General features: G+C 41.0%; 2 protein-coding genes, 1 long non-coding RNA gene, 1 other non-coding gene and 1 pseudogene across 4 annotated transcripts; 3 read left to right on the top strand and 2 right to left on the bottom strand.

Moving 5' to 3' along the window:
* Positions 1-2,104: 2,104 nt before the first annotated feature.
* Positions 2,105-29,371, top strand: TARS1 (threonyl-tRNA synthetase 1). The gene is made up of 19 exons (XM_033179312.1): positions 2,105-2,494; positions 6,694-6,774; positions 10,202-10,392; positions 14,551-14,674; positions 16,216-16,337; positions 16,861-16,978; positions 17,274-17,338; positions 17,421-17,499; positions 18,532-18,678; positions 19,838-19,936; positions 20,966-21,132; positions 22,476-22,638; positions 22,743-22,880; positions 23,234-23,311; positions 23,474-23,574; positions 23,670-23,774; positions 25,365-25,437; positions 28,172-28,286; positions 28,856-29,371. The coding sequence occupies exons 1-19, from the start codon at positions 2,438-2,440 to the stop codon at positions 29,002-29,004; spliced, it is 2,172 nt and encodes a 723-aa protein (XP_033035203.1). The 5' UTR covers positions 2,105-2,437; the 3' UTR covers positions 29,005-29,371.
* Positions 29,372-72,008: 42,637 nt separating this feature from the next.
* Positions 72,009-73,067, top strand: LOC117066046 (annotated as a pseudogene).
* A 17,423-nt stretch (positions 73,068-90,490) lies between these two features.
* On the bottom strand, positions 90,491-501,495 carry ADAMTS12 (ADAM metallopeptidase with thrombospondin type 1 motif 12). Its single transcript, XM_033179311.1, has 24 exons — positions 501,040-501,495; positions 483,172-483,533; positions 342,320-342,464; positions 272,196-272,392; positions 271,050-271,133; positions 248,676-248,800; positions 238,794-238,943; positions 229,621-229,764; positions 228,896-229,040; positions 223,494-223,586; positions 221,927-222,072; positions 217,666-217,835; positions 210,736-210,869; positions 201,807-201,927; positions 196,301-196,545; positions 194,764-194,902; positions 162,835-162,961; positions 155,442-155,652; positions 142,340-143,458; positions 133,447-133,599; positions 121,744-121,920; positions 118,284-118,427; positions 108,545-108,704; positions 90,491-94,362 (listed from the first exon to the last, which is right to left on the bottom strand). Exons 1-24 carry the CDS (start codon positions 501,164-501,166, stop codon positions 94,184-94,186), a joined length of 4,797 nt encoding a protein of 1,598 aa, XP_033035202.1. The 5' UTR covers positions 501,167-501,495; the 3' UTR covers positions 90,491-94,183.
* On the bottom strand, positions 496,551-496,654 carry LOC117066211. Its single transcript, XR_004430197.1, has one exon. It is a non-coding gene; the product is annotated as a U6 spliceosomal RNA (small nuclear RNA).
* Positions 501,496-518,984: 17,489 nt separating the features above from the next.
* On the top strand, positions 518,985-528,101 carry LOC117064461. Its single transcript, XR_004429471.1, has 3 exons — positions 518,985-519,116; positions 526,553-526,652; positions 527,655-528,101. It is a non-coding gene; the product is annotated as an uncharacterized LOC117064461 (long non-coding RNA).
* Positions 528,102-542,184: the final 14,083 nt, after the last annotated feature.

Genomic DNA, 542,184 nt, shown 5'->3' with positions numbered 1-542,184 from the left:
TGCCTGTGGTATTTCTGGGCTCAGGATGGAAGCTTCCCGTAGTTCTACCATTCAGGGATCTCAAGCTGGCAGCCCCACTCCCACAGCTCCAGTAGGTGGTGCCCCAGTGGGGACTATGTAGAGGCTTCAATCCCACATTTCCTGTTGGCACTGCCCTAGTGGACTTTTGGTTTCTTTCTGATTCAGTCTTGGAAGTTTGTGTGTTTCCAGGATTTATCCATTTTCTCTAGGTTTTCTAGTTGATGCACACACAGATATTCATAGCAGTCTCTGGGGATCTTTTTTTATGTCGGTCTCTGGGGATCTTTTTTTATGTCGGTGGTATCTTTTGTAATGTCTCATTTGTCGTTTTTGATTGTGCTTATTTGAATCTTCTTTTTTCTTGCATAATCTAACTAGCAATCTATCAATGTTATGTATCCTTGCAAAGAACCGACTTTTTAATTTTGCCGATTCCTTGTATGGTTTTTTTGGTCCCAATTTCATTAACTTCTTCTCTAACCTTTGTTACTGAAAGAACACATTCCTCAACACATCACAGCCTTGAGCACATCACATCCCCCCGTATGCCTCCACTTCCTGGGCCCGACACAAACACATCACAGCCTTGAGCACATCACATCCCCCCATATGCCTGCCCGACACAAACACATTAACAACACCTGGAGAAGCTCCAATAAGGTTACAACCGTTTGTAAAAGCGCAGGAACCAATAAGAAGGCTGCTAAAAGCATAACTTAACATTAACATGTAAACCAATTGTAATGCTGTAGCCTAGAGAAATGCCTTGTTCCTCTGTAACCTGACAAGTCCTGTTTACCTCGAGCTGTAGAAAGCAAGCGCACGCATTGTTTGGGGCCCTCTTGAATGCTGTGTTACGGAGGGACCAAGTTCGAACTTGCATTAAAGATCCTTGCCGCTTGGCTTTGACTCTGGACTCTGGTGGTCTTCTTCGGGGAATAAACGGTCTGGGCATAACAGTAAACCTATCACACAGCAGATGTGCAATAAATGTCGAGTGTTGAGACAAAACTTGCTTAATTTTTCAATCAAGGTTTGGAAAATTACCTCTTAATTTGTATTATAAAAGAAGTCAAAACCCATTTACTAACTAGATCCAGAAGAAAGTTTATGATGAGACTAGATTATTAGTAGTGCTTGATGTTTCAGGAGTTATATTCAATTTTAATAGGCTTAAATAGACCAAACTAACTCCCCACATTTAAATTAGAATGAGAATCAACGGGATCTACTGTTACCTTCTAATGTAAAACAATTTAATTATGCTCATTAGACACGTTTGCCTGAATTGTATCTTAATTTTAACTAAGTATAATGAAAACCAGAGAGCTCAAGATTACTGAGTTTGCTAGATGCAGAAAATTATAGGCTAACAATTATATTTAACTGCTATATAACATTATTTCTAGCAGCTTCTCTTAACCCCTTGTTTCCTGAAGGCGGAGAGTTGTAGAGAACAGAACTGATGTTTAAAAAGAAAAATCCACAAAACGTGGTGATGGAGTACGTACGTAAAGTTGTGCCCATTGCGCTTCTGATTTCAAATAAGTAATTGTTTTAAATTGCCTACTAACATAAATCTTAAAAGCCCAGTCGATTCCAAACACTGATACCTAGGAGTGAGAATCCATGGTTATTTCCTTGGGTGAGCTTTATTGTATTTTTGCGGGCGCTATAGAAATGCTCCTCCAGGCAGTACAGATCAGCAGCGGCTAGCAGTGAAGAATGTTCAAGGAAGGGTTTTTTCCCCGATCACTAGGACTCAGGGCTTGGGGAGTCTGGACTGCCATGAGGAAGACTCGATTCACCACTACACACAGGGAGCCAGAGACCTGGGTAGTGCCGAGAAGTCGGCAGTCGCGCCAGGTCAGGAAGCGCCGAAACCGCAGGAAACCCTGGACTCCATCCCTGAATTTGTTCCAGCCTCGACGATGGTATCCAGGTCGCCGAAAACTTCCCGGAAGTTTAGGCCAAGACTGACTTATTATCTACGGTGTCCGGGAAGGTCCATGATTGTGCGACATAAAGTCAGAAGGGAAGAAAGCGCACGCGCACTGGGGACTTGACGCTGGAAAGCGTCCAGACCAAGGTCAGCGGAGAGTAGGCTTGTAGCTTCTGCAGTTGCTCCCCCTCACCCGCCACAACCTGATTTCCTAGACGGGCTCTGTCATCCAAAAGGATTTCCCATTGGCTTAGAGGAGGGAGGGCCCGTCTTCCCCCGTTATCCATTGGCTGCCCGTTCCGCCGCAAGTTGGGGGCGGGGTTAGGGCGCCTTTCGATTGCATCAGCTGGTCCAGTCGAGGCCAAGTGGCGCAAGCGCAGTGTTCCCGGGCGCTAGTCCACCTCCGACCCGCCTCTTTGCTCTTCTCCTCTAGGCCATCGCTTTCGGGTTTTCTGATCGCTTCGTCGTTCACCAATGTTTGAGGAGAAGGCCAGCAGTCCTTCAGGGAAGATGGGAGGCGAGGAGAAGCCGGTGAGCAGACCTGGTGGGACCCAGAGACCAGCCTGGGACTCTCGTGGCTGCAGACGCTACCCTCGCGGCCGGGGCAGGGAACAGGAAGCAGGAAGAGGCCGGTACCGCGTGGGTCGGAGGAGTGGGAGACGGTGGGACTCATGGAAAGTCGGTTCCCCCTTTGGGAACCGTTCATTCATAAATTAGGGTGGAGCCTTGCAGTTCATCTCTGGGTCCATTCTCTTTACAGATGAGGAAACAGACCTTGATTGAGCGACTTGTTGAGAGCCTCACATCTACAATAGTTAGACGCGGAGACAGAATCAGAATCTTAGGCTTGGGGCTTCCAAACTTGAGTTTATGGCTTACTGTAAGCGGGAAACACATTGCAGAGCCTTATTTAATCAATCTCCTAAGATCCTGCGGGGGTAAAGAGCTCCATTTTGAGGAAAGGAAAACCGAGTCCCTGAGATCTGACCCCAACTTGTCCAAGTTTGGGTGGTTAAGTATACATTTTGCCCGGCACTGAGCTGGGCGGTGCAGGTGGGAAGATGAATAGGGCCCAGTTCCCCGACTTTGAGGGCCTCACAGGCTGATGTGTAAGAGACAGGAAAACAGCCCTAGTGCTTTGTGATCAGCCGTGTGGTATTACAGAAGAGGAAGCTTAGGAGGGCTCTTTCGAATTGAGTTTGGAAGAATGATTTCACCAGGAAAACAGGCAGGACGGGGCTTCCCACATAAAGGTAGGGAAGGCAGTGAAAAGGGGCACGCAGGTGAATTGTCTTTCGGGTTGTTTGCAAGAGATATGCCAGAAGGGTTAAAGGAACAGCAGTCAGAAAGATCTTAGGCAACAAGGATGTTTGATACTTGTGTTCTATACATGAAGGATCTTAAGCGGGAAGATTGAATTTGTAAAAGTCACGCTGGCATCGGGGTAGAAGGTGAGGCCACATGCAGAAAACTGTTGTAATAGTCCAAGTGAGAAGTGGTGACATCTTGAGCTAAGGGAGCCTCTATCCCAAGTCTGTGACAGGACAAGTCACTTAAAAGCCAAAACTTTTTCTTGGTTGTCTACTCGGAATTGAATGGAGAAACTGCATATGGGCACATTCTAAACTAAGTAAATTTAATTCTAGATGATAAAGGGTGACAATACATAGATTTTTTTTCACATAAAATGGTATTTTTACTGTTCTGTAACTTTTTTTTTTTTTTTTGCTTAATAGGATGTGGTCAACAACTTTCCCTGTCCATAAATATTTTCCTGTACTATTCTTTTTTTTTTTTTTTTTTTTTTGGAGACAGAGTCTCGCTCTGTTGCGCGGGCTGGAGTGCAGTGGCCGGATCTCAGCTCACTGCAAGCTCCGCCTTCCCGGGTTTACACCATTCTCCTGCCTCAGCCTCCAGAGTAGCTGGGACTACAGGCGCCCACCATCTCGCCCGGCTAGATTTTTGTATTTTTTAGTAGAGACGGGGTTTCACCGTGTTCGCCAGGATGGTCTCGATCTCCTGACCTCGTGATCCGCCCGTCTCGGCCTCCCAAAGTGCTGGGATTACAGGCTTGAGCCACCGCGCCCGGCCTCCTGTACTATTCTTAATTGGACGTGATATGTATGGTTAACAAATATGTACTTTTTCCTTCCTGTAATAGTTATACAATAGTTAATATTTATTTTGAGTACTAAGTATGGGTTTGGTACTGTATTAATGTATTCCATGAATTAACTCATTCAGTCTTTTGTTTTTTGTTTTGTTTTGTTTTTTCCCTGTCGCCCAGGCTGGAGTGCAGTCGTGCGATCTGGGCTCACTGCAAGCTCCGCCTCCCGGGTTCACGCCATTCTCCTGCCTCAGCCTCCCTAGTAGCTGGGACTACAGGCCCCCGCCACCACGCCCTGCTAATTTTTCTTTTTTTTTTTTTTTTTTTGTATTTTTGGTAGAGACGGGGTTTCACCGTGTTAGCCAGGATGGTCTCGATCTCCTGACCTCATGATCTGCCTGCCTGGACCTCCCAAAGTGCTGGGATTACAGGCCTGAGCCACCGCTCCTGGCCTCATTCAGTCTTCTTAATAACGCTATGAACTGGGTTCTATTATTATCTCCATTATACAGATGAGAAAGCAGGCATAGGAACAGTAACTTCCTCAAACCAAGTATCCCTTTCTTTTCCCCTTTCTCAAACCCAGTATCCTATAGCAAATACTAATAACCCCTATGCTGTTCTGAGTGAGTCAGGGACAGATCATTCCTGAGAAAGGTAATTCTGTAGCTTCTGTTAACAATCCAGTTCTGTTTCCCAACTTAGGGGTTGAAATTTTAGATTACTTGTATGTAGATGTACATAACATATATACTCAGGGAAATAGAGAACAATTGCCCACTCTCTTCCCAGTGTTGTAGAAAAGAAGTAATAGGCCTCAGGGTTCCAGAGAGACCTGTTGTAATGTCCCACCTCTACTACTTAATGATACAAGTGGGCAAGTTGCTTCTTTGAGCCAATGTTCTTGTTTATAAAACGGAGCTGTATTTAGAACCAGAAAAACTTTGTGGTGATTGTCTCTCTCTCTCTCTGTCACTACCCCTATTCATTTGGCAAATGGTCAAAACCCAAATAATCTTATCAGAAATATAAAACTTATTTTATTATCTTTCCACTTTAAACCTGCACACACCTGCAATTTTCTTTTTACCCAGTATACTTGATTAGTTACCTCACTTCTACGGTATGACAAAGGATCTGTTGAATCTAAATGAACCTTTAAAGTTTATTAAATCCAGACTCCTGGAGTAGGGGGGAATTTTAGCTCAGCATGAAATTAGGAGTCATATTTTAAAACTAGGTTTTTTTTTTTATTATACAAGTAACACGTTTTATAGGATTTAAAAGACAGTGACCAAAATGTCCATCAACTGATAAATGGATAAGTAAGCAATGGAATATTATTTGATAATAAAAAGGTACAATGACAAGTATTGATACATGTTACAACCTGATGATCTTGAAATTATTATGCTAACTAAAAGAAGCCTGTCACAAAAGACCACATAATGTGTGATTCTATTTATATGAAATTCCTAGAATAGGCAAATCCATAGAAACAGAAACTAGATTAATGGTTGCCAGGGTCTGGAGTTGAAGGCAACAGGGAGTGAACTGCTAATGGGTACAAAGTTTCTTTTTGAGGGTGATAAAAATACTCTACAATTAATGGTAGTGATAGTTGCACAACAGTGAATACCTAAAAACCATTGAATTGTATACTTTACATGGGCAACTTGTATGGTATATGGATTGTATCTTAAAACTTTAAAAAACTAAAGGTCACAAACATGCAAACTAAATAAAATCCCCCCCTCTACATTCCTGGCACAGGATTTATTACTTTAAAACTTTGTATGACTTCACTTACTTCTAATTGAAGCCTGTATTCCTTCCGGTAACTTTTAGTTCTTCTGTGAACATTAGTCTGTCTTACCTTGTATTACTTTCTAAAACAATCCTTCATTAATCAGCCTGGTTTAGTCATTTTTTCTCTCTTTAAGTTTTAACGTTTCTGACAACAAGTTTATGTGTACACGTAGGACACATTGCCTCTATTCTCAAAATCCACCTGTTGAAATGCATTCCATCCTTTAAAGTTCTTACACTAGTCCTAGCTTGTTTGACGTCTAATCGTAGCACTGCTACTGTGTTCTTTTCTTTTCCGGGAGTTTCTCACACATGTATGCCTTACTTTCCCTAGAGAGACTAGGTTTACACATGGTAGGGATTGGGCCTTATATCTGCTTCTTCCATGGCTTTTGGTAGCACTGGTGGAGTTCATGGGCATGCTTTGTATTCAGTTTGTTTGTTTGTTTGTTTGTTTTTCCTGGAAATATGCTTACTGAGTCAACTGAATGCTTCCCTGTGGCCATATGTTTGGTATGTGGTCCAAGTAAACCTGAAGCGAGACTCACGGGTATAGTTAAAATAAAATAAATGAAATTTGAGGAGTTAAAACATCGTTAGTAACTCCTTCTTACTTTTTGAAGACTCGTCTTTATCGTAGTTGTTAACCTGTCTTTGCCAGTGATGAAATTGTTCAGTCTTTCAATATCAGATTTCCATTTTTTAAAAATTCAATAACAAATACTAAAATAACATTCTCAACACTTTTGCTGGGGCATCGCAGGGTGGAGGTGTCACATTAGATTAAAATATAAAACGTTTTTTGCTTATTTAGATTGGTGCTGGTGAAGAGAAGCGAAAGGAAGGAGGCAAAAAGAAGAACAAAGAAGGATCTGGAGATGGAGGTCGAGCTGAGGTAAAAGTTATCATCGCAGAGGGCTCTGTTATCAAAGGTTGGCAAATCACAGGGAACTTTCTGAGACTTTCTGAATGTGTAAGGATTCTAATGGTTTACATGGTGTTATAAGATGGTACTGGTTGGAAAAATCAGGAAGAAGAATTAGGAAAGGATAATCTGAGAGAGGAAAAAAGACTTTCAGTCTTTTGTTACTGTAAAAGGAAGCAACTGGCGTATGATTGTATAAGGTGACCTGATTGTGGGTTGAATATAAAAATCAGAGAACAGAAGTTGAAGAGGAGACTGGTAATTATTCAGTTACCAGACGTGATGCTAGCTCTCTGATTATTTCATTACATGAGATGTTAAGGGAATCGAGGCTTGGTGTTTGGGCTTACACTGAATACAACAAAAACCAAAGAAAGCCAGTTTTGTGACTGCCTCCTTGCCCTTTCCATCTAGACCTGCCCTAGGGTTGGCTTCTAAGCCAGGACAGATTCCCCTTAAAGCCTCTCAAGTCTGGAGAAAATGCTTTCACTTCCCCAGGCTCACACCGAAAGGAACTGGCATATCAAAAGCCAACCCTGAATCAACCTGGTTCCTGAGTATTTTGCTTTTAGAGGCAGTTAAGCTTGTCTTTCTACTATATTTTTACTGCTGTGAACTGTGCTTCACTTTTTGCTTTAGTCATTAGAGCTGTTTTATTGGAGACTCTTTAGAAAGCTATCAGAAGGAAGAAGCACAAAGGAACAGCCTTTTTAGAAGTAGCACAATAAGCTGGCTTTTAAGAGCCACTTTTACAAATGCTGCAATTACTAAATGTATAGTGCCATCATTTACTTTAGGGTAAGTTTATAGATGATCAAGTGTAGTGTTGCTTAGAACCTTACCTAACCATTTCTCTTACGGTTGATCAGTTGATCAGTCTCCCGACCATTTTACCCCACTGTAATTGTGAAGAAAATTGTTGATTGTGAATTTTAAAATTTGCAAGCAAATGGGAAAATGCATATGTTCCCTAATTTCTTTTTTATACTTTCAATACAAGCATACATGCTGTTCCATCACAGCCTGAGAATTGACCTGGAAATAAGACAAAGAATATAATTAGAAGACTCTTCTGAACAGATAATTTTAAGTGGGACATGTGATTATTTATGTTTAACGATTGGTCTGGAAAAAAGAGTGTACCGTGAACTGTCCAAGACCTTCGCCTTCCCCTCCAAGGGCAACATGCAGATTTTATTCATCTCTGCAGTCACAGAGCCTGACACAGAGGGTATCTGTTGAATGAATGTTGAAGAAATTTTGACACGAAATTCTAATTGGGACATGCCAAGTGGCTATGATGATAAACTGCAGTTAAAATACAGAGGGTAGTGCTGGTGGGGAGGTTTATAATGATGCTTTAGAGTGGATGGAAGCAGGTACTGTGCATTAGTCTGAGGGATTCAGATTATCGTTGTAGAATGACAGGCTCTGAGCTTTTAGTTAATTCATGGATTCTTCACCATTGAAGATTATGGACCGTTGTGATAATTTGATGAAAAGCTCCCAAAGAACAACTGAATGACTAAAGAAAGGGAGGGACCGCTGTGGGTGGGAATTACAAGGATATTAAGGCCTGGTACAGTGGTGGGAGCCAACCACTTGAGACTGAGTGGGAGGATCGCTGGGAGCCCAGGAGTTTGGGGCCGAAATGCACTGTGAATGTGCCTGTGAATTGTCACTGCACTCCAGCCAGCCTAGGCAACATAGTGAAACCCTGTCGTTAAAGGAAGGAAGGAGGGAGGGAAGGAAGGAGGGAGGGAAGGAATTACTGGGCAGACAATGAATCTTTTTCATTTGATGTTATTTTCTATTATCTCCAGTCAGTTTTGTTCTGTTTCATTTTGTTTAAGATGGGGTCCAGCCCAGGCTGGAGTGCAGTAGCCCGATCTTGGCTCACTGCAAGCTCCACCTCCCAGGTTCAAATGATTCTTACGCCTCATCCCCACAAGTAGCTGGGACTACAGGTTGCACCACCACACCTGGCTAATTTTTTATTTTTAGTAGAGATTTTGCCGTGTTGGCCAGGGTGGTCTTGAACTCCTGGCCTCAAGTGATCCATCTGCCTTGGCCTCCCTAAGTGCTAGGATTACAAGAATGAGCCTGGTCAGTTTCTTAAGGATTAGATATTAGCTTGTACTCCTTTCAAATTGTATGTTGATATATATGGAGACGTTTTGGTAGCATTATCAAAATCTGTATTGCAGTAAGTCATTTTGTATTTGATAGATTGAAATTCATTTGAAGATAGAAAGTCATGGCAAAATTAAGCAATCTCCTCTTCACTGTTGTATACAGTGTTAATGTTCTTGTAATTTGAAGATGATAAATGCTGTAGATGTTAGTTCGACTGTTTTGTTACCACAGATTCACTGCCTTTTTGAAATGTTCCAGAAATTATAGAGTCTCCGACAGTAGAGGAAGTCAGCTCTTTGATTGCCATCTCTTTTTCTTTCTTTGCCAAACCTTTAGAAACCTAAATGGGTGTTTTATATAAAATATCTTTGTTAATTTTATCTACTAGAGAAAGTAGTAATATGCTATTTTATTATATTTGCTAATTACATATTCCAGGGTGATCATGGCATCTTTGAATTCAGTAAATACTTTCCTTGAAGGAGAGACCTAAGTCAAATACATTTGTGATTGGTTGTGAGTGGACATATAGGCCGACCAGCTACACAGACCATCACTTGGACATGATTGAAACAAAATGGAAAAGGCAGTTTATTGTTTTTATTTCCAGAATTGTTTATAGCTCTATTTGTAGAATAATTTTGTTAGAAAAGATCTTAAGAAGGCATCTTAAAAGAGAAAAGACCACTTGCTGTAAATAATAGCAAAATGGTAATTGTCAATTCAGCATAACACTAGGGCATTTAGGCCGGGATGGTGGCATATGCCTGTAATTCTAGCACTTTGGGAGGCTGAGGCGGGCAGATCACCTGAGGTCAGGAGTTCGAGACCAGCCTGGCCAACATGGTGAAACCCCATCTCTACTAAAAATACAAAAATTAGCTGGGCGTGGTACCACGCTCCTATAATCCCAGATACTCCTATAATCCCAACTACTCGGGAGGCTGAGGGAGGAGAATCGCTTGAACCCAGGAGGCGGAAGTTGCAGTGAGCCAAGATCACGCCATTGCACTCCAGACAAGAGTGAGACTTCGTCTGGAAAAAAAAAAAAAAAGAAAGAAAGAATAGGGCATTTAATTCCTTCTTTTACCTTCATTTAGGACCAAACTGAGGTAATGCCGGGTGATTTTGGCAGTGTGTTTATTTACTACGTTGAATCAATTGTCGTGGGTTTCTGTATTGTTTTTATTATTTCTTTCCCATTTCTAAATAGGAAAACAATATTTACTGATTATTTATTTCCTGATTTGTTGTCTTACAGTTGAATCCTTGGCCTGAATATATTTACACACGTCTTGAGATGTATAATATACTAAAAGCAGAACACGATTCCCTTCTGGCAGAAAAGGCAGAAAAAGATAGCAAGCCAATTAAAGTCACTCTGCCTGATGGTAAACAGGTTGATGCGGAATCTTGGAAAACTACACCATATCAAATTGCCTGTGGAATTAGGTATAATCTACACCCATCATGACATTCTATAGTTTGTGGCCTAACTAAACTTCATTTTATTATCCTGCCATGTTTTATTCTTATAATATTTTTATGTTACTATTCAGTGTTTTTAATCTGTTTAATTTGGCCTACTTGGGATTTTTTAAAAATCAAAATGATACAGAGCTATGTAGTCAAAATTCAAAGTTAATTTCTGAAAGAGTTCACTTTGGTCTTATGGGACATTGTATATTTTTAGTCTTACTATGATTATAAATGTTACAAAACTGAGTAGACGGTATTTACCTATTTTGACTTAAATGCCTTGGTTTTGAAGTTAAAAATGAAGCTAGATAATCTCACATGGAAACGTTAAGAAACTTTATATGACACATGAAAAAAGTGTACTGTGAACGAAGGACTATTCCTAGTCTTAAAACTTTTATTGGGGTGGGAAGAAGTTATTTCAATTAAGTGAGAATTAGATGCATGTTTTGTAATAGGGGAGAAGTTTTCTTAATCTGATATGATTGGGATCAGTAATTAGTCAGTTTATCAAAATAATAATTGGTAAAACATATATATATGTCTTAAGCCAGATATTGGGAAACTATGGTCATAACCTGTTTGTGTACGTCCTAAAAGCCAAAAATAAAAATGATTCTTACATTTTTTAATAGTTGGAAAAAATAAAACAACTAAAAAGAATATGCAGCAGAAACCATGTTTGGCCTGCAAAGTGTAAAATATTTGTGTGACCTTTTACAGAAAAAGCTTGCCAATCTTGGTCTTAAAACACTTCAACTTTAAATATGTGACTATATATGTATTTGCTAACTTTATATATATATAAAAAACAGTGAATATATATATATGGCAAAGCTTTGGGGGATAGCGAGTGCTAATTAGAGTTCTTACATTATCTTAACACATTTGAGAAGTGGTCTGAGCGCAGAATCCTTGCAGATTTTCGTGTAGTTGTAAAGTCACACCTAACTTGACAATATTTTTGTGTGTGTGACTTGGATTTATCAAGCCTTCTCAAACATTCAACTTGGTTTTCATAGAAACCATAATTCCTTCATTGTATTATTTTATAATTATGTATTTTTAAGTTTATTTATAATTGTTATGTATTGAAATGAACCCTTTGATCTCACCACATGAATTGTCATATGGTTGATTGTCATCAATTTTGTATTATTGAACCAAACACGTAAAAGAACAAGCACAAAAACAGTTTGGGGAACCAGCGTGGCTGATTCTTGGTAAGCCTATTATACAACTAGTAGAAGCAGAAGCAGTTAGGCCTATGAGCCATGAGCCTCTACTGTACCACCGACATTGGTTAGTACTTTTTACAAAGTGAACAGAGTATTTCCATTCATTTGACAAGGGCTTCTACCTACAAGTACTTCTACCGTACTCCAAAGGAAGTAAACAGTTGTGATACCATGCAAGTTTCTATGTGAGAGCACAGAGAACTGGATAGACCTTTAAGTATCAGTTAAACCTTTCATTTTAGAGATAATTTTGAAGGTCAGGTTGATTAAGAGATTCTTCTGTTGTCACACAATGAGATTGTAGCTGTGTCATTAAAATTTGGGCTTCTGTTAGTCTGGGAACCTTTTCCCCTACCTTCTACAACGTTGATCTAGATTATGTTGTAATTTATCAAGTCTTCAGTTGAAAAGTATTTTTCAAGAACTATAAAATTCTAAGTTGAATTACATAGCTGGGCACATTGGCTCACAGCTGTAATCCCAGCACTTTGGGAGGCCAAGGCAGGCAGATCACCTGAGGTTGGGAGTTCAAGACCAGCCTGGCCAACATGGTGAAACCCTGTCTCTACTGAAAATACAAAAATTAGCCAGGCGTGTTGGCGCACACCTGTAGTTCCAACTACTTGGAGGCTGAGGTGGGAGGATAGCTTGAACCAGGGAGGTGGAGGTTGCAGTGAATGGAGATTGAGCCACTGTACTCCAGCCTTGGTGACAGAGCGAGACTCCATCGTGGAGGGAAAAAAAAAAGGTCGAATTACATAAAACATTGATGGGCTTTAGCTCTGGAGTTAAGTCACTGATCTGCACTGAGAATACCTTAGGAAATTTTTACAAAAGTCCAGAATAACTTTTTGTTCTGTGAAAAATTATAACATTGATAACAGGCTATTTAAAGATTCAGATAATTAGTGGTGAATATGAAAGGGAAGGACAAAAAAGACATGTTCCATTTGCATCAAAAGGTTTTTCTTTGAAGTTTTGTTTTGTTATAAATCCTTTTTTTTTTTTTTTGAGACGGAGTCTTGCTCTGTCGCCCAGGCTGGAGTGCAGCGGCACAATCTGGGCTCACTGCAAGCTCCGTCTCCCGGGTTCATGCCATTCTCCTGCCTCAGCCTCCCGAGTTGCTGGGACTACAAGCGCCTGCCACCACGCCTGGCTAGTTTTTTGTATTTTTAGTAGAGACGGGGTTTCACTGTGTTAGCCAGGATGGTCTCGATCTCCTGACCTCGTGATCTGCCTGCCTCGGCCTCGCAAATCGCTGGGATTACAGGCGTGAGCCACCGCACCTGGCCATTTTGTTGCAAATCTTACAGATTATTTTACCCTTCTTTGAAAAATTGACATGATCCAGTATGGCCCCATGTGTAATCTACATTTTCAAAGTAACTCTATTAGAATCTTGGGGCTCCATTTTTGGATCGTAAGATAAAAGTCATGTTCTTCCCAAAGAATCTAGAGAATATGAGTAACCTTTTTATCAGTTCTTTAATCTCCTGAAAACTATTTTATACCAATATGATGAAATACATTTCTGTCTGCCAAATTCATGTTATGTTTTGTGAAATGCATGTATTTATTTTATTGGCTCCATCTGATCTCAGGAGGAAAGAAAACATTGTCTGTAACCTATGGTCAAGTTAGTAGGAGTATTGAAAATAGAAAGGAGTTTGTTGTTTACCTTCTGTTTGTTTCTTCTTTCTTGATCCTTACATAGGAGAAGTTGTATACATTTGGTTGTAAACCCTTATACATAGAGAACCACCAACACAGCAAGCCCAGCTAGCTTAAAGCCTTCTAGTGGTAGGTTTCTTTGAGATTTACAGTGTAAAAGGTGTATACTTTTTCTTCACATTGTAGAGTATTGCCTACCTTCGTTGAGATGTCCAGGCTGTTATAGACTATTATTTCTCTAGCTGTGCATTTAGATGTATAATCTGGCTCACCTTACTCAACTCTGCTCTAGTCACACAGCTTCCTGCATAAACATTTCTTCACTTGCACCTCTGCTTGCATCTGTGGCCATTCCCTCATCTGGAATGCCATGGCCCCCCCACTTTCTTCCTGTGAGTGCTTTATCCTCAAAGCCTTTCCAGATGACTCTGTCCTGTGCTGCTTTGCCTCCTCAGAACTCCTGTGGCTTTTACATTCTGTGTGTGCTCTGATATTTCATCATTTGATACTTTTATGTTTGATATTGTATATTTTTTACTCATATTATGAAAAGTTTTATTAAATAATCTTTCATTTTACCTCTATATTATAAATATTATCATCTTAGGCATTTGCAGAATTTATTCTGAGGTTAGCATTGTCTGTCAAAGAAAGGATCTGGTGTACATTTTAAGCAAGAAGAGAAACAGAGAAGTTATTTAGTAGGCCCTCCCCCCCCCTCCTTTGGAGTCTAAATAGCTTACCTTTGTAGAAAGAGAAAGGTGGATGTATTAAGAGAAAGCTGGGTGTGGTGACTTGTGCCAGTTGTCCCAGCTACTCTGGAGGCTGATGTTGGAGGATTGCTTGAGGCCAGGAGGCCAGCCTGGGAAACATAGTAAGACCCTGTCTCTAAAAAATTTAAAAAAAAAAACAAAACTTATTTGTTGGAGAAATTAAGATTAATCAAACCATTGGCAATTGATCATGCTTATTTACCATAGTTGCCGTATCTGCTTAAACAAGAGGCATTCACTGTCAAATGATAATGTTCTGCATTTTCAGGATATTCCAGTTACATTCTTAGGTACATTTTGGGAGTTTGTTGTTTTTATTATTATATTTCAGAAGAATAGAGATACATCAATAAAAGAATCAATATATAATAAAAATAGTGTTTATTTTCCTGTTTTCAAATTAGATTCCTGTGTTCTTATATATGTGTGAACATTTTTTTTCTTTTAAGTCAAGGCCTGGCCGACAGCACCGTCATTGCTAAAGTAAATAATGCTGTGTGGGACCTGGACCGCCCTCTGGAAGAAGATTGTACCTTGGAGCTTCTCAAGTTTGAGGATGAGGAGGCTCAGGCAGTAAGTTGCTGATTTAGTATTCATTGAATTTTAGGATGCAGATTCATGTTTGCATCAGTTCAGTCCTGCTGCGATTGGGTGGCAAACAGTTATTGCTATCTCATTGTCATATTTGAAATCTTCATTTTGTCCTTCATTTAGGGAACATAATAAAAGTGCTTGCCTTAGAAAATAAAGAGGTGAAGCTGAATAAGTCTTTTCATTACTGGACACTTCAATAGGGAAAATGTTTTGGGAATTTTATTAAACATTGATTAAACAAGTAAAAATTGTTTTCTAAACTGTGAACACTATTTTATTTTATTTTAATTTTTTTTTTTTTTTTATGATGGAGTCTCGCTCTGTCACCCAGACTGGAATGCAGTGGTGCGCTCTCGGCTCACTGCAACCTCTGCCGCCCAGGTTCAAGTGATTCTCCTGCCTCAGCCTCTCGAGTAGCTGGGATTATAGGAGCACGCGATCACGCTTGGCTAATTTTTGTATTTTTACTAAAGATGGGGTTTCACCATTGTTGGCCAGGCTGGTCTCGAACTCCTGACCTCAAGTAATCTGCCCACCTCAGCCTCCCGAAGTGCTGGGATTATAGGTGTGAGCCACTGCGCCTGGCCTCTAAACTATGAACATTTTAGCAAGATAGGTACATTTGACAAATAAATTTGAACCTTACTTCAAAGCACTCCCTTTATTGGACAATTTCTGTATTTTTTTCTGTATCTTTTTCGTCTTAAGATGCAAAGCTGCTGGATAACACTATAAAAATCAACCTGCATTTGATGACAAGATTTTCTTTTTAATTCTTCATGGCTGTGTATCATATAAGGAGAAACAAAGTATTTTGTTTTAGTGATGATTGTTCACTTATGTATGTGGATTAGTGGTTTTCAAATGTATTTTGGAGTCCTCAAGTTTCTTATGAGAATTTTTTAATGTCACTTTGGTACCTTAATACTAAATCTTGAAAACATTGCTTTGGGTGTATTCTGACTCATCCCAGTGATCACTTTAAAACCAAGTACTGCCATTTGGTTTCAGTGTACAGATGTTTGTCCTTATGTTTTGTCATTGTGTTGTGGGGTCGGGTTGTACCACCTTTGTTTTGGGCCAGTAACAACGTGTAATTTCTAAGTGATGTTCCATAGCCAGCTAAAGACCAGTTCACAGTGTCTGAGACATGGTGCTTTGGGCACATTGACTCAATAGAACCTGGGCCATTGCAGTCAATGAGATAGTCACGTTGTGAGAGCAGTTGTTTTCAGAGAGCAAAATCAATGCTGTTTAATTAGTGATGGCAAGTTCAGTTTAATTTGTTTGAAAACAGCTAAACCAGATGATTTCCAAAATAAAAATACACTTTAGTAATTGGAAGCCTTTTGAATTACTTTGGCTATGGATAGAAACACAGTAGTTTATAGATTTAGAAATTTAGGATTTTATATATTGGGTTTACTTGTAATAAATATTAGGTCTCTTTCAGACAACTACGTTAATTGACAACTTGTACACCAAGACTCAGACCATGCCATTTTTCTTTAAATTTTCAGGTGTATTGGCACTCCAGTGCTCACATAATGGGTGAAGCCATGGAAAGAGTCTATGGTGGATGTTTATGCTATGGTCCGCCAATAGAAAATGGATTCTATTATGACATGTACCTCGAGGAAGGGTAAGCTGTCAACTAGATAAAGAAAACTGAAGTCAGTGACTATGGATGGATCCATAAGTTATTTTTAGAGTCCACAGGAAAGGAGAAATGATACAGCTTTCACTGCTTCTTCATCACGTATGCTCATTATCAGTACTTGAAATGTTGCAATTTACTTGAAGTAATAGAAGATTTAATGAGACCTCTGTTACAGATTGATGGAGGTAGAGTCCTAAGGTGTTTTGGGAAATTCAGGGACACTGGTCCTCCCCTCTCCTTTAAAACCTGGTGATAGAGTTGTGGGAAGGGGTCACTAGTGAGAAAGGTCTCCATGGATGACCAAGGTAGAAGCCACTGAAAATATAAAATGTAAAAATTACTTATGAAAAATGTTTTGTTTAGAATTCTAAGATATGATGCAATAGTCTAATTTTTTGATATTAAAATCCTTGAAGTATTCCAAATATTTTTTCCAAAGAAACATTTTTTGAAGCCATGGTGTGATTCAAATGGAATGAAAAGACTATACTTTCTTCTCCTTCAGGGGTGTGTCCAGCAATGATTTCTCTTCTCTGGAGTCTTTATGTAAGAAGATCATTAAAGAAAAACAAGCTTTTGAAAGACTGGAAGTTAAGAAAGAAACTTTACTGGCAATGTTTAAGGTAAATTGAACCATAATGTGTGGCCCCCACCATTAATATCATGTATTCATGTTAGTTGAAGTGACAGCACTGGAGTTCAGTGTACTAAGCCGAAGCGTATTTGGTTCTTTAGAAAACATTAAGTATTTTTATTATTTTTATTTCACTTTTTTCCCTAGCAAACCATTCCTTCAACATGTTTTTAAAACATGAAATATCAACATTTATATTCATACAGTGCTACATTTTATCCATAGTACTTAGAAGTAAAAATTCAAGGACAGTCTTTTAAAAGAATAATTTTTCCTGTTTTCAGTACAACAAGTTCAAATGTCGGATATTGAATGAAAAGGTGAATACTCCAACTACCACAGTCTATAGGTGAGAATATTAGATGTCATTAAATGTATCTGGTATGTATGTCATTTTGTGTTTGTTAAAACTCCTTTCATTTTATGTTTAGGTGTGGCCCTTTGATAGATCTCTGCCGGGGTCCTCATGTCAGACACACGGGCAAAATTAAGGCTTTAAAAATACACAAAGTAAGCAATGTAACTTTAAAGACTATGTGAATGCATCTGTCTAGAATAGATATGTGTTTAAACTTTCACTGATTTCTCTTTACCATTTTCTGCTGCACATGAAACGATGGTGTTTTCTCATGCTGTCTATTAACTGGGAGCTGTATGCTATCAGGTTTATTATAATTGAAATCCCTCAAGGGGTGACTGACTTGCTGTCATTACCTGAGCAAGCCCAGGGGATGGAGGTTTTACAAAATCATACAGCATAGGCCATCCTGGCTCTATAAAAGCTTTGAGACTCACTAGGAGTACGTGTTTTTGCCCTTTGTATGTCTAAATTAATAATTTCCCAAGTTGTTCTTTTTAACAGAACCCAGTTTTATACTACTTCATAAACATTTTGTGGAGGTTATTAAAATACACTTTAAATCAAGAGAATAATTGAGTCATTTCAAGATTTTTTTTATTGGCTCATATATATTTTTGCTCAATCATTTCGTGAGAAGTGCCTTTGCAGGCAAAGTAATGTTTGTGGAATTGTGGTTAAGTATCGAGGGGTGGGCAGTTTTAAGGGTGTTGGGGTGTAGAATGGGTCTCACTGTGTTACCCCAAAAAGAGAGTGGAGGACCACTTGAGCCTGGGAAATGAGGTTGCAGTGAGCGGAGATCGTGCCACTGCACTCCAGACTCAAGCGGTCCTCCCGCCTCAGCCTCCTGAGTAGCTGCGACCGTAAGCGCACACCACCATGCCTGGATAATTTTCCTTTTTTTTTGTAAAGAACAGGGTCTCCCTGTGTTGCCGAGGCTGGTCTCAAACACCTGGGCTCAAGCAGTCCTCCTGCCTCTGCTTCACAGAGTGCTGGGATTATAGGCGTGAGCCACTGCACCCACCTGCAGATTGAGGGACGGGCATTTTCGAGGGAAGTAAACAGCCAACTTTGTGCTGCAGAATGAGTAACTACTCTAACAAGGCCTCAAAGCAATTGGGAGTTAAAATAAGTGAGATGTTTACAAATTTGAATGTTGTTTCATGGTTAATCCTTGTTTTCAGAATTCTTCCACATACTGGGAAGGCAAAGCAGATATGGAGACTCTGCAGAGAATTTATGGCATTTCATTCCCAGATCCTAAAATGTTGAAAGAGTGGGAGAAGTTCCAAGAGGAAGCTAAAAACCGAGATCATAGGAAAATTGGCAGGGTATGTTCAAGAACAGTGATGTGTCTAGACTGAGTTTTTTTCAACTTCATTTGAAGTTTGAAATTTAGCTGTATGAAGTACTAGGAATCTTGTTTTGAAGAGATGCTGTAGCTTTTTAGTAACTGGTGCTGTGTCCTGTACGAACTATACTTACTTACTGATTGTCCACATTATCTGCCTGGAGTGATCTCAGTACCACACAAAAATGCATTTGAACTACTTTTATTCAGAACAAACGCTGATGATCTACAGTTTTCTGTAAAAGAAGTATAACAGCTTCTCATAGAGCTGGGAGAACTAGACTTTGGAAACCATCTAGTCTCACTGACTCATTTAAAATGTGGAAACAGAGTCCCACAAAGATTAACCTACTTGTTGCCCAAGGTAACACAGCGTGTCACACACAGATCCTGTGCTGTCATTTCCTCTACCCATTATCTCTGTTACTGCTGAATGTCCTCTAAACTAGAAGTTAGGCTAGATAAAACATTCCTCCCTAAGATAGGCTCTCTGTGCCAGGGGTCCTTGACTGTTAGGTTATGAAGCTTGAGCTGAAGCTAGCAGCCAGTGCCTTGCACCCCTGACTCTCTGACATTCCAGGCACGAGGCAGCCAGCAACGATTGGTGGGCCCTTCCCTGAGGGCTTTTGGGCACTTGGTGAGGGGGGTGTTGGGCAAGGAGGTAGGAGGGTGTGTTTCTTTCACCGTGACCCAAAGTCAGCCAACTTTATCATCATCTATTTCATTATCAGTGTCTTTTTCCCAGTCTCCTTCCTGACACTCCTATTAAGAAAATAAATAAATAAATAAAATGAGAAAAACTTCCAGATCTTGGAGCTTTAAGGAATTAAGAACCATAAGAGGTACTGCAGTGGATAGAGAACTGAGGGAGCCTTCCTCACTGCCACTGTTGGGGAAACTTGACTGGATTGAGGAATATAACAAGCAGGGCATGTGTTACACGTCTGCCAAATTGTAGATCAGCTGCAATTCTGTACCACCAGAAACACTGACATGGTTTCTTTGATTCAGGGTTGGCACTGATTGAAATATGGGACATCATGACCATATTCTGAGCTCAAGAACACTGAAATTCCTGTATATATACACACACACATACATGACATACATAAACATTCTTTTGCTTTTCTTTTACCCAGGACCAAGAACTATATTTCTTTCATGAACTCAGCCCTGGAAGTTGCTTTTTTCTGCCAAAGGGAGCCTACATTTATAATGCACTTATTGAATTCATTAGGGTAAGTCATATTTATTGCTTTCTTCTTTAGATTTAGAGTATATGATCATTTTTATTAAATAAGGTCTACTAAAAAGAAAGATAATCTCTATTTGAGAAGAAATGTATAAAACAATAAGTAAAAGTAGAAGTCTGTGGCCTCATAAATCATCCCTAGTAGTTGATTTTGCCCATATACATATGGAAGCTGGTGAGCTTGAAGGGGCACCTGTGGTCCTTGACACAGGAGCTCTGTGCCCTCTGACTTTGATCATTGATTTCTATTTTCTTTGAAAAAACGGTTTTTACATTGCTTTTTTTCTTTGTAAATTATGAAATGTTTCAAGTATAACTTTATAGAGAATAGTATATCCAATATCTTGTGTACTTACTACCCAAATTTAACAAAGATTCATTTTGAGCTATATTTGCTTGAGATTTTTTTGTTCACAATATTAAAAAAAAAATAATTGTTTAAAAAGCCTCTCTTTAGGACCCAGTTTTGATCCATATACCTCCATATACTGCTATATATACCCATATACTGGTATACCATATGCCAGCTTTCTAGAAGAAACTGCTGTTTTGAAGTTGGCATGGATTCTTTTTGTCCATGTTATTTACATCTAGCCCATGTATGTGTACCCTTAAATTATTTATGTATGTATGTGTTACATATAGGAAGCCTTATTGTGTATCAGACTGTCTTGTGATGTATTTTTAGAGACATACAAATCCAGTTTATTTTCATGTGCTACATATTATTTTGTTATGTAACTACCACAATGTGCTCAACCCTTTTCTGATGGATGCTGATGTATAATTGTCCCTTATTATCAGCCATGTGCAGTAGCATTGCTTTTATAAGCCTCCTTACGTACATGTGCCAAGAGTTTTCTCTTCGGTATATACTTAGAAGTGGGATTTCTCAATCATGGCATGTGTGCATCTTTCTCATGAGAGAGTATAAAATCTCTCTTTTAAGTTTTTACTCCCACTTGAAGTATGAGCATTTATTTGCCTACACATGTTTCTGTTTATTTTCTATCAGAGTGAATATAGGAAAAGAGGATTCCAGGAGGTAGTCACCCCAAACATTTTCAACAGCCGACTCTGGATGACCTCGGGTCACTGGCAGCACTACAGCGAGAACATGTTCTCCTTTGAGGTGGAGAAGGAGCTGTTTGCTTTGAAACCCATGAACTGCCCAGGACACTGGTATTCGGCAGCTTTGAATTTCTACTGAAGATTTTCACATGCTACAATTCATCCTGGGTTCTTCTCTCCTTTAACAACATTTTCATTAAAAACAAATTATGTGATCAGAAGAGCATTTAAAAGCAACATCATTGTTGTATTACATCTTCTGTGCCTCATTAGATCCCCAGATCTATTTTTTTTTTTTTTTTTTTTTTTTTTAAGAGGTCTTCCAACTGGAGTGCTGGGACTGCAGACATATGCCACCATGCCCAACTAATTTAAAAAATTTTTTTTTCTGTAGAGATGAGGTCTTGCTATGTTGCTCAGCCTGGTCTCAAACTCCTGACCTCAAGCTATCCTTCCACTTTGGCCTCCCAAAGCTCTGGGATTACAGGCATGAGCCACTGTGTCCCGCCAGATCTCCAGATCTATGGGCATTCAGTAATGGTACTGGGATCATAGCAATGACCAAGGCAGAATATAAAAGAGGAAGATGGAATATGGAGGTGTAACAAATTATCTAGTGTGTTGTTGTTTTTAAAGAAACTTGTGGGCCGGGCGCGGTGGCTCAAGCCTGTAATCCCAGCACTTTGGGAGGCCGAGACGGGCGGATCACGAGGTCAGGAGATCGAGACCATCCTGGCTAACACGGTGAAAACCCGTCTCTACTAAAAATACAAAAACTAGCCGGGCGAGGTGGCGGGCGCCTGTAGTCTCAGCTACTCGGGAGGCTCAGGCAGGAGAATGGCGTAAACCCGGGAGGCGGAGCTTGCAGTGAGCTGAGATCCGGCCACTGCACTCCAGTCCGGGCGACAGAGCGAGACTCCGCCTCAAAAAAAAAAAAAAAAAAAAAGAAAGAAACTTGTTCTGTCAAAACCTGCTAATGACTCAGCATTCTTGGAAAATGTTCCTCGTCATGAGGCCGCTCTGCTTTCTATCTTTGAAAGTTGGGTGAAGAACAGCTTAAGGGAAGACACAGGAGAGCTGTGGATACAGGTAACTCAGTGTCCACAGCAACTACTAGCCAGGCAAGGAGGGCAGAGGAGGTGAGAGAAGAATCTTTGTGAAGAAGCTGTATTATAGGCCAGAACATCAACTAAGTTCCTTCTTAATTTTCCCAGATTCTTCAGTTGTTGGAATACATTTTTTATTCCTCACTGTGGTTCATTGAATTATAACTTATTTGCTATTTTATTCATGCAAATGCTTTTACTGCTGTATGAAGCCCAGCATTTAAGAAATGTTGCTTGGATGGACAGCTAGAATCAGTGGCTTTTTGACAACATTTCGTGTAATTAAATGTAACATTACACAAGCAGTTTTATTCTTAAGTGTCCGTGGACTTTTCTTTTTCTCTTCAGCCTTATGTTTGATCATCGGCCAAGGTCCTGGCGAGAACTGCCTCTGCGGCTAGCTGATTTTGGGGTACTTCATAGGAATGAGCTGTCTGGAGCACTCACAGGACTCACCCGGGTACGAAGATTCCAGCAGGACGATGCTCACATATTCTGTGCCATGGAGCAGGTATGAGACCCTGGGGAATAAAATACTTTGAAAGAAGTGTCAAGAAAGTCAAGGAAAATAACTACTGTTTCTTTTTTCTTTTCTTTTTTTTTTTTAATTTAAAGATTGAAGATGAAATAAAAGGTTGTTTGGATTTTCTACGTACGGTATATAGCGTATTTGGATTTTCTTTTAAACTGAACCTTTCTACTCGCCCGGAAAAATTCCTTGGAGATATTGAAGTATGGGATCAAGCTGAGAAAGTAAGTGGTATTTTTCAGCATGCTTTTGAATACTGTTTGAAATTGGCTTGTTCCGAGATGTAAGAAAGCCAAGCCTCTTTAAATGGATAAAAGGAAATTGGAAAGGTTCCTAGGTTTGAGTAAGCTGGTTTTTTCCTTTGTGTATTTTAGAAATGGTTGAATGTTTTAATGGCTTTTTTCAGTTATCAAGCTATAAGCTTTAAAAAGGGGTTGGTGTGAGCGTATGTTCAGGTGGACAAAATTCTAAAGCAGAGAATATTGATCTGTGAAAGTAATTACTGTATTTTTAGTCTCAAATTAGGCTGGAGGAAGGGAAATTGCGATTAAAAAAAATCATTTTGCTTTATCCTCAGCAACTTGAAAATAGTCTGAATGAATTTGGTGAAAAGTGGGAGTTAAACTCTGGAGACGGAGCTTTCTATGGTCCAAAGGTGAGCACTGAAGTATATTTGGATAATATGATTTTCGCTTGTGGATGAAGAAGATAGGGCTTCGAAAGAAGTTGGAAAAAAGAAAAATCAGCCCTAATCCAACTACTGAACTCCACATTAGTATCACTGGCATTTTATAGTAACCCAGTCTTTGCTTCTTAGATTGACATACAGATTAAAGATGCGATTGGGCGGTACCACCAGTGTGCCACCATCCAGCTGGATTTTCAGTTGCCCATCAGGTTTAATCTTACTTATGTAAGGTGAGTTTCTGGTGTCTGCTCTGAATGTTCTCCAGGAATATATAGGGGAAAATATATATATATGATAAGGCAAAACAAATTCTTTTTCTTTGTAGCCATGATGGTGATGATAAGAAAAGGCCAGTGATTGTTCATCGAGCCATCTTGGGGTCAGTGGAAAGAATGATTGCTATCCTCACGGAAAACTATGGGGGCAAATGGTAATTTTTGTCTTTTTTTTTTTTTTTTCTTTTTCTGGTTAGTATAAATTGGCTACAAGAAATGTCTACTTTTTGATTTAATTATCAGATGGAAAGGGAGAATGATTGCAGTCAGTTGCTTCTAACTAATGACAAGTGTTCACTAAAAAATAAGGAATCATAATCTAAACACAAACTTTTTATGCTAGTAGTAATTACTTTAATTCCAGAACTTGGTTTGTTTGAATGTTGTGTAATACTTTCTAATTAGGAATTAGTATTCTGTTAAGAAGTATACTTATTGTTTTGGATGCTTTTCTGGTGACTTTGTTTTGGGATTTAGATGGCTTTGCTGGTTTTACGTAGATAAATGAGGAGGCTTATGGCTTTTTTCGTTCAGCCTTGCTAATCATAACAAGCAAGTATTTTGACATCTTTGAATAGCCAAGCGTTTTTTAAAACAGATGCCCAACTGATCAACATTTTGTGATTGGTTTCTATGAGGTTACGTTTTTGTTGGCAAGATACATGGCCACATAACTTTCATCTTCTTAAGCAGTTTTTTTCTGGACTCGCAATGCATTTGAAAGCAGCACAGGGTTATAAAAGCACCCATGTGTAGAGCCTTCCATATTAATCATATTGATTTAAAACTTTTGTAGAATGATGTACATTGGTTTAATCTTACATTACTGTCATTTCAGTTTTATTTGAACTTGGTTACTTCAGAAATTAGAACAGTTTTTCATACTGGTCAATGATATAAGATAATCTCTTTAGATTTCTCAAAGTCAGATAAAATGTGAGACACATGCTCTATAAGGTACTTCAAGAATTAAGGGAGTCCTCAGCTAATTACTCTGCTAAACTTGTTGTAGGTGGGGAAAAGTCCATGATTAGGGTAGAATTTAGTGCCTACTTTAGCCTTTTGCCTGATTTAACAGAACAACTGAAAATAGAGGAATGATGGAGAGAAACATTAGCCTGATATTTGCAGCATCAGAAGCATTTGACACTTGAATTGCTTCAAAGGAAGAATTGGATGGGCTTATTTTTTAATAAGTAGTGAAAACTCTCATTTTTACCAAATGCCATAACCAGTTATTATCAGTTACAATTTGCTGAGTGGTGCAAAATGGATTTTGAATAAACTGAGGACACTGTGTCCCCATGAAGAATAAGTAATAAAATACTCGAACAATTAATCACTACAGTCCCCATGAAGAATAAGTAATAAAATACTCGAACAATTAATCACTACATGCAGTTATTAAATAATTTGATACCCCCTCTCACAGCCAATACACAGTGTTTTGTGATGTATTAAAGTGTGAGGCATAGTCCTATCCTCAACTGGTTTTGCTATCTGCTTAGCAAGACAAATCGTAGTTACAGACTTTCCTTATGTAGGGTTAGTTTTCTTCTCCTGTATCTCCTCGCCTTAATCTTTATTGGATAGGTTTTTTCATTTTGGGGTTTTTTAAGCCAAGTTTTAAAAGTAGTCCTTACATATTCCAGGAAAAGATACTGAAAAGTAGACTAAGAAATATGCTGTCCCTGTTTAGTGAATGTGCCCACATCTACACTGAGTATTTTTATTCTCTTTCAAAGGCCCTTTTGGCTGTCTCCTCGCCAGGTAATGGTAGTTCCAGTGGGACCAACCTGTGATGAATATGCCCAAAAGGTAAGCCTTAGATGTGAATTTTCTTTCAACTTAATATCTGTTAAGCTTTTCAGATCACATAAGCCCTATATTCTTGATGAATCAAGCTGTTGTGATGTAGAGAAATGTTACTATTTTTAATCTTTGTTAAGCCTGAATAGATTATGTTTCTTCTGTAGTGCTTTTCTACATGATTCCATAATCAGAAGACATATTTGGATAGTGTTTTAGGTACACTTGTGTATTTTATTGTATTTGTTTTAAGAGATGGGATCTCTCTCTTGCCCCAGCTGGAGTGCAGTGGTACAATGCCTGGCTCACTGTAACCTCAAACTCCTGGGCTCACGCAGTCCTTGCACCTCGGCCTCCCAAGTAGCAGTGACTACAGGCAGGAGCCGCCATACCCAGTTACGCTTGTATATTTTAGTATTTAGTATTTTAAAAAACCAAATTAGCAAATATCAGGTACTTCAGTATGATAGGTAAATTCCAGTTCAAAATACAGTTGAAGCTGCTCTTTGACTCAAAGAGTAATTTTGCTTCATTTTAATGTAAATTTCTTTAGCTGTTTGAAACTTTTTTCCAGGTTAGTAGCATAGCAGACCAATGTCTTGTCCCTGCCCCCAAAAAACTTAACCAACAAATGTATAACCATTCATAACTTCACTTTAAAGCATATAACAATCTGTTCTGCTGTAGTGAAAATGCCATAGTAAGGAATTTCAAATTATTAAAAGTTGATCAGTGAACAATACTATAACATCAAAACTATCCTGTCTCCAGACCATCAGAATAAACCACACTCAGGTCTTAATTACCCTTAAGAAATAAATGAACTTGAGCATGGAGATGCATACCTGTAGTCCCAGCTACTTGGGGGCTTGAGGCAGGAGGATCTTTGAGGGTTCAGAGTGTGATGATTGTGCTTGTGAGCAGCCACTGCATTCCAGCCTGAGCAACATAGTGAGACCCCATCTCTTAAAAAAAAAAAAATGAAGTGAACACTAAACCGTCTAGTAGATAAACCATTCAGACTATTCCTATTACTGTTACTGTACACAGTAGTTTTAGTTACAAATGATGAGAATCAAAGTTATGTTCCATGGTTGAGTGCACTTTGTCTTATTTGTATGTGAAAGCTCACACAGTAGGAAAAAGTTCTGTATTGGTTAACTGAGTTCTCAACTAGAGACATCACTGACCTCCCCACTTCCCTTTGGGGGTGGGGTGACATTCCAGATTATGTGGTAAGTTTTTCATTTGTGGGGAGAGAAGACAGGGCAGTACTCCTGATACCTAATAACTGTAGAGCAGACATATTAAACACCCTGTAATTATCAGGCCACTTCCCCAACTGCAGAATTGCCCATCTCACATGCACACACAGGACCCGTGTTGAGAAAAATGAAAAAAACTGATGCTTTATGCTTTAAAGTAGTTATAAGTTGAAGATGTAGACCTGTCTTGGCATTCTAAAATTCTGTAACGACCCTTCTGAAATGGGTGTTACCAAATTTCAACAGGTTAATTGGTTTGTGATCACTATGGCTTAAAAATCTACTAGTTAATATGCTAAAGCTTGTGCACAGTATAGGCAAAGTCACTTAGATTGTTTCAAAAAGTATACCTTATAGAAATAAACATTTGACATACATAAATAACCCTTGGTTTACACATAACTCGCATTTGAGAAATGAATGTGTTGTAGATCATTTAGAATCCTTTTCAATCAAAAATTGAAAGAAATATTTTGTCACCTAGGTCAACCGGAGAATGCTGGTTTTACGGGTGATTCTTAAGTAGAGTATGATAGTTACTGTTTCACCTTCAGCTGTGCTTAAGATGTTTTCCTGGAAAAATTCCTTCTGCTTTCTGACCAGGATTTCCAGAAACTCTGACCCTTCTTCTAAGTGGTCTGGGTGGAATTGTGGTGGTAATTCTGCTAGTCGACAGTATAACTTCTGTGTCTACAAAAAGATGATAGGCAGTCACTGCCCACACTGGCTTTTCATGAAAGCCCAAGGGTACTGTCCCTATGGCAGACATGAGGAAGTAGCACCAGCTTCCTCCAACTCTCCTGTTCTTCCTTTGGGTTAATGGCTACTGTAAAGAAACAGGTTTCTGCCAGGTGTGGGGTGATTTGAATGTAAAATGTCCAACTCTCATAGCAGGTTGAACAGAAACATTTTTTTAGACTCGTTGTTACTTTGTTCTAATCTAAATTACTTTTAGACTATTAAATATTATTCTATTTTGAAGTTAAGGGACTAATGCCTATGATAACCTGATAAACTTTCTGATACTCAGAAGTTAAATTCAGTTGAAGATCATTTCTTTCAGGTGTTGATCATGTGATATTTTTCATATCTGTAATCTGAGCTTCATATGAAATGATAGTGAAATAAAATCATTTAGGTCTTTTTGTCATGTTAATAGGTTATCAGGTTAATGGGAAGTTTAGTTAATGTATAATTAATAAAATGTAATCTAGTGTATTGCTTTTTTGGAAAAGAAGAATACTGAAGACATTGTTTACTTAATACACATGACCTGAGGTAATAAAGAGGAGCTGGCCTTTTTCTCAAAAGCGGGGGAAAAATGGCAGTGAATAATATTATCTAAGACAGTTTTGCCAGCTTTAAATTCCTGGAAGTTCACCCAGGAAGTCTTGATCCCTGTGTTCAGTAAAATCATGTAACATCAAAATATAATTCTAATTTTAGATCTGACAAATTCTGTATCTCTGTTACAATAGGTACGGCAACAATTCCACGATGCCAAATTCATGGCAGACATTGATCTGGATCCAGGTTGTACATTGAATAAGAAGATCCGAAATGCACAGTTAGCACAGTATAACTTCATTTTAGGTAAGAATGGAAACTTACCAAAGAAAATTTGCCAGACATCAGGAAAATCTACTGAAACCTTGAGACAGACTTAAGTGAATCGTAATCGAGAATTTATTTAGTTTCTTCCAGTCCTGATTTTTTTCTATTATATATTTTAATACATAATAACTATAAAAATAGGCCCATGCATACATACTGGTTTTTTTTTTTCCCACTTAAATAATCATGGATGTTTGTGAAAAAATATTTTGCTATTATAACAAGGATGAAGACACATTGTTTTAAATACATCTGTTTGATTACTTTCTCAAGATAATTCCTCATGTGGAATTACTTGAAAAAGGTATTCATGATGTTTAGGGTTTTATTATTTTTTTAAGTTGTCTAGATTGACTCAATAAGCACAGTAGTTTTAGATATTGCAAAGAGTTTCTTTTAAATATTAATACATGGTCACTTGTACCTTTTAATGTATCAGAAGCTATGGGGTAGCTTTTGGATCCTAGGATCATTTCTTTTCAGATGTTCAGTGTGAATCCTTCCATATCTTAGATTAAGTCTGACAAAGCTTTGTGTGTTTGTTTCAGTTGTTGGTGAAAAAGAGAAAATCAGTGGCACTGTTAATATCCGCACGAGAGACAATAAGGTCCACGGGGAACGCACCATTTCTGAAACTATGGAGCGGCTACAGCAGCTCAAGGAGTCCTGCAGCAAACAGGCAGAAGAAGAATTTTAATGAAAAAATTGCCCAGATTGGCCCCATGGAAAAGGAGGAGCAGTGTTTCCATAACATTGACTTTGTACTCTGAAAACGTCAATTTATGTTGCACTTGGAGGAGTTTGGCAGAGTCGGAGTAGGTCAACCTGCAGGCGTAACTATTTTTGACCTAGTCAGTTTTTAAACAATGTGCATTTGAAGGAGTTAATTAAAAGAGAGCCAATAAAATGATTTTACTCATTCAGTATCTGAGGACTGGAAATGCTTTAGTATAATGAGGGAGAACTTTTTTGTAAATTTAATGCAATTGAAAAAGTTTTAAATTCAATTAAGATAACTAGAATTGGATTATGGTGTAAAAATAAAAAAAAATTTATTCACATAAGTTTCAAGACTACTCTGTCCCTCTCATGTACACATACATGCCTGAGACAAATCATGTGGTTCAGTATTTATCTTCACAGTTTTACAGCAAATATGATGCAGGGTGGGTAGAGACAGGGTAGGTCTGCAGCATCATAATGCTGTTCATAAACTGGATGTGAGCTGGGTGCTGGCTTCTCAGAGGATAAACACCTTTGGGAGTGTCATTTTTACTTACTGTTGGACATCTTTTCAAACAAAAACTACCATGGATTTATTATAAAGTAGATTTGACAAATGTTTAAAATAAAACATGAGTCTTCAGAGAAATATCCGTTTATGGCAGACTGTTGTGGACCATAGAATCGCTTGTTTTACAAATTCCCTATTTTCTCGTAAGGGATCATTTTCAAAATCTTCTACCAATAAATGATGATTGAGAGGACAGCACAAAGTAAATAATTTCTTATGTGGATAAATATTCATTCCTCCTTGATATAATGATGTTTTAAAAGCAACATCTTTTATTATTTTTTTTGAGACAAGAAAGATCCTTTGTTGCCCAGGCTGGAGTGCAGTGCCACGATCTCGGCTCACTGTAACCTCAACCTCCCAAGTAGCTGGGACTACAGACATGTGCCACCTTGCCTGGCTAATGTTTGTATTTTCTTTTTTTTTTTTTTTTTTTTTTTGAGGCAGAGTCTCGCTCTGTCGCCCGGACTGGAGTGCAGTGGCCGGATCTCAGCTCACTGCAAGCTCCGCCTCCCAGGTTTACGCCATTCTCCTGCCTCAGCCTCCCGAGTAGCTGGGACTACAGGCGCCCGCCACCTCGCCCGGCTAGTTTTTGTATTTTTAGTAGAGACGGGGTTTCACTGTGTTAGCCAGGATGGTCTCGATCTCTTGACCTCGTGATCCGCCCGTCTCGGCCTCCCAAAGTGCTGGGATTACAGGCTTGAGCCACCGCGCCCGGCCTAATGTTTGTATTTTCTATAGAGATGGTTTCATCTTGTTGCTCAGGCTGGTATCAAACTCCTAGATAAAAGAGATCCACCTGCCTCCGCCTCCCAAAGTGCTGGGATTACAGGCATGAGCCACCACGCCCAGCCTAAAAAGCAACATCTTGTCAGTGCTATAATTTCAAAGAGCTTGTTTGCAAGGTGTGATGGTTAATACTAGGTGTCAACTTGATTGGATTGAAGGATGCCTTTATTGTTTCTGGGTGTGTTTGTGAGGGTGTTGCCAGAGAGACTGACATTTGAGTCAATGGCCTGGGAGAGGCAGACACACCCTCCATGTGGGTGGGCACCATCCAGTCAGCTGCCAGTGCAGCTAGAACAAAGCAGGTGGAAGAAGGTGGAATTGGCTTGCTGTCTTCTGGCTTTCATCTTTCTCCTATCCTGGATGATTCTGCCCTTGGACATCAGACTCCAGGTTCTTAAGCTTTTGGACTCTTGGACTTATACCAATGGTTTGCCAGGGGCCCTCTGGCCTTTGGCCATTGACTGGAGGTTGCACTGTCGGCTTCCCTGCTTTTGAGACTTTGGACTCGGACTGAACCACTACTGGCTTCCTTGCTCCTCAACTTGCAGACGGCCTATTATGGGACTTCACCATGTGCTTGTGTGAGTCAATTCTTAATAAATTTCCTTTCATATATACATATATCCTGTTAGTTCTGTGCCTCTGGAGAACCCTGACTAACACACAAGGGTCACTTCAAAGAGAAGCTAATTTGCATAGATTAATTTTCACTTTAATAAAGGAGCTAAGATCTTTAATCATAGAGGGGTTTTCTTTTGAAACTTTGTAATTAAGCCTTGCTTCTGAATAGCTTCAAAATTAACTTTTGATAGAGTTGTAATTTTTATGTGTCTGAAGGAAACTTAGTTTTATACTTAAACCAGACTCAACATTTAGAGAAACTTTACAAATCTTTCAAAACTTGGGATAAAAAAATATAATAAAGGCATAGTTTAGTGGGACTGGAAATCAAAGGTTTCTTTTGATCTAACTAACACCTACTTAGCTTACTCCTCACTTCTAGTAGAATCATTAGAGGGCCACTGTTTGATGGGAGGGTTCTTGTATTTTTTTTGTTTTTGTTTTGAGACAGGGTCTTGCTCTGTCACCAAAGCTGGAGAGCAGTGGCACAATCAGGGCTCACTGCTGCTTTGAACTCCTGGGTTCAAGTGGTCTCCCACACGGCAGCCTCCCATGTACCTGAGACTGCAGGTACATGCCACCACACTTGGCTAACTTTTAATTTTTTTATTTCTTGTAGAGATGAAGTTCTTACTATGTTGCCCAGGCTGGTCTCAAACTCGTTGGCTCAAGCAGTCTTCCTGCCTCAGCCCCCCAAAGTGCTGTGATTACAGGTGTGAGCCACGACACCCAGGGACCACTCTCTAAGAGCGATTATAATTGTGGGTTTACCCCATCAAAGCTCTTATCTGTAATTTTATATTCTTTCCTGGAGAGCAGAGACTGGTCTACTTACAGTTCTTCATTCATCTGTTCTGGCATATAACTTGAAGATTTGAAAGAACTCAATTGTTAAGCCTTCTTGCGCATCTAATCTATTGTGAGTTATATGGTCTTGGTAATTAAATAAATGAACAATTTGAGAAAAATAATACGTGCAACTGCCATGTGACAAAATCTGTAAAGACAGATTTTGTGAAGTAAAGAGGTAAAACTCAAACCAGATTGTGAAAAAAGTGATGATCAGGGCAGGAAATTTGGGAAACAAGAAGATTAAGGCTTTCCAGAAAGACAGAGCAGTGATGTTAAGAAGGTATAAGGGAAAAAAAGGGTGAAGTTACCTCGAATGATGGGCTGAGTTCAGAATCTTGTGTACTTATGAATCTTGTTTCAGTTTCTCACCTTTACTACAGCGATGGACACCTGCACCTCATCTCAGGCCCCCTGCTCTGTGACTAGTAGACAAATGCTTCTTAAATGACAACGGCCATATGCATCACCAGGAGATGGCGTTAAAATGCAGGCTGATTCTGTAGGTCTGGGCTGGATTGGAGACACTGCATTAACAAGCTCCCAGCTGATGTTCAGAAACATACTTTGAATAGAAGGCTCTCATCCCCACTCTGTCCTTACTCTGTTCTGCCTTTAAAAGAAAAAGAAGATCAAGGGCGCGGTGACTCAAGCCTGTAATCCCAGCACTTTGGGAGGCCGAGACGGGCGGATCACGAGGTCAGGAGATCGAGACCATCCTGGCTAATACGGTGAAACCCCCGTCTCTACTAAAAAAAATACAAAAAATTAGCCGGGCAAGGTGGCCGGCGCCTGTAGTCCCAGCTACTCGGGAGGCTGAGGCAGGAGAATGGCGTGAACCCGGGAGGCGGAGCTTGCAGTGAGCTGAGATCCGGCCACAGCACTCCAGCCTGGGCGGCAGAGCGAGACTCCATCTCAAAAACAAAAAGATCAAATAGGGGAAAAAGGCTTATAAGGAAACCAACTTTTTGTCCTTTTGACTTCTATCTCTCTTCCTCTTACTGAGGCAACCACTTTCAGACACGCTGGTGTATATCTCTTTTCCTATCTCTAAATACTATTGGAATCTCATGATTTTTAATAGAGATGCCCAGGCCACAATGTGGTGGCTCATAGCTCACTGCAACCTCGAACTCCTAGCTCAAGCAGCCCTCCTGCCTGAGCCTCCCAAGTAGCTGGGACTACAGGTATATACCACCATGCCTGGCTAATTGTTTTGACTTTTTATTTATAGAGATGGGATCTCACTGTATTGTCCAGGCCAGTGTTGAACTCCTGGCCTCAAATGATCTTCCCACTTCAGCCCCCAACATAGTTGGCATTACAGGAGTGAGCCACCACGCCTGATTGTTGCTGTCTCATTACCCTTTTTTTTTTTTTTTTTTTGAGACGGAGTCTCCTCTGTCGCCCAGGCTGGAGTGCAGTGGTGCGGTCTGGGCTCACTGCAAGCTCCGCCTCCTGGGTTCACACCATTCTCTTGCCTCAGCCTCCCGAGCCTACAGGTGCCCGCCACCAGGCCCGGCTAATTTTTTGTATTTTTAGTGGAGACAGGGTTTCACCGTGGTCCGATCTCCTGACCTCATGATCTGCCTGCCTCGGCCTCCCAAAGTGCTGAGATTACAGGCGTGAGCCACCGCGCCCGGCCTTCCTTACTCTTAGAACCCCTCTCTTGACTTCTTGTTTCAGAAAATGAGGAATTTATTTCACAATCCATTTCTTCCCTCCATCCTTTTAATGTCATATCTCAACTTTTTGTGAAATCCATATTGGGTGTCTTTGTTATTATGACCATAAATATTATGTTCTGATAAGCCACATAGTATTCTATGATTACATTTTTTTTTAGTACTTTTCTGTATGTGTTATTGTAGTTAATAATTCTTTTCTTTTAAAATGTTTTCTTTAGGCCAGGCATGGTGGCTCGTGTCTGTAATCCCAGCACTTTGGGAGACCAAAGTGGGTGGATCACTTGAGGCCAGGAGTACAAGACCAGCCTGGCCAACTTGGTGAATCCTTGTCTCTACCCAAAATATAAAAATTAGCCAGGCCATGGTGGCGCATGTCTGTAACTCCAGCTACTTGGGAGGCTGAGGCAGGAGAATCGCTTGGACCTAGGAGGCAGAAGTTGCAATGAGCTGAGATTATGCCACTTCACTCCAGCCTGGGTGACAGAGTGAGACCCTGTCTCAAAAATAAAAAATAGGCCAGGCACGGTGGCTCAAGCCTGTAATCCCAGCACTTCGGGAGGCCGAGACAGGTGGATCACGAGGTCAGGAGATCGAGACCATCCTGGCTACCACGGTGAAACCCCGTCTCTACTAATAAATACAAAAAACTAGCCGGGCGAGGTGGCGGGCACCTGTGGTCCCAGCTACTCAGGAGGCTGAGGCAGGAGAATGGCGTAAACCCGGAAGGAAGAGCTTGCAGTGAGCTGAGATCCGGCCACTGCACTCCAGCCTGGGTGACACAGCCTGACTCCTTCTCAAAAAAAAAAAAAAAAAAAGAATATTTTGGGGTAGGGTTTTTGGGAAGAACCAAACTATGCACAACTTCTAATCACCTTCAAAACCATGAAAATGAAAACCCCAGGTTAGTGGACAAGAACAGGGTGATAGAAAAAGTTTGGAGTATTGATGATGTGGTACATGCACTGAACCTACCTGGACTGCCTAATTCTGCATTTTTATATGACAGTAAAAACCCAATTCGATTGAATTACTATGGTCAGATTTCTGGTCCAAAGATGGACAGCTGCTTCTGTCTTTGTTTCAAGATTAATTTTGAGCAAACAGGATTGAAATTCCTCTGCCACAGCTGGGCCCAGTGGCTCCCAGCTATAGTCCCAGCTTCTCAGACCACTGAGGTGGGGGGATTGCTTGAGCTCAGGAGTTCCAGGGTATAGTGAGCTATGATTGCACCTCTGAACTCCAGCCTGGGTGACAGAGATCCTGTCTCTAAAAAATACTGGGAATTAAAATTTTAAAAAGTTGTATTAGTTCGTTCTCATGCTGCTATGAATAAATGTATGAGACTGAGTAATTTATAAAGCAAAGAGGTTTAACTGACTCACAGTGCCGTAGGGCTGGGGAGGCCTCAAGACACTTAAGAATCATAGTGGAAGGGGAAGCAAACACATCCCTCTTCACATGGCAGCAGGAAGGAGAAGAAGAATGAGCAAAAGATGGAAAAGCCCCTTATAAAACCATCAGATCTTGTGAAAACTCACTATCATGAGAACAGCATAAAGGTAACCACCCCCATGATTCAGTTACCTTCCACCAGGTTCCTCCCATGATGTGGGGATTATAGGAGCTACAATTCAAGATGAAATTTGGGTGGAGACACAGGCAAACCGTATCAAAGGTCCTCTGCCATATCTAGTCTTTTAATTCCTTTGTTCCCCAACCTTCCACCACTGATTATCTCCTGCCCTGTCTCCCCTTTTGTTTCTCTTCCTCACTAAACCTTAATTTCCATGGCCAATCACTTATAAACCTCTTTCCAGTAATCCCAGTTTCCATGCATCCATGTCCTGCTTGATTCACTGAAAAAATGCTGAATGTTTCTACAAATTTACAGTTAAGAGACTGAGCGCTGTTAAAGAAAACGGTCTAGAATTTTAAGAACCGGAGCTACTTCCAATTAATTATCTCCAACTTCAGTTGCACCATAATTTCTCTCTATATGTAGTTTCCTTATCTAGTCCCTCAAGTCCCTCAGAAACTGTCACTACTTTCTTCAAATACCTACATCTCCCCAAGATTGAATCCCCCTAAGAGCCTATAGAAAGCACATAACTTTATATTTTCAAATGTCACTTCACTTTTGTCTACTCCCCGCACTATCAGCAGGCTGTTTGCTCTCCTCCTACGTCATTAAATCTAGAAACTTATATTAGTATTTCCCTTCTTCCCTCCAGTAAATGAGGTCTTCTCCCTCCTTTTAAGTCCAACCATTCTACTGGACCTCTTGGTCCTCTGGTGTAGAAGCAAGATGATGAGCTTTGGAGCCAGTTGAGTTGCTATTCTGTCTCTTCTCAGTTGGATAACCCATTATTTAATTTCTCTGAGCCTCTTTACTTACCCATAAAATGTTGATAAAACCTTGATATGGTTATTGCTCTGTGTCCCTACCCAAATCTCATGTGGAATTGTCATTCCTAGTGTTGGAGGAAGGGCCAGGTGGGAGGTGATTGGATCATGGGGGTGGACTTCTCCCTTGCTGTTCTTGTTAAAGTGAGTTCTCATGAGAGATGGTTGTTTGAAAGTGTATAGTACTTCCACTTAGTTCTCTCTTCCTCCTGCCACCACGTAAGATGTGCCTTGCTTCCCCTTTGCCTTCTACCATGATTGTACGTTTCCCGAGTCCTCCCCAGCCATGCAGAACTGTGAGTCAATCAAACCTCTTTTCTTTATAAATTATCCAGTCTTGGGCAGTTCTTTATAGCAATGTGAGAATGGACTAACACATACCTCTTTCATGGAATCAGTAGTAGGAATCACTGGGCCTTGTATAAAGTGTAAGAAAAGTAATGCTATTATTTGCATCTGCTCCCATACCTGATTCAACAGTTATCCCCTTTATGTCATCATCTTCTTCCCTAATTGCTTTCTATCTGTAAACCTAAACGCACCAACATCTTTTCTATTCCAGTGTGTTCTGTGTCCCTGATATTCTGATTTCAGCTCTCACCACGCCATTCAAATGGTGCTTACCAAAGACCAAAGATCCTCTGTGTTGCATTTGGCATCTCTCTCTGCCCTCGCGTTTTTGCCAATGCTACCTATGAAAGCTGGCATCTCTCCATCATGATCCAGCCACATCTCTTTGCTGACTGGACTCACCCAGTACCTTCTTCTTCCCGTGAAAATAATGCTCCTTGTGCACTAGTTTTAAGGGAAGTTGGTGGAGGGCTTCCATCTTGAAGAGAAGATGAATGATGGGGGAAATTCCCCAAATGTAGTTTAGGGGACCCCTTTTAGGTCTTTGTGGGCTTTTTAGCTGGATCTAGAAATCAAATTAATACTAGGCAGATTAACAAGAGAAAAGCACATAAATTTTATTAGCTTTACATGTATATGGATGTGAAACCACTTTTGCAAAAATTATGACAGTGAGAGAAGTCTAGCAAAGCTAACTCCATTTTGGTTCTAGGCTCACAGGCTGACTGTTCTCACTCACATTCCTGGCTATAGGCCAAGCTAGCCATGGGAGGAATTTAGTTTATAGATAAACTTTGAAGCAAGGATGATAATAGTCCCTCCCTAAAACTAACTCCCTACTTGCTTAGGAACCAAAGCCACCTTTGTAAACTAATGAAAGGCCATGAAATTAGAATTATGGGAGGAGCCTGAATTCTGCTACAATTCTGGTAGGCACAGTTTCTATAATCTTCATTACTGTTTAAGAGTCATGCGGCCAGAGGTCACAAGATTCAAGACTTCCCCAATTGCTCCTGTAGATAACATCACTATTGTAGAACCTAAGATTGATCTTTTGAGACTTTTTTCAGACTTTTACATTCTGGTAGCCAACTGACCCCACCCAGACCTGGGACTCATGACTCAAGCCAGTCCTGTGGCCCTCACCCAAAGATTGATGGAGAAACATTTTCCACACCCCTATGATTTCATTTGCAACCAATCAGTGGCACTGATTCTCTAGCCCCCTGCCCACCAAATTGTCCATAAAAACCCTATCCTCTGAGTTCTCAAGGAGACTGATTTGAGTAATATTAATAACTCTACTCCTTCTTGGCTAGCTCTGCAATAATGAAACGCTTTCTCTACTGCAATATTATGGTCTTAGTGAATTTGGTTTTGTCTGTGCAGTGGGCAGGAAGAACCTGTCAGGCAATTATAGATGGATATCTTCACAAGAGAGTAGAGTCTGAAGAAGTCAAAGAAAAATGCTTTTATACTTATCAGACAAAGAATGATAAATTTGAGAGGCAATGACAGAACAAAGGGGACCTGGCTAGGAGCAGTAAATTTCTTTGTTTTGTTTTGTTTTTTTTCTTGTGACAGAGTCTTGCTCTGTCACCCAGGCTGGAGTGCAGTGACATGACCTTGACTCACTGCAACCTCCGCCTCCTGGATTCAAGCGATTCTCCTGCCTCAGCCTCCCAGGTAGCTGTGATTACAGGCACATGCCACCACGCCCTGATAATTTTCTATTTTTAGTAGGGACGGAGTTTCACCATGTTGGTCAGGTTGGTCTCGAACTCCTGAACTTGTGATTCATGCACCTCGGCCTCCCAAAGTGCTAGGATTACAGGAGTGAGTGACCGTGCCCAGCCTGGAGCAGCAAGTTTCTAAGGAAGTCACTACAAAATATGTGAGTGTGGGTGTGTGTGAAACTAGTGGAAGATAAGGGTTATTTCTATAAGTATATTTATTCGGGTCTATTGCAGTGCCCAGTTCCCAGTCTGGTAATAAGAGCTATTTTCTCACCCTGGTATGAGAAAATACCCTTCATGGCTTGCTGCTTGCAGGAAGACACGAATCAGCTAGCTCTCTCTGAAACTACAATTTCTCTAATGTTTTCAACTCGAAATAATCATATACCTATTTTGCATATTTTGGGATGGTATGTTCTTTACCTTTTCAGTAGGAACAGAGCTCAAAAACTATTGAGTAACCAAAAAGCATGACCAGCATCCATTCCACTTATATTGTCCTGTATGCAGAAATCCAGGAGACTGAAATTTAATGTATTAATACATTTGATTTACATGTGTGTACTCACACATCACAGGACCAGAGTACCACCCTAAGTTGATTTACTATTAAGCTGCTTCTTGTAATAATTACTTGCAAAAAAATTCAATTCTGGGAAGTTACAATTGTTACTGTGTTCATGGCTCTGGAAATGGGTATATGATATTAAATTAGTCACTGAGTATTAATTCAGTGTGCAGCTAAGTGGGAAGTTTGGTTGAATAAGTTGTCTTGAGGGGTGTTTTTTTTTTTTTTTGGTGGGGGAAGAGAGAGTGGTTGGGCAGAGGTCAGACTCTTCCTAAGTGTTTGTTTTTCAAAAGTTAGCCTTTCTTTTTTGTTTGAGATGGAGTCTTGCTCTGTTGCCCAGGCTGGAGTGCAATGGCGTGATCTCGGCTCACCACAACCTCCGCCTCCTGGGTTCAAGCAATTCTCCTGTCTCAGCCTCCCGAGTAGCCAGGATTACAGGCATGAGCCACCAGGCCCAGCTAATTTTGCATTTTTAGTAGAGACAGGGTTTCTCCGTGTTGATCAGGCTGATCACTTGAACTCCTGATCTCAGATGATCCACCCGCCTCAGCCTCCCAAAGTGCTGGGATCACAGGCGTGAGCCACCGTGCCCAGCCAGGTTAGCCTTTCTAACACCATTTCTAAATCATCTGGAATTCTCATTAAAATCCTAGGCTGATCTCTGACCTAAAAAAATCAATGGAGGAGGGGGAGTCTAGAACATATACGTTTTAACAAACTTCTTAAGTGATTTCTTCTACTCATTGAAGTTAGAGAGCTACTGTTTTATGTGGGAAATGCAGATACCTTGATGGAATATTAATTTAAAAATTAAAGTTAATTATTTAATATGTAAGGTGGTATTCACATTGGTATATTTAATCTCTGTTGATTTGGAATAATGTCTGCTACATACATTCTAGTCCACAAATTCTAAAGGGAAAGCATTTTACTTTTGTTAGCACATTTGAATTTCATATGCTGAACATTTCCTAGCACTTATTAGTGCTCATTTCTCTAAGCTGATGGCTACAATCAGGGCACAGCTTCTTACCTAAGCCACTAAATAATTATCTTTGCTAGAACTGGAAATAGGGCTTATTTTCCCTCCTACTGGGCTTTAGCCTCTAATTGTCACTTATTTCTTGAAATTTAAGTCATTCTCTTTCCAAGAAAATACTCCACAGCTTTTCCTATTAGGTAATGTTTTGAAACCAGTGTTTCTCAAACTTCAGTGTGCATCAGAAAAATCTATGCTTGTGGAATCTGCAGGTTTTCTGATGCAGTCAGCATGGACTGGGATAGGTGACCTGCACTTTGAACATTTGCCCCAGTGGCTGACAAACTTAACAAGGAGGTTAAAGATACAGGGGTTGAAATGTATGGCCTGCAGTGCAGGGGAGTATTTCTTTGGCACACTTTACAGGCCCTGACTATCTGCTTGATAGTTTTGAAAAGGCCTGGTCCAGTAAATAATGATTTGACCATCTGATGGGTGCTATCAATGCCTAAGTGAAAGGTATGGTGAAAGGTTTTAAGTAATTTCCATTGGTTAGCTGCAGGCAAAAGTATTTTTCCTTCTTCGTTGGCTAGCCATCCTGAGGGGAGGAAACTATGTCCTCGTGAGGTTCCCTATTCTATTTCTTCTTCTGAGTACTAGAGCTTGTGTTAGGGTCTTCTTTAGGGCCTAGAAAGCTGCTTCTGCTTCAGGTGTCCATCTTACTAAATGGGTATTGGCTTTCTGAGTTTCCTTAATTAGTGTATATAATGGTCTGGCTATTTCACCGTACCTGGGAATCCATATTCAGCAGAAACCTGTTATGCCAAGGAACCTTCTTAGTTGCTTTAGGGTTTGGGGATGTGGATAAGCCAGTATAGGCTGGATACGTTCCTCACTGAGGGCCCTGGTGCCCTTGGATAATTTTAGCCCGAAGTATTTAACCTGCTGTGAGTAAAGCTGAGCCTTTGGTTTGGAAACCTTGTAGCCACAGGTAGAGAGGAAATTTAAGAGCGTTTGGGGTGGCTTGATGGCACAAGGTTTCTGTACAGGTGGCTAAAAGTAAATCATCCACGTACCAAAGGACAAGAGTGTCCAGGTATGAGAATTGGCTCAAGTCTTGGGCTAATGCCTGGCCAAATAGATGGGGACTATCCCTGAACCCTTGGGATAAAACAGTCCAGGTGATTTGTGATGTTGGATTTGAAGGATCTTCGAAGGCAAACAAGAATTGAGAGTCAGGATGTACAGGGATGCAGAAAAAGGCATCCTTAAGGTCCAGGACTGTAAACCACTCTGCTTCCTCTGGTATCTGGGAAAGCAGAGTATAAGGGTTAGGTACAGCTGGGTATAGAGGAACAACAGCCTCATTGATAATCCTGAGATCTTGCACTAACCTCCACTGTCCGGTGGGTTTCTGTACTCCTAAAATTGGAGTATTGCAGGGGCTATTGCATGGTTTTACTAGGCCTTGGGCTTTTAGGTCCTTAGCAATCCTTTGGAGCGCTTGTTGGGCCTTGGGTCTGAGGGGGTACTGCCTTTGGTAGGGAAAGGAGGCAGAATCCTTTAGTTTAACTTGAACAGGATGGGCATTTTTTGCTCGTCCATATTGTCCTTCTGTTGTCCAGACTTCAGGATTAATTCCTTCCTCAAGCAGAGGACAACAAACGGGTGTTCCTTCTCCTATTTCAGGTGTATAATGGCCCCTGCTTTCGCTAGAATGTCTCTCCCTCACAAGGGAGTGGGGCTTTCAGGCATAATTAGAAAAGCATGTGAAAAGAGTAAAGTTCCCCAGTCACAACTTTTTTTTTTTTTTTTTTTTTTTTTTTTTTTTTTTGAGACGGAGTCTTGCTCTGTCGCCCAGGCTGGAGTGCAGTGGCCGGATCTCAGCTCACTGCAAGCTCCGCCTCCCGGGTTCACGCCATTCTCCTGCCTCAGCCTCCCGAGTAGCTGGGACTACAGACGCCCGCCACCTCGCCCGGCTAGTTTTTTGTATTTTTTTTTTAGTAGAGACGGGGTTTCACAGTGTTCGCCAGGATGGTCTCGATCTCCTGACCTCGTGATCCGCCCGTCTCGGCCTCCCAAAGTGCTGGGATTACAGGCTTGAGCCACCGCGCCCGGCCCCCAGTCACAACTTAATGACTGGGAGAAGTATCTTGTGACTGGCTGTCCTAGCACCCCTCGGAGAGTGACAGATCTGCGGGACGGTTGTCCAGGACAGGAGAGTAAGACTCAGAAGGCTGCGCCAGTGTCCAGGAGACAGTTAACCTCCTGGTCCTCCATGGTCAAGCATACCTGGGGCTCTGTGAGGGTGATGGCATGGGCTGGCGCTTGCCCCGGGTACCCTCAGTCCTGCTGCTGGATCATCTGGTCAGTGGCTTCTGACTCACAGGACCTTCATCTCCTGGGGCAGTGGGCCTTCCAGTGATTCCCTTGACATAAGGGGCATGGACGAGGGGGCGGCTTACTTCTACTTGGACAATCTTTTTTAAAGTGTCCTTGTAGACTGCACTGGAACCAAGCCCTATTAGGCATTCGATTTGCCCAGCTTTTCCCTTTTCCAGAGCCTCCAAAGTCCGCTTGCCTGAGGGCCATGACTAAAGCAGTGGCCTTTTCTTATCCCCTTTGCCCCGTTCCGCCTGCTCCTCCTGATCTCTGTTATAAAAAACTGAGGTTGCCAAGTTCAATAGAGTTTCTGAGTTTGCTCTGGGCCTAAAGCACACTTCTGAAGTTTTTTCCTAATGTCTGCAGCTGACTGAGTGATAAACTTATCCTTTAAGATTAGTTGGCCTTCAATAGAGTCAGGTGACAGGGAGGTATGCTTCCTCAATGCCTCCCTTAGTCTCTCCAGAAAGGCAGTAGGATTTTCTTCCTTTCCCTGTGTCATAGTGGACCTCATTGAATAATTCATAGGCTTCTTCCTAGTTTTCCTTAGTCCTTCTAGCATGCAAGTTAGCAAATGTCTGCGGCACCAATCTCCATGTTCTGATTCTGTGTCCCAGTGAGGGTCTACACTGGGAACTGCCTGCTGGCCTGTGGGCAATTGTTCTCTTTCCTCTGTAGTCATCCTATCATTGACCTGACTGAGATACCAGAAGTCGCCAAACTCTCGGGCTGCAGTTATGGCAGCATTTCTTTCATTTGGGGTTAGTGTCTGCTTTAGCAGTAACATTGTATGTCTCCATGTCAGATCAAAAGATTGTCCTAACCCTTGTAAAACATCAATATAGCCATCAGGGTTATCTGAGAATTTACCCAGGTCTATTTTAATTTGCTTTAAGTCTGAGAGAGAAAACGGTACATGCACTCTAGCTGGGCCGAATTCTCCTCCTCCCACTGCTTGGAGGGGGCATAACTGGGGAATATTGGTATACTTTGGTTCATTCTTTACCCCTTTATCTATCTCCTTTTGGATTGAGTGGGTTGAAAGGGGGGATTCTTATTAGTTGGGGAAGGAGTCAGGGGGAAGCCGGGGTAGGGAGGTAGACTCTGAGGGCTTCATGTAGGGCATAAATCACACTTTTTACATAATTGCGAGTTGTCTCTTAATGAAAAGAAAGTGTGTACATATGGCACTTGACTCCATTTGCCTTCTTTTCTACAAAAGAGGTCTAGCTGTAAGATGGTGTTATAATGTATACTTCCCTCAGGAGGCCAGGTTTTTCCCCCTTCAAGAGGATATCGTGGCCAGGTGGTACTGCAGAAGAATATAAGTCATTTCTTTCTTAGTGTGTGAGAGTCGAATTGGTCCTAATTCTCCAGAATACATCTTAGGGGCGTTTTTGCCTTGGTGGGGAACGTTTCCCATCTGAAAAAAGAACATAGGGATGCCAGCACCCCTAGTCATCTTCCGATGAGTGTTAGTCATAGAGTGTCCTCTATGGTCCTAATGCTTATTCCTTTCCAGGGTGCGTAGCCCCCCATGAACCTCTGCTTATTGGATTAGTTACGCTCACTGATGTATCAGTCCTGTGCCTGTTTTCCCGCCTTTCTTGACCACAAAGAAAGGGGTCAGGGCTGCTGGATTCTAGTGGTCCTTTACCATCGTGCCCAATATAGCCTGTGCACTCAGAGGTGAGTCCTAGACCGACCTGGACTGGGCTCCTGAGTATTTCATAACTACCCAGCTGCCCCATCAGGATGCATTCCTAAAAAACAACAGTTCTTATGCAAATTCATTTCAGAGAGGGTGTAGCTAACCTTTTGAGTCAGGATTGAGATATTCTTTTGATTCTATAAGTACTTTAAGGCTTGGCTGAGTGCAAACAGCTCCCATGTTTGAGGAGACCAATTATTAGGCAATTTTTCTAACTCTGCTTCCACAAGAGTCTTCGTATCAATTACTGAGTACCCACTGGGTTTTTTCTCAATCACCTGGGAGGAGCCATCTATCATTCTGTCCTGAAGGGAGTTCCTCCTAGGTCTGGTTGGACCTTTGTATGGTAATTAAGATTTAAATCCCCCGTTAGGAAATCTGCTGGGTTAAGGATTTTTGATAGGAAAGCTCCAGGTTGTCAGTGGCCTCAGTGTTCTCAGGCTACGCCCTTGTTTACACTGACAACAAGGTAGTATTGGAAAGTTATAGGGTCCCATAGAAGACCTTCAATAATTAATTACAGGTTTTAAATTTACCCTGGCTTTTAAAGGAATAGGGCACACTTTTTTACTATTTCTATCTTCTCCTTTCTTTTTCTCTTTGACTCCCTTTTTGTCTCTCTCTCCTTGTCTTTCAGCCATTACAAACTTGGGACCCTGGCAAGGGTGGTGGGGAACGGATCCTACATAACTGCCCATGTCGAAAGCTGTATACCTAAATCGGGAGGGACACCAGGGATAAGACTCCCTGGGTTTATAGCCTAGATGCCTAAGGATGCAGCCTAGAGCTTCCTTAGATCCCTTTGGAGATACAGCTTGCCAGAGGAAATGAAAGTCTGTACTTAGAAGGCAGGGATTGGAGGAAGTAGATTCAGAGGTAAGGAGAATTTTGGGGCTACACTTTCAAGAAAGTCGTGGTCGGGACCCAGTAGGTATGGGTCAGAAGGAAAGGTAGGGGCACACACATGGGCGACTGTTGAGTAGAGATTTCTGGCTGTGCCATGATCTGAACTGGCTAATGCTGGGAGTTCGGGAGGACAGCTTTCTGCCTCTAGTCAGTCCTCAGCTTCTCCAAGAAAACTGAAAGTGGAAGCTGGTTCCAGGCAGACCAACATCCCCAGCCCAGAAGTGTTGGCGGTTGTTAGAAAGACCTTTCCCAGATAGCCTCACACCTGAGTCTTAAGTTCGGTGGCCATGCTAATTGTTTTTAACTGGCTGACAGGTGCCTGGTATTTTCCTCCAATTTCTAAGGAAGGATAGGACAGAATAGCAAGCGAAAGTGGTCCAATATTACTCACTGCTTTGGAGGTCCCTTCGTGGTCGCCAAAATGTTACCGGGGGGTCCTTGCTCCCAGAGCTGCCAAGATGGTGGCGGGCCACTTCCAAAATGGTGGCAGGCCACTCCCAAGATGGTGGCAAGCCTCATGTTCTCTGACCTGGGGTTCTCGGCCTCATGGATTCCAAGGAATGGAATCTTGGGCAATGCGGTGAGTGTTATAGCTCTATTAGAAGCTGTGGGTCACGAAAGAGAACCGTGGAAACCAGTGACTAGTGATCAGCTCGATTAGGATGAACCCAGGCACTTAGCCGTGCAGGAACAATGGCAAGCCTTTAGCCCGATCGGGAGTGGCAATGGGTGCCTCGCTGGATCAGGAGCACAGTGGACACCCTGCTGAATCCGGAGGGAAGGAAGTCAGCAGAGGGTCTGCGATGGCGGCAAACAGCAGTGGTGGATGGCAAGCGAAAGCTCAGCTCCATCGGTAACAAAACATGGACCAGAAGAGTGCAGTTGCAAGATTTAATAGAGTGAAAACAGAGCTCCCACATAAGGGGAGGGGACCCAAAAGGGGTAGCCATGGCTGGCTCAAATGCCTGGGTTTATATCCTGATACTTGTCCCTCCCGCTGTGCTCTCAGGCAATAGATGATTGGCTATTTCTTTACCTTCTGTTTTTACCTAATTAGCATTTTAGTGAGCTCTCTGATTGGTCAGGTGTGGGCTAAGTTGCAAGCCCCATGTTTAAAGGTGGAAGCAGTCACCTTCCTAGCTAGGCTTAGGGATTTTTAGTTGGCCTAGGAAATCCAGCTAGTCCTGTCTCTCATAAGTACCACGCTTCAGACTCCACTTGGGCAGTCCTAGCTCCTCATGTTGTGGTTATTCTTCTGCCATAATCATGATGAAGATAATTCAATTGCCTAAGAAAGATGGTAATAAATTAGTCTCAGACTCATGAAGAATGCAGATGCAGTGAGCTGTGGAGGAGGAGATGAAGTCCTTCTTCCCACTGCCCAATTGCTCACCATCATTTCTCATCTGTGGACTAGTCTTGCTGAGGGCAGTGAAATAGAACCAACTTTTACATAGGGCTTTAGAGTTTCATACTTGTGATTATTCCTGACAACAACCGTGTGAGGATGGCATTATTATTATTATTACCCTATTTAAAGGATCTGAAGATCAAAGAGGTTGGCTTGCCCGAGATCACAGAGTGAAGTGGTTGCGCATTCCATCACATCATGGTCAGTCAGCCTCTCTCTTTGTGGAAGGATACGAAACTGGGGAGCCTTCACCCAATAGGCTAGGCAGCTCCCAGGATGTCCTAGGGCAGTTTCTGAGGGCAGAGACAGCCCCACCCCTAACACTTTTCAGTCTTCCCAAGAGGGCAGGCAAACCTCTCTGGGAGCTGTCCAGCCCGGGGCCCACATTCTGATGAAGATCCGTTTGAGGGCTGATAGAATCTCTGAGGCTCTGCACAGAGTGGACACTTACAGAGCTCCTCATAGGACCCTTGAAAATTAGCCAGTGTATTGGTCTGTTTGCATTACTATAAAGCAATACTTAAGACTGGGAAATTTATGAAGAGAAGATATTTAATTGGCTCACGGTTCTGCAGGGTGTACAAGACATCTGGGGCCAGCATCTGCTTCTGGTGAGGGCCTTAAGAAGTTTACAATCATGGTGAAAGGCAAGGAGGGAGCAGGGCATCACAAGGAGAAAGCAGGAGCAAGGGAGTACAGACAAGGGGTGGTGGGAGTGAGTGGGGAGGTCCCAGACTTTTAACCAACCAGATCTCACATGAACTAACAGAGCAAGAACTCACTTATCACCAAGGGTATGGTGCCAAACCATTCATGAGGGATCCGCCTCCATGATCCAATTATGTCCCACCAGGCCCCACCTCCAAAACACTGAGAATCCCATTTCAACATGAGATTTGGAGGGGAAAACCATCCAAACCATATCAGCCAGAGTGAACTCACTCCAAAGCTAAGGAGGATAAAACTTCAGGGCTGTTCCTCCAGCAGCATCCCAGCAATATGTTCGTGTGCTACTGCCTCATTTTATACTCGTGATTCTGTATTTTTTTTTCCTTAAAGAGGTTGCCCCAAATTGTCTCAGTCCCAGGCCCCGTATTCTGGATTTGCCCCTAGGTAAGCTCTACAGGTCCCATGGACAGTCTTGGGAGCAGAAATCCAAACTGCTATTCAGGTCCCCAGCTTCCCCTCCAGTCAGGTGTCTGATCACGCCTGCTTATTCTCTGATTTAAATCTAATCAGAAGGAGCACAGAGGCAGGGAAGTCACAGTAATGCCCAGAGAAGGAGCCATTTTAATTGTTGAGGAAGTGCCCATTCAGAGACCTGTTTCCCTTGGGAGCTGAATGCCACCCAGAACCAAACAATAGTAGTATTAGGAAGTGCTTGGTAAATATCAGCTGTTAAATCTCAGAAACAACTACCTCAATATATGGTGTTTTGGAAAAACCTCATGGTCTCTCTGACTTTCCCCGCAACTGACTCTCCCAAAGATGAAGTTGAAGTTTCCTTATCTACCTAAGATCCAGACCCACCAAAAGGAACAGTTGTTTTTTTCTTTACCTCTTTGTAAGACAAAGAATATCATCACACCTGGACAGACCCTTTTACAAGATAATGTACCAGTTCATCTCTGTTCCTGAATCAATTCATTCTCCCTAGTAATCCTTCATTGCTCCCCGCAACCCCCATCAACATAGTTCCTCTTCTTTCCCCTCCCGTTACCTGTTTGGCCAGGATGGTCTCTAAGCTTCTGAACACTGTTGAGGGGTGGGTGATCACTCTGTGGTTCAACCTGTGTACATGTTAATACAATTTGTGTCTTTTCTCCAGTTAAACAGACTGTTGTGAGTTGATTTTTCAGTAAACCTTAAGAGGGGAAATAGGAAGTTTCCCTTGGCCCTACAAAACCTTCCTCACAGAAACAACAGTAACAGTATGAGGAAGGTATATATCCATTTTAAAGTGTGAAAACTGAGGCACAGAGAGCTTAAGCTTATACAGCAACAGAGCTAGAATTCCAAACAAGGTAGTCAGAGTTCAGCACCCAATTCTTTTTTTTTTTTTTTTTTTTGAGACAGCGTCTGGCTCTGTCTCCCAGGCTGGAGTGCAGTGGCCGGATCTCAGCTCACTGCAAGCTCCGCCTCCCGGGTTTACGCCATTCTCTTGCCTCAGCCTCCGGAGTAGCTGGGACTACAGGCGCCCGCCACCTCGCCCGGCTAGTTTTTTGTATCTTTTAGTAGAGACGGGGTTTCACCTTGTTAGCCAGGATGGTCTCAATCTCCTGACCTTGTGATCCGCCCGTCTCGGCCTCCCAAAGTGCTGGGATTACAGGCTTGAGCCACCGCGCCCGGCCCAGCACCCAATTCTTAACTGGTAAGCCAGAGTCTTGCCTCACCTGTTCCCACTACTCCCCACCTCCTGCCCTATCCCCACCTACACAATCTCACCATTAGACAGTCAGGACCAGATCCCCATAACCTGAGGGCTAATGTCCAAAACTTCTAGACCAGAAGCAGCAAAAGTCTTTGATTGGACATTCTGCCAGTCCTTCGCAATGACAGCAGAACCATTTACTAACTAGGCTGAGGAAGAACTTGGTGTTACCCAAACAGGTGACCAGGGCATCCATTGGAGTTCATGCTTGGTGGAAGTCAGCACATACCAGGCCTTCCAGATCCTTCTGGGGTTGGATCTTAATCTGAGAGCTGCCAAGGGTCACCAGCCTATCAGAGAGCAAGCAAAAATGGGCAAATGTTCTCTTGTTTTCAAGCTGTAACCAGTTAACCAGCGTGAATAGATGAGGCTCATGCCTGGTTCTTAGGGAGCCTCTGAGCTCAGGTTGCTGGCAACAGCTGGTCAGGGGAAGAGAGGACAGGGAAGGGGAGAGGACGGTAGGGCCTCTCCTCACCTGGGATGAAAATGTGCCATTGGATCGACACCTGATCCTCTCATAACCAGGCACTCACAGGTGCAAGAAGGCAACCTTGGGAATGGGTGCAAGAGGGCCTGCTGTTAGCACTGGAGGGGCCTCAGGGAATAATAGCCTTCCTTGTCCTTGTTCCTCAGTGACAAGTCACAGGACCTGAAATCCCTCCAAGGAGCATTTTTCTTTTAGTTTAAATAAATATTTTCAGCCTCTAATTGTTAACTATGAGGTACCATTTCAAGACCCTGCAAGTACCCCTTTCCTCTGGAGAAATGGGAACGCAGGAAGGCACCTGGTCCATAAACCATGGGGACACACTAAGAGCCCTTAGCCATGAGCTTGTTTGTGGTGGGCCTGGCTTGTGCAGCAGCTGCTAGGGTTAGAGGTGCAGGTGGTGGCTATGAAACAGCAAAACTGATGAGTGAGGGGAGGAAAAGAAGCTGTCGCAAGGGTCCTTCTAGTGCTGGAACTTCAAGATAGGAGGCAATGAATTCTAGGTATCCTCTGGATGATTTAGTAAGACCATAAAAACCCATATATTAACATTTGGATAAGGCTTTTTCTTCCTTCCTTTTTTCCCTCCTTTCCTTTCTGCCATCCTTCCTTTTTGTGGTAGGCAGTATTAAAATAAGAACTTTCACCACATTAAATTTAATAGAGTTTAATTGAGTAAAACATGACTTATGAATAGCTCAGCCTCCTGAGCCAGAATAGGTTCAGGGAGATTCCAATGCAGCCACAGGGTAGGAGATTTATAGACAGTAAAAGGAAAGTGGCATACAGAAAACAGAGGGACAGAAACAGCTGGATAGATTACAGCTGGGTGTCTACCTTATTTGAACACGATTTGATCAGTTAGCCCCCTTAGATTGGCCAAAACTTTTTGTGGTTGGCACAAGAGTAGGTTACAGTCTGTTTGCACTTCCATTTGGGTTATAGTTCATTATGTACAGAGAAACATTTAGGCTGAACTTAAAATGTGGAAGAAGACGACTTTAGGCTAAACAGTAGAATAGTTGCCCAGGCACAGTGGCTGATTTAACAGCAGAATGGTGGGCCAGGCGCGGTGGCTCACACTGGTAATTCTAGCACTTTGGGAGGCCCAGGAGTTTGAGACCAGCCTGGGCAACATGGTGAAACCCCATCTCTACCTGCAAACCAAAAAAAAAAAAGAAAAATTAGCTGAGCGTGGTGAGAATACTTAAGAGGCTGAGGTGGGGATTGCTTGAACCTGGGAGGCAGAGGTTGCAATGAGCCGAGATCTTACCACTGCACTCCAGCCTGGGTGACAGAGAGAGAGACAGTCACAAAAAAACACACAAAAACCAACAACAACAACAACAACAAACCCCAAAACACCAGCAGAATAGTGAGTCCCTAAAAATGTTCATATCCTAATTCCTGGAATTCATGAATACATTACTTTATATGGAAATAGGAACTTTGCAGATGTGATTAAGCTAAAGATCTTGAAATGCGGACATTACCTTGGATTACCTGTGGAAGAGGAAGGCAGAAAAGGAGATGAGAGTGATGTGAGAAGGACTGGACCCATTATTGCTGGCTTTGAAAATGGAAGAAAGGGCCAAAAGCTAAGGAAAGCAGATCGCCTCTAGAAGCCAGAAAAGGCAAGAAAATGGACCCTCTCTTAGAGCCTCCAGGAAGAAACCAGTCCTGACACCCTCCCCTCCTCTTCCTCCCCTCTCCTCCATCCCTACCCTTCCCCTTCATGCCTCTTCTTCATCCCCTACATCCTCTCCCCTCCTCTTCATCCCCTCTCCATCCCCTCCCCTTTATCCACTCCCCTCCATTTCCTCCCCTCCTCTCCCCTTCACTCCCCTTCCCCTTCATCTCCTTCCTTTTCATCCCCTCCCCTTCATTCCCTCTCCCCTTAAGTCCCCCTCCCCTTCATCCCCTCCCTTCCATCCCCTCCTCTCCATCCTCCGCTTCATTCCCCTTCCCCTTTATCCTCTCCCCTCCATCCCCTCCCCTTCATTCCCCCTCCTCTTCATTACCCCTCCCCTTCATCCCCTCCTTTTCGTCCCCTCCCCTGCATCCCCTCCCCTACTCTTCATCCCCTTCCCTTCTCTTCCTTTCTTTCTAAATAACAAGAGGTGAGATTGAGTAAAATAGGCATTTTACTCTCAAATATTTAGTTTAGGAAAAAAATAAGGTTTTTTCTACTATTCGTGAAAATTTTCCGTAGGTTTGAAGTTATTTCCAAAAAGTCTGTTATAATATTCACGTGCTTCCTTAAAACTGCTCTTGGGATTTAATAAATTAATATATTTTTTCAAATTGAAGAATTAACATGCTGAGAATTCAGGCTTTTTGAACATATATATAGTTCAACGAGGTTTTAGTTTGTTTGTTTGTTTTTGCCATTCTAATAGGTGTGTAGTGATATCTTTTTTTTTTTTTTTTTGAGAAAGAATCTCACCCTGTTGCCCAGGCTGGAGTGCAGTGGCTTGGTGAGATCTCGGCTCACCGCAACCTCTGCCTCCCAGGTTCATGTGATTCTCACGCCTCAGCCTCCAGAGTAGCTGGGATTACAGGCACCTGCCACCACACCCAGGTAATTTTTGTATTTTTAGTAGAGACAGGGTTTTACCATGCTGGCCAGGCTGGTCTTGAACTCCTGACCTCAGGTGATCTGCCTTCCTCGGCCTCCCAAAGTGCTGGGACTACAGGCATGAACCACCACCCCTGGCCTAGTTCAATGAGTTTTGATGAACATATACAGTCATGTAACCACTACAAACAACGTAGGGAAACTTTGCAAAAGCCTCTTACTTTTAAAACTGTTAAGGAATTAATTGAGTTTTTAGAAATGTTTTCATTTATTTTACAGGTGTAAACATTAAAGCTGTTATTACATTTATCTTTCAAATATACAGATATATAACATGTAATATTAAAATTTATTTAACTTATAAAAAAGGTTAAAAACCTTATAATAAATCAAGGAAACAAAAAGACGTAACACAAGATCTGTCCTCCACAGAAGAAAATGCTCGCATTTCCTCTCCTTTCTCCATTAATGCTGCATTAGTGCAGTGTAGGCAGAGTGGACGTGCTTCTGCCAGGAAAAGCCTCATTAGTCTCTCAAAGAATCACTGCCTGCCTGTCTCATTGTCTCCCCAGCCGTTGCAGGCACAGTCCTTAAGGTGTTATGCTCCCCGGGGAGTCTAAATCCACTTACATGCTCCCCTGTGGGCTGCGGCACTTAACTTCCCTTGTCCTCAAGTTTGGTTAATGGGCTGGGACACGTTGATTGACACTTTGCTCCGAGGCCAGCAGACATGAGGCACTGCAAACTCTGCTCTCACAGGGCTTGGAGGGAAGGAGTTGGAAAAAATGAATCATGAAGCATGAGATTCACAGGTTCCTTAATTTATTCTCTAGTTTTCTCCCAATGTGACTGTAGTGACAGAAAAACTCAACTCATCTCATAACTCAGAGGTACAATGAAAAGGAGATTTTTCCTCTGTAACTGGAACTTTCTCTTGAGCCCTTTCCCTTAGGGGATACTAGGAGACAATTAACTACATCTCTAATACAACCAAAGTGTATTCCCTTTTAGTGGGGTTCAATTTCTGTTAGCCAAAAGTGCTCAGTGCTTCAAACAGCTTATCTTTTGTTGTTTCTTTAAGATTGTGTAGAATCTGGAAAGGATATAGCTTATTTGACCTTTTGTTTTGTGGGGAAGCTGGGGTCCCCAGTAGATCTCCTGGCTTCTGGATAATGTTTCTTTTCTGCTGGTTTGCTAGGTGCCTTGTTGGTCTCCAATGCCAACTTCTGGGTGGTTATTACTTAGGATTGTGACTATTGCTTGGGAAATGCACCTGCAGGTGCTTTCTGGGCAATTCCATTTCATCCGGCTCTTGATGGCAACATCCACACCTTGGGGACACTTTGCAATACGTGTTTGGCTTCTGCTTTTTGTCCTGGATTTTCTGCAGGGCCCCCTGTCTCAATAAAGAACACTCCTTTTATCAGTTTACCCGAGGTAGGCAGGCAGGTACTTCTAGTCCTGTGCAGTGGGCCTCAGTGGACCAGGATCATGGACGCCGGACATGGGTAAGTTCTTTAACTCCTCTCTGCCTAAGGTTCTTCATCTATCAAATGAAAGTAGTAATAGCAAGTATTCACTGAACACTTATTATTTGCCTAGCACTTTTTAATGTGTTTCATATTACGATGTGCCAGACAGAGCTCTGTAATAAGTCAGTGCTTCTCAAACTCTCTGTGGTAAGTGATTAACTATTTTTTGAATTTCCAGTTTGCCACAGATCAATATTTCTGCAAAGTACATTAAAAGTCACTTCCTATGAGCTTTTACAGTGACCAATGAACATTTAAAAAAAAAACCCTTAAAATTGAAATCACTGTACAAATTAGTTATTGGTTATAAATTACTACAAACACTTCAATAAATATTTAACAAACAAAAAAGTAAAAAAACCTTAATTCCTAGAAAATAACATAGAAAAAAAGAAAAACAACTACAAAACTTGTATATGTTGTACGTTGAAAGTGGATGTAAAGTGTTTAATATAGAAAATTATTATACTAATAACTTCTACATATTATTTAACAATCATAACTTCACAAAAAGTTATGAGTGAAATAATGATTCCCGATTTTAAGGGCCTTTATGTACACTTTGTTTTTTCGCTTTTGTTTTTTGTTTTGAGACAGAGTCTCGCTCTGTGGCCCTGGCTGGAGTACAGTTGCTCAATCTCAGCTCACTGCAGCCTCCACCTCCTAGGTTCAAGCGATTCTCCCGCCTCACCCTCCTGAGTAGCTAGGACTACAGGTGTGCACCACCATGCCCAGCTAATTATTTGTATTTTTAGTACAGACGGGGTTTCACCATGTTGGCCAGCCTGGTTTCGAACTCCTGACCTTAAGTAATCCTCCCACCTCGGCCTCTCAAAATGCTGGGATTACAGATGTGAGCCACCATGCCCAGCCCTTTATGTACACTTTGAATAAATGCTGTATATATCAACATTTAAAGCTTTTAATGCCCCCAACGAACTTTTTTCTTGATTTATAAATTTATCAATCCATTGAAGATTTGATTAGTTCATTTGTAAACATTCTATACTTTTATACCTATCTAGTTGCAGGCTAGTAGCAAGCAATTTTTGGACGGTATAGGTTCAAAGAATATCCTTTGAATAGCACTATTTTACGTGCTTTACATGTATTAACTAATTTAACCCTCACAATAACTCTACGAGGACTGTATTATTATTATACTAGTGAAGGAACTAATAAGTGTTAAAATTTTGCACTCAGGTTTTGGGACTCCAAGGCCCCTGTTCATAGCATGTTGCAGAGGGAAGGAGGTAAGATCAGGTAGATTTCTTTCGTCTCCTTAGAGACCCAGGGTGGAATGAACAAATGAACAGGAAGCTGTGAAAACTAGTCTGGGACAAAAGAGATGAAGTAGATTAGGGCATGGGATAGAATTGAGGTGGGCTGTAATGGTTTATGTCATTCAGGACTAATGGAAGTTACCAGCAAATTCAAAGAATCAGAAGGGAGAGTCCCAGCCCTAGCTCAGCGGTTGAGGGAAGGCCTGAATTTACAAAGGTCGTTGTTGCTTAGAATTGATTATAGTCTTCAAACAGAACATAAGGAAAAGAATATGCAAAAGATTGCCATTTGTTCTGTAAAGACATTCTAACCAAATGGCTAGTATGGACAATTACTTGTAGCTAGCAGAACAAAGAAACTAATTGATCAAATGCAATTGAAAGAGATCCTTGACCCAGCTCTCCAGCCTCCTGCATATGTCATTTAGAAGGGCAACTTGACTCTTAATAAGTCTTTATTTCTAGAAAGTTTTTTCTTTTAAGTAACATGTTTAATGGAAAGATAAAATATTTTCAACACTATTTTATTCTCATGACTTAAATAAAACCTTCAGGACTTGGGAAATATCCCCCTTATGATAAAGCAGACAAAGAGATGGGTTTCCTGAATTGTCTCATCAAAAGCAGTGTGGCTGGGCCCAGTGGCTCACTCTTGTAATTGCCAGCACTTTGGGAGGCTGAGGTGGGTGGATCACTTGAGGCCAGGAGTTTGAGACCAACCTGGCCAACACGGCAAAATTCTGTCTCTACTAAAAATGCAAAAAAAAATGAGCTGGGCATAGTGGTGCATGCCTGTAATCTCAGCTACTCAGGTGGCAGAGACATGAGAATCGTTTGAACCCGGGAGATGGAGGTTGCAGTGAGCCAAGATCATGCCACTGCACTCCAGCCTGAGGACAGAATGAGACTCTGTCTAAAAACAAACAAACAAACAAAACAACAACAACAACAACGAAAAAACAGGAGATGTTATTCAAACTCTTCCTGCCAAAGGCAGAGAGGTAAAAGAAAACCAAGAGGAGCGTGAGGGCTGTGTGTGTATGTGGGGGTGGGTGTGTGTGTATGTGGTGTGCTTTCTGATTTCCTTCCAGTAAAACTCTCCTAATCTAACTTGGCTCCATAGTGAGGCAGACGTTACTGAGAGCAGTAAGTAATGTGACTATCTCAATTTACGGTAGACTCTAACTTACTTATATGTAGAATTTGAAGAGGGTGAGGTTTGGGAGTTGGGTTACAGGTGCCCATTTAAAATACTGAACCTACAATTTCTCCACCTCTGTTCCCTGGAGAGGCATTTCTGCAGGACATAATATCAGGCCCGGTCCTGAAGTTCTATTAGAACTGTGCTCTGTCATCCAGGCTGGAGTGCAGTGGCACAATCATGGTGCATGGCAGCCTTGAACTCCTGGGCTCAAGTCGTCCTCCTGTCTCAGCCTCCTGAGTAGCTGGGATAACAGGCATGAGAGCTACTGCACCCAGCAATACTTTATTTAATATTATTTTTTATATTTATTTTGTACTCTGCGATTCTAACAAACGAATAACACTTTATTTTATTTTATTTTATTTTATTTTATTTTATTCTTTTTTTTTGAGGCGGAGTCTCGCTCTGTGGCCCGGACTGGAGTGCAGTGGCCAGATCTCAGCTCACTGCAAGCTCCGCCTCCCGGGTTTACGCCATTCTCCTGCCTCAGCCTCCCGAGTAGCTGGGACTACAGGCGCCCGCCACCTCGCCCAGCTAGTTTTTGTATTTTTAGTAGAGATGGGGTTTCACCATGTTAGCCAGGATGGTCTCGATCTCCTGACCTCGTGATCCGCCCGTCTCGGCCTCCCAAAGTGCTGGGATTACAGGCTTGAGCCACCGTGCCCGGCCAACACTTTATTTTAAAATAGGCTTTGTGTTAGATTATTTTGCCTGACCATAGGCTAATGTAAGTGTTTAGGATAGGCTAAGGTAAGCTATGATGTTGAAAGGGCTGTGCATTAAATGCATTTTCGATTTAGGGTGGGTTTATTGGGACTCAGTCTCATCGTATGGTGAAAAGTGTCTGTATTTTCCCTATCAATTTCTATGCGCTGTGTGTGTGTGTGTGTGTGTGTGTATGTCTTAGCCATTGGAGATTAAGTTGTAGACATTGTGAAACTTCATGCTTAAATACTTCAACATGTATCATTCTAAAAGAAGGACCTTTTTGTATTTGACCATATACCAGCTAAGAGTGAGGCAGTGGAAATGGTCTGCTCTTGGTGCAGGCAATAATTAGGTACATTTTCCATAAAGAATTTTAAAACCATAATAAAAACCAACCATACACCAGCAATTTGGAAAATGTTAGTGATAAAATACCTCTCCCTAAAAAAGATTTTGTTGTTGTTCAGGCTGTAAAAAATTGCTGCATACTCTTGAATGACACATAAGCTTTGTTGGGGCTCAGAAAGCAATACCTCAAAGACGGGCTCTCTGACTTGCTAAGAAGCCTTCGGAGCTGCCTTATAATCAAAGCCCCTCCAACCTTCCCTGGTCCCCCTCTCAAGTACAGGTGGAGATTCTCTCTGGATTTCCTTATCTGACTAAGAAAGCCTCTTTCCAAATGACATGCAATTGTCTTAAGACCCCTCCCTAAAAATCTCATCAAATAACCAGGCAAGATCAACCACCCAGAGGAAAGAAGAGACTGGGAGTCCTCATTACTCCCAGACAGACTTTTCATTTATTCTTCTGAGTGAGGCTCCTAGAGATTGCCTGGGGTACCTTATCTGCATAATAAGACAATCTTTGTTTCTGTGCAGTTCCACCCTTCACATTCCCAAAGAGTCATTTACTAACCATTTTCTGAGCATTGTGCCTGCTAATTCCCCAACTTTCCTCTTCACTGTGTCACACAGACTTCCTATCACACTGTCTAGGATAGAATGTCAAATACACTCTTTCAGTTGGAAAGAAAATGTAAACAAGCTGTAAAGAAAAAAAAAACAGGCTGTACAGAAAACACATTGTAACTAATTAAATTGTTACAGTTTATAAGCCAGGCTTGTTTAGAAAATGTTATAATCCCACTAAATTTCTTTGTGTTCTGCCTATATAAGCAAGATCGTAACTTCAGAGCACTGACCCCATTTCTCTGGAGTCAGTGTTTTCTGGATGGTAATTTCCAGCTTTTTACTCAAATAAACTCTTTAAAACTGAATTCTGATCTTTTTGATTATTTCAGGTTGATGGAAATAAGAATGTTCTCTTACTCTGACTTCCTCAAGAATCTTTAAGTTTTGAGAAAAATAAAAAAAGTGATTTGGGCTCAGTTTGGTGGTTCATGCCTGTAATCGCAACACTGGGAAGCCAAGGCAGGTGAATTGCTTCAGCTCAGGAGTTTGAGACCAGCCTGGGCAACATGGCAAATCCCCATTTCTACCAAAAATACAAAAATTAACTGGGTGTGGTTGCACATGTCTGTGGTATCACCTACTCAGGAGGCTGAGGTGGGAGGATTGCTTGAGCCCGGGAGGCAGAGTTTGCAGTGAGCCCAGATCAGGACATCGCACTTCAGACTGGGTGACAGAGCCAGACCCTGTATTAAAAGGGGGGGGAAATAAACAAAAAAGATTCAATTTTTTTTTTTTTTTTGTATGCAGTAACTCTGGAAAACCTATCAAGGCTTTGTCCAACATTTCTTCCATTGTATCTGCCCACTTTTATTTTTAATAGATGGGGTCTCACTATATTGCTTAGGCTGGCCTCAAACTCTTGCACTCAAGATTCTCCCACCTCAGCCTCCTGAGTAGCTGGAATTACAGGTGCAAGCCACCATGCATAGCTTCTATTTATCCATTAATTTCTCCCCTCTCGGGAAGTGCAGGAGGGAAGACTGTAGATAAAAGCCTATAATCTGGGTGAGCTTTAATCTTTACTTGGGTAAATTATTTACCCTCCTTATGCCTCAGGGCCTTCATTTGTAAATTGGGAAAAATAAAGATTCTTTTCCTGGGATCATTTATTGAATACTTAGTACATCCCAGGTCTGTTTTAAGCACTTTGTGTGTATGAAGTTTTAGAGCTCTCACAACAATCCTGAGGCCAGAACTGTTATTAATCCCCTTTTACTAGAGGAAAATATCATTAAATGACCTGCCCATGTTTGTCTTATTAGCACTCCCTTACTCACTCTACTGTACTTACAAGTAGATATGGGGAAAGAATTAAATAAGATCAATGCAGGAATATTCGGTGCTGCTTCACCAGTCAGGGACCTCCACAGCCAGTGACACCCTTGCCTGGGCCTTGCTGGGCTCTGGGCTTGCTGCTGGAGGTACCCCGCCCACTCGACTCAGTGGGCTGCGCTTGGCTTGTTTTCCAGCTCTGATCCCTCACTCACCATGGGATCCGCTCTCAGCCTGCAGTTGGGCTGGACATGCAGGGACCTACTTCTACTTTGGGTGCCAGCATCTGGATGAGGGGAACGTGGTGGTACCCAAAAAACTTGGAGATGTCAGCAACCCTGAAGCCCCAAAGTGGGTGTTACAGCATGCTACAATTTTGGCTCGGGGAGCCCCGAAGTCTAGGTCCCCGAAAGGGTTGTAGCTCCTCTTTCCTTCCTGCTACTCACAGCACGGCGAATGGGGAACAGGGCAGTGTTTCAGCCTGTTTGTACTATAGCTCATTCAGTCCTGCTGCCCCACTCTGGCTGGTGGCTCTGGGGCTGGCCTGGCCCTGCCACTCCTTCCTGTTGCATGGGGCAGCTGCTGGACACCAGCAGAGGGTGGAGAGTTACAGTGTTACAGTAGCTCCTTCATCACTGCTGTTTGTCAGGTCCCAAGTTTTTGTCCTGCATCCAAGAAGAATGAGGTTATGCAGACAACCAGAGGGTGAGAAGGGCAGATAAAAGTTTTACTGAGTCATGGAACAGCTCCCAGTGGAGAGCCGACTCAAGGACCCTGGTGGTCCCCCACCCAAAGGCAGGTAGTTTCCCAGTGTGGCTCAGCATGGGAGAGTGCATGCTGACTGGGTTGTGAGTATGCAAAAAAGGATTAAAAAAAAAAGAGGCACCACTCAAAGATGGGCATGGCAGTGCAAACAAAACAAAACAAAACAAAAAAAACAATTAGGGAAGGGTAGGTATATGTAAAATAGGTGAAGGGTGGGGATCAATCAGAGGAAAGTGCCCCAAATGGGAAGACAGATTCTCAATCCAGTCCGTGGATTTATCTCTGACCCATAGCTTGGTTTTTCAGACTTTAAACCATCTTCAGCTTGAAGGTCAGGTTTCACCATGGACCCGCTTCCATCTGCGTAGGCATTTGACTGCCTCCTGCCACTACCAAGATCACCACTGAAAACTCTTAGATTGTCTAGGTGTGGTGGTCACACCCGTAATCCCAGCACTTTGGGAAGCCAAGGCGGGCAGATCACTGAGTCTAGGTAACATGGTGAGGCCCCCATCTCTAAAAATAAAAGGTAATTAAAAATAAACAAATAAATAAAACTCTAAGGTAAGTGCTGACAATGTTGAATTTTACCTGGGCCCTGTGATCCTGGAAAACAGCCATGGTTAAAGATACCCCCCACTATCTGTGTTCCCAATATTGCTTTATTGCCAAGAACCATACTTTCCCATATGAGTTAGATGGGATGCACAGTTGCCTCTCTTTTTTACCTTTGTAGGGCCAAGGGAAAACTGACCAAAGTCAGATTAAGAAAAGAGGCATACAAATTTATTAATGTGTACAGAGATGAGGGGGAGAGAATCACAGAGTGATTACCCAAACTCCCCAGTGGGGTAGAGAAGCTTACATACCCTTATTTCAGAGGTGAGGGGGAACTGAGGAATATGGTAATTCTGGGAGAAGGAATACATGATTACTAGGGAGAGTGAATGGATGAAGAAACAGAGATTAACTTGTAAATGTTTCTCTTTGGGAATTCAATGAGCCTAAAAGAAGATACTATCTTGTGAAAGGGTGCATTCAAGGTGGTTACATTCATCAGGTCTTCAATCATGCTTTCTCTCTCTCTGTCTTTTTTTTGTTTTTCCTTTTTACTCTGCATCTTCATGATTTTTTTTCCCCCCAGTGGGTAATGAGGTAACAGGGAGAGAAAAGAAAAATAATTGTTCTCCTTAGCGGATCTCTGGGGTCTTTATATACATAGGGGAAAAAGACTCATCTAGATCTCTGTTTATCTTTAAAGGCCTTTAATTTAAAATATTCACCATACCCAGGAGAAATATTTTCAGGTGAAATATTTGGTTTCCTTCACCTTTGACAAGGCCAGACAAAGATCCTCTAAATTCCTATTCTCTGCCTTGTAACTGACTAGCTGAACTTCTTGTGCCCATGGAATCTAAATCTGAACAAAGTGTTTGTTAATCAAACTTTGGTTAAGATTATCTCTTTCCCCTAAATCCCAAAATTTGACCCATCCTCAACCTGAGCTAGCAATCAACTCCTTCTTAACACCTCCTCCTGAAAATAGGCTGGCTCCAGGGTCAAGCAGTTTCTGACCTACTACTATCAGATTAGCCACCTCACTCTTTCATGTCTCTGTCCCACCCCAGATTCTTTCTAGCCAAGGGTCTGACTCTGTCCCCCAGGCTGGAGTTCAGTGGTACAATCATACCTTACTGCACTTGACCTCCCAGGCTCAAGCAATCCTCCCCAACTCAGCCCCCCAATTAGCTTAGTTAGCTGGGACTACAGCATGTACCACCACACCCAGGTAATTATTATTTTTTTGTGTGTGTAGATAGGATCTCACTATATTGCCCAGGTTGGTCTTGAACTCCTCAAGCAATCCTCCCATCTTGGCCTCCCAAAGTGCTGGGACTACAGGCATGAGCCACCATGCCTGGCCTACCGTTTTGCCTAACTCTTGAATTTGCAGATCTTGTTGAAGACTTCTCCCTGTTGCAGTAGTCTCCCTCCTTCTATTGCAAAATTCCTTCTTTCCTCTCAGCTCTACTTCTTGAAATAATCTTTTAAAATAAAATTTCTCCTTATCTAAGTGCAGATTTAGTTTTTATTTGACAATGCCTGGCTAGTGTCAGTAGATATCACTGTTAGTATTTCCTTAATCCTCTTCCTTCGTCCTGGCTAAAACTTATTCAGTATAGACAGGAAGCAACAGGAGAATTCATCTTGCTTTCTATGCAGTCACCCAATGGGTTCTTCCTGCTCTCTGCATAGACAAAAACGATTCTCTGAGACTGTGGTATTGAAGTAGAGAAAGAGCTTAATTAATTAATGCAGAGCTAACCAAGCAGAAGTACTGGAATTATTACTCAAATTAGTCTCCCTGAGAACTAGAGATTTTATGGATAATCTGGTGATCAAGGGTCTAGGGAATGGGTGCTGCTGATTGGTTGGAGATAAAATTGTAAGGGTGTGGAAAACAGTTCTTGTACAATGAGTCTGCCTCTAGGTAGGGGCCACAATTCTGATTGAGTCATAAGTCCTGGGTGTACGTAGAGTCAATCAGTTGACAGAATGCAAAAGTCTGAAAAACATCTCAAAAGACCAATCTTAAGTTCTACAATAGTGATATTATCTATAGGAGCAATTGGGGAATTCACAAATCTTGTGACCTCTGACCACATGACTGTCGAACAGTAAGGGATTATAGGAACTATGCTTACATTTTAGCAGAATTCAGGCCCCTTCCATTATCGTAATCTTGTGATCTTTCATTTGTTTAACAAAGGCAGCTTTGGTCCTTGAGCAAGGAGGGAGGTTAGTTTAAGGGAGGGACTATAATTATCCTTGCTTCAAAGTTAAACTATAAACTGAATTCTTCCCGTGGTTAGCTTGGCCTATGCCCAGGAATGAGTGAGGACAGCTAGCCCGTGAAGCTGAAAGCAAGATAGAGTTGGCTATGCTAGACTTCTCTTACTGTCATAACCTTTACAAAGGTGGTTTCACTTGTACTTAATGAGTGTACATTAATTAATTTTGGTCTCAAAAAGAAAGAGATGGCATAATTAGACCCTGAATGATTTGAGGGGGATTTATTTACAAGAAAGACTAGTTAAAAAGGTATGGCTGGTGCAGGAGAACCACAAATGATAGTAGCAACAGAGTTTTCACCAGTTCTAGGTTTGAGGGGACAGAAGAAGAAAGATACTACCAGTGTATGGAAGGATAGAGTCATGTTGAACAGGCCAGTTGGAGAGCAGCATTGACCTACAAACAGTGAAATAACACATTCAACCTGGAGCAGCGGAGCAACTCTTATGAAAGTTGACTAAAGCCATCTTCATCAGGTTCACAAGAATTCTGTACAGAAATATAGTTAAGATTAAGCATTGATTGGGCTGCACTTTGGCCCATTTCCTTGTAACCAAAAGTCACATAGCATTAGATGTTGACCATTTGCATGCCTGTTCTTCCTATAGATAGGATTTCTGATGTTAGAATCGTAAGACTTTTGTGTAAGGATTATTTAAGATGTTTTTCAAATCCTGAATTCCAGCAAAACAGCTGACACCAACCAGAGAAATGAAATTCGGATGAGAATACAGTTTCTTCACCTCTCTGTCCTGTGCCTCTATACTGCACTCTTCAACCAATCAGTGATCTCCATACTTTGTCCCACTCTAAAACCTTTAAAAACTTTAGCCCCAAGTCGGGCATGGTGGCTCACACCTGTAATCCCAGCACTTTGGGAGGCTGAGGTGGGTGGATCATTTGGGATCAGGAGTTCAAGACAAGCCTGGCAAACATGGTGAAACCCTGTTTCTACCAAAAATACAAAAAAATTAGTTTGGCATGGTGGCACATGCCTGTAATTCCAGTTACTTGGGAGGCTGAGGGAGGAGAATTGCTTGAACCCAACAGATAGAGGTTGCAGTGAGCCAAGGTCATGCCACTGCACTAGAGGCTGTGTGACAGAATGAGACTCTGTCTCAAAAACAAAAAACAAAAAACAAAAAAACTCTAGCCCCAAACTCCATAGAGAGATGGATTTGAGATTTCCTCCTGTCTCCTTGTTCACCAGCCTTGTGATTGAATATCTTTCTCTGATGCATCTCAGTGTCTGGCTATTGATCTGCCATGTGCATTGAAAAATGGACATATTATGGTTATATGATTATATGAATCGAGTCACTGTTGTAGTACCAAACTAAAACAGGGTGGAGAAGCTTGTGGGGGAAAGCACTCAAGACACACAGTATTACTCCAATAATGTAATTCTCTGCAAGTCCAGCTGCTGAAACTACCTATTGTAACATGAAACCAGTTTCATCTATAGTTGCTGAGATAACATGTGCAACTCTAAGACTCATTTTGCACATTGGTGTTGCTCACAAATCAGAGTTTCCCAGCTCTCCAGAACCTTACTAGTGCCAATGAACTTTCTCAGTGGTCAATATGTAACATTTCTCCTTTTTATAAAACTTCTGACCTTCTCTGTTCTTCAGATATTCTGATGAACACCTGGTCTGCATGTATGCTCTGAATTGCAATTCCTTCTTCCTGAAATAAATGTTGAATTTCAGAGATTTGTTTGCATATTTTTATTTTGACTTCAGCACTACCCAGCCGTATTTTCCTCCCTCCCTTGAATCCTTTGTGGTGGCACTCTTTTGACTAAACCCAACAGAAAGTCAAATGTCACATACTAAACCCAACAGAAAGCCAACCGGGCACATAACTTCGGCTCCCGTTGGATTTCTGTTGGTTTTAGTCAAAAGAGTGCCACCACAAAGGATCCAAGGGAGGGAGGAACAGCAGTTCATGTAATTCACACAAGTGAGCCTCCGGAGGCAGAAAGTCAGGAGGGAGAGTGGAGGCCTGGAGGAACAAATGGAAAATACCTATCACATAGTGGTTCACAGGCTCGTGTCTTAGACTGTGTTCCCTGGAAAGTCTCTCAGACTGACAAAATATCTGTAGCTCAATCCAAGAGCTACTTAATGGGAAATATCAAACTTCTTCATTTTAAAGTTAGGGACAAGACAAGAATATCTATGCTTACTGTAATTATTCCACATTTTTCTGGAGGTAGTAGCTAATACAACACAGAGATAAATTATATAAAAGGCACAAAAATAGGAAAGAAGGAGTTAATTTTTCATTAGAACTATAAAGATAAAATATGTTTTACCAGTCAGATTCACACAGGTTAAAATGATTATCAAAGTGTTGGATAATACACTTCATTGGTAATTGTGTAGAGAAACAGGAAATGGGACAGGAAATTACTACAGCCCTCTCCAGGGGACAATCTGGCAACAGCTATTAAAATTAGCCATTAAAATGAAACACATGCATACTCTTTCACTAGTGGAGGCAAAAACAAATATATGAAGATGTTAATGTTAGCTCGATTTATAATTGTAAAGGGAACAAACTAAATATCCACCAATGTGGAGTGATGAAATAAATAATAGTAAAATCACGGAAATGAAATGTTATGCAACTTTAAAAATGAATGAAACAAGTTTGTACTAATAAGAAATAATTGCCAAAATATATTGTTGAATAAAAGGAATCAAGATGCAGAAATATGTCTATGCTATGCTATTTTTGTTTGTTTAAAAAATCAACTTATATGCATAGAACATCTTAGGAAGATTACATGAGAAGTCTCGTAATGATGGCTACCTCTGGAGATCAGAACAGGGTACTTATTTGGGAGAAGAGAATAAGAAAGTTTTATATTACATTGTTTTGTACGTTTTGAATTTTATGCCCATTTAAAAATCAGTATAAATAAATTGATAAAAGAGATGGATCCAAATCAAGCAAGTATTTAAGACAATGCAACTGACCAAAGTTTTATAAACAGTAACTACAAGAGCTACAAAATAATCAACTCCCATTCCCCAAAAAGGGAGATGGGGAGATTGACTAACGAAAGACGTGAATTAATAGCAATCTATAGGACAATGTATTAGAGACGATGAAGATTTATTTGCCCCCAGCCAATAGCTATGGAGCAGAGGGTTGTTTTGTGTCTTGTGTTTAATGACCAGTTAATGGGGCAAGAACAATGACTGTTAGAACATTCCCTGACATCTAATCCACTTTTCATTTTATAGACTAAATTCAGATGTGGGCCAGGCTTGTAAGGCCTTATCCCACAATGGGCTTGGGCCAGACCCAAGGATGCACCACTTTTGGCAGGTTAGCGGGTGTCTCTCAGTCTGTCCGTACAGTATTTCAGTTTCCAGAATTTGTAGAGAGTCTGGCTTGGGCTGGGATGTGCCTGGACACACTGGACTGTTTACCAGCAGAGGGACAATAACCTCTGTTGCTCTCTTGTTTTAAGCAGTAAGTGTAAGAATATCTTGTGTGGCTAAGAGACAAATGTGCCTTAACACTAAGCAATGTGAGACAGGTGACAGTGATCCAGAACTTGAAAATGTTGGGGGTCACCAGTGTGAAATTGAGTTTGAGGGTAGTCCCTCCCACTGAAGAAAGGAAAAATGCCATTGCCCTGTGTTTTGGAAAAACTCTCCCAAATCATGTTTTTCCTCTGCTCTTTATACCACCATCACAATCAACACAGAAGACTTCTGTGACCAAATGTGTAGGAGTTTTCCCCACATACCAGGCAGCAGATACCAGTTGGTTGTCTTCTAATTCAATTTGGACACGTCTACCTAGAGACAACATCAGATCCCACAAGTTGAGAGCTCCGTCTCACAAGACTGCCCCCTCTTTCCCACCAGTCACAAATCTGGGCCTCTGGAACTTCTGACCAACTAATGTCAAGTTGGTGCTCCCATGATCCCCCCTTTGAGTTCGATTAATTTGCTGGAGCAGCACACAGGACTCAGGGAAGCACTGAGGTTTACTGGTTTATTATAAAGGATACTACAGAAAATCCAAGTGAAGAGATGTGTAGGGTGAGGTATGGGGGAAGGGTGCTGGTTCCCTGTCCTCCCTGGGTGCACCACTCTCCCTGTGTTCAGCTATTGGGAAGCTCCCCAACCCAGTTCTCTTGGGTTTTTGTGGAAGCTTCTTAAGTCAGCATTTCTTCTCCCAGTTACAGGGTGGGACCCTCTCTGGGGCTGGTCTTGAGACCCACATTCAGAAAGGCTGGAGCAAGAGAAGGTCAGAGAGATTCTGTTTCCTGAGAACTAACATACCAAACATGATAACAAAAGACTGTGTACAAGGGTTGTGGGAGTTATGAGCTGGGGACGAAAAACCAATGTATATACACATGTGTATATGTACATGTGTGTGTATATATATCCGTGTGTGTCTGTATACATAGGTATGTGTGTATTTATAAGTATGCATGCGTATATATCTTACATATCATAACACTACACCCTGCTAACCAGGTTGAACCTGGTCACTCATTGGACAATCCTTACTTTAACTTTTGCAGGGCTTAGTAGGGACCCCTAAATCTTAAAGCCTTTCAATATCCTTTTTTTGATGCTCTTTCAAAATTCAAGGGAGCCAAGAAAATGTGGTGAGATCAAACATCAGTCTCTAGGGTTATAAAACATAAATGTATGTTTTATCTAAACTATTCTTTAACTTACTCTTCTTTAATGGGAGGCCACTTTTTGGTAACTGGAATCCAAACCTGTTTGCCAAAGTAAGTCACAAGTATGTCTTTATATACTTATGATAGGGTTTTATTTATTTAATTTGTTTTATTTTTTTGAGATAGGGACCTCGAAATAGTGCCCAGGCTAGCCTTGAACTCCTGGGCTCCAGCGATTCTCTCACCTCAGGTTCCCAAATAGCTGGGATTATAGGTGTGTGCCACCGCACCTGGCTACGATAAAGTTTAGTATGTATTAATGTCTCTATAAGCAATTGTTCCTACTATTTAACTTCTGCCAGAGAGAATGGCTCAAGTGTCAATTACTGCCCTCCCTAGGTATTTGTAGGTGAGAAAACATAATTTCTTTTCTTTCTCTTCTTAGGTTTTTAGTTGAAACACTCTCCTGAAAACAAAATAAGGTTAACAAGAGAAAAACAAGCACAAGTTTGTTAACCTGTGCTGTACTCAACATGGGGGAGAGGCCTCAGTTCAACAGTAGTTCTCTCTCAAGACAGTGGCTTAGAGGCTTTGCTTAAATGGTATTTTAACAAAGAGCCATAAATCCCACATAGTGACAAAACAAAGGAGAGAGCAGTTCTAGCCATTTTTTTTTTTTTTTTTTTTTGTGACGGAGTCTTGTTCTCTGGTCAAGCTGCAGTGCAGTGGTGCGATCTCGGCTCACTGCAATCTCTGCCTCCCGCATTCAAGTGATTCTTCTGCCTCAGCCTCCCGAGTAGCTGGGACTACAGGTGCACGCCACCTTGCCCAGCTAATTTTTGTAATTTTAGTAGAGATGGGGTTTCACCATGTTGGCCGGGATGGTATCGATCTCTTGACCTCATGATCCACCCACCTCTGTGAGCCAGCACACCCGGCCTAGACTTTTCTTTCTTTTTTTTTTTTGTGTGTTTGTGTCAGAGAGAGGGCCTCATTATATTACCCAGGCTAGAGTGTGGTGGTAATCATGGCTCACTGAAGTTTCCATCATCCAGGCCCAAGCAATCCTCCCACCTCCATCTTCTGAGTAACTAGGACTATGGGTGTGCACCACCACATCTGGTTACTTTTTAAATTTTTGTAGACAGAGTCTTTCTGTGGTGCCCAGGTGGTTCTCCAACTCATGGCCTCAAGGGATCTCCTGGCCTCAGCCTCCTAAAGTGCTGGGATTACAGGTATGAGCCACAGGTTCTCCAACTCATGGCCTCAAGGGATCTCCTGGCCTCAGCCTCCTAAAGTGCTGGGATTACAGGTATGAGCCATGCTTGGCTCAGTTCTAGTCTTTTAAAGGGTAGGGGCTGGGTGGCAGTGGCTCATGCCTGTAATCCTGGCACTTTGGGAGGCTGAGCCGGGTGGACCACCTGAGCTCAGGAGTTTGAGACCAGCCTGGCCAACATAGTGAAACCCCATCTCTACTAAAAATACAAAAAATTAGCTGGGTGTGGTGGCGGACACCTGTAGTCCTAGCTACTCGGGAGGCTGAGGCAGGAGAATTGCTTGAACTCACTGCAGAGGTTGCAGTGAGCTGAGATTGTGCTACTGCACTCCAGCCTGGGTGACAGAGTGAGACTCTGTCTCAAATAAATACAAAATAAATAAATAAATAATAGTGGGAAAATGTGGGAAGATAGTAAAATCTGTTCCCAGATTCCTCTGGTGCCTGCTGGTACCTGCTCTGGGCCGATGAGCCAGTGCTGTCTCCAGTCAGGAAGGGTTGATGTCCTGCCATTGGGCAAACAGAGACTGGGGCAGAGCATTTCCCTAAGTTCATTCAGTGTGTTTAACTTAACAACCCTCAATATCTTGGGGGAAATAATTTGGCTTCCTTCACATTCACCAGAATTTAAATAGCTCCATGCAACAGATTATGGCATGCAGGTGCCTGGCTGGGCAATAGGTAGCTAATTCATTCTGGCAGGTGCATCAGGAAATTACCCCGTTCAGAATCCACCACTCCACAGGAACATTGCTGGACTTTTTCTACAGCTGAGTGACAAAATGGATGATAACTGCTCCAAAAATTTTCTAGTTTGAAAATAACCTTGAATTATCAATTATTTCACTACTTTCAACAGCTAAGCAGAGGAAAATGACATTTAGTCCAGATTGTCTTAGGGAATATGTTATTCATTTACTTTGTGTTGAATTGTAAGATCTGTATATTACATTAATTACAATAAAGCTATATATTTATGTGACATTAACTTAGTCCTCTCCTACTCATTATTTAGTTTAATTTTTAGACAGTGTGAGGATCAGATTTGCTGTAAAACCATTCAGGTTATGGATTAAAATGACCTACAGTGTGTCCTATATAAGGCACCACATGATGAGTTTATTTTAAACTCATTCTAAAAAATTGATTTCCTTACTTCCCATTCCAAGCGTTATGCAACACATTGTATCACTCTTTTCTAGGCTGGCACGGACAGAATTGACATCACTCTCATTTATGATATGAGCCTTTTGGGAAGTATATACTTCCTCCCCCTTTTTATAACTTTAGTATTCCATTTCTACCCCAATAAAGGTATTATATATGTATCTCTTATTGGTGTCCATTATTTTGAGAGGATAAGTGTTGAAAATGAAACTACTGAGTCAAAGGGCATACACATTTTGAACATTCTTTGATATATAGGGCCCAATTGCTTTTCTGAAATATGGTACTAACTGATAATTCTATTCTCACTATTTGTGAATTCTTATTCTTTGGTATTTTGGCTATTCTAACACAATGTTCCCGTGTTAGAATTTTATAAACATTAGCTAATTTTGTCGATAAAAGAGTGTATTGTTTTTAATTTGGATTTTTTAATGTTTCTAGGCTAGTTTGAGGCCATAACTACTAGTTCCTATCCTTTTCTCATGTTAAGAAAAGCATATTTTTCTTATTACCTTATATAAGCTTTTTATATTATAAAATATTTATTCTTTGTTATGCAACAAAAATGACAGATAAAGCCCTAGCCCAAATTTCTAACCCTAGCCCGATTGCAGACTGCATTCTCAGATAACAATGCAATTTAGATAGAAAATCAAACAAACAAGCAACAAGCCATATATCTGGAAGTTTGAAACACATTTTTAGGGGCCAGGCATGGTGGCTCACAGCAGTAATGCCAGCACCTTGGGAGGTCAACGTAAGGAGACCCCCCTCTCTATAAAAATAAAATATTAGCTGCGCAAGTGCACGCTTGTAGTCCCAGCTATTCTGGAGGCCGAAACAGGAGGATCACTTGAGCCCTGGAATTTGAGGTAACAGTGAGCTATGATTGCACCACTGCATTTCAGCCTGGCCAACAGATATCCTGCCTCTAAACAACAACAACAACAAAAAATTAACAAACCCATGTTTTTATTTTAAAAAAGTTTGATTTTTAATTGGCAAATAATAATTGTGTGTATTTATGGTGTACAATCTGATGTACTTCATAAATATACACTTCCTGAAAGGAAGTACCCACAGTAGGTACCTAAGTAAGGCAAGACAGAGGTCAGGTCCAGGAAGGCCAGCTCTGAGAGTGCAGAGCAGGGAGTCCGCGTGGAATGCAGGTTTTGTGAGTCAAGGCAGGAAGTCCACATCAGTGAGGTCAGATCCTGGCACCAGAAATCCAGGACAGTTGAAAGACAAAAAGCTGGGGCCCCAGGCCAACAGGAAACAAGAAACTGGAAACCAGTGCCAGAATGATCAAATCAAGGTAATTAGCACATCCATCACTTCAAGTATTTATCATTTCTTTGTCATGAGACCTTAAAATCCTCTTTTTCCTATTTGAAATACATAATACATTATTACTAACCATTGCCCTTTCAGCTGCAGGCTTATTTTTATTCTTCACAGTCCCTTCTAAACTCCAGCAGTATTTTAGAATGCTATTCTGGATCCCACCCCAGATTATTTAAGTCAGGATCTTAAAGTATGGGACCCAGAAATCTGCACTTTCAAAAAGGCCTCAGATGATTCTGGTTTATTGGCAGGATTGAAAACCATTGGGTTACTCTAATTTCTGGAATCATTATTCTCTACCTACCTGTTTCCAATTTTCACTAATCACTTTCTTATTAATTTCCTGTAAGCTGGATGCTGAGTCCTCTGCTTGAGTCCTAGGCTTTTTTAAAACCAATAACTTTCTTTGGATCCAATTAAACATGATTCAGTCCTGAGAGTAGACGGTAGACCCAAAAGTTGACTCTTATTCCCCAGATATATTTTTTCTGTTAATTTACAAGTTTCATATTTGCTTGTTTCAAAGTTTCATGTTTTTAATGTATGCTACTTATTGCTCCATTACAAACTACCCCAAAACTTAGTGGTTGAAAACAACAAAACCCAGATCCTTGTTAGTGGGATGCTGCCACGTGGGCAGGACTGGGTAGGGCATGCTGGTCTCTGCTCCACTTGGTGTTGACTGGGACGCCTTGACTGGGGCTAGACATGTCTGACTCACATAGCTGCTGCCTTAGTTGCTTTCTTTTCTCCAACAGCATACTGCATTTTTTTAATACAGTGGCTCATGACCATAGAGAGCAAACTGGAAGCTGCCAGGTTTCTTAAACCCAGGCCTGCGATCAGCAGGGTGCTTCTTTTCCCACATTCTGTGGGTCAGAGCAACCACAGGCCAGCCCTGATTCAAAGAGAAAGGAAAAAGACTCCACTGTCAATGGAGAGGAGTGACAGGTGTGAAGAGGGATGGAAGCTTTAGTTGGGGAAATATCCCAGGTATGTGGAAGGTATGTAAGCTTGAATCATTAAGTGAATGGATGAATGAATAAAATAATTTAAAAAGGTATAAAATATTTATTTTGCCTAAGATTTTATTTCTGATAGAAACAAGAAAAAATAGAAAATATTTTAAAAATATACAGACAGGAGACATAGACAATAACAATGTTTCAATCTTTTATATAAGGAAATGTATGTGATGGTATTCAATTTTGCACCAGAAAAGAGGCTAAGGAAAGCAATGGACATGTCATATTAAGACAGACTGTGTCAGGCCGGATTGTGCGAATCTAGGGCCAAGTCAGCCAGCCCAGAAGGAAGTAACCACAGCAGGTACCTAAATGAGACAGGACAGGCCGGGAGCAGGCGCCACCGCCAGTGAGAACCCGGGCCCTGAGCCGGGCGGGAGTTTGCTGGGGCTGAGTCTGGGGCGCGCAGGCCCTGACCTTCGCCCTCTGACCTCTCGCCTTGCAGGTGACCATGGGGATCATGTTGGCAGCCAGCTCGCTGCTTGCAGGGCAGCCGCCACCACCTCTGCCGGCCCTCGTGGGGCTGCCACCACCTCCGTCCTAGCATCCGGGCTTCAGGTTGCAGCCACTGGGAGGCGGCCTGGGCGCCAGGACCAGTGTGGGTGGAAGTTCCGAACGGACCCCCAGGGCTGCAACTGCCAGTACAGCAGGGGGTGCCGAAGATGTGGCCTGTGGCTGCCTGCCCAAGCCCTGCACATTCGAGGAGTGCCACCGGAAGATCAAGGCGCTGTACATGGAAGGTGTCAAGTTCACAGTGAACAAAAGGTTGAGTAAGCATTTCCAGGTGAACCACATAGTAACCCTCAGCACAATCAGGGAGTCCAACTACCACTTTGGTGTCACGTATATGGGGACAAAGCAACTGAGTCCCACAGAGGCATTCCCTGTACTGGTGGGTGACATGGACAACAGTGGCGACCTCAATGCTCAGGTCATTCACCAGCTAGGCCCCAGCCTCAGGTCCAATACGGCCATCCAGACCCAGCAGTCTAAGTTTGTGAACTGGCAGGTGGATGGGGAGTACCGGGGCTCTGACTTCATAGTGGACATCACCCTGGAGAACCCAGACGTCCTGATGGGTTCAGGAATCCTCGTAACCCACTACCTACAGAGCATAACGCCTTGCCTGGCCCTGGGCAGAGAGCGGGTCTACCACCGACGGCCTGGGGAGGAGCGCACTGTCGAGTCTCTAACTGGGAAATACACATTGAACAACTGGTTGGCAACGGTAATGTTGGGTTGGACATAATACCACAAACCCAGTGACCAGCTGCAGGTGGATGTGGAGTTTGAGGCCAGTACAAGGCTGCAGGACACCAATGTCTCCTTTGGGTAAAAGCTGGACCTGCCCAAGGTCAACCTCCTCTTCAAAGGGTCTGTGGAAAGCAACTGGATCCTGGGTGCCACGCTGGAGAAGCTCCCACCCCTTCCTCTGACACCGGCCCTCAGGGCCTTCCTGAATCACTGCAGGAGCAAGTTACGGTGTGGCTTTGGCTTCACCATCGTCTGAGCCCTCCTGACCCTTCCATACCCTATCCTCCTTCAGATTGTACCTCCACCCTCCTCCTGCCACAGAGGGTAGACCTGGGCCCCCTCCCCGTCCCTTCCTTCCCTCCTCTGGGGTCAGGTGGACAGCAGAAAGGAGGGACTCAACCACCCCAGCAGCTGAGAAGGGGATTCTGGAACCGACTGGCGCTTCTGGATTCTGAGTACCAGGGGCAGCGTGTCCAGTGGGCCTGGGGTCGGTCCTGGAAGGGATTCTGGAATTGAGTGGCACACAGGATTCTGAGAACGAGGGGTAGAGGCAGCCAGACAACCTCAGGGAGGAATGTATTGGAGTCCCCATCCTCCAAAGGGCCTGAGCCTGCTCCAAGGGGGCAGTGAGAGGACTTCCCCATCCCTGGTCAGTCTGCCCTGCCGCTATCCACTTTCCCATCTACCCCTCGGTATAAATCATGTTTGTAAGTTATGGAAGAACTGGGACATTTTACAGAAAAAAAAATATATATGTATACGTGGAAAAAGAAAACAAAAAAAAAAATGAGGCAGGACAGAGGTCAGGTCAAGGAAGGCCAGCTAGTTCAGAGAGTGTGGAGCAGGGTTGGGAGTCAGCATGGAGTGGAGGTTTTGTGGGTCAAGGCAGCAAGTCCACATCAGTGAGGTCAGACCCTGGCACCAGAATTCCAGGACAGTTGAAAGACAGAGCTGAAGGCCTAGGCCAACAGGAAACAAGAAACCAGACACCAGCACCAAGCATAGAGCTTGACCCTGGGCACATTGTCTTTGGAGCTCCTCTTCCACTCCCAGCATGGGGCAGGACTGATCATGCATGATGCTGGGACTCAGTTTATAAAAGGAGACATGTGGCTAGAGTACAGGAATGAGAAGGTCAGAGGCCAACAATTCCTACCAAGTTGGGCTCAGTGAAAACCAGTATCTTCTCTTTGATCAGTCACTCCAAAAAAATATCAGGATGTTCAGGCCATCTATTTCACTGTTTGATCATGCTACCCCAAAGAGTCTTTTGTATGGATATGTAGTTTTTGCCTTACAAAGCCACAGAATACAAAGAATATGCTGATTTTTTCTTTTTCTTTTTCTTTCCTTTTCTTTCTTTTTTTTTTTTTTTTTTTTTTTCATTTTTTGAGATGGAGTTTCTCTCTTGTTCCCCAGGCTGGAGTGTAATGGCACCACCTCGGTTCACTGCAACCTCTGCCTCCTGGGTTCAAGCGATTCTCCTGCCTCAGCCTCCCAAGTAGCTGGGATTGCAGGCACATGCCATGACACCCAGCTAATTTTTGCCTTTTTAGTAAAGACGGGGTTTCACCATGTTGGCCAGGCTGGTCTTGAACTCCTGATCTCAAGTGATCCACCTGCCTTGGCCTCCCAAAATGCTAGGATTACAAGTGTGAGTCACTTTGCCTGGCCCTATGCTGAATTTTTCTAACTGCCTGACTCTATCGTCCATGCTGAAAACTATCAAACCTATTATGTAACACATGATATTTTGTATTACTTGCCAAATGTAACAATTCAGTTTTGGAATGGAATCTAGGCAAAACTATAAAGCGGGAAGAGTTTTAGTATGAGTTGGTGATAATAATTTTTTTGCCGGAGGTATTCAAAATGTGATGTGGTAGCCAGCCTCCACGAGGACTCCCTGCAATCCCCACTCCTTGGTATTCACACCCTTGTCTAGTCCCCTCCCACGTTGTGTGAGGGTTGGTCTGTGTGACCCATAAAACACACACACATTGTCAGCATTCTGGTCCTTTTCTGAATTAGTGTTTCCCAAAGTGATGTTCTTCAAAATCAGATTGAGGAGAAATGACAATTGTTGTTATGACAAAGAAAACGAAAAAAAAAAAAAAAAGGAAAATAGTGTGCTAAGCAAAATGAAAAAGTTTTCTTATTTTTAGGACTTCCTAGAGCTTTTAATATGCTAAATGCAGTGTGAAACTATAGGAAGAATATTGAGAATGCAGGGTATTCTAATCCTATGTGACCCTGGAAATCTTCTTTTTTGGGGGAAGGTTTGCAGCATTATGTTCACCAGTATTCACTTTGGTGAATGCTTCTCTAAAGTTTTCTTGGCTGGGCATGGTGGTAATCTCAGCACTTTAGGAGGTTGAGGTGGGCACATCACCTGAGGTCAGGAGTTCAAGACCAGCCTGGCCAACATGGTGAAACCCTATCTCTACTAAAATCACAAAAAATTAGCCAGGTGTGGTGGTGCATGCCTGTAATCCCAGCTACTCGGGAGGCTGAGGCACGAAAATTGCTTGAATCCAGAAGGTGGAGGTTGCAGTAAGCTGAGATTGTGCCACTGCACTCCAGCCTGAGTGACAGAGTGAGACTCTTGTCTCAAAAAAAAAAGTTTTCTTTGTTAATATTGTTTTGAAAATGTAGTATACTAAACAGAGCATGATACCTTTCACGTGACTGACCAGTAAAAAAGAAAAAAAATCTCGTTATAAGATGCAATTTCAACTTTATTAAAACAAAGTCTTCTTTCAACCCATTGATAGCTGAGACAATCCTTTCATTTTTTTTTCTTTCTTCTTAGTACCAGGAACCTCCTATACAGCCAGCCTCTATTCTGATGTTGGGGGGAAAAGCACATATGGCATAAATAGGCTATAACATTTTTTAAGAACCAAATTATTTTAGAAAATACTTGAGAAAATATGTCTTTGTGGTTAGATTTGACATGAATACTGAACCAAGATCCCTGAATGATAGACTACAACTCTCAGCTTCCTGAAGATTATTACGCCTTCACTTGTGTTATTTTAAAAATTCATTTATTGCCTTGGATTTAAATCTTAAAAGGTTAATCACAAAACATCAGCTTGATACATTTTTAAAATTAATGGCCCAAAATTGAATCTTAGAAGTTCAGAATTTTTTAGTAATAATTTTTTTTGAAGGAAGAACAAAGACTTCCTTATTTCCAAATCTATCAAATTAGAGAAATTAGAGTAAACCTGTAATACACCTAGTGATAATGAGCTCATCTCACATAAAGCCAAGGACTCAATTCTTATCAAGGGAATGTTTCAGTAATTTGCATGTTTATATCTTGCTTCCTCCTTTCTCACCTGGAAAGTACGTTGAAATTACTTGTTGTAGTAGTCCGTTTTCACACTGCTGATAAAGACATACACCCTTGAGACAGGGAAGGAGAAGAGGTTTAATGAACTTACAGTTCCATATGGCTGGGGAGGCATCACAATCAGGGCCAAAGGCAAGGAGGAGCAAGTCACGTCTTACCTGGATGGTGGTGTGTAGAGACAGAGAGAACTTGTGCAGGGAAACTCCCATTTTTAAAACCATCAGATCTTGTGAGACTTATTCACTATCATGAGAACAGCATGGGAAAGACCTGCCCCCGTGATTCAATTACCTCCCACCAGATTTCTCCCAAGACATGTGGGAATTGTAGGAGTTACAATTCAAGATGAGATTTGAGTGGGGACACAGACAAACCATATCACTTGTCAACAATCTCACTTTTATTTGAAGCATAGAAAAGTGTCTTGTTATTTACGTATTTACCTAATGTAAATAACAAGACACATTTCTATGCTTCAAATAAAAGTGAGATTTTGCAGTACACCAACATGGCACATGTATACATATGTAACAAACCTGCACTTTATGCACATGTACCCTAAAACTTAAAGTATAATTAAAAAAAAAAAGAAAAGTGTCTTGTTAAATATGAGAAATAAGAGAAAATGTGTAGAAGTACCCAGTCATCTTTAGGAAAAAAGAACTGTCTCAGAGATTCATGGAAAGGACTATTTCAGGTACTCTGGGTCATACGCTTCTAGGGCACAAGCTTCTGATGGCATTTCTTGTTTGTTTGTTTTTTTTTCAGACAGAGTCTCACAGTGTTGCCCAGGTTGGAGTGCACTGGTCCAATCACGTCTCACACTGCAGCCTTGACATCCTGGGCTTAAGCAATCCTCCCACTTCAGCCTCCCAAGTAGCAGGGACCACAGGTGTGTGCTACCATGCTTGGCTAGTTATCTAACTTTTTGTACAGACTGGGTCTCACTATGTTGCCCAGGCTGGTCTTGAACTCTTGGGCTCAAGCAATCCTCCCTCCTTGGCCTCCCAAAGTATTGGGATTATAGGTATGAGCTATCGGGCCCGGGCTGACGGCATTTCTTAATTATTTTTGAGACCATACCACTGTACTGAGTCAAGATTTCTAGAACTCTAGTGGAGAAGCCAATGGGTTAATGATCTTGCTAACCCAGGATTGAACAGAATAATAATTAATTATATATGACTGAATAGATTATAGTTCTTTGAATGAATTACATATAGGACTTATAAAAAATGATTATGGATTTGGTTTGGAATCTTGTGGATGCTGTTCTATGTTTTGATTATAAGGAACCTCTTTCTCTCTTCTTCTACATTCTTTGTAATGTGTAACAATTTAGTAGATTGTACTTTTGTAAACAGAACTGGAACAATTCTATTTTTCCTTGGCTTGATTCTTCCAGAATCTGCAAATTCTTATATTTTTATTTTCATGGCAACATAATTTTTCTGCATAGATTCAATGACTCTGACCCCTTTGTTAACAGGACGTAATTAGAAACATTGGTTATATAAACCAAAGCTTTGACTGACTTGACTGACATGTCATATTTGAGAATGACGGTCATAGAAGCATAGAATCGACTGTTAGGAGCTAAGGTTGATTTTATGTAGCTAATGCCTACAAAGCTCTCTTGGGAAAACCCAGCCTGGTATCTGGCTTACAGAGTTTCCAGCCTTATAGGTGAGTAAGGAAGGTCACATCCTGGTAGGCCTGGGAACTTTACAATATTTTGGAAACCGTGAGAAGAGAGGAGTTCATCCAAATCTAAAGGTACTGAAGGTAAAGTCTGGTATTGAGTTATTGGCCTGGCTTCCTAGCCTTGACATGCTTTTAGAAGTCTAATCTCAGATTCCTTATGAAAAATTTCAGTAAAGCAAACTAAAAAAGGTCCATGGTATAAATTACCATTCTTTCTGTATTTATGTAAATGATCAGGCCAAATCTAATGATATTGACCCTATTTTATAGTCAAGAAAAATTTTTCTTTGGGATTGTCTTTGATCATAAAAGGATAACTATTGAGAAAAATTTTGTTTTTCATAGAAAATTATAGCACACTATTGTGGTTTATCAGATTCTGATCATATCCATTGTCTTTGAGCTATATAGCATCTCTTTGTTAATTGTAGGTAACTAATGAATATGAAAAAAATCTCCAAAACATGTTAACATATTACTTACCTGTAAATTGAACTGAATCCTGTCATCTTTCATTCATCGCCAACTCTTAACAAATTTTCAATTCTTCCATTTTTTTTTAAACTAGCCACAACCCTCTCCCTCCTGATGTGGCATCACTGAGAATTAAATCCTAACTGCTCAGATTTTTATTGGAACTCTAGCTTGCTTTGTAGCTGGCCTTCCCCACACCCCACCCACAAGGATCTGAAGAAACATTGAGAGTTAAAGCCCAATGACTTGATATGTACTTCAAAAGTCTCATCACCACAGCAGTCCATGCATGCGCTGGATCTCTCCCTGGACCAGCCATTGTCTGGACCACTAAGGAAGTCTGGCAAAATACTTAGGTCATGTTCATGCATGCCCGTATTGATAGGTCACTCTGAGTATGAACAACACCACCAGTTTTGAAATCTTTGCTTGAAGGAACTCAACCAGCAGCCTCTGGTAACCACCATTCCACTCTATTTCTGTAAGTTTGAATGTTTTAGATTCCACATGCTGTGAGATCATACCGTATCTGGGCCTGGCTTATTTCACTTAACATAATGTCCTCGATGTTTATCCATGTTGTCAGAAATGACAGAATTTCTTGGGTTTTATTTTTTGTTTATTTATTTATTTATTTATTTTTAAAGGCTGAATAGTACCGTATTCCATTGTATGTGTATATACCACATTTTAAAAATCGATTCATTCATTGATGAATGCTTAGGTTGCTTCCACATCTTGGCTAGTGTGAATAATGTTGCAATAAATGTAGAAGTGCAGATATCTATTCCACATACTAATTTAGTTCCTTTGGGTATATACATAGTAGTGGGATTGCTGGATCATATGGCAATTCTATTTTTAGTTTTTTGAAGAACCTCCATACTGTCTTCCAAAATGGCTGTAATAATTTATAATACCACCAACAGTATATAAAGATTGCCTTTTCTCAAAAACCTCACCAACACTTGTTATCTTACATCTTTTTGATGATAGCCTACCTAACATGTGTAAGGTGATAGCTCATTGTGGCTTTAATTTGCACTTCTCTTATTGTTACAGATGTTGAGCATTTAAAATATGTATCTATTAGCCATCTGTATGTCTTCTTTTGATAAATGTCTATTCAAGTCATTTGCCCGTTTTTGAATAAGGTTATTTGTTTTCTTGTTATTGGATAGTTTGATTTCCCTTGTGTATTTTGGATATTAGCCCCTTATGAATGATTTGCAAATATTTTCTCCCAGTCTGGGGCTTGTCTCTTCACTCTGTTAATTGTTTCCTTTGTTGTACAGGAGCTTTTTAGTTTGACACAATCCCATTTGTCTATTTTTGCTTTTGTTGCCTGTGCTTTTGGGGTCATATCCATAAAATCACTGCCCAGACCATGTCATGGAGTTTTTTTTTAATGTTTTCTTCAAGTAATTTTATAGTTTTAGGCCTTATGTTTTACATCTTATTTCATTTTGAATTGGTTCTTGTATGAGGGGTGAGATAAAGGTACCTTTTTATCTTTTATATGTGAATATCCAGTTTTCTCATTTATTGAAGGTACCATCCTTCCCCCATTGTGTGTTCTTGGCATCTTTACCAAAAATCAGTTCACCATATGTTTATTTCATTGGTTAATGTGTCTTTTAAAAAATACTTTTATTTTTCTGGCTTATTTCTACAAGAAAGAAGCCCTAAGGCTTTAGGTTGGTCTGCATGTTCCCTTCAGGACCATTGCGCCTACACATTATACCAAGGCTAACCACCTTAGGAAGGCTTCATGTTTAGACTTTGGCTGTTTACCTCAAATGCAATTAGGGGTATGTGTGTGTGTGTGTGTCTCCTATTTATATAAACATTTACATTTTGATAACTTTGATAATTCTTCATTTTTAAATATGCTGGAATCTTCTAAAAATAGAAATGGTCTAGAACTCTTCAGGACCTCTGCCAGACCCTGGGTCCATTTTGCTGACCAGGCCAAGCAATTGAGAGAATAGAGAACTGCTCTGTGACCCTTGGGCCATCTGTATCTGTATCACCTGAAAATTCTGGGGCCTACACCAGACCTACTAAATCCTCCTGAATCACTGGAGTTGGAGCCAAAGAGCTTGCATTTAAAAAATATTCTTCCATGTAACTTGTGTAAACTCAAGTTTGAGAGCACAGGGCTGGGGAATTAGATGGGTCATTAGACATTGAATTTCTCAAAAAAAGAGTAGGACTGGCAATGGGAAGTGAGGATGAATATACAAATAGACAATGTCCAGACCATAGAACTTTGACCCACAACCTACAGCAACCTTCCCAGGAAGTCAACCTCCTTATCTACAGTAGGCAACCCAAGAAGCCAGCCTACTGTAAGTCAGTACTGCAGGAAGCCAGATTGCTATTTCTATTTTTTGAGACAGAGTCTCACTCTGTTGCCCAGGCTGGGGTGGGGTGGTGCAATCATTGTTCACTGCAACCTCCACTTCCCTGGCTTAAGTGATCCTCCCACCTCAGCCTTCTGAGTAGCTGGGGCCACAGGCACATGCCACCATGCCCAGTTCATTTTTATTTTTGCTTGTTTGTAGAGATGGGGTTTTGCCATGTTACCCAGACTGGACTCAAACTCCTGGACTCAAGTGATCCACTTGCCTCGGCCTCCCAAAGTCCTGGGATTACAGGTGTGAGCCACCATTCCCAGCCTAGATTGGTATATTTTAGTGACAATCCAAGAAGCTAAACAACTCCGGTAGCAATCAGCCCCAAATGACCAGGACTTGATTAATAACTGAAAGCTTCCCAAATTTTTGTCGCTATTTGTAATTTAGGACCAAACAGAGAAAGTCAGATATGCACCCTTAATCAATGACATAGGATGACTGCTTCTCATTAGCCTCTTACAGCTTCCCAAGCCAACAGCTTCCCATCAGGGCACACCTGAAGCCTTCCCTTTTGTCCACTGTAAGGTTTTCCCACTCCTCTATCTGTCCTTGAGTCTCTGCCAAAGGACACTGACAGTGGCTAACTCCCTTGCTATAGTAAGTTCAGAATAAATAGACTCTATTTTTCTCATCTGGTTGGTCTTTGTTTATTTCCAGAAGGAAGACTGAAGCAGGAGCCAAAGGCCTTGATAAATATGGAGGAGAGATGAAAGATGGTAGAGATGAGGAGTGGAAGAGGGATATTAGGTGGATGGTGTGACTCTCAAGGACACAGGTTCTCCTATGGGTGGCTGAGTGGCAGTGGATGTATCTTGGGCCCACCATCTTTGCCAGGCCCTTTCCTGTACTCTGTTTTAGCTCCGCAGCCACACTGAGAGGTTCTGAGGTAGGCCAAATATTGTTAACACCATCCTACTGATGTGCAAAGAGGTAACAGATATGCTGTCTCTTGGCACCTGGTCCTGAAATCCCTTCTGGGCATTCAATTCCTGATAATCCCTATATGGGAACAAGAGAAGCAAAGTCCCAAATGGTCCTGCTGTTACTTCAACCCGCATATGTATTCATCATGCTTAATAACTTGATAAGGAGTTACTGAGTTTGGCTTCCTAGAGTGAAATGTGGGAATGTTTTGTGAAATCCCAATAGTTTATTAATGATTCAGAGTGATAATTAGATTCTTTGTCTGAGTGCAGAGAAAAGATAATTGGTACATTTGACCTTGATTTTTTTTTTTTTTTTGAGGTGGAGTCTTGCTCTGTCGCCCAGGCTGGAGTGCAGTGGCCGGATCTCAGCTCACTGCAAGCTCCGCCTCCTGGGTTCCCGCCATTCTCCTGCCTCAGCCTCCCGAGTAGCTGGGACTGCAGGCGCCGCCACCTCGCCCGGCTAGTTTTTTTTTTTTTTGTATTTTTAGTAGAGACGGGGTTTCACTGTGTTCGCCAGGATGGTCTCGATCTCCTGACCTTGTGATCCGCCCGTCTCGGCCTCCCAAAGTGCTGGGATTACAGGCTTGAGCCACCGCGCCCGGCGACCTTGATTTTTTTTTGAGATGGAGTCTTGCTGTGTTGCCCAGGCTGGAGTGCAGTGGCACGATCTCAGCTCACTGCAACCTCCACCTCCTGGGTTCAAGCAATTCTCTTGCCTCAGCCTCCCGAGTGGCTGGGACTACAGGTGTGTGCAATCATGCCAGGCTAATTTTTATTTTTATTTTAGTAGAGACAAGATGGGTTTCGTAAGGTTGGCCAGACTGGTCTCAAAATCCTGACCTCAAGTGATCCACCTACCTCAGCCTCCCAAAGTGCTGGGATTACAGGCAAAAGCCACCATGCTCAGCCTGATAATTGGTGCATTTGAAATAGGCCTTGCCTATGTAGCCCCTCTGCCTATGTCTTTTTCTTCTGGGTCCTTTGTGAATCACATTCGTTTCATTAGGCAGGAGTGGAGGCTGATGGGCTGGAAGTGGGTTGGAAGCACACCTCAGAGTTTGAGCTCAAGAAACATTGGTTCTAATTTGTTGATCCCATTCTGGCCAGTCAGTCATGACTAAACAGCTTGCTTTCCTGAGTGGCCCTCTGAAACCTGGGCTTCAGGGCTGGAGCATGCCAACAACTTTCCTAGTCATTCATCTATCCTATTGCCCAAGATAAGCCTGGACCCTACTTGGCCACAAGGTCCTTTTCCTACAAGCATCTTTGCTCATAATTGGAAATTCTCATGAACTACACTGGAGTGGGCAGTACTGTTTCTAGGGCTGGCAAGAGGAGCCCCTGCCCCGAGCCTGGCTTTCTAAGGTCCTGTATTCCAAAAGGCTCAAATGCAAATACTTTTGTCTTTGTGGCTTGGAAACAAAGTTTTTTGAGTTTTGTAACAGACTGAGTGAATAAGAATTATCAAAATACAATACACACATTGGGCTCCCCAGGCCAGAGAAGGGTATGGGCCTGACAGCCTGTAAGTTGCAGGCTAGGGATGCAAAAATCACAGTCTGGGCCCAAGGAAACTCGGGAAAGAGCTGAGCTTATAGTTCGCCACCCCATAGCACCCATGGTGAGTGTCTAGGGACCTGGTTGGACCAGGTCTGTGGATAACTGGCTCCCTCCCCTTTCTCTGCCCATGTGATATTGTTGGAAGGTTTTTAGAATTATTGCAGGTTATGAGGTGGAAAAGTGAGGCATGGGAGCAAGGAACCTACCTCTCTAGACTCCCTAGGGAGCTTGGCCAGGTCAGTCTCCATCAGGGAATTGGGTTTAGTCATCACCTTGGAGACCTGAGTCTGAGTCACCAAATTCTCAGGAGGCAGGGCTGGCCCAGTGCTAGCTAATTTAGCCTCTCCATCACATGGCTTGTCCTTGGGGGGATGGCTGTGAGATGTTGGATGAGAACAGAGGCCAGGCCTAGAATGTAGCTTGTTTCATGACTTTTGAACCTTTATACATTTGGTATTTGGTCCTTCCATTGTACTCTTACCCCAGGCCTCAAATCCTAAGGAGTAGGCCTGGAGCAAGCATCTTTCAGGTCCCAGAATGGGCAGGAGCACACCAACCACCTGCCTGACAGAGAAGCCATACACAACTTTGGAGAAGCATCTGGCACATGGCTTCCTCCACTCCCTGAGCTGCAAACAGGCTGGGATTAGCAGAGACAAGAGGAGGGTTCAGGTTAGTGCAAGCACAGGGAGGAAGTACCTTCCCCCCGAGTCCCTTCTGAGATGGCCCCATCTGTGCCCTCAGTCTCCTGCCATAGTGCATGGACAGGGAAGGACACTGTATCTGTACACTTCAGCCTCTGATATTTACACCTCAACTCCTCTCCGTGACCTCAACACACACACCCTACCACATTCTCCACCCCATCGTCTGCTCTCTTGTCCCTAAGCATGATCTGTGTGTTCTCACCTTTTCCTCTCTCCCCCACCCCAACTCTGTTTGCTACCCCCTCCTCCCTCAAGACATCTTTTCTATGAATGGACGAACAAATAAAGATGATTTCCACAAGTTATGAAATTCTTACTATATGCTGGGAGCTATACTAGACACTGGAATTCTCTGAACATCCCTACCACTCACTTGCTGAGTGAGACCAGGGAGAGTGGAGGTTGCAATGTCACAGTAGGTGGTCAGATGGCTGCTCACACTGGGCCTCAAGAAGTGGCATTTTGGGGGGAATGTATCAACTATAGTTCAAGGTCTGACCTTTGTTTTGGCAGCTTTAGAAATAAAATTTTCTCTGATTTGGAAGAATTAACATATACTAACCAAGTTCACAAGAAACTGATATATAAACCAAAATATCAACTTATTCTATTTCTAGGGGTATGATTGAAACCAACTTTGCAAAGATTATGACAGTGAGAGAAGTCTACATGGCTTATTCCATCTTGCTTCTAGTCTCAGAGGCTGGCTGTTCTTGCTCATTCCTGGGCATAGGCCAAGCTAACCATGGGAGGAATTTAGTTTATAGTTTAACTTTGAAGCAAGGATGATAACAGTCCCTCCTTAAAACTGATCCCTTCCTTGCTCCAACCGAAAACTGCCTTTGTAAAACTAATGAAAGGCCACGAGATTAGGATTATGAGAGGGGCCTGAATTCTGCTTATATGCAGGCATAGTTTCTATAATCCCCTACTGCTCAGAACCTCTGGCCACAGGTCACAAGATTTGTGACTTCCTCAATTGCTCCTATAGACAACATCACTATTGTAAAACCTAAGATTGGTCTTTCGAGATGTTTTTTCTGATTTTTTTTTTCATTCTCGCAACCAACTGACCCCACCCAGACCCTGGACTCATGACTCAGAATGAGGGGAGCAGAGATGATAAGTTGTAGGCCAGCTTCTCAGGATGTGAAAGAATGGAGGGCACCCAAAGCTGGGCTCCCTGTCCCCAAATACTCTTTCACTGTGGGTTGACAATACTTCATTCCCTGAGTTCCAGCGCACCATTTTTCTTCCTTCTGTGAGTATTGATAGTCTGTGTTTATTAATATTTGGGGATAAGGGTGTATTTTAAGGTTGCCTGGCACATAGGAGGGAGTTAGGGCAAAAGATTCCCCCACATACCTTAGATCTAGATCTATAAGGCATCAAATTAAGACAACTCAAGACAGGAAGGATTCAGAGTCAAAACCACACAACTCAATAGGATGGAGGCTACAGGTGTGCCCGAGATACTGAACTCCTCGGTGCTCAGGGTGGTCAGGCCTGGTCACATCTGGCTGCTAGTGGTTCACAGTTACTGCAGTGGGCTATGGAAATATCATCTTTCTGTGTGCGGTATGTAAAGAGCTTGGGAAGTCTGGTTTTTGCCAACCTGTCTCTTCAATGACAAGGATAAGGCAAAGTGACATAAGCCCAAGAAAGCAGAATCCAATTCTGCAATGTGAGGCATTTAATGTGATTGAGAGACTCCCAAAGGGACTTAGAGGTCAGGCAGAGCATCTGCGAGAGTGAGAGGTCAGCACCCAGTGAGCGGCCTGAGAAATGGGCTTGAGTGATCCATAAGAAGAATGGATCCTGACCAAGTGTTCAAGGCTGCAGTGAACTATGATTGCATCACTGCACTTCAGCCTGGGCAACAGAGTGAGACCCTGCTCCCCACTCCCCACCTCCCAAAAAAAGAAGAATGGAGCTTGATACTGACCCATCTGTACTCCTCTCTGTGACACCACACTACCACCCTGGGCTGTGGCCTGACCAAGGCCAGACTGAAAGAGTGGGTAGATTCTGTTTTGCAGGAGAATCAGGTATGCCCACTAGGTTCAAATGGGAGATGCCAGATTTGGTAGCAACGCAGCACATTCAGGGCCATTGTTCTCCATATTTCTCTTCTATGATAATGTCAGATGCTGACATCATATGATATAGTTTGGCTGTGGCCCCACCCAAATCTCATCTTGTAGTTCCCATAATCCCCATGTGTCATGGGAGGGACTCAGTGGGAAGTAATTAAAACATGGGGGTGGGTTTTTCCCATGCTGTTATTGTGATAGTGAATAAGTCTCATGAAATCTGATGGTTTTATAAAGGGCAGTTCTCCTGCACAAGCTTTCTTGCCTGCTGCCATGTAAGATGTGCCTTTGCTCTTCCTTCGCTTTCCACCATGACTGTGAGGCCTCCCCAGCCATGAAGAACTGTGAGTCCATTAAACCTCTTTTTGTTTATAAATTACTCAGTCTCAGGTATGTCTTTATTAGCAGCATGAGAACAGAATCATACACTTCCCTTGTCCTCATATTCAGTGTCCTTTCATTTCCCAACATCCACCCAGTTGTCTTACTTCCCCAAAGCAAAACATGAGACAAGGACTTGGATGCAAATAGCTTATTTAGGAGGTGATCTCAGGAAATAAAAGCAAGAGAGTAGGAAGGGTGAGACGAGAAGGCAAAAGGGCAAACCTGGGGGTGTGTTATAGAGCTTGCTGTTGTGGGCAACTGGGGCTCAACAATGCTGGGACCTCATACAAAGCATGCGGAATCCTCCCAGATTGGTGCATGTGAAGGATAAGAGGTCCAGTGGTCTTAACTCCTTTGCACTTCAGAGCCGTGCATATGTGAGGGTGCTCTGGAACAGAGGGCAGACAGATGCATGCGTGCGCTTGAAGCAAGGGGACTTTGAGCACATACAGAACTTAAATGGGCCTTTGGGAATGTGACATGGGTACCAGAGGTGTCTGCTGCTTCAATCAAAGAGGTTATGTTAGAGCTGTAGTTCTCAAAGTGTGATTCTTCAGAATAGTTGTATCAATATCACTGGGAACTTATTAGAAATGCAAATTCTTGGTTCTGAATCAGAAATTCTGGGGGTGAAGCCTAAGAATGTCCCATACACCCCTCCAAGTCAACCCTCAGCCCCACCCAACCCCTATAGGCAACCACTGTTCTTAATTTTTTCCACTGTAGATTGATTTTGCCTCTTTTCAATAATAATAAAAAAAGAATTATATAGTAAGTACTCTTTTGGGTAAAGCTTCTTGCACTCAGCATAAAGTTTTGAGATTTTTTTCATATTATTGTATCAATAGTTTATTCCTTTTTATTGCTGAGTAATATTCCACTGAATAAATATATCAGTTTGTTTGTTCATTTGTCTGTTGATGGATGCCAGATATGTTTCCAGTTTTTGATGATTCTGAATAAAGCTGTAATGAACATTCTTGTCCAGGCTTTTTGGACAGGTACCATACTTCTTGCAGGCCAATAATAATAGAACACATTATGACTGCTTCACCTCTAAACCCCATGGTTATATAACACCATATTCTGTGGCAATCACTCTAACCCAAGGGCTTTCAAACTTTAGTGTGCATATCACAGCCTTCTTGTGCTTCGAAACATCAGACAGCATTGTAGCCCTGCAGTTGAGGGCCATTTGAAATAGAAAAATCACCAAAACAAATACGCAAAAGACATGGCACTAAACAGGCCTTGAAAAGGAAGGCAAAAGGCTGGGTGTGGTAGTTCATGCCTATAACCACAGCACTTTGGGAGGCCAAGGCAGGCAGATCACTTGAGGTCAAGAGTTCAAGGGCAGGCTGGCCAACACAGTGAAACCCCATCTCTACTAAAAATACAAAAATTAGCTGGGCATGGTGGCTTGTGCCTATAGCCCCAGTTACTCAGGAGGCTGAGGCAGGATAATTGCTTGAACCAGGGAGGTGGAGGTTGCAGTGAGCTGACATTGTGCCACAGCACACCAGCCTGGGCAACACAGCGAGACTCTGTCACGAAAAAAAAAAAAAAAAGAAAAGAAAAGAAAAAGCAAAAAAGGAATGCAAAGTATCTTATCATCGGAACCCAGCTATGAACATATGTATAAGGATGACTGGAATTTTTCACTACTCTGTGCATGTCCGCAGAAGTGATGCTACAAACACATTTTATCAAGTAGGTATATTTGCAAATATGGAACTGCAAATAATGAGGATCTATTGTATTTAGAACTTGAAATTTGATACTTTTTTCTTTTTTGAGACAGGGTGTTGCTCTGTTGCCCAGGCTGAAGAGCAGTAGTAGCCTGATCATAGCTTACTACAGCCTCTAACAGGCTCAAGCAATCCTCCTGCCTCAGCCTCTCAAGTAGCTAGGACTACAGAGATGCAACACCACATCCAGCTAATTAAAAAAATATATATATTTATTGTAGAGACAAGGTCTTACTCTGTTACCTATGATGGTTTCAAACTGGCTTCAAGTGATCCTCCCACCTTGGCCTCCCAAAGTGCTGGGATTACTGGTGGACACTACCACACCCAGCTAATTCATTTTTTTTTTTTCCCAGAGATGGGATCTCACCACGTTGCCAAGGCTGGTCCTGAACTCTTGGTCTGGAGTGATCCTCCCACCTCGGACTTCAAGTGCTGGGATTATAGGCATGAGTCACTGTGTCCAGCCCACGTGGTAGTTTTTAATCAATGTTTCCTGTACCAGGTTTTTCCTTCATGCTAATCTTACCTCTTTCCCATAGGGGCATGAAACCTCCACTTCCAGAGTGGACAGTACTGAGATATCCCTTTGGGGTCTTTATGATAACCCTTTTACATGCTCCTCCCAGGGTAGGAGAGGGTGCTGCTGTTGGTGAAAGTTTGCGGGCCGTGAGACTCTTAGTAACTGAGGTTAATAGGTCGAGTGGTCTATTTCTCTCTGTTTCTTTCTACTCCATCCCCATCTCTCTTGAGCTTGAAGCCTAGAGCTCAGAGAACCACTGGAGGGAGGCCTGCAGATCTCCAGCTGCTTGCCATGCGGGGATGCAGATGTGAAGGGTAGGAAAACCTTTTTTCCATTTGCACCCAAGACATGCTCTCCAAGCCAGCTTTACCACTACTGAAGCTGATATTTTGATCTGGCTGATTATGTCTATTCTCAGTTTGATTGGAAATCTCAATTAGAGGAGGATGATTAATTCAAACTCCTAACATGCCAGTTTTCCATTTTGCTTGCTTTTGATTTATTGCCATAGCTCTAGGACCGAAACATCTTTGTCCCCAGGGGCTGGTTTAAGACTCTTTTGAGCTGTGCTCATTATCGTGTATCCCCTTCAACATCAAGATTCTTTAATCAAGCTGGTGTGCTCTGAACCCTGATGTATTTTTTAGTTCTTTTGAGGTTTTCTGACTTACCTCATCAGTCCTTTCGAGAAGTCTGAATTTTAGTGAAAGTTTGGTTTTACTCAACTAAGATCCCCTGCTACTCACTACAAGGTGATAATTGTTTTAGTGCAGGGTTTTTCAACTTTGGAACTGTTGACATTATGAGCCAGACAATTCTTTGTTGTTGAGGGAATGTTGTCCTATAGAATGTTCAGCAACATTCTGGGCCTCTGTTCACTAGATGCCAATAGCACTCCCTCCCTCTCCCACTGCCCAATTGTGGAAAACAAAAATGTCTCCAGACATTGTCAAAGATCCTCTGGGGAACAAAAATCACCCCTGATTAAGAGCTACTTTTCTAGTGGAAAATATACCTAGTATAGTGGGAGCAGAGTATAGTGGAAAACAGACCCTGTCTTTCTGGCAGGCTCAGGGTAGGTGTCCCAGGGGAAGTAGCATTTGAGCTGGGCTTTGCAGTATTAGCAAGATCTCATAGTCACAGATAGAATAATTTTTCAGGTATAATCAGGGAAGTATCCATGGCTCTCCGCGATGCCTTCTTGACCAAAACTACATTTCCTGCTACTCCCATTCATGCCCTCAAACATCCTAGGGATCACCTGAAGAGACCTGGCTCTTCACTACCCCTGTGGTTTTGTTTATTCCTTGTGAATAGATTCGATCGCTATATGTACAAATTCTGCTTTTGCTAGTTGCATTTACTGAGCTGTGCACCCATCTTTGAATAAGGATTGAATTCCCAAAGCAAATTCCCCTAGAGATGGGTCATTTTCTCTTAAGCATTAAGCCTAAGCTTTGGAGAGATGAAGGAGTAGGTTATGCTGTGAGCAGCATGAATATGTCGAATTCAGTGTTTCGGGGAATTTTAGGCATTACTTCAGATTATCATATGGTGGACTGTGGCAGTTGTTGCACATTCATGAGAAGAGATCGGCTCACCTGGGATGTGACTCATCTGATGATGTACTGATCTAGGGGTAGGGTAGGAGAGAATCTGGAAAGAGTGTGGGAGGAAGAAATTGACAGCATCCTTCCCCAGGTTGCTAAAATCCGTAGTAACATTGGTGGGTGGTGGGAGTTTCACAGCAGGGGTAAAGGAATCACACAGAAACATCAATGAGTTTGGCCATTTATTGATGCCACACACAGGGAGGCTATGATTACAATCTGGTTTTAAGTACTGAGATACCAACCAAGGTACCCCTTGAGGAGGCTAGGTAGAAGGGGAAATGGCAAAGCAGCACAGAGATGCAGGGAGGGCAATGGGTTGGGCCGTGTATGTCATACAATTATATTGGAGAACAATGACGGGTAGGATTGTGCTTTACCCACCATGTTTTTTTAATAACATAACTTAGAATAATACTTGAATTAGCAGTACAGACAACAGGAGTAGCATCAAATATGTTAGCTAGGTTGTAACACCAGGCAGTTCATGTCATGTGGCCTCTCCTTCAAAAGTGAATCACTGCGGACTGAGCACCAGATACATCGTCCCAGAGATTCATCTTGAAGTCAGAAAGCAGAAGAGCTAAGACCTGCATTCACTGGAGTAGCAGTGTGCAGCTTTCAGAGTTTGGAAGATTTTAGTCACCTGAATGGGGTGTTATTATCGAAAACAATATCATCCCTCACATTGTGTTTCAGATACTAGATGAAAGTTATCAGAAACATTCACTGACTATCTGAAGGCATCACAGTGGGATGTCAGCAGAGACGTGGATGTCTCAGGAGACTGGACGGTGGTGTGCTCTTCTTTAAGAAAAGCCATCACAAAACAAAGCATTCCTACAAAGGAGGCACTGAAATGATTTCCTGATTGAAAAAAGTAATCACTATTAAGTCTCCTGGAATATTATTCTCTTGTGGTGTGTTTAATTACATTTTTATGTTAAAGAATTATATTAACCCACAACTGTCCAGAGAAGAGCTAAATATACTACTGTGAAAGACAATGTAAACCAAACTGGGTTTTAGAACGTTAATGCAGTTAAGTACCAGGCCCTGCGATGGCCCTATTTCATAGAGATATGTATCCAGTGTCTCCTGATACACTTCTCAGTTGCTTGTTCCAGGTGAGAAGAAAGAAGGGCCTAGATAAAGTAAACCAACAACTCTGCTTCATGTCAGCACCCAAGTATCAAAGATGTGAAGACACCATGCAGGTTCCTGCCTTCAGAGTCTTCCTGTTGATCTGAGTCCCCTCTTGTACAGCAAGCACTGGGACCTGTCAAAATACTGATGACTCATCACTGAGTGATCGCCAAGGCAGCAGATGATACCATCAGGACAGAAAACAGCAAGCCCTGTCTTCATTCTGGAGTCAAGAATGATGGACATCACACAGCTGTCTTACAACACAGCTCTAGTACAGGAAGCAAATATCCATGGCAAATAATTAGGAGCCAATTTTCTGCCTTTGAGAAACTGGAAAAAGACCTAGAATGGAGCACCTGGCCAAACTCTCTCCACACGTCTACCATCTTCTCCACCACGTGGGTTGTAAATAACTTGGTCCATGTTGTATACTGAGAAATTTGGCCTAGTTTAGTTGGTTGAGGTCAGTAGGAATCTGAGTTTGTTCCTGAGTTTTGTAAGCCTGGTCATATCCAGGTCTCTGATGACACGTATTTGACCCTATGCTAGTACAGTACCAGGTTAAATCAATGTAGCTTACTAAATGAATCCCCCTGAAAGCCTACACTACACTTCAGGGACAGTCTTTGCAAACTGCCTCATTAGTAAATATCAGATTCTTCTCCACTCATGTCACTAACAATTTGTCTCCTATCCTCAAAAATCATTATTCACCAGAGATTGCTATCAGCCAGCAATGTTTACGTTTAAAGGCAGAGAATACAATAACATAATTATCATCTAGAAATAAATTCTCTGGCTTTAGGTAAACATTTCTACTTTCCTCCTGTTTCTGGTCTATCTTGAATTTCATTCCAATCCCACTGTTTTATTTTCCACAGGAATTCATGAGAGTAATACACGTTAATGGCTTGGAAAAAAATAAAAAGCACATACTATTAAATCTTAAATTCAAGGTACCCAAGCAATAAACTTGGCATTGGACAGCAACACCATTACATGTTTAACAGAATAGCTATATGGAGAGTTTCACATACACTTACCCATTTGTACGCCTATCTATGTTTACATTAGTTCTGCCACCATCTAGATATTAGCACCATTTTTAAATAGCACCATTCTGCTGAACGGATAGGTAAAGGGAGACAGGGGACACTGTGTTCCATGGGGAGTATTAAGTGTATCTGTGCATGAGTCAGAAAATATGCTGCCCATCACATGAAGGCCACATCCTTGCCTTTCTCCCTGTCAAGAATTGGTTCCAAGATCTTCTTCCATTTGAGGCTTATGCTCCTCCACCCACCCACCTACCCTCTTTCTCTGGGTTCAGTTCATGTAAGTACCTTCCCTCAGAAATCACTTTGTCTAGACATTTGCTCTGAATTTGAGACCAAGCCTACTTTGACTTCTGGTGGGAGGTAGGAACATCCAGAACAAGCATTCTAACTTTTATTTCAGTTTCTTTGGACTCCCTGATTCACCTGTTCTCCCCAGGGTGAAAGACCTTTACGACTTTCATTTGTGAAATGGAAAAAATACTTGTCCAATAAGACATATTGGGTACACTGAGAAGTAGGTCCTCTTTACCTTACTTTTTAGAAATGTTTTTTTCTCTAGATTAGAAGTTTGCACTATGTTCTTGTACTTAGTACAATTTACCTGGTTTTTTGCAATATTTTAATATGGAACTTCGATTTTCCAACCTGAGGGGAGGTGAGGACAGGTGGCAGCCCTAGAGCTGGTTGTAGAGGTCTTAGCTTATACACCCCCTGCAGCAAGACGATGGTGGCACCTGAGCTCAGGCTTCCTGTATGGACTGTACAGAAGAGAGGAAGTCAGCCAGGAAGACCCATTTTCCCTTCTGCGAAGGAGTGTGTATTTGCCAGGAAAGTGGGAAGAATAAAGGCCCACAGTTCCTTTTCTATAATAGTAAGAAATTGATTTCTGCTCATTTGCTTTTTAAGAGTTTTCATAGAAATGCTCTTCAAGCCAGAAGTGTTTTCTGTGTAAGTGACCTAAATCCCTTAGGCTGTGTTTCTTATGCCTGTTTCCTCTTAGTCTAGTGTCTTGAGGTTGGCAGGGAACTCTAAGCAGCCCAGATATGGAGCCCTACAGGGATGGAGGAAGAGACTGAGGGATGTAACAAGCACTTTCTCTTCCTGCCCTAGTGGAACATGGGGTGAAGAAAGCAGTCCTCTGCCTGCATAAATTAAAGGAATGTTCCTAAAGCTCCACTGTGACATTTTAAATAGCAGCTGCCCCAGGCAGGGAGGAAACAAAAAAAAAAGAAAGGTATTCATCAAGATAAATTAAGAAGATTATTTGTCCCCTGGGTAAGGGTGGCTCTGTTGCCTGATACTCTTGAGGTAGTTGGGGAGAAAACTGGTCTCTTTGTTTTTATCTTCAAGGGAGAATAAAAATACAACATTTCACAAATCTGCAACCTGGCACCTTTCCCAGGAGCCAATACCAGGTGCTGCCTGATTCTCCTAGCTATTTCACCTTCCTATCAGGGAGCAGCAAGTACGGCAGCCTAGGCCTCCTGTGAGGGACATTTTGTGGCTAGAGGAACACAATGGATTTTGTTTCATTATGACCCAAAGTTGAACCTGAAATATATGAAGCAAAACCTCAATGAAGCAGCTCCCAGAGCTAAAGCATGTCATGGTCAGCAGGCTGCTGCAGTCTGGTGGAAGGTGGCTTCCTTTTGGGCTTAGAGTGCTTTGGGCTTTTGGAGCAACCGTTGCCTTCTTTGCCTTTGGCTGTGGGTGATGTGTGTCTGGGGACACGAGAAGCAGCACTGAGCCCTCACGGTGGGCACAGAACATTTCTTCATGGCTTTCAGTGTCTGGCAGAAACTGGCTGATAGCTTGTCCTTGGTGCAAAGTAAATCTGTGAAGGAGAAAAAGAATAAAAAAAAAAGTCCAAAGATTATCCTTTGTAGATATAAAAGCACAACTTCTATTAATGTAAGACTTTATATGTCTACCAAGAAAGGAGCCATAACAATTCATAATAGGTGGTATCTACTGAATGTTTATTATGTTTCAGACACTGTGCAAAGTGTTTGTGCTAGACTGAACTATCAGTCATAATTCTTCACTCCCATGTAATTGTGTTATACAGAACATTCCCACCTTGCCATGGCTGCCTGGTGGGTGGAGAATCCTTCTCAACTACTTGTCTTTGGGTTCAGCTCTGTGACTTGCTTTAGACCATGGGATGCTGGTAGACACGGTCTCTGTAGTGACTTGGAATGTGCAGGAGGACGAGCCTTCCCTGATGAGCTTCTGTTGTCACCATAAGAAGAACCTGGCTTGTGCAGCCACCGAGGGTGATAAGAGACACATGGGGTAGACTTAGACTCAACCTACAGTTAGTAGCCAAGGCCAACCAAAGCCCAGCTCAATCACCTGAACCTTGGCTGACCTATAGATGCTCACCAAAAAATACATGACTGTGCATTATATGAAAAACACACACACACATGTTTCTAGCAGCATAATTCACAATTGCAAAGACATGGAACCAACCTAAGGACCCATCAGCCAATGAGTGGATACATGAAAATGTGGTATATATACCCCAGGGAATACTACTCAACCAAAAAAAGAAAAGAAAAAAAAAAAAGGAATGAAATAATGTCTTTTGCAGCAGCTTGGGTGAAGCTGGAGGCCATTATTCTAAGTGAAGTAACTTTAGGAATGGAAAACCAAATATATGTTCTCATTTATAAATGGGAGCTAAGCTATGAGGACTCAAAGGCATAAGAATGATATAATGGCCCTAGGGGACCCAGGGAGGAAACTTGGGGGTGGTAAGGAATAAAAGACTACATATTGTGTATAGTATACACTGCTTGGCTGATGGGTGCACTAAAATTTCAGAAATCACCACTAAGGAATGTGGGTTTTGGTTATCCCCCACAACTACTTTGATATCCCCAAAACTATTGAAATTAAAAAAAAGAAAAAAAATACATGACTGTAGTTTTAAACCCCTGAGTGTCAGGGTGCTTTGCTATGCAGTATTGCTATGGAAATAGTTGAATGCAGTGTTTTCCATGCTTCACTACATTTAATCTTTTTTTTTTTTTTTTAATTATACTTTAAGTTCTAGGGTACATGTGCATGACGTTTATATCATGTATAACTCCCCAATGCAATCCCTCCCTCCTCCCCCCTCCCCATGATAGGCCCCAGTGTGTGATGTTCCCCTTCCCGAGTCCAAGTGATGTCATTGTTCAGTTCCCACCTATGAGTGAGAACATGCGGTGTTTGGTTTCTCTTCTTGTGATAGTTTGCTAAGAATGATGGTTTCCAGCTGCATCCATGTCCCTACAAAGGACGCAAACTCATCCTTTTTGATGGCTGCATAGTATTCCATGGTGTATATGTGCCACATTTTCTTAATCCAGTCTGTCACAGATGGACATTTGGGTTGATTCCAAGTCTTTGCTATTGTGAATAGTGCCGCAATAAACATACGTGTGCATGTGTCTTTGTAGTAGAGTAATTTATAATCCTTTGGGTATATACCCAGTAGTGGGATGGCTGGGTCATATGGTACATCTAGTTCTAGATCCTTGAGGAATCGCCATACTGTTTTCCATAATGGTTGAACTAGTTTACAATCCCACCAACAGTGTAAAAGTGTTCCTATTTCTCCACATCCTCTCCAGCACCTGTTGTTTCCTGACTTCTTAATGATTGCCATTCTAACTGGTGTGAGATGGTATCTCATTGTGGTTTTGATTTGCATTTCTCTGATGGCGAGTGATGATGAGCATTTTTTCATGTGTCTGTTGGCTGTATGGATGTCTTCTTTTGAGAAATGTCTGTTCATATCCTTTCCCCACTTTTTGATGGGGTTGTTTGTTTTTTTCTTGTATATTTGTTTGAGTTCTTTGTAGATTCTGGATATTAGCCCTTTGTCAGATGAGTAGGTTGCAAAAATTTTTTCCCATTCTGTAGGTTGCCTGTTCACTCTGATGGTAGTTTCTTTAGCTGTGCAAAAGCTCTTTAGTTTAATTAGATCCCATGTGTCAATTTTTGCTTTTGCTGCCGTTGCTTTTGGTGTTTTAGACATGAAGTCCTTGCCCATGCCTATGTCCTGAATGGTACTACCTAGATTTTCTTCTAGGGTTTTTATGGTATTAGGTCTAATATTTAAGTCTCTAATCCATCTTGAATTAATTTTCGTATAAGGGGTAAGGAAAGGATCCAGTTTCAGCTTTCTACTTATGGCTAGCCAATTTTCCCAGCACCATTTATTAAATAGGGAATCCTTTCCCCATTTCTTGTTTCTCTCAGGTTTGTCAAAGATCAGATGGCTGTAGATGTGTGGTATTATTTCTGAGGACTCTGTTCTGTTCCATTGGTCTATATCTCTGTTGTGGTACCAGTACCATGCTGTTTTGGTTACTGTAGCCTTGTAGTATAGTTTGAAGTCAGGTAGCGTGACGCCTCCAGCTTTGTCCTTTTGACTTAGGATTGTCTTGGCAATGCGGGCTCTTTTTGGTTCCATATGAACTTTAAAGCCGTTTTTTCCAATTCTGTGAAGAAAGTCATTGGTAGCTTGATGAGGATGGCATTGAATCTATAAATCACCTTGGGCAGTATGGCCATTTTCACGATATTGATTCTTCCTATCCATGAGCATGGTATGTTCTTCCATTTGTTTGTGTCCTCTTTGATTTCACTGAGCAGTGGTTTGTAGTTCTCCTTGAAGAGGTCCTTTACATCCCTTGTAAGCTGGATTCCTAGGTATTTATTCTCTTTGAAGCAATTGTGAATGGAAGTTCATTCCTGATTTGGCTCTCTGCTTGTCTGTTACTGGTGTATAAGAATGCTTGTGATTTTTGCACATTAATTTTGTATCCTGAGACTTTGCTGAAGTTGCTTATCAGCTTAAGGAGATTTTGGGCTGAGACAATGGGGTTTTCTAAATATACAATCATGTCATCTGCAAACAGGGACAATTTGACTTCTTCTTTTCCTAACTGGATACCCTTGATTTCTTTCTCTTGCCTGATTGCCCTAGCCAGAACTTCCAACACTATGTTGAATAGGAGTGGTGAGAGAGGGCATCCCTATCTTGTGCCAGTTTTCAAAGGGAATTTTTCCAGTTTTTGCCCATTCAGTATGATATTAGCTGTGGGTTTGTCATAAATAGCTCTTATTATTTTGAGGTACATTCCATCAACACAGAATTTCTTGAGCGTTTTTAGCATAAAGGGCTGTTGAATTTTGTCAAAAGCCTTTTCTGCATCTATTGAGATAATTATGTGGTTCTTGTCTTTGGTTCTGTTTATATGCTGGATTACGTTTATTGATTTGCGAATGTTGAACCAGCCTTGCATCCCAGGGATGAAGCCCACTTGATCATGGTGGATAAGCTTTTTGATGTGCTGCTGAATCCGGTTTGCCAGTATTTTATTGAGGATTTTTGCATCGATGTTCATCAGGGATATTGGTCTAAAATTCTCTTTTTTTGTTGTGTCTCTGCCAGGCTTTGGTATCAGGATGATGTTGGCCTCATAAAAAGAGTTAGGGAGGATTCCCTCTTTTTCTATTGATTGAAATAGTTTCAGAAGGAATGGTACTAGCTCCTCCTTGTACCTCTGGTAGAATTCAGCTGTGAATCCATCTGGTCCTGGACTTTTTTTGGTGGTAGGCTATTAATTATTGCCTCAATTTCAGAGCCTGCTATTGGTCTATTCAGGGATTCAACTTCTTCCTGGTTTAGTCTTGGGAGAGTGTAAGTGTCCAGGAAATTATCCATTTCTTCTAGATTTTCTAGTTGATTTGCGTAGAGGCATTTATAGTATTCTCTGATGGTTGTTTGTATTTCTGTGGGGTCGGTGGTGATATCCCCTTTATCATTTTTTATTGCATCTACTTGATTCCTCTCTCTTTTCTTCTTTATTAGTCTAGCTAGCGGTCTGTCAATTTTGTTGATCTTTTCAAAAAACCAACTCCTGGATTCATTGATTTTTTGGAGGGTTTTTTGTGTCTCTATCTCCTTCAGTTCTGCTCTGATCTTAGTTATTTCTTGCCTTCTGCTAGCTTTTGAATGTGTTTGCTCTTGCCTCTCTAGTTCTTTTAATTGTGATGTTAGAGTGTCAATTTTAGATCTCGCCTGCTTTCTCTTGTGGGCATTTAGTGCTATAAATTTCCCTCTACACACTGCTTTAAATGTGTCCCAGAGATTCTGGTATGTTGTATCTTTGTTCTCATTGGTTTCAAAGAACATCTTTATTTCTGCTTTCATTTCGTTATGTACCCAGTAGTCATTCAGGAGCAGGTTGTTCAGTTTCCATGTAGTTGAGCGGTTTTGATTGAGTTTCTTAGTCCTGAGTTCTAGTTTGATTGCACTGTGGTCTGAGAGACAGTTTGTTATAATTTCTGTTCTTGTACATTTGCTGAGGAGTGCTTTACTTCCAATTATGTGGTCAATTTTGGAATAAGTGCGATGTGGTGCTGAGAAGAATGTATATTCTGTTGATTTGGGGTGGAGAGTTCTATAGATGTCTATTAGGTCCGCTTGGTGCAGAGATGAGTTCAATTCCTGGATATCCTTGTTCACTTTCTGTCTCGTTGATCTGTCTAATGTTGACAGTGGAGTGTTGAAGTCTCCCATTATTATTGTATGGGAGTCTAAGTCTCTTTGTAGGTCTCTAAGGACTTGCTTTATGAATCTGGGTGCTCCTGTATTGGGTGCATAGATATTTAGGAGAGTTAGCTCTTCCTGTTGAATTGATCCTTTACCATTATGTAATGGCCTTCTTTGTCTCTTTTGATCTTTGATGGTTTAAAGTCTGTTTTATCAGAGACTAGGATTGCAACCCCTGCTTTTTTTTGTTCTCCATTTGCTTGGTAGATCTTCCTCCATCCCTTTATTTTGAGCCTATGTATGTCTCTGCATGTGAGATGGGTCTCCTGAATACAGCAGACTGATGGGTCTTGACTCTTTATCCAGTTTGCCAGTCTGTGTCTTTTAATTGGAGCATTTAGTCCATTGACATTAAGGTTAATATTGTTATGTGTGAACTTGATCCTGTCATTATGATATTAACTGGTTATTTTGCTCGTTAGTTGATGCAGTTTCTTCCTAGCCTCGATGGTCTTTACATTTTGGCACGTTTTTGCAATGGCTGGTACCGGTTGTTCCTTTCCATGTTTAGGGCTTCCTTCAGGGTCTCTTGTAAGGCAGGCCTGGTGGTGACAAAATCTCTAAGCATTTGCTTATCTGTAAAGGATTTTATTTCTCCTTCACTGATGAAGCTTAGTTTGGCTGGATATGAAATTCTGGGTTGAAAATTCTTTTCTTTAAGAACGTTGAATATTGGCCCCCACTCTCTTCTGGCTTGTAGAGTTTCTGCCGAGAGGTCTGCTGTTATTCTGATGGGCTTCCCTTTGTGGGTAACCCGACCTTTCTCTCTGGCTGCCCTTAAGATTTTTTCCTTCATTTCAACTTTGGTGAATCTGGCAATTATGTGTCTTGGAGTTGCTCTTCTGGAGGAGTATCTTTGTGGCGTTCTCTGTATTTCCTGAATTTGCATGTTGGCCTGCCCTACTAGGTTGGGGAAGTTCTCCTGGATGATATCCTGTAGAGTGTTTTCCAACTTGGTTCCATTTTCCCCCTCACTTTCAGGCACCCCAATCAGACGTAGATTTGGTCTTTTTACATAATCCCATACTTCTTGCAGGCTTTGTTCATTTCTTTTTCTTCTTTTTTCTTTTGGTTTCTCTTCTCGCTTCATTTCATTCATTTGATCCTCAATCGCTGATACTCTTTCTTCCAGTTGATCGAGTCGGTTACTGAAGCTTGTGCATTTGTCACGTATTTCTCGTGTCATGGTTTTCATCTCTGTCATTTCGTTTATGATCTTCTCTGCATTAATTAGTCTAGCTGTCAATTCTTCCACTTTTTTTTCAAGATTTTTAGTTTCTTTGCGCTGGGTACGTAATTCCTCCTTTAGCTCTGAGAGGTTTGATGGACTGAAGCCTTCTTCTCTCATCTCCTCAAAGTCATTCTCTGACCAGCTTTGATCCGTTGCTGGCGATGGGCTGCGCTCCTTTGCAGGGGGAGATGCGCTCTTATTTTTGAATTTCCAGCTTTTCTGCCCTGCTTCTTCCCCATCTTTGTGGTTTTATCTGTCTCTGGACTTTGATGATGGTGACGTACTGATGGGGTTTTGGTATAGGTGTCCTTCCTGTTTGATAGTTTTCCGTCTAACAGTCAGAAGGACTGTCTGTTGGTCTGTTGGAGATTGCTTGAGGTCCACTCCAGACCCTGTTTGCCTGGGTATCAGCAGCAGAGGTTGCCGAAGATAGAATATTGCTGAACAGCGAGTGTACCTGTCTGATTCTTTCTTTGGAAGTTTCCTCTCAGGGGTGACGCCACCCTGTGAGGTGTGGGGTGTCAGACTGCCCCTAGTGAGGGATGTCTCCCAGCTAGGCTACTCAGGGGTCAGGGACCCACCTGAGCAGGCAGTCTGTCCGTTCTCAGATCTCAACCTCCGCGTTAGGAGATCCACGGCTCTCCCCAAAGCTGTCAGACAGAGTCGTTCGCGTCTGCACTGGCCCCCGCTCTTTCCCCTAATGGACTGCAGCTGTGCGCTGTCCGCAGAGGTAGAGTCTACAGAGACAGGCAGGCTTCCTTGAGCTGCTGTGAGCTCCATCCAGTTCGAGCTTCCCAGCGGCTTTGTTTACCTACTTAAGCCTCAGCAATGGCGGGCGCCCCTCCCCCAGCCTCGCTGCTGCCTTGCGGATAGATCGCCGCAGACGGCTGTGTTAGCAGTGAGGGAGGCTCCGTGGGCGTGGGACCCTCCCGGCCAGGTGTGGGATATATTCTCCTGGTGTGCCTGTTTCCTTAAAGCGCAGTATTGGGGTGGGAGTTACCCGATTTTCCAGGTGTTGTGTGTCTCAGTTCCCCTGGCTAGGAAAAGGGATTCCCTTCCCCCTTGCGCTTCCAGGTGAGGCGATGCCTCGCCCTGCTTCAGCTCACGCTGGTCAGGCTGCAGCAGCTGACCAGCACCGATTGTCCGGCGCTCCCTAGAGAGATGACCCCAGTACCTCAGTTGAAAATGCAGAAATCACGGTCTTCTGTGTCGCTCGCGCTGGGAGTTGGAGACTGGAGCTGTTCCTATTCCCACTACATTTAATCTTTGCAGTGCTACTAGCAGACAAGTATTTTTTCCATTTCACAAATGACTAAAGTAGGGCCTCAAGTAGTGAAGAACTTGTATAAGGTTGTCCAGCTGATAAATGGCAGGGCCAGATCTGAACACAGGTAGTCTTAACTCTAGAGCTCATGCTCTCATCAATCATACTATTCAGAGTGTCAGGCCAACAACCAGTCAGCAAAATAACCAGTGCTTCCATGACAGGCGCAGTGGTTCATGCCTGTAATCCCAGCACTTTGGGAGAGCAAGGCAGGTGGATCATGAGGTCAAGAATTCGAGACTAGCCTGGCCAACATGGCAAAACCCTGTCTCTACCAAAAATACAAAAATTAGCTGGGCGTGGTGGTGGGCGCCGGCAATCCCAGCTACTCGGGAGGCTGAGGCAGGAGAATCACTTGAAATCAGAAGGTGGAGGTTGCAGTGAGCCGAGATCATGCCATTGCACCCAGCCTGGGCAAGAGGAGTGAAACTCCGTCTTAAAAAAAAAAAAATAACCAATGCTTCCAGAGCGAGTGAGGGATACAGATATATAAACTGTGATCTCTGCCCTGCAGAACTTTACCACGGAGATGAAGGCAGAAGACATGTACAGATAATTCCCAGAGTAAGTATGCAATTAGTCACCTGAGTTCCAACCCTTGTTCTCCTCTAACTAGCTCTGGGTAAGTGTGTCCCTTAATTTTCTTGGCCTTGCTTTTCCCATACATGAGTTAGGGAATGAGAGTGGGTTGCTCAGGGACCACCCCACACACTCGTACAGGTGGTTCTCAGAGGGCACTGGCCCACAGCTTCCGGGTCTGTAAAGAATTCAATTAGATATTTTTTTTTCTAGAAAGTGAAATTGTTTTAAGCTTGCCTTGAGTGCCTCTTGGAGCTCTCGTCTTTCTTTCTCCTTTATTCATAGTTTTGAAGAAAAGCACTTTCATAAACAGGCCGCTATCCTTTGTAAATGGAACAGTCAGAAAAAGTAGAAATGGAAATAAGATCCTCTCCACCCCAAATGTGTGACAGTATCTTTGCATCTCTATGCTTTTTCCACCTTCAGATCATAAAGGCAAAACATTCTTTTTATCTCCTCAGAACTCCTTATTCTCTTAACTGTGCCTTATTTTTGTGAACAAATGAATGTCTTCTGTTAGCTTCCAGAGTCCCGTTTGGGGCTCAAGTTTTAAGTGCCCTTAGGAATCGGTAACATATAATGCTCCTAGAATCCAAAACCTGAGTCTTCATCTTTCCTTCTTCAGGGCTCTGCTTTTAGCCTCTTATAAAAACCCCGTCTCTCTTAAAACCCCACAGGAAATTGCCTGACACACTTGGAAGTTTCAGAGAGAGTACATGTTTTTGTTTTTTGAGACAGCTCCCTCTGTTGCCCAGGTTGGAGTACAGTGGTGCAATGTTGGCTCACTGCAACCCTCCTGGGTTCAAGTGATTCTCCTGCCTCAATCTCCTGAGTAGCTGGGACTACAGGCATGTACCACCACGTCCAGCTACTTTTGTGTGTGTGTGTGTGTGTATTTAGTAGAGACTGGGTTTCACCGTGTTGGTCAGGCTGGTCTTGAACTCCTGACCTTGAATGATCTGCCCGCCTCGGCCTCCCAAAGTACTGGGATTACAGGTGTGAGCCACTGCGCCTGGCCTTGTTTTTCTTTTTGTTTTAAATTTCCTCCTCAAAATTCAACTTCAGAGAGTACATGTTTTGACCAAGCATGTCTCTTGTGGAATATCCCTCGAGCTCTTCATCTCCCGTGTCCCAGCAGAGCAGAGGGTGTTGTTCATGGGACCTGGGCCGTGCATTATGTGCGCTGCTGATCGGAACAAGGCAAGGCTTCCTTCCCGGGCTCTGGGAAGCCCCCTGGCAGGGTAGTCCAAGCATCATACAGTCGCTCCAGTTGCTTAGCCAGCCTCTCCTGAAGTCTCTGTGGATGGAGGCTGGAGAGAGCACAGGAGGGGCAGTTCTTTGCCCCACAATCTTGTCGCTGTGAGTCTGTGAGTGCTCTGGGGCTGTTGCCCAGGAGGAGAAAGACAGGAAGGGTGGAGGCTCAGCTGACAGCCACCGTTCCACAAAGCTTCTTCTGGCAGTGCTGACCCATGTGAGTCCCTTCTGTCTCCATGTCCAAGCAGGCATTATTGTACTACACACTTGGGCACCACACCATACCCTCTCTTGAACTGCTCTGTAAATGGAGTGTGCTAAGGGATAAAGTGCGAGCTCTCAAAGGTATCTGCCATTATAAAAAGGACCTCTAGGAGGCCCCCAAAGTCTTTGCCCTGGTTGTGGGTTGAACTGTATCCTTTGAAATGTACCCCAGCATTGAAGTCCTCACCCTTTGTATCTGTGAATGTGATCTGATTTGGAAATAAGATCTTGGCAGATAGAATTATGATGTCAATTAAGATGAGGTCACGGCCGGGCGCGGTGGCTCAAGCCTGTAATCCCAGCACTTTGGGAGGCCGAGACGGGCGGATCACGAGGTCAGGAGATCGAGACCATCCTGGCTAACACGGTGAAACCCCGTCTCTACTAAAATATACAAAAAATTAGCCGGGCGAGGTGGCGAGCGCCTGTAGTCCCAGCTACTCGGGAGGCTGAGGCGAGAGAATGGCGTAAACCCGGGAGGCGGAGCTTGCAGTGAGCTGCTGAGATCCGGCCACTGCACTCCAGCCTGGGCGACAGAGCGAGACTCCGTCTCAAAAAAAAAAAAAAAAAAAAAAAAAGATGAGGTCACTATGAACTAGGGTGGGCCCTTCATCCAACCTGAGTGGTGTCCTTATAAAAAGAGGAGAAGAGACACAGAGACAGACACACAAACAGAGGAGGAAAAGCTGTGCTGAGACACAGACGCAGAGAGGAAAGACAGCCATGTGGTAATGGAGGCAGAGACTGGAATTCAGTTTCTGTAAGCCGAGGAATGTCAGTGATGGCCAGCAACCGCCAGAAGCCAGGAGAATGAGTGTGGCCCTACCAATACCTTGATTTTGGACTTCTAGCCTCCAGAACTGTGAGAGAATAGATTTCTGTTGTCTTTAGTCACCTAGTTTATTACAGTTTGTTATGGCAGCATGAATATTTGTGCTTGTAGCCCAGGAAGCTAATACACTCCTTCCTCCATGAAAGTAGAAAAAACACAGACACAAATTATTAAGCATATACCATCTACTAGGCAATGTTTGACATATACTATACCACTTGATTGTCACAGAAATCAATAGATGTGGGTGCATCTATTCTTTTAATAACTGAGGGTTCCACAGAAGCTTAGCAATAGACCCAACATCACACAGCTGGTATATAGATGGTGCCTCTGTAAACTGAATGTTGTCTCAATAGCTCCCAAGCTTTGTCTCTGAGAGAGTGAATCTCGTGTACTGGTGATGGGGCAGGAGAAGATCACATGAATAGGTCTTCTCTGCCCAGAACATCTTTTTTCCTCAACACAGGAGGCCTACTTGTCAGGTTAGGTCAACACCTAAACGACTGAAAGAAACTCAACCAAGCCTGGAATCCTCACATGCTCCTGGAAACCATGAGATCAAGAGCCTTGCTTTTCAATAGTCCTTGGAGTCTGGATACATGCTAGGTCCTGGGGCCCTCCTTTTTGAGAGTAGGAGACCAGAAGGAAGAGTGGAAGATGAGAGTGGCTTATATTGGCAGTCTGTGTTCCAGAGCTATGTTTAGCAACTTGTTTAGATGATGACCATGAGCCCAACATGATGACAGGGCTCAATTACATCAGTTCTCCCTATTGCTGTGAAACAATGAAGGCTTGTTGTGTTCATCAGTCAATTGGATTCCACTTCCAAAGTACATACAATGCTTATAATTATGGGCAACTTGGAGGGGATATCCCAGTTTGCCTCTGCTGGTTCAACAGAAACCACATTTGGAAATTTAAAGGGACAGTTATACGCCTGTATCTTTGTTGTCATCTGTGTTACAGGGGATAATATTTTGTTCACCAAAGAAGCCTGGAAAACAATTTCAATGTTGTTGACAAATATAGTGTCCATGACTTTGGGTTCCTTGAGGCCAAGAACTGTGTTTTACTCATGTCTTTCCCCTCAGCTCTTAGCACTTCTTTGAGACATTTTGTGATCAATAATATTTTGTTGAATAAGTGAATGAATGAGATCCTATTCATCTGGCAGAATATTCTTTAGCAGAAAATTTAACAACTCAAATGTTCATTTGCATCAACACTGGATCTAAGTATTCTTTCTTTCTTTTTTTTTTTTTTTGCCTTTTCTACCCCTCCTCAAATTAAAAATAGCAGCAGCAACAATAACAAAACAACCCCAGGAATGGTAGGCTTAAGGGTTTTGCTTTTGTTTTTTAATCAATATGAATGTAATGCTGAGAATAAAGCTTATGCTTGGTAAATGAATTTTCTTGATTTTTTTTCCACATAGATACATGGAAAGGGTTTTGTAGGCACTAATGTGGAAATAGTAGTTCCAATTTAGATTTTAAGTCATTAAAACTTCAGATGGTTTCTAAAAGAAGTAAAATGACCTGGAGAAAACTAAACCTTATATGAATTCATACCTGATATTATAAAATATACTTAGGATTATGTTATGTTTATTGTGAAAGCTGACTGACAAGAACCTGGGCATTGAATGAATATTTTCAAAGAATTTTAGAGAATTATAGGGGTCAGAGTGGGTGGCTGGCTTCTTAAATCAAGGATTTCTTTTTTTTTTTTTTTTTTTTTTTTGAGACGGAGTCTAGCTCTGTCGCCCAGGCTGGAGTGCAGTGGCCGGATCTCAGCTCACTGCAAGCTCCGCCTCCCGGGTTTACACCATTCTCCTGCCTCAGCCTCCCGAGTAGCTGGGACTACAGGCGCCGCCACCTCGCCTGGCTAGTTTTTTGTATTTTTTAGTAGAGACGAGGTTTCACCGTGTTAGCCAGGATGGTCTCGATCTCCTGACTTCGTGATCCGCCCGTCTCGGCCTCCCAAAGTGCTGGGATTACAGGCTTGAGCCACCGCGCCCGGCCCAGGAATTTCTTACAGTTCCTCTTTCATTTTCCTTCTATGTGAGTAGGCATGGCTCTGCCTTCAAAAGAAGCTAGTAGTTAACTTTTGTGGCCCTGATATTTGTCAGTGAATGGAATTCATTGTTAAGCACATCAATTGCCAGCCAACTATTGGTCGCCATTTATTCTGTGTGAGATTTCAAGATGAAAACTACAATCTATGCACTTAACCCTGTTTTGATTATTGAAGATTTTATTGTCCAGCCATAGGACAGTTGAAGACAACCTACATATAATTCAAAATAACAAGCCCTAACACTAGGCATGATCAACCAAGAGTAAGTGGCTGCTTCAGTTATATAAAAAATAACACAACATAGAAGGGATTCTATAGCCTCAACTGTTTAAAGTATGGTACCATAGAAGGAGATGAAATGAAAGGAAAAGAGTCTCAGATTGGTCCCTTGGTCTAGAACAAGGTGCTTCTCAAACTTTGATGTGCATGTGAATCACCAGGGATCTTGTTAAATGAAGATTCTAATTCAGTAGGTCTAGAGTGAGGCCCAAGAGCCTCAAATTCCCAGGAGATGCCAAGTCAGCTTGTCCAGGGACCATATTTTGAGAAGCAAGAGTCTGGAAGACATGAATAACACCTCAGAAAATGAGCTCTAGGTGACTTCTTCTGGAATTTCAAGTAAGGCCAATGAAAGCCACCCTTAAGTGCAAGTCAGTAAGAAGCTACCTGTGATAATCACACCTAAAGCATTTCCTTGCTCAGTGCATTTTGATCAGGATTTCCAGACTAGATCTCTCTCCTGGCCTCCACACTTGTACAGCAAACGAATCACAGGACACCCCTACCTAGATGACTCACAGACTCCTTAACAAACACGTTCCAATCAGAACTCACTACCTTCCCTCTTTCCCAAAGCCCCTGTTAGGCTTCCTCTCTCAGTGCATGGTAGCGTCATCTACTCAGCTGCCCAAGTCAAAATTATGGGCATTAGCCTTTCTCTCCTTTCTCCCAGCACAAAGGGCTATCAAAATTTTCTTTTAATGAGCTACTGAATGTACTCACTTCGCTGTTTTTAATTTAATTTAGAAATTTTACATGTCAATGAAGCCCAGACAATCAGTGGAATGGACATTATAGATCGTAGCTGAACCTACCCAGCCTGTAGGAGCTCCTTTGTCTCTCACACAGAGAGCCTCCTGCAAATTCACTTCTCCTGGGGTAGCCCCTGTCCAATGGCTGAAGAGCGTGGGAGTGTGAATGTACAGCTTGCTGGCTCAGGAGCGGACAACTCGCAGGTATAACCTGTGCTCTGGAGCTGCCTGGAGGACCAGTCTGAAGCTAGGACTCAGGTTCCTGAGAAGGCATCCTGGCTGTGTCTCCTCCTTTTTCCATCTGGCTTCCTCCACTCCCTTAATGATCTTCCCCGGAAATACTTAATGAATCCCTTGCACACACACTTTCACCCCAGAGCCTGCTTCTGGGGAACCTGGCCTAACACAGTGGTACCAGATTTATAGAGAGGACCACTTCACACTTGACTGGGTTCCTGAGAAAAGCTGGGATATCTCTTAAGACATTTTTGAAAGCATAGAAATAATTCTCATCCATGTTGGATGACATTAGTGTGAACAGGCTTAGAGAGAGAAAATCATATTTTATGGTAGTCAATAAATAATAATAATTAAAAAAGAAAAATGGATGAGATACTCTCTCAAGAAGTTAAGATTCAAACCTCCCCAAATCAGATAGCTTGTTCCCAGGGTTAACGGCTGACCTCTTTAACATTAAGATTTTCTGTTGAGTAAAAGAAATGTAAAGCTATCTACAAGTTGCATCATGTAGGATGACATTTGTGCAAAGATCTCTTTCTCCCCAAGCAAACCCATTCACCCACCGGCACTTTTCTTGCAGGCCTGCTGGTTGCATTTTTTGAATTCTGGAGGTCTGGGTTCGTGATCACACAGGCACTGGTCTTGGTCTTCAGTTTTATTGTTCTCTGAGGGCACACAATGGACAGTCCTCTTCTGAAAGCCACCTCCACAGGAAGTGGAACACTGAAAGAGAGGGTGAACAGAGAGTCAGAAGTCGTCCCCATGACTCCCCAGGAAACACCAGTAGAACACCACCAACCCCACTGTGGTCAAGAATGGAAACATCTCAGTAACTAGAAACCTTTTTGAAGGAGTCATAGAATAAAGGTACTAATAATTTGGAGATGTGAGTTTAGAAAGACTCTGTACTATAGGCTGTGTGGATTGGATCTGACTGAGTTTACTATTAGGTTCTCTGCAGAACGTTCTCCTCTTTCACACATTTCAGAATGGTCTGATGTCTCTCGTCACATGACTACAGCACTGGGCTCCAGGAACCTATGTTGGTGCCGTGGGACCCAGCCAGGCCACCCATGACTGGTCTAGGAAAGGTCCCTGCATCAAGCGGGGCCAATAAGTCACTTCCTTGGTAATTTGAATTGAGACCCACCCAGCAAGAGATTCCATCTAAGGCTGAAATTTGAGAACTTGGGTGTTGTTGGTGGCCACATTTCCTGCTAAGTAAAATGAGTGAAAACCAAATGGAAGAAAAGGTGAATGGAATGAAGCATGTGCTTAGAGACGAACAGGAAGGAGGGAGGCATTGCCCATGGGGTTCGCACCCTTGGTTCTAGCTGGAACTCCCAACCCAAACATTCATTTTTGCATCATGAGTATATGGAGTGAAACATATGGAGGGAGGCTGAACTGCAAGCAAAGCAGAATACAGTTCCACATCTGGATCGTGGTACCTTGGTCTGAACTAATTTTGATTTGGGGCTGGGGATTGGATGTGAGGAAAAGGGGTGGAGCTACTAGGAGAGATGAGCGTTGGGTAAAAAGGAAAGTGGGAGGGAAAAGACCCCAGTGGCATGGAGAGAATATGGAATGGGGGTAGGGACAGGGCTGAGCATGGAAGCTGGGGAAGAAAGAGAGCAACAGCAGACCCGGCTCTGTGCCTAGCCGGACCAGGTCCTCTCAAGCCATTCTAATGATAAGGTTCCACTGCAATGTTATGATCGCCCACCTGGCTGCAGGAGGGAGATTCACTGGCCTGTAGAAGCAGTTTACGTAAGATTCTTCAGGATGTAAAAAAATGTGCCTGAATTTACCACATATGCTCTTTTCTTAAATTATTATTTTTTGAGGTAAAATATATAAAACATAAAATACACCATTTAAACCATTTTTTTTTGAGACAAAGTCTGGCTCTATCACCCAGGCAGGAAGGCAGTGGCACAGTCTCAGCTCAGTGCAACCTCCCTCTCCCTGGTTCAAGTGATTCTCCTATCTCAGACTCCCAAGTAACTGGGACTACAGGTGTGTGCCACCACACCTAGTTACTTTTTCCTCTGGCACACTCGCTAAGTCAACTGGAAGTTTAGTCATCTGTTTCCAGATTCCAATTTTTTTTTTTTTTTTTTTTTTTTTGGTGAGGGGGAGCTAAAGATAAATCAGGGTAATTTTACAGATTCCAAAATTGTATGGACCCATCTCTCTGCTCTTGTCTCCTGCCCCCATCTTTGTCCTTGTGGGCTTGTGCCAGTTGTAGTATTTTATCCCTTCTGCCTATTTAGTGGAGTTTTGGGAACAAAGGCAAATGTATATGTTCAATCCATAGCTTGTGTAGTTTCACCTAATAATAGATCATGGAGGTTATGAGTGATTCCAAAGGCTGGCCTGGTAGGTGTTAACCACTCTCTCATTATCCCCCCATTCTTTGCTATGCATAATTGGTGAATTCCTGACACACAGCTCTTCTAAGGAACTTCAACCCATGTCCACTCCCAATAGACTCACCTGGAACTCCTTCAGGGAGTTGAAAGGGAGGCTTAAAAATGTTCTCTTACAATTTTTAATCTTCCATGAGATTGTTTCCCTAAATGGGCCCAAACTTACAGCATTTTTATGACCTCGCATTACATCACATTTTCTCTTTTAGATGTCATGTTTGCTTTGATTAGAGGTACGTATTTTGTTATACAGAGTTCTGAGATATTTATGAAGAGCCTAGTCCTGAAATATATCCAGGCAGCTGGGGCAAGGCCTGCCAAGAGTAAGCAAGGTCTCTGCTCAGGCCCATGTGGCTGGAGAAGGCCACTGCTGCCTTGATCCAATCTGCCATTACGTTAATGATGAATTTTGGGAAGTTCATGGCTAGACTAGGTACACAAATCTTGCTCATAGCAGTGAATATTAGTTTGGTAACTATTTATTGGGTGCCAACAGATAAACATCCTAACAAAGGGGAAACTGTTAAGTAAATATGATCAATCAACTTGATGGAATATTACTGTAAAGAAAGGATTAACATTGGTCCTGGTTCAGAGTACTTGGAGAGAAAAATGACCTTGAAGTATGGTTTCCTTGGACACTACAGAGTTAAGGTAAATGCAAAAGATGATGACTGTCTTGTCTACTAGGAAATTCCTGACTGTAGGACTGTTCCCTACTGGAGGCCTGTGAGTTGGCATGTGGCCTTGGGCATGTGTGACCAAAATAGTTTAAAATATTGGCAGGAAACTGAGGCTGAGGCTTCTTTGTGTCAAGGTGACCTGCGTGCACCTTGGCTCTCATTTCTTGCTACCCATACATACCACGCTTGACAGACAAGGAAGCAAATGAAGTTGTACTCTTGGATAGTTGCTGAACTTGTATCCTTCGGTAGCAACCTCCTGCAGAGATGAGGCTGTTGTGCCTAATATAATTCCTGCTTGTATCTTTCTACACAGCTAAGTGAATTTGGTGTTAGAGTCAAGCCTATTGTGCCTCACATGTCTGACTGCCAATAGACCGCCAATTTGACACAGCATTAGAGTGGATCATGGCTGTGCCGGTGCAACTATGCAACTATAAACAATGAGAATTACGAACTGTATAGCAACCTACAGATAGCTGGGAGCATTATGTTGGGCAAAATACTGCATTCCCGTGTGTGTAATAATTACAACCATCAAAACATACATGCATGGGAACAAGTTACTTTATAAAAATGTTAGTAGTTGTGATGTTAGTGTATCAGACCATCTTGGCTCCCCTGTCTCCCAGCTCGTGACCCTAGGATCTGTCCCAGCTGAGGTGCCAACCAACTTTCTGAAAGCACAGCCCAGTGGCCTTCACCTCATGCCATTTGTATTAGCCTGGTTTCACACTGCTATAAAGACATACCTGAGACTGGGTAATTTATAAAGAAAAGAGGTTTAATTGACTCAGAGTTCCACAGGGTTGGGGAGGCCTCAGGAAACTTACAATCATGGTGGAAGGGAAGAGGCACAACTTACATGGCAGCAGGTGAGAGAGAGTGGTAAGTGAAGTGGGAAGAGCCCCTTATAAAACCATCAGATCTCATAAGAAATCACTGACTATCACAAGAACAGCATAGGGGAAACTGCCCCCATGATGCACTCACCTGCCTCTGGGTCTCTCCCTTAACACGTGAGAATTACAATCTGAGATGAGATTTGGGTGGGAGCACAGAGCCAAACCATATCACGATGCCTCATGCCTCCCTGCTTCTGATTGGGCTTTCTTGTTGCCAGTGAGACATGAGACACAATGGGACTTGCTCAGTGCCCATATCTGGACAATTCAGAAGTATGGCGATATTAGCCCTCTAAAGGGAGACTCCACCAAAGGGAGACAGGAGTCAGTGGATAACTCTTCTCCTTTCCTACTCGTCCCTCCCTTCCTGGATAAACTGCCACAACATGCAGTAGGTCACACAGGTTTTAGAAGCTTTCCTGTGAGAACCAGCAATCAGTTGCTCCTGACACCAAACGATGGTCAGTTAGGTAAGATAATCAGTCTAGTAACATACCACTTCATTTTTGACTCCCCTTCTCTGCCTCCTTTCTCTTTTCTGTCACCCCTGCTTCCCTGGCATTGAATTTTCAAATAAAGTTAAATTTTTTCTCGAGACTTTATTTGATAGAAAACCTAGGATAAGACAAGTCAGAATGATGGCAGACTCTGTCCATGGGATAATTTTCTTTATTTTGTTTTTCTGAGATGGAGTCTCGCTCTGTCACCCAGGCTGGAGTGCAGTGGTGCAATCTCGGCTCACTGTGACCTCCATGTCTTGGGTTCAAGTGATCCTCCTGCCTCAGACTCCCAAGTAGCTGGGATTACAGGCATGTACCACCACATCTGGTTAATTTTAAAATTTTTAGTAGAGATGGGGTTTCACAATGTTGGCCAGGCTGGTCTCAAATTGAAATCCTGGCTTTTCCTAGAGCAAAGAGTAGTTGGCATCTGTCCTAAAGCTTTAGGCATAGTCAGACTTAGTGAGTTTCAGGCCTCTTGTCAGTCCACAGATCAGTTTGCCAGATGGCCAGCCTGTTTGATGGAACAAAATAATTAAACTGTAAATGAAGGAAAGAGGTATTATTCTCCCTAAGTTTGTTTATTGCATAAATTATACTCTATCAGCAATATTGAAAATAAAATTCTGGCCAGGCGTGGTGACTCATGCCTGTACTCCTAGCACTTTGGGAGGCCAAGGCAGGTGGATCACCTGAGGTCAAGAACAGAGCTTGATGGAGAATGACTTTGACAAGTTGACAGAAGTAGGCTTCAGAAGGTTGGTAATAACAAAGTTCTCTGAACTAAAGGAGCATGTTCTAACCCATCACAAGGAAGCTAAAAACCTTGGAAAAAAGGTTAGATGAATGGCTAACTAGAATAAACAGTGTAGAGAAGACCTTAAAAGACCTGATGGAGCTGAAAACCATGGCATGAGAACTTCGTGATGCATGCACAAGCTTCAATAGCTGGTTCAATCAAGTGGAAGAAACAGTATCAGTGTTTGAAGATCAAATTAATGAAATAAAGCGAGAAGACAAGTTTAGAAAAAACAGAGTAAAAAGGAACAAACAAAGCCTCCAAGAAATATGGGACTACGTGAAAAGATCAGATCTTCGTTTGATTAGTGTACCTGAAAGTGATGGGGAGAATGGAACCAAGTTGGAAAATACTCTTCAAGATATTATCCAGGAGAAGTTCCCTAACCTAGCAAGGCAGGCTAACATTCAAATTCAGGAAATACAGAGAACACCACAAATGTACTCCTTGAGAATAGCAACCCCGAGACACATAATTATCAGATTCACCAAGGCTGAAATGAAGGAAAAAATGTTAAGGGCAGATAGAGAGAAAGGTTGGGTTACCCACAAAGGGAAGCTCATCAGACTAACAGTGGATCTCTCGGCAGAAACCCTACAAGACAGAAGAGAGTGGGGGCCAATATTCAACATTCTTAAAGAAAAGAATTTTCAACCCAGAATTTCATATCCAGCCAAACCAAGCTTCATAAGTGAAGGATAAATAAAATCCTTTACAGACAAGCAAATGCTGAGAGATTTTGTCACCACCAGGCGTGCCTTACAAGAGCTCCTGAAGAAAGCACTAAACATGGAAAGGAACAACTGGTACCAGCCACTGCAAAAACATGCCAAATTTTAAAGATTATCGATGCTATGAAGAAACTGCATCAATTAATGGGCAAAATAACCAACTAACATCATAATGACAGAATCAAATTAACACATAACAACACTAACCTTAAATGTAAATGGGCTAAATGCCCCCAATTAAAAGATACAGACTGGCAAATTGGATAAAGAGTCAAGACCCATCAGTGTGCTATATTCAGGAGACACACACATAGGCTCAAAGTGGAGGGATGGAGGAAGATCTACCAAGCAAATGGAAAGCAAAAAAAAAAAAAAAAAAAAAAAAAAAAGCAGGGTTTGCAATCCTAGTCTCTAATAAAACAGACTTTAAACCAACAAAGATCAAAAGAGACAAAGAAAGCCATGACATAATGGTAGAGGGATCAATTCAACAAGAAGAGCTAACTATCCTAAATATATATGCACCCAATACTGGAGCACCCAGATTCATAAAGCAAGTCCGTAAAGACCTACAAAGAGTCTCAGACTCCCACACAATAATAATGGGAGATTTAACCTCCCACTGTCAATATTAGACAGATCAACAAGACAGAAGGTTAACAAGGGTCTCCAGGACTTGAACTCAGCTCTGCACCAAGCAGACCTATTTGACATCTACAGAACTCTCCACCCCAAATCAACAGAAGATACATTCTTCTCAGCACCACATCACATTTATTCTAAAATTGACTACATAATTGGAAGTAAAGCACTCCTTAGCAAATATAAAAGAACGGAAATCACAACAAACTGACTCTCAGACCACAGTGCAATCAAATTAGAACTCAGAATTAAGAAACTCACTCAAAACTGTACAACTACATGGAAACTGAACAACCTGCTCTTGAATGACTACTGAGTAAATAACAAAATGAAGGCAGAGATAAAGATGTTCTTTGAAACCAAAGAGAAGAAAGATACAACATACCAGAATCTCTGGAACACATTTAAAGCAGTGTGTAGAGGGAAATTTATAGCACTAAATGCCCACAAGAGAAAGCAGGAAAGATCTAAAATCGACATCCTAACTTCACAATTAAAAGAACTAGAGAAGCAAGAGGAAACAAATTCAAAAGCTAGCAGCAGGCAAGAAACAACTAAGGTCAGATCAGAATGGAAGGAGACAGAGACACAAAAAACCCTTCAAAAAAATCAGTGAATTCAGGAGCTGGTTTTTTGAAAAGATCAACAAAATTGATAGACCATTAGCAAAACTAATAAAGAAGAAAAGAGAGAAGAATAAAATAGATGCAATAAAAAATGATACAGGGGATATCACCACTGATCCCACAGAGATACAAACTACCATCAGAGAATACTATAAATACCTCTATGCAAATAAACTAGAAAACCTAGAAGAAATGGATCAATTCCTGGACACATACACCCTACCAAGGCTAAACCAAGAAGAAGTTGAATATCTCAATAGACCAATTACAGACTCTGAAATTGAGGCTGTAATTAAGAGCCTACCAACCAAAAAAAGTCCAGGACCAGACGGATTCACAGCCAAACTCTACCAGAGGTACAAAGAGGAGCTAGTACCATTTATTCTGAAACTCTTCCAATCAATAGAAAAAGAGGGATTCCTCCCTAACTCATTTTATGAGGCCAGCATCATCCTGATACCAGAGCCTAGCAGAGACACAACAAAAAAAGACAATTTTAGACCAATATACCTGATGAACATCGATGCAAAAATCCTCAGTAAAACACTAGCAAACCGAATCAAGGAGCACATCAAAAAGCTTATCCACCATGATCAAGTGGGCTTCATCCTTGGGATGCAAGACTGGTTCAACATATTCAAATCAATAAATGTAATCTATCACATAAACAGAACCAATGACAAAAACCACATGATTATCTCAATAGATGCAGAAAAGGCCTTTGACAAAATTCAACAGCCCTTCATGCTAAAAGCTCTCAATAAATTCAGTATTGATGGAATGTATCTCAAAATAATAAGAGCTATTTATGACAAACCCACAGCCAATATCATACTGAATGGACAAAAACTGGAAGCATTCCCTTTGAAAACAGGCACAAGACCAGTATGCCCTCTCTCACCACTCCTATTCAACATAATGTTGCAAATTCTGGCCAGGGCAATCAGGCAAGAGAAAGAAATAAAGGGTATTCAATTAGGAAAAGAGGAAATCAAATTGTCCCCATTTGCAGATGACACGATTGTATATTTAGAAAACACCACTGTCTCAGCCCAAAATTTCCTTAAGCTGATAAGCAACTTCAGCAAAGTCTCAGGAGACAAAATCAATGTGCAAAAATCACAAGCATTCCTGTACACCAATAACAGACAAACAGAGCCAAATCATGAGGGAACTCCCATTCACAATTGCTACAAAGAGAATAAAATACCTAGGTATCCAACTTACAAGGGATGTGAAGGACCTCTTCAAGGAGAACTACAAACCACTACTCAACAAAATAAAAGAGGATACAAACAGAAGAACATTCCATGCTCATGGATAGGAAGAATCAATATCATGAAAATGGCCATACTGCCCAAGGTAATTTATAGATTTAATGCCATCCCCATCAAGCTACTAATGACTTTCTTCACAGAATTGCAAAATACTACTTTAAAGTTCATATGGAACCAAAAAAGAGCCCGCATTGCCAAGACAATCACAAGCAAAAAGAACAAAGCTGGAGGCATCAGGCTACCTGACTTCAAATTATACTACAAGTCTACAGTAACCAAAACAGCATGGTACTGGTACCAAAACAGATATATAGACCAATAGAACAGAACAGAGGCCTCAGATACAACACCACACATCTACAGCCATTTGACAAACCCCACACAAACAAGCAATGGGGAAAGGATTCCCTATTTAATAAATGGTGGTGGGAAAACTGGCTAGTCATATGTAGAAAGCCGAAACCGGATCCCTTCCTTACACCTTATACAAAAATTAATTCAAGATGGATTAAAGACTTAAATGTTAGACCTAAAACCATAAAATCCCTAGAAGAAAACCTAGGCAATACCATTCAGGACATAGGCGTGGGCAAAGACTTCATGACTAAAACACCAAAAGCAATGGCAACAAAAGTCGAAATATACAAATGGGATCCAACTAAACTAAGGAGCTTCTGCACAGCAAAAGAAACTACCATCAGAATGAACAGGCAACCTCCAGAATAGGAGAAAATTTTGGCAATCTACTCATCTGACAAAGGGCTAATATCTAGAATCTACAAAGAACTTAAACAAATTTACAAGAAAACAAACAAACAACTCCATCAAAAAGTGGGCAAAAGATATGAACAGACATTTCTCAAAAGAAGATATTTATGTAGCCAACAGACACATGAAAAAATGCTCATCATCACTGGTCATCACAGAAATGCAAATCAAAACCACAATGAGATACCATCTCATGCCAGTTAGAATGGCCATCATTAAAAAGTCAAGAAACAACAGATGCTGGAGAGGATGTGGAGAAATAGGAATGCTTTTACACTGTTGATGGGAGTGCAAATTAGTTCAACCATTGTGGAAGACAGTGTGGTGATTCCTCAAGGATCTAGAACTAGAAATACCATTTGACCCAGCCATCCCATTACTGAGTATATTCCCAAAGAATTATAAATCATGCCACTATAAAGACACATGCATACGTATGTTTATTGCAGCACTATTCACAATAGCAAAGACTTGGAACCAACCCAAATGTCCATCAATGATAGATTGGACTACGAAAATGTGGCACATATACACCATGGAATACTATGCAGCCACAAAAAAGGATGAGTTCATGTCCTTTGTGGGGACATGAATGCAGCTGGAAACCATCATTCTCAGCAAACTATCGCAAGGACAGAAAACCAAGCACCGCATGTTCTCACTCATAGGTGGGAATTGAACAATGAGAACACTTGGACACAGAGTGAGGAACATCACACACTGGGGCCTGTCAGGGGGTGGGGGGGTGGGGAGCTGGGGGAGGGATAACATTAGGAGAAATACCTAACGTAAATGATGAGTTGGTGAGTGCAGCAAATCAACATGGCATGTAACCTATGTAACAAACCTGCATGTTGTGCACATGTACCCTAGAACTTAAAGTACTTAAAAAAAAAAAAAAAGCTAAAGTAAAAAAAAGTATGAATAAACGAGTCTTACCAGGTCCCAGTTCCCAGTGACCCAGTGACAGCAGAGGTGCTCATTGCAAGACATGGTGGATGTGGGTCTTTTTGTCCAGTCACAGAGGCCTCCTGGACAGAACACTTCTCTCTCCTGAACTCCGCCTCCACAGGACCTGGAGCACTGATATACAGCAGTGACAAGATTAGATAAAAGTCAGGTGGAGACATGTTTGATGATAAGTGAAGAACTTCATATTGTCATTTTTGTTGTGTACAGTGTTATTAGGAATATAGGTATATGTATTGGAATTTATAGCATTCCTGCAAGTTCCTTACAATGACCACTCACTATTTTTCTTTTAAGTGGGGAAACAAGAATTAAAGAGAGGTAGAAATATTGATGAAGCAAATCCTGAAGACATAAGGAGGAGAAAAGTCAGAAGATGCCAAATAGTCTAATGTTAAACAATATGTCAAAAGGAAGGAATTTTTTTTAAAAGCCTAAATGAGTGGTCATTCCAGAATGGACATTATTTTATCTGCATTTTGTCTTTTGAAAAAAGCTTTTTAGAAACAAAAATGTAAAATTTAGGTTTTTTATAATGATTATCTCTGACAGCCCCAAAGGGGTCACACATTTGCAATACAATTTTGTTTGCCTCATATTAAAATGATATTTAGTCTTCCTTTTCCACTGCATAAAGTTTTATAATTAAATTTGTCCATAGTAGGAGTAATAAAATGGATGGATTCACTCAGGACTTAGATGCATTGGCTGTAACACTCATAAAATAAATTCAAGGTGACAAGTCAGACTTCTAAAAGGGTAGAATTCTGAAACATGTCAGGTTTTTGCTTACTAGAATAATTCTATAAGATACATTATCTCATGTGCATGAGTTTTTTTAGGAGGAAACAAAATAATTCGCCAAGAATATTTGAAAAGTTCTTTGAGTATTTTGAAAAGCACTTTGAAAAATCTTAGTTTTAGCATGGCTACAACAATAACAACAAGACAATTATGGCTGCCTTGCAAACATCATGTCCATCACATCAGGTAGTATGTGTGTGGTGGTATCATGGAAAACAGGGAAATTATATGCAATTAATCTTTTCTGCTCGATAAAAGAACTAATGTAGCACACCTTCACAATATTCCAGCTTTGCGAATCAACATCAACTTTTTCCCACTTATTCAATATGTTTTTAACCCCATCTGAGGAGACAGGGAGAGGAATTCCACATCCGGGGTTCTTGTGCATATCTACCTATGTGCACACAGATTCAGCACCACCTGGGCAAGTAATTTCCAGGAAAATGGGGTCAAAAAAGTGGTTCTCAAATGTTCCTCAGACCAGCAACTTCAGCATCTTCTGAGTATTTGTTAGAAATGCAAAATTTCAGGCCCCACCTCAGATCCCCTGAATTGGCCATTCTGGGGGTAGGACCCATCCATCCGTGCATTGACAAGCCCTCCAGGTTGTCCTGAAGCATGATAAAGCTTGACTACTACTGGTGTAGAGATGGTCCCACAGCTAAAATGCATCTGCCATGGAGGGTAGTCGGGGCGGGCCGATAGGCTTGCCAGATGGGTTCATAACATTCCCAGGATGGCAATCAGCACCACGGGCAGGGAAAGTACCTAAAGATGCCCAGTTCCTTAACAGCAGCTCCGGGTACTCAACTGACTTTTACGTTTTCTATCTCTACTGCTGCTTAAGAGGGAACTCTATCACCTTTGTGGTTTGCTCAAAACAGGGCAGTTTAGAAAGAAGGGTGACAGAAGGGCTTCAGGGAACAGGCTCCTGATGGGGATTCTAGAAGCTACTGAGGAAACAAAAGAATAGATCTTTTTCATAACCAGAAAGATTTGATTGCTCATCTTTGATTGCCTGCAAATGCCATTTCTCTGACAGGGCAATCTAAGCTCCTCTCTGAATTCCTGGATTGTGGAAGCTGCTGCCTGAACAGGTCCAGGCCAGGCTCAGTACCTATGGAGAGTTTGGAGGTCTGGATTCAGAGCCTGGGAGTAGCAGGCACTTCATGTACTCCGGAAATAGGCAGAGGAAGGAGGATGAAGAGGGGACAGTGGTGGCTGCTGCCCCAGAAAACTTTAGGTAGTGGCCCAGAGCCTCAGGAATCAGTGTGGATGCTTGGCCGGTGGGTGGTAAGTAAGTCGGGGCTCAGTCCTCCACAGGCTTTGACACTAACTCTGTAGCCTCAGGTTGGGATTCTTTGCCTTCCCTTCACTGGCACATGGTAAGTGCCCCGCAAAGTAGTTATTGATTCATTCTTTCTCCTTAGTTCACTTTTTGTTCAATGCCTATTGGGCTAAGTTCCATAGCACAGCAGGATCAAAGATGGGCAATCAAAGATGAGCAATCAAATCTTTCTGGTTGCGAGGCCGGGCGCGGTGGCTCAAGCCTGTAATCCAAGCACTTTGGGAGGCCGAGACGGGCGGATCACGAGGTCAGGAGATCGAGACCATCCTGGCTAACATGGTGAAACCCCATCTCTACTAAAAAATACAAAAAAACTAGCCGGGCGAGGTGGCGGGCGCCTGTAGTCCCAGCTACTCGGGAGGCTGAGGCAGGAGAATGGCGTAAACCCGGGAGGCGGAGCTTGCAGTGAGCCGAGATCGCGCCACGGCACTCCAGCCTGGGTGACAGAGCGAGACTCAGTCTCAAAAAAAAAAAAAAAAAAAAAAAATGCCTACCATCCAGGTCATGGAGAGAATTAAATCAAGTATTGTAGGCAAACTGCCTAGCTCCTGGACGCACTCAAAATATGCGGGCTTCCTTTTTTAAATTTTTATTTTTTGGTCTTCTTTCTATCATTTGTGGATGTAGTTGGGAGTATGTTTTAGCTGTTGAGATATTTAAACATTTGCCTGTTGAAAACTGAGATCATCACACTTCACCAAAGAACTTCACCAAAGTAACCTTGTTTTCATGTGTCAAAGTAAAACTAAGACCCAGCAGAGCCAGGGCCCTCATAAAGAGAGCACACACACACACACTCACTATTTGTACAATGATCTGAGTGACAGAAGAGATGAAACTCTAATATTATACTGTGTGGAAAAGATAGGGCTGTTTCTCCCAGCCTGACTGCAGAAGCCTCAGAGAGGCATGTTAGGCTCTGTCTGCAAATGGCTCTCATCATACTCGTCCTTGTTCAGATAATCCCATTGTATTCATTTCCCCAGCAGGAACACCAATTCCCCGGTATATCCATTGGGAGACCAGATTGCAACGTAACACTGAACTGTTGTGATTAAAACCATAACACATTGTCTTTTCCATGGAATTTTTTCACCTCCTGAAACTGTTAGACCCATTCAGCTTCCCAGATACAGGGTTGGGTCACTGAACAGAGGCCAGTCATTGGCAGGACACAGGTGTGGTCTTCCCTGATTTCTACACTTATGCAGTAACACTGAGATTCATGGCTTGCCAGGTTGTATGAAGACATCTCTCCCTTTCTGGGGGCCATACCTGGCTCCAAGGCTCCACCTGCCACACCCCACAGGGCTCGGGGTTACAGCTCATGCTCAACGGGGGAGGAATGCCGGCCAGGAACTGGCAGTGAAATGGCCTCAGGTTCCGGTGGTCCCGGCTGTCCACGCACTGAATCTCGCGTATCTTGAAGCCCCCACTGCAGTTTCTGGAGCACTGTGTGGAGAGCAAAAGCAAAGGCGATCTCTGAGTCATTGGCATCAGGCGTCCCTTCCTTCCCCTCAGCCGTGGAGGTGCCAGGCATCCAGTCATAAAGAGGGGTTAGGTCTAGTTCCGGTGAACCCTGCTTTCACTCCCATACCACAGAGCAGGAGGCACCCCAGCAGCTCCTGATGTTGGGAAACAGATGCATAGGAGTGTGCGGGTTTTGAGGGCCAACAGAGGTGGGTGAGAATTCCAGTTCTGCCACTCACTAGTCATGAGCCCCTGGGCCTGTCACTGAAGTACACTGAGCCTCAGGTGTCCCATCTCTAAACTGGGATCATAACTGCTACCTCGCAGCTGTGGGGAGATTATAGACCCTGGGGCTGGAGTGCCTGCTGGCACAGCATCTGCCCCAGTGGGTGGCCGTTCCCTCTGGAAGTCAGTATTTACTTCTTCCAGATAGGAGGCAGAGTGGCCTGCCTATCCCTTTCCAGGAGTAGGCATTGCTGCTAAGCCTTCTCCAGCTTTCCTTCAGAATGCTGGTTTTCTCTATGATGCTGGATGCAGAATAGGTTACTATGTGTCTCTCATGAAGGGCCTTGAGTAGGGAAATAAACTGAATAACTACTCAGTGGTTTGACTTATGGGTGTGGGCAAAGGCTGTCCTTGCCCCCACCCTCACCATTCTTCCTGCAGCGCCATCACCTGCAGCCATCACTGAGAGTCTTCTCAGCACTTGCCCCCGATAGCCACTACACAGGCCCTACTCACTCCCCTCCTCTCTGACCCCACCTGCTGTGCAGCAGCCCAGGTTTCCCAGCAGGCTGCTGACTTCCTTTGGACGGTGATAAACACTGATGGGCCTGGGTCACCTACAACCAAGTTTACCCAGCCTGTTCCAGAGTGCTGCTTTTGTTGACTCTCTGACCACTTGGATTTTGGCAGTTCCCCACTCCCCCACCTATAAAGATTTTATCTGATCATAACTTGAGCGTCTGGGACTTGCTCTCTGGTCTGTTTAGAACTCTAGCGCTTGCCATAGCCCTTCTGCTTATCTTCCCTCTGCAGCCTGGTGTCTCATGGCCAGACCTGGCCTGACGGGTCTTGTCACTGCCCACACTGAGGTGGGGAACTGAGGTAGGTGGGATGGAGGCTAACATCTGTGCTCGTCAGCCCAGGTTCTTCCCCAGGTTCTCCTCAGGTTAATACCATGTCCTTGGGGTTCCCATGTCCTGAATGTTCCTTCCTCTATTCTCTGCATTACCCACTACTGTTCCTTTTTTTTATGCCTCAGTTTCAGTGGCACTTCTTCTGAGAGGTCCTCCTGGAATACCTGAGCTAAAGGAGGTGATTTCTCTTGTAATTTGTCTCAGCTCCTCTTCTGTTTTCATCTCATAAAGCTAAACTGCAGAGCAACTTTTATTGATTTTGTCCATCCTTTCTACTATCCATCACTGCCATGAAAGCACAGCCTGCCCTGCGCTGTTCTGCATCACACCATGGGTCCCTAGCACAGGGATGGGCACAGTGTAGATGGCCATTATGAAGCTGTTGAATCAACATTGAATTATGAGAAAATGCCAGCTGGAAGGGCTCCTAATGGGCTAAAGAGATCTCTGGTAATTACAGGATAAATAATGTGTTTCTTTACCCTCTGAATCCTTCCATCAATGATCTCATTGGCAGTCTTGGCCAAGGAAACAAGTCACCAAGAGAGGGTGTCCCTTGCTGTAAGGTATATTTTCATCTGGCTCTTCTCTCTAAAGGGTAAAAGACCATGCTGTCTTTCTGGCTATGGTGGAATAGCCATGATTCTAGGGCCGTGGTTGAGGAAAGAAAATTCTTCAAGACTTTTCAGTAGACATAGACTCCAAAACACTGCTCCCCCTTCTTCCTCTGATTGGCAGATTTCACCAAGTCACCTGACTTCAAACATTGGTCTGTAGCTTGGAAACACATGGGCCCATGTGACGAGGGGGCAGATTGATGCTCTGATACTTCCATAAATCAAGTGTGTTTAGGTTATCAGAAATAAGCAATACCTGCTAACAGCTTCCCAAAAGTACAAATGGAAAACTTTATTTTCCTGCCACACAGGAAACACACAGAGAAAAACAGTAACAGCAAACTTAAAATTTACCACAGAACAAATGAGAAAGCATGTTAATAGCTTCCACTCAAAGCAACTATTTGTCTGACAAAATAAATTTCCAGGAAATAGCACATAGTTAAAACAAGAGTACTTTTTATTAGGAAAAGGGGACATAAAATAAGCATAAAATGAGGCTTTACTTTTTTATTTTTCATTTGTTGGTATAATCTGTTATTCCTAAATTTATTTGTCAAATTAGCATTACTCTTTTGTCAAGAGCATGTTCACATTCAGTGGGAAATAAAATTTATTAATACGCTGAAGTCAGTAATGGAAGACACTCACTAAATCTATGATTATTCCATTCCATTTTCAAAAGAGCCTCTGATTCTGTTAGCAAGAGGGAAGTGACAGCATATTAAGTCACTCCCGTCCTAATGCTCTTTTGCTTTTGTGTGCTGAATGACAATTGTGATATTCATTTTCTTATTGCCTGAGAGGAGGGCCATTTGTATTCCTGTTTTCCTAATGTAAAGCCTGCAAACCAGACTAAGGACAAGAGGCAGGCTAATGAGAACAGAAAGACTGGCTAATGCCCTGTTGAAACCAAACAGGTCTGATAGAATCCAGTTACCACATCACTATATCAGTTTGTTTAACTCCTGTGATTTGCAAAGCAAACTGAGTTAGAATGAAAAATACCCTTAGCTTACTGGGGCCACTGGCAGAGGTAAAATGAAATCGAAATGTTTTCTTTCTTGTGCTATTTTTGATTTATGAAGTCTTCCTAATACACTTCCCAGGTTGGACTTCTACAGAGTGTTCAGAGAAATATAGCACAACTAGCAAACATAGGATTGGGGAACTAACAGACCAAATCCATCTATGACCCTGGCATCAAGTGGCTATGTGACTGCAGATTAATCACTGTACTTCTCTAAGCCTCCATTTCTCCATTGGTATTCGAAAGAGGATAAACTAGATGATTAAACTATCACAGCATTCTAGAGTGTCATAAATGTATGAGATCACTGAGTTTGTGCTCTGTTTTGATTTCAGAATACTTTCTTCCTCTCAAAGTTATACATCAAATACTAAATTGGGATATGGAAAGAATTCCTTTCTGACCTTTTCCTTATGCTAAACACATTCAAAAGACCCTTAAAATAATTCAAAGATCAGATAGTTGTAGGTGTGCGGTCTTATTTCTGGGTTCTCTATTCTGATCCATTGGTCCATGTGTCCGTTTTTTTACCAGTACCATGCTGTTTTGGTTACTATAGTCCTGTAGTATACTTTGAAGTCTCTTAGCCTGGTGCCTCTAGCTTTGTTCTTAAGCAATTACAATAAAAGCAGAAATTGACAAATGGGATCTATTAAACTAAAGAGCTTCTGTACAGCAAAAGAAATTATCAACAGAGTAAACACACAACCTACAGAATGGGAGAAAACTTTTGCAAACTATGCATCTGACAAAGCTCTAATATCCAACGTCTCTAAGGCACTTAAATTTATACCCAAAAACAAAAAAACCCAAAAAACAAGCAACCACATAAAAAAGTGGGCAAATGACATGAACAGACACTTTTCAAAAAAAGACATACATGAGGTCAACAGTCATAAGAAAAATAGCTGAACATCACTGGTCATTAGAGAAATGCAAATCAAAACCACGATGAGATACTATTTCATACCTGTCAAAGTGGCTATTATTAAAAAGTAAAAAAATAACAGATGCTGACGAGGCTGTGGAGAAAAAGGAATGCTTGTACACTGTTGGTAATAGAGTATATTAGTTCAGCCATTGTGAAAGACAGTGTTGGTGATTCCTCAAGACCTAAAGACAGAAATACTATTTGACCCAGCAATTCCATTACTGGGTATATACCCAAAGGAATATACATTATTCTGTAATAAAGACACATGTACACATATGTTCACTGTGGCACTATCCACAACAGCAAAGACATGGAATCAACCTAAATGCCCATCAATGATAAACTGGATAAAGAAAATGTGGTAATATACACAATGGAATACTACAAAGCCATAAAAAAGAATGAGAACATGTCCTTTGCAGGAACATGGATAGAGCTAGAGGCCATTATCCTTAGCAAACTAACATAGGAACAGAAAACCAAATATCACGTGTTCTCACTTACAAGTGGGAGCTAAATGATGAGAACACATGGACACATGGAGGGGAACAACACACACTGGGGACTAATGGAGGGTGGAATGTGGGAGGAGGGAGAGGATCAGGAAAAATAACTAATGGGCACCAGGCTTAATACCTGGGTGATGAAATAATCTGTGCAAGAAACCCCCATGACACAAGTTTACCTATGTAGCAAACCTGCAATTGTACCCCAAACTGAAAATAAAAGTTAAAAAAATTTATTCCAAAAATTCTAAGCGGAACAGCATCAAAATTCATGGGTCTGCCTGTCCCTCTCCCCATCCCACTTTCCCCTCATTGAGCACTTACTATGTTCCAAGTTCTGTATCTCTACCCTAAGTGGTTTGCAATCTAGCTGGGGCAGGGGAAGTCACATAAATGAATAGAAGAAATAAAGATTACAAGCCATAGTTATCTACAATCTAGTGAGGACACAAGGGAGGACACAGTCAACTTCACCTGAAGAAGTCAAGGATAGCTTAAATAAAGGAGTCAAAGCTTGAGCTGAATCTTAATGAGTAAATGCTCACGTGACTGGCAAAATAGTGTGGGGGACATTTGAAGTGACGGCAATGGCATGCACAGAGGCTGTGAACCCACACGGCTTGACTAGGAACAGTAAGTTGGTCAGAATGCTAGAGTAGCGGGTAGGGGTAGACAGAGAAGATGGGCAGAGGCCATTATGGAGAGCCTTGTGGTGTGGACATTGGTGGTCTTGGGGTCATTTCTTATGTGTTCCTAAAGGCTTCCATTTAATTGGCACTTGTCTAACCATTTCTTCTTGAGAATCTCTTAATCTGAAATGCTCAGGGATGTCAAGAGAGGGTGATGGTTTAGATACAGAAAAAAATTGTATCAAGAAGAAAACTGTTGGGAACAAGCCCCCCCAAAATCTGGCCATAAACTGGCCCCAAGACTGGCCATAAACAAAATCTCTGCAGTACTGTGACATGTTCATGATGGCCATAACGCCCATGCTGGAAGGTTGTGGGTTTACGGGAATGAGGGCAAGGAACACCTGGCCTGCCCAGGGCAGAAAACCGCTTAAAGGCATTCTTAAGCCACAAACATATCATGAACGATCTGTGCTTTAAGGACATGCTCCTGCTGCAGTTAACCAGCCCAACCTATTCCTTTAATTGGGCCCATCCCTTCGTTTCCCATAAGGGATACTTTTAGTTTATTTAATATGTATAGAAACAATGCTAATGACTGGCTTGCTGTTAATAAATATGTGGGTAAATCTCTGTTCGGGGTTCTCAGCTCTGAAGGCTGTGAGTCCCCTGATTTCCCACTTCACACCTCTATATTTCTACGTGTGTGTCTTTAATTCCTCTAGCGTCGCTGGATTAGGGTCTTCCCAACTGAGCTGGTCTCGGCAGAAAATAAATGCAGGGATACTCAGTGTATGATCCACCTTTCTGGCTACTCAATTTTTGCCTTCATAGAATAGAAGCTCTCCTATAACATACAATCCTAGGTTTGACTTTTGCACACTAGACTTTAGTAAATGTTTTTGGGAACATGCTGTGTATGAAAGTATGGTTTGTCTGTATTTAGCAAAACAAAGGCTATTCCCCCATTTTATTCATTTGTAAAACTTCAGGTCCATAAAATGCAGCACTGCCAAAGACAATCTGTAAAATTCAATAAACATGGAGACAAGAACTAGAATAAGACAGAAGGACTAGTTAGCAAATACATGAAATCCAAGGCCATAAGGAATGGCTGTCACTTCCTGTTACTTTCCAGCAAATAACTTAGATGATAAAGTTACCGCTAAAATAAAATGGCAACATTGCCTATGTGGGAAGACAGATTATTACAAATAAAAGGTAAAAATCTTTCTGATTCATTTCAGAAATAAATCAAGATCTGCTAGACTCAACTATGAAAAGGGCAATGTTCATTCTAACAGAAGTAATAAAGGGGTTGTCAAATCAGCAGTTCCTAAAACTTCAGAAGCAGCAGACAAAATGTCAGTGAGGAAGTGTGTGGAGCTGCCGATGATGCATGGTTTTGCTGTCAAACCCAGCTGAGGATTTTTCAAGCTCATTATTATCTCTTACCACATTTCTTCCATCAGAAGAATCACTTTTTCTCCCATATGAATTTTTTTTAAAAAATGGGGTCTCACTCTGTTGCCTAGCCTGGAGTGCAGTGGCAGAATCTTGCTTGGCTCACCACAACCTTCGCTTCTTGGGCTCAAGTGATCCACCCACCTCAGCCTCCTAAGTAGCTGGGACTACAGGCATGCGCTCTACCAAGCTGGGCTAATTTTTTGTATTTTCAGTGGAGATGGGGTTTTGCCATATTGCCTAGGCTGGTCTTGAACTGCTGAGGTCAAGTGATCACCTGCCTTGGCCTCCCAAAGTGCTGGGATTACAGGCATGAGCCACTGCACCTAGCCGCCCCCATACAAATTTTAACATTCTGAAACTGGCATGTGTCCTACAACTGATGTACATATTAGTTGTGTAGTGTTTCATTTTTTTCTGAAAAGTTGTAGTTAAAATGACATAATTCCCCAGGTGACAGTTTCTTAGAATTAAGACTATTTAGTATTAGTTTTGTGATCAAGTATATATTGATGATTTAAATACTCTAAGCCCTAGTTTCCTTAGTGGGAATTATAAACTCCTGTATTATGGTAAAAATAAAATTGTTTATCCAAACCTTCCATGCAATGCCAGGCACGTGGCAGCACTAGCACCCACGGTAGGTCAAATCCTCCAGAGTTCAGGAACATGTTGAGCACCCTGACTGTGTAGTACTGGGGAGTGAACACTTTCTCAGGTCAATTTCTCCATTGGCAGGGCTTACTTCACTAACCTGTCCACAGGCCTCCTGCCCCAAGTCCAGGAAGCAAGAGATTAGTAAATGTCCAATAGCCAGCCCTAACCTTTACCTAGAGCTGGACGTTTGTCCAGGGCCTTATTTGAATGGTCTTTTATCATGTACAGAGTTCATTGCATACATTTTCTCTTTTGATCCTTACAACAATTCTACAAAGTAAGTAGAGGCAATATCATCCACTTCACTTCAGGAATGAGAAAACTAAAGCTCCTAAGTAGTTAGATGAATGGCCAGTGTCACGTGCTGATTAGTGACAGAGTAGGGTTATCATCCCAGATACGTCTGATTCCAAGTCAAGCCCCTCTGGGATTCAATACTGCAGAATTGCATTTTTACAAGACTGGCTCTGGGACAAACCTGAGGATGACAACCTTGATTTTGTTTCAGACAGATTAGTGCATGAAGAGGAAGCAAGCCACTGTGATAAACTACTTCCAGACACTGGAAAGGTAGAGATCTGAATGTCTCGGTCCTCTGTCATGTTGTAAGGAACATGGCTGTGGTTTGGTGAAGGACAGGCCGAGGTAGGCTGCTTACATCCTGTGTGACTCAGCAAGTTTAGAGTGCAGGTGTGTAACTCCACTTGTTATCACAGCCATGTAGCCCTAACATTGGAAGGCCATCACTTGGCTCTAAGCCACTGTTGTCTGTAAAAGGTATAACTGCCCTGTTTGACACTGTGCGGTCATGCTAGCACCAAGAGAAAGAGAGAGAGCCAAAGCTGTCCATCTGCAAAGATGGACAGAGGGGAGCCAGGACACAGCTTGACTCGCTCATGCCCAGAGAGAAAGAAAGAGTTAAGCTGCTGACCCTGAAAGCAAGGGAGAGTCAGCCGTGCAGCTGTGTGTGGGAGCCAGACTAAGCAACTGAGACGGGGCGGGCAGTGTAAGAAAGCTGCTGATGAGAGTTGGTGCTGAATAAAATAATCTTTCACCAGCCTACGGCCCCTGAGTGTTCTTTCTGCTCATCTACCCACTCCCTTCGGACTGCAACATGACCTTTGGTATAGTCATAAACCTGACATATGTATATGAGAAAATGTTCACAGCCATTCTATCAGGCTTCATCAAGAAGTATGGTATTAGAGAAATAAGCCAGCAAAATAATTGCAATCCAGACAGCAATCACAGTGGTAAAAGTTCCTGGTGAGTAACCTGGATGCCTCAGGTATGATACCTGTGGGTTCAGGTGAGGCTGCAACATACCCTGTCATCCTATGAGAATTAAAGTGTTTCTGGATCTGGAGGAGAGATTGCTGGAATAATGCAGAAAATTCCAGTTAAAATTAGAATTTTTCTTTCTGAGAAAGTATCTGTGAAAAGGCAAATGATCAGTTTGGCAGAATCTAAACTCTCTGGATATTTAAAGGCAAAACCAGGGATCCTCTTTCCTGCTCTAGATTTTGGAGGTCTATCACAAAGACAGCATAAAAGGCCTATCAGAATTAATGAAGCTGAGAGGGAAGGCCTTCAAATCTTTCCTAGCCCATGATGTGGACTTCAGACATCCATATGAAAAAGGGGTCTCCAGCTACTTGAGGCTGAGGCAGGAGTATTGTTTAAGCACAGGAGGTTGAGACTGGAGTGAGATATGACTGGGCCACTGCACTCCAGTTTGGGTGACAAAGTGAGACTTCACCTCGAAAAAAATATTAATTAGAAAAAGGGGTCACAATAATCAAGATTTGAGATAAAATTTAAGTTAATATCTCTAGGAAAGACAAGCCATGTATGCCAGGAATCCCCAATCCCCAGTCTGTTATATTTCAGCCTGTTAGGAATCAGGCTGCACAGCAGGAGGTGAGCATCAGGTGAGCAAGCAAAGCTTTATCTGTATTTACAGCTGCTCCCCATCTCTCACATTACTGCCTGAACTCGACCTCCTGTCAGATCAGCAGCAGTATTAGATTCTCATACGAATGCAAACCCTACTGTGAACTGTGCATGCAAGGGATCTAGGCAGCACACTCATTATGAAAATCGAATGCCTGATGATCTGTCACTGTCTCCCATCACCCCTAGATGGGACTGTCTAGTTGCAGGAAAACAAGCTCAGGGTTCCCACTGACTCTACATTATGGTGAGTTGTGTAATTATTTCATTATATATTACAATGTAATAATAATAGAAATAAAGTACACAATAAATGTAACGTGTTTGAATCATCCCAAAACCATTTCCTCAGTCTGTGGAAAAGAATTTTGTAGAGATCACAAAACTGGTCTCTAGTGCCAAAAAGGTTAGGGACTGCTGATATGTGCAATACCCATAATAGAAGTCAGAAAATCAAAAATCAGGGCAACTGACAATCAGTAGTTAAATAGTGTCTTTGATATAAGGTTTATCTACTATCTAATAAAAGAGACACTTTCTTTACTGGTAGGAACAGAGTAATTTTGAGGATTAGAGTTTAGATATAGCAGTTACCTCATTCTAGTTGAATCTGATGATGTGTTAGAAATAACTCCTACAAAACCACTCAGGGCACTACAGAGATTCATCAATATATCTGCAACCCTACAGGCCATGAGAGAGAGAGAGGCATGAGAGAGACCCTATAGACAAGGCACGGAGTCAAGCCAGGCTTTCCTTAGGAGGCCGGACCCCAGAGACGAGCTTGCTGATTCCTCATCCAGGGTTTGCACTGGCTAGAGTCCCTCAGGCTGGAGCTGACCTTTGCAAAACGCAAGCTATTTCACACATCTGTCCTTTTCATGAGCCATGTAATTTCCAACGAAATGATTATTCCCAGTGAGAAGAAAGTGGAACTTTAGGACTTGGTCAACATTTGGCAAGCTCAGGTATATGAGATGTTTCTTGAGATTTCTCTGGATATGGAAGGGAAGTTGTAGCCAAACGTTCAGTCCTTGTTGGATCCTGAGTTTGTTATGAGTTGGAAGAGAAATAAAAAAACCCAGTATCGATCCTTGAAAGAAAAATGATATAAAAAGAGAAAGATGGTGGTAATTTTCTCAAGGAGTAGCCTCACAACCCCTTTCTTCCAAAGACCAGAGCCTTGCTTTGGGAAAGGGTCCTAAAGACCAACCATCAGACAGGAGCATCCCATGTTCCTGTCTGATGGTAAGTCTGCCAGGAGAACCAGAGACAGAAATGCCCAGTGCAACACCTCTGGGTCCTGTTTGTCTGGGGACATGAACTCTTCACTAGATGAAGAAATGAATGTCTAGAGTGATATCAGCTTCCCTAAACCTCTTGGATAGCTCTTTCTTTTCCTTTCTCCTGTGTCTCAGCTATCAAGAGGAACCAGCTCCCTGGAGAGAAGACAGGGGTCAACCAGGCTTCCTAGGGTTGAGCATGTATGGCAAACAGGTATATGCACAGCTCACACCTCTGTACTCCCTACCTGCCAACTGGCCCTCGATCTCGCCACTGACCAGTGTCTTATAGCCCTGAATTATTCCCCAAGGGCTGGCTAAGCCCTAGTACAGCCATGATAAGCAGATCAGGCCTAGTTAGTGTCTCAAAGCACCAAGGTGTACTAATCTGAAAACCTGATACATTCTTTTCACAAGGAACTATGCACACAGCACAGCAAAATGAGTAATCACAGTAAGATTGGCAAAGATGGTAAAATTGCACTTTAAAAAGATCAGTATGGTTGGGTGCGGTGGCTCACGCCTGCAATCTCAGCACTTTGGGAGGCCGAGGCAGGTGGATCATTTGAAGTCAGGAGTTCAAGACCAGCCTGGCCAACATAGTGAAACTCCATCTCTACTAAAAATAAAAAAATCAGCCTGACGTGGTGGTGGGTGCCTGTCATCCCAGCTATTCAGGAGGCTAAGGCATGAGAATTGCTTGAACCCGGGAGGCGGAGGTTGCAGTGGGCCAAGATCACGCCATTGTACTTCAACCTGGGTGACAAAGCGAGACTCTGTCTCAATAAATAAATAAATAAATAAGAAGATCACTGCGGGGAGTATGCTTTTAAAGACCAATTATTCTTTATATCTCAGCTTTCTTTTCATTTTGGGTCTGGAAGATTAAACCGTATTATTTGCTTTGTAAAGCACAGGTGATTCATGATTTAATTATATACGTGATAATATAGGATTATCATTAAAATGCTAAATTGAAGTAATATAGAAATAGCATTGCATGCTGGAGAAGCAATTAATAACCCAAACTTAACTTTTCTGGTTTGTCTTGTAAGAGAAAGGTCAGGTGGGTTACCACATGTGGGTTAATAAAAACTGTACTTCTAAGACTTTTGTGTAACTTGAAGTAGGCCTATGGTAATGCCCATGATTTACTCATCCCTGATTTCATAAGAGGCAAAAGGGAAGCAGAAAGGTAGAAAAAAAACGACTTTGGCAAGTGCTTATATAAGATTCCCTCCCTAACGCATCCCCACCTTCTCTACCTCCAAGACTCTGCCAAGCCTGATAAGTTACCTTGCTCCAGTTTCCCACTTTCCAGCCAGCACAGGGACGGAGGTGGCATCGCTTTGCTGGGTCAGGTCTCTGGATGGCCGCACAGTCGGAATCCATCTGGGTGCTGCACTCCACCCTTCTCCAGTAGGCCCCCAGACCACATGTGGTGGAGCACTGTGGCAGGGAAGGAGAGAGATGACAGAGGCTGAGTGTCACCTTCCCACACATGCCCCATCGCTGGGATCCTGGAGTCAGTTCTCAGTCCCGGCTGCTCACTAACATTGCCCGTAGAGCTTTTAAAAAATTACCAACACTTGGGACACCCCACCCACACAAATTAATCTGAATCTCTTGGGGTAGGATGCAGGGATGCTCAGTATTAAAAATAACTCCCCAGCTGATTTTAACAAACAACCACGGTTGAGAAACTGATTTGTATGTGGAAGAAAAATTCAATGCAAATGGAAATTTGCTTCCCTTTAAAACTTATCCTGGCAGGCCAGGTGCAGTGGCTCATGCCTCAGTCTTTGGGAGGCTGAGGCAGGAGGATCCTTTGAGCCCAGGAGTTTCAGATCACCTGGGCAACAGAGCGAGAACCCATCTCTAAAGAAATTTAAAAATTAGCCAGCTGTGGTGTTGTGTACTTGCATTCCTAGCTACTTAAGAGGCTGGGTGGTGAGGACTGCTTGAACCTGGGGATTTGAGGCTGCAGTGAGCTATGATTGCACACTGCACTCCGGCCTGGGTGCCAGGGTGAGATCCTGTCTCAAAAGAAAAAAAAATTAATTATCCTGGCATGATTGCCCAGGGGGCTGCAGAGAAGCTGCCACATTTCCTACGAATGCTGTTCACAGTGGATGTCAGGTCTAGGTGTCTGCCCCTTGCCTCTCCTCTCTAACACTGAATGATATTATCTCACTTATTTCCCTCCATGACAAACCTGCGTTGTAGACTGGTATCATTATGGTGTAGATGAAGAGACAGGCTTTCAGAGCTGACCTGCCCAAAGGGTTTTCTGTCTCTAAAACCCAGAACAATATTTGTTACAGTAGTGCTCCTCAAACCTTAGGGACCATATGAATCATCTGGGGACCTTGCTAAATGCAGATTCTGATTCAGTAGATCGGGGAGGGGAGGTGATTGTGCCTTTTAGCAAGCTCCCAGGTGCTGCCGATGCTGTTGGTCCTCATATCACACTTGGAGTTAGAAAGATGTTATAACATGATGCTTTTCATCCCTCTATCCACTGGTGGTGAACTCAGTCGCCTTTTGCCACACATACAGCTCATTCCCCTCCAAGTGTTTTTGTTTGTTTATAATTCTTAAATATCTCAGGTTTAGCAGGGGGTCACTTTGAAAACTATGCAAATTTCCACCACATAATTTGTTCCCTTTTATGTACCTGATTCTTTCCTGTAACTGATTTTTCTTGCATCCCCTCTCCGCTGCTCATCCTCATGAAAAGGGGCTGTTTCTGGACGAGCAAAACACAGTGCTGAACTAAAAAAAAGACAGGGTGGAGGTTCCGTCTATGACATGCTTAAGGTTTGATAGGCTGTAAATAAAGACCAGACTTATGTTTCTCTTGCTGTATCTTCACTCTCCATATAATTTTTTTTTTTTTTTTTTTTTGAGATGTAGTCTTGCCTCGTTGCCCAGGCTGGAGTGTGGTGGCATGTTCTCGGCTCACTGCAACCTCTGCCTCCCAGGTTCAAGCAATTCTCCTGCCTCAGCCTCTCAAGTAGCTGGAATTACAGGTGCGTACCACCACACCTGGGTAACTTTTGTATTTTTAGCAGAGACAGGGTTTCACCATATTGACCAGGCTGGTCTCTGACCTCAGGTGATCTGCCCTCCTTGGCCTCCCAAAGTGCTGGGATTACAGGCATGAGCCACCATGCCCGGCCTTCACTCTCCATATAATTTTATGTTTCATTTTGTGCACGTTCTTGTGTTATAACACATATATAACATAATAGAGTTCTTAGGTAGATAATCTGTAGATCACAGAAAGAGAAAAGTAGAAATTATTTTCTACTACATCATCATCTTTTCCAAGTGGGTCATTTATAGAGGTAATATAGTCTCCTCCTTAAAACTCTTTAGGATTTGATTTCTTTTGTTAAGTTCCTAGCACTTTCTCCTTTGTATCATATTATGTATCTAGGTAATAGAGATAACAGCTGAAGTGCTATAGACTGATTGCACTAATGGCCTGCGTCATTCATACTTCCTTAAACCCATGCTCTTTGCAAGGGGACTTTGTAGCTTCTCTCATCCAGAGGTGGAATTTATTTATCCAGCTCTTGAATCAGGGCTGTTCTTGTGACTTGCCTTGGCCAACAGAATGCAGTGGATGATGCTGTTCCGTTTCTCAAGAGTTGGTGCTTTCCATTCTTGCTCTTGGACCCCTGCCTCTGCTATGAAAGTAAACCTGGGCTGGCCTGCTGGAGGATGAGGGCTCATTACACCCAGTGACCCTGTGGTGACTGACTAACCAAGTCAAGGGTCAGTGTCCAGGTGTTCAGAACTGGAACTGATGTTTGGGGTCACATCAGCACCATATGAACACTGCTCTGAAATGCTGTGGAAAATTGTGCTGTCACTTCCATTCTATACGACCACAGTTTACAGTTAACTGACTGGCCCAAGGGATCTGACTGAATGATGAGGCAATTCAATGACAGGTGAGTCTCTATCAAAATAAGAGCTATACCCATGCACGCTGCATAGCACTGAAGTTCTCTGTTTTGTAAATATGGATCAGAGCACACACTTACTGAGTACTTCCTATGTGCCCGACATTCTTCTGAGTATCTTGCACAGAGTTATTCCTTTTATCTCCTAAGTCATATGAGTTGGGCATTATCATCATCCTCATTTCATAGATGAGGGAAATGAGGTAGAGTGAGGATGTACAGCTGGTAATTTACTGAGTCAGGACTAAACCCCAGAAAGTCTGGCTTCAAGGTTTATACCTACTTACAGTGTTAGCTCAGCTTTTATATCAATTACTTAATATTTGAAAACACAATTAAAGGAATGTGCTGTGTCCAATGGGGCTGTGGACAGACTCCCACAGGCCAGAAGATGGGAGGACATTGCAAGAGCGATTTCAGATCACACCCAAGGAACTTTATAAATCACTTCCCGTTTTAGGGATCAGGAAAAGCTTTGTGTAAGATCAGACTCAAAGCTTGATCCTGAACAGGTAGGATTTAAAAGGGCAGAGGAGAAGGGGAAGGAAATTCCAGGGAGAGAAACCAGCATGAATAGAGATCCCAGACTGGGAGAGGCAAGAGGTTTAAGGCAACTGAGCTGTTGAAGCTTAGCATGGATGAAGAGAAGTAGGAGGCAGTACGTTTTGAAAGCTTGATTATGTAAGCCTGGGAAGGCTGTTGGATATTGGGTTACAGTAGATTTTATCTGAACAAGTATGAAATGAGGCGATATCAAAGACTTATGAGCAGGAGTTTGGAATGATTAGAACAGCTTTTTGGAGGATGAATTTGGCAGACTGACGTCTTGTGCAACGGTGTGTGGAAAAGATAGGAGAAGGGAGAGGCTGGAGGTGTGTAGACCAGCAAGGAGGCAAGGGCAGGTGTTCTAAGCAGGAGTAGTAACTGAGGTCCTTCACTCTCATCTATTGGGCACCACTGGCATTTAGGACTCAACAATTCTTCCTTATAAGGGACTTTCCTGAATGTCACGAGACTTTTATCATTCATGCCTCTCAGACATTGAATGCTAGTTGCAGCCCCTTCCCTACATTGTTGTAACAAACAAAAGCATCTTCTTTCATCTGTAAATTCCTCCTCCCATCAGATTAGAAACCATTGGGCCTTAGACTAACAGAGGACATAAAGAGGAGAGGGCAGGAATGATGAGGTGACACTGACTTGAAAAACGATTACAATTTCTTTTTCTGTAGGACAGAGGAAAATTGATATAAATGGTGATTCTATGGGCTCTAAGATGCGGTGAATGGAAGATAAGTGACTCATTATGGAGAGAGGCAACCCCAAAGAAATAGCTTCAGGAACAGGCAGAAATAAAAATCAAGGACAGTGAGGAACTCAAAACTCAGAGTTTTCATTCTGAACCATGACCTCTCTGACAGTTATTTTTTATTATTATTATTATTATTATTATTATTTGAGACAGAGTGTCGCTCTATCACCCAGCCTGGAGTGCAGTGGCTTGAATTTGGCTTACTGCAACCTCTGCCTCCCAGATTCAAGTGTTTCTCATGCCTCAGGCTCCTGAGTAGCTGGGACTACAGGCATGTGCCACCAAGCCTGACTAATTTTTATATTTTTTGTAGAAACAGGGTTTCGCCATGCTGCTCAGGCTCGTCTTGAACTCCTGACCTCAAGTGATCCACCCACCTCAGCCTCCCAGAGTGCTGGGATTACAGGTGTGAGCCATTGCGCTGGCCTTCAGTTCTATTTATTAAACATTTTCTCTCAAAACATGCACAAAGGGAGCAGGCACCACGCCCTGTCACAAGGGGGAGCTCCTGCCGAATGCAGAGCTCTGTTCTAGTAATAGTCTTTACAGCTTTGAAAACTCTAGAATCTGAGCCAATATTCTTTTTCCAGCCAAACTGCCAGGAATTAATAGCTGTTAATGGTTCCACAGCTGCTGCCAGGTTTTTTTTTTTTTTTTGGTGAGCTATAATGTATTCAATAATAGTTTATTTCTGTCAAAGTCAGATACTGACGTTTGAGATAGAATTAATTCTTTGTATTTTGATTTATTATAATCAAAATGTGTTAATTAACCTTTGAGCTCAAACAGTAATCATAGTTGATGTGTACTTTATTTTGGCTTAGTTTGCATGGATATAGTAATGTCTCATTACATCAATTAACATTTATCAATTAATTAACATGTATTAAACATTCTCAAGCCAAAATAATTAAAACACACTTAAATTCCATAATTCCACAACTGCTCTGGGTTTTGGTGATGAATGAAAAGATAAGAGGATGGGAAAAATAAACTAATATCTGGGTCATCATACAACCATTTTGTTTTTAGAGACAATTTCAGTTCATAGGAGCACCATCCAGCAAACAAAAATTCAAATTAAATAGTTGATTCAAATTGAATAGCCAATGACAGTCCATTCAAATGGAATAGCCAAAAACCCAAATCGAATAGTGGTTCATGCCAATAATCTCAGCACTTCGGGAGGCTGAGGCAGAATTTTGCTTGAGGCCAGGAGTTCCAGACTAGCCTGGTCAACATAACAAGACTCCCATCTCTGCAAAACATAATAAAAAATTTATCTGAGTGCAGTGGTTGGCACCTGTTCCTATCTACTTGGAAGACTTAGGTGGGAAGACTGCTTGAGCCAAGAAGTTCAGGATTGCGATGAGCTATCATCAAACCACTGCACTCCAACCTGGGTGACAGAGTGAGACCCTGTCTCAAAAAAAAGTCAGTGAGTCAGTGACAGACTCCTTCCCTTCTCCTCTCTCTTCTTCCTTCCCCATATCCAATTATTTACAAACCCTGATTTTAAGTTCAAATATATATCAGATATATTTTCCCCTCTTCATCCTGAACATTCTTCTTATAGTTCTCATGCCTCATCTGGACTATTGCAATAACCTCCCAATAGGTCAAAATCCTCATTGCTTTGGAATAGGCTCCCTAGAGTCAGCGGCAGAGAGTGCTAGGTATTCGCCATGATCCTCTTTTTTCTTCTGGGCACATAATTGGGTTGCATTTCCCAGCTTCCTTGAGTTTAGTTTGATCGTGTGACCTAGTTCTAGACAATGGAATGTAGGCAGAAGTGATTTGTCCCACTTCAAGGCTTGGGGCATACAACCTCCTGCAGGAGTGCCTCTATGCTCTTTTCCCTTTCTGATTGACTGGGATGGTGTCCCCAGGGCAAATTTGATGATGGGAAGATGGTAGAGCCATTGTCAGCCTGGATTCCCAAATGACTGCACCATCCTCTACCATCAGCACTGCAGACTGGAATCACCTTTTATTGCCACATGACTGATAAGTCAACATCTCTTCTGGTGAGCCATTACTTGTTGGGCTTTATTTGTTACAGAAGCCTAGCCCTCCTAATGTGTGTGAGTGTAGGCAAGTGTGATTTCTAATTACATAGGCATACGCACACATGTCATTTGTATTTTAATGGTTCTGATGTCAATCCTACACGTATGCCTTTTATCGCCTACTCTTTCATATTCTGTTTGACCTAGGCTGTTTTATTCTCATGGCCCACAGTGTCATTAACTGTAAGTGCTTTCAGACCTTATCACCATTAACTAAATATCAAAATACAAATTAACTAGTAGCCTCCACTTCTACAACTTGTTTTCTTTGTTTCTCAGTCCACAGAAGCCACACACTATCTAAACTGCGTCGACTGAAGGAAGACAGTAATCCTGCTTATCTGCCCTTTAGGGATACCATGATTTAGAAGAAAATATATATCTTGAGAGTACTGTTTGACAGGTACTGGCAGGTGCCTCTCCTCGGTGTTCCCTCTGCATTCTGTAGGGCATGCTGAAGCACAAGTAGCTGGACTGCCTTTGGGGGAATCCGAACACTATCACTTCAAAAACACCTAAACAGATCCATTTTGTTTCAAAACATCTAGCCTGGACCCACTGTGGTAATAGAGGGACAATTTGCCCCTGTGAACTCAAGTAACCATGAGTGGCCTCAATGTTATTTTAAAGAACTTTCTTGTGAACTATATGATTTTCTCATTTGTCTACCCGAGGTCACCACATAACTGGCATTACTTTCATATGTAATATGACCAAAGAAGAAACAAATAAAATCAAAGACACAGAGGATGGTAATATTTTCTGATTTGCAGAGCCAGGGGTCATGGGTTCTGAAGTCCATCTGTCTGAGTTCAAATCCTCGTAGCTCACAGGTTTGTACGATTCTGGCTAGCCACTTAAATTCTCTCAGCTTCAGTTACCTTGCCTCTGCAATAGGGAAAATACTACCAATCTTCTGGGACTGTGGTAAGGATTAAATGAGAGAATTTACGCTCATTAGCATAAAATCATGCTTATAAAGCCTGATGCATTCTTAGGAAGGAAACTGATTAGGAAAGAAACAGGACTGAAATGTCAGGAGTCATGAGACCCACTCATCTCCTTCCTTCAACAAATTGGCTTACTGTAAGCATGAAAATCTTCTCTATCTCTGAATCTGAATTCTTTACCTCAAATGGAGATGATAAGATGACAGAAAATGTGATAACTCAGTTTAGAAATCAAACACAAATCAAAGTGAAAACATAGCTCAAATGCAAACAATTGTAGTATTTAATGCAAGAAATTTTGGAGGTGGTTTGAATTTACCTATTTATTGCTTCTAGTCAATTCCATGACCAATGATGTTGATTAATTTATATGAAAGAATTTTGTATAGTTAAGTTGTCAGTTGGTGCTAAAATCCACTAGAGCGATAGCAGATCAGAGTGGGAAGAGAGAGAAGGTTCGTCATCCAATTGTGTCTTCAGATAAATCAGTTAACTGTTAGAAATCTCTTCTTCTATTTGTAAATTGGTATCAGTGAGACACTTACCTACTCATCAGGACCATCAAAAGGGAAAAATAAGAGACTACCTGTGAAAATAGTTTGTAAATTACATGCTTTATAAATTGTTATACTTAAAATTGCTATTTTTATATTAGCTGCTAATAGTTTACTTCCCTTTAGCTGGGGAGATGAGTCATGAAATGTCATAAAAATGCTGAATGATTTGAACATGTGATTACTTTGCCGCAAAGTCCTCTTTTGCATTGTTATGTTATACTAACAAGTTTGTATACTGCATATTCAGATTTCAAATAGGTGAGAAATGATTTTGATGCTTCAAAGGATGTAATTAGTTCTAGAAATGGAAAGACAAATATCTAGCCAAATTTCTGGAACATGAAAATAGGGGCTAGCATGATGTCATCATGCTTATTTTCTTCTTCCTCTATATTCTAATTCTTTCAATAAGCCAAAATGAATTTTTTAAATGCAAGCACTCAAACAAACCAAAAAGAAAAGGAAAAAAAAATCACTGATATGGCGAGCTAGACAATTGTTTTAACAAGTTTTCTCTTAGGTTTCCATTCTATCTGTGATTACTTCACAATTTTAAACCACGTCTCAAAACTAGGTTTTTTATTGAAATGTGAATTCAGGCCTTTTCAGTCATCCTTCATCATAGGATCATTGCAGTTTATAGCTGGAAGGAACATTAGAGGTAATCTACACTTGCCTTATCATTCTGTAGGCAAAAAAAAAAAAAAAAAAAGGCTCAGAAAGATAGATGAATTTGCCGTGATTACACAGCCAACTGCCCAGGCTTCCTGGCTTAGTTCAGGGTACATTTCAGTATATCTCACTGCATTTGTTCTCCTTCCCTATATATAAATTTTTAGATTCCCTTTCCAATTACATTTTAAGTCAACCACCAAACAGTTGGCACTTGAACATAGACCACCCAGGGGTCTTCACTGGTCAGTTTATGTTTCTCTGTCTTGTATCCCTGACCTCAAAACAGGTTTCTTAAAGATGGGGACTGCATGATGATTTCAAAGGGCTGCACAGACATTATTCTGTGTGATATACACAACAGCCCTATGAAATGTACAAGGCAGGAACTCTCATTTGGTTGTGGCAGGTAGAACCAGATTAAAAGCTAGACAATATATCTATAAAACTTCACAAGTTATATAATTTATATATATATATTTTTCCATTTGGAGAGTTAGGGGGGTAAGGAGGGAGGTGAGGGCATGGTCTGACTGCTTCCTTTTGTTTTCACAGAATATATTTTAATGCAAGTTGATTTTGAAATTTTCACATGAATTTAACACTCCTAGCTTTTTTCCATGTAACACCAGGCCTTGGGTAGGAAGTGTCTTACCTCGCTCCAGTTTCCGACGATCCAGTGTGCAGAGCCATGGTCGTTTGCGAGCTGCTTGTAATTGGAGGCATTCAGCAAAAAGCCCTCGGCAATCAGACTTGTTGCATCCTCCTCAGTCAGGACTGGTTCAGTACTTTCTGTTTGATTCATGTCGTTTGGAAGTTTCAGATGGTTATGGTTTGCTGTCTTTCCTGAGGGTTCTGGCTGGTGGTCTCCTCCCAGAGGGAGTAGAGTGTCAGCTGGCTTTTCAGTAACCGTCCCCTCAACTATGGGTGTCCCAGTTTTGGGAGTACTGGGCCTTTGGCTGGGGAGCAGTCCTTCCATCACTGTGCTGAAGGGTGGCCACGGGGACTCCCCACTGAGATCTGGTGTCAGCGGAGGTGCAAGTGGCATTTCTGTACTTTCCACTGGAGCGTCATTTCCAGGTACTCTGATCTTGGTCCATATTACAGGGTTGCTTTCATCTTTGCCCTCAGGCTGTTCCCTGTCTTCCCCTGAGCCACTGTGAATCTCCATTTCTGGACCTTTGGTCAAGGTATTGTAAAATGGAGTCACAGGCCAAGTCATAGGGTTGCGGGAAGATGACAAGTCAGAATCACTTGTTGTAGCTACAAGGCCTCCCTCCCAGGTAGGACCAGCATCTGAACTGGAAACATTTTCCTCACTTGGCTGAATGCTCACGGACTGGGAAGTGAGGATGGGCTGAGAAGTGCTTCCAGTGGAAATGAGATAGCGAGAGCTCAGCTCAGGTTGGGTTGAGCTATCTTGCCACTGTTTCCCACCCATGTCTCCTTCTTTGGAGGCTGTGGTAGGACGAGGGCTGCTGATTGCTGCAGGGCTTGTGCTCATAGACTCAGGCCCTATGGGTGTGGTCAGCATTCTGGGCCTGGATGTAGGTAGAGGGACGGGCTTTACGGGGTCCTGCTCAGGTGTTGGTGGGTTTTTTTCATTGGAAATAGTGCCTTTGTTGGGTTTCAGACCTCTCCGGCTAGACGGGCATTGCTGGAGGCCACACAGAGCCCGGCTGTTGGGTTTCCTTGTCACATCGCAAGGTTCATCATGGTTCTTGGCACATGTGACACTGCGGATCCGCACTCCACCACCACAGGAAACAGAACACTAGAAGAGAGAAACAGCTGTTAGTCTGGTGAGAGAAGATGCTTTTGTTCTCATGTTCAGGTCTATAACAGATCAAAACAGGCCTGATGGAAACTGAACTATGCAGCTAAAATTGTCTGCTCTCTCTACATTTGGTTTCTGTGCTCTTTCAGTTTTCCATGGAAATATGTATATCCTGGAGACCAGCTGGGACTCAGTCTCAACCATTTATTCTTCACAAACTGAAAATGTAAACCATGACGTAGTCAAACTACATTCCTTTTGGGCTGTGAACCATGGATGGTGGGATCCACAATGAGTGTAATGGTTTACACAAGTCGCCAAATCTTTTAAAGAGCTAGTAAGTCACATTGTCTCTTTTCTGGGATTGTGATTTTATTAAATTAATATATAATGTGTACATATTCTCTGGAATATGAAATTCGGTATAAGGAACCTTTCCCTTTATATTTAGAAAGCAACCATCATAACTCACACATTTTCCCCAGGTACCTTAAGCTCCATTTTCACTTGCCTGTGGCAGGTGGAATCACATTAAAAGCTAGATAATCAACATACTCACACATGTGCATAGATGCAAGACCTACTCTAAAATTTAAAGGTACATAGTTAATCAAAGGTAGGAAATAGCTCTTCCCAAGGAGTTAGGTGAATCCCTTAGCATGGCACTGAGGTATACATTGGGGTACTGGTAGGAGCCCCTCCCCAGTGTTCCCTCCATATTCTGTATGCCACGCTGAAGCCCAAGCAGCTAGACTGCCTTTGGGGGAATCCTAACGGAATGGGCCTTCCTCAGGATACATGGTAAAGAATGTTCATTGCATCAATTTCAACACATGTGGATGGCAGATACGGAGTTGCTATAAAACATGAAATGTCTAAATATTTTGAAAAATCCATACTTTTACCAAACAGTTCCATTTTTAGCTTCTCTTTCCAATGGCATTTGAAGTCAACCACCAAACAGTTGGCACTTGAACACAGACCACCCAGGGGTCTTCTCTGGTCATTTTACATTTCTCTGTCATGTATCCCTGACCTCAAAGCAGGTTTCTTAAGGATGGGGACTGCATAATGATTTCAGAGGGCTGCACAGACATTATTCTGTGTGACATACATGATGTCCCTATGAGATGTACAAGGAAGGAACTGTTATTCTGCCTTCCACAAGTGAGTAACCTGAGACCCAGGAACTCACTTGAAAGGCAGCAAGTCCGTTGAAGAATAAGCATTAGCTTTATTTATTTATTTTTTATTTTATTTTGTTTTATTTTTGAGACAGAGTCTCACTCTGTCACCCAGGCTGGAGTGCAGTGGCGCGATCTCGGCTCACTGCAAGCTCTGTCTTCCGTGTTCACACCATTCTCCTGCCTCAGCCTACCGAGTAGCTGGGACTACAGGCGCCCGCCACCACATCCGGCTAATTTTTTGTATTTTTAGTACAGACGAGGTTTCACCGTGTTAGCCAGGATGGTCTCAATCTCCTGAGCTCATGATCCTCCCGCCTTGGCCTCCCAAAGTGCTGGGATTACAGGCGTGAGTCATCGTGCGCAGCCAGCATTAGATTTATTTTTACCCCCATCCCCAAACCTAGCGCAACACACTGTACAAGTAGCTGTCCATGGAGTTCACTCAGTGACTTTTGATTTATGAAAAGCTACCCAAAGGCAGGAACTGTTTTTTGTTCGTAATGGAATTCCAGGATAGTTCTGAGGACACAGTGATCACCTTGTACATATTAATTAAGTGACTCTTTTACTTGAAAAAAAAAATCAGGAATGGAAAAATTCTCACTCATGAGCTTCTGCATTTAGTTTAAGGTCCTTGCCTTCTCAAGTTCTATTTTCAATTTTCTCTAAGTAGGAACATAATATTGACATAGAAACTTATCCTTTATTTTGTTTCAATCAAACGTAATCACTCACTGATATATAACGGCTCTGTGAAATCAGCTCTTTTGAAAAGCAGGAGATGCTGTGAGCACAGGAGAATATACAGCTGAAGGAGTGTCCAACTGTGGATTTGGACCCAACCAGTGAAGCTGTTGACTTAAGATATCCACAAAATATTAAAACAAGTTGCTCTAAGATGGAACTTTCAGGTTTGTTTTGAAATAATAATAAAAATAATTTGGGCGGAAATGATGCTTAATGCACACTCATTTCCTACCAAGGTGGCGGCTACCAACTGCAAGTATCGGAGACCAACAGGGAGGGAAGAGTCTCTTCTGGCATGGTCCATGACTCACTTCTCCCTGGACCTGGAAAGGGAAGGCAGGACGTATTTATCTTCCTGATGTGCTGCATTGTTTCTTCCCTTCTTGTGTAGGAGGATACTCTGTGCTCCATCTATTTTAGTCATGTGGAGTACTTCTCCATTTGTTACATTCTAATCTGAACTTCTTGGATTTTCAAATCCCCACTTTGTAAAATGTATCAGTTTTGTATGTGTGAACACATTTCCACGCTGGCTGCCTCAGGCAGGCTCAGTCTTGAGAGCTGACTGATAACTGCGATCCCAGCTGCTGCCAACTCTTCTCAGGCAGCAGGTGACCCTCTTCTGGCTTTCCTTTCCATGAAGTATTAGACTAGGTAGTGACATAATAGGAAACGCTTCTATTTTTCTTTTCTTTCTCTTCTTTCTCTTTTTCTTTTTGGTTTGTTTTGACTTGAAATGTTGCTAATATCTCTAAAGAAGTTAGCTTTACTTATACACTTTTACAAAAATTCTTAAAATGCAAAATTATAGGGGCATATCCCCTCCACCTCCCCAGTGAACTATGAAGTAAAAAAAAAACAAAACTATAAAACCTCTGAGAAACAGCTTAAATTCCCTGATCTATCATATTAACTCCCTGCATGATTCAGTGACTAAGTCAGCTTCCTCACCTGGAAACAGAGACAGCAGCACCTACCTTTGCAGGCTACTGTACGGATTACCTTCAACAATAGGCTTAACAGAGGTGGCATAATATATGAAGACAATTAGCGATTGAAAGCTATTATTATCACTATTCTAATAATGATGCTGATAATAATAATAGTGATCACAACAAAAGGCTTGGGGTTCCCCAATTTCCACTGCTCTTGTGGGTGACACACAAAACTGTCTCATCAGGGAGGTGTGAAGTGAGCAGCTGTCTTGGTGAGGTGAGTGCAGGTACATGTCTACAAGATACTGTGGAGACCCACACACCCCCTAATGGTTTACTGCTGGATGTTTTTAGATTCAGATTTCCTAAAGCTAACAGATGGATATGTGGTTTTCAAATTTACAAATAACAAGAACTAAGTAATCTTACTGATGGTGTGAATTTGCTCAACCTAAAAGAGTAAGGCAGGAGTAAAGAATAGCTACTGTAGCCGGGCGCGGTGGCTCAAGCCTGTAATCCCAGCACTTTGGGAGGCCGAGACGGGCGGATCACGAGGTCAGGAGATCGAGATCATCCTGGCTAACATGGTGAAACCCCGTCTCTACTAAAAAAAAATACAAAAAACTAGCCGGGCGAGGTGGCGGGCGCCTGTAGTCCCAGCTACTCCGGAGACTGAGGCAGGAGAATGGCGTAAACCCGGGAGGCGGAGCTTGCAGTGAGCTGAGATCCGGCCACTACACTCCAGCCCAGGCGACAGAGTGGGACTCCGTCTCAAAAAAAAAGCTACTGTATTAGTTTGTTTTCATGTTGCTATAAAGAAATACCAAGATGGGGAAATTTATAAAGGAAAAAGGTTTAATTGACTCACAGTTCTGCATAGGTGGGGAGGCCTCAGGAAACTTACAATCATGGTAGAAGAGGAAGCAAACACGTCCTTCTTCACATGGTGACAGGAGAGAGAAGTGCAGAGTGAAGAGGGGGAAAGCCCCTTATAAAGCCATCAGATCTCAAGGGAACTCACTGTCACAAGAACAGCATGGGGGAACTGCTCCCATAATCCAATCATTCCCCATGAGGTCCCTCCCTCAACACATGGGGATTACAATTTTGATTACCACTCAAAATAAGATTTGGGTGGGGACACAGAGACAGACCATTTCAGCTATCTAGCTGGTTGCTGAGTTAAAATACATTAGATTTTAATATTTTGAAACAGAAGATGGTTCTTGAAGAGGAGTTCCAAGTAGCAGCCTAACGGTTACATGTGGCCCACTGACATGTATTCTTTGACTTGCTCAATCTTAAAACCCACCAATCTACCAACCAACCAACAAACAAAACACGAAAACCAAAATAGTAGCCAACATTTTAAAAATTAGAAATTTTATGTTAATAAAATTCCTGATTTTTAACTTCTCTTGGAAAAGCTGATGATCGCATCTATAGTTCTCATTCCCAAATAGCAACCCAAAACCTGATTAATGAAGACCTGGGATCTGGGAGTTTATATGTCCCTCAGTGCACCAACCTTTCATCTACCTCTACTTTTCTTAGCCAGCAGACGCTGAATCTTCCAAATAACCCACGATTGCCATTCCTTAGTTCTGGGGCACAGTATGCCCAGCTGGACAGTATTAGCTGTCTGCCAAGCTTATTGGGCCTGAATACAAACTTGCCTTTTCGCCTAGTCACTGCAGAACAGGCATTGCTGCTTTGTATTCAACTCCACGCTTCTTCCAGTACATCTTCCAACTGTGTTAATCTCCTCAGGAACTGTCAAGCTCTACAGATGAGATAAATGCAGTACACGACACCACACTCCAAACCCATCTCAATTGGTAGTTTCAGAATTCTCCAAAACAACTTCAGCTATGATTATCGTATGCCCTTACCTTGTAATTTTGAACCCTGGACTATGCAAGCAGCATGTCAACCTGTTAACCTGCTCTCTAGGAGTCATTTTGCTCTCACTTGTCACCATCCTGGATACAGGCTTCTTGTGGGGGAACCCACTGAGAAAGGGGTTTGCTGCCAAATTTATCAACTCCACCAACCTGTGGTCCACTGTTGGGGGTGAGGAGGCTCACAACTGGCACTGAGCTGTAGTGCTGAGAAAGAGTTTATTCGAAAACATGGTCGGAGTTTATCAGAGGGTTTGGGCTAAAGGGCTGAGTAGAGAAACAGTGAATACTTTGGGCATTAAAACATTGAATGCACAATCTCAGAAATTTATAAATGAATAATTAGCTCTCATACAAACACCAGCTTTGAAAACAAGCTAAAACACATAGGTATCAGTTTTGGGTTGAATTGTGTCCCTCTCAAAAAAGATATGTCAAAATCCCAATGCCCCCAATCTCAGAATGTGATCTTATTTGGAGAAAGGATCTTTAAAAAGGTAATCAAGTTACAAGAAGGTCATTAGGTTAGGCCTAGTGGTATCCATATCAAAAGGGGAATCTGAACACAGTGATCACAGGCAGGTAGAATGTCATCTGAAAATGAAGGCAGAGGTTGGAGTGATGCATTTACAAGCCAATGAGCACCAAAGATTGACATCAAACCACCAGAAGCTGGGAGAAAGGCATGGAAAAAATCGCCCTCCCAGCTTTCAGAAGGAATTCATTTTGCCAACACCTTGACCTTGATTTTGTAGCTTCTGCAGATGTGAGACAATAAATTCCTGTTATTTAATCTGCCCAGTTTGTGGTACTTCGTTAGGGCAGCCCTCGGGAACTGAGACAGTAGCCTAGGTAATTAAAACAAATCAGACCTGATGAGGACCATCAACATAGCTCTCAGCTGGTTTTTTGTAAGTAGTTGTTGCAAAAAGAGGTGCCCATATCTGTTCTCCACAAACCCTGGCCAAGCACAGGCTACTGATGCCTGGGAAGAAATGAGATGTTGACACTAATGACACTCCACACCAAAAGAGGGAGTGACAAGGTCAGAATATCAGGTGACCAGCCCCACAGGAGTGCCTGGAACTGGGGAATCCAGAGGGTCAGCGACTCTCAAAAATGTCCTTATCCCTCCATGCTCTCTCTTCCCTCAGGTGGCAGGGATTTCACGAGTCTAGCTTTGCTTCCCACTTAGCAATAGACATAGCATTGCCTTTTGAGCCACGCCTTCTGTCCCAAGAGCCAGAGACAGCTCATTTGTGAACACCGGCATTCGGTCTATTTGGTTACTCTGCATTCCAACACCCCTGTGATGAGCTTTGTACTATATCGATTCTCAGTACCTTGGTTAAGTGAATGTTTTGTTTGTGTGTTTTTGTCAGGCACAGGAAGGGTCGGTTAAAGATCTTCCTAGACTCTTGGTGTGTCTGCTTTTAAAGCCTCCACCAATGTCCTGTCAAATACATTCAAATGTATTTATCATCTCAAGTAAAATGTAACTTTTGCTATAAAAAAAAATTTGAATTTTTTTTTTCCATTTCACTTTTTAAAAATGTTTATGCGTACATAGTAGGTATATATATTTATGGGGTAATGAGATGTTTTGATGCCGGCATGCAATGTGAAATAAGCACATCATAGAGAATGGGGTATCCATCCCCTCAAGCTTTTATCCTTCCAGTTACAAACAATCTAATTATACCCTTTAAGTTACTTTAAAATGTGTAATTAAGTTATTATTAACCATAGTCATCTCATTGTGCTATCAAATAGTAGGTCTTATTCATTCTTTCTATTTTTTGTACCTATTAATCATCCCCACCTTCCCTGCAAACTCTCACTACTGTTTCTAGCCTCTAGTAACCATCCTTTCACTCTCTATGTCCGTAAGTTCAATTGTTTTGATGTTTAGAGTCCTAAAATAAGTGAGAACATGCAATATTTCTCTTTCTGTGCCTGGCTTATTTCACTTCACATAATGATCTTTAGTTTATCCACGTTGTTGCAAATGACTGAATCTCACTCATTTCTGTGGCTGAATAGTACTCCATCATGTATATGTACCACATTTTCTTTATCTGTTCATCTGTTGAGGGACGCTTAGGTTGTTTCCAAATCTTAGCTATTGTAAACAGTGCTGCAACAAACATAGGAGTGCAGATATCTCTTTAATAGACTGGTTTCCTTTCCTTTTGGTATATACCCAGCAGTGGGATTGCTGGATCACGTGGTGGCTTAACTTTTACCTTTTTGAGGAACCTCCAAACTGTTCTCCACAGTGGTTAAACTATTTACATTCCTACCAACAGCGTACGAGGGGTCCCTTTTCTCCACATCCTCATCAGCATTTGTTTTTGCCGTCTTTGGGATGTAAGCCATTTTAACTGGGGTAAAAATGGTATCTCATTATAGTTTTGATATGCATTTCTCTGATGATAATGATGTTGAGCACATTTTCGTATGCCTGTTTGCCACGAGTATGCCTTCTTTGGAGAAATGTCTATTCAAACCTTTCGCGAAAGGCTGTATCTTTTTCCTGCGCTTTTGAAGTTATTCAGGGATGGCAACATTTAATTTTGGGGAAGCTCTGATTTCTCAGCAATCGTTATGCACAGTCTGAAATTCCAACAGAATGAGAAAAGCCAGCCTGCAAATCATTTCCAAACACAAAACATTTCTTATGAATACTAAAAACTGTCATATTGCTACATTTTGCAGATATCTGAGATGTAGTATGGCAAAGTATATATTCAGAGTAGACACTGTGCTGCCTGCATTCAAATCCTGGCTCCATGTGACTTTGGACAAATTTCTAAATGTTTCTATGCCTCAGTTTCTTCACTTGTATTAATAAAATGGGGCTCAATAAGTCATGGTGAAGATTAAATGTGCTAATACCCATAAAAGTACTTAATAGATACATACATAATACATAGTAATAATGCATACAAAATGCTTGGTATGTATTTGCTATTAATATGTAATTAAATATTGATTTCTGATTTGGCAGGGTCCTTTTGTTTTTATAGAAGCAATGCATGAGGTTTTTTTTCAGGTCTCAAATAGTTGTGCAGGCCCTTGAAAAATCTGTAGGCCAGAAGCACTGCACTTACAGTGTTTCATGCATAAAATGAATGAGCTCAGGGAGGGGCCTGAGCTCCCTGAGTGAAAACTTACGGGGCCACAGATCAGTTCCTTCAGCACATTTGGGTACAACTGATTGAACAAGGTTTGCAAAGTCAGATTAGCATGGAAAATAGACTTTTGTCTTCTTGTCTGATAATAATTTAGTGAACACTTACTATTTACCAGGCACTATGCTAAGTGTTTGCATGAATTATCTTCTTCAATTCTTACAATAATCCTATGTTTCTCAATGACAACAGGCTAGGAGAGAATTAACACTGGTTCAAGGCCACACAATTAGAGATTGCCAGGGCTGGAAAACCTAGAAAAATTATCACCCATCATTACATTAGTCTAATTACTAGGAGAAATAACATGTTGGTTTATAGTTGAGGAAACTGAGGTCCTATAAGGAAAAATCATTTTCCTAAGACTGTATAACATGCAATACAAGTTTATGCAATACAAGACCAGAACTAAGATGGTTCTCTGCGATCTCAGCCAGGACTCTTCCTACTTCCCTTTCTGCCAAGGATGCACTAATCAAACATTTATTAAGTACATGGTGGTTATCCATGCATCCATCCATCCATCCATCCATCCAAAGAAAAAGATGGCACAGCTTTTTACAAAGTATCTGACTGAATCATTCTCTAGTTATATCCTTGGAGTCATTATTACAAATCTCATATAATTTTGGCAAGTTATTTTAAAGCTCTCGTTGGGGGTACCACGGGTGTCTCTTGAAGAAGTGGTACCCTTCCGTCTATCAGATAGAAAGAATTATGGAACCCACTGGGCTGCCCTTGTTGCCCTGGTTGTCTGGATGCACTGGGTTAAACTGAAAGCTTCATCAAAATAACCCTATTATTCTCAGGTTTAGCATATTGCTCTCTGCTCCCAGGTATGGCTACAACTTCCAGTTCACCACTTCAATGTCCACAGCCCTTTTATTGTAAACTGCCTGAAATGCCTTTGGAAAGGAAAACTGTATAAATAAACACACACATCCTGGCTTCTGGAGTGTCCTGTTTGCCACACATACACATTTGAGCCCAGGAAGCCATGCTCTAGGGACTGTGCCCCTCACTACTAGACTGGCTGCCTCTCACAAGGCATGCCCCTGAAATGGTGTATCTGGGAAGCAAGAGAGCCACAATAACTTTGATACCTGGTCTCTATTTACAATAAATAGAGTTCCCTTCTTTACCCCTAAGTCCACAAAGTAGGGTGGGCAAAACCAGGATAAGATTCTTGGTAAAACCTGAGATTGGAGGTGGGAGTCAGGTATCTAGAACATAAGCTTAGAGAAAAGGGGCTGGTCACAGCGGGCAGGAAAGCCTGCCTGGGGCAGCAGGGGAGAGAACTCCCCTTTCTGATTCCTGCTGGAACAGGGAGGAGTGTACTGACCTGGCACAGCTGGGCCCACTCTTCCCTTACTGCTTGAGTTGGTGGAGTGCTTTGATAGGGAAGGGAGCTCATGAATGTACTTTCTCTTTCTTCTCTCTTAGGTTAACCCAGAGAAGGCCATTTTATAGCAATCTAGAAGGCTGTCAGTTCTTGGGCCTTTTGGATCAGTAACCTTACAGTTTTAGACCATCCACGGTGACCCAAATGACACAGTGCAGACCAAATGATGGCTGGGGCACTATCCTGCTTCAAATAATGTTGGTCTCCAGACAAAATCTAGACAATACATACTGCCTGCCAAGAATCGCTATGTCATCTCTCTTTAAAAAAAGTATCTGGGCATAGTTAGAATGTCAAAGACATTTCATCATACTCCAGCAAAGTTCATTAGAAGGTTATTAGTAAGACAGCAGAGAGAAGAAAGGAAGACCCGTTTGATGAATATTTTGATACTGATTTAACTAAAAGCACTCCAATGACATCTTCTGAATGACGGCATTGGCCTAGCCTTTCTGCTCAGCTCTGTCAAGTGGAAGCTAGAAACTGTCCGTGTGTGGTCCATTGACTATGCAATGGCTGCATACGGAACCACAGACCTGAGTGCTTCTTACATCATGCCAACTTTTTGGTCTCTTGTTCTCCAGTTAAGACAGGTTACTACGCTTCCCATAAACATGAACACAATAAGAACTCCTCAGCCAAATCTGTAATTGCAGTCCTCTGAAAAAGCATTAAGATGTTGGCAATTAGTAAATTCTACATGACAAGAATTATTAACAGTTTTGGATGCAGCCAACACATTTTTGGCAAACAGATTTAATAGGCCAGTCACAATACTCTATTCAGCCTTATTTTGACAACACTGTAATTTACAGAAACCAAGGTTGTGGTGGACTAATAAGGCAGGACAGCCAAATGCTGTGATTATACTCCTCCAGGAATAGCAAAAAGAATGTTTGGTTTATCACTGATGTGTGTACATACATTGGTAAGTGAATCAGTAATACACCCGTATTTGTATGTAGGTATATTTCTTTACATGCATACCTTTGTCCTTCCTTTCCTTTCTTTCCTTTTTTCTTTTTCTTCTCTGGATCCTATCTCTCCCACTGGATGGAAGTTCTTACCATCTAGGGACCATACTTTCTGTTTCTTTTCTTTTTTTTTTTTTAATTTCACCTAGACGCCCAAGACAACATCCTGTACAGATTCAGAAGGTAAATAAACCTAAACTGTGACATAAGCTAATAAAAGGGAGTCTTGGAAATAAGGTTTCATCAAAGCTGCTGTATTTAAATGAATGTTTTGCTTTCAAATAGGTATCTTCAGAGATGGTACCTTTGCTTACACACATTTTAGAATTCTTCTTTCAGAGCAGGTGCAAAGCAATCTGTCACATATTTATAATCAAATATTTTTTAAACACAAAAATTTTGATGACATTATTCATTTATCCATCAGGCCCCATTCTAATCGGCTTTCTGTGGCATTCTCCTGAATCAGATATTCTCCACTTTCTCCCGAGTCCTCATAGGAGTTCCTAAAATATCCTGAGCAATGGTGGCATTATTGTTATTATTATTTTGAGACAGAGTCTCACTTTCTCAACCAGGCTGGATGGAGTACAGTGTCATGATATCAGTTCACTACGGTCTCAATCTCCCAGGCTTAAGTGATCCTCCTGCCTCAGCCCCCACAAATAGCTGGGACTACAGGCATGCCACCATGCCAGGCTAATTGTATTTTCAATAGAGATAGGGTTTCATCATGCTGCTTAGGCTGGTCTCAAACTCCTAAGCTCAAGTGATCCTCCTGCCTCGGCCTCTGAAAGTGCTGGGATTACAGGTGCCTGGCCAGTGGTAGCATTATTATGGAAGCATATGGCTATTCAAGGAAGTTTTTAAGATAAAGTCAGCATCCATCTCTAAACACTGGCCTGTTAATTTTTAAAAAACATGTACTTCCTAGTTATTCCTTAGGTTATTCACTGAACTGCATATAGGGAAGCAGAGCTGAGGCCCTTGGAGACTTTGGGGCCCTCCACTAATAACTGGGAACATGACAAGGCCTGACAAAACCAGATGCCAAAGTGACCCAAAGAAAATTAAAGCCTGGGAGAGCTTTTCATAACCTTCCAACTTACTGATTTTCAATTTTAGTCAGATAATTAGATCAAATTAATTTGGGGAAAATGCAACATTCATCTGAACTTATGTGTCTGATAATAGATGTTATAAACCTTGGTCTGGTTTGGCCTTGACACATGGTGAACAGACGGATAATTTGAGGGGATTTTTCTTAATGTCAAGTGACACTCTTTTGGTTTGGGTTTACTATAGTGATGTGCTGGTCAATGTTTTATAAATCACTTTTGGGGTGCGTGGGAGGTCCCTGATCTGCTACCAATGGTTTAACAACAGGCCTGGCCAAGCTTCTGATTTATTAATTAGTCGTTATGATCCTGTACTGGCGGGGCGGAATCTACCTCACCCCTGTCAGGTAGTAAGCTGACCATTGAGCAAGTGAGAGCAAGATCCCGTATGAATGGAAAACGAGCAGTTCAGGGATATTTTGCAATTTTACCTAGGGTCACCTCGGATTGGATAATGAGAAGGAAGGCAGGGGCTGATGAAGCTTGAATAATGCCAGTTTCCCCTCTGAGCCCTGAGCTCACCTCACTCCAGTTGCCCACTGTCCAGTCCGAGGGGCACAGGATGTCTCTGTTACAGGAAAGGAGGGTCTTGGGCTTCAGCAGGTGCTGGCAGTCTGTGGGCGGGAGAGCCTGCTCGTCAGAGCCCATGGTCTGGATGCACAGCACGGTTCGCTTCTTCTCCCCGTGGGGCCCGCATGTCGCGGAGCATGCTTCCCACTCCCCTGCCCACCACCTGCAGGCAAACATGGACATGTGAGATAAGATCGCCAACGTAAGCATACATTCCATTCAACCACTGAGAAAGCAGGGGCAGAAATGCAGATCACAGGGCTGGGAGGGCCATGCAGACACTCCAACTCACTAGGGGGTGTGCTGCAGACAGGGCCACGGTGTCTTCAATCATAACTCCAGAGCTCAGCAGAGTGCCTGGCATAAGCAGTTGCTAAATACGCATGTTTTTGAATAAGAAAAAAATATATATGCATGCCCTCTCTTTTCAGTAAGAAAACTGAGGTCCAGGGTTCTGCTGTGCAACTTTAAGCAAGTTTAAGTCTCACTTTCTCCTCTATTCAATGGGTGTAAAAATATATGAGCGTTGTTGCGCATTAAATGAAAGACCAGTTCATGTCAAGTGTATAGTACAGAGCCTGACATATAACAAGAACTCAAGCATTTGTTATGATTTGTTGTTATTTTGATCGTGCTTTTGAGTAAAAGAGTCCAATTAGAATCTAGGTCTCCTGGCTCTTAATTGAACATAAAAGTAGGCACTTTAACATAAATTTTTAAATTATTTAGGAGGTGATCAATTAGGGACATTGCCTTTATTTTTTTCCCTACCTCCTGAAGTCTACTTGTTAATATTTTCACTGCTCCCTTTGATAAGAAATGAGTAGAAAAAGAATAAACTTAAATGAAATAATTTTTTACTCAAGAATCTAGGATGTGGGCCCACTGGTTACACAGAAGTAGCTTTTGAAAATGGCAGGGAGCCATCTCTTGTCCTTCTTCTCCATTATTGTGCAAATCTTCCCCAGCACCGAAGATAGAACAGGTATCTTCACTCAGTGTGGTTTGGGTCCATTATTGTTCCTCTGTACAGCCCACTTTTCCATCCCTTCATATAGTAACAAGTGGGACACTTTTATTTCTCATGGGAAAATAGTACACTGGGGGAAGTCCTTCATTCCTGACTTCAAGAAAGCCTCCTGACTTGAGACAGCATTGAATTTTGGTAATTTTGAAGATAAAACATTTTACTTTTATTTACTAAATATTGAATTTATTTATGTATAATTTCTTTTGATTGTGATACTTTCAGTCTCAAGTTAAAAATATCAGAAGAAAGCAATTCCTCAATTCAATCATAGTCTTCATTTAATAAGTAATTGAGATCACTTATTTAATCTTTGGTGTTTAACCTTAGTGGGTAAAGAGCTAATAATATTGGAACAGTATGATGTGAAACCAATAAATGCCCCACTGTATTAATCTAATTACTTTGTCCTACCTCAGGCTTTTCTAAAGGAGGTCAGGCCAAGAGAATCTATAAAATGCCATTCTGAAAAGGCCTTAATCTGAGTTGATTGAAAGTTTAATTTATCTAAGTACTTGCTATAGGGCTTTCAGCTGTATCACTACAAAGTGATAATGGACGTTCTTGTTTTCTCTTCTTGGAGTTTTCTCTACAGTCCCTTAGGGAACATATTGCCTGTGATTTTGCTGTGGTCTGAACGTGTTCCCTAAAACATATGTGTTAGACACTTAATCCTCAATATAACAGTGTTGGGAGGTGAGGTCTGATGGGAGGTGTTTAGGTCGTGATGGCTTTACCATCATGAATGGATTAAGGTCACTTGAAAAAGGATTTGGGAGTGGTTTACTCCCTTTCGCTCTTCTATATGAGGACACAAATGTCTGTCCTCTGTTGCCCTTCCTCCTTCAGCCTCATAAGGATGCAGCAAGAAGGCCCTCGCCAGATCAAATGCTAGTACCATGATCTTGGCCATCCAATCTCCAGAAATGTGAGAAATGTTTCTTTTTAAAAGACATTTATTTTTTCTTTTTCTTTTTATACAGAAGGGGTCTTGCTTTGTTGCCCAGGCTAGTCTCGAACTCCTGTGCTCAAGTGATCCTTCTGCCTTGGCCTCTCAAAGCTCTGGGATTACAGAGTGAGTCACCATACCTGGCCAAGAAATAAATTTGTTCTTTTTTTTGTTTTGTTTTGTTTTTTTGTTTTTTGTTTTTTTTTTGAGACAGAGTCTCGCTCTGTCGCCCAGGCTGGAGTGCAGTGGCGGGATCTCAGCTCACTGCAAGCTCCGCCTCCCGGGTTCACGCCATTCTCCTGCCTCAGCCTCCCGAGTAGCTGGGACTACAGGCGCCCGCCACCTCGCCCAGCTAATTTTTTGTATTTTTTTAGTAGAGACGGGGTTTCATCATGTTAGCCAGGATGGTCTCGATCTCCTGACCTCGTGATCCGCCCGTCTCAGCCTCCCAAAGTGCTGGGATTACAGGCTTGAGCCACCGCGCCCGGCCAATTTGTTCTTTATAAATTATCCAGTCTGTGGTATTCTGGTACAGCAACACAAAACGGACTAAAACAGCTTAGTCTTACTCTCACAAGATTAAAGTGAAAACCATCTTCTTTTTTTTTTCTTTTTTGCTGTAAAGGTCTTCCAGGCCCAGGGCTCAGGAGCCATGGTCCAGTTGTTCTCTGCTGTCCATCTCATTCTTTTGGGTGTTTGCCATAATCCCACCTCTTGTAGGAGATTTCTAATAGAATACTGTTTTTATATTTATGGAGATTTTATGTTTTATCTAAATGTCTAAGAGTGCGTGTGTGTGTGTGTGTGTGTGTATGTGTGTGTGCCTATGTTTGAGATCTTTGAAGAGCCTGTAGTTGTTCCAGAATTCTGTAAAAGTTTACTGTACTTTGGATACGAGTCTTCTCTGAGATCAAGTAGAAGGGATGGGTTAGAGACCCTTTGAATCTTTCTTTTATTTTTAAAATAACCCCTCTTTTATCAGTAGCTTCTACCGATTCCCCTATCAGTATGTGCTCCAACAGCGCTGATCGCCAACAAACCAGGACACCTCACTCTTTCTAACCTTCATTACTCAGATAAATGAAAGTCCAAAACTGAATTTGTTAAACCCTTGCTGAGAATAGTAATTTACTTTAAGAAATCAACTTTTATAATTATAATCTTTCTTTGTACGAATCTTTTTCCTAATAGAATTTACATTCCAAAATCCAATTCAACTAAACATTTCACATTCTGACAAAACCACGACTACAGTGCAAGCACTCTTACCTCCTGGTCCTGTGTACACATTGTCTCCATATTCCCATTATATCCCATTCCTCCAGCCTCATTTTCCCTAGCTTTCTTGTCCCCTACACACATCATGCTCAGTCCTTTTTCCCTCTTTCATGGGCTTTTTCCAGTCTCAATGATCTCATTCCTTTCATTTAGATCAGAAGGTCTCAATCAGCAGAGATTTCTGCAGCTTCCCTCCCCAGGGGACATGTGGGAATGTCCAAAGACATTTTTCATCATCACAAATCGGTGGTGACAGGGAAGGGGGGGTGGGTTGCTATTGGTATCTAGTGGATATAGTCCAGGGGTACTGCTACACCTCCTACACTGGCACGAGACAGCTTCCCACAACAAAAAACTATCCAGCTCAAAGCAGCAATAGTGTTGAGGTTGAGAAACCTTGATTTAAGTCATATGCCATTATTCTGTGGACTGAAACCTACATACACCTGCCAGAGTTTAAAAAAATCACTGTCAGAGGTTTATTGAGTACTTTGGATATGCTAGGCACCACCACAGCTGTGGCCTAGCAGAGTTTTGCTTTTCTGAAAACCAAAGTTCAGAGAGAAGTCAGTAGGGAGAAGGGACACAAATAACCTCTTTCTGGAATCAGATATATTAAATTTTCGAAGAATTTCTTTCTTGACAGCCTCCTCTCTCCTGGAACATGCTCTACAAGGCTTTCATCCTGAAAGCCATTGGCTATGTAATATATTTTTTTATGTTTAATCAAAAGTTTTTATTAAATCTTAAAAAAATCTGTCTCAAATACTCCTTTGGGGAAGAACACAGAATGTTGAAGTTGGTTGTAAAAACAAGATATTACCGAAGAAAAAATAAGATTTTTTCTTATTTACTGAAGAAATTTCTTATTTACTGAAGATTTACTGAATAAATAAATAAGATTAAATCTTGCACAGGAAATTTTTTGGGAAAAGAAATGACAGGTCTCAGTGATGGGTATGAACTTTTCAGAGATCATGGAAATTAGGTGACAGAAGAAGATATTGCAGCTTGAAATTCATATACAAGGAAACTAGTGAACTAAGCTTGCAAAAACAAATAATATTAGTTTATTATTTATTCTTAAAAAAGCAAATCGCCAGGCACGTGGGCTCATGCCTGTAATCCCAGCACTTGCAGAGGCTAAAGCGGGTGGATCACTTGAGGTCAGGAGTTTGAGACCAGTGTGGCCAACATGGTGAAACCCAATCTCTACTAAAAATACAAAAATTAGCCAGATGTGGTGGTGTGCGCCTATAATCTCAGCTACTCAGAAGGCTGGGGCAGGAGAATCGCTTGGACCTGGAGGCATGACTTAGTTTTGGAGTCAGCTTTTTCTGTGCATTCATAACATTTTTATTGTGTTTTAATGTGAGCAAAATAGTTTAAATGTAGGGTTCTAGCACTGAAACCTGGTTCTAGCACTGAAACTTGCTTATCCTGAGATCCTAGGCAGCAGCATGGTGTAGCAGCACATACAGAGGCAGCAGAGCAGACAGATCTGGGTTCAAATCCCGACTCTAAAATTTGTAGCTAAGTGACCGAGGAAAATTTTTGTGAAGGCTTTAGAGTCTTCATTTATATAATGAGCATAAATGTATCTACAAATTAGGGTTGCTTACAGGTTTAAATGATATGGTTATGTGGAAACAGCTTGAAAAAGAGTGGGTTCTTAAAAAGTACTAGTTTTTAATACAGGAACAGAAAACCAAACACTTCATGTTCTCACTCATAAGTGAGAGTTGAACAATGAGAACACATGGACACAGGGATGGGAACATCACACACTGGGGCCTGTAGGGGGTTGGGGGGCAAGGGGAGGGAGAGCATTAGGACAAATACCTAATGCATGCGGGCTTAAAACCTAGATGCAGCAAACCACCACGGCACATGTACATCTATGGAACAAACCTGCACGTTCTGCACATGTATCCCAGAACTTACAGTAAAATGTAAAAAAAGAAGTTCTAGTTTTCTCTGCTGCTGTTTCCCCTAGGGTATGGCATCAAATTTCTCTGAACTTTTATCTCCTCATATACCACCTCAGAGTAATACCCATACCTTGTCTTATGACTATTTCATAAATATCTGTAGAAGCTAAAATGCAATCATAAATAAAAAGGACTTTTGTAAATTGGCCATTGATATGGTTTGGCTGTGTCCCCACCCAAATCTCAGCTTGAATTGTAGCTCCCATAATTCCCACACGTTGTGGGAGGGACCCGGTGGGAGATAATTGAATCGCGGGGGCAGATTGCCCCATACTGTTCTCGTGCTACTGAATAAGTCTCACAAGATTTGTCGGCTTTATTAGGGCAAACCCCCTTCACTTGGCTCTCGTTCTGTCTTGTCTGTAGCCATGTAAGATATGCTTTTCGCCTTCTGCCATGATTGTGAGGCCTCCCCAGCCACTTAGAACTGTGAGTCCATGAAACCTCTTTTTCTTTGCAAATTATCCAGTCTCGGGTATGTTTTTATTAGCAGTGTGAGAATGGACTAATACAACCATTATATCTGAATGTTTCATGGAATTCTACTTAGCTTATCATATCCTACTTGAGAGTTCAATTTTCAGAAATTGAACCTGTAAGTATTATATTATGCCTAATTAACATTCTCAGGAGTCAAAAATCTCACAATTCATGAATTCTGTGCAGTAGTAGGCGATGGACTAGCTCTAAGAAAGGCTCTCTTTCCTGGCTCATTCTTCCCTGAGAAAGTAACATAACTGCAATTTCATATAAAACCTAGTGCTAGCCTTATCTTCCCTTGTCATTTCTAGTTCTTCCTGGCAAAAGAGCCACAGGAAGGAGCTAGAGCAAGGCGAGGCGATGACATATTGCTCTCCTGCTTCAGTAGTGGTGGGGTCCAGCTCCTACCTAGAAAAAGCCACAGAAGAGAAAATAAACCTCTGAGTTGAGAATACCCTGGCTTCTGGGTCCTGCTAGTTTGGACCGCTAAGAGACTGTCATCGGTTTTTTCCAGACAAGAGTCTTGTCTTGACTCTTCTTTCTAACTTAGTTCTTGGATATTTGTCACATTCTAGCTCTTCTTTAGCATCCGCCCTGTCACCTGTTTGATTTATGATACCAGTGAGTCTCCCCCTTGTTTAAATGCCTCATAGTTTGTCTGCGTAGAACTGGGATGAACGCTTGCTGGACTCTGCAACATAAATACATCCCTGTTTAAGGTCGCCAGAGAATGAAGACACTTTTTGGAAATCAACCAATACTCCTTCCTTTCTTCCTCTTTCCTCTCCATCTTTCCCTCCCTCTTTTCTTCTTCTCCTTCTTCCTCCTTTTTCTTTTTCCTTTCTTTTCTCTCTCTCTCTTTTTAAACATAAGCCTGGCATAATAACATCCCAACTACCTTCTAGGATCCCAATCTCTTGAACCAATGTGGTTAGCAATACCCTGAATATTGCTGAATATCTCTATAACAGTGACTATCAACTGAGGATGATTTTACCCTGTAGTGGATATCTGTCAATGTCTGCAGACATTTTTAGTTGTCATAGCCTGGATTGGGAGGGAGGGAGTTCTACCAGCATCTAAGTAAACACAGGCCAGTAATGCTGCTAAGCCTCCTGCAATTCACAAGGCAGCCCCCCACACAAAGAGTCAGCTAGCCCCACGTGTCAGTAATGTTGAGGTTGGGAAAACTTGCTCTCTGAGCCCCCTCTTCTGGGCAGCCTGAAGTACACGTGGGCACTGTGATTAGAAGGTGCCAACCTTTCGTCTGAAGCCTGGAGTTGCACTGGTTATGCCCTTGGAAAAGACAACTCTATTAGTGAAACTACTTTTGTGTGATCCACTTAGCATTCTCTTCACCAATGCTTTGGCACTTAGTCTTGCCAAATAATTAAACACAGAACACATCACCTTGTGAAAATACTGCTCTTGGGAGAATTATGTCCTCACAGCTTGCCACAGGCTCCAACAGCATAGCCACAGAAACCTCTAACAGCGTTCTTGTGTTTATCCAAATAACAAAGCCACACATTATTTCTTTATCAGCAAGCATTGGGTCACCCTTGAGTCAGACATCACTGTAGGCAGACACACAGAGCTCCAGCTGTTAGCGATGGTTACCTGGGTGGACAAGCCTTTTCATAGCACTTCTTCTGTCTCCCATTGGGCTGTGTTTCTGGGTCACAGAATGTAGCTTTCACCATTCCACGGCCCTTCTTTATGCAATGGGCAGTCTGGCGGCGGATACCTGGGGGTCAGACAGAAAGATTCACATGTATTGAATCCTGAGCCCATATGCTCATGGTCAGGTGAGGTGCCTGACCATGTCAATGATCATGCTGATGGCTGATGGGAAAGTTGTTCAAAAGTTACTTGGTTTTTAAAGAAGGGATGAAGAATGGGGACCTCTTGTGATTCACCCTCATGCTGCAATTGGCAAGGGGAGGAGGAGAGCTTGCCTAGGAAAAACTGCAGGTCATAGAGGTAGGAGGTAAAGTCTGTTTCACACATTCCAGCCATGGAGATGACACTAACACACACATGCCAGATGGAAAACAAATGAGATTTAAATAATGAAAATAGGCTGGGCGCAGCGGCTCACACCTGTAATCCCAGCACTTTGGGAGGCAGAGGCAGGTGGATCACTTGAGGTCAGGAGTTCGAGACCAGCCTGGCCAACATGGTGAAATCCTGTCTCAACTAAAAATACAAAAATTAGCCAAGCATGGTGGTGGGCTCCTGTCATCTCAGCTACTCGGGAGGCTGAGGCAGGAGAATTGCTTGAACCCAGGAGGCGAATGGTGCAGTGAGCTGAGATCGTGCCACTGCACTCCAGCTTGGGCGACAGAGCGAGACTTCATCTCCAAAATACTCCTGCTTCTAATAATGAAAGTAGATGTTATCAACAGGTGTTATGAGGCAATTGCTACATTATTAGCTTAATTAAAGGATAGAAGAGACAGGTATCTTTATATTAGTTGAGGTCGGTAAACTCTTAGAGACTGAAGTACAATTTAAAATAATGTTGTGAAGTTTGAGATGTTATGTTTTTTAAAATACAGGGATTTGATAGCAAGGATTGATAATCCTGCTGCCTTCAGAGACCAGATAGTTAGTGCAAGTAAGGGACTCACACAGAGTCTATAGGCAAATGACGCCTTGTCCCAGGCATTGTTTTAAACTATGTGTATTTATATCATTAATATATTACCTGTTATCTATTATGATGTATAATAACCCAAACCTCTCAACAACCCAATGAGTTCAGCACCATCATTATCATTATCTGACAGGTGAAGAAACTGAGGCACAGTGAAGTCACAAAGGTTGAGAAAGGGAAAAGACCACTGACTTTGATAACTAGGACATCATTAGCAAGGGAATGTAGAGGAATGGCCAGACTGTCATGAACTGAAGTGAAGGGGCAGTGAAGAAGTAACTCAGCATCTCCCTTGTACAGGCTAGTGCTTCAATGTGACATGTGAAATACTGGGTGAGAATACTAAAGACTAAGACCCCGAAAGGCAGAGCAGTCTGTACAAAGGCTGGCACCCTGAGCTCTCGGGATGTCTAGACCTTGTGTGGGCTCATTGGTGTACAGAACTCCAGAACTGGAAAGGCCCTGAGCAATCCAGTGAGCTGATCACCTCCTCACTTTACAGCCGAGGACACTGAGGGGCTTTCCGACAGTCACACAGCTGGCAGGACTGACCTGGAACCTGCTGTCCTACCACCCACCACCTCGCGCTGCCTCAGCATGGACTCGCTTCAGCCAAATCCCCCTGATGCCAGATGGCATCTTGTCACTTAAAAAAGTGTCAGAGGGGCATGCAAAACAGTAAGTAAATCCTTTAAAAAAGAACTTTTTTTTTTTTGAGAAAATTGTGTTTTCAATAGAAAAGTAAACCTTCAATCACTCAGGCTTTCTCAACTAACAGATGTTAGTGGAATAGAGAGTTGGATCGTTGACATCAGAGAAGCTGACATGCATCTGCCATTGGAGAGTGGGGAAAAAAGTTTAGCTGCTTAGAAGTCTCATTCAAGCTTGGGTGGTTTGGCAAATTCTTGATGTCAAAACATGAAAAGGACTGTCAGATGACTGTAACAGGTTGGAAACATTCCCAAAAGGCTTGTATCTGTGCATGAATAGCAAAGATAAGTGTGCTTAGTGTTCCTGTCTCCAGAATGGCACAAAACCTTACATAAAATCCCCTTGGGAAAGTTCATAACATTGCATGGGTCAATCCACTGTACCAGCTGGGAGATGAACGGAGAGGCCAGGCAGATGTCATCAAGGGCAAAAGGAAAAGGGATAACTATGTATCAGAGTTTCTCCACTGACATTAATGGTCCTGGTGACCATTACTCTTCTGTCGGCAACTGCATTCTTATATACGACAGCCCTTGTATGTGCCAGGTACCAAGCTAAGCCCAATCTTCCAATGAGGGCCCCAACACAGTAGGTCGACTTCCCTGGCGTTATAGGATAGCAATCCCTGGCCAAGTGCTTCTTTCTCATCTGATGCTTGTGTGTTCATTTGGTAAAATTTAATTTATCGATTCATTTCTTATCTATTTCTGGTTAAATAATAAAAAAAAAGAAAGTAAATAGAATCCAAGGGTCCTGAGTTCTAGTCCCTACTTTCCCTTCTACACAACACTGGGTTTAGTCTGTGGGAAAATGAGAACAGTGATATTCATGCTGTTGGAGGGCAGGAAGCTCAGCTAGTTTATCCTGGAAGCATCTCTTACATTTTAAAAGCGATGCTCCATAAAGGGAAGACAAAGTTTAATCATTGGAAACCTTGGATAATGAAAAGATCTGGTTAATATAATTTTATGGTTAACCTAGAAAATGGTTTGTTGCAATGATTGTCAGAATGTTTCAAAATGATACTAGTTCACATTGCCTTTGTGAGTGTGCATATGGCAGCTCATATTTTCCAAAGGTGGCTGCAACAATATTCTCCCGTTCAGCGTGCTCTTCTACAACATGACCTTGTCATCCCTCGCTGAGACACTGAATCTAATTCTTCTGGCCTTGAACTAAATGCGGCAGTGATGCCGCGTGACTTCAGAGGCCAGATTAGAAAAGGCCAAGCAACTTCATCTGCTGCATCTGTGTCTCACTCTCGGGACACTCCAGCTACCGCAGTGGGGAAACTCAGCGCCCTTGGAATGGCCACATGTAGTTCGACAGTCAGTCCCAGATGAACCCAGCCCTTGGATCAACTGGCTCAGGTGCCAGTCACATGAATAAAAGAGCATTCACATGGTTCAAGCCCCCAGGCATTTGAGTCTTCCTAGCCAAGGTGCCAAACATAGTGGAACAGAGGCACAGCATACCCAGTGTGTCCTGTCTCAATTTCTGACCCACAGGATCTGTGGCATAATAAAGGGGTGGGTGTTTTACTACACTAATTTAAGAGTGGTTTGTTATATACCAGGAGTAATGGAAAGAACACTCAATAAATGTGAGCTTTCTTCTTTCCTCCAGTCAGGACCCAGAGCTGCAATTGAGCTTGGCTTGCTATAGTCCAACCATGATTGATTATATTGATTTTTCATGTTCTCTTCTCTTGTGCTACAGTTCTTCTGTTTTCCCTCCAGATCCACTGTGCCCACTTCTCTTCCCTGCTCTCAACCTCAAGAAGCTCATCCTGTGAACTGCTGTGGCTTCCCGTGAGATTTGGGAAATGAAGGCACTACCTCTTTGTTTAACTGCTCCTTCCCCTTAGTTCTTTAGGCCTAGGGGTGGTAGCCTGATTCTCCTGACCCTCCACTGTTAATGGGCAGGGGCAATAAATTACCTTTCCTAATTTCTCTAAACCCTACCCATGTCTTTGAAAGTAGGCAAGGTTGTCAGCTTGACTGTGCTAGCTGTTTCCTACTGGGTCCCTAACTGGTGATATCTCCTTTGTCGTAAAAATCCCAAACTATTCCTCTTCAGTGACACACTTGTTAACTCTGAAAATCAATTACTGAAATAACAAAATCTTTCTTTGACATAGGATATTGTAATATCTCTTGTGGAAGGGATTCGAATCAGTCACCCTTTTAGGAGCAGTTATCATTATTGACACTGCAAGTGCAGGAAATACAATATATTCAGCTAAGTCTATGTGACTTTGATCTTTCCCTGGAAATTAAAGAAAGATAAATGATATTGGCTTTTTATTTGGATTGCTATTTTTCCCTTTCTCTTCTATACTAAATATAGTCCCAAAAGAAATTCCAGCTAATTAAGGATGCCAATAAATCAATGTGTTGCCACAGCACTAAGTTAACTGTTTATCTAGAAGCACTTACTTCAAAAGACACAAAGTAAAAATCAGTCGCATTCCAAAATATATGAGAATTAAATTCAAAATGTTATTTCCAGACCATTCTGAATGCCTTTCCCCATGTAGCAACCAGAACATTGCCATGCAGCAGTAAATACTTAGTAAATCTCATTGGATACTAGCAGTGAAAGGTCAACTAAGTGCCTTTGAAAGAACTGTCTTCCTGTACTTTAAACAGGAGTACTCATCTTGAATGAAAATTATGCCTCAATATAAGGAACAAGCAATGTTCCTTATGTCTAAAAGAAAATGACATAGCACATCATATTCTCAATTCAATATCGAGATTGTAAAATCGAGGGAATTTGTTATGGTTAATTTAATTTGATTCAAAAATTCAGTTGAGACAACTGAAAGACTTAGATAAAACAACTGAAGACATAGCTCATTGTAATGACTTATGGCAAAAATTATAGTATTTCCTATTATGTATAAACTTAAGACTAGATACTTAAGACAGTGAACATTTAATTGCAGCATGTGAAAGTTTCAAGGCATTGTGTACGCAGTCTTTAAAATACTGCTGGGGGGGGCGGAGCAAGATGGCCGAATAGGAACAGCTCCAGTCTCCAACTCCCAGCGCGAGTAACACAGAAGACCGGTGATTTCTGCATTTTCAACTGAGGTACTGGGGTCATCTCTCTAGGGAGTGCCGGACAATCGGTGCTGGTCAGCTGCTGCAGCCTGACCAGCGTGAGCTGAAGCAGGGCGAGGCATCGCCTCACCTGGAAGCGCAAGGGGGAAGGAAATCAGTTTTCCTAGCCAGGGGAACTGAGACACATAACACCTGGAAAATCGCGTAACTCCCACCCCAATACTGCGCTTTAAGGAAACAGGCACACCAGGAGAATATATCCCACACCTGGCCGGGAGGGTCCCACGCCCACGGAGCCTCCCTCACTGCTAACACAGCAATCTGCGGCGATCTATCCGCAAGGCAGCAGCGAGGCTGGGGGAGGGGCGCCCGCCATTGCTGAGGCTTAAGTAGGTAAACAAAGCCGCTGGGAAGCTCGAACTGGGTGGAGCTCACAGCAGCTCAAGGAAACCTGCCTGTCTCTGTAGACTCCACCTCTGGGGACAGCCCACAGCTGAGGTCCAATAGGGAAAGCAGCGGGGGCGGTGCAGAGGCGAACGACTCTGTCTGACAGCTTTGGGGAGAGCCGTGGATCTCCCAACGCGGAGGTTGAGATCCGAGAACGGACAGACTGCCTGCACAGGTGGGTCCCTGACCCCTGAGTAGCCTAGCTGGGAGACATCCCCCACTAGGGGCAGTCTGACACCCCACACCTCACAGGGTGGAGTCATCCTTGAGAGGAAACTTCCAAAGGAAGAATCAGACAGGTACACTCGCTGCTCAGCAATATTCTATCTTTGGCAACCTCTGCTGCTGATACCCAGGCAAACAGGGTCTGGAGTGGACCTCAAGCAATCTCCAACAGACCAACAGACAGTCCTTCTGACTGTCAGACGGAAAACTATCAAACAGGAAAGACACCTATACCAAAACCCCATCAGTACGTCACCATCATCAAAGACCAGAGACAGATAAAACCACAAAGATGGGGAAAAAGCAGGGCAGAAAAGCTGGAAATTCAAAAATAAGAGCGCATCTCCCCCTGCAAAGGAGCGCAGTCCATCGCCAGCAACGGATCAAAGCTGGTCAGAGAATGACTTTGACGAGATGAGAGAAGAAGGCTTCAGTCCATCAAACTTCTCAGAGCTAAAGGAGGAATTACGTACCCAGCGCAAAGAAACTAAAAATCTTGAAAAAAAAGTGGAAGAATTGACAGCTAGACTAATTAATGCAGAGAAGATCATAAACGAAATGACAGAGATGAAAACCATGACACGAGAAATACGTGACAAATGCACAAGCTTCAGTAACCGACTCGATCAACTGGAAGAAAGAGTATCAGCGATTGAGGATCAAATGAATGAAATGAAGCGAGAAGAGAAACCAAAAGAAAAAAGAAGAAAAAGAAATGAACAAAGCCTGCAAGAAGTATGGGATTATGTAAAAAGACCAAATCTACGTCTGATTGGGGTGCCTGAAAGTGAGGGGGAAAATGGAACCAAGTTGGAAAACACTCTTCAGGATATCATCCAGGAGAACTTCCCCAACCTAGTAGGGCAGGCCAACATTCAAATTCAGGAAATACAGAGAACGCCACAAAGATACTCCTCCAGAAGAGCAACTCCAAGACACATAATTGCCAGATTCACCAAAGTTGAAATGAAGGAAAAAATCTTAAGGGCAGCCAGAGAGAAAGGTCGGGTTACCCACAAAGGGAAGCCCATCAGACTAACAGCAGATCTCTCGGCAGAAACTCTACAAGCCAGAAGAGAGTGGGGGCCAATATTCAACGTTCTTAAAGAAAAGAATTTTCAACCCAGAATTTCATATCCAGCCAAACTAAGTTTCATCAGTGAAGGAGAAATAAAATCCTTTACAGATAAGCAAATGCTTAGAGATTTTGTCACCACCAGGCCTGCCTTACAAGAGACCCTGAAGGAAGCCCTAAACATGGAAAGGAACAACCGGTACCAGCCATTGCAAAAACATGCCAAAATGTAAAGACCATCAAGGCTAGGAAGAAACTGCATCAACTAATGAGCAAAATAACCAGTTAATATCATAATGACAGGATCAAGTTCACACATAACAATATTAACCTTAAATGTAAATGGACTAAATGCTCCAATGAAAAGACACAGACTGGCAAACTGGATAAAGAGTCAAGACCCATCACTCTGCTGTATTCAGGAGACCCATCTCACATGCAGAGACATACATAGGCTCAAAATAAAGGGATGGAGAAAGATCTACCAAGCAAATGGAGAACAAAAAAAAGCAGGGGTTGCAATCCTAGTCTCTGATAAAACAGACTTTAAACCATCAAAGATCAAAAGAGACAAAGAAGGCCATTACATAATGGTAAAGGGATCAATTCAACAGGAAGAGCTAACTCTCCTAAATATATATGCACCCAATACAGGAGCACCCAGATTCATAAAGCAAGTCCTTAGAGACCTACAAAGAGACTTAGACTCCCATACAATAATAATGGGAGATTTCAACACTCCACTGTCAACATTAGACAGATCAACGAGACAGAAAGTTAACAAGGATATCCAGGAATTGAACTCATCTCTGCACCAAGCGGACCTAATAGACATCTATAGAACTCTCCACCCCAAATCAACAGAATATACATTCTTCTCAGCACCACATCGCACTTATTCCAAAATTGACCACATAATTGGAAGTAAAGCACTCCTCAGCAAATGTACAAGAACAGAAATTATAACAAACTGTCTCTCAGACCACAGTGCAATCAAACTAGAACTCAGGACTAAGAAACTCAATCAAAACCGCTCAACTACATGGAAACTGAATAACCTGCTCCTGAATGACTACTGGGTACACAACGAAATGAAAGCAGAAATAAAGATGTTCTTTGAAACCAATGAGAACCAAGATACAACATACCAGAATCTCTGGGACACATTTAAAGCAGTGTGTAGAGGGAAATTTATAGCACTAAATGCCCACAAGAGAAAGCAGGAAAGATCTAAAATTGACACTTTAACATCACAATTAAAAGAACTAGAGAGGCAAGAGCAAACACATTCAAAAGCTAGCAGAAGGCAAGAAATAACTAAGATCAGAGCAGAACTGAAGGAGATAGAGTCACAAAAAACCCTCCAAAAAATCAATGAATCCAGGAGTTGGTTTTTTGAAAAGATCAACAAAATTGACAGACCGCTAGCAAGACTAATAAAGAAGAAAAGAGAGAGGAATCAAATAGACGCAATAAAAAATGATAAAGGGGATATCACCACCGACCCCACAGAAATACAAACAACCATCAGAGAATACTATAAATGCCTCTACGCAAATCGACTAGAAAATCTAGAAGAAATGGATAATTTCCTGGACACTTACACTCTCCCAAGACTGAACCAGGAAGAAGTTGAATCCCTGAATAGACCAATAACAGGCTCTGAAATTGAGGCAACAATTAATAGCCTACCCACGAAAAAAAGTCCAGGACCAGATGGATTCACAGCTGAATTCTACCAGAGGTACAAGGAGGAGCTGGTACCATTCCTTCTGAAACTATTTCAATCAATAGAAAAAGAGGGAATCCTCCCTAACTCATTTTATGAGGCCAACATCATCCTGATACCAAAGCCTGGCAGAGACACAACAAAAAAAGAGAATTTTAGACCAATATCCCTGATGAACATCGATGCAAAAATTCTCAATAAAATACTGGCAAACCGGATTCAGCAGCACATCAAAAAGCTTATCCACCATGATCAAGTGGGCTTCATCCCTGGGATGCAAGGCTGGTTCAACATTCGCAAATCAATAAACGTAATCCAGCATATAAACAGAACCAAAGACAAGAACCACATGATTATTTCAATAGATGCAGAAAAGGCTTTTGACAAAATTCAACAGCCCTTTATGCTAAAAACGCTCAATAAATTCGGTATTGATGGAACGTACCTCAAAATAATAAGAGCTATTTACGACAAACCCACAGCTAATATCATACTGAATGGGCAAAAACTGGAAAAATTCCCTTTGAAAACTGGCACAAGACAGGGATGCCCTCTCTCACCACTCCTATTCAACATAGTGTTGGAAGTTCTGGCTAGGGCAATCAGGCAAGAGAAAGAAATCAAGGGTATCCAGTTAGGAAAAGAAGAAGTCAAATTGTCCCTGTTTGCAGATGACATGATTGTATATTTAGAAAACCCCATCGTCTCAGCCCAAAATCTCCTTAAGCTGATAAGCAACTTCAGCAAAGTCTCAGGATACAAAATTAATGTGCAAAAATCCCAAGCATTCTTATACACCAGTAACAGACAAGCAGAGAGCCAAATCAGGAATGAACTTCCATTCACAATTGCTTCAAAGAGAATAAAATACCTAGGAATCCAGCTTACAAGGGATGTAAAGGACCTCTTCAAGGAGAACTACAAACCACTGCTCAGTGAAATCAAAGAGGACACAAACAAATGGAAGAACATACCATGCTCATGGATAGGAAGAATCAATATCGTGAAAATGGCCATACTGCCCAAGGTGATTTATAGATTCAATGCCATCCCCATCAAGCTACCAATGAGTTTCTTCACAGAATTGGAAAAAACTGCTTTAAAGTTCATATGGAACCAAAAAAGAGCCCGCATTGCCAAGACAATCCTAGGTCAAAAGGACAAAGCTGGAGGCGTCACGCTACCTGACTTCAAACTATACTACAAGGCTACAGTAACCAAAACAGCATGGTACTGGTACCACAACAGAGAAATAGACCAGTGGAACAGAACAGAGTCCTCAGAAATAATACCACACATCTACAGCCATCTGATCTTTGACAAACCTGACAAAAACAAGAAATGGGGAAAGGATTCCCTATTTAATAAATGGTGCTGGGAAAATTGGCTAGCCACAAGTAGAAAGCTGAAACTGGATCCTTTCCTTACCCCTTATACGAAAATTAATTCAAGATGGATTAGAGACTTAAATGTTAGACCTAATACCATAAAAACCCTAGAAGAAAATCTAGGTAGTACCATTCAGGACATAGGCATGGGCAAGGACTTCATGTCTAAAACACCAAAAGCAACGGCAGCAAAAGCCAAAATTGACAAATGGGATCTCATTAAACTAAAGAGCTTTTGCACAGCAAAAGAAACTACCATCAGAGTGAACAGGCAACCTACAGAATGGGAGAAAATTTTTGCAACCTACTCATCTGACAAAGGGCTAATATCCAGAATCTACAAAGAACTCAAACAAATATACAAGAAAAAAACAAACAACCCCATCAAAAAGTGGGGAAAGGATATGAACAGACATTTCTCAAAAGAAGACATCCATACAGCCAACAGACACATGAAAAAATGCTCGTCATCACTCGCCATCAGAGAAATGCAAATCAAAACCACAATGAGATACCATCTCACACCAGTTAGAATGGCAATCATTAAGAAGTCAGGAAACAATAGATGTTGGAGAGGATGTGGAGAAATAGGAACACTTTTACACTGTTGGTGGGATTGTAAACTAGTTCAACCATTATGGAAAACAGTATGGCGATTCCTCAAGGATCTAGAACTAGATGTACCATATGACCCAGCCATCCCACTACTGGGTATATACCCAAAGGATTATAAATTACTCTACTACAAAGACACATGCACACGTATGTTTATTGCGGCACTATTCACAATAGCAAAGACTTGGAATCAACCCAAATGTCCATCTGTGACAGACTGGATTAAGAAAATGTGGCACATATACACCATGGAATACTATGCAGCCATCAAAAAGGATGAGTTTGTGTCCTTTGTAGGGACATGGATGCAGCTGGAAACCATCATTCTTAGCAAACTATCACAAGAAGAGAAAACCAAACACCGCATGTTCTCACTCATAGGTGGGAACTGAACAATGAGATCACTTGGACTGGGGAAGGGGAACATCACACACTGGGGCCTATCATGGGGAGGGGGGAGGAGGGAGGGATTGCTTTGGGGAGTTATACATGATATAAACGTTATGCACATGTACCCTAGAACTTAAAGTATCATAAAAAAAAAAAAAAAAAAAAATACTGCTAAGGTCTCCTTTTTAAAATAACCATTTAAGTGAGAATGATACCAGTACAAGTTCAATTGCACATTAGCACATAAATTATAACCCTCCCCAAATTAGACACAACATTGATTTTAATAACAAAAAATGATAACAATCCTGTGACTCAATAGAGAGCTTGTCACTTACAGTTCTCCTAAACAAGTAACAAACATTAACTTCACAGGAAGAAGAGAAGTATAGGAATTGTATATCTATCTCTCTTGTCAATGAGTCCATTCTTAGCCAACTTTCAATTTTGGTTCCCACTAAATATTTACCTTTTTTCTTTCTGGATCTCTTGGTTTCTTCACTTGTTTTCATGCTCTGTGAATTCAGATCCATCCTTCATAATGAAGGCTTTGTCAAAGACAGCTTGGGTCTCATGACTATAGAAGGTCAAACACATTGAAGTGCGTGTGTGTTTGTGTGTGTGTGTATGTGTGTGTGATCAAAAACAATCACAACATCAGCAGCACCATCAAAACTGGAACTGATTTTGAATCCTGCTTTTAACGTTTACTTACTGAGTGATCATGGACAATCCTACTAACCTTCTCAAGCCTCAATCTCCTTGTCCTCATCTTCATGATGGCAAAAATTATAGTATTTCTATTATGTATAAACTTAAGACTAGATACTTAAGACAGTGAACATTTAATTGCAGCATGTGAAAGTTTCAAGGCATTGTGTACGCAGTCTTTAAAATACTGCTGGGGGGGGCGGAGCAAGATGGCCGAATAGGAACAGCTCCAGTCTCCAACTCCCAGCGCGAGTAACACAGAAGACCGGTGATTTCTGCATTTTCAACTGAGGTACTGGGGTCATCTCTCTAGGGAGTGCCGGACAATCGGTGCTGGTCAGCTGCTGCAGCCTGACCAGCGTGAGCTGAAGCAGGGCGAGGCATCGCCTCACCTGGAAGCGCAAGGGGGAAGGAAATCAGTTTTCCTAGCCAGGGGAACTGAGACACATAACACCTGGAAAATCGCGTAACTCCACCCCAATACTGCGCTTTAAGGAAACAGGCACACCAGGAGATATATCCCACACCTGGCCGGGAGGGTCCCACGCCCACGGAGCCTCCCTCACTGCTAACACAGCAATCTGCGGCGATCTATCCGCAAGGCAGCAGCGAGGCTGGGGGAGGGGCGCCCGCCATTGCTGAGGCTTAAGTAGGTAAACAAAGCCGCTGGGAAGCTCGAACTGGGTGGAGCTCACAGCAGCTCAAGGAAACCTGCCTGTCTCTGTAGACTCCACCTCTGGGGACAGCCCACAGCTGAGGTCCAATAGGGAAAGCAGCGGGGGCGGTGCAGAGGCGAACGACTCTGTCTGACAGCTTTGGGGAGAGCCGTGGATCTCCCAACGCGGAGGTTGAGATCCGAGAACGGACAGACTGCCTGCACAGGTGGGTCCCTGACCCCTGAGTAGCCTAGCTGGGAGACATCCCCCACTAGGGGCAGTCTGACACCCCACACCTCACAGGGTGGAGTCATCCTTGAGAGGAAACTTCCAAAGGAAGAATCAGACAGGTACACTCGCTGCTCAGCAATATTCTATCTTTGGCAACCTCTGCTGCTGATACCCAGGCAAACAGGGTCTGGAGTGGACCTCAAGCAATCTCCAACAGACCAACAGACAGTCCTTCTGACTGTCAGACGGAAAACTATCAAACAGGAAAGACACCTATACCAAAACCCCATCAGTACGTCACCATCATCAAAGACCAGAGACAGATAAAACCACAAAGATGGGGAAAAAGCAGGGCAGAAAAGCTGGAAATTCAAAAATAAGAGCGCATCTCCCCCTGCAAAGGAGCGCAGTCCATCGCCAGCAACGGATCAAAGCTGGTCAGAGAATGACTTTGACGAGATGAGAGAAGAAGGCTTCAGTCCATCAAACTTCTCAGAGCTAAAGGAGGAATTACGTACCCAGCGCAAAGAAACTAAAAATCTTGAAAAAAAAGTGGAAGAATTGACAGCTAGACTAATTAATGCAGAGAAGATCATAAACGAAATGACAGAGATGAAAACCATGACACGAGAAATACGTGACAAATGCACAAGCTTCAGTAACCGACTCGATCAACTGGAAGAAAGAGTATCAGCGATTGAGGATCAAATGAATGAAATGAAGCGAGAAGAGAAACAAAAGAAAAAAGAAGAAAAAGAAATGAACAAAGCCTGCAAGAAGTATGGGATTATGTAAAAAGACCAAATCTACGTCTGATTGGGGTGCCTGAAAGTGAGGGGGAAAATGGAACCAAGTTGGAAAACACTCTTCAGGATATCATCCAGGAGAACTTCCCCAACCTAGTAGGGCAGGCCAACATTCAAATTCAGGAAATACAGAGAACGCCACAAAGATACTCCTCCAGAAGAGCAACTCCAAGACACATAATTGCCAGATTCACCAAAGTTGAAATGAAGGAAAAAATCTTAAGGGCAGCCAGAGAGAAAGGTCGGGTTACCCACAAAGGGAAGCCCATCAGACTAACAGCAGATCTCTCGGCAGAAACTCTACAAGCCAGAAGAGAGTGGGGGCCAATATTCAACGTTCTTAAAGAAAAGAATTTTCAACCCAGAATTTCATATCCAGCCAAACTAAGTTTCATCAGTGAAGGAGAAATAAAATCCTTTACAGATAAGCAAATGCTTAGAGATTTTGTCACCACCAGGCCTGCCTTACAAGAGACCCTGAAGGAAGCCCTAAACATGGAAAGGAACAACCGGTACCAGCCATTGCAAAAACATGCCAAAATGTAAAGACCATCAAGGCTAGGAAGAAACTGCATCAACTAATGAGCAAAATAACCAGTTAATATCATAATGACAGGATCAAGTTCACACATAACAATATTAACCTTAAATGTAAATGGACTAAATGCTCCAATGAAAAGACACAGACTGGCAAACTGGATAAAGAGTCAAGACCCATCACTCTGCTGTATTCAGGAGACCCATCTCACATGCAGAGACATACATAGGCTCAAAATAAAGGGATGGAGAAAGATCTACCAAGCAAATGGAGAACAAAAAAAAGCAGGGGTTGCAATCCTAGTCTCTGATAAAACAGACTTTAAACCATCAAAGATCAAAAGAGACAAAGAAGGCCATTACATAATGGTAAAGGGATCAATTCAACAGGAAGAGCTAACTCTCCTAAATATATATGCACCCAATACAGGAGCACCCAGATTCATAAAGCAAGTCCTTAGAGACCTACAAAGAGACTTAGACTCCCATACAATATAATGGGAGATTTCAACACTCCACTGTCAACATTAGACAGATCAACGAGACAGAAAGTTAACAAGGATATCCAGGAATTGAACTCATCTCTGCACCAAGCGGACCTAATAGACATCTATAGAACTCTCCACCCCAAATCAACAGAATATACATTCTTCTCAGCACCACATCGCACTTATTCCAAAATTGACCACATAATTGGAAGTAAAGCACTCCTCAGCAAATGTACAAGAACAGAAATTATAACAAACTGTCTCTCAGACCACAGTGCAATCAAACTAGAACTCAGGACTAAGAAACTCAATCAAAACCGCTCACTACATGGAAACTGAATAACCTGCTCCTGAATGACTACTGGGTACACAACGAAATGAAAGCAGAAATAAAGATGTTCTTTGAAACCAATGAGAACCAAGATACAACATACCAGAATCTCTGGGACACATTTAAAGCAGTGTGTAGAGGGAAATTTATAGCACTAAATGCCCACAAGAGAAGCAGGAAAGATCTAAAATTGACACTTTAACATCACAATTAAAAGAACTAGAGAGGCAAGAGCAAACACATTCAAAAGCTAGCAGAAGGCAAGAAATAACTAAGATCAGAGCAGAACTGAAGGAGATAGAGTCACAAAAAACCCTCCAAAAAATCAATGAATCCAGGAGTTGGTTTTTTGAAAAGATCAACAAAATTGACAGACCGCTAGCAAGACTAATAAAGAAGAAAAGAGAGAGGAATCAAATAGACGCAATAAAAAATGATAAAGGGGATATCACCACCGACCCCACAGAAATACAAACAACCATCAGAGAATACTATAAATGCCTCTACGCAAATCGACTAGAAAATCTAGAAGAAATGGATAATTTCCTGGACACTTACACTCTCCCAAGACTGAACCAGGAAGAAGTTGAATCCCTGAATAGACCAATAACAGGCTCTGAAATTGAGGCAACAATTAATAGCCTACCCACGAAAAAAAGTCCAGGACCAGATGGATTCACAGCTGAATTCTACCAGAGGTACAAGGAGGAGCTGGTACCATTCCTTCTGAAACTATTTCAATCAATAGAAAAAGAGGGAATCCTCCCTAACTCATTTTATGAGGCCAACATCATCCTGATACCAAAGCCTGGCAGAGACACAACAAAAAAAGAGAATTTTAGACCAATATCCCTGATGAACATCGATGCAAAAATTCTCAATAAAATACTGGCAAACCGGATTCAGCAGCACATCAAAAAGCTTATCCACCATGATCAAGTGGGCTTCATCCCTGGGATGCAAGGCTGGTTCAACATTCGCAAATCAATAAACGTAATCCAGCATATAAACAGAACCAAAGACAAGAACCACATGATTATTTCAATAGATGCAGAAAAGGCTTTTGACAAAATTCAACAGCCCTTTATGCTAAAAACGCTCAATAAATTCGGTATTGATGGAACGTACCTCAAAATAATAAGAGCTATTTACGACAAACCCACAGCTAATATCATACTGAATGGGCAAAAACTGGAAAAATTCCCTTTGAAAACTGGCACAAGACAGGGATGCCCTCTCTCACCACTCCTATTCAACATAGTGTTGGAAGTTCTGGCTAGGGCAATCAGGCAAGAGAAAGAAATCAAGGGTATCCAGTTAGGAAAAGAAGAAGTCAAATTGTCCCTGTTTGCAGATGACATGATTGTATATTTAGAAAACCCCATCGTCTCAGCCCAAAATCTCCTTAAGCTGATAAGCAACTTCAGCAAAGTCTCAGGATACAAAATTAATGTGCAAAAATCCCAAGCATTCTTATACACCAGTAACAGACAAGCAGAGAGCCAAATCAGGAATGAACTTCCATTCACAATTGCTTCAAAGAGAATAAAATACCTAGGAATCCAGCTTACAAGGGATGTAAAGGACCTCTTCAAGGAGAACTACAAACCACTGCTCAGTGAAATCAAAGAGGACACAAACAAATGGAAGAACATACCATGCTCATGGATAGGAAGAATCAATATCGTGAAAATGGCCATACTGCCCAAGGTGATTTATAGATTCAATGCCATCCCCATCAAGCTACCAATGAGTTTCTTCACAGAATTGGAAAAAACTGCTTTAAAGTTCATATGGAACCAAAAAAGAGCCCGCATTGCCAAGACAATCCTAGGTCAAAAGGACAAAGCTGGAGGCGTCACGCTACCTGACTTCAAACTATACTACAAGGCTACAGTAACCAAAACAGCATGGTACTGGTACCACAACAGAGAAATAGACCAGTGGAACAGAACAGAGTCCTCAGAAATAATACCACACATCTACAGCCATCTGATCTTTGACAAACCTGACAAAAACAAGAAATGGGGAAAGGATTCCCTATTTAATAAATGGTGCTGGGAAAATTGGCTAGCCACAAGTAGAAAGCTGAAACTGGATCCTTTCCTTACCCCTTATACGAAAATTAATTCAAGATGGATTAGAGACTTAAATGTTAGACCTAATACCATAAAAACCCTAGAAGAAAATCTAGGTAGTACCATTCAGGACATAGGCATGGGCAAGGACTTCATGTCTAAAACACCAAAAGCAACGGCAGCAAAAGCCAAAATTGACAAATGGGATCTCATTAAACTAAAGAGCTTTTGCACAGCAAAAGAAACTACCATCAGAGTGAACAGGCAACCTACAGAATGGGAGAAAATTTTTGCAACCTACTCATCTGACAAAGGGCTAATATCCAGAATCTACAAAGAACTCAAACAAATATACAAGAAAAAAACAAACAACCCCATCAAAAAGTGGGGAAAGGATATGAACAGACATTTCTCAAAAGAAGACATCCATACAGCCAACAGACACATGAAAAAATGCTCGTCATCACTCGCCATCAGAGAAATGCAAATCAAAACCACAATGAGATACCATCTCACACCAGTTAGAATGGCAATCATTAAGAAGTCAGGAAACAATAGATGTTGGAGAGGATGTGGAGAAATAGGAACACTTTTACACTGTTGGTGGGATTGTAAACTAGTTCAACCATTATGGAAAACAGTATGGCGATTCCTCAAGGATCTAGAACTAGATGTACCATATGACCCAGCCATCCCACTACTGGGTATATACCCAAAGGATTATAAATTACTCTACTACAAAGACACATGCACACGTATGTTTATTGCGGCACTATTCACAATAGCAAAGACTTGGAATCAACCCAAATGTCCATCTGTGACAGACTGGATTAAGAAAATGTGGCACATATACACCATGGAATACTATGCAGCCATCAAAAAGGATGAGTTTGTGTCCTTTGTAGGGACATGGATGCAGCTGGAAACCATCATTCTTAGCAAACTATCACAAGAAGAGAAAACCAAACACCGCATGTTCTCACTCATAGGTGGGAACTGAACAATGAGATCACTTGGACTGGGGAAGGGGAACATCACACACTGGGGCCTATCATGGGGAGGGGGGAGGAGGGAGGGATTGCTTTGGGGAGTTATACATGATATAAACGTTATGCACATGTACCCTAGAACTTAAAGTATAATAAAAAAAAAAAAAAAAAAAAAATACTGCTAAGGTCTCCTTTTTAAAATACCATTTAAGTGAGAATGATACCAGTACAAGTTCAATTGCACATTAGCACATAAATTATAACCCTCCCCAAATTAGACACAACATTGATTTTAATAACAAAAATGATAACAATCCTGTGACTCAATAGAGAGCTTGTCACTTACAGTTCTCCTAAACAAGTAACAAACATTAACTTCACAGGAAGAAGAGAAGTATAGGAATTGTATATCTATCTCTCTTGTCAATGAGTCCATTCTTAGCCAACTTTCAATTTTGGTTCCCACTAAATATTACCTTTTTTCTTTCTGGATCTCTTGGTTTCTTCACTTGTTTTCATGCTCTGTGAATTCAGATCCATCCTTCATAATGAAGGCTTTGTCAAAGACAGCTTGGGTCTCATGACTATAGAAGGTCAAACACATTGAAGTGCGTGTGTGTTGTGTGTGTGTGTATGTGTGTGTGATCAAAAACAATCACAACATCAGCAGCACCATCAAAACTGGAACTGATTTTGAATCCTGCTTTTAACGTTTACTTACTGAGTGATCATGGACAATCCTACTAACCTTCTCAAGCCTCAATCTCCTTGTCCTCATCTTCATGATGGCAAAAGATTATAGTGTAGGGTTGTTGTGAGGACAAAATGATGTATATATGCATCCTCATAGGCCCACGACGTACCCTAAGTCCTGGTACTATGCTGAATGCACACAGAGGGACCCTGAGAAAAGTTTTGGAACCTGAATCCAAAGCCTCTCGATAACCCACTCATCCAATCATGAATATTAACTCCCTCTAAAATTCTGCTTCCTGCACCTTGTAAGATCAGGGTTGGCTTCACACACTGAGACTAGGGAATAAAGCAAACTCTACTCAGCCAATTCACTAAAGCCCTAGTTTTCATACTCCTGTGATGTAAACTCCTTCCTACAAGCAACTAGACCCTTGTTACACAATTCATTTTTATTTGCTAGCTCAAAAGAACATTGACATTGACTTCAATAACTACAAATATTGAATGTATATTAGATAATAAGATCTTATTTTACTATCATCATTTGTTGAAACCCACACCTCTCACATCAGTAAAACTCCAAGCCACTACATTTTCTCTCCCTGAAATGCCAATGAACTGTTACATAAGTTCATAAATTAACTGACATGGTTATGAGTAACATAAGAATTTATATAAGAAATGCTTAAGGCCGGGCGCGGTGGCTCAAGCCTGTAATCCCAGCACTTTGGGAGGCCGAGACGGGCGGATCACGAGGTCAGGAGATCGAGACCATCCTGGCTAATACGGTGAAACCCTGTCTCTACTTAAAAAATACAAAAAACTAGCCGGGCGACGAGGCGGGCGCCTGTAGTCCCAGCTACTCGGGAGGCTGAGGCAGGAGAATGGCGTAAACCCGGGAGGCGGAGCTTGCAGTGAGCTGAGATCCGGCCACTGCACTCCAGCCTGGGTGGCAGAGCAAGACTCCGTCTCAAAAAAAAAAAAAAAAAAAAAAAAGAAATGCTTAAATAAGGTGCTTAAAGAATGTTTAACAGTCTTAGGTAGAAAAATTCTGCCCTATGAAGGAGATATTTTAAAAATTCACCACAATTGAGAAGTATTCCTGCCTGATTAGGACTCCCCTTCTGTCTCCAAGTCAGGGACCTCATTCACTTAAAGAAAATCAAAGGCCTGCAATGTCTCACAGCTCTCATGGGTTAGCAAGAAAAGCAGATAGCCAGCATTCCACAGAGCACACTGAGCAAGGCAAAGCTTCACAGAAACCAACTGAGAAATTCCAGGCAACCACATTATTAGAGAACAAAACTAGAGGCTTGAAATAAGGGCAGGATGAATCTCTGCTGGCCGCACAGGGTAAAAATGGAACTAGGAAGACTAAATAACAGACCATTCGATTAGCCACTCTGATTAAGGATTCTCATTTCTTCATTTGTGAACTATGACAGAAAGGTTATCAGACCTCCACTGTATATTACTAGTAGTTTATTTTATATATTTATGCGTTTAGTGAACTATATAATCCTCATTCCAGAGCATCCATCTCTCAATTCCAATAATTTAATTCCATTAAAATCATCTGAATTCATCCTCCTATTATCTTTATGAAGTCCTACATTATGACAGATCAATATCTGAACTCGGTAGATCCTACCTGACCATTATGGTGGACAAATCAGATGGATTAGCACCAAGATGAGTGCACTTTGAAAATGTTAAAGAAGTATCTGACTCTGAATTTCCAAAGAAGTGTATTCTGCTTTCTAAATATCAGTATATGGTCACAAATCAGGGTCATAGTGGAATAGGTGCTTCTATTTATGAATCTTGTGCTTTATCAAGGATATGTGGACAGTATCTCAAGCATGGTTACACTGAGCTTTAGTAGGAATACTATTGGATAAATCCTGTAGGAACTAATTTCAGTAAACAGAAGTATCTGCTCCACACTAATTTATTTCCAATGAATGTGATCTAGTTTATAACTCAGTTTAGAACAGTCAAACAATCTCCAGGAACTTCGCAGGCATGGTCTTTGCAGTTTTCAATATTTGCTTTTCCCCACCAGCACATGACATTTTTTGAACAAAGGGACAATGACTAAACTCCAGAGAGAATTTACCCAGGAGATAAAGGAAACGGAGAAGTCCAGGTTAGGGCAGGAGAAAGTGTTCCCTCTTTTGTGTAGGCCACTGTTGTACCTACAGGCCCAAAAGGCAGAAACAAGATCACTGAGCACAAAAATGGCAAAGGTCACATTCAGAAGTGAGGAGCTATTTTCCAGAAGTAGGGCCATTCCAGGACACAGGAAATTTTGGTTAGTCTCTATTATAACTGACAGAACTCTGCAGTACTAGGGCTGCAATGAGGGAAAAAGGTGGCTTTTGCATTTCTCTAAAAGTGATCCTGAGCTTTTGCCCAAATATTTTCTTATAAGGAGTTCTGAAGCTTCCTGTGGAGATGCATATCTGTGTCAAGCCATTTCTGCAGATGTTTCTTCACAGATAATCTATTGGCTGAACTTTCATTGGTGATCTTTTGATGGGTGACTCAGATAAATGACTTTCATTAAGCCTTCTGTAATGCATGGTAATTCTCTTCCAAGTTTCCTGAGGAGTAGTCAGTCCTAAATTCCCCTAAAGTCAGAGCGTCACTCCCCATGGTAAGGCAGAAGTAAAAGCAAATGTGGCTGAGGGGAGAGAAGAACATATACTGGCTTGGAGACAAGAATGTCACTGGTGTTCTCTGAGAGTGCCCTTTACCTCTGAGCAGTAAACTGTGGAATACAGGCTGGCTTTCATACCAGTGAGCTCAGTTTAGACTATTGTCTTGCCAGTTTTTCACACAGATCTCTGATCAAGAACAAAGGTAATAAAATATTTTAAAAATTCAAAATAAGAAAACAACATCTTAGTGAATTTATGCTTAAGTACTTCTTTGTTCCAAATGTGTAACAGTAATATATAACATGTAAACATGTAAACAAAATTAGATTATAAAATACAAAAAATAAGGCATCACACTCAAAAGCAGTCAAACAGCCCTGCAAAATACTGAGCAGAACTTAAGTGAAGTGCTTAACTTAAGCAGAGCTCTGTCAGGCTCCTGGCCTTGTTAGTGTCTTACTACCTTCCTAGGCCTGGAACTCATCAAGAGTGAATGCAGTTATTACAAGTATGAATTTATATCTTATTAAGTAAACTCTATCCAAGGAATGCCAGTACAGCTCGGTAACAGAAAATCTATTCATAGAGTAACCAAATTAGCATATTAATAGATATAAAACATGATCATCTCAGTAGATACAGAAAAATATCAGGTTGAACACTCATTTATAATGAAAGATGTCATAAACTAGGAATAGAAGAAAATTTATTTTCCCTGATAAAAATCTGAAGGAGCAGGAATGAAGTGGGCGGATCACCTGAGGTCAGGAGTGTGAGACCAGCCTGGCCAACATGGCGAAACCCCGTATCTACTAAAATTACAAAATTAACTGGGTGTGGTGGTACATGCCTGTAGTCCCAGCTATTTGGCAGGCTGAGGCAGAAGAATCACTTGAACCTGGGAGGCGGAGTTTGCAGTGAGCCAAAATTATGCCACTGCACTCTAGCTTGGGCAAAAAGACCAAAACTCCATCTCAAAATAAGAAAAAAAAAAAGAAAAGGAAGAACCACCACTGCCGCACCCCCAACTACTTAGCACAATCACTCTTGGAGAGTTTTAGGCCTGGGAAGTTAGCAAGACAAGAATTCAATTTTTAATCAAGAGCTCAGCCGACCTACCTGCTGGCTCCATCACTTTATCCAGTATACTGTCAATGTCACCATGAGACAGCAGTTCTAAACAATCATGACAAATCCTGGTCCTGAAATGAGGTCCTGCAGTGTGGTCAGGTAAAACTGCAAAAATGTTAGAAAGGGTGGGGTGCATACAGAGAGAAGATGCGAGAAAAGAGGCAGGAGAGAGAAAAAAGAAAAAGGTACTAAAAGGAAATTACACTCTAATCAAGCCTGTAAATTATAATTCCAAAATACATTTAGAGAAATCTAATGCTAAGACAAGCTACAAAGTAATTAGAATAGGAATCCACACTGGGTGAAATAAATTTGATAGGGCACTCTGATAAGCCTTAAAATAAGCATGTTACTGCCTCTGGGCATTTTAATTAGACATATATAAAAATAAACTCTTCTTCAGACCCGTTTCTTGTTATATGCTCTTTGTCGCAGTGAATGATACCACCATTTGGTTACTTACCCAACGGAGCACACAGGGTGTTACCTTTCAATCTTCCCTATGCTCAAATCACTCTCCACTAATAGGTAAATGGAATCAACCACTGAGCCCAGTCTAGCCTATTTCCTAAATAGCTCCACATTTGTACAATTTTTCCATCTTTGTCACTTTAATTTCAGTTCTAGCCACTGTATTATTTCCCTTGACTGCTGCAAAAACTTTGGATCTCTTCTCCTTACCTCTTGTACTTTTCTCCAACACAGAAATAAAATGTTGAGGATGTTCCAATAAATTTTAAAAAGATATAATTTCTATTAGTCGAGCATAATAAATTGTAAAAATGGAAGAAACAAGAATAGATAAATATAAAAATGACAACTAGAAAACTTGGGGAAATATATAGTCATTGAAATAAAAAATGCTGTGTTGAGGGTAAATTCTAGACAGGACACAGTTGAAGAGTGAGTGAGTGATGTTGAATAAAGTTCTGAGGAACTCAGAATTCAGTTCGAAAGGAAAAAATATTTGGAACATATAAAAAGCATTTAAGATGTGTACAGGGTAGATTGAGAAGTTTCAGCATTCATATAATGGGAGTCACAGAACAGAGAACAAAGAGGATAATCAATGAGTAATATTTAAATAGATAATTACTAAGAATTTTCTGGCACTTCTTTTTAACAATTACATTTTACATATATTCATTCATTTAATTCTCATACCAACCATACAAAATTTCTCACATTTATAGATGAAGAAATTGAAGCACAAAGAAGTTACACAAGGTCATACAGTTGATAGCTGGTTAAGCTGGGATTTAAATCTGAACAGTCTGGTTCCAGAGGCCACAATCTTCTTTTTCTTTGAGACAGAGTCTCACTCTGTTGCCCAACCTGGAGTGCAGAGGTGCAGTCTCAACTCACTGCAACCTTTGCCTCCCTGGTTCAAGTGAATCTCCTGCCTCAGCCTCCCAAGTAGCTGGGACTACAGGCGCGCGTCACCATGCCCAGCTAATCTTTGTATTTTTTGTAGAGATGGGGTTACATCATGTTGGCCAGGCTGGTCTCAAACTCCTGACCTCAGGTGATCTGCCTGCCTTGTCCTCCCAAACTGCTGGGATTACAGGCGTGAGCCACGGCGCCCATCCCAGAGGCTACACTCTTAATGAACTACCATGATATACTAATAGGACTATTTATTACTGAAGAATGAGAAAGAGAGTCATGGGACCAGGGAAGATTTTATACAATTGCAGGAGACACTTGCCTGAATGCATCTCTATCTCAAAGGAAAAGAGTAGTCAGTCAACAGGAAGAAAGAATAATATAAATGAATGAGAAAATGAGGAGTACTTATTGACCCATATGGTCAAGGAGAAGTGTGAAGAAACGATGAGTTGCCTTCATGCACAGACCACTGCGTGCCCACTCTAGCCACTTGATCTCCAGACAGCTTACCTTTGAATGCATTCCCGAGTCCTATGTGAGGACAGAAGCATGAAGAAAAATCTCCCCCACCTAACTAAAGTCGGACTGACTAGAACCAGTGGAGAAATTTCTTTGGAAGCATGAACGGCAATGGACAAAACCCACTGTTATTCTTATTTTATATAAAGTTGCAGAGAAAAAAGAAGAAAAGTAATCCAACTCATTTATGAGCCTTCTATAACTTTGACACCCAAGTGAACAAGGAGAGTGCTGGAAGGGAATATTAAAGATAGATCTCATTCATGAATGCAGATACAAAAGTCCTAAGTGAAACATTAGCAAACAGAACTCAACAGCGTATATAATACATGTATGAATTTATACCACATTAAGTAAGCTTTATCAAAGAAATGCCAGTACAGTTCAATAACAGAAAATCTGTTCATGAAATAACCAATTCTTTTAGCATATTAACAGAGAAAAACTATATGATCATCTCAGTAGATGGAAAAAAAATTAAACAGATTCAACACTCATTTATAATAAGGTAATAAGCCAGGAATAGAAGAAAATGTTTTTTGCTGATAAGGATCATCTGAAGCATTCTTATCAAAGTCAGGAGAAAGGCATACATGTCTCTTATTGTCTATTATGATCTATTCCATTCAGCACTCTGCTAGAGGTCCAGTGCAATGTAATGCAATGACTTCAAAAAACAAAAAGTAAAACATCTGGAAAGGAGACAAAAATTTTCTTATTACTGAAACAAAAATTCAAAAAGTTCTACAGACAAACTGAGAACTAATAATAGAGTTTAGAAAGGTTGCTGGATACAAAATTAAAACACAAAAATCAAGAGCATTTCTAAGTATCTCTAAGGAGAAAATAATTCTTAAAGAATCCCGAAGACTTGAATAGAGAGATCTATTGTATTCATACCTTGGCTAGTCAGGCTCTTTTTTGGTTTCATACGAATTTTAAAATAGTGTTTTTCTAGTTCTGTGAAGAATCTAAATGGTAGTTTAATAGGACTAGCACTGAATCTGTAAATTGCTTTGGGCAGTATGACCATTTTAATGATATTGATGCTTCCTTTCCATGAGCATGGAATGTTTTTCCATTTTTTTGTGTGTGTTATCTCTGATTTCTTTGAGCAGTGTTTTGTGGTTCTTTTTGAAGAGATCTTTCACCTCCCTAGTTAGCTGTATGTATTCAGACCCAGGAAAACTCAGTTTTAAAGGTATCAATCCTCACATAAGAAACATACAAATTGATTACTATTCCAATAAGGATTTTCTTGGAGTTTTACAAATTGATCCTAAAATTTAATAAATAAGCAAAGGCCAGGAATAGACAAGAAGATTTTTAAAGAGAAAGAACTAGATAAGGAATTTTAATACTAACACATACATAAAGCTGCAAAAATTAGAGAGCTAGATCATTGCAACAGAATAGGAGACGGGAAAGAGACCCACACCTATAAGCAAATTGGATAAATGCCAGTGAAAGAGCTTCCAGATGGCTGAACCCATGGAAGTTCTGGGAGGGTGGAGCACCCAGAGGGTACATGGAAGCTCTGTGACCTTTCCACACGCCTTGCCCTGTACATCTCTTCATCTGTTTCCTTTGTAACATTCTTTATAAGAAACCAGTAAGTAGCACTGTGCCACACCTGGGAAGGAGGAAGGACACACAAAAAGAATCAAGCATGGAACCTGTCATCCAGGAGTTTACAGTCTGACAAAGGAGATAAGATGTGCACACAAATATTATAATTAAAATTACAAGTCGGCAAATAATCAGAGGCAGATGAAGATGTAGTTTGATCATTTTAACAAGAGAATTCTGTTAAAAACCAAGCTAATAAGATTTTAATGACTACAATTCCTAAAAAGTTGGGTCTTTTTACAGCTATGCTTACAAAACTGGATGGAAAAAGGAAAACAAAAGAGAATCATCACTTATCACGCTTAGAGTTCTCACAGATAGGACACAGCGAGTTTGTTATTTGAGATGCAATTCCTTTGACTCTCTGACAGTGGCAAAGCATCACACAGCTGCCCCAGAGAAGCCACAATGAACTCCATCTTTTCACATGCAGCTGTAGGAACAAGAGGAAAGAAAACCAGTTCCACCCAGAGGTACAGACAAAGAAAAGAACCCTCCCAAGGAGGCCGCATGGTAAGTGACCATGGAGAGAATCACTCTGTCGGAAAGGCAGGCAAGTTATTAGCTTAGTCCTGGCCTTCCTATTTAATGCAAGGCAGTAGTAATGTTTAACAAACCCTGGCTGTAGCGACAAGCCTGGGATCTGATGGAGGAAATCCAATTGAAAAGCAGCCAAGAGAAACAACAAGCTAGAAACAGACGTTCCAGCTACTAGGATGCGTACACATTTAACCTGAATTACATGTAGGTGGGGTGGGATGAGAGGATGAGAGCATTCATTCTAAGTGCTCTCTAGAGATTTTACCTCCTCCCCCATGTAGATATTGTCAAGTGCAGTTATAGCCATCCACTTTAGTTTTGACAAATTCTCAGTAATTTCTTTAAAATAAGATATTAAAATAATAACAGCTTTAAAAGTGCCAACAAGGAGGGGTTGTCATATTAAATAAATGTGGTTGGAATAATCGATTATTCCTAAGGAAACTGGATTCCTACTTTATGCCTCACACAAAAATAAATTTAGGTGGGTTAAACTCCCTATGTGAAATTCAAAATTCTAAAACTTTTAGAAGAAAATAAAGGATCATATCTACATATAGGATAGAAAAGTATTTTTAGTTAAGACATCAAAAGCACAAACATTAAAGGGAACACAGACAAAATTCATTATATTAAAAATTTAACTTTTTTTTTTTGAGACAGGTTCTCACTCTGTTGCCCAGGCTGGAGTGCAGTGGCAGGATCTCGGCTCACTGCAGCCTCAACCTCCTGGGCTCAAGTAATCCTCATGCCTCAGCCCCCAGAGTAGTTGGGACTACAGGGATGCACCACCACCACAACTGGCTAAGTTTTGCATTTTTTGTAGAGATAGAGTTTCACCATGTTGTCCAGGTTGATCTCGAAATCCTGGGCACAAGTGATTTCCTGCCTCACAAGTATAATATTTCTACTTAATATGAGTTCTGCTCGGTGTAAATAAGTCAACGCAAACAAAGTTTAAAAGATAAGGCAAAGACTAGAACAGAGACTTGCAACATTTTTGGTTCATATTGTCCTTCGTGTTTCAGTCATTTTTCATGTGGCCTCTATGCAAAATAAGACATTTAACAGTTCCATTCATTAAATAATTCAGTCCTAACTTAATAAAGATTTATGGTCCAACAACTTAGTAGCCATCTGAAAAAATAATACATATAAACTGAGAAACAGGCAGGGCATGGTGGCTCACGCCTGTAATCCCAGCACTTTGGGAGGCCGAAGTGGGCGGATCACCTGAGGTCAGGAGTTCGAGACCCACCTGACCAACATGGAGAAACCCTGTCTCTACTAAAAATACAAAATTAGCCAGGTGTGGTGGCGCATGCCTGTAATCCTGGCTACTCGGGAGGCTGAGGCAAGAGAGAATCACTTGAACCCAGGAGGTGGAGGTTGCAGTGAGCCAAGATCTAGCCATCGCACTCCAGCCTGGGCAACAAGAATGAAACTCCATCTCAAATAAACAAAAAAAAAAAAAAGAAAGAAAGAAAGAAAAAAATAGTATTTTTGTTTCATTTTAAACTAACGCTGATGAGATGTGTGCATCTATTGGATATTGTACAATTTTTCAAATCTTGGAATGAGACTAGATGCCATATTTCCAGTTTCACATTGATTTTCAGGTGGTACTTGATTTTTTAATCAAAGTAACCACTGAAAAACCAGTTTCATAAACATAGAATGTCATTGAAAAGAATGTAGTGTGACCTAACCTTGAACTACCTCGAGCTAATAGTAGACACACGATGTCCAAGAAATGTTAACTCTTGCTGTGTTTCCCTTTAACATTTCATTGTTTCCCTGGAAAATTTAAAATATTCCACGGCACCCTATGAGTTCACAGATTTACCCCTACAATATGCACAGACTGTATGACCTAGGAATTTTACTTTTAGGTATACATATTAAAGAAGCCCAAATATTGAGGTAATAAGGGAATAATCATAAGGTATTCATTACAGAATTGCAGAAATATTTATAGCTGCAAAATAGTAGAATGTATAAATAAGTCATGATATATTCATGCAATAGAACAGTACACAACCCTTAAAATAAATGTATGAGGGATTGGGCACAGTGGCTTATCCCTGTAATTCCAGCACTTTGGGAGGCCAAGGCAGGTGGATCACTTGAGGTCAGGAGTTTGAGACCAGCCTGGCCGATATGGTGAAACCCCGTCTCTACTAAAAACACAAAAATTAGCTGGATGTGACGGTGCATGCCTGTAATCTCAGTTACTCGGGAGGCTGAGGCAAGAGATCGCTTGAACCCAGAGGCAGAAGTTTCAGTGAGCCAAGATTGTGCCATTCCACTCCAGCCTGGGCGACAGAAAAAAAAAGTACTAGAGCTACTTTAATCAATGTGAATTTACCTCAAAAGCATAATGTTGAGGGAAAAAAAAGACAAAGCATGGTATAGTGCATATGATACTATTTGCAGAAAACTTAAATGCCTGAGAAACAATCCTATATAATGTGTACAGCTATATTTATGTATAGTAAAAGTATTTAACCATATACATAGAATAATAAACACTAGTTTCATGACCCTAGTTAACTTTGGGGAAAAAGTGAAGGAAGTGGAGGTGGAATGCGCTTCTTGATTGTAGTTGTGGGATTTTTTTTTTTTTTTTGTCTTTAATAGTAAAGATTGAAACAAACAACAGGCCGGGCGTGGTGGCTCAAGCCTGTAATCCCAGCACTTTGGGAGGCCGAGGCGGGCGGATCACAAGGACAGGAGATCGAGACCATCTGGCTAACACGGTGAAACCCCGTCTCTACTAAAAAGTACAAAAAACTAGCTTGGCGAGGTGGCGGGCACCTGTAGTCCCAGCTACTCGGGAGGCTGAGGCAGGAGAATGGCGTGAACCCAGGAGGTGGAGCTTGCAGTGAGCTGAGATCCAGCCACTGCACTCAGTTTGGGGGACAGAGCGAGACTCCGTCTCAAAAAAAAAAAAAAAAAAAAGAAACAAGCAACAAAATGATAAGAGCAATAAAGCTGAGTGCTTAGTGCAAAAGAATTTGTTACTATAGTCTCTATTTTGCTAGTATGTTTGAAATGTTTCTCAGTAAAACTAAAATAACACAATAATTAAAAAAATAAAATGATTGCTACCGCCTATTTGTAACCCATTTAGTATGGAAATCAATTTGGTAATAAGTTAATATTATCTGGTAATTTGGTGTAAGTCAATTATCAGAATATTTATATTCTTTGAACCTAGAAATTTCACATAGAAATTAAAACTCACGAGACCATTTTTTTACACAGGTCCCCAAATGCTCATCAGAAGAACAGCAATAAGGAATTGGTTAAGGAAATTTTGCTTTATCTTTTCAGCAAATTAAATGCATCTTTAAAATTGATAGCTATGAAGATTGTATAACACCTGAAAAAGTATCCCTATTGTGATCAGCAAAAATACATGTGTGTAATGTACATAGATGCATCTGTATGCATACAACTTATACATCTATGATTAGAAAAAAATGCATTGAAAGGAAAGAAAAGTAGCAAAAGTGCATGTGTTAGGGTGGTGACAATTTTTCATGTTTCAGTAATGTGTTTAACTTACTTTTAAAGTTAAGCTTAAAGTTTTAGCTTAGATGAAATAAAAATCCACCACTGAATGATTCAGTGTTTCAGGCAACATTCCCATGTTATATTTAGCAATGTGTGTCCTGTGTGAATAACAGCATTTCATCCTCTATGTTTGAGAGTATTACAGTAGATAGGCTCTCTTTCTTCTTTGCCAGAGTAAGATTCGCCCTCACTCAAACAAACAGTGAGGCTGAAGTTCAGGTGAGCATGTGAGCATTGTGATCTTTCCCATTAAGGCTTAGTAATCAGAGTGACATTTACCTAGGTAGGTGGAGGTGCTGCTGAAGGCTTAGGCTGTGACAAAACCAAATGTCTGATTCACATCTAGTAAGAGTGTCCAATTTCCTAGCTGACTTCAGATGTCTTTTTATGATCACTGCGCACGTCAGCCACTTATCTCTTGATTCCTGATGTTCTGAAATACTGTCTGTGTGATGCAAAGGGTCCATTCTATCTTGAAATAGAAGAGGGTGGAGGATGTTCTCTTGTTTCTTTCGGGAGTCCCTGCCATCAGCACTGGCTGTTTTATTCCATGGTGTCCTGGGACAAATGACTTAGAGCTTAAACTTGTACTTCATAGAAAGATGAGGACAAAGGGGATGACAAATCGACAAAGTATTTATATCTAAAGTCACAATGACTTCATTTTCCTCCCATTGCTCCTCAGGGGAAGATTTTTTCACCGACTTATTTTCTTCTTAAATTGCCTTTGCCTAACTCTAAGCCCAGCCCCCAACCCTGGGCAGTGGTGGGCAGTACGTTTGGAAATGCTAGAGGCAGCGGTAGGAGTGGCAGGACTGATTTTCCTATCAACACTGCTCATGGCTGCTGCCACTGACTGCACCTTTGAACTTGATAGATTTCCAGAGGGTTAGTTAGCATTGTCAAAATATCACACAATTTAGAATGAACGTTTTATTCTTATGAATTCTAAAAGCTAACCTTGGCTTTCTGTGCTGAAATGGGGAAAGAAAGAAGCTGATAATATAAAAATTGTTTATAAGGTTGATGGTGCACAGCTCTCAGGGCTGGGAAAGCCAGTGAGCAGGTGCTGCAGAGACCTGGCATGCGAGAGGGAAGCCTGTAGAAGAGTAGGCCATGGTCTTCCGGTCCATTCACTGCTTCACTTTTCTTCCCTTTTGCTACATCACCAATTCTGGCACATCACTCTATAGCTGCCCTAGTCTTGCAGGTTGCAGTTATAGGCTAGAGGCAAGAAGTTTCAGAACAGACTTAGACGTGACCCAAAGGAGAAAGAGAGGTAGAGGCTTTTGCATATGGTGATATTACTAAAGCCCCCTAAATGAGTGATATAGCCCCATGTATTCAACAGGCCCTGACCCCTGCCTTCATAGGGTTTGGGAAAGTTCATCCAGCACTGCAGCAGAGGGATCCCATGCTCCTCAAATGTCCATGTACCCCTCCATAATTGCTAGCCTCCCTTTGCAGTTAGATGGTACCCATGTGACTAACGCCAACCAATGAGATGTGAGTGGAAGTGACTTGCAGCACTTCCGGGCCAAGGCTGTCAAAAGAGCCAGGGTGCCTCTCCCATCTTTCTTTCCTTACAGGGCAAGCTGGAAGCCATGTGTTTTGTATGTCTTATGTAGGAAATGAAGCAGAGTCTTCTAACCTGCTTCAGGCATACGATGGGTTAAAAATCAACCTTCATTGTGTTGAATTACTAAGATTTCAATGTTTTTGTTCTTGTGGCAGAACTTATCTCATCCTGACTAATACATGGCAGCAAGTGAACCTCTCCAGTGCTTGATTTTGTGAGAGTAAGCTGCTCCCCTGCTATATGTGTAAAAACGGATAAACAGGAGATGGAGAAAGAGCACAAGGTTAGGAATCAGAAGAGCTGGTTGTAGTTTGAATTTGGCCAAGATTTATGGTACATGTTTGAGGAGTTGTTCCACTTTTGTGGTTCTCAGGTTCTCAACCAGAGCAGTGGTTGTTAATGCTTTTTGTTTGACATGTAACGAAACCTTCAAACAAAGGTTTTACGGAAAACTTTTATCAAAGTTTTTATCAGCTCTATAAAAGGCCAGTATATAGAGCTGGTAAAAGAAAAAATGCCTCTCTTCAAACCATGACCCTTCAGGCTCACTGTTCACAGATGCCCCTGGCCATCTCAGTGGAGCCCTGCAGATCCATGGGCAGACAACACAAAGCAAATCACTGGTGTAATCGCCTCTACGACCTGCTCTGAGGCTGGCATGGTTTCATAGTGACAGCGGCTGTTTCTCACCTGTCCCGCAGGTCACACTGCACTCTGTCCAGCGGCTGTACTGCCAGAAGTACACCTGCTGCTCAACATCATTGTCGAGGCCATCTTTCTGGATTGTGTACTCATACTTGATGCCAGGGTTAGTCACCTGGAATAGAAGCTAAAAGGCGAGAGAGGGGTCATGTCAAACTGTCATGACTTTATACTGTAAGCCAGTCATGTAAAAACACCACACAATGTCAGTCATCTAAAATTAGTAATGGAAGCATGCATTGGAACAAATGCCATTAAATAGATCTATACCTATGTCTGTGTCTAAGTTCATAACTATAAGTTCACCTCTACCCCTGTAGCTACATATTCTCCATCTAATTATTTCTTGGCTGGATTCCCGTGGGAATTTCAGTTCACATAAATGGGGAGATCAAATCATATGGGGAGTACTTTGTGGAAATGGCAAGGAGTGTCCTTTCCAATAATAGCCTGATAGGTTACTTTGTGTTCTTACGTACTTACCAGCTTTGTGAATATAGGTAAGTGCCATAGTTTGCCCATATACAAAGTGGGGATAATAAATAGTGTCTATTTGTAGGATTGTTCTGAGGGTTAAATGAGTAAACACATGTAAAGTGGTTAGAACAGTGCCTCAGCGAATGTCAACTTGTATGATGTTTGTTATTGTTGTCTTATGATGACTTTCTCTACCTCTCAGGCTACTCAGTACCTTTAACAAATAGTAGTTCTGAGCTGACAGTGGTCATGGGCTTTAGCTTAGCGATGTTGCTCTTGGGAGCTTCCCCTTACTTCCATCTCCTGCAGGCAGTCTACTCATCACATGTTTAAAATGGATTCACCTTAAACATAGAGGCAGTGGATTGGTTGCTCCCTGGGACTGGGGAAGCAAAGTCTCCTGACACTCACGGATCACAGCTGGCATGCTTGACCTTCAGCTTCTGTGAGCGCTCTGATCTCTGGCTCGAAAAGGATGTCTCTCTAACTTTAGACTGTGGCTGGATCTAACTCCTTGGTCATTTGTCATCCTCAATCTGCTTTGCTGCTATTGGTATATTCATTCCACTCCTTTTCTACAGTTCTGTGCCCAGCATGAAAGACAAATTTCTTATACCTTTGAAGAACACATATTGTATTCTAACTCCTCTTTCCAGCAAGAATTTCACAAAGCCAAATGCTTTGCTTGAGGACAACACAGAGTAACATGTCAGTTTATCCTCACTGCTGGAAAGCTACTTGGAAACCTGTGCCACAATGACAATAGACTTGAGGAACAATCACCCTCAAACAAGTCAGCCCAGAAGCTGAACTCAAACCTCCCAGTGGGTGGTTTTAGAGCACCTTGCATTTTGTTATGGGGGTTTCAGCAATATCTAGGCAATAAAGGATTAACAGCACAAACTAATATCTCATTCCCCTCCCTGCTCCTTGCTAAAAGAGGTTTTAAAGATTCTTACTTGATGTCACCTAGCAAATACCTAGGGGGAAAAATGAGGAGTATTCTAACTAGTATACATGTCAGCAGTTTCCCTCCTTTCTGCATTACCTGGATCCACACAGACTCATTGGTGGGACCTGTGGCCATCAGCTTTTCCAGGTCTCCTTTCCTGTCATACTGAAAGACAGTCCCTGCCAGCTTATAGTTCCCGTTCCACTGGATAATAAACCCTCCATTCAGGTAATATTTTTCAGGGTCTTCACTCCTGATGGCCAGGAAGTTTCCAGCTCCCTCAATTTCCATTACTCTTATGTCCCTTGCTCCTTTCGGAATGAGCCCAATGTCAACATAACCTAAGGAGAGAAGACACAATCATGAAAGAGGCACGCCAGCTTCTCAGCTGAATGCAAACTGTTTCTGACCCATTGTTCATCCTCTTTCTAGCCTCCCCATCATTGAGTGCCCTTGCTGGATGGCCACTGGGATTGGCAGAAGCACTAATTATGGGGGATTTTCGAGAACTTGGACAGGACCAGAATTCTCAGGAGTTTTGTGACTCAATATGTGCCTGGTTTTGTAAGGAGGGGTGAAATAAGTGCAGATTGGACTCTGAAGCTTTTGTGGTTGATCTAGTATTTATTTTTCTGTAATTTTATGTTGATTGTTCAAAACCCTAAAGCTCCTTGCTAGCTTCCTGCTAGTATTTCTGCTTCCCCCCTTGTTGCTATTAAATTAGACTTCCTAAACATTGTATTGGATACATACTTTACCTCACCCCCCCTTGCCAGCAGGTAATCCTAGCTTCCATTCATTAAGAAAATCCTAGAGGGAATCTCAGATTGTTTGCCACCTGGCTATCTTTAATACAGCCTGTTATGAGGAACTCAACTCTGAGTACAGCCTTTTATACTGTTGGACAATTCTACTCATTAGACAGTTTTCTTTCTCATTTTTTCTTTTATATATTGCTGAAATAGCAATTTATAATTTATTCTCATGTGTTCTAATTCAGCCTTCTGAAAAAGCGTCCTATGTTGACATTTACTTAAAGATAACAATCAACTCTAGCCACAGTCTTTTTCTTGTTTAATGGTCATTATGGTAAGAGGCATAATGGTGATAAAAGGAATGAATACTTAGCGGTTGCCAGTGTTTGCCAGGCTCTATGCTAAACATTTTATGCATTCACCTTATTTATGCTTCTTGAGAACCATTACCTCATAAAATGGAAAGAACATGGACTTGGAGGTTGGCATTGTGCAAGGAGTTCTGGGGCAATGGGAGTTGAAAGACTTGGATTCTGGTCTCTGCATTTCTGCAAATCAGCTCTATGACGTTCATTGATTCATCTAACTTTTTGAATCTCATTGCACAGAAGGGGACTGAATGATGACGTCTGCGGTCCCTCTCAGCTCTAATAGTCAGTGATTTCCTCTTTTGTAAGCTAACTATTCTTTGTTCTTTCAGCTTTTTAAAAAAATATATAAAATACAGTTTCCAGACACCGAAGATCTTGGTGATTTTTCCACTGGATATGCACTAGGTTATTTGGTTTGATGAGCAAGCCCTTCCTCTTTGTCACCTGAAAGTGCCTCAATTTCTTCATGTTCCTCTGGCGCTAAAGAAGTATGGGGTCCTGGGGGTCAAACCCTGGCCTGTCCAGCAAGAATAATTTGCTCTGAAACTGGATACAGATCGCAACCTCAGCCTCATTTTTCAAATTGGCAGCTCTCATCCAGAGGAACCAAAATATGGTTTGTGTAGTATTTAATTAAGTTCCATTTGGCTCTCAAACACTGATTAAAACCACTAACGTATAACCACCTTGGGGAAGATATTGATCACATGTAATTGAGGCTAATGTTTTTAAAAAATAAATGCCCTTCGAGTGTTGCTATCTGCAGTCATTTTCTTACTTAAGATGTTGCATGCCTTTTCATAGCAGAGCTCATGCAGGTAAATCAACTGGCATGAAATACTGTGTCTACCACCTTGCTCCTTGCTTTTAAAAAATGAAAACCTAAATAGAAAAAGAAAATAAACAACAGAGTTTGCTTTTTATTCTTCCACTTAAGAGAGAAAATCCAAAATTAGAAATATTTATTAGGGTTAGATTGAAAGAGGCATACTTAATTTACTGCTTCTGAATAGCTTGTAGATAAAAGAAGGACCAGTAAGAATAGCTCCAAAATACAAGTGGTCCTTCAACAACACAGGGGTTAGGGCACCAAGTCCTTATACAAGTAAAAAACTTTGTGTCTAATTTTTCACTATCCCCAAACTTAACTACTTGACCAGAAGCTCTACCAATAATATCAACAGTCCACTACTACATATTTTTTGTGTTATATGCATTACATATTATATAAGTATAAGCATTAGCTACTTGTACCAGTATTAGGGGAAGAGGAGAAGCATAATTCCGACCTCAAATAAGAAGTCTCTGGGTCCAAGGAGACTACCTGGAGAAACAATTCCATCACTATCCCAGTCTTGAGCACCTTGAGCTAAAAGAATACTCAGGATGCCTGTAATCCCAGCACTTTGGGAGGCCAAGAGGGTTGGATCATGAGGTCAGGAGTTTGAGACCAGCCTGGTCAACATGGTGAAACTCCATTTCTACTAAAAAAATACAAAAATTAGCCAGGCATGGTGTCATGCACCTGTAATCCCAGCTACCAGGGAGGCTGAGGCAGGAGAATGATGTGAACCCAGGAGGCAGATACTGCAGTGAGCCTAGATTGTGCCACTGCACTCCAGCCTGGGCGACAGAGCAAGACTCCATCTCAAAAAAAAAAAAAAAAAAAAAAGGATGTTTGAAGATGGGGCAAAAGATAGGCCCTCATTTCTGAGATTGTGATAAGAGACATCATGCATTATTGACGCTAACACACATCTTATCCAACAGTTTTTGTGGTCCACAAAAACAGACTTTACTCACTGGCATATTTGGTCTCCAGTCTTTGACATTTGTAATAAAAATGTGTTCATAAAAAGGTTATATCATTAACCCTGGGCAATTTATCTACAGTGGCCAACTTGTCTCTTTAAAAATTTATACTGTCCATTTGAGACAATGCTCATTGCAGGCCAATATCTCATGATGATTTATGTGTGGAGGCTCCTGGGAAAGGCTGGTCCATGTCTGATCCCAGGCTTGAGAGCACTGACACGTATGTGTCTGGTTCAGAAACAAATCAGTGTTTGATAGGCTCACAAACCACAGAGTGAGGAAGAAATATGTAAAAATAACAGTACCTGGTAGATGTTTTGAGAAGTTAAAATGCTTTGCCTTAGATTTAGACTCTTAGTCTCAGTTATCTCAAAAGAGGGTTGCGAGAGAATTGGAATCTTGTAACACACCGCGAGCAACCATAACCCTCTTGTTAGAAACCGGTGGAAAGGAATTGTAGAAAGGGGACATGGGAGAAAGAGAACTGAAAACATAAAGGCACAGGGAGATGTCAAATGCTCAGTGGTGGGCATGTGGTCAGAGGTATTGAGATCTTGAATGCAGGCAGGGGTAGGGATGAGGGGGGAGCAGAAGACATTTAGAATCCCTTTTTCTCATTCCCAAGAGACCAGGGCAGTGGAAAGAACCCAGAATTAGAGTCGGATTTCCTAAAGGATTAAAAGGTTCAGTGGAAGAGACCTGGGGACAACAACTCTGGTTTTCAATTGAGTTATCATAATATTAGAAGAATAGCACTTCAGAGGCCAAGATAGGAACTCACAAAGAAAATTAAATAAAACAAGTCAGCCAGTCGTGGTGGCTCACACCTGTAATCCCAGCACTTTGGGAAGCCAAGGTGGGTGGATCACGAGGTCAAGAGATCAAGACCTTTCTGGGCAACATGGTGAAACCCCATCTCTACTGAAAATACAAAAATTATCTGGGTGTGGTGGCGCATGCCTGTAGTCCCAGCTACTCAGGAGGCTGAGGCAGAAGAATCACTTGAACCCAGCAGACAGAGGTTGCAGTGAGCTGAGACTGCAGCACTGCACTCCAGCCTGGCGACAGGGCAAGACTCTGTCTCAAAAAAACAAAAACAGAAACAAAAACAAACAAACAAAAAACAGGTTAAATGAAGAAATACGATTTTAAGTGTAACTTTTTATAAGTAAGTAAAGCCACTATAAATAATGGAAAATATTTACAAAACACCTTTGTAAAGCTTGTAAAAACACTGGCTATCATAGAGTGCTTAATCATAAGCGTAAGACATGGGTTATCATTCACATTCCGAATAAGTAATCCAGAGAATATTTTTCATCCATAATAAAGCTAACAATCAAAGCTTTACAATCTTCCAGTGGTAATTCTCATGGGCAGGACAAGCATTACGTCTCACAATTTAACCTTAGTAATCCAATAGCCAAAGATGAAAAAGAGGAATGGAAATTAAATTTAGACTGTTGGTTGTTATGATTACTAGGGAACAATAGGTCATGTAATTAACCGAAGGACACACTTGATCCTCTCAGGATCCTACTCAATAACTTCATCCTGGGTAGGAAGAATGTTTAGAAGAGAGATGTTGTTTCTCCAGAATCCAGGAAAACAGGGCTTTACCATCTCTGAAAGTGGCTATCACTTCCTGTCCTGGGCATCACCGCTGTGTAGCAGACACTGCCCCTCTCCCCTCAGGCCCTACTACAATAGTGCATGATGGATTCTCTACTCCCAGCATCTCTACATAATCCAGCGAATTAATAGTCTGATCTCCCTAGAGTAACCTCAACCCATGACTGGTGGAAAGTGGTGTATATTATCTCAATTCCTTCACCCCTCAGGTGGGGAAAACTCAGGGGAGCAAGATCTGCTGTGGCTCCCATATAATGGTTCACCCTTTCTTAGCTGCCTTCCTTGGGAACTGACTCTTCATTGGGGTCCACCCTTGAAGGTGGACTCTTCATGCCCTGAGGACTATCCATAGCCCAAAGCTGCACAGAAAAGAAACTCTGCAAAAAGTGACTATGGGAAAAGAATAGTAAAGTGTGGGTAAGAAGGGGATGCTAGGTGGAGGAGCTGTCTGGAAAGTCATAAGGCACCAGTGGGTGGGACCCTCTCCCAAGGAGCAATTGGGAATAAAAGAGATTTGATACAACCCTGCCTTGTTTCTCTTTTGACTTTAAATTGAAGGTGTACCCCAATTCTTTTGCCTGTAAACCCATTGCTGGCTTCTGTCCTCACTACAGAATCTGCCCTCGTGTCTGCAGCCTTCCCAGCCAGCTTCTGATCTCTTCTCTCCCCTTGTTCTTGGTCTGTTCCAATGCCATTGGCTTTAATGCTGGATCTTCTTGTGATGCCCATTCCCAAAGAGGATCCTCTCCCAGGGATCACGCTCTTACACCTGTTCCTGTGCACAACCACAAGGCCATTTCAGATCTCTGTCTCACTGTGATGCATCTTGTATTTTGTAAGCAATCAACCCCTTTCCTAAAACTGCCAAGGAACCCTTACTGCTTTATGGTAAAGGCTACATTCCATTTTGAATACTTTGAATGTCACAGACTGTTTTAAAAAAATAAAAACAAAAACTAGGAATCAATCAACCATTTATCTTGCCCCCCCACCTTTGGTCTCCTGCCACATTATTTATTTGTTTATTACCAGATCCTTCCTTCTGCTTAAACATCTTTCTCACAGTCTGGCAGGAAGAGCCATCTCCCAGGCACACACCGCAGCGATCCTCTGTGGCATTGGAATCGATCTCATAGTCACAGCCAACCATCTGTGGGGAAGAGAGGTGGAGGATGAATACCCAGGCAGGGGATGCCACTCTTGCCTGGATCTGTGACTTCTCCTTTCCCCTTTGGTGCTTCATAAGACTGGACAGGAGGTACCAGGGTACAAGGACAAATGTTTGTTCCTGGTAGCAGCAAGAGGAATATCCAAGCATCCACCAATGGTAAAGGCACTACTTGCTCAGAGGGGAGGGAGGCACACATTGAGTGAGGTCTCTAATTTCCTGAGTCAGAGGCAGAACTGAACAAAATCTATGAAAATGTTCCAAAAATCTAACTATGAAAACGTCTTGGAGTTGAAGCTAGTAGAGCAGCAAGTCTCTTTCAGACATGTTCTCATCCTGGAAAAGGAGAGCCACGAAGCTTGGGGTGTTCTGTGGAAGTGGATACCAAAGAATCATGACACTTAGATTGAAAGTCATGAACCATATCTGACCTTCACCTGGACGTTTCTGTGGCTTGCTTTCTTCCATGACCACAAGGGAAAGCTATACCATATTCCTTTAGTCATAATTTTCTTTCTTGTTTGGGAACAATTATGCCCAGATGGTTTCATTTCCTTTTTGATCTTTAAAGATCATTTTCTTTCTAACTTGAAAGCCACCTCAAATCTACTCAAAGGAAGAATGGTTTGAATCTTTTTTAAGAGAGAGATGGAATCTTGCTATTTTGCTCAGGCCAGAGTGCAGTAGCTATTCACAGTCAACAGCCTTGAACTCCTGGCCTCCCACCTCAGCCTTCTGAGTAGCTAGGACTATAGGTACCACAACAGGCTTATTTTGAGTCTTTAAATACACCCTCTACCATCTAAACAGAGAATGAATGCCCACAAACAGAAAATAGCTTCATTCTTTAGGTTAATTGTCTTTAATTGCCTTTAGGTCCAAAGACTGTGCTGCTTCACCCAGTTGGGGGAAAAAAATAAAGTGCTAAGAGATTTTAAAAAATTAATTATGCTAATAACAATAGGAAAAAAAGCAATGTGCGAAACAGGTGCCTTCAGTGACTATGAATAAAATGCCAACCCTTCACAAGCAGTAAGTTTGCATCAAGCTTGAGAACCCTCTAATAAGCTGATATTTACAACCATATTCCCAGTGGCCTTCATTCCTTCACTGATTTGAAATGATTGCTAGGGAGATTGACTCTGAGGAATATTAATTTTAAAGTATTTTCTTTAATCTCTATCAACAGGGAAATAGATATAAAAATGTGAAGAATAAAGGAAGGAAAGTCAGAAAAGCAAATATCTGAAGCTCAAGTCTTTCTTCTTGAATGGGTAGTTATATTTCTAAACTAGTATCTGCCTGCATAACTGAGACACAAGGGTTGGGGGAAGGAGACACACCCATGTCCCCAACATTCTGTCCCACAGCATATTAAATGGGTTCTTGCAGAGACTCACCCAATTTAGTTTTCCTGTGAGCTGCATGCAGTACAGTAAAAATTGAATTAAGTATACAACAGAAGGTCTAGGAAGACATGAACCAGTCTTCCTTGTTGCATATAAAACATAAGGGGCTGGGCTGGGAGCAGTGGCTCAAGCCTGTAATCCCAGCACTTTGGGAGGCCGAGACGGGCGGATCATGAGGTCAGGAGATCAAGACCATCCTGGCTAACACGGTGAAACCCCATCTCTACTAAAAAATACAAAAAACTAGCCGGGCGAGGTGGCGGGCACCTGTAGTCCCAGCTACTCGGGAGACTGAGGCAGGAGAGTGGCGTGAACCCGGGAGGCGGAGTTTGCAGTGAGCTGAGATCCCGCCACTGCACTCCAGCCCAGGCAACAGAGCGAGACTCCATCTCAAAAAAAAAAAAAAAACAAAAAAAACATAAGGGAGTCTCAGAGGAAAAGAAACAAACCTCAGTCTTCTTCATAACACGCTCTGGCAACACAGAAAGCCCACAACAGTATGCTCTTTCTGCCTTCAGCAGCATCAGAGGTGGCTCTGCTGTTGCTACCTAATGTGGGAAATGACTTCAGCATGGCCCTTTTCTGATGTGACTCTGAATATGCCAGGCAGTCACCCCAACAGGTAGTGTGTTTGTGAAAAAAATCACTTTCGTTTCCCATCTTATCAGTTACAGTGGTAGTGTGAATAGTGATAGTGGTGGTGGTAATGATGTTGAAGGTGGTGATAATAGTGATGATGTAGTGGTGGTGGTGATGGATAATAATGGTGGGGGCAGGATGGCGGTAGTGATGGTGGTGGTGGTGGTGGTGGTGGTGATAGTGATGGTGGTGCAGGGTAATGGTGGCAGTGGTGATAGTGGTGATGTGGTAGTAGTGGTGATTTGATGGTGGTGGTGGTGATGGGGGTGATGGTAGTGGTGATGGTGGTGGGGGTGATGGTGATAGTGGTGATGTGGTGGTGGTAGTGATTTGATGGTAATAATGGTGGTGGTGGTGATGTGGTAGTGGTGGTGGTCATTTGATGGTGGTGGTGGTGGTGGTGATGAGGTAATGGTGGTGGTGATTTAATGGTAATGATGGTGGTGGTGGTGGTGATGTGGTAATGGTGGTAGTGATTTAATGGTAGTGATGGTTGTGGTGGTGGTGATGTGGTAATGGTGGTGGTGATTTAATGGTAATGATGGTGGTGGTGGTGGTGATGTGATGGTGGTGGTGATTTGATGATGGTGTTGGTGGTGATGTGGTAATGGTGGTGATTTGATGGTGGTAGTGGTAGTGGTGGTGATGTGGTAGTGGAGGTAGTGATTTGATGGTAATGGTGGTGGTAGTGATGTGGTAGTGATGGTGATGATTTGATGGTGGTGGTGGTGATGTGGTAATGGTGGTAGTGATTTGATGGTGGCAGTGGTAGTGGTGGCGATGGTGATTTGATGGTGGTGATGTGGTAGTGGTAATGATGATTTGCCAGTGGTGGTGGTGATTATGTGGTAGTGGTAATGATGAGTTGATGGTAGTGGTGGTGGTGATGCAGTAGTGTAGTGGTGATTTGATGATGGTGGTGGTGATTTGATGGTGGTAGTAGCAGTGGTGGAGATGTGGTATTGGTAATGATGATTTGATGATGGTGGTGGTGGTGATGTGGTAATGGTGGTGGTGATTTGATAGTGGTAGTGGTAGTGGTGTGATGGTGACTTGATGGTGGTGATAGTAGTGGCGGTGATGTGGTAGTGGTAATGATGATTTGATGATGGTGGTGGTGGTTATGTGGTAGTGGTAATGATGATTTGATGGTGCTGGTGGTGATGTGGTAGTGACAATGATGATTTGATGGTAGTGGTGCTGGTTGAGATGATGGTGATGGTGGTGGTGATGGTGGCACGTGATGTGGTAGTGGTGATGATTTGATGATGGTGGTGGTGATGTGGTAATGGTGATGGTGGTTTGATTTGATGGTGGTGATGGTAGTGGTGGTGGTGATGTAGTAGTGATGCTTGGGTGATAATGGTGGTGGCGATATGGTGGTGGTGATGGCAGCAGTGGTGGTGGTGATAGTGGGGTGATGGTGATGATGGTGGTGGTGGTGATGTGGTAATGGTGGTAGTGATGATGTGGTGGTGGTTATGGTGGGGTGATGGTGGTAGTGATGGTGGAGTGATGATTGTGGTGGTGGTGGAGATAGTGTTAGTAGTGGGGATGTAGTAGTTGTAGTGGTAATTTGATGGTAGTGGTAGTGGTGGTGGTGATGACATGGTGGTGGTGATGGTTGGGTGATAGTGGCTGCTGGTGGCAGTGGTGGTGATGGTGGTGGTGGTGTTGACTTGATGGTGGCAGTGATTTGATGATAGTGGTGGTGGTGATGTGGTAATGGTGCTGATTTGATGGTGGTGGTGATAGTAGTGGTGATGTGGTAGTGGTGGTGGTGATTTGATGATGGTGATTGTGGTGGTGGGGATGATGTAGTGGTGGTGATGGTTGGGTGATAGTGGCTGGTGGTGGCAGTGGTGGTGATGTGGTAGTGGTGTTGATTTGATGGTGTTAGTGATTTGATGATAGTGGTGGTGGTGATTGGTAATGGTGCTGATTTGATGGTGGTGGTGATAGTAGTGGTGACGTGGTAGTGGTGGTGATTTGATGATGGTGGTGGTGATGGTTGGGTGATAGTGGCTGATGGTTGTGGTGGTGATGTGGTGGTGGTGGTGGTGGTGGTGGTGATGTGGTAATGGTGGTAGTGATGAGGTCCTGGTGGTGGTGGGGTGATGGTGGTAGTGGTGTTGGTGATGGTGGAGTGATGATGGTGGTGGTGGTGGTGATGGAGGTAGTGGTAATGGTGGTTATGTGGTAGTGGTAGTAGTGGTGATGTGGTGATATGATGCTGGTGGTAGTGGTGGTGGTGGTGATGTAGTAGTGATGGTTGGGTGATAATGGTGGTGGCGATATGATGGTGGTGATGGCAGCAGTGGTGGTGGTGATAGTGGGGTGATGGTGATGATGGTGGTGGTGGTGATGTGGTAATGGTGGTAGTGATGATGTGGTGGTGGTTATGGTGGGGTGATGGTGGTAGTGATGGTGGAGTGATGATTGTGGTGGTGGTGGAGATAGTGTTAGTAGTGGGGATGTGGTAGTTGTAGTGGTAATTTGATGGTAGTGGTAGTGGTGGTTGTGATGACATGGTGGTGGTGATGGTTGGGTGATAGTGGCTGGTGGTGGCAGTGGTGGTGATGTGATGGTGGTGGTGATTTGATGATAGTGGTGGTGGTGATGTGGTAATGGTGCTGATTTGATGGTAGTGGTGGTAGTAGTGGTGATGTGGTAGTAGTAGTGGTGGTGATTTGATGATGGTGGTTGTGGTGGTGATGTGGTGATTTGATAGTGGTGGTGATGATGGTTGTGGTGGTGGTGGTGATGTGGTAGTAGTGGTGGTGGTGGTAGTGGTGGCGGTGGTGGTGGTGGTGGTGGTGGTGGTGGTGGCGGTGGTGGTGATGTGGTAATGGTGGTAGTGATGAGGTCCTGGTGATGGTGGGGTGATGGTGGTAGTGGTGGTGGTGATGGTGGAGTGATGATGGTGGTGGTGATGTGATGGTGGTGGTGATGGTGGAGTGATGATGGTGGTGGTGGTGGTGGTGATGTGGTGATATGATGCTGGTGGTGGTAGTGGTGGTGATGGTGATGTAGTAGTGATGGTTGGGTGATAATGGTGGTCGCGATATGGTGGTGGTGATGGCAGCAGTGGTGGTGGTGATAGTGGGGTGATGGTGATGATGGTGGTGGTGGTGGTAGTGGTGGTGGTATAGCAAGTAATTAACTATGAGAGGAGAGTTGAGAAGGACTCAAGAATGACTTACTGATTTCTGGCCTAGATATCAGTAAACATAGATGGTTCTAGTATCATTCCAAAAAGAAGTACTATAGAAGAACAGGTTGGGGTAAGAATTAGGTATAATTTTAATTTAGAAATGTTAAGATTGAAGTAACTTTTGGGCTTTTGAGGGTCAGGAGATAGGACCTGGTATTCTGAATGTAGATCTGGCTCAGAGCAATTGATTTAGGGATGTTTAGTGTATCACTGAGATGGCCAAAATGGCCTTGTAGATGAAAGAAGGTTCAAATCAGTTTTTGAGAGAAATTAGTGAGGAAGCTAACTCAGGACAGTGGGAAGACTGTCAGGTAAGGATAAAAGCTTAGGCGGATTGAAAACATTGACTTTGTAAGGACATACATATATAACGTTGAATTTTTATTTTAGGGAGTGCATAGTAGGCTAACAGTAAGATCAAAAAAGGGGTGTGATGAGATTGATCCAGAACCTTATCCAGAACTGCGGTAAGAGATTGGGGGAAGGCTAAGAGAAAGTTAGGGAGCAGCTGATGGATAGACCAGAATATCTGGTCTATTTCAGAAGGAAATTCAGCCAATGTTATGCTGACTGTGTGAAGAGGGAGGAGTCCAGGAGCTGAAGTCCAGCAACCGGTTACCAGGAGAAAGAGGGGAGAGAGGTGGAAGGTTAGCGAGCCCGCCTCAGATAATGGGTATGAGAGTGAGAGTTCAGAGCTGGAAGCGGGTGGAGGTGAGTAGGGCATTTGCTCATTTTTAAAAGCTTATTCTGTCATCCTGGTAATTTAAAATGGAAGGTGTCCTGAAAAGTCAAAGTTTAAATCTGTATCTTTGATAAACAAGCTTACTAAAGAAAAACTAAGGGGAAGGGCACACATAGTTACCTCCCAGAACAAATTCAGTTCTGATCAGGGCTTGATAATTTCCTTGACAATATAATCTGCAACTCTAACATACCAAAATACTGGCAAATAGTGTAATTTCAAAATAGACATGAATATAAGCAACCAAATTTTCATATTCACAAAAAATGTAGATTAGACCAACACTGCATACATTGTTTTCCTGAAAGCATATGTTTTTATGTCAATACATGCTCAATCCCCTTTGAAAAAACTAGTAAATGAATAAGGAGGGTAACAATAAAACTAGCAAATAAGGGGCCTGGAACTACCTACAACCTGGATCCTTGAAGATAAAGTATTTAGGCTATTAAGTATATTTGATTTGACACCATTTTTTTCAGCTTAAAAACTCAAATCAGTGTGGTATAGACAGAAAGTGGGCAAGTATAACTTTTAAAAGGTCTTAAATGGCACCCAGAAAGAGGGAGGCAGGCTGATAAAATCTGGCTTATTCTATCAGGTTCATGTGATTGGCCTCATGAAAGACATCCAACTTGTAATGGTTCTGAATCCTGGCTACTTATTAGAACGCCTGAGAGCTTTTAGAAATTACTGATGTCTGGGTTCTATTTCAAATCTGTTAATTCAGGATCTCTGGGATGTAGGGTCTGGGCAGTGATGTTTTAAAATCTCCCCAGGTGATTATTACATGCAGCTAGGGCTAAGGATTTTAGTCACTGAGGAGTAAATGTGATGCTGAAATTATCTTTTAGATCTAAATAACTTTGCATTTATAGAAATAGCATCTTTAGCCTGTGATGGAAAACAGGTGCCTTGAACAAAATAAATGAAAAAGCAACTGTATAGAGAAATACGAACCTTCTCAGAGTGCTGAATATTTAGGGGCAAGAGCTTGTCACAGGGAATAATTTTGTCCATTGGAAAAAATATTATAAATATTTTTTAAAAACAAATAAAATTTGTTGAGTTTACAGATCTATTTTCTAAGAGTTTATCTTACACCAGGGCCTCTGTTAAGAGCTCAACATATATTACCTGTGAAAGTTGTCAGAATCAAAACGGAGCAACTAATGTTAAGAAAAAACTGGCCGGGCGCGGTGGCTCAAGCCTGTAATCCCAGCACTTTGGGAGGCCGAGACGGGTAGATCACGTGGTCAGGAGATCGAGACTATCCTGGCTAACACGGTGAAACCCCATCTCTACTAAAAAATACAAAAAACTAGCCGGGCGTGGTGGCGGGCGCCTGTAGTCCCAGCTACTTGGGAGGCTGAGGCAGGAGAATGGTGTGAACCCGGGAGGAGGAGCTTGCAGTGAGCTGAAGTGAGCTGAGATCCGGCCACTGCGCTCCAGCCCGGGCGGCAGAGCGAGACTCTATCTCAAAAAAAAAAAAAAAAAAAAAAAAAAAAAAAAAAAAAAAACCCTGATAAATACGGCCAGGGAAGGCTAGGAAGAATGAGTTCTCACCCTTGTATGCCTAATGATGAAAAAGGCTCTGCAAAAACCAAAACCTTGCACAAAGGCTCTTACAACCTTACACAAAAAATACTTTTGCAATGACATCTGCCCAGCAACTTCCTGAGCAACCTTGAATTGGTGTTACCCTTGTTATTGATCTCTGCAGGAAATAATAATTATTTAAAAACAATTTTGCAATTCTGTTCAACTTTTTTTCCTTTAAAAATTTTCATTTTCTTTTAAAAACCTCTCTCTTCTTTTACCTTCCTAAATATGCACATAGTTAACTGTGGCATACATATTCCCATTGCAATGCACTATTCCCAAATAAGCTTCATTTTCTTTTAGAGAGCCTCTCTCTGTCTGTTATTTAGGTTAACAGACCTTATTTAATCTTTTGACAACCCCAACTAGGCAGATACATAAAAAATTCCAGTTCTATGACAGAAAACTGAGTCTTAGAAAGACGTATAGGATCATACAACTAGTAAATGATGGTACTGAGTTCATATTCTAAAACCCCAGTGCTAAACCATTATGATTTACTAACTGATCAAAACATTTTCCTTTAACCGATTAAAAACACTTTCTCTCTAAACTGAAATTTATGCCTGGTGATTGGATCACAAGTCCTGCTCCTCAGTTCCTTGCAAAATAAAATGCAAGCAACAAGAAGGAATTCTTTAATGGTTACACACTTAAAAGCATCAACACATCAGGTCTAAATAATTTATATCAACTTGATTAATGAAGTGAGTGTGGAAAAATTACATAAAAATCAGAAACCTGTTTTGTAACTACTGTCATGCCATCTCTCTGAGAAGCTCGTGTTGATAGTCAATGGAAAGCTAAATGTGAAAAAGCATTATGGAAAGCACCATAGAAGCTATTATTAATTTTAGTTTTTCTCGAATTTAATGTCACTGAAATAATCTGGGCTGGGCTTTCCTAATAATTTCTCTTTTTCATGCTCAATGTCTAAAATAATGTCATAGTGCACATAAACCAATCAAGAAATGAAGATGACGGCAGAAGGAAAAAAACCATTAAATCCAAAACTGTGACTTTGATGAACACTGCGAAGTCTTGTCTTTTCATTTCACGAACTATATATAAAAAACAGATGAGGTGTAAATGCCATGAAAGCACAAACTTAGAACATCTGACTTCCCAAATTAGTAAAAGTCATGATTTTGTAAAGTTGTAGATTAAGGAAACATACCCAATACCTTACATATGCCATTAATACAGACATTTCTGCTGTTGCCGCCTTCAAAGCAAGGGGTACCATCAATGACAGCATCCAGCATTTTCTCAGAAAACTGGCCATCTATGGGTCGGCAGTAGAGCTCACAAGGATGTGCTGAAGGGAAAAAAGAAGGCAAATCCTTGCAAGTTAGCTTTTAGCTCGGCATCCTCCCCTAGGATTCCTCTGTACTTATAACCCCCAAGTGTCATTTACTCTGACGATCCTATCTTTTTACCTGCTTGAGACACATCCTGAAATGTGCCTTAAGACACATTTCACACATTCAGGTGCTGAATCCAAGGATTATTTTTCCTTTTTGAAAACGTTTTATAATGAATTAAATTAAAAGATTGCTTTAAAGTACTCTATTCTTTGCTGTAAACGATGACTCCTTTCTATTCAACATTGAATTGTGCTGATAAAAATAAGGCACTGAGCATCTGTGGTTAGCTTAGAAAATAAGTTATTGCAACCAGCCATGAAGGACTCCAGGCAAGCGGGATGCCTGCTTGTTTCTTGCAGCAAAGTAAGTAGACCTCCAGGGGATAGGCATCCCCTCCCATAGGGCCAGCTCATTACTACCACAACCTCCATCACCACCAGCATAACCTGCCCCAACAAATGTCCTCCTCCAGTCTAAGAGGTGCTTAGATTGACAACTATGTGGAAACATTTTTTTTGTTTCCATTGAAGCTGACCTGCTTCTCATAGTGCTCCATCCCATCAGCTTGAGTCCTACACTGATTTCATTCTAAGGTTCAGTTTTCTACTCCATTGTGAATGAAGACAGGGTGATCTAGAGCACAGGAATATTTACTTAATAAAATACATACCCACATGTATGTACACAGAATAACCAGAAAGATAGATCACATTTAAATCATAGATGCCTTAAACATTTTAATGGCGAATACACGCATGTGATAAGAAGAATTCAAATAATTTTCTTATGAATGTAATGAATGCTTTTCTTTAAGTGAAAAACACAACAATGTCTTCTTTGGCAGGGATTTTGGGGTCTCTTCTGGATGTGTTTATTATGGGCAGGGCTGTTAGTTGCTTCTTTGTGTGATCAGCTGACCACTCAATAGTACCAGCCATAGGCTATTTGTCATGGGCCCACCACACTGGGCTGGGCACCAAATGCCAAGACTGAGTGCACAATGATAGCTGTGTCTGCTTGAGGATGCAGTGATCCATGTGGCCAGGAAATGAAAGTGCAAAATTCACACAAATGTAACCATGAGCAAAAGCTCCAAATGCTGAAACACTGAACAAACTTGAGACTGAGGCCAAAAACATCTGTTCAGAGCTTAAAAGAGATAAGTGAACTAGCTCAGAAGCAGAAAATTCGATATCACATGTTCTCACTTTTAAGTGAGAGCTAAACATCGGACATATATAGACATAAAGATGGAGATAGACTCTGGGGACTCCAAAAGCAAGGAGGGTGGAAGGAGGGTGAGGGTTGAAAAATTACGTATTGCATACAGTGTTCAATATTTGGGTGCTAGGTACACTAGAACCCCAATCCCTACCATTATGCATGTAATACCCAGGTAACAAACAAGCACATGTGCTCCCTGAATCCAAAAACAAACAAACAAACAAAGAACAAAGCTTAAAAGAGAAAGATATGGCACATGTATACATATGTAACAAACCTGCACGTTGTGCACATGTACCCTAGAACTTAAAGTATAATAATTTTAAAAAATTTAAAAAAAAGAAAGATAAAAGCCAATACGTAAATAAAGAAAACCAATTGATTTCAGATAAGGTGCAGTGGATAAGCTGTCTGACAAGATAAAGTCAAAATGAGTTGAAGAGATAATTGGATAAAGAGCCAATGGAAAAGTGTCAAGACTCTGGGACAAAGCATGACTTGGGATTATTGTGTAGCTCCATTTCTGGCAGCATGATTAGCTCTGTTACTGGGCAAACTGGAATAGAAGTACTAAAGGGAGCAACCTGGCAACAAGTCTATTCTCCTAACGATGAGAACATCAATCCAGGTGCTGAATCCAAGGATTACTTCCTTAAGACTTTGGTTTAAACTTTAGAATTGGATTTTGGATTTTGTATTTGGAATACATAAAGCAAAAATAGAAAGCAGCCCTGAATAACTCCGGAGCTTTTCTAAGGAATCATCTGTTTCAAGGCTACTGGGAAGAGTCGGGACCACAGCATGTTCATTGCCGCAATGGAATGTTTATTCAGAGAGGAATGGACAGATTCACTAAGTTGCATTTACATAATGGACTGCTATGCAGCCACTAAAAGGAATGAGGTAAACCAGTAAACCACGATGCCATGATCTACTCAGTGAATCAAGATGCAGAATTGGCAAATTGTGGTTCTATCTGTGCGCAGATGAAAACCTGCTGTTAGCATGGTTATCTTGGAGGAATACATTCAATGCAGTGGGATAATAATAATTCATTTTTGTTTCATTCTATTATGTGCACTTGCATTTTTATAAGACACATCTATTCCTTTTAAAAATAATAAGTCTTGGCCCTCACACAGGAAAACTGGAAAAGTCTTCTTTCCCCAGTGATATTTATGACGCATCCCCAGTGATATTTATGAAGCATCTCCATAAAGAGGGGCCCTAATTTCAAAACTTTCGTCCACCCTCTTTCCACAACACAGGACTAGTACATGCTTTAAGGTTAGATAGGTTAACTGAAGTACATGGTCCACAAGAAACACACATGTGTGTTGACTATAAGTATAGTGGTTTATGGAGTCTTAGAAATTATCTAGGAAATAACATTTGTAATAACAACAATGACAGCACACAGATCCTCTGCTGCGACTCTCCCAGAGCTCCCACCACCATGACCTATAGGTGTGCCTCAGGCCAGGGAGAATGCTGTATTTGAAAGCAGTCATCCTAAATGGAAAGTTCAGTGCTATTGAAGACTTTTATAAGGCTTTTATAAGGCTGAGCCTGAGGCCCTCCTTCTCTTTGTCTTTCATGGTGCTCTGGAAGGGCTCTCGTTATATCATTAAGTTGTCCTGTGACACAGGGATCTAAAGGAGGAGGCAAGGGTGGTAATGGATGGTCTTAATTCTTGGGAGTCATCACTGGTATCAGAGATTCTCTGTGCCAGACATCAACCTTGTTGAGTTCATCATCTCTATAGAGTTGAGTACTTTCCTCGTCTCACATTTATTCCCCTGCCCTGATGCAGCCTTTTGTAGGGTCATGTGATTTTTTGCCCTCTAGCTTTCAAGAGCTTTCAAGTCCATTTATAATTCAGCTAAGTGAAAGCTCTAAAACTAATTTACTAGTGAACTCTCACCCTCACATTGTCTGATTAATCCTCTCAAAGAGAACTTAGGAAAAGAGATGAACTTACCGAATCAAAGTTCGCATTTTCAATTTTGCAGAAACAGGGTGGCTCAACATTTTTGGATAATGATCTTAATAAATGATAGAAATGAAAGCTCTAACTTGCTAAAAAGAATGAAAATATTTCTTAGGTAAGGAAAAGTTTCGATGCATTTCATGTTTTGTGAATAGACTGGAATGTGAGTTTCATCATTTTAAAGAATCCAGTTTCTAAAATCCATTCACAGGCAGGGCTTCATGGGCATAAGACCTGTGCTTTTACCCAGGACCTCACACTTGGTTGAATGCTGTTGTCTCTGTCTTGCAATTCTTAATCATTTTACCTTTGAACTTGTGCTCGGTAAGGGAAGGCCAAAATGGGAAGGCGGTGTGCACATGAAGAGAAGTGGTGTGCACCCCTGCCGCTCCTCAACAGAGCCCAAGAAATACTAAACCACAAAGCAAAAGGCATAACTTAAAATGTTTTATTGATGCAAGAAGTTATGTTTAACTTAAAAAGGTAGCTCAGCTTAAGGACTAAAATCAAATCGGCTTGGGGGAAAAAACAAAAATGAAAACTTGTGACTGTATCACAGCCCAAAATCAATCACGTAATTACCAAGTGTCTGAACTCTTTGGCTAGTCTAAAATGGCATTCTTGTACTTTCTAATACGGTAATCTTATTGTAATCCCCACAATACACAGAAATATGTATTAGTGAAATATAAGAAGGCATTAAAATGAATATATTCTATAGTAACCATAGAAAGGTATAAAAACAAAAGTAGAAATAATTTTTTAAAATGAATTAAACCCTTGTCATTGATGTTTTATTTTAATTTTATTTTTTATTTTTAAATTTTTTCTGTAGAGGCAGGGTCTTACTTTGTCACCCAGGCTGAAGTGAGGTGGTGCAATCATAGGTCATTACAGCCTCAGACTTCTATGCTGAAGCGATCCTCCCGCCTCACCCTCCTGACTAGTTAGGTTTACAGGCATGCACCACTATGCCTGGCTGTATTGATGTATTAGATTAGGGTAAGTGCAGTACCCTAGAAATAGAAATAGAAAAAAGAGTTTTCTATTTACTGTGTAGTTTTAAGTTCTGTCTTTTGGTTAAGATGCTTAAGAAGTAAACTTAGAATCACAACTTAAATTATTTAAGCAATATAATAATTAGTCATCAATGCTTATATGTTTAGAAAACACTGGTTTTCAAGGGCAAGATATATAGGTTTAATAAACTAAGCCTTAATCATAATATAAAGGGTTGTTGGGTTTTCCACCAGAGCTCCTGGCTTATGAAATAATCGAAGGTTTTAAAGACATGAACATTGCCTTAGGGAAAATTCAAAATTCAGTGCATTGGTCCAAAGGAAATGAACTTAACCCAGTCCTTGTGTGTTTTTGTGGTTAACGACCAGGCTGCAGAGTCAGGCCTGGGCTAACTCTTGGTTCTATCTCATAGTCTGAGTTTGGGCAAGTTACATAGGTCCTCTGAACCTATTACCTCATCTCTAAAAATTGGGTCAAAAATAGCTTTCCTTGAAGGGTTTTCTTGTGGAGATAAAATTAGGAAAAAATATATAAAGTGTTGTGTAGTATCACTGTTCACTGAGGGAGTAGAAAACTCTGCTGTATGTTTATTTTATCCTCTGGTGATTTCTAAAAGGATGCCTGGGAGGCTGTAAGGCACTCGATATCTGGCACAGAAAAAATGCTCCATACATCCTTGTTGACATGAATGAACTACTGCCAGGGATGCCTGTTAACTAAGCAAAATAGCAACTCTGTAGACAGAGTATAATGGGGAAAGTAATCAGTTCAAGGTAGTAGCTATTCAGGTTAGCAGATAAGTCATTGTCTGCTAATGACCAAATAATAGCATAGGAATCTGTAAAGAAACTACCGGGATAGAGGATGAATGCTGATAGACTGGGTAGGAAGTAAGGTCAGAGGGTGGCAAACTTCATCTGAGTTAGAGAAGCAAATCAATCACTCCAAAGTGAGTGGGATTGATGTCAACTTGTGTAACTCTCACTTCTTTAGCACCTATTGCTTTGCTGGTCCAAAAGTAGGCACATGATGAATGCTTGCAAACAACTGAAAAGCAAAGCTGAATCAAATCTTTTTATTCCAAGTCCAGCTACTTGAGCCATCAGAGTTAGATACACACAAATCCAACCGTGTATCTGGGAGGGGGATCCCATACTAAGCACATGTGATACCACTGGAGCAGCTATGCTATCTTAGCTCTGACAGGCTGCTCATTCAGAGTCTACAGGACCACTGACCCAAATAGTTTTAACAAATTGAGAATGTGCAGGATATACATATAGATAGCACGGACTGGATGTGCCTTTCATCACTTGGTAATTTAGGAGTACACCTGGGTATATGCATGAGTTTTCCTGTATTCAAATGCCTGACTCAGGAAACTAAATTGCACCAATAACCGAGTGGTTTTCCCCTCTAGAGCATAAATGACACCGAACAACTGGGGGCAAGGAGCAATCATTGCCCTTGACAACTGAGAGCCATCAGGGTATTTTGAGCAGAGCAAAGCACTGCAGAATCTTTCTTTCAAAAGCTATTGCATAAGTCTAACAGCCCAAATACACGATTCTCAAACCTGTGATTTTTCTTGCGTCCTATCACCCTGGATTTTCTGGAACTCAAAAATCATGAACAATTTGATTAGCTATTTTTTACTATCTTGCCTTAAATTTCTTTAACACAGGAAAATCTTTTCTGTTTCATTTCTTACTCAGATAACAACAAACAACACGAATATGTTTTTAGATGTTGATCTCTAGCTAACGGTCACTGATTCTTCCTCATTTTAAGGAGAGAATGTGTCTGGAAGTTTTGCCAAGGCTGCTGTTCCATTCTCCAACTCCATTATGTCCTCATCCCTCTTGTGCAACATTCAGATGTTTGATTTTACTTTTTACCCTTCTCATATTTCTGTACATATAAAAATGTTGATTTCTGGCCCAGAGCTGGCTTTTGTTCTTTCATTCCTGCTTTCTTGCCTTTCCGCCTGTTATTCTACTCCCACTCGAAATGACTCTATTTTGAATGCCTTCCCTTTTCTTTCTTCTGGTGGAAAGACTGCTCATGAAAGCATGAGTAGTCTTCAGAATCATCAACTGCTTCACTGGAAGCCTTTTTGTTGCAATTACTTCAAACCCATAATGACCTTCTCTTCTGAATTTCTGACAAAATCACAGTCAGTTCCTCGTGTCCATCAACAAGCAATTAGTTACTGAATTCCTACATGCCCTATTAATGGCTCAATTGCACCTCAGCTGTTTTGAAGTGAGTCACCATGTTTTATAAACTTCTTTTATCTCCCACAAAGCCCAGACAGAGTTGAATATATTCAGCCTTCAACATTCACCGATCAACTTAACCAGGTCAGTGTTTCCATCTTCTAAATTACAAAATTCCTGGGGTACAATTTTCTTTGTTAAACTTGGTATGGATCACAGAAACCTTGACTGACAGACAAATGCTTTGAGAATGGCTGTTCCCTAGATCTGAGATACACCATTACAGCTCCTTACCTGGGTTAAAAATGGGAAACCAGTGGTAGAGTTCATTCTTGTAGGGAACAGTGTCAAATTCACTGCACTGCATCTGCCGAAATGTTGGTGCCTCTGAGCGACAGGGGTGGACGTTGCACAAGCGATAGCGTTTTCTTTCTCCAGTGCAATATTTTCCTCCAAACTTTGGCCTACAAATGAAACAGACAAGCTATTCTTTTAGTTTGCGTAAATGCCAACATTTTCCTTTAAAATTCCTGTGGTATCTGGCCTTGACAAACGATGTCTCTCTATGCCCTCAAAATTTACCTTTTAAATAAATGCTTCAAATTTTACACAATTTTTCCTTGCCTGCCAACATTTCAGTCCTAATGTATAGTAGCTTATTTTGAAATAGTTTATTTATCATTTTCACCTATATATCCTCCAGCTGAAATCTATGCCAAAAAGGACACATTTTCCTTTCAAGTATGCTCCTTCTCTGATTCATATTTGGTGAATTAAAAGTGGTCAGATTTCAGAATCATCCATCTGTGCCTTCCTTGGATCCCACAGTCAATCAGTTGCCTGGTCATCAGCTGTCTACTTACATTTGTTTCATACACTTCAACTTGATAAGAATCAAACCAGTCCAATTCTCATCTTCATTCCTATCCTACTTTTAAAATCCTTATCTCCATTTCTATCTCTACTTTTAAAATTAAACCCACAGTACAAGCAATTATCAGGTTAAATTTTCAGATGACCTTCATTATTTTAGCTTCTGTTTTAAAATCTCTAATGGCATCCAATGGTCACATCAGCCTCCTGAGCTTGGCATTCAAAACCCTCACAATCCTGCCTTAAGTCACCTTAACAATTTACTTCCCACACTCTGCTTCATGTTACACTGCTCCAGTGGTGGCACCTGTCTTATTTACTATTTATTTTCTGGGCCTTTGGATAGATTTTTTCCTCCCTTAAAGTCTCCACATGTCTACATATTGCTCATGCTTGAAGAACCAAATAAATGCTACCTCCCTCATGAATCCTTCCTGGATTTCCACCAGAAGTAATTTTTTTTTCTCCTCTTCAGCGACACTTTGTGTGCCAGTTGCCTGCACATCCTGAACCTATCATTCCCAAAGATAGTTCTTTGATGGCACAGTCGAAGCTCTGTGTCCTCTGTGGTGCCTAGTAGTACTTTGGGCATAGAATGCTCTTAATAGATATTCAATGGGTGAATAAGTTAATCTTATTTTAGAAAAATCACTCTTCGATTTTTCTTTCCTTTGTGATACACTTGAGGGCATAATAGCCTTACTGTCAGGATCAATGGATCACTCAAAATGGGAGAGGGGTTTACAGCTCTCAGAGAGGTGAGGAAACTATCCTTTGAGAAGGTTCCCAGGCATGGCTTCTGGCCTCCATCTTACGGCAGTATCTGAATCGGGGGGTGTGCCTCCTATTGCAGGAGTGCCAATAGTCTGGAGTTTTAATTTGGCATTATCTTTTTGTTAGGTGGATCTGAACAAGTTACCTTATTTCTCTGAGCCTCAGTTTTTTTTTTTTCATTTGTAAAATGAGCATAATAGTTTTTATCTCACAAGTCGTGAGTACTGCATGAGACAATGCACACACAGATTTAGTAGAGTAGCTAACACAGAATGAGAGCTCAATAACTGATAGCATTTTTTTTGTTGTTATTGTGAATAATAATCAATCAGTATTTATATACTACCATGTGCTCAACACTATGTTCAGGGAGAAGAGAGTGCAAACGAGGGTCAACCCATGCTCTATGCTTCCTAGAAGTTTACAATTTAGTTGAGGAGAAAAAAATAACCTATATAAGAAATGAGAGAAAATTTAAGACAGGAGTTATGTATCACAGACTGAAAGTACAATGAAAGTTTTGTGAAGGGGGAGAGCCATGGAAATGAGGCTAGTTGGGAAGGTTTGCAGAAGGGCTTATAAGACCACTCCTGGAGAATGGTCTTAAAAGATGGCTGGAAAGTGCTTCTCAGTGCAAAGGCAGAAGGCATGTTGAGTGAGCAGTCCAGATGAAATCATATTCCAGAGACACAGAAAGCCAGAACAACTCCACAAAGGATACAGGTGATAGTGGCAGAGCCAAGATTTGAATCGTCATCTTCCTTGATCCAAGGCCTGAGCTCTTATCCACTGTGTTACACTGCCTGACCACGAAATCCTGAGACAGAGAACTCAAATCCTGGCAGTCTTGTCAAGTACTGGTTGCAGCTGTAATTCTTGTTGGTTCTGCAGTACTTTGTTCTCCTTGAATGCCCATGAGACTTTCTATACCTCCCCTCCCTCAATGTGGCCTGAGAAAGCTTGTGTTCCTCGCTCATGAAAGAGCTTTGACCAAGGCAGCTCACATAGTAGGCTCCTCATTTGTTGACTCCCTGTAGGAGGTACCAAGAATTGTCCTTGCTATTTAAGGTTAGGCTAGTTTTCTGTTTGTGATGATGGAGTCACACTCTATGACCTGGTATCTCTCCAATTCATTTCCATCCAATCAATATCACTGACAGCCTCTTATGAGCCAAGCTCTGCTGGGTTCTCACTAGACAGTTGACCTACAGCAAGAATGCATTCCCAAGATCAGCTGGCTCATGTGGTGGCCTGACTCTGTAACTTGAATCACAGATCCGAATCTATGATGTGGTGCCACTGGCAGTGTTAGCCATGAATTTAAGCAAACCGGCAATGAAGAACAGGCATATCCACTCACCCAAAGAGACTCTATGACAAACTGTGGCCTTGGAGGTAAGAATTAGAACTACCTTTCTCCTGAAGCCAGGTTAGAGATTCATCCTTCACTTCCTCAACTAGGAGTTCCCTTCTCTGGTAGCCACAGGTCACTGACCAGCCTCCCAAGAAGGTTACACACTGGTGGTGTCTGAATATACAGCATTGACAATAAGTCTCAGAGCAAATTGCCTTTCTTTTCTGATCTCTCAAATGAAAACGGAAATCACATTTCTGGATCACATGGAAACAAACTGTTAAATGACAATTTTCTCTAAAAATAAAGTACTCTATGAGAAACTCTTGGTTTTGAATTTTGGAAGTCACAGAAATCCGATATTTAAATGAAAATAACTTTCATCAAAGGGTGAAATTTTGAAATAATTTTGTGAAGAATTTCCAAATGCATGTTTATAAATGTGGTAAATGATAAAGATATCATAATAACTACTGTTTATTGACACCTTATTTTGTAGTAGATACTGTGTTAAATTCCTTACACATACTAACTTATTAACCCTTAGAAAAATATATAATATATAGCACATATATGTATATATGTAATGTATACATGCATATATATACATATATACATATACTTATATATAAATACCATACATCTAGGTAATACAATTATTAACAAAAAGGATAAATAATCTTTGGAACTGAGAAACTGAGGGATAAAATCACTTTTATTGCTTGTCTTTTAAAAAATGTGACTCTGACTCTTCAAAGTAGATAAATGCAAATCTAGGTAAAAGAAACAATATAATTTCCACTTGAAGGAGGTATCACATATACACTTTCAAGAAATTACTTGGGAGACAGTATATCAGAAAATAATGAAATTAAGAATGTAATGTGTATTTGGAAAACAAGCAAGTTTAAATTTACCTCATATATAATATTATCATACAAATAGAATATATGAAAAATTAAGCAATTTGCTTAAACAATTGAAAGTCACTTGTAAAATGACATTTACAGAATCCTTAACAGGCTACTATGGAACTTTAGGGCTTATAAAAATCCTTATCTAAAAATATTAAAAATAATTGTCCTCAAAAATGTATCTATTTTACTAATTGCTTAAGGAAATAAATATTCTCATAACATTGTATATTCATTATCATTGAAAACAAGCTATAATCTTATCAGCAAAATTGGGTTTCACTAATCTCTACTGATAAAATGGAGTTATTTAAAAAGAGTTAATTGCATAATCTCCTAGAGGCTTTCACATCGATTGCACATTTAAAATAAATTTGCTTTATTTCCCCAAATGATAAAATCAGCTTACTTATCCAAGTTTTAATAAGAATCCAGTGCCAAGCCAAAATGAAACATCACAAAACAGAACCACTTATTTTCCCACTCTCTGTGGATCTTCTTGTTTCTTTTTGTCCTGGGGAACCCATTTAATTTCCCCGGAGGAGGCTTGGGGTCACTGAGGTCATGCCATTCAAGACTGCCTCCACCCCCAATCCCCAGCACATGTGGAGGGAAGGGAAATACATTTATCTGAACTCACTCAGGGTTGTTGCAGAGCCTCTCTGCACTCTGGACTCCAGCCCCACAGGTCCTGGAACAGTGGGACCAGGGTGACCAGCGGCCCCAGCCTCCAGGGATGCTCTCTGGTTTCTTCCCCACTGTGATGCATTTGCCTGCCATACACCACTGGAAAGAGAAGAGACAGAAGATGGCCGTGTCAGCAAGGTTACCATAGCAAGCTGAGCCAGGAGCCCTAGAAGTCTAAACCCAATTCCTGCAAGCAAGCCAGCTTTCTAGAATCACACATCAAATGTAAAACAAGGAGGGGCCCATACAAGTTTCTGCCAAGAGTCTTGAGTTTTAGAATCAGAGTTTCAGGAATGGAAGGAAACTTTACATTGCCTAATCACAGAGGTGCCACACAGTGTGGATGGCAGATTGCGCTGGAGATTGTAAATCAACATACTACTTCTTTCATTGAGAAAGTCTTGTTATGAAAAGCATGTCAGCTTAGTATGCTTAGTAACATAGTTGCTTAGTGACATAGTTGATTTACTTTCTGGTGCATGATCCTTATCTTGTTGCAAACCACAATAGTTCACAGACTGGTAGAGTGACTAGCACTTCTTTATAGCTCTCTGGGTACTTAATGACTGCAGCAGAGAACTCATCCTCTGCAAAAAGTCAATTTCACTGCCAAAACACACTAGTTGTTAGGAAGTTCTTCATCATATCAAGAAAAAAATTCTGCTTTCCTTTAACTCTACCCATTGTTTGCAGCTCTGCCCTTTCAGGCAACTAAGAAAAAATCCACTCTCTTCCCTCTTCAAGGCAATCCTTCCACAACTATCGGTTTAGGAGAGTGAATATACAAAAATGAAAACAAAGGGAAATGCTACGTGGTTGTCATGAATAACCACATTTCCTGGAGGATTTGGACGTGTTTTATTGCCTGATATCCTTTTTGTCTCCTTGTTTTTTTTTGGCCACTGTGCATTTTGTCCAGGTTCAATAATCTCAGTGAGGGGGTCCTGCCACACTCAAGCTGCATAAAGATGCCCACTAAACACATAAGCTCTAGGCCCACAAGAAACCCAGTCTAGAGGATATCAAACCTCTCTTGAGTTCTGTGGTGTCTGACTTGCCTGCTTAGTAAAGTAGCAGAACTTCAAGAAATGCAGTCATGTCAGATGATGAGAAAGAAGATGAGAAGTGGCCTAAATCCTGCATTTTTGGGAAGAAGAAGCTGGTGGCTTATCCTTTCCAATCTTCAATATGTGAGAAAAAAAGTCAAAAGGAAGGCTGATAATAAGCTTAGGAAATGTTGACCGTAAACTCCATAGAAGTTCATCAGGGAAAGATCAAACAGATGTTTTGCAAGTGAAGCATGAAACTGAACCTCAGCCCTCTCTCCTTAACAACCTGCTCCCAATGCAGGTTGCCAGGAGTGGTGGATGTAGGGTGCTCTCCTGTGGCTGGTCTGACTGTATGACCTCCATCCACTGCTCTTCCCTCAGAGAGAGCTGTCCTCTAGGGCCTTCTCCTCAGCTCCTCCCAAGAACTCTGCCCACTGCCCTCCCACCTCATTCCATGGCCTGACATATCACCTTCTTCTCACCACATTGAGTTCCATCTGCAGCAGCATCCAGCTTAGAGCGACAAAAGCCCTTCACGGAGCACCACAGTGTCTGGCAGACGTTCTAGAAAACAAATTGCACTTTTTTTTTGTATTTTCAAAACGTGCCCCAAAGCATTTCTATAGTTATGGTAAAATATGCACACTCATCCACACACTCATAATAAATGCCACTGTTGCTAGTGACTAAGAGTGACAGAAAGTAATCATTAGAGTTTGCAGTTCAAGCTTAACTTGGATTTTGTCATCATTCATAAACAATGGTCTATAGATCATACTAGGTAATATAGAAATGAGGGATAAAACCTATTTTCTAAGGGTTGAGAGGGTCATTTCTATATGTTTGGCACAATATCCAGCACTCATTGCCCTTGGGAAGGGTAACTGGTGATCGTCTATGAAAGGTAAATCTAAACTGTGTCTAGAAGGCAACCTGATTCCTAACAGTTGGGGGTTATAACTTGAGCCTGCTCAGTGAAGAAAACGGAAACTCTTCCATCTAGAAAGCCTCAGCTTGTTCATTTTTACCTAAAGTAGTCAGCTGGTTTCAGTTTCCAGGAAGAGAGCTGCATATTCCTTCTTATTTCTGGACAAAGGAAGGTTGGCAGGATTCTCAGATGCCATCTGAAATGGCTTAGCTGCTTCCATCTATTAGTATTTTTTTCTGTCTATTCATCTTCCATAGTTCTGTCCACTTACTGTGTTCTACACTGCATGTGTTTTTTCATCATATGACTTCATATTTTAAGCCATTTTAGAAAATTATCAATCTTTCTCTCTCTAAACTTTGCCTCTCCTTTCTCTCCTTTTGGAACTGTAATTGTTGTTGATGGACCTTCTTATTCTGTGCTTTGTGTTTCAACTTCACTTTCATATTCCTCAGCTCTCAATCTTCTTGTATATGAAAACTGAACAAACTTTCTCCTCCATCACACACCCCTAAGAAGCACCCAAATGGGATGGGAAGTAATTTTCTCAGTTCTAAATTCCAGTTGATTGATTTTCTTTTCAACTGTGTCAAGTCTGCTCTTTAATCCATCCTCTGAATTTTTAAGTCAATAACCACACTTTCCACTTCCAGAAGCTTTATTTATTCCTCCTCATATCTGCCTTACATATATCTTATGGTATTTTTTTCTCATATACAATTCATTCTTATATATTTATTTTATTATACCTATATAAAATTTCAAATTTTGAAAGTTCTTAAGGGCTTATTGTCTTTTCTCATTTAACTGAAGATAGACTACATTAGATTTTGAATTAGAGGCTGAATTATGTACTCATCTGAAGGGTGGCTTTTTTTTTTTTGAGATGGAGTCTCACTCTGTTGCCCAGGTTAGAGTGCAGTATGGCAATCTTGGCTCACTGCAAGGTCTGCCTCCTGGGTTCACGCCATTCTCCTGCCTCAGCCTCTTGAGTAGCTGGGACTACAGATGCCCGCCACCACGCCTGGCTAATTTTTTGTATTTGTAGTAGAGATGGGGTTTCACAGTATTAGCCAGGTTGGTCTTGATCTCCTGACCTCATGGTCCGCCCATCTCAGCCTCCCAAAGTGCTGGGATTACAGGCATGAGCCACTGCAACTGGCCTAGGGTGGCTTTATCTATTGGAGTTTCGTGCCACCTTGGTTGAGTGTTGGTTCCTCTGGGCCAGTTTCACCTTTATTTCCAGGCATCCATGGTATCTCCAGGCCAAATGTTTTATTTATTATTATTATGATTATTATTGCAATGAAGGTACTCAAGCTATACAGGGTACAAATTTAAACTCTAGATTAGCATGAGCATGGCCTGTAGTAAAGAATTTCCAAGTGAGAAAGTTATTCACCAATATTTCCACACCCACCCCCCACTTCCCCACTAGAAACCAAGCTGAGATGAAAGATGCTTCTCTCTCATCTCTCTTTCCTTTTGGTTGATTTCTTCTAGTTCATCCTTTCAGTGAAGCATAACTCTATGAGAATAGCAGTTCATGCAAAGGTTTCGGTTCTAAATCCTGGCCCTGTTCAAGGAGAATACATCATTGTCTCTTCCAATGTGGATGTGAAAACCCACATAACTCTTCTGTTATCTCCACTTCAGCCTCAATATCTATTCATGCTTATCACTCCCCCTTTTATTCTTTTTCCTTCTTTCTGTGGATTTCTTTTACTTTAAGTTCACTGAGCATTTAGAAAGGATGATGTGCTAGGCGAATGGTACACAGAAACTTTGTACTAATTTTTTTCAATTTATTTGGAGTTTAAACTATTTCAAAATAAAAAGTTATAACATGGATGATGCTACATTTTCTGGTATTTTAGGGTGTTGTTAATATGGAAAATGATGAGGTTATCTTGGCTGCCATATAAAGGGATCTGAAGTCTTCATTCACTTATCTATTGAGTGCCTACTATGTGCTAGGCATTGCTGAGTGTCAAGGATAAAAATTTCCTCAGAGAGCTGACATGGTAGGAAAGGAGACAGTCCAGTAAACAAGAACCTAGAATACAGTCTAATAAAGCTTTGACATAGGAAATTCAGGATAGGATATAAAAGAATATTTAAGCTGAAACTGAAATGATGAGCAGAAGGGATGATTCCGAGGAACCAGAGTGTGCAGGTTTCTAGAGGTTGTGGAGAACCCAGCACTTTCAGAGAATGGAGGCTGTTCACGACAGATAAACATGGAGTGCAAAAGAGGAGCTGACCAGAGATAAGTAGGGTGTCCTGTTTCTAGTAAACAACAAGATACCCTGGAAAACCCTTACTTCTATAAATCTTCTAAAATCGTGCATAATACATTTTAAATGTTTTTTTAAGTGCATCCTTGAGTCACCAAGAAAGTAAGGAAATTCCCCAAAGGCTAAAAATGTAGCAGAAATGTTAATCTGGAGATGCAAACCTAATTACTTAGATCTTTGATTTATTAGTCACTTAGATACTGGAGACAATGCCTAGGGCCTATGTAAGGTAGGAAGTTGGAGACCTTCATATAAGACCTTAAGTAAAAGGGTGACCTGAAATCTAGGTACACAGAAAACTTGTCTCTTTTGATTTTAACTCTAGAAGGAGTGGTCAGATATTACTCCTAAGAGTTGGTATCCACACTCGCCCCCATGCTGCTCACGAAGTCAACACAACATCAAATCAATAACCTTTTAAACTGACCCAGAGACAGAAGTGAAAATTTTCTCTGAAAGAATGTGCTAGCCATCTGAGCCCTAAAGGAAAACCTGACATAAAGTTTTATAACTAAAAGCTCACCATAAAAGCAAAAAACCACAAAAGGAAGTAACACATAATATGTGAAGAAACCCCAAACAGGAGAAACAGATGGACATAGACTCTGAACACTGAAATTACTCAGTATAAATTGCAAAATAAATGTCACATGTTATTAAAGAAATAAAAGATTACATCAAAAGTTTAAAATTAGGAACAAAATACCATGGAAGTGAGAGAAAATTCAGAAAAATAATCAAACAGACTTTTATAAATAAAAAAATGATAAATGAGATTAAAAAGTCAATAGACAGGTTAAATATAATGTGTAATTGGACAAATCTGAAGAGAGAACTAGTGAACTAGAGGATAAAGATAAATTAAACAAAATACAGAGATACAAAGAGATGAAAATATGAAGGAGAGGCTTCCTGGATAGGGAAGATTAGTGATAAAATTCAATATACATATAATCAGTAGCAGATTAGAGAGTGAAGGGCTAAAACAACATTTTAAAGCATAAGGCCAGAGAGCAAGAGAAGAGCAAATTCTGAAGCCTCTTCTTAAGCCATTTTAGGAAATTTGTACTTTATTGCAAGAAAATAGGAAGGCCATGAGATATTCTACTCACAGAGGAGTATTTATAAATCCATTGATAAATGGATTTCCACTTAGAAAGGTTACTTAGGCTGCATTTTGGAAAATGAATCAGAGTTAAGGGGAAGCGTTCAGACTCTACCAATCAGGAAACTGCTATAGTCATCTAGGAATAGGTGGATTTTAGAAATATTTAGGCGGGGCACAGTGGTTCATTCCTGTAATCCCAGCACTTTGGGAGGCCAAGGCGGGTGAATCACCTGAGGTCAGGAGTTTGAGACCAGCCTAACCAACATGGAGAAACCCCATCTCTACTGAAAATACAAAAATTAGCCGGGCCTGTTGGCGTGTCCCTGTAATCCCAGCTACTTGGGAGGCTGAGGCACGAGAATTGCTTGAACTGGGCAGGCGGAGGTTGCAGTGAGCCAAGATCATGCCAGTGCACTCCAGCCTGGGCGACAGAGAAAGACTCTGTCTCAAAAAAAAAAAAAAAAAAAGATTAGGAGGCAGAATTGGCGTAACTTGGTAGCCAGTTAGAAGTGAGGGGTGAGGATTTTTGTATCAATTTTACCTTCTCTGTTAACTTTGCTTGTTCTGTCTAAGCATAGTTATTTACTTTCCCCTTTAAGTTTTTTTCTATGTTTCGGTTTGAATTTATCTCACTGTATTAAAGTTTTTATGCCTGCCTCCTCTACCATGAGCTCCTCGAGGGCAGAGATTTTGTCTTATTAATTTTTGAGTGCTTATATTTTCTTCTTATTCAGTACATAACAGAATCTGGCAGGGATTCAGCGAGACTTGTCTTGTCAATATGTATGTATTAACACAGATACTTTTGCATTATAAGGGATGAATTCAGAGAACAGACAGTTTCCAAATCACGAAGGACTGCCTCAAAAGGAGCTGGGACTTTATCCTGTGGTCAGCGGGGACCCTAACAGCAAGAGTAGACCATGGTTAGATCGTGTTTTTAAAAAATAACTTGAGCAACAATTTGAATAGGAGGGAGAATAGTAGGAGATAATTACGATAGCAAAGAAAGATGATGAGAGACTGAATTGAGGCAGTGACAGTGATAATGAAGAAGACAGAACAGAGCTATAGATTCTTCAGAAGGTACGGTGTCAAATCCTGAATTATTATTTGGACATTGAAAATAAATGAGAACAATGAATTGGTGAATAAATCCTATTTCTACCTTGGGAGCTCCTGGTACACTTTAGCCAGATGTGAAATTCAAGAAAGGGAGGAATTTTAGGGATTAAGTTAGTTGCTATGGAGTCTGCAGTTGTGAATCACTGTGAATCCTGAAAATCACTGTGGAACAGCCTCAACCACCACCCATTTGCAATGGAATGTAGGGTTTGTAGAATACCAAGGTAGCAATGTCAAGGAATATGACTCCAGCTTAATTGTTTTGCCTTACAGACACACCTTGACTTAAAATAAAGCTTCTATTTCTGTATCTGGATGTTCAAATTTCCAAATATTGCCCTGGCCCTTCCTTCAGCATGCTGGAGATCTGAAGCCCTGCATATGCCCAAGAGGTACTAAGATAGCCAACACTTACTTCTACTTCCTGACAGAAGGTAGCATTGGGTCCATACTGTAGCTGGCACTGGTGGTGAACATCATAGATCACTCCCGGGGCAATGACCTTGGACTTCAAGCCTTTCTTTTTAGGTATGTCATCAAGACAGAACCCCCAGCCTCGGCTGAAAACAAGTTGACAGAAATGAGAGGAGTTGTTTAGGATTCCCTTCACTTTGAGCCTTTCATTCAACAGAAACTTCCCTCTGGTTTACTCTTTGTCTTAACTTTATTTTTTACAAGGCAGAGAACCCTCTAGGCCCAAGGAGGGAGTTATTAAAGAAAATGCAAATCATATCCCACAACATAAGCTTAGTTTATCTAGAAAATACAAGCCATGATAAAATTAGAAAATCATTATCCTACTCTCAATGAGGTTTGAGTGACCACTCTGATCTCCGTTGGGTGTTCCTGCCGGTTGCCAAGGACTTAATTCATAATTGGCTCATAAAAAGTTATTTTGGGGCAACGGCAATCTGGGATGGGACAGGATGTTCACCTGCCTGTGGCCAGAGGGCAGAGCCCATCTAGACCTCAGGATCAGAATGCAGAAGTGAAATCTGCCCCTTCTGATGCTACCCTGACACGGTGGCCTGCGGGATGGAACCCAGCCTTCTCCAGGCATCAGCTTCTCTGTGTAAAACTCAACGCAGCTTCCGATTTAAAGAGACCCAGGTGAGGGTATCACAAGACACTGTCACTTACTCCAAGAAGCGGGTGATGTACTCCTCGCTGCACTTGGACCATGTCAGTGGGGTGGGATCGTACTGGAGCTGGCGGGACATGATGTACGGGTGTCTGCCCACGGGCTCACAGTCATTTTCTTTCCCATCATGCTGGATGCCAAAGCTGGCAGGGAGGAACCAAGCACAAGAAGAGCCAGCAGGCAGGCATTAAACAGGAAGAAAAGCCATAGTTTCCCTAAGATCATAGTAACCCACAGAGAGCCACATTTGTACAGGAGGCAACTGTTTTCAAAGTGAGGCTTTGAAGTTGGAGGGCATAGCTAATTTTCAAATGAAAAAGTACAGGGAACATTGTAGGCATGCTTTACCTCAGATATGCATCCATGGGAGCCATGCAGCTAATTCAGAAACTTCTTCTTGGCAGATGGCTAAGAACTCTGTCTGGCTTTGTTTTTATGAATCAGGAGTCAAGAAAGCAAATCCTGCCCCCAGCTATTTGCTTTCTCCTGCTGCAGTAACCACAGCGCATAGCACAAAAAAGCAAAATCTTTTTTTCCCTTTTTGTCATAATTTAAGAGAGCGTGAAAGGAGAAGCCTCTGGGAGACTTTGTCAAAGCCTACAAGCTTTGAGGGATCGATGTCTTTCTACTATTGCTACAGGAGTCCTCCAACAGGGGACACGTTAGGGAGACCTCCTAATTCAGTAGTGAAGAGCAGCATTTTTAAGACAGATGATCTGTATTTAAACTCTAGCCTTGCCACTTAAATGACCTGTAAATTATTAAAATTTGCCTCATTTTTCCTCTCCTAGAAGATGGGGTAGTTATCCTAGTGCTACAATGAGATCTGAATAGAATAGTTTGAAAACCACTTAACAGGGTACCTGGCAGATAATAAGGGCTTCATAAATGATAGAATTAAAAAAAAAATTCTTGTTTTCTTTTTATCACAATCTAGCTTATTTTCCTTTTCCATACGAAAAAGTTTAGACTTTGAGATTTGTCAAAAGTCATACAGCTTGTTAGTGGTAAAACTAGGTTTCAGACACAGATCTTTGTGCTCCTAACACAGTGCTGTTGTCCATGTGTCACTTGGTCTGTTCCCTGATGTTCTACTGCCAGGGCTGACCCAGTGAAGTAGCCTTTAAGGGCCTTGAAGAGCAAAACCATTCATCATGGCACGAGGGTGCCTAGGGAAGACAATTCAGAAGCCTTTGTTTATAAGCTATGTTCTCAAGATCACCCAAAGACACTTTCTGAGATTCCCAGAACTCTCTCCACTGGGGTGGACTTTGAGACACTAGACATCTAAACCTGGAGACATTGGCTTACATTTCCAAATCTGCATGACCTTTCACTCTTTGTAGTGAAATTCAACTCCTCTGACTGGGAAGCTCATATCCAACTTTAATGAAACCTTCTGATCAGTAGTAGACACTCTTGCTGAGAAGAGTCTTTGGGGGATTCAGAGATTTTCTTGTATTTTCATGCATTATGGTATTATCAGTGTACTTAACAAACTCTAATCACATTCCACATGAATATAAAACTCACAAAGGAGTCAGAGCATTAATGTACAAAGCTCTTATCACTCACCCACAAGGAACGCGATTCAATGAAAGCTTCCTTCTGAGCAGGCTTTCCCTAGCCTGTTATAAACACAGCCTCACCCAGATCATGAAGTACTCTACATGTTTGACTGTTCAGTAGTTAAAATCCTAAACTGCAAGCAAGGTTCTAAAAACCTACATGAATAATGATCTTCTTAGCTGTGGATATGTCAATACACCAAGTCATATAATCTAGGGCCCTCAAAAATGGATTTTTAAGTCTTCTCTCAAAATAAAATTATTCACTTGGGTGATAGCACAAGTTACTTTCTCTTTTGCATTATACACAATCAGTGATGAAACAAACAAGTGTGCAAAAAACAAAGGGATATCTTTGTTATTAAACTATGATGAGTATCTTCTTGGGATATTGATTTATTATATTTTTCTCCATAATTATGGTCTATCTCAGGCCATTTCATTGACCTCTCCAATGTTTCTCAGTTTGATCCACAGCTAATTAGAATTATACAACTAAAGAAAGAAATACCTGAAAGGCACCTTAACATTTTTTTTTCTATTCTTTATTTTTATAGATTCAGGGGGTACATGTGCAGGTTTTTTACATAGACATATTGCATAATACTGAGGTTTGGGCTTCTAGTGTACCTATCATCCAAATGGTGAACGTTGTACCCAATAGATTTTCAACTCATTCTCCTCCCACTCTCCCCAGCTTTTGGAGTCCCCAACATACTCATTGTTTAGCTCGCACTTGTAAGTGAGAATATGAAGTGTTTGATTTTCTAAGTTATTTTGCTTAGGATAATGGTCTCCAACTCCATTTATGTTGCTGTACAAGAAATGATTTCATTCTTTTTTATGGCTGTATAGTATTCCATGGTGTAAACATACCACATTTTCATTATCTAGTCATCTGTTGGTTGATTCCTTGACTTTGCTGTTGTGAATAGTGCTGCAATAAACGTATGAATGCAGGTATTTTTTTTACACAATAATGTCTCTTCCTTTGGGTACATAACCAGTAGAGGGATTGCTGGGTCAATGATAGCTCTAGTTTTAGCTCTTGAGAAACCTCCATACTGTTTCCCATAGAGTTTGTGCTAATTTATATTTCCAACCACAATGGTGTATAAGCATTCTCTTTTCTCCACATCCTCGCTGACAGCTGTCATTTTCTGATTTTTTAATAATACTCATTCTGATTGGTGTGAGATAGTACCTCATTGTGGTTTTAATTTGCATTTCTCTGATAATTAGTGATGTTGAGGATTTTTTATATGTTTATTGGCCACTTTTGTGTCTTCTTTTGAAAAATGTCTGTTCTTACCCTACTCCTACTTTTTAATGTTTTTTTTTTTTCTTGTTCAGTTGTTTGAATTCCCAATAGATTCTGGATATTAGTCCTTTGTCAGATGTACAGTTTACATCTATTTTCTCCACTCTGTAGGTTGTCTGTTTACTCCATTGATTATTCCTTTTGATGTGTAGAAGCTTTTTTGTTTAATTAAGTCCCATTTGGCTGTTTTTCGTTTTGTTGCATTTGCTTTTGAGGTCTTAGTCATAAATTCTTTGCCTGGACCAAAACTCCAAAAGAGTTTCTCCTAGGTTTTCTTCCAGGATTTTTGTAGTTTCAGGACTTACATTTAAGTCTTCGATCAATCTTGAGTTAGGTTTTGTATGTGGTGAGAGATAGGGGTCCAGTTTCGTTCTTCTGCATGTGGCTATCCAATTTTGCCAGCACCATTTATTAAATATGGTGTCATTTCCCCATTGTACATTTCTGTCGACTTTGTCAAAGATCAGTTCGCCCATTGTAGATGGGGTCCTCAACATATACAATTATGTTAGGGATAGTTTTGTTTCTTTCTTTCCCATATGTATGCTTTTTATTTCCTTTCCTTGTCTTATTGCACTGGCTGAAACTGTTAGTACTATGTTGAACAAGAATTGGTGAGAATGGACATCCTTGTCTTGTTTTGATCTTAGGGGAAACATATTCAGTGTTTCAGCATTAAGTATAATATCAGGTTTAATTTTTTTGTAGATGTTCTTTATCAAGTTGACGAAATTTCAATTTCTGAGTGTTTTTTATGATGAATGGATATTAAATTTTGTCAAATGTTTTATCTATTAATAATATTAATATAATTATGTGGTTTCTCTTGTTTTGCCTGTTACAGTGGTAGATTATGCTGATTTTCAAATATTGAGCCAGGCTTGCATCCCTGAAATAAATCCCACTTGGTCATTGTGTCTATTTCTTTTTTTCTTATATTGCTGAATTCTACTTGCTAATATTTTGTTAACTTTTTTACATCTATATTCATGAAGGATATTGTTCTTTAGTTTTCTCTTTTGCATTGTCTTTGAAATTAGTGCAAGGGTAATACTAGCTTCATGAAATGAATTAGAAAGTGTTTCCTTCTCAACCACTTTATTTAGTTTATGATTCTGGGTTGTTGTTGACAGGTCTTTTCTTTTAGCATTGAAAAATATTGCACCACCTCTTTTTTTTTTTTTTTTTTTTTTTTTGAGCCGGAGTCTGCTCTGTCCCCAGGGCTGGGGTGCAGTGGCCGGATCTCAGCTCACTGCAAGCTCCGCCCTCCGGGTTTACGCCATTCTCCTGCCTCCGCCACGCCTGCTAGTTTTTTGTATTTTTTAGTAGAGACGGGATTTCACCGTGTTAGCCAGGATGGTCTCGATCTCCTGACCTCGTGATCCGCCCGTCTTGGCCTCCCAAAGTGCTGGGATTACAGGCTTGAGCCACCGCGCCCAGCCTGCGCCACTTCTTTGGGTCGCCACTGTTTCTGATGAGAAATCCACTGTCACTCCAATAGTTTCCCTCCTATAGATGAGGTATCACTTCTCTCTTGCTGCTTTCAAGATTTTCCTTTCTCTTTAGATTTCAGAAGTTTAACTATGATAGGCCTGGGTTTTTCTTTGGGTTTAACCTTGTTGAGTTTCTCCCATCTTCTTAAATACGTAGGTTTATGTCTCATCCAATGTGCACAATTTTTAGCCATTTGTTCTTTGAGCACTTTTTCAATGCTATTGTCTTTTTCCTCTCTTTCTGAGGCTCCAATGACATGAACATAAGATCTTTTGTTATATTCCATGGGTCTCTGAAGTTGTGTTCAATTTCTTTTAGTCTCTTTCTCTTTGTTTATATAGATTACATAATTTCTATCGTTCTCTTTTCTAGATCATTAATTCTTTCCTCTGTTTCATCCATTCTACTGTTGAGCCCTAGTGTTCACCGAGCTTTTTATTTACATTATTCCATTTTTCAGTTCTACATGTTTGACTTTTCTTTATGTCTTTTATTTCTTAGCTGATACATTATTTTTTCATTTGTTTAAATGCTGTTGGTAATTGCTCATTGAAGCTTTTTCACCATGGCCACTTTAAATATTTGTCAGCTAATTCTAAAATCTCTGTCATCTCTTGACATTCTTTTTTTTTTTTTCATTCAGTTTGAGATATTCCTGGTTCTTGGTATAATGAGTGATTTATATTGAAACCTGGAGGTTTTTATATTATGTTATGGATCTTATTTAAATCTTTGGTTTTAGCTTGCTTTTCTGACACTGCTCTGGCGGGGAAGGGAGTGGGGCCACTGCTTCATTACTGCCAAGCTCTGTAGCTACCTGAGTTGTGAAAGGGATGGGTCCTTGTTACTGTCTAGGGGTGGATGAAATTTCTGGCTCCCCATGTAATTTGTCCTGACACCACAGTGGTGGGGTTAGGGGAGCCCTCATTACTGGCCTATGGGGATCAAAGTCTTAGTCCCTAATTGGTCTTTTTGACACTACCCAAGTAGTGGTGTTTGGTGCTTTGTTATAGCTCCACACAGATGCAAGTCTAGGCTTCCCACTCAGACTTTGCTAGCATAGAGCCACCGTTTTACAGTTTTTTTTTTCCTTTGCTGTTCACCTGGAGTAGAAGGGTTACTGTCTAAAATTTTCTGTCTTGTTAGACTGTCCCTTTCCTACTCCTTTGGATAGAGATAACAGAATTATGTGTGTGTGTGTGTGTGTGTGTATTTCCAGGTTGTTGCCATCATCAGTTCCAAGTCTGGCATATACAAGAGAAAAGAAAAGCCAGGGAACTGACCACCGTGTCACTCTTCAGGTTCTGTGGTTCTCAGCCTGCCTTCCTTCTCTCCATCTTTCAGTCTTCCTATGTTTGTTTTTGATATAGTGTTCAGTGTTTTTCATCATACTAAGTAGAAGGCATATGGAAAAGTATATATATTCTATCTTCCATGACTTAAAACTTTTTTTTTCTTTGACTTAAAACTTTTTAAGGAGTGGCATTTAATGCCCCTGAGTAAGCTATTGGTAACAGATACTACTGGTACCTGTTCATAGACTCACCACTAGCTGACTTCCAGCTGCTAGTATAAGCATCTCTTTACCTGGGATTTCTCCAGAGCCAAATCAGACTGCTCTGCTGAAAGTATCAGGGAATTATTAATAACAACCTCTGGGAACAGCCTTTAACCAACGACTTAAGGGTGTTGGTATATAAAACAGCCCAGTTCTTCTCACCTTGGGTAGGGTAACTCTGAAACGTGTGTTGTATATCGTTCTCGGAGTTGGTCCGTGGGATTAAGGTTCAACTGCTCAGAGTGGAAGCTGCGATAATGAACTGCTTATTGTCTGCCTTCCCTGTTCTGTTTTACACCCTACTTCCCTACTGCGATTTCCTTTACCTTCCAAACAAATTAATTGCTCTCAAATCCTTGTCTCAGCATTGACTTTTTTTTTCAGTTTTATTTATTTATTTTTATTTTATTTTATTTTAAGTTCTGGGATACATGTGCAGAATGTGCAGGTTTGTTACATAGGTATACATGTGTCATGGTGGCTTGCTGCATCCATCAACCCATCATCTAGGTTTTAAGTCCCGCATGCATTAGGTATGCCTTGAATGCTATCCCTACCCTTTCCTCTGAACCCCAACAGGCCCCAGTGTGTGATGTTCCCCTCCCTGTGTTCATGTGTTCTCACTGTTCAACTCCCACTTAAGAGTAGGAACATGAGGTATTTGGTTTTCTGTTCCTGTGTTACTTTGCGGAGAATAATGGCTTTCTGAATGAACTCAAAGACTGTTCTCTAGTTCTGCCTCCAGTATTCTTTAATTCTTTTACTTAGAAACTTGATATTTAGTTAAAGAGTTCTTTTAGGAGCTAGATCCTCACTTTTTTCATTCATAATTTGAAATAGAACAACAATAACAACAAAAGTATAGGATAAAGAAACCTTATAATAGTTTTATTTCCACAATGCATCAGATAGTTCTGAACTAGTGTTCAGTTTAACCTTACTACAATATCAAAGTGATTCAGGTAGTGACTCAGTTCTAGTCTGTTAAATAATCTACCACTCCCGATAACTACTAAACATCTACCACTATTTGTTTTTAAGTGTCCAGGGAAATTGTGCCCAAGTAACGTTACCATGAGGTTCTTAACTTTATTAGAGAAAATTTGAAATCTGAAAGGAGGATCACACTTGCCATTAGCTTTGTTTACTTAGGTGGCCTTCCTTACAAAGGTGATGTGTCCATGCCCAGGAAGTTAAGTCAATGATTGCCTCAAAAATTGGGCAACATTGCTTTTGAAGGACATGCTTAACATATTCCTTGTTACAAGGTCAGGTTGAACTTGAGGATAGAAAGAACCCATCCTTGGAACACAAAAAGTGAGGATTCAAGAATGTCTTTTTTTTTTTTTTTTTTGAGACGGAGTCTCACTCTGTCCCCCAAACTGAGTGCAGTGGCTGGATCTCAGCTCACTGCAAGCTCCGCCTTTCAGGTTCACGCCATTCTCCTGCCTCAGCCTCCCGAGTAGCTGGGACTACAGGCACCCGCCACCTCGCCCGGCTAGTTTTTTGTATTTTTTAGTAGAGACGGGGTTTCACCGGGTTAGCCAGGATGGTCTCGATCTCCTGACCTTGTGATCCGCCCGTCTCGGCCTCCCAAAGTGCTGGGATTACAGGCTTGAGCCACCGCGCCCGGCCTAAGAATGTCTTTTATCAAGCAAAGTCTTTTCCACTTTTCTTTGGTTTGAGTATACCATTGTTGGGATGGCTTGAATGATAACTTCTCAGTTTGAGCCAGTTACAGTCACCTAGCGTTGTTTGGTCAGCAGGTGCTGCTTACAACGATGTCTTGACTGAAGGCCACAGGAGCCATGTCCTTCCACATATGAGAATTGGGGACTCCTGTCTGTGCATAACAATAACTTAACATTTTGCCAGGTTTTATTATCGACATGCCAACAACTATGGCCTAGTCTGATCAAGATGGCCAGCTCCCCTGCATCCCTAATTATTATTTAATGAAAGCAAGTCACTTAGTTTCTCTATCTCTGAATTTTTGACAAATAAGGATACTGGAATATGTCACATTTATCACCAAGGCTTTTTTGGTGAGAATCCAATAAATCACCTTAAATATTGCCTAGTTCAACCTACTAGTTTTATAGATGAGGAAACAGGTATAGAGTGGTGAAGAGAATTATCTAAGGTCATAATACTGGTCAACAGAAAAGTCAGAACAACAATTCCTTTCTCCAATTCTCAAGGCAATGCTCTGTCTTTATAATACAGGTAAAATTGTTTTAGAAGTGTTATATTAGAAAAGTGGTGAGCAAGCCGAAATTAGAGAGGCCAGGCCTAGAATAATTCAGTCTCCAGTGTTTTTTTCCAATCCTGCCTCTTTTCTAATTATGCACTAAGAATATTCCCCAGCATTTTTCCTTCTTCAAAGGGAGGAGATCCAAGCTGGTGGATACATGATAGGTGGGGGATATAGTTCAGTGGTTCATTTGCCTCCCCACCCAGTTTCATATTAGTATGATGCTCTCTTATTTGTAGTTAGCAAATATAATGGCAAATAAAGTTACAAATAAGCTAAGATCTTTCCTCCATGGAAACCTCTGATATCTGGCGGAATTCAGAATCTCATTATATCTTCACTCAAGCATTCTGCAACCTGCCCTCAAGGAATTCACCTAATCAAATTCATATATTTTTGGGAACAACGTGGACATCCAGTTAACTGGTGTTCACGTTAAAGTCTTTCCAAGTTTACAACAGTTTTCAATTTTTTATTTATTCCATGTCCTCCTTTAATAAACATAAGGAAAACGGGACTAACAGTACTATCTATTTCAAAAGGTTGTTGAGCAGATTCAGTGATGCAATAAAAAGCACAATGGCACAAAGTAAGGGTGCAAAAATGTTAGGTTTTGTGGCTTTTTGGTGATATTAACATTATCATTTCATAGGAACTAACCAAGGGTTATTCCTCAATTAAACAACTGAGTTGAAGCTTATCTCTGTCCTTCCTCCATTCTAATCCAGAGAATTGGAGTGGCCTATTTGGTTCTGTGATATGTGTAGGTGTACGTGGTCTGGGCAGTGGGACATTGGAGCCTATGAGGTGTGTTACTATCCCCACTTTACAGATGAAAGCAGAGGTTGAGGAGGGTGAGTTGCAAGCCACATTGTAATCTGAGTCTCCTGACCCCCAATTTGAGGTGCATTCCATTCTCTCTGCTGATACTGACACATGAATATGGTGAGCAGTCCTCCTTATCATTGGCCCTTTACCTGTGTCCTAGCTCATGGGCAATTGTGAAAGCCAGGGGGAGTCCCGAATCTTCATTGATGTTACAACTGCGGTGAGGCTGACACATTCCTGAAAGGTGAGACAGGCCCAGGGTCTCGCAGGGGCGATTGAAACCAGCACAGATGTCCTTTCTGAAAGCAGAGAATAGAGAAGTTCAGGCGCCCAAAGAAACATCTGGAAAAACCTCCTGGAAAAAAATCTGGGTATAAACTCATTCAATATGGTCTATAAAGTATGCTTGGCATTTTTAAAAAAGTCTACATGAATGTAGGCAGCAATTTTGAATTCACTAAGATGATTCTGATTTTACCTTTTGATTACTGAATTTCACCAACACAGAATGTGGGAAAATGTAGCAAATGTGTTATTTTGAGCTTATTTTGTTCTGGATCTCAGGACATCAAATTACATGATTTGGCCAACAAAAGATATTATTGAAAACTGAAGTTAATTTGAACTTTTAAATATGGAAGAAACAATCAGCAGTGACTAGAGTTTTTCAAATATGAAAATCCTTTTTAGTCTTTCTGAGGTCTGTGCTCGAAACTCATCTAAGAAGTTCTTTTTCCCATTCCTGAAAAAGACAGTTGGTCCCATCAACCTATCCAGAGATCTAAACATTGTCTATCCAGCCCCATTCTACTAACAATATTGCATATACAAGAGAATGCATGCCTGCATGTGCATGTACACCCAGAATCTCAGAAAATACTAATTATGGCTTTTAAATAGAAAAAACATGCTCCCATAAACTGGTAGAGATTATTTCAATCACAGACAAGAGTTTCGAAAGAGTCATTAATTAGTCATTAGGTTTTCTTTAGCACAAAAGGAGCTCTTTGCCAAGAGTGACTAGCAGAAATGGCCACAATGTTCTGAACTCTAGTTAACTGAACACCAGCAGCTAACGGGGTTTGCGTGGGCACCATTTCTAGCAACAAATGATCTCCTGCTTTTTTCATCCATTGGGCCATGGAAAATATCCAGACTTTGAGAACCCATGTGAATCTTATAGGACAGGAGAGAGCAGGCCCAGTCTCAGCACATGCACCACAAACTCAAATCCGCACTCTCACTAGCAGCAGCAGTTACTAGGGGTTCAGTACTGGAGAGCAAGATGATACAGCCCAATCATTTACATAACTTCCAGGTCTGTAAGAGAACCAATCAAACACTTTTCTACCCCTGCTGCAGAATGTACTTGTTGTTATTTCATTCAAAAAGCCCAGGTCTGCGTGAAGCTGCTGGAAAAAGATGAGTGGTGCTCATTGCTGATCCCCTGACTTTCTCATTTTGATATGGCAGGAGGTCAGGCACATTAAATACTGATTATGGAGTGCCTATGAAGTGTCCAGCACTAAAGAGAAAAGCAGCTAACAAAAGAATTATAGGAGCATGGTTCTTACAGGCAAGCAGCTTAAGTTCTACTTCCACCATGCACTGGGCCATTATGTAACAGAAAATATGCCTTGGCTTGCAGCAGCCACTAGTTGCACATGTGGAACCCACATTGGGTGTGTTCCATGCCAAATCCTCCTTCTCCTGAATGCTGTTCTGTAGAGAACTCTGTTAATGTGGATCTCAGGATAGTCTCTCAGAGGCAAAGCTCAGTCTCAAACGTCCCTTCCTTCATGATCCTACCTATTTTTTCAGGCAAGTGGTTTTCAATGAGGGTGGGTGATTTTGCTGTTCATCCCCTTCTAGGAGACATTTGGCAATGTCTGGAGACAGTTTCAGCTGTCAGAGGTTGGAGGAGAGTGCTACTGACATCTCATGGGTAGAGGCCAGATGTGCTGCTAAATATCTTACAACATACTATACAGACCCAACAACAAAGAATCATCAGCCCCAAATGTCAATAGTGCTGAGGGTGGGAAATACTGCTATAGAACTTGAAATGCTCTCCACTGTCTAGGAGCTGTTGAGGTTCAACACACTTTTATGCAAAAAGACCCCTGTCCTAAGGAAGGAAAGTGACTATAAGAAAAAAGGAGACACGGGAGCAAGATGGCCGAATAGGAGCAGCTCCAGTCTCCAACTCCCAGCGCGAGCGACACAGAAGACCGGTGATTTCTGCGTTTTCAACTGAGGTACTGGGGTCATCTCGCTAGGGAGTGCCGGACAATCGGTGCTGGTCAGCTGCTGCAGCCTGACCAGCGTGAGCTGAAGCAGGGCGAGGCATCGCCTCACCTGGAAGCGCAAGGGGGAAAGGAATCCCTTTTTCCTAGCCAGGGGAACTGAGACACACAACACCTGGAAAATCGGGTAACTCCCACCCCAATACTGCGCTTTAAGGAAACAGGCACACCAGGAGAATATATCCCACACCTGGCCGGGAGGGCCCCACGCCCACGGAGCCTCCCTCACTGCTAACACAGCCGTCTGCGGCGATCTATCCGCAAGGCAGCAGCGAGGCTGGGGGAGGGGCGCCCGCCATTGCTGAGGCTTAAGTAGGTAAACAAAGCCGCTGGGAAGCTCGAACTGGGTGGAGCTCACAGCAGCTCAAGGAAGCCTGCCTGTCTCTGTAGACTCTACCGCTGCGGACAGCGCACAGCTGCAGCCCATTAGGGGAAAGAGCAGGGGCGGTGCAGACGCGAACGACTCTGTCTGACAGCTTTGGGGAGAGCCGTGGATCTCCCAACGCGGAGGTTGAGATCCGAGAACGGACAGACTGCCTGCTCAGGTGGGTCCCTGACCCCTGAGTAGCCTAGCTGGGAGACATCCCCCACTAGGGGCAGTCTGACACCCCACACCTCACAGGGTGGCGTCACCCCTGAGAGGAAACTTCCAAAGAAAGAATCAGACAGGTACACTCGCTGTTCAGCAATATTCTATCTTCGGCAACCTCTGCTGCTGATACCCAGGCAAACAGGGTCTGGAGTGGACCTCAAGCAATCTCCAACAGACCAACAGACAGTCCTTCTGACTGTCAGACGGAAAACTATCAAACAGGAAGGACACCTATACCAAAACCCCATCCGTACGTCACCATCATCAAAGTCCAGAGACAGATAAAACCACAAAGATGGGGAAGAAGCAGGGCAAAAAAGCTGGAAATTCAAAAAATAAGAGCGCATCTCCCCCTGCAAAGGAGCGCAGCCCATCGCCAGCAACGGATCAAAGCTGGTCAGAGAATGACTTTGACGAGATGAGAGAAGAAGGCTTCACTCCATCAAACCTCTCAGAGCTAAAGGAGGAATTACGTACCCAGCGCAAAGAAACTAAAAATCTTGAAAAAAAAGTGGAAGAATTGACAGCTAGATTAATTAATGCAGAGAAGATCATAAACGAAATGACAGAGATGAAAACCATGACACGAGAAATACGTGACAAATGCACAAGCTTCAGTAACCGACTCGATCAACTGGAAGAAAGAGTATCAGCGATTGAGGATCAAATGAATGAAATGAAGCGAGAAGAGAAAACCAAAAGAAAAAAGAAGAAAAAGAAATGAACAAAGCCTGCAAGAAGTATGGGATTATGTAAAAAGACCAAATCTACGTCTGATTGGGGTGCCTGAAAGTGAGGGGGAAAATGGAACCAAGTTGGAAAACACTCTTCAGGATATCATCCAGGAGAACTTCCCCAACCTAGTAGGGCAGGCCAACATTCAAATTCAGGAAATACAGAGAACGCCACAAAGATACTCCTCCAGAAGAGCAACTCCAAGACACATAATTGCCAGATTCACCAAAGTTGAAATGAAGGAAAAAATCTTAAGGGCAGCCAGAGAGAAAGGTCGGGTTACCCACAAAGGGAAGCCCATCAGAATAACAGCAGACCTCTCGGCAGAAACTCTACAAGCCAGAAGAGAGTGGGGGCCAATATTCAACGTTCTTAAAGAAAAGAATTTTCAACCCAGAATTTCATATCCAGCCAAACTAAGCTTCATCAGTGAAGGAGAAATAAAATCCTTTACAGATAAGCAAATGCTTAGAGATTTTGTCACCACCAGGCCTGCCTTACAAGAGACCCTGAAGGAAGCCCTAAACATGGAAAGGAACAAGCGGTACCAGCCATTGCAAAAACATGCCAAAATGTAAAGACCATCGAGGCTAGGAAGAAACTGCATCAACTAACGAGCAAAATAACCAGTTAATATCATAATGACAGGATCAAGTTCACACATAACAATATTAACCTTAAATGTCAATGGACTAAATGCTCCAATTAAAAGACACAGACTGGCAAACTGGATAAAGAGTCAAGACCCATCAGTCTGCTGTATTCAGGAGACCATCTCACATGCAGAGACATACATAGGCTCAAAATAAAGGGATGGAGGAAGATCTACCAAGCAAATGGAGAACAAAAAAAAGCAGGGGTTGCAATCCTAGTCTCTGATAAAACAGACTTTAAACCATCAAAGATCAAAAGAGACAAAGAAGGCCATTACATCATGGTAAAGGGATCAATTCAACAGGAAGAGCTAACTCTCCTAAATATCTATGCACCCAATACAGGAGCACCCAGATTCATAAAGCAAGTCCTTAGAGACCTACAAAGAGACTTAGACTCCCATACAATAATAATGGGAGACTTCAACACTCCACTGTCAACATTAGACAGATCAACGAGACAGAAAGTGAACAAGGATATCCAGGAATTGAACTCATCTCTGCACCAAGCGGACCTAATAGACATCTATAGAACTCTCCACCCCAAATCAACAGAATATACATTCTTCTCAGCACCACATCGCACTTATTCCAAAATTGACCACATAATTGGAAGTAAAGCACTCCTCAGCAAATGTACAAGAACAGAAATTATAACAAACTGTCTCTCAGACCACAGTGCAATCAAACTAGAACTCAGGACTAAGAAACTCAATCAAAACCGCTCAACTACATGGAAACTGAACAACCTGCTCCTGAATGACTACTGGGTACATAACGAAATGAAAGCAGAAATAAAGATGTTCTTTGAAACCAATGAGAACAAAGATACAACATACCAGAATCTCTGGGACACATTTAAAGCAGTGTGTAGAGGGAAATTTATAGCACTAAATGCCCACAAGAGAAAGCAGGAGAGATCTAAAATTGACACTCTAACATCACAATTAAAAGAACTAGAGAGGCAAGAGCAAACACATTCAAAAGCTAGCAGAAGGCAAGAAATAACTAAGATCAGAGCAGAACTGAAGGAGATAGAGACACAAAAAACCCTCCAAAAAATCAATGAATCCAGGAGTTGGTTTTTTGAAAAGATCAACAAAATTGACAGACCGCTAGCAAGACTAATAAAGAAGAAAAGAGAGAGGAATCAAATAGACGCAATAAAAAATGATAAAGGGGATATCACCACCGACCCCACAGAAATACAAACTACCATCAGAGAATACTATAAACACCTCTACGCAAATCAACTAGAAAATCTAGAAGAAATGGATAATTTCCTGGACACTTACACTCTCCCAAGACTAAACCAGGAAGAAGTTGAATCCCTGAATAGACCAATAGCAGGCTCTGAAATTGAGGCAACAATTAATAGCCTACCCACCAAAAAAAGTCCAGGACCAGATGGATTCACAGCTGAATTCTACCAGAGGTACAAGGAGGAGCTGGTACCATTCCTTCTGAAACTATTTCAATCAATAGAAAAAGAGGGAATCCTCCCTAACTCTTTTTATGAGGCCAACATCATCCTGATACCAAAGCCTGGCAGAGACACAACAAAAAGAGAGAATTTTAGACCAATATCCCTGATGAACATCGATGCAAAAATCCTCAATAAAATACTGGCAAACCGGATTCAGCAGCACATCAAAAAGCTTATCCACCATGATCAAGTGGGCTTCATCCCTGGGATGCAAGGCTGGTTCAACATTCGCAAATCAATAAACGTAATCCAGCATATAAACAGAACCAAAGACAAGAACCACATGATTATCTCAATAGATGCAGAAAAGGCTTTTGACAAAATTCAACAGCCCTTTATGCTAAAAACGCTCAATAAATTTGGTATTGATGGAACGTACCTCAAAATAATAAGAGCTATTTATGACAAACCCACAGCTAATATCATACTGAATGGGCAAAAACTGGAAAAATTCCCTTTGAAAACTGGCACAAGACAGGGATGCCCTCTCTCACCACTCCTATTCAACATAGTGTTGGAAGTTCTGGCTAGGGCAATCAGGCAAGAGAAAGAAATCAAGGGTATCCAGTTCGGAAAAGAAGAAGTCAAATTGTCCCTGTTTGCAGATGACATGATTGTATATTTAGAAAACCCCATTGTCTCAGCCCAAAATCTGCTTAAGCTGATAAGCAACTTCAGCAAAGTCTCAGGATACAAAATTAATGTGCAAAAATCACAAGCATTCTTATACACCAGTAACAGACAAGCAGAGAGCCAAATCAGGAATCAACTTCCATTCACAATTGCTTCAAAGAGAATCAAATACCTAGGAATCCAGCTTACAAGGGATGTAAAGGACCTCTTCAAGGAGAACTACAAACCACTGCTCAGTGAAATCAAAGAGGACACAAACAAATGGAAGAACATACCATGCTCATGGATAGGAAGAATCAATATCGTGAAAATGGCCATACTGCCCAAGGTGATTTATAGATTCAATGCCATCCCCATCAAGCTACCAATGACTTTCTTCACAGAATTGGAAAAAACGGCTTTAAAGTTCATATGGAACCAAAAAAGAGCCCGCATTGCCAAGACAATCCTAAGTCAAAAGGACAAAGCTGGAGGCGTCACGCTACCTGACTTCAAACTATACTACAAGGCTACAGTAACCAAAACAGCATGGTACTGGTACCACAACAGAGATATAGACCAATGGAACAGAACAGAGTCCTCAGAAATAATACCACACATCTACAGCCATCTGATCTTTGACAAACCTGAGAGAAACAAGAAATGGGGAAAGGATTCCCTATTTAATCAATGGTGCTGGGAAAATTGGCTAGCCATAAGTAGAAAGCTGAAACTGGATCCTTTCCTTACCCCTTATACGAAAATTAATTCAAGATGGATTAGAGACTTAAATGTTAGACCTAATACCATAAAAACCCTAGAAGAAAATCTAGGTAGTACCATTCAGGACATAGGCATGGGCAAGGACTTCATGTCTAAAACACCAAAAGCAACGGCAGCAAAAGCAAAAATTGACACATGGGATCTAATTAAACTAAAGAGCTTTTGCACAGCAAAAGAAACTACCATCAGAGTGAACAGGCAACCTACAGAATGGGAAAAAATTTTTGCAACCTACTCATCTGACAAAGGGCTAATATCCAGAATCTACAAGAACTCAAACAAATATACAAGAAAAAAGCAAACAACCCCATCAAAAAGTGGGGAAAGGATATGAACAGACATTTCTCAAAAGAAGACATCCATACAGCCAACAGACACATGAAAAAATGCTCATCATCACTGGCCATCAGAGAAATGCAAATCAAAACCACAATGAGATACCATCTCACACCAGTTAGAATGGCAATCATTAAGAAGTCAGGAAACAACAGGTGTTGGAGAGGATGTGGAGAAATAGGAACACTTTTACACTGTTGGTGGGATTGTAAACTAGTTCAACCATTATGGAAAACAGTATGGCGATTCCTCAAGGATCTAGAACTAGATGTACCATATGACCCAGCCATCCCACTACTGGGTATATACCCAAAGGATTATAAATTACTCTACTACAAAGACACATGCACACGTTTGTTTATTGCGGCACTATTCACAATAGCAAAGACTTGGAATCAACCCAAATGTCCATCTGTGACAGACTGGATTAAGAAAATGTGGCACATATACACCATGGAATACTATGCAGCCATCAAAAAGGATGAGTTTGCGTCCTTTGTAGGGACATGGATGCAGCTGGAAACCATCATTCTTAGCAAACTATCACAAGAAGAGAAAACCAAACACCGCATGTTCTCACTCATAGGTGGGAACTGAACAATGAGATCACTTGGACTCGGGAAGGGGAACATCACACACTGGGGCCTATCATGGGGAGGGGGGAGGAGGGAGGGATTGCATTGGGGAGTTATACATGATATAAACGTCATGCACATGTACCCTAGAACTTAAAGTATAATAAAAAAAAAAAAAAAAAAAAAAAAAAAAAAAAAAAAAACAATAAACATTGTTTCTGTCAAAAAAAAAAAAAAAAAAAAAAAGAAAAAAGGAGAGCAGATCTTTGTATTCATATTGGGTAATAGCTAAGGGTATGGCTGTTGGGATCAAACTACCTGGACTTAAGTCCCAATTGTACCCGTCAACAGCAATGAGATTTTGGGCAAGAGATATAACCAAGGCTCAGTTTCCCTATATGTAAAATATGAATGATTACTAGTAGCCAACTACCGGTGTTCTTGTGGGAAGTAAATGGAACAATGGCTGTTCTAATAGACATAGCACAGTGCCTGGCCCATAACAAACATTTCACACATGTAAGCTATCATTAACTCACCCATTTCTTCAGGTGAGAATGACAGGAGCATCTCATTCTGCTCTTAGGGAAAGGAAAGACTTTCTGAGACACAACTTAGTGGCCAATGCCATTCCCTGACTTTGGGCTTCTTCCCTATAGAAGTTTCTGTCTGACTGAAGCCTTCACCTGGCCTCTTGACCAGGTCCTCAGTGTCCCCAGGCTGTCTGCTAGCTCCCCAGAGCCCCTGTGCTTACATTCCATACCCACGCTATTTCTCAGAGGAGCTACTGATCAACCCAAGGTCTCTTAGAACCTAATGAACCTGTCACAGGCTTGTGTCAAAAGCTTTCTGTGGGATACATTTGCATTTAACCAGCGTTTTAATACTTTCACTCAAAAGAGTGATTCTGATGACTGGAGTTTTGGATTACGGCAAGGTAGACATTTGGATAGGGTGGGGGCTGATTATCCTTCCTTGTACGGATTCTATGCATTGACATGATCTTATCACAGGGACAGATCACAGGGCCAAAATGTTCACAGGCAGCCTATCCTCCACAGGGATAGTGCACACCAAGGGCCTTTCAGTGCTTAAGGTTCTCTGTGGTGGAAGGGCAGGGCCAAGAGGCCTCCTTTACTATACATCCCTGGATTTCTGGACAAATAGGCATAGGGAGCCCAAGAAGATTTTACTTTACCCCATTCTAATATAAGCCCTTCTTTCATCTAGATTAAAATAAGTGCCTAGTATATATAGGTGCTCAATAAATATTTTTTGAATCAATGAGCAAACATAGCCTTCAAAGAGCAAGAGTTGATCAAGAAAGTTCACTGGATTTTTACAGCTATGAGTCCTGGAAGGTTTGATGGTTCTTATTAGCACTATGGGCTCTATTTGTGATTAGAACAAAATGATATTTTCATGGGAGTAGAAGGGAGAAAGGTGTAATCAAACCAGTCTGCCTACTCAGTAGGGACCTGTTCCCCATATCCTATCCTCAACATCAAACAGTTAAAAAGTGGACTGTTTTCTGTAAAGATATTTCATGTTTCTACATTGTAGAAAAATAAAATAGCAAAGGATTGGAAAGCCCACTCGCTAAAAGTAACAAGAGTCTTTAATGAGGCTCTGCAAACAAGCTTCCTGATTGTTTATAGAGCTACATGAAGAAACCAGTTTTAAAAAGGAAACCATCAGTGGGATAGGAGAGAGGTCTGCATTTTGCCAGCAGATGCAGTTTATTCACAATGAGAGCTTTGTCGTATTAGCAAGTTTGTTGAGCTGTTTCTTCTACTGACAGGGAAGTCAGGAGTTGACTAGATCAAAGACACTGTCTTTACGACAGCAGCAAAGAATAGTGAGAATGTCATGAGTTTGAACACCTGGTAAGTCTTTCACCTGCCTGCCCTCCCTGCTTTACTGCCCCTGGGTTCTGTATAGTCTCTGGTGTACCTGGTGAGAAGGACAGCCACATCATGATGAACAGGATTGAGGTCACTCTTGGGATTGATACTCTTCTGCCACTTGCAGAAGCTAGACAGTGTCTTCTCTGCATGATGAACTATTTTCAGTCCTTGCTGGAGAAAGAAGAGGAAGAAGAGGAAGAGATTAGCATGGGTGAGCTCACTGTGGTCAGGGACCATTGCATTAGGCATTCGTCTCCAGAGGCGTCCAAGTTGGATGAATTCAGGGTGGGTGCATCAGACATTTGGCAGTCATGTGTCAGAGGCCAACTGACTGCTCTTTACTAATCTTCTGCCTTAAACACTCCCACTCTAATGACCTCCACTAGAAGAACCCCTGAAGGAAAAAACTCCAAGACAGAAATTATCACTGGGATAAGCAACCCTTGAAGAACATTTTAAAATATATTAGCAATAAACAAAAGCTATTTGAAGGTCTATTGCTGTGTCTCTCTGCATCCTAAGCCAATGCAATATCAAAGAGGCATTCTTATTTCTAATGCAAAATAAGCAGATTGTCAACAAACGTTTTTTCTTCTCATGAGATATCCTGCAAGGCTAGGGTTGCACTGGATGTTTTCTAACCCTTAAATTTTATCTTGGTTTGACACTCAAGGGTGAAGGACAGTGGATGACAGAATCTCTCCTGGCTGCTGACCAGTTAGAATTGGTCACCTGACAACAAGTAGGATGCTGTAGCAGATGCCCCCAGCCTCCAGTTCCAAGGGCTTCTGAGGCCCATGCCAGCCCTGTGGCATCTGCCTGGCTGGTAGCTACTATTGGGGCTAGGAGGGAAGGGATTACTCCAAATTATCTGAACGAACACTTGTTGAATGGGGAGAAGAAGAAAGAGATAATCAGCCCTTTAGGGGCTCTGGTTTAATTTGAATTTCTAAAGGAGAAATTACTTTCCCTTGCCTCATTTCTTCAGGGCCTCCACATAGAGCCATCCCTGGTACAGGATGGATTCCACCAGGAGGATGATTAACCTCCACTGGTTAATCTGAGCCTTGCTCTGGGCTCGGTCCAAGAACTTAGGACAGTCTTTGCATCAAATTATGGGCTTGCTTCTCTACCATTCTGTATTTTGCTGAGGCCCACACCCAAATCATAAAAGGCCTGAGGGGCTTCAGTTATGTGTCAGAGGCATTTTCAGGTCTCTTCATCATAAGTAACTATTATAGACCAGTTTCCTTTTGTGAAAACACCAAAAGGTGGCTTATCATGTGTTCAAAGTCACTGAGCTGCTCAGCATAAAGAATTTAGATGGAAGAAATCGACTTCATTATTTTAATAATCTTCATTGTTACATCATCCAGCAGCATGATATATGGTAGAGGAATTCTGGGGGACGAGCTGGGAATGAGGGAGTCAGCCTCCAATTCAACCAGCCAAGCTGCTGCTAGATTAACAGTCCTCCCCAGATGGGAGCAAACGTGCCCACCGATCATAAAAAACTGGCCAGGTGGCATGAATCAGGAATAAAGGGAAGGGAAAAGAGAAAAGGAAAGAAAAAAAGGAGGGAAGAAGGAAAGGGAGGAGAGAAAGGAAGGAAACATTTCTTTTTTTTTTTCCCAGAAAACTATAGTATCCTCTTTTTATTATTTAAGTATTATTCAATGATATCATAAAGCTGGTTGAAAGTGAGGTAAATTATACAAGATTTGAAACGGACAATTGTAGAAGTAAAAGGACAGTAGATATAAACAGTACTGAGAATGATGCCTAGCACATAGTAGGTGACAACTAAATATTTGATAGATTATTAAATAAATGGCAATGGCTGTGTATTAAACTATTGCTTTTAGAGTATATGAACATTTACTATAGTATAACATTTTATTGTTCATTGACCAAATGTCAATGTCTTGAAATTTTATTTAAGTTATAACACCTGAAAATATCATTCATTCTGAAGAACATGCAGGAGAAAAAATTCCAGCATTTGAATCATATACTAACATGCTAATTTTTATAAATAATATTAAAAATATTCCCAGTAGCTTATTTCATTTTATATAAGATTTTGAACAAATAATCATGAGGAAATTCTTCAAAAATATTAATTATTCCCTGTTTTATAGAGAGGATATTCATGAGGTCAGAGAAACGCTTTCCTTTTTTCAAAATGCTTGGTAGTTTTTAAAAATTAAAAAATTATTTTAGAAAAAACCCTCTTCAATGGGAAACATTTCTTGATCATTTACTATGTGCCAGATACTTTTACATACGCTCTCTCTTTTAATTGCATCTACTCAGTATTATTTGTAAAGAAGGCATTGTCATTTTTATTTTATAACAAGGGAAATTAAACCTCAGAGAAGTGAAGAACTAGATTAAGGTCACTTAGCTCAGATATTGAGTCAAAGAATATAAGAAAGGTTCCTAGATAAAACTTGGAGTTGCAGTTGGTCACCAACCTCACTGGGAGGGTGCCTCAGTTCCAGCTCCTTCAGACAGGAAGGCATATTATCACATAAAGCATCAACTATGATCAGATATTTTTCTGGTCTGTTTTTAACCCTACATTTCTTTGTTGTGTTTTGGGAGAGGTCTTTTAGAGAACACTCATTAACTTAACATTACCGTTTACAGTTACCAATAGTATTACCACTTACAATTGTTACAAAAAGTGAAATACTTTGGTATAAATTAACAAAACATATACAGGATCTGTATCCTGAAAATTATAAAATGCTGCTTAAAGAAGTCAACGGCCTAAATCAATAGAGAAACATACTGTGTTAATGGATTTGAAGATTCAACATAATAAAGACATCATCTATTCTCCCAAGCTATGAATGTATAACTTTATTGCAATTCTAATCAAAATCTCAGCAAGTCTGTTGTAGACACACACACAAGCTCATTCTAAAATTCATGTCAAGTTTATTTAAAAAGTTCCAGGCTTCAGATTAGCTAAAGAAATTCTGAAAAAAAAAATAAAGTGGTATGAATCACTTCACCTCATATTAAGGCTTACTATATAGCTGTAATAGCCAAGACAGTGTGATATCGGTGCACGGATAGTCACATCGATCAATAAGACAGACAGGGGACCCCAAAAGTAGCCCACCTAGACATGCCCAACCGATTTTTGACAAAGGCAAAAAAGCAATTCACTGAAGGAAAGATAGCCTTTTCAATAAATTATGCTGGATAGCAAGAAAACAAATAATCCAATTGAAAAATGGGCAAAGGACCCAAATAGGTATTTCTCAAAAGAAGACATACAAATGGCCAACAGATTATATATATATATATAAATTCAACATCACTTATCATCAAGGAAATGCAAATTAAAACTACAGTATGATATAGTCTCATACCTGTTAAAATGGCTATTATCAAAAAGATGAAAGATAAGATTTCGAGAGGTTGTGGAGGAAAGGGAACCATTGTACACTCTTGGTGGAAATGTAAATTAGTAGCCATTATGGAAAACAGCTTGGAGGTTCCCCCAAAAATTAAAAATAGAACCACCATGTGATCCCACAGTCCCATGGGGTATATATCCTAAGGATATACAATCAGTATGTCAAAGAGATATCTGCTATGTTCACTGCAGTATTACTCATAACAGCAAGATACAGAATCAACCTAGGTGCACATGGACTGACGAATGGATAAAGAAACTGTAAGATATACATATCATATATATTCCATTATATGTATATAGTGGAATACTATTCCACCTTAAAAGAGAAGGAAATACTGCCATTTGTGACAAACATGTCACTTTGAAGACATAAGTGAAACAAACCAGGCACAGGAAGACAAATACCACATGACCTCACTTATGTGGGATCTAAAAAAAATTAAACTCAGAAGCAGAGATCAGGGGCTGGGGGAAGAGCTGGGAGAGGTTTGTCAAAGGATTCAAAATTTCAGTTTAGATAGGAGGAATAAGTTCAAGAGATCTATTGTACAACTTAGTGACTGTCGTTAATAACAATGTACTATATTGTATACTTGAAAATTGCTAAGAGAGTAGATTTTTAAGTAGTCTCATCATAAAAAAAGCAAGCATACACGGTAATGTATGCGTTAATTAGTCTGATTTAGCCATTCCACAATGTACACATATTTCAAAACATGTTGTACACCAAAAATAAATACAATTTTTGTCAATTAAAAAATAAATTTAAGGGCCGGGCGCGGTGGCTCAAGCCTGTAATCCCAGCACTTTGGGAGGCCGAGACGGGCGGATCACGAGGTCAGGAGATCGAGACCATCCTGGCTAACACGGTGAAACCCCGTCTCTACTAAAAATACAAAAACTAGCCGGGCGAGATGGCGGGCGCCTGTAGTCCCAGCTACTCGGGAGGCTGAGGCAGGAGAATGGCGTGAACCCGGGAGGCGGAGCTTGCAGTGAGCTGAGATCCGGCCACTGCACTCCAGTCCGGGCAACAGAGCGAGACTCCGCCTCAAAAAAAAAAAAATAAAATAAAAAAAAAAAAAAAAAATAAATTTAAAATGTACAAGAAAGAAAGAGAGAAATCAAGAAGAGGGGCCTAAACAGAAGCCAAAGCCATGGGCAACAGCCAAGAATTACACCAAATGTGAGAGAAAGACATTAGGTGGAAACCATGGATGTTGTGCCAAACCTCTATTAACCTCAATAGGGAAGACACCAGGTTCAAGAGGCTGCAGAAGAGACCCAAGGCCAGCAAATGAGATGCCATGTCTTATTAGGGGCTTACGTGATGGGGAGAGAGTCCAGTGGCGGGCTGGACAATATATCTGCCGTCCCACCATTGATCCCTCTGCCTCCCATAAAGATTTATGGGGATCACATCTCTCAGCGGGGAGATGAAGCAGGAACATAAGGTCTAGAGGCAGGGAAAACATAAGGCCCATTCACACTTCGGCTATCACAGGAAATATCCTCTCCTATATCACAGGATATATCCTCTCCCAGGGCATATCCCATAAATGACTTTGTAACTTTACTTCATCCTCTCCATTTACAAAGGGTGTACACCAAGTAACAAATGGAATCCTCTATGGGGTATTTAAACTCCCCAACATTCTGTAACGGGGCCTTTGAGTCTCTAAGCTCAGTCCTGCTCCCACACTGTGGAGTGTACTTTCATTTTCAATAAAACCCTTCATTCCTTCCTTGCTTTGTTTGTGTGTTTTGTCCAATTTTTTGTTTAAGATGCCAAGAACCTGGACACCCTCCACCGTTAACATACACAGTCCAGTGGCGCAGGGCTGGCCAGAAAAACTACAACCACCTGCCGACATCATGTAGTCTATATAGTATTTTCACTTAATAACCTCCTGCTAATAACCTCCACCTGGCAACCTTCATTTACTCCAAAACTCAGGGCCTCAATCCCCTGTACGGCCTGTGTTCCACAGGATGGGGGAGAGGCTCCGGTGTTTATCATAGATAAGGAACAAATCTCTGGGGTGACTCCTCTCGATTCCCTAGCTTGTAACACACATTCACATGTATCTTCCATACAGGGTCTTTTTTATTTATTTATTTTTTATTTATTTTTTATTGAGACGGAGTCTCACTCTGTTACCAGGCTGGAGTGCAGTGGCGTGATCTCACATCGCTGCAACCTCCACATCCCAGGTTCAAGGGATTCTCCTGCCTCAGCCTCCTGAGTAGCTGAGACTACAGGTGCACGCCACCATGCCCAGCTAATTTTTGTATATTTAGTAGACTCAGGGTTTCACTATGTTGGCCAGGATGGTCTTGATCTCTTGACCATGTGATCTGCCTGCCTTGGCCTCCCAAAGTGGTGGGAATACAGGCGTGAGCCACTGCGCCTGGCCACCATACAGGGTCTTTTTAAGGGTATGCTTAAATTATTGCTATTAGGTGTGTTTATACCAGATTAATCAGTTTTTTTATATATGTGAGTCCCATTGAGGTTCTACATAATAATAAATCCACATTTCATGCTTAGCACGTTATGGCCTATCAATTACTTCCATACTTTATCTTATTTGATTTTGTGAAAAACTGTGTGAAATATTAATAGTTAGGAGAGTGATGATTAACACTGTCTACTGATAAGAGGAAAGTTTACTTTAGTAATTAGAATTGATCACTAATGAGTTCGCAAGTGGTAAAGCCACAAATAGCACATAAAGCTTAAGAGTTACCACTTACTGAAACCCCGTCTTTACTAAAAATACCCAAATTAGCTGGGTATGGTGGCGCACACCTGTAATCCCAGCTACTTGGGAGGCTGAGGCAGGATAACTGCTTGAACCCAAGAGGCAGAGGTTGCAGTGAGCCAAGATCGCATCACTGCACTCCGGCCTGGGCAACAGAGTGAGACTCTGTCTCAAAAAAAAAAAAAAAAGATTTCTCACTTACCAAGACTCACACTTGAAAGAGTAAATATATAACCTCATTAATAAGAATAATTCTGTATGGTTGCAATTGGTTACACCATTGGTTGTATCTGTAGCATTTTTGGCATATTTGCATTTTCCCTAGGTCCTCCATTATTTTATATGCACCTCAAAGACTATATTTTCTCTATAACTCTCTACTTTGCTATGGTGGATGGGAAGATATTGAAGCCCTGCTGATGATTAAATAACCTGAAAACTTACCAAACTCTGTTTAGAGCCCCAATAATGCCTAGCATGGTTCTAAAACACCTTATGAATGATAACACTCATTAAATCAAAGACTTCTAAAGATAACTGGATAATTAAATATCTATGCATGTTCTATCTTCTAAAAATAATTAGATAACTAAGGATCTCCTCAGTTCTCAGCCACATTCTCCTGACAGCTGTCATTTGAACTGGAGTGGAACTTGGTACCAGTTAAAAAGTCATTCTCTATTACTTAGGCTGCCAGAGGCAAGATAGGGAAGCCCAAAGGCAACAGTTTTGGGGGGAAAAAAAAAAAAAGAAAGTTAAAAAAAAAAAAAATTCCTGAGCTCCTTTGACAGACTTTTGTCAATTAACTTCACCATACTACTACACCTGCTTCCAGTATCTTTCATCCTAGCATTTGTTTGAATGTGTGCAAGATGCTAGGAAGCAAACCCGACAAATTCTCACCCCAGGCAGTAAGAAATAAATGACACAGATACTCCTTGAGTTACAAATGAGTTACGTCCTAATAAACCTGTCATCAATTGAAAATATAATAAGTCCAAAACCCAATGAATACGCCTAAACTACCGAATATTGTAACTTAGCATAGCCTACATTAAATGTGCTCAGAACACTTACATTAGCCTACAATTGGAAAAAAATCATCTCATACAAAGCCTATTTTACAATAAAGTGTTGAATATCTCATGCAATTTACTGAATATTGTACTAAAAGTGAAAAGATCACATGGGCACTCGAAGTATGATTTCTACTGAATGTATATAATTTTCTCAAGTCAAAAAATCATAAATGGAACCACTGTAAGGGGACACCTGTATTTGTGTTTTGATATTTAGTGCTCCTGGCATCTATTTTTGCCCAGGGATCTGTTCCTTGATGACTGATCTACTGATTGACATTACAGTTAAATCTGCCTTGGAGGATTTTTTTTTTTTTTTTTATGAGGCAGGGTCACCCAGGCTGGAGCGCAGTAGCACAGTCCTCCAGGGTTTAAGCAATTCTTGTGCCTCAGCTTCCTGAGTAGCTGGGACTATAGGTCTGCACCACCACACCTGGCTACTTTTTCTATTTTTTGATAGAGATGGGGTTTCATCATGTTGGCCAGGCTGATCTCAAACTCCTGACCTCAAGTGATCCGCCTGCCTTGGCCTCCCAAAGGGTTGGGATTACAGGCGTGAGCCACCACACCTGGCCTCTGGAGGATTCTAATCAGATAGTTAGATGATTTGTTCCTCCCTCTTACCCTGCAAATCAGTCACCATCTATCAGACCTGTAACTTTCCCACTGGTAACACAAGTTCAGGACAAATATCTTGATTCCATAGCAACTCAAGTTCTCAATTTCTTTGTTTTTTTGGGAGAAACTGCAGACAGCAAGCAGAGCCAACCCAAAATAAAAGGTGTTCAGACTAAAACAATAATGAAACACGCATTTTAATAAAGAGATGTAAAGTAAACAAAAATGGGGCTTTGCATTCATTTGAAAATAGAAAAACAATGGTCTGAATGTAATCAATACAATTAGTTGGTGGACATAAACTTTCGAACAATTGTTCGAAATTTTATTCGAAACTTTTGAATAAAATTGAACATGTCTATGTTCAGCAAATCATAATTCTTTACAGTCCTCCCTGGATTATTATGGTTATTTCTAAAGCTCTTTTCCATAAAAAAAGAATACTCTTTCTCCAGTCTTTCTCCTGTTTTCCACCACAGTCTTTTGTTTGTTGCAGTGATATCATCCAGGTCCCTGAAACTTTTGACAACGTTTCACATTGCCCATGAGGATGTTGCCCATGGGGATGGGGAAGCTCTTACCCAAGCCATACTCAATCTGTGAAATGTTCCACAGTGAATCCTGTACCAACAGGTAAAGTCCAGGCATCACGTAGGATATGTTATTAGTTCTACTGTGTGTGTTTATTGTGTGAATAGTATGACCTGGGAATAATTCCATTCGCTTTTGGAATACATCACTATATTTGCACTCTATAATATAGTAGATCTGTTAAACTTTTACTTAAATTAATATTACGCTTATTCTGCACTTCTTGAATATATGAGTTGAAGGCCAGAAGGTATAGTATTAAAAGAAAGGCAAAAGTCTTAGATTAAGAAATTGTAGTGAAAAATTCAAATCCAGATTATAAAGCATTATTTGCACTTGGGAAAAATAAATATATAGTGCTGGAGCAACCAGATATCCATAGGCCAAAAACAAATAAACAAAAAGAGAGAGAGAGAGAGAGAGAAGAATTTCAATCGAAACCTCACAGCTGGTACAAAAATCTTGGTAAGGTCATAGACTTAAATATAAAATGTGAAACTGTGAAACTTCTAGGAAAAAAAAACATAGGAAATCTTAGGAACCTAGGGATAGGCAAATAATTTATAGACTTGACACTAATAACACAATTAATAAAAGGAACACTGATAAATTGGATCACATCAAAATTTAAGCACTTTTGCTTTGAAAGAAACCTTATGAAGAGGATAAAAAGATGAGCTACAGTGTGGGAGAAAATACTTGTAAACCATATATTTGACAAAGGACTTATATTTAAAATATGTAAAGAGCTCTCAAAACTCAACAATAAAAAGAATAAGAAAACAGGCAAATATCGTAAAGAGACACATCACCAAAGAGGTTACACAAATAGCAAATAAGCACATAAAAAGATATTCAACATTACTAGCTATCAGGGAATTGCAAGTTAAAACCACAGTGATGTATTACTCACATTTACCAGAATGGGTAAAATAAAAAATCATGACAACACCCAAATGCTGGTGAGGATGTGGTAAAACTGAATCATTCATGGCTGGTGAGAGTGGAAAATGGTACAGTCATTATGGAAAAACAGTTTGGTAGTTTCTTAAAAATACTACATAGGTGGCCGGGCACAGTGTCTTACGCCTATAATGCCAGCACTCTGGGAGGCTGAGGTGTGCAGATCACTTGAGGATAGGAGTTTGAGACCAGCCTGGCCAACATGGTGAAACCCCTTCCCTACTAAAAGTACAAAAATTAGCCCGGTATGGTGGTGGGTGTCTGTAATCCCAGCTACTCAGGAGGCTGAGGCAGGAGAATTGCTTGCACCCGGGAGGCAGAGATTGCAGTGAGCCGAGATCGCGCCACTGCATTCCAGCCTGGTAACAAGATCGAGACTCCATCTCAAAAAACAAACAAACAAACAAAACCCTACATAGGCAATGACCATATAATTTAGCAATTGCATTCCTGTGCCTTTATTCCAGAGAAGTGAAGACTTATGTTCACACAAGAACCTGTAGTTGAACGTCTATAGTAGTTTTATTCATAATAGCTAAAACCTGGAAACAACCCAAATGTCCCTCAGTAGGTGAATGGTTAAACAAATAGGTACATATCATAGAATACCACTCAGCAAAAAGGGGACAAACTCTTGATACACACAATTTGAATGGATCTTAAGCGAATTATGCTGAATGAAAAAAATCCAGTCTCAAAAGTCACATCTGGTATATTTATATGACATTCTTGAAATGACAAAAATCATACAGATATATTATTACAGAGCAGATTAGTGCTTTTCAGGGATCAGGTAGGTGGGTGGAAGGGAAGTATAAAAGGTATGAAAGGGTAGCACGAGGGATACTTGTGAGGGAACTGTTCTAATGTTAATTGTGGTGATGGTCACACAAACTTATACGTGTGACAAAAATCGCATAGAACTAAATGTATACACACATGGTCATGCGCATGCACACACCACTGTGTGCATCTGAAGGTAGGTGGAATTGTTGAAATATCATGTTCTGGGTTGTCTTATTGTACTAAGACTACACAAGATGTTACCATTAAGAGCAAATGAATGAAGGGTAAAAGGAATTTCTCTGTACTATTTCTTACAACTGCATGTGAATGTACAATGAACTCAAAACAAACAGAAAAATACAAAAACATCTTAAAAATAACTGGTCTGAACCAAGGCTGGAGGGTTGCAATAGATCTTATAACACTTTCTGGTATGATCCTATGCAGATTACTCACTGATTATATGTGAGAACTCGTACCTTTGAATTGAAGGGAACCTGCAGTCTTTCAGATGAGTTACAGTGGGGAGGAAGAGCCCATGCACTCACACAACCACGCACCCACATACTCACATACCCATAGACACCCACATACTCACAAACACACACATCTACATACATACGCACACACATCCACACACACATCCATATACTCACACATCCACATACTTACATACACACACACCCCCACATGCTCACAAACACATATCCACATACATACACACCCCCCCACATACATACACACACATCTTCATACTCACATACCCATACACACCCACATACTCATAAACACACACATATCCACATACATACACACACACATACATACACACACATCCACATACTCACACAGCCACATACATACACACACACACCCACATGCTCACAAACACATATCCACATACATACACACACCCCTACATACATACACACACATCCACATACTCACATACCCACACACCCACATGCTCACATGCCCATACACACCTACATACTCACACATATCCACATACATACACACACACCCACATACATACGCACACACATACATACACACACATCCACATACTCACATACCCACACACCCACATACACACACCCACATACATACACACACCCACATACTCACATACACACACACCCACATACATACACACACCCACATACTCACCCACACACCCACATACATACACACACACTCACACACATACAAACTCACATACTCACATACACACACACATACATACACTCACATACACACACCCACATACATACACACACCCACATACACACACACTCACACACATACAAACCCACATACTCACATACACACACTCCCACATACATACACACATACATCCACATACATACACACATACACACAGATCCACATAATCACATACACACACCCACATACATACACACCCACACACATATACACACACCCACATACTCACATACACACACACCCACATACATACACACAGAGCCACATACATACACACACATACATACACACGCATCCATATACATACACACACACATCCACGCTATTCTACATCCACACACTCACACATGGATACACCCACACTAAAGTTAATTAAGATCCCTAATTAAATAGCCATGAATATAAAAGCTTATTAGAGTTGAAGCAGCTACACAGGCAGAAATAGAGCTCTTGTTCTCCCTTAGCGCACAGAGTCCCTGGCAAGGGCACACTGTTGAAAGGGGGATTTTATCAGATCTGAAAAGCTCTATCTTTCAATATTGTCCTTTTATACATTGGCTTGAATCACCGTTTTGAAAATCTTACATTCCAATCTCTGTGTGTCTGTTTGGAAAAAGTGAATATTGACAAAGGTCCAGTCTCCCACATTCCTGAACCAAATTCAGCATCAGCAAGGACCCACCTTCATCATTGTGGAGAAAGTCATCTTCCAGATGTTGCATTCCAAATGCGGCCTCCAGTGTTTTCATCATAATTGAGAGCCCATTTCCCTGAAGGGCTCCAGGAATTATGCATTTAATAGTCTCATTTAAAGAGTGAGGGACAGTACCTTAGTCAAGTCACAAAGCAGGCATTGGCAGAGCAGGGCTTGGAACACAGGTTTGCAGCTGTGAGTTTAGGACTAGTGGTTTCCAAACTATTGAAGACTTCTCTAAACTCTGCTTTGAATAATTGGAAAGACTTAGCAATGAACCAATGAATGATTATGGCTTATTTCTACTCCTCAACCTCACAATCCTACCCTCAGTGAGGAGACAAACAGAAAAGCAGATAACCTCTTCTTTCGAGATCCTTACCTCTGTCCTTTTCTTACTCTCTGTCCACTTCCCAGGCTCCTCTGTGAGCCCTTCTTCTTCTGCCTTTCCTTTGGTTCATTGCTTAGTTCACTCTCAATCAGTCATAGTTTTGGAAATCACTCCAAAATATGATTGTTGGCTCCCACATCTGTATCTCATTCCAAACCTCTCCCAGAGTTCAAATTTATGAACCTAAATCTCCTGATGGTCACCTCCACAGGTATTTTCAACTTAGCATCCCCGAAATCCTTTCCTCCCACTTCAACCTGCGATTCCTTCTGTGCCTTCTGTGGTTGCAGGAACCACCATGAGTCCAGTTGCCCAATCTAGAAATGCCAGTGTCTTGTTAGCTCCCTCTCCTCCCATATCCTGCATCCCAATCTGTCATCATGTGCTGCTAATTTTACCTCCTCTAAATCTTTGCTACTTACTGTCCTTAGCCCAAACCTTCGTTTTATGCTTGGTTTACAATATCGTGCCTCTTTTCAAATCCATCCTCCTCACTATTGCCAGGTGGATCAAATCAAAAGTCTGTCCATATCATGACCCATGGCTCAAGATCCTTCGAAGTCTAGCCTCCAGGAAGCTCTCCCTTCATTTGCAACCTCACAGTTTATGCTCCAGCAACAACTGCTTGTATTAGCACTCCCTCAGATCCCCCTCATGTACTTCCACACACCTTCCTTTCTTCTATATGTTCCCTCTTCCTAGATTGCCTTTTTCTCTTACCCCCTTTAACCCATTCAACCTCTACTCATTTTTTAAGATTTAATTTGGGCATTTCCAGGAAGCTTTCCCTGCCCTCTAGTCTGGTTTAGGTTCCTGCCAATATACCTTCTTCAAACTTGGTTCACAGCACTTCCTGTGCTAGGTCGTAATAATCAAATTGTATGCCTGTTTTCCTCTTAGCTCCTCCAGAACAAGAATTGAGGTTTATTCTTCTCCTTGTCTCAGGCATTGAATATATCCTGGTTTACAGCAGGTATACTGACTGACAAAACTGAGGATGCACACCACCCATGAAGGAAAAGAGAAAAGGGAGAGAATATATCCATTAGGCCAGGAAAAGTGAAGACTAGGTGAATGGGAGGTTTTGTGATAAACTAACAAAGGGGCATGTTCTCCTATGGGTCAGGGAAGGGGCAGTAAAGAGGCCAGAAGTTTGAGAATTCAGTAGAAAATCTGCAATAATAATTCCAGTGCCTGTAATAGGAACTGCTAGTAGAAGATTCTACATGAGTGTCTCATGTTTCTGCACATCATCTGAGCAAAGACATAGGTTTTGTTCTGGAGTATCCTTTGAAGGTTGTTGTAAAGGGAACAGCCTTAGAAGATAACATTTTTCCAGGGAAAAGGAAAGATTTACTTTATGTCCATAATAATAAAGGTGATGGCTTCCTCTGGGGCAAAAGTTGAGTAAGTTTGCTTACAATCTATTTTAAAGGATTGGGGCTTTCTTATTTTGGGGGTCTTAAGCTGGGATAAAACCCATTGTATGCATAGCATACACTTGGGCTGCCTGCAACACCCCAGTGCAACTTATAGGACAAGAGGGACAGGTGCAAACCGATGCTCATGTCCCATTATGCTGTGAGCAATAAAGTCCTTGGTCTATGACTCAGAATCTTTATGTCTTCTGCCAGCATTGCATTCATAAAAGCATGGCAGACTAACTTGTTAGCTTGCAAGCAGGGTAAAATCTTAGATTGCTATGGCTTGAATGTCCCCTCAAAAAATCATGTTGAAATTTGATTGCCAATGTAAAGACATCGGGAGGTAGGACCTTTAAGAGGTGATTAAGAGCCCTTGTAAATGGATTAATGGTTATCACGGGATTGAGTTTGTTATTGAAGGGATGAAAAGGATGAGTTCAGTCCTATTTTCTCTCTCTATCTTGGATGCTTGCTTGCCATGTGATGCCTTCCACCATGGAATGACACTCACCAGATGCTGGTGCCATGCTCTTGGACTTCCCAGTCTCCAGAACTATGGGCCAACTAAACTTCTGTTCTTTATAAATGACCTAGTCTGTGCTATTTTGTTATACAGAATGGAGCAGCAGGTGATGGACTAAAACACAGACCCTGCCTAGTTCTTGACAGGAATAAGGAGGATAACAGAGAAAAGGTGATCAAGCAGTAGTGAGAACCACGTTAAGGTTGGACCACCTGAATATATGGACAGGTCTGCATGGTTGTTGAGATTTCTAGCAGCAGGGCTGTTGGGGAAGGAGTAAAAGAGAGGGAAAGAAGCTGAACAGTAAAATAAAATCTCAACATAGGATATTCTTCTTATATTCCAGTTTTGCTATAAGAGTAATTCCAGAATAACCTGAGAGATAGTCATTGATGAGGGGAAAAAATGCTAGGGCTTTAAGTCTACTCTCAAAATCTTTCTTGCTTTCTTCCCATTCCTATTTAAAGTTCCTCGTGCAGACAAAGCAAGTGCACAATTAACTGGGTTGATGATTACCTACAGCTTGATACTTTGACCCTGTGTAGAACTTCCATCTGCAATATGTGACATTTAACACAAATTCAGGGACAGTGTCTTTTCTATTAAATGTCACAGAAAGTTGTAATTGAGCACATTTTTTTCAACCTCTTCAACATCTTAATCTCCAAGTCTCAGAAGGGGTTAAGTCCAAGAAACACTCATTTAATTTACAGAACACTCTCTATCGCAGGAGCCTTGAGAATAGTAATTAGTTATGGATTAAAATGAGGCAGCCCTAAGCACACAAAAAATGCAACAGGACTTCAGAGAGACTATGATGGCTCACAATAAATGCGAGGGAACTTGTGGTAAACATTTTCCATAAAGCATCCTGGAAACTATTTGAGCATGTCAAAACAAACCCCCATTCACACTATTTTTTCCTCATTTCCTTTGCAAACAAAAATAGATTCCTCTTTTTGTTTATTTTTTTTTCCACTTCATCTTCTCAAGCTAATCCAATTCACTTTCCACTTCCCCTTTTCTATACATTTGTGTACGTGAATTAACGGGACAGGAAGCTGACCTAGGGGAAATCATAAAAAGCTCATAAAATAGCTCCACATGGGAAATAATTTTGCAAGAACATGCTTCTGTTATAAATTGTTCTCTCTCTTTGTAAGCTCTCTCTATAATGAAAAAATCTTGTATTGATTTCTCTTGGAATTTCTGATAGCAGTTTTTGACTCAATGCACAATATGACCATGCTCTGCTAGTCAGACTTACGCTACTGAAAGAAAGAGGATGAGGACAGAAGAGACAAGCTGTAAAAGGTTTAGTCTGAAACTTCTCATGTGTCTAAGGGACAACTTATCTGATTACCAGAGGAAAGGATACTTTTTTTAAGGTTCAAGGCCAGCTTGGGCAACATAGCGAGACCCCATCTTTTTAAAAAAATAGCTAGGCATGTTGGCAAGTGCCTGTATTCCTAGCTACTTGGGAGGCTGAGGTGGGAAGATGGCTTGAGGCCAGTAATTCAAAGATACAGGGAACTATGTGCCACTGTACTCCAGCCTGCTTGACAGAGTAAGACTCTGTTCTGTCTTACACACACGCGCACACACACACACACACACACACACACACAAAGAATAAGTCTAAAAATTCTTTGCCAGTATTTTTGATATTTACCCTGAAAGAACAATACAGACCCACACATCAGCTGTGGGGAGGGGTAAACCACCAGCCTAAATTTTTAAAATCAAGAGGCTTTTAATTCTAGAGTTTCCAAAAAAAAAAAGTAGACTCAACACTAAACCACTTTCAGTACACCAAGAAGAATTTCTTTGTGAAAGTGGTCGTCTCCTTCCTGCTGCTATCAGCCCTACTGCTGTACCTTCAAGCCAGCCCAACACCATTAGACTCCTCTGCTGGATGGCATAGTCACCTAGGATGGGATTTACTTGGCTTCATCCAACTCACTCTTATTCCAGTTTTGTCTCTATCTTGTTCTTAAAAGAAGTCTCCAACATCTTATGATCCTGATTTTGTCCTTTAGGTCTTTTATTTTCCTCCAAGGATTTTGAAGTCCTTGTGAAATGAGCATAGTATTAATAAGCTTACAGGGTTTTTGTGGGAGCTAAATGACGATGATGATGATAAAAAGTATAAGACTGACATTAACAAGTAACACTTACTGAGCAGTTTCTACAAGCCAGATACTATGCTAAGTATTACATGAATGAAGACTTTTGATTCTCATGACAATGCTATGAAATACATATAATTATCACTATTTTACAAAATGAGGAAATGGAGACATGGACAAGTTAAGTAACCTACCAAAATTATATGGCTAGTAAGGAGTGGAACTAATGATAAATCTGGTACTCTCCACGGTGTCAAGCTGCTCACAAGAATTGGAGGGAAGAGTCTAATCCCATCCCTAACCCCAGGGCAAGAGGGGAGTGGGGAGGGGGCATCAAACAAATTGGTCTAAAATGGAAAGGGCTTAGAGGTCAAGTTTGAGTCCAAGTCCTAGGAGAAAATTAAAAGGATAGAATTGGGGCTATAAAATGAAAATAAGAGCTCAATTAAGGGATAGACAGGGACATGACAGGAGTGAGAGCAAGCTGGCTCCTATCTGAACCCACTGTCTGTTTTCTTGGCCCATGGTTTCTTAATATGTTTGACATGTCTTTTCAGAACATGGTTTTGTGTACCTCAGTTACCTCAGTTTCCACTGCTTTGAAATATGACTATCTAGCCTATGAGAAAGCCTCCAAATTGTTCCAAAGTGAGTTTTACACCTAGTACTCCAATTTATTCTCAAAATGTGATGAAATCCCATAGTGGTCTTTAGATGGCAGTAACTGACAAACAAGCTGCATCTTTTGTGTATACCCTAACCTCAAAGTCTCTTGAAACTCACCTCAGAAAAATAAAGCCCCGAATAGTGTTACCCATGAGACGTATTTAGAATAAGAAAGATAAGAGTGATAGAAAGTCACTGATAAAAGGAATCTATCTCAGAGACTCAGTCTTGGGATTCCCTACCTCACACACTTTCCACAGGGCCTGAGTGATCTCTCTAATTCCATTTGTTGGTTTGGAATAATCTAGAGTATCCCACAGGATTAGATCCAAAGTCCTTATGTGGCCACAAGGCCCATGGCAACTTGGTTGCCATTGGCCCTGGTTCACTGACAGACTGCTGGCCTCATTCGCACACTTTCTCCTATGTAGTATTTGAACAAATATTTATTGAGGGTCTATTATATACCGGTGAGCAACACCAAACTCAACTTCTGCTCTTAAGTCTTACATACTAATTGAGGAAACTGTATCAATCAAATAGATCTAAGATTACAACTGTGAAACATGCTGTGGATGAGAAATGCAGTTTTATGGGAGTCAATAACAGAATCTTACTAGGAAAGGGGGTCAGGAAAGGCTTCCCCATGGAAGTGACACTGGAGTTGTGATCTGAGAGATTAGGTTGTTAACTAAGTGAAGACAAGAAGACAGTCCAGGCAACAACAAGACCAGAGGCAGGCCTTGAAAAACCCTGATGAATAAGAGTATTGCTACCTCTCAAGAGCAAAGGCAGGAATAGCGAGAGATGAGAAAGGGAATCAGAAAACCACTGGACTAAACTAAGCCAGGTGTGGCGGTTGCAGAAGGGGTGGCAGGAGGGTGGATATGATCAGATTACCATTTTCAGATTATCCTAACTACATTGAGGAAACAAGATGAAAAGAAATTTAATTGGTTTTGAGTAGACCAGAAAGTGTATACCACTATAGTCCAGAAAAGAGAAAACTGTAGCTTTAATTGAAGTGATATAAATGGTCAATTTATATGGAGATGGTCAGATAAATGGTCAGTACCTGATAACAGACTTGACATGGGAGGGAGAGAAGGAGGTATCATCAGTGCATCCAGATTTCTGGCTTCTGCAACTGAAAGGATAATGTCATGTGCAGACATGAGCAACACGGGACAAACTCAAGTGCGAGTGGAGATGGGCAGGTTTTGATTGGCTGCTTTCTCTCCTGCCTCCAGCACAATCACTTTGTTTCCTTTGTATCACAACAAGACTTCTTAACCTCCCATTGTGTGGTCCAATATCAGTGATATGTCCACTGCCTGTCATATGCATAGTGCTGGCTTAAGAATAAAGCCACTGTCCATGCAGGTCCCTCCACCTGGAATTTCCTTCCTGTGTTAGTCCATTTTCACATTGCTATAAAAGAACTGCCCAAGACTGGGTAATTTATAAGGGAAAGAGGTTTAATTGGCTCACAGTTCAGCATGGCTGGGGAGGCCTCAGGAAACTTACAATCATGGTGGAAGGTGAAGGGGAAGCAAGGTACCTTCTTCACAAGGTGGAAGGAAGGAGAAGTGCCGAGCAGAGGGTGAATAGCTGCTTATGAAACCATCAGATCTCATGAGAACTCACTCACTACCACAAGAACAACAAGGGGAAACCACCCCCATGATTCAATTAGCCTAACCATATCACTTCCTCACTAGTTAATTCCTTTTTATTTTCTAAAATCCCATCTTAGACATCCAAGTACCCTTTCCTATTGCAGTACTTTTATAGTCATGCCAATCTTAACTTGCATTTTCTGTTTGTGCTTTTGTGCAGTAGACTCAAAGTTCCTCAGAATCAGGAAATGGGACTTCTGTTCATATTTGCATCCCTGGTGCTAGCACAGGATTTGACATACGCCTAATGATCCACAACTCTCTTCTCATTATGGATTAAGAAAAATGGGCATGGAGCAATGATGTAACTTCCTTAGAGTTGTTGAACTCAGGTCAACTTGCTCAAAGGAGTCATAGCACTGAATCTCACACTCTGCTTCCTGTGCCTGCCATGGTGACATTAGTTAAGGGCTGGAATCATTGCTGTCTGTTGTTGGGCTGCTTATTAGTCACACATGTGAAGAATGGCTTGAGCCGTTTCCTAGGAGTTAGGAAAATGAGAATTGTGGACTGCAATTCTGCTGTTAACTTGTGAACCCTGTACCAATTAGAGACTCCATAAAAGCTTGAATGAGGATAATATTTGGCAACTGGGAGGTAGAGAGTCATGGCTTCCTGAAGCAAGCCATGTGTGTCTCTTTACACTTGCAAAACCAGTTTGGTAGAGAAGAGGAGAAACAATGTGACTGTGATGGAGTCAGGGGACAGTGGCCAATCAAGCTCCTTCAAACAACTTCACTGGCATCAACATGCCACGGAGATGCCCTGGTGACATTATTTCTCGGGAATGAAGAGATGTGGAGTTTAAAGGGGCCTGATCCGTGGAAGCCACATTATGAAATCCTACCAGTGGTGCTGCTGGGACTACAGAGGGTCAAGATTTTTCCTTCTGTTTTATATGACAGCAATTCAAACCCAAGGATTTTTCCTTCTTACTCCCAGAAGTAGCTTTCTCTTTGTTTTTCTTTTTTTGGTCTGAAAATGCTAAATGTTTCTTCACATTTGTATCTAGGAATGCCTATGTGTTCAACCAGTATGACAAAGAAAATTTTTTCTCCAAAGTATCAAAGCATGCTTTTAAAAAGTCAAAAACACAATTCTCATATAAATATATAATGAGCACATGTTCAAGATGTATTTAACTCATTAGCGAGGAGACAGGCAAGATAATTTGGTTCCTTAATGAGGGGATAGGCTAGATGGCAAAGCTGGTTCAAAGGCAGATGCAAAAAACTGATGCAGCTATAGCCAGTGGGGGAGAACTGCTGAATGAGATTGCTAAGTTAGATACAAAATTAGACATCAATTTTTCTTGGTCTGGTTCCACCAACCAATACAACCATCTTCAGAATTATCTTCTCTGCTGTACACAAATCATTTTCACCTCTACTAGGCAAAAACAATTTGTACCCTATCATTTACTACAATGTCAACATCTAACTTTACCACATGTGTGCCCCAATCAATGGTAAACAACCAGTTACATTTTCATAGAGGTGTCTTTAAACCTTGAAAGGATATATAGTTTTCATGTTGCCTGTTTTCCAAGTTTTGGATACATTTTCTTAATAAAAGACCACAGGAAGGGAAATGACATACCCATTGGTATTCCAAGATACCCAAAGTATGTTTCAGGTGACAGAGGGAGATGGGGTTACAGGGGAAAGGAGAAAAAATGGATCCCCACTCCACAGATTGTTTTAAAAATAAACTTCTAACACACATGATCATGGAGACTTTTCCTGTCAAGAAAACAATAAGCCTTCCCTTGGCATTTTGACTGCAGGTCTCTTGCTGATGGGGAGATGAATGATGCGGTTCTTTACATATCCCAGCTGCTGGTTAAGCTCTATAGATTGCAAGGGCATTTCATCAGTTGGTTGGTCCTACTATTCATTACATTTCACTTCATTCATTCATTTGTATCCCAGGCACTGTGTTAGGTGTTGGGGATCTAACAGAAAAGAGACACATGGCTTCCGTCCTCGTGGAATTCACATTCTGGTAGAGGTGTGATAGGCAAAAAAAGAGTAAACAAATACACAGAATCATGATGAATTCTGAGACTGCCATCATTCTGTGATGAAAAGCAATAAGAGGGGTCTACTTTGAATGAATTGGTCACTGAGACCTCTCTGAAGAGGCAGCATTTATGGAGCATTTATGGAGCATGAGGCATGAGGCATGAGAATGTGCCAGTCATGTGCAGAACCAGGAGAGGGATGTTTCAGGCACTGGGAACCACAAGTGCATAGACAGTGAGTGTGAGAGTAGGAAACAAGGAAGAGAGTAACACAAGCAAAGACCAGAAAGGCAGATGGAGGCAAGATCATGAAAGTCTCCACAGGTCACAGTAAGAAATTTTGAATTTGTTCTAAAAAGAACCAGAAAGCCATTAAAGGGTTTTGCGCAGTGCAGCACCTCAGTTTGTATTTAAAATGATCAATTATGGCTGCATTTAAAATGATCCTCCATGGAGAATGAATTCTGATGCCAAGGCTGAAAATAGGAAGCAACCATTTGGGAGTTCACTGCAGTAGCCTATGCAAGATATGATAAGGCCAAAACAATGTGATGACTGCAGAGATGATGAACAGTAGGTGGTTTTGAGACGTATTTTAGAAGTAAGACCACGGTGGGCCTTGTTATTGGAAGATATGATAAAAGGAATCAAGAATGTCTCCTGGGCTTACATAACCAATGCATAATAGTACTGTTGGGTAAGGTGGTGATTTGGGGAATGGAGACGGCAGAATTGAGACGATTTAGGCAGGGAGTAATCAAGGTTCCTTTCTGGATTTATTACGTTTTCAAGACTGAATTGACTTTGACACATTCAGGTGGAGATTTCAAGTAAGTAATTGGATACGAGCCTGAAGCTCAACGAAGACGTCTTGGTTGGAGATATCAATTGAGAGTCTGAGAGATGACATATAAATCTCTTACATTTATATAAGACTTATATTTATATAAATGTAAGTCTCTAAAAATAGATGAAATCTCCAAAGGTAAATGTGCAGATAGACAAGAAGTCCCAAATCTGAGAGACTTGTGTTAAATATGCAAGAAGTAAATTAATAGTATCAAAGGTTCAACATTTCCATGTTTTTCTTACCTGTTACTGAAACCATCCAACCATGTCGTGATTTAGTCTATTTCTTTTGTAGAACATCTTTGGTGACTGTGGTGAGTCTTATGTTTATGTTATTAGATGCAATGACTGTCAAGAGATTCCAACTATGTATATTTTGGAAATGTTATCCATATCCATATCCATATCCCTCTCAGTATCACTGAATTCCCAAGAGAATAACACAGAAATAATATTTTCCTTCTCAATGGACTTCCAAACACTTTCTGGTACCCTCTTTCTTGTCTACCAAGAACTCCCCTGAAAAAAGGAGGTAGGAAGTGTGAGGATATATAGCAGAATAGTGAAGGGAAAATGTTACCTCTTCTTCTTCAAGTAGAATGAGCCGAACCACAACAATGTGAATTGCATTGCCAATGCTTGGGTTATGGAACAACCCGGTGACCTAGGGTCAGAAATAGAAAACCATTAGCTCCACATGAAGAGATAATAAATAAACACCAGAGGAGACAATAGCATTGTAATGCACATAAAATAAAGGTTTTCTTATAGGTCAGAAATGTTTAGTGGTATGCTAAGAAGAGTGAAATGTGCCCATGGCTCATTCCACATTACAATATTTACAGACAATCTTTCAGGGTGATTGCTTGGTTGTGTGTTTGAGGGATTAACATTTTTCTTTTCTTAACCCAGCCCACAGTGTTCTCCTCTTTTATTATCAGTTACTCAGGCAAATACCTTTTCCCATCTCAATAGGACTAACATCCTCTTGAAGGCAGACAACATCAATAATGCAAATAGAAAGCTTTAAATTAGGAGTCATTAACTTTATTCCAATTATATTTCTAACTACTTTGAGGAAATTATGTTCTAGTCCTTGGCCTCAGTTTACCCCTTTGGTTTACTAACATAAACCGATGAGACAAAGCTGCACAAAAAGGATTGAGTCACTTGGTAAATACCTACTAGAAATATATAACTAATAAATGATACAATGTTCCCAGCATATACAATTTTAAGGGAAAGACTAATTTATCCTTAATTTTCATCCATATTCATCCTTAGGCAGGTACTAGTTTCACATATATATTTACAAAAATAAGTTAAAAGGACCAAAGAAAGGCCTTTCTTATTTATGTAAGCATTTTTTTTTTTTTTTTTTTAGATGGAGTCTCACTCTTTTGCCCAGGCTGGAGTGCAGTGGCATGATCTCGGCTCACTGCAACCTCGGCCTCCTGGGTTCAAGCAATTCTCCTGCCTCAGTCTCCTGAGTAGCTGGGATTACAGGCACCTGCCACCACACCAAGCTAATTTTTGTATTTTTAGTAGAGATGGGGTTTCACCATGCTGGTCAGGCTGGTCTCGAACCCCTGACCTCATGATCCACCCACCTTGGCCTCCCAAAGTGCTGGGATTACAGGCGTGAGCCACCGCGCCCAGCCCCATGTAAGCATTTCTAATGATATCTCTTCACCAGCTGCCCCAGCCCCCATGTAGTACGGCATACCATGTTCATGATGGTCAGGATGTAGGACTCCACATTCTCACTCCTATGGTATTCAATCATCTTTGTGTCGGCCACCACCAGTGTCTCCACCCATCTCTCCTTGCTGATGGAACGCCGAGAGAGGCTTCTGCTTGGCAAGTTGTGCCTCTCCCACTTCTCCCACCATAGCTCTTGCTTCTGGGAGATATTAACACTATCTAAACAGTAAACAGAAGACAATGGTCTACCACTGTATATGTCTCATATATTATCTACTTATGTTTGTAAAGATGCAAGGCCATAAATTTAATCTACTTTAATAATATAAATGCAATGTCTTTACATACATGACTGAAATAGACCAATTTAAATAAATATGACCAAGAGAAATTTGAATCTTACAGAGAGGTTCAAAAAGTACTTTATAAAAATGTTTATTACCTACTACATTAAATGATGTCTTCCTCTATTGAAAAGACATAATCAACAATGGGAACTTTCTCTTTCTTCTTCTCCTCTAAATTATTCAGTGCTACTGTGTGCAAGGCAATATGCCTGGCTTTTAAATGCCACATTGTTTATCCTCATGAATAACTAAGGTACATATTCTTCTCTCCATTTTGCAAATGTGGAAATTGATGCTCAAAGTGGCTGATTAAATAACTTTCCCAAAGCTGCACAGCCCATCAGTCAGTAAAAGGTTCAGTATTTTCCATGCCCTAAAATCATGCATTTAAAAAAATATACACCACACTGTTTCCTACAGAGTAAACATGTATAAAACCGTAGTATATATAAGCTGAAAACCTGCCGAAGGTTCCAGGCATTCTATTTGAAGATGGCACAAAAAGAGGTGGAAAAGATCCAAAGAAGGACAGCAAAATTATCAAGGTGACTAACAGATTTTAGTGTGAAAAGGATTTGATATATGAGGGCCATGGTTTGGAAGATGAAATCTAGGAGAGGCTATAGAATGATAAAGAAAGTCAGACAGTAGCTTCACGGAACCATTCTCAAAATCCCAGAATACTGTAAGGAGGGAGCACGTTCCAACTTGAAAGAGGTCTGTTCAAAACCATAATGAATAAAAGGCTACCTCACACATCAGGAAGCAAGTACTTAACCCAAGTGGAAGTCAAGTGTAAAAAGTTCCAGTGGGCTCAGAATGGCTTAGGGTGCCAAGGAAAGACAGGTTGACCAGAAGAGAGTAAAGAAAGAAGCCTGGGCTGATACAGGGGCAGCGCCTGGGTCTTTGAAGATTCCTATCAGGATCACAGCCACGAACACTTCCTGCCTCTCCCTCATCTGCACCCGGGGACCCTGGCAGGGGCAGAACATCGAAGCAGAGTGGCAAACCTCATGTCCCCTTCCTAATCTCGGGTAATGGTTATCCAGTCTGAACTTGAATACTTCAGCAGGAGGAGGGGACACTCAACAACTCACAGGGCATCTTGTTCTATTGGGAAATTCTCGACGGCATTGACCTGAAACCTGCCTCTCCGTCATTCCTCCTTGTTAGTTCTGGTCCTGTTCTCTGAAACATCTAGAACTACACCCCCTCCTGAGGCCCTGCCTCAGAACCTGAGTTGGAACAACTAACACCATATCCTGCCCTCTCCCCTGGTGCTCTCTAGGCTGTGGGAGTTGCTTACATCGATTTGTGTGTAACCCTTCCTGGTTCCTCAGTTTCACTGTCCATATGAAGTTAGAACACGTTTGGTGATACTGACAAAAGAAATGATACATCATCATAGGTCTAAATAAATTCAAACTCTAGCATTGTGAGTTTTGCTTCAAAATAATAATGCTGTACTTTGATATAACACTTCTGAGAAATAATCTGGGATTAAGTAAACTTTGGAGGGAAGTCCTGTGAAGATTTAAAAACGGGGAGATGGTTAACCCCTCATCTGAATGGAACAATTTTCTAGTTTCCTTCTCCACTCACTTTGCATGGGGAAGCATCAATTCCGTCAGAAATATCAAGATTTTATCAATGGTTTCTAACTTTCTGAAACCCCCTCCCTCATTCCCCCATCAGCTTTTGTCCCTGTTTTGAATCTCATGCGAATGTTTTCAAATCACTATCTGCTTTCAGATGTCTCTAGATAAGCCAAGCAGCCAGCCTCCTTTGAGCCCACGTGGGCTGGTGTTTTCTGAAAGGGCTGTTACAGGTTGGGTTGAGTACAGGAATCACGTCAATGTGGATTCGGTCCCATCTTTCTCTCAGGCCCCTCCTATCTTGCTGGGCGGGACAGGTCTGCTGTAACCAGGAGGCTGCTCCGCGCCGCCCTGACCTTGTGTGTGGGGGTGACTGGCAGAGAGTTTTCTCACCCAGTGCCCTCACAAAGCTCTTGAGGCCTTCGCCCTTCTTCTCCCTTGGCCCCTGCAGGCTCAGCCTCCCTCCCTTGGGTGCCGGTCCCCTCACAGAGGCTTCAGCTCACCTCAGCAGGCAAAGACTGTGCGGTGCACAGCCCCTCATTAAAGCAGAACCCTGTGCTCCTGGCTGCAGCCTCTGTCCTCACCCTCAGATATCTACTGTTAGGTGCTAGCAGGAAGCTGTCATGGGTGAGAAACATGTAGAAAAAAGAAGTAGTTTCTCTGCTTCCCTTAGTCCTTTCTTTTTTTTTTTTTTTTTTTTTTTTTTGAGACGGAGTCTCGCACTGCATCCCAGGCTGGAGTGCAGTGGCCAGATCTCAGCTCATTGCAAGCTCCGCCTCCTGGGTCTACGCCATTCTCCCGCCTCAGCCTCCCGAGTAGCTGGGACTACAGGTGCCCGCCACGTCGCCCAGCTAGTTTTTTGTATTTTTTAGTAGAGACGGGGTTTCACCGTGTTAGCCAGGATGGTCTCGATCTCCTGACCTCGTGATCCGCCCGTCTCGGCCTCCCAAAGTGCTGGGATTACAGGCTTGAGCCACCGCGCCCGGCAGTCCTGTCTTTCTTTACTTACTTCTTCTTTACTCTTCCCTTTTTCTACCTTTTATCCCTCAGTGTTGACAAAGAGAGTTGCTAGGTACTGAATGTTTGCATCCTGCCCAGACGCAGATGTTGAAGCCCTAATCCCCAAGGTAATGGTATTTGGAGGTGGGGCCTTTAGATGGCAGTTAGGCTGAAATGAATTTGTGACAGTGGAGCCCCCATCATGGGATTAGTGTCCTTATAAGAAAAGGAGGAGACATCAGAGCCCTCTCGTTCTCTCAGAGAGAGGAGACAGATGAAGACACAGCAGGAAGATATATACATCTCTCTCTCTCTCTCTCTCTCTCTCCTCTCTCTCTCTCTCTCTCTATTCTTTCTCTCTATATAGGCACTGAATATATGTTATATATATTTATTTTCTCTTTCTCTATATAGGCACTGTTTGTGTGTGTGTGTATATGTATATATATGAGAGAGAGAGAGAGAGAGAGAGAGAAAGATCTTGGACTTGACCTTGGACTTCCAGTCTCTAGAATTGTGAGAAATAAATTTCTGCTGTTTAGGACACCCAATCTCTAGCATTTTGTTATAGCAGCCTGAGCTAACTAAGACACAAGTTTTTTTTTTTTAAAGACATCTTTAAAGTCCAAGTTACTTTCATTTTTTCAGCAAATAGGTAGTTACTCAGTAGTAAACAGTCATATAGGAGGAAATATGGAAATGAGAGATGGGGTCTGCTAAAGGCATGCATCTATGTAAACTTTTTCAACAAAACCTACATTAAGCACTTATTAAAGTTCAGGTCCTATACTAAGCACATAGCACCATACCTCATTTAACTGTGCCAAGAAATCTATGAGATAAGCCCTCTTATGATCACCATCTTATAGATGAAGAACTTGAGGCTCAAAAAGATTAGGTAATTGTCCTAAAGTCACATAGTAAATGACAGATTCAGTCATCTGTGTGATTTCACTACAGCAACAACAAACATTTATACAATAGGTTTTCTGGGCAATGCCTGACTTACTGAATAGAGACAAAGAAGTGTGTGACGTGATCCTTGACTTTACGCAACAACCAATCTATTTCTGGGTGATGAGACATAAACACAAGAAAAATTGCCATCATTGGGGTTCAAGTAATTCCCAAAGAGAAATATCAGTTATATTATAGATAGTGCCGGAAGCTTTGCGGAAGTGGTAGGATCTGAACTGGGCCTTGACAGGACTGAGCTGGGGGAGAGGACTGTATATATGTAGACTGACTCTGCAGAGTTCTAGTGAAATCTCAGATTTGATGGAAGAATTGTTTCTACTAAGCAATTTCAGAAAGTACGAGAAACCAGCCCTACACATTTATCTCCAAAGCTGATGACAAAGACAGCTAGTTCTTTGGGTCAGGTGAGGGGCTGATGATTCTGGGAAGCTCGCCTGACTGTTCCCCATCATACACATCACTGCGTTTAGAGATCCCTCTTCTCAGCTGGCATAGCTTCTGGCCACACTTCAATCTGAGTACTTTTTATATTGCTATAATTTCCTGTTATTTAAGGAGCTTTCTAATTAGGCTTTAAGCAACTAAAGGGCTAGAAAAACATCTTCTTTGGCCTTTGCCCCAATCCTAATACCATAACAGGCAAAAGTGGCACCCAGTAAATACCAAATGCACGAGCGAAGAACTGAAGATGAATCAGAACCAATGTATGAACCATACACAAAGAACTGCCAGGTTTGTCAATTTTTTCCATTTGATGACTTTTTTCATTTAAGGAATTATCCCCACTGAGACCATGATGTGCTTTTTTCAAGCAGAGAAATCCAGCCAAATGGGCAGCTTAAGTAAGGAAAATTTCCAGTGCTGAGAGAGGACACAGAGAACTGACTTTCCTAAATGGAAGCTAACAGAGTACAGATGTCTGTCCGGCATTGGCTGAGGTGTTCAGTATGTCTGAGCACTAACAGAACAGAAGTCCTAGAAGATCCCTGGAAAATGCAATTTACTGAGTACTTTTTCCTTCCCCAAGTACTGCAGGCAGCTCTTCACAAAGCTCTCTCTCTTTAGGGATTTTGCAGGTAGCAGAGCCTTCACCTACTGCTGATCTCTGAGTCAGTGTCCACTGCAGCCAGGCAAGGATCATATCTTGATGAAGCCACACGGAGGAACCTGGAGTAGTGCTAGGGAGCAAAGAAAGTGAACACAGATGGCGGAAGACTCTGGAAATTACAAAGTTTCCAGTACATTCAGGAGTGCTTTTTAACGTGCCAGTAGTTTCCAGTTTGAGCAAGGAGGCTGTCTATTCCACTTAGAAAATTGTTCAAGGCTCTGCCTCCAGCCTAACCCTTCCCTCATCTGGATTCTCTTCTACAACCTTATATCAGATTTCCAACAGAGAAGGATTTCTGCCCAGTCAGTGCAGCTTGACCACTAACTGGAAATTGGCCACTAATTACTACTGCCTTGTTTGAGGTCCAGCTTCTCCCAAGATGACCTTCTCAAGTTGATCTTCTCCAGCCCACACCCTGCAGCTTCCAGACAAGTGAGACCTAGTACCCTAACTGTCCCACCTTTCTCACCACCTCTGCAAAGTTTCTGAAACATGACACCTGGGCAACAACACAGCAACAGAGCCACTAACAGCCACCTGGGATCCAGTGCCTATCAAGAGCCCAACTGGTGCTAAACACTCTTGGATTTGATCATTTTTCTTAATTCTCACAATAAAAACATGTAGTAAATCTTATTGCCATTTTAAAATGAGAAAGCTGAGACCCAGAGAGATTACAGAGTTTATTCAAAGTCTCATAGCTAGTAAGCAGCAGGACCAGCATTTTAGCTGGGTTAGTGTGAATCTTATTTAACTTAGCAGCATGGAGATGGGGATGGGATTTCTGGGATCACCTGCCTAAAATTTTCAGCATGAGGAATGGAAAGGATCAACTCAAAAAAAAAAAATCATCTATAGAAGAAGTTGGACCCCAAACCAGCTGAGTCCTAGTTCTCCAAGTCCCCACCAGTCTTCAGCAATGCATGAAGGACATTTGTCCAGGAGTGCAGTAGGAGGTAGGTGACCTTTTGATACTAGATTTCTGGAGACAATGTTCTGTTCTTTATATAACTCAGCAAGTGCTACTCAGGGAAGATGTTCTGGACCCAGGGTTGAGGGCTGGAGAGACAGTATCAGGAAAAAAGAAGGAAAGCATCTTAAGACTAATAGGTCCTATCCAGGCCCACTATTGATAGCTGCTCACTCCCCATGCCTACTGGCCTGGCCCAAACCACCTGTGACCTTGGACAAATATTACTATCTCTTCCCCTGTCTAATGAAGAAACTGAATCGAATTCCTATTTTTGTGAGTCATGGAATCTTTCGTTCATACAAAAATTATGCAAAAAGTAAAGAAGAGAATGAACCCCAAAGTTGCTGGGGTCATGGAGTGTGGTGGGTGGCCCCAAAGGGGATTCCACATGGCGCATCTTTAAACCACCAGATCACACCATCTCTGGGGTTCTTCCAGTTCTAGTGTTCTCTGAGTTGGGCAAACACACCTTTCCACTGCCAAGGCATAATTGTGAGCTATCTGCTGCATGCTAGCATTTACTTAGGGCTACCACACACTTGCACCCAGACCCTCTTCTTGGCAGGTCATTGTGGCCTTCCCCAGCAGAGTCGAACACCAGTGCAGGTGCGTGCATCCATTAGCAACAACGGCTGAGCAGCCCGAGGGGCCCAACTCCCCAGACCAGCTTTGGGTAGATTTGAAGGGTCTCCATAGGAAGCTCATTTTCACTCCACAAAAAGTTTACCTTGCTAACTGTGAACAAAGAATTTTTTTTTACACTTAAGTAACAGACTATTCGTTTCTTAAAACTGGCCACTGTTGAAGTACAAACAGCTGCCTTTAAAGAAAGAAAGCAACCTGAGTCTAAGTGTTAGAAACTGCTAGATCCCCCAAAAAAGTACATCCCAGCTTAAGGGTATGGACAAAAAAAAAAAAAAAGAAAAAAGAAAGAAAGAGATGTATTCCCAAAGGCTGGATGATCCTGCCTGACACTGCACTCACTTCATTCAGAATACATCAAAAAGATGGAAATGGTAGATCATTTGGGACACATGACTCTTCCCAAAATACCAACATAATTACATCAAATATAAGTAAAAAGTATGTTTGAAAATCCTTCCAGAGAGTCAATAATCTGAATAAGTCGAGAATTTATAATGAATTTATATTAAATCCATTATTTATACATTTATATTAGATATAATAATGGATTTATATTAAATCCATTAAATTTATATTAAATCCATTATTATTTTGTTCATTATCTATTTAACATTTGTAATACAAAGTAATTCCACTGATTTGAGGTCTGACCCCACACACTTTTTTCCGTTCCACACTCTCTCATAGAAATGTGCTGATGCATTTCTCACAATGAAGACCAGATGTGGAGGAGGCTGCTGGGGGCAGAAGTAAAATAAACAAAAAATGAAGTAATCAACCAAGTGGATAATGAGTCCCAGCATGCTTAGACATCGATAGAACTCTGCTGACACACTTCCCTTAGCTTCATGACTGAGGACTAGGGAATAACTCTGGGACTTTCACGCTTCACCCAAGCCTCCCAAAACATTTCTTACAGTTTCTACGTCCATGTCCTCAATGGTGAGCTGGCCATTGCTGCAAGGGTTCAAAAAGAGTTTACTCCTGCACAGTTACATTTCATGTAGGGTATAAAGTTTCTACCAGCCTATAAAAGAAAGACTATCTATATTGTGACTCTCCTGCTGGGAAATTTAGTACATGTTTACAAAGCTCTCTAGACAATGAATCTCACTTTGTTTTTAGAGGTCCCATTAATACCTAGTATTCTGAGGAACATCGCTGGAAAAAATACAACTTTTAGGGGATACTAGCTCAGGAAGGAAGTGAGATTCAATGAATATTAAAGTCTTTTCATGTTATAAGCCTGTCATTCTATGATGATCTATATGGAAATGAAGGGGAGCAAAGTCTTATCCAGGAACCATAGAGTGGGAACACAATGCTTTCTTCTTAGGGTTCTCCCTGGTCTTAAGGACAGTTTCCATCTTGCCGGACCAGAAATACTGTTAGTTAAATAGAACCACTAGGGAAGCAGGCGAGACATGGAAGAGAGGTCTCTTGGAAAACGGAGTTATCTTCCATCTGTGGAAAGATAGGTGATGGACCAGCAGGGAGTCATACTAGCATTTACTTAGGGCTGGTCCTGATGGAGATGAGCTGCTTTCATCTCCAAGTGACAGCATTCGATCTGTCCCCTCAGATCAGCAAGTTGATTACGTATAAATAAACAGTGAGTTCTCTTTTACTACCTTCAGTCTGTTAACATAGGAATAAGACTGATTTCCCACAATGGCTTCCAAAAATAGTATTTTCAGAGAAGTCACATATTTACTCTTGTTCTGGAGAAAATAGTCCCATGAGTCCTATGTGTATCTTCTTAAGAGAACTGAGGGTTCCAAGGTTTAGTTGAGAGGGAAAGTGGACACTATTTATGCTTAGAAACCTCATATGTACTTTTAAATGAAACAAGAAAAGGACCTTCCAAAGACAAGACCATGCTGGAACTCCATGTCTACCTCCTTACACATCCTGGCAGCACTTTTAGAGATTACTGACTAAGACCTACAAGTGTAGTATGTGCTCAATAAATATAGTGCAAACTGCTTGAGAGGCTTTTCTTAACATTCATACCAACCTAAGGCTAACTATTGACCTAAGAATAAAAAATGAATTAGTGCTGTCTAAATAGATCTGGACTATCCTAAGGTGAGACCCCTCTCAGTGTCCCTACCCCACTGGCCTAGACCCTTCTCTGTTGTTTGTATCAAGTCCTTAAAACTTACCAGGTCAAATACTGAACATGCCTGAGGCAATTTGTGCCTTCCTTTATGATGACTGTGTTAGACGGCCAGTTGTCCTCAATATTTGTTCTTCCTCTCTTCCTCCTTGATTTTTTTCTGGGTGCATGGCTTCCTAGAATATAGACTAAATTTCCTTGCCCCCCTTGCCGTTAAATTCTGGCCAATATGACACAAGGGGAAGGGCTACATGTAACTTTCAGAATTTAAAGGGAAGGCAGAGCCTCTTCTCTTCCTTTGCCTCCTTCCTGGCCTGAATGTGGATGGTTTCAACAAAGTGGATGCCAGATGTTGAAGAAGATGGAATAATATAGAAGACAGACAATAAAAGGAGGCTGGGTTCCTGATTATGGAGATAAAACCTGGGATGTTTTATTTCCAAATTCCATTTATATGTGAGAAAAATAAAAGTATTTTTCAACTTGAATAGAAGAGGGCTGTCTTGTCTGTTTTGTTCACTCCTTTTACCCCCAGCACTTAGAATAATTCCTTCTACTCAGTAACAATATTTTAAATAAATCAATCTTATGTGAGATTTTCTGCCACCCCAAACCCATATTATCCTAAGTAAGTGACATGATGACTTAACTCTCCCCTTCATGTTTGGAGGCACTATCTCTTCTCAGAGTCCATAATCCTAGGAGTGAGCTGCTTTCATCTCCAAGTGACAGCATTTGATCTGTCCCCTCAGATCAGCAAGTTGATTACGTATAAATAAACAGTGAGTTCTCTTTTACTACCTTCAGTCTGTTAACATAGGAATAAGACTGATTTCCCACAATGGCTTCCAAAAATAGTATTTTCAGAGAAGTCACATATTTACTCTTGTTCTGGAGAAAATAGTCCCATGAGTCCTATGCATATCTTCTTAAGAGAACTGAGGGTTCCAAGGTTTAGTTGAGAGGGAAAGTGGACACTATTTATGCTTGGAAACCTCATATGTACTTTTAAATGAAACAAGAAAATTCTGGGTGATTCCCACTGGACTGCTTATTTAGTAACACTCTCTCCACTGTCATCAAAGGGTCAGCAAGTCTGTTAGTTGGAAGCCTGCAATTCAAATATCTCTGTTACTGCTACACCCAGCTCACACATAACTGCTTGATATTTCATTTCACCAACTTGACTGCAAGGCATAAATAGATTTAAGTTCTTCCCATACTCCCAGATTGACAAATATTAAGTTGGTGAGTCAACAATAATCAAGCTCAAAGTCAAGAGTAAAAATTCTGTATAATTAGAGAAGATATCATAGAGACCCTGAGAAACCATCTGCTCTGTCTTTCAACAGACAGCAACAAAGTAATTCCATACTGATGAGACTTCAATTTTAAAGAACATGAAAGAGATCATATTTACATATGGCTATATTTACATATATACAAGTTTATTGCATACCTGTGTACACATGAGCATATTTACAGTTCATTCTAATTATCTAATTTCATAAAAATACAATGTCCTACATGCCAACTTATTATAAAAATAGTATTTTATTCATTCAGCTTTTAAAATGTTCTGTTTGCACTAAAAACAAAACACACATGATCAACTCCATAGATGCAGAGGCAGCTTTTGATAAAATGCAACATCCCTTCATGTTAAAAATCCTCAACAGACTAGGCATTGAAGGAACATACCATACAATATAAAGGGCCACCTATGATATATCCACAGCTAATATCATATCAAATGACCAAAAGCTAGAAGCATTCCCCTTGAGAACCAGAACAAGATAAGGATGCTCACTCCCACCAATCCTATTTAACATAGTACTGGGAGTCTTAGCCAAAGCAATCAGTCAAGAAAAAGAAATAAAAGATATCCAAATAAGAAGAGAGGAAGTCAAACTCTATCTCTGTTTGCAAATGATGTGATTCTATAGCTAGAAAATCCCACTGTCTCCTAGATCTGATCAATGACTTCAGCAAAATCTCAGGATACAAAATCAATGTACAAAATTCAGCATTTCTATATACCAACAACATCCAAGCTGAGAGTCAAATTAAGAATGCAATTCCATTCACAATATCCACAAAAAAGATACAACACCTAGGAATACAGCTGACCAGGGAGGTGAAAGATCTCTATCACAAGAATTACAAAATACTGCTCAAAGAAATCAAAGATGACACAAACAAATGAAAAAGCATTCCATGCTCATGGATAGGAAGAATCAATATTCTTAAAACAGTCATACTGCCCAAAGCAATTTAAAAATTCAAATTTCTTCTCCAATTCTTTTATTAATGTCTGACCTCATAACATAAAAACTAAGGGCTATTCTCCCGACCATCTAAATTGCTCCTCTAGCAAGAGCAATCACACAGTAACCTATATAATTACTGAGAAATATAAACCTACGCAATTTGAGTTTTCATTGATTTCTTGGTTGTTTAAAAGGCAGAAAAGTAGACCTAGGGAAACATGCAAAATCAAGGAGAGAAAAATTACCCTTTTGGTAATAAGGCTTACTACCCTTTTGGTAATAAGCCAGCCATTCTTCTATGACGGTACCTGACAAGTAAAAAGGTTAGAAAATCAGAGAACTACTGACACATAAAGTATAAAGGGAAAGACTGAACACAGAGAGCCACATGAACGCACTTTCCGGTGAAAGAAAGAACACTTTGGTCTAGAGAAGTCCAGGCCAATATGGCGGCTGCCAGTTACATGCAGCGATGGAAGCTTGAAATGTGCTATATACAAAATGAGATGTGCTGGCTAGATTTCAAAGACTCGATATGATAAAAAAGAATGTGAACTATCACACTAATAAGGTATATTGATTACATGTTGAAATAATAATATTCTGGATTATCTTGAACTAGGAAAAGTATTAACATTTACTTAACTTGTTTTTTCCTTTTCTTCATTTGGCTAGTAGAAAGTTGAAAATTACTTATGTGACTTGCATTGTGACTCACTTATTTGTATTGTAGAGCACTTGTTTGGAGCTCAAGACACTTGGATATCCATCTAGGGTCTCCTAGTTATTTGGTATTTTATCTAAAGTCAGACTCACATAATTGCTGTAAGAAAGGAGTCAAGCACCTTACTTGCCACATAGTAAAGTCACAGTATTATTATTCTGTTTTCTTCAGTCCTATCTGCAACTAAAGAGATGAGGTCCATAATAGATCAAAACTCTAATTCCTCTTGTTTTCAGTTAAAGTTTATTTAATTCTGATTAGGGACAGCCTTGTCTTTAACCAGCCTGGCTGTTTTATCCTCACCCTCACCTTGTGAAATGGCTGCCTAGTTACTCACCCACTAGAACAAAGTGACAAGAAAGCAGAATTCAATTAAGAAATTTTTATCAATTATTTTTTCATTCTCTTTTTTAAAGAGAGAGGGGAAGAAATAGAAAGAGAGAGAGATCAGTAAATTGTGACATAGAGATTTAAAGAGTAACTTCCTGTCCATAAATGAATAAATAAAATGTCACATATACAATACAACGGAATATTGTTCAGCCTTATAAACAAAGGAAATTTGGACACGTACTACAAAATGGATGAATCTTGAGGATGTTATACTAAGTGAAAGCAATCAGTAGCAAAAGGACAAATACTGTATGATTCCATTTACATGAGGTACCTTGTGTAGTACAGTTCACAGGGGCAGAAAGTAGAACTCTGGTTTCCAGAGGATGGGAGTAGGGGAGGAAAAGGGAAATGGGAAAAATTGTTTAATTTGTACAAAGTTTGGGTTTGGGGAGATGGAAAAACTGGAGAGGGATGGATGGTAATGATGGTTGTCTAACAACAGAATATACTTAAAGCCACTGAACTGTACATTTAAAAATGGTTCAAAAGGTAAATTTTCTGTTATGTATATGTCACCAAAAAAAAAAGTAATGTCCATGGTAGATGGTGGATGTCGAATTGAATACAGATTCATCCAATTTCCTGCACTTTAATCGCTGCATTGACAAGTCCCATATTGTCCCTAAAGAGACTCAATCCTTAATCACTGATTCACAATCACTAACATGTGATTATTAAGGTGTTAATGGTTCAGTACTTGTAATTGGAGTTATCAAAATCAGGGTTTTCTGACTGTCAATTAATAAATTATAATTAGCCAGAAATTCCATTGTCCAAAACCTTTCAGTTGTCCAAAGCATTCCAGTTAAATGAGGTTTGACAATAATACAAGTTGAAGATTCTTTTCTGGGACCCTAACTGGATCCTTGATGGCAGTGTGGTTGGTTTTTCCCTCATCTAATTAGAGATGGAGGTCAGGGATAGTGTCACAGCTGGCGAGGGCAGCAAGAGTCTCCTGACATCATGCAGCTGGCTTTCCAGGAAAATCAAAGGAAGGGAAGTAAGTCTGCACTGGGAGGCTGCTTCCAAGACTAGAAAAACTATGGAAAGGCTCAAGTTTGAGTTGATTTTTTCAATAGAGATATTGACTAAAGCTTCATAACCTCTGTGATGTTATCAATACTGACAAACCAGTCTTGGCTTCACCTATGGGCCTCCGCCCATTCCTGCCCTCTTGAAGCTATTAGAGTTTCCTAGGCAGTTCTTTTTGGCTTAATATGGTCAATGTGAAATGCTGTTCTTCACAGTTCAGCTTGCTTTTTTGGACTATACATTTTAAGCATCTAAATTTTGTTGTCTAATTCTTTCACTCCATTAATTCCTTGTTAGCCCAAGAAAAAAAGCTTTTTATTACATATTTCCCTCTCTAACTTCTCTCTAACATGTAGTTTAAAGCTGCCAGTCTTTAAAAATAGGAGTTCTGGAATGTCCTCTTCTCAAAAATGGGATAATGAATTCAATATACTTAAACTGTGATATTTAATTAGGCATAAGGTGTTGTGTATGTATTCAGAAACTGCCGGGCTCTCTACGGAAAGATAAGGTACAAATAATGCCTTTTAATCTCAAGATGTTCTCTTATTTATCGGAGGAGACAAAAGTCATACGTAAGAAACAGAATCACACAAATGATAAGTGATTAAATGTCACTAAGAGTGAAGAGAGGCATTTAAAGGGAAAAAGAGATCAAGGTAAACTGAATTCAATGAGCACCTGTTTGTTTCCCGTTGCCATGCCAGGCTCAGAAATTACAGAGATGAGTAAAAGCAACTTAACTGACATTAAGGGACTCACTATCTGGAGAAGCAGATTGTGGGACATGATGAGGTTTCTCTTCAAATAACCTGATCAATCTTTTATTCTTTAATTCATAGCACCCCCTCCTTTTTCCCTTTTTCTCCTTTTTTCCCTTTTTGCCTTTGTTAGATGGCCAGGCATGCCACAATACCAGGCTTTATTAGTACTGGCTCACATTCCTTTCCTTATTTGGAAAGAGGACTTTCTAGCTTATCACAGACGCCCCTTCCCCTTTCCTCTCCACTTTCTTTTATGTGCCCACCTTATCTAAAAAAACCCAAATGTTTAGCCCACTGGAATTAGTTTAGATTGTACAGCCTGACCCCGGCCAATGGGGAAAGGGTACAGGGGCAGGACTTGCTTCAGGAATAAAGGCTCTCATGCCCCTTTGTTTGGATGTGCTCTCATGGCGACTGGCTAAGGAGGCACCCCTCTGCGCAGAAGTAAAATTGCTTTGCTAAGAATCCTTTGTTTGAGTGTTGAATTTCCTTAGGATTTTGAACGTTATTCCTAACAAGATGGAATAGCTTTACTTCTCAGGGTGGTAAGCAGGTCTTTTGGGATGTGCAGAATGCAACTAGCTGGAGGAGAAGGGAGAGCCAACTGAGTAAGCAGGATGAACAAATCTGTGGAGAGAAGAATGAACGTCTAGCTTTTTGAGAATTCAGAATAGCCTGGATAATTTCAAACTGCCCAATTCTAAGTTATTTCTATTTGCCAAGTGACCAGGGGATATCAGCTCTCCTTTATAATGATGTCACATTTTGCTTATTAAGGTCATCTTATCTTTCTTATTTATTTATTTATTTTTTAAATTATACTTTAAGCTCTAGGGTACATGTGCACAACATACAGGTTTGTCACATATGTACACATGTGCCATGTTGGTGTGCTGCACCTATTAACTCATCATTTCCATTAGGTTATCTCCTAATGCTATCCCTCTCCCCTACCCCCACCCCACGACAGGCCCCAGTGTGTGATGTTCCCTTTCCTATGTCCAAGTGTTCTCATTGTTCAATTCCCACCTATAAGTGAGAACATGCAGTGTTTGGTTTTCTGTCCTTGCGATAGTTTGCTGAGAATGATGGTTTCCAGCTGCATCCATGTCCCTCCAAAGGACATGAACTCATCCTTTTTTATGGCTGCATAGTATTCCATGGTGTATATGTGTCACATTTTCTTAATCCAGTCTATCATTGATGGACATTTGGGTTGGTTCCAAGTCTTTGCTATGGTGAATAGTGCCACAATAAACATATGTGTGCATGTGTCTTTATAGCAGCATGATTTATAATCCTTTGGGTATATACCCAGTAATAGGATGGCTGGGTCAAATGGTATTTCTAGTTCTAGATCCTTGAGGAATCGCCACACTGTCTTCCACAATGGTTGAACTAGTTTACAGTCCCACCAACAGTGTAAAAGTGTTCCTATTTCTCCACATCCTCTCCAGCACTTGTTGTTTCCTGACTTTTTAATGATTGCCACTCTAACTGGTGTGAGATGGTATCTCACTGTGGTTTTGGTTTGCATTTCTCTGATGACCAGTGATGATGAGCATTTTTTCATGTGCCTGTTGGCTGCACAAATGTCTTCTTTTGAGAAGTGTCTGTTCATATCCTTCACCCACTTTTTGATGGGGTTGTTTTTTTCTTGTAAATTTGTTTGAGTCCTACAAAAATCATCTTATCTTTCTGAATCTACACAAGCTGGGATGATGAGAGGAATCCAGTAAGCCTGCAAAAGGTCTGCAGATAGAGGCTGGGCAGGAATCCTAACTTTGCTGCAAAGTTTCCATACAGTGGACCATTCTCATGTCCCTAACTGAGCAATAACTCACTCATCATGGTTCCCAGAAAACAAATATAAAAATAGAAGAATGCCAACGAGATAAGCTGAAAAAATGTAAAGGCAGAATGAGTGACATCACTATATTCTTCTCAATAGTAATATATTACATTCAGATATTGCTTTACAGCTCACAGCGCCAATGCCTTTAACACAGTAGTTGCTTCTTCTAACAACCTAGGAGTAAGAGAGCAGATATTACTAGCCCCATTTTTCCCCAATAGGTCCATTACATTTTTAAAAGCTTAAATTAAGCCCAGGCACAGTGGCTGATGTCTTTAATCCCAGCACTTTGGGAGATCCAGGTGGGCAGATCACCCGAGGTCAGGAGTTTGAAACCAGCCTGGCCAACATGGTGAAACTCCGTCTCTACTAAAAATACAAAAATTAGCCAGGTGTGGTGGTGCATACTGCTAAATGTCTTTTGGAAATAAACTCACTTACTTGTTTTAAGTAAGTTAAAAATATGTGGCTGGGGGTGGTGGCTCATGCCTATAATCCCAGTACTTTGGGAGGCCAAGGTGGGTGGATCACCTGAGGTCAGGAGTTCAAGACAAGCCTGGCCAACATGGTGAAACCCCGTCTCTACCATAACTACAAAAATTACCCTGGTGTGGTGGTAGGCACCTGTAATCCCAGCTACTTGGGAGGCTGAGGCAGGAGAATCATTTGAATCCGGGAGGCGGAGGTTGCAGTAAACTGAGATCACACCATTGTACTCTAGCCTGGGCAACAAAAGTGAAACTCCATCTCAAACAATAAAAAATAAAAATAAATAAAAATAAAAAGCTTAAGTTAGGAGGCCTAGACATATAGATTAATGGAACAGAACAGAGAACTCAGAAATTGACCCCCACAAAGATGCCTAACAGATTATTGATGAATGTGCAAAGCAATTCAAAGGAGAAAGGATGATCTTCTCAACTAAAATATTATAGTAATTGGGAATTAACAGGCAAAAATCTTTAAAAAAAAAAACCTTGAACTAATATTTACTTCTTATATAAAAATTAACTCAAAATGGATTAAGAACTTAACCATAAAATATAAAATTATAAAAATTTTTAGAATAAAATATAGGAGAAAATATTTGGGATGAAGGACTAGGCCACAAATTCTAAGACAGTCTATAAAAGAAAAAAATAATAAATTTGACCTCATCAAGTTTACAGTTATTTTCTCTGCCCATGTGAAATCTGGAGTTTCATTTTGGATTGATAAAAAGCTCTAAAATTGATTTTGGTGGTGGTCGTACCACTCTGTGTATATGCTAAAAACCACCAGATTGTTGTACACATTAAAATAGTGAATTGTATGCAAATTATATCTCAAGAAAGCTTCTACTAAAAAGAAAAAGCCCATTTGAGGAGAATGAAAAGAAAAGCTACCTACTGGGAGAAAATATTTTCAAACTATATATTTAACAAAGGACTAGTATCAATAATATAAAAAGACTTTCCAAACTTAAGAGTAACAATACAAAAACAAGGAAAATACACAAAGAGAACTGAAGAGGATATCCAGATGTCAAAAAAGCACATGAAAAGTTAGTCAACATCATTAGCTATCAGGGAAATGCAAATTAAAGCCACAATGAGATATTGCTACATATCTATCAGAATGGCTAAAATAAAAAAAAGTGACAACACCAAATGCTGTTGAGGATGTGGAGAAACTGGATCACTCATATACTACTAGTGGAAATATAAAATAGTCTAGGCACTCTGTTTTAACAAACAGTTTGGCAGTATCTTATAAAACTACACATTCAATTACCATTCAACTCAATAATTTTACTCTTGGGCATTTATCCCAGAGAAATGGAGACTTATGTCCACATAAAAATCTGTAGCAGCTTTATGCATAATAGCTAAAACCTAGAAACAACCCAAATCTGCCTCAACCAGTGAAGGATACATTCATACCGTGGAAGATTACTTGATCATATAAAGTAGAACAAACTCTTGATGGATACAGCAACTTGGATGACTCTCCAGGAAATTATTATGAGTGAAATGAGCCAATCCCAAAGGGCTACACATTTTATGATTCCATTTATATAACATTTTTAAGTGACAAAATTTTAGAAATTTTAGGGCAGATTAGTGGTTGCCAAGGGTTAGGATGGAGGGATGAGGGCATGGTAGGGAGGTGGGTATGGTTTTAAAAGATCAACATGAGGGATCCTTGTGGGGCTGGAGCTGTTCAGTATATTGACTGTCAGTGGATGCACAAAAATATACTTGCAATAAAACCGTATAGAACTAATTACACACACACACACACACACACAAGTACAAGTAAAATTGGGGAAATCTGAATAAGACCAGTGGATTGTATCATTGTCAACATCCTGGTTGTAATACTGTACTATTGTTTTAAAAGATGTTATCATTCAGTGAGACTGGGTGAGGGGTACATGAGATCTCTTTGTATTATATCTTACAGCTCTATGTGAATCTACAATTATCTTGATAAAAATTTTATTTAAAAGGTATATGTCTAGGCTCATACAATAATAGCTTAAACAAAACCTACATGTAACTCCTCAAATTTCTAGTGCAGAGCCAGTGGTGAACTACAACTCTGGCCCAGACAGCCCTTCTGTATTCCCTTCTTGAGTGGACTTAGCACCAAGGATAGCAACTTCTGAGGCATGGAGATGAGGGAGTGAAAGAGAAAGTGACAAAAACAGCATATATAATATAATCCCAAGCCGGGGAAAGTATAGATATGAGCATAAATAAATGAAAACAAGATAAAGTTAATCAAATACAATTAGCCTATGAAAGGGCCTACTGGGGCTGTCATCTACTAAGGGATTTTTTCCAGGTTCTACTCCCCAGCATCTGAGCACCCTAAGAACCTATGTCCACTTGTGGTTTCCCTGGTGCTGCAGAGCTACTGCTCTCTTCCAAAATCTGTTCTTTCCTCCTTCCTTACTAGTTGAGCTCTGGCTGCCTGGCTATTCTTTTCGTTAAGTATGAACCAATGAATTCCATCTGCACTAATTATAGACTGACCAGGCCAGTATTCACTTCTTTCTCTTGAGCTTTCCCTGAAGCTCAAAGGGGAGTGCCATTGACAACCACCCCATCCACCCCAGCATAGTTCCTGGGAGCAGATCTGAATCAATAAGAAGTTACTCAAATCCTAACATCTAGAATCACTGAGAAGTTATCTTCAGATCTTAAATGGTCAAAATATAAAATAAAATTAAACAAAACAAGCAAGCTCATCCAGGCCACGGCAAAGGTGTCTTGAGACTGCCATATAAAGTCAGAAGAAACCCAACAGCCTTGGCTTTCTAAATAACCACTCTCAGAGCTGGCAATCCAGGCAGGGTGGACCCTCATCTCCCAAGTGTTTTGCAAACTGGAGGCTTAACTTGTGGGATTCAGCTTGAAGATACAAAGCCCGTATAACCTTCAGCACAAGATCTTTCCCATTGCCTGCCTTAAGCCGTTTGAAATGAAGATGGAAAATTCCCCATGGCCACAAATCCTAAAACATCCTCATCATTTTCCTTTTTCAAGTTTCCTCTTAATGTGAACTTAAAGGAGAGTGACAACTTCTGACAGTAATCCTTAAGGGACTCTGGTGGTGCATGCACTGGATCAAGTGGATTTTCTGTTTCACAGATGGCTAAATCTAGTCTCCCATAACCTGTCCCATAGAAGAAGAGTGTCACTAACACAGCACTAAATGACTGTGTTCACAGAATCTTAACGAGCGCAAAGCTCAATTTAATACGCAACTAGAAAGTCATTCCTCCCCTTAGACACTTTTACAAAAGAGGGAAAATTGACTAAGTGATAAGGTAATTGATGTTAATTTATATAAAGCAACTTCCAGCACTGGTTCTAGAATCAGCCTAGCATCTCTACCAGGGTATTATTTCTTCTGCTGCAGCATTACCTGGTATTGTTGGTGTTTGTGAGTCTTTGACGACTTACACAGGTCTTCCCAATCATCAAAGGAATAATTGTGCCCATCTGAGTTTTCTTACTGAATACTTTCCATCATCTCTTGTGTTTTTAAACAATGGGAATGTGTGGTGGTAGAGACAGGAGTGTGAGTCAAACAGAAGGTGTAACTTCCCTGATCTTTCATTAGCTAATATTTTTAGACAAATAAGAGTCTACTGTACAATAAGCTTCAAATCAACCGGCTCACCCAGTACAAAAATGCCCATGAGTGGCAAATGGCACTACATCTATTTTTTCAACTCAGTCACCACAAACTCTACTTAGATGAGAGTTGCCTTCTTTACAAATCAACTGTACATTGTTTTTCATTGACAAAACCTGACCTTTTATTAAACATTTATTTCGAAAGCAGGCCCAGGAGAGTTCATACAACTGTGAGCTTGATGGATTCTACTTCTTGACTAGAAATTTCTCTTGAGGCAGAAGTAATGCTATTTCAGATGTAGGACCCTCATGCCTTGGCATTAGGCAACCAGAAAGCCTCCTAACAAGTGGCTGGAAATCAGACTGTCTGTAGATGGTACCTCAGTGCCATTCTACAGGCACAGCCATGGGTCTCACTGGATTCCTACAACCTGTTCATCCACAGGTGGGGAGCACCTTGATGATACCCCATTCCTCAAACTTGAATACTTTGAATCTTACCATTGAGAATCTATTTTGATATGCATCACGTGACTAGCAAGTCTCTCATTTCACCAATAAAGCCATTTCTGACATTCTCTGTGCTAATTTTCAAAGCCTCTAGTGATGATTAAGATCTGAAGAGTCACGGTCTTTCTAATATAATACCAGCTGACCACCCCTGGAGGATGAATTTTCTTTTCTTTTCAACTGTTTTATTCAAATAGGCTTGACACATGAAAAGCTGTACATATTTAATGTGTACAACTTTATGTGTTTAAAGATAAGTATATACCCATGATACCATCAAACCATCATCACTGTAAGTGTCATAAACTCATCCACAACATCAAAAAGTTTCATTCCACCCCCATTTGTGGTAAAAGCACATAATATAAGATCTGTTCTTTTAGAAAATGTTTAAGTATATAATACAGTACTGTTAATCATAGGCCCTATGTTGTACAGATCTCCAGATCTTATTTATTTTGCATAATTGAAACTTTGCACTCTTTGACTAATACCTCCCCATTTCTTCCTCCCCCCATCCTCTGGTAACCACTGTACTACTCTCTGCTTCTACAAATTATTTCAGATTCCACACATAAACAAGATCATATGGCATTTATCTTTCTGTGTCTGGCTTATTTTACTTGACCTAATGTCCTTCAGGGCCAACCATAAGGTCACAGATGGCAGTGCTATCCTTTCCTCATTTTTAAGGGTGAATGGTGTTAAATAAAATTTATAGGAGGCATTGGTTTAGGTTGAGCTTCTGCACTAGGCCCAAGAAGCCCAACCAAAAGGGAGTCACTTATGCTAAGTTCCATGCCATTGAGACAAAACTAAGTTGTTACCTGATCTTCCATGAAATCAGGAAAGAGAGCAATAGAAGCCTAATCCCTAGACAGGCCAGTTTTACCTAGTACAATAAGAAGACTCTTCTGCTTTAACCTTTACAAGGAAATTAACTTTCAAATGACCAATTAAGTTTTTTGTTCCCTGTTTTTTTGCATTCTTCAGCCCTTTTCTGCTTATAAAGCCAAACTTCTTTGCACAGCTTATGGGAACACCCATTCTATTCTATAAAATGAGTTGCTGTTTGATCCTAAAATCACAAATAAAAACCAACTAATATCTTTAAACCAAATATGTTGTAATTGTGTCCTTTGACAATAGTATTCCATTGTATGTAGATACCACATTTTCTTTATCCATTCATCTATTGATGGAAATTCAGATCGCTTCCATATCTTGGTTATTGTGAATAATACTGTAATGAATATGGGAAAGCAGATATCTCTTGAAGGTCCAGGTTTCAATTCCTTTGAATCTACACCCAGAAGTAGGATTGCTGGAATAAATGGTAACTCTATTTTCATTTTTTAAGGAATATTTGTATTGATTTACATAGTGTCTACACCAATTTACATTTCCACCAAGAGTGTAAAAGGATCTCCTTTTATTCACATCTTCACTAATATTCATTTTCCTTTGTGTTTTTGATAATAGCCCTCCTAATAGGTGTAAAATAATGTCTTAATGTGGTTTTGCTTTGTATCTCCCTTATGATTAGTAATGTTGAGCACGTTTTCATATGCTTGTTGGCCATTTATATGTCTTCTTTGAAGAAATTCCTATTTAGGTTCTCTGCCTATTTTTTAAATGGCTTCTATGTGCTATTGAGTCATAGGGATATATTTTGGATTTTAACTGCTTATCAGATATGTGGTCTGCAAATATTTTCTCTCATTCCATCAAATGTCTTTCATTTCGTTGTGTCTTTTGCTGTGCAAAAGATTTTTAGTTTAATATAGTCCCACTTGTCTATTTTTGGTTTTGTTACCTATACTTTTGGTTTCATAAGCAAGAAATCATTTCCCAGTCCAATGTTTAGAAATGTTTTTATCCTGCATTTTATTCTAAGAGTTTTATTGTTTCAATCTTGAGGGGTTTTTGTATGTAGTGTGAGATAAGGGTTCAATTTTATTCTTTTGCATGTGGGTATTGCTTTTTATCCCTTCCTGTCTACCAGCCTTCCTCTGAGAACCCAAAGTCCATTGTATGATTCATATGCTTTTGCATCCTCATAGCTTAACTCCCGCTTATAAGTAGAACATATGGTGTTTGGTTTTCCATTTCTGAGTTACTTCACTTAGAATAATGGTCTCCAACTCCATCTAGGTTTCTGAAAATGCCATTTTTCCTCCTTTTTATGGCCAAGAAGTATTCCATGGTGTGTGTGTGTGTGTATATGTATGTATATACATACATACACATACATATATACATATATATATACATACACACATATATATACACACACACACCACATTTTCTTTATACATTCCTTGATTGATGGGCACTTGGGCTGGTTCCATACTTTTGCCTTTGCACAATTTTTAATTGGATGTTTTTTGCTGTTGAGTTGTTCAAGTACTTTGTATATTCTGGATGTTAGTGCTTTATCAGATGAATAGTTTGCCCATATTATCTCCTATAAAACAAGTTGCGAAGACATAAAAATCAGTCATTTTCTTATATGCTAATAATGAACTAGCTGGGCTGGGCATGGTGGCTCAAGCCTATAATCCCAGCACTTTGGGAGGCTGAGGTGAGTAGATCACGTGAAGTCAGGAGTTTGAGACCAGCCTGGCCAACATGTGAAACCCTGTCTCTACTAAAAATACAAAAATTAGCGGGGCGTGGTGTCAGGCACCTGTAATCCCAGCTATTTGGGAGGCTGAGGCAGCAGAATTGCTTGAATCTGGGGAGCGGAGATTGCAGTGAGCCAAGATCACACCATTGCACTCCAGCCTGGGCAACAGAGTGAGACTCCATCTCAAATAATAATAATAATAATAATAAACTAACTAAAAAAGAATTCAGGAAAGCAATCCTCCTTAAATAGCTACAAAAAATATAACATATCTGGAAGTAAATTTAACCAATGTGAAAAACTGATACAAGAAACTATAGAACACTTATGAAAGAAATTGAAGAGGACACAAACTGATCTTCCATGCTTATGAATTGAAATAATTAATATTGTTAAAATAATATGACTAACCAAAGCAATCTACAGATTCAGTGTAACTCCTATCAAAATACCAATGACATTTTTCACAAAACTAGAAAAACAATCTTCAAATTTTTATGTCAACATAGAGTCTTTTTGCATGCTGTTTGTTCTGCCTAGAATACTGTTCCCTTCCCCCTTCATCTCATGAACTCTCATGAGATGCTTGGTCCAGAGCTGAGTTCAAGTCCTGAATATCCCTGTTAATTTTCTGTCTCATTGATCTAATATTGACAGTGGGGTGTTAAAGTCTCCCACTATTATTGTGTGGGAGTCTAAGTCTCTTTGTAGGTCTCTAAGAACTTATTTTATGACTCTGGGTGCTCCTGTATGGGGTGCATATATATTTAGGATAGTTAGCCCTTCTTGTTGCATTGATCCCTTTACCATTACATAATGACCTTCTTCTTCTTTTTTGATCTTTGTTGGTTTAAAATCTGTATCATCAGAGACTAGGATTGCAACCCCTGCTTTTTTTTTCTCTTTTTCTTTTTTTGCTTCCTATTCAGGTGGCAAATATTCCTCCATCTCTTTATTTTGAGCCTATGTGTGTCTTTGCACATGAGATGGGTCTCTTGAATACAGCACACCGATGGGTCTTGACTCTTTATCCAATTTGCCAGTCTTTGTCTTTTAATTGGGGCATTTAGCCCATTTACATTTAAGGTTAATATTGTTATATGTGAGTTTGATCCTGTCATTATGATGCCAGCTGGTTTATTTCAATAGATGCAGAAAACACCTTCAATAAAAGTCAACACCCCTTAATGCTAAAAACTCTCAATAAACTAGGTATTGATGGAACATACCTCAAAATAATAAGAGCTATTTATGACAAACCCACAGCCAATATCATACTGAATGGGCAAAAGCTGGAAGCATTCCCTTTGAAAACTGGCACAAGACAAGTGTGCCCTTTCTCACCACTCCTATTCAACATAGTATTGGAAGTTCTGGCCAGCGCAATCAAGCAAGAGAAAGAAATAAGGCATATTCAAATAGGAAGACAGGAAGTCGAATTGTCTCTGTTTGTGGATGACTTCATTGTACATTTAGAAAACCCCATCGTCTCAGCCCCAAAACACCGTAAGCTGATAAACAACTTCAGCAAGGTCTCAGGATACAAAATCAAGGTGTAAAAATCACAAGCATTCCTACACACCAATAATAGACAAACAGATAACCAAATCATGAGGGAACTCCCATTCACAATTGTTACAAAGAAAATAAAATACCTAGGAATCCAACTTACAAGGGATGTGAGGGACCTCTTCAAGGAGAACTACAAACCACTGCTCAGGAAACAAGAGAAGACACAAACAAATGAAAAAACATTCTATGCTCATGGATAGGAAGAATCAGTATTGTGAAAATGGCCATACTGCCCAAAGTAATTTATAGATTTAATGCTATTCCCATCAAGCTACCACTGAGTTTCTTCATAGAATTAGGAAAAACTACTTTAAATTTCATATGGAGCCAAAAAAAGAACCCATATAGCCAAGACAATCCTAAGCAAAAAGAACAAAGCTGGAGGCATCATGCTACTTGACTTCAAACTATATTACAAGACTACAGTTACCAAAACAGCATGGCACTGGTACCAAAATAGATATATAGACCAATGGAACAGAACAGAGGCCTCAGAGATAACACCACACATCTACAATCATCTGATCTTTGACAGATCTGACAAAAATAAGTAATAGGGAAAGGATTCCCTATTTAATAAATGGTGTTGGGAAAACTGGCTAGCCATATGCAGGAAACTGAAACTGGACCCCTTCCTTATACTTTATACAAAAATTAACGCAAGATGGATTAAAGACTTAAACATAAGACCTAAAACCATAAAAACCCCGCAAGAAAACCTTGGCAATACCATTCAGAACATAGGTATGGACAAAGTCTTCATGACTAAAACAACAAAAGCCAAAATTGACAAATGGAATTTAATTAAGAGCTTCTACACAGCAAAAGAAACTATGATTAGAGTGAGCAGGTAACCTACAGAATGCGAGAAAATTTTTGCAATCTATCCATCTGACAAAGGGCTAATATTCAGAATCTACAAGGAACTTAAACAAATTTACAAGAAAAAAACAACCCCATCAAAAAGTAGGCAAACGATATGAACAAACACTTCTCAAAAGAAGACATTTATGCAGCCAACAAACATGATAAAAAGCTTCTCATCACTGGTCATTAGAGAAATGCAAATCAAAACCAAAATGAGATACCATCTCAGGCCAGTTAGAATGACCATCAGTAAAAAGTCAGGAAACAACAGATGCTGGAGAGAATGTGGAGAAATAGGAATGCTTTTACACTGTTGGTGGGAAAGTAAATTAGTTCAACCATTGTGGAAGACAGTATGGAGATTCCTCAAGGATCTAGAACCAGAAATACCATTTGACCCAGCAATCTCATTACTGAGTATATACCCAAAGGATTATAAATCATTCTACTATAAAGACACATGCACATGTATGTTTACTGTAGCACTATTCACAATAGCAAAGACTTGGAACCAACCCAAATGCCCATCAATGATAGACTGGAGAAAGAAAATGTAGCACATATACACCATGGAATATTATGCAGCCATAAAAAAAGGATGAGCTCATGTCCTTTGCAGGGACATGGATGAAGCTAGAAACCATCATTCTCAGCAAACTAACACAGGAACAGAAAATCAAACACCACATGTTCTCACTTATAAGTGGGAGTTGAACAGTGAGAACATATGGGCACAGGAAGGGGAACATCACACACCGGGGCTTGTCAGGGGGTGGGGGGCAAGAGGAGGGATGGCATTAGGAGAAATATCTAATGTAGATAACAGGTTGATGTGTGCAGTAAACCACGATGGCACATGTATACCTATGTAACAAACCTGCACATTCTGCACATGTATCCCAGATCTTAAAGCATAAAAAAAATAAATAAATAAAATAAAAAACAAAACAAAACAAAAACAAACAAAAACAATACTATGGTGCACCATATTAAAAAGAAATTGGGCAAAGAACATGAAGACACTTCTCAAAAGAAGACATTTATGCAGCCAACAAACATGGAAAAAAGCTGAACATCACTGATCATTAGAGAAATGCAAATCGAAACCACAATGAGATACTGTCTCAGGCCCGTCATAATGGTGATTATTACAAAGTCAAGAAACAACAGATGCCGGTGAGGCTGTGGAGAAATAGGAATGCTTTTACACTGTTGGTGGGAATGTAACTTAGTTCAATCATTATGGAAGACAGTGTGGTGATTCCTCAAAGACCTAGAACCAGAAATACCATTTGACCCAGCAATCTCATTACTGGGTATACAACCAATGGAATATAAATCATTCTATTATAAAGATACATGCACACATATGTTCATTGCAGCACTATTCACAATAGCAAAGATATGAAATCAACCCAAATGCCCATCAATGATAGACTGGATAAAGAAAATGTGGTACATGTACACCATGGAATACTATACAGCCATAAAAAGGAATGAGATAATGTCCCTTGCAGGGACATGGATTGTAGAGGACTGCGTGCTTGCAAACGAGACGTTCCCGATAAGCCCTGCTCTTGCAGACAAAGCAGGACGGTCCTTCTCTGCAAACAGAAAGGGCAAAGGAGCCAGCTGTAAACAGTGAGCTCTGGGAACTGGTTAATGTTTACTGATCTTGGGAGTCAAGGAAAGGTGAGAGAAGCAACACATGCCCCGTGACTTGGTCACATTCCACAAACGGCTGGATACAATAAAGCAGAGTGTGCCGTTTGGTGCGGCCGCCATGTATGTCTTGTCCTGTGTTGTCTTGTGTGTTCATTCCTTTGTTTAGGAAACATGCGGACCCCAACAATGGATGGAGCTAGAAGCCATTATCCTCATCAAACTAAAGCAGAAACAGAAAACCAAACACTGCATGTTCTCACTTACAAGTGGGAGTTGAACAATGGGAACACACGGACACAGGGAGGGGAACAACACACATGGGGGACTGTTGTTGGGGGGATGTGGGGGTTGGGAGACCATCAAGATAAGTAGCTAATGCATGCTGGGCTTAATACCTAGGTGATGGGTTGACAGGTGCAGCAAACCACCATGGCACATGTTTACCTATGTAATAAACCTGCACATGTATTCCAGAAGTTAAAATAAAATAAAATAAAATAGAAAAAAAAACTGAAGTCAAAATCCAATCTACCATGAAAATAACATACAAAAATAACACAAATATTGTCTGAAAAAATGTAGTAGAGTAAGCAATCCATGTAAACCAAGTGTACCAGATTCTAATTCCAGCTACTTGTTAATAGTTAAAGTCACTTAAACTCTTTGAAGCCAATTCCTTATCTTCAAAATAGGCTTAAAATTGTGTCTTTGTCCCTTCCCAGTACTGTTATCATGACCCAAAGATATGCTAGGTATGACCATTCCATAAAAAGTGTTGTGTATATGGGAGGAATTAGTAACTTGTATTATTTCAGAACTATTTTTAGAGTTTTAAATTTGGAAAATAAAAATTCCTGAAGGCTCAAGCAGCTTGTTAGTGTTTTCCAAGGCACTAATCAGATAAAATTTCTGCTTCTACTCTCCAACCATTGCCATATAAGAGAGTCTGAGAATCTACATGTAAAAATGATCCTGAATCCAGTTTCCGCCACTGGAGCATGTTGCCAAGGCGGCCAAGGTTGTAGGCTTGGAACTCATCACAACACATTTTAGAGGTTCACCACATCTCCCTTTTCTGATCCCAAATTGTCAAGTCTTCTTGCCACTCTCTCCCTTTGAAACAAATATTTATTGTGCATCTGCTATGACCTAGTCATTGTACTAGATATTGAGACGGTATCAGTGAGCAATAATGACATGGCTCCTGGCCTCATGGAATTTGATGGTGAAGACCTACAACAAACAAGTAAGACAGTCACACTTCTCAAAAGTTAGAGGTTGTGCTATGCACTATGGAAGACACAAACAGACTGCTTAAACAACAGCGTAGGGAAGAATGAGTTTTAGATAGCATGATCAGGAAGCATCACTTTGAGGGTATGCCATTTAAGCTGAGACCTCGATAACAAAAAGCCTATGTGCAGACACAGAGAAATAATATTTCAAACATAGAAAAGAGCAAGCGTGGAACTTCTATAGCAGGAAAAATCTTAATGAGTACTAAAAATTTTCAGAAAGAGGATTGGTTGAGACATAGTAAATGTGGGGCAAGTGGTCTAAGAGACTCCCTTGCACGGATAGGCAGGGCCATATGATATACCGTCCTGAAGGATGGCAAAAATAATAAGGAAATTATGTGGTCATTTCTTCCTCTTCTCTCTTGCAGTGGAGATTCCAATAACAATTTTCAGCACCACCATTTTCAAATACCATGTCCTACCCCTGGACCAGCTTTATCACCAGCTCGAGACCTAAACAATGCCTTTTATACAGAAATCACAACCCAGAGAGTGACTGACTAACCCCACTTAACTTACTCCCAGAACCCTGAATCTCCTCTCCTCTTCCAGCCACATTCCCACCTCCCCATCCAAATTAACGTGGTGCTTTCCAAGGCTCTGTTACTGATTTCTCTCAGGGGTGTCAACCCTTGGTGACCCAGCCCAGTTGCTAGATATCATACAATTTTTACAGCTGACTGGCTGTTTTTACTTCCTTTTCAATTATTATTTTGAAAAACATAAGAAATATTTTGGAACCACAAGTGGCTCAGGAAATTCTAAATTAAAGGCCTTGCAGGGCTGCAGCTGGCCCAGTCAGGCCTCACACCCCAGGGGATACACAGCACAAACAGATTTTGGTGTCCTTCCAAACTCACTGCATGATGCTCCAGGCACCACTCCCTACTGTTACTCTCTTAAAGGACAGAACTGTGCAAACAAACACAAAACAACATCCTCCCAAAGAAGAAATATGTACAATCAATGTTAATAAATGAGCATGATCATTGCTTCCCTCATTGCTCTTCTAATATTCTCTCTGAAAATGTCTGGAGTTAGAACTATCAAATTTATTGTCTTTCAAACTCAGAGATACAATTACTACGTAAACACAGGGAATATAATGGATCCTGGAGAGAAGGAGGGACCCTAAGGATATGTGCAGAAAGCAGATCACTAATCACTTAATATTAGTTGTACTTGGAATCTTCAAATATCTGCTCAACCACTTACACTTGAGGTTGTAATTTGAAGAGTAGTATTTCCATATCTTCTGAGGATGCAGTAGGTTACCACTGAAGGCAGGATAGAATGATGTCTGGGCACAGTTTCAAAGCCAAATTAGTACTACCTCTTAGTAACTCCTAAGTAACTTTGTATAACTTACTTGGCTTTGCTCTGCCTCAGCTTCCTCATCTGTAAAATGGAGACATATTGGAATGTATCTAATGAAATTCTGATGAGGATTAAATAAGTTGATGCATAAACCATGTATAACAGTAGCAGGCACTGTAAATACTTACTAAATGTTAAGTATTACTATTAATAATTGATCTAACAAATACAAACTGGCTGGAAAACATAAAAAAACCTCATTGTTAATTAACAGCCAAGGCAGCATCAAGACTTTGAATGATGGCAGCAGGTCTCAACATATCCCCCCAAAGCACATACTACTCCCAAGAGGTAAAATGTTTTCAGTGCTCTTTGGAGGTAGTTTCCAAATACAGACAAATAATGAAGATTGGGCAGGGAGAAGAACTGAATAGATAGGAAGAGCAGCAAGTTGTGAGAAGGAAGTCATCAAACCCTCATCTTTGCAGTAGATTTGGGGTGGATGCGTTTGCAACACTAAGCCACAGAGATTCAGCTGAAGGTGCTGAGTGAAGTAGTTACTATAGGTTTTAGGAATGACAGAGGTGGGGAAAAGAGTTGGTGAGGTTTGACAAGGTAAAGGATAGAGACAAGGCTAAGTGCAAGATCACTGACGTAGTTGAGAAGCTGTGATGATCTACATAACAAACTGGCAAAGATGAGCTAGTTTGGCCTCTCCATCCAAACCTCGCACCTCTTCAGTCTCTTAAGTCCTTCTTGTACAAAGAGGTGAAGCTGGTTGAGATGAGTTAGTACAATGCTGTCCTTCTGAACACTGGGACTTTAGTTTCCTTGATTCAACATCTGGCTTTGGGGCTGCAAAGTTGCCTGTAAAAAAATCAATGGGGTCATGGCCTAGATCCAATAGCAATCATTTAGTGGCAGAATATGGGATTTGGCTAGACTCTGTGTAGATTGGCCACATTTTAAAATAAATTTAGGACTTGTTAGGGATTTGCATCTTGATTTTAAACATATACTGGACAAATAAACCAAACTCCACACTGGATATGTAACTGTGGAAGGCCAGTAATCTGAGGCCTTAAGCCTCTGAATGGATGTTTCTGAAAAGATGTTTCCCAATCATTTCTTAGAGTTTGGTTCATAATGTGAAATGCAACAAAAGGAACAATCAGTGTTATTAAAAGGGCCAATCAGGGAGCTATACTTACACTCCTCAGCACACATTGTTTTATCAAGATTTTTTGTATGTAGATATGCCCAGTCAGCAATGGCAGGAGTGTTATTAGCTCACTGCTGAGGAAATCAAGTTCTAGGGAGCAAAAACAGAACCAAGTAAACAGAAACCACCAACATACAAAGTAATATCCTCATCAGTTCTCAAAAGTTTTAACAACAGCTTTTAAAAATACATATTTAAAAACTAGAACAACTTTTCATTGCTGGTTTTAAACCATTTTTAATCCTCAAAACCACAAGATATCACAAACAGAAATTTGGAAATGGACTCAGTATGGGTGTTTGATTTATATATAGCCTGCTTTATTTCACAAAACAACTAATGTGGGTTCCAAATATAGACAGGATGGCCAGATGACTTAAATCAGGAGACAACAAGAAAAAAAGAGAAAATTGATGAGGAGAAGATAAAATAAACTCAAAATAATGAAACTAGTGAAAAAAATGGGTCAACATATTCTGTTGATTCACTTGTTTGGTTAGTCCACAAAGTTGGCTCTAGTTCTTGCCACTACTGAGGAAAAGGCAAATGTGATTAATTCTCAAGTCAGACTGATTATATGACAAGAATCTACTGTCAATAGAAATAAATCTATTTTGGTGACATGAAAAAACCCAGTAAGAACTAGTTATTCTGGTCATTTTCATTCAGAGTAAGAGTCTTAAAGATCTCGTTTCTGACACCAACCTTCTTTTACAGATGAGAGCACAGTAGTCTTGGTTGGACCCCTGTCCTCTAGGAAGAACCTGAAATCTTCATGTGGGCTTGTGATACGACTTGTTTTTATTTGAAAGTCTGGACAATTCAACTCACTTAGAGTCTTTCGGGAGTTGGTGTTTCTTTTAGAGAGTTTTACAAATTGGGGAACCATAGATAGGAGATAAAGTAATAGCCTACAGCTGCCTATATGTCACAGCTGAAGAAAGGGAAAAGCCCCTTTAAACAAATTTAGGATGAGTCAATGGGATATCATCTCACCCCAGTTAGGATGGCTATTGTCAAAAAGAGAGAAAAAAAAAAAATGATGGCAAGGATGCGGAAGAAAAGGTACCCTCATACACTGTTGGTGGTAATGTAAATCAGCAAAGCCACTATAGAAAACAGTATAAGGTTTCTCAAAAAATGAAAAATAGAACTACCATATGATCCAGCAACCCCACTACTGTCTTTTTATCCAAAGGAAAGGAAATCAGCATGTCAAAGGGATGCCTGCACCCCATGTCTATTTCAGCACTATTGATAAAAGCCAAGATTTGGAATCAACCTAAGTGTCCATCAACAGATGAATAGATAAAGAAAATGTGGGATATATACATACTGGAATACTATTCATCCATAAAAAAATGAATGAAATACTGTCACTTACAGCAACATGGATGGAACTGGAGGTCATTATGTTAAGTGAAATAATCCAGGCACAGAAAGACAAAAATTACATGTTCTCTCTCACGTGGAATCTAAAAAAGTGGATCTCACGGAGGTAAAGAGTAGAATGATAGTTATCAGAGGTTGAAAGGGGTAGAGCGAAGACAGGGTATGAAGAGAAGCTGGTTAATGGGTACAGACATACAGTTACATAGAAGGATTAAGTTCTAGGGTACGATAGCATAGTAGGGTGACTACAGTTAAAAACAATTTATTGTATACTTCAAAATAAGTAAATGAAAAGTTTTGAAATGTTCCCAAAATAAAGAAATGATAAATCTTTGAGGTATTTGATATCCTGAGTACCCTGATTTGATCACTGTACATTGTATGCATATATCAAAATATCACATGTACCTCATAAATATGTACAATTATTATGTAACAATAAACAAATTTAGAATGAGTGATGATCCATTTTCAGGGCCTGTTGACTTGAAGAGGCTCTCTCTCTCTTTTTTTTTTTTTTTTTTAATTCCAGGCAGGAATGTCATAATTGAGTTAAATTTCATTTCATCCCATAGGACAAACCCACAATTATGGAACAAGGGTTGAGCTTCATATGTGGAACTAATGTTTACAAAACCAAACTGGGAAATCAGTATGTGTCTATTCTGTGACTTATAGGCAGTAGGGAGGAAGTTTGAAGACTTCCTAACAGTCTTCAGACTTTAGCAAGTTTGGGGGTACCCTTAAGAGAGAGTTCATATGCAGTTGTGGGCATTGTTGGTGAATTCTGGATGGAAATTTTTTTTCTTAATTTTGTTTCTCTAGCATTAGAAAAAATAAGCATATATGAGTGATTAAAACAAAGAAGTAAAAAAAAAAAAAACTTTGACTAGGGGAATCTCTAGAATGATAAAGGTTATTGAGATGCAATCCTAGATTCTTTACAAACTCTTCAGACCAAGCTAATTATTTGGCTTTTGTAGTTGCTTGGCTTCTCGTGGCTGTAGATTTACTGCACTCTACAACAGGAGGGTAGCATGTGTTCTGTATGCTTCTCTTCTGTAAATGAATCCCAGAAAGAACACAAAACACAAGGAAACCACCCTTTTTTGTGATAAAGAATAATCCTAGCAGATTTTATAATCACACAAGTAACTATTTTTAAAAATTAACCAAAACATGGGAGAAAGGCAAAAAGATGACTGTGTCACCTTTGTTGTCAGGCCAGGGAGCTGTCTAGCCAACCCTACCCAAGTTTTTTCTGACTCTCTCGAGGCTGGGGACTATAAATTTGTTTGACTACAATTTACTGTTAATAAGGGCCCAGGCATTTTACAGCTCTGTAAAGATAGATGTTAACTTTTAGAAACAAGATAAACTACAAATAATTTTTGTCCAGTAGATAAGATGCTATGATCTGAATTTTTGTGTCCTCACAAAACTCATTTGTTGAAACTGAATCCCCAGTGCAGAGGTATTGAAAGGTGACTAGGTCAGGAATGTGGGGCCCTCATAAACGGGATTAGTGCCCTTATAAAAGAGGCCTGAGAGAGCTTGTTTGTGCCTTCCACCATGTGGAGACACAGAGAAATGGTACCATCTTTTAAGCAGAGACCCAGCCCTCACCAGATATTGAATCTACCTTCACCATTATCTTGGACTTCCTGGTTTCTTGAACTGTTAGAAATAAATTTCTGTTATTTATAAATTAGCCAGTCTAAGATTGTTTTCTCATAGCAACCCAAATGGACTAAAGACACAAAATAACTCCAAAGCTTATGGTTTCATTGTCTTGTAGAAAATCAACCAATTGTGTATCTATCTAACTCAGCAATCTTACTACAGTTTCCTTTTTATTGCAGTGCTTATTTTGGTTTTTCCCTCACTCATATACACATTAGTTTCTCCCGTCCTCCTATGAATTAGCCTTGTCATCCTGCTGGTTCTCTCATTATTGAGGAAATTAAGACCTGACACATATTCAATATGGTTTTTTATCAGAATTGTGTTTTTTATTTATTGAAAATTAAATTTCATCATGACCAAAGTAACATAGTTCAGCCACCAACAAAATACATTTTGAAAAAACTTGAGTAGTTTTCTTGCAATGATGGATCATCAGATAAAGATAATTTTCTTAAACTCACAAGATTCTTCCAAAATCCCCTGAAAAGCCACTTTCTCCAGCCCAGGCCCAAAGGCTTCAGATTCTTCTCCACTTTCACTTTTCTCCTAATTCTACAGTATAAAATAAAGTAGGAGAGAACATGTCTAATAGGACTAAATCCTACTCAGAGGACAGCGGGAGGGGCATCGAACTTTCCAAAGCAGAAACCTTATTTCATTGGTTTGGGAAGGGGAAAAACTAGGAACATGCATACAATAATACTTTTGATCCTACGCTATAGAGTTATGACTCTATCAGTTTGGAAGCTGGAAAATTGGTGTGAGTAGAGATTGAGAAAGAAATTGCATTTTTTTTTTTTTAAGCTCTTTTTGTGCTTGTCACAGGAGAGAGGTGTGAGGCAGGGCAAAGGAAGACTGTCTCATGTCCTGGCATCATCATGGATTTGCATGACTTATCTTTCCTCGCTGATGTCTTCCCAGAAGGGCCATAAGGAGGAAGAAAGAGGCCTCATTTTATGTTATTCACTGTGTCCATCAGATACGTGAAAGACTGAGGCTCGTGTGGTTAATATTTTGAAATAGATAAGACAAATTCTGCACCCATTGCTTGCCACTTTCTTTCAGCACCATATTGCCTATTTTGCCAGGCAGAAAAGCTTAGTCCTCACAAGTAAACCACCCCTCTCTCTATCCAAATTTCATCTGGTCTTCTAAGGGGAACTCAGAGTTGACTTTCCAGCCTCTTTTTCAATGGAATAGTTAAGTGAAAAGTATTCCAGAAGCAATAAACAAATAATGATGGCCCAGTGCCAGATCCTATCAGAAGTGCTTTGCATATATGAATTTATTTAATACACACAATAACCCTGTTAGGTAAGTACTACTATTACCCTCATTTTACAGATGAGGGAAGTTAGTTTCTGGATACCACACAGACAGTAAGTGGCAGAGCAGGGATTGAAGCAGCCAATTTGGCTCTTCACCATGGCATTATATGTCTCTTTTAAATACTCTCCTTCCCCACCAAACACCCTGCACCAAGTAAAAGGCCTTGATCACTGTGAATAATTTAATGACTCTAATCTTGATATCTTTATTATTTCTACATGCATTCCTCAACTTACACAATTGTGTATTCCAGAAGTTATTATGAAATTAAAATTATGATAAGCCCAAACCCATAAATGATGAACAAAACTGATGAATATATTTTTCTATTTATTTTTGTCTACACTGGATTGAAATAAAACAAGTCAATGTGAAGAATTTGCAATAGTAAGAAAAGAAAATGACATTGGAAGTGAAAGTCATTTTGCCATAGCTGTGACTCATGCTACTCCCTAGTTTCCCATACTTATCTCCACAACAAACTTCTGTGTATTCTGTGTGTTCCCATTTGTGAACAAAAAACAAAAGTTTTACACAATCCTAACATTTTAAATTGTGCTTCTTACGTAGCAGGTTGAATTTGCCTAGGCTGAATACTGTGCTACCTGAGTTTCGGCTGTAATAATATTGGCAAATAATATTTAAAAGTATAATACAGTCTAACATGGACCACAGAATCACAGATTGTGATAAATAGGGCACTAAAGATCATCTATCTCCGTGTGTATGATTATATTAGATTTTGTATGAGGACATATTAAGCAAATGTCCTTTGTCCAGATAACATGGTTTCTGAGAAAGAATTTAGAAAATTGCTGTAAAGCAGGGGCCCCAACCTCCAGGCCATGAACCAGAATGGTCCATGGTCTGTTAAGAACCAGGCCACACAGCAGGAGGTGAAGTGGCAGGTGAGCAAGCATTACCATCTGGGCTCTGCCTCCTATCAGATAAGCAGCAGCATTCGATTCTCATAGGAATGCGAACCCTATTCTGAACAGTAGATGTGAGGGATCTAGGTTGTGTGCTCCTTATGAGAATCTAATGCCTGATGATCTGAGGTGGAACAGTTTCAACCCAAAACTATCCCACCCCCTCCCAGTCCATAGAAAAATTGTCTTCCATGAAATCATTCCTTGATGCCCAAAAGGTTGGGAACTGCTGCTGTAAAGAATAGATGATACTTAATGCTAGAGCTAGAAGAATGCCCACATGTGATGACTGCTTTTCTGGTAAATGAGGCCACTTTCTGGAGGCCGTCTCTATACTTGATTCACTATACTTGGTCACTATACTTGATTCAGGCTCCTTTATGTGTCATAAAGTGATGAGGAAAGAGTCATTTAGTACAGTACAGCAGTGCACTTTCTAATGAAGGGCCCCTGAAAATATCACATGCACTTGCCTAGGTACTTGATTTATGATTGGCTTGAACACCGGAGATCAAGTCAGTCAGCAAAATGCTTATTCTACACTGTGTTGTATTAAATGCCATGGAAGCATCAGGAGTGGCAAAAGTAAGAAAGTCTCTGTTCAGCTTTCTGTGCCTCTGTGTCTATTACAAGCCAGGCAACATGCTGAGAACCTCACATGCCTTGCGGCATTTAATCTTCCTCACAGCCCTGTGAGATGGGTGTGATTGTGCTCATTTTGTCACTGAGGAAGTTGAAGTTCTGAGAGCTTAACGATCCACTTGGGATTTAATTCTTAGGTAGGAAGGTAGATGGGTTGTGTGAATGGAAGAGGAATAGATACAGATATTTGCTGCAAAATATGCAAGATATATGCCACAGAGAAGAAAAAGATAGATGCTAAGAAAATACAGAGTGCAGTCATGAAGGAAGTGCTCTGGAGGGAAACCAAGAGGACTTCGTTCCTCACAAGAGGTTTCAGAAGAAGGAATAAGAGCAGGCACCCTCCTACACTCTGGGTTGGGTGAAAAGTGATACAACTGTTTTTGGACCTCAATTTGTCAATGTCTGTAAAATGTTCACACTTAATTACCCTTTGACCTAGCAATTCCATTTCTTTCTTTCTTTTTTTTTTTTTTTTTTTTTTTTGAGATGGAGTCTCGCTCTGTCGCCCAGGCTGGAGTGCAATGGCCGGATCTCAGCTCACTGCAAGCTCCGCCTCCCGGCTTTATGCCATTCTCCTGCCTCAGCCTCCCAAGTAGCTGGGACCACAGGCGCCCGCCACCTCGCCCTGCTAGTTTTTTGTATTTTTTTAATTAGAGACGGGGTTTCACCGTGTTAGCCAGGATGGTCTCGATCTCCTGACCTCATGATCCGCCCGTCTCAGCCTCCCAAAGTGCTGGGATTACAGGCTTGAGCCACCGCGCCCGGCCAATTCCATTTCTTTCTTTCTTTCTTTTTTTTTTTTTGAGACGGAGTCTCGCTCTGTCGCCCAAGCTGGAGTGCAGGGGCCGGATCTCAGCTCACTGCAAGCTCCGCCTCCCAGGTTCACGGCATTCTCCTGCCTCAGCCTCCCGAGTAGCTGGGACTACAGGCGCCCGCCAACTCGCCCGGCTAGTTGTTTGTACTTTTTAGTAGAGACGAGGTTTCACCGTGTTAAATTTAGTTAAGAAATAATTGCACACATGATTAATCAGATCTTCTGACTAGAGAGCAACAAGATGGTTGAGTGGCTCAGCTGTCTAATGATTGTCTACTGAGTAAAGTTATTTCACAGCACCATCACTATCTAAGAATCTTAAGGGGGTTCATCATGCCAAGTGGCATTTAAACCCCCTAAGCCTAATGTTTTACCCATAGGACAACTCAACTCCTAGACACTGACTTTTGTCATTTTTACTTGCTGGAACTTAAGTCTATTTATGAGATTTATGGGAACATGGAAAGCAGCAACCTTATTCGTTCTCTTAAAAGTGAAGTTACTATACCAGATGGATGCTATATACTTTTTAAAGGCCTTTCTGCCCATAGTCTAATCCAAAGAAAAAATTGTTTTAAAAATTATTGAAAAATGGAAACCAAAGGGAAATACTTGGTGAGGGTTGCTAGGGGAGGGATTCAAAGCACTCATGCGTATCTACTTTAAATACCTAAATATTATTTGTTGACCTAATTGTATGGTGACCTTATGCATCTGTATCCACAATCTCAAACCCAATATCTTCATTACAGACATTTGCCCAAACATTCCACAAAAAAATCATCCTCATAAAATCATCCAAACAGACATCCATGATCGAAGCTATCCAGAGACTCAAAATTGTGACCAATTCTCATTCCATTGGACAATGTTGGTAAGAATGAAAGGGATTTTTGGCATCCATGTATTATGTTTTTTGAATAAAATTTTAACAGTTTCCATTCACCCCTCACACACACACACACACACACACACACACGATCGCCAATTTCAAAAAGTGGTTTTATTTTCCAGTTCCATTAAGTATTTTTTTTTCTGGATTCAAGAATAAGCATTCCAAGTTCATTTCAAGTTCAACCATAAATAGGTCATGGAAATTCAATTATTTGATGGTAACCATCAACAATAAACGCTGAGTAGAAAAACCAGAACCAAGAATTTCACCTGTGCTTATATCAATAAAGATTTGCTGCTCAAGGAAAAAAGATGAGATAAATCTTGCCAGATGGAGAGCAGCTGAGGTGAGCAGCAACAGTGTTGGTTCTGCTTTGAAAATAATGTTGTCGCCTATTTAAGTGGAATTACATATCTCCTGTTATATGTGCTTATGCCATGTGCAATTTGTCATGCTGGTCCTAGGATCAAGGGAGGCAAAATTGAATGGAGACCAACTGAAACCCTTATACACTGCTGTTGGGAGGGTAAATTGGTACAATCATTTTGCAAAACTGACAGTTTCAACTAAAGCTTAACATGTGCATACTATATGACCCTGCAATTCCACTCTTATGGATGTCTGTGTGTGTGTATGTGTGATGTGTGTGTATTCTCAAAAGCATGTACACATTTTTACCAAAAGACATGTACTAGAACATTGATAGCAACACTAGTCTTATACCCCAAATGAAAAATATCCAATGCCCAACAATAGTAGAATGGATAAATTGTGAAATAGTCGCACAATGGAATTCCGTACAGCAAAGAATGATACGCAACCACATCTAATAGTATGGATGCAGCTGCCAATGTAATGTGACAGAAAAAAACAGACAAGAGAGAGTGTGTATTATTTCACCCATATGAAGCACCAAAAAGGCCAAACTAATCTATTCTGTTAGAAGTCAAGGTAGTGGTTAGCTCTGGGGAGAGGGATGACTAGAATGAAGAGGTCCCGGAGGGTCTTCTGGGAGCTAGTCATGTTCTGCTTCTGGGTGTCGGTGTTAGTTACATGGATGTGTTCTGTTTGTGAAAGTTTACAAACTGTGCACTTATGATATAATAACTTTTTCAGTTGAATAATGAAAAGTACACATGAGTAAACCCCCTCCAAATCCAGTCAAACAATTGGAATAGGTGGTTGGATGAGGAGACAGAACCAATCATGAGAGGGATTATTGGTTTTTCCCCTCTCTATAGCTCCAACATTGCTGGAGAAAAGGACTCCATGGTCTCTCAGTGTGGGACGGTCCTTTTCCCTCAATCTGAATTACCACTGCAGAATTATAAAAGTTGATATTTTAAAGGCTGCAAGCCTGCTAGTGCATACAAAATGGCCAGAAGATATTGCTGAGCTGGCAGAGCAAACGCTTGCCCCGAGCCTTTCCTGCCAATGCCAGAGTAAATATTTAATCCTGCATCCTGAGTTGGAGTTGGATTTATCTCAGCTTTCCTGGGTCTATTCCACAGCCTCTCCCTTCACCACCTGCTTCTGTCCTTTATTTGTTTTCAAGGATAAGTTTTTGCTGAGAGCGACATTCGGCAGCTCAGCCTGCCATCCCACATGGATTGGACTGGCCTTCTTTCAATAGTCCTCAGAGCCTCTGAAGGGCTAATACCAAATGCCATGGTCTTTGTTCACAGTGATCTGAGCCTGAGAGTTCTTTATATAAATAAGCAGCAGGATCAGTATGTGAGGACGTTTCCTTTCATTCTGATGGCAATTTGACAAGGCTTCTTCCTTATCTTGGCTTCAGTCAACTTTCCTTTATAACTTGACATAAAAGCACTCGTCTGGCCACAATGTTTCTCTTGGTAAGAATATCAAACTGCAATGTGACTAACAATGTGATCTGTCCAAATCAGATCATACATTTTTATATTTGGACCTAAAGAAATGCTATTATAACCGAAAGAGTAATATAGTCCACCAGTAATTGTTTGTTATCAGAATAAAGCAACACAGTGATATAGATCTTTCCAATGGACCAATACTCAAACCTTTACTACTATTGACCCTCTATTGTGTTGTGTATTTAATATCAATAATGATGATGGTAAACAGTTATATTAGTGTTAGTACTGTTCTAAGTGTTTTTACATTATTCATTTTAATGCTCAGAATCACCCTATAAGGTGACATTATTATATGCCGATTTTACAGATGAATGTTAGGCACAGAGACATTAGGTGATCTGTCTAAAATCTCAGCGTTGGTTAGAGGTGAGGCTGAAATGTGAACCCAAGCAGCCCTAATGACTGTCCTAAGAAGAATGATCTTCTTAATATTTTCCTAGACCAAATAACAAAATGAGCTTGTTTCCTTTAAGCACAGTTTGGCTATGCAGAAACGAAGACCATCTTTAGCTGGAAGGGTAAAAAGACTACACAGGGAACATCTACTCTACCAACAAGCCAAGGGAACAGAGGGGAATGGACCAAGAGTAATTCTCACAGCTGGTGAGTTAAAGGCACGTAATTGAGGGCTCACCAGCAAAGCAATGGTTATGTCATGACCCAGAGTCAGGAAGGTGGTCCAGGCAGTGACCACTGTAGTCTAACTAAATAGGAGCAGCAAACTGGCTTACAGTGAGGCATGAGAGGTCTATGAGCAGAGAGGAAGTGCCTGATATACAGCTGCAGAAACAAGGAGGGAAGGAGAACAGACCCTGGAAGCCCAGGAAAAGCAGGGAGAGTGGGTATGAGGATGGGGAAGGTGACAGAGGAAGCTCAGGATCAGGGGTCAAGGCAGGACAGTGCTGTGGCCCTGATGGATGTCTTCGAAAGCTCAGCCTCTCCTGTCATGCATACCTGGACCCTCTAAATGCCTTGCTCTCCTCCTATGCCCTCAGCCTGGGCCGATGCCTCCCCTCCCCATTTTACTGTCATTTGTTATTCTAACCTCAGGTCTCATGTAAAGGTTTTGGGAAGGGAACTTTGTTTTTCCTTATATTCGCTGTCTATAAAATACTCTCTTATTCTCCCTTTTGTAGAAGAGGAAGAGAAATAATTCCATCTTTTTGCTAACATTTTAATCCTATTTATCTCTCTAAGACCTCAGTCATCCTTTCGACCCCGCACACCTCGATTTCTTCTTGTCCTTCTGTTCTTGCCCCTCTGTCTCCAATGTGCATAGATCTCTCCCATCTCATAATAACCGAGCTTGGCCTCATGGTTCCCCACATTGTTCTTTCTCTAACATGGTAGGGGAGAAACACAAGCATTAATCTTAAATCAAAAGAGCTGGGTACAAGCATTGGCCACATCAGTTACAACCTGGGTGGGATTGGCTAAGTCATTTATCCTCTCTGCTCTCACATTTCCTCCTCCAGAAACTGAACAATACAAGCAGTACAGCATGGCGTGGTACGTGAAACCCCAGCCCTGGGCAAGCAGAGGTACTTGGTACTCCCCAAGTGTTTCATGTACTCCCTTCCATTTCTTAGCACCCCTTGTTGTCAGATTGGGGCCAATGGCCTGTGCATGGATGTGCCATGTGTTTTTCAAGATGAGGCAGTTCACAGCTGGTGTCTTCTTCCCTCCCACTCTATCACCATAGTACTTTGGAGAACACATGTTTCAGATGGTAAGGATGAAAGATGTAGGAAGCTGCCTGGCCCCTTCAGATGCAATGCAAGGAAGAAACACATCTTTACTGGGCAAAGCTCCTGAGATTTTCATGGTGGTTGTGGCTCTGTCTAGCATTATTGTCCTGAATATCCCAGAACAAGCACAAGCTAAATCCTGAGTGAGCCTGTACCAAATTCCCTGGTTCTCTCCTATGCTATTGACCAATAGTGTGATCATAGGCACATCTCATCACCTCTCTGGATTTCAGTATTCTCTCTTCTATTATAAATAGAGATTTTTAAACAGTTCCGGATTTTGAGCCCTTTTAAAAACATAAAGCCCTTACTTTAAGTGAAATCTGATGTAGAGGCCCAACATAGAAAACAGAAAAGTGTGGAGAAACTGGTTGATTGGGAGGTCAGGGAGGGGCAGAGACCCCACACAGTCAGCCCCGTTCTCACCACTTTCATCCCTGAAAATGAAAACCAACATAACTCCCTTTATTTATTTATGCTAAATAATACTGGAAACAGACATACTTTTCTGTCCATATCTTAAACAATTCTGAGACCAAGCGAGAATACATTAACCATGTGTTCTGAACATACTGTTACTGAAGAACAAGACTGAGGACCTTGGAAACAGCTTGGTCATCAAGGCTAACAGCTTCTTATCAAAATCCACTTACTTCAAAACTCTCACCTCGTCGAGCCAACCAATCCAAAGCTATTTCCAAAAACTCTTTCCAATCCCAGCCATTATCCCCTATAAGACCTGTCTTGAAATGACCCAGCTCAGGTCCAGAAACCCTATACCTTCCCCCGACTTCCCCATTACATGATACTACTAAGGGTCTCTTGCTACCAAGTTCTCCCTCACTGCAGCATGGCTCATCAGCTTAGCTCTGCTTGATGAACAGGTGTTTCTGGTAGCCTTTGGAATTGACAACTGGCATCCCTGAAACAGCTCCTGACATGATTCTGTAGAAACATTGATTTCTTTCAAAACCACGGAGCTGGGTGATCTCTAGAGCCCCACCAGCTTTAGCATTCTACTTGAATTCCAATCACGATCTCCTTCCAGTTCATCCTCTAGGTTTCCTGGCTCCCTAGACACAATCTCTCTTTCTCTGATAGTTTAAGGTCAAATATTAAGGGACTACATTGGTGCAAGAGCCAGCTGTTCCTCCCCTGCCTGATCGTCTCATTCAGCCCCAAAAGAGTGAGATTCTGCATTACCCAGAACTTTCCCCACTTATGATACTAAACTCTGTTGCCATCCCAGAGCATAGAAACTCTCTGAAGTCTTTAAAGCTCTGTGTGATAAGCTTGCCAAACTAGGGAAAGGAGGAAAGAGGGGCTGAGAGAATCCATGAGGAAGCACCCAAAGTAGATCACAATGGTCAACAACAGAACCGGACTTGGGCACAACTGAAATCCTGCAAGGAAACAGGCACACAGCTGCAACTGGGAATGGCCTTGCCAGACACATCGGCGAGGAAGCCCTCATGTTGTGAAGTTCGCAACGATAGCCACACCTCAGCTTGAAGACTTCGTGAGAAGAGTTATCAAAGTAGGTTCCCAGGCAGCGTCAGAATCCTCCGGGAATATGTTATAAATACAAATTCTTGGGTTCCACTCAAGGCTGATTAAACCAGGACTCAAATGGGGACAACACTCAAAAGTCTGCAACTTAATGAATTCCCCAGGGGATTCTGATGTACACTCTCGTGCGAGAACCAGAGTTATCTTAGAACATACATCCCTAACTCTTCTACTGTATAACCAAGGAAACCAAATAGAGGCCCAGAGAGGCTGAGTCATTTGCTCCAGACCACACAGCTCATTAGTGCCAGGGCCAGGTCAAGAATCCAGGTCTCCCATGTCCTGTTCTGGGCCACATTCCACTATGTGGCTTAAGCAACAGCCAACAAAGATCTGGGTGTCCAGGATCACCAGAGATTACTCTTGCTTGTAAGGCTCTACAAGCAAGAGCCTTAAATGCAGCAATCTGGTTAGAAGGGAAAGTGTTCAGGGGACTAGTCATGCTGCTTCCTTGCCTTGGTGAGTACCCTGATGTCACTCACATTGTAGGTACAGTTGAGGAGGCCTGGGGCAGAGGGCTGCAGATGTGAGCTCCTAAAAAAGCTCTGTGGCTGACCCTCAAGTCTCCGGCCAGTCAACTCACCACCAAAACCCATCAATTTGTCTTTATTATTGTTGAAAGAAAAAGCTTTAGACAAATTAAACTTAGCAGAGTTTAACTGAGGGGGAGAAAAAAAAGATTTGCAAATGGATCAGCACTCACCCAGAACAGATTCAGAGAGACTCTGGACCTGTTCACAGACCTGTTACATGGTCAGACGACATTTATGGACAGAAAAAGGAAAGCAAGTACAGAAACTGCTGGATTGGTTACAGCTGGCATTTGCCTTATGGGAGCACGGTTTGAACAGTTGGCCATCTGTGATTGGTTGAAGTGTGGCCGCTGTGATAGGCCCAGATTCAGTTACTGAAGCTTACTCCTAAGTTAGGTTTTGAGTTGTTAACATATTAGATTGCAGTTCAGACTTAAGAATTCAAATATGCAAGTGCAGAGGCTTTCTTAGGTCAAATTCAGCTTGATGTAACAGTACTATCAGAATTTTCCTTAAATGTGTGTGGGCCCCGCAGTTTATAAAGTGCCCTCACTCTGAAGCCATGTGAATCCATCCTTTTGGATGGCCAGGTCCAGGAAACTGCCTGTGCCGATGAGGCATCTTCTGGGCCTGGATCTACGCCGGCTGCAGTTTGTCTCCTTCCAGCTCCAGAGGAAACTCCTGGGTGAATCAAATCTCTAGTCGAGTCAGCTCACTGCCTCCAGCAGGCTCTCACAAAGCTTGCTCTCTCATTTTACCTCTCCTGGAGGGGCGAGGCAGTTGCCACCTGCCCTATGCTGCTGGACACTGCAAAGACAGGATCACCAAGCACAAAAGCAAGGCAGGCTTGGCCCAAGCACGATGAATTGTGGCTGCCACTGGACCTCTGTGTCTGGGTCAAGGTCAGGCCTCACCACCCATATCTGGCCTGGGTGACAGATGCGTGTATCTCCTTGCATGTCTGAATTCTCAGTTATTCAAGAGAAGGTCCGTCGGGCTCTTGCCTCTTTGTTTCCTCTCCTCTGTGGAGGTGTTTCATCGCTTGGCAGCTGCCTCTCCATAGGAGGAAGTTAACGTGGCTGTTTTCTGTGAGCAACTCTGCTTTGAAGTTAGAGCAAACCCAAAGCAAATGAAGCATTAGCTTTACAGACTGTCCTGAGGTCTCCCTTTCCTGGGCATTTTCTGCTTTCCCGACTTTCCAAGGGCTTCAATTGTTGTCAACACATGAGTGTTAACTCAGTTTAATTCAAAGGTGCTCTTGGCTCTCTTTCCAAGCTTATTCCCTTTATTGTCACTCTGGCTTTCATTTAATTCCTCAAACAAACCAAGTTGTTTATGCTTGAGGCCTGTATGCATCCTGTTCCCTGGAAGACAGGGATTTTAAATGATTTTCCTAGATTTTGAATGATTAGCTCTGGTTCATTTGTCCATTTTCAGCCTAAAAGTCCTACGGACCATCCTATTGTCTCCTTTGCCCTCTAGTGTTTCGTCCCACTAATTCCGTTCCTGGTATTTATTGGTTTGCATGTGTTTATGTTTACTTATTTGTAATTATTTATCTGTTTCTTTACCAGTGTTCCCATGAAGCAGTAGGCTCCCCGAGAGTGCAGCACCTGTCATATTCACACTCTACCCTCAGCATCTTCAATGCAAGCCCTCAATAGATACCCGCAGATTGAGCAAAAGCATCACGATTGCAACCCCTCTTATTTTCTAAGGAAAGGAACAAATATATTAAACAAAAATTGGCTCAACACCCTGGGGTGTCGCCTGAAACTCACAGGTGACAGTTAAATGACTCTTAAACATCCTCATCTCCCTTCCAGGGCGGCCCCAAGAGCATCCTCTTCCCCCAGAAGGAGGTCCAGTTTTTTCTGTGCTACTGGATTCTCTGAGGCAGAAGGACATTATCCCACTCGGGATGTTCACTGAAATGAGATATTTCAGCTGAAAATCCACAGGCTATGAGAGAAGTGGAAAGGGGGAGGAGAAGAACAGTGTCAGAGCATTGGACAGGAAAGGGATGCTCTGACCAAAACCTGGAGTAGTTGGCTTCCTTCCGGGACACTGTTGGCTGTGGGATGAGACCTTGGTGGCAGGTGTGACTCCCCTCCTGTCCGAGTCAGCCTCTCAACTCTGCCCCTTGCCTCCTCCAGACTCACAAAGCCCTGTTCCTGGTGGCCCTCACCATCCTCTCAGTGTGGCCACTATTCATGGTCTGTCACTGGAATCAGCCTGGTCCTGGGCCTCTCTGCCAAGGCCATTTTCCCTTTAAGCCTTACCTCTTTTCAGGGAGGAAAAGACAGTATTCCTTCAGACCTCAGGCTCAGGCGACCACCAGCCTCTTCCACAAAACCCCTTAGCACCCCAGCCTAAAGAAGGCCAGCTGCCCCTGTGGAGAGCTCTGACCGTGTGCAGGAAAGGGGAAGGCCATCAGAACAGTCATGGAGAGAAAAGATTTCTAGAATCAAATGACTAACTAGTAATGTCAGGTATGACTGAACTCATCATTTCACCTCTCAGTTGCATTAATCTCATTTATAAAGTATATATTTCATTATAAAGTAGCATGTATCATATGTATATATGCATATGTACATGATGTGTATACATGTTTGCACATATGTGTAGGAAAACTGATGAGCATCAAATATGAAATATTAACAATATTGGCTTGGTACCATGATGAGAGTATACTGATATTTTATATTCTTTATACTTGTACGAACCTTCCAGATGTTATATTATACAAACTATTAAAAAGGTAAACTGGGACACAGTTACATTTTAGAGTTTATTTGAGCAAATAGCAATTCATGAATCAGGCAGCCCCAAACCAGAAGTGCTTCAGGGGTTCCACTGGAGAAACATAAGGGATAAGCTTTTACAGAGTGAATGTGGAAGTCACGCAAAGAAAATATTTGATTGGTTACAGGTATAAAGTTGCCATATTTGATCGATCTCACTGGAAAGTCCCTAGTTGCATAATTACAAGTTAGTTGGCTGCTTCTTATTGGTTGAGCTTAAATTGTTTCACTTTAATACAAACATTCACAAGAAATAGCCCAAATTAAGTCTCTTTCCCATTTCCAATGTAAGCAAAGTTAAGGTTATTTTCAAGACCTAACTGGCTTTGTCTGCTTAGGGAGTTTTTGTGGCCTCCATTTTAATTTGCTTTAACAAGACATAACTTACATAATTAGAAGAAGAGTTTAGTAAGAAAATAATTTCCAGACCTCTGACTTCAGAGGGTTGACGTGAGCCCTGGTGGGATGGTACCCTGAAGGGTTCTGAAAAATCAGAGGCATCACCCGAGTGAACATTTGGGATGCTGGAGACGGGCAGGTCAGGCAGCTCCTACGGGTTGGCAAGTGGCAGAGTGTCCCAAAGTTTCTCTCTAAATTAAGGAAGAGACACTGGCAGTGGCTGAGATTGATAACACCCAATTTCAGGCTTTAGAGCAAGAGGGTTGGAAATCAATTTGTGTGTGGATTATGAATCACTGATACGGAGCATGTGGCTTTCCAAATATTACTTACTAAACCACCCAACATTTTCCAAATATAGTAATGATTAAGAGTCTAGCTATTGGCAAAAGTTCCATTCTGGAGCTCCAAGGCAAAAGTTATACATTAGAAGTCTTCTTTCTTCCACCCTGAGGCTCTTGACGAAGTCCTTTACTACCCACCCACGGGTAGAAAGAAGACCCTCCTTGTACAGGTTACAGATCAAATATGAAATCTGAATCTTTCCCTGTGACATGGGATTAGACACAGTTTATGCCAATAGTTGCAAAAACAGCATATGTGTGGCATTGTGTTAAGTATCACTATTGTATAATGTGCTGGTGCTATTATGAGATCAGAGTCCATTAGCGGGTTTGTGTGTGTCTGTGTCTGTGTCTTTGTGTGTGTGTTTCTGTGGGTATGTGTGTGTGGTCAGATTGATCCCTTTTTGGAAGAGGATGGGTTGGGGGAAGACCGGAGGCAGGAGGGGCCACAAAAGCTGTCTTTTTTCTGTTTCCTTCCCTGTGTCTTCTCCTCTTGTATTTGTTCCTTTACATGGTTAAAATATAGTTTAAATGCCTATTTTTATTTTTTCCTATAGAATGTTGATTCATTATCTTAAAGTGATGAATAGAGATCTATAATTGTATTGGTTTTTGTTTTAAAAAACAGTAAAATATACTAAAATCAGTGGTCTTCCAAAGGCAGCTTCCCTCCCTTGACCTATAGGAAGCTAGTGTCAAAAGACAGACAGATTCCTCCTTCACTTAATGAGGATCGCTTCATTGGAACCCCTGACTTTATCATACTGTTTCCACACTGGTGTAATATTAACTCTGTTAATATGTTTTCACAAATTCCCAGCTGGACCACAAAAGATAGGCAACCCTTTGCATGGTCCTTTAACTTTGCTCATTTAGAATAACCCAATTATTGTTCTGAAGTTCTTCAGCAATGAAGAAATCTCTACCTTGGCAGAGACAGCAGAAGGATTGAGAATAACGGGTACTAGCTCAGGAGTCGGACAGACCCAGATAGAAATCCCAGCCACACTTAACTATTTGGGAGATCTCTGACTTGCCTTACTTTCCACATCTGTAAATAGGGATATTAAAAACAGTCTCAGTGTGTTATTGGGAGAATTAAATAAGGGATGTTTGTAGAGGATTTAGCTCAATGTCATGCATATAATAAATAATTTATTTCTAATCACTGCTATTATGAATTAATAAATTCCAGTTTCTTCTCTGCTTATCTTTCTTTCTTTGTTTTTTTTTTTTTTTTTTTTTTTTTTTTTTTTTTTTTGAGACAAGGTCTCACTCTCTCCCCTGGGCTGAAGTGCAGTGGTGTGGTCTTGGCTCACTGCAACTTCAGCCTCCCAGGTTTAAGAGATTCCCATGTCTCAGCCTCCCAAGTAGCTGGGATTACAGGCGTGAGCCACTGCACCTGACCTTATCTTTCTTTTCTCTACAGTAATGTGAGTGTTGAAGACCACAGCCATATACACAGCACAGAAGCCTCTCCTGTTGCCTCATCATGGCAATCCTAAGCTTCATTCAGATGTGCTCAGGAATGGTTTTGATCAGATGCCTTGGAAAGGTATGCATGATAATGAGGCAAGACAGCCAGCAGAGGCTGGGATGTGCACTCCAGCTCCACAGGAAGGGCCAGTCGTGTCTACCAATATGAGAGGTCAAATCCTAGGACAGCAGGAAAGGCAGAAAAGAGCAAACAATTAAGCATTGCTAAAAATCCTTTTGGGGACTATGCTGATAGGATCTAGAATTAAGGCCAGTGCGAAAAGGCAGCACTCAGGAACATGATGCTCTGGCTGAGGCAGAAGCTGTCCACTAGAGAGATGCCAAAGGTCTGCTGATGGCTCATGACCGTGCCTAAGAAATGTTAACATTGCATCTTATTAGACTGCATGTGTTATTATGGACAAGACTATAAATTATTCCATATAGATATAAGATTTATAAGGTACTTAGGATTTTAAAACTGGCCATCCTTATTATCAATATCAGAGAAATTTGTTCTTTTGTAGAGATGGCAAAAAGGTATAATCTCATGCTCTACCTCTGACCAGCTGGTGGTAGCGAGACCTGGAACTGCCTTGAGAAATATTCTAGGGCTGCATCCAGGCCAAGCAGAATAGGGTGCCGGCATAGATTAGTGATGTCTACCCAGCACCAGAGCTGCATCCAAGCTGAGCAGAATAGGGTGCCAGCATAGATTAGTGATGTCTGTCCAGCACCAGGAGCCAGAAGAGGCAATACATGTACCACATATTCACCATCTCCCTTCTCATTCAAAATCCAATTGTAAACCAAAGAAAAGTGCTAAAAAAGAAATGTGGGTGAATATTTATCTGACACTAGAATGGAAAAGGACTTTGTAAGCATAAGAGGAATGGAGGAAATTGGAAAGAAAACATCTAAATGAAAATCTTAAATAAGAAGAGATCAAAAAATATTAAAGATGAAAACAAAGTATTTTTTCACAAATATGACAAAGATGTTACATACTTAATCTCTTAAGTGCCTTTATGAAAAATTAAGAAATTGCTAATAATCCTATTAAAAGTGATCAAAGAACATGGAGAGATGGTTCTTAAAGAAGAATTATCAGTGGTTCAAAATCTTACAATTGTGGATATTCATATTCACAGAAATAATTAGGGCACTCCTGAGATAGCATATTTTGTACAACAAATTAGAGAAGATTTAAAAAACACATTGTCCAATGCTGGCAAAAGTAGAGTAAATGGATACTTTTTATATGTTGCTTTGGAAATATAAATTAGTGTTACTTTTTGGGGGAGTTCTTAGAAATATTTTCAGTAATCCATTCATAGGACTCTAAGATATTTTAAAATGTGGGCCAAATTGGTGGTACAAGAATAATAGTCACACAGAGGTTTATAATAACAAAATTTGTGGAAAAAAATCTAAAAGTTCAACACGAGGGGAATATGTAAATAAATTTTGATTTTATTCAACAATAGAGTTTTAAGTGATCCTTAAAAATGTTTTGAAATAGTCTTTTATAACTTGGGAAAATGTTCACAATATAAACTGTACAGAATGAATTTACACATCCCAATTGTGGATTTTATTATATATTACATTTGTATCCAATATAACACTAAATTATATTATTTCATATCATATAAAATGTTATTTAAAATAACATATTCACAAATAGTGGCTATTTTTGGCTCTGTGATTATCAGTGATTTTTATTTTCCTCATTATATTATTTTGTATTTTCCCAGTAAAAAAAATATATTGTTATTACATTTGGTTATTATAATAACCAAGTTACATAATAATATATGGCTATTTTTTTAATTTAAAGAAATTTAAATCCAAATTAAAACTGTTACATGAAACTTTCTTCAAGAAAACCAGTTGTAGGAACAAGTCCTAGAGCATGCTGGTCCAGAACACAGAATCTTTAGTGACACAAACCTTTGTTACCTTTAACAGTGTGAGCCTGAGCAAGTCAGTTGATCTATGCCTCAGTTTTCTCATCTGTGAAATTGGGATAATAACAGCCTCTAATCATAAGATAGCAAAGAATCTTAAGTAAGAGACATTGTTAAATTGCTAGTATCTTGCCTGGAATAAGTGGTCTTCAAATACTGATAACTAGCTAGTCTGAAGGGAGCTGGAAACCAGCTTTGAATGGATTGGTCTTGGCCAGTAAAAGTGGCTGCAGCCCCTTGGGTCCTTATACTCCAAAGAAACATAGCGATACTTTGTGCAAATCCAGGTGGCTTTGCATTTGGCTGAAGCATCCTTGTGATCTGGAGTTTCCTGAGAAGGATCATAAGTGTCATTTTGTAAACCATCATTCCATGTGGCCATAGAGACTCATCAGCGAGACACGGGGGCTGCCAGCTCTGATAACAGAGATCAGTACTTAACATGCATGCATCGTCTCCAATTCACACAGACACAGCCAAGCAAGTACCATGTGCATTTTACAGATGAAGACTATAAGGCTCAGAGAACTTCAGAAACACTCAAGGTCACAGAGTTGTTCAGTGCAAGAATTCACACCCACACCCATCTGATGTCAAAGCCTACACTTCCCCACTATACACACACACACACACACAAACACACACACACATACACACACACACACACACACAGAGTAAGCTCTTAAGCTCTTAGCCTCAGGATGTCTCTGGAAAAGCGCTGAGCACACAAGGATGGATGCAGCCCCCAAGCAGTGGCCAAGCCATCAGTGGGTGAAGAGACAACAATACCTCCTTTCCTCCATTCTAAAACCAGGAACGTGTTCCTTGCCTCTCCTGTTCCCAACTAGAGACCAAACCCCACTCTGCCTCTCAAGAGACGTGGTCATACCCCGTCACTTCTGGTTCTTTGGAACAAAAGCTGTCCAGGTCAGAGGTGAGGACACAGCTCTGCAAAGCCTGCCTTCAGGAATAATAGCCCCAGAAGGAAAAAACATGAAGTACCTGAGGAAGAGCAGTAACATTAGCAGAAACCATTGCTGTCCAAAAGAATTTGTAGCTTCTCTTGATGTTAACCAGTTGGAGACATAGTTATCACAGGTTTTTAAGTAACAATTGTGAATTTAAAAAATTATAACAAGGAAGACAGCTAACATGTTTTCCACATTTAATTTACTGTGCTAAACATAATGTAGCTTCTAAAATTGCTTACAAAGACCCAGTCCCCTGAGAATGACTTTTACTACCCTGATTTACCCAAATGATTCATGAATAAAGTATGAGTACTTATGCTCCAGGTTAGCAAAGAAGTGAGAAGCTGCAGCAAAGGATGAAAACCCCAAGGGCCTGAGAGGAAGGGGCTATAGCCAAAACGGCAGGTGGGGGAGCAGGTTGAGTGTTCCACTGGAAGAAACATCAACTGGGGTGTCTGCTCAGGTCTTGGGAAATGTGCCAGAGCCTGGATGAAGGAGGATCTTATGGGCCACCCTGACAGGGTCTGTAACTCTTTGGCACTCAGATTTCTAGACCAGCACTTCTGATTCCCACCTGGGCATACGTTGCTGCAACAGAGCTTGCATGTACCTTAATGATTCTTGCTAGAATTACAGGTGTCTGGTAAGGTCTTTCTTTTTTTTTTTGAGACGGAGTCGTGCTCTGTCACCTAAGCTGGAGTGCAGTAGTGTGATCTCGGCTCACTGCAAGTTCCGCCTCTCGGGTTCACGCCATTCTCTTGCCTCAGCCTCCCGAGTAGCTGGGACTACAGGATCCCTCAACAACGCCCGGCTAATGTTTTTTTTTGTATTTTTAGTACAGATGGGGTTTCACTGTGTTAGCCAGGGTGGCCTCAAACTCCTGACCTCGTGATCCACCTGCCTCGGCCTCCCAAAGTGCTGGGATTACAGGCGTGAGCCACCGCGCCCAGCCTTTTGATATTTAACTAACCTGAGGCCTAATAAAATGCTCTTTTTAACACTAATACATTTGAGATAACAATAAGTTACATTGGGCATTTACCTTAATAGGTTTTACATGTTTCAGCTGTTAAATTCTCCCAACCCTTACTGATGAAGAAAACCCAGCACAAAGAGGTTAAGTTATTTGCCCAGGTCTTCTTTTTTGAAGGAATAAAGAAATGGCTCTCAAAAGTTAAAATGCAGATACTGTGCCCCACCCTAGGGTTTTCAATTCAATAAAGTTAGGGTGGGTCCTGTAGATTTGCATTTCTTATAAGTTCCATAGTGATGCTGATGCTGCTGGTCCAGGGACCACACTTTGAGAACCGATAGTCTAGACCAGGGATCAGCAAGTTTTTGTTATTATTAAAGGGCCAGATATTAAATGTTTTTGCTATATTGTATGATTTGCAGGATGAAAGGTAAAATCGAGGATATTATATGAATACTTATATAACCATCTAAAATGTAATCACTTAAAAACGTAAAATCCATTCCAGCTATCAGGCCGTAAATAACAGGTGGCACGCTGAATTTGGTTCATGGGCTGTAGTTAACTGGCCCCTCATCTAGACTCTAGACCAATTTCTGGTCTTCATCCCAACTGCCCCCTGATGCCACAACTGTTTTTTGTTTTTCCTGAGGTCCCAGCAACCTAATGGCCTAATCAGGGAAGTACACTTTAGCTTCAAGCTGCTGGAAAGGTCCAGCAAGGACCATGAAATGCTCGGGACAGTGGTCGAACTGCCACTAAGGAAAGGAAACCTCTTCTATTGCTGGCTCCAAACCTCTGGTGCCCAGGAGCATCCTGGTCACTATGAAACTGAAATGTTCCATGTTGATTGATGATGTTGGAAGCTGATCATGTGTTTGATTTTTTCCAGGTCCATATAACATTAAAAGTGTTAAACACTAAACAACATTTAGTGTTGTTTTCTTTGAGAATAAAGGATTCTTAGAGCTTTTAAAATGGTAATGATGATAATAAAGGCATCCAAACTACTGTAGTTTCTTTTTTTTTTTTTGCTGTTTATTTTATTTTATTTTATTTTTTGTTTTTTTGACACAGAGTCTCACTCTTGTCACCCAGGCTGGGGTGCAGCAGTGCGATCTCGGCTCACTGCAACCTCCGCCTCCCGGGTTCAAGCGATTCTCTTGCCTCAGCCTCCCAAGTAGCTGGGAACACATGCGTGCACCACCATGCCTGGCTAATTTTTGTATTTTTAGTAGAGACAGGGTTTCACCATGTTGGCCAGGCTGGTCTCGAACTCCTGACCTCAGTTGATCCACCCACCTCGGCCTCCCAAAATGCTGGGATTACAGGCATGAGCCACCACGCCCAGCCTGTAGTTTGTTTTTAAAACATACAATTGTTGGCATATTTTCCATAACCCAAAAGTGGAAGTTCTGATACTAAGGTTATTTTATATTTATCAGGAGTGGTCCATCAGAGGGTTTTGCACTCTGCAGAATTTTTGTGTTCATGGGCTTCCAATTCTGAAGGCATCCCCTTTCATTCTTGGTATTTACAAACAGGAAAAGAAAGCACAAGCCTCACATAGAAAGTAACCTCAACATTTCCCCAGGATGTTTACGGAATGGGCAGTGTGGAGAGGACATTCCAATAATGATGCCTGACCACTGTCGGGTTTTTCAATAAAAATTGAAGTTGTTATTTCAACAATAACAAGTCTGTGTTGTCCTTTCACTCACACACATTATGAAACTCATCAGGAATTCCCTGTCTTATTCCAGTTATAGGGAACATGATTCAGAACTGGTCTCCATACTGTAATCTGCTGGGGAACAGCAGGGTAAGCCTTACTGCTTTTGCGAAGATTCCTAGAGAGTTCTGCAAAATGGATAAATCTGGCCTTCAATGGCTTCCAGCAATTCTACACAGACTGTCAGCATCTTCCCCACGAGTTCAGTCTGCATAAAGGTTTTCATGTCTTTTCACTGTAAAAGCATCCTACATCATGGTCCCTGGAATGGAAATAAAAAGTAGATGCCAGAACCAGCTGCCAACATGTGCTCTTCTGCTTACTGAGAAACACTGAGATCAAGGGAATAACAGAAAAGAAGGTGAAGGTATCAAACATCCCGTGCAAGTACCTGCATTCTGTTTGCTATGGTAAGAATCCAGTGGCCCTTGTTCTTGGTACTCTGCCATCTTTTACAAAAGGGCACCGATGTTGGGAAGCAGTGTGCTGTGGTCGACAGGCCCTTGTAAGATTGGAAGAACTCCCTCTTCCAGGATCATCTCGAAAGGCGGTGACTCTATCAAATGTTAGCCATTTCCTTCCCTAATTAAGGTTCCTAGTCCCTTATCTGAAATGCTTGTGAGGCCAGATGTGTTTTGGAATTTGGAATTTTTGCAATTATAAAAGAAATTTGGAAAGTCAAATAGTGGTTGCCAGGGGCTGGGGAAAGGGGGAAAGGGGGAAATGGGGAGCTGTTTGATAGGTACAGAGTTTCAGGTTAACAAGTAAAAAGAATTCTGGAGATTGGTTGCACAACAATGTGAATATACAATCAGTATTGAACTGTGCCCTTAAAAGTGGTCAAGATAGTAAATTTTGTGTTGTATATATTTTACCACAAATTTTTTAAAAAGTCATTTAATTCATATATTCCATGCTTCCAAATACCTGGGTATTTTCAGGGTAGTACCCTGAAATCAAACACGTGGATATTTCTGCAGCAAAATGTGCAACTAGTCTCACTGAGATTTACAAAATATCATAAATTGCCTCATATTAATTCAAGTCAGTTTTGCCACCAAGGGAGTTTGCTGAACATTCACTGAAAGACTTTTGGTTTTCAGGGGGCTCTGGAATTTGGAATTGCAGTTTTCAGGAACTGTGAGCCTGCAGCTGTCACTCACCCACCTTACCTTTGCGCAACATTTTCATTACCCACAGTTTACAGAGGAGAAAATAGAAACAAGAAGTAATAGCAGTAGGAAAGTAGTCACTTGTCCAAGGACAGCCAGCTAGTCAGAATTCAAACTTTCTGGTACCACTGTTAAGCCCTCACCTTAACCTCAGGCTACCGTGGGCACAGACAGGCTCACCCAACTACAGAATCTTAAAGAGGTCTCTTGAAGTTTTGAGAAAGATGCCAGAGGATTCATCCCAATATGGGCGCTAGTGGAAAGTATGTGGGATGGGGCTACCTGGGGGCTTTAATAATGGCCTCCCCATCTTAGAAGGCCATAACGCTGCCCTCTCACCAGTCCCTGATAAGTGCCATTCTCCGATGAACTACTGCTCTGTGGCTGTTGGCACTGCCCTTTGACTTTTTTTTTTTTTTTGGTTACTCAGGCATAAAGCACAGAATCTCGCCAATCAGGTGAGCTTTTCCAATGCTAATAGCTGCTTTAGGCTGGAACTGTTCTCAAGAGATGAAGGTATGTAAATTAAGTGTCTTTGATGCCTCCTGTTTATTCCAGGGGAAATGAGACCAAAAGAGTTCTGAAGTCCCATGAAGAGCTAATTAGAAAAGGCTTAGGCCGGCCGTGGTGGCTCAAGCCTGTAATCCCAGCACTTTGGGAGGCCGAGACGGGCGGATCACGAGGTTAGGAGATCGAGACCATCCTGGCAAACACGGTGAAACCCCGCCTCTACTAAAAATACAAAAAACTAGCCGGGCGAGGTGGCGGGCGCCTGTAGTCCCAGCTACTTGGGAGGCTGAGGCAGGAGAATGGCGTAAACCCGGGAGGCGGAGCTTGCAGTGAGCTGAGATCCGGCCACTGCACTCCAGCCTGGGCTGACAGAGCAAGACTCCGTCTCAAAAAAAAAAAAAAAGAAAAGACTTTCAGCTTTCACCTCTCATGTCACGGGTCACCTGCCCTGTCCTTTGGTTAGGAATGGTTCCCAGTTGCAGATATTGTATCAGAATTGATCTTCCCACCAGATCTGCATTTGTAATGCCTGTCTTCTGCACATCAACATCAGTGCCATGGGAAACCCACTATGTTGGTCAGTTTCCACATCATGGTACTGCTCTGGCTCAGGAAGGACGGAGCCAGTCCTCAAGCCCTCAGCACTGCTGATCCTATTGGGAAGGAGCTGAAGAGCCCAGGCCAGTGTTCTGGAGGAGCTGGCACAAAGGCTGGTTCCCCGTGCAATGTCTTTGAGAGGATGGAGTGGGGAGAAGACGTTTCATGGGCCTTCTGCCCTTTCTGGTGTCAATTTAGCAGCAGTAATTCTCTAAGAAATGTGGCCAGGGTGCTGGTCAGCTGCTGGTGGGGCTGACATTGGCTCTGTTCTTAGCATAACTTCTCCGGCAAGGGAAAGCCTTTTGTTCGGAGGTGTTTGGACTCCCTTGCTAGTTAGGTTAAACAAAGAGCTCCTCTGTTGACTGAGAGAATATCTCAGGCTTTCAACCTGTTGCCTTTAAAGAGAACAGATAGAACTTCTGTAAATCCCTCAGTCATCACAGTTGAGCAAGCCATCTTTACCTCCTGGAGCTGACAGTGTGTGGCGTGATGAATGTTTAAACACACACGTACACCCCACACATCAACACACTCTTTCACAGACACATAAACACACACACACATAAGCAAACACACACACCTTCTCCATACACACACACACACACACACACACACACAAACTACACACACACCCCCACTGGGCCGAGTTTAGCTGAAACGCTAGGTCCTGAACTTAGAATAACAGCCCTGTTGTATTTGACACTATCAAATGCATGTGGAGTCTTTTTAACCAAATACCACATTTCAGAAGAAATTGTGTATATGTGCATGTGCATGCATGTGTGCGTACATGTGTGGTCTTACACATCTGATGCCAGGATAAGGAGCCATGCCCTGGATAAGTAGGCACTCAAATCTGTCATATTCTCACCTCTCTCCCGGACAGATATTAGGGATCTTGCGTCCAGACTCAGTTTCTAGGACTGCCACTTCCTCCCTTCAGTGTTCTGACACGTGATGATGAGCTAGACATATCCACTCACCCATAACCCTGAAGTTCTGCCACCTCTTTTGGTCCTGGCTGTCCCTTCTGGGTCAGAGGCAGAGTGCTGGGAGCAGTGGGCCTGTGCTCCTAAGTTTACGGCTGTTAGGGATGGGGCAAGGGTGGAAAGAAGGCAGAAGGCCTGGTAGAAGGCAGAAGGCCTGAGAGACAGATGTCAGGGTTACCAGAAAGATGGGTCAAGATTTTCCCTTTTAGATGTGAGATGCCAGTGTGTACAAGCCCACTTGATGGGCTTTAAACCACATTAGTGTGAATAAAGAATGCCGAGATTGCTTTGTTTCTAGATATTGCAGAATCGAACCAGAAAGACTCATAACTTACGAAAGTTAAGAGAATTCCAACCCCTTCATGTAACTGATGAGGAAAAATAAGGATGGGATTTATGTAATTTGCCCAAGTCAGGGAATGACAGAGGTGGTACCAGAACATAATTCTCCCAGTTTCCAGTTCATTTATCTCTCAATTCTAATGTGAAGAAGAGAGAAATATGTAAAACTCACTTGACTGTATAAAAGCAAGACTAAAAAGAATAATAAATAATCATTGCTTTTTCATCTATGGCAAATAATACAGCAGTCTCAGGTATATCATTAATGTGTGTCAGATTCACCTCAATGTTTTGCAAGTAAAGCAACCCTAATCCCAGGGACAGCTACATAACTTGTAGAACACAGTGCAAAATAAAAATGTAGGGCTCTGGCCTGGGGCAGGGAGGTCAGTCTTCCCCCTTGCCGAGGGGCCCACCACTCCAGTCCACCACAGATGGGCAGCTCCCAAGGGATTGAAAGCTCTGCACAGGGATGTGTGTGGTACCTGGATGATGGGGCTGCGGGGGTGAGAAGTCCCCTGAGTCATCTGCCAAATGCCATCTTGGGATGGGGAGGATGACTGCCATGTCCCACTCCAAGACACTGTGGGGCACACACCCAATCCTGACCCTCCCCATGTTTGCACCCAGGCTCCTACCAGGGGCATAGAGGGATAATGAAGCATAGGCCTCCCTGCTTCCATGTGACCTGGTCACTGCCCAAGACAGGGGGTCCCAGTAGTAGTGGGATTGGAGCAGAAAGGGAGAGGCCAGGTGGGGCTAGGGAACCAAGGGGCCAGGGAGAAAGTGACAGAGAACCCAACTCCAGAAGGCAGGAGGTAGGCCGTGAGTGAAGCCATGTCCCAGGCTGCAGCCCATGCTCCACTGTCTCCTCAGACTTCACTTACAAAGGGGACATTCAAATATTAAAAACACTAAAAATTTCAAGACGCTACCTCAAAGCACTATACCCTAAGCATGAAACTCTTTCTAGTGTAAGGCCTTGTGTGGCCCCTCTAGCCACAGTCCCATGCAGCCAGCCCTGACAAAACCTCACTGATGTGTGTGTGTGTAGTTTCCTGCTGCACACACAGCGTAGCTAAGTGCTCCTAGGTTGGCAGAAGTAAAGAAGCTCTGTGCCGGCAGGATGGCCAGTGGATGCTATGTTCATCTGCTAGGGCTGCCATGACAGAGTGCCGCAGACTGGCGGCCTAAACCACAGAAACAGATTTTCCCACAGTTCTGAAGGCTGGAAGGCCTAGATGAGGTATCTGAAGGTTGGGTTTCTCCTGAGGCCTCTCTCCTTGGCTTGCAGATGAGGCTTTCTCTCTGTGTCCTCATGGGGTCTTTCCTCTGGACATGCTTGTGTCCAAATTTCTTCTCCTTATGAGGGAAAAGTCAAAGCCCACTATAATGACCTTATTTTAATTTAATTAAGCCTTTAAGACCCTATCTCCAAATACAGTCACATTCTGAGGTCCTGGGGGTTAAGACTTCAACATATGGATTTTGGGGAGGACACCATTTAGCTCCTAACAGATACCAGTTCTCAAGTGCTGAATACCAGTAGAAGCAATCTTGGAAGATGGCTCCCTAAGAATCCAAATCCACTTTTTTTTGGAGACGGAGTCTCACTCTGTCGCCAGGCTGGAGTGCAGTGGTGCCATCTTGGCTCACAGCAACCTCTGCCTCCCAGGTTCAAGTGTTTCTCCTGCCTCAATCTCCCAAGTAGCTGGTATTACAGGCATGTGCCACCACACCCAGCTAATTTTTGTATTTTTAGTAGAGACGGGGTGTTTCACCACATTGGCCAGGATGGTCTCAATCTCTTGACCTCATGATCTGCCCGCCTCAGCCTCCCAAAGTGCTGGGATTATACCAAAACCACTTTTGTGGCTTATTTTGAGGAAATATTTCTAACCCTCCTAATTACATCAATTCCTCCGCTAGATACTCTTATAGCATTTGTCACAATGTTCATGCATATGATTTTGTGATTTTTGTTTAAGTTATTTTTCCACTAGACTGTAAGTCTCTGAGGGCAGGGCCTAATCTGACAGGTTCAGAGCTGTGTCCTTTAGTACCTGACAAATTAAAATTTCTTGAAAAAAAAGGAGGTCAATCAATGACACACAAAGCAATGTAATTAAAGGTCTTGAACTTTCTCATTTTTGGCTTACTGGCCCAAAAAGCGCCCTAGGGGATTCATTAATCTTCCTTTGAAGGGGAGGATTAGAGCATAAAGTACATTGATAATTTCCTCAAACATCTGATGTCAAATCTAACAAGTAAACTTCCTTCCGCATTAAAGGATATCACCACATATTAAAAAAAAAAAAATGTGGTGATATATGAGACTTCCAGCTGCTGCACAGAAATGGGACACTGTGGGGGTGGGAATGTTTGTTTTCCCAAACATTGGCATTAATCAAGCTGTGGGACAAATTCATAGTTAACATTAGTTGCTGCCAAAGAACACATTTGCCTTGCCTCAGTGGCTCCCAGTGCTTTTGGAATGCTGAGACCCTTGCCCCAGGTAAGACTGATATCTATGCACACCCGCAATGCCACACTGCAAACACACGTCATTTGCTCCTGCAATTAATTAACAGATATTTGTTAAATAATTAGTATGCATCAGATACTAGGCTTGATACTTAAAATACAAAGATGTGTCTACTGGTGGAAATAAGATCCAAGTTCAATAGGATAATCACTAATGAAGTTATAATTCACTCATTTATTTACTCACATTTATCTACTCACTCATTCATTCATTCATTCAACATTTACCAGATGCTCATGACTATGACCAGCTCTATCTTAGGCAACTGAAGGATACCGCAGAGAACAAAAGCGAGAAAGTATTTGCCTGGATGGAGCATATTTCTGGTTCATGGAAGACAGATAATAAACCAATAAACAAATAAGCAGCTAAAATAATGTCGGGTGATGACAAGTGTGTGAAAAAATAAAGTAGGATAAAGGGCTTGCAAAGTGATGGAGGGAAGCCATCTCAAACAGTGGTCAGGGAAGGCTTCTCTGGGTATTTTGAGCTGATTAGCATGAAAGGGTGAGCCATAAAGAAATTTGGAAGAGGAATGTTCCAGGCAGAGAGAACAGCCAGGGCAAAGGCCCTGCAGTGAGCCCACTTTAGGGAACACTGAGGAGGCAGAAAAGGAAAGGGAGAGCAGTGGGAGATGAGGTTGATGACAACAAGGGGCCACATCAGAATGTAGATGGAGCTCAAGAAATGGTGGGGGCTAGCAGGCCTCAAAGGCAGTCTAGGGTTGGGGAAGGTGGCATTATTCGAAATGAGACTGGAAGAATGCCAGAAATCTTAGTGGACTGGATGAGAATCTGTCCTCCCACTGCCTACAGGAAACTAAAAACTATGCATGCTCTAGGCTCAGGGACCAGCACCCAGTTTGCTAAGATTGCTCTGGCCAACTGGCTGGGTCTCAGGGCCTCATCTTCGGTATCATCCTCCAAGGCTCCTGCCTCTTTTGTATCTGCCTAGAGACCACACCTGCTCCTCTCTACCCAAGAGCTCTCTTAGGTCTCCATCTCTACATTCCTGCTTGCTTCAATATTTTGTTCACCCTTGTATCCTAAGTACCTGGTGTCTGGCACAGTGTGAGTGTGGGAGCTCATTGAGTAAATGAAATAACTTTCTTTTTCTATCTGCATCTACCCATCCACCTATTCATCCATCCAACCATCCATCCATCCACCCACCCTTCTTTCCTTCTATCCACACATAAATATATACACAATCTGCTTTTCTCCAAAATAAAGATTTTAAGGAGTCCTTTTATTTTTAACTACACCCTCAGGCCACAAGTCACAACCCTTGCCACATCTTTGTCTCTGGTGCACATTCCTCTTTAGGAGTGAGGTAAGTTGCAGCTACTGCTGGTTTGCAGGCCATTCAGAGCACACACTAAATTCCTCCAGGAAAGGGTGGCTATCCTCAGGGTTTAAACTGGCTCCATCTAGGTAAAATAGAAGTATCTAATAAGCTATAAAATGCATCACAGACAGTAAGTTCAATACTTTAGTTGTGCATATTTAAGTTCCTGCTGTGTCCAGGAACTCTGACAGATCTTGAGAACACCCCTGGGCATAAGCAGACATGACTCCTGTCCCCACTGAGCTTCCTGTCTAGGGAAAGACACAGGCAGATACTCATATGATAGAGCCTGTGGTAGGGTATGAAATAGGTAGTGTTCTAATGGAACATTATCTGCGCAGGTCCTACAGAATAAGTAGAAGTCACTCAGAAAAGCATTTGCAGAGAACAAGGGAGAAGAAATCTAAGGGCAAGGGGTAGCGGTGATGAAAAGCAAAGCTTCTTTAAATAATAAAAATGAGGTCAGGATGGCACCAGGCTATATTTGGAGTGACAAGAGAATGCGCTCCCAAAAGGTACTAAAAGAGCTGGGTCTTTATCCTGAGGGTAACGGGTTCACTGACAGGCTTTAGTCATGGGAAAGATACGATCTGATTTGTGTTTTGGAAATATTTCTCTGACTTCTAATGGGAGACATCAAAGGCAGGTAGACTAGTTAGGAGGCTACTGCAATCATCCAAGTGAGAGGCGACAGATGCTGGGGCACAGTTATGACACTGGGGAAAGGCAGACAATCTAGAAAACTATTTCGGGAGGCAGAAATGACAGGACTTGGTAATAATGTGAGTTGGTTGAGGACATGGATTAAAGAAGGCCAACCTCACTGGGGGTTTACTTGCCACACAGAGCTTTGAAGCTAGAAATTTGGTAATTTGTTTTGGGTTTTCTTTCATTTTTTAAAAAAATGAAAGACAGGGTTTCACTGTCACCCAGGCTGGAGTGCAGCAGCAAGATTACAGCTCACTGCAGCCTCAATCTCCTGGCTCAAGCAATCCTTCTGCCTCAGTCTTCTGGGTAGCTGGGACTACAGGTGTGCACCACCTTCTGGCCAATTAAAAAAATTTCTTTTTTTTGGTAAAGATGATGTCTTGCTATGTAGCCCAGGCTGGTCTTGAACTCCTGGGGTCAGTCAATCCTCCCACATAGGCCTCCCATAGCACTGGCGTTGCAAGTGTGAGCTGCTGTACCCGGGTCCTTGTTGGTTTTCTTCAGAGTGAATCTCACTTTTTTATCAGAATTTCTGATGACTCTACGGGTGAGGGGTAGAAAGCTCAGAGGCTCTCTCAGGCCTTTGCAGGATGAAGCCAGAAGTTGGGTCAGAACAGAACAAGCCTCCTCCTGCCTCCACCCAAGGCAGATGGCAGCACAGGAATGATGAAAGGCAAAGCTTGAAGCTACTTATTCATTGCCCTACAGAGTTGTGGGAAATGCCAGAGAGCTTAGGTAGTGAACACATCAAGTAACATTTCTTTAGCATTAGGACATTCTGTCCTACAAAAGAACCATCTGTCAGGTGAAACTGATCCTTTGCTCATATTGATCCAAAGGCCCCCTCCCACCCCAGAATGCCTCCCATAGTGCTCTTGGCTGTTCTGAGTTCAGTTCCGCACTGCAGTGCAGCCTCTGCCACTGTGACAGCATGGGCTCACCACAGAGCATCCTGGAGGAGATAAGACAAGCAGCTGTTGTGTTTCCAGGAGAGCCGTTTCCTTATCGGGGCATGGAAACCCAGGCACCTGAAGTGATGAAGGAACATACAAAAAGAATATCCAATGCTGAGGAAATGCAAAGAAGAAGATTATCTGCACGAAGGCTGGTTAATGAAAAAAGGCTTAAAAAAAAAAAAACTGAGTATCTCAGAGCTACAGAGAAACTATGCTGAGGCCTCTGGCACTCTGAGTAACTAAAGTCTTGGTCTCGAATTTTATCAAGCAAACAAAACTAATAAGGTTATTATTTTATCTCCCTATACATTCATGCATTAAGCATTTCCCCAAATTTTCACCAACAGTCTTTTCATCCCTCTCATTAGTAAAAACTTAAAGTGCTTTATCAATCCTTCCACCAGTCCTTATAGCAGATAATAATAATATATATGCACATGCCACCCCTCCAAAAATAGAAGAAACAATAAAAAACAAATGTAGAGCAACAATTAAAATGTTCACTACCTCATAGCAAAGCAAAGCACAAGCTACTGTGGAACCACCTCTATTCACAAGGCAACCAAGTAATCAAGAAATTCAAGATAAGACTCAGGCAGGTTGTGTCAAGAAATGTTTGTGTTAGCCAAGGAAAACAAATAGTGCTATCTATTGAGTACATGTTAAATTCAATGTGGAGTATGGTGGTCACTTAGAATCTTCAACTCACTGGATTTCCATGAAATCAGAACAAAATTATAAACATCCCCCAAGTTTATAACTTTGTTCTGATTTATCAGATTGGTGCTCTCACAAGCTAATAAATTCCAAGGAGCTAGTGTTAATGGTATTATACCATTTACACTTATTTATATTTGAGCATGTAATTCTCAAAAGCAACTCACAATTTCCGAATGTCTTAGATAAGAAGTTCACTTGAGGCTTTGATTTCTTACAATAGACCAGATATTCTTAAACATGCTCCAGTATTAAGCCCCTAACAATAGTAAAACATGAAAGAAAGAAGAAATCCTCAGAGGCCAAAAGTAGAAAAAAAAAGTAAGCAAAACAATTCAGACAAAAAAGTAAAAGATGCAGCATGATGATCTTTACGTGTCAACGTGGTTAGGCTGCAGTCCCCGTTATTCAATCGAACACTAATCTGGGTGTTGCTAGGAAGGCATTTTGTAGATGTGATTAAAGCCTATAATCAGTTGGCTGTTAGCAAGGAAAATTACTCCTCATAATGTAGCAGGCCTGATTTAATCAGTCAAAAAGCAGAACTGGGTCTAGAGCAGAGCTGAGATTTTCCAGAAGAAGAAATGCTGTCTTTTTTGGGCACAGCGGTTTCAGCCTGTGCCCAAGAGTTCTAGCCTGACCTTTTGGCTGGCCTGCCCATGAATTTGGGACTTGCCAAGTCAGCCCCCACTATTGCATGAGCCAATTTCTTGCAATGAATTCCTTAATATATATTTCCTACTGGTTGTTCTTATCTGATTGAACCCTGACTGGTACATGGCACTGGTAGCTCATCTGGGATATCTGTTGCTCCCTGTTTTTGCTCTGGGGAAAAAAGACATTAGAACTCATAGGGTGAAAAGTCAGTCTAGGGACTAAGTGAAAAAGGAAACCAGAAAACAAGCAAACAAAGTAAATAAAGTAAGCAAACAAAGTGGGCCTTGACTCTAGGTCCAGGGGAGACAACTATTAATTAAGAATCTATAGCCACAAGCCTTAGATTTAGGGCCCACCGATTAGGGCCCAAATTCACAACAGGATATGTGTGACTTTAACATTAAACGTATTGAGATACCACTTCATATTCACCAGACTAACTACATATAAAAGTGAGAATGCCAAGTACTAGATAGAATATGGGAAAATGGGAATTCTTGTTCACTGCTCTTGAACAATTTTGTATTATCTGTTAAAGTCATAGACATATTTATCTTATTGGTTACTAATTTCATTCCACTACTGGGTGGAATGAACCCAGTACTGGAATATCTATGAACCTGTGTACTAGGAAATATGGACAAGAAGGTTCTTTCCAACATAATGTATAATAGCCCAAGCCTGAAAGCAGTTCAGATCTACTCAAAGGAGATTGGATCGAGTGTGAAAGAATCATGAGATGGAAATTCTACAGAAGAGAAGATGAATGAGTTATAGCTACATGTCCTAGCAACCCAATACTGAGTAGCAAAAAGTACAAAACTGTCATTAAGATTCCAAATCTCTTGTTGGTCTTACTATATATTTTAAAGATAAAGCCAGGACTAGATCTCTACTTACTCATGTCCTATACCCAAGCTGTCAGTGCTTCAGACAAAGAGCTATATTCTATTTACAATTCTACCCAAAGAGCCTAGGAAAAACCTGGTGCAAAGAAGATACCTCATGGATATTTGTTGAATGAATGAATACATTTTGAACACAAGCATGTATGCCAGGAGCCAGACCCTGTTTTTTCTAGCCTAGAGTCCTAATGCATGAAATCCCAGACTCTGACCTTACCTGCCAGGACCCTTTTCTGCCATAGATGACCCAGTATCTGTTCTCATCTGATTGATCTGACCAGTGTTCATTCTTCTTCCCCAGATTTCTGGAACAAAAGTTCCCACAGAGACTTCCATCTAACACCACTCAAATCCCAGTGTGATCATGTTCTCACCAAAAAGCCTTAGAGAAAGGAGCTTGTCTCTGCTGATAAAACGAGGTTTTGAAATTTCCCCTGGATTTAATTCAGGCAAGCTATATTTTCCCACTGTTTACCGTAGATTCTAGAAAGTCAATCTTAGAGGAAACAAGAATTTCAGCAGGGCTTACCAAACATAAGGCTTAGAAAAGCAAACAAAACTAGCATAACAACTTAAGAAAATGTAGCTAAAATTGAGCAAATCAAAAACAAAATAGCATCATATTAAAGGTCTGAAAAATAGAAATTAAGTCACATTGATAAGGGACATATTGTGACATTTGGGCACCTTTCTACGTGGGAAATAAAAATGAGTGAAAGGACAGATTTTAGGAGAAATGAATTGATGTCTTTTCTCTCTTGAAGCACTGGAGTACTTTTAAATTACACCTTTCTTCAATATCTAGAGTGTTCCTCTTTGAACATTACAAAAGTAAATGCTTTATATATGGTAAAGGTGACCTTTTTTTCTTATAATCACAGTAATTCAGTCTGGCAACATCAACTGACCTGCATGAAATGTACTTTAATGTTGGTTAATGATACCACTACTGTCAGTTAATTCTGTCCTCTCTGCAGGGCAATATAGTATAAGAACACTGCAATGACCTGGTTTAGCAAGGCCAAGAACATTTCATTATACCAAGATTTAAAAATTTTAAACGTCATGTGTAGCTTAAGAATATTCACAAGCACATTAGCAGTTCTTGAATCTCTAGCTACTATTTAAACAGTAGCTATGCATTACATGTATTGTCTGAGGAAGAGAAATGATCACACACAGTTGATACTTCCTCAATATTTGGAAAAGGCATGTTTCTTCTTTCTTTCCATGAGTGACATATATATTAGACACTAATACACTCTAGCTTCATCTTCTTGGCTATGAAATACTCTTTGTCAGTTCCTTTTTGATGACTTACTGAATTCCTACTTTGCACTGAACCCTCTGTTACACACTGACTGGGGAGGGAATACCTATTCTAATAGGGCTCATGAGAATTATTGATGAAACAAGGTTTATATTCAAGGAACACTTAAAAAGTAAACTGGAGACCGTATAAAGCTTCAGGTAGAATAGAACTGTGACTCGTGAGCTTGGCTATATTCTGACACCAATTACTCTGATGCTTTTGACAATTCTTTCCCTTCTCTGAGACACAACTATCTCTTTGGTGAAAGAAGGAAGGAAGCTACATAAGGCACCCTCAAAGGTTCTTCTAGTAGCGCTCTTCAATTCTGACATTCTGGGGTACTAAGCAGATATAAGAGAGTGTCTTTTTTGTGAATTTCTCTACCAGATACTCTCTCATACTTGCTTAGTACCTCAAGATACAAAGGTGGAGAAATTACAGCTGGTGGAAATTCTATCTGGTGGAGAAATCCCATCTGGTGGAGAAATTAGCAAGGCAAAGATTGTATGGCATTAATCAGAGAAGGTTCTTTAGAAGTGGAAAGTCTTGAGACTGGCCTAGAAGCATAACATGAAATGGGATGACAAACATTGTAATTGTGGAGTTGCCTATGCCCTAATAGGGGGCCTTGATATTTGTAAACCCCACTCCTTCCCAATCCATCCCTTCTGTTTTCATGACTAAATATTTGCTATTCTCAATTCATTTGTAATTAACTCTGCCTCAATAGGGAGTTATGAGAGAGAGGTGCTCAAGGAGGGTAGATGAGGAATAGTCTCACTCATTTCACAGAGCAAGGATGCCTACAGGAGCGAGTGTCCAGCCAAGTTCACTCACTATCCTAGTAACTTTCTCCACCGTATTGACGTTCTAGTGATTTAAAAGGTACCAGATCACAAAGTGTTCCCCATCACCCAGAGTGTAATAGAACTGGACAATTATCCAGGTGATGGATCAACGACAAACAAGAGAACGCTGGATATTCACATTGAGACTAACTTATCTGTATTGATACCTTCATCACTCAAATCAGCCACATGATATATTTCATCCCTTTTCTTGGTACTTGTTAGAGGATTTAGCCAGTAAGTTATCTAATTTAGAACAAAGCTGCAGTAGCTTACTGAAGTTAACAATTTAAAGCAGTTGTCTGTTTTTCTGTACAGAAAACATTTTAGACTCAAAAGTTTCTTATTGCTTACATGCTCTGCTAAGAGGATAGAAGAAACTCCCAGGGAAGCTGCTATCTGGCACAGGGTCTGGGTGAAGTCTGTAGGGAAGTCGCTTGTCCCCTTGTCCTTTCATTCTCCTATTTGCAAAGCTCCAGTTCTGAGTCCCTCCTGCCCTTTTCAGAATCTACCTTTCCTCACTCCCTCATCATCTGTCTTCCCTTTGCGGTCTACAGTTTCCAAATCGTCAAGACACATAAATAATGTTAGGGATTCCTTTTGTTAACAGCCCCTCTGGCATTGTTTTCTTCTCTGAAGAAAGGAGATATTATATAATATTTAAGAAACTGTCCCGATTCCCAGTCGTGATAAACTAATGCATAGTTTATTATCTCCTACACAGTAAGAAGAATGTGGGAGTTGCAAGAAGTGACTTGGATCAGTTTACTTCTGAAAACTACCTGAAATTATTTGGGACAAGGCCAAGAGGACCAATTCAGATCATTCTTGGGGCTTAAGGACAGGGAACACAGCTCAGCAAACTGCAGACACAACACTGTGTAGCCGAAAGAGGCTTTACTGAATTCATCATCTGACAATGTGTTGATAAGTTTTTCAGTTTTTCTTCACACATTATTATCAGCATCATCAAACATTTAAATCTGCCTTCCATATGCAGATGTGACAAGCTGTCTGGTAATCCATACTAATGCATTATAACACTGCTAATACTGAAAATCATTATGTCTTTATTTTAACTACTTTCCTCTACACTATTCAGAAGAGATTTTTAAAAAAAATTCATTATAAATGTCTTATAAGTATCATCAAATAATGTGGCAATGATGCTTTTATTCCTTCTCATTAAGAATAGCAGAGACTCGAGTATTGACAAGTGAAAGGGTTTATACAACCAACAAGAATGTGCACTTTCTGGCAATAGAATACAGAAGAGATTCGAATGTCATGAAGATATTTTAAAAAAATAATACAGAGGAGATAAGAGACTTGAATAAGAATAGGTCATGTTTTAATAAAACAACCAAAAGAGCAAAACAGATTCCTCAACCCAGGAGGACATGTGAGTCACAATACCCTTTAATCCACAGGTTGGCTCCTTGGTTTCTGGAACTTTCTGCCTCCTGTAAACGATGTGCGGGTGGTACCCTCCCTCAACCAGTGGGTGTTTCTTCACGGGTTCAATGAAAAAGTCTCCATGTGGTAGTTGGAAAAATCCAGTCTGTAAATACATTCAATAAGAAAGTTTATTTTAACCAATTCTATAAACAGACAAAAAACAAAGTGAAAAATTCTATACCTTATGAGTATCTCTGAAACTCCTAAGACCAGTGCTTTCAGAGTCTGCTGTTTGATCTCATAGAAGAGTTACATGCAAATAATTTAGTGAAATACCTTTATAGTCATCGTTATTAAATATTTGGGAGTCACGGATCCCTTTGTGACCTTATTGAAGAAAGTGCACATATACACATGAATCCGAAATGTAGCCTACAATTCTTTAGGTTCACAGATTGCTCTAAAACCCATTGCTGGATATCTATGGATCCCAAATGAAGACCCAGCGTTTCCCAGTTGTTCTATTATGGAGTTGGGATCTATGTCCCATACTCCATTGACAACTTTTAGAACATTTACCTGCACGGGGGTAGCCCAGCCTCATATTCACACAACTGTGTGGCTGGAAGTGTTTAATGGCACTCTTCACTCAAGAAAACGAAGAAACATAATGCAAAGTCCTTGATCTGAGACTGAGTTTCAGGGGCCTACAGCAGAAAGCCCTCTGTCAGTTTCTAGGGAAAGGGGGACGTTCTCATTTCACAGATATGAAAATCAGTGATATGCTACAGAACACTGGCCAATGAGTAACTCCTTTTAGAGGTCAAGTCTAGAAGTGCTCTAACCTACAACTCTCTTGTCCTTTCAGGAGAATGTTTAGTGCCCATTTAAGGTGCTTAGAAAACTTCTTTGTCAATGATCTCCTAAGAATCCGGGTTTAACTCTCAGGATCTCAACACTAAGTCTGTGTAACAAAGGAACTGACCTAGACGGACTGCTTGGGGCATCACATAAAAGTGATCAGGAGCTCAGACGAGGGAATTAAACTAGGTTCAAACTAAACAACTCCTCCATGCAATAGGGAGCAAGTGACTGGCTGAGTTTTTAATTTCTCAGCTGAAAAATAGGATAAATCAAGGGTTGCTATGAAGAGTAAATGAGTTAATATATGCAAAGGTCTTAGAAGAGGGCCTGGCTCATAGTCTCACCTACCATTAGGCTCTTTCTGGATCTCTGATTCTACGTCATTTTATTGTAATAGGGTCTCCAGAGTCAATATAGCAGTTCAGTAAATGTTAAGGTTGCAAAACTGAACTTGGAAACATGGGGGCTTAAGAAAACTGCAGAAGGCTTTCAAGGTTCAAGCTCCTTTCACTATTCATCAGTAACTCAAGGCTTCCTGCTCTGCAGATGAGTCTGAAGACAAGCTGAGGAGCCCCCACAGTCAGGAGGCAAGAGGGGCTCCAACAAAGAGGGATGCTGGTCTCCACCGGACAGCTCTAGACTTGGGAGTCTTTCCAAAATGTTTGCTTCACTGTAGCCAGTAATGTAACAAGATCTTAACACAAACCTCACAATTGGCTTCCTATTTTTTATCACTGACCTTAGAATTTATTTAATAATAAGCACAATAGAAAAAATAGAGCACTTTACTGGGAGTAATAAGAACAGCTGTGTGACCTCGAATGGGTCATGCAAACTTTTTGAGGCACAAAGTCCTCTTCTGTAAAAGGGGGCAACGTCTACTGCCTCATAGTAGTAGGGGAATCAAATGAGGCTGTTAGGGGAATCAAATGAGGTGAAGCTTGTAAAAGTGCCATGCAAACTGCTTTATAAATGCAGAGGGGTAATACTTTAACTACCAGCTCCAATAGCAGTTACATCTGACACAATTTGCTTTTATGCTGACATTGCTCAGAAAACAAGACATTTTTTTCAGTATCTGTCTCTGAGGATAATCTCTGAAACAGGAAGGAAGAACAGACAAGGCCCAAAGACAGTTGTGAAATAACTGCCATAAAATAGTGGGAAACAGACTCTGTGCAGTGCTGAGATTTGGTTCCATTTCTCTTCTGAGTCAGGGACCAGGCACAAGAGGAGAATGTGAACCTGTTGTCAGAAAGCTCATTTATTCCATGGAAACAAAGCAGAAGTCCAGGAGTCCTCAAGGATGATTGGACCTAGCGGCCCTTAGTGCACCTGCTATCAGCCCAATACTGATGTCCTTGAAGGAGAAAAACTACAAAAGATACCACCAAGATGAAGGAGTTATTGGTATTTCTTCAGCCTCAAATTTTGGACCCAACTGGCACAGAAGAAACAGATGGGACTCCACTTGAGGACATAATAACCATTTTACACGCAACATGAATGAGAATGCCTGAGAACCAAACCAGCATCTTCCTAAAGGCTTACTCCATTTGCATTCCTCCACAAGGTGGTCTTGCCAGGGTGCATGTGGAAATCACCTATTCAACCTCAATGTTTCTCAGAAGCTACCTGGAAACCTGTGAGAGCTGCTGACTCATCCGCTAGAGGAGAAGCCGGAGATCTGCCGACATGCAAGTAGGTTGCTGGTCCCATGATCCTGTGTGTTTGTCATGGAGAAGGGAACAGGTAGGAGAGGGGATGAAGCAGCTGTGGGGAGAGAGAGGTGGGGAATTCCTCAGCTAAACTCTGTACCTCTTCTCTCTCCCAACGTATAAACACAGAGCTTTGTACATCTAGTACCCAGGTGAGCCCAGTTTATTGGTCTCCTCTCATCTAACTGGAGCTAGGGTCATGCTAGAAAAAAATCACCCATGGTTTGCTTTCCAAAGAAAGGGCTGGCTCCTACTTTCCCTGAAGCAAACTGCCCAAGAGAACCACCTTCTTCGGTTACCAGGTCTGTACCTGAACCAAAGAAAATAGTTTCCATTCCGGTCTTCTTTGCAACCTGCTCACTTCTCTTACGTCTTTAAAGAAGTCTGGAAATGAGGCCGGGAGCGGGGGCTCAAGCCTGTAATCCCAGCACTTTGGGAGGCCGAGACGGGCGGATCACGAGGTCAGGAGATCGAGACCATCCTGGCTAACACGGTGAAACCCCGTCTCTACTAAAAAATACAAAAAACTAGCCGGGCGAGGTAGCGGGCGCCTGTAGTCCCAGCTACTCGGGAGGCTGAGGCAGGAGAATGGCGTAAGCCCGGGAGGCAGAGCTTGCAGTGAGCTGAGATCCAGCCACTGCACTCTAGTCCGGGCAACAGAGCAAGACTCCATCTCAAAAAAAAAAAAAAAAAAAAAAAGAAGTCTGGAAATGGAATTGAGGAAAAAGTATCCAATTTAGTGCGGACTTACACTGGGCATTCAGAAGAACCTGGGCAGGATGAACCATAGGCTAAAGCTCCAAGATAGACATGCCCCTTCACCCCCCGTGTCATCTGCTCTTCTCCCACCCGGTATCCAGGAGTCTCTGCATACTGCTAACTCTCTTCTGGAAATCAACTCACCTACCTGTTTTAATTAAGTTAAAAATATCTGGCTGGGCACAGTGGCTCACACCTGTAATCCCAGCGCTTTGGGAGGCCAATGTGGGTGGATCACCTGAGGTCAGGAGTTCGAGTCCAGCCTGGCCAACATGGTGAAACAGCATGGTGAAACCCTATCTCTACTAAAACTACAAAAATTAGCCAGGTGTGGTGGCACATGCCTGTAATCCCAGCTATCTGGGAGGCTGAGGCAGGAGAATTGCTTGAGCCTGGGAGGTGGAGGTTGCAGTGAGCCAAGATTGCGCCATTGCACTCCAGCCTGGGAGACAAGAGTGAACGAAACTCCGTCTCAATAAATAAATAAATAAATAAATAAATAAAATAAAATAAAATAAAATAAAAATCTGTGAATGCTTCCCAAGTCTACTAAAATCTGTTTAAAATAAACTTTATTTTGAAGCATTATAAACATATGGAGAGATGTACAAAATCCTAATTGTAAATCCCCATAAATCTTTTATAAAAGGAACACCTAGATGCAGAGATAGAACATTACCAGCAGCTCAGAGACTCCCTGTTCCTTCTCCAGATCAATGACATCCCCCACGGGTAATAATGATCCTGATTTCCAACACTAAAATGTCCGTTTTGAGCCTATTTTGAATTGTTTGGAGGAAAAATTATTTGATATACACACAAACACAAAAAGGCTACTAGTTCATTTCAAGAGTTAGGGGCTGACCAATAAAAAAAATTTTGTTACAGGGGATGAATTTCCCCTGGCCTATTAAATCAGACTCTTCATATTGTGTTAGGAGAAATACAGCAAGCCCAGATGGTGGGGATAAGACCAAAGGCTGAGATGCACTGGTGTGAGCCAGCTGGTATCTGACCTCCACTGCTCTTTGATGAGGAAGGATGGGGAAGGATTGTCTCACTCTTCGGTACAGCTCCAGAGTGAGAAGAGTTGCCCATAATATTTCCTCCCTCCCTTCAACTTGCATCAACATATTAGTCATCTTGACGTATGTGATATTTACTTCAATTAGTGACAGTGATCTGGGGTTTAGTGGGAAGCTGGCAGCATCTTATATGGAATTTGTGAATAGAATGTTCTAGAGTCACAGAGACTAGAGACCTTGAAGAGTCACCTACCCCATGCTATTGTGCCTTCTGGAGTACCACAGGTAAAGCCTGAAGGGTAAGAGCCAATGATAGTGTAAAAGACACATGAAGGCGCCTCCTGGACTTGTGCGATGGAACTGTGCTTCTGAAACCATCACTTTGCCTTGAAAATTCCTTTTACTCATTTGAAAATCGCAGATGTTACCAGATAAATTTGTTTATTCCTATAGCGATAAAGACAACACAACACATTCTGAAATCAAGAACAGAAAAAAAAAATTGGGGATAAAGAGGTACCCAAGATACCCAATTATAGTACATGAAGCACTAGAAAAGACATCACCTATTCCTCATCATATAGACGGGATAAAATAGCACCCCAAAAATTTCTCTTACAAAGTATCAATCTATATTTATCATAGGGTCAGCCCTGTACTGAGAGGGCTAAGAAAGGTACTGACCCTGCCCTCAAGGTTTACATACAATCCAGCCAGGAAGACAAGGCTGATATTCATTAACAAGTAGGGAAGGGAACAGCAAAGCCCGGGGTAATTTTATGCTGAAAACGAGTTAGTGTTCACACAACTCAAGAGGCAAACCCATGGCCTCTGGTGGCACGGGGCCTAGAGCCCAGACCTGAAGTCCTGTGTCACAGAGCCCTTCCCCACAGAACACAACCCTCACAGGAGCAGCTCTTCCATGGGTGCTATGGATTCTAGCACTGTGTTTCAGAGGCCAGTGAGAGTGGCTGCTTTCAGACAGTGAAGCCAAGAATGAACTTCTACAGACTCCGGAACACTTGGCACAGTCCTGAAGTCATGAGAGGCTCTCTGAATTATTATTTCTTGTTGCTGGTTTGCAAGAGACAAGTTTTTTTCTCATGTAATACACAGCCAAAATCATAAGTCAGCAGAAAGTATAAGTCAAGAGATTACAGAAGCCTCAGAATAAAGAGAGGTGGGAGTAGGATCACTGGGAAGACTTCCCCCAGCACACCCTACCCTCTGCTGTGATGCCTAAGTGGCCTCCATGAAGCCAGTGAAGAGAGTGACCAATGATGTCATCAATTCATGAAGATTTTGCATATGAGTCTGGGCAGCCCTAGTAACTCATGTGGTTTCAGGAAATATGGACTGAAGCCAGGAAGACATTGGTGTATCCGCCTGATAGTTACCATGTGCCAAGCAGGTATTGGGGATACAGCAACACAACAGAGCTGGTCCCTCTGCCCTAAAACAGCTCTGTCCAACAGAACTTCCTGTGGTGATGAAGACGTTCTCTATCTGCAATGTCCAATTTGGGAGCCACGAACCCCATGCGACTGTTGAGCACTTGAGATATAGCCAATGCAATAGAGAAGCTGAATTTTTAAATTTTATTTAAATTTAATTAGCTTAAATTTAAGCAGCCACAGGCAGTTAGTGGCTCCAATATTGGACAGCTTATTTGTAAAGACTGGCCAAGTAAGGAAAGAGAGAGATTCATAATCATAAGCATATTCATCTATAGTGATGAGAGCTGTCATCAGGGCCAGTTTAAGCACTTGCCTTAAAAGAAAATGAACTGCAAAAATGTGACCTACTTCACTATAATGGTTTGGTTTCATGAGCAAATACATCAGGGGCCAGACTGGGAACAGCCATGCGCTGCACACAGGCTTCAGAGAATCAACAGAAACACCTGGATATAAAAAAAAAAAGCAACATTCACAAAAATTAAAATGAATCATTGGGAATAAATGTAACATGATAAGGGCTATGTGAGGGGGCTGCCACTGTTCCGAGGACAGAATGGAATGGGAACAGATGTTCTAGTAGGAACCTGGTAACAGGGGCTGTGATCATGCAGAAGTGGAAGCTGGGTTCCACTTCTGGAGGGAGTTGTACCCTGAGAGCCCTGAAATATCAACTACATGTCCCTCATCCCTCTCAGATGCTTTTTGAAGGAGCCTAACACAACCCTAACATACACAAGACCACATCCACTGGCTGGCAGCTCAGAATCCAAGTGGTGGGAAAAAATATCCCTTTGTTGGAAAATGTACAAAATGGATTCCAAAAGAACAAAGGATCAAAAACGTATGATAGGGTTTAATAGAAACAGCATGAGCTGTGTGATCTTGGACACATTGCGTAACACATTGAGCCCCAGTTGTCTCATCTGTAAGATGGGGCAAAATCTATTTTAACTTGCAGCGTCGTGACTATCAGAGACACTATATATAAAATGCCTAGCAGAGGTCTTGGCATATGGTAGGTGCTCAATAAATGCACAGTTTCTTATTTCATCATAGCATCATCTACATCTACGGCAAACACAGTATAAAGTGGTGGTTTGAAAGCAGGTACTCTGGAGTCCATTTGCTTGACTCATCTCTTAGCTGCAAGTAACTGAAGCCTAGGCCTCAGTTTTCTCATCTGATAAATAGGAATACTGATAGTAACTTATTAACTCATTAAAGGATTTCATGTGTATTAAACGAGTCAGTGTAAAGTGCTTGGACGAGTATCCATACATAGTAAGTGTCCGATAAGTGTACTCCACTATTAGCTCTTATGCTAATATGCTACCATGATATTAACTACTATGATAGTCTAAGGGATGCCTGGGCCACAAGTTAAGGGTTTCTGTAGAAATGGACAGAGACATTTTTTTAAAAGCTATCCCCTGCCACACTGGAGAAACTCAAATAGGCAGAGAGGTGCTGCCCACACAGACAGATGGGAGGACTGCCAGGCTGATCCTGAGCCATCGCTCGGCTGCAAGAAGGGGCCACACTCTGACATTCAGCCTCTGGGCATAATGAACAAAAGCAAGACTCCTTCAGCAGAAGTAGGAAGTGAAGTTGATGGCAGGCAGGCAATGGAGTAACAACTGTTCTCAGAAAAACAATGGCAGTGGGCTTGCCTGAGGGCTGGAGAGAGAAGATGTGGATTTGTGCAAGGGGGTAAAGGGCTCCCACAAAAGTAAAACTAAAATTTCCAGATGTCAGTGTCACTAAAATTCTGAGCAGAAGGAGGAAGGTGTGAACCGATGGACAGCATAGGCAGGATCTAATGGCAAAAGGGTAGAGAGAAGGAAGCAAGAGGGAACAGATCATTAGTAGTTGTCATGGGGGATTTGTCAGACTCTGAGTTGACAGAACCAGGAGGTTGGACATACTCCGACATGCCCAACTCATAGTCCAGATTCAGATACTGGTGGGATAAGGAGAAGGCACTATACATGTTAACTCCAAGTCTCTCTCTCCTCATGGCCACAGACGTAACTTTCTCACAACTGCAAAGCTTGTGGGTCTCACCAACAAGCAGGGAGGTGATGAGAATTGTTCTCCTCTAGGAAGAGGCCTGCCCTTAGTTAACACAAAACAGATCAGATGATACCCCACTAACTGAGGTAGAACCAGTGGTGACTGAATCTGGAAAAATCTGAGCAGGGACAGAATTAATCAATTTCTCTTTTTTCCTCTTTGATAGAGTCTTAGAGCTGGAAACCATGGCTGAGGCTTCTAATCAAGCCTCCAGCTCATCCCAGGTACCTTCTTAGCCTGAGAAATTGGTTCATAGGGCATCTCACAGGCAGAATCAAGCAAATTCCCAAATGGAGATTTCTTCAAAGGAATTAGAGCTGAAACTTTCAATAGACTTCCTTTCCAAGTCTCTAAATCAACCATGGATGCCAAGTCCCGGCCTGCTGTATTTCCTGCTGGAAGCAGATTCTATAGCATGGTTTGTTTTTCTCTAGCAAAAGACGCCAGACTTTGGAGACAGGCTAAGTTCAGCACTCAGTTCCAGCATTTTAACAAGCAATGTAGTTTTGCACAAGTAATTTTGTTTCTCTGAGCCTCAGTTTCCTCATCTGTAAAATGACCATGACAAAATGGTTTTTGCTGACAAGAACTAAACAAGGTAATTCATGAAAAGGATCCCAAACAGTGCCAGCCTTCAGTCAATCTGCTGTCTCTGTGGATGTCCTCACATTGATGGACAGCATCTCAACTCTTCCATGACTAAATCAGTCATTTCCTTATCCTGAAGTATGGTTAAAACAGTTGTTTATTTCTGGAAATACTCAGTTTTTGGTTTGAGAAGAAAACACTCTGCTCACATAAGACTAGAAAAGTTGCCTTTTAGTTAATTATCTTTGTTTCTCACTTGATAGCATGTGGAACTGAGTACATTTATTTCATTTCAATTCCCAAGAACTGCTCCCACAAAATCACAAACTACTGTTCCTACAGAAAGAAGAGTAAGTCATTGATAGCCACTCAATCCAATAAAATGGATCTTTAGAAATAAAAAATGCAACTACCAAAGAGAATAAGGTATTAGGTGACCCACTAGTCCAGGGGTTTCCTAATTTTAATGTGCAAAAGAATCATATGGAGAGCTTGTTAAAAATGCATATGCCCAAGAGCCCTGCACAGAGATTCAGTAAATCTAGTGTGAGACCCAGGAATCTGCACTGTAGCAAGCATCCCGAGGTTTCTGCTATAGATAATCCATGTACCACCTTTTGGAAGGCACTACATTCTTCCATCATGTGGCTCTTAATTGTTTTCACCTCCCACCCCCCACCTCCAACTGGCATAGCATTAAGGATATAGAGAAGTACTAGTAATGGCCCCAGTTAACACTTAGTTAACCTTCCTCATCAAAAGAAGTTCCAACTGTGACAATAGCTGATTGCAGTTTGTGAAGACTATTCCCCTGAATTCAAGGTTCACAATGTCTATAAGATTTTGGCAGACTAGGATGTTAAAAAGATGCCAAAATAAAAGATTTAAAAAACATTCCAGTAGGCAGGTACCCTGGCTGAATAAATGTTTTGCATTTGAAATGTAAAATAAATGTGAATTTATTTCATGTCAAGAAGAAAATGGGCGTTCTGAAAGAAGCTGGACTGACATACATGCTGAAGAACTCGACAGGACTTCTTGAAAATTAGGAAAGGAATTTTGATGACATCTCAAACCATGCATTTCTGGACTAGCCAACGAAATCAAGGAGCATCAACTAAGAGACACTGTAGCATCCAAAAAGCTCATCAGAACTTCTCTCTAACACTGTTCTCAGGGACAAGGGTATGAGGCCCATAAATGACATCACTGAAAACATGGTTCTTTGAAGCCCTGAGCAAAAAGAGGAATGCCAGAGTCTTCCGGTCATTTCTTACTACTTATCTTGCACCCAATAATCTTTTATCAGAAAAGTTTTCTGCTTCTTATAATTTCTCTGTCTTTTCTCTCTCTCTCTCTCTCTCTCTCTCTCTCTCTCTCTCTCTCTCTCTCTCTCTGTGTGTGTGTGTGTGTGTGCTTCTAAGCAGCAATCCACAAACCCACATTTGCCATGTCTCACCAGAAAATAAAGTGTGGGACTAAAAGGAAGAGGAAAACTTGCTAGCACATGGGGAGCCCAGGAAACATGTTATTAGAGAGAACAATGGGAGAGAACCTGCTTCCAGGAGTGAAAGCACTTTCCCTATGGGAAGCAAAAAGCCATTATGGTGGATTTAGCCTTGACACAGCACTACTTTTTCATGATACACCAGTAGCTCACCATTTTCAAACCAGAAACCATCCTTCACTGGAAGGACACAAAACCTTTCCGAGGCTGAGGAGAACATGGCCCTGGGCCTTCTTCTCCCACCCTGATGGGCAAGGATCCCTGATGAGGGAGTGCTCCCACCCTAGAAGGAGGAGCAGCCAGGCAAGGCTGTTGCCGTGGCCATGTAGTGACCATCCTCCTTACTGTGAAGGCCTCATACACAGCATTCCAGGTATGTTTCACAAAGATCTGGGGTAGAAGGGAATATCATCTCTGATGGCTTAGTGATGGACATAGGCTAACCAGGAGGAATTTGGTAGTGTTGATCTCACCAAGAGTCACAGCGGAGAAAGGGTAGCAAAATGAAGAGGAGATTGAATGAGATGTTAGAGACATAAATGAGGACATTAATAAATATTTATATCTGCATCATGTCTCTAAAACAAAAAGGCAAAGAAAGATTTGACTTACCACAGGGTCTTTCTTTACAGGATATGCCCACACCCACTGTCTCCATTTGCTATGGCCCACTAATATCATAATTATAGCAGAATAAATTCATTTTAGTTATATGTAATCCCCCACTACCCTGCAAGGAGAATAGGTCTGAGTAACTGTAGTATTTTTTGGCTAGAGGAAATAAAAACCTTTCCACTTAGTCTAATAGGCTTTCACATCCTTGAAGACAACATTAAAGGGGTGGTGAAGAGGAGCTGAGAAAGACTGAAATAATCATGTTTAAGAAAGAACAGGGCCAGGCACAGTGGCTCACACCTATAATCCCAGCACTTTGGGAGGCAGAGGCAGGTGGATCACCTGAGGTCAGGAGTTTGAGACCAACCGGACCAATATGGTAAAACCCCATTTCTACTAAAAATGCAAGATTAGTCAGGTGTGGTGGCATGTGCCTGTAGTCCCAGCTACTCAGGAGGCTGAGACAGGAAAGTTGCTTGGACCCAGGAAACGGAGGTTGCAGTGTGCCAAGATCGTGCCATTGCACTCCAGCCTGGGTGACAGAGTGAGTGAGACTCCGTCTCAAAATAATAAATAAATAAATAAATAAATGAAGAAAAAAGTTAGGAGGCCTGGAAATAACCCACATACAAAGAAAGGGGTGAGCTGGAGATGACGAGGCTAGAAGGGAAAAGATCCATGGAGGGAGATGCAGCAGCTGGCAGCCAAAGTGAAAGGTTCGCAGGAATGTTTCCTATCATGGAGCATGATAGGAAATGTACAACATAATCTCCTTTACAAATGTACAACAAAATGTACAAATGACATCTTCAGTTGACTATTCGTTGTTCTCTAGTATTTCAGAGTGACTAGCAGTGCTGTGTCCTCCTTCCAGGATGGCACAGGGAGAAAAGACAGGACGGGAGCTGAAGCAATACACACCAGGAACCTCTTTTTCTCTTTAAGTATGAGGTAAGATCATCTGCTTAAGGCAAGTAGACGGGCATTTGGGAAGCTGCTCTGACGAATGGGAGAAGGAACTGACCTTTTATGCAGCCAGGTTGAAGGCTTAGCTGAGATTGTGAAAAGCAAGTCAAGGGAAATGACAAAGAAGGCAAATGCAGAGGAAGGGGTGGTCAGAAAGGGGACTGTTTAAGTTTGAGCATTCAGAATTTGTAAAGCAAGCCTGGTGTGGTAGGCTGAATATAGTTCTCCAAAGCTGTCCACATCCTAATCCCTGCAACCTGCCAATATCTTACTTTACTTAGCAGAAGGGAGTTTGCAGATGTGATTACGTTAAAAATCTTGAGACAGGGAGACTGTCCTGCACCATCAGGGTTGATCTATGTAATCAGAAAGGCCTTTGTAAGAGGAAGGCAAGAGGATCCGCACAAGTAGGAGATGAAGTGACAGGGGCAAGAGGTTGGAGTGATGTGATGAAGGAGCCAGGAGCCAAGGTGACTCTAGAAAATGAAAAAGGCAAGAAAACAGATTTTCCCCTGGACCCTCCAAAAGGAAGACAGCCCTGGCAACACTTGATTTTTGACTTCTGACTCCCAGGATTGGAAGAGAATAAGTGTGTGTTGTTTTATGTCACTTTGTGGTGATTTGTGAAAGCAGCCCTAGGAAACTAATACACTCTAGGGAGTGGTCATGGAAATGGATCAACAAAGTAGACCCATTCAGGGAAGTCCAGGAGGCCAAAGGACCATGACATTAGGGCATTGGCTGGGACCCACAGTATAAAATCCATTTCCTATCACAACCAAGTCACATGCAAACAAATGTTGCAGGAAACAATGCTTCCACCTTTTCCTATGTGGGAGGCATTCTGATATAGTCCATTCTGTGTCACTCTATTTCATTTATGTTAAATTCTGGTTCCAGATTCAAAACTATTGATATGGAATGGAGAGCTTGGGCTTTAGAGCTAATGTGGATCTGAGTTCTTATAATGATTCTGTGTGACCTTGGTCAAATGGGTTGATGGCTGAGTCTCAACTGTTTCTTCATAGGAGAAACAGGGAATGCATACTTGATACAGCTGCTAAGAACAAACGAAATATTATGAGGGAGCACCTACAGGGCTATAGTGCCCGGCACACAGCATTCATTAAGAAACAATACTGGTTTCTTCTATAAAATCAGATAATCTTAGCACTGTAAGACACTGCAAGGGCTCTGTTTTCAGCTGATACTGGAGCTGCCTCCTCAGATACGCTCGTCTACACATACAAATGCATTTCCAGCGAGGAGTTACTCTTTCTCAACTCATCTATGATTGTTAAACTACTTTAATTAGAAATCTCTTCCCTTTATGGCATGATGAAAAATCTGTCCTTATAATTTCTGTTCATCATCTTAGTTCTGCCTTCTGGAACTATGCCTGAATATGTCTAATATCTTTTATACACAATATATCCTTAAATAGATTGGATGACATTTATCATGTGCCACTAAGATTTCTCTTTTCACATTAAACGCTTCCATTCCTTTTGACCATTTGACATTTCCCATTGTGCTAATTCTTCAGCAGTCTGGCCATTCTCCCTGAAACATACTGTAGCTCGTTAATATTCCTCTTGAAATAACACCAGAACTGAACATTGAGAGTCCAGCACTCCAATGCCATCAGCTTTGGAAAAATAAAATAGTGGAAAAAAGAATAATTTTCTTCCTTCACAAGAATTAAATTCTTCAGGGAAGAGATTGGTAAGGCAAAACTTCAGTCTAATAAGGACTTACTTCTTTTGGTAGGACTTAATCAAAAGATCTACTTTCTCCATGGTAGATGGGGTGGGTCCAGGAAATGAGCTTTAAAATGGGAAAAATATATAGTGACAACATTGAAGATAGAATGGCTAAGTGCCTCCTAAAGTCTGATGATTTTTTTTTTTTCTGAAACAAGGCCCCAAATTGACGAGGCATCTTCATTAGAGTTCAACTCCCACCCCCACCTGCACCTCCAATTCTTACCATTCTCTCAGCATCCAAATTGCCTACAAACAGTTTAAAGCAGTGCTATTCTGCATGTGAACATAACACACCAAAACCAACCCACTACAAACAGTCCCAGTCTCTCTGCAAGCTAGGCAGGGAGGCCTGGGTGTTAAATTACAGGGGAAAGGTTGATTTAAAGAATAATGTGAATGATCTTTTTTCTTTTCCCAGTGTTTGATTTTGCAAAATTTTAACATTTAAAAATAGACGCACATATGTCCCCCCTTAGATTCAACAAGTATTTTGCCACCTTTGATTTCTAACATATATTCTCAACCATTCGAAGGTAACTTGCAGACATCATGGCAAGTTAGCCCGAAATACTTCATCAGGCAAGTCTTAAGCAGCAGACATTCTCCTGTATAACCATAGTTCTGTTACTTCCCCTGAGAGAATTAGTAAACATGCCACCATTAAAATAACCTTATTTTCATTCCATGTTCGAATTTCTCAAATTGTCCCCAAAACATCTTAGTTTTGCATTGGTTCTGTCTCTGTTTATAATCCAAAAACTAATCAAATGTAACATATTGCATTTGGATACAATTTTTTAAAATAATTTCATACTTCAAGCACATTAAAAAGCAGAATATTTCTTAAAAGTAAAATGTACCCTCCATTTTTCAGTAATCTTAACCCTGATCAAGGCAATGTTTTTGGAGATGAACTTGCCGGAAACAAATGACAGCCTGTCTGACACTTAAGTCATGACCCCCAGATCGCTAATGAAGAGCATTCTTAAGCAGAGCACAAAAGTATAACCAATAATCTCTGACCACAGAAAAAAACATAAACATAATGGTTCTTGCCTCTTTTATGCTTTTTCTATAATTTCTACATTTTTTATAACAAAAAAAACAGTTACTTAAAAAATATTTGCCAGTGGTTATCTCTATATGACACACTTAATTTCATAAGATTAAAGTACAGATGACGTGATTAGTGACTTTATTTCATGTAATTTCCAATTTCCTACTTTATAGATTTGAAAGACATGTTTGTTCTTAATTTCTTCCCTTTATTTTCCTTGCTCTTGTTCCATCTTTTCAGATGATTAAATTTCAGATGATGTGATTAAGTGCTCACTGTCTTTCAGGTGATGTGATTAAGTGCTCACTGTCTTGAGTATCTTTGATTTAAATTTAGATATAACAGGAAACACCACTATTTTTTAGCCATAGGTCATTACAATCAGGTAAATCTTCAGTTGTCATCTACACTTCCTAAGTCTGTAAGTCCTAAGTCTATACCTGAAAATATCTAAAACATGTTCCTGTACAGAAGAATCCCAAGTAGTTTAATCTTTCCCCCAGGAGGTGGAACTTAACTGCCCCCTGTGTTTAGTGACTTAGTTTCAAAGAGTAGAGTATTAAAAGAGAAGGAAAAAAGTTACTTTACAATGAGGAAACATGGCAGGCACTACTTCAACCACGTGATCAAGGTTAGCATCAAGTCTTACTGATACATGTGTCCTTGATATGACATGACGAGAGTGGCATTTTATTTCTGCTGTGTTCTTCTCCAAAACCCATAACCCCAGTCTAACCATGAGAAAAACACTAGACGAATCAAATTTAGGAGTATTCTACAAAAAAATCTGACCAATACATCAGGCTAAGGAGAGATGGCAATTAATTGTAATGTGGTGGCCTGGATATTCCTAGAACAGAAAAAATGACATTAGGGGAAAACTAATGAACCCTAAGTAAAGTGTATAACTGAGTTACTAGTAACATACCAATGTTGCTTCCTTCGTTTTGACAAATATAATTTAATATCATAAGATGTTAACAGTAGGGGAAACTGGATATCATACACAAAGGCTCTCTCCATACTATCTTTTCAGCTTTTCTGTAATTTTAAAAAAGTCTAAAAATTTTAAAGTGTAGTTTTAAAAAAAGGTACAAATAACTCATTCTTTTTTTGTTAGTATTAAAATTGACAGAAGGTTGATCCCAGTCAAAGTTGGAAATGGAAATTTAAAATTATCCCCTAGTAGAACTGTGCAATTACTCTATCAATCTGGCAATGTCATCATATCGTGGTCAAACAGACACTGTGGGAAAATGAGGACTGCATCTGCCTTTCAGAACAATATGCATTGAGAGCCTCAGAAATACATACTTTTGATCTCAACACTCCATCTGTAAAATTCTCTCTGAAAGATCTGATCCAAAATAAGGAAATCAGCTTGTGCACAAAGATACATATCCACCACTGCATTATTGATAACGATGAATACTAGGAAACAAACTAATGACAAATAATAATTGCCTGGCAAACAAATTGCACATCTACACAATGGGATGTCATGCAGCAAATAAAAAATGTGCTACATTTTTAACGACATGGAAAAATGTTCATTATATAAACTTAAATGAAAGAAAATTGTGTGTTCAACATGATTCCAACTTTGTAGAAATATATAGGAAATACAGGAAAGAAATACATGCTTTAATATTAATCACAGTCATTCCTGAATGGTTGGATAATGGTCCTTTTCTCTTTTATACTTTCAGTAAAAATTCTGAACTTGTCACATTAGATATATATTTATTTTATACTAAAAATAAAGTTATTTTTGAAGCATTTGCTAGTGCGTTTCTTTGCATAATTAGATTACAATTAATTTTTATTTTTCTCTTTGTGCCTTTCTGTATTTATCCAATCTTTATATTAGCTGTGTTATTTTTTGTAGCCAGATAGAATGTATTACAATATTTTATTATACTTTTCTAAATGCAATGGTTTGAATGGTAACATGTTTTAACAAAAAATATATATATTTTTAAGGACACTAAGTGATATATACAAATAGCTTGGATGTTTTAGGGATATTTGTTCATGTGGGAAGCATGATTTTAATTGAAGTTTTAAAAAACACATTCTGTTCCTAACAGCCAGTCATCAGTTTGTGCAATTATGTTGCTAATTAGAGGTTCCCAGGTAAAGTGGCTAAAGGCAGGGAAGAGGAGGGAGACAAGATAATAGGGAGGAAGAGAGAAGGAAACTATACCAGAAAAAGAAAAGATGGGGAAAAAATAACAGGAGAAGTGGGAAAGGTGAGACAGGAAAAGATGGCAGAAGAGCAAGGAAAAAAAGGGAAGAAATGAAGAACAAACATGTCTTTCAAATCTATAAAGTAGGAAATTGGAAATTACATGAAATAAACTCACTAATAGGCAACAGTACAGGGTGAGAGATGATCATAATCAGTAGATAAACCAACAGAGTTAGAACTGGCACCTATTTTTTCTAAAAATTTTTAAAGCTGTTAAAAAAATGCCCTGGGGAGGCAACCATTCATGCCGAGGCTAGTTGATAAAGAACAGCTAACGGGAATGCTGCGCTGGGCAAGAGGTCATTCAGGAGGTCTTCACACTATGGAAGTGGGCTGTGCAGTTCACTGATGTTACTCCTGGCCTCTGGTTCCAACCGGACTGCCTTTATTCAGTCAGTCACATGTTTACTTCATTCATGGCAAAAGAGGAAGACCAGAAGAGGAAATAATTTTTGAAATGCATATCTCTAAAGCCAAGGGGGTGATTTTTAATGTCTCTGCTAGCTACAGAGAAATAATAATATCATTAAGCTTTTAGAGGTATAGGGGTTATCAAAATCATTGTTTTGAAAGCTCTTTTAATTCATAAGGAAAATTCTTATTATTTTATAGATGTTTGATTTGCCAGGATATTAGTTTTCAATCATATTTAGATCATGCAACAGAATTGCATTTTGCATGTTTTTAAATTTTAGGTATATGGAAATATGCAGTGATTGCATAGAACATGCCTGTTTTATAGGACTTAGAGCTTAATTTTATTATTCCAAATAATTTACAAGGTTTTTAATGTCCATGTCTTTTATAGTATTTGTGGGTTTTAGCTATAATTTATTTGGTTCAAATATTCTTTATGGAAAAATAGATTCCCACTTATTACCATGTTCAGGAACATGTACTGGCATGATAAGAAACTACTCAAATTGTTACATACCAAAATGTATATTGTTAAATGAAAGAAAATAAGAGAAGGTATGTTTGGTGGGCAAAATAATAGCCCCCTCAAAGAGGTCCATGCCCTAATTCCCAGAACCTGTGAATATGTTAGATTACATGGTAAAGGAGAATTAAGGTTGCAGATGAAATTAAAGTTGCTAATCAGCTGACCTTCAGATAAGGAGACTAGCTAGGATTATCAAGGTAGGCCTGACTTAATTAAAAAGATTATAACTAGAAGACAGAGGCCCAACAGAAAGAACCAGAGAGATGGCAGTATGAGTAAGACTAGGGCCAATGTTGCTGGCTTGGAAGATGGAGAAATGGGGCAAGTGACCTCTAGAAGCTGGAAAAGCTGGGAAAGTGACTCCCAAGAGGGTCTCCTTGGAAATTCCCAAGAGTCTGCACAAGAAAAACAGCCCTACTAACACTGATTTTGACTCACTGAGACCCATTTCAAGCAACTGATTTCCAGAACTGTAAGACAATAAGTTTGCATTGTTTGAAACCCCACAGCTAAAGCAGCATGGTTACATACATCAGGTGCAAAAGGAGGGACCGTGCCAACCAGAACTGGGTGCCAGCTCTTAATAGAAATGACCTAATCCAGACAAAAGCTAGTGTCCAGTCCTGGGAGGAATAAAAAGGACTAACCTTGCTTCCTGGAAATTTTAGCCACTTAATCCAAACTAAAGCCTCTGCAAGACTTAAAATGAGTCCATTTTATTCACTTACATCAATTACAGGCAGTGATGTGAGTCCATCTCAGCCCCAAGAGTTGCCAAAATCAGCCCAAGAACTACTTGGAAGAAAATGCCAAGTTTGGCAAGGTTGAAATGCAGTTATTTTTTCTACTGGGAAGAAAAGTCAGAACTAGAAAGTCTTAAGATATTTTGTGGATTTGGGACACTTGGGTCAAATGTAAGGCATGACCGAAAGGAATTTGGTCAAGCAATCAGGAGATGCAGAATTGTACCCTGATGTGAGACCTTATGTAAGTCACCAAATTTTGGGGGTCTCAGGTTTTGCAGCTGAAAAATGGAAATTATAACACCTGTCCTGCCTTCCTCCCATGGGTATTGTGAAAGGCAAATAAAACTATATGCATGACTCTACAAGTAAAGTATGTATATATCCTTCTATCATTTTCAGCTTAATAATCACAATAAACTGTTTTGTTGCAAATCACAATGATGGTGTACGAATGATTTTCTTTAGAAAAATCTCTTGTTTGGGGATGGTGGGTAGTTGCTTTTTAATAATATAATTGTCCCACTAACAATGTCTCACCATCCATGGACAGCATGAGCTCATGGTTTTAAACATGTCTTCATTCCAAAGGTTCCAAAGAGACCTTCCCAGAACAGTCTGATCTCAAGGGCTTTGGAGAGGAAATGGCCTTATGTGCTGGATCCTGCTTGCTTCCAATTTTGACCTGAGTGCAGAAAAACTTGAAATCTGTGGGGAGTGAGAGATCCCATTTGGATAAAATTTCAACTTTTCTGGGATCTACTGGGAAATAGTGGGGAAAACTCCATTTTTTCTATTTATTAATTTGTAATTGGCACACTGTTTGGGGATCCGGGAAAAATATTTAAGAATAAGCTGTGGGCCGGGCGCGGTGGCTCAAGCCTGTAATCCCAGCACTTTGGGAGGCCGAGACGGGCGGATCATGAGGTCAGGAGATCGAGACCCTCCTGGCTAATACAGTGAAACCCCGTCTCTACTAAAAATACAAAAAAAACTAGCCGGGCGAGGTGGCGGGCGCCTGTAGTCCCAGCTACTCGGGAGGCTGAGGCAGGAGAATGGCGTAAACCCGGGAGGCGGAGCTTGCAGTGAGCTGAGATCCGGCCACTGCACTCCAGCCTGGGCGACAGAGCGAGACTCCGCCTCAAAAAAAAAAAAAAAAAAAAAAAAAAAAAAAAGAATAAGCTGTGATTCAGCTCCTCTAAGGACAGAGCAGGAGCTTTAAGTAAGTCTATCTTTCATCAGCTATACACCCACAGCTTTATCTGGAGGTTTTGTGGCAATATAGGAATGTTTTTAAAAATGTTTTTCAAATTCATCTGAAATATAAATTCAGAAAAATTCAGGGATCTAAGCAGAGAGTTAGTGTTGCTTTAGGCTCAGGAGAGGATGATTGAAATGTTATTTCAAGGTCCCTATCCTCAAATTCTGCCCTCATCCCTCCACCCACAGGTACATGTACACTTTTGATGTCACCTTCTAGAAGGTCCTTCCCTGACCACACAATCAAAATGTTCAGAGCTCCCAACCAGCACTCCTTGTCCTCCTTGCTTTCCTCCTCCTCCTCCTCTTCTTCTTCCTCTTCTCCTTCTCCTTCTTCTTTCTCCTCCTCCTCCTTTTTTTCTTTTTAAATCTTTTTGTAGAGATTCTGATCTTGGACTTCTGACCTCAAACAGTCCTCCTTTCTCAGCCTCCTAAAGTGTTGGGATTTGAGATGTGAGCCAGTGTTCCTGGTCCTCATTACTTTTTAAATTTTTCTTTAAAGGACTTAATATTATAGATAGGCATATATTTACAGGTTAGTAAATGTCACTAATGTCACTCTCTGTATGAGAATTTCAGTTCCCTGATGGGTAGGGCTTTCATCTATTTTGTTCAACACTGTATCTATTAAATATACTGCATAGAATGCTACCCAACACATGATAGACACTCAACAAATGTCTGTTTAGTGATGACTGTTGAATAAATGATGTTGAATATCCATAACTAGATCTTTGTTCCTTTAGTTTAAAGTAAAAAAAGTAATCTGTCTCCTGAAAAATAATTACAGTGGCTTTGGAAGGAGTATCATAGTAAGGTTTTTAACCTGTATGAATGAGTGGGTATCAGTTATTGCCTGGGAGCAGATCTCAAAAAGTCAAAGAAAAATGAGGTCGCAGCCTTGATGATCAAGTGAGACGTTCATCAACACATTAATGGTTCCACTCTGAATGAGGTTTTTCTTCTTTTTTATATTCTTGGATATTCTAAATTTCCTATAATTATTAGTTTCTTTTATTAAAAAGAAATATCCATCCAGCAAAAACAGAATTAGTTTAACAGACAGAGTTTTAGTTTTGCAATGTGAAAAGAGTTCTGTGGATGGATGGGTATGGTAGCACAACAATGTGAATACACTCATGTCACTGAATTATACACATAGAAATGGTTAAGATGGTACATTCTATATATTTATTGTAAACAATATGAAATATTCACTATCCTTAAAATGCTAACACTGTGTAGTAAAGTTATGCTGCATACTTGATGTCCTTTCTGGTCTCCACATCTTTCTTTTCTTTCTTTCTTGACAAGGTCTTGCTCTGTCACCCAGGCTGGAGTACAGTGGCACAATCTCAGCTCACTGCAGCCTCAAACAATCCCCTGGGATTAAGCCTCAAGCAGTTACTTCTGGGCTCAAGTAATTCTCCCACCCCAGCCTACCAAACAGCTGGGGCTACAGGTATCTGCCACCATGCCTAGCTAACTTTTTTACTTTTTGTAGATATGGGGCCTCACTATGTAACCAGGCTGTTCTTGAACTCTTGGCCTTAGGTGATATTCTCTATGCGGCCTTCCAAGGTGCTGGGATTATAGGCAAAAACAGGACACTGTCCTGTTTTTGCTGTCTCTGGTCTGGATAAATTACTTATGGTAGCTCTTGTGCAAGGAAACTGCTGTTGAGAGTCTATAATTAAAACTTCACAGAATATACTTAAGCAGTTTCCTTGCACAAGAGCTACCATAAGTAATTTATCCAGACCAGAGACAGCAAAAACAGGACACTGTCATCTGCCTCACCTATCTGGTCCCATCCTGTGCTCACAGCAGACACTGCCATTCATCCTTGGTGCTCTCACCTCACACCTTCAACCATCTCACAGTCCTGAACAAGCAGCCCAGGCATCTTCTACCAGTGGGTCCAACTTAGCAATGTGAGATGAAACTAATTTACTGTGTGATTTAGACACAGCTCCTTCCAAGCTGCTGTATTACTCACTTGGAAAACATCCAGGAGGTCAGGAGATTGAGCAAAAATAATGCCAAGATTAAGAAAAGAGAAGAAGACAGTTTCCCCACACGCCTGTATGCATACATAATAAAGCATATGCCAGAATGAAAACTGAGATACTTATTTTCCAGGTTTCTTGAAAAAGAGCACTTTGGCTATTTTTCACATACCCTTAGCATAGTCAGAGTTTCTGGGTTAAAGACAGATCTGCACCCCTCTTAAAAACTGAGCTAATCCTGGATGAGTTTTCACTGGATTAAATTTATTTTAAGCACCACTATTTGAAGCTCATTGAGATAAGCACACCACATGTGATGTGAATAAGGCTTGGACCCTGCCTTCTAGACACAGGAATGAATAACTCTAATATGAAGTGGGCAGTGAGAAGGAACAGATCCCACACTGTGGATGCACAAAAGAGAAAGAAATCAATTCCATTTGGGAAGGCTTCAGAAAGAAGGTGTTTGTGATCTGGGCCTTAGATAATGAGTATTACTTTAGAGTTTGGAAAGGTAATCTTTTAGACAGCTGCAAAGACTTTGCAAATAACCTGCATATTAGGCAAAAATAACCAGGATTCTTGAACACATGAGCTGTTCTTGACTGAATCTTTTGTTTTCACTCGTCCTTTTTCTAAGAAGTGCATCTGCTACTTATCTTTTTTTGTTAAATGACTTGTTTCTTTCTGAATTTAGGCTCAGACAGTAACTCTCTGGACACTCCTCAATATCAATCTACTCGACACTTAGGCCATGTTCTTGATATTTTGATTAGAGCTTCATATAATAGATAGTAGGCAGAGAAGTTTTCATAGCCTTAAGAACCACATTCCCTTCCATTTTCATTCTTCTCACATAGGGTATTCACAATGAGAACTGGCTGCTGATGAGTGCACTACGTTCTTTATAAAATGAAACCCTGCTGCCAGTCTGTGGCCTGACATGTGCTCTAAGCATGGACATGTGTCATCTATGGAGCCTCCTTCATGGCTGGTCACAGCTCCAACATTATGGTAGTCAGGATGACAAGGGTCTGTTTTCCTCTGTGAATTCTTAGTTATTGGACTCAAAATTACCCTGACTCCCAGAAGTAGCGTGAACCTAAGTATGTGAATAAACCGGGAAGAAGAATGTTCATATAGATCAGCTTTCTTGCCTAATCCCAAGTAGTGTTGATGATGTTGAATGTCTTCTCTCCAGGAGCCTAGCCCAGCACCACATACCCTGAGCTACTGGAAAAGTTGCTTTTTGAGGGTGATTATGATTGGTTTTGCATACCTACATATGACTTTCCATTCTTCATGTTGAAGGTAAAAAAAAACTGAGTTGGCCCTTCATTGAAAGAAATATGGCCAAGAAGCCACTGACTGTCGGGGCTGCCCAAAGAAAGCAGCTGGCTGAGTTTGCTCGGAATCTACTGTTAGGTTGGTGCAAAAGTATGTACACACACTGCCATCCACCTCACCTACAAAAGGTGGCACCTCCACTATTGGGAGTGTGGCCTTTCAGGACGTTACTTCCATTTAAAGTAATGGCAAAAACCACAATTACTTTTGTACCAACCAGTATATTCAACTTTTGTTCCACTTGACCCTAACCTGGTCTGAGATAATCACTTTCATCCATCGAAACAAGAAGCATTTATTAGGTGCTTCCTGTGTGCCAACTTCTCTATCAGAACCCTAAGAATACAGCCGTAAACAAACCAGGCATTCCTGCCCTCATGGGGTTTACAGTCTGGTGGTGAACACGGACAATTAGAATTCCTGACAAAGAAAATTTAAGAGGGGAACCTGGGGGTCCCAGGAAAGGATCTCTAGAGGAATTAAAATCTAAGCTAATCTGGCACCAAATGTTTTGGGTTTGCTTATATACATGTGAACTACACTATTTTTTTTCTAAGCATGATTGTACATGGTGTTATGAAAAAAAAAATCCAAAACTTTGAAACAATGCAAAAGGATGAAAGCATGCCCTTTTGGCTTCATACAGAACGTTGTGTAACAGGCCCACCCACTGAAAGGCTAATTCTCTGGAGGACTGTACTCTTATTCCAATTACCCTTGACCTTTGATGAGAGTCCAGAGTCTGTGAAGTTAGAATTAACTTGTAGAAGATTGAAAAGTTGAAAATTATTGTTGTCTAGTGGAAATGCAAATGACTATTATCCAATGGAAAAGATAACCCTGAAAGTTAATATTAATTGCTTTGTACAACATTAACCCATTTTGTATCTGTCTTGGCATTCTTATCCCAGTAGCCTGTCATTCATTAACTGTTACTCATATCCTGCTTTGCCCGGCTTTATTCTCCTGCTGGTTTGTTCTTCAATGAGTTAATTAAACTTTCCCAAGTTTCCACTATTGAGAATACTATATCTATGTTTATATGAGAATCACATTTTTGACTTCTTGAAAATGGTATTGTGATGGTGAAAATCATCTAGGTAGAGGGAAGGGATAATGTGGTAAAAATACAGATTCTTAGTCTCCAATTCAAACCTACTGAATCAGCATCTCTGGGTGATAAGGCCTATGAATCCTGATGTTTTTAAAGCTCCCCAGGTCATCCTGATGCAGAAAGTCAATGTGACAGTGTCTGGGAACCACTGGAAGAGAAATACCAAGAATGTCCAAATGTGCGGAGAAGATCTGCTTGACACAGACATCCCATCAACAGAGACATGCACCCCTTATCTTAGCGCTTTGAGCCCTATAAAAATATAATTCTCTTTTGAAGAGTAATAATTAAAGCTATTATGTCACTTATACTTTGGGTTGTGGAAGGACAGGGCAACAAACGGAAGAATATAAGAGAATAGGATTTCTGAGGTGGGTAAAGGGCCATGGAAAAGGCGGGGAAAGCTCAAAACAGAGGAAAGGAAGTTCTTGAATTTCACTATTTTGATCATAGCCCTTACAGACAGAGCATGACTAGTTTTAGGAATAAATCATGCTTAATTTACATACCATCAGAGTCCAAAAATATTCAAAGTTTCTTCCAATCAAAGATGTCTGGAGAATTATATGAACAAGGTGGTGGAACAGGACTTTTCAGTATGCATTTCCTCAGAGAAACATCACTTTGGAAAACTAGCCATTAAAGAAAATACTTTTATAAGAACTAAGGAATCCATGTGAGAAATTATAACACCTGGGTGGAGTGCAGAAACATGAAAAGATGCATTGAAGAGGGTAGCATGACAGCTCCACATGATCCACATCAGCCTAAGCCTGCAGCCTGGTGCAGAGAGAGACCCTCCATGTGGGGTGCTGGGGTCTTGAATGTTTGTGTCTCCCCAGATTCATATATTGGAGCCTAATCACCAATTTGCTGGAATGAGGAGGTGCACCCTTTGGCGAGGTGATTAGGTAATGAGGACAGAGCTCTCGTGAATGGGATTAGGCCGAAGGGAGCTCATAATCCCTTCTGCCATATGAGGACATCTTTGACTTTAAGTCAAAAACTGTCACAAGAGAGGAAGAAGGTAATTATACAACAATAAAGGAGTTAATTCATGAAGAAGACATAACAATTGTAAATAAATATGTCCCTAACATCAGAGTATCCCAGTGTATGAAACAAATATTAACAGAACTGAAGGAGGAAATAGACAACAATACAATAACAGTAGAAGATTTTAATGCTCTTCCTTTAATATGGATAAATCATTGAGACAGAAAATAAATAAGGAAACATTGAAACTGAACAGCATTGTAGACAAAATGGACCTAATTGATACATACAGAACATTCCGTCCAACAGCAGCAAAATATACATTCTTTCAAGTGCAAATGAGACATTCTCCAGGATAGATCATATGTTAGTACACACAACAAGTCTTAACAAATTTAAGATGACTAAAATTACAGCAAGTATCTTTTCTGACCACAATGGTATGAAACTGGAAATTAACAACAGAAGCAAAATTAGAAAATTCACCAATATGTGGAATCTAAACAATGCACTCCTGAATTCCTGAACCCATGAATCAAGTTGAAATTAAAAGGAAAATCGAAAAATACCTCAAGACAAATGAAAATAGAAACAGCATACCAAAACTTATGGAATACAGCAAAAGCAATTCTAAGAAAGAAGTTTATAGCAATAAACGCCTCCATTAAGGAAAAGAAAAATCTCAAACAAACAACTTAGGTGTATACCTTAAGATACCAGAAAAAAAGGAACAAATTAAGTTCAAAGTTAACAGAAGGCAAGAAATAATAAAGATCAGATAAGAGATAAATGAAATAGAAACTAGAAAAATAATAGAAGATAAACAAAATTGGCAAACCTTTAGCTAGACTAAGAAAAAAAGAGAAGACTTAAATAATAAAATCAGAAATGAAAGAGGAGCCATTTCAGTTGATACCACATAAAACAAAGGGTCATAACAGACTACTATAAACAATTACACTCCAACAAATTAGAAAACCTAAAATAAATGGATAAATTCCTAGAAACCTACAACGTGCCAAGTCTGAAACATGAAGAAACAGAAAATCTGAACAGACCAATAGTGAATAAGGGATTGAATCAGAAATCAAAAACCTCCCAACAAAGAAAAACCGAGGACCTCTTGGCTTCAGTGCTGAATTCTTCCAAACATTTAAAGAGAAATTAATACCAATCCTTCCCAAACTCTTCCAAAAAATTGAAGAGGTGGAACGACTTCCAAACTCACTGTATGTAGCCAGTGTTACCCCGATACCAAAGCCAGACAAGCACACTATTAGAAAAGAAAATGACAGGCCAATATCCCCGATGAACCAAGATGCAAAAAATCCTTAAAATATTAGCAAGCCAAATTCATTGGCACATTAAAAAAAATCATACAACATAATCAAGTAGAATTTATCCCTGGGATGCAAGAATAATTCTACATGCAAAAATTTTTAAAAATATGATATATCACATTAACAGAATGAAGGACAAAAATCATATGATCAGCTCAATAGATGCAGAAAGAGCATCTGAAAATATTCAACATCCTTTCATGTCAAAAACTCTCAATAAATTGGGTATAGAAAGAATGTATCTCAACATAATAAAGGCCATATATGACAGGCCCTCAGCAGACTCAATGGTAAAAAGCTGAAAGCTTTTAAGATCAGGAACAAGACAAAGATACCTAGTGTCACCATTTCTATTAAATATGGTGCTGGAAGTCATAGCCAGAGCAGTTAGGCAAGAAAAAGAAATAAGAGGCATCCAAATTGTAAAGGAAGCAGTAAAATTTTCTGTTTGCAGATGACATGGTCTTCTATATAGAAAACCCTAAGGACTCCACCAAAAAAAAAAAAAAAAAGTTACAACTATTAAATTAATTCCATAAAGTTGCAAATAAAAAATTAACAATCAAAAATTAGTAAGATTTTTATATAGTAACAAAGAGCTACCCCAAAAAGAAGTTAAAAAATCACATTTATACTAGGAGAAACAAAAATAAAATAATTAGAAATAAATGTAATCAAAGAGGTAAAATATATGTACATTGAAAACTGTAAATCACTGATGAAAGAAATTGAAAAAGACATATATAAATGGAAAGATATCTCATGTTCATCAGTCAGAATAAATGATATACAAAAAATGTTGGTACTACCCAAAGCAATCTACAGATTCAACGTAATCCCTGTGAAGATTCCAATGCCATTTTTCACATAATGGAAAAAATTCTGAAATTCATATAGAACCTCAAAAGACCCCTAAGAGTCAAAGCTACTTTGAACAAACAGATGAAGCTGGAAACAAACCATTACCTGATCTCAAAATATACTACAAAGCTATAATAATCAAAACAGCAGAGTACTGGCATTAAAAAAAGACACAAAGACTAATGAAACAAATAGAGAGCTCAGAAGTAAACCCACACACGTATGGTCCATTGATCTTCAACAAAGATGTCAAGAACACATGCAATAGGGTAAAGGCAGTCTCTTCAATAAATGGTGTTGGGAAGACTGGATATGCACATTCAGATGAATAAAATTGAACCCTTATCTCACACCATATACAAAAACTAACTCAAAATGGATTAAAACTTAAAACCTGAAACTAAAACTACTAGAAGAAAACTTAGGGAGAAAACTTCCTGACATTGTTCTTGGCAAGATTTTTTTTTTTTTTTTTTTTTTTTTAATATGAACTCAAAAGCACAAGCAACAAAGGTGAAAATAGAGAAATTGGATTGCATCAAACTGAAAAGCTTCTGCACAGCAAAGAAAAAAAATCAACAGAGTAAAGAGACAATGTAGGAAATGGGAGAAAATATTTGCAAAGCAGATATCTGACAAGGGGTAAATATCCAAAATACATAAGAAATTTAAACTCAATAACAAGAAAATGAATAACTCAATTAAAAATGGGCAAAGAACCTAAATACATATTACTCAAAAAAACATTCAAGCAGCCAAGAGCTATAACATCACTAACCATCAGGAAAATGCAAATCAAAACCACAATGAGATACCATCTCATACCTGTTAGAATGGCTATAATCAAAAAGACAAAAGATAACAGATTTGAGAAGGTAGGGTGTGGAGAAAATTAAACCCTTGAACACTGTTAGTGGGGATGTAAATTAGTACAGCCATTATAGAAAACATTATGAAGTTTCCTTAACAAATTAAAAATAGAACTACCATATAATCCAGCAATCTCACTTCTGGGTATATATCCAAAGGAACTGAAATTACTATGAGACAAAGTCTTGCTTTGTTGCCCAGGCTGGAGTGCAGTGGTGCAATCTTGTCTCACTGCAACCTCCACCTCCCAGGTTCAAGTGATTCTCCTGCCTCAGCCTCCCGAGTAGCTGAGATTACAGGTGGCTGCCACCACACCCAGCTAATTTTTATATTTTTAGTAGAGACAAGGTTTCACTATGTTGATCAGGCTGGTCTCAAACTCCTGACCTCAAATGATCCACCCGCCTTGGCCTCCCAAAGTGCTGGGATTACAGGCATGAGTCACCACATTTGGCCTGAAATTACTATGTTGAAGAGATGTCTGAACTCCTATGTTCACTGCAGCATTATTCCCAGTAGCCATCATAGGGAATCAACCTAAGTGCCCATCAACAGATAAACGGATAAAGAAAATGTAATGTATATGTATGGCGGAATATTATTTGGCCTTTAAAAGGAAGGAAATTCTGTCATTTGCAACAACATGGATGAATCTGAAGGATATTAAACAAGTGAAATAAGCCTGGCACAGAAAGATAAATACTACATGATCTCACTTATATGTGGAATCTAAAACAGTTGAACTTATAGGAGAGAGCAGGATGGTTGTCACCAAAGACTGGAGGATGGGGGCCATGAAGAGATGTTGGTCAAAAGGTATGAAGTTTCAGTTAAACAAGATGGATAAGTTCTGGAAAGTTAATGTGACTATAGTTAATAATAACTATAACAGTGACTATAGTTAATAATATTGTATTGTACATTTGAAATTTGCCACGAGGGTAGATCTTACATGTTTTTACCACAAAAACTGATAACTGTGAGATGATGGATATGTGAATTAGCTTAAATATGGTAATCATTTCACAATGGATACAAAAACATGTTGCATACTATAAATACATACAATGTTTATTTGTCAAAAAACCTCAATAAAGCTGCAGGAGGGGAAACCAACCAAGAAGTCTGTTAAGATAAGGATAGAAAATTAATCCATAAAGAGGACTAAAAATTTACCTTAACAATTAAGCATGATTTCTATTCAGAATAAAGTTTGCCTTGAGATTTCTGTCAGTCAAGGTTAAAGAGGAGATCAGGTGAGTTATACAATTCTTATTCTCTGAAAAAAAGAAATGAACCAAATTTTCAGTCATGAAAGACTTTTTTTGACACTAAAATTCTGATCTCATCATACAAGGTATGAGATACTTGACAGATAAGGGATTCAATGATATTTTTATAAACAAAAGTGTGCATGATCTTCATATGGCTGTTTTCTTTCTGCCACCTCTCAATAAAAACCAGTGGTGCCTCCTTAAGGTGAGGTGGTTACAGAGATTGGAAGCATTGAAGGGATATAAGCTAAGGTGGTTCAGGTAGATTGATGCGAAAAGAAACAGAATTGGGCATTCCCTGTGTAAAAGAGCTTTTACAAAAGAGTCAACTTTTGTTTATGCCGCCAAGTATCGATTCTTGTCCCTTATCAGGCTAATATTATATTCAAATTGTTTTCTAATCATATTGCTTCAAGAGAAGAGCAGCCAAGTTCATCCTACTGGGTCAAGCACCCCTTGCTTCCTAGCTGACTCCTTTCCTTTTATAGCTCTCTCCTAAGAAGAGTCTAATAAACGTGAGATTGGTCTTTCCCCTTCTCACTACAAGCAACATTTCAGAAGCTCCTGATGGTCTTGCAGCAGGAGTGGTCTTATCAGGGAATCTCAGTGGTGGGATGGCATCAGTTTCCAGGCAAAAACTGACAAATACATTCTCTTTTCTTTTTCTTTCTTTACTTTCAAGAAGAATACTGTTATAATAGATACGCAAAATGGGTTGAAACAATGTATTAGGAATAATAAGTGTTTTATGGGATTAAGCAAATAGCACAGCTATTACAGTTGAGTTCTTGGCGGACATTTATTCTTTCAGACTTCATGCTGTAAGGTAAGAAAATAGACAGCTTCAGTTCATACATACATACATATAGATACAGATATACACACACATGCAAATGTCTGTGCATGTATATAAAATGTGTTTATATGTATACATACCTTAATGGGGCTTAAAATTATTGAACTAAGAGAAATACCAAGAAGTTATCTAATTTAGTCCTTCTCACACATTAAAGTACATGAAAATCATGTAGAGATCTTACTAAATGTCTGTTCTGATTCAGAATATGTGGATGCGGGCTGGAAGTCTGCATTTCTCACAAGCTCCTTGAGGATGGCCATGTGACCAGACCAGGGACCACACTGAGTGACATAACTCACACTGACCAGGCCAATCTGTCAGTGAAAGCAAAGAAGCAAACAAAACAGCTGCAGCAGCTGCATATCAGAGAATGGAATCTGCTGAGACACTGGGAGTCACCGGCTATAACTGAAATGTCAACCAGTTAAGTTTATCCTGCCTGCCCTTGCATTCTTTCTTATCAACCTGTAAACTCTTATTTATCCATTAAAGCTCAGCTGAATTATGGCTTCCCGTATCTATACCATAACCTCATCTTGAATTGTCTCTGCTTGAGTACACAGCAATAAATAAAGATCTGAAATGATAAATATGACATTTTTCTACTTTCTTCTCTTATTTTTTTAAAAAGCCATAAGTATATGGAAAGCAACAATGCCAACAGTGTATTAATGGATTTAGAATTTATATAGATATAATATATAGAAAATAATAGCACACAGGTGAGGGAGTAAATGGACTGACACTGAAGCAAAGTTATTATATATTACTGAACCACCAAAAAGAAAATGATTTAAAAATATGGTTAAAAGTCAACAGAAGAAATTACATGGCACATTAAAAAATATTTGGTTAGCACAAAGCAAGGCAGTAAAAGAGAAACAGAAGAAGAAAAAGACCTGAGACATGAAGAAATAAATAGATGTAAATCCAACCAACATCAATAATGACATTAAATGTGAATAGAATAAACACTCAATTCAAAAAACAGAGATTGTCATATAAAATAAAAAAAGGAAGGCCCAACCAAAATCTGTCTATAAGAAACACACATTAGATTCACAGACATGGAATGGTCGAAAGTAAAAGAACTGAATAAATGATAAATCATGCAAACAATAATCATAAAAGAGCTAGGTTGGCTACTTTAATAACAAAAAATATTCTAAGGCAAGAAATATTAGAGAAAAATTGAGACATTTCATAAAAATAAAGAGATCAATATATCGAGAAGATATGGTAATTACAAATGTATATGTACTTAACAGAACCATAAAATACATAAAGCAAAAAACTGGCAAAATTGAGGATAAAAATTATTCAAAATTATAGTTTCATATCTCAATATCTCTCTTTTAGTACTTCATGGAAAAACTTGACAGAAAATCAAGAAGGATTTAAAAGACTTCAACAATGCTATCAACTTGACCTTACTGACACTTACAGAACATTTCACCTCATAAAGCAGAATACACATTATCTTAAGTGCATGCCAACTATTCTCCAGGGTAGACCATATGCTAGGCTATAAAATAATTCTAAGAAATGTAAAAGAGTTAAATCATGCCAAGTAAGTTCTCTGAAAACCAGAATATTAGATTAGAAATCACTAACAGGAATAAATTTGAGAAATTAAACAATAAACTTCTAAATAACCAATGAGTTAAGAAAGAAACCAAAAGAGCAACTATAAAAAATACTGAATTAAATGAAGGTGGAAACAAAACATGTGAATTTATGGGTTACAATGAAAATGGTATTTAAAGGGAAGGTTTCTAGCATTAAATATTTAAATTAAAAAAGAAGAAAGCTGGGGGGACCTGGTTCCAAGATGGCAGAATAGGAACAGCTCCAGTCTACAGCTCCCAGCATGAGCAATGCAGAAGACGGGTGATTTCTGCATTTCCAACTGAGGTACCGGGTTCATCTCACCAGGACTTGTTGGAAACTGGGTGTAGCCCATGGAATGTGAGCCAAAGCAGGGCAGGGCATCACCTCACCCAGGAAGCGCAACGGTTCATGAAATTCCATTTTCTAGCCAAGGGAAGCTGTGACAAACAGTACCTGGAAAATTGGGACACTCCCAACCTAATACTATGCTTTTCTAAGCGTCTTAGCAAATGGCACACCAGGACATTGTATCCCGTGCCTGGCTCAGAGGGTCCCATGCCCACAGAGCCTTGCTCACTGCTAGCACAGCTCTCCAAGATCGAACTGCAAGGTGGCAGTGAGGCTGGGGGAGGGGCATCCACCATTTCTGATGCTTGAGTAGGTAAACAAAGCAGTCTGGAAGGTCAAACTGGGTGGAGCCCACCGTAACTCAATGAGGCATACCTGCCTCTGTAGACTTCACCTCTGGGGGCAGGGTATAGCTGAACAAAAGGCAGCAGAAACTTCTGCAGACTTAAACATCCCTGTCTGACAGCTTTGAAGAGAGCAGTGGTTCTCCCAGCATGGAGTTGGAGATCTGAGAAGGGAATGACTGCCTCAAGTGGGTCCCTGACCCCCAGGTACCCTAACTGGGAGACATCTCCCAGTAGGGGCCGACTGACACCTCATACAGCTGGGTGCCCCTCTGAGACGAAACCTCCAGAGGAAAGAGCAGGCTACAACATTTGCTGTTCTGCAATATCTGCTGTCTGCAGACTCCGCTGGTGATACACAGGAAAGCAGGGTCTGGAGAGGGCCTCCAGCAAACTCTAGCAGACCTGCAGCTGAGGGTCCTGACTGTTAGAAGGAAAACTAACAAACAGAAAGGAATAGCATCAACATCAACAAAAAGGACATGCAAACCAAAACCCCACCTATAGGTCACCATCATCAAAGACCAAAGGTAGATAAAGCTACAAAGATGGGCAGAAACCAGAGCAGAAAAGCTGAAAATTCTAAAAATCAGAGCACCTCTTCTCCTCCAAAGGAACAGAGCTCCTAGTCAGCAACAGAACAAAGCTGGACAGAGAATTACTTTGATGAGTTGACAGACTTAGGCTTCAGAAGATGAGTAATAAAAACTTCTCCAAGCTAAAGGAAAATATTCTAACCCATTACAAAGAAGCTAAAAACTTTGAAAAAAGATTAGATGAACAGCTAACTAGAATAAACAGCATAGAGAAGACCTTAAATGACGTGATGGAGCTGAAAACCATGACACGAGAACTATGTGACGCATGCACAAGCTTCAGTAGCCGGTTCGATCAAGTGGAAGAAAGGGTATCAGTGATTGAAGATCAAATGAATGAAATGAAGCAAGAAGATAAGCTTAGAGAAAAAAGAGTAAAAAGACACAAACAAAGCCTCCAAGAAATATGGGACTATGTGAAAAGACCAAATATAGGTCTGATCGGTATACCTGAAAGTGAAGGGGAGAATGGAACCAAGTTGGAAAACACTCTTCAGGATATTATCCAGGAGAACTTTCCCCAACCTAGAAAGGCAGGCCAACATTCAAATTCAGGAAATACGGAGAACACCACGAAGACACTCCTTGAGAAGAGCAACCCCAAGACACATAATTGTCAGATTCACCAAGGCTGAAATGAAGGAAAAAATGTTAAGGACAGACAGAGAGAAAGGTTGGGTTACCTACAAAGGGAAGCTCATCAGACTAACACCGGATCTCTCAGCAGAAACCCTACAAGACAGAAGAGGGTGGGGGCCAATATTCAACAATCTTAAAGAAAAGAATTTTCAACCCAGAATTTCATATTCAGCCAAACTAAGCTTCATAAGTGAAGGAGAAATAAAATCCTTTACAGACAAGCAAATGCTGAGAGATTTTGTCACCACCAGGCTTGCCTTAGAAGAGCTCCTGAAGGAAGCACTAAACATAGAAAGGAACAACTGGCACCAGACACTGCAAAAACATGCCAAATTGTAAAGACCATTAATGGTAGGAAGAAACTTCATCAATGAATGAATAAACTAACCAGCTAACATCATAATGACAGGACCAAATTCACACATAACAATATTAACCTTAAATGTAAATGAGCTAAATGTGTCAATTAAAAGACACAGACTGGCAAATTGGATAAAGAATCAAGACCCATCAGTGTGCTGTATTCAGGAGACCCATCTCATGTGCAGAAACACACATAGGCTCAAAACGAAAGGATGGAGGAAGATCTACCAAGCAAATGGAAAGCAAAAAAAAAGCAGAGGTTGAAATCCTAGTCTCTGATAAAACAGACTTCAAACCAACAAAGATCAAAAGAGACAAAGAAGGCCATTACATAATGGTAAAAGGATCAATTCAACAAGAAGAGCTAACTATCCTAAATATATATGCACCCAACACAGGAGCACCCAAATTCATAAGCAAGTCCTTAGAGACCTACAAAGAGATTTAGACTCCTGCACAGTAATAATGGGAGACTTTAACACCCCACTTTCAACACCAGACAGATCAATGAGGCAGAAAGTTAACAAGGATATCCAGGAATGGAACTCAATGCTGCACCAAGCGGACCTTACAGACATCTACAGAACTCTCCACCCCAAATCAACAGAATATGCATTCTTCTCAGCACCACCTCACGCTTATTCCAAAATTGGCCACATAGTTGGAAGTAAAGCACTCCTCAGCAAAGGTAAAAGAACAGAAATTATAACAAACTGTCTCTCAGACCACAGTGCAATCAATTTAGAACTCAAGATTAAGAAACTCACTCAAAACCACATAACTACATGAAAACTGAACAATGTGCTCCTGAGTGACTACTGGGTAAAGAAAGAAATGAAGGCAGAAATAAAGATGTTCTTTGAAACCAATGAGAACAAAGACACAACATACCAGAATCTCTGGGATACATTTAAAGCAGTGTGTAGAGGGAAATTTATAGCACTAAATGCCCACAAGAGAAAGCAGGAAGGATCTAAAATCAACACCCTGAAATCACCCTAAAAGAACTAGAGAAGCAAGAGCAAACAAATTTAAAAGCTAGTAGAAGGCAAGAAATAACTAAGATCAGAGCAGAACTGAAGGAGATGGAGACACAAAAAAACTCTTCAAAAAACCCATGAATCCAGGAGCTGGTTTTTTGAAAAGAACAACAAAATTGATAGAGTGCTAGCAAGACTAATAAAGAAGAAAAGAGAGAAGAATCAAACAGACACAATAAAAAATGATAAAGGGGATATCACAACTGATCCCAAAGAAATACAAACTACCATAAGAGAACACTATAAACACCTCTACACAAATAAACTAGACAATCTAGAAGAAATGGATAAATTCCTGGCCACATACACTCTCCCAAGACTAAACCAGGAAGAAGTTGAATCCCTGAATAGACCAGTAACAGGTTCTGAAATTGAGGCAATAAATAATAGCTTACCAACCAAAAAAAGTCCAGCACCAGATGATTCACAGCCAAATTCTATGTGACACATATACACCATGGAATACTATGCAGCCATAAAAACGGATGAGTTCATGTCCATTGTAGGGACATGGATGAAGCTGGAAACCATCATTCTGAGCAAACTATTGCAAGGACAGAAAACCAAACACCGCAGAGGTACAAAAAGGAGCTGGTACCATTCCTTCTGAAACTATTCCAATCAATAGAAAAAGAGGGAATCCTCCCTAACTCATTTTATGAGGCCAGCATCATCCTGATACCAAAGCCTGACAGAGACACAACAAAAAAAGAGAATTTTAGACCAATATCCCTGATGAACATCGATGCAAAAATCCCCAATAAAATACTGGCAAACCGAATCCAGCAGCACACCAAAAAGCTTATCCACCATGATCAAGCTGGCTTCATCCCTAGGATGCAAGGCTGGTACAACATAGGCAAATCGATAAACATAATCCATCACATAAACAGAACCAAAGACAAAAACCACATGATTATCTCAACAGATGCAGAAATGGCCTTTGAAAAACTTCAACACCCCTTCATGCTAAAAACTCTCAATAAACTAGGTATTGATGGGATGTATCTCAAAATAGTAAGAGCTATTTATGACAAACTCACAGCCAATATCATACTGAATGGGTAAAAACTGGAAGCATTCCCTTTGAAAACTGGCACAAGACAGGGATGCCCTCTGTCATCACTCCTATTCAACATCGTGTTGGAAGTTCTGGCCAGGCAATCAGGCAGGAGGAAGATAAAGGGTACTCAATTAGGAAAAGAGAAAATCAAATTGTCCCTGTTTACAGATGACATGATTGTATATTTAGAAAACCCCATCATCTCAGCCCAGAATCTCCTTAAGCTGATAAGCAACTTCAGCAAAGTCTCAGGATACAAAATCAATGTGCAAAAATCACAAGCATTCCTATACACCAATAACAGACAAACAGAGAGCCAAATCATGAGTGAACAATTGCTACATTCATAATTTCTACAAAGAGAATAAAATACCTAGGAATCCAACTTACAAGGGATGTGAGGGACCGCTTCAAGGAGAACTACAAACCACTGCTCAAAGAAATAAAAGAGGACACAAACAAATGGAAGAACATTCCATGCTCATGGATAGGAAGAATCAGTATTGTGAAAATGGCCATACTGCCCAAGCTAATTTATAGATTCAATGCCATCCCCATCAAGCTACCAATGACTTTCTTCACAGAATTGGAAAAAACTAAAGTTCAAATGGAATCAAAAAAGAGCCTGCATTGCCAACACAATCCTAAGCAAAAAGAACAAAGCTGGAGGCATCATGCTACCTGACTTCAAACTATACTATAAGCCTACAGTAAACAAAACAGCATGGTACTGGTAACAAAACAGAGATATAGACCAATGGAACAGAACAGAGACCTCAGAAATAATACCACACATCTACAACCACTTGATCTTTGACAAGCCTGAGAAAAACAAGAAATGGGGAAAGGATTCCCTATTTAATAAATGGTGCTGGGAAAACTGGCTAGCCACAAATAGAAAGCTGAAACTGGATCACTTCCTTACATCTTACACAAAAATTAATTCAAGATGGATTAAAGACTTAAATGTTAGACCTAAACCCGTAAAAACCCTAGAAGAAAACCTAGGCAATACCATTCAGGACATAGGCATGGGCAAGGACTTCATGACTAAAATACCTAAAGCAATGGCAACAAAAGCCAAAACAGACAAATGGGATCTAATTAAACTAAAGAGCTTCTGCACAGCAAAAGAAACTACCATCAGAGTGAACCGGCAACCTACAGAATGGGAGAAAATTTTTGCAATCTACCCATCTGACAAAAAGTTAATATCGAGAATCTACAAAGAACTTAAATTTACAAGAAAAAATCAAACAACTGCATCAAATAGTAGGCGAAGGATACGAACAGACACTTCTCAAAAGAAGACATTTATGCAGCCAACAGACACATGAAAAATGCTCATCATCACTGGCCATCAGAGAAATGCAAATCAAAACCACAATGAGATACCATCTCATATCAGTTAGAATGGCGATCATTAAAAAGTCAGGAAACAACAGGTGCTGGAGAGGATGTGGAAAAATAGGAATGCTTTTACATTGTTGGTGGGAGTGTAAACCAGTTTAACCATTGTGGAAGACAGTGTGGCAATTCCTCAAGGATCTAGAACTAGAAATACCATTTGACCCAGCCATCCCATTACTGGATATATACCCAAAGGATTATAAATCATGCTGCTATAAAGACACATGCACACATATGTTTATTGCAGCACTATTCACAATAGCAGAGACTTGGAACCAACCCAAATGTCCATCAATGATAGACTGGATTAAGAAAATGTGGCACATATACACCATGGAATACTATGCAGCCATAAAAAAGGATGAGTTCATGCCATTTGTAGGGACATGGATGAAGCTGGAAACCATCATTCTGAGCAAACTATTGCAAGGACAGAAAATCTAACACCGCATGTTCTCACTCATAGGTGGGAATTGAACAATGAGAATACCTGGACATAGGGTGGGGAACATCACACACTGGGGCCTGTCATGAGGTGGGGGGAGGGGGAAGGGATAGCATTAGGAGAAATACCTAATGTAAATGACAAGTTAATGGTGCAGCACACCAACATGGCACAGGTATATATGTAACAACCCTGCACACTGTGCACATGTACCCTAAAATTTAAAGTATAATAAAAAAGAAAAGAGAAAAACTATAAATGCATTTATATAAAAATATTAAAAAGGGACCAAATAAACTCTAAAGGAAGGAAAAAATAAAGATCAAATTAAAAATTAATAAAATACAAAAAAGAAAATCAATAGAGAAAAAGTCAACAAAAAACCAAAGGTGAGTTTTTTGACAAAATCGGCAAAATCAATTAGCTAGAATAACTGAGCAATAAGAAAAATAAAATCCAATTACTAAAAACAAGAATAAAAGAGAAAACATCACTATCTGCCTGGCAGAAATTAAAAGAATTACAAGGAGATATTAGCTGTAATAATGTGCCAACAAATCAGACAAATTATATGAATTAGAAAACTGTTAGCAAGACACAAATTACTAAAATGACTCAAGAAGACAAACTATAACAGGTTAAAAAACCAAATCAGCAATTTAAAAATCTTACCATGAAGAAAAACCCAGGTTTAATAGCTTCACTGATAAATTCTATCAAACATTTAAGGAAAAAATAATATCGGTCCTACACAAACTCTTCCAGGAAACAAATTTTCAGATAAAACTTTCCAACATTTTCTGGAGGCCGTATTGCCCAGACATCAAAGCTAACAAAGACATTAAGAAGACACCACAAGAAAACCTTCAGACCAATTTTTATATGAATAAGGATATAAAATTTTTCAACAAAGTAATAACAAATCAAATTTAGCAATATATGAAAAACAGTATATATGATGATCAAGTGCGATTTACCCATGAATGCAAAGTTCATTTAAAATTTTAAAATCACTTATTTTAAAACACCAAATTAATAAAATAAAGAACAAAAACCATATAACCCTCTCAATAGATGTAGAAAAGTCCTTGACAAAAATCAACTACCTATATATAATGAAAACTCTCAGGCAACTAGAAATATGAGGCAGAATTTTCAACCTTATAAAATATATGTTTAAAAAATGTCTACAGCTAACCTCATAGTTAATGATAAAAGACAGAATGCTTTCCCCTAGGATTAAGAACAAGGCAAATAAGTCCCCTCTCACCACTTTCATATAACACTGTATTGATGGTTAGCCAATGTGATAAGACAAGCAGAAGAAATTAAAGGCATGCAAATTGGAAACAAAGTAAAACTCTTCTTTTATAGACAATACAATTCTTTATTTAGAAAATCCTAAAGAAACTCCAAAAAACTTACTAGATGTAACAAGCAAATTTAGCAAGGTTACAGGACACCAGATCAGTATTAAAAAATTAATTGTATTCTATACCAGAAACAAACAATCCAAAAATGAAACTAAGAAAGTAGTTTCATTTCCAAGATAACCAGAAAGAACAAAATAATTACAAATTAATTTCTAAGTCAATGTGCAATATCTATACCCTGAAATGTATAAAACATTCCCGAGGTCAACTAAAGAATTTCTTAATAGTTATAGAGCCATACCACGTCCAAGGATTAAAGACTCAAGTTTGGGAAATTCTCAAATTGATCTATATATTCTACATACCAAAATTCCAAGTGGTTATTTTGGTAGAAATTAATAAGCTGATTCTAACATTTATATTGAAATAAAAGACTTAGGATATTCAAAATAAATGTTATTAAGAAGAACAAAGTTGCAGGACTTTCACTACCTAATTTCAAAACTTATTGTAAAGTTGCAGTAATTAAAAGTGTGGTATTGGCATAAGAAAAGGCGTGCAGATCAATGGAAGAAAATAGTGAGCAGTTAACCCTTGCTCATAGGTTAATTTTCAACAAAGTTGGCCCAGGCAATTTAATGATGGAAGGGACAGGAAAAGTGAGAAAGGATATGACACTTTTCACTGGATACCCACATGAAAAATAATGATGATGGACACCCATCTCATACCACTCCCAAAAATTCACTCAGAATGGATCACAGACACAAATGTAAGGTCTGAAACTATTAGAACTATGAGGAGAAACTGTACGACAAAATCACCATACCTTGGATAAGGCCAAAATTTCCTAGATATGATACCAAAAGCACAACTTGGAAAAAAAAAATGAACTTCAACAAAAGCACAAACTTTGCTCTTCAAAAGACGTCTTAATTGAAATGAAAAGATATAATGCAGACAGGGAAAAATATTTGCAAACCATATATCTGATAAAAGACTTGTATTCAGAGTTTGTGTACATATGTGTTTGTGTGTGTATGCTCAAATTCAAGACAAACCAATTACAAAATGGGCAAAAGATCTGAATAGGCACTTCAACAAAGAAATACTGAAAAGATATGCAACATCATTAATTATTAGGGAAATGCAAATTAAAATCATAATTATATACCACTACAAACTCATTTAAATAGCTATAATCTAACAGATTAGCAATGCCAAATGTTGGCTAACATATGGAAAAACTGAAACCCTTGTACATTGCTGTTGAAAATGTAAAATGGTACAATTATTTTGGAAAACAGTTGGGCAGCTTCTCAAAAGACTAACATAAACATTTCATATAAGCAAGCAATGCCAATCTTAAGTATTTACTTAAGAGAAACGAAGCATCTATCCACACAAAGATTTGTGTGCAAATATTCATAGCAGCATTGTTTATAATAGCCCCACGCTAGAAACAATCCAAATGTCCCTTGGCTCATGAATGGATAACAAAATGTGATACATCAATACAATGGAATACTATTCATCAATGAAAAGGAACAAACTGTTGATAAATGCAACATAAATGAACCTCAAAATATTATGCAAAGTGAAAGAAACCAGATACAAAAGACTACATCTTGTATGATTTCGCCATATGACATTTCTTTAAAATGCATCTAATGAAAGACAAACAAGATAACAATATTTGCTTGGGGCTGGGATAGGAACGCAAAGTGATTGCTAATAGGCATGAGTGAACTTTTGGGGGTCATGGAAATATTTTAAAAGTGTATTGTGATGATTCTACAACTGCCTAAATTTACTAAAAATCATTGAACTGTGCACTTAGAGTGAATGAATTTTATGGTGTGCAAATAATACCTCAATAAAGCTGTTAAAAACATTTTCTAAGAAAATAAAAATAATTTCCTTTCTTTGGGTTTAATGGTTTTCCAACAAGGGTAAAGGGCAGAGATGGGGAGGGAAAGGGAAGAGGACAGAAGGCAGCATATTAAAATCATCTAAGAAGTATTTTTTTTTAACACACATAGACTTCCTCCTCCCTAGAATAAATATTGAAAGTTGAAGAATACAATTTATTATCAGGAAGCTGTACATACTTTGAAAGTGTTTCCCAGATGATTCTGATATGCATTGCCTCCCAAGCATATTACCCCTGAGAATCTCACTTGATAGATTGGGTCCTAGTAGTCTGTTTTCAATAAGCAAAGCAGTGATTCTTGTGACCAGATAAGTTTAAGAAGCACAGCCCATGTCTGCAACAGTAGGAACTTTCAGCACTGTGGCAGTGCAATGTGGGATAAATATTACTCTAGGAAAAACTATTTTTTGACCGTTTATTCACATCTCCCAGTCCCTTGTCAGTGCCAGACACCAGGGATAGCAAGTACCTTCCCAATCCTTATAAATTAAACCAACAACTAAGATTCCCAATTCCCCTGCCTTTGGTGGGGATTCTAGTCCATCAAAAGGGATCCCCCTCTTATATCAATAGCAAAGGGCTACTCATTTTATTACAGTTAGGACCAAATCATACTCATTCTACATATTAGTCATGAATAATCTGCTAAGTGGATGCCTAGATGTGGTCCTCTGTGGCTGAAAAGTGCTTTAGTTCTTTCCAATTCAGTGATTATAAGACCATACCCACCACCCTTTAAAAAGTAATGTATTTTTCTTTGAAACACATTGTCATTCTTTACTCAGTAGGAGTTTTTCCATTCTTGGAAGAAGGTAGGAAACACAAAAAAAAGCATTTGTAGTCACCTCCTATTGATTTATTTTACTGATTGTCAAGTTTACCCCTGAAAAAGATCAGATTGCTGATGTCAAGGCTAAAGCTTCCTACGGTTGTTAGAAGAAAGACAGCTTCATAGATGGGAGAACATGGAGCTTCATGAAAATTAAGGCAACTATCCATTGCAGGGTCATTGTCAGTGGACAAGGCTTCGAATGTCAACAGCATTCCTAAACCTGCCTAGCAAATTGCTTGAAATTCCTAATATTTTCCAGCATTTGTGGACAAAACCCTCAGCATTTCTATAAAGACATGTTCATCACGAGAACGTGTTTCTTGAGAGAAGAAGGTGACTATGGGCACTTTAGTTGCCACATATATGAGGTTGGTTTGGCAGTGACACTAGTGTTTGAAGCCACGCTCTTGGTGGGAGCCACGTGCCGGCACAGGGGCTGCAGGAATTGAGTGTCTTGAAGTCTATGGGCTACCTGTCCACAGCGGTCCATTCTTAAAAAGGCCTACCCTGGTTTCCACATCAGCTTCCCACATACCCACTGCCCCCACCTCTTTGATGTCCCGTCCTTGGGGGCCTCTGAGGTATGACTGGTTACAGAACAGTCTCCCGTATAGAAAAGAGTGCTATTTCTTCAACACTTTACAGAGGCAAAGTAAAGCAGGATAGGAAACGGAGCTGTTTTCTCGTGACTCTCCCACACAAACATTTACCGAGCACCTACCATGTGTGAGGCAATGTTCTGGGTGCCAGATAATTGAAGACAAACATACCATAGACCCTGCCATCAGGAAGGGCACAGCCTTGCTCAAATGGGAGGGAAATGGCAACACTGAGCCACCCACCATAATGACCGTCTAAGGATGCCAGTGAGTTCCAGCACAGATGGGCTCCCTTGCCCTGCCTGGGTCACCAGTGAATGTGAAGCATGCCCAGCCCCTCGAGCTACAGTCTTGCTCTGGAATATGGATGTCCGTCCACAGATGGCTCCTTCTGAACAGCCAGTAGGGGTTCCTGTCACTTTTCAAACCTTGGAATAATGTATCTCTTCTAACTGAAACAAGCAACTTCAACCAAAGGAGGTACATTAGTACATTAACGATCTTTTTTTTTCTCTCTTTTTTTTTTTTGCCTGTCCAATAAATATGCACAAGTTCAAGGTGAGAAATTTAATTAAATTTCATAGTAACTCACTGGAATCATAAGCAAATGTACCAAGAGGGAATGAAAGAGGGGAGGGATGGGAAGGGAAAGGAAGGTAAGGGAAGGAGATGGGAAGAGAGAGAAAAGAAGGGGAAAGAGAAAAAGTAGGACTGCTAAAATACGCCAGGTTCAGGTGCACAAAAAAAGCAAATGTTGTCTTTCTCTTCTTGATAGTTCCACGGAATCTCATTTTCTCAGGAATTCAAGTGAGTTGGTGAGGAAAGGAATAGGGCATGATGAGGAGAAACACAGGAAGCAGGTGCACCAGGAAGCTATTTTGAATTTCTGTGGTCATGAAAGGATCCTTGGATTACAGCCTTGAGAAGGAGAGGGGCTATTCAAAAGGAGGAAGTGGTTTTCACTATAAGAAAACCTATTATCAAAAACCCTACTTACCACCTGCAGACCACTTGGCAGTTACTACAGCACATGCATACACAGTCACCTTTGTTCTCCCCGTAACTGTAAAAGAGGCCGGGCAGGTATCCCATCCTCTTTTGTTCAGATGCAGAAACTGAGTTTCCTCCACATCGTCTGGCTGCTCCCACAGCAGTTTTTCCACAGCACTCAGCAGAGGTTCTTCCCTTCCCAGGGGTCTAAGAAACTCCCTCTCTAACAGTGAAATCCCAGCTGGCCAAAAATGTGAGTCAGGGTATAAAAATCTGAACCACATCCACACACTCAGGATCACACGAATTCTGTACATCAAAGCATGATTTTCCTCTCTGAGTCATGATTAGGATCTATGAGAACAAGGGAGGTTTCATAGGCTGTGGACATTGTGTGAATTCCCTAGGGGACAGAAAGGTGTGTGTGTGTCTCTCTCTCTCTCTCTCTCTCTCTCTCTCTCTCTCTCACACACACACACACACACACACACATACACACTCAGCAAGGAGACAGCCTGATGGCTGCTGTGTCCCAGGCCCAGGGCCTCAAAGCCCCAGAGAACCAGCTGCTGTCCCACCATGGGTGTCTATGAAATAGGGACACAGATACAGCTGCCAATGAAACTCCAGCAGCAGACGCTGCCCACACATGGCCTCCCCCAGGGCTGAGGGCGAGCCATCACCAAGGAGAGGTCCATCCATCACCAAGGAGAGGCAGGCAAGCTCCTCCTGCCGGGTTCACGCCATTCTCCTGCCTCAGCCTGCTGAGTAGCTGGGACTACAGGCATCCGCCACCGTGGAACAGCCGCCATTGCCCATGCCTCACTGCTGAATACACAGCCTGCTTTCGGGGTCTCTAGACCGCTCTCGGGGACTCTTCTTTACTCTGTTAGAGAAAAGCCAGGGGAGGTTTCTGCAGCTTCCCTCATTGGTCTCCCTAGAGGAAAGCAGAAGCTAATAACCCTGCCCAACGAGGAGGAAAATGGCTAGAGGCTGTGGAGAGTACATCAACAGCAGTCCCAGGAGGTTTAAAAATAAATGATGAATGTGTTAGCAGCATCAGTGCTTTGATAGAAACACAGACAGGGTTCTTGACAGCCCTTGGCACTTCAGAGCTGTGGCTTGCTTTTCTTTAATTTTGAAAGTACTTACTGTCCCTGACAAATGAACCAACACAGGGGAAAGTCCATTTTCCCATAGTGCTCTCAAGTCTGTTCTTGGCATGGGAGCGCCATGTGCTCTGCAGCCTCTTCTTTCTCAATGGACAGCTCAGGCCTGCCTCTCATGGACTTACTTTGCCTGAGAATACAGCAGTATTGATTGCCAAAGTATTTTAAAGCAAATCTACTATCTCATGTCATTTCACCCCAAGACTACACTATGAATCCTTAAAATTACGGACCTTTACAAACATAACCATGATATTATTATCACACCTAACAAGGTTATAGAACAATTCCTGGGTGTTATCTAATAGATTATCAAATTTTGTAGTGTTCTTAAAAAAAAAAAAAACAACACTCTACAGTTCATCCATTTGAATCAGGTGCGGCCAGAGTCTGCACATAGTATTTGGTTGTTTTTTTCTCTTTAAGTCTGTTTTCTTTTAGAGCAGTTCCATCTCCCTCTTTTTCCTGCCATTGGCTAATTGCAGAAAACAGTTGCTGGTTCTTTAGAATGTCCCACATCTGGCCAGGTGTGGTAGCTCATGCCTGTAATCCCAGCACTTTGGGAGGCCAAGGAGGGTGGATCCCGAGTTCAGGAGATCGAAACCATCCTGCCTAACACAGTGAAACTCCGTGTCTAATAAAAATACAAAAAAATGAGTCAGGCACCGTGGTGGGTGCCTGTAGTCCCAGCTACTCAGCAGGCTGAGGCAGGAGAATGGCGTGAACCCGGCAGGAGGAGCTTGCAGTGAGCTGAGATCATGCCACTGCACTCCAGCCTGGGTGACAGAGCGAGACTCTATCTCAAAAAAAAAAAAAAAAAAAAAAAAATACAAAAATTAGCTGGGCATGGTGGCATGCGCCTGTAGTCCCAGCTATTTGGAAAGCTGAGGCAGGGGAATCGCTTGAACCCAAGAGGCAGAGGTTGCAGTGAGCCAAGATCATGCCACTGCACTCCAGCCTGGCAACAGAGCAAGACTCCGTCTCAAAAAAATAAAAAAGAGAAAAGAATGTCCCACATCTGGATTTATCTGTTGCTTTCTCCTTTAACCTTTTTCTCCTGTAAACTGGTCAACAGAGCTAAAGGCTTTATTAAAGTGTGTGTGTGTGTGTGTATGCACAGACACGTGTGCACATAGAGATTCAGGTATACACACACAAACACACATATACCTGACTCTAATCAAACTTGCATGTTGATATATATATATATGGCTAAGGTGCAGACATCAGCTACATGTATATGTGTATATATAAGAATACTGAATAGGTGGTGCTGTGTTCTTCCTGTTGCATCCCACAGGAGAAACCCCTAATGTCTGGTTCTTGCACATTTAATGATGTTAACATTGATCAGAGGTTTGCATGGTGATTGCCAGTCCCTTCACTGTAGAGCACGGGGTCACACTGTCATGATGAAAGCAATCTAGCCAGATCTGAAACCACTCCAGGAGATGGAGGACAAGGCCTCTGCGCTAAGCTCCACTCCTGATTTCTTACCCCACCCAGGTCACAGCTACTCACATGCACGGCAGCATGGCTGGCCTGTGCCTCTTGACTCCCAGCAAGAATTAGCTTTCTGGTAGTTATTGGGTTGGATGTTCAGGCTTAAAACATAAAACTCTCCAATGAAAACATCCTGGGCAATATGAGGTACTGGGAATTTTGAGATTCTCAACCTGACCCTGATATTAATATACTCTCTAATGTTCGGCAAGTCACCTACACTTTTCTGAATCTCCAACTGCAAAACAAGGGAGTTGGTCTCAATCTCTCCCAGTTCTAAATTCCTAAAAGATATATTTTATTAATCCCTTATACATATATCTTTGCTGTGCCTAGAGGCCTTGAAAAATTATTTATTTATTTATTTATTTTATTTTATTTTATTTTTTTTTTTGAGACGGAGTCTGGCTCTGTCGCCCAGGCTGGAGTGCAGTGGCGCGATCTCGGCTCACTGCAAGCTCCGCCTCCCAGGTTCACGCCATTCTCCTGTCTCAGCCTCCTGAGTAGCTGGGACTACAGGCGCCCGCCACCACGCCCGGCTAATTTTTTGTATTTTTAGTAGAGACGGGGTTTCACCGTGGTCTCGATCTCCTGACCTTTTAAACAAAACACAGGGACTACTAAATAAAAAAGAACTAGGAAAAGTGTTTATCCAAGCCAATCAGATTTTTATCGCCTGGGAATTAGAAACTTGCACTTCTAGGCAGTGATCTATATAATAGGCAGCTAAGTCACTTTAACAGAAATTCTCTAGAGAAAATGTCCATGAATGCTTCTTTCTTTGGTCCCTGAAATTTCTGAGTCTTAGTTGTTAAGTCTGTCTGTGGTTCCTTGACATACCCCAGATATCCTTCCAAACCATCCAATCAATTCCTCTCTCTCTCTTTTTTTCCTTTTCTTTTTTTGGCCTTAGGATAGCGAGGTTGGTATCTGTCATTTGATACCAAAGGAACCTTTACTAATACCCATCCTGCAAGCCCAGCTCAGATCCCTACACTCCTTGAAGACTATTAGGCAGCACTGACCACAGTGATGTTGCTTTGCCCATAGGTCCTGGTATTAATCATCTGTAACATCTTTGCACTTAGACCTATTCTTAGCTTAAAATGTGCATTCACACTTTTTTTTTTTTTTTTTTTTTTGAGACGAAGTCTCACTTTCTCATCCAGGCTGGAGTGCAGTGGCGCGATCTCGGCTCACTGCAACCTCTGCCTCCCAGGCTCAAGCAATTCTCCTGCCCCAGGCTCCCGAGTAGCTGGGATTACAGGCACCCACCACCATACCCAGCTAATTTGTTTGTTTAGTAGAGATGGGGCTTCACCATGTTAGCCAGGCTGGTCTCGAACTCCTGACTTCAAATGATCTGCCTGCCTCAGCATCCCAAAGTACTGGGATTACAGGCGTGAACCACCGCGCCCAGCCTGCTTTTATACCTTTAAGTCCACTAGATTGGTAGCAAAGGGACCCTGTACTACAGAGTCAATTGCTTGATACCATGAATGTGCATGTCATGTAACTGGCTCCCCTACTTCATCCAGGGCCCATTTGAGAAAATTAGATAGGACTAAAATTCTTACTGTCTGAAAAGTACTGGTTTTCCTTGACCTCGTGATAATATCCCTACAGTTTTCCATAACTGACATCTAATTATTGAATTTGGTGGGTTTATTATACTTTTTATCTCTCAAAGAGCCTGGCACAAGTGTCAGGCACAGGTGATGTTCAGCAGATATGTGTTGATTCAGCAGCTGCCACTGCAGCTATCTGACCCTGTGTGGAGCAGTGATTGGCAGAACAGACTGACACTTGGTTACCAGGCTGTTTCCATAGGGATAGAACAAAACCAAGAAGATAGTACCCTTGAAAAGCCAGCCACAGCCTCTTCTCTATACTTGCAGTCCTGCACATGAGGGACAACTTGGTGAGCAGAGTGTGAGTCGAACTCCAACTCCACTCAAATTTTGGCTGGTGTTTTTGTTCAGTGCACAACCTGGACAACTGAACACGGTTCACCTGTGGTTCCCCTGGACTGGCACAGAAGTCAATCTCCCAAAGTAGCCTTCTGAAAGGAGCCTGTGTCCTCTGTTGTCTCTCCCGTAGCACTCCCTAAACATCAAGCACAATAGCAGCCACTGAGTTCTGGGAACCAGGCTTAGTGTCCGTGAATTTGCCTTCATTTGGGATGTGTGCCACAGCAGACCACTGGGGCTTCACCTGCCTCAGGACTTTGGCCTCTTGGCCACCTCGGTTCTTCCTCAATTACGGCTATCCAATTTATCTCCAGTGTGTCTCAAATAAAGGACTAATCTTATTTTATTCCTTGCTAAAAATTTCTGTTCACAAATACAAACAAGAAACATGAGCTCTATTTGGGACCAAGGGCAGATAAGCTTTGTGTGTAACGAGGCTGAACACTTAAAATCATGGGTGAAGGTCAGACCTTCCCAACAAAATGAGAATTGGTTCAAAATGTTAAAGCAAAGTATCAAATGTTCGCATAGGATAAACTTTGTTTTTTTCATTACTTAAGAATAATATTCTGAATCGTTTAAAATCCTGAATTTTATTAAGCATCCAGGTACAGATGTTTTAGAGAGTTAAGTTTCTTAAAATCTGGATGGACTACAAATATTGACATAAATAGAAAGTTATGTAGTCACATTTTTTAAATTGAATTTAAGATTTTTGGAAATGAGAGACTGTATTGGATTATTTTACCTAAACTTTTTTTTTCTTACTTGTTTAATGCATTTCTACATGAAGCTCGATATCCACATATTCAATTTAATATCCACAGCAACTCAGGGAAGTGGGGGAAAGCCGGCAGTCACAGGCCTCACTCAGCTCCCATGCAAACTGAAGGGCCAATCTCACTCCCACTGTGCCCCCACCAACAACCCCGAGTGTGTTCCCAGGCCAAGGGCGAGATGGGCTTGAAAATTTGCCCGAGGCTATCTTCCTCCCAGCTGTGAGAGAAAAGGGCTTTAGTTGTTCCCTCTGTCTGTGGAGTCTGCATGCCCGATTTGCACTCCTGCAAGTTCTGGTCAGGAGGCTTCTGGCTGCCTTCAAATTGTTACAAAGTTCAGCTAGAGAATTCCTCCTCCCTGTGGACTTTTATCCCCTGCTCCTCTGGCCACCCTCCGGATGAATCCCTGTGGTGCGGGACAGGAATGGGCTGTTTGGGGACCCAGCGAGCTTCTAGTACCTTCCTGCGGCTTCCCCTGCCTCTGTATTTTGCTTGGCTCTCTAACTGGACTCAGTTCCAGGTAAAGTCGGAAACTTCTCCTGCATACAGACCTTCGGCTTCTCCAGTGGGGGTGTGTGTTTGGGAGAGGAGGGTCCCCCTTTCCCACTTCCGCAGTTGGGGCACTCACAGTATTTGGGGTCCTGCAGGAGCAGTCCGCTTTCTTCAGAGGGTTTGTGGGGCCTCTTGGGATTGCTAGTTTGTTCTTCCAGTGGATCTGGAGCTAAAATTCTGGTCCTTATTATTGCAAGAGTGGAGAGTGGAGGTTGCGCCCCCAAGCAAGCAAGATGGTGCCGACATGGAGAGCGGAAAGCCAGCTGAATGCCTGGGAAGATCCTGGTTTCTGCACCCAGCCTGCTGCAGGAGTTCATTCGCATCCTGCTCCACTGACTTTTCTCTGTATAGCTCTGCCACTTAATTAAGTAAATCAAATATGCACTGTCTGCTGGCAATGGGGACTGAGGTGCAGGTGGGCAGTGCCTGCATTCTAGTTACGGCCCTTCTTACGCTCCATTGTCCTTGGAAACCGGCACTGTGGATGGTACATCAGTAGCAGCACCAGCACAGCTGCCTGTTAAAATGTGAATGTATCTCAGCAACCCCTGATACGGCAGGCATCTGAGTATACACACCTGAGTATCTTCCTCCATCTTCAAGGGGCCAGCGGGGGAGATCGCTGACTCCAGAACTTGGGAAGAGCACCAAAGCTGTATGATCTCCAGCACTATGAATCACATCCTGAGCTGTCATCTGTGAAAAGTAACTCCATCGGCAGCTTGAAATACTCCTCAAAGGACAGCTCCCTCATGACGTTCTTTTTCTCCCACAGACACCATTATTTACATCTTTTAAAAATTAATTTTAAAAGACCAAGTTTTTTTTAAAAAGACACGTGAAAAGTTCGTTCATTTCAAGCAGCTGGTCACAAGAACAGACACGTGTACAGCAGAGTCTGGATTTTATTTGGAAACTCTAAATGCATAGCAGAGGAAAGCTGGAAAGAATTTCTCTATAGTTCTGGCTGTAAAAGCATCATAGGACCCATGGGCTGAAAGATTCCAGTAAATCTAATCTGCAAGCATCTGCCCTGGCACCCAGTGTGCTTACAAATGGCACTGCCCTCCCAGTAAAGAGACGGGAATCATTAGGCTGGCGAATTCAGTGATTGGAAATGTCTCAATATATTATAATACACCAACCCAGATAGAAATCCCTGTAGGAACACCACCACCAAAAAATGTTGCTCTCACCAAATGCCCCATGATGTAGTGCACTAAAAGACATGAGAGACATGGAAAAGGTGGCAGGAATATTAAAAATTACCAAACTCCAGAATCCCTAAATCAAGTGAAAAAAATTGAAAACAGGAAAAACAAATCTATTCATGTAGCACTGAAACTAGGAAACAGTCTCATTTCATACCAACAACCTTAAGAAATGTCATTCAGAAGCACAGTTCGGAATAAAATCCAAAGGGACTCCAGCAACTATGTTCCTCAGAGGAGCGGTGGTGAATAAACAGAGTCCTCAAGCTCCTGGCTATACTCCCACCGTGGAGGAATGGGGGAGCTGGGATGTGGGAGACCCTCTTCCTCTCTGTCAGTAAGAACCACCTCAGCCCAAATGTGGAGGGTTCTATACTCCCCATTGGTAGAAGTAAAGGCTGAAGAGAATGGAGGAACAAAGTGCCTGAGGCCGATTACTTCACACACAATTAAATGCTGGCCTAAGCTAAGAACAAAGTCCAGGGAAAAAAATACTTAGAAATTCCATTTGGAGAGCCCTCCTCGGAAGAGTCCATTCTCTCTTCCATTGTGATAAATAGAATCTTTCTAGGCACATGAAGAAATGCTAGAATTTGCAACTTTTATTTTCTGTTGTGGATACAAGAGAAAAAAACTCAGGTAAGTGCCCAAAGATGTGTGTGCAACAATGTTGCCCATGGCATTGTTTGTAACATCTAAGTCTCATCTACAGGGACACCAACAAGACAATAGATTATGGCACATATGTACAGTGGATATGCTGCAGAATGTGTCATGTGCGACTGCCATGGCCATCTTCTTCACTCTGGCACCCAGCATAGAACCTGGCATACTCTACCCACCAACAGTCACAGAGTTCATCACCAGTAGCTGCTGGGTGATACATCAGTAAAGGAAAGGAACACACAACCACGCAAACTTTAGAACAAATGCAACTTACATACTGACATGGAAGGATGTCAAGGTATATCGTTGCATGAAAAAACACCAAATTATAGAACACAGTATGACACCGTTTTTATTGTTAGTGATTTTCTACACATTTATTTCTTTTCATTTTAAAATTATGTATATTAATATAGGTATGTAGCATTTATATACACCCACAGTGCCTAAAAAAGTGCTGCTCACTGACATCCAGAACTTCTCTTCTTATAGGTAGATGGAGAGCTGAATTCCCTAGCCCCTTGTGGTTGGATGGGGCCTCATGTCTAGTTTTGGCCAATGAGTTGTGAGAGTAAACGACACGTGTCACTTCCAGGCCAGACCATTTACATACCAGCATGGGCCTCAGGGTTTCTTCCCTTTCCTAAGTTTATCTTGAAAGTATGTATGTGCTGAGATCAAGTCTCTGGCAACCCGGATCCTGGAGAGTCTATGAAGAACAGGAAAAGAAATGGTGCAAGGAGCAACTTCAAAAGCCTTCCCAAAGCCAAACTTCACCCTCAACACCATTTGATTAAAAAACATGAAATTATGTGCTTTCAAATCAGAGCTGTGGACTCCCTAAGTCCAGCCTTTGGGAATGAAAGACTGGATGACGAACTCGGTGATTGTTGATGGATAGAGAATCCTTCAAGGAAGCTTGACTTCTCTTCAACTACTGATCAAAGCATGTCCAAATTGAAAGGCAAAAAACTAACAGAAGGCAGGACTGAGAGGACTCTGAGAAACCTTCTTCTATAAAGGTATCTATAAATCCAGGCATGAAAAAATAATATCCCAGTAACAAGAATGTGAACAAGCAACTCTTTACATCACATCAACACATCTAGATGCCTAGCCTCCCACGGCCCCATGCCAGTTGCCAGCAAGAAGAATTTAGACTTCACTTTTATACGCTAAGAGTGGTCAAGGGTCTGTAATCTTCCTGGCCAAGCCTGTTGAAGAGGACTCCTGCCCTGTAAAACGGGAGGAAATGCCACTGACATTGGAGTCTATTTAAATGCTATCTCCTGGAGTTACAAGAAATAGAAGTTAGTAAACACTGGGATTAAAGAAGTTGTGAACAGAGTGTGTAATTGCTAGCACTTTGATAACTCTTTTCTCTAAAATAAAACTCTCATACAACCAATCTGAAACACAGGAGAAAGATTCAGGGATCCAGAGGGACACAGCAAGATTGACCCCAAGTTGACCATGGCTGAGCGCAGAAGCGAAAGTGAGCTGGCTTATAATGTCAGAACTTAGTGATGAAGGCTCCCCACAGAGAAATTCCGTACATTCCCAACCACTTTAGACTACGTTTGCATTCCTTATAAAATACAATAATAATACCTTCCTTACTTGGGGTTGTTGTAAGGATTAATGGAATTTCATTTGTAATTATTTCTAGCACAATAAATACTGATATATTTTCTTCTTCTTAAAAAACATTACTATGAATATTTCTCAAGCTATTATGGAACCTAAATGAGTATTAAATAGAGAGCATAGTCCAACTCCACAAATATGCTACACAAATATATATGTTATTCAAATTGCAAGTTTCTAATGTCTGTAGCAAAGTGCTAACATAAAAAGTGAACATAAAGGCTTATAGCAAATGTAGGCTTGGAGAGGTTATTTCATCCATCCTACTGCTTCTTGGTAGTTAAGGCATCTGAAAATCTCTTTCCTCAACATCCTCAGTGATGAATTCAAAGAACTGACTATCCTTCTCATCCCTAAATATGAAGGAAATTTCTGAATCAAACAAGTACATCTTAAGTTATATTTTGAATATAACCTAAGTATATTCAAGTATATTCAAAGAGCATCTACTAGATGCCTACTTATACTCTCATGACATTTTTTTTAAATTTCCAAGGGTGGTATATTAGTCTTTTAGGGCTGCCATAACAAAATACCATAGACTAGGTGGCTTAAACAACAGAAATTTATTTTTCACATTTCTGGATGCTGGAAGTACAAGATCAAGGTGTCAGCAGGCTTGGTTACCCCCAAAAGCCCTCTCTTTGGCTAGCAGACAAGCCTTGTCTCTGTGTCCTCACATGGCCTTTTCTCGTGTCCCTGATGCCTCTTCTTTCTTTCTTTCTTTCTTTTTTTTTTTGAGATGGAGTCTCACTGTGTCCCCCAGGCTGGAGTGCAATGGAACGATCTCACTTCACTGCAATCTCTGCCTCCCAGGTTCAAGTGATTCTCCCACCTCAGCCTCCCGAGTAGTTGGGACTACAGGCACCCACCATTATGCCCAGCTAATTTTTGTATTTTTGTAGAGACGAAGCTTCACCATGTTGGCCAGGCTGGTCTTGAACTGCTGACTTCAGGTGATCCTCCTGCTTCGACCTCCCAAAGTGCTGGGATTACAGACGTGAGCCACCACCCTTAGCTGCTTCTTATAAGAACTGTGGGTCTGTTGGATTAGGATCTCACTGTTATGATCTCTTTAATTTTAATTACCTCTTTAAAGGCTCTATCTCCAAATACAGTCACATTGGGGGTTAGGACCAACCTATGAATTTGGAGAGACAGTTCAGTTTGTAATAGATAGCATCACCTTAGAAGGGCCCTGTGGCATCTGTACAATCCCCTGCTCTCTTCCTGTGTGAGCTTCAGTGGGAGACATGAAGAAAGACAAGACACAGTTTTGTCTACCTGGAGCTCACCATCTATTTGTGGAGGAGACACTTTCCCCATGAACACGGGGCTCACAGGGCAAATATACAAGCCGTGGCTCAAGGCAGCACATGACGGATGAGGCAGCCAGTGCCATGCACTTAAAGATGAGAAGGACCAGTGTGGGCATGTGTGCTCCAGAAGCAGCACTGGAACCCGTGGGAAGTCAATGGCCTGTTCATTAAACATGTTCCTCAGTGTTGCTATATTGGTTGGTTTTCTAATTAAGCGTAAACACAAAATGTCTACCACTTTAGCAAATAAAATCCCACCTTCTTTCTATTCTCCCACAGGGCCTACATATACGTACCATCAGGCCTCACTGAGACTCATTCTACCTCACTCTTTCCCAAGGGCTGCTCATACTTCTAGTCCCACCACACTCTCCCTCCTGTGTGTGCAGGAGTTGCTGGGCAGAGTCTTCCCCACTTCAGGCTCTGCAACTGCCTGGAGTGCAAGTTCTTTCCATCCATTCATCAGGCAATCTTCATTCCCAAACCATTTATTGACATGCTAACTGAACCCCTTATTTGGCTTTGAATCTCATCATCTATAAAATGAGAATTATACCCATTGGCTGGGTTGTCAAGGGAACTAAGTAGAAAACTACGTTGTAAACTCTCTAGTTCAATGCTGACACATGGTACTGTACATCCTTAATTAATGTATTTCCCATCTCTTTCTTTCTTTGCTGGTCGAAACAGTTGAGTGAACATCTGAAAGCAGGATGGTAGAAGCTGGGCCAACAGCACTGAATCCAATCAAAGGCACAGGAAGGGGTCTCAGAGTGCCACGTCAGGCTCACAGAGAGTGGCCCTCTTACATGCAACATACACTGTCTTCTCCTCAATCCAGATAAGGGCAACTGAGACAAGGTTGTTAAATGAAGGAGCAACGGAGACCAGAAGGTCAGAGTATTTTCTGGGTTAGTGGAGAAGGGTGACCAACATTCTTGGCAATGTTCCTGGGTCCAGGACTGTGGCCTCCTCTAAGGGCTCAGGTAACACAGGCTGTGCTAATCAGGCACTTAAGCCAAAGGGAATACCAATATATACTGACTTTGATGACTTCACCAAAATACAAAGGCAGTTCTAATTTTCACTTATTCAGTAGACCTACAAAGATACACACACTAAAATCTGGTGAATAGCTCAGTCAGTCTATAAATACCAAAATAATTGTGGAGATGTTAAGTTCAAGGCACCATACCAGTGTTGCAGGATTGGAGAAGAGAAAAGGCTGGAGTCATAAGGGAGTATAACACACGTCCCTGCCCAAAGACCTTAGTCTAGTGAGGCAGATGAAACAAAGAACATGACAAATAAACATCAGGACTGGAAGACTTGAGCTGAGGGGAACACTCAGAAAATGAGTCACTGCGGATGTGTGGGCTTTCCAAAGAGCTCAATACGATGCAAACTTGGTCACGATCCATAAGAGTTTCTCACAGAACTGAGTTTTGACCATTTCCCATAGCCTTTTACTGTTTGTTTCTACCACAGTTCTCACAATTTGAAGGTTTTTCCTAGAAATAGACAATCTGAGTGGTTTTGCATTAATCAATTTTGGAGTTGTCAGATTTCTTAATCAATTCGAAAGTATTTTTTTGAGCTCTAGTTTATACAAGCTTCACCAGACTAAAGATTGTAGAGGATACAATTAATTGGTAGCCTCAGTCTTCTCCTACAAGAAGTTTACATTCAATGGTGTACTGGAGCCCCCATGTACCTGCTTGTAAGGACCATTTGCTAAATATCCAGAAATTTTGTGAGCTGGTATTAAACAGAGATGTGGTTGCTTGAATAATGGTATATATGTCCTAATCCCTGGATCCTGTGCATGTTAACTTATATAACAACCAAAAAAAAAAAAGGATTTTGCAGTTGTAATTAAGTTAAGCATCTTGAGATGGAAAGATTATCTAGATGGGTCCTAAATGTAATCATATGTATGCTTATGAGAGGAATGCAGAAGATTTGACACACACACAGAAGAGGAGAAGGTGCTGGAACCATGGAGTCAGAAACTGAAGTGATGTAGCCACAAGCCAAGCAATGCCATGAACCACTAGAAGCTGGAAGAGGCAAGGAGCATAACCCCCCCCCACCAGAGTCTCCAGAGGGAGTGTAGTCTTGCTAACACCTTGATTTCAGTCCATGAAACTGATTTTAGACTTCAGACCTCAAGAACTAAGAGAATATATTTTTGTTGTTTTAAGGCATCAAGTTGGTGGTAATTTGTTACACAGCTGTAGGGAACTGATACAGGTGGGTAGCCTGAAATCAGCCATGGTGGGAGTATCTACACCACAGAAATTGGCAAATGCTACAAATCAGGGCTTTTAGTTTTAGAGACCTGGTTTGCTCACATCATAACTGAGTAAATCAGCCTTAAACAACTAGCAAATGTCACTTCATGGCATGACATGACAGGATGTGCTGTGATATGACATGATATAATGTGACGTGACATGATACACTAGGAAACACACTCAACTTATAACCAGGTTCCTTGTTCTGAATCTTCCCCAGACAGGTTCTATCTGTTATTAGGCAGGTCTCTTTTCTTCTCACTGTGGTTTGGTCTCCTTCCAGAAAAAACAAGAGCCTCAAAACAAACTCATTCATTCTAGAAACATTTAGTAGCACTTACAATGTAGCAGAAATGGTGCTGAAGGTACAAAGGTAAGCAAGTCCCAATGCCAGTCACTGAAGAATGAATACTCATTGTGACATCAGACGGCCAAGCAACAAGAAAATGCTGGTGTGAGGTTGAAGATTAAGGGTAACTGCTGGGGTGTTTCCCATCTTTGTGATTTCCACTCTTTGTGATCCCAGTGCCAAATCATTGACATATTAAAGTGGAGCTTTCAGTGGAAGATTGCTATCGTCTGAATGTCTGTGTCCCTCCAAAATGTATGTTAAAAACCTGATCACCAGTGTAATGCTATTAGGAGGTAGGGCTTTGGGAAGATGATCAGGCCATGAGAATGGAGCCCTCACGAATGAGATCAGTGCCTTATAAGAAAGGCCCCAGAGAGCTGACTCCTCTTTTGACCATGTTCAGTTACAGTGAGAAGGCACTATCGATGAATTAGGAAGTGGGCCTTCAACACCAGTCACTGAATCTGCCAGCATTTTGATCTTGGACTTCCCAGCCTCCAGTACTATGAGAAATTCATTTCTGTTATTGATAAGCCACTCACATATAATAGTTTGTTATAGCAGCCCAAAAGGACTAAGAGAAGTTCTCCCACACTAATCAAACAGCTTTCTTTGAAAGGGGCTGTGTTGGAAAGTTGTTCCTCTGTTGAACTCAAGCTCAAACAACTAAGCAAAGCTAAGCTGGGCCAAGTACAACATCGGATCCTAATCATAGGCAGGTAGCATTTGTCAAACAAGATGACACCACCCACGATGTCACAGAAGTGGAGTTGGTGCTCATCATCAAAGATGCCACTGCTCCACGGGATGCACCACCCATTGGTGCTGTGGTAACAGCAACATGCAAACCACTGCTAGGATGGCCACCTGGTCCCTGTTCTCTGCATCTTCCCCATGACTCCTGTTAAATGCCTTCACTGAGTGCTCTGCTTAAAGTTTTAAGATTTCAGGCAACTTCCTCTTCCCAGGTGGCATCTAAAGTTAACATCCAGGGATAGCCAACAGAAAACCACCTAGCCTTCCCTTTTTAAGACACCACACCTCAGGGGCCTTACTCTGATCCCCAAGTAAATTCTTGGACATCCTTTCAAGCTACAGATGTTAGCAATAGCAGTCTTCTATGGGAGACGTAATACAGTTGCTATTACTAGGCAATTTGCACAGGGTAACAAGTTTACTGTTCCACATGTGGGAACTATTTGGGGCACAATTCTGTTTATTTCTTCATGTAATAAATGCTTATTGAGGAGCTCTGCATGCCAGACAATTAACTAGATACTGGAGATCCAAACGCAAGTGAAAACCAACCCCTGCCCTCAGAAGACTTACCCATAATCAGCAAGTGTCACTGGTACTATAAGGTAAGGATATCCAGGGAACAGCGAGGCACAAAGGAGGCGGTAGACAGTCTCTCTAGAGGGCCAGGAAAATACTCATACATGATAAGGTACATGGATCCAGGGAAGATGAAGGCAGTGTGGGATTGCTTTTGAAATTCTCCAAATTCCCCCATAAAAGCAGACAGACAAACTAAGATGACTAAACAAACAACCAAAAAAAAAAAAAAAAAAAAACCACAGACAAAACTATTACAAACCCCAAAAGAAGTGTGGTGGGAACAAACATCTGATAGAACCAGACACATTACTGGTGACTGGACATAAGCCCTGTTAATGAGAAGCTTACATTTAGAGAGTCAATTAAGCACATGCTATACACAACCTAAAGTGGTAAATGCTACCTTGGTCATTCGAGTTCACTGTTACATGCCTTGAAGTGTGGGGTGTACTGGCCTGAACCATTCTGGTTGGGTTTGATTCCTTAGGATGCTACCAACAAATAACATTGAGAAATACCCAGCCACTTTCATGTTCTCCAATGGTGGGCAATGTTCTCCATTGCCCAAAGTGCAATGATCTCTATGATTCATGGGAGGTCAGATGAAGAGTGAGACGATTGTATTAGTCTGTTCCCGCACTGCTAATAAAGGCATACACAAGACTGGGTAATTTATAGAGGAAAGAGGTTTAATTCTCCCAGTTCCACATGGCTGGGGAGGCCTCACAATCATGGCGAAAGGCAAAGGGGAAGTAAGATGCATCTTACACGGCAGCAGGCAAGAGGGTGTGTGCAGGGGAACTGCCCTTTATAAAACCATCAAATCTCATGAGACTTATTTATTATCACTCCCGCCACATAGACAATGTCTGACTAGTGCCAACGTACTCATGAAAGCGGGCGTCATGAAGTCTGTAGTATACTGGAAATATTTCAGTCTACTCAGTGTGATATCATGTAAGCATCAGTTAATTTTAATTTAAATTCTAAGATTGGTCAAGCTAACAATACGCTTTATACACAGCCCTGGGGTGGTCAGCTAGCATTACAACAAAAAGAGCCACCCTCCAGGAGGGATTCCCCAAATACTTCTACTACCTGGGTCAACATCAACAATCCACAGCTTGCTAATTATTACATAACAAATTTTAAAAATTATTGGTAAAAGTGAGGTCTTATTAATTAGCATATTAGCGTAATGAACACTAGACATTTAGTCTCACTAAAGAAATTAAAGATGTTGGAGATGCATAAACTGCCATGGTAGTTGAGCAATATTCTCCATTTCATGAGCAAGGTATGAGACCCCAGCAAGGCTCAAAGTCTATATAGGGCACTTGAGGCTTAATCCTCAATCAGATCCACATCCAACAATTGATCACATTAGGAGGATCACTGACTGCAGAGCCTTGTAATGTGGCTATGGCTGTGCTGAATCTGCAGACCATCCTAACGGAGTGAGGTCTCCTAAGAGGAGAGAGTGGAGGCTTTCATCAAGCTCACAGAATAGACCTATGCACTATTTTTGTTTCTACCTTGATAATGAATGTTTGCCTAATAAATGTATGTGTGACAGGAGAAAAGAGGTTATGATATGTATGCTGTGAAGGAAAAAAGGGCTGGGTGCAGTGGCTTATGCCTGTAATCCCAGCACTTTGGGAGGCTGAGGTGGGAGGATAGCTTGAGCCCAGGAGTTCGAGGTTAGAGTGAGCTGTGATTGTGCCATTGCACTCCAGGCTGGGTAACAGAGAAAGATTTTGTCTCTGAAAAGAAAAGGGGAAAAAAAGCTGCCTCTCATTTGAAAAAAAAAAAAAAAAAAAAAAGACTTTGTAAAGAACATAAATTGCAGAACACTTAAAAGTAAAAAAATTAATTTAAACTTTATTATGTTTAGAGTCTGCTGCTAAGTGGTAAATAAGTGTAAATATCTAAAATTGGATACTTTTTTACAATTTCAAGTAAGATGAATAATTATTTAAAAATTCATGATTTATTCTTCCATCTACTGGCTACAAATCTGTTGTGAATTTCAGCTTACTCATTAGTTATAGAAGTCATATGTACCTTGAAGGAATGTTGTAAGTATTTAATGAAATGAAATTAATTTAATGGGGCTTTTCAATACCAGTCTGTGGAATGGAAATGGTGTTGGGCAGTTATAGCAGAAAGAAGTAACTTTTATCATCCTTACATGGAAAAGCAGAAACATCAGAACCTAATTTTAAATGATTCAATGAAATCCAAGTCAAGGAGTCTCAGCTTTGGTCCAGTGATGGAGCTGATGCCAACAATCCCTTTCTCCATGATTCCTGCCAATAGTACATTACAGGCTCCGTCTGAGCTTCTTGATGTGCAAAAACATGTTACTGAGGCCAAAACCTGGAAACTTTCATCTAGATTCTAGATCTTCTAAATGTGTTGGTTACTCTAGAATTTAGTTGGGGGCGGGGAGGTAAGTTTACATTTCTTTTAAGAAAATGAATACTGTCATATTCAGATTTCCAATGCATCCTATTTATCCTGTTCACTTTGTCTTTAAAGTTTTCTCCTGACGATGGCTGTCATCCATCCGGTTGCCATCATCCCCGTGCAGCCACCACACAGAAACTGCCGATGCCAGATGGCTCCTGCCCACACTCTAACTCCTGCAATCCACTTACCATTTGAGTGCCTCTATGATAGGTTAAAAATGCATATCTACTCGTGTCATTCCCCTGTTAAAACTCATTAATGGTTTTCCATGCTCTCAGAATAAATTCTGAATTCCCACATACAGCATACAAGGCCCTTTCTCCTCTGGCCTGTGTGTCTCTAATCATTTTTCTCCTTTCTCTGTCTGTTTCAGCAATATTAGACTTTTATCTCCTCCAGGGTTCCACATTCCCTTCGGCCTTTGGAATTCTGTACTCACTGCTTTTCATTTCTCTCTCTCTGATATAGTCATTTTACAGATAAGAAAACTAAAGTTCAGAGAAAGGAAGTGACTCAGCCACGGACACTTCATCTGTTTCTTCATTAAGGAAACATCTAGATTTCTAAATACTGGAGAGGAAGACAGTAGCATGGCTCCAGAATCAGACAGACTCAGCTTCAACTTTTAGCTTCTTCATTTACTAGCTGTGAAATCTTAGTCAAATGACCCAACTCTTCTGTAATCTTTGTTTTCCTCATCTATAAAATAATGGTAGAGCCTATATCATTGGGTACCGGTGAGGATAAACTGAGATGATAGATGTAAAGTTCCTATTTCAGAGCCTGGCACACAATAAGCATTACATAAAAATCTAGTGGTGTTGATTTAATTATTGTTTTCATAATCATTGGTTGGCTTGATTCTTGACTTTTCAGATTTAAATTTAATGCAGTCATAAAAATGAAGGCATAATTAATTCACCCAGAAATATGGGACCACTTCAAGAACAGAGAGTAAATTACTTGTATCAGATGAAAGATCATTACATACATACCTAGGCAAGTGCAAATGGAACTTGTGTGGAATTCAAAGAAAGCCAAAATGAATAATGGTTATTCAAAGTTAGTGGGCAAAAAGAAGCAGATGTGGAAGGCAGAGTGCAGTTTGTTGATGAGGAGTTGGAGCTGGGATGCAGCTAGTACGTGCGGGCCTCTCAGGGAGTTTCACTACAGAAGAGGAAAGAGCTTTTTGTTGTTTCTCTCAAGTGATGAGAGCATGTTGGAATGCATGCAGGATGGAGTTAGCAGTAGAGGACACAGTGAAAATGAAGGACAGAAAGGTGGTAAGTGATTCTTCAAAGTTCTCAAGGCAGGAGAAACAACAAGATCAAAGGCTCAAGGGAAGGGTAAGCATGAGCCGTGTACAGAAAGAAGGACTTCCGTGTAGTCAGAAGGAATTAGAGAAGTATATGTCTTTACATCCACTAGTGCAGTTTTCTGCAATGGCTGTGGGGAGCAGGACCTGGGAAAAGCTATTTCCAGTTGCAGAGATGCCTTTGGTATATGGAGTCTCTGTCAACAGTGGTTCTCACAGTTGGCTCAGCCTTGGACTCCCTGGGAAGCTTTTAAAAACTCTGATCTCCGTTATGTCCCGTGCCAATTAAATCAATATCTCTGTGGTGGGACACAGGCATCATTAATTTAAGCAAAACAAGACAAAAGCAGGAGATTCTAATGTGCAGTCAAGTCTGAGAACCAGTTATCTAGAGGTATTATATGAATGAATTGCATATGGTTAGAATAAAATTGTATATGGTTAGAACCAAAAATAACTTCAGCAAACCTTTGGTTTTGTCTCTTTAAAATCAACACTATACCAGCAAATGTATAAAGGAAATAGAATAGAAAATATCAGAGTGCATTGCATATACAAAGGGAAAGCATGATTTTGATAAGCATGTCTATTTACACACATTCATATGAAAGAACTGGGTACAGATATAAAATGTTTTTCTTATTAGGTCAGGGTCAAAAAAGCTTGAAAACCACTGATCTAGATAAACTCCTTTCAAGGATGAAGAAACTGAGGCCCAAGGAGATTAAAAGCCTTCCTTAAAGTTACACAAACAAAAAAGATAGCCAATTCCGGACTAGAATGTAGTTTCCCTGACTACTTTCAGGGTGACCCTTGACCCTCTGTTTCCTGTGGGTTTTGGTTTCCTCTTCTCAGCACTATGATAAACTTTCCGAAGGCAAGGATTATGTCTTCAATTCTTTAGGGTTACCCACATTTACCCATTTCTATGGTTTCCACATCCCGCTTCTCTCCCATGGAGTCCATTTTTTTTCTTATTGAAGTAGTTTTTCCACAAAGCTCTCTTTTGTTCTTTGCTTGAAATTGTTTTTGTTTTGGTCTCACTTTGAATGATAGTTCACCTCATCAGGGATTCTCAGACTGTAATGAGCATTTACAACACCAGGGATCCTGTTAAACTGCAGACCATGATGCAGTAGGCCTGGGGTAGATTCTGCATTTCTTACTCACTTCTAGGTGATTCTGGTGCTGCCGGTCCTTGGACCACAGTTTGAGTAGCAAGAGTTTAGCAGATTCATAATTCTATATTGACAGTTACTTTCCACTCCTCCCACCCTGCCCCCAAATGCTTTGAAGATATTTTCTTGTCTTGTGGCTTCTATGATTGCTAATGAAAAATTTTATAACAGTCTAATATTTGTTTTTAAGAAACTTCTCAATCCCTTTGATTACTTTCAAAATTTTTATCTGTCTTTGGTGTGTCCTAATTGTGCTGTGATGCACCTAGATTTACGTTTATTTATCCGACTTGGGATGACTTCTTCAATCTGGGGATTGAGCCTCTCATCACTTCTGAAAATGATCAGTCATTACTCCCTGCAATATGGCATTCTTACAATTATGGATTGTAATTACATTACATCCCTGCAATTATGGATATTGCATTCCAGCAGGAGGAGACACACAATAAGCAAAAGACATAAATAAGTAAAGTGAGTACTTAAGAGGTAAGGGGTGCTAGGGCCAAAAGAAAAGAAAACGCTGCTGTGGGTGGGGATGGAGGTGCAATTTCAAATATGATGGTCAGGGTCGGGCTCACTGGGAACGTGACATTTTAGTAAAGACGTGGAGCATGCTGGAGAGAGAGTGTTCCAGGCAGATGGGAGGCAGTATCAATCCTTTAGTAGAGACTGGGGGTGGGGGTGAAAGAGGAGAGAGGGAGAATCATATAGGGGCTTAGCACAGAAGGAGTACCAAAGAAGTAAAAGGCATTTTAATCCTGAAGAAGTTTAACTGGAAAAAAAAAAAAACAAAAAAACAGATTAGAAGCACTGAAGATATGATCCACTGGAAAACGTTGAATTACGGAGTCCTCAGAGTGCTCAGGGGAGAGGCAGGAGTGGAAGCACAAAAGTGGTCCTGCAATGCAAATACGCCTCCCTGAAAACCCCTGGCCCAAACATAATGCATTTTACTGTCTAGAGAATGCTACTGGGTAAACAGAACACTCATCTGGTAGCAGAAAAAAATGCTTGAAAATAGGCCTGTAAAAATAAAAATCCACTCATGAATTTAATGTCCTTTCAATAGGATTTTTGTGATAGGTTCCTCTTGGATTGTATCCCTCTAAAAATCCCATGTTTACATAACCAAAAGTGGGGCAAGTTTTAATCAGGCATAACAACTACTTTTCATTTTCTCTTCCACTTGCAGGATGATCAGAAGTAAATGTTCCAATTGCAGTAAATCCATGCAAAAAGCTTTTTTGGCTTACTACACCCCACGTCCCCACATATGTGATTTATCTTTTTTGTTTACACTATTGGTCCTATTCAATATGTGTCTTTTATTGTAAGCAATTTCAAACCTGACTAGAAAGAAGGGAAGTTGTGGAAAAGAGTACAAAAAAAGTGAAGTAATCTCTAGAAATCTAGACTTGATTCTTACGTGAATCCCTGGGATAGCTGAGAGCCCTAAGAGTTCTGTGGGTACCAGCAAAACGAGGGATAAGACAGCATCATCCAGGAATTTTGCCCTGAAATTGAAAGGAAAGGTTTTTCTTCTGCCCCACTTCTAGTCTCAGGGCTCAGAATAAAGCCAAGACTGTCTTTACTTGACTCAACAATGGCCCCTGGAGACAGTGGGCTAGTTATCCCTTAGCCAGGCTCTGTCACATACATGTCCATACACTCCTCAGCCATCTTGCTTCATATCTAAATTAAGTCCCAGTCACTCCCTGTGCTCCTTGTCCCACCTCTTTGCTGGGTTCTCTCCAGTGTATCATCTGCCTTTTAGTTACAGTCATTTGATGTGTGGGATGATGTGTCATGGCAGGAAAAGCACTGGTCTTGGAGCCAACTCCTTGAAGACCAAAATACAAGTCTTGGCCCTGCTCATGACCTTGGACTCTAAACCCTAGTTTCCTCATCTGATAAGCAACAACTACAAAAATGTGGGGGCTAACAGTACATACTATGCCAACTCATAGAGTAAAATCAAACTCAATAACGAAACATAAGAGCACTTTGTCAGCAGGATGATCAAAACTAGAGCTTCCCAAACTTCAAATTACTTCAAAATTCCCCAGGGAGTTTGTATAAAAGGGAAAAACTGATAATAAACATATTAAACAAGGAAAATATATATAGTTTGTTAGAAGGTAGTCAGTGCAAAGGTGAAATTCAAAGCATGGCAGGGCAGTGCAGGGGAAGGATGACTTCAATTAGGGTGGTCACAGCAAGTCTCATTGAGAAGGTGACATCTGAAGCCTTATTGAGAAGGTGATGTCTGAAATGACTTAAAAGGGGTGACCATCATGCCGATATCTGGGAGAAGAGTGGTCAGGAAGAGGAAATGGAACAAGAAGGGCAAAAGCCCTTTGGGGAAAGGGTGCTCACTGTGTTCAAGGAACAAGAGGACCAGAATGGCTGGAGGAGAAAGGATTCAAGGAGACTAGAGAGAAAATGGGGCCATATCCTCCAGGGCCCCATAAGTTGTAGTAAGGGCTTTTGACTTTTACTCTGAGTGAGAAGGACACCACTGGAGGAGGCCATAAAATGCATTGTGTTTTGAGCAGACATCTGGCTGTGGCACCAAGAATAGCCTGTAGGGGAATAAAGCAGAAGCTAAGAAACCAGTTAGGAGATGACAGCATTAACCCAGGTGAGACAAAAAGGTGTCCTGGACCAGGACAGTTCTGGCGGAGGAAGAGAGAGTGGTTGGAATCTAGACCCGTGCCGAAGGCAGAGCCAGCCAGAGTTACAGATGAACTTGGGAGGTGAGAGGAAGAGAGGGTGAAGTCAGGGATGATACAAAGGATAGGGAAACCACTAACTCAAAGATTTGTCAGTAGCCGGGTGTGGTGTCTCAAGTCTATAATCCCAGCACTTTGTGAGGCCAAGGCGGGTGGATTGTTTGAGCCCAGTAGTTTGAGACCAGGCTGGGCAACAAAGAAATACCTCGTTTCTATAAATTAAAAAAAAAAAAAAAAGCCAGTCTTGGTGATATGTGCTTGTGGTCCCAGCTACTTGGGAGGGTGAGATGGGAAAATCACTTGAGCCCAGGTGGTCAAGGCTGGAGTGAGCCATGGTGGTGCAACTGCACTCCAGCCTGGGCGACAGAGCAAGACTCCGGCTCAAAAATAAAGATTAGTGAGTAGTGATTGTGAGTAGGACAGATGTTGATAGGAGAATTAGAAGTTCAGTTTTAGGCAAGTTAGTTTCTTAAGCTTAAATGAATATATGGAAAAATGAACACATTTTAAGTGGGCAGCTCAATGAATCTGTACACAGAGAACATACCAAGTTACTCATCCCAAGATCAAAAAGAGAGTATTCTCTCCAACAGAGAAGTTTCCCTCACACACCTCTTGGTCATCACTCTTCCCAAAGATAACTATTATTCTGATATTCATAAACATAGATTAGTTTTGCCTGGTTTTCAACTTCATGTAAATAAATAAAATTACACAATATCAACTCCTGTGTTTGACTTTTTTCATTCAGTATTAACTTTGCGAGTATCATTCACATTGTTAAATATAACAATGGTTCATATATTTTCCGTTGTTGTGCATTATCGTATTGTTTGAATACATCACAACTTATTTATCTGTTCAACTGTTGATGGATATTAGGCTTGTTTTCAATTTGGGGCTATTATTGATACTGCTGCCATAAGCACTCTTGTACATACTTTTGTCACACATATATGTGCATGTGTCCTGGGTATATATCCATATACACATATGTCTGATGCATCTTTTCATTTAGAACCTAGCCAAGATGCCATAAGGAAGCCCAGGCAGCCATGAGGAAAGACTCATGTGAAGGAGAATCAAAAGTCAAACACAAAAGAGTTTATTTTGTCTAATTCTATTTCTATGAAGTTCAAAAACAGAAAAAAATCAATTCATGTTGAATTCCCAAGTGATAGCCAGTACCAACTTGCAACCATGTGGGTGACTTGCTGGATCATGCAAAACAGGTTCCCAGCATTGTACACCGACTTAAAGTCCTACCACCAATATTTAAAGAGTCTATATTGCTCTGCATCCTCCCCAATAGTTGTGCTGCCAGGCTTGTTTGTCTGCTTTTTTCATTTTAGCCATCTTGATTGGTATGTGATGCTATGTTGTCATTCCCTGATAACAACTTATATTTCTCTGATAACACATGGTGAGCACATTTTTTTTTTTTTTTTTTTTGAGACGGAGTCTTGCTCTGCCACCCAGGCTGGAGTGCAGTGGCCGGATCTCAGCTCACTGCAAGCTCCACCTCCCGGGTTTATGCCATTCTCCTGCCTCAGCCTCCCGAGTAGCTGGGACTACAGGCGCCCGCCTCGTCGCCCAGCTAGTTTTTTGTATTTTTTTAAGTAGAGACAGGGTTTCACCATATTAGCCAGGATGGTCTCGATCTCCTGACCTCGTGATCCGCCCGTCTCGGCCTCCCAAAGTGCTGGGATTACACGCTTGAGCCACCGCGCCATGGTGAGCACATTTTTATACCTATTGGTAATTTGAATATCCTTTCTTTGCAAAGTACTTGTTCAAGTTGTCTGTGAATCTTTTAATTAATTGCTGTGGTCGATTAAAGGTGGTTACAAGTTCTTTGCAGCAATTCCCATACACTCTGAGTGGTGGAATAGATTTCTCTACCCCCTTGAATCTGGGCTGAGTCATTGACTGCTTTGATCAGTAGAATACAGTGGAAATGATGCACTGCCAGTTCTGAGCCTAGGAGGGCTGACAGCTGCTGTGTCCTCTTACTTGGAACCTAGCTACCAGGCTACAAGGAAACTCAATAAATAATATGGGAATGCCCATATGGAAAATAATTAAAGTCTCAGTCTAACAGCTCCAGCTGGATTCCCAAGTGACAGCCAGCACCAACTTGTGGGCCATGTGAATGGTCAGTCTTGGAAGTGGATTCTCTAATCCCCATCAAGCCTCCTCATCTGATACAATGTGGAGCAGAGACATGCTGTCCCCTCTGAGCTCTGCCCAAATTGCAAAACTAACAAATTGCTCAAATTACAAAAATAACATGGTTGAGAGGCGGAGCAAGATGGCCGAATAGGAACAGCTCCAGTCTCCAACTCCCAGCGCGAGCGACACAGAAGACCAGTGATTTCTGCATTTTCAACTGAGGTACTGGGGTCATCTCACTAGGGAGTGCCGGACAATAGGTGCTGGTCAGCTGCTGCAGCCGGACCAGCGAGAGCCGAAGCAGGGCGAGACATCGCCTCACCTGGGAAGCGCAAGGGGGAAGGGAATCCCTTTTCCTAGCCAGGGGAACTGAGACACACAACACCTGGAAAATCGGGTAACTCCCACCCCAATACTGCGCTTTAAGCAAACGGGCACACCAGGAGATTATACCCACCCCTGGCCGGGAGGGTCCCACGGCCACGGAGCCTCCCTCATTGCTAGCACAGCAGTCTGCGATCTAACCGCAAGGCAGCAGCGAGGCTGGGGGAGGGGCGCCCGCCATTGCTGAGGCTTAAGTAGGTAAACAAAGCCGCTGGGAAGCTCAAACGGGGTGGAGCTCACAGCAGCTCAAGGAAACCTGCCTCTCTGTAGACTCCACCTCTGGGGACAGGGCACAGCTAAACAACAACAACAACAAAAGCAGCAGAAACCTGCCCAGACGCAAACGACTCTGTCTGACAGCTTTGAAGAGAGCAGTGGATCTCCCAACACGGAGGTTGAGATCTGAGAATGGACAGACTGCCTGCTCAAGTGGGTCCCTGACCCCTGAGTAGCCTAACTGGGAGACATGCCCCACTAGGGGCAGTCTGACACCCCACACCTCACAGGGTGGAGTACACCCCTGAGAGGAAGCTTCCAAAGTAAGAATCAGACAAGTACACTCGCTGTTCAGCAATATTCTATCTTCTGCAACCTCTGCTGCTGATACCCAGGCAAACAGGGTCTGGAGCGGACCTCAAGCAATCTCCAACAGACCTACAGCTGAGGGTCCTGACTATTAGAAGGAAAACTATCAAGCAGGAAGAACACCTATACCAAAACCCCATCAGTACGTCACCATCATCAAAGACCAGAGACAGATAAAACCACAAAGATGGGGAAAAAGCAGGGCAGAAAAGCTGGAAATTCAAAAAATAAGAGCGCATCTCCCCCTGCAAAGGAGCGCAGCTCATCGCCAGCAATGGATCAAAGCTGGTCAGAGAATGACTTTGACGAGATGAGAGAAGAAGGCTTCAGTCCATCAAACTTCTCAGAGCTAAAGGAGGAATTACGTACTCAGCACAAACAAACTAAAAATCTTGAAAAAAAGAATGGAAGAATTGATAGCTAGAATAATTAATGCAGAGAAGGTCATAAACGAAATGACAGAGAAATACGTGACAAATCCACAAGCTTCAGTAACCGACTCGATCAACTGGAAGAAAGAGTATCAGCGATTGAGGATCAAATGAATGAAATGAAGCGAGAAGAGAAACCAAAAGAAAAAAAGAAGAAAAAGAAATGAACAAAGCCTGCAAGAAGTATGGGATTATGTAAAAAGACCAAATCTACATCTGATTGGGGTGCCTGAAAGTGAGGGGGAAAATGGAACCAAGTTGGAAAACACTCTTCAGGATATCATTCCGGAGAACTTCCCCAACCTAGTAGGGAAGGACAACATTCAAATTCAGGAAATACAGACAACACCACAAAGATACTCCTCGAGAAGAGCAACTCCAAGACACATAATTGCCAGATTCACCAAAGTTGAAATGAAGGAAAAAATCTTAAGGGCAGCCAGAGAGAAAGGTCGGGTTACCCACAAAGGGAAGCCCATCAGACTAACAGCAGATCTCTCAGCAGAAACTCTACAAGCCATAAGTAGAAAGCTGAAACTGGATCCTTTCCTTACTCCTTATACGAAAATTAATTCAAGATGGATTAGAGACTTAAATGTTAGACCTAATACCATAAAAACTCTAGAAGAAAATCTAGGTAGTACCATTCAGGACATAGGCATGGGCAAGGACTTCATGTCTAAAACACCAAAAGCAACGGCAACAGAAGCAAAAATTGACACATGGGATCTAATTAAACTAAAGAGCTTCTGCACAGCAAAAGAAACTACCATCAGAGTGAACAGGCAACCTACAGAATGGGAGAAAATTTTTGCAATCTACTCATCTGACAAAGGGCTAATATCCAGAACCTACAAAGAACTCAAACAAATATACAAGAAAAAAACAAACAACCCCATCAAAAAGTGGGCAAAGGATATGAACAGACATTTCTCAAAAGAAGACATTCATACAGCCAACAGACACATGAAAAAATGCTCATCATCACTAGCCATCAGAGAAATGCAAATCAAAACCACAATGAGATACCATCTCACACCAGTTAGAACGACAATCATTAAAAAGTCAGGAAACAACAGGTGCTGGAGAGGATGTGGAGAAATAGGAACACTTTTACACTGTTGGTGGGATTGTAAACTAGTTCAACCATTATGGAAACAGTATGGCGATTCCTCAAGGATCTAGAACTAGATGTACCATATGACCCAGCCATCCCACTACTGGGTATATACCCAAAGGATTATAAATCATGCTGCTATAAAGACACATGCACACGTATGTTTATGGTGGCACTATTCACAATAGCAAAGACTTGGAATCAACCCAAATGTCCATCTGTGACAGACTGGATTAAGAAAATGTGGCACATATACACCATGGAATACTATGCAGCCATAAAAAAGGATGAGTTTGCATCCTTTGTAGGGACATGGATGCAGCTGAAAACCATCATTCTTAGCAAACTATCACAAGAAGAGAAAACCAAACACCGCATGTTCTCACTCATAGGTGGGAACTGAACAATGACATCACTTGGACTCGGGAAGGGGAACATCACACATCGGGGCCTATCATGGGGAGGGGAACATCACACATCGGGGCCTATCATGGGGAGGGGGGAGGGGGGAGGGATTGCATTGGGAGTTATACCTGATATAAATGACCAATTGATGGGTGCTGACGAGTTGATGGGTGCAGCACACCAACATGGCACAAGTATACATATGTAACAAACCTGCACGTTATGCACATGTACCCTAGAACTTAAAGTATGATAAAAAAAAAAATTTAAAAAAAATGGTTACTTTTTTAAAGCCACTAAGTTTTGGGGTGGTTTGCTATTGGGTATATATCCATACACACATACGGATAAGTATGGTAATAGGTAAGTAAAAATAGCTTTCTGTCTTTTCTTACTGATTTTCAGGAAATTGTTGCATATACCGAATATGAATCCTTTGTTGCAAGTATGTTCTTCAAATACTTTCTCCCAATCTGTGGCTTGCTATTTTCCTCCCTTAATGATGTCTTTAATTATAATGAAATCCAATGTATCAATCTTTTCTTTTATTTTAGTGTTTTAATGAAGGAATTGCTCCTTGATCCAATGTTATAAATATTTTCCCCTGTATTATATTCTAGAAATTGAATGATTTTCTTCTTTATACTAAAACCTGAAATTAATCTGGAACTGATTTTGCTTATGATATGAGGTATGGGTTGAGATTCACTTTTTTTTCCATATAGATATCTAATTCACCATCGCAATTATTGAAAAGGCCATCCTTTTCCTGCATTGTAATATTACCCTGCTCCTAAATTAAGTGATTGCATGTGAGATCTGTTTCTGGACTTACTGTTCGGTTCCATTTGGATAAGTTAAATTTAAATTTTCTGTTAGCTCAATTAAGTGAAGCGGTCAATTAAGCAGTTAGATACATGACTTTGAAATCCAAAGCAGATATTCAGGATGAAGATATAAATTTGGGAATCATATGTTTATAGGTTTTCTGAAAAAGCCAATCTCAATGAAACTGGATGGAATCACCCAGGGAATATAAGTGTAGATGAGTAGAGGGGAAACCCAGGCATTGAATCCTAGGATCCTTCAACATTAAGAGGCTGGGAAAAAGAAAGAACTAGAAAAATGGAGAGGCAAGTGTGCAATATGCACACTAGAAAAAGTTCTTCACGGAAGCCAGGCATGGTGGCTCCTGTCTGTAATCCCAGCACTTTGGGAGGCTGAGGCAGGTGGATCACCTGAGGTCAGGGGTTCAAAACCAGCCCGGCCAACATGGTGAAACCCTGTCTCTACTAAAAATACAAAAAAAAAAAAAATAGCCAGGTGTGGTGGTGGGTTCCTGTAATCCCAGCTACTCGGGAGGCCGAGGCAGGAGAATTGCTTGAACCTGGGAGGCAGAGGTTGCAGTGAGCTGAGATGGCGCCACTGCACTCCCACCTGGGTGACAGAGCGACACTCTGTCTCAAAAAAAAAAAAAAAAAGTTATTCATGGAAGACAAAATGATCAACTGCGTCAGTGATGATGACAAGTCAAGTAAACTCAAGACTGATAATTGCGGTCAACTTTATCAATGTGGGGACTATTGTGACCTCGACCAGAGGAACTGACAAGACACTCTAGAAAAGAGGAGTGATGGAGACAAATTCTCAATTTGTAGCGTTTAGGAAAGAATAGGAAAAGGAGTAATGAGAGACAATGAGTTTTGTTGCAAATACTGTCAGTAGTTTTGTTACAGATGTGGAGCAGAGATTGCCAACTCAGGTGCTAGGCTTGCCAAGACAAGGTTGCTGTTGTTATTGTTGTTAAATATGGAAGAAATAACAGCAAGATGGTGCAATGAAGGGGAAATTAACAATGCAGGAGAAATAATTTTCTATTACACCTCTGCACTGATTACTTTTGCAGGCTAGCATCTCTTCCCTTGCACCCTCTGGGTCTTGGACACTGGCGCACAGGTCAGGGAAGTTGTTACAAACTGTTTCCATTAAAGTCATAGATTAAAGCCCCACTGTGACAGTATTTGGAGGCAAGCCTTTGGGAGGTAGGTTTAGATGAGGCGCTGAGAGTAGAGCCCCTATACTGAATTAGTGCTATTATAAGATGAAGACACACCAGAGTTTCCTCCCTCTGCCATGTGAAGATGCAGCAAGAAGTTAGCCAGTGCATGCAAGCCAGAAAGAGGGCCCTTGCCCTGAACCTGACCATCCTGGCACCCTGATCTCAGACTTCCAGCCTCCAGAACTTTAAGAAAGGAATATCTGTTTTTTAAGTCACCTAGTCCACAGTGTTCTATTATAGAAGCCTCAGCTAAAAAAGGAGATTTTAGAGAATTATGGGGAACAAACTTAGCTAGGACATCAAAGTTAAAGATGTTGCACAATGAGCAGGGCAGATATCCAGGGGTCCTGGCAAATGACAGAGAGAGGAAGGGATGGTCCTGAAAGCAGGAAAGGTAAGTTTTACCCAGATCACAAAGGTATCCAGGACTAGTCCTAATTCCATCTCCTCTAACTATCCAGCAAGGATTCCTCTAAAGTTTTGATGATATTAATGGAGACCCTCTTTCTTCTCCTTCCTTTCACAGCTGCTGTGGACCAGCATCCATCAGTTCTCATACCAAGAAAATGTCCAGATGGATGTCCTGTGCTCTCTCATGCGTATTCCTGGTCTCCGCCTGCAAATTCATTGCAAATTTGCCATCCTTCAAACAAAGAGTAGTGTGATTCTATGGGAGCAATCAAAGTAAAATATTAGAATTTTGCTCTTTGCAGGGGGAATTTCATCTTTGAAATGAAGAGCAGTAGATTTAAATTAAACATAAAGCAAAGTGCCAACAATAATCAAGTTGTTATCATGTTGGAATATGTTAAAAGCATCACCTGCATTATCTGCTTCTAAGTATGCTTTTGTGTTGCCTATCCTGGACCTGTTAGAAGAACTATATAGAGATCTTTTAACATATGTTTATTAAACCATGAATGGTATTTGCAAAAGATATAAAGACAACTGCTAAATAGTTCATCGGTAGAGGAGATAATAAACTCCTCTACCAGTAGCTAGTAGAACTGAAGCCAGTTTTGACTGAGAGAAGAAATGTCTGTTTGATTATGGAGTTGGGTTTTTTAATTACTAAACTATACATTGCTATAGCTTAATATATAAGGTGGCCGGGCGCGGTGGCTCAAGCCTGTAATCCCAGCACTTTGGGAGGCCGAGACGGGCGGATCACGAGGTCAGGAGATCGAGACCATCCTGGCTAACACGGTGAAACCCCGTCTCTACTAAAAATACAAAAAAAAAAAAAAAAAAAAAAAAAAAATATATATATATATATATAAGGAAAATTTGGAAAATATAGATCAGGAGAATAATCTCATGCAATCCTATTCACAATAGCAAAGACACAGATTCAACCTAAATGCCCATCAATGATAGATTGAATAAGAAAATGTGGTGCATATACACCATGGAATACTATGCAGCCATGAAAAAGAACAAGATCATGTCGTTTGTAAGGACATGGATGGAGCTGGAGGTTGTTATCCTTAGCAAAGTAATGCATGAACAGAAAACCAAATACAGCATGTTCTCACCTGTGAGTGGTAGCTAAATGATGAAAACACATGGACACATAGAGGAAAACAACACACACTGGGGCCTTTCAGAGGGTGAAGTGTGGGAGAAGGGAGAGGATCAGGAAAAATAACTAATGGGTACTAGGCTTAATACCTAGGTCACGACATAATTTGTACAACAAACCTGCATGACACAAGTTTACCTATGTAACACATCTGCACTTGTACCCCAGAAGCTAAAATAAAACTTAATAATAATCATCATCATCTCACATGATCATAACACCAGTAATGACCATTGATGACATTCTTATAATTTTACTACATTTATATCTATAATTATAATTTAACATTTTGAATCATATCATGTATTGCTTTTCATATTTAGCAATCTTATGAATTCCTTTTTCTACTTTCAAATAATCTTCCCAAATACTGGGAGTGACTACATAATTCTCCACTGTATGAAGATACACCAATTGTTGGGCATTTCTCTATTGTTTGGCATTTAGTTTGTTTCCAATTTATGTATTTCGTTATTATAGTCAATGCTGTGTTAATCATCACAGTCACTGATATATAGTGGATATACTGGAAATAAAATCCTAGAAATGAAATTATAATGTTTTAGGTCATACAAATTTTTGTTATTTCGATCTGCATTAAGAAATTGCCCACTGAACACTCATGTCACAATTTTTTTCAATCAGCAGTACGTGATTGAGGCATCTCTCCACTCTCTCAGTACTCATTGTCAACTTTAACATAATTGAAATATATAAGGCACTTAAAATATTAAATTAAAAAAAAATTCCCATTGCTTAGCTACTCCAAGTCACATTTTTATCAAATACACGAAGCCTACTTCCCTTCTCTAGCTGTGAACTTGCTACACAGATGTTAATTACCCAGCTTCACCCTTTCAATCCTCTTAATGAAGGGTTTTCAGTATAATAATGTTTCTCTGCCAACCAAGTCACTGATTACTACATTCCAGCTCTTCATTTAGAGCTGCTGAATTTTAGATTTGCTAAAACTGTCTACCTTCTGTCTAGACTAAAATAGTAAAACTTACTCTTCCAAATGTGTTTAATCAAGATTTAGGCATCTTCAAGTCACATTCAGTTTTGTTTTTACAAGTGTCCACTATAATAATGTTTATGAAAAATAACTACTGTATTTTTCCCTCACTCCTGGTCTCCTCTCTGTCCTTGGAATCTACAACTTATTACCATGGAATATTCCATGTTCCACAATTGAGAGCTCCTATTTCTGTCTTCCATGCTGGGGAAATGCCTTAAATCCTGATTTCTTTAATTTTAATGCCTTGGAAATGAAAAGCCACATAATGCTCCATTTGGTCTCTAACCCTGCGTAGAAAATTCACTTGCAAAAGCTCTCTAAGTAGCCAACCTCACCCTGGGGACATATAATTGCCCACTTGGACACAGAGCATGCAAGCACAGCCCTGGGAGGAAGATTTGAGTTCTGGCTTTGAGTTCTGGCTTTAGTTCTGCAAATGAGGAAATTGGTTTATATTTTCTATAAGGCCTCTTTAATTCTTTAATCTTCATGGTGTTCTCAAAAACTTCCTTAATTACCAATAAAAAGTGAACTTATAGCCATCAAGTGTTTTTCAACTTATCAGCTGCAAATGGCTAGAGGGTTGCAGCAAAATTTAAAAGAATCCTCTAATCCTTGCGCACATATATATTTTCTTGGTCCACAAATCTACAGATACTATGATTATTACTATTATCATTCAGGAGATCTCCAAAATTAATTGGTATTTAAAAGGAGTACTCTTCTTATTAAAAAATTTAAATAAATAAAATAAAATCATAGCACTAAAGAAAAAAAACATCACTGCACAGCTCAAGGAAAATACAGGCCGGGAATGGTGGCTCATGCCCCTAATCCTAGCACTTTGCGGAGCCAAGGTGGGAGGATTGCTTGAGGCCACTAGTTCGAGATCAGTCTGGCAACTTGGCAAGACTCCAAGTCTACAAATAAAAGAATTAAAGAACTAAAAAATTAGCCAGATGTGATGGTGCACACCGTAGTACTAGCTACTTGGAAGGCTGAAGTGGGAGGATCCTTTGAGCCCAGGAGTTTGAGACTGCAGTGAGCTTGATCACACCACTTCACTCCAACCTGGGTGACAGAGGAAGACCCCATTTCTAAAAACAAAAAAAAAAAGAAAGAAAAAGAAAAATACAAAGCCCTCCTTGAGACTGCCCATAATATTGACTGCATTATCTATTCTGGCACTTGATTATATTCAACTGAGAGCTTTTCTGCCTAGGTAGCAAGCTCAACTGCCTTCAGGGCCAAACTGGTAACATGAATGAGTGAAGCACACTGGCTGTTATTCTTTCAAAATTGGCACATGCTTTATACTTAGAAGCAGCAACGATCTTCACTTTCACAAGGAATTATGCCTTCTCCCATCTTTGTGATACATTTAACATCCTAGGCGTATCTTTTGTTATTCTCTCTTTTTTATATCGTTATCCACAAGGTTATCCTTCAACCATTAGCAAACAAGGTACTAATATAATGATCAATGGTGACTGTTCCATGTTGGTCTTAGTGTCAGAAAAAAAGAGAGGCAGTGGTGGGAGCTACAGTGAGTAGACAGGGCTCACCCTGTAGGGAGGGGAGACTCAGGCCCCAGTGACTCTGGCCCAGTTGGCATAAAAGCCTATTGCTATAACATTTTCTGTCTTTTTTCTTTTTCTTTCTTTCTTTTTTTTTTTTTTAAGAAAAAGGAACTTGACATGTTTAGGCGGAAACTCCTGATAGTTACCTGTCAGTTTTGGCTTATTTTCAATATTATGGAAGCCAAATAAAATATGTTGTATGTCTTTGTGAATCAGTTTCAGAATGACCCTTGAGATTCCTTCAATGAGAAAAAATTATCTGATTGAGACAAGGGTCTCATTTTAGAATCAAAAACAGGGTAAATTGGGGCAGAGGAGGGAGAGCATGAAGAAAAATAATTGATGAATATGTTGGTTAACTGGACTGTGGTGATCATTACACAATGCATATATATATCAAATCATGTTATACACCTTGATATATACAATTTTTACTTGTCAGTTATATACCTCAATAAAGCTGGGTGAAAAAGAAAAAAGTTTTAAATTGTTAAAGAGTCCCAAGCATATCATGGTCATGAGCCAATTCACTCACTGAGGAGAACCCCTTTCTTCTCAATAGTAATAGATCATAACAAGCACTAAGATATACTAAGAACTAAATCCCAGATACTAGGCTAGGGTTTTATATGGTTAATTTTACTTCACCTCAAGGTCACACAGCTTGAGCCTGCCCGAGCACTCAAACCCTAGACCTCTATGTTACCTTCCCGTGAAGCCACCTGCCAGAAGAAGGGAACAGAAAGGGGTGACTTACGGGTTTGTGGCAGCCCCAATGAAGAGCTGTGGGCCTCAAATGCCCTTGAAGGTAAGTTCCCTTCTCTATTAAAAGACCATTTGCTCAGTCCATTTTTAGAAGAGGACATTGCCCCCAAGTTTACATTTCTGTAGGCTTCAATGGAATGAGTTAGTCAATATAAAAATAAAAAACAAACGAGTAATCATAACATAATCATGCCTAAAGAATAGATTCCTCCACTCTAAGTCACTGTCTTCATCCAGACCAGGAGGGTAAAGCAAGAAAGAGAGGGCTGTGCTGGTTGCCTGAGAAGAGGAGCCCGTCAGCTGTGCTAATGAGTGGCTGTCTAGGGGCGGGCCATCAGTTCAGGAGCACAAGTGAGGAAGAAAGGCTCGTGACAGTGTTTGCAGCTGAGACTGCCTCGGTGTTCACCTTCCCGTTTCCTCTTTCTGGGCACACAAGACAACTTCCCAGCATCCCTTGCTCTGTAAAGTTACACAATTAAGGCTGGGATGATACTTCCCAATCTGGCCCCTAAAATCTCCTAGAAGACTGTCAGCTCATACCTTGATAGCTTTTCAGCAGAATGGGAAGTGAGGGACTCCAACATTGCAAAAGTGACATGATGAAGGAGTTTTGATTCCTGAGCTACCACTGGAAGGACAGTTATTTCTTAGAGGGGAGCCATCCACTAGAGATGCTGACCCAGACTGTGCTATCAGGTGAATGAGAAACAAAATTTGATATTAGCCACTAAAATTTGGTCTGTGTTAAAAGTAGCTAGCAAGCACATCCTAATAGATTTCCCAAGAAAACTACAGTGGTTTCATCTATACTCATGCAAAGATCCAGTTTGCAAAATCATTTCTGCTCTGCAAAGAGCTTACTATTAAGAAGGTCCCAGAGGTGGCTCCACAAAGCATGCTGCAAATCCCTTATATGTATGAAGAGTCAAGTCATCTACTGAAATTCCAGACAAATCTTCCTGATTATGTGCAAGAACACAGAGTACCTGCAAGTTTCCAAGATTCTGGTGATATCAATGACTGTGCTGTGAGCTCCAACTTTTTAGACAGGAAAACTGGGCTGGATATAACATTTCATTAGATGAGAGATTTAGCCAGTGGCCAAACCTGGATGACTGTAAGTAAGAGCTGCATGAATGTCGCAGAAACTCTGGCAAAGAGGAAAATTTGTACATTCAGGATTTGTGTTGTAGATGCTACACAAACCCAAAAGGAACTAAAGGGCAAAAAGCATATGAGGCTCTTAACTAATTGCCCAAAACTATTTCATCACAGTAGTGCTTTACAATTTTTATGTGATCAGAATCGTTTTTGTTTTTGCAAAGAAAGATCAGGTAATTTCTAGTGATTAATTCTAAAATGTACGGTTTTTGTTTAGCAAGTCGATAGTGGAAAAAGCAATAATTAATTATACATACGAAAACTCTCTGGAAGTGGGAGAGAAAGTAAGACCAAATGGCAAGCAATTCTTTCCAAATGAGTTTTTTAGCTTAACTCCTCTGTGGAGATCTTGCTAGCAGTAATTTTGTCATGTGGTTCCTCAATTATGTAACCAGAAGGGAGTGTCTCCAAACTAGAATCAAGCTTGATCTAGACACTATGGCAGCACAAATCCACCTCTGTAAATTGGATTTAGAAAACTCCACACTGGAACAGATCTCTACCTTGCCATAGTTGAATAGGCTGTACACATCATTTGATTTTGTTATGTGAACTGCATTTAGGAGGTGTTAAAAAAAGAAGTCCTTTTAAAAACAAGGAAGATGAAACTACATCACCTCTATATTCCTAGATGATTTGTTGGTGAGAAGAGTTAGGGACATTTCTAAGGGAAGTCAAGAAATTGTTTTCTCTACTTCTCTTTGAAAATTTTAATTCAATTTATGCATCTTGATGAAGTCTACAGTAGTGTGCTTAGCAAAGAACTTTTCTTCCTAAGTCACGGAACTTAAAGGTTTAAAAATGATAGTCTGCTCAGTGAGGGCAAAAGATTCACAGCCCACCTAACTCACCCATTACAAAAAATGTTAATTAAAAAAATAATAATATTAATAGTAGTAAATTTGGAAACGAGTATATGCAAAGGTTTAAGTATTGGTAATTCAATTTGCATATACCTATGTGTGCACACATATATGTATGAATGTATATATGCATGAATTCATGTATATGAATATACATATGCTTTTAAGTCTATTTGTTTGAAAACATAGAAACATTCTTGATGAAAATGTGTACCACTACCCATTATTGGCTATTTAACAAATAACCTAAATTAACAATGAAGCTAAATTAATAGCAATTTATAATTAAAAACAAGTACCAAATAAATAATAAACAGTAAAACAAGTATCCAATAAAAATAAACAGCTAAGTTCCACCTTGATGGTAAACTTCTGTCCCCAACTGCAGAACTGCAGCCATCCACATGTTTAGATGGTAGTGAGACCTCAGCTACAATTGCCAGGCATTATGGGGAGACTGGGCTTCTTAGTAAAATACCAAATTAGAGTCTATAATAAGCTCCAGTCATGTGCTGACTTTATGAATGCTAACATTTAATGACCTTAATAAGTCATGTAATTGTCTGCTAGTAAATAGCTCTCAGTTCATCCACAAAAATTAATGTCTATGGAATTATGCGTCTCATTCACCGCATAAAGACCCGGTCCCTTTCTCAGGCCATTAAGATGCTGCTCAAGGCGAACAGGTGGGCCTGGGGCAGCACTTTCAGAACTGACCCTGCTGAGACCACAACCTTGACCACCATCAACCAAGATCAAGTCTTTTAGGAAGTTAAGAATGGAGGAACGTCAGTCTTATTTATATCGAAGAAACAGATTAGAAGTTACAGCAGGAACATTATACTTGTAGCTCAGGAAGACTGTGTTTTCTTTTCATCCACAATATTAAAATATAAGATCCCAAATATTTTTCCACTGCATATTTTTCTTTAGCGGTAATTAGAAAAACATACAGCTCAAGGAATAATAGCTGAGTTCAGGAGTTATACTGAAAAAGCCAATCTTAGCTTTTCTAGACTTTAGTTTCTTCATCTGTAAAATGGCTATAATAATAATAGTTTCTACCTATAGGGCTCTTATAAAGATTAAATACTGGAATCCAAGGTGAGTAAACTATGGTCCATGGGCCAAACCTGGCCCATTTGTAAATAAAGTTCTATGAGAACAGAGTCATGGCCATTTGTTTATGCATTGTCTATGCTGCTTCACGCTGTAACAGGAGAGTTGAGTAATTGTGAGAGAGACCACATGGCCCATAAAGCCTGAAATATTTACTATCTGGCTTTTTATAAAAAATCTCTCCCACGCCTGATACAATCCACATATATCATTTTGTACCAGTCCTAGTATGTAAACACTTAGCTATTGTTTTCTATTTAGAGTTTTGTATTTTGTGACTTGCAAAAATAAACTTGTGAACTGTAAGGTGATAGAAAGCTGAACAATTGGCAATGCAAACTAGATTCTGGAATCAGGTTCTCAGAATATTTGATTTCAAGGAAAAGTTACCCAGACATATAAAATCATTAAGAACAGAGCTACTTTGACTAGAGCCATGGTGGGGGACCTGGAAAAATACTATATCAAACATACATAATTATGTAGGTGCTCCTTAAAACCTAAAGAAATTAATTGAAAATATAAAATCTAAAGCCTGAATGCCAGCGGGCTTTTTCTTTGTTTCTCATGTGACTTTATAAGCCACAAGAGCAAATAATGGCAATAGCGTAAGGTAACTAATTACTAATATCATACCTTTATACACCTACTACATACCCACAAAAATTTTTTTAAATAATAATATCATTCCTTGAATAAAGGAAGTAAACAGATGGATTCTCAAGTCACTCTGTTTTCATGAAGCTTTCCCCTTACCTGATATTTTATACTCCATGCATTTCCAAAAGGAATACTTTGCAGAAAAGAGATACAGCACTTGTTTGACACCTCTTGAGAATCGACTCGGAAGGAAACCTTGACATTTCAGGCAAGATCTTCTTTACAGTAAGATGACTGCATTTCTGATCCCAAGCTAAGGACAGTGCTAGCAGGAGACGATGCAGAAAAAGGCTGGGCATACACAGGGGCAGGAAAACAGCCCCAGGCTAGGAGGACCTGGAAAATGTAACTGAAAAACTATTCTTCAAAGTCAGTTGTCAACAACATCAACCCCATCCAGGAAGAATACATGGTTACACTTGGCAGGCTGTGGGGAACAGATGAGGCAGTGTGACTAAGTCAAGTCACCCACAAGAAAGTGGCGTTTTTGTGGTGTTTGAAACACTTCAGCTAGATAAGCCTAAACTGGTTTCCTTTACAGCAAAACTACCTGCCACTCATCATATTCATGCCAATATCAGGTTTCTCATGGTGTATACTATGACATATTTACTCCCAGACCAACTCAGGATTTAAAAGGAAGATGAGATCTTTATAGGCTAGGAATTCTCTAGTGGACACACTAATGAACAAATAAATGTGAAACCAACTCCTAGAGATCAAGGATACCAGGAAAATAAATAAACAAATAAATAAAACTGATCCCTAGGTCAGTCTGACATGCCGACTTCCAAGATGGCTCCCAAGATTCCAAGTTCCTGGAGTAGGTACGTCTCCCAGTCATTCAAAGGAACACTAATCTACATACTGTGTGAAGGGACTGTGCTGAAGTAAGTAAGGTTCCAAAACAGTTGACCTTAAAATATAGAGATTATCAGGGTCACCATGGCCTAATCACTTGAGCTCTTTGAAAGCCGAGTTTTCTCCAGCTGGTTACAGGGATGCAAGTCGGTGATGGGAAACAGAAGAGGATCTGATGTGTCACTGCTGGGTTGAAGATGAAGGAGGGTCACATAGCAAGAAAAGCAGTTAGTCTCTAGAAGTCAATGGTGTCACTGGTTTATCACTCAAAGAAACAGGGGCTTCAGTCCTACAGCTGCAAAGAACTGAGCTTAGAAACAGACTTCTCCCCACAGTCTCTAGAGAATTCAGCCCGTTAATATCTTCATTTCAGTCTGTGCTACCCTAAGCCAAGAACCCACTCATGCTGTGTCAGATTTCTGGCCTACAGAACAGTGAGCTAATAAATAGGTATTGTTCCAAAGTTTCTAAGTTTGTGGTGGCTTATTATGCAGCAATAGAAACTTATTACCTCAGCAAATTTCCTTTTATCCCCATTCCCCTGTCTTACTCCATTGTACTCACAGGAAAACTACTCTGTTGTGCTTTGACATGTATTCTTGCATTTGGATATGTCCTTGGAGAAAAAAATAATACATAGATAGATAGATGGATAGATAGAATGTTTTTGTTTGCTAATGTAGTTTATTTTATATCAATAGTATTGTGTCATAAATACTATGCTATTTATTGTCATTTAAAAAACTCAGATATATCTTGTTAACATCTATCCATTTGCTGTGGGTATATCTAGTGAGTTCCTTCTAACTGCTACAAAATATTCCATGATGTGTATTTGCTATGTTTTTCTTTATGCATTTTACTAAGTTGACCTTCAGTTCCTTTACCAAAATCAGCACTGTGATCATTTCCTCGTAATCCTATCTAAGAATTCCTCTAGGGTACATACCTAAGAATAGGATGGTTGGGTCACAGGATATATGACCACTTATTTGAAATGCACTCTCAGACTTCTCTCTCAAATGGTCACACCAGGCTACTCCCCTGGCACTGCAAGGGGTCCTGTTTTCTACATCTGCCAAGATTTGACATTACCAACTTCTGAGACTTTGTCAATCTCCCAGGTATAAAGTAACATCAAGTACTTTTAATTTGTGTTTTTCTGAATCATTGAGTTTTGTATCACTTCATATATTTATTAAGCACTTCAGTTTCCCCTTTTGTGAAATGCCCTCTCATGTGCTTTTGTTAATTTTTCTACTAGATCTCCCATATTTACCTTATTTATTTCCAGAATGTCCTCTACCTTTTAGACACCTAACTCTTCAGGTGTCTCTTGCTGTTATATCTTTCTATTAACTCAGAAATGCTTAATTTTATATAATCATATTTCTCAACGTTTTGCTATATAATCTGTGTTTTATTTGCATCTTTATTAAGAAATATGTTCCTATCACTAAGTCACTAAAATATTATCCTACATTTTCTTTTGTTGGCTTCATACTTTTACCTTTCACGTTTCAGTCTTTAATCCACCTAGGGCCCATATTTGTATGAGACCCTCTAGTTTGATTTTTCTCCATATTATAAGGCAGTTTTCCTAACACCATCTGCTCAACAATCCACCCTGAGTGGAGGTAAGATGAGAAATATGGATGTGGTTGGGAAACCAACATAATCCCACTGTTCTGTGGCAGAGGGGATAATGCAGTGACTTGGTGGTGGAGAAGAGGTAAAGGGAGGGATCTGTCTCAGTAGATTCAGCCTTGAACATCCTCTTTGGCCCCTGTGTTGCAGTTACTAATTCTTTATTTATCTTTTCCTATTGGAAACTAAAATCCCTTTCCCCTTGGGATGGGGGGTGGGAGGGAAAGGGTCAGGCTGCTGTTTGCCTTCTCAGCCCTGGTGACACTAACAACGGGCATACACCACACTGCTCTGAATGAGTTCCAGTCCAGCACATGGCCATCTTAAAACCTCTTTCATCACATAATTGATACAGTTCAATGAGATAAACAGATGGCACCTTTTGTCAGGCTACTTGCATGCCAATGATGGGAAAAGAACCCATCAGAGGCTCATACTCATGAGCTGTGCTCCTCCCCAAGCTGGCATCCCTGAATGTAACATGAGGGAAGACACTCAGGCTGTTGCAGGGCTTGGCCTTAGAGATGGGGCATCCTGGACCTGCCTTACTAGCAAAGCTTCATCCAGATATGACCTTTCACTGCATACTCTATTTTTTCTCTGTTTGCTTTGGTTTCATCCTTAATAGTTCTTTGAGTTGCTGTTTTATTACTGCGTACTTTAAATTCACTACTCCTCTTTCCATCCTTCTTCTCTTCTCACCAGCCAGGACCTTCCCTCCCCATCTTTCCAAAGCAGCACAGGGCTGCTTTGACTTCAACTTCAAATTCAGCCTGGAAGTTAAGAAATGATTTCCCAGGAATTGCATAGAAGGAGGATCTGACCATTGGCCTCTGTGCTGCCCACTGCCTTCTTCAGTCTCTGTGGGTCTTAATAATTAATTCCTCCTGAGGCATGTTGTTGCATAGGCCTCTCTGTTCCCTTGAACTCATTCCCTGGAAACAATTCCTCTACACATCTGAGAGCAGATTTCACTTAACTAAGCAGCTGTGGTCGGAAAGTACAAATTCTCCTTTAAAAATGGCCCTTTCAAAAAAAAAAAAAATGGTCCTTTCCAGTCCCACTCTAAAGTTGGCCAGCTTTCCTCAGTTCCCAAAGAATTCACCCTCTTTGTACTGAGAAATCCATCTGGCCCCAGTCCTTTTCCATCTGAGGCAACCAGCCTCAGTGACATTCAGAGAGTCCTTTCCATAACTCTCTTGGTCTAGCCCATACCTACCTCTAACTCGATAAAATGTTAGAACCCTGAGCCCTAACATAGGAAGAAAGGGAGGCCAGTCAGCCCAAACTGGAAGACAGGTCAGGGATATCAGAGATAAATCAAATTTAGGATCTTAAATTGGAAATGAGGCAGACATTTCTAGCTATGCTGTGGGCATGAGGCTGTGATGGATTAAAGAAGAAACGATGGGACAACTTTGGAGAAAGGAAGGATCCATGAAGTAGGAAGACCTCAGTTAAATGGTCCAAAAAGGGCCCTGGAGAGCCATTGTACAGACCAGATCCCTTCAGAAGATAGAGGGAAGAGGTGATACGAGGAGATAAATGGCAAAAAGGAGCTAAGACAACTGGAATATAAACTTGATCAATGTCATAATTTTATATAAGGCCAGCTCAATTACATGATTAGAAGTATATTCACAAGAGAAAATAGTCAGAAAACGGTCAGCCTACCAAGAAAGCAGCCAATTGACATAAAACATAGAAATGTCTGGGGACAAGAGGTCCCAACAACTTTAAAGCCACTTGCTAAAGAATTCTGTCTTAGCTGGGCATAGTGACTCATGACTGTAATCCCAGCACTTTGGGAGTCCAAGGCTGGAGGATCACTTGAGCTCAGGAGCTCAAGAGCAGCCTGGGCAACTTATTGAGACATTGTCTCTACTAAAAATTGAAAGAAAAAAAAAAATTAGCCAAGAGTTGTGGTGCACACCTGTAGTCTCAGCTACTTGGGAGGCTGAGATGGGAGTGCTGTTTGAGCCCAGGAGGTTCAGGCTGCAGTGAACCATGATTATACCACTGTCTCCAGCTTAGGCAACAGAGCAAGACTCTCTCTCTATATATAGCTTCCATTTATATTGCTTCCACTCATATTAGTATATGTATATAGTGATATAGACAGTGTCTTACTGTATATGTACATAAATTAAATATATATATTAATTTTAAAAAGAATTCTTTCCTTTTTTCAGTTTCTGCAAAAGAAGCCCATACTAAAACAGTTGCATGATTTGGTGCTTTTGGTTTGGTTCCTGATTTAATTCCGTTTTCAAAACAATCTCCTTCATGGCTATGCTACAAACAGACTCTTAATTTATGGAGAACACACACACACACACACATAGCTCCATATGATACACCAGAAGAATGGTTAAAACAATTGCAATAATAATAGGTGAAAACAATAGAGAATATTTACTATGTAGGACATATTTACTATGACATTCTTTTAAGCATGTTATATATATTAACTCATTGAAGCCACATCCTATGGACTGCTACAATTTGCTACAATTTATATCCCTTATTAAAGATGAGGTGAGGCATATAGAGATTGAATATCTCGTCCAAGATTATACAATGAAAAGATGACAGAACTAGAATTCCAATCCATGCACTCTGCTTCCAGAATCCATCACTAAAACCACTCTACTATACTGCCTCTTAAAGGATGGTGAGTTATCTGCCTAGCAAAAATAAATAGTGATCTTAAGTGTTGCTATCCTGTGAAAGTTTCTGCACAAATTAGCTGAAATAGTAGTCTAGCTTCTAAAGGCAAAGATTTTGCTTGATTTATTGCATTTCGAGAACTAATAGCAGGTGCATTGTTGGTTCCAGTTGAAGAGTCCTGCTTCCATCTTCCAGTTGGTTCTCCTTCTGGATGATTCATCACTCCCCAAACCACATGATTGTAACAAGCTTAATCCACATTTACTGTGCTGCTTAATTACCAATAGAACAATAGCTGAAATTAAGCTGACTCCTTAATTACCTTCTTTTTATTCTGGCTGCTTTTTATGATTCTTATCCCTCCTGCCTTCACAGGGAACCAAATATATTGCCATGATAAATGACCAACTCTCCAAGATGAGAACTCCGGGTGGCAGAGACAGTTGTGAAAGCCCTGCTCTATGGCCAAGGCCACTGCAGAAGCTAGAAGTGGGGAGGTCCTCTCAAGGACCCCTGACACCCAGAAAGCATTCTGCCAGGAATTACAAAACTGTTACCATTAGGAGACAGGATTCACAGGGTCCCTGCAAGGTAAATGGTACCAAGCACAGTCCCTTCTCTTCTGAAGAAAGCAGTGATTTCTGCAGTTTTCAGGTTCACACTTCAAGTGATCACCAAGACTGTCATTAATGAACTATTACTGAAACTATCTGATAGATTCACATGAACAGGTGGAAACAGTATCTGCAGTTTGATTTCCAAAGAAAAACCTGGGACTGTGTGGGAGGATATATAGGTTGGTGGCTGGAATAATTAGATAGGAAGGGGGTCTTTTATTCATTTCCAAGTTGTGCCCCTGACTCCTTGTGTGAGATTCATCGAAGTCCACAAGCTTACTATGCTTCAGTTTCCTCATTTGCACTACAAGAACAGGTTCTACCTATTTGCTTTGCAAGGAGAACAACCCAATAAATAACTGAACATTTTGTGAGGAGAACAAAAACCCTTTGGATATGGGCACAGTACATCTATTTAAAGTCACTATGTGAAAACTGAAAATAATCATTGTAGTTGGAATATTCTCAAGCACAAAAGAGAACTCCCTCTTCTTGTACTCAGATTTAAATCGAGTTCCATTCACCAAATGTGCAAGCAAATGTGTTAGACATTAAAGACTCAGCAACACACATCATGTGTACAATTTCTACCATCTGGCAACGCGCATGCTCAGAGAGAGTGTTCCCACCAGGCACTGGTTGGGTGGTGGGGTTTTCATTTGATATGGCTTGGTTTGGGGACAATAACGCAACTTTGGTTTATTTGAAAGGATGGTTACAAAGAGCTGGATTTCCCCGTCTTTAATTGTAACCCATACTTTGCTTCCATTTATATCAGTATAAATATAAGGTCCATTCCCTCTGACTCTCACATATGCACTAAAGACAGCCATGGGAGACAGAAACCAGACTGAACAATTGGCCTGAAATCAAAAAGTGAAGGGGAAAAAAGCAATTTGCTTATTTCTCTATCTTTAAATTTCACTTTTTAAATTCAGTCAATATCATCTGTCTTATTCACATAGATTCCAGGGAAGCTTTTGTTTTTCTCTAGTCATTGATCTTCCAGAAGTACAATAGCTATAAATAAGTCACCATGAAATAAAAGCAGAACTTGTGAGTCACTGCTGCCATTGTTTCCTAAGAACACATGGGAATTACTGTGAGATGATGAACATGATTAAATATGGTGATGATGTGAAGGCAGAGGGAAGAAATAAAATTTCTGTTCAAAGAAACAATATTCCAGTAAGTTCCAAGTACACCTCAAACTGTGTAACAGTGTTTGCTTTTTTAGTTTATTTGTACCCATTGGCCTCATCAGATTTAAGCTCAAAGGACCAAGCTCTGACAAGCATTTCTGTATCTGTGATTGGGAAGTCACACAGCAAGGTCACATGAGGTCATAATCATTGCAACATGAATTCTCACAGCTGCCTCTTCAGGGGAGCTCATGGACTCTGTCATTTGTATCAGCTCTCTTTTCTTTTCAGAGACAAAGAGTGATTCATTTTCGCCTTTCAAGGACCAGTCCTAAGTCTTTACATCTCTTCAAAAACCTCCCTAGAACACGTTAGCTAAAATATCTCAAATTGTATAATTAACATATAAAAGGTGCATTTGACTATATCTGTTAGGAAATTAAGTGCCTTACAATGGAGAGTAGATTCAACCAAGGAAGAAAAAAAGTTTTCTCTACAATGCTCTCCACCTGCAAACTCTCTCTCAAAAAACATCCAAGCCTTTGTGAATCGTTAAACAGATGGTGGCACAGCCATTCAATGAAATCTTCTGTAGCTGGAAAAATTAATTCACAAAAAATCATGACTTTGGAAATGATTACAATAAAATATTAAATAAAAAACAGAATTCAAAGCTAAATATATAAAATGATGTAAAGTATTAACTACATGCATAGGAAAAAAATGGGGCTATATTAGTTTGCTAGCACTGCCATAGCAAGGTACCACAAAGTGGCTTAATCAACAAAAATTTGTTTTCTCACAATTTCGGAGGCTGGAAATCCAACACCAAAGTGTAGGCAAGGTTAGTTCCTTCAGAGGGCTTGTGAGGGAAGAATCTGTTCCAGCCCAGCTTGGTGGCTTTAGATGGCCGTCTTGTCCCTCTGTCTCAAATCATCATCCCTCTCTATGCTTCTATGTCCAAATTTTCTCTTGTTTTAAGGACAACAGTCATATTGGAGTAAGGTCTGATTTTAAGTTAGTTACCCCTTTAAAGACCCTATCTTCATATATGGTTCTATTCTGAGGTACTGGAGGTTAAGACTTCAACATGAATTTTTTGGGGGACCACAATACAGTCCATAACAGGGGACCAATATACAAGACTGTTTTAGTGGTGGAATGAGGGGTAATTTTCATTTTTATCTTTGGTAGTTTCATGAGTGTTTCAAATATTCTACAATTCTACAATAATTCTAATTATTTTCAAATTTAGAGAAAACAATGATATCTATATTTGAAACATGTTTTTAGCATTCTTGAGGGTTTCCATCAGTGCCACATTCTTAGCAAGGAGTTAACCACCAGGCATGTGTTAGGGAAAAACCCACTCCTCGCTCAGGAACCCATGATCCTCTGTGAACCCTTGGCTTGCATTCCGAAAGGCCAGGGGCCCTGCCCTTCTCTATGAACCCCCACTGGAGGAGTCAGAAGGACAAAGCCATCCTCCAAAGTCAGGTCAATCCCCCTTAACCACCATCCCATACACATACCTTTCACCCAAGTTCCCTGGGCAGGTATGAATTTAGGACAGATGTCCCCAGTTTCCTGGAGGATTAGGACACTGTGTTCTATGTCTACACATATGCTGCTGTTGGCAAAAAATTATTCTTTCAAATGCCTGCTTAAAATACATATTTAGGTCACAAGTAAAAGGTCTGAGGCCTTGCTGATAGTGCTTTTTGGACTGATTTTGATCCACCTAATATCCTTGAGAATGGTGAAGCCCCATTGGCCCTTGCAGGGAGAGGCAGCAGGAAGGAAGCAGGAAACTCACCCGACCCTATGGCAATACCTGCCAAGTAATATCAACAGAATATAAACAACCGTACTTTCCATAACCCAGGAATGTGGCTAACCATTTTTCAAATACTATCTCTTTAATCCTCAGGACAACCCATGAAACTGAATCTATTTTTTAGAAATAAGGAAACAGAGAAGTTACTTGTCCAAGATGCACAGCTAATAAGTGGTCCAGCCAGGATTGGTACCTAGAACCCCGGTTCATAAGCTCCCAGGACCGTAAGTCCACAAAGGCTGGAGGGCCATGTCTGTTTTACTGTATCCCCAGTGAGGTCCATACTGAGGATTTGTTGAATAATGAAAGAACAAGACCAAATGAGCTTTTTACTGAGAGTCCATGGCACCAGGTAAAGACCTGTTAAGCATTATCCCTAATCCTTGCACTAACTTTGTAAAATTAAGAGTATTCTGGCCGGGCGCGGTGGCTCAAGCCTGTAATCCCAGCGCTTTGGGAGGCCGAGACGGGCGGATCACGAGGTCAGGAGATCAAGACCATCCTGGCTAACACGGTGAAACCCCGTCTCTACTAAAAATACAAAAACTAGCCGGGCGAGGTGGCGGGCGCCTGTAGTCCCAGCTACTCCGGAGGCTGAGGCAGGAGAATGGCGAAAACCCGGGAGGTGGAGCTTGCAGTGAGCTGAGATCTGGCCACTGCACTCCAGTCCGGGCGACAGAGCGAGACTCCACCTCAAAAAAAAAAAAAAAAAAAGAGTATTCTCTTACTCCATCCAGGCTGCTATAGGAAAACGCTATCAGCTTCGTAGCTTATAAAAAACAGAAATTTATTTTTCACAGTTCTGGAGGCTGGGAAGTCTGATATCAAAGTGTCTGTAGATTCAGTATCTGGCGAGGGCTTGTCTCCTAGTTCATAGGTGGTGCATTCTTGCTCACGCGGTGGAAGAACTAAATTAGATCGCTGGGGCCTCTTTTATAAAGACACTAATCCCATCAGGAGTGCTCCCCTTCATGACCTAATCACCTCCCAATGGCCCTACCTACTAATACCATTACCTTGGGTGTAAGGATTTTAACGTATCAATTTTGGAGAGACACAAACATACAGACCACAGCAATTATTGTCCCCATTTTAGAGTTGAGATCATTGAGGTTTAAAGAAATGAAATATATGCAAGGTTCTCAGGACTGGAAAATACAGAGCAGTATAAGATTTTCTGCCCTCATAGAATTCATGATCAAACTGAGGATAATATCCATCTGTCTCTCTCTTTCCCTGTCTACCCGGGCAGTTTATGCTAAGACCCAAATGAGGGAAACAGCAACATATGCTCCAGAAGTTGAGCACATGTATGGATGCCACTGGGTTTGTTTTTGTTTTCATGAACCCCACATCCTCAGCACGTTAAGTTATCACAAAGCATTCCCTCTAGTGAAAAAGCCCAGTGTGTGAGCACAAAATCTGAAAATCATACGGCCATGCCCACTGTGGTTGGCTGGGTGGAGGGAGAAGCAGGGATGCAGGCTGTTCACCAGCCACAAAAGACTTCCTCAGCCTGAAGGAGGGGGCCGGGCCAATTTGGAAGGACTTGAAAGGCCCCAGGCAGTCCCTGACCCTAGACAATGTCCCTGGCATAAACTCTAACGTTCTCCGGCTCATCACACTGGACCAGCCTTCTCCAAACACCCTCCTCTGACGTGCAAATACCCAGGTAGACAGGTGAGGCACATTACATTTCTGGGAGAGGGTAAAGATCAGCTGAAAAACCTGAAAGGCTGGGAATGGATTCATTCAACAAATGTTTATTTATTTAACTAAATATTAAGGACAACAGAAGAACAAGGGTGGACAGGACAAGAACTCTGCTCTGAGGGCACTTCCATTACAGCAGGGGAGGCAGACAAGGGGGCTGAGGCAACAAAAAAGCACAAAGTCCATTCTGCAGAAAGTGCTGGGGAGGAAGGAAATATGAAACATGAAAGAAAAAGAAAGTGAGGCGGAGAATGACCCAGAGAGCCCAGCAGCTCTCAGAGGAGGTGGCAGGAAAGTTGAGAACTGAGCGAGAAGAACCTGGGTGGAGGTAACAAATGTCTAGGCCACAGATAGCAGCAGGTACACAGACTGGGGCTAGGAAAGAGCACGGAGCATCTAGGCCAGGGTAGCCAGAGCCTAGAGAGCTGGTGGTAGAATGGGAAGGTCAGAGGCTGCAGAGAGAGGTCATCTGGCCTCCAGGAGAGTCTGGCTTTAAAATTTTTTTTTTCTTTAGAGGCAGGGTCTCACTGTGTTGTCCAGGCTGGTCCTGACCTCCTAGGCTTAAGCAATCTTCCTGCCTGGGCCTTCCAAATTGCTGGGATTATAGGCTTGGAACACCATGCCCAGCCCTGGCTTTTAACCAGAGAACAATGGGAAAATCCTGGGGGACTTAGCACACCAGAGAAGCCCCCCACTGTATGCTTTAACATGGCCCATGTATACACATGTAACAAATTTAAAGTATAATAAAAATTTAAAAAAAAAAAGTCCCTCTGGCTGTCCTGTGCAGACAAACTCTTAGGGAAGAATGAGACCAAGTTAGAGATGAGGGCTGGGCTCGAGTAGGGGAGTGGACAGACAGGACTTGAAATGTATTACTTTTGTCATTACTTTTAATGGGAAAAACTGCAATTACTTATGCACCAACATAATACTTTTGAGACAGAATTGACCAGGCAATGGAAGGACTGAGTGGCAATGGTGGAAAGTGGAGATGGGTCAGTTACTAGGCCAGTCTCAGTTGAGTTGCTGCTTTTAATTACCTCTTCCAAAGATGTACTGGAGGAAGTCCTCATAAGCACTTTGCTTGCCACACCCACACAAATAAACAAATTCCTTTGACAACGTACCACTTGGTTCCACCAAGAAATTCTTGAAAATCCTTCATTTCTTGAAGGAATTTGACCCCACAGGGCAGGGCATGTCATTGTTTGCAGCTGAATGGGATTTCTGGGCTTAAGAGCACTTCCCACTCCCTTCCTAGCATCTGCATGGTTCTTTTGGTTGGTCCTTTTTGAAATGTATAATGATTTTGTAAAAGAAAGCTTAAGAGGATATGTGGAATATGACAGTAACAAAACCAAGGAGATGGATCAATGACAGTGAATATCTGGATCCAATCCAAATATCCAGATATTCACTGTTTACTGAGTTACTTAGTAAACACTTCTTACACCAGAACGCTGGGGAGAATTAGTTTTGAAAGAAGCCTCATTTGTAACTTTTAACCAGAAAACAGATTTCCTGTTGAGCAAAGCCTGCCTTTCTGAAAACATACTGTCAAGAAATTAGAAGTAGACAATAGAGGGTACAATATAGAAATTATAATTTACTAAGCCCAGTAAAGCATCACAATTAAATCTGTATTTGTGGTTCCACTTAACAGCTCTCATATATTTTTTTAGTGAGAACTGTCATGAAGAATAGCACTGTGTTTTAATTACTCCCCACAACATCCCCACAGAAAGGATTACAGAGGAGCTCTCCTGTGCCTCACGTGGACTCACACAGGTCCGTGGTGTCTAGCTTCCAGGATGAGCAATGACTATGTACATTTAAAGACTATGAAGCAATGGTTAACACTTAAGAGCTGAAAGGACTAAAGACATTCAATAACAAGAACCACATCAGTTATATAGTTTGTGTTTGGATGAACGGAGGCAAGATGGTGCACTTCTGGGTTCTTCATCCGCCTCCCCCCAACTTTTCCGGCGCGCGCGAAAATGCAGCCGGCGACCCAGGAAGGTGCAGACCAACTAGGCATGCGCCAGGTGATGTCAATCCGAAGAGACCAACATTTACCTGGTCGCACCTGTGGAACGCCCCCCCCCCCCCCACACGCCCGTGCCCCGCCTATTGCCCTCCCACTCCTAGAAAAGCCGCTCCGGAGGGACGCCACGCGTGGCCTTCTCACAGCCTCACTGCTGTCGGGATGTCGGGACTGTGGGAACTCCCTCCCAGAGCCCCACCGGGGGACTCTGTCGGCCTTCTTTGCCGGAGGCCGACAGACCTCTTCCCCACACCTTAGGTGACCAAAATAAACTTGCAGTTTTGCTCCTACACTTGCCTAGTCGCTGGTTCTTTTGTGCCCACTCTGGTGGTCTTAGAAAAACAAATCAGTTTGTTAGATTTCTAATGGCAGATTTCAACAGTGTCAAAGGACTAAAAAAGGAAAATTAAAACATTGGAAATGATAGTGTTAGACAAAGAGAGGAATAAATGCAGACAAAAAGAATCGTAGGCCACAAAGGTATTCAAGAAGCAGAACTAGGCCAGGCATGGTGGCTCACGCCTGTAATCCCAGCCCTTTGGGAGGCTGAGGCAGGCAGATCACTTGAGGTCAGGAGTTCGAGACCAGCCTGGCCAACATGGTTTAACCCCATCTCTACTAAAGATACAAAAGCTAACTGGGTGTGGTGGTGCATGCCGGTAGTCCCAGCTATGTGGAAGCTGAGGCAGGAGAATCGCTTGAAACCGAAAGGCAAAGGTTGCAGTGAGCTGCGATCGTGCCACTGCACTCCAGCCTGGGTTACAAAGCAACAGTCTGTCACAGAAAAAAAAAAAAAAAAGCAGCAGCAGCAGCAGAAGTAACAGGGAAGTGGAGAAAGGGAGAAGGACGGAAAAGAGGAAAGATGGAGCAGAGAAGAGGACTTGGGGAGGGATGAAGGAACTGAAGTGAGTAGGAAGAAAAAAGTGAAGAGGAAGAGTTTACCACAGAATAAGGAAGGTCATTTCCAAAGAGAAAAAGTACCTGTAGGGCAGATAATGGACTAAAACTCTTAGAAACAATAACATGGTTTTGTTTATCCCTTCTGCTGGATAAAAAATGATTGGATTCAAACTCCCAATTCTGACATTAACCTGAGTTGCTATGCCAACTGTATGTCCAACCTCCTTTGATTGCAGTTCCCTCCTCTAAAATGAGAAGATCCTAAAACAGGTCTTTTCAAACTTGATCTTTCTGTGATTTAAAAATGAGGCAGAACAGCGTTGAGATGAAGATCACAGGAGCTGAGGGTAGTCTCTTTTAATCTCCACTCCATATGTGCCTTTTAGAAAGGCACTTAACATGTTTGTGCCTCAGTATCCTTGTCTACAAATAGGAGTTGATAAGAATATCTATGTCATAAGATTCTAGTAAGGATTGGCAATATAAGCTGTGTGTGCTATTATCAGCAGAGATCTTTTATCCCACATTCCAAGTGTCTTTTATAGGCTAATCAATATGAGGGACTGTAGGTTTAACCAGGTTTTAGACCTGAATTTCGGTGTATGCTATTGTCAGTCATTTTATTGCCACACTAATTGGTGTGTGTCCTTTCCACATCTATGCATTACTGAGTCACACTGAGGCATGTGCTTTTCCTTCTTTATAGGATCCCAGGTCAATTTTCTTTCCTAGTTGAATACGTGGTGGCTCCAACTCTGGAAGGGAAGCAGAGAATGAGGTCTGTGCTCCATGCTGAGGGGAGCTGCTGAAGACTGAGGGTCCTTTCTTGGTTTCCACCAACATCAAGCTTCTTGCCTCCTAGGTTTGACTGTCCACTTTAAAACTCCTTCCACAACACAGTGTTCTTTCCACCCTTATCCCCGCCACCATGTCATGCCCATTCAAAAAGGTTGTATCGCATTCTTCACTGAAACTCAAGCAATACAAACATTAGCCCTGCTTCTCTGCATTTGTCCGTGCTATCATTTTTGTTCACTATAAACAAATACAGTATTTTGCTTGGTAACTTCGTGAAACGGGAAGGAGAAAGTTCTGTGTTTTAGTAGGGTTGAATCAAGTGACTAGCTAGGGAGAAAAAGACACTACAAAAAGAAGATGGTTTGGGCATTAAATAACTCAAATTTATTCCTCTAAATGTATTTTGATGAAAAGATAAATGTTTCTAAGCAAACTCACTAATTTCCCATTCACTGACTTCCTTGACAAAGCCTAAGGGATCTCCATTTGCAGAAAGACACCAACCCTCCAGGAAGGAGGAAGTGCCCCAGAGGCAAGTTTACTTACAAGCATTTTCTCCAAAGCTTTACAAAAGCAGGGTGATCTCGGGCCAGGATTGAAATATCAGCACAGCCTCTTTTATTCTTTTATATCTTCATCTTCCTCTTTATAAGATCTTAGGTAAAGATACACAATGCTTGAGCTCTAGGGTCTCACTGTATGCATTCAAATTCTCTCCTTACTACTTCTGTTTAGAAAGGGTTTCCTAACTCTATCTCCTTGCCTCAGTTTCTCCATCCCACCCTTTAATTAACCATGGCATGTTGGCGAAGACCTCAGGATGAAGAACCTGGCAGCCTGGTTAACTCACAGCTTGGCCACAGATGTGCCACCTTGAGCAACTCACCTTGAGCAAGTCACAGTTCCCTGCGGCCTGTTTCCTCTTCTCAGCAGTGGAGATGGTAATAGTACCACCTCATAGATTGGTTGTGAAGGTTATGTGAAATGAAGAAGTAAGCACCTCTGACCGTGCCTGGCACACACAGTCAGGTGTTGAAACTCGTTATAGCCATGGGAAGCTGTACTAACAGTATTCAGCTCTATGCCCAAGGCCCCAGGAATGCAGCAGCCTTACTGCAGCCCTAGCCTTCTGGCATATGAGACCCTGGATCCCCAGGGCCACCCAGTAGGGATAGGAGGAATCCTCGGCCTGCAGGTGCAGTCCTTGTTGAGTCACTGATCCAGCCACAATTCGGCCTCTGACACCTTTGATTTAGAGCAGTGCTCATCCAAAGGCAGCCTCAGATGCAGTACTAAGCCAAATCAGCCTCAGTTAGTGCAGTGCTAAACCAAATCAGGCTCAGATGCTTTAGGTTTAGTGCAGTGCTCAAATCAACTGAGACTAAGTCTTTCAGTTCTGCTGAACTGAGCTGCTCCCACCCTTAGCACTGCCATATCCCCCCAGTCTGTGTGGCACACATGACCAACTGAGCTGCTCCCACCCTTTGCTCTGTCATATTCCCCCAGTCTGTGTGGCACAGATGACCACACAGTCTCCTGGCTGGATTCTCTCCCTGAACCCCAGACTGTTCAGTCAGGCTTCGATAGCCACAGCCCTTACCAGTACTGCCAGGGTTTGGTGGATCCAGGCCCTGCTGCAGCTCCCTCCACCTCCTGCCCCACAACCTCACAGTTCTCTGCAGCTACTCCCTCCTTCCTTTTCATCCTTGCTGTAGCATAAAAGGCCCGTACTTCCATCTAAGGCAAAGTCTTCTCACTGTGCTCTCAGCTTTGAACCTCTTACTTCCTCTGGGACTTCATTTCACCAACCATCCTGTCTCTGGTAAACCTCTGGTTCCCCTGTGGCTTTGCTCATCTCTCTTTCAACTTCCAAAAGAAAAAGTCAACTCACACTTTTTGTTCTCCTCATGCACTGACCTGCATTTTTCTTTCTTTCAAATAGGATGGCCTACATTTGGAGCATAACCCATTTTTGCCTAGTGTTCTACTATTGGAATGCTAAGCTTGTAGGAGTTATTTATATCCTACTGCTCAAGGTCATCACCAAGGTCTGATTTTTCACACACACAAAAATTGCAATCTCTGGCATAAATGGGTTAATTTCCTACTATTCAGTCTTGCCTGTAAGTGCATTATGGTTTCTGCTCTCTCCACATCAATGAGACTGCTATGCTAGCGTTCCTGACAATGCAATGCAAGAAGGAGCATTTGTGCTGAGTCCTAGGTGCTACCAAGTGGTCCGCAGTAGGGGAGGGTATTCTGAGAAAGAAGTAATTTTATGTACAGACTCATGCTTCGCTCCTCATCAAAATCTTTCAGCCAGGGCCGCATGGGTCAATAGGTTCTACATCTCACTCTTACACAACCATGATATTCCACACCCTGACACGTCTTCATTTTCCCCTTACATTATCCCCTTTTTGACTTCATGATCTCCCTGAAAACTGGGACACTCAAGTAAATGCCATTAACACCACTCATGCAATCGGGTGAAGCCTCAGTTTTGTCTCCTTAACCATCTCTTAGCAATGCCTTCTCAATCTCCAGAACAAAAGGATTATGACTTGACTATGTTAGGACATCTAGGTAGACAGGCCCAACGAGTCATTGGAAATGTTCATCTGTAACTCATAAGAGAAGGAAAATAATTGGTAATCCTATGCAAAAAAGTGAAATGTGCTTTCTTCATGCCTTTTCTCCCCTCACTCTTTCATCTTTGTCGTGGTCCTCATTCTTCCTTTCTAACTTTTACATAAACTTAAAAGTGCTTTACTTAGGGATCTATTACAAGTTATTCTGCTGAATCACAGTAAAATAGAATTTGCTTTGGGGATGGCTCCAGTATAAGTAAATCCTCAAGGTTGCAGCTTTCCACAAAGGGAGGGTTCACAGAAGTCTAAGTCCCCATAGCATAAAAGCTTTTAGAGCAAAAATAATTTAAAACAGGAGTTGTCCACACTGCAATTTTTAAACAGAGCTTTTCATGCTGAAATTAGCACAAAGCTTACTTAATATCCAGAGTGCTGCATAAAGAACTATTGAGGAAACACGAGGGGCAGCTGGAAAAACAGAGGAAAGTGGGAGGCAGGCACGGTGCCAGGCGCTGGGGCAGCCTCTCTATCTAAGCCCTCTAACAGTGCAGAGACCCTGTAGGAGACCCATAAAATGACAGAAGGCTCCAGGACACCAGGACAGTGGGCATCATACCAAGAGCCAGGATAACAGTGGGGTGCGAACACACATTCAGGAAGCTAAGGCTAGAACAACTACAAAAGACAGAACCAGACTTGGTGAGCTCCAAGAAACACTAAGGTAGAGCTGGGAATTTGTAGCTAAGCCAGCACAGGGTCAACTTCATGGATTTGTTGTGAAGGTTACAGGAAATGAAAAAGTAAGCAATGCTGAGAGTGGCTGGCACTCACAGTCTAAATTCCCATAGCATGAGTTGGAAGGGTCCTTGGTGATCACCCAGACAAACATGGTGCCCTTCTCTCCCCTACCTTTCCCTTCCTGAACAGTTCAGGTCTGAAGCCCTTAAGCAGGGCAGATAAAAGTAGGCATCTGTGTGGGGTTGGAAGGAGAGGAGAGCTGAGGTGGACTAGAGCAGAAGACCATAGGCTGAGGAGAGTGAAGACATCTGCATAGGCATGACACACGGTGCAGAGTGACAGAGCCCAGGACTGAGCAAGGTGAGAAAAAGATCTGTGTTAATGAGAAAGAGGTACAATGCTGGGCTTCTGAGCCTGAGCAAGCTAAGGTGGACAGCTCCAGAGGGAGGCAGTCTGACTGGAGAATCAATGCCCCGTGGTTTGGTGTGGAGGTCAGAGCCCAAGCAGGGTGAGGAGGGCATCCATATTAGGCAAGGGGGTAACAAGTAGCCAGCACAGAATGTGGGAGCTGAACTTTGGTGAGAAGAGAGCAAGGAGTGGTAGCAATAATGGAGATGGGATATTAATCATAAACAGGGAGACTGATCAAACACTAAGGAGAATGGGAATCATTACACCATTGTCAGAGAAGATATTTTCACAAATACAAAAAGGAAGAAAACCAGAATGAATACTATGATGTTGGCCTGGAAGTGAAGGTACAGTAGTTACCTCTTATCCACAAAGGAAATGTTCCAAGACCTCCAGTGGATGCCTGAGACCATGGATAATACCAAATCCTATATGTGCTACGGTTTTGGATCTGATAACCAGTAAGTGATTAACAGGCAAATGGCCTAGGCAGTGTGGATACTGAACAAAGATATGAGCAGCATGGTGCAAGATCTCATACTACTCAGAATGGCACACAATTTAAAACTTATGAATTATGTATTTCTGAAATGTTTTACTTAAAATTTTCAGACCACAGTCGGCCACTGAAAACAGAAAGTGAAGCCATAGATAAGGGAGGACTACAACATTAGTGTACACCCATAATTTTCCATACATGTATGTCAGTATATAGATACACTCATAACTATAGCTGCAAAAGGGTGTCATGGCTTACATGCACATATGCATGTATACACACAATATTCTCTACCTCTGTCCATGGAGAGGGGCTGGAACAGCAGCACCCAACAGCAATGAGCACATTTTGTGCCCAGATCTTTGCTTTGAAACATCACTCTTCAGAGGAGGGAGAAAAAGTTTCCCTGAAGTAATAATTATAGGGCTGGGAAAGTACAAAATGACCCTAGAACATCTTATTGTCCCAGAAAGCAAGAGCATACTCAAAGAACGACGGGACAAGGCAAAAGACACAGAAACCAGATTGAAGGGGCTCCCATTGGCCAAACTGAGATAATTGAGTATCATAATAAATACTGCTGTTCTTTATTAATAATAACATATATAACAATAACATATATAAATAATGATGTTACATCAGTGTAGACATAAGCACAAGACCATACCATATAAATAAATGAATAAATAAACTGCAAGTCTGATGAGGAACAGAGTGCTCACATAGTTTCAAAGTATTTTCTCTCAAATACTTACTAATTAGAAAGAGAAAAAAGACTAACTTTACAGTAGAGAAGCCTAGTAGACATCACCTTAATCAAGTAACCAAAATGAGTAGCAGAAATGAAACAAATCAAAAGTATGTGGCACTTGATAGGACGCAATGAGAAAATACAGGGTCACGTCTCTATTTCTGCCAAAGGAGCTGTCTTTCCACTCATGGTGGAAAGCGAAGTGGGGCTGGTATCACACGGTGAGAGACGAAGCAGGAGAGCGAACGAAAGCAAAAGAGGGAGCAGAGGAGGTGCCAGGCTCTTGTCAACAACCAGGTTTCGCAGCGGGAACTCACTCCCACAAAATGGCAGCTCCCTATACATTAAGGATCCACTCCAGTGACCCAAACACCTCCCACTAGGGCCCACCTCCAACACTGGGGATCAAACTTCAACATGAAATTTTGAGGGGACAAATATTCAAACTATATCATGCGCATAATCTGAATCAAATCATGAGCCAACATCAGACAAACCCAAATTGAGGGACATTCTACAAAATAACTGGTCTATAATCTTCAAAAGTGTCATGGTCATAAGAGCTAAAGAAAGGCTGAGGAATTATTCTAGACTGAAGAAATTGGAGACTTAATAACTAAATGCAACATATGAATCTGGATCACTTTGGTACAAATAACATTATTAAAACAGCAAAATTTGAACGGAGTCTGAGAGTTAGATGGTAGTAGGATTGGATGAACGAATAACAATGTTCTGATTTTGATGGTGGCTTGTTGTTTTACAGATTGTCCTTGTTTGCATGAAATACAGCTCAGTTATTCAGAGAAGATGGGGGATTGGGTAGGCAACTTACTCCCAAACGGTTTTATAAACAAAAATTAAGTTATTGGTCTTTATTTGCAAACTTTTCAGTAAGTGTGAAACTGTCTCAAAACAAAACAAAAAACATTTTAAGACCACGTATAAGACAGTACTACTTGTTTCTTTCAGTGAAAATTTTGAAATAATTTTAAATACTATTTAAGTAAATTAAACACCCTTCCATCCCATACATGCAATCACAGACTAAAGTTAAGCAGGGAAAAAAAAAAATCCAGATACAAAACAATACATACTCTATGATTACACTTAAATAAAATTTAAAAATAGGTAAATTCAATCTTTGGTGTTAGAAAGTCAAAAAGTGTTCATACTCGAGGAGGGATGGTGCTGGGAAGAATTTATAACACCATTACGTAACCACTGCCATTTTACATTTTATATATATTGAATCATTCAATATGAGCTCTTATGTCTAGCTTCCTTTGCTTAACATTATGTTAGTGAGATTCATTCATGTTTTCGCATGTAGATGTAACTCATTCATTTTCAGTGCCGTAGAGTATTCCATTGTGTGAATATATGAAAATGTATGTATCATCTTCGTGATGATGCTTGATTTTTCCAGCTGTGGTCATTATTAATAAACCTGCTATCAACATTGCTTTACACATATTCTGCTGCACATATATGCAGAATTCTGCATCATAGGGTATATTCAAATGTAGCTGATAATGCCAAACACTTTCCCAAGTTGTTGACCCAATTTGAATTCCCATAAGCAGTGCATAAAAGTTTCCAATTCATTTTTATTCTCAATGTCATGTACTATTTCCATTACTTACTAGATATTCCATACGTTTGATTAACTGAATTCCTCTGCCTCTAAAATAAACAGCCACCTTAAACATCAGGCTTTCATAGTGATGCACTCCTTCCCTCTGTTCTCCATCCTCAAAATAAAACCAAACACTTGAAAGGCTGTAATAGCCCCCAAAGCCAGTAATAGAATTCAGTTTCTAAAGTTCCATTTACTCATTTTTCTAGGTCAAGCTCAAATGTCCATCTTCTAGGAAGACGGCCCTGATTGCTGCTCCAGAGCTCATGTTTTCCTCCATCCTCTGAGAAGAGCAATGATAGGCAACACAAGACTCAACAGTGCAGGAGTGTATCATGTGAAGGCTTCCAAGGCAAAGCTAGAGATCTTGATGGGGGTGGGGGTGGCTACATCTTATATTTCTTTGTGTCCTCAATAGTAGTAAACACGGTGCAGAACACGCGATGGCTACTCAATAAATACTTGTTAATAAATTCCTGAAACTTTGTTCTGATTAAGGAAACGTGTATCCCCTGAGGTTTGAAGGCTTTTCAACACAACCATAAAGCAATGAGTCCTAAAAAGATAAAATAAAATTGCATACCAATGAGCTCATCTGATGATCAAAGACCATATTCTTGGGCTTCCCCAAGATGTAGCAATATTGCTTCTTTCTTCTGATGTACTAGATTAACAAGGAGCTTCTCTTGGCCACCAATACCTCCTTTCTGTCTTCTTTCCCCCTTGGCTACTTATCCGGGCAAGACACCAGCTGCCTCTGATCAAGTTCCAGAAAGGGAAGACAAACAACTTCGTGGGGGCTCTGTCCTACAGTAGAACTCCCAAGTTGGCTTGTGAGAAGAACTGAGAGTGAAGCCCAAATCCAGCACAAAGGCCCTGAGAGAAGGAAAGTTAAAGGTGCTAAGTTATAGATGTGTAGACCTGTGCTATGTCATAGATGTGTAGATCTATCTCAGAGATATGTGGATTTTCACATATCCACAAGCATTTTCTACCTATGTCCAGACTCAAGGGTAGCACCTTCATGCAAGCCTGGCCAGACCACACGTTCACCGCCCACGGGCCACTATTAAAAAATAGGAAGTTTCGGCCAGGCGCAGTGGCTCGTGCCTGTAATCCCAGCACTTTGGGAGGCCAAGGTGGGTGAATCACCTGAGGCCAGGAGTTCGAGACCAGCCTGACCAACATGGAGAAACCCCATCTCTACTAAAAACACAAAAATTAGCTGGGCAAGGTGGCACATGCCTGTAATCCCAGCTACTCAGGAGGCTGAAGCAGGAGAATCGCCTGAACCCAGGAGGTGGAGGTTGCTGTGAGCCGAGATCACACCATTGCAATCCAGCCTGGGTAACAAGAGCAAATCTCCGTCTCAAAAAAAAAACAAAAAAACAAAAGGAAGTTTCAAGGACTTGATCAAACCCAGAATGATTATACCCAAATGATCAAGTATAGGATTACTTAATTGCCAAGGAAGACAAAAGTAGCAGTAAGTTAGACAGAGGCGATCTTGGAGAAGCTCAGGTGAAGCTGTTACCAGAAAACAGGCCACCTTTTCTGGTACAGGTGGGGCATAGCACCTGTAAGATGAATGAGGTAGAAGACTGTATTCACCAAAGATCTGTCACAGGAAGAAATTAATTGTGTTTCCAAGGATATCCTCTCCCTTCCATAAAGAGTGAAGCAATGGCCAGGTGCTGTGGCTCATGTCCGTAATACCAGCACTTAGGGAGGCCGAGGCGGGCAGATCACTTGAGGTCAGGAGTTCGAGACCAGCCTGGCCAACATGGTGAAACCCCATCTCTACTAAAAATACAAAAAGTAGCAGGGCATTGTGGCAGGTGCGTGCAATCCCAACCACTTGGGAGGCTGAGGCAGGAGAATCGCTTGAATCCAGGAGGCGGAGGCTGCAATGAGCCAAGATCGCACCACTGCACTCCAGCCTGGGTGACAGAGCGAGACTCCGTCTGAAAAAAAAAACAAAAGGGAAGCAAGGAAATGCCTGAGTACCTGGAGTTGCCCAGACCACCACCAGCCACCTTGGAGTGTCTCAGCTCAGCCAGAACCCAGTACCTGAAGTGCCAGTTGTCACCCAACAGGAAGTCAACATGAGGGCAGAGGACAGACAAACAAGCGACATAGTGAGGTGAGAGATGGAGGGATTTCAGAAGCTTCTGTGAATGTGAATGTGAAATGCTGAAGACAAGAACAAGGTCTATACAAGATTTTAAGAAAACTACAGGACATTCCCTATGATACACGTGTCTATATCATGAGAAATGTTACTCTCCAATCCTGAGAAGTCAAATTTGTGTTTCCTTCATTGGTATTAGTTGCAAAACTGGACTTCAGAGAGTCCCATCTTTTATACAGGTTACATGAGGTTGTTGGAATTGTTGACATGTATTCTGGATCAGTTGCCCCAGTGACATCCTGGGGAAAATGCAAGCAGGCTTCTATTCTCAGCAGAAGTATTTTCAGGGTCTGTCACCTAGGGTGATTGCAAGTATTAACAATGAAAAACAGAACTGGGAGGGCAGGCCTTGGAGAAGCAGAAGAGAAGATGTGAATCTAGAACATAGATTATTAGCTTACAAACCTAACTGCACTAGAATCACCTAAGTAGCTTTAATGTGTATATATTATACACACACATGCCAGATAGATAGATAGATAGATAGATAGATAGAGATACAGATATATTTATTGCATGGCATATTATATATATATTATATACACTATACTAGTAGCAGAGGCAGGTAGGAGATGTATTTTACAGTGTAAACCCTTTTTATCTTTTAAGTTTTGTAGCATGTGAATGTATTACCTGCTAAACATATAAAACGAAGGGGGAAAAGCCTAGATTCCTCTCGTGGAGATTTACACTCTCAACAGATGATCTGTTCTTACCATATCGTCTATACCGAGCAGATCTCACCACTAGACTGTGACCCACCCTTACCATGAGCTTCTAATGGTCCGTCACCTGCACGTCAGTTAGAGCAGGTGAAAGGGGACTTCCTGATCCAGGATGCGGCACGGTCTCAAATGCCTCCGGGTTTCAGAGACCACCACTCAGCAGAAAGTTTCACGAGGATAGAGGATTAATCAGACCTCACGGAAAGCTGGTCACAGTGACTTCTGGGAGGCCTTCTTGTTCCCTTTCACAAGAGAGTTCTTGGTGCAGCACTATGCTAAGTGCTACACACCCATCATCTCAACCAAAACAGGTACCGTCAGCACTTTTTACAATCTCAGAGAGAACGTGCCCAAAGTTACAGAGCTAATGACTGAAATCTGCCTACCTGGAAAACCCAACAGGCTCTCAACACCATAGGCCTCTCTCATCACAGCAGCCTTTTCCTCACAGGTCTGATACCAGCATCATGCTGCCACCATCCATGTCCACAGGACAGAAAATGTTACAGCGTAAATATCTACTCTGGATGACCTGGGCTAGGACATTGTTTCTCACTTTCACATTTTTTGACTGTTTAGTTTTTCAGATTCAAAGGTCAAAGAAAGGTTTTTCCCATCCTGCTGATCCCTGGGCTACAAGGATCCAGTTCACCCAAAGTAGCAGATCTAAAGAGGCAAAGTCTTGTCTAAGGTCACCCGCCAATAAAACAAACAACAATATACCTAATCACGCCGTGAGGTGATATGCTGTGGTCAGAGTTCCTGAGTTCTATAAGATCTTAGAAATTAATCAGCCTTCATTTCCCAGAAAAAGAAGCTGGAATCTTCAATGTTAAAAAACTTCTCTTAGAGCTTCTGGCTAGATGGGAGCATTCAGACGTAAATTTCAGGTCTCCCAACTCCAAGTCCAGGGCTTTCGAATGACAAAATACTCTTCTGAAGTCTTAAGCCTAAATCACAGTGGACTAAGTTAGAAATAAAAATAAAAGGAAAGACAGCCTATTTGTCAAATTTGAATCTTTATTGAAACAGTTGAATTAACTATTTGAATTAAAAGGATTTACTAGCAAAAGAGAGAATCCTTTCCAGAGAAGGGATGTAAAGCACTCACCAACACATCTCAAATCCTTCTCTGGTCATTGCCAAAGCAACTGTTATCACAACCTTCCAGATAGAAAAGAGCATCTGCTCAGAAGGGAAAGTGGATTGCTGCCCAGTCCCCCACATATACAACCTCCAAGTTCAGATGTGCCCTCTGCTGCAACACAATTTCACATAAATGATGAAAAAAGATGCAGAGATGCTTTTACATCTTTTTTAGTAACCCTAGCTGATTTCATTCATTTATTCTGCACTACACGTTCAGGCAAAACCCCTTTCTGCAGACTTATTCTGCATTAGCTACTCGTGATACAGGCATACACATGCTCATATGCACACATGCAAGTGCAAGCACACACAAACACCATAGCCTGCTTATTAATGAACTCTAATTTGTCTGGAAGCTCTGCCATGAGTGGCACATTCCCCATATTCTTTCCTTATCAAGCTCTGTAGAGGTTGGAATACATAAGACACCACTGACTATTCCTAAGCCTTATATTAGCTAACAGCTTAACCTCCTGTGTTTCTTCTGCAAATGTGCTAACAACAACAACAACAACAACAAAACCAAATTGTAAAAACAACTAAAACAAAGTAAGACCAAGGAAGAGAAAGAAAAGCCAAAGAAAATTCCCAGAAAGCTCATAAACAGAGAGAAAAAAAGTCATTAGAGATCAGCTGAGAATATTGAAGGATTAGAAAGAGAAAGAATCAGTTGTAAACTTTTAAAAAGTTTTTAAAAAGGTTTTCTAGAAGAAAGAAAGGCTGCTTGGAAGAAAGATAGTAATATCTGATGACCCGCTAAGAGACTGAAAGTTGTGCATTTTAAAATTAAGTGACTAATTTCTTATGGCCAAAGCAGAAATCAAACAGGAAAAAAACAGTCTAAAGAAAAATCTGCCATAAACAGGGTACAGGGGGTGAGTGGATGGAGGATGGATAAAGAGAGGAGCAAGAATCAGTGACATCAAATGGGGCTGTTTAGCATGAAATTTCATAATGTGATAAATCTGTTTCAGAAAATAGTTTATTGTCCTCCCAGCCAATTTAATTGCAGAACTATGAAAGAATGTCTACATGGAAATGTGCAGTCTGCAAGTTAGAGAAACGGTCTGGTAGGAAGCATTAGTGTATGAAATTCACTCTGTTTAAATAAATGTCTGAAATCCCTCAAGGAGGGAAAGAAGCAAATCCAACAACATACACCACTGGGAAAAAAACTAAGAAGGTCATTTGTATGTGTTTGTTGAGAGGAAGATTTTCAGTATTTGATTGTTTGAAAGGCCTTAAAAGCAATTAACAGGTATCATCAATAAAAAGGCAAACACACAGGATGGCTGCAGTTCATGGAGACACACAAAAAGAAACACATGCATACCTTCTCTAAATCCCCATTCATTTAGTCAGGGATCTAGAACTTATAGAGGCAAGGTGGCCACAGCCCGTCAGGAGCAGGGGCCATGCCTCCTGCCCCTACTCCTGCCGTCCCTAAGGTGCACTGCTCTCAGCCCTGTCTGCATGAGTACTGTCCTCCTGGAGCCGAGCAGGGAGCCTAATCCTTGTTTTGCCAGTGGCCTGTTGTACACAGATTTTAATCACCACCTTGGCAAACTCCACATTGACAGTCTCTTAAGAGAATATTTATAACTTCAAGGTCTCTTCATTCTTGACCTAAACTTAGAATCAACACGGTCCATCCCCTTAAGACAGGAATAAAACCATCAACAATGCTAGCTGTCGTTGTCTGTCCCAGTCCTTCTGTGGCCCAGAAAGCCTGTCTCTTCTCAACAGCTTAGATGAAAACACCAAAACAAGAGATTACTGCTTGGCACACTCATCAAGCAGACAAGAATTAAAGAGCATGAGAAGAACCAGCAAGTTTTTTGGTAAGAGCTATCCATGCCAAAGACACAGATTTGAACATAACGCAACACAGCAGAGAACAGGGGAGCAGAAAAGGATGACAATGAATGGGTGCATTTGGCCAAATGACCCATCTTTTTTGGCTTCCAAGTTCCCATGTATCTTCTCAGTCTTTTTCTGAATCACATTATCTAAGATTCCTCTTCCACTCCTTCACCCATCAACATTGATTAGAGCAGCATCATTCCCTGCTACTGTTTTAAGCATCATTAGGCTTTCAGACAAACAATTTGCCACAAGGATGCAAGACATAAAAAGGTGAACTCAAATAGAATTAGTGTCTGTGTTTAATGGGTCAATGCTTCTCAAATTTTAATGCACATACAAATCACCTGGGGATCTTGTTAAAATTTAGGTCTAATTCAGCATATTGGGGTAGGATCTGAGAACGTGCATTTCTAATAAGCTGTCAGGATGATGCCCATCCTGGTCCCTGGACTGCAAGGATCCAGTTCACCCAAAGTAACAGTGCTAAAGAGGCAACGTCTTGTCTAAAGTAACACAGTGCATAGTCGAGCTAAGACTTGAGCTCAGCTCCTCTGACTCCCAAATTCAGTAGAATTGCCCTGTATGAAAAATATGTCAAGCCTCCACATGGGTTGTCTGGTTAAAAATAAATCAGTCATGTCATACTGAAAGATCACCTCCAATGACCAAGTAAAACAATTTTTCAGTTACAGAACATAAAAACTAGGCCTCTTCCCATTTTTCAAAGTCCTTATTAATATCTGTAAATCAATGGGGACATTTTCAAAAGGAATTAGATTTCTTTAATATTTAAGCTCTCTGTGATTCATGTTTGGTCAAAAAGAACAGAAATATTAATTCATGAATATCTGGAGGGAGGCTCTGGACACCTAGTCTTCAGTTTAGGTAATGAAAACAGAGACGAGATTCAAAGTAAAGTCTCCAGAAGAGATATACACCAGAAGGGAGTAACATCTGTGGGCTGCATTTGTGTAGACCCTTAAGCCAAGTCACTAACCCTATAATAGAGAATCTGGCCTCTTTCCCTAGTAAAAGCAAAGATCATTCTCCATTCCTTCTCCTGTACCATCCCTAGACCATAACAAGGTCTGCTGATTCAAGACCCAGCAGAAAGAAGAAAACAATGCTGCTTCTTAAAATATAGGTTCGTCAGTTCTCTCCCTCCCATCTCCAATTCGTCATGATGGGAACTCACAAAATAAACCTGATGAACTGAAAAGTGAGCAGAAAGACAAAAAGGGAGGGAGGGGGGAAAAAACCACTCCTATTTATGAGACTGCAGCACAAAGCACTGATAGTGACAGGAGGAATTTCCGCCAGCCGGAGGCCCCATTCCAAAGTCTCATGTCTGAGTAAGCATGGGTCTTACCAGGCAACCTCCAAAGGTCAGAGGTGAGAGAGGATTCCTCATCCTGGGGGGCAGAGTCAGGGGATAAGCAGGGCATTTATTTCCCTCCCCCTGCTGAGGGACAACAAACCCTGACACACAGGCATCCTGCAACTCAAATCAGTGATTTCTGCCAATGAGCCACAAAGTTCAGGATCAGGAAACAAGGCAAGAATCCTTACTGGGCAAGTTTTCCCACACAGCTCTGCCAGTAGATTTCATTCCTCAGCTACATCACCCCAGGCTTCAGCCAGCATTCAAGAACAAGAGGGCAGAAACGGTCACATTCTTTGATTGTATGGAAAAGAAACCAACAGAATTTTCCATCTGGGCCAAGAACTGAACTGCACTTGAAAGAGTAATGTGGTAAGAAGCATGTCCCCTTTCTCAATAGAGGCACCATCAGATGGCACAGATTTTTAAATGTCACTAATCCTCGTTCATAGCATTCACACAGCTAAACAGAGAGAATGCTTAATCCTTGCATTTCTGGAAATTAGAATCTAAGGAAGCTTAACAAGTTCAAATTATTGTAACAGCATATCCTAGGACAAATTGATTCCTTGCTGGTTACAAGCTGGAAAGCTATTCCAAAGCTCCATGGTGTCCTACATGTTAAAAGAAGGAAGATTAAATTTCTTTTGGGAGCAGACATTCTATTTGTTCTGGTGATGAAAATAAAAATTGTCTTCATCTCGATGTAAAGGTGGTTAAACAGGGAAACAAGAGTCATGTTTGCCTTTGAACATGACTACTGGGTTTATGTTTCAGCAGAAATGTGTCACTGCAGTTTTGCACATTTGTATGAGAGAAATGGTTTTTTTCTCTGCATATTTACAGAATGTGAGTCTTTATATAATTGTATCTTTTTTTGTTGTTGTTGTGTTTGAGACAGGGTCTTGCTCTATTGCCCGGGCTAGAGTGCAGTGGCATGATCACAGCTCATTAGAGCCCACCAACCACTCAGGCTCAAGCAATTCTCCCACCTCAAGCTCCCAAGTAGTTGGGACTATAGGCAAGCGCCACCACACCCAGTTATTTTATTTATTTATTTATTTATTTATTTATTTATAGTGATGATGTCTCACTATGTTGCCTAGGCTTGTCTCCAACTCCTGGGTTCAAACAATCCTCCTGCCTCAGCCTCCCAAAGTGCTGGGATTACCGGCATGAGCCACTATACCCAGCATAATTGTGTCTTCTTGAGGCCTCCCCATTTGTATTCCAGCTCAAACAGTTCTTCACTGGAGATAGAAGCAAAATCCGAATGATTTCAAGAAATAGACACAGACTTGTTCTTCACCTTGAATCAAAGGAGAGATTGGATAGGGAATTGGTCAGGACCTGCTGTGGCTCAGTGGAAAAGGATCTGTTGATTAATATACACACATTCCCCCTGCCCAAAACCTTCCTGCTCTGCTGTTTGAGACTGAATAACTCAGGCTTTGGGAAACATGCTGGTGATGGACTATTGTGTCATCTGGGAACATAAAGTTGGGCCAAATCCTATGGGGTAAGGGGCTACGTGACTCCTATAGTCATATATATTTGTGCAAATTGCAAGAAGGCATGCAGGGAAGGCAGGTGAAATTGTAAAAGGTAGCCTCTCCAGAAAAAGCGGCAGCCGATGGGATGATTTGCACCTCTAATTCCAGCCATTTGGGAGACCCCATCTCTAAATTTTAAAGGACAACTCAAAAAAAAAAAAAAAAAAACATACAAGAGGCCATAGGTATATGAAAAGGTGGGAAACTTCATGGAATATCAGGGAAATGAATATCAAAACCACTAGATATAGCCCTGCACCTGTCAGAATGGCTGTTATAAAAAAGACCAGGGATAACAAGTTTGGCCATGATGTGAAGAAAAGAAAACCCTTGTATCCTGCTGGTGGGAATGTAGATTGGTACAGCCATTACAGAAAACAGTGTGAAAGTTCCTCAAAAACTAAAAGTAAATTACCATATGATTCAGCAATTCCACTTTTGGGTATATATCCAAAGGAACTGAAATCACTATCTTCAAGAGATAGCTGCAATCCCATGTTTATGGTAGCACTATCTATAATAGCCAAGACATGGAAACAGCCTAAATGTCCACTGACAGACAAATGGATACAGAAATTTGATACATGTACACGTGTGTATGTGTGATAAAATATTACACAGCCTTTAAAATGAAGGAAAATCTGTCATGTGTGACAACATGGGTGAACCAGGAGAATGCCATGTTAAGTGAAGTAAGGCAGATGCAGAAAGACAAATACTGCATGATATCATTTATATGTCATTTATATGTGGAACCAATGGTCAAACTCACAGAGGCAAAGAGTAGAATGGTGGTTGCGAGAGCCTGGGGAAAGCGGGAAATGGGGAGATGTTGCACAAAGGGTACACAGTTTCTGTTATGCAAGATGATTAATTTCTAGAGAGCTAATGTAAAACAATGTGACTGTGTTAACAATACTCAGATGTATACTTGAAATTTGCTGAGAGGGTAGATTTTAAGTGCTCTGATCACAAAAAAAAAAAAAGAGAAAGAAAGAAAATGGTAATTATATGAGGTGATGAATATGCTGGTTCACTTGACTGTGGTTATTATTACACATACATGTATATCAAATCACCAAGTTGTACATCTTAAATATATACAATTTTTGTTTGTCAATTATACTTCAATAAGGCTGGAAAAGAAAAAAATTGAAGCTCCAAAGCAAAGGGAATTTGATAAGTTCAGTTATGAATTGAAACCTCTCTTATGTTCCCTGAGAAACACACAGAAAAAGTGGAATTATATTTACTTCTGCCTCTTAATGAATAAGTTAGACGTTACAGCAAAGGAAATTTCCAGAGGCAGAGATAAACATTATACACTGATAACTGTGTCACTTCACCTAGAAGGCCTAAATGTATAGCAATCCTAAATGTATATGCACCAAACAATGGAGGTGCAAAATATGTGAAGAAAATCTGATAGAACTGAAACAATAAATAGACAAATTCACAATCATAGTTGGAGACTTCAATAGCTCTGTCTCTCGAAAAATGACAGAACAACTAGACAGAAAATCCGCTAGGGTAGAATAAAAGAATTCAACAAAACCATCAGCCAACAGTATCTAATAAAACATGTATTAAACACTCTCTCCAACAACAGCAAGACACACATTCTTTTCAAGATAGCACTATAAAATATATTTCAAGAAATCTAAAAGAATTGAAATCATATAAACTGTGTCCTCTGACTACAAGGAAATTAAAATGGAATTCAATAACAGAAAGATAACAGGAAAACCTCCAAGCACTTGCAAACTAGATACTTCTAAATAATCCATGGGTCAACGAAAAAGTCTCAAGCAAATTAAAAACTTCAGTGAACTAGATGAAAATCAAAATGTAACATATCAAAACTGTAGGACACAGAAAAAGCAATGCTGAGAGGAAAAGCTAAAGCGCAAAATGCTTACATTAGAAAAGACCAAGTCCAGGTGTGGTGGTTCATGCCTATAATCCCAGCACTTTGAAAGGACATGGTGGGAAGACTGTTTGAGCCCAAGAACTCAAGACCAGCCAAGGCAACATAGTGAGACCCAATCTTTACAAAAGATTTTAAAAATTAGCCAGGTGTGGTGGTGTACACCAGTAGTCTCAGCTACTTGAGAGGCTGAGGTGGGAGGATTGCTTGATCCCAAGAGGATTAGGCTGCAGTGAGCCAAGATTACACCACTACACTCCAGCAAGTCACAGAGCGACTGACACCATCTCAAAAAAAAAAAAAAATGCCAACAACAACAAAAAGTTGGGACCTGGGTAAGATGGCCAAATAGTAACAGCTCTGGTCTGCAGCTCCCAGTGAGATCAATGCAGAAGGCAGGTGATTTCTGCATTTCCAACTGAGGTACCCACCTAATCTCACTGGAACTGATTAGACAGTGAGTGCAGCCCACAGAGGGTGAGCAGAAGCAGGGTGTGGTGTCACCTCACACAGGAAGTGCAAGGGGTCAAGGAACTCCCTCCCTTAGCCAAGGGAAACGGTGAGGGACTGTGCCATGAAGAATAGTACATTCTAGCCCAGATACTACGCTTTTCCCATGGTCTTCGCAATTTGCAAACCAGAAGATTCCCTCAGGTGCCTATGCCATCAGGGCCCTAGGTTTTAAGCACAAAACTGAGCAGCCATTTGGGCAGACACCGAGCTAGCTGCAGGAGTTTTTTTTCATACCCCAGTAGCACCTGGAATGCCAGCGAGACAGAACCATTCACTTCCCTGGAAAGGGGCTGAAGCCAGGGAGCCAAGTGGCCTAGCTCAGTGGATCCCATCCCAATGGAGTCCAGCAAACTAAGATCCACTGGCTTGAAATTCTCATTGCCAGCACAGCAGTCTGAAGTCAACCTGGGATGTACTAGCTTGGTGCGGGGAGGGACATAAGCCATTACTGAGGCTTGTTTAGGGGGTTTTCCCCTCAGAGTGTAAACAGAGCTGCTGGGAAGAATGAACTGGGCAGAGCCCACCACAGCTCAACAAAGCCACTGTAGCTAGACTGCCTCGCTAGATTCCTCCTCTCTGGGCAGGGCATCTCTGTAAGAAAGGCAGCAGCCCCAGTCAGGGACTTATAGATAAAACTCCCATCTCCCTGAGACAGAGCATTTGGAGGAAAGTGTGGCTGTGGGTGCAGCTTCAGCAGACTTAAACATTCCTGTCTGCCAGCTCTGAAGAGAGGAGCGGATCTCCCAGCACAGCGCTCAAGCTCTGCTAAGGGACAGACTGCCTCCTCAAGTGGGTCCCTGACCCCTATGCCTACTGACTGGGAGACACTTCCCAGCAGGGGTCAACAGACACCTCATACAGGAGAGCTCCAGCTGGTATCTGGTGAGTGCCCCTCTGGGATGAATCTTCCAGAGGAAGAAACAGGCAGCAATCTTTGCTGTTCTGCAGCCTTTTCTGGTAATACCCAGGCAAACAGGGTCTGGAGTGAACCTCCAGCAGACTCCAGCAGACCTGCAGAAGAGGGGCCTGACTGTTAGAAGGAAAACTAACAAACAAATGAATAGCATCAACATTAACAAAAAGGACATCCAAAGAAAAAACCCCATCTGAAGGTCACCAACATCAAAGACCAAAGGTAGATAAATCCATGAAGATGAGGAAAAACCAGTGCAAAAAGGCTGAAAATTCCAAAAACCAGAATGCCTCTTCTCCTTCAAAGGATCACAACTCCTTGCCAGCAAGGGAACAAAACTGGACAGAGAATGAGTCTGACAAACTGACAAAAGTAGGCTTCAGAAGGTGGGTAATAACAAACTCCTCCAAGCTAAAAGAGAATGTTCTAGCCCAATGCAAGGAAGCTAAGAACCTTGAAAAAAAGGGTAGAGAAATTGCTACTAGAATAACCAGTTTAAAGAAGAACATAAATGACCTGATGGAGCTAAAAAACACAGCACAAGAACTTCATAAAGCATACACAAGTATCAACAGCTAAATCAATCAAGTGGAAGAAAGGATATCAGAGACTGAAGATCAACTTAATGAAATAAAGTGTGAAGACAAGATTAGAGATAAAAGAATGTAAAGGAATGAACAAAGCCTCCAAGAAATATGTGACTATGTGAAAAGACTACGTTTGATTAATGTATCAGAAAGTGTAGGGAAGAATGGAACCAAGTTGGAAAACACGCTTCAGGATATTATCCAGAACTTCCCAACCTAGCAAGGCAGGCCAACATTCAAATTCAGAAAATAGAGAGAATACCACAAAGAAACTCCTGAAGAAGAGAAACCCCAAGACACACTGCTTAGATTCACCAAGGTTGAAATGAAGGAAAAAATGTTAAGGGCAGCCAGAGAGAAAGGTTGGGTAACCCACAAAGGGAAGCCCATCAGACTAACAGTGGAACTCTTGGCAGAAACCCTACAAGCCAGAAGAGAGTGGGGGCCAATATTCAACATTCTTAAAGTAAAGAATTTTCAACCCAAAATTTCATATCCAGCCAAACCAAGCTTCATAAGTGAAGGAGAAATAAAATCCTTTACAGATAAGCAAATGCTGAGAGATTTTGTCACCAGGAGGCCTGGCTTATAAGAGCTCCTGAAGGAAATGCTAAATATGGAAAGGAAAAACCAGTACCAGCCACTGCAAAAACATACCAAATTGTAAAGACCATTGATGCTATGAAGAAACTGCATCAACTAATGGGCAAAATAACCAGCTAGCATCATAATGACAGGATCAAATTCACACATAACAATATTAACCTTAAATGTAAATAGGCTAAATGCCACAATTAATAGACACACACTGGCAAATTCGATAGAGTCAAGACCCAAGGGTGTGCCGTATTCAGAAGCTCACTTTCACTTGCAAGGACACAGAGGCTCAAATTATAGGGATGGAGGAATATTTAACCAAGCAAATTGAAAGGAAAAAAAAAAAAGCAGGGGTTATAATCCTAGTCTCTGATCAAACAGAATCTAAGCCAAGAAAGATCAAAAAAGACAAAGAAATGCATTACATAATGGTAAAGGGTTCAATGCAACAAGAACAGCTAACTATCTTAAATATATACCTGTAGGGAGACCCGTGAAACTATTGCTACGGAATAAAAGATGAAATGCTCCTGATTATTGTAAATACAAAATTGCATGCAGGACTGTGTGAAGACAATGCCAGGTTGGGCTGTCAGAATGAGCCAACAGTGCGTGATGTGCCTCCCCCTGCAGAGAACCTATGAATGGATGTGCAGTCAGGGAGGTTTCAAATCACCAAGATTCCTATCCCAGAAAAGAAGATGTTCACAACTCTGGGAATGGAATGCGACCCTTGTGGAGAGCCTACAAACGGACGCATGGGGGGCGCCTGTTCATATGGATAAGACAGGGCTATAAATGCCCTCATCTTGCCATGGCTCTTCTAGGTTCTTCTAGGCCTCTTTAGGGTTAAGGCATACTCCCTTCTGAGAATTTCTGGTCTAACTGGTTGTCTAGCTTCACGTCCTGTTTCTATGAATTGTTTGTAACCAGATTTTGCTGCACCTGCTTCTGCTGATTAATATCTTGCTAATCAAAGGTTATGGAAAGATTGTGTTTCTGTTTTAAGGCTCTGTTAGAAATTACTGATACACACACTGCACTGTAAATTCTTATCTCTATATACTGTACTTCTGCATACAGATGTTATGTTAAAGAATTACTTCATCCCCATTTGACCATCTCACCTCATAATCAAACAACCATAAATCCCTCACTAACCTACCCCTACCCTCACTAAATTTAATAATCAATGCTGGTATATCCAGTACATTGGCAGCATCACAGGACCAGAAGGCAGTGACCCCCCTGGACCCAGCTTTCACTATCTTGTGTGTGTCTATTATTTCTCAACCTGCCGATCCACCTGGGAATGAAGAAAGAGCCTCATTGTATTGCGGGCTGCTGGCCAGATCCCGCAATATATACCCACCCAATACAGGAGCACCTAGATTCATAAAGCAAGTTCTTAGAGACCCACAAAGAGACTTAGACCCCCATACAATAATAGTGGGAGACTTTAACACCCACTGTCAATATGAGACAGATCAACGAGACAGAGAATTAACAAGGATATTCAGGACCTGAACTCAGCTCTGGAACAAGTGGACCTAACAGACATCTCCAGAACTCTCTACCCAAAATCAACAGAATATACATTCTTCGCAGCACCACATCGCACTTATTTTAAAATTGACCACATAAATGGATATAAAACACTCCTCAGCAAATGTAAAAGAATAGAAATCATAACTGACAGTCTCTCAGACCACAGTGCAATCAAATTAGAAGTCAGGATTAAGACACTCACTCAAAACCTCACAACTACATGGAAACTGAACAACTTGCTCATGAATGACTACTGGGCAAATAACAGAATTAAGGCATAATAAAGAACTCTTTGAAACCAATGAGAACAAAGATACAACACACCAGAATCTCTGGGACACAGCTAAAGCAGTGGTTAGAGGGAAATATATAGCACTAAATGTTCACAGAAGAAAGCGGGAAAGATCTAAAATTGACACCTGAACATCACAATTAAAAGAACTAGAGAAGCAAGAACAAACAAATTCAAAAGCTAGCAAAAGATAAGAAATAACTAAGATCAGAGCAGAGCTGAAGGAGATAGAGACACAAAAAACCCTTCAAAAAGTCAATGAATCCAGGAGCTGTTTTTTTTTAAAAGATTAACAAAATAGATAGACTGCCAGCCAGACTAATAGAGAAGAAAAGAGAGAAGAATCAAATAGACACAATAAAAAATAGTAAAAGGGATTATCACCACTGATCCCACAGAAATAGGGGAGGGATAGCATTAGGAGAAATACCTAATGTAGATGATGGGTTGATGGGTACAGCAAACAACCATGGCACGTGTATACCTATGTAAAAAACCTGCATGTTCTGCACATGTATCCCAGAACTTAAAGTATTAAAAAAGAAAAACAAAAGTTCAGGGCCAGATGAATTCACAGCTTAATTCTATAAGACATTCAAAGAAAAATCAGTACTAATCCTACTGAAACTATTCCAAAGATTAAGAAAAAGGAAATTTTCTTTAAATCCTTTTATGAAACCAATATCACCCTGATACCAAAACCAGGAAAGGTCATAACAACAACAACAGAAACTACAAACCAATATCCCTGATGAATACAGATGCAAAAATCCTCAATACAATACTAGCAAACCAAACCCAACAGCACATCAGAAAGATAATACAGCATGAACAAGTGGGTTTCATCCCAGGGATGCAGGAATGGTTTAAAGTATGCAAGTCAATATATATGATATATCACATACACAGAAATAAGAACAAAAGCCATATGATCACGTTGATAGATACAGAAGAAGCATTTGATAAAGTCCAGCATTTCTTTATAATAAAAACCCTCAATAACTGGGCATATAATGGACATACCTCAAAATAACAAAAGCCATATATTACAAACCCACAGTCAATATCATACTGAATGGGGGAAAGTTGAAAGCACTCCCTCTGAGAAATGGAACAAGACAAGGATGCTCACTTTCACCACTTCCATTCAACATAGTACTGGAAGTCCTAGACAGAGCAATCAGGCAGGAGAAAGAAATAAAGGACATCCAAATTGGAAAACAGAAAGTCAAACTATTGCTGTTCATTGATGATATGATTTTATAACTAGAAAACCCTAAAGACTCCTTCAAAAGACTCCTAGATTTGACAAACGAATTCAATAAAGTATCAGGTTATAAAATCAATGTACAAATATCAGTAGCATTGCTATACACCAATAACAACCATGCTAAGAATCAAATCAAGAACTCAATCCCTTCAACAACCACTACAAAAGCAAAATACCTAGAAATATACATAACCAAGGAGATAAAAGATCTCTACAAGGAGAACTATAAAACACCACTGAAAGAAATGACACAAACAACCAGAAACACATTCCATGCTCATGGATTAGAAAAATCAATATCAGGAAAGTGACCATACTTCAAAAGTAATCTATAGATTCAATGTAATTTCTATCAAAATACCAACATCATTTTCCACAGAATTAGAAAACAATCTGAAAATTCATATAGAACCAAAGAAAGACCCTGAATATCCAAAGCAATCCTACATAAAAAGAACAAATCCGGAGGCATCACATTACCTCACTTCAAGTTACGCTACAAGGCTATAGATACCAAAAGAGCATGGTATTGGTATAAAAGTAGATACATAGACCAAGGGAACAGAATAGAAAACCCAGAAATAAAGCCAAATACTTGTAGCCAACTGATCGTTGACAAAGCATACAAAAATATAAATTGGGGAAAGGATACCCCATTTAATAAATGGTGCTGGGAAAACTATATCCACATGTAGAAGAATTAAACTGGATCCTTACCTCTCACCTTATACAAAAGTCAACTCAAGATGAATCAAAGACTTAAATTTAAGACCTGAAACCATAAAAGTTGTAGAAGAAAATCTAGGAAAAACTCTTCTGGACATTGGCCTATGCAAAAAAATTATGACTAGGACCCCAAAAGCAAATGCAACAAAACAAAAAACAAACCAATAGGATCTAATTAAACTAAATGGCTTCTGCACAGCAAAATAAATAATCATCAGAGTGAATAGACAATCCACAGAATGAGAGACAATATTTGCTAACTATGCATCCAAAGAAGGACCAATGTCCAGAATCTACAAGGAACTCAAACAAATCAGCAAGAAAAAAAAGATAATCCCATCCAAAAGTGGGCAAATGAAATGAACAGACATTTCTCAAAAGAAGATAAACAAATGGCCAAAAACCATATGAAAAAATGCTGAACATCACTAATTATCAAAGAAATGAAAATTCAAACTACAATGAGATACTACTTTACCCCTGCAAAAGTGGCCATTATTAAAAGTCAAAAAATAAATAAATAAATGTTGGCATAGGTGTGGTAAAAGTTGTGGTGAAAGGCAATGCTTATACACTGCTGGCGGAAATGTAAATTAGCAAAACCTCTATGGAAAACAGTACGGAGATTTCCTAAAGAACTAAAAGTAGATCTACTATTTGATCCAGAAATCCCACTACTGGGTATCTGCTCAAAGGAAAAGAAGTCATTATATAAAAGAGACAACTGAACACATGTGTTTATTGCAACAAAATCCACAATTGCAAAGACATGGAACCAACCTAAGTGTCCACTGACCAACAAATGGATAAAGAAAATGTGGTATATATACACCATGAAATACTACCCAGCCATAAAAAAATAAGAAAATAATGTCTTTTGCAGAAACTTGGATGGAGCTAAAGGCCATTATTCTAAGTGAAGTAACTCAGGAATGGAAAACCAAATACTGTATGTTCTCACTTATAAGTTGAAGCTAAGCTATGGATAATCAAAAGCATATGGGGTGGTATAATGGACTTTGGAGACTCAGAAGTGGGAGGTTGGGAGGGAGATGAGTGATAAAAAAAAAAACCCCACATATTGGATGGTGTACACTAGTTGGATGATGTGTGCACTAAAATCTCAGACTTCAACACTATACAATTCATCCATGTAACTAAAAACTTTTTTATACCCCAAAAGCTATTGAAATAAATACATATATATGTATATGTATTGAAATAAATACATATATATGTGTATAAACAAAGTTTTTAAACAAAAATTATGTAGTGTTGGATGTACTGTTATATATATGTCCACAAGTTAAAAAGAATCTTCTAGATTCTTAAAGAATTTTTTATCTGCTTGTTTTATCAATTATACTAATTCAAATGTAATATGAAGTTTGATATGGTTTGGATTTGTGTCCCCACCCAAATCTCAGGTAGAATTGTAATCCCCAGTGTTGGAGGAGGGGCCTGATGGGAGGTGATTGGATCACGGGGAAAAATTTGCTCCTTGCTGGTCTCATGATCGGGAGTGAGTTCTCATGAGATTTGGTTATTTAAAAGTGTGTAGCATCTCCCCCTCCATTCTCTTTTCCTCCTTCTCTGACTGTGTAATATGTTCTTCCTTCCTCTTTACCTTCCACCACGACTGTAAATTTCTTGAGGCCTCCTCGGCTATGCTTTCTGTACAGCCTATGAAACTATGAGTCAATTAAACCTCTTTTCTTTATTAATTACTCAGCCACAGGTAGTTCTCTTTTTCTGTTTGTTTGTTTTTTGTTTTTTTGTTTGTTTGTTTGACAGAGTCTCACTCTGTCGCAAGGCTGGAGTGCAGTGGCACAATCTTGGCTCACTGCAGCCTCCACCTCTCGGATTCAAGCAATTCTCCTGCCTCAGACTCCTGAGTAGCTGGGACTACAGTCATGTGCTGCCACACCGGGCTAATTTTTTTGTGTGTTTTTAGTAGAGACAGGGTTTCACCATGTTGGCCAGGATGGTCTTGATCTCCTGACCTCATGATCCGCCCACGAAGTGGGGCATTGCTATAAAGATACCTGAAAATGTGGAAGTGACATTGGAACTGGATAATAAGCAGAAGTTGGAATAGTTTGGAGGGCTCCAAAGAAGACAGGAAGATGAGGAAAAGTTTACAACTTCCAGGAGACTTGTTAAATTGCTGTGACCAAAATGCTGATAGTGATACGGACAATCCAGGCTGATAGTGATATGGAAGTCCAGGCTGAGGTGGTTGCAGATGGAGATGAGGAACTTGTTGGGGACCGGAGCAAGGGTCATTTTTGTTATATATTAGCAAACAGGTTGGAGGCATTGTGCTCCTGCCCTAGAGATCTGTGGGGCTTTGAACTTGAGAATAATGATTTAGAGTATCTGGTGGAAGAAATTTCTGAGGAGCAAAATGTTTAAGATGTGGCCTGGTTGCTTCTAGAAACCTATGCTTATATTTGTGAGCAAAGAAATGACCTGGAACCGGAACTTATATTTAAAAGCAAGCTTGTCCAACCCATTGGCCACATGCAGCCCAGGATGGTTATGAATGTGGCCCAACACAAATTTGTAAACTTTCTTAAACATGATGACATTTGTTTGCAAATTTTTTTAGCTCATCAGCTATTATTAGTGTCAGTGTATTTTATGTGCAGCCCAAGACAATTATTCTTCTTCCAATGTGGCCCAGAGAAGCCAAAATATAGAACACCTCTTTCTAAAAGGAAAGCAGACTGTAAAAGTTTGGAAAATTTGCAGCCTGGCCATGTGGCAGAAAATAAAAACCCACTTTCTGAGGAGGAATTCAAGCTAGCTGTAGAAATTTGTATAAGCAAAGAGGAGCTGAATGTTAATAGTCAAGACAATGAGGAAAATGCCTCAAAAGCATTCTAGAGACCTTTGCAGCAGCTGCTCCCATCACAGACCCAGAGGTTGAGGAGAAAATAATGGGCCAGGCCCAGGGCTCTACTGTCCTGTGCAACCTTGGGACACTGCTCCCTGTGTCCCAGCCACTCCAGCTCCAGCCATGGCTAAAAGGGTCCCAGACATATTTCAGACCACTGCTCCAGAGGGTGCAAGCTGTAAGCCTCGGTGGATTCCACATAGTGTTATGCCTGCAGGTGCGTACAGGTCAAGAGTTGAGGACCGGGGCCTCCACCTAGACTTCAGAGTATGTATGAAAACGCCTGGATGCCCAGGAAGAAGTCTGCTGCAGGGGTGGAGCCCTCATGGAGACCCTCTCCTAGGGCACTGCAGAGGAGAAATGTGTGGTTGAAACCCCTACACAGGGTCCCCACCAGGGCACTGACTAGAGGAGCTCTGAGAAAAGGAATACCATCTTCCAAATCCCATAATGATAGAGCCACTGCCAGCTTGAATGATGCACCAAAAAAAGCTATGGGCACTCAACTGAGCTTGTGGAAGTGCCCTAGGGCGCTGTACCCTGCTATGCCACAAAGGCAGAGATTCCCAAGGCCTTGGGAGCCCACCCCTTGCATCAGTGTGGCCTGAATGTAAGACATAAAGTCAAAGAAGATTATTTCAGAGCTCTAAGATTTAATGACTACCCTAATGGATTTTGAACTTGCACTGGGGCCTATAGTCCATTTGTTCTGGCTGATTTCTTACTTCTGGAACATATGTTTTTACCCAATTTCTGTACCTCTGTATCTTGGAAGTAACTGACTTGTTTTTGATTTCACAGGCTCACAGGCAGAAGGGACATGCTTTGTCTCAGATGAGACTTTGGACTGTGGACTTTGAGTTAATGCTGAAATGAGTTAAGACTTGTGAAATTGTTGAGAAAGGGTGACAGTATTTTGCAATGTAGGAATAATGTGATATTTAGGAGAGGCCAGGGTGAAATTATATGGTTTGGATTTGTGTCCCTGTCCAAATCCCATGGCAAATTGTAATCCCCAGTTGTGGTGGAGGAGACTGATGGGAGGTGATTGGCTCATGGGGACAGATTTCCCCCTTGTTGTTCTTGTGATAGTGAGTGAGTTCTCATGACATCTGATTGTTTCAAAGTGTGTAGTGCCTACCCCTTCGTTCTCTCTTCCTCCTTCTCTGGCTATGTAAGATGTGCCTCCTTCCCCTTTGCCTTCTGCCATGACTGTAAGTTTTCTGAGGTCTCCAAGTCATGCTTCTTGTACAGCCTATGGAACTATAAGCCAGTTAAATCTCTTTTCTTTATAAGTCACCCAGTCTGAGGTAGTTCTTTATAGCTATGTGACAATGAACTAACAAGAAGGTTAAAGTAAAATTTACCCCCACAAAAGATATGAGAACAATGAAGAAATCAATACATACATTTAACAACTTAGAGAAAATAAACTAATTCCTCAATAAACACAAACTACCACAACTTACCCAAAATGAAATAGAAAATTTGAATAGCTCTATTAAGAATTATATTAAGAATATAAAATTCGTAACTTTTAAAAACTCCCAAAAAGGAAATCTCTAGGCCCAGATAGTTTCAACACAAATTCTACCAAACATTTAAAGATAACTAACATAAACTCTAGGCAATCTCTTCCAGAAAACAGAAGATAAGCAAACACTACCCAAATCATTTTATAAAGCTAATATTAACCCGATACCAAAATCAGATACAAACAGTATGGAAAAGAAAGGAAAACTACAAAAGAATATCCTTCATAAACACAGATGCAAAAATCCTTTTAAAAATATTAGCAAATAGAATTTAGTGATATACAGAAAGAATTGTACATCACAAACAAGTTGGATTATTTCCAAAGATGCAAAGCTGTTTCAGTATCTGAAAAATGAGCCAATGCCACCTTAGGTAACTAGAGAAAAAAAAGAGCAAATTAGATTCAATGAGAAAAAAATAAATAGTAAAAATTAGAGCAGAAATCAATGAAATTAAAGGTAGAAAAAACAATAACACCAAACGCTAATTATCTTAAAAGATCAATAAAATAAGTAAGCCTTGAGTTAGGCTAAGAAAAAAAGGAAAAGGAAACAAATTCCCAATATCAGAAATGAAAGATGGGGTATCACTACAGATTCCATGGACATTAAATATTGCCCACTCTCAGGTAGTTCTCTATACCAATGTAAGAACAAACATTTCTCACATGTTCATTATGTGAGAAATATTATAGAATATTATATTATATTATAGAATAAAGAATAAAGAATTTTATGAACAACTATATGCCCCAATATTTGGTAATCTAGATGAAATGAAACAATTCCTTGAATGACACAATCTTTCAAAACACAGACAAGAAAAAATAGGCAATGTAAATAGGTCTGTATCTATTTTAAAAACTGAATCAATAATTAACAACCCTCCAAAAGTAAAATCATCAGGCCCAGATAGGTTCACTGGTGAACTCTACCAAACATTTAAAGAAGAAATTATGTCAATTTTCTGAAATATCTCTCAGAAGACAGAAGCAGAGCGAATTCTTCCTAACTTATTCCATGAGGCCATCAACACCAAAACCAAAGTCATTACAAGAAAAGAAAACTACAGACCAATTTCTCTGATAAACATAGATGCAAAACCCCTCAAGCAAATTGAATGCAACAATGTATAACAAGACATTTTTTCTGCTCCCTGTGTCCTCACCACTCCAGCTCCCGCCATGGCTAAAAGGGACCCAGACATATTTCAGGCAGGACACACCATATAACACAATCAAGCAGGATTTATCCCAGGTATTCAAGGCTAGTCCAACATTCAAAAATTGATTAATGTAATCCATGACATTGACAGGCTAAAGAAAAAAAATTACATGATCATACCAATAGATGGAGAAAAAATATTTAACAAAATTCAACATCCATTTATCATAAAATATCCCAGTAAAACAGGAATAGAGACAAACTTTTTCAATTTAAAAAAGAATATCTTTTCATACTTATGAGAAACTAGAAGCTTTCCCACTAAGATCAAGAGTAAGGCGAAGATGGCCGAATAGGAGCAGCTCCAGTCTCCAACTCCCAGCGCGAGCGACACAGAAGACCGGTGATTTCTGCGTTTTCAACTGAGGTACTGGGGTCATCTCGCTAGGGAGTGCCGGACAATCGGTGCTGGTCAGCTGCTGCAGCCTGACCAGCGTGAGCTGAAGCAGGGCGAGGCATCGCCTCACCTGGAAGCGCAAGGGGGAAAGGGATCCCTTTTCCTAGCCAGGGGAACTGAGACACACAACACCTGGAAAATCGGGTAACTCCCACCCCAATACTGTGCTTTAAGGAAACAGGCACACCAGGAGAATATATCCCACACCTGGCCGGGAGGGTCCCACGCCCACGGAGCCTCCCTCACTGCTAACACAGCCGTCTGCGGCGATCTATCCGCAAGGCAGCAGCGAGGCTGGGGGAGGGGCGCCCGCCATTGCTGAGGCTTAAGTAGGTAAACAAAGCCGCTGGGAAGCTCGAACTGGGTGGAGCTCACAGCAGCTCAAGGAAGCCTGCCTGTCTCTGTAGACTCTACCGCTGCGGACAGCGCACAGCTGCAGCCCATTAGGGGAAAGAGCAGGGGCGGTGCAGACGCGAACGACTCTGTCTGACAGCTTTGGGGAGAGCCGTGGATCTCCTAACGCGGAGGTTGAGATCCGAAAACGGACAGACTGCCTGCTCAGGTGGGTCCCTGACCCCTGAGTAGCCTAGCTGGGAGACATCCCCCACTAGGGGCAGTCTGACACCCCACACCTCACAGGGTGGCGTCACCCCTGAGAGGAAACTTCCAAAGAAAGAATCAGACAGGTACACTCGCTGTTCAGCAATATTCTATCTTCGGCAACCTCTGCTGCTGATACCCAGGCAAACAGGGTCTGGAGTGGACCTCAAGCAATCTCCAACAGACCAACAGACAGTCCTTCTGACTGCCAGACGGAAAACTATCAAACAGGAAGGACACCTATACCAAAACCCCATCCGTACGTCACCATCATCAAAGTCCAGAGACAGATAAAACCACAAAGATGGGGAAGAAGCAGGGCAAAAAAGCTGGAAATTCAAAAAATAAGAGCTCATCTCCCCCTGCAAAGGAGCGCAGCCCATCGCCAGCAACGGATCAAAGCTGGTCAGAGAATGACTTTGACGAGATGAGAGAAGAAGGCTTCACTCCATCAAACCTCTCAGAGCTAAAGGAGGAATTACGTACCCAGCGCAAAGAAACTAAAAATCTTGAAAAAAAAGTGGAAGAATTGACAGCTAGATTAATTAATGCAGAGAAGATCATAAACGAAATGACAGAGATGAAAACCATGACACGAGAAATACGTGACAAATGCACAAGCTTCAGTAACCGACTCGATCAACTGGAAGAAAGAGTATCAGCGATTGAGGATCAAATGAATGAAATGAAGCGAGAAGAGAAAACCAAAAGAAAAAAGAAGAAAAAGAAATGAACAAAGCCTGCAAGAAGTATGGGATTATGTAAAAAGACCAAATCTACGTCTGATTGGGGTGCCTGAAAGTGAGGGGGAAAATGGAACCAAGTTGGAAAACACTCTTCAGGATATCATCCAGGAGAACTTCCCCAACCTAGTAGGGCAGGCCAACATTCAAATTCAGGAAATACAGAGAACGCCACAAAGATACTCCTCCAGAAGAGCAACTCCAAGACACATAATTGCCAGATTCACCAAAGTTGAAATGAAGGAAAAAATCTTAAGGGCAGCCAGAGAGAAAGGTCGGGTTACCCACAAAGGGAAGCCCATCAGAATAACAGCAGACCTCTCGGCAGAAACTCTACAAGCCAGAAGAGAGTGGGGGCCAATATTCAACGTTCTTAAAGAAAAGAATTTTCAACCCAGAATTTCATATCCAGCCAAACTAAGCTTCATCAGTGAAGGAGAAATAAAATCCTTTACAGATAAGCAAATGCTTAGAGATTTTGTCACCACCAGGCCTGCCTTACAAGAGACCCTGAAGGAAGCCCTAAACATGGAAAGGAACAAGCGGTACCAGCCATTGCAAAAACATGCCAAAATGTAAAGACCATCGAGGCTAGGAAGAAACTGCATCAACTAACGAGCAAAATAACCAGTTAATATCATAATGACAGGATCAAGTTCACACATAACAATATTAACCTTAAATGTAAATGGACTAAATGCTCCAATTAAAAGACACAGACTGGCAAACTGGATAAAGAGTCAAGACCCATCACTCTGCTGTATTCAGGAGACCCATCTCACATGCAGAGACATACATAGGCTCAAAATAAAGGGATGGAGGAAGATCTACCAAGCAAATGGAGAACAAAAAAAAGCAGGGGTTGCAATCCTAGTCTCTGATAAAACAGACTTTAAACCATCAAAGATCAAAAGAGACAAAGAAGGCCATTACATCATGGTAAAGGGATCAATTCAACAGGAAGAGCTAACTCTCCTAAATATATATGCACCCAATACAGGAGCACCCAGATTCATAAAGCAAGTCCTTAGAGACCTACAAAGAGACTTAGACTCCCATACAATAATAATGGGAGACTTCAACACTCCACTGTCAACATTAGACAGATCAACGAGACAGAAAGTTAACAAGGATATCCAGGAATTGAACTCATCTCTGCACCAAGCGGACCTAATAGACATCTATAGAACTCTCCACCCCAAATCAACAGAATATACATTCTTCTCAGCACCACATCGCACTTATTCCAAAATTGACCACATAATTGGAAGTAAAGCACTCCTCAGCAAATGTACAAGAACAGAAATTATAACAAACTGTCTCTCAGACCACAGTGCAATCAAACTAGAACTCAGGACTAAGAAACTCAATCCAAACCGCTCAACTACATGGAAACTGAACAACCTGCTCCTGAATGACTACTGGGTACATAACGAAATGAAAGCAGAAATAAAGATGTTCTTTGAAACCAATGAGAACAAAGATACAACATACCAGAATCTCTGGGACACATTTAAAGCAGTGTGTAGAGGGAAATTTATAGCACTAAATGCCCACAAGAGAAAGCAGGAGAGATCTAAAATTGACACTCTAACATCACAATTAAAAGAACTAGAGAGGCAAGAGCAAACACATTCAAAAGCTAGCAGAAGGCAAGAAATAACTAAGATCAGAGCAGAACTGAAGGAGATAGAGACACAAAAAACCCTCCAAAAAATCAATGAATCCAGGAGTTGGTTTTTTGAAAAGATCAACAAAATTGACAGACCGCTAGCTAGACTAATAAAGAAGAAAAGAGAGAGGAATCAAATAGACGCAATAAAAAATGATAAAGGGGATATCACCACCGACCCCACAGAAATACAAACTACCATCAGAGAATACTATAAACACCTCTACGCAAATCAACTAGAAAATCTAGAAGAAATGGATAATTCCTGGACACTTACACTCTCCCAAGACTAAACCAGGAAGAAGTTGAATCCCTGAATAGACCAATAGCAGGCTCTGAAATTGAGGCAACAATTAATAGCCTACCCACCAAAAAAAGTCCAGGACCAGATGGATTCACAGCTGAATTCTACCAGAGGTACAAGGTGGAGCTGGTACCATTCCTTCTGAAACTATTTCAATCAATAGAAAAAGAGGGAATCCTCCCTAACTCTTTTTATGAGGCCAACATCATCCTGATACCAAAGCCTGGCAGAGACACAACAAAAAGAGAGAATTTTAGACCAATATCCCTGATGAACATCGATGCAAAAATCCTCAATAAAATACTGGCAAACCGGATTCAGCAGCACATCAAAAAGCTTATCCACCATGATCAAGTGGGCTTCATCCCTGGGATGCAAGGCTGGTTCAACATTCGCAAATCAATAAACGTAATCCAGCATATAAACAGAACCAAAGACAAGAACCACATGATTATCTCAATAGATGCAGAAAAGGCTTTTGACAAAATTCAACAGCCCTTTATGCTAAAAACGCTCAATAAATTTGGTATTGATGGAACGTACCTCAAAATAATAAGAGCTATTTATGACAAACCCACAGCTAATATCATACTGAATGGGCAAAAACTGGAAAAATTCCCTTTGAAAACTGGCACAAGACAGGGATGCCCTCTCTCACCACTCCTATTCAACATAGTGTTGGAAGTTCTGGCTAGGGCAATCAGGCAAGAGAAAGAAATCAAGGGTATCCAGTTAGGAAAAGAAGAAGTCAAATTGTCCCTGTTTGCAGATGACATGATTGTATATTTAGAAAACCCCATTGTCTCAGCCCAAAATCTGCTTAAGCTGATAAGCAACTTCAGCAAAGTCTCAGGATACAAAATTAATGTGCAAAAATCACAAGCATTCTTATACACCAGTAACAGACAAGCAGAGAGCCAAATCAGGAATCAACTTCCATTCACAATTGCTTCAAAGAGAATCAAATACCTAGGAATCCAGCTTACAAGGGATGTAAAGGACCTCTTCAAGGAGAACTACAAACCACTGCTCAGTGAAATCAAAGAGGACACAAACAAATGGAAGAACATACCATGCTCATGGATAGGAAGAATCAATATTGTGAAAATGGCCATACTGCCCAAGGTGATTTATAGATTCAATGCCATCCCCATCAAGCTACCAATGAGTTTCTTCACAGAATTGGAAAAAACGGCTTTAAAGTTCATATGGAACCAAAAAAGAGCCCGCATTGCCAAGACAATCCTAAGTCAAAAAGACAAAGCTGGAGGCGTCACGCTACCTGACTTCAAACTATACTACAAGTCTACAGTAACCAAAACAGCATGGTACTGGTACCACAACAGAGATATAGACCAATGGAACAGAACAGAGTCCTCAGAAATAATACCACACATCTACAGCCATCTGATCTTTGACAAACCTGAGAGAAACAAGAAATGGGGAAAGGATTCCCTATTTAATAAATGGTGCTGGGAAAATTGGCTAGCCATAAGTAGAAAGCTGAAACTGGATCCTTTCCTTACCCCTTATACGAAAATTAATTCAAGATGGATTAGAGACTTAAATGTTAGACCTAATACCATAAAAACCCTAGAAGAAAATCTAGGTAGTACCATTCAGGACATAGGCATGGGCAAGGACTTCATGTCTAAAACACCAAAAGCAACGGCAGCAAAAGCAAAATTGACACATGGGATCTAATTAAACTAAAGAGCTTTTGCACAGCCAAAGAAACTACCATCAGAGTGAACAGGCAACCTACAGAATGGGAAAAAATTTTTGCAACCTACTCATCTGACAAAGGGCTAATATCCAGAATCTACCAAGAACTCAAACAAATATACAAGAAAAAAGCAAACAACCCCATCAAAAAGTGGGGAAAGGATATGAACAGACATTTCTCAAAAGAAGACATCCATACAGCCAACAGACACATGAAAAAATGCTCATCATCACTGGCCATCAGAGAAATGCAAATCAAAACCACAATGAGATACCATCTCACACCAGTTAGAATGGCAATCATTAAGAAGTCAGGAAACAACAGGTGTTGGAGAGGATGTGGAGAAATAGGAACACTTTTACACTGTTGGTGGGATTGTAAACTAGTTCAACCATTATGGAAAACAGTATGGCGATTCCTCAAGGATCTAGAACTAGATGTACCATATGACCCAGCCATCCCACTACTGGGTATATACCCAAAGGATTATAAATTACTCTACTACAAAGACACATGCACACGTTTGTTTATTGCGGCACTATTCACAATAGCAAAGACTTGGAATCAACCCAAATGTCCATCTGTGACAGACTGGATTAAGAAAATGTGGCACATATACACCATGGAATACTATGCAGCCATCAAAAAGGATGAGTTTGCGTCCTTTGTAGGGACATGGATGCAGCTGGAAACCATCATTCTTAGCAAACTATCACAAGAAGAGAAAACCAAACACCGCATGTTCTCACTCATAGGTGGGAACTGAACAATGAGATCACTTGGACTCGGGAAGGGGAACATCACACACTGGGGCCTATCATGGGGAGGGGGGAGGAGGGAGGGATTGCATTGGGGAGTTATACATGATATAAACGTCATGCACATGTACCCTAGAACTTAAAGTATAATAAAAAAAAAAAAAAAAAAAAAAAAAAACAAAACAAAAAAAAAAAAAAAAAAAAGAGTAAGGCAAAGATATACTCTCTCACCACTCCTTTTTTATATCATATCGAAAGTCCTAGGTAATACAATAAAACAGAAAAGGAAATATGAGATACACTAACTGCAAAGGAGTAAATAATACTTTGTTCACAGATGACATGAATGCTGTGTAGATTAAAAAATAACAATAATAACAACAACAAAAAAAAACTCCAGAAACTAACAGGCCATTATAGCATGCGATTGTACCCAGCCTTCAAGGACACAAGATTGATGAAGTGAGTTGTTTTACTATATACCAGCAATGAACAAGAAGTATTTAAAATTGAAAACATAATACCATTTACATTACCATTCTCCAAAAATTAAATACTTAGGTATACATCTAACAAAATATGTACAAGGTCTATATGAGCGAAAATACAAAATTCTGATGAAGGAAATAAAAGAAGAAATAACTAAATGAAGAGGTATTCCATGCTCATGAATAGGAAGACTCAATATTATCAACATGTTAGTTCTTTCCACCTTAATCTATAGACTCAATGCAATCCCAGCCAAAATCTCAGCAATTTACTTTGTGGATATTCACAAAATGATTCTAAAATTTATATGGAGAGGCAAAACACACAGAATAGCCAATACAATATGGAAGGAGAAGTGGAGAACTGACACTATCGGACTTCAAGATTTACATTAAAGGTATAATAATCAAGACCACATGGTATTAGTGAAAGAATAGACAAATAGATAATGAAACAGAATAAAGAGCCCAGAAATAGACCAACATAAATATAATCAACTTATCTTTGACAAAGGGGCAAAGGCAATGTAATGAAGAAAAGACAGGCTTTTCAACAAATGGTGCTGAACAAATGAACATTCACATGCAAAAATAATCTAGACACCCTTTGGGAAAACTAACTCAATAAATCTTATATTCTTCAAGAAAATTAATGCAAAATGGATGACAGAGTTAAATGTAGAACACAAAACTATAAAACTCTTAGCGATAATATAGGAGAAAAATCTAGATAACCTTGTGTCCATCAATGACTCTTTAGATACAACATCAAAGGAATTACCCATAAAAGAAAAAATTGATAAGCTGAACTTTATTAAACTTGAAAATGTCTGCTCTGTGAAACACACCATCTAGGGAATGAAAAGACAAGTCATATACTGGGAGAAAATATTTGCAAAATACATCTGATAAATCAACTGCTGTCAAAATATATAAAGAACTCTTAATACTCAACAATAAGGAAATTAACAAAATGATTAAAAACTAGAACAAAGACCTTAACAGGAACCTCACTGAAGAAGACATGCAGATGACAGGCATATAAAATGATATTCCACATCATACGCATTTCCATGGTGAAGAAAATGCAAATTAAAACAAAAATGAGATACCACATCTATTGGAATGGTCAAAATCCAGAACACTGACAATACCAAATGCTAGCAAAGATATGGCGCAAGAGGAACTCTCCTTTGTTGCTGGTGAGAATGCAAAATAGTGCAGCCATTTTGGAAGACAATTTGGCTGCTTCTTACATGACTAAACATATTCTTACCACACAATCCAGCAGTAACACTTCTTGGTATTTACCTAAATGAGTTGAAAACTCTTGTCCACACAGAAATCTGCACAAGGATGTTAATAGCAGTATTATCAATAACTGCCAAAACTTAAAAGCAATGAAGATGTCTTTCAGTAGGTGAATGAATGCATACACTGTACATCCAGATAATAAAATATTATTCAGCACTAAAAAGAAATGAGCTTTCAAGCCATAAAAAAAACATGAGGGAGCCAGGTGTGGTGGCTCACGCCTGTAATCCCAGCACTTTGGGAGGCCGAGGTGGGCGAATCACGTGGTCAGGAGACTGAGACCAACCTGGCCAACATGGTGAAACCCCGTCTCTACTAAAAATACAAAAATTAGCTGGGCATTGTGGCGCATGCCTGTAATCCTGGCTACTCGGGAGGCTGAGGCAGGAGAATTGCTTGAACCAGGGAGTTGGAGGTTGCAGTGAGCCAAGATCATGCCACTACACTCCAGTCTAGTGACAGAGCGAGATATATTACTAAGTGAAAAAGGCCAATCTGAAAAGGCTACATACTGTATGCTTACAACTACATGACATTCTAGAAAATGCAAAACTAAAAAGATCAGTGGTTTCCAGGGGTAGGAGAGTGGAGAAATGAACAGGTGGAGCACAGAAAATTTTCAGGGCAGTGAAAATATTCTACATAAGAATATAATGGTGTATATATGTCATTTTAAATTGGTCCAAACCTATAGAATGTACAACACCAAGAGTAAACTCTAATGTAAACAATAAAGTTTAGGTGATAATGATGTGTTGACATATATTCATCAATTGTAACAAATGTACTACTCTAGTGGGGGATGTTGATAATGGGAGAAGCTATGTATGTGTAGGAGCAGGGAGATTATGAGATATCTCTTTACTTTCCTCTCAATTTTGGTATAAACTTAACACTGCTATTAAAAAATAAAGACTTTTTTAAAAAAATGAATCAATGCAGTCCATCACATTAATAGGCTAAAGAAGAAAAGTCACATGATCATATCAACTGATGCAGAAAAAGCATTTTACAAAAAAAGGTCTCAGAAAACTTCCTTGACTTAATAGAAAACATCTATAAAAACAAAACAAAACAGATACTTAACATAAACAAAATACTTAACAAAAGTCTGAATGCCTTCTCCCTAAGACTGGAGAAAAGGCAAGAGATGTTGCTCTCCCCATTCTTATTCAATATAGTGCTCAAAATTCTAGCCAATGTAATAAAGCAAGAAAAGAAAATGGAAAGGGATATGAAGAGAAAAGAAGAAATAAAACTGCCCCATTGGCAAATGACATTATTGTATACATAGAAAATCCCAAAGAATCTTCAAAAAAACCATCTTAGAGCTAATAAGAGTTTAACAAATTCACAGTATACAAAGTAAACATACAAAAATTAATTATGTGTTTACATACTAGCAATAAGCACATGAATACTAAAATTAAAACTATAAGGACTTAGAAAATGAGACATTTAGGTGTAAATCTAACAGAACACATATAGAGCTAGGATGTTGAAAGCTACACAACACTAATGGAAAAAAATCAAAGAAGATCTAAATAAATCAAGACACATACCATGTTCATGGATCGCAAGACTTGACATAGCAAAGACATCGATTCTTCCCAAACTAATATATAGATTTAATACAATTCCTATTAAAATCCTACCAAGATTTTGTAGACAAAATTATTATAAAATTTGTATGGAAGGAGAGAGAAACTAGAATTACTAAAATAATTTTGAAAAAGTGGACTAAAATGGGAGGAATCAGTCTACCTGATTTCAAGACTAATTATATAGCTACAGTTATGAAGACTGTGTGCTATTGATGGAACAGAACCTAAAACTCAGAAATAGACTCACAAAAATACATCCAGCTAATTTTTTACAAAAGTGCAAAAGCAACTTAATGAAAGAAAAACAGACTTTTAACAAATGGTGCTGGAACAATCAGACATCCATAGGCAAATAACAAAGCAAGAAAGGAAGGAAGAGAGAAAAGAATGGAGGAGGGGAGGGAGGAGAACCTCTAAGTCTCATACCTCATATAAAAATTAACTCAAAATAGATTACAGACTTAAATATAAAATATAAATATGAGGTGATGGCAGCAGGAGAGAAATGGGTATAGTTATAAAATGATAACATGAGGGATTCTTGTGATGGAAAAGTGTGTCATCTTGACATCAATGTTAAAATCCTGGCTGTGATACTGTACAGTTATGTTGCAAGATGTTGCCATCAGAGGAAACTGGGTAGAGGATATATACCAATACCTCTTTGAATTAGTTCTTACAACTGTTATGAATCTACAACTATTTCAAAACAAAAAGTTTAGCATAAAAATACTAAGAAACATCTCTCAAAAGTTCAATCCATATTTGAGTTTAAAACAAGAAAGGAAATCTCAATGCACCCAAAGAGAAAGGCAAACTTAAGGACAGAGAGTACATGGAAGTTAAAGCTGGATGGCCCTTGAGAGATCCATGACCAGCTATTCAGATTAAGAATTAGAATTTAATTTCCCAGCAGGGGCTGGAACGAGAGTTTTTGATAGAGCCAAGAACTGTATTTGCTTTAATAAAGCCTGAGCTAAGAAATGTTATGAACAGGAATTAAATAACGTGCTGTAAACAGAAATTAAAATTATTAGTTTAACGATCCAGGTACACAGTCCAGAGGGTAAGGGCTTGGCAGAATTAGAATGCCTCATGAAAAATCAGAACCCCAATCCTGTATTATGCATGAGGGTAGATATTTTGCACTATCCTTCCAGTGCAGACATCTAAACTAAAATACTAACAACAAATTCACTTGGAACCAATCCTGTAGTGCCCCTGGCAACAGCAAAACCAAAATGACCCCCACTGTGATACTCACTCCTGAGGATAAATTCAGAGTCTAGCTGATTAAAGAACACAGTTCCTCCATCAAAAAGCTGAGAATGGAACAAATCAACTAAACTGTCAAAATAAACAAATTCCACAATGCCAACGTTGTGAAAGTGTTGACGGGGGAAGGGTAGTGAAAATGGTGGAGATGACAGAGAAGAGCTGCTGAGCTGAGACATGGGCTGACTCCGTCTGGGAGCAGCCTCAAAGAGGACAAGGGCTGGAGCCATGCTAGAGTACATTAAATGGAGGAAGGAGGTTGTCCCACAACTTCCCATAGGTAGCTTTTCTAGGGTCCTCAGTATGAAATCATCTTGAGTCTGCTCCAGAGGAGACTAAATGAGCCTCAAATCGTAGACAACTCCAAAAGAACACAGTCTCCAACATCTCATTCAGATGACCACATCTGAAACAAAGAAAGCCAGGTTTGCACCTCAGGAATGACAAGCAGATGCCCTGGTTCACATGAAAGTGTTTCCTTCCTAAGAAGGACTTCCCAAATGCTACTTCTGCCCCTAGAAGTGGAGAAGAGCTTACAGCCAGCAGATCCTAGGTCTGCCATCCTGTGAATTTGAATGTAGGGCCATACTTGGGTGAGAGAACAACTACACTGGATGTCACACCCTAGACACATGATCGGAAGTCAGACACAAGTCCAACCACTATTCTTTTGGCTGGGACCACTCTAGGTGGATACTGGCAAATTTGGCACACAAGCAAATGAACTTGAATCCAGTCAAGTAGTGCACACATAGAAAGGAAAGAAACTCATTTGACTTTGGGTTTTGTAACCATCCATTTTTTTTGTTTTTTCTTTTTGTAACCATCCATTAAACATCCAATTACGTGTAAAAGATTCCAAAATAATCCTCCAAGTAGAAGGTTTCTTTTCTTTTTTTTTTTTTTTTGAGACGGAGTCTCGCTCTGTCGCCCAGGCTGGAGTGCAGTGGCCGGATCTCAGCTCACTGCAAGCTCCGCCTCCCGGGTTTACGCCATTCTCCTGCCTCAGCCTCCCGAGTAGCTGGGACTACAGGCGCCTGCCACCTCGCCCGGCTAATTTTTTGTATTTTTTTTTAGTAGAGACGGGGTTTCACCGTGTTAGCCAGGATGGTCTCGATCTCCTGACCTCGTGATCCGCCCGTCTCGGCCTCCCAAAGTGCTGGGATTACAGGCTTGAGCCACCGCGCCCGGCCTCTAGAAGGTTTCTTCTGGGAAAATCGTTCACTGATCTGGATGTGAAAGTTTCCCATCATCTTAACTAACATTTTGTGCTTCTGAACTTCATATGAATCTGAAATTTGAATCTGAAAATGCCTACATGGTAGTACTACTGCTCCTTGGGGACATTTGAAATTGAAAGGGTCCTAGTATTCCATTCCCAAGTCTGGGAAAATGCTAAACAACATGCAATTTCCTTTAGAAAGCACAAGATGAAAGTGGGGAGCAATTTACAGCAGTGGTTTCACCCCTGGTTGCTCATTATCATCACCTGGGGAGATCTGGTACTTCAGAGTAATATTGGCCAATACCACCCGTTAACGCCCACTTATGCTAATCCAGTGGTTGGCAACATTGACTACACTTTAGAGTCTCCTGAGGAGCTTTAAAAAATGCTGATGCCTGGACTCTTCCCTCAGACCAATGAAATCAAAACATCTAGGCTGTGGGGTTGGGGCATGGGTCCATTTTTAAAGCTAGACAGCTAGTCTTAATGTTGAGCCAGGGTTAAGAATGACTACTCTAGTTCAGGGCTTCTCAAACTTCAGTGGGCATCAGAATCTCCTGGAGAGCTAATTAAAACAAAGGTTTCAGACAGGCAAATCTGTAGAGATCAAATATAGATTAGCGGTTCCCTAGGACTGGAGGAATGGGGGAATGGGTAAGTGACTGCTGAGGGATATAGGTTTCTTTGTGGGCTAACGAAAATATGCTAAAATTTATGGTGATGGTTGCACAACTCTGAATACATTTAAAGCCACTGAGCTGTAAACTTTAAGTGGGTTAACTGTATGTATGTGAATTATATCTCAATAAAGCAGCTAAACACACACAGAGAGATTTTTGTCCATTCCCCAGAGATTCTAACACACTAGGTCTGAAGTGAAGCCCATGGGTTCGTCTTTGTAATGAGCTCCCATTCAATGTGATGTTGATTCTGCAGGTCCACAGACCATACTGCTCCATCCCATGGAAGCATGCTGATGTTTAATGAGCATGATAATGTTCATCATCAGGGGCTCTTTCTTCAGTTCTGGCCATAGAGGATTGGGTGCCATGATGCTTCCAGGGTTGTCTCACGGGAATGAGAGCCAGGATTGCAAAGGGGAGATGTGATATGAGTCTAGAGCAAGCCTAGAGGATGACAGCCATGGAACTGGGAAATGTTCTGCAGCCCAACAAAGCTCCTGATGAGGCCCAGAGAGAAGAGGAAAAGAAAAATAGAAAACCATTAACCATTCTTGATTTTGTGCTATGATCTAATTAGGGGGAAATGATAAATACCTAATATGAAAATCCAAATTTACAGAAAGAGGCAAAGCAAGACTTTCCATTTATTCTATAAAGCGATTCATCCCCAGAGGTCCTCTGGAAAACTTAAACCTCTGGATAATGTTTTACTGAATTTTCTCACAGTATTCTGGCAAAGTCAAACTCTAGAAATACAAGATAAATGCAGCCCTAAATTACAAAGTACAGAAATTCTTAGCAAAATGGTAGTAACAATGGGAGGATTTGGAACAAGTGCCTTTTGCAGGAATGCCAGTGCCACTAGAAGTTTTGCTTAGCAAACCAACCCTGGCACAGGGGCCAAAGCCGAAAACATGGACTCCTCCAAAACCACCTTCAGGACTCTGGGATTCCTTCCCCTGCAGTCACTCACTCCCTAAACACACACCTCAAAAAATCTCAACAGAATTCCTGAGCATTGTTTGCCCTGCAGTTGCTGGTGGGCTGTTACTATTGGCTGCATTTTGAGATACAGCATATAACGGTAGAAAGATCGAACCCAAGGTAACTTGCACAGTGAATTTATTCAATATCTCCAAGCTGCCTCATCTGCTAAAACGAGGCAAAGAGGACAATGAACATAAATCACATAGTAAACCACATACTCCAGTGCTTGGTATATTCAAATAATATAACAGCAGCAGCCAATATTCATCGAGCGTTTATTGTTTATTAAACACTCCACAATACTCTATTAAGTGTTGGCAAACTTTTTCTGAAAGATCAGACAGCAAATATTGTGCAGTTCCTCAGCCATACAGTAACTACCCCAACTACTCAGCTCTGTTGTTGCCGTTCAAAAACAGCCATAGACAATCTGTAAACACACAGCATATCTGCCTTTCAATAAAACTTTATTTATAAAAACAAGAGGCAGGCCAGATTTGGCCTATGGTTCATAGTTTGCCAAACCTTGCTCCATGAGGTAGATACTACTATTATCTCCATTTTACAGATGAGAAAAAAGAGGCACAAAGGGACCAATTGACTGCCTGAGGTTCCCTCATGAAGTCTGATTATGAAGCACACAGAGTCAAATATTACATCACAGCAGCTGCTATCACCATCATTATTCATAACATTCTCACTCAGTTCAAATTTAAGTTCTGTTCGTTCAAAATATGCTGTTCAGCCAGTCAGTCAACAATACCTTCAGAGCTGCCTCAGAGGCTGAAGACCAAACTCAAATCCTCCCTCTTCTTCCCCCTCCAACCCCGCCCTGATGTTCCTGGTTGGAGTTCTGTCTGCCTCCTCTGAACCCTCAGTGCCCTTACTCTTTGTACCTCTCAATTCAATCTCTTTTATTTATTAAACACGTTCTCGCCAACCCCTTTGGAGGCCAGGATCATCACCTGACAGGGGCTCAACTCTCCTATGTCAGTGCATCTGTGAACTTGTTGGTAGTAGGTCTACTGGCTGAGACTCTAGGGGCTGGAGCAGAGGAAGGAGATGCCAGAGCTTGCACTCACCAGTCCATAGCAGGCACTGAGGGCTGCCATCCCAACTCTGGTGCCCTGCTGTAGAACCGTGCCACTGAGATGGCAGAGCGGGGCGGAGGAAGCCATCATCTTAACTCGGGAGAGGTTCCCATATCTCTTCTCCATGATGTAGCTATTGGAAAGAAATCCTCGATTGACCGTCAAGTTAAAAAACAGGTCCTTCTCCTCGTGAGAAATTCTGTAGTACACCCAGTCCTCTGAGCCATCCAAATCTCTCCTCCTCCTGCTGCTCGTGATGGGATAGTGCAAGCCATATGACAAAAAATGCCCACTGGCGTCTACTCGGACTGGACCCACCACGTGGTATTCTGGCAGGCCCTTGATAAAATGCTCTGAAAGAAAAAGAGAAATGAAAGAACAGTGAGAGAGACTGGTAGTAAGGCAAAGCCACTTTTGTTTGGAACTTGGATGCTAGCTTTCTTCTTTTTTCTTTTTTTTTTTGAAATGAAGTTTCACTCTTGTTGCCTAGGCTGGAGTGCAATGGCATGATCCGGGCTCACTGCAACCTTCTCCTCATGGGTTCAAGCGATTTTCCTGCCTCAGCCTCCCGAGTAGCTGGAATTATAAGCATGTGCCACAATGCCTGGCTAATTTTGTATCTTTTTTAGTAGAGACGGGGTTTCTCCATGTTGGTCAGGCTGCTCTCGAACTCCTGACCTCGGGTGATCCACCTGCCTCGCCCTTCCAAAGTGCTGGGATTACAGGTGTGAGCCACCATACCCGGCTGCTAGCTTTTTAATTATACAATCCCACTGTTGAATTGAAGTTTAGAGATCCTTTCCATCATACAAATACTGTTAACATTAAATTCCCAGAACAATTTAAATTTACCTGGTGCCTCCTCCTCAGTGACATGATATCAGGTGTTTTACCAGAGACAAATTAAGATGGGAATTAATCCGTGATGGGCACTGTTAGAAAAGGGGCAAGGTCTACATGAGGAACAGGAATCTTTCAAGTCTAGAGTTCAGTAAGACAAATTACAGGGCTTCACTGTGGATTATAAGGTGCTTCAATACATCAAGAACTTCCTGTTAAAGTCAGATTAGAGGGAAAAAAACAAAATCATGGCGAACTCATCATATGCACGCTGATCACACCAATTACAGCATAAGAGTGTTCCATAATGTAGCAAAGAGTGCACAAAAGAAGCTGGGTTTTAAAAAAATGTTTACCAAATGCATATGATAAGGGGATCTATCAGGATCCGAGGCATTGGCTCAAAACATAAAAACTGCCACTTTAAAAATGCAAGACTGGAACACTTGCTCCTTCCCCACACGAGAACACATAGACATTGTGACCTACTCAAATTTGCCTCCCTACCACTACCTCCTTATTTTGATGTTTGAGAATAACAAATGATCTACCTAGCAGAGAATTTATCATCACTCTGGATTATAGACTTCTTTTTTTTGTTTGGTTTTGTTTTGCTTTGTATTGTTTTCTGAGATGGAGTTTTGCACTTGTTGCCCAGGCTGGAGTGCAATGGCATGATCTCGGCTCACCGCAACCTCCGCCTCCCAGGTTTAGGCAATTCTCCTACCTCAGCCTCCTAAGTAGCCGGGATTACAGGTATGCACCACCACACCCGGCTAATTTTGTATTTTTCATAGAGACGGGGCCATGTTGACCAGGCTGGTCTTGAACTCCTGACCTCAGGTGATCCACCCACCTCGGCCTCCCAAAACCATTAACCATTTAGTAAGATAAACTAATATGTTGCTAAAAAAAAAAAAAAAAAATTTTCCTTGTCACTTCTCAGTTGTAGTTTTGCACTTTGTAACTTGCTTTACTTTGCTCATATAACTTCTCCAACTAGAATGTATTTTGCATTCTATCAAAATCCTGTTTAAGCATTCAAGTCTCAACTCAAATCCTTCCTCTTTATTCTCCTAGTGTCCCTGGCTAAACTTCTCTCACCTTTCCCTGAACCCTCATGCCCTTACTTTCTGACCTCCCTCCCAGAATGACTTTATTTTATATTGCCTTTTATTATACAATTTATCCCCCAAACTGCCAGAATCTTACACATCACAGGTGCTCAGTTCTTATGTGTTGATGTATCAGTAAACACTATCGTAGCTGGTTAATTAAAATAACTGGACTTGATGGGCTACAATTAAAAAAGAGCTTTTTTTTTTTTTTTTTTTTTTTTCTTCCAGGCAACTACCTCCAAACCCTTTGTGGAATCATTCTTGTCTGCCTTGGATTAAATATGGGGCAGAACACAGAGTTTTTACTATCAGGCACTAGCAAATGGTCTCCATTTTTAGGCATAAAAAGCCCGGCCCCATTATTTCCGACTGCAGCAGCTAGGCACAAGAGACCACACGGCAATGTGGGCAAATCTTCACAGCAATGCTCCATGAAAAACAAGAAATAGGGGCGGAGCAAGATGGCCGAATAGGAACAGCTCCAGTCTCCAACTCCCAGCGCGAGTAACACAGAAGACCGGTGATTTCTGCATTTTCAACTGAGGTACTGGGGTCATCTCTCTAGGGAGTGCCGGACTATCGGTGCTGGTCAGCTGCTGCAGCCTGACCAGCGTGAGCTGAAGCAGGGCGAGGCATCGCCTCACCTGGAAGCGCAAGGGGGAAGGAAATCCGTTTTCCTAGCCAGGGGAACTGAGACACATAACACCTGGAAAATCGCGTAACTCCCACCCCAATACTGCGCTTTAAGGAAACAGGCACACCAGGAGAATATATCCCACACCTGGCCGGGAGGGTCCCACGCCCACGGAGCCTCCCTCACTGCTAACACAGCCGTCTGCGGCGATCTATCCGCAAGGCAGCAGCGAGGCTGGGGGAGGGGCGCCCGCCATTGCTGAGGCTTAAGTAGGTAAACAAAGCCCCTGGGAAGCTCGAACTGGGTGGAGCTCACAGCAGCTCAAGGAAACCTGCCTGTCTCTGTAGACTCCACCTCTGGGGACAGCCCACAGCTGAGGTCCAATAGGGAAAGCAGCAGGGGCGGTGCAGAGGCGAACGACTCTGTCTGACAGCTTTGGGGAGAGCCGTGGATCTCCCAACGCGGAGGTTGAGATCCGAGAACGGACAGACTGCCTGCTCAGGTGGGTCCCTGACCCCTGAGTAGCCTAGCTGGGAGACATCCCCCACTAGGGGCAGTCTGACACCCCACACCTCAAAGGGTGGAGTCATCCCTGAGAGGAAACTTCCAAAGGAAGAATCAGACAGGTACACTCGCTGCTCAGCAATATTCTATCCTTGGCAACCTCTGCTGCTGATACCCAGGCAAACAGGGTCTGGAGTGGACCTCAAGCAATCTCCAACAGACCAACAGACAGTCCTTCTGACTGTCAGACGGAAAACTATCAAACAGGAAGGACACCTATACCAAAACCCCATCAGTACGTCACCATCATCAAAGACCAGAGACAGATAAAACCACAAAGATGGGGAAAAAGCAGGGCAGAAAAGCTGGAAATTCAAAAAATAAGAGCGCATCTCCCCCTGCAAAGGAGCGCAGCCCATGGCCAGCAACGGATCAAAGCTGGTCAGAGAATGACTTTGACGAGATGAGAGAAGAAGGCTTCAGTCCATCAAACTTCTCAGAGCTAAAGGAGGAATTACGTACCCAGCGCAAAGAAACTAAAAATCTTGAAAAAAAAGTGGAAGAATTGACAGCTAGACTAATGAATGCAGAGAAGATCATAAACGAAATGACAGAGATGAAAACCATGACACGAGAAATACGTGACAAATGCACAAGCTTCAGTAACCGACTCGATCAACTGGAAGAAAGAGTATCAGCGATTGAGGATCAAATGAATGAAATGAAGCGAGAAGAGAAAACCAAAGAAAAAAGAAGAAAAAGAAATGAACAAAGCCTGCAAGAAGTATGGGATTATGTAAAAAGACCAAATCTACGTCTGATTGGGGTGCCTGAAAGTGAGGGGGAAAATGGAACCAAGTTGGAAAACACTCTTCAGGATATCATCCAGGAGAACTTCCCCAACCTAGTAGGGCAGGCCAACATTCAAATTCAGGAAATACAGAGAACGCCACAAAGATACTCCTCCAGAAGAGCAACTCCAAGACACATAATTGCCAGATTCACCAAAGTTGAAATGAAGGAAAAAATCTTAAGGGCAGCCAGAGAGAAAGGTCGGGTTACCCACAAAGGGAAGCCCATCAGACTAACAGCAGATCTCTTGGCAGAAACTCTACAAGCCAGAAGAGAGTGGGGGCCAATATTCAACGTTCTTAAAGAAAAGAATTTTCAACCCAGAATTTCATATCCAGCCAAACTAAGTTTCATCAGTGAAGGAGAAATAAAATCCTTTACAGATAAGCAAATGCTTAGAGATTTTGTCACCACCAGGCCTGCCTTACAAGAGACCCTGAAGGAAGCCCTAACATGGAAAGGAACAACCGTACCAGCCATTGCAAAAACATGCCAAAATGTAAAGACCATCGAGGCTAGGAAGAAACTGCATCAACTAATGAGCAAAATAACCAGTTAATATCATAATGACAGGATCAAGTTCACACATAACAATATTAACCTTAAATGTAAATGGACTAAATGCTCCAATTAAAAGACACAGACTGGCAAACTGGATAAAGAGTCAAGACCCATCAGTCTGCTGTATTCAGGAGACCCATCTCACATGCAGAGACATACATAGGCTCAAAATAAAGGGATGGAGAAGATCTACCAAGCAAATGGAGAACAAAAAAAAGCAGGGGTTGCAATCCTAGTCTCTGATAAAACAGACTTTAAACCATCAAAGATCAAAAGAGACAAAGAAGGCCATTACATAATGGTAAAGGGATCAATTCAACAGGAAGAGCTAACTCTCCTAAATATATATGCACCCAAAACAGGAGCACCCAGATTCATAAAGCAAGTCCTTAGAGACTTACAAAGAGATTTAGGCTCCGATACAATAATAATGGGAGACTTCAACACTCCACTGTCAACATTAGACAGATCAACGAGACAGAAAGTTAACAAGGATATCCAGGAATTGAACTCATCTCTGCACCAAGCGGACCTAATAGACATCTATAGAACTCTCCACCCCAAATCAACAGAATATACATTCTTCTCAGCACCACATCGCACTTATTCCAAAATTGACCACATAATTGGAAGTAAAGCACTCCTCAGCAAATGTACAAGAACAGAAATTATAACAAACTGTCTCTCAGACCACAGTGCAATCAAACTAGAACTCAGGACTAAGAAACTCAATCAAAACCGCTCAACTACATGGAAACTGAATAACCTGCTCCTGAATGACTACTGGGTACATAACGAAATGAAAGCAGAAATAAAGATGTTCTTTGAAACCAATGAGAACAAAGATACAACATACCAGAATCTCTGGGACACATTTAAAGCAGTGTGTAGAGGGAAATTTATAGCACTAAATGCCCACAAGAGAAAGCAGGAGAGATCTAAAATTGACACTTTAACATCACAATTAAAAGAACTAGAGAGGCAAGAGCAAACACATTCAAAAGCTAGCAGAAGGCAAGAAATAACTAAGATCAGAGCAGAACTGAAGGAGATAGAGTCACAAAAAACCCTCCAAAAAATCAATGAATCCAGGAGTTGGTTTTTTGAAAAGATCAACAAAATTGACAGACCGCTAGCAAGACTAATAAAGAAGAAAAGAGAGAGGAATCAAATAGACGCAATAAAAAATGATAAAGGGGATATCACCACCGACCCCACAGAAATACAAACAACCATCAGAGAATACTATAAATGCCTCTACGCAAATCGACTAGAAAATCTAGAAGAAATGGATAATTTCCTGGACACTTACACTCTCCCAAGACTGAACCAGGAAGAAGTTGAATCCCTGAATAGACCAATAACAGGCTCTGAAATTGAGGCAACAATTAATAGCCTACCCACCAAAAAAAGTCCAGGACCAGATGGATTCACAGCTGAATTCTACCAGAGGTACAAGGAGGAGCTGGTACCATTCCTTCTGAAACTATTCCAATCAATAGAAAAAGAGGGAATCCTCCCTAACTCATTTTATGAGGCCAACATCATCCTGATACCAAAGCCTGGCAGAGACACAACAAAAAAAGAGAATTTTAGACCAATATCCCTGATGAACATCGATGCAAAAATTCTCAATAAAATACTGGCAAACCGAATTCAGCAGCACATCAAAAAGCTTATCCACCATGATCAAGTGGGCTTCATCCCTGGGATGCAAGGCTGGTTCAACATTCGCAAATCAATAAACGTAATCCAGCATATAAACAGAACCAAAGACAAGAACCACATGATTATCTCAATAGATGCAGAAAAGGCTTTTGACAAAATTCAACAGCGCTTCATGCTAAAAACGCTCAATAAATTCGGTATTGATGGAACGTACCTCAAAATAATAAGAGCTATTTACGACAAACCCACAGCTAATATCATACTGAATGGGCAAAAACTGGAAAAATTCCCTTTGAAAACTGGCACAAGACAGGGATGCCCTCTCTCACCACTCCTATTCAACATAGTGTTGGAAGTTCTGGCTAGGGCAATCAGGCAAGAGAAAGAAATCAAGGGTATCCAGTTAGGAAAAGAAGTCAAATTGTCCCTGTTTGCAGATGACATGATTGTATATTTAGAAAAACCCATCGTCTCAGCCCAAAATCTCCTTAAGCTGATAAGCAACTTCAGCAAAGTCTCAGGATACAAAATTAATGTGCAAAAATCACAAGCATTCTTATACACCAGTAACAGACAAGCAGAGAGCCAAGTCAGGAATGAACTTCCATTCACAATTGCTTCAAAGAGAATCAAATACCTAGGAATCCAGCTTACAAGGGATGTAAAGGACCTCTTCAAGGAGAACTACAAACCACTGCTCAGTGAAATCAAAGAGGACACAAACAAATGGAAGAACATACCATGCTCATGGATAGGAAGAATCAATATCGTGAAAATGGCCATACTGCCCAAGGTGATTTATAGATTCAATGCCATCCCCATCAAGCTACCAATGAGTTTCTTCACAGAATTGGAAAAAACTGCTTTAAAGTTCATATGGAACCAAAAAGAGCCCGCATTGCCAAGACAATCCTAGGTCAAAAGGACAAAGCTGGAGGCGTCACGCTACCTGACTTCAAACTATACTACAAGGCTACAGTAACCAACACAGCATGGTACTGGTACCACAACAGAGAAATAGACCAGTGGAACAGAACAGAGTCCTCAGAAATAATACCACACATCTACAGCCATCTGATCTTTGACAAACCTGACAAAAACAAGAAATGGGGAAAGGATTCCCTATTTAATAAATGGTGCTGGGAAAATTGGCTAGCCACAAGTAGAAAGCTGAAACTGGATCCTTTCCTTACCCCTTATACGAAAATTAATTCAAGATGGATTAGAGACTTAAATGTTAGACCTAATACCATAAAAACCCTAGAAGAAAATCTAGGTAGTACCATTCAGGACATAGGCATGGGCAAGGACTTCATGTCTAAAACACCAAAAGCAACGGCAGCAAAAGCCAAAATTGACAAATGGGATCTCATTAAACTAAAGAGCTTTTGCACAGCAAAAGAAACTACCATCAGAGTGAACAGGCAACCTACAGAATGGGAGAAAATTTTTGCAACCTACTCATCTGACAAAGGGCTAATATCCAGAATCTACAAAGAACTCAAACAAATATACAAGAAAAAAACAAACAACCCCATCAAAAAGTGGGGAAAGGATATGAACAGACATTTCTCAAAAGAAGACATCCATACAGCCAACAGACACATGAAAAAATGCTCGTCATCACTCGCCATCAGAGAAATGCAAATCAAAACCACAATGAGATACCATCTCACACCAGTTAGAATGGCAATCATTAAGAAGTCAGGAAACAATAGATGTTGGAGAGGATGTGGAGAAATAGGAACACTTTTACACTGTTGGTGGGATTGTAAACTAGTTCAACCATTATGGAAAACAGTATGGCGATTCCTCAAGGATCTAGAACTAGATGTACCATATGACCCAGCCATCCCACTACTGGGTATATACCCAAAGGATTATAAATTACTCTACTACAAAGACACATGCACACGTATGTTTATTGCGGCACTATTCACAATAGCAAAGACTTGGAATCAACCCAAATGTCCATCTGTGACAGACTGGATTAAGAAAATGTGGCACATATACACCATGGAATACTATGCAGCCATCAAAAAGGATGAGTTTGCGTCCTTTGTAGGGACATGGATGCAGCTGGAAACCATCATTCTTAGCAAACTATCACAAGAAGAGAAAACCAAACACCGCATGTTCTCACTCATAGGTGGGAACTGAACAATGAGATCACTTGGACTTGGGAAGGGGAACATCACACACTGGGGCCTATCATGGGGAGGGGGGAGGAGGGAGGGATTGCATTGGGGAGTTATACATGATATAAACATTATGCACATGTACCCTAGAACTTAAAGTATAATAAAAAATAAAAAAAGAAAAAAAAAAAAGAAAAAAAAAAAAAGAAAAAAAAAAAAGAATGAAAGAGAGATCAAGACATTCTAGATAAAATAAAACTAAAGGTATTTGTCGCCAGCAGACTTATTCTAAAAGAATGGATAAAAGGAAGCTCTTCAAACAGAAAGAAAATTTTAAAAGGACTCTTGGTATATCAGGAAGAAGCAACGACAAAAAGAATACAAATGTAGGTAAATACCATAGACCTTCTTTCTGCGTTTTCTAAATATGCCTTATATTGAAGCAAAAATTATAACACTGACATGGTTCTCAGTATATGTAGAAGAAATATTTAACACAATTACATGTGGAAAGGTAAAAGGACTTAAAATGAGGTAGGGTTTCTTCACCTCACTCAAATTGGTAAATGTCAACACCAGTAGACTGTGATAGGATATATATATAAAATGTAATATTGAGGAAAAAAGGGATGAGTGACTCTATTAGTCTGTTTTTATGCTGCTAATAAAGACATACCTAAGACTGGGGAAAAAAAAAAAAAAAAAAAACAAGAAATAAAACAAGCTAACGCAGAGCTATTTACATTCATGGAAAATACACACACATGAAAACAATAATACAAAGTTTTCCAGAACACAATAGAACAAGAAATACATACGGAACCCATTAAAATGGTTTTCCATGGGGAAGAATTGGAGTAGGGAGTGGGAACAGAAATGCACAAATATATATATGAAAAAAGCTTTTTCGCAAATTCATGATACTAGTGTGCCATGAACTGAAGTGTATAACTGACTCAGTCCTCTCTCCTGTCCACTCGCTCCCTAAGAAATGTCTGCTCCAATCTAGTATTGGAGGACCTTCCAAGTCTAGACCTACCAAAGAGAGAAACTGTGGGTGGGTGAGGCGGATGCAGTCAGCTCTTATAGTATTTCCCTCTGGCTGCTCTTCTCCTCTGCTACTCACAGTGATGCTTCTGGCTCCTCCAGGGCTCAAACAGGGAAAGGAGTTAGGGGCAGAAAATATCTTATTCAGCTGGGTATATAGCAACAGTATCATCTAGCAATGGTACCCTGTATGTAGCCAGTGTCCACAGGCTGACTGGCGCCTTCTATTAAGAGAAGCTCTGTGGCCACTGGGAAACCTCTGCTCCCTTCAGGTCCCTCAGTGTGGATAATTCCTCCTCCGACTGGCCACCCACTGCCTCCCTATCTTCTACCCCTTTACTGAAACCACATCACCCCTGCAGGGCATCCTCTTTGGCATCTTTTCAAGATGATCCACATCTTGTTGCCTTTCATGAGGTCCAAATCTGGCTCACAAGAAGCAACCATGATCCCTGCCATCCCCTTCACCCCCACCCCACGTCATGAAAATCAGGCCACTCCTGGCCGTGCTCTTGGTCAGCTCTGTCACCAAATGTCATTCCAGGCAGTCTTTTGCCTATCAGTATTTTAAGGCTAAAATGCTAGTGGCCATGCTCCCCAAGCCCATAGCAAACCCTCAAGATCTCTAGCTGTCCCTTCACTTGCCTTGAGTTGGGGCACAGTAGGGGGAATGAATGCCCTAGCATTCTCATCTCTCCTGAAGGAATTCCCTCTCTGAAATCTCTCCACTGGCCTTTAAGCCTCTCCTCACGCGCATACTAGGAGAGTGAAGGAATTAGAATCACACCATCCCCCTGCAAGTCCCACACACGGTCTGAAATTTCTCTTTAAGTATGTGTAGAAAATTAATCTTTTTTTTTCTTCTCAGACTTAAGGTCTGGGCAGGAACTGAGACAAAAGAAGGAGTCCCATTTGAATACCCTGTTACACATTCAAGTCTCTGCATCTCTATCAAAACAGAAAATAAGCATCTTTTCTATTTTTTCAAAAAGCCAGATTGACTGATTTAAGGGGAGCACGAATGAAAAGCAACCACATTTTAAAAAATGAATTCTGAACAAAATGTTATACTCTTCCAAGTCAAATGAGCTATAACCTATTTTAAACTCTGAAAAGAATTGAAAATATCTTACTTGCTATACTTAGAAAACAACTATAATAAAATTTAGGTTGTCATGAAACAGAAACCAACAAGTGTGATTCTAAATCAATCTTACATTATTAAAAATTACTCTAAATTTTTATGTAAGTTGATATATCAAAATAATTGTGACAATTTTACAGAAATATGGAAACAATAGGATATAATAAAGGGGCAATAAATGTATAATTGCATCTCTACTATAATTGCAACTGTGAGACATATTAATATATATGCATATGAATAAAGCGTTTGAAATAATGGGTAAGAGTGAACATTTTTATGATGATGAGATTTGGGGTGTGGTTTTCCTTTCAAAATTTGTAGTTCCTGTGTTGCTTTTCCCAGTTAAAAATAAATAGGTGAGAAGGATTGAATGGGGGAGTGCTATGCTGGCTTATGAGAGAACCATATAGAATATCCAGTAGGCAAGATAAGTGAGGCATGCTTGTGCCCCATGACACAAGGCTGTCTGACACTGGTCACTCCCGATGCCCTGCTGATGGTACCCATTACAGCTGGCTACATCCTGAGGGAAGAATTCACCTTGGAAGATGCATCCCTTGACTGAGACTGCTGGAGATGGGGACGGGGCAGCTAGAGTAGAGCTCGAGGTCTTCTCAGGCAATAGGAAAGCAAAATATGTTTGGAGCGACAGATCCACAGGAGTGTTAGCAGGAGACAAGGGTGTGAGAAAAAGCAGGCCAGGGTAGAGGCAGGCTTAAATGGCAGGCTTGGTATTCTGCCATCAAGGCCATCCAGCAGAGAGAAGCAATAATCCCAGATCTGAGTTAGAAGAACTGCAATGGGAAGAGTGTGGCGGAAGCAAACTTAATCTCAGAGTTATCTCAATTTATCCAGAAAACAACATTTTTTCTCATAAATTTTCTGACTTAAAATATTCTTTATAGAAACTGCCTCTGAAGATACATCTCACAAATTTAAATATGATTTTTGAAAGTATAAAATGAAAGACGAAAGTTTGCCTATGCCCTAGCACCTATTGCCCAATAAATAAAAGAGCAAACACATTTATAAATTTTGACCCAGTTGCTTTTGATCTAATGACTTTTTAAGAGAGCCAATCTACATTGGCTATAGAATAATACGATAATAATTACAGTGTTTCATAAGTGCTTGCTGTGAGCCAGGTACCATAAGTCTTTCCTCATTCAATACTCACAACAACCCTGTGATAGAGATTCAGTTGTTATCCCCATTTCACAATTAAGGAAACTGCGTGTAGGAAGTCACTATGCCACATTATATAACATTCCTTGGATTGAAACGCTGTGCCTCCTATTTCAAAACCATGCTCTAACCACCACACTTCATTAGTAAATAAAGAAAAGCAGCTGCTCTTGGCAGAGAGCGTAGCAGGGTTAGAGGTAATAACACTGCTCCTAGGGACGGTGATCTGACCAGACAAGAAGCGCTTCACTTCTTTACGCCTCCATTTTCTTAGCAATCAATGGACATAGTAATTGCCTCTTTGTCGGGCAAAGCGATAGGGGATAAGATCGGTTTTCCCTCCTGATCTGATTACATAGGAGGCAGCTAAACCATGGCAGCCCATAGGTGTGGATGGAAATCAGGGGTCACTTACAAAGTGTGGTTTGTGTTGGTGACCCAAGCTCAGCTACCTCAACTATACAATGGGCATAATAATAGCATCTACCTCCTAGGCTGGGAGTGAGGCTCCAATGCATTAATATATTTAAAAGACTTAAAATTGTGCTTGACAAATAACATTCATTAGTTAAACACTAGCATTGTTGGTTTTAAAGGTAGAAACTTGGCTACCAGGGATCACTGTGGACATAGACATGAATAACCTCCAAGCAGAGATAGGAGAGAAGCCCACACTCACCTTAGCCTCCTCTCCATAGGCTAAGATTAGTTTTGCAGATTTGTTAGCTATAACCTTGGCCAATGAAAGCAGAACTCAGAGGAGATATGATAGCAATGGAGAAATAGGTGTCAAGAAATAATAATAGCTCCTAATTTTTATCATTTCTATGGTCAAGTACTACATTAAGAGTATGCCAGCTTGGTCTTATCTAATCCTCACAATTCTGTGGGTAAGCATTATTAACTGTATCCCTCATCTGGGGCTCTACTTCCATCTCTGTAAAGTGACAACAATGAGGGATGAGGATTTGTTCCTGGGCAATCTGATCTCAGAGCACACACTCCTAAGCTCTGCCCTCACTGCGTGCATCACCAAGGTCTGTTACCCAGCACAGATGTCAAGGCGGGTTATCAATAAGGTGTGGGGTTGGGAGGGCCAGAGGCTGAGATACACGAAAATTACATCACAATCTATACAAGGGTGTGTCGAAATACATTATAAGCTCCTAATACTTTCATTTGCCTTGTTTAAAATTATATTGGAAGCCTCAGTCCACAAGTTTCAATGGTACTTCATGAGAAGCTCTTGAGTAAAGGCTGTTGGCACAAGCACTTTTTAAAATACGAAACAAGGCATCTTTTACCCTCAGCTTAGAAAGAACAGAGGTAAGAGTATTTACTAGATTTGTATAGTTTAGGCTAAATCTATAGATTTTTTTTTTTTTTTTTCAGGCAGAGTCCTGCTCTGTTGCCCAGGCTGGCATGATCTCGGCAGCCCACTACAACCTCTGCCTCCAGGGTTAAAGAGATTTTCCTGCCTCAGTCTCCCAAGTAGTTGGGACTACAGGCGTGCACCACCACACCTGGCCGATTTTTGTATTTTTAGTAGAGACAGGGTTTCACTGTGTTGACCAGGCTGGTCTCGAACTCCTGACCTCAGGTGATGCACCCGCCTTGGCCTCCCAAAGTGCTGGGATTACAGGCATGAGCTACCGCGTCCGGCCTATCCTTTTTTCTTTTTAATGGAACGCTTCACAGATTTGCATGTCATCCTTGAGCAGTGGCCACACTAATCTCTGTATCGGTACAATGTTAGTATATGTGCTTCCAAAGCGAGCATTATCTGTACTTATTCTTTATATTTATTTCTATCTTAGAAAGAATTGAATTTCTAAGATCCCTTTCTAAAAAAAGATTATGAAATTTCTATAGTAGAGGTTTTTTTCATAATTATCTTCCATGGAAGATAACTGTAACCTTGCAACGCTATTTTTAGTATAGAAATTTACACATGTTGGAATGTTGTGAAGAACTGTGTTGATCTCCTCAAAATTGTAAAGTATGCCACAGAAGGTTGGATTTGCTCATCAACTCTATGATAACTAATGTGCTAACTATATAGATTATTATAATCAACGCAATATATCAAATCTGTGAACTCTCTTTATACATTAAGAAAACAGCTGAAATCCTTTCCTCCTTACAGAATTTTTAAAAAATAGAATACATAAATAATTAAAACTCTTATCTGAAAACACTGCAACATTCCCTCTGTTTCTTGCACAAGCCTAAAGCTCATCTCTAATGTGGAATAAAGTGCCTGTCCTGTTGATTTCACAGAAATGTCAGGAGCAAAAGAGGTCATGGAACAGACTGGCGCTTTGTAAACAGCATAGGGATAAACAACCCAAAGGGGATATGATTGGCTGTAGAAGAGAAGCAGTATGTTGTGTGCGAGATTAATATTTCCTGTTGTTCTGATACTTGGTTGTGAACCAAGAAATCCTGTGTAAGTCACAGCACATTCCTATATCACAACTGAGCAATGTGGAAAAAATACTGGGCAATTAGTCAAATAGCCTGTTTCTATGTTTCTAGTCCCAGAAAGGACTGGATTTATCTCCATACTCCTTCCAACGACTAAAATCCTGATTTAGCCCAACTCTGAGAACTAGAAGGAACCTAAAAAGTTATGTAGTGTCTGAATCTAGAACTCAGTCTCCAACCATGGAACCCTGTGCAATTCCCTTTACCCTCCTCGTGAAGGGGCATTTATTAGGTGCTCAATCGTATATGCTGACTAACTGATGCCCTAGACCTCCCATTCCTTATCCATAAAAGTAAAAAGGGGGCCAGGCATGGTGGCTCATTCCTGTAATTGTAGCATTTTGGGGAGGCTAAAGTGGGAGGATTGCTTAAGGCCAGGAGTTCAAGATCAGTCTGTATAACAAAATAAATTAAATATTTCAAAAATAAGAATGGGTGAGATGATCTCTGAAGTAATTTGTAAGTTTAAACATTCAGGATTTGAGTGCATTCAAAAATGCTATCAAAGTGGAAATAGAAGTCTAAGGAAATTGGTTATTTGTGAGGATGTAGGTAGGTCATTTGGAGGGAAAACCCAGGCCATCCTAATCCCAGATAGCCTTAGAATTTCATTCTCTATTGGTTTGCCCTCATCCATCCCTTCCTCCTTCTTTCTGACTCTCCTTCTTAATTCTAAGTATAAGTCTGCTTGGAAATTTCTCCTCTGAGATATGAACGGAAACTTCTCAGAAGAAGACATTTATGCAGCCAACAGACACATGAAAAATGCTCATCATCACTAGCCATCAGAGAAATGCAAATCAAAACCACAATGAGATACCATCTCACACCAGTTAGAAAGGTGATCATTAAAAAGTCAGGAAACAACAGGTGCTGGAGAGGATGTGGAGAAATAGGAACACTTTTACACTGTTGGTGGGACTGTAAACTAGTTCAACCATTGTGGAAGACAGTGTGGCGATTCCTCAAGGATCTAGAACTAGAAATACCATTTGACCCAGCCATCCCATTACTGGGTATATACCCAAAGGATTATAAATCATGCTGCTATAAAGAAACATGCACACATATGTTTACTGTGGCACTATTCACAATAGCAAAGACTTGGAACCAACCCAAACGTCCATCAGTGACAGACTGGATTAAGAAAATGTGGCACATATACACCATGGAATACTATGCAGCCATAAAAAGGATGAGTTCATGTCCTTTGGAGGGACATGGATGAAGCTGGAAACCACCATTCTCAGCAAACTATTGCAAGAACAGAAAACCAAACACAACATGTTCTCACTCATAGGTGGGAACTGAATAATGAGAACACTTGGATACAGGAAGGGGAACATCACACACTGGGGCCTGTCGTGGGGTAGGAGGAGGGGAGAGGGATAGCATTAGGAGATATATCTAATGTAAATGACGAGTTAATGGGTGCAGCACACCAACATGGCACATGTATACATATGTAACAAACCTGCACGTTGTGCACATGTACCCTAGAACTTAAGTATAATAAAAAAGAAAAAAAAAAAGAAATTTCTCCTTTGCACCAAATGTGGATTATTTGTAAATCCACTAGGAAATTGATAGTGGTTGGTGAAATTATTGGCTGGGTGCAGTAGCTCACACCTGTAACCCCAGCACTTTAAGCGGCCAAGGTGGGCAGATCACCTGAGGTCAGGAGTTGGAGACAGCCTGGCCAACATGGTGAAACCTTGTCTGTACTAAAAATACAAAAATTAGCCGGGCATGGTGACACACATCTGTAATCCCAGCTACTCAGGAGACTGAGACAGAAGAATCACTTGAACCCAGGAGGCAGAGGCTTCAGTGAGCTGAGATCGTACCACCACACTCCAGCCTGAGAAAGAAAGCGAGACCCGGTCTCAAAAAAAAAAACTGAAATTATTTTTAAACCTAAATAAATATAGATCACCAATAAGCTTGGAGCACGTTATAGGTTTTTTTGAACAGTGGATACTCTCAGCACATAGCTCTAGATAGAGGTGACTAGGGAAAATAATCATATCTCACTTTTCAGAGAGCAAAAACATGGCCCATGGCCCAGTGGTGTCTGCTTCACACCAAGCTGAATTCCCTTACAATGAACATGTGGAGCAAGCAGAGCTGAAAACCAACCCAGGAGAATGTGTGTCTTTGAACGAAATCATCTCCAAATGCCCTGGGAAGTGCTTGCAGGCTTTGTTTGTGCTGCCCCAGAAGGGAGACCTTTCACAAAGGAACTGTTTTTCAAAGAACAACAAGGCCTGCTATTTTAAACTTGGGGGTGGGAGATTGTATCTGGACCGTTTACACAAGTGAGTGCTGGCTGACTGACATCTAACCCCAGTGTTTGCTGGCTCCAGCTTTCCAAGTAAAGCAAAGAGAGGGACTTGCTTCTGACACGTCTTGAAGCCACAGCAGATGAGTTGTCCAGCAATATTTGATTTTTACCACATGGGCAGAAAACCCTGCTTAGAAATCCTAAACAAGGACAGGCTGGTGATGTTTATCAACCAAGTGACCTTGGGAATTAAAGGGATGTCAGAAAACTATGCAGGACACTTCCCAAAGCTTCAGCACAGTCAGCAAACACAGGACTTAGTGCATGCTAACCCAGTGCTCTGTGTGCATGTGCATGCGTGTGTGTGCATATGCGCGTGTGTGTGTGCGTGTATCCTTATTATTGCTACAGAACAGTGCTGCATGATTCTAAGAGTCAGACTACCTGGGCTCAAAACCCTGCTCTACATTAGCTGGCCTCATAAGCTCTCCAAGATGCAGCATCCTCATCTGTACAGCAGGGACAGCAACACTGGTACCTGCACCCTGGAAGGCTATTGCCAGTGGTGGGATGGGATGACACAGAGTGCCACATGGGCCATTGCTGCTGCTAGGACTGTCTACCCCCAGAGGTACAATGAACCCCCCACCAAACACGAAGGTGCCTCTGACCCTTCCAAGTCCAATAAACTGCTGAGTGTTAGGCTTAAAAAAATAACAACAACAACAAATTGTCCATCAGAACGCTTCCAGTGCTTTCTACAATAACATGAGTTCAGATATTCAGAAAGAGAAGCTGCCAGCTGTGGTCAGTGAGACAGGACAGGAAAAAGTGCGCCCTTACGGAGGTATAGTTCCCCCAAAAGGACTATTCTTTTAAAAACACAATCCTAAATCTTTCCAGGAAACCAAAACACAGCCAAGCCTGCTCAGCAGGGGGGAAGAATCACATTTCCCCTTTCCTGACCAGAAGTTTAAAACTAACTAGAAACACTGCAATGACTGCCAGTAGCCAGTTGGCACTTAAAAAAATGATAATTTTCCATGTTTAGAGTCTGAAAAACAGGGGATCAAAACAGTACAGCATTTAAAGAGGAGACAAAAGACAAAAAGTTACCAGCTACCTCTTGGGTCTTTCAAAGACCGCAGTGTCCTCCCTGTAAAAGAGAGAGCAAGGTACTCACCTTTCTGTAAGAATGAACGACTCATCACCTTAAGCACTGAATTCTGAGAAAGCCTAGGTTCCTGAGCTCCCAGCCCAGATTTCCTTACAACACAGCCAAATGGCTTTGCAGAGTTCAGTTCTGCCGGGTGGGGGAAGGGAAAAAGGAGCAACAAAGTTCCTGCATGTCTTACCACCACTGTTTTAAAAAGAAATAAAGAAGAGTCACTAACCTTGCCTCCTGTCCGGGAAGCGAACCGGGCCTGGCGGAGGCTGTCTCCCATAGCAAAGCGCCCCAAAGTTAAGGAGCTGGGCCACCACAGAAAGGTTTGCAAGCCAGCTCCTCTGGGCACATGGCATGATTCAGTTGTTGGGGAGAAGAAAAGTAAGAAAAGTTTTAGCCCTCAGCTCCAGAAATCAAGTGCTCGCCTGTGGCCCAGCAGGAAGATGCAGGGGTGCATGGTCCAGGCTCGAGAAGGCAGCGACTGCAAAGCTGCCCGCGATCTCCCTGTGCTTTTTTAAGCAGAAAGGGGCTAGACACCTTTTTCCCCTCCCTCCTCCTGAAAGGGGAGTGATCCAGCTGACAGTGTCCGCTTTCGGTGGAGTGTGGAATGGGCCGGAGCGGGAGGGCGCAGTCCACCCCGGTCCCCACCCCTCCGCCTCCCGCATGCCCCGCGGCCTCGCAGCCCACTTGGTGCATCTTCCTCCGGGACTCCCACCCCCGCGCTCCTCCGGCCCCGCCCCGAGCGCCGGGCCCAGCTGGCCGAGCCGGCCAAATAGGGGAGACCCGGGAGAGCCGCCCTGGGCGGCACTTGGGAAGCTGCGAGCGAGAGGCCCCCAGGCCACCCCGACCAGCGTGCTTAAATATACGCTCAAAATGATGAGAACAGAGTTGGGGCAGAGGGGGGCCCCACTCCCTTCATCCTTCCGCGCTCAGCGCTGCCCCCTCCCATGCTGTTCTCCTCCAAGTTCCTGAACTTTTCCCAACATCTCTCTATCAAGACTCCTCACCCACTCGGACCGCTCTGGGATTCTCTTCCACTGGAAAACCAATAGGCGATTTTTCTCTTTGCCAAGTCACACAAAGGGAAATGGGCTGCGCTAATCTGCTAATGTGACCTCAGGCAAGCCCCCTCATCTGTGCGATGAGGTGACTGCAGCAAATGCCTGTAGGCCCCTCTGAGTCTGCCGGTCTCTATGTGGCTTTTCTGCTTTTAGAACCCCATCTTTCCTAGCCCATCTCCATTCACTCAAAAGGAAACCAGGAGAGTGGAGGAAGTAAGTCAGCCCAGGAAGGTGTTAAGGTATCTCCCCAGTTTCCCTGAACTGGCTACCCTGGAGGGGGCATCCATTCATTCAGAGGCTCAAGCTTTTACATCGGTGAGAGAATGCCACAATCCAGGACGCTTGCCAGACGTCTTGAGAATTTACTGGGCTAACCCAGCCAAGATTTTTCACCTCTGAGCTGAAACAGGCCTCCTTACTCCATTCAGGAAGAATTCGGCCCCAATATTGAGTTTTCCCTGGCTGCCAGCCAACCACATGTGTTAATCAAGAGGTCTAGGATACCAACCTACTCAACCTTACATAGGGACAGAGCCGCCAAGGCAAACTCAGTGGCCCGAAAGCAAAGTGGTCCTCTCAGATCTGGAACACATGGGCACCAAGACTTTTAGAAGTATATGCTAGTTTCCTATTACTGCTGTTACAAGTTACCATACATTCAGTGGCTTGAAACAACTCAAATTTCTTATGTGACAGTTCTGGAAATCAGATATCTGAAACTGGTCTCACTGGGCTAAAAAAAAATCCAGGAGTTAGCACAGCTGCATTCATTTCTGAAGACTCTAGGGGAGAATCTGTTGTCTTGCCTTTTCCAACTTCTAGAGGCTGCCTGAATTCCTCAGCTCATGGCCCTCTTCCCCCATCAAAGCTAGCAATGGCCCTTTGAGTCTTTCTCATATCACATCACTCTTCTTCCTCCCTTTTCCATTTATAAGGACCCTTGCTATTACATTAGACATATCCTGGTTATCCAGGATACTCTCCTAATTAGCTGATTAGCAACCTTAATTCCATCTGCAACCTTAAATCCCCTTTGCATGTAACAGAACATGTTTTGTCGTCACGAGCAAGTCAAAGAACTACTCTGAGCCTTTTTTCTGTTACATGAGCATTAGGCAGCAGGATCACAACTGGAATTAAAAGATATTCAGATAACACTGGCATGATGATCTGCATTTGCAAGGGCATTGAAGAACCACTTTGGGCTAGAATTCTTTTTGTTTCTTTTCCTTTCTTCCTCTTCCCCTTCTTTGCTTCCCTTCACCCTTTCTTTGTTTCTCTCTCCTCCTTGTACTCCTCCTGTTTCTCTTCTTCTTCCACCTTTTTTTCTCCTGCTGTTCCTTTTAATAGCAAGCAAGATCTTGTCCAAACGGCAAGATCACTCCTAGCTCCCAGGTCCTAGAGAAGAGATTTGTCTCTCAGGCAGAAACCTGAAGAACTCTGGAGAACTGCTGAGTTCCACCAATATCAGGGATGATACATTGAACACTCTAGCTTCACAGGTTAGCCTCTTCAACTCTAATGGCATTTCCCTTATTCTTTCTCCCATCTAGTCTCAAGATCATAACCAGGAATATCCATTATCCATAAGTCAACCAAGACTGAAATATTAAAATTATAAAATCCCACTAACGCTATGTATTCTGCCAGTCCTTCCAAACCTTTGTATCCAGTACTTTGGATCTTCAGCCTAGTAGGAACTTCTAGTCCCTTGATCTCCCATCTTTGGTTTTCTAATAATCAGCATCTCTCTGGGCTGACCACCTTTTCTGCCCAGTCATACCCTTTGATCCACCTCCTTAAACCAGTACATTCAACATCTCATATCTTCTTCATCAAAATCTGACTTTGTTTTACCCCAGCTGCTGATTTTCTCTGCTCTTTGTTTCCAAGTACTGTTGAAAAAACTCACATAGGGGGCGGAGCAAGATGGCCGAATAGGAACAGCTCCAGTCTCCAAATCCCAGCGCGAGTGACACAGAAGACCGGTGATTTCTGCATTTTCAACTGAGGTACTGGGATCATCTCACTGGGGAGTACCGGGCAATCGGTGCTGGTCAGCTGCTGCAGCCAGACCAGTGAGAGCTGAAGCAGGGCGAGGCATCGCCTCACCTGGGAAGCACAAGGGGGAAGAGAATCCCTTTTCCTAGCCAGGGGAACTGAGACACACAACACCTGGAAAATCAGGTAACTCCCACCCCAATACCGTGCTTTAAGCAAACGGGCACACCAGAAGAATATATCCCTCACCTGGCCGGGAGGGTCCCACGCCCACAGAGCCTCCCTCATTGCTAACACAGCAGTCTGCGGCGATCTAACCTCAAGGCAGCAGCGAGGCTGGGGGAGGGGCACCCGCCATTGCTGAGGCTTAAGTAGGTAAACAAAGCCACTGGGAAGCTCGAACTGGGTGGAGCTCACAGCAGCTCAAGGAAACCTGCCTGTCTCTGTAGACTCCACCTCTGGGGACAGGGCACAGCTAAAAAACAACAGGGGAAGCAGCAGAGGCCTGTGCAGACGCGAACGACTCTGTCTGACAGCTTTGAAGAGAGCAGTGGATCTCCCAACACTGAGGTTGAGATCTGAGAATGGACAGACTGCCTGCTCAAGTGGGTCCCTGACCCCTGAGTAGCCTAACTGGGAGACATCCCCCACTAGGGGCAGTCTGACACCCCACACCTCACAGGGTGGAGTACGCCCCTGAGAGGAAGCTTCCAAAGTAAGAATCAGACAGGTACACTCGCTGTTCAGCAATATTCCATCTTCTGCAAACTCTGCTGCTGATACCCAGACAAACAGGGTCTGCAGTGGACCTCAAGCAATCTCCAACAGACCTATAGCTGAGGGTCCTGACTGTCAGAAGGAAAACTATCAAACAGGAAGGACACCTATACCAAAACCCCATCAGTACGTCACCATCATCAAAGACCAGAGACAGATAAAACCACAAAGATGGGGAAAAAGCAGGGTAGAAAAGCTGGAAATTCAAAAAATAAGAGCACATCTCCCCCTGCAAAGGAGCGCAGCCTATCACCAGCAACGGATCAAAGCTGGTCAGAGAATGACCTTGACGAGATGAGAGAAGGCTTCAGTCCATCAAACTTCTCAGAGCTAAAGGAGGAATTACGTACTCAGCACAAAGAAACTAAAAATCTTGAAAAAAGAGTGGAAGAATTGACAGCTAGACTAATTAATGCAGAGAAGGTCATAAATGAAATGACAGAGATGAAAACCATGACACAAGAAATACGTGACAAATGCACAAGCTTCAGTAACCGACTCGATCAACTGGAAGAAAGAGTACCAGCGATTGAGGATCAAATGAATGAAATGGAGTGAGAAGAGAAACCAAAAGAAAAAAGAAGAAAAAGAAATGAACAAAGCCTGCAAGAAGTATGGGATTATGTAAAAAGACCAGATCTACATCTGATTGGGGTGCCTGAAAGTGAGGGGGAAAATGGAACCAAGTTGGAAAACACTCTTCAGGATATCATCCAGGAGAACTTCCCCAACCTAGTAGGGCAGGCCAACATTCAAATTCAGGAAATACAGAGAATGCCACAAAGATACTCCTCGAGAAGAGCAACTCTAAGACACATAATTGCCAGGTTCACCAAAGTTGAAATGAAGGAAAAAATCTTAAGGGCAGCCAGAGAGAAAGGTTGGGTTACCCACAAAGGGAAGCCCATCAGACTAACAGCAGATCTCTCGGCAGAAACTCTACAAGCCAGAAGAGAGTGGGGGCCAATATTCAACGTTCTTAAAGAAAAGAATTTTCAACCCAGAAATTCATATCCAGCCAAACTAAGTTTCATCCTTTACAGATAAGCAAATGCTTAGAGATTTTGTCACCACCAGGCCTGCCTTACAAGAGACCCTGAAGGAAGCCCTAAACATGGAAAGGAACAACCGGTACCAGCCATTGCAAAAACATGCCAAAATGTAAAGACCATCGAGGCTAGGAAGAAACTGCATCAACTAACAAGCAAAATAACCAGTTAATATCATAATGGCAGGATCAAGTTCACACATAACAATATTATCCTTAAATGTTAATGGACTAAATGCTCCAATTAAAAGACACAAACTGGCAAACTGGATAAAGAGTCAAGACCCATCAGTCTGCTGTATTCAGGAGACCCATCTCACATGCAGAGACATACATAGGCTCAAAATAAAAGGATGGAGGAAGATCTACCAAGCAAATGGAGAACAAAAAAAAGCAGGGGTTGCAATCCTAGTCTCTGATAAAACAGACTTTAAACCATCAAAGATCAAAAGAGACAAAGAAGGCCATTACATAATGGTAAAGGGATCAATTCAACAGGAAGAGCTAACTATCCTAAATATATATGCACCCAATACAGGAGCACCCAGATTCATAAAGCAAGTCCTTAGAGACTTACAAAGAGATTTAGGCTCCGATACAATAATAATGGGAGACTTCAACACTCCACTGTCAACATTAGACAGATCAACGAGACAGAAAGTTAACAAGGATATCCAGGAATTGAACTCATCTCTGCACCAAGCGGACCTAATAGACATCTATAGAACTCTCCACCCCAAATCAACAGAATATACATTCTTCTCAGCACCACATCGCACTTATTCCAAAATTGACCACATAATTGGAAGTAAAGCACTCCTCAGTAAATGTCAAAGAACAGAAATTATAACAAACTGTCTCTCAGACCACAGTGCAATCAAACTAGAACTCAGGACTAAGAACTCAATCAAAACCGCTCAACTACATGGAAACTGAACAACCTGCTCCTGAATGACTACTGGGTACATAACGAAATGAAAGCAGAAATAAAGATGTTCTTTGAAATCAATGAGAACAAAGATACAACATACCAGAATCTCTGGGACACATTTAAAGCAGTGTGTAGAGGGAAATTTATAGCACTAAATGCCCACAAGAGAAAGCAGGAAAGATCTACAATTGACACTCTAACATCACAATTAAAAGAACTAGAGAGGCAAGAGCAAACACATTCAAAAGCTAGCAGAAGGCAAGAAATGCCTAAGATCAGAGCAGAACTGAAGGAGATAGAGACACAAAAAACCCTCCAAAAAATCATGAATCCAGGAGTTGGTTTTTTGAAAAGATCAACAAAATTGACAGACCACTAGCAAGACAAATAAGGAAGAAAAGAGAGAGGAATCAAATAGACGCAATAAAAAATGATAAATGGGTATCACCACCGACCCCACAGAAATACAAACTACCATCAGAGAATACTATAAACACCTCTACACAAATCAACTACAAAATCTAGAAGAAATGGATAATTTCCTGGACACTTACATTCTCCCAAGACTAAACCAGGAAGAAGTTGAATCCCTGAGTAGACCAATAGCAGGCTCTGAAATTGAGGCAACAATCAATAGCCTACCCACCAAAAAAAGTCCAGGGCCAGATGGATTCACAGCTGAATTCTATCAGAGGTACAAGGAGGAGCTGGTACCATTCCTTCTGAAACTATTCCAATCAATAGAAAAAGAGAGAATCCTCCCTAACTCATTTGATGAGGCCAACATCATCCTGATACCAAAGCCTGGCAGAGACACAACAAAAAAAGAGAATTTTAGACCAATATCCCTGATGAACATCGATGCAAAAAGCCTCAATAAAATACTGGCAAACTGGATTCAGCAGCACATCAAAAAGCTTATCCACCATGATCAAGTGGGCTTCATCCCTGGGATGCAGGGCTGGTTCAACATTCGCAAATCAATAAACGTAATCCAGCATATAAACAGAACCAAAGACAAGAACCACATGATTATCTCAATAGATGCAGAAAAGGCTTTTGACAAAATTCAACAGCCCTGCATGCTAAAAACGCTCAATAAATTCGGTATTGATGGAACGTACCTCAAAATAATAAGAGCTATTTATGACAAACCCACAGCTAATATCATACTGAATGGGCAAAAACTGGAAAAATTCCCTTTGAAAACTAGCACAAGACAGGGATGCCTCTCTCACCACTCCTATTCAACATAGTGTTGGAAGTTCTGGCTAGGGCAATCAGGCAAGAGAAAGAAATCAAGGGTATTCAGTTAGGAAAAGAAGAAGTCAAATTGTCCCTGTTTGCAGATGACATGATTGTATATTTAGAAAACCCCATTGTCTCAGCCCAGAATCTCCTTAAGCTGATAAGCAACTTCAGCAAAGTCTCAGGATACAAAATTAATGTGCAAAAATCACAAGCATTCTTATACACCAGTAACAGACAAACAGAGAGCCAAATCAGGAATGAACTTCCATTCACAATTGCTTCAAAGAGAATAAAATACCTAGGAATCCAACTTACAAGGGATGTCAAGGACCTCTTCAAGGAGAACTACAAACCACTGCTCAGTGAAATCAAAGAGGACACTAACAAATGGAAGAACATACCATGCTCATGGATAGGAAGAATCAATATCGTGAAAATGGCCATACTGCCCAAGGTTATTTATAGATTCAATGCCATCCCCATCAAGCTACCAATGAGTTTCTTCACAGAATTGGAAAAAACTGCTTTAAAGTTCATATGGAACCAAAAAAGAGCCCGCATTGCCAAGACAATCCTAGGTCAAAAGGACAAAGCTGGAGGCGTCACGCTACCTGACTTCAAACTATACTACAAGGCTACAGTAACCAAAACAGCATGGTACTGGTACCACAACAGAGATATAGACCAATGGAACAGAACAGAGTCCTCAGAAATAATACCACACATCTACAGCCATCTGATCTTTGACAAACCTGAGAGAAACAAGAAATGAGGAAAGGATTCCCTATTTAATAAATGGTGCTGGGAAAATTGGCTAGCCATAAGTAGAAAGCTGAAACTGGATCCTTTCCTTACTCCTTATACGAAGATTAATTCAAGATGGATTAGACTTAAATGTTAGACCTAATACCATAAAAACCCTAGAAGAAAATCTAGGTAGTACCATTCAGGACATAGGCATGGGCAAGGACTTCATGTCTAAAACACCAAAAGCAACAGCAGCAAAAGCCAAAATTGACAAATGGGATCTAATTAAACTAAAGAGCTTCTGCACAGCAAAAGAAACTACCATCAGAGTGAACAGGCAACCTACAGAATGGGAGAAAATTTTTGCAATCTACTCATCTGACAAAGGGCTAATATCCAGAATCTACAAAGAACTCAAACAAATATACAAGAAAAAAACAAACAACCCCATCAAAAAGTGGGCAAAGGATATGAGTAGACATTTCTCAAAAGAAGACATTCATACAGCCAACAGACACATGAAAAAATGCTCATCATCACTCGCCATCAGAGAAATGCAAATCAAAACCGCAATGAGATACCATCTCACACCAGTTAGAACGGCAATCATTAAAAAATCAGGAAACAACAGGTGTTGGAGAGGATGTGGAGAAATAGGAACACTTTTACACTGTTGGTGGGATTGTAAACTAGTTCAACCATTATGGAAAACAGTATGGCAATTCCTCAAGGATCTAGAACTAGATGTACCATATGACCCAGCCATCCCACTACTGGGTATATACCCAAAGGATTATAAATTATTCTACTACAAAGACACATGCACACGTATGTTTATTGTGGCACTATTCACAATAGCAAAGACTTGGAATCAACCCAAATGTCCATCTGTGACAGACTGGATTAAGAAAATGTGGCACATACACACCATGGAATACTATGCAGCCATAAAAAAGGGTGAGTTTGTGTCCTTTGTATGGACATGGATGCAGCTGGAAACCATCATTCTTAGCAAACTATCACAAGAAGAGAAAACCAAACACCGCATGTTCTCACTCATAGGTGGGAACTGAACAATGAGATCACTTTGACTCAAGAAGGGGAACATCACACACTGGGGCCTATCATGGGGAGGGGGGAGGGGGGAGGGATTGCATTGGGGAGTTATACATGATATAAATGATGAATTGATGGGTGCTGACGAGTTGATGGGTGCAGCACACCAACATGGCACAAGTATACATATGTAACAAACCTGCACGTTATGCACATATACCCTAGAACTTGAGGTATAATAAAAATAAAAAAATTTAAAAAAAAAAAGATACTATGCCCTGCTGGTAATGCAGCAGGGAATCTCCCCAGGTAAACAAACATTAAAAAAAAAAAAAAAACTCACATAATTGCATCTAATTGTGACACTATCAATTCATGTCTCCAACTTTAGCAAGTTCTCAACATGACTTAGCACAAATACACATTCTGCTACTATTCTAATGTTCCTCCTACTCTTTCCAGAATTTACAAAATCTCTCCAAAGCTTGGAGTTACCTCAGCATAGAGAGACTTAATCCTCCTCAACTTTGCTTCTGCTTAATGAGAAAAGGTAACAAATCCCTTGATGACCAAGGTTGGTAGCAAAAAAAAAAAAGCCAACTACCTTTCCTGACCACTGGAGATAGCAGAACTGTGAATCACTGCATAGTATCCGAACTACCCCTGAGCTTATACAAACATACTGCCCTTGAGGAAACACTGCAAAACCATGCAAGATTCCAGAGTTGAATGATAGCTAAGAATAGCAAGCATTTATTACATGCTGACTATACACTTGGCTCTGTGCTAAAGACTATATGGGCATTGCTTTACTTAAACTTCATAAAAAACTTATTATGTGGGTACCATTAGTATCTTCATTTTATAGATGAGGAAGCAGACACCGAAAGGTTAAGTAACTTGCCTAGGATTAAACCTAGGATTAAATGGCTATGAAAGTAAAATCAGAATGAAGCAGTAAAGTTCAGAGAAGATGTAGCAAAACCACTAAGTCGATTCAAATATAGGTCTGTTTTACTTCAGGCCCCTAGTAATGTCCTCATCCACAAAGAGTGAAGAAGATTAGAATACTGACATATGGACATCATTAGAATGCCTTGGGTGTAGTTTAGTCCATTATAGTATTTTCCAAGTAAAAATGCAGTTGTGACCCCAGATCTAAGATACCTCACAAAGAGCTCCCTCTGTTTCATTAGCAAATAAGGCAGAAAAAATGTTCATACATTCCTAATAAACCCTTAGGGTCACAAGGGATGGCTGAAGTTCAAGGAAAATTAACTCAATGCATCTTTCAGAGCTGTCACTAGCATTGGAAAGACAAAAAATAAATTGACAGTGGCCCAAAAAACCCTGACTTGGCCCTAAGAATCATAAATGAATATGCCACAAAAAGAGACTTTACATCTGTTAATTCTGCCTAAATACCACAATTATCATCTCACAATAATAATCATTGTGTTGAACATTACAGTTTTTAAGGTGTTGCTGCTATGCAGGTCAAAGGGTAGAAGGGAGAAAAATCTTCATCTGACGTTTTCAAGAGTAGTTAGACCTTAACTCCATCTGAAACTCAAAAAGTAGTGACTTCGAACATCATATTTAAATATTGTTGCCACATGTATTATATTCTTTTAAATCTTTCTGCAACCACATCTCACAAGAATTCACTCAAGTTACTAAGACCACAAAAGTCTCTTTTATTTTTAACTCCACTTCCAACTTTGCTGTAAGTTTGAGATTATTTCCAAATTTTGTTAAACTATCAAATGTCATAGTCTGTTCTCATTCTTTATAATGATTGAAAGCTTGGTAGAGATGCTGTAGAAATTTTTGGAAATTAGGGAGGCCTATAATGACATGTTTATCTTTTATATTCTAGAACTTAGCCAACTAAATGCCTATGGATGGTAGTTTTTGGTGCAACTGGGTAAAAGTGTCCATGCTGACAGCTGTGGATCTTACCATTATCATACTGGTCTCATGCTGGTCCTGAACCACATGGGCACTATTCCCTTTCTTTCATTCAACCTTAAAGATTAAATCTGAGTTAAAGAATAGTGTGCCCATTTTTTCCCATGGAAAGGAAGAAATTAAGGATGAAATGTATCAGGGACACTTTCAGTACTACCCATTTAGCAAAAAGAAAATATTCCATTTATTTATTCAACAAATATTATTGACTGTCTACTATGTCTAGGTACTGAGAATGGAGCAATGAATAAAATAAGAGTCTCTTTTCTCATACATGCATGCATACACTCTAGTGTGGGCTTGTGGGAGGTAGAAAATAAACAAGTAAATAGAGAATATGTGCTATAGTGATAAATGCAATGGATAACAATAAGCAGACTAAGGAGAACAAGGAGTGATTGAGAGGGATAGGTTACAATTTTATATGAGGGGGTCAAGAGCGGTCTCTCTAATAAGATGATATTTAGCAGCAACCTGAAGCAAGTAAGAACCTGAGCAAAATAGATATCTAGGAGAAGAATATTCCAGGCTGGGAAAACAGTAATAGCAAAGACCTTCAATTGGGAATAAGTAGAAACATGCTTGGAGAGCCGAAGAAAGCAAGGAGTTTGGTGTGGCTGGAGTGTGTGGGCAAGGGTAGAATGATGGTAGAAGTGGGGAGGTTGTGTATGTTCTTAGAGACCATAGTGAGAACTCTGAATTTTACCCTGGACAAGTTAAGAAGCACTGAGGATTTTGCATAGAGGAGTGACAAGAACTCACTTAGGAGTTAAAAGGATCTCTTTGGGTGCTGGGTTGAGAATGACTGCAGAGAGGTAAAGGCAGATGCACAGAGAGAAGTTAGGAGGTTGTTGGATTAATCCAAGCAAGAGATAATGGTGGATTAGATCAGGTGGTAGCAAAAGACAGGGAGAATTAATCAGATTCTGGATTTATTCTGAAGGTAGAACCAACAGGACTTTCTGATTATTTCGATGTGTGGCACAAGAGAAAGCAAGAAGTCACGGAAAACTAAAAGGTTTAGCATTGCCAGTAATTAAGAAGGGGAAGATGGTAAGTAGAAAATATTTGGTGGGGAAAATCAGAAATTCAGTTTGAGACATGTTTAGATGTCTCTTAGATATCCGAATGGAAATGTCAAGTAGATTGTTGGATATACAAGACTGAGCTTCAGATAGAAGTCCAGGTTGGAGGTATCCTTTTGGAAGCCATAGTAGTCACATGGATGAGAGTACCTATGAGTGAATTCAGCAGACAAGAAAGTAGACATGGGGACTAAACCGTGAGGTACTACAATATTTGGAGTTATAGGAAATAAAGAGAAATCAGTAAAGACCAAGGAGTGAGCAATGAGATAAGAAGAGACCCAAGACAGCATGTTTTCTTTGAAATCAAGTGAGAAAGGAGCCGTTATTCAATAGTTCAAACGGAGTAAGAGCTGGAAAGGAGTCCTGGCTCTTCATACTAAGCTGCAAGGAAGACAAAAATGGAAGAGTGACACCAAAGACTGAGTCTGATCAGTTAAGAAACAATAACTCCACATACCAATAAATGCAGTGTGATCAATGTCCTTGAAATCTGTCCAGATTAGAAATTCCCTCATGGCGAGTGTTGTCAGGAAGAGATGAGAGTACTAAGGAATGTCCACAGTCCTAGTTTACCCCATTCTTTATGTTCTCTTAACTCACTGAGTTCAACCAGAAGCCTAAGAGAGCCTGGAGTGTGCCTCTCCTCCTCAGAGCAGGAGACCAGCTGAGGGTCAGGGAGTTCTGCTGTGATCTGAGAGAGCCACTGCCTCTATTTTTCACTGTTCTTTGGTGTCCTCCTGGGATCACTGAGAGGAAGACATCAGCTGTGCCCTCAAGAAACTTAGAAGTAAGTACATTAGATTAGTTCAGGTAGCAGTAACAAGATACAGTCATGCGTCACTTGATGGAGATGCATCATGTAAAATGTGTCTTCTGTAAGTTATTTTCATCATTGACAATGATCAAGTCACCTAACAACTTACAGAAACCTAGATGGCATAGTCTACTGCACACCTGCGATACATTATATGACCTATGACTCTTAGTCTACAAGCCTATTTAGCACATTACTGTACTGAATACTGTAAGCAATTGTAACACAATGGGAAGTAGTTGTGTATCCAAACATATCTAAATATAGAAAAAGTACAGTTAAAATACAGTATAAAAGATAGAATGTGGCACATCTTTGTAGAGCAGCTCCATTATAATCAAATGAGACCACTGTCATACATGCAGTCCATTGTTGAACAAGTTGTTATGCAGTGAATGACTACATCATACTAGTACCCACTCTTTTTTTACCTTCATTGAGGTATAATTTAACATAGAATAAGCTGAACATATTTAAAGTGCACACTTTTATAAAAACTGAGATGAATACACCTGTTAAATAATCATCACAATACATTTTGACATATATATACCAGAAACTTTCTCCTGCCCCTTTGTAATCCCATTCTCCCATTTCTACTTGCATCACCACCAACCACAGTCAGCCACTGTTCTGTTGTCTGTTACTGTAGATGGGTTTGCATTTTCTACAATTTTATGTAAATAGAGTCTACAGTATGCACTTACTTTTGTCTGCCTTCTTTAACTTGGCATACTCACTTGAGATCTGTGGATATTGTGTGCCAATACATTGGTCCTTTTTATTTCTGAGTTGTATTCTACTTTATAGATATACCACAATGGGTCTATTCATTCACCTGCTCATTAAATATCTATTGACCATTAGAAAAATTATGGAGGGAAAACATGGTCAAGGATGCCTAGCCTAGAAGCAAGCAGATGCATGCATACCACTATTCATGTTAAAGATCTTTCCCTGGAGTCGAGGAGGCAAGGACCCCAAGTGCTCCAACAACTGCATGTCAATGGACAGTACACGTTTCTCCTCAGGATAAAATGATGTTGGGCCAGATGCAGTGACTCACAACTGTCATTCCAGCACTTTGGGAGGCTGAAGCAGAAGGATCACTTGAGCCCAGAAGTTCAAGACCAGGCTGGGCAACATACGGAGATCCTTTCTCTATCAAAAATAAATAAATAAATAAATAGCTGGGCATGGTGGTGCATGCCTGTAGTCCCAACTACTCAGGAGGCTGAGGCGGGAGAATTTCTTGAGCCTGGGAGTTAGAGGCTGAAGTGAGCCATGATCGTACCACCGTACTCTAGCCTGAGCAATAGAGCGAGAACTTGTCTCAAAAAAAAAAAAAAAAAAAAAAGGTGACTTTAAAAGATACACATTAACAAAAAATCAGCTTTGAAGTTACCCCTAGATTAAGATTAAAGATTTCCTACGGCTTTGTTGAGTCTCAACACAGCTTGACCACACTGCTAGAGAGAAGTGTAGGTTATCTCCACAACCACAAGATGAGCATTTGCAGCACTTTGATTCTTTGGAGCACAGAAATACAGAATTTGTGGTCTCAGGCATTCCTGCCTCTGCTAACGCTTTTATCCATTTCTGCCATGCTCTACAAATGGTGCCCACCTTGCCGGGGGCGGGGCAGGGGGGCCTCCTTTGTTACTTTATAGCCCCTCTATGTGTTACAGATAACACTTGACATACTATGAGTTACTTGTTTTGCTCTCACCTGAAATCTGCACCAAGTCTCTTGGGAGGCCTCCAAGATCAAAGGATTGTACTGATTTAGCCACTACTTCCTAGAGTAAAGCAGTAGCCAGAATCAGATTAAAGTGTTGTGATTCAGCTTATGAAGGCAAGAGTGGCGATATATCTCTGAATAGCCTGATGGAGTCTTTAAAAGCCAGTGTGAGAAAATCAGGTACACTGGTTATGTTGATTGAATACACAGGTTACTATGTAAGGCAGAGGGAAGTCTGTGAAGAACTCACAAAAAGGAGTGATGCCACCAAGTAGGGAATTAGAAAGCAGGCAACTGAGCTGCCTTTCGTACAGTGAGATTCGAGTTCATTAGATGCTGATGATTGATTTTCTACTGATTATAAACTGTAGGTACAGAGAATATGTTTTATTCATTTCTGCATTTCCCTCAAAGATGAGCCTGGTGAATAAATACTTGATTAGAGGATGGCTGTGTGGGAGGACGACCTAGTGGGGAACATTCTGGGGAAGGATCTGGGCTTTGAGGCCCCCTATTAAAAAGAGTTGGTTTCCTCGCCGAACTCCCACCTGACCTTGGGAAACAGATTCTGGAGTTAGTGTTAGACTATTCTCTCCTCTCTTTGCCTTCAGGAATAAACTACTTTGCAGATTTTCTCAAAGCAAAAGTACCTATTTAAATCATCAGTCACTTAAGCAAGAAGAGGTTTGTGAATATTGACCTAAGGGCCACTTGTTATAACAGACACCTCCACAGAAGGTGAGGCATGGCTGCTGCTCAGGAGCTCAGAAGCTTTTGCACTGTTCTAGATACACCCTCTGTCATTTCTACATGTGGGTCTGGCTCCAGTATCTAAGAGTATAGATAAGAAAAAGTAGCCAGTGGCTGGGGCTGTGCTGGTAAGGATGTGGCCACTGAGACCCAATATCTCATGTACTAACAGTTGTTTTGGGGGAAAGAGTACAATATCTATAATTTACTTCAAAATATTTTATTGTCAATTATTCTTGTGTGTTACTTTTACACCCTAGAAAAAAGAGCCCAGGTGTAATGGGTCACACCTGTAATCCCAGCACTTTGAGAGGCCGAAGTGGGCAGATCACTGGAGCCCAGGAGTTTGAAACCAGCCCGTGCAACATAGCAAAACTCCATCTCTACAAAAAATACAAAAATTAGCCAGGTGTGGTGGGTCACACCTGCAGTCCCAGCTACTCAGGAGGCTGAGATGGGAGGATCACTTGAGCCTGGGGAGGCTGAAGCTACAGTGAGCCATGATCACACCACTATACTTCAGCCTGGGCAACAGAGTGAGATCCTGTCTCAAAAAATATATAAATAAACAAGTACATATTTTTTAAAAGAATATGGGCTGGGTGTGGTGACTCATCCCTGTAATCCCAACACTTTGGGAGGCCAAGGCAGGAGGATCACTTGCACTCAGGACTTTGAGACCAGCCTGGGCAACATAGTAAGACCTTGTCTCTACTAAAAAAAAATTTAAATTAAAAAAAAGAATATGAACCCAAAGAATGGTGAAGTAATATGTAATCAAGTTTATGCTACAAGTCAGCAACTGAAAAATACTTCAACTATCTTTATCTCTGATAAGTACCAGATGTTTCTTAACTAGAATGTTTAAGATATCTGGCTTGACTGAGATATTATAGAGACAATCCCCAAACTTATATAAACAGGATATAAAAAAAGGGATTTCTGCTTTTAATCTTAATGGAGTAATAGGGATGCAATTTGCCCTCTCAACTCAAACAAGTAAAAAACAATGGGCAAAATACATAAAACAACATGTTTCAGACATTGGGCAACTAGCAGCACGGGGCAATAATTCCTGAGAAAAGGCAAACAAGTGATGTGAGACCAACAATTAACCAGCTTACTTTCTAGAGAGACTTTCCAGGTTGTACTGCTGGGAGAGAAGGGTAGAATCCCAAACGGCTCAATGGTATCTCTGAGTTGGAGTCAGCTAAGAACCGGAGGAGGCCAAAATGGCTAGGCGTTTGCACAGGAGACTGCAGAAAAGGAAGGACTTGCCCAGAGAGGAGAGAGCTACATACACAAAGAGTTCCAGAAATGTCTAGAGGGTTCCCTTCAAACCTTTAACTGAGCATTGCTCCCCCTCTGCATGTGTAGAAACGACCTGAGGCAGGAGGAAAAAAGGAAACACTAGAAAGCTTCAGGTGTAATAATGCCAGCGATTACACAGGGCCAGAAACAATTTGTTGTCCCACCAGCCAAACTGGAAAAAACGTTGTAATATACAGGCATCAGAATATTGCTTCAGTAATGAGGCAAAATCAGACCTGGAATAAAAGTTGCTCTAGTCTCACATTTTACAAAAGCAAATCTTCAAAGGACCAAACTTCGTAAGTAATCGAAATGTGACCCAAAGTGCAAGAACCAAGTGCAAGAATATTTAAAGAAATTTTTTAAATATCCAGCATCCAACAAGGTAAAATTTACTGTGTGTCATTCAATAAAAATAATTGCCTGGCATAAAAAGCAGAAAATACAGTTCAAAATAAGGAGAAAAGCCAATCAACAGAAACGGACCCAGAAATGACACTGATAAGCATCAGTAGCTAAAGACATTTTTAGAGTTGTAACAATTTTATTCTATAAGTTTAAGAAAGTAGAAGAGCATATTGAGGAAAGACATGAGAGATATGAAAAAGACCCAATTCCAAACTTCTAGGGATGAAGAAAACAAAATCTGAGATGAAAACTGCTCTGCTTAATATTACACTGGTATTAATAATTGATTAGACACTGCAGAAGAAAATATTAGTAAATTTGAAGACATAGAAACTATCCAAAGTGAAATACACCAGGAAAAAGACTGACAAAAAAACTGCATCAAGGAGCTATGGAACAACTCCAAGAAGCCTAATTTGTATGTAATTGAAGTCCACAAAAGGGTTAAGGGGGAACAAAGACTATTCAGAGAAATAATGGTCAAAATTTTTCAAACATTGAAGAAGGCTATAAACCCACATATCCAAGAAGTTTAATGAATCTCATGCACAAGAAACAAAGAAAACTACCCCAAAGAGCATCACAATCCAATTGCTCAAAACCAGTGATAAATGGAAAATCTTAAAAGCAGCCAGAAAAATAAGACATATTACATGTAGAACAAAAAGGGAAAATGAAAGAAGTTTTCACTTAAAACATTACAAGCCAGAAAACGGAGCAACAGCTCTGAGGTATTAAAAGCAAAAAAAAAAAAAAAGAAAAGTTAAAATTCTATAATCAGTAAAAAAAATACTTTCAGACTCTAAGATGAAATACGTTTTCTTGGACACGCAAAAGTCAAAGTAATTCAAACAAAAACAGACTTACACATACATTGTTGTCTGCACAGAGTACTGCGTCGTGAACCATCTGTGGGTCTCTCAGCCGTGAATACCAGCACCTGTTCCGGTGGAGGTGGCAGGGGAGTGAAATGGACTCTGTGAGGGTCCTTAGTTTTGGTTGTTTAATCCACTATTTTTGTGCTGGTTGCCTCCTGCCAGGAGGTGGCGCTTTCCAGAAAGCATCGCTGTAGTAGTGTGGAGAGGGACCGGTGGTGGGCGGAGCCCTAGAACTCCCAAGAGTATATGCCCTTTGTCTTCAGTTGCCAGGGTGGGTAGGGAAGGGCCACTGGGTGGGGGCAGGGCTAGGCGTGTCTGAGCTCAGACTCTCCTTAGGCTGGTCTTGCTGCGGCTGCTGTGGGGGATGGGGTGAGGTTTCCAGGTCAATGGAGTTATGTTCCTGGGAGGATGATGGCTGCCTCTACTACGTCATGCAGGTTTCCAGAGAAGTGGAGGAAAGCCGGCCCTCACAGGTCTCACCCAGCTCCTATGCAAACCGAAGGGCCTGTCTCACTCCCACCATGCCCCACCTCCCCGTGACAGCACCCAGTCTGTTTCCAGGCAGTGGGTGAGCAGGGCTGAGAACTTGCCCCAGGCTACCCACCTCTCAGCTGCAAAAGCAAGCATGGCTCTCCTTCTTCCCCAGCCTGTGGAGTCTGCACACTTGGTTCATGCCCTCCCCTGAGTTCTGGCCAAGAGGCTTCTCAATCAGTTCAAATTGTTACAAAGTTCAGCTGGAGATTTCCTTTTCCCTGTGGCCTTTTCCCAGTGTCACCCTCCCAAAGGACCCCTCTGAGGCCAGGCAGAAATTGCTTGCTAAAGGACCCACCGAATTCACAGGGCTTTCCCTGCTGCTTCCTCTACCCTTGTATTTCACTCTGCTTTCTCAATTGACTCAGCTCCAGGTGAGGTCAGAATCTTCTCCGGTTATCTAGACCTTCAGTTTCAGGTGTGTGTTTGGGGGCAGATGAGCTCCCTTTCCCACTTCCACAGTTTGGGCACTCACAGTATGTGGGGTGTCTCCCAGGTCCTGCAGAAGCAATCTGCTTCCTTCAGAGGGTCTGGGGATCCTCTCAGGTTTTCTGATTTATTCCTGCAGTTGTTCTGGAGGAAAAAATCACATTGGGAGCCTCCACATGCTACTCTGTCTGTCCGAGTCCAGGCTGCAATATAGTCCTGCCTCTCATCTGCCATGATCCAGATTTACACATACTTTGTTAATTGACTTTAATAAGTAATACCAAGTCAATTCAATGGATGAAATAATCACTTCAATAAATGATGCTGGAACAACTGGGTAATTATATACAAAAATTTACCTTGATCTTCAATTCACGCCAAATTCAAATATGAATTTAAAAGGGATTATAAGGCTGGCCACGGTGGCTCACACCTGTAATCCCAGCACTTTGGGAGGCCGAGGTGGGCAGATCACCTGAGGTCAGGAGTTCAAGACCAGCATGGTCAACAAGGTGAAACCTCATCTCTACTAAAAATAAAAAATTATCTGGTCATGGTGGAAGGTGCCTATAATACCAGCTACTTGGGAGGCTGAGGCAAGAGAATCACTTGAACCCAGGAAGCAGAGGTTGCACGGAGCCGAGATTAAGCCATTGCACTCCAGCCTGGGCAACAAGAGTAAAATTCCATCTTAAATAAATAAATAAATAAACGGAGGAGAGGGGGGATTATATTTATTTTTCAAGAGAAATTTAAGAGTTAAATATATGCAACATTAGAATAAACTTTAGCAGAAATTCTGAGTGAACCTGGGTTTGGAAAATATTTTAAAAATATAACCCAAAAGCTTTCATAGTTTCTAAAGATACGTAAGAAAAATATATATATGCTAAAAGCACAAACTCTAAAAAAAATAAATAAATTACTTGGACTTCATCAAAATTAAAAGCTTTTGCTCTTGAAAAGACACTGCTATGAAAATGAAAAGTTGATGCCCGGGCATGGTGGTTCACATCTGTAATTCCAGCACTTTGGGAGACTGAGGTGGGTGGATCATGAGGTTGAGTTTGAGACCAGCCTGACCAGCATGGTGAAACCCTGTCTCTACCAAAACTACAAAAATTATTAGCCAGGCATGGTGGTGCATGCCTGTAATCTCAGCCACTCAGGAGACTGAGGCAAGAGAATCACCTGAACCCAGAAGGCGGAGGTTGCAGTGAGTCGAGATTGTGCCACTGCACTCCTGCCTGGGCAATGGAGCAAGACTCCATCTCAAAAAAAAAAGGGGGGAGGGGAGGGGAGGAGAGGAGGGGAGGGAAAAGGTGAATCAAGGACTAGAAAAAACTATTTGCAAAACATGTATCTTAAAAATTATGTAAATTGTTAATATGTAAAGATCTCTCACTGCTAAATGAATAAAACACAACCAATAAAAATGGACAAAATATTTAAATGGACACTGCACCACAAAAGATTTATAGATGCCAAATAAACACATGAAAAGACTGTTAACATCATTAGTGATTAGGGAAATGCAAATTAAAACCACAATGAGATATTGTTATGCAGTGGAAAGGCTAAAATTTAAAAGGCTAACCATACCAAGTATGGATATCTTGATATGTAGGAACTGAACTCTCATACACTGCTTGTACGAATGTAAATGGTATAACTACTTTTGAAAATAGTTTGGGCCGGGCGCGGTGGCTCAAGCCTGTAATCCCAGCACTTTGGGAGGCCAAAACGGGCGGATCACGAGGTCAGGAGATCAAGACCATCCTGGCTAATATGGTGAAACCCCGTCTCTACTTAAAAATACAAAAAACGTCACCGTAGCCGGGCGACGAGGCGGGCGCCTGTAGTCCCAGCTACTCAGGAGGCTGAGGCAGGAGAATGGCATAAACCCGGGAGGTGGAGCTTGCAGTGAGCTGAGATCTGGCCACTGCACTCCAGCCTGGGTGGCAGAGCAAGACTCCGTCTCAAAAAAAAAAAAAAAAGAAAAGAAAATAGTTTGGCAGTTTCTTGAAAAGTTGCATATACACCTACCATATGACCTAACCATTCTACTCTTTGGTATTTACTGAAGAGAAATGACTGCGTATATCCACACAAAGATTTATATACAAATGTTTATAACAGTTTCATTTGTAGTATCCCAAAGCTGGCAATAATTCAAACCTATCAACAGTTGAAAGAATAAACAAACTGTGATATATCCTTATTGTGGAATAACACTCAACAATAAAAAGGAGTAAACTATGTTGCAGGAAGTCAGGGACCCCAAATGGAGGGACAAGCTGGAGCCATGGCAGAGGAACATAAATTGTGAAGATTTCATGGATATTTATCACTTCCCTAATAATACTCTTATAATTTCTTACGCCTGTCTTACTTTAATCTCTTAATCCTGTTATCTTCGTAAACTGAGGATGCATGTCACCTGAGAACCCTGTGATGATTGCATTAACTGTACTAACTGATTGTAAAACGTGTGTTTGAACAATATGAAATCAATGCACCTTGAAAATGAACAGAATAACAGTGATTTTAGGGAACAAGGGAAGACAACCATAAGGTCTGACTGCCTGCAGGGTTGGGCAAAAAAGCCGTATTTTTCTTCTTGCAGAGAGCCTATAAACAGATGTGCAAGTAGGAGAGATATCACTAAATCTTTTCCTAGCAAGGAATATTGATATTTAATACTCTGGGAAAAGAATTGCTTTCCTTGGGGAAAGTCTATAGACAGCTGCTCTGGGAGTGTCTGTCTTATGTGGTTGAGATAAGGACTGAAATACACCCTGGTCTTCTGCAGTACACTCAGGCTTATTAGGGTGGGGGAAAAAACACTCCCTGGTAAATTTGATATCAGACCAGTTCTCTGCTCTTGAACTCTGTTTTCTGTTGTTTAAGATGTTTATCAAGACAATGCGTGTACAGCTGAACACAGACCCTCATCAGTAATTCTAATTTTGCCTTTTGCCCTTTTATCTTTGCTTTTGTCCTCGCCCTGTTTCCTCAGAAGCATGTGATCTTTGTGACCTACTCCCTGTTCGTACACCCCCTCCCCTTTTGAAATCCCTAATAAAAACTTGCTGCTTTTGCAGCTAAGGTGGGCATCATGGACCTACCAATATGTGATGTCACCCCCCTGGCAGCCCAGCTGTAAAATTCCTCTCTTTGTACTCTTTCTCTTTATTTCTCAGATCAGTCAACACTTAGGGAAAATAGAAAGAACCTATGTTGAAATATTGGGGGCAGGTCCCCCCAATAAAACTACACTCAGTAGCATGGATAAATTGCAAAATAATTATGCTCAGTGAAAAAAAAAGCTAGACTTTTTCTAAAGCACAAAACAATGATATATATGATTCCATTTATATGGAATTCTAGGTTAAGCAAACTATAGTGACAGAGGCAAATCAGAATGAGTGAGTCTGAAAGAGAGACAGATTACAAAGGGGCAAGAAAAAACTTCAGGCATGTTAAAATCAAGTGTTTAAAAGCATATGCACTTTATTATGTGTGAATTATATTGCAGTTTTAAACATGTTTTTAGAATCTAGAAAGTAGTCCATCTTTGTAACTGGCACCATTGACCTGATTGATAAATAGATTTATGTCAAGTCTGTGGTTTTAGAATGTTTTTACTGTTTGACTGAAGCTATATCACTAGCCATATCTTGCTGATAAAACATTGTCGCATTTTTCTGAGGTAAATCCTTGATGCTAGATGCTAGCTAGATTCATCAAACCTGCAGAAGAATGGTTTTGGTTTGCATTTCCCTAATGATTCATGATATTGAGCATTTTTTCACATACCTGTTGGCCATTTGTATGTCTTCTTTTGAGAAATGTTTATTCAGGTCTCAATTACCATATGATCCAGCAATCTTATTACTGGGTATATATCCAAAGGAAATGGAATCAGTATGTCGAAGAGATATCTGCACTCCTATGTTTTTTGGAGCACTATTCACAATAGCCAAAATATGGAATCAACCTAAGTGTCTAACAGCAGATAAATGGATAAAGAAAATGTGGTAGATGAACACAATGGCATACTATTTGGCCATTAAAAAAAATGAAAATTCTGCCACTTGGTACAACATGGGAGAACCTGGAGGATATTGTGTTAAATGAAATAAGCCAGACCAAAAAGACAAATATCATATGATCTCATTCATATATGGGATCTAAAAAAGTTGATCTCATAATAGTAGAGAGTACAATGAGGGTTACCAGAGACTAGGGTGGTTAGGGGGAAGAGGGGATGGGAAATGTTGGTCAAAGGATGCATAACTACAGTTAGATAGAAGGAATAAATTTCAAGAGATCTACTGTATGGCAAGGTTTTTATACTTGATGATATACTATATTCTTGAAAGAGAGTAGATGTTATATGCTTTTTCCACAAAAATGATAAAATGAGGTAATACATTTGTTAATTATCTAGATTTAACCATTCCACAATGGATAAATACTTCAAAACATCATATTGTATACAATAAGAGCATTAAATGGTGCCAATTTTTTAAACTTTTAAAAAAAATACATAGTAAAAAGAACTTAGAAGCTATACATAAAGAGTCAGTCTAAGTTAGTTTAGCAATGATGGAGGTGGGAAGAGTGCAGGGGCTGATATTCAAAAGCACTCCTCAATGACTTTGTAGTGGTTAGACCTATGTGCAAATGCTACAGTCGTTCCTCTGATCATTGTAAACAAGCAAGAAAAAGAATGGGAATGTGAGCTCTTGGACTGAATATGAGGCCACTGGAAGCATCTAGGATTGGAGTTCCCAGTCTATCTCTGATTGAGTCACACACGGGCCTAGGAGGTAACAGGGAGTTAAAATTCCTTGTGTCATTCTTAAAAGACAGCAGAGGATCTGGGGCAATGCTTTTTAACCTCAGCTGCATATTAGAATAACCTACAAAACTTTGCAAAAATAACATCTGGATCTTAATCCAGACCTACAAAATCCAAATTCCTAGGGGGAGGAACCCAGAGTTTGTAATGTTTTTAAACTCCTCAACAGCTGTCCTTAAGATAGCTAAGAAAACAATGCATCAACAGTTTATTCTGTGGCAGAATAATCAATTGGAAAAATTTTACTGTATTTTGTTTTTTTCTTAAATGGATATTCATAACTTTAGAAAGGAAAAGCAGCCAAGGCCCATACCTGCTCCCCTCCCCCTAATCCCTCACATCCTTACATCCTTATTGTCTTTTGCCTGAACTTTATTTAAGGGGAAGAGTAATAACTAATTCCTTCCTTCCTTCCTTCCTGTATTTCTTCATTCTTTCTCAATGTGTTTCAGAGTGGGAGTTGGGGAAAGGCTACTTCTTTGTTTTAGAACAGTGATTCTCAAACTTCAATATATCAAAATCATCTGGTAGTCTTGTGAAAACCTAGATTGTTGGGTCCCAGGCCCAGAGTTTCTGATACAGTAGATATCAGGTATGGCCAGAGTGTGCATGTCTACAAACTCCCAGGTGATGTTGATGCTGCCTGCTGGGAGCACATTTTGACAACCACTATTTTAGAGGGTTTGCCATGATTAGGTTGAATTATTTCTCAATGGTCGAATGGATGAGTTCAATAATTTAAAAAGGAAGTGCTAAAGTCCAAGAGGTCATGAACTGTAGGGACTGGGATAGGAGAGAGGTTGGAGACGTAAAAGAGTTCAAAGCTTGCCTTCATGCTTTCCTGAGTGAGGAGGCCTGCATGGGTGTCAATAGCAAGTGGGCCTATGGGGTCATCCTGCTGAGACACTCAACAGAGGTGACCAGGGCTGAGCTCAGCATAAAAAGAAGCTGCCGGTGGAGCTGCGCAATTTGTTAGGCCATTCAGACGTGACATGCAACAACACCAGCAGGGTCCCTGTGTGGCACCAGAACCAGGGTCCTCTCTCTCTTTCCGACTGCATGAGCCCTAGGGTACAGCTGAAGAGTAACAGGCTACCAGAGATGATTGGTCTTGATGTCTCTCCAACTTAGTTAGAGAAGGCTTAACCCAGCCTGAATTTAATTTAGAAAAACAATGAAATGTGATAAATGTCCTCTGAACACTATGGAGTAGTCAAGACCTGTTTTAATATCTTCTGCTGAAACAAGACCCCAACAACTCTTTGACTAGGAAGCATGATTGTTACCCTGATTACAGAGGCCCCCTCAGCTGGGGCAAATTTCAGGTGGGATATTGCTTCCCACACATGGAGAATGAAAATTGCCAGGTTGTGAGCATGCGGAATGTGGAGAGGACCAGAGAAGCATTTGAAATGGAGCTCACAGGTTACTACAGGGTATTCTAACTGTAAATGCATTCTCTGTGTTATGTGGGTGTTAGTGGTTAGGAAAGAAATGGAATTAATGTCTCATTCATAGGTTCAAGCTGCATATGATTTTCTAGGCATATGTCAGGAGCTGGGGTACAAAGGTGGATGAGATATGACTACAGTTCTCAAGAGGTATTCGGTTTAGAGAAGGGGTGGTCATTTATTATTGTGTATGTCTAAGGCAGTAATAGGTACTATAATAAATATTCATGCAAAGTTCAATGGCAGCACAGAAAGAGTAATTCATTCTGTCTAGGGAATATTGGGAATAAGAGTATCCTTCAAAGAAAAAACAATGTGTGAGTTGAATCTTGGAGAACAATTAGTAGTTTACCAGACAACAGGGACAGAAGAAAAATATCTATCTGAGCAAAAAGAGTGATGGGACAGGCAAAGAAGAGAGGGAGATTGCTTCAAAATGTAGGGAATGACCTGTGGGCTAGTGTCAGCACAATTCAGTGTTTCGGTATTGCAGCTGGTGGGGGAAGGTTGACAAGAGGATATAATAGAAGGCGGGACCATATTGAGAAGACCCCATATTCATATTCCACTGGTATGAGGGAATTTAACAGTATTAGTTTAAAAAAATGTTTATATGTCTTCATACTTACAGGTTAACCACTGTCCCGAGAGCACTAAGTAACCCCTGCCCCAGGCTACTCTCATCCTCTCCTGAGATCCCCTTCAAGCATCTATCATCACGCAACTAGAAGGTTAATACTTGATATTGCAGAAACTCTCCATGTATTACTCTGCTCCTATCTTTAAAATTTTCATACTTCTTTTTTTCTATGTAAGTAGTTTATTTGTCTTTCTCCAGTATTTTGATTTGGAATATTAGATGTTTAACCTCTCATCTTTTTAAAAATATGCACATACAACTCTACACTTCCCTCTAAGCACTGCTTTAGTTGCAACCTACCAATATTGATGTTTCACATTTCTATTATGATTTAGTTTAAAATATTGTTTAATAGGCCGGGCGCGGTGGCTCAAGCCTGTAATCCCAGCACTTTGGGAGGCCGAGACGGGCGGATCACGAGGTCAGGAGATCGAGACCATCCTGACTAACACGGTGAAACCCCGTCTCTACTAAAAAATACAAAAAACTAGCCGGGCGAGGTGGTGGGCACCTGTAGTCCCAGCTACTCGGGAGGCTGAGGCAGGAGAATGGCGTAAACCCGGGAGGCGGAGCTTGCAGTGAGCTGAGATCCGGCCACTGCACTCCAGCCTGGGCAACAGAGCGAGACTCCGTCTCAAAAAATATATATATACATATATTGTTTAATTTCTCTTGTTAATTTTTCTTTCACTTATAGGTTGCTTAAATGTGTGGCTTAATTTCAAAACATTTGAGGGATGTCTAGTTATCCTTCTTTCATTGATTACTAGTTTAATTCTACTGTGCACAAAATACATACTCTGATTTCAATCCTTTGAAATTTTTTGAAACTTGATTTTGGCCCAGCATGTGGTCTCTTTTGATGAATGTACTATGCATCCTTGAAAAAAGTGTATATTTTCTGTTTGTTGAGAGTAGGGTATAGAACTTACGCTTAGGATGTGTTCCTTCTGGAGTTTCAACCAAAAGCTTAGACAAATTACTTGTGCCCTTCCACTTTACCAGGTTGGAACTTCAATCTCTGTTGCCCCAGCACTGTGTAGTTGTTGAAATATCTGCTTAGATATTTCCCTCCACCTCCTGTTTTCCACAGGTTATCATGATATCCTGCCCTGCTGTGCTACGCAGCATTTAAGATGTCGCCCGTGACCCACGCACTCTTGTGTGGCCCTCTCCCCTTTGAGTGTGGACTCTCCTTTAAAGAAGAAGATATGGCAGAAGTATTGGGAGTGTCTGTGCTGATAGGAGGTTATAAGAAGGAGGTTATAAGAAGACTATAGCTTCTATGCTAAGCACTCTCTCCCTATCACATCACACACTCTGGTGGAAACCAGTTGCCATGCTGTGAGGCAGCCAGAGGAGAATCCCACGGGGTGAAAGATGGAGACCTGCCATGTGAGTGAGCTTAGAATTAGTTTCCTCTGCCTATCAGTCAAGGCTTCACATAAAACCATAACCCTAACTGATAGTTCAACTGCAACCTCATGAGAGAGAGACATTGAGCTAATGGCATTATGCTGCACCTGGATTCTTGACTCATAGAAATTGTGCAATAATAAATGTTCATCGTTTTAAGCCATAAAGTTTTCACGTAATTTGTTATTATGCAAACAGTAACTAATACAAAGTATTACCAGTGGAAAAGGAGAGAAGTAAATAGATTCAAGAAAAAATAATTTTTTGAGACCATGCTAGCAGAACCTATTAGGTCGGGTTAGATTTGGTATAAAGGAAAATGAGAAATAAAGAATTATTCTTGGGATTTTAGCTTACACAGATAAGGGAATAGTAATGCCACTAAGCAAGATTGAGCAATCTGAAGGAAAATCAGCAACCACATGGGAATATCAAGTAGCAATTGAATAGACAACTCTGGAGTTCTGGAGGTAAAGGACTGCAAGTATAGATTTGGGATAATAATGGTATCAGCCTCACTGGTTGTGATCATTAGGTGAGCTGATGAAGATGAAACCCTTTGCACAGTGTACACAGTTGTTACCTGTGGTAGGTAGAATTGTGCTCCCGAAAAAGACATGTTCAAGTCCTAACCCCTGGTACCTATAAATGTGATCTTATTTGAAAATAAGGTCGTTGTAGATGTAATTAGTTGAAATAAGGTCATATTGGATTATTGTGAGCCCTAATTCAGCTGATGGCCTCATATAAAGAGAAAACAGAGACACAGAGATACACACAGAAATGACTATGTCATCTGAAGTCAGAGACAGAGATTGGAGTGATGGGATGGTATGATAGTCTGTTTTGTGTTTCCATAAAGGAATACCTGAAACTGGGTAATACATAAAGAAAAGAGATTTATTTGGCTCACAGTTCTGCAGGTTGTACAAGCATGGCACTAGGATCTGCTTGGCTTCTGCGGTGAAGCCTCAGGAATCTTGTACCCATGGCAAACGAAAAAGCCACCCAGTGTGTAGTAACTTGTTACAACAAGGCTATAAAACTAATAAAGTGTCCCAATAAATGTGAATGGTCATCATGGTTTCTATTATTATCCATATTGTATCATTGTTGTCATTGTTATATGTCCAAACACCTAAGACATTACTTTGTATATATAAGAACTCAATTCACAATTATAGTAGGATAAAAGATTTGTCATATGTATAGATTAAAAAGAAGTAATGCAGTGTGAGGGGCAGCCACACATACTCCAAAGGGGTCTTGAAAGAATAGATTCTTTTCCCTCCTATCTGAAAACCCACTTTGCCTATAAAATTTCAGGGTCTAGAAGTTCTGATTATATATCTCCTCTTTAACTTGACTCCAGGAGTGATTTTCTGTCCTCTAATCCAGATCCACCTAAATTATTCCTCCGTACTACAGTCTTCCAAAACAAACTATCCATGTGACTACAGGCTCCTCCAAACCTACATCCTAGCCTTTACTAACACATTACTTACATATTACATTTTTTGGATTGTAATCTTATATATTTACTCAACTTTTCATGTCACTTTATTTTCTCTCTAAGTATAAGTACTTAAAGGTCAGAAGAACAGTCTTTATCTTTAAAAATACCACAGAGTGCTTTTCTTAGACATAATGGTTATTCCTACATTTTTAACAGACATATCTCCTGATCACAACATCTTGAAACTAAGATGAGGACTTTTTGGTATTTTTTTTAAATTGCAGTTGGTTTTGGGGGAACAGGTGGTATTTGGTTACAAGTATAAGTTCTTTAGTGGTGATTTCTCAGATTTCAGTGCACCCATCACCTGAGCAGTGTGCACTGCACCCAGTGTGTAGTCTTTTATCCCTCACTCACGTCCCATCTTTTCCCCTGAGTCCCCAAAGTCCACTGCATCATTCTTATGCCTTTATGTCCTTATAGCTTAGCTCCCTCTTTTGAGTGAGAACATACAATGTTTGGTTTTCCATTCCTGAGTTACTTCACTTAGAACAATGGTCTCCAACTTCATCCAGGTTGCTGCAAATGCTATTATGTCATTCCTTTGTATGGCTGCATAGTATTCCATAGTATAAATGTACCACATTTTCTTTATTCACTAGTTAATTGATGGGCATTTGGGCTGGTTCCATATTTTTGCAATTATGAATTGTGCTGCTACAAACATGCATGTGCAAGTATCTTTTTTGATAGTGACTTCTTTTCCTCTGGGTAGAAACCCAGAAATGGGATTGCTTGATCAAATGGTAGATCTACTTTTAGTTCTTTAAGGAATCTCCATACTGTTTTCCATAGCAGTTGTACTAGTTTATAGTCTCACTAGCAAAAATTACCAACAAAAAAGTCCCTGACCAGATAGAATTCAGCTGTGAATCTATCTGGTCATGGACTTTTTTGGTCGACAATTTGTTTTACTACCATTTCCATCTCATATCTCACTGCTTGTTATTGGTCTGTTCAGTTTCTATTTCTTTCTAGTTTAATCTAGGAGGGTTGTATATTTCCAGGAATTTGTCCATCTCCTCTAGGTTTTCTTTTTTTTTTAAGTTTTTTGAGATTAGTGTTGTTGTTGTTGTTTTTATTATACTTTAAGTTCTAGGGTACATGTGCAAAACGTGCAGGTTTGTTACATAGGTATACATGTGCCACATCGACTAGTCATTTACATTAGGTGTTTCTCCTAACGCTATCCCTCCCCTAGGCCCCCAACCCCCTCAGCAGGCCCCAGTGTGTGATGTTACCCTCCCTGTGTCCATGTGTTCTCATTGTTCAACTCTCACTTATGAGGGAGAACATATAGTGTTTGCTTTCTGTCCTTGTGATAGTTTGCTGAGAATTATGATTTCCAGCTTCATCTATGTCCCTGCAAAGGACATGAACTCATCCTTTTTATGGCTGCATAGTATTCCATGGTGTATATGTGCCACATTTTCTTTATCCAGTCTACTATTGACAGACATTTGGGTAGGTTCCAAGTCTTTGCTATTGTGAATAGTGCCACAATATACATACGTGTGCACGTGTCTTTATAGTAGCATGATTTATAATCCTTTGGGTATATACCCAGTAATGGGATTGCTGGGCCAAGTGGTATTTCTAGTTCTAGATCCTTGAGGAATCATCACACTGTCTTCCATAATAGTTGAACTAATTTACACTCCCACGAACAGTGTAAAAGCGTTCGTATTTCTCCATATCCTCTCCAGCATCTGTTGTTTCCTGACTTTTTAATGATCACCATTCTAACGGGCGTGCATCTCCTCTAGGTTTTCTAGTTTGTGCACATAAATCTGTTCATAGTAGCGTTGAATGATCTTTCATATTTCTGTGGTATTGGTTGTAATATCTTTGGTTTCATTTCTAATTTAGCTTATTTGGATCTTTTCTCTTCTTTTTATGGTTAATCTTGCTAATGGTCTATTGATTTTGTTTATCTTTGCAAAGAACCAGCTTTTTACTTTATTTATCTTTTGTATTTCATTTATTTTACTTTTATTTAGTTCTTATCTGATCTTTGTTATTTTTTTTCTTCTGCTGGGTTTGGGTTTGGTTTGTTCTTGTTTCTCTAGTTCCTTGAGGTGTGACCTTAGATTGTCTACTTGTGCTCTTTCAGACTTTTTGATGTAAACATCTAAGGCTATGAACTTTTCTCTTAGAACCACCTGATATGGTTTGGCTGTGTCCCCACTCAAATCTCATCTTGAATTATTGGCTCCCACAATCCCCACATATCATAGGAGAGACCTGGTGGGAAGTAATTGAATAATCGGGATGGGTTTTCCCATGTTGTTCTTGTGATAGTGAATAAGTCTCACAAGATCTGATGGTTTTACAAAGGACAGTTTCCACGCACAAACTGTCTTGCCTGCCACCATGTAACATGTGACTGCTTCTCCTTCACCTGCCACCATAATTGTGAGGCCTCCTCAGTCATGTGGAACTGTGAATCCATTAAATCTCTTTCTCTTCATAACTTATGCAATCTTGGATATTTTTTCATAGCAGTATGAAAATAGACAAATACAGTAAATTGGTACTGCAGAGAGTGGGGTGCTGCTATAAAGATACCTAAAAATGTAGAAGCAACTTTGGAACTGGGTAACAGGCAGAGGTTGGAACAGTTTGGAGGGCTCAGAAGAAGATAGGAAAATGTGGGAAAGTTTGGAATTTCCTAGAGATTTGTTGAATGGCTTTGACCAAAATTCTGATACTGCTATAGATGATAAAGTCCAGGCTGAGGTGGTCTCAGATGGAGATGAGGAACTTGTTGAGAACTGGAGGAAGGGTGATTCTTGCTATCCTTTAGCAAAGAGACTGGTGGCATTTTACCCCTGCCCTAGAGATCTATGGAAATTTGAACTTGAGAAAGATGATGTAGGGCATCTGGCAGAATAATTCCAAGCAGCAAAGTGTTCAAGGGGTGACTTGGGTGCTTCTAAAAATATTGAGTTTTATTCATTCACAAAGATATGGTTTGAAATAGGAACTTGTGTTTAAAAGGGAAGCAGAGCATAAAAGTTCAGAAAATGTACAGCCTGACAATGCGATAGAAAAGAAAAACTCATTTTCTGAGGAGAAATTCAAGGTGGCTGCAGGAATTTGCATGAGTAAGGAAGAGCCAAATGTTAATAGCCAAGACAATGGGGGAAATGTCTCCAGGGCATGCTAGAGGTCGTCATGGCAGCTCTTCTAATCACAAGCCTGGAGACCTAAGAGGAAATAATGGTTTCTTGGGCTGGATCCAGGATCCCACTGCTGTGTGCAGCCAGAGGAACTTGGTGCCCTGTGTCCCAGTTGCTCCAGTTCCAGCTGTGGCTAAAAGGGGTCAAGGTACAGCTCAGGCCATAGGTTCGGAGGATACAAACCCCAAGCTTTGGCAACTCCCACATGGTGTCGAGCCTGCAGGTACACAGAAGTCAAGAATTGAGGTTTGGGAACCTCCACCCAGATTTCAGAAGATGTATGGAAATGCCTGTATGTCCAGGCAGAAGTTTGCTGCAGGGGCGGGACCCTCATGGGCAACCTTTGCTAGGGCAGTGCAGAAGAGAAATGTGGGGTAGGAGTCCCCACTGGGACACTGCCTAGTGAAGCTGTGAGAAGGGGGCCATTGTCCTCCAGAATGGCACCTGGAAATGGCATGACACTCAATGCCAGCCTGTGAAAGCAGCCAGGAGGGGGACTATACCCTGCAAAGCCACAGAGTCAGAGCTACCTAAGGCCATGGGAGCCTGTCTTTTGTATCAGCATGACCTGGATATGAGACATGGAGTCAAAGGAGATAATTTTGGGACTTTAAGGCTTAATGACTGCTGTATTGGATTTCAGACTTGTATGGTGCCTGTAGTCCCTAGGTTTTGGCCAATTTCTCCCATTTGGAATGAGTGTATTTATCTAATGCCTGCACCCCCATTGTATCTAGGAAGTAACTAACTTGCTTTTGATTTTGCAGGCTCATAGACAGAAGGGACTTGCCTTGTCTCAGATAGGCCTTTGGACTGCAGACTTTTGAGTTAATGCTGGAATGAGTTAAGGCTTTGGGGGACTGTTGGGAAGAGATCACTTTGAAATGTGAGGACATGAGATTTGGGAAGTGTCAGGGGTGGAATTATATGGTTTGGCTGTGTCCCCACCCAAATCTCATCTTGAATTGTAGTTCCCATAATTCCCATGTGTTGTGGGAGGGACCCAGTAGGAGGTAATTTAATTATGGTGGCAGGTTTTTCCCATGCTGTTTCCATGATAGTGAATAAGTCTCATAAGATCTGATGGTTTTATAAAGGGGAGTTCCCCTGCATATGTTCTCTTGCCTGCCTCCATGCAAGATGTGCCTTTGCTCCTCCTTTGCCTCCACCATGATTATGAGGCCCCCCCAGCTATGTGGAACTATGAGTCCATTAAATCTCTTTTTCTTTGTATATTACCCAGTCTTGGGTATTTCTTCATATTTATATAAAAATGAACTAATACACTGCCTTTGCTGTATCCCACAGGTTTTGACAGTGTATGTCACTATTATTGTTCAGTTCAAAGAACTTTTTAATATTCATCTTGATTTCATTGTGGACCCAATGATCATTCAAGAGCAAGTTATTTAATTTCCATCTATTTGCACCATCATGAGGGTTCTGTTTGGAGTCTATTTTCAATTTTATTCCACTGTCATCTGAGAGAATATTTGATGTAATTTCAATTTTCTTAAATTTACTGAGACTTGTTTTGTGACCTTTTATATGTTCTATCTTGGAGAATGTTCTACGTGTGGATGAATAGACTGTCTGTTCTGCAGTTATTGGGTGGAATGTTCTGTAAATACCTGTTAAGTCCATTTGTTCTAGGGTATAGTTTAAGTCCGTTGTTTCTTTATTGACTTTATCTCTATGACTTCTTTAGTGCTGTCAGTGGAGTATTGAGATCCCCCACTATTATTGTGTTGCTGTCTATCTCATTTCTTAGGTCTAGTAGTAATGTTTTATAAATTTGGGAGCTCCAGTGTTAGGTGTGTGTCTTTAGGATTGTGATATTTTCCTGTTGGACAAGTCCTTTTATCATTATATAATGTCTCTCTTTGTCTTTTTTTAACTGCTGTTGCTTTAAAGTTTGTTTTGTCTGATATAAGAATAGCTACTCCTGCTCGCTTTTCATGTCCATTTGCATGAAATATCTTTTTGCACACCTTTACCTTAAATTTATGTGAGTCCTTATGTGTTCGGTGAGTCTCTTGAAGACAGCAGATACTTGGTTGATGAATTCTTATCCATTCTGCCATTCTGTATCTTTTAAGTGGAGCATTTAGGCCATTTACATTCAATGTTAGTATTGAGATGTGAGGTACTATTTGATTCACTGTGCTAGCTGTTGACTGAATACCTCTTCGTGTGTGTGTGTGTGTGTGTGTGTGTGTGTGTGTGTTATTGTTTCATGGGTCCTATGAGATTTATGCTTTAAGGGGGTTCTATTTTGAAGTACTTCAAGGGTTTAAGATTTAAAGCTCCTTTTAGCATTTCTTGTAGTGCTGGCTTGGTAGTGGCACATTCTCTCAACATTTGTTTATCTGAAAAAGACTGTATATTTCCTTCATTCATGAAGTTTAATTTTTCCTAGATACAAAATTCTTGCCTGATAAAGATAGGACCCCAATTCCTTCTAGCTTGTAGGGCTTCTGCTAATAAATTTGCTGTTAATCTGATAGGTTTTCCTTTACAGGTTACCTAATGCTTTTGCCTCACAACTCCTCATTTTTCTAAGTTCCCAGCCCACACCATGGTTGCCTTACAATCTTTCATCATACAGCAATTAGTATGATCTTTATACAGTTTAAATTGGATTCCACAATGTTCCTGCTGTCTTAATTTGGACTCTCCCCAAATCAGATCCAGAACCAAAAATTCAAGTGAAAGTAGTTTATTTGGAAGATGACCTCAGATAACACTACAAGTGGAGTGGAGAAGTGAGATAGAGAAGAAATCTAATAAAGGGTGTATTGTCAAGCAAGTTTCCACTCCATCAACTAAAGGTTTATCTCTAAACTCTTGGAAACAGAGTAAGCACACATCAGAGTTGCTCTGCCAAAGAAGCAAGGTAGCCAGGATATTTATACATCAATTCCCATCATAAACTCCCCTGAGAGTTGAGAGTAGAGGGTTAAATTTCCACCACCTCTAGGCTGCCCCACAGCATGCAAGGAAGGTTCTGACTGCCACAGAAAGGCCTTGGGGAAAACAGTCTCCAGAGCTGGTACTTGAAATTCAAACCAGCAAACAGGGAAATGGCATGTGCTGAGGTGAGAGGTGCAGGGTACAAACAGCATCTACTGCACCTATATGTATCCCTCTGATGGCTTCCTGTTGTGTTGTAAGTGCAATCCAAATTCTCAAGCATGGCCTCCTAGGCTCTTTCCACAGTCTTTTCATATGTCTCTCCCTCTCCCGTACACAGCTGACTTTGGTTCTTTGCTCTTTGCCTGCTAGATGGATCTGCCTAAATCTATCAGTCAAATGTTCTTTGGAGTTGGAGTAGAAGAACCTTTAATCATTTTCAGGCATATTCACTTGCCCTGTCTTCTTCTTCTTTAAAAACTGTTCTTCTGCTGGAACCCATGAAGACAAACTTGAATTTAGTAAAATCCCTCTCACTACCTCCAGAACTTACAATGCAGATGACCTACAGAAGAAGCTGGTACCTTTTGCTATAGAGCTGCACATGTGCCTGGCCCAGGATTCAAAACAAGCTGAAGAAAGAGATATGGTAGAAAGTGGAAGAGCTGAAATCCCAGCTGCTGCCCAATGCCAATAAAGTAGCGTGGAGGTTACTTAAAATGTGAGCAAGATACAACAATGCCTCTTGCCATACACAGAAATGGTTGTCGTTTCATTTCCACCTCTACACCCCTTAAGTCCTTGATGATGGCACTAACTTCTGCAGGATTTCTCCAAGTATGTGGTATGACTTTTGGTTTACTATTTTGGTGGGGAGAAGCCACTCTACTAGCTTCTACTTGGTCTTTCCTACCACAGTAGCCCTCACTCCATGGACCAGGGAACCAATAGAGGAATTCTACCCATTGTTGAGTAATTCAATTATTCATTCTGTAACTGAGTAAATAACTACAATGTGATTTAGGGAACACACTAAGCCCACCATGTGACAGAGCTTAGCCAAAACTTCATTGATCACCTGATGTCCATAAGCTTCTGCTCTGATTAGTGGCCCACAATGCAATGTTGGGTCTTTAGGAATTAGTGTCAATTCACAGCCAAAGTCTAGCTATTTCTTCTCCTCTATTCCAAGTCACACTGGCAAATGAATGCAAGTTCTTTTGGTGAAAGCTAAAGAGAATGATTACAATACAAATTTGTGGCCATTTTTCACAGTTCTTCCTTGAAGGTACCTGGCCTCCCCTTCATCCAAGGGACTCCACATCTATAAACTGGTTCAAATCTGGTAATTATTTGAGGAATAACATCTCTGTTACTGTGATTCAAGTTAGGCCTCTGTTCACAAAGTTTAGTGATGTTTTGCTTGTACATATCAAGTAAGACCTTACAACGTTGTCTCCCTATTTGAGTCCTAGAAACAATGGTCAATTAGCACTGAAGTCATAGGTCAAACCATTCTGATCATTGCTTCCACTTTGCTGCATACTGTCATGCCTTTCCTACTTCATCTTTACTAATTCAGGGCCTCCACTGGGCCCCTGCCACCCTGGAATACCAATATTTCCATTGAATTCGAGGAGTCTAGTTCAATGATAGCAGTTCCCATTTGCATTCCTGGCCTACTGATAACAACTCCACAGAGGTCTTCAAAGATGCCCAGGGTCCCCTCATGAATGTACTTCTTGCTGTCTTGTTGAAAGAGTACACACGGTTAGGGATGAGTGAGCAGATCTTACATGGTAAATCTACTTTACCATGCCTATCTTCCTAAGCCTCTGGGTAATGTCCCTTGTAGTGTACTGAGACATTTCTAAAATTTCTGGCATTTCAGTTTTATTTTGTCTAGAATACTTCTAGATCCATGTTGCAGGCAACAAACAAGTATACTGTTAGAGCCACTTCCTATAGCTTGAACTAACATACTAAACCTAGAATCTCTGCACGCTGTACTCATATCAACAAATGTGACCAGACCAGCATTATATTTCTTCCACCATAATCCAGCACTCTTAGGATCCATTTCCATAAATGTTCTCAGTTTCCATCAACAACATTGATAAACTTGCAATTATTTTGGTGTATACTATACTTTCTTCATGTGTCACACTAAAGTATTCCCAAACTCCCTGGGGCCTGCCAGGACTTGGTCTGATTAGACAGTGGAGGTAGTCCTTAGGATGACCAAAAGCCCTTTGCAAGGCCCTAACCTCAGGGCAGAACGTCATGGTTCCTTTAGGCAAGGAGAGGCTAACATCCTCAGATAGGGAAGAACCTAATGTTTTTTAAGATATGGAGAAAAGATTTTTCACAGTTCAAAGACAGTTTGAGGATACTTTAGTGATCATTACATTGAACAAACCAGGATAATTGCTAATTTCAATGGAGACAAAACATTGTGCAAGAGAAAAAAAAAACAATTGCTATATACTGTATGGCTCAATCGTTAGTAAAGTCATTACAGTATAAAGGCTGGATATTGATCTTTCAAAAGTACAACAGAACCAAATGGGGAGGTGTTAGAATGTTATTAGAAGTGAAAGAGCAATGTGTGAGAAAAAGGACTACTTACCTTCCACAGCAGGAAGTGAAAAACAATGCCTAAATGAAAACGTAGAGTAGCAATATAAGCATATCAACTAGAGTTATTGAGCTATATAGCAAAAGAATTGGTTAAAATATCTGAATGTGCCTATGGGCAGAAGAAATATAGAGGACCCAGCCATTGGGGAACTGCAAATTTTCATATTTTACTCTTCCACAAGTGCTTCTGACTTAATTGTTTTAAGATTGGCACTGGGCATCAGTATTTTAAACGGTTTCAATTCACCCTTGCTTTAATGTACAGGTGGCTTTAAGCTAGATGCAGGTATAGGTTAGGCAAAAATAAAATATTTTAAAATGTCAATTCCCCTAGCGTTACACTTGGATATTCTACATGAGTGGATAGTTAGTGGAAACTTGTAAGTTACCTTTTACGGATTTTTGGATTGCCTTCCTAAGAGTATACCACCTGGGGGGGGCGGAGCAAGATGGCCGAATAGGAGCAGCTCCAGTCTCCAACTCCCAGCGCGAGCGACACAGAAGACCGGTGATTTCTGCGTTTTCAACTGAGGTACTGGGGTCATCTCACTAGGGAGTGCCGGACAATCGGTGCTGGTCAGCTGCTGCAGCCTGACCAGCGTGAGCTGAAGCAGGGCGAGGCATTGCCTCACCTGGAAGCGCAAGGGGGAAAGGAATCCCTTTTCCTAGCCAGGGGAACTGAGACACACAACACCTGGAAAATCGGGTAACTCCCACCCCAATACTGCGCTTTAAGGAAACAGGCACACCAGGAGAATATATCCCACACCTGGCCGGGAGGGTCGCACGCCCACGGAGCCTCCCTCACTGCTAACACAGCCGTCTGCGGCGATCTATCCGCAAGGCAGCAGCGAGGCTGGGGGAGGGGCGCCCGCCATTGCTGAGGCTTAAGTAGGTAAACAAACCGCTGGGAAGCTCGAACTGGGTGGAGCTCACAGCAGCTCAAGGAAGCCTGCCTGTCTCTGTAGACTCTACCTCTGCAGACAGCGCACAGCAGCAGCCCATTAGGGGAAAGAGCGGGGGCGGTGCAGACGCGAACGACTCTGTCTGACAGCTTTGGGGAGAGCCGTGGATCTCCTAACCGGAGGTTGAGATCCGAGAACGGACAGACTGCCTGCTCAGGTGGGTCCCTGACCCCTGAGTAGCCTAGCTGGAGACATCCCCCACTAGGGGCAGTCTGACACCCCACACCTCACAGGGTGGCGTCACCCCTGAGAGGAACTTCCAAAGAAAGAATCAGACAGGTACACTCGCTGTTCAGCAATATTCTATCTTCGGCAACCTCTGCTGCTGATACCAGGCAAACAGGGTCTGGAGTGGACCTCAAGCAATCTCCAACAGACCAACAGACAGTCCTTCTGACTGTCAGACGGAAAACTATCAAACAGGAAGGACACCTATACCAAACCCCATCAGTACGTCACCATCATCAAAGTCCAGAGACAGATAAAACCACAAAGATGGGAAGAAGCAGGGCAGAAAAGCTGGAAATTCAAAAAATAAGAGCGCATCTCCCCCTGCAAAGGAGCGCAGCCCATCGCCAGCAACGGATCAAAGCTGGTCAGAGAATGACTTTGACGAGATGAGAGAAGAAGGCTTCAGTCCATCAAACCTCTCAGAGCTAAAGGAGGAATTACGTACCCAGCGCAAAGAAACTAAAAATCTTGAAAAAAAGTGGAAGAATTGACAGCTAGATTAATTAATGCAGAGAAGATCATAAACGAAATGACAGAGATGAAAACCATGACACGAGAAATACGTGACAAATGCACAAGCTTCAGTAACCGACTCGATCAACTGGAAGAAAGAGTATCAGCGATTGAGGATCAAATGAATGAAATGAAGCGAGAAGAGAAACCAAAAGAAAAAAGAAGAAAAAGAAATGAACAAAGCCTGCAAGAAGTATGGGATTATGTAAAAAGACCAAATCTACGTCTGATTGGGGTGCCTGAAAGTGAGGGGGAAAATGGAACCAAGTTGGAAAACACTCTTCAGGATATCATCCAGGAGAACTTCCCCAACCTAGTAGGGCAGGCCAACATTCAAATTCAGGAAATACAGAGAACGCCACAAAGATACTCCTCCAAGAGCAACTCCAAGACACATAATTGCCAGATTCACCAAAGTTGAAATGAAGAAAAAATCTTAAGGGCAGCCAGAGAGAAAGGTCGGGTTACCCACAAAGGGAAGCCCATCAGAATAACAGCAGACCTCTCGGCAGAAACTCTACAAGCCAGAAGAGAGTGGGGGCCAATATTCAACGTTCTTAAAGAAAAGAATTTTCAACCCAGAATTTCATATCCAGCCAAACTAAGCTTCATCAGTGAAGGAGAAATAAAATCCTTTACAGATAAGCAAATGCTTAGAGATTTTGTCACCACCAGGCCTGCCTTACAAGAGACCCTGAAGGAAGCCCTAAACATGGAAAGGAACAAGCGGTACCAGCCATTGCAAAAACATGCCAAAATGTAAAGACCATCGAGGCTAGGAAGAAACTGCATCAACTAATGAGCAAAATAACCAGTTAATATCATAATGACAGATCAAGTTCACACATAACAATATTAACCTTAAATGTCAATGGACTAAATGCTCCAATTAAAAGACACAGACTGGCAAACTGGATAAAGAGTCAAGACCCATCAGTCTGCTGTATTCAGGAGACCCATCTCACATGCAGAGACATACATAGGCTCAAAATAAGGGATGGAGGAAGATCTACCAAGCAAATGGAGAACAAAAAAAAGCAGGGGTTGCAATCCTAGTCTCTGATAAAACAGACTTTAAACCATCAAAGATCAAAAGAGACAAAGAAGGCCATTACATCATGGTAAAGGGATCAATTCAACAGGAAGAGCTAACTCTCCTAAATATATATGCACCCAATACAGGAGCACCCAGATTCATAAAGCAAGTCCTTAGAGACCTACAAGAGACTTAGACTCCCATACAATAATAATGGGAGACTTCAACACTCCACTGTCAACATTAGACAGATCAACGAGACAGAAAGTTAACAAGGATATCCAGGAATTGAACTCATCTCTGCACCAAGCGGACCTAATAGACATCTATAGAACTCTCCACCCCAAATCAACAGAATATACATTCTTCTCAGCACCACATCGCACTTATTCCAAAATTGACCACATAATTGGAAGTAAAGCACTCCTCAGCAAATGTACAAGAACAGAAATTATAACAACTGTCTCTCAGACCACAGTGCAATCAAACTAGAACTCAGGACTAAGAAACTCAATCCAAACCGCTCAACTACATGGAAACTGAACAACCTGCTCCTGAATGACTACTGGGTACATAACGAAATGAAAGCAGAAATAAAGATGTTCTTTGAAACCAATGAGAACAAAGATACAACATACCAGAATCTCTGGGACACATTTAAAGCAGTGTGTAGGGAAATTTATAGCACTAAATGCCCACAGAGAAAGCAGGAGAGATCTAAAATTGACACTCTAACATCACAATTAAAAGAACTAGAAGGCAAGAGCAACACATTCAAAAGCTAGCAGAAGGCAAGAAATAACTAAGATCAGAGCAGAACTGAAGGAGATAGAGACACAAAAACCCTCCAAAAAATCAATGAATCCAGGAGTTGGTTTTTTGAAAAGATCAACAAAATTGACAGACCGCTAGCTAGACTAATAAAGAAGAAAAGAGAGAGGAATCAAATAGACGCAATAAAAAATGATAAGGGGATATCACCACCGACCCCACAGAAATACAAACTACCATCAGAGAATACTATAAACACCTCTACGCAAATCAACTAGAAAATCTAGAAGAAATGGATAATTTCCTGGACACTTACACTCTCCCAAGACTAAACCAGAAGAAGTTGAATCCCTGAATAGACCAATAGCAGGCTCTGAAATTGAGGCAACAATTAATAGCCTACCCACCAAAAAAAGTCCAGGACCAGATGGATTCACAGC

The sequence above is a fragment of the Trachypithecus francoisi genome, unplaced genomic scaffold (assembly GCF_009764315.1).
Source record: "Trachypithecus francoisi isolate TF-2019V2 unplaced genomic scaffold, Tfra_2.0 Lachesis_group2, whole genome shotgun sequence".
Classification (NCBI taxonomy): Eukaryota; Metazoa; Chordata; class Mammalia; order Primates; family Cercopithecidae; genus Trachypithecus; species Trachypithecus francoisi.
Note: the sequence above shows the minus strand (reverse complement) of the source record. Positions and strands in the feature narration are given on the sequence as shown.

Bases quoted from the DNA above. Each gene is read 5' to 3' on its own strand.
- TARS1 (XM_033179312.1), top strand. From the start codon at position 2,438: ATGTTTGAGGAGAAGGCCAGCAGTCCTTCAGGGAAGATGGGAGGCGAG. The intron at 10,393-14,550 runs GTATAATCTACA...TTTTCTTTTAAG, and splicing joins CAAATTGCCTGTGGAATTAG to TCAAGGCCTGGCCGACAGCA. The intron at 14,675-16,215 runs GTAAGTTGCTGA...TTAAATTTTCAG, and splicing joins AGGATGAGGAGGCTCAGGCA to GTGTATTGGCACTCCAGTGC.
- ADAMTS12 (XM_033179311.1), bottom strand. From the start codon at position 501,166: ATGCCATGTGCCCAGAGGAGCTGGCTTGCAAACCTTTCTGTGGTGGCC. The intron at 217,836-221,926 runs GTGAGTTCAGAT...TTTCATTTGTAG, and splicing joins AGGCTCTGCAACAACCCTGA to GCCAAAGTTTGGAGGAAAAT. The intron at 118,428-121,743 runs GTATGGCCCCCA...GCTGTATATCAG, and splicing joins AGGTGGAGCCTTGGAGCCAG to TGCTCCAGGTCCTGTGGAGG.